Source organism: Dermacentor andersoni, chromosome 6 (genome assembly GCF_023375885.2).
Source record: "Dermacentor andersoni chromosome 6, qqDerAnde1_hic_scaffold, whole genome shotgun sequence".
NCBI lineage: Eukaryota > Metazoa > Arthropoda > Arachnida > Ixodida > Ixodidae > Dermacentor > Dermacentor andersoni.
The window spans coordinates 179,797,731-180,374,446 of record NC_092819.1 but is presented as its reverse complement, the minus strand read 5'-3'; the positions used below and the strand labels follow the sequence as shown (position 1 = coordinate 180,374,446).

General features: G+C 47.1%; 1 protein-coding gene and 1 long non-coding RNA gene across 2 annotated transcripts; both read left to right on the top strand.

Moving 5' to 3' along the window:
* Positions 1 to 14,343: 14,343 nt before the first annotated feature.
* Positions 14,344 to 98,265, top strand: LOC140218864 (uncharacterized). Its single transcript, XR_011895055.1, has 3 exons — positions 14,344 to 14,480; positions 30,915 to 30,939; positions 98,146 to 98,265. It is a non-coding gene; the product is annotated as an uncharacterized lncRNA (long non-coding RNA).
* Positions 98,266 to 240,675: 142,410 nt separating this feature from the next.
* On the top strand, positions 240,676 to 513,711 carry LOC126523967 (chitinase-3-like protein 1). Its single transcript, XM_050172367.3, has 11 exons — positions 240,676 to 240,698; positions 352,897 to 352,947; positions 354,637 to 354,783; positions 429,295 to 429,333; positions 433,259 to 433,393; positions 460,422 to 460,660; positions 487,630 to 487,754; positions 510,311 to 510,425; positions 510,913 to 511,086; positions 511,639 to 511,755; positions 512,487 to 513,711. The coding sequence occupies exons 3-11, from the start codon at positions 354,732 to 354,734 to the stop codon at positions 512,667 to 512,669; spliced, it is 1,179 nt and encodes a 392-aa protein (XP_050028324.2). The 5' UTR covers positions 240,676 to 240,698; positions 352,897 to 352,947; positions 354,637 to 354,731; the 3' UTR covers positions 512,670 to 513,711.
* The last annotated feature ends 63,005 nt before the right edge of the window (positions 513,712 to 576,716 follow it).

Genomic DNA, 576,716 nt, shown 5'->3' with positions numbered 1-576,716 from the left:
TCCACATTTTGTATGATGCCAGGGTTAGCGCAGAGTATGAGGTCTATTTCATTTCTAGTCTCGCCGTTCGGGCTCCTCCAGGTCCACTTTCGGCTATCTCGCTTGCAGAAGGTATTCATTATCCGCATATTATTCTGTTCCGCAAACTCTACTAATAACTCTCCTCTGCTATTCTTAGAGCCTATGCCATATTGCCCCACTGCCTTGTCTCCAGCCTGCTTCTTGCCTACCTTGGCATTGAAGTCGCCCATCAGTATACTGTGTTTTGTTTTGACTTTACCCATCGCCGATTCCACGTCTTCATAGAAGCTTTCGACTTCCTGGTCATCATGACTGGATGTAGGGGGCGTAGACCTATATGACCTTCATTTTGTACCTCTTATTAAGTTTCACAACAAGACATGCCACCCTCTCGTTAATGCTATAGAATTCCTGTATGTTACCAGCTATGTTCTTATTTATCAGGAGTCCGACTCCTAGTTCTCGTCTCTCCGCTAAGCCCCGGTAGCATAGGACGTGTCCGCTTTTTAGTACTCTATATGCTTCTTTTGGCCTCCTAGCTTCACTGAGCCCTATTATATCCCATTTACTTCCCTCTAATTCCTCCAATAGCACTGCTAGACTCGCTTCACTAGATAACGTTCTAGCGTTAAACGTTGCCAGGTTCATATTCCAATGGCGGGCTGTCCGGAGCCAGGGATTCTTAGCACCCTCTGCAGCGTCGCAGGTCTGACCGCCGCCGTTGTCAGTTGCTTCGCAGCTGCTGGGGACTGAGGGGCCGGGGTTTGATTGTTGTGTTCATATAGGAGGTTGTGGCCAAGTACTGCACCAGGGTGGCCAATCCTGCTCTGGCGAGGGAGTGCGTTATCGGTTCTGGTCACCCGGATCAGGCGACACTCCAGGCCTGTTTATGCAATTTTATCAACGCGCGGATTTTTTTTAATCCGGTGGAAAATTGCGTGGCACCGGGATTCGAACCACGGACCTCTTGCACGCGAGGCGGGTGTTCTACCTCTACGCCACCGCTGCACTACTACGCCACCGCTGAACAGACAGTTGCAATACAGAGCGAGGGAATATCTCGGGTTAGAGAACATAAATACCTTGGTGTATGGATAAACGAAGGCAATAGATATTGGAAACACAAGAAAAAGCAATAACAGTAAAGGTGAAGGGAAATTCAGCCATAAAGAAGCACAGAGCGCTATGGGGATACAATAGGTACGTGGTACTCCGGGGTATGTGGAAAGGTGTAATGGTTCGCCGACTTACTTTTGGAAAAGCGGTTGTGTGCTTGAAATCAGGGGTACAATCAGGACTCGATGGGAAGCAAAGGTCAGTGGGACGCCTCGCATTGGGCGCTCATGGGAAGGCTACAAATGAAGCTATGCAGGGTGATATAGGCTGGGCATGTTTTGAAGTGAGGGAAGCTCGCAGTAAAATTTATTGTGAAGAACGACTGAGGAATATGGAAGAAAGTGAATGGGCTGGGACAGCGTTCAGGTATGTATACAGGAAAAACATTGATTCACAGTGGAAGAAAAGAAGTAGGATGCTTACCAGCGAGTATGCGGCCTGTAGGGTTGGCAACACAGCAACAAAGAACTTCAAGCGGAAAGTCAGAGAGGCTGAAATAATCTGATGGGTGGGGGCAATGGAAAAAAAAAAAATCTGCCATGTGTAACTACTTAAGAGGAAAAAATGCAATCAGGAAAGAAACAATTTATGATAACTCAAAGTGAGGCTCATTAATTTTCGTAGCAAGGTCAGGATGCCTTAGAACATGGATGTAGGGGCGTAGACCTGTATAACCTTCATTTTGTACCTCTTATTAAGTTTCACAACAGTGAGATATATGAAGGAAGAAGGAGCATGGTGCTTGCTGCGGTAAAGCTATTGAAACTATGGAGCATGTTTTATTAGAATGTGAAGACGTCTGATACGGTTTGTCTAGGTACCACTGAACTCCTTGAAGCCCTTGGGTTCAGTGAGAGCAGGGGAAAAGTAAACATGTCCGCAATAGAGACAAAAAACGGAGTCGTACAAAAGCGATGCTCGCCATAGGGGTTCAGAAAATGTGATTTTGGGAGTTCAAATTTTTTGTGTGTCTTTTTTAGCCTAGGTAGGACATTAGGCAGTTTAATAGCAAGAGCTTGGTGGCGCAACTCACCGCCCCATTCCAAAGGGGACGCTCATAACATCCATCCATCCATCCATCCATCCATCCATCCATCCATCCATCCATCCGATCTAAGGAGCGGTAGGCAAAGCTGAACATCTGTAGTCAGCCGGATTTCATCGTTTCATGTTGTAAAAGTTGTTAGTTTACCGTAAATATGTGTTGATTTGCACTCGAGAGGGGAGCAAGGCCGCGAGGAAGAGAGGTTGACGCATGGGAAGCCAAGAACACAAGCGATGGGTGCTTACCCTGCTTGAGACTCGGCATGTTCGAATTGGCAAGGTTTCGTATTTGTGGCGGTGTGGTGTACGCTTGTGCGCTCGTCATCTGCCGTGACAGTGGGTGGATATTTGAGCTGAATATGTTTCACTTCGTCTGCAAAACTCTGCACGTTGTGGCATTGAAGTTGTCCTGTGTTCGGGTGCACGTATGCGCTTGGACACGCGATAGCCGGCTCTGAACGGGTGTCTAAGTCAACGCGGGCTCGTAAGTTGCTCATGAGGCAAGCCCATGTAAATTTTATTTGGTTTGCATAACGTAGGTGTTGAAATGATGTGTGGTAAGCCGGCGTCACGAGCGGAAATATTGTTTCAATAGACCAGTAAGCAGCGTCTTTGGGCAAAAATGACGCCCGAATGGGGAAAGGGTCACCTATTTTTTAAGATCGATTTCAATGGTAACGCGATCGGCTATATGGCGATCGCCATTTTCCGTGTGACACTTCTAACCTCTTGCTCCGTTGCGTTGAAAAGGCAGAGTAAAAGTGCATTTGGTTTCGGACTTGTATTGACACTTGTACCGGCGTGTGAGCATACTGTATCCGATACGGCAAGAACTTCTGTTGGAATACAGAACTGAAAGTTCGAAATAATATCAGTGGTTCAATACCTGTAATCGGTACTTTCTTGCTTGCGTGCACGTTTTTATTGTCCTGACCAAAAAAAAAAGTTCATTACTCTGGCTGCTCTGCTGTGTGTTTCCTTGGTGCAACTGATTGCCGTGCAGCAAAGCGTTTTGCTTCGAGTGACGTCTGAGGAGTCAAGGCATTCGTGTCGGTAAGTAAGCTGGAAATGTTGTACCAGTCCCAAAAAAACTGCGGACATACAAGAGAAGCGAATGCAATCATCATAGACTGTATTTTATGAATAATTCAGTTGTATTATGCAGCCGACAGTAGATATGCATGGAAATCAGATTGTATTGATACTTATCAAGAACCAGGGAAGTTATCATTAGTAATTATTCATTTTCTTTTATTTAAAGACTAGTTGCTGTTGTCCTGCCGGAGCTAAGAAGAGGTCTGGTGCCTGCAATGGGTCCATCTCTTTCAAGTTATCGCAGTATTATTGCTCTCAAAGTGAGTGGATTTTTTTCCTCTCAGCTTTTTGCTACCTGATTCATGACCATCTTCAGCTATGTAGGTGATTACTGTTATTGATGTTGGAGTGCTGGTGGACAAGCACCCCTTCATTATTGAAGCACTTCTGAGAAGCTGCAGCTGTGGCAGTATGCGAAGGTATTATTATATAGGCCAAATTAGGTTCTCTGAGTTAATATCTTAATAAATTGATGTCATTCGATTGTGGTCTAGCAGGCCAAAAGCTAAACAAGGAGAAGTAATCTTACTTTGCACTTGATAAAATCTGCAAGCAAATCAATTAAGCTGTTATACATGAAATGGGACATTTGTAGGTGTGTTGAAAAATACTGCAGTCCTGAATAACTTTACAGTTAAGTGGTATAAAGGTTATAAACAGGGAGAAGGTGTCTCAGAAAGGCTGGCCAACGTTTCAATAGGAGGACCTACCTTCGTCAAAGGCGGCCTCGTCATCCTGGGCATGTTAGTTTTAAACTGTTAGTGCAGTGACGTCACGTGCGGTTGTTGTCGGCGGCGGCTGGTTGTAAAGGGAGAGACTTCAAAGAGGATGAACGCTGTCGCCTGAACTCTGTGAGCGTGGCTCCCAAGACAAGGAGGAAAGACTGGGTGGGTGGGAAAGCGGAGAGAAAAGAAAGAAAAGAAGAGAAAGGAAAAAGGGGGGGGAGACCTGGAAAAAAAATTAAAAAGAAAAAAAAAAGAAAAACAGGGGCATGGGGAGTGTACGGGAAGCGTAGGGAGCATTCAGGGGTGTCGTTCGCGGCATATCTTTGTGGCCTAGAAGAGCCGGTCAGGCGGTCAGTGCGCGAGTAACAAAAGACACCACGAGACCCAAAAAGACATCAGTTGAAAGACTGACTTGAGTAGAATAGCAGCAATGCATCGAGCAATTTTAAAAGAGTTAAGATGGCGACAAGGAGTCTGGGCTGCAATGCATGGGGAAACTGGGAGGCAGCGGCATGGTCTTTCAAGGGACGTTAGCCCCAGTCGTTCAACGTAGGTGTAGTTACGGTGGTATGCAGAAATGGCGATAGCCTGTGTGGCTGTGGCGCCGAAAAAGGTATACTGGCGTCTTGGTTCTTGGAATGTGCTGGTGAAGGTGTTTCAAAAAAATATATAGCAAAAAACAGGCCAAACTAAAAAAACTAACGACAAAGACGAAATTTCGAACCGGTCCCTGTGGTCGCCCCAGGTGCTCTACATGCAAATATATTCAATCTGCTACTGCATAAAAAGAATAACCTCGAATTACTCACACAAGGTAACTTCGGGTTTCACCTGCACATCAAGTCTAGAATGTGTCGCTTGTAGCAAACAATACATAGGAGAGACGACAACAAATTCATACAAGACTCAACGGCCACCGCGCTGATACAAAGCGCAATTTACCTAAAGCAGTAGCCAGCCACTTTATTGAACATGGTCATATATTCGACAAAGCAACTTAAGGCTATATATATTGGACACAAATTTCTGTTCACCTCGCAAAAGGAAATATACGGAATCATGTCTCATACACAAGCTTATTTGCCTACACCCGACGGGAATTATTTTGGCACGTGGCAACTTAGAAACATTAAAAGCGGTAACTTAAATCTGAAATTCTCATATCATCAACCAAGGCACAAATACCACCAGATGACCTTAATTCTTAACCCTACCTATTCCTCCATTTAAAAAAAATGTTCTACTGCCTGCTACTCAATTTAATATACTATTCCATGTTTTTACGTTGATATCAACTGTACGACCTCCTTTTCCCAAGTACACCAGCCCGACTCCGCTTCTACGCACATCTCCCTCCTCTTTGTTCTTTCGGTTTCGATTCCCCTCCTTTGTCTAGTTTTGTCTGTTTTTTGTTATATATTTTTTGCAGCACCCTCACCAACACTTTCAAAATCCCAGAGGCCAGTATACCTTTTTCGGCACAGCCACACAGGGTATAGCCATTTCTGCATAAGGCCGTAACGACATCTACGTTGAACTACTGGTACTAACGTCCTTTGAACGATCATGCCGCTGCCTTCCAGTTACCCCATGCATTGCACCCCACACTTCTTGTCGCCATCTTAACTCTTTCAAAATTGCTCGATGCATTGCTGCTACGCTACTAAAGCCAGTCTTTCAATTGATGTCTTTTTGGGTCTCTTTTGTTACTCGCGCACTGACCGCCTGACCGGCTTTTCTAAGGCACAAAAACATGCCGCCAACGACACCCCTGAATGCTCCCTAACCTCTCGCTTGCCGAACCCCCCCCCCTCCATGCCCCTCTTTCTTTTGTTCTTTTTAATTTTTTTCCAGGTGCCCCGTTTTTTTCCTCTCTCTTCACTTCTTTCTTTTCTTTTCTCCACGCCTTTCCACTCTACCGCTCTTGTCCCCTCGTCTTGGGAACCACGTTCACAGATGTCAGGCGACAGCGCTCATTCTCTTTAGGTCTCTCCCTTTACAACCAGCCGCCGCCGACCACAACCGCACGTGACGTCACTGACTAACCCTTTAAAACAAACCTGCTGAGGATGACGAGGCCGCCTTTGACGAAGACAGGTCCTCCTATTGAACCGTTGGCCGGCCTTTCTGAGGCACCTTATCCCTGTTTATAACCTTTATATCACAGTGTGCTATTCCACCTATCAGCCCGTTTCTTGATTTTACCGTTAGGTGGTAAAATCTAAGTAAAGGTCAAGGTGGTAATAATTTCTCTATAAAGCATGCATCAAGGTTCAGCGTTCTACGAGGCTGGCATCAACAGAGGTCTTATTTACTGTGAAGTTCGAATGAGGTGTTCCTCTTAGGGTGACTATAAAATTTATGCTTTAGTTCTCATCTTGTATGAAGCACACTTAGATGGGAAAATTGATTTCTTTTGAACAATAGCAGAAATGCATGGGTAATACTTGTATACGTAGACATTATTTCGCTATTGTTTAGCAAAGTGGTGGCCCTGCATGCTAAAATTTACAAGCCTCTGTTTTAATAATGTCAACTTTCGTTGCAACATAAAGGCAACACCTTTTATATTATAACAGGTTATCGTTATTCCGTACCATCATAGTAGTATGATATCTGCACGAAATGTATTTGACTTTGCCTATAAAGCCATGCACACTGGTGCATCACGAAAATTTATCATGAAATTCATCAAACGAGGCAAACACGGGTTTGCCTCCTTTGAATGTGTGACATGGAAGCGCGGTCCCCTTCTATGCGTCACTTTCTGTTTAATTGTGGCATCACATGGCATTATAATCGTGATATATATGTTCCTTTGCTAAGACACCCATAGTTCTCTCCATGTGTTATATTTGCAGTCATATTATTTATGTGTAGATGACCAGTGCTAAACGTTCCATTTTATCGCAAAGTAAGCTACTAGTACCTAAACAATTCTGCATAGCAGAAAACCAAATCTTAACTGCCGAACAGTACCAAGCAGCAGCCTCAGTGCAGTCTCAAGTAGACAGACTGCGTTGGTCATGAAGAGGTGCACAGCGTACCTCTATTACTTGCTGAACGATTAGGCTTTGTGAAAACTGAATATTTATGCATCTTCAACTACGTGCTATTGGCCACGGCTCCTGCCTTCAGCAAATGTGGAAGATTATCACGGCATTTCTTTTTCTAACCCCTTTTTCTTATTGCGGTGGTATTACTGCATGCATAAGCAAGAAATGAATCACCTAGGCAATCAATAGCCAACAATTTGTAAACTTGGAACATTGGTTGTGCAGTTTGATAACTCAGAATACGTGGAAATACACCATAAACAATTAACAATTAACTTTTACTTGAAACATGACTAGAGCATACAGTGTGCTCATACAGTGTCACGTAAATATAAATTGTAGTGCAGCTTTCCATTGTATGTTTCTATTTTTGCATTCTGTCAGAGGGCTGGTAACCTGTTTCACACTTCTAGCAAGTAGGCTCTCTATATGCAGTAGTAAAAATGTGGCAGCTGTATTTTTTTAATTGATTTGATAAAATGTGGACGTGGTTCGCTTCGAAATGTGACTTTCTCTGCACATGTTGCAGGTTAAAAAATTAAGGTGTGAGCTGTTGCCAAGGCTCCGACCAGAAACGCCAACCACTATAGAAGGGTCCACACCCGTGATCTCTACTACAGGGGGTGGAAGCACATCGAGCGCCCCGGAGTGAAGCCAACCTTGTCCCGGAAGTTGGCGCTTCACGACTTTTCAGCAGCACTTGGTCGGCACGGGTGTGTGGCATTTGTTCCCCTAAGATACCTGCCTGTTGTGCCGTAAACTACCCAAGCAGGCCAGGTCAGTGTTTCGAGAAGGTGTCCAGAATTTTTCCATTGTATTGTCCACAGCGTCGCTTACAAAAGTGGCGCGCACTGGTAGCACTGGTAAATGAGGAAACATTATGCAAGAAAACGCTATCGTATACGGGTTCAGATTGTGATAAGTGCGCTTACCAGACATGTAGAGACGTCTCCTAAAGTGTGAGAAACCACAAAGAAAAATGTTTACGGCACCAATGTTGTCTGATCACACGCAGTGGTTGGTGCACCATACGACCTGCTTAAGCCACTGCACGACACGGTATTTCCACCTGCATGCGGCGCGGCAAGCCGCGTCCAGCAAAGCATATCGGAAATGTGCAGAGTGTTTTGTGTCCTCATTTCCCACGCTAACTGAACACTGGGTAAACTGTTTCCAATGCAGAAAAACAAAGGGCTGTGAATACATTACATTATAAAGCGGCTGGTACTGGGCAAGGCAAGTACTGTGGCATAGCAGATTTGCGCAAGGCAAGCTAGGAGCCAAAAGGAGCACAGGTTGCTTGCAAATTGCCAACGTATTATTAGCATGTTGTCATTGTTTTTTATTCTCATGGCTTATTTGTGTAGTGAAGACAGCTTTCACCACTGGAGAAGCCTTAATAGCATGAAACACTTCACGAAACCAGCTTCAATATATCGTGTCTGCATCACATAATTTCATGGCTGCGTTAGTGTGCCCCCACTGGTTAACACGTAAGCGTGTTCATGATGTTTGCCATACATTAACCACTTTATATGCAGGTAGACCCTATCTTGAGACCTAAGGTAGTGTTGCCTTTAGAAAAATTGTGGCTGCGAGCTTGCTTTTTGAGAATACAAAATGAGGTCAAAACATTAAACGCCGGAACAAGATGATGAGGATTTCAGATCGAGAATCTTCAGAGCTCATTCAGTTAGTGGTGTTAATATTCTGCTGAAAGTAGTTGATTGTTACGTTCATATGGTGCTCAAGCATTGCGGTAAGAACTTCTTCACTTGGAGTACATAGCAAGGGTGTACTCGACATAAGCTGGTGGCTTTTTGCTGCATTTTCAAAGACTGGTTTCTTATTCAGTTGAGATTTTCAAACTTTGCATTGTTTATTAGGTGTTGTGCCCTGTTTTTCTGCAGTTTCTTAGTTAAACATATGAATAGTGAGTACAACTTGACCTTTTGCTTGATTTTCTAGATTGCACGCCCTTGGTGCAAAACAATTTAACTTCAAAACTGCTTGCACCTTACTGAAAGAATCACTTGAAACAGCCATAGCCACCAATAAGACGCACGATATGATTATGAAAACTGTAATATTGTTGTTTGATCTATAGGATGTCCCTGCAATAATGCATCAAAGATTAGAAATATGTAAATGCCGTGTAACTAGACAGATCCAAGGTACTGTTGTCTGCCGTCGCTTGGAGATACTCAGATTCTTTTTGCATTCTGCCTAATTACATAACTACTCTCATTCAGTTAATAGATTTCTGAAATAATTAGATGAAAAGTACCAATGAGCAAATTGTAGAGCAACATTAAAGCCTCCCGGTACAGCTATCTGTTGCTCATCGTGTGCTCCAATAAAAGTGTTTCCAAGACTGAAGCCCGTGAATACACGTATAGTGCCATGAGTTGCCTGTCACATGGCAATTTTGTGTCTCAAAGCTACGAGTACAACTTAAACGGGTTCTATTAAGAAAAAGACATATCTCAGAAAATTATCCTTTCATATGCAGCCTGTGTAGACGGTTTCTTAGACATGGCCATGGCACTCAACAAAGGTGCTGAGGCCACAGCGGTTGACTGCAGAAGCCGAGACCACAAGCAGTTCCTCCAGTGACCGTGAAAAGTTCCCCTGGGGCACAAGTGTAATTCGGCGCCACCACCGTTCTCCTGTAGCTTTTCTACCTTCTTAAGTAACCAGGTGGGTCGAATACGGAAAAGGGAAAAAGAATCAACGGCTTCAAACATAGAACTTGCTCAAGCTCCATGCAGTTTAAGCGTGAAATTCCTCCCTTATTATTCATCAAAAAACGAGCAATAATTAGACTGTATGGTCTTCATATGGACACCTGTTTCCCACAGAGAATTCGCAGTGAAAAAAGAAGCAGCTTATGAAGGCTTGAATATCGGCCAGGGTGATTTGGCGTCGATAGGATAATGATTATAAATGTTTCTGATGAAGGTAGTGGTAGTAATAATCCAAGAGTTTAGATATAGACTGGAATACAGATTTCATTCCTCTGCCAGAATTTTAAATCATCCCAATTATTCTTGTGTTTGATAGTCTGTGTGTGTCTAGCGAGTGCTTCCTGATACAGTGCTTCTTGCTGACATCACTCTTATGCTGCATAATTCAACTAATTAATTTCTCTGTTTCTCCCATACAAGCAAATTTACATTCATCATAAAAATCTTGTAGCTGATTTCCAGAAACTTTCTCATGAGATTAGAGGGCGGCATGCACCCCATGCTTAGATATTCATTCAAGAGCCTCGAATCTTGCCAATGTTAAAGATATGCTCCTGCTAAGCAAGTTCTTGGTATCGTCCACAAGGTTATTCGCAAATGTAAATTTGCTTATATTGGGAAAACATGTCATGCGATAGCGCCGACAATGCATACACATTCCAACTGAAATAAATAAAAGTAAATATAGCGCCAAACGCTAGAATGATTGGCATGATGCCATTCTTTTTGTGGAATAAAATGTGTTTTCCGATCTAAATCTGGAATCCTTTATAATTCGCACTACTAAATATCTCATGAGGGTTGCGACATGAAATATACTTGTCGTACTTATTCCTCATTTTCTTTACTATAAGACCCTATCATGCTTAAATAGGAGTGAAAGAACTGTTATCACAGTACTTATTACTTTATATTGATCGAGAAATCAGTTTCTCTACCGACCGCAGCATCGCACGCTAACAATTTTTGACAGCAAATGTGAGACAGAAGGCACTAATAGGTGCCATTCACTTTGATTGTTTGGAATAGTGTACGTGTTATAGCCCTACGTGCCCTTATTTTTAAGCAACAAAAAGGGGCGGGGGGGTTTGTTTTGCAAAACTGCATGGGGATTTTTACTCTATGCAGTTTAAATCAGAAACCTTCACAACTGACACTAAACGCACTCTCCACAGCTTTAGGTTATACAGGCACACTAGTTTACACAGAACACTCTCTCCTCCTCATCACGGTGCAGGTGGCGATTCAGGTTCTTAACAGATTATGGGGTTTTACGTGCCAAAACCACTTTCTGATTACGAGGCACGCCGTAGTGGACTCCGGAAATTACGACCACCTGGGGTTCTTTCATGTGAACCTAAATATAAGTACACTGGTGTTTTCGCATACCGCCCCATCGAAATGTGGCCGCCGTGGCCGGGATTCCATCTCGCAACCTCGTGCTCAGCAGCCCAATAGCACAGACACTGAGCAACCACGGCGGGTGCGATTCAAGTTCTTCAAAGGCGGTTCATTGTATGGGATGGCACATAGCACTTCACTTATCTGCTAAATATTGCATTCCAATTGTGTCATATGAGATAAATTCATTAGGGAGTTCTAACTTACCCTCAATGTATTACAGCTGTGTACCGGTAAACTGGCAGCAGCTTGCAGTAACTACATCTTGTGGACAAACAATTGCAACTGGCATATTATATGTAACTGCTAGCTAGTGCACAGGCATAGGTAACAGCAATGGTTAGGGTACACTAGTTTCTTCCACTCCGGAGTATGCATCCTCCACCAGGAAATAAATTTTTTTCCTCCTCCTCCTCTATCAGATTGGAATGTGAAGTGGGGTGTAATTTATAGAGCGTACTCTTGCATAAACTCATGAACATTCTTCCTTGTTTGCGCCCCAGATCTTTGTTACTACGACTGTAAAAGCAGGGTGCCTCTTTACAGCACTTGTATAGAACAGTCTGTGAATCTTTAACGAACAGTAAACATAAATAATGGGATAATGTTTAGTAATTTTCAGCAAATTTAGTGGTCTTTGCCTTACACTGTGGTGTTTTTTAAACTCTAAGGCTGGCACGTCTGCACAAGGTTTGACTGCAGGATGTCATTTTGCATGAGAGTGCACTAATGCGCATAACACCTCACCGGCAACGTTCTGCTGCGCAGAATGTGATGAGCTCTCGTATGCATAGGGCGCCATCTCACAATCCGGCTGCTCCTTTGTTAGTAAGAATGTAGCAATAAAGAAAAGCACATTAAATGTTCTAACAAAAGGAATTCTGCCCTCTGATCCCCTAATTCTGCTCACTTTATGCCTAGTGTTATAATAGCATGATCGACACCATGAGAGTCAGTGTGGTGTATAACTATGTTTATGGTGGGGCGGGGGGGGGTACAATAATTTTGGCAACTTTTCCGAATGACTTGAATCAGTATTGTGGAATGCTGTTTGTTTCTTTCACTCATTGTTACCAAACTTCGCTTTGGTTGGGGCAACAAGTATATTGTAGTTTGCTAGCGCTCCTGCCAACATATGTGTAGGCATCTGCGTTGAAAAAAGGACAGCTAATGGTTTGCCTGGAGTTAAGGTCCATTTAGACCTATAAATTTTGAGCTTACACCTGTGGCTATTACTGCTGAATGAATGCCTACCCAGTAGAACTGCCTATAACATTTTCTTCCATTATAATAACGCTGAAGCTTTGAACAGTATTTGAACTTAGACTTGTTTAAAAAATGACCCATTTCCTTGTTCAAGCAAGACAAAGGTTACACAGGAAGACAGAAACTTGAAGCCATCAACAGCGGCATAACTATAAACATTGCCCATCCCGATTTTTTTTCACAGGCTGCTTTTTTACTGTTTTGTGGTCATACCCAGTTTAATTTTGATGCCCTTATTTTTTAATATTTGGTCAATATATTTTTTCTTCATCGGCTTTCAACAAAATGTGTATTAGTAATGTGCCTTCATTTACAAGTTGTACTGATCTTAACCAGATGCATCCTGATACAAAATTTATTTTCCTTAATTCTTAGTTGCTTATTTCCAACCAGTTTATCTTAATTCCTAATGTGATTCCTGAGAAGACTAAGTCTTTATTGTCTTTTAAGACTAAGACTTTAATCGACATAGTACAGATTCAGCATACAGAGTCGTTCATTTTCTCAATGCAAGAAGCACCTGTATTTTAACGGTTAAACTACAGATTCAGCATACAGTGTGTTCCGTTTTCTGAATACGAGAAGCACCGGTACTTTAACGGTTATAGTACACACTCAGCATACAGAGTCTTCCGTTTTCTAGATACGAAAGCACTCGTAATTTGTATTATGGTCTCTATTTTACGTCCGTTCTACGGAAATGACATTCTTTATTTACTGAAAAATGTCGGTCGCACATTGCCAGCACATTAGTCGTAAAATGAGGAAATTTTTTTTACTGTGTAGATAAGCATAAGGTACCCCAGAAAGTGGATGAGAAAACGGTGCCGCCGTACCTCATTTGGTAAGAGCATGGTACGCGCAATGCGAAGACGTTGGCTTGTGCCGCACCTGCGGCCCGTTGTTTTTTCATATAAGCTGTCATTTCAATTTATTTATCATTTCTTAAATTCAATTAATAAGTACATGAAATTTGCCCTACGCTCTCCTTGGTGCCACTGTTTGTTGGCTTTCGATGGTATATACATATATATGTATATATATATATATATATATAATGTGTGTGTGCGTGTGTGTGTGTATGGGTGGGGTAATAAAAAGCTGGAACCCCCCCCCCCCTCGACTGGCAGAATGAAAACTTTCCCGGACAAATGAATGACTAGTTGTAACTGTGTGACCTAGTGAGACGGGTCCAACAACAGACTAGCGATAATGTGCTTATAAAATGCGATGGAATAAAAAGTGGCCTCCTCACTTTAAAAACCTATACGCTGAGCAGAACTTTCACAATAGTCTATAGAATATTATCGCGGGCGCGCTCACCATGGTGAGTTTCCTTTTATGTAATATGTTACTCCGCTGTGAGATAGCGATAAAGAAAACCTACGCCTTTAATAAAGATCTCGGGTCGGCATACGGTGCCGTCTTCTACTTTGTGGCAACTCGAGGCAGATGGAATCGGATGGGAAAATGGGGTGTGAAGAGCCAGATGTTTTAGATGTACTCATGCAGCCGCTCGCCGAACGCGAAGTCGACGAGATCCCGCAGGAGCATCAATGCTCTTTCGGCAGGCAATCTTGGGAATCCGTGACAGGCAATCATGTCAGATTAATCCATTCCGAATAGGTTCTTGGCCATAGTGATGGTGGCACCGTCGCCACCACCACTGGATTTTTTTTTTACTTCTAGCTGCGACACGGCTGTTACTGTGCGCACCCTCACAGAAGATCCTGCATACTGAAGGCGCCTGAGCTGAAGCAGTCGCCCTGCAGGAGTGGGTATGTGCCACTAACACCAGGACTCCGAATCCGCCGCACCAGCGCGCCCCGGCGTGGCCGAAGAAGACGAAGAGCCTGGCTGTCGCGCGGGGCCGAATGCGCGCCGGGCTCGGGACTACGCTCAGCTGCGCGTCGTCGTCCAGCCACCAGGGAGGAACAGGCGAATGGCCTCTGAGGACGCCCCCGGCCCCAACGGGCCACACGCCGTGCAGAACGTCGACGACAAGCGCGGTGAGTACACCGCTGGCGCCGCTTTTACAGAACATGGCCCAGCCGCGGCTGTAGCCATTGCGCGTAGCCCAGCTTATCGCGAACGTTCGCGCGGAGCGCTGGTGGTGTCGTACAGGTGCTCAATGGTCATTGAGCGCTACCGCTGCTGAAATACGTGTGGACTGACGGATAACGGGGTTTCTGTCAAAGTGGGAAGTTAGTGCTGTTGAATCGCTACTATGGGATGGGGGTCACCCCGTTTAGTACGGCGTCTTTTCGATTTGCGCATTAGTGTACAGCGATTCCAAATACCGGCAGCGATCCGCGACTATCGTTTGCAATTGTCACGCGCATATCGCGCATTGAGGATAAACGAGGACATTAGGAAACCACCGGACATACCGACACGAGCCTTCCGTGATAGCATGTGCGTCGAATGACACACACTGCTTGTGAAAGAACGCTGCACAACAGCGATTTGAGCAGCTGATAACGTCGCTCTTCAGCGTTTTGAGTCTACTAGCAGATTAGCGTTATGAGAACAGAAGCGGTGTAACGTAGCACTAGACTGCAAGGAAGCACGTGATGGTGCTAACGCACTGCTGTAAACGAGAACTGTTTACGTTATCGCCACTGCTATCTTGTAATTGGAGCTAATTATCAACGAGTTTTACACGTGTGTGCACAACAGTAGTTTACATTAATCACGCGATACTGCGGTTGGTAAAGAAAATGAGAGTAACGCATTTTGTGCAGTGTTTACTATTCTTTTCCGCATCAATTCGAGATTACGCTAAGAATGAAGGAACAGGTTGAAATACAGGCCACAAGGAAAGCACAGTGAGATGCAGGCGTACTAAAAGCAGCGCGATTAAGATCCCGACCTGATTAATTATGCATCCTACGTCAAATCATGATTAGCCGTATATCTCGATCAATCGCTGCAGCATTAGACAACAGGGGGTGAAATGAGATGCGTAGCGTTATGAGCGAGGAAATAACCCCACTGATAAACTCACAGAATTTTTGCACGACAGCTCACACTCACGGAATATTTCCAGCGCATACTAATGCAAAGCGTTCTAGGCATGACACCCTTGGTGCGAGGCCTTCGAGACATTTATGCGAGTTCTCTTATCACAAAAGTGCCAAACGAAGGGCGTGACTGCGAATGTCTGCCCTTGTCGTATTTGTTGTGTCATGCAGTATAAGGCTATTAATTACCAACTAACCTGAATTGCCTCTGTTTTGATAGTTGTTACATTTTGTGCCAGGTTTTATCATAGGAAGGCGTGTTGGTCCGGTACCTGTATAGGCATGTCTATACTATACGGTGCAGTCATATCGAATTTTTACGAATTTTTCAAAAGTAGCTTGTTGCACATGCCAAAATTCTAGTCCTTGAGCTAGACTAGTCATAAAGCCCGATAATAATTGAATGACAAAGCGAAACACATATTCGAGGAATTATCATCGATTTACTGATTAACAACCGAATTCACAACTTTATGGTACATAAGGCAATTAACGAATTCTAGCTGGGGACCTTGCAAGACATTTGCACTTAGAATGAATTTCCAGTTCGACACCAGTTCGGAGATATATGCCATCAAACTAGTCGTTAGAAAGCAGTGTTGTTCCGCTTATCCTTTAGCAAAATGCTCTTTTATGCGTTGCAGCACACAAGTAACTGGAACCCCCATGTATGTCATCTCGTACTTTGGCCGATATGGTCTCGAAACTGGTGTCATCCTCAGACGTTTGTTTCAAGTTGATACATGTTGTAATTTCACCAGCTACAACCGTAATATGTGCCGTAAGGTAATTAAGAAATTAATTCGTGAATTTCGGGTAATTAGTGAAATGTGGGTTTCGATTTCTCGTGCTAACAGTGTCCGCCACATAGAATAATCCAGCTGAACGACAAGAATTATTCTATCTGTCGCAAGAGATTTTTAAAATTCCGTAAAAAAAAAATACGGAGGACGCTTCAGCTTATCCTGTAAGAGTGGAACGCAATAGCATTCAAAGATCCCTGACTGCTTCTTACGCTTCCCGGCAACAGGGGCGTATCTAAAGGTAATAGACAGTTTTAGTACAGCGTTGCTTACGATTCGCTCCGCTTTCGTTACGATCCGACCAGATCCGTTGCTTACGATCCACGCGCCACTGGCGGCATGGACTGCGTAGATGTCGCTTTTTAAAGCGAAAGCTTTACTGGCCGCGAACTTGCGATTTCGCCGTGGCGGTGCTCGGAGGAGGCACATAACGTCACAACACGCGCCTCCCCGCGGATATTTCTCTCTCCCTTGCTTCCTAGTCAATACTGCGTATGTGCCATTAGTAGCATCGAGCCACAGGTGTTCCGCCGCTGCGCAGCGCCGCGCTTTTCCGCCGCCGTCGTTTGGTATGACGTCACCCCGCGTTCCCTGTCGTTGCGCTCACCTCCGTTCGCTTCGCCAGCTGCGTCGCATGCCTGATAACATGTCGGAGGATTGAAAAGGAGAGCTCGCGTGCGCCGCTGCCACAGTTCAGGCGGCAGTATGAACGGCGACAATTCTAATAAGCAGAAGGAGGCCTGGAATCGACACGGGAACGAGATGAAGAGGAAACGAATCGCCCATGAAATAGACGAACAGCGCGCAGAATGACCGGCTAAACGCCGCAGCATAGTTAGAGAACCAGAGTAACCTGGACTTGCAATCAAGCTTTCGCTACGTATATCCTGGCATACCCGAGCTTAGCCACTGGCAATTTTTGACAAGCGCCTCTTTCAGAGACGCCAGGCACGACCTTTCAGCGAGGCTGTAAAACGACAAAGCAACCCGTAGACGCGCCCTAACGCTCCGCTCAATCGGTCGCGTAACGGAACGTATGCAGCGGTGGGCGTTGTGAGCACTATGCGCCCGCGCGCCCGCTAGACAGCTGTGTTGAAAACCTTAGGACGCACTGGTCTGAGCGAAGCGGACCGTCAGCGCTCTGCTAAAGCTGTCTAATCTTTACCGGAAAACGCTGGCCGACAACGCTATCCACGAAGGTGGCTTTCTGGTATAAACGCGGCCTCTTGCGTGGGCCGCGATGCGGCGGAGGCGGGCGCCAGCTGGAGGTATTGCAAGGAACCGGGCGTGCCGCTCCGTGGCCCCCAAGACACCCGCACTCCAGCGCGCGCAAATGGTGAACGCCACGGCCGGCCTACGAATGGTAGAAACGTTGGAAAACGGATTTCTTTGAATTTTTGCGGAACAGAATTGTTTTCTCGTATAGTCAAATTACGATCCAGCGCTATCATGTCTGTAGGTTGTAAGTTGTAGTTTACGATTTTTCCACGTATTTTAACTTGAGAAATTCAATTAGTTCAGTAAGTTCATTGCGTCACGCGCAGGGAATGGGTATGGGAGGTTCGAAAATTGTTTTCGCCGGGACGTCGACGCTGGGTTTTCTGCGACACGGGAGCCTTAACGCTGTCGCGTCAGAATGATCACCCCGTATAGACATACGTATATAGGTAATCCAGATATAGGACTGGCGCGACGTATCCGGCGTTTCTCTCGGTAATCTCACTCGAGAAAATCATAGAAGCTTTTGATTGCGAAGGCGCTGTAGCCAGCCATCTTTACCTTGGCAGAATACGAAATAGTGGTTCAATTTCCGAGGTCCTCGCTTTCTTCAATGGCGTTTTCAGTGCCACCGCACTAGTTGGCAATGCGCGTTTTTGGGTGATTAACAATGCTATAATAAGCCACGTTGCTGGAGCCAATATTTGGACGAATCGACTTGTATTCGTCAAGGTCATCTGTTTCAGAAACAGAAGTAGCGCACTCTGTTGTCGTCGTCGACAACAAACCGGGCAAAGAAAGGAAGTCGGGTACTCACCATCCTGGAGTGTTCAGTGTCGAGTGCTTCGCGTAATTGCACGCCATTGCTGAGCGCGTACGCGGTGAATGGTCGGGAGAGCCTTCGTACTTTCGACAAAGGCTGGTTCAAGTCAGCGGACCTCGGCACCCAGTCTTTAGCTTGCGTAAAAGTTAGCTTCCGAGAAGAACTGCACTGCGGAGTGACCTTGCATTAGTGTGCGAGGCTGGTAGGCTATATCGATGCTTGCCGAAGGGGGATATAAACAGGGTAGGAAACGAGGCTGTGATATCAGAGCAAATATTGTGAGACGGAAGATCAGCATCCCGAAACACAGCGAGGCTAGCTGTCAGGCTCCTGAACACAGCCTGAGCTCAATCATTCATGCATGTCTCACGCAAAAAGACAAAAACAGCTGAACTTGCGTTCCACACGCTGTTGAATTGTATGACATAATAGAGAAATGTTGCTTGTCCGGTATTCCGGTAAACGCAGGCGGATGGACATTGGGGCGGAGGCGTAAACGGGAGCGGCCGGCATGGTGCAGCAACCTTGTGGCGCAGTGCTCAAACAGTGAAAAAGAGCTAATATTGCAGTAACCAAGTGTATTCTACTTCGCTGATGGCGTAAATTTTCCGCACTTGCGTAATCATGTTGCTGCCAAAAATTTGCAACCGCAGCAAAGTAGAATACACCTGGTTACTGCAATATTAGCTGCTTTTGTCTGTTTGAGCTCTGCGCCACGAGATGGCTGCCCCATGCAGGTCGCTCTAGAGTCACTGGAAAAAATTTCAGAGTACCGCAAAGGTCGGCATTTGACTGGCAACACTGAGCGGCCACCGCCATATACCTTCCAAGCCGACTGCGTCGTGGGAAGGCCGCCGTGTTGGAAGAGCTTGACATTCCGTGACACATCGGATTGAGTGTTTACTGAAGTACAAATACTTTGTGCCCGGAGATAATGGCTGCTAAGAACGAAAATAAAATGTTATTTTGTGCGAAGTAATGCAGCAGGTGGTTGTTTTGCACCCCGATCGTGTTTACTGCTAGAAATGTGCTACGATTGTGGGCAGCAGCTTAGCGCTGCTATCGGGAGCTTATGCGCGTGGTTTTTCCCCTTCCGCGGAGCGGGCTACGAAGGAAACATTTCGTCACCTCGAGTCAGAAGGAGGCAAGCTTGTGGTTTTGGGCATGAACATCGTGGACCGCCGTTGGCTTCTATTGAATATTTCCAAGTAGGACGAAACTAACACCTGACAGTGTCACAGGCACGTACGTTCATTGTGTAATTTTACAAGCTAAATCGGATACATTTAATTTAGTTTGTAAACGGATACCGCGCGTTCTCGATTCTGCCGGGCGACTTCGTCCGCCGTATACGCACGACACACTGCGACTTACGTGTGCGCACCGGTATTTGGCCATGATCGCGTAAGCCGATCTGTGCACAGAAGGCGTAAAAACCAACTTCGATTACCATTTTACGCACTAAATCTTGTGGAAGGTCAATATGAGACATTTGCGGGATTACAGCAACGTATATGTACTTCTGTACACTGATAATGAGCGAGAGTTTGCTACATTGCGATTTATGAACGCGGCTGTCTAGTGCGTTCATGAGCGGCTACTCTTCTCAACTTATTTATGATTGTTTTCTTAGACTGCCAATATTTGCTGCCTTTGTAAAAGAAAAGCAGGAACGCCCGCTCGTGGCGCATTACTTTTTTTTTCTAAGTTACATAGGCGATGTATAAAATTCTTGTGCTTTTAGAGTGGTTTATGTAACGTGCATAGTGACAGAGTGAAACTAAAGCTACTGAGGGTTCTGTTATTTTATATTTCTTGTTATGCATCAAGCACAACATTTTTTGTGTGTGCACCGTAGCATTTCAACATAAAACATAATATGTATGCTGACTTCAGTTCATTGCATGTGCTCGACTTATAAGCTCAAAATTTGAAGCATGTCTTGTGAATATCACCTGGCCATTGGTTTCAAGCTCGAAATGCGTATGTATAAATGAGCAAAGGATAAGTGGAAAAAGAAGGTATCACGGGCCTCGCATTGACCATGTTGTTATTGACTGCGATCGTCACGATCTGCCAAAAACAAGTGCCATATGGGTCGAGTGACTCGAGGCGAGAGGGCGCTCACGTGCGCGGAGAAATCATGCGAGTACCTGGTGCACGTGAGGACGCGGAATTATCGCGCGACAAATGTGCCTTCGCGTGCCACGAGCACGGAATAACCGCGTGTGTTGAGCAACAAACGCGTACACGTGTACCCGCGTCTGAACTCCTATTTCGTAGCATCGCTAACACCGCGTGCACTTCGCTTAAATATCTTCTAAAACAGTGCCGAAAAGCACAAGCAAGGTGTACTTATAACTCGCACTTGCACGTGTTTTTTGTAGGCTTGAAGTTCCCCCGGTCGATTCTGTGGAACCACGCAGAACGACGCTCTCGGTCATTTTTCCCGGTCGGAATCTAGGCAAAAGCCTTTCCGAACTCAGTTCGGTTGCGGCATCCGAAGGCGCAGCAGCCAGGCGTGATTTCCTTGCAGTCAAATGCGAGCGCGACAATCGGAACACACACACAAAAAAAAAAAAAAAAACGTAGGGAACCTGCGCTGCCTGCGTTATAAGTCAGCTTGCCCGCCCGGCGCTTGAAAGGTATGTGGCACCCCAAAGTCACGTGGTACGGTTGGGACAATGAACGCGTCGGCGGCGCGGGGAAAACGAATCCGGTACTCTGAAATTGTTTCCAGTGGCTCTAGGTCACTCCCCGTTTACGCTTCCGGCCCAATGCCCCACCGCCTGCGTTTACCCAAATACTGGACAAGCTAAACCTCTCTATAATGTAGTACAATTAACTACGTGTGCCACGCAGGTTCCGTTGTTTTAATCTTTTTGCGTGAGACATCCATGAATGACTGAGCTCAGGCTGTGTTCAGGAGCCTGAGAGCTAGCCTCACTGCGTTTCGTTTACCCGAACAGTACAGAAGTTAAACCTCATTATTAGTTTCGACGCAAAACAAATACGTAATCGACGATAGCACAGTGGGCTTTCGGATGAACAACGACGCGATGAAAACGCATAAGAGCACGAACGCGTGCGATATGTAGGACAGACCACGTATTGAGTTATGGTACTTCTTCTTTTAGTCTATTTCGTGCTAAAGCCATCATGTCGAAGCTTTCCTCATAAACCTCATGGTAAAGACTGCTACTACTAAGCGTCAGTGATAGCTTGCTCGATACGCGATAGATGCTGCGGTAGCCCAGGGACTATGGCGTTGCTCTACTCAGTTTGCGGCCGCTGATTTGATCCACGCTGCGGCGGTCGCATGCAGATGCCGGAGGAATGTAAAAACGTTTGTGTACCGTGCATTGGATGCACGTTAAAATACCACAGGTAGCGAAAATTATTCCAGAGTCCTCCCCTACGGCTTGCCATAAAACCATTTTATGGTTTTCTAGCGTAAAATGGAAGCATCTCATTCAAATTTGTTCCTTAGACAACACTTTGCCGTGCCACCTAATACACAGGCGTGAATTATAATACAGTGACCCTCTGCACGTATGCGCACCTTTTCGCGGAGCCATGGCAGACATGCCAAAGGATTATCGTTTTATCACATTGTTCCTTACTTTCCGTGCTGCAGCGCACAAATAACGACACGGTGAAGAGAGCGTTCTCCATTACTAAATCCGTCTGCTGCACTGTAAACGGAAATGACTTCCAAGTGGCCGTATAATGCTTGTCCTCCAGTGAACCCACGGATTGGGAGTTTATTATGGTCCGTATGATCGGAGAAAAATTTTTACTCTGTGCGAGCGGAAGTTTTGCATGGAACCATAGGAGTTTTTTTCCACCTTTTTATTTTGCACTGGGGCGGAGTTTTTTTAGGTACAACGGGAGTGTAACAAGAAGTGTCGCGTTAGTTTGCGTTAAGATGGTTATATGCAGAGGCTACTAGTCAAATTTCTAAATATACACACAAGACCGCGTCAAATTCAACGGAACCAGTGAATGAAAGCACATAAAATCATGACATACATAAACATTTGAGAAACGCCCAATGGACAACTTTGAAAGACATACAGCGTACACGCGACACACAAGAAGCCCCGCTGCCAGTATACATAGCCACGATAGGTGTACCCAGCAACTGCCTAGCGAGCGGCTGTACTGTTTTCAAGATAACGACTCACATGCTCGCTCATACTTGACCTGGTTCTCTGAAGTTAACGGAAAATCTTTATCAAATGAAATTGTCAATTCAGAATACCTTGAAAGAGTTCTGTGAGTGCTGAAGCGACTTCGCACACTGCCGGTGTTCACGGCCAAAAAGTGGTGTGTTGGTTACAGTAAGCAAGAAAAATGTAAGTGCGTGTAAAATTAACTTTGTATGAAACAGTGGTAGCGTAACAATAATTTATTGCGTGTGAGCATGTCCTGCAGCCGCCGACGTAACAGTGAAAATTACGTAGTCATACATTTTCTAGACTGTACTACTTGCTTAGCGTCCAAGCATCCTCTCTCGCTCGTGAAAAGGAGCTGCACCGCTGATCTGTTGAACGAATCTTCACACTCGGAGCCAGCAGGCGTGCTTCTCAATCGGTGTCTGGGACAGAAAATGATGTCAATGCAATATTAGAAGCAACGACGTGACCAAAACCGAAATGATAGATAACAGTTAGATTCACATGGCTGAGTATGAAGCATTACTTAGAGTACGCATACTTATGTCCTACCGTTTTACAGCGAAGTGGTGTACCTCTGCCGTCGAAGGAAATTATCGTGTCGTTGTGGTAAGCAAAAAACTCTCCATACCTGGGCCGATCCCGGAGATAGTGCAATGCCGAGCCAACCCGCTGCGGAGGCAAAGCAGGCGTTAAGCACTCCCCATACGTGGGCCGTTCCCGAAGATAGTGCAATGCCGGGCTGACCCGCGGCGGAGGTGAAGCAGGCGTTAAAGGGAAGCTGAAACACTTTTCGAAAAAAATGAGTTCTCTGCGGCATTCTACAGTTTTGAGTCCCCTGAACACGAATATCTGTTTCAAAACGGGCGGAAACAAACGCAAGCGGCTGTTTTTTTAAGAAAACGCGCACCAGCGCCTCGGGGCATCACGCTAACGCCGCTGTTTCCCGTGATTGGTCGGGGCCGCTGTGACGTCATTCGCGGCCGTCGCCGGTCGGCGCCACCGTTTCAGAGCGTAGCATGCTGTTCTGTTCTGGCTTCATAGCTGAGTTGTAAGCATTATGGAACGTTCTCGCTGTCTCGGACAGCTTGTATTTTCGCCGTACATGCTCAAACCGACAGCCGATACGGAAAACGATGGCGGCAACGACGATGTTGAGTGTGCCAACAGCGAGAGCGATGTGCGCACCTTCTCGCGCGTTGGAAATCTTAGCTGGTACGTATGTTCTTTTTTTTTTCATGTAGCTGCACGTTCCAATGACAGGAGAAAAAATGCGCTAAAGTGTCACTGGGAACTTGCTGCTGGAAGAATGCCGAAACACTAACTTCTCATTAGATTGTAAACACGGGTGCAATTACGCGATGTCAAGCACCTTCCCGCTGCTTGTCTAAAGTTCCGTGGTTTTTTGCGTGTTGATACACGATCGCGAACATAAGTGCCGCGTTTGGCTACTTCAAGCTCTTCAACATTATCTGCCTGTGTCACACTGGCTGCTTCAAACTCTTCGATTGGTGATGGTAGTGGAACAGGTTCATCAGGGGCTCGATTCTCAAGGTGCTCTGCTAGAACCTGAAAGAGTGCAAGGCATGGATGTCATGAATTTCAGCATATGAGCAAACATGAGAACAGTTCGATTACTTCCAGTAATTGAAATACTTTTTCAGTAATTTATGTGATAGATTAGTTGTCTATTGATTTAGTAATGTTAATTATTCGGTGTCTGTAATTTCATGGCTGAAGTAATTTATTAATGGCGTTAAATATGCACCAGTAAGTTGTGTACGGTGCCAGAACGTTGGTAGTGTCGTGAGGTGTCGTGGAGGAACATGGGGGGGGGGGAGGGCATGAAATGCTGGCCAGTGTATGTTACCTTGAAGAAAGAAGCATATTTAACAGGGATAAGCGGGCTAGTTGGTGGTCGTTAATGGAATGCATCATGTAACCGCACTAAAAAACAAGGGACAAAGAAGGAACACACAAGACAGGCGCGGACCGTGCCTGTCTTGTGTGTTCCTTCTTTGTCCCTTGCTTTTTAGTGCGGTTACATGATGTATTCCATTAACCTTGAAGAAAGGTTGGCGTCCCTTTAAATTTTGCTTTTTGCTTCTTGCATGCATGGCAACTTTTTGGAAGCAATCGTAAAGTAATAGCATTTTTGAAAGCGGTAATCGGTAATGTAATTCAAATCGATGAGCGTAATAAGAAAGTAGTGAGTAATGTAATATAATTAGTTTCAAATAATAATTTTGTCATGCCTGATACATAGCTAGTTCTCTAGGTACAAAGGCAAGAAAACATTTTTTGTGCAGCAGCGATGCCTGTATTGGGCTAGACGACGTCGAACGCTGACAAGTTCAATACCTCGCAACGTTACTTCGTTTGAGCCCGTTCGCCTTGTCACGGGTGCGGCTGTGCCGACGCTTGTTTTTGCGGCATTTCGCTGCTGGTAGCAAGCTGTGAGTGCGAACTCTACGGAACGAAGTTTTTACACACCGAGTTCGACTACTGTATCGCGAGCATGAAAATATTACCGTAACGCCTCATGTCGTGCGATTTGAACACGAATGCTGAACAGCTAAACCTGCGGGCACGTGTGGTAGGACAAATAGCGAATATCACATAATGCACAAGCGTACCCCCGGTCAGTTATTTCACCGTATCAAAACAGCACCGAACAAACAGCCGTAGTAGAGTGTTCCGGGACACAGCGGAGGGGAAAAACAGGATGAAAACGGCAAGCTGTTTGCACGCATGTGCATATTCCCGGCTGTGCCTCCACCTCGCTTCGTCAAAGGCCGCTGTAAGGCCGTTTGTTCGACACTCAGGTGATCATCTGTTTAAAACATTGCCCGTGTGCACATTAAAAACCTTATCTCACCCTTTCTCCTCTTGGCGAAGGCCGCTCTTGGAGGCGGCAAGGTGTTTGTCTTGTGGGAGAATATAGACGGAACAACGCCGGGCTTCAGTCGCGCCGATTTAATTGGAATACCGATTTCCCGCATCGTTGTCAAGCTCCGCAGATAACCACTGTCGCGGAAATGCGCCGAGCACAGCACATTTGATTTCGTCGGCACGAAATTATCTCTCCCCACCGCACGGACCCACTGCGCTGCAAGTTTCTTGTCCTTCGGGAACATGTGAAACACCACATCGTCTCGGACGCCTGTGTTCGCAAAGCCGAATGTGCACAGAACGAGGGCAGGTTAGGCGCCCCTGGCTGTAGGCATTCACGCAGCACAGAAAGGAGGCACAGTTCACCAAAATCGCAAAACAAACGTCAGCGGCGGCATATCTCTCGTAGCGTCGTTTAGTAAAGCGCAGGACGGGAAGAAACATGCCAGCACATGCCAGCACGCCGGTCCGGCAGTACGGTCCCCGCGAGTGATGTCACTCTCGCCGGTTCTCTCCTCTGGCAACCACCTCACCCGGCGCTCCGGGAAGCGACGGGGGCGTGTCCGCGGGGGGGGGGGGGGGGGGGGGGGGATTTAGAAAGCTATTTCTGCCCCTTATATTAGCAAAACAAAGAAAAAAAATTCAGAACCGTATATGAATATGTCGGTTCTTCCCAACCCCAGCAATTCATGGAAATTGAAAGCCCCTTCAGCTTCCCTTTAAGCACTCCGCATTCGTGGGCTGACTCAGAAAGTGCAATACCCACCCGACCCACGGCGGAGCTGAAGCAGTCGTTAAGCAGTCCCCATGCGTGGACCGATCCCGAAGATAGTGCAATGCCGCGCCGACCCGCGGCGGAGGTGCAGTTCTCCAATAAGGGGCCCACATACAGAGCTTCGCTGGTCATCCGTCTTCACAGAGTGGAAGGGCGCTGAGATTTTTTTCTTGGGCGAGGATATCCGTACACAGATACACAAAAATAGTTGCCTCCACTCCGGTCTTTCTCACTGGCAACACAGCACTGCAACGAACTTGGAGTATGCTATTCACGTGCGACAAGCACGGACGTCGTTGCTCGAACAGTGGCTGCTGTTGTCATTGCAACGCGGTCCTTTGAAACAATACATAGGACGTTGTCGGCATGTACCCACAGTGACATAAAAGTCACATTGCAGGGACTGAAGAAAACAAACCACTGTCACGCAGCGCCAAAACACAGCCAGCAACCTGCGCCCACATCACGAGTCAATAAGCAGCTTCGAAGTATGCCTGCACTGTAAACGAAAATAAAGCCACCTAGCAGTTTTTAACAGGTGATGTGCCCTAAAGCCTACCCATTCTCGCATATTTACTCCGATACTTGGGAGCAATACGGCGACATTCCGTCGTTTTACTCCGTTGGCTAGCTGCGGGTGGATTAGGGCGACATGAGGCGATTTGACTCCGCCGCAAAATCTTGTTCTCCTTTGAGAACTCCGACAAAGAGTTTTTTATTAAAGAACTCCCCCCGCCGACACAGGTTCGTGACGTAGCACTTCCCATCAGGAAGTGCGCCGCGCCAGCGACTGACCGCGTTCGGCGCAGTCGGCAGTGCTCGTGCCGGACGGTTCTTTTGCATCTGTGAAGTGGCGTTCCGTGACAGCTTTTCGTCAATTTTTTTCCTGTATTTCCTTCCAAAAAGTCTTATAGGCGTGCCTTAAGCTGACTGCATCTCAGCTTGATGTACGTTAGCTGTGATCAATTTGCTGACAACGATGAATGCAAGAGCAACGTTTCAAGTGCGGAAAAAGGCTTAGGTATACCTCGAAGCTGCTGACTCATGATGTCGGCACAGGTTTCTAACTATTTTCGTGCTGCGTGACCGTGGCTTGTGTTCTTCAGTACGTGCAATGCGACCTTTATGTCCTTGTGGGTACATGGTGACAAGGGCCGGTGCAACGTTTGAAAGGCCGACGTCTATATAAACGAAAATAAACCCACCTAGGAATTTTTAACAGGTGATGTAACCTAAAACCTACCCATTGTCGCATATTTACTCCGGTATATGGGATCAATACAGCGGGATTCCCTCGTTTCACTCCGTTGGCTAGCTGCAGAAGGATTAAGGCGACATGACGCAATTTTACTCCGCTTCAGAATATAGTTCTCCTATAAAACTCCGACAGGGTTAAGAAAACTCCCCCCGCTGAAACAGGTTGGTCCGGTGGCGCTTTCCATGAGGCTGAGCGCCGCGCCAGCGACGGGCCGCGTTCGGCAGAGTCGGCAGTGCTCATGGCTTACATCTGGGAAGGGGCGTTCCGTGACACCTGTTCTTGAATTTCCTGAAGCTCATTCATTGCAACTCAGCTTCAAGTACATTAACTGTGATCACTTTGCTGATAACGATGAATGCAAGCGCGACGTTTCCAAGTGCGCAAAAAGGCTTGTGTATTTACACAGAGGTTTTCTCACTGGCGCGTGATGCCTGCACAGGTTTCTGACTGTGTTTTTGCGCTGTGTGACCATGGTTTTTGTTCTTCAGTACGCGAAATGCGATATTTATGTCCTCCTGAGTACATACTGACAACGTCCGGTGCAATGTTTGAAAGGACCATGTAGCAACGGCAACAGCAGCGACTGTTCGAGCGTCGACATCCGTGCCAGTCGCACATGAATGGCATACTCCCAGTTCGTTGCGGTGCTATGTTGTCAGTCAGAAAGACCGGAGTGCGAGCAACTGTTTTTGTGTATACCTGTGTACGGATATGACCGCCCAAGAAAAACGGTAGGACATTGGTATGCGTTTACTGTAAATAAAAGTGCTTACGTAGCGATGTGAATGAAATTGTTATCGTGCATTTTGGTTTTGGTCCGTCGTTGCTTCCGATATTGCATTAACATTATGCTCTATCCCAGACACTGATTTGGAAGCATGCCTGCTGTCTCCGAGTGTGAGGATTCGCTCGACAGATCAGCGATGTAGCTCCTTTTTCCAAACGAGAGACATTGCTTGGACGCTGAGCAATAGTGCGGTCTAGAAAATGTATGACTACGCACTTCTCGGTGTTACGTCGACGGCTGCGGGTCATACACGTAATAAATTCTTGCTAAGCTACCACTATTTCGAACAAAATTAATTTTGCCATGAAGCCCACGCTCTTACATTTTTCTTGCTTACTGTAACCAACGCACCACTTTTTGGCTGCGAGCGCCGGCAGTGTGCGAAGTCGCTTCAGCACCTAAGTATAGCATTTTAATTTTGAAAAATTACGCCATTACCTTTTTCAAGGTATTCTGAATCGACAGTTTCATTTGATTAAGGTTTTCTGTTAACTTCAGAGAGCCAGGTCTAGTATAAACGAGCATGTGAGCCATAATTTTGAAAACAGTACAGCTGCTCGCTAGGCAGTTGCGGGGCACACCGTATCGTGGCTATATATACTGGTAGCGTTGCTTCTTGTGTGTCGCGTGTACGTTGTATGTATTTCAAAGTTCTCCATTGGGCGGTTCTCAAATGGTTATGTATGTCATGATTTATGTGCTTTCATTGACTGGTTTTGTTTAATTTGACGTGGTCTTGTGTGCATATTTAGAAATTTGACTAGTAGCCTCTGCATATAGAAATCTTCGCGCAAACTAACACGATACTTCTTTTTATACTCCCGCGGCACCTCGAAAAAACTCCGTTGAGTGCAAACAAAGAAATTAGAAAAGGTAAAAAAACTCCGATGGTTCTACCCGTAAATTGCGCTTGCACGGAGTAAAAATTCTACTCCGATCATACGGAGCATAATAAACTCCCAAGAGGGATGTCGCTACATGACTTCCACCTGGGAGTTATTTCCGTTCGCATTGTGAGCCTTTTTCTGCAATACGAAGCGTTGGGCTTGCATTAATCGTTGTTAGCAAGCAAAGGGATCACAGCTAACGTACTTGATGCTGAGATACAATGAGCCTCAGGCACGCCTATAACAATTTCTGGAAGGAAATACGGGATGCGAATTGACGAAAAGCTGTCACGGAACGCGATTTCACAGATGTAAACAAACCGTCAGCCATGAGTACTGCCGGCTCCGCCGAACACGCCCGCTCGCTGGCGCGGCGCACAGCCTGATGGGAAGCACCCCGTGACCAACCTGTTTCGGAGGAGGGAGTTTTTCAATCTCCCTGTCGGAGCTTTCACAGGATTTTGAAACGGAGTAAAATCGTGTCATTTCGCCAGCTAGCCAATGGAGTGAAACGCCGGAATGCCGCCGTATTGCTCCTATACATCGGAGTAAATATTCGAGGATGGGGGTGCTTTAGGTCCTGTTAAAATCGCGTGCTAAAAACTCCCAGATGGGTTTATTTTCGTTTACAGTGTAGGTGCAACTCTCATCGGCGCTCCCCAGGTTATCGCCGAGCCGCCATTAAACAGTGGAGGATAAAGAATAGAATCTATCTGTAGAATGTAGAATGTGTAGAATGTGTGTAGTAGAATGTGCACATATTTTTGTAGGACAATGCGTCTCTAAAGTGCCACTCAGACAGTGTTGAATACCAATAGGCGTCGTTCATTAGGAAGGCACGGGAAGTTTATGATTGGACGTGCTTAACTGTGTGCTCCTTTTAAATGCGTACGAAATACCGATGCATTTGCGGTGGCATGGTTACTAGCGCAAACAAGACTAACGGAAATACGGTGGGACAGGACGGTCTTATCAGTCAGTCCGTTAGTCTTCTTTGCGTTAATAACCATATCCCAGCAAATGCATCAACAGCAACCAGCCCAATTTTCTGCCTTAAAAATACCGGTGATTTCTTGGTAAACTACTGCCTGTGTTTTCATGTTGGAAAAATGTATTCTTGCAACCCTTTTTAAAGACACACCACCAAACAGATCTGCATTCAAATACAGAAACTGCCTCCGATTCTTGCAGCCGGCTTGGAACTCGCTCGGTCGCTGATGCGTCCGTGGTTACTGTACTCCCCGTGATGCTTTAGGCTCAGGAAGCCGTGGTTTACGGTGCTTTGCGAGCAACCTCAGTCTCCCATTTGGTTGTTGTTCTTTCGAAATAGCATGACTTCTGCCGCATGTCATGTTGAGAAACACGAGCCATATCAGTTCTAGGGCGGCAAATGTTTTTCCATTGTTAAAAAATACGGTCCAATCAAAGTAGAAAAGGGTTTCTCAAAGCAGTAATTCGAAGCGAGGACTGCACTAGGTGGCATTTACATTGTGGGAGAGTAAGGGGGCATAATCGGTTATACTTTCAGTCGGTGGTATATGTAGCAGTACCAACAAATAATTCATAAATAATTTGCTTTGCCCAAAAGAGTACGAAGCGATGGATAATTTGACCATACCGTCATTCTTAACGTTTTTTTGGGCGGTGGGGGAGAGGGCTGGAGCTTGTGTTAGGGATAGTTACTGGCTCTTGGGCTATATCTAGTGTAATTGTTGTTTTGATTGAGATGTGTGACCATCGCAAGAAAATGCTCTATGTTGTGATATCGCGATTACTCACGCCACTCTATTCTTCTCTAGGTTCTGCCGAGTCGATAGAGCCTCCGTAAGTAGAGAAGTACACGTAATTTCGTTGTACGCAAGCATTTAAAATAGTATTTGATATGGGAGTTCGCTGTTGTGCAATAAACATCGCTTACACGTCGAGTAATCTTCCTGCTTGCTTAGCGTCTTTATAATCGGGAGATGACTGTCCTGTACGTGAATCTGACGTATGACTAGATTGAGCTGACCTGAAATACAGGTATGGGAAACGTTTAATAACGTAGACGACTTGTGCACATGGTAGGATTACAAGTTTATAAGTACTTAAAAACTTAGAATCGCTTAGGGTGTATCATCAAACATTCGTCACTGTAGTTTTCAGAAGGAAGTGTTGTGAAGTTATATTATGAATTGTTTTGAAGGAAGGATAAGCCCCTGTAGGTTTTCAATGAAAGTAGTATTGCTTAGCGTAGTGCGTATTTGGGAGTTTCAGAAATAAGGACGCTAAGTTCAGGAACATTATTTGCCTGCCTGCAAAAGAATTCAAAGAAAATAAAAGCACAGGCGAGCGGTATACAAAGGAATTCGGGCCTTCGGGTAGGCAACGACTCTATAGAACACTATGTGTATAATAACTCCCAAACAAACCCGTGATATTTCCCTTGTGATCACTCTATACACTTGCCTGAGACACCTTACTTTTCTCTCAGTATTCGTTCTGTCATTTTAGCGTACACCCGATAACTTGTTGTCCACACAAACATGATATCTGGGAGACCCTCGACCAGTGCTTTTTTACATGTTTACGACTCCATCAAGCTATATCACACTTCTACATCAGAGGTCACTTTTATCCCGAGCAAATACAGTAAGCCACAAACGTAGAGCACCAATGCCACCTAACACACTCTCTCTTATGTTCTCAAAAGCGAGTCAGTGATTTTAGCAATTCGTCAACAGTCAGCCGTAGTACTAGATCAGCCGTACTAATCAACAACAGGCATACTATGTTCTTTTTATAACTTATATTAAGATCGGCGGTTTGGTCGGGACCCCCTTTGCGGGTGCCGGCGGCGGTCGTGAACCAGTGAGCGACCGACACCACGGACATGCTTTCATTGTCCTAATTCCATTGTGATCATTCTTTCTTTTGATGCTGTCTTCGTCATTCCACCATCTTCATGCTTCATGATTATGCACCCGTTGTCATTCCGCAAGTCGTCATAGCTTCCTGATGCTGTGGTCGTGCCGTTGTTGCCGCAAGGTCATCGCGGCGTCGCAATTATGGGGCTGTATGCTCCCTAATCATCCACTTAGGTGATACTATCACTTTTGCCATACCTCCGCCAACTGCGCGCGCGGACTGGCTTTTTTTTTTAGCAAAACCGTAAATAGTGCCATCTAGTAGTTGCGCTCTAATCAATTTGACGTCAGAGTGTTGTTGGGTGCTCCCAAGAGTAAACGAACACGTCTTTTCGTGGTTGGTTGGTGGTGCAGTGTAGTATACATAAAAGAGTTGACAGTTTCTGATCTTGAAATGTGCGGAATATTACCAACCGTTATGTATACCTTTCATTGACTACGAGAAAGCGTTTGATTCAGTCGAAACCTCAGCAGTCACGCAGGTATTACGGAATCAGGGTGTAGACGAGCCGTATGTAAGAATAATGATAGATCTCTATAGCGGCTCTACAGCCACCGTAGTCCTTCATAAAGCAACAAAATCCCAATAATGAAGGGCGTCAGGCAGGGAGATACGATCTGTCCAATGCTATTCACAGCGTGTTTACAAGAGGTATCCGGAGACCTGGGTTGTCAAGAATTGGGGATAAGAGTTAATGGAGAATACCTTAGTGACTTGCGATTCTCTGATGATATTGCCTTGTTTAGTAACTCAGGAAACCAGTTGCAATCCATGCTCACTGACATGGACAGGCAAAGCAGAAGGGTGGGTCTAAAAATTAATCTACAGAAAACTGAAACAATGTTTATCAGCCTCGGAAGAGAACAGCAGTTTACGATAGGTGGCAAGGCACTGAATGTAGTAAGGGAATATATCTACTTAGGAAAGGTAGTGACCGCGGATCTGGATCATGAGGCTGAAACAATCAGAAGAATAAGAATGGGCTGGGGTGCGTTTGGCAGCAGGTTGCCATTATCCCTCAAAAGAAAAGTGTATAACAGCTGTCTTACGAGTACTCACCTACAGGGCAGAAACCTGGAGGCTCCCGAAAAGGGTTCTACTTAAATTGAGGAGGACGCAACGAGCTATAGAAAGAAGAATGATGGGTGTAACGTTAAGAGGGGATAAGAAGAGAGCCGATTAGTTGAGGGATCAAACCCGGTTTAATGACATCTTACTTGAAATAAAGAAAAAGAAATGGGCATGGGCAGGGCATGTAATAAGGAATGAAGATAATCGATTGTCATTTAGGTTTGAATCCCGGCCACGGCGGCCGCATTTCGATGGGGGCGAAATGCGAAAACACCCGTGTGCTTAGATTTAGGTGCACGTTAAAGAACCCCAGGTGGTCAAAATTTCCGGAGTCCTCCACTACGGCGTGCCTCATAATCAGAAAGGGGTTTTGGCACGTAAAACCCCAAATATTATTATTATTCTTATTAGGTTTAGGGATTGGATTCCAAGAGAAGGGAAGCGTAGCAGGGGGCGGCAGAAAGTTAGGTGGACGGATGAGATTAAGAAGATTGCAGGGACAACATGGCCACAATTAGTACATGAACTGGGTAGTTCGAGAAGTGGGCGTAGCGACGCTGATGATGATAAGATTATAGTATTTTTTGATGGCGGTCTGGACGTAGTTCTGCGCAGCGGTGTTTCTTGACTGTTGATCGGCTACGGCATTGTTTGCCTTGTGAAAGTGATGTGTTTCGTTGACAGTGTCTTGGAACAGCAGGCAGCGCCACCATGAGCAACGCGCTGTTTGTGTGTTGGTGATGTCCGGTTCGTGGTGAAGAGTAGTTGAGAGAGGCCAGACGGTGCCGGTTTGGCGGTGCACGATGGCTGACGCACAGACGCAGAAACAGTGTGTCGCATGATAACATTATCAAAAATGTATTTCGCAACCGCTTGAGTTATAGCACAATTTATTCAATAAAATGAAACATTTCACAATTCCTTTTCCAATTTACTTGATCTAATGCGGCCGTAACCAATTATAGTGAGTGCGCAGAACCCGTACTGCGGTCATTACACTTGAAAAAACACAGCCGAGCAGTTCTGCACTAGCACGGTGCGCTCTCGGGCGCGTTGTGAAGCGTTCGAGAGCACTTGTTGGTAGCGCATGCCCATGTCACAGGTAAGCCGCTCGTTAATTTATTGAATGTGACTGTCGTCGACGGGATAGTAATGCCGAAGTGGATCGTTTCAGAATACGGCCCACGATGTCGTTATTTCATTATCATGGTGCAGCCATCTTCATTTTGCCGTCGTCTCGCCATCGTCGTTACTGCGTTGTCGTCATGCAGTCACCGTCATGCATTCTGAATTGTACAGCCTCCATGATACCGCAGCAGTCTTTCCGTCGTCGTTTCTACCATCATTATTCACGTATTTCCATGTTGCCGTCACGCCGTCTTCGTCATATGGTCGTCGTCATTTCAGCGTCACACGTCTATTGTCGCCATACCTCTTTCCTTTTTTATCATTCCATCGTCATCATTGCGTCGTCGTCACACTGCCGTCTTCATGCCGTTCTTCAGGGTCGTTCTATCACATTGATCTCATCGTCATCATTCCAATTTCATGATCCCACTGTCACCATGTGATTGGTCACGCCGCCGTCGTCATACCCCCGTCGTTACAAAGTTCCTTAGTCGTCTTGTGTGGAACGCGCTTGTTCGAACGACAGAAGTCTTTGTTTAGTGAGGTGCTTCCAGGTGGGAAAACGTCTAGCAAGGCCATATTCTTTACACTTGCAAATGGGGGTTGCTAAATATGAACAGTGTCTTTCACAAAAAAAAAACTACAAAAGCTTAGCTTGCACTGATTCCTACAGTGCGCGGGATACGTATTTTTTGTTACGAAACCCACGGGGTATGGAGCAATTACTTTTGCGTGAGATACCTCATTGCGTGATGATCAACCGCTGTCGTTGCAAGCAAGCATGAAGCCATATTCAGATGGCACATTACGATGACGTGAGGCGATTGCTATGACGTGCTTGATTCGTTGATTAAATTATTCTTCTTTGCAGGATTTACTTCAATCATTAGTGTGAATGTTTGGCATATTCGATTATATTGTGCATTATAGCGTTATTTTATGCGGAAACATGATTTCTAGAAACTCCACCTGGCTTCTGTACAGCGGGTCATTGTCGAACGCGAGCCCATGTTATCGCGCACCGCCTTTCATGCGCACTATATCGTGTACGAAAGGCAAGTTACGCAGCACTGCTGTTCAGCTTATCCTTTGATGTGAAATTGCTTCTAAGAAATGGTGGTGTAGTTGCGGATACGAGAACCAAAAGCAGCCGCATGTTTCGCCCCATATTAAAGAAATGCCTACGTGTCGAGGTTTATCAAGTCCCAATCAGGCTCAACCGTTTCGCAGAAATAGCAGACTCACAATCTCTTGTCACTACGGCACCGAAAGTACTTCCGCCTTGTAAGCTACAACACGATGTGCGTAATCGCACGTTGCCGAGGACGCACGAAAACTGAAAGGACTAAACGGCGTTTCAACTGTTGCCATTAATTAAACCGACTACTTGTATGTCGGCACCACCGCACGTTCTTGGGACTCTGTCGGCCATGGACACCACGTTGCATCTCACGTGAGCACGATTGTGCCTAACGACCACAATTTAGCATTGACAGCGTCGCATCACACAAGCTTCACGTGCATTTCTTTCCCGCAGCACGTTTTATGCGCTTGCATTATTGCCTGGTATATTCTTTGCATGGTCTTCCGTTCCGTTTTGTATTATTGGTGCATGGCAGCCATGTACCAAGCTGCAATACCTAACGCTTCGCCCATCCGCATGGCTGCATAACTTAGCCCTTTTTCTGCTGTTTAACCTTAGCGCTTAAAAATTTCTGATTTCGAAGTTTAGAAAACTGTGCATGCTCTGCGTAGCTCTTAATAGGTTTTCTTGCGGTTTTTACAGACACTCGTGTGACACATGTCAGATCCATCTACCTATATATTAAATTTGTCTGTTTTTAATACGAAAGCGTTTCATACCGGGGTCGACTATTCACTACGTAGCGGATGTAACGGCTATGGCGTCGCGCCAAGGAGTAAAATGGCTGCCGGGTTGCCGCACTGTGGAAGCATCACGAATTCTTAGCCCATAGAAGGCCGAATGCCACTGGAGATGTGCCCATCCGCTCCACGTCATCTGCTCAGCGTCTGCTTGCCGTCCTGTTACATGCTCCATGATTGGTTGATTGACGCAGAAAATGTTTTAACCCCGTAACCACAAGCTGCGCTTACATGCATGCGACAGCAGGGCTTCGCTTTACCTGTACGCTTTCGCCGCAGTTAGCCTCCTTAGCAAGTAGTACGTGCGAATGCGCTTACACATGTACGCCTGCGCCACACCGTCTGCTCGGCAACTACTTGGCGTTTGCTCGTTAAGGTCAACACGTATCATGCCAGAGCGGGATAGTAAATTAATGTTGCACTGGACAATTAGGCTCTTATAGCGTTCGTCATCGTCAACGCATCACCAATGCTAATGCGGTGGTGCCATCTGCTAAGTAGACATAAATCCAGTTTTACGGCTCGGTGCCGTGTCCGTAGTCCTAGTAGCGTGGAAACAAACAGCCGATCTCAATAATTACGACAAAACATGCCTAATGATTCGACCTCAGCTTGATATGAGACTTAGCAATGACTGATTTTGCCGCTTCTTTCTTTCTGACTGGACTGATAGCCAGTAACAAGCATGAATTCGGGTCGACGCGGGCGGTCTGGGCTGAATGGGTGCTGCCATGTTGGCTGCGTAATCACGGTTAGGGTGGCTATTACGGATAATTGTGGTAACTGCAATAGTAATCTGCGGTATACGACGTGCCAGCGCACAGGCCCTAACATGTCACGTATTGATGTACCATATCAAGTAGCCATCAAAAGTAGAACTATCCAGTGTATACCCAATTAATCAGCCAGTTATTCCTGCAACTATGTAAAGCAGCGCAAGGATATTACCTGTGTACGCCTGGTACCTTCGGGAGTGCTCCAATCAGCTTGTGTGACGGAGATAGGAGCCGTGTAACCCGCCGTGGTTGCTCAGTGGCTATGGTGTTGGGCTGCTGAGCACGAGGTCGCGGGATCGAATCCCGGCCACGGCGGCCGCATTTCGATGGGGGCGAAATGCGAAAACACCCGTGTGCTTAGATTTAGGTGCACGTTAAAGAACCCCAGGTGGTCAAAATTTCCGGAGTCCTCCACTACGGCGTGCCTCATAATCAGAAAGTGGTTTTGGCACGTAAAACCCCAAATATTATAGGAGCCGTGTAGCTTGACATTAACGTGTGCCGACAGAGAGCACTTCAGTAGTCACAGCGCAGTGGATGCTGCAACGCGGTATAGCCTGGTGTTGGATCATTGCATACATGGTTTGGCTTCGTGTCGAATTAGCATGTGGCGCCTCGTCGTCTACGGAGTGCAGCTTCAACCTTCATGAGCAATTCATATACTCCACCTACTGCATTGGTTGCGGTGGCACCAACTAAGATAAGTGCTGTGCTAAGCGGCACCGAAAGGCAACGGTGTCGACGGCGAATCTCGCTTTGGTCCGGCGAGATTCGTGCCATCATGAAGCAGAACGCCAACGTGAAGCACAACGCCTTCGAGCGTTCGCCGCGCAGCTGCAAGCTCTGCCATACGCATTCCTGAAGCTTATTGTGTCGCAACTCAACTGGCTACCCAAGACACTACGGAGTCTGAACAAAATGCTCGTGCCGTCGCCGAAGCAACTCGGCAGCTGTGCGCCGCTCACCAAGCCAACCTGCAACACGGTCGCCGGCCCGCAAATCTTGCGCCTTTTGCAGCAGCGGACCGTGGGATAACGGAACAAACATACAGCAGTTTCTGCGAAGACACGTTTTACTTTCGTGTTCTAACGATTCCAATGAAAGTGGGATCAACCCTAATTTTCCTTAACTATTCTTTTCAGAAAATATTAATTTCCCTTGAGGTCAAGTTTACGTAGCCGTCAATGTAGCACAATTGGTATTGCAACGCAAGCGTAATGTCGAGGTTGTGAGTTCGGTTCCCACTGGCGACAAGTGATCATTTTGTCCACTTTCATTTCCTTTTGCTTAATTATTTGTTACATTTCAATTTCAGCCACACACACACACACACACACACATATATATATATATATATATATATATATATATATATATATATATATATATATATATATATATATATATATATATATATTGTTACGGTTAATGTTAAACCGGCTTTATTTGAGGGACGAGATTGATGGTGAAGTCAAGATGGAGTCCCGAGGCTGCACCAGCTAACGTCTTCTTTCTCCTCTGCTCGCCCTGCTCATGCCGTAGCAATTCCCGGTTGCCAGACAAAGCCCGCTGGGCAAGTCCAAATCACTGGGAAAGCGTAGGGTGAAACCGCTTGAGACGGGTAACATGTACTAACTGGGTCCGGCTAGACCGACGACCAGCGGACGTCAAGCGTGCCACCACGTACGTCAAGTCACTCAAGCGATCTACAATGACGAATGGGCCCGTGTACTGGGGTAAAAACTTTTCGCATAAGCCACGTTTACGTTCCGGAGTCCACAACCACACAAAGTCTCCTGTAGCGTACGAGACAGACTGGTGTCGGCTGTCATAGCGCTCTTTCGATTGGTGTTGCGATGCCACAGTACAAAGACGAGCGATACGCCGGGCTTCTTCGGCAAGACAAAGCGTCTTGGCAACAGAGTACTCGCTGTGAATGTCAAACGGTTGTATATTGTCAATGCAGCTTAGCGGTGAATGTGCGTAAAGGAGATAAAAAGGACTGTAATCGCTGGTCTCATGCTTTGCAGTATTATAAGCATAGGTGATGAAGGGGAGTACGTCATCCCAGTCCTTGTGATCGGAAGATACGTACGTGGCCAGCATGTTAGTTAGAGTTCTGTTCGTACTTTCTACAAGCCCATTTGTCTGAGGGTGGTAAGGCGTTGAATGATGGAACTGCGAACTGCAGAGACGAAGCAGTTCTTCTACGGCGTCCGCAACGAACTGACGACCGCGATCGCTAATGATGACCGGGGGGACCATGTCGAAGAATAATGAATCGAAGCAAAAACGTCGCAACAGACGCAGCTGCCGTTTCCCCGTAACGGGTCAGATGGTCGACACATACGATCACCCATCGGTTGTCGTTAGATGATCGGGGAAATGGGCCCAGAAGATCGATACCCACTTGTTCAAATGGCAGGCGAGGCGGCGGCAGAGGTTGGAGAAGACCTGGCGGAGCGGTCGTAGGGCGCTTGTAGAGTTGACATTGTTTGCAACTGGCGACGTAGTGCTTGACTGTGTCGTGCATTCTGGCCCAGTAAAAACGCTCCTGTGTCCGGTTCAAAGTTCTGATGAATCCTAGATGGCCAGAGGTCACATCGTCGTGCATGGCTCTCAGTATGTCCGTTCGCAGACTCTGCGGCACCACCAGAAGGAAGCGTGCGCATTTAGCCGAATAATTGCTCTTGTAAAGCAGGCCGTCACGGACACAAAATCGACCGGTGGCTCCAGGACGCCATGCGGCTACAAATAGAGGTTCCAAACTAATATCATTTTCCTGCTCTGCTTTGAAAGTAATCGAGTCTGGGAATGTAGAAGAAATGGGAGCAAAACAGTCATCAAAATTGTCTTCGTCACACTCCGTCGTCGTCAGAGGAAGGCGGGAGAGACAGTCCGCATCTGCGTGGCGACGCCCGGACTTGTAGGAAATATCGAAGCCGTACTCCTGCAGTCGAAGAGCCCAATGTGCCAGTCGTCCACTCGGGTCACGGAGATTCATTAACCAGCATAACGCGTGGTGGTCAGTAATGATAGTGAACGGGCGTCCGTAGATATAGGGCCAAAATTGTGGACAGCGAAAACAGCTGCCAAGAATTCTTGCTCGGTCGCAGTGTAATTGCGTTCCGCCTTAGTCAAGGAGCGACTAGGATAAGCCACAACGTGTTCAGCTCCTTGATGACGTTGCACTAGTACGGCACCGATGCCGGTGCCACTGGCATCAGCGTGCACTTCCGTAGGTGCGGATGCATCGAAGTGACGCAATATGGGCCCTGACATCAGTAGAAACTTTAGCTGGCGGAACGCGTCGTCGCAAGCCGATGTCCAGTTGAAAGGAACGGCTTTTCGGAGTAATGTTAGGGGCTACACCACGTCGGCAAATCTTGGGACGAAGCGACGAAAATACGAGCACAGGGCCAAGAAATTCCTCAACTCCCGCACTGACTTCGGTGCTTCGAAGGAGCTGACTGCTTCAATCTTCCGTGGATCTGGCCTCACACCGTTTTTGTCGACCAGATGCCCAAGTACTAACGTCTCGGTTTCCCCGAAACGACATTTCTTGGAATTTAGGATCAAGGCTGCTTGTTTGACACAATCCAGAACAAGGCTGAGACGGCTGTTATGCTCGCTCAATGTGCTGCCAAAAATCATCACATCGTCGAGGTAGCACAAAGAAATTTCCCATTTAAGTCCTCGGAGGATAGTATCCATGAATCGTTCGAATGTTGCTGGCGCGTTACAAAGGCCGAGCGGCATAACGTTCAATTCCTAAAGACCGTCTAGTGTCACGAAGGCCGCTTTCTCCTTATCGTCTGGGTGCCTGTGTATCTGCCAATACCCTGGTCGCAAATCCAGTGATGAAAAGTAGGCAGCGGAATGTAAACAATCGATCACCTCATCAATTCTAGGAAGTGGATACACATCCTTTTCGGTATCCGCATTCAATTTCCTGTAATCAACGCAATACCGCCACGATCCATCCTTCTTCTTTACTAAGATTACTGGTGCTGCCCACGGACTAGAGGACTCTTGAACAACACTTTTCCGCAGCATGTCTTTCACCTGTTCAGCAATAACTGTCCTCTCTGTTGAAGAAACGCGGTAAGGCTTTTGCCGAATGGGGTGCGCAGATCCGGTGTCAATTCTGTGGCGAGCACGAGAACGCGGAAGTGAAGCCTGCTTGTCGTCTTGTGTGAAATCGAATACAGAAAGATGTGCCCACAAAACTAGTGCGAGAGCGTGGCTCTCATGTGAGGGCAGCGCCTTGTTGATCATCCGTAAGATCTGCTCTTCAGAAGTGCTTTGGTGAGGATCGCTAGTATGAGACTGCTTCTCCTCGCTTAGAACTGTAATGGAGCTGTAAGTAATCTCGTCAAATTCAGCGAGCTTCATATCACGCGGAAGAACAGCAGGGGCGCAAGAACAATTGAAAGCCCACAAATTTGAGGCGCCATTCACTACTCTCACGACAGAGCGCGGTACAAGTACATCTCCCTTTGCGCAGCTCGACGTAAGTGGCTGGACTTGCGCGTCAAACGATGAAAGGTCGGCAGCAGTGAAGTTGACAGGAATATGTGACAGCGACCAAGGCGGTAGTAGCAAATCGTTCGAAGCAACACAATAGTTTTTCACTGGTAAGGAGGTGTCAGCAAGGGTGGCGAGAAGCGCGCTATTCAACGCAATTTCGTTTGTGCCACAGTTAACGGATGCACCACAATCCTGAAGAAAGTCAATCCCGAGAATCACATCATGAGTGCACCGCGGTAGTACGAGAAATTCTGTTTTAAGATCTTCTCCTCCGAGCAAAACACTTGCAACACAAATACCAAGGGGAACTAGGCACTATCCACTGACACCACGAAACATCACATCACCATTCCACGGGAACATAACTTTCCGACCCAGCCGCTCTTTGAAAGTCACACTCATGACGGAAACGGTAGCACCAGGATCCACTAATGCTGTTGCAGGTATACTATCAATTAATACCCGCACTTTGTTCTTCACCATAATAATAGGCAGATGAGTATTTCGCAGAGACGCAGACTGTCCGGCGACCTTACCTCCATCGGCCGCGCCTGCTAGTTTCCCGACGGCGGTGGTGACGTAGCAAGTCGCCGTGGTGACGGTGAACGGCGTTGGCGACTGGTTGGGGGCGTCAGGCTGCGGTCTGAAGCTGGCAAGCCACTCCTTCTACTACATTGACGGAAGGTATTCCGGGGTGGCGCGCCTCTGGTGTTTGCAGTATCAGGATCTGTCGGCCAACGGTCGTCATAACTGTCACGTTCAGAATTAGGCCAAGTTGGTGGTGGGCCATATGTTGTTGCCTGTCGGCGCCGGCCACAAAAACGAGCAATTTGTCCTGAGGCGCCACAGCTGTAACACACAGGCGATGTGCGACCTACGTTGTAAGCCTCGGGGTCAACCCTGGGACGCTGCGAATAATAAACGCGATCTTCCGAATTCAGATTCGTGGTGGTAGCTCGACGAGTTCGTTGATCGTGCGTCGATCGCCGGGAAAAGTACGTCGGTGCTGTCGCAGCTGATCCACTCGACAATGTGCAACGCCTGGCATGGCAGACAATGCGGACACAGCAGAAGCACGTTCTTGAGGTTGGTTGGAAGCGTAGCCAAGCTGTCCGACATCCGCCCCTTTTCTGTGTCGTTCAAGTTCTTCGCGGACAATTTGCCTTATAGTTGCCGCAAGGTCAAATTGAAAACTGTAGTTGTCATTTTCGTCAACGCTTGCCACCGTTGTGACATTTGCTAACCTGCCGAACTTTGGCGTGATACGGCGCAGCTTCAAGGCCTCAAATGTGCGGCAATGCTTGATGAGGTCGGCGACCGAGGCGAGACTCTCCTTTCCGATTAAGTAAACGTAAACCTCCTCGGCTATGCCTTTGAGAAGGTGTCCAACCTTATCCTCTTCGGACATTCGAGGACTGACCGTTCTGCAAAGCTTCAGGATTGCCTCTATGTACGTAGTACAGGTCTCACCTGGGACTTGAGCGTGCCGCAGCAATGTCTGCTTCGCCCGCTTCCTTTTCGTGGTGAAATCGCCGAAGCACTCTGTGAGATGAGTAACGAAGCTGTCCCACGTTGTGCAGGTATCTTCATGGTTCTCGAACCACACTAGCGCAGTGTCTGTGAGGAACAGAACCACATTGTCGAGCTGAGCCGTGAAGTTCCAGCCGTTGTACTTGCTCACACGCTGGTAGTGGGTTAGCCATTCCTCCACGTCCTCGCCGAATTTTCCCGAGAAAGGGCGGGGCTCCATTTGATGCATCCAGGCGCCGGTTGTTCGCACTGGAGCAGCCAGAGAAGGCTGCTGGTTGCCGCTGTGGGACATCGGGATCTCAAGTGGTGTTGGAGGCAGTCGAGCGAGGCGTCGGCTCCGGCGTGGCACTTGTTGCAGCAGCTCCGTCGTCTTGGTCGAAGTACCCCGCAAATCCACCACAAAACTGTTACGGTTAATGTTAAACCGGCTTAATTTAAGGGACGAGATTGATGGTGAAGACAAGATGGCGTCCCGAGGCTGCACCAGCTAACGTCTTCTTTCTCTTCTGCTCGCCCGGCTCATGCCGTAGCAATATCTATATATATATATATATATATATATATATATATATATATATATATATATATATATATATATATATATATATGTATATATATATATATATATATATTGACAAGTGTACTTATCTTTATCGGGCAACAACGTTTCGCCGCCTAACAAATGTAATCGCACAGCGTGGGACGCACCTGCATGTATCCGAAGTTTCTGGAAAGTTACCAATGCTTCTATCCGCTGTCTTTGACCGAACTTTGTGTAATCTGATCGCATGTGTGCGCGACGCGAATAATGTAGAACTTTGTGGAAGGCACGCGGGTCCCAGCGATTACTCTGGAACATTCGACGACTGATGTATAAAAGCCGACGCGCTTGACCCGCTGGTCAGATTTTCGACGATCGCCGACCGTGTTCGCCGCTATCGTTGTGCTAAAAGTGTAGCCTCTTTTGTGGGCACAGGTTCGCCCAATAAAAGTTAGTTTTGTGTTTCACAGTATTGCTACTGTGTTCTTTGACGTCACGACCACGTGACAATATATATATATATATATATATATATATTATAATAGCCTGATATATATATATCAGGCTATTTGATGTCCATTGCTGGGCGAAGGCCTCTCCCTGCGATCTCTAATTACCCCTGCCCTGCGCCAACCGATTCCAGCTAGCGCCTGCGAATTTCTTAATTTCATCACGCCACCTAGCCTTATGCCGTCCTCGACTGCACTTCCCTTCTCTTTCCACCCATTCTATAACGCTGATGGTCCACCAGTTATCCAACCTACGCATTATATGACCTGCCCAACTCCATTTCTTTCTCCTAATATCAATTCATATATCGACTATTCCTGTTTGCTGTCTGGTCCAAACCGCTCTCTACCTGTTTCCTGTCTCTTAACGTTACGCCTAACATTCTTCGTTCCATCGATATTTGCGCGGTCCTTAACTCGTTTTCGAGCTTCTTTATCAGACTCCAAGTATCTGCCCCATATTTCAGCACCGGTAAAATGTACTGACTGTACACCTCCATTTTCAACTTTAATGGTAAGCTTCCAGACAGGAGCTGACAATATCTGCCGAACGCGCACCAATCCATTTTTATTCGTACGGTAATTTCCGTCTCATAATCAGGGTCCTCCGTAAGTAATTCACCAAGGTGAACTTACTCCTTCACAGTCGGTAGAGACTGACTGGCGATCCTGGTCTCTTGTTCTCATGCCAGGCTATTGATCATTATCTTTGTCCTCGGCATATTAATTTTTAACCCCTCTTATACTCTCTCTGTTAAGGTCCTCAATCATTTGTGGTAACTCGTCCCAAGTATTGCTGAACAGGACACTGCCATTTGCAGATCTGTTTGCTGCGATATTCACCGTTGATCCTTACTTCTAAGACTTCCCAGTTTATTAACTCGAATACTTCTTCCAAGCTAGCAGTGAATAGCTTTGGAGACATCGTGTCTCCTTTTCTGTACCCTTTCTTTATAGCTATCTTGCTACATTTATTGCGGAAAATTAACGTAGCTGTGGAATCTCTGTATACACTTTGTAAGGTATTTACGTAAGCGTCCTGTGCTCCTTGATTACTTAATGCATCTATGACTGCTGGTATATCTTCAGAATTAAATGCCTTTTCGTAATCTATGAAAGCCATATAGAGAGGTTGATTGTACTCTGCGGATTTCTCGATTACCTGATTGATGACATGGATGAGATCCACTATAGTGTATCCCTTCCTGCAAACTTCCTGTTCTCTTGGTCGACTAAAGTCCAATGTTGCCCTTATACCATTGGAGATTATCTTGGTGAATATTTTATATAATACTGGAAGTAAGGTAACGGGCCTATAATTTTTCAATTCTTTAACGTCTCCCTTCTTGCGTATTAGTATAACGTTGGCATTCTTCCAGTTCTCTGAGACCTTTGGAGCCGATAGAATATTCGTATAAAGAGCCGCTAGTTTTTGAAAGATTGTCTCCTCCAGCTTTGATTAAGTAGACTGGCAGTTCATTTTCTCCTGCCGCTCTTCCCCGTTGCATGTTTGCAAGGCCTTTCTAGCTTCATCGCTGATTATAGAATGAGCCTCTGTAACCTGTTCATTACTACGTTGAATGGAGGTATCTTGGCTGCTTTGGGTACTGTAAAGGTCCGTGTTGAATTCTTCCGATGTTTTGAAGCGAAAAGCTTCACTACGCTAGTGAACACCGCGCTTCGCAGGAGCCGGCGCATGTCGGCTCCGTAAGCGTGTTCGCAGTCGGCGCAGCAGGCGCCCGCCGCCGGCGACGTCGGCTGACCGTTCGCCGCTACCGCGCGTGGCGTCACGCGCGGCGCAGGTGGCCACTGCCGCGCGCGATGCGTCGTCGTTTGACGTTCGCCACGAGCCCGTGTTTATCGCGGAGGCCGACTATATAACCGCTTGCCCGAGAAGTGGCGTGCGCATTCAGCATGGAAGGAGAAGGGAGTGATACTACCGATACAGAGAGCTGTGTTTATGGCTGTGCAGAAATCGCAAGAAAATGTTCCCAACAATGATGAATAAACAAGTTTAATAATGCTGCATTACTTATGGTATATCTCATTGATAAACAATTTGCTTAACTACACAAGGCGCACGTATAGCAAAACTATAAGCTAACTAAAGCATATCCATAAGTTAAACCGTAAGCGTAACCATAGGTTAAATCATAAAGCATAACCATAAGCTAAACCGTAAGCATCACTGAACCTCTTCGCTTCGAGATATCCAGGCTTAACCTTAGCTAATCCGCAGCCAATTTTTTTACTATATCTTCAACGTTGCTTATGTGATTACCCTGATTATCTTTCAGTGCATCCATCTTGGTTTGTCCGATACCAAGTTTCCTTCTCACTGACTTAAGGCTGCGTCCATTTTTTACTGCTTCTTTAATTTTGCTCACGTCATAATTTCGGATGTCCCTTATTTTGTCCTTGTTGATCGGTTTTGAGAGTTGCGCTAATTCTATCTGATCTCTTCAGTTGGACACTTTCACGTATTGACCCTTATTTATTGGGTCATTTGTTAATTTGGAGAGCTTACCCACTGGTTGTCTTGGTGCCTTACCTCCCACTTCAATTGCTGCTTCTGAAGCCAGCCCAGTTACGGCTTCATTCATTGCCTCTATGCCATCTTCATCTCTATGATCTGAGGCTGCATATCTGCTTGCAAGTGCCAACCCATAATCGTCTGCTTATACGCTTACTGCGTCTAGGTTGGGCTGTTTCTTCCTGACCAATTTTACTGTTGCTTTCTTCAAATTGAGGTGAATCCTAGCCTTCGCTTACCTATGATCACTTCACTTTAGCCCACCTAACACGTTTACATCCTGCATTATGCAAGGATCGGCAAAAAGTATGAAATCAATTTCATTTCTACTTTCACCATCAGGGCTTTTCCAGGTCTACTGCTTCCTGAAGAAGGTGTTCATTATTCGCAGCTTATTCCTTTGCGCGAATTCTACCAACATCTCTCCTCGAGTGCTCCTAGAATCCACGCCATAGTTGCCACTTGCCTGTTCGCCAGCCTACTTTTTCCCCACTTTTGCGTTAAAGTCGCCCGACTACAGTATACTGAGTTTGCAGTTTTCGCATCATTAATTTAGCATCTTCGTAAAACTCATCTACTTCATCATCATCGTTACTGGATGTTGGAGCGTAGGTTTCTCCTACCTTTAATTTATGCCTCTTATTAAGTTTGATTACAAATACTGCTGCCCTCTCAATAATGCTGTAGAATGCGTCAACGTTGCCCGCTATGTCCTTATGGATTAGGAATCCTACTCCGAACTGCTTATCTGGTAGCCCTCTATAGCGCAGGACGTGGTCATACATCAGCACTATATAAGCCTCACCAGTTCTGCTAACCTCACAAAGGCAAATAATATCACAAACAATGCGTGATACTTCCTCAAAGAGTCCGGCTAGGCTAGCTGCACTCGAGAGGGTTGGGGTGTTAAACGTTGCAAGGGTCAGGTTCCACTGGTGGCCTGTCCGGGTCCAGAGCTTCTTAGCACCCTCTGCTGCGTTACGTGTCTGACCACTGCCTTGGTCAGTTGCTCCGCAGATGCTGGGGACTGAGGGCCACTGGTTACTCGAATGCGTCATTTGGGAGACAGCGGCCGAATACTGCACCAGGAAGGTCAATCCCTTTTGTTTTGAGCCAGTGTATTCTTGAAGCTTATTGGGTCTTCTTACTTTGGTTGTACCTGTCTTAGTAAAGCGCCACTTGCTGTAGGCGTTTCTGCCGGTGTCATGCGACACTCCAAGCCTGGAGGTGTAGTGTACTGGAGGAGGTGAATGCAAGTTTCCCCTCCCCCCCCCCCCCCTCAAAAAAAAAAAAAAGAACGCGAGAATTCCAACTTCTCATTCGAATTCGAACTCCTCAATATATATATATATATATATATATATATATTTATATATATATATATATATATATATATATATATATATATATATATATATATATATATATATATATATATATATATATATACAATTGTAGCGAAAAGTTCGAGGCAATACCGTCTGGTTAAGTAAAAGCACTGCCAGAAAGAGAAATAGGTCACTGATCAAGGCGAAAATAGAAATACAAAGACGTTTCGGGATCCGCTTGGATCCCGATGTTCATAATCTGAGCCATAAACGTCATTTATTTTTATTTTGACTTTGGTCAGGGACCTGTTTCATTTGCTAACAATGGTATATACTGTATCCTCGAAGATGCAGGACGTGTGTCGAGTGAGCTCCTCGACACTTCACACTGTGGTGAATCATGGATGCGCGCCCTGAAAAGGTGCGACACATTTCTCTCGCATTTACAGCTAACTCACCATTAATTTTTGAGGGGCTTCATTCGTATAAACGAAAACAGCATCAGATGTGGCTGAGTTGCGCTTCGTTATCGGGCTGAATGTGTAGCACGAAACCAATTGCCTAATATTGATGCGGGAATACGACTTCAGGAGAGACACAGCTTTCATCTTTTAAGACCTTGCCTTCCCCTACGAGACTTAAGTTCTACAATGAAGCTTTTTAAGGGGAGTTTCAGTGCGGCGGTCGTGAGGCGACGCTGAAAGGCATCGGTCAAGACCGGCGTATCGCGGCATGGTCGGGAAAAAATGTCAATCAAAGAACAACCTAGAATGTAGTCAGCGTAGGAAACCCGGTTTCGCTTGCAAACATAATTATTGATGGTTACAAAATGAGTTAACTTGCATATCATCATCATCATCAGCCTGGTTACGCCCACTGCAGTGCAAAGGCCTCTCCCATACATCTCCAACTGCCCCGGTGATGTACTAATTGTGGCCATGTTGTGCCTCCAAACTTCTTAATCTCATCCGCCCACCTAACTTTCTGCCGTCCCCTGCTACGCTTCCCTTCCCTTGGAATCCAGTCCGTAACCCTTAATGACCATCGGTTATCTTCCCTCCTGATTACATGTCCTGCTTATGTCAATTTATTTTTCTTGATTTCAACTAAGGTGTCATTAACGTCTCATTAACTCGCGTTTGTTCCCTCACCCAATCTGCTATTTTCTTATCCCTTAACATTACACCTATCATTCTTTCCATAGCTCGTCGCGTCGTCCTCAATTTAAGTAGAACCCTTTTCGTAAGCCTGCAGGTTTCTGCCCCGTACGTGAGTAGTGGTAAGACACAGCTGTGGTACACTTTTCTCTTGAGGGATAACGGCAACCTGCTGTTCATGATCTGAGAATGCATGCCAAACGCGCCCCAGCCCATTCTTATTCTTCTGATTATTTCAGGCTCATGACCCGGATCTGCGGTCAATACCTGCCCTAAGTAGATATGTTCCCTTACTACTTCCTGTGCCTCGCTACCTATCGTAAACTGCTCTTCTCTTCTGAGACTTAAACATTACTTAATTTTTCTGCAGAATAATTTTTAGGTCCACCCTTCTGCTTTGCCCCTCCAGGTCAGTGAGCATGCATTGCAATTGGACCCCCGAGTTGCTAAGGAAGGCAATATCATCAGCGAATCGCAAGTTACTAAGGTGTTCTCCATTAACATTTATCCCCAATTCTTCGCAATCCGGGTCTCTGAATACCTCCTGTAAACATGCTGTGAATAGCATTGGAGAGATCGTATCTCCCTGCCTGACGCCTTTCTTTATTGGGATTTTGTTGCTTTCTTTATGGAGGACTACGGTGGCTGTAGAAGCGCTATAGATATCTATCATTTTTACATACGGCTCGTCTACACCCTGATTCCGTAATGCCTCCATGACTGCTGAGGTTTCAACTGCATCAAACGCTTTCTCGTAATTAATGAAAGCTATATATAAGGATTGCTTGTATTCCGCACATTTTTGTATCACCTTATTTATAGTGTGAATATGGTGTATTGTTGAGTAGCCTTTACGGAATCCTGCGTGGTCCTTTGGTTGACAGAAGTCACAGAAGGTTGACTTGCATATACGTCACTCGCATTGACAAAAACTTCTTCGCGGGACTTATTTAAGCCAGCAATCTGTAATTTTGTTTCGCAAGGCGCGGATCGCTCGCTCCGCGCCGGAGATGAGCTAAGAGGGGTTCAAATTGCAAATGTTTAGTGGGTATCCGTTCTGGGTCTTTTGGATAAGACCTTGGCGTCTGCACTCCCGTAGGCGCAAACTGACGTCGAGCCGGTCGGCCGCGGTTGGTTCACGGTTGCCTGAGCATATTCTGGTTGAGGTCCATAGCGCCAGGAAGAGCCATGGTCTCTCTTTGTTGTAGCACTATAACTTTCTTCTGATGAGTGCATGCGTGCGGTATCATTTCTTTATGATAATAAAGGAAAAATGCAAGTCCCTGTACGAAGTATATTGTGAAGCACTTGAAAAGGCTTCTTTATATTGAAGGGGATTGCACCTGACATAGCGAGGCGTTTCGAACGTCTTCTTTAGATTTCGGGTTGTGGCAAAATAAATCCGTATAGGACTTGCGAAGCGTGTTCGAGCTCCATAATGCAGCTTCGCTGTCTTTGATGCGTAAGTAGCTTGGATGTCCTACACCTGCGAAGTTTTGGATGCGAAAGCATCATACTGCCCATTGAGCGAAAAAGCTGGCAGCACCTGTAGCAGCGAAACAGCACCTGTGTTCCCATTGCCTGTGACACCACGTGACTAGCGCGCCTAGACGAAACAGTGATGTTGAGCCGCAGTGTGATGCATGTCTTGGTCGACGAAGCACTCGCGGGTCGTGGCGCGCTTCCTTGGCTTCTCATCGAGCAGGACGTCGGTGACATATGGCGTTGTTACCGCAGGCTGCTACTACTTGATGGTTTTCGCATTCACCGTTTATAAGAAGTGCTTAGGCGTCCTTCGACATTTAAGCATGAAATGCACTTAGCTGTCGTTGTCGGTGACCTTCGAGCAACCTCGGGCTGAAAGGTGGAGCCGTTGTACGGTCAGACAAATGAGAACATCCGGGCAACTAGTTAGAATCGAAGAAATTCAGTCTCTGGTCTCCAACACTTTGTACAGGGCAGCATTTCATGCGCTAGCTAGTGTCCAAAACAAGATGAAAAAAATATTGTTTAATTGTTCTTCCTAATGTTTGCTCACAATATCACTCCAACTACAGCTTCTACTACGCTGAGGTTTTATTCTACCATTTCCAATAGAAGCATTCAAAAGATAGATACAAGGCACCGAACACTTAATTGTGACATTTAGGCGCTGAGACAGGATTGCCTTCGTTCCTTTGAATGCCAATGGTCCGTGGGTTTTGCGGCGCGGGTTTTGCGTCACCTCGAGATATGGCAAAGCTCTGCGAGGCGCTTCCTTCAACCGATTTTCTTCTTCTAGCTAGGCAGTGCGCTCTGCCTCCCTGGAATTGTTCGTTGCCTGTCGTGCCGCATTCAGCGGTTTTATTTATTTAGCTGGGCAGCGTTCATACCGACCAGTATACAGTATGGCTTTCTGGGATGTGACGTGGTGAGGTGTGCCATGCGAACATGCACTACATCTATTTTCAAGATTGCAGCCAGTATAACCTCCATCCAACCAATCTGATTTGCCGGTATGCCGGTATGCATTTCATGCATACTGCTACTCTCGAGTAAAGGAGAGCCAGCAATATTTATGTCGACAATCGCCGCGCCTTCGCCCCGGACATCATTGTGCTGTCGCAGTGTCGATGGTGCCTTGTCTTGGTTCACGTGTGAAGGGCTAGGCCTACAGAGGCACCAAAGACGCGCAGTAGGCTTGGCTGTCAGGAAAATTGCGACGCAAAGTTCACGCAAAATCGTGTTCCGCTCGTATACTCTGCGGTGGAGCAAGGTAGCGTTCTGTGTTGCGTAGGTGGTACCAGCGTTGTACGCACAAACATCAGTGCTACACACAAGCATGCAATGTACATTTAACACCGGGGTGCACGCAGTGCTGGTAGCGAAATAGCATTACAATACCCCTGACTGCTTTTCATGCTTCCCGGCAACTGCAGCTTATGGAACCGTACCGTTTACCGGGAAACGCTGGCGGCGAACGCTATGCACAAAGGCAAGCTTTCTGGTGGAAACGCGGCCTCTTGCGTGGGTTGATCTCCTGTTATTGTTTCGAACTTTTAATATTTCAGTCTGAGAAGAGCTAACCTAACGATGTGTGCTGTCAGTGTCTTTTTTTTTCTTTTTCGTTACATTTGCATGCGGGCTGCAGTTCTCAAAACTGAAAGACAAGGTATGAGCAAGTTTGGTATGCGTTGGGTATGCGTTTGGTTGTGTATGCGTGGTTCGGAATTAGGCTCGAAATTCTTTTTGTCAAAGCAATGTACGGCGCCGGACGCTGACGCCGGGATTTCTGTGACACAGGGCCCTTAACGCTGTCGCGTTAATAAGCCAACAACTTCACTACACGAACGCTGGCAGTTGCGGTCTCATCTCACGCATCATCGAAATGCAGTGCATGCAACGCCGCTGGCGGCGTTCCTTATCACGCCAGCGTTGGGAGGGCTGCTAGGGCGCTGTTTTGCGGCCAAGCTGCAATTAATCTTGAGTGCTGCCTTGCGCCGACATGTCACCCCCGCCTATTGTTAGAGCCCCGTTCAAAGAGCTTCAGAGCAATGCTAAACCCCCTTATCGCTTTTAATGCTGAGCCTTTCGGGTGAAAATGGTTTGAAGCAAATAGCTTTCTTCGGCTCATGGGATTGATTTCGAGGTGGTAGGCGGCTGGATCGACTCATCCGAAGATGCTGAGCAGCTGGCACCAAAAGCTTTAGCGCAACCCAGTTGCGCGAAAGGACGCTCTTTGAGGCACACGGGCTGTCACGCGAAACCTCTGAAGGTTTGGTTGCTGGAGTGTGTGGTCCGTCAAGTTTGTCCATATGTGGTGACAACTTTCTGTGGCAGCACGGCCGAGGTTAGGTGGGCGGAGCCTATGCATGTGTGTTACTACGCCAAGTAGTCCTACCCTTTCGCCCAGCGTTTAGGTTTCCATTTCACTAACGCATTCCCCGAAGGCGCATTGGTCGTAAAGTTGCAATGTGAACGTGCGCTAAATATGTACGATGCATATTGACACGTGTACTTATCTTTATCGGGCGACCACGTTTCGCCACCTAACAAATGTAATCGCACAGCGCGGGACGCGCCTGCATGTATCCGCGCCTGCAAGTTTCTGGAAAGTTATCGACACTTCTACCCGGCTATCTGTTGTCGCCGAACGTTGTGTTATCTGATTTAATAGTGTGACGCGAATGGTGTAGAACTTTGTGGAAGGTACGCAGGTCCGAACGATTAGTCTGGAACATTCGACGACTGCTGTATAAAAGCCGACGCGCTTGGCTCGCTGATCAGATTTCCGACGATCGCCGACCGTGTTCGCCGCTATCGTTGTGCTATAAGTGTAGTCTGTTTTTGTGGGCACAGGTTCGCCCAATAAAAGCTAGTTTTATATTCCACCGTATTGCTGCTTTTCGTCACCGTCACTACCACGTGCCATCTGGTGGAGGTGCTTGTGCGTTCATGTACCGAACGCCCCCGCAAAGCCGCGATTCAAGCCCGAAGCCCGAGGACAGCGTGCTAGCCGCAGACTGCAAGGACTGCCCCCAGAGCACGGACTTCTACCTGAGACGACAACGAAGATCGTGGTCAAGACAACCCCAATGGCTGCCCCAGCGTCCCCCGTTATCCTACAACAACCTCGGGACCCACCAACCTTCCATGGAGCAGCGACTGAAGACCCGGAATCATGGCTGGAGACCTACGAACGAATCGCAACATTCAACAACTGGGACTCCGACGAGAAGCTGCGGCATGTCTACTTCGCCTTAGAAGACACCGTCAGAACTTGGTTTGAGAACAGGGAATCGACCTTGACAACGTGGGACCTGTTCCGTAGCGGCTTCCTACGCACCTTTACAAGTGTCGTGCGCAAGGAAAGGGCTGAAGCTATGCTGGACGCCCGAGTGCAGCTGCCAAACGAGAACGTTGCCATCTTCACGGAAGAAATGAGCCGTTTGTTCCGCCACGCCGACCCGGATATGGCCGAGGAGAAGGTCCGCCTACTGATGCGTGGTGTAAAGGAGGAACTTTTCGCCGGGATGGTAAGAAGCCCACCGAAGACCGTCGAAGAGTTTCTTCGTGAAGCGACGAACATTGAGAAGACACTCGAGATCCGAAACCGGCAATTCGATCGCCGCACGAACTCTACAAACTACGACGGGGTTCAATCACTGGCTACCGACGATCTACGCGAGACTATCAGAGCAGTCGTACGAGAGGAGCTTCAGAAGATCTTCCCGTCGTCGCAGCCTCAAATGGCCTCGATCGCTGACATCGTCAAAGATGAGGTTCAGCGGTCGCTTGGAGATCCGGAGGTGCAACCTCAATTACCGCAACCCCAGCCCGAAGCGATGACCTACGCCGCCGTCGTACGCCGTCAAGGTTCTCCTCCACGACCGCGCCAGGGCCCTGTAACGCCGCAATTCCGTCGTCCACCACCGCCGCCGCCAGCACGCACACCCGTCGCCCAGCGCAGCTATGCGAGCACTGCTACCACTGCGGCGAAGCCGGCCATACCGCAACCTTGGATTGCGAGGGTTCGCCGTCGATGCGCCGCGCCCTCGGGAAGGTGAACGCCCTCGTGACATCGCCGACTACCTCGCCGCTACTCAGTGGAGCCCTCAACGACCGTCCCGTTCGCCGTCACCAGGCCGCTACCTGTCGCCGCAGCGCGACCATACACTGGCCCAGCCCGGTCAGCGAAGACGACGACATAATAACGACACGCCGCCGTCCCGACGAAGTCAGGAAGCCAAGACTACACCGACGAAAGACGACTTGACGACGCCACGTTCCAGCTTCAGTTCAACACGACGCAGCCGTGATCTGACGCCAAGACCCAACTGCAACGCAAGACAAAGAACCACCGACCTCGACGTGCTTCTAGACGGCCACGCAGTCACCGCCTTAGTCGACACAGGCGCCGATTACTCAGTCATGAGTGGACACATCGCCGTCCAGTTGAAGAAGGTTAAGACTGCATGGGAAGGCCCTCAAATTCGGACCGCTGGAGGACACCTGATTACGCCGACAGGAATGTGCACGGCAAGAATTACCATCCACGACCGGACTTACCCTGTCACCTTCGTTATCCTCCAACAGTGTTCACGAGACGTCATTCTCGGCATGGACGTCCTCAACCAACACGGCGCAGTCATCGACCTGAAGTCGAAGTCAATAACGCTGTCGGAAGATCATGCGATACCGCCGGAGAGCCCTCGTAGTCACCACGCCTTGAGTGTGCTCGAACATCAAGTGAGCATCCCGCCTCGCTCCAGCATTTTTATTTCGGTCGGCACCGAAACACCCGCTGACGTAGAAGGCGTCATCGAAGGCGACCAACGTCTACTGCTAGATCGTGAAATTTGCGTCGCAAGAGGGATCGCTCGACTGCACGGAGGACACACGAAAGTGTTGCTGACAAACTTCAGCCAGGAGTTCAAGCACATCAACAAGGGCACGACGATCGCATACATCGAGGAACTTCTGGAAAACAGCAATGCGTTTGTCCTCTCGGATTCTGCCGCATCTACCCCGACGACCGTAGTTCCCGAGCCAGACTTCGACATAAATCCAAGTCTCCCCACGATTAAGCAACAACAGCTCAGAAGTCTACTTCGACGATACAAAGAGTGCTTTTCGACGTTATCAAGGATTCGACGAACCCCAGTCGCAAAGCATCGCATAATAACCGAAGAGGGCGCTCGACCTCTCCGCCAGAGCCCATACCGAGTTTCGACGCGAAAACGTGAAGCTATAAGGCACCAAGTCGACGAAATGCTGCGCGACGACATCATCCAGCCGTCCAAAAGCCCATGGGCATCTCCTGTAATCTTGGTGAAAAAAAAAGGACGGAAGCCTGCGTTTCTGCGTCGATTATCGTCGTCTGAACAAGATCACGAAGAAGGACGTATACCCCCTCCCACGGATAGACGATGCACTGGATCGGCTCTGCAACGCTAAATACTTCTCGTCAATGGACCTCAAGTCTGGCTATTGGCAAATAGAAGTCGACGAAGGAGATCGCGAAAACACGGCCTTCGTCACTCCAGACGGCCTTTACGAGCTCAAGGTTATGCCATTTGGACTGTGCTCGGCGCCTGCAACCTTCCAGCGCGTGATGGACACGGTTTTAGCAGGATTGAAGTGGCAGACCTGTCTCGTTTACTTGGATGACGTCGTTGTATTCGCCGGCAATTTCGACGATCACCTTAGGCGGCTTGCCACAGTACTTGAGGCCATCAAGTCATCAGGGCTCACTCTGAAACCAGAAAAGTGCCGCTTCGCTTACGATGAGCTTCTGTTCCTAGTACACGTCATCAGCAAGTCTGGAGTCCGCCCTGACCCGCAGAAGACAGCTGCCATCGCAAAGTTCCCACAGCCCACCGACAAGAAGGCAGTGCGTAAATTTCTTGGCATGTGTGCCTACTACAGGCGATTTGTCAAGGACTTTTCACGCATCGCTGAGCCGCTGACACAGCTAACTAAATGTGACGTCGAGTTCAAATGGGAAACGCCGCAGGCCGACGCATTTCAAGAACTAAAACGACGCATGCAGTCGCCGCCCGTACTTGCGCACTTCGACGAGTACGCCGATACCGAAATCCACACTGACGCCAGTAGCCTAGGCCTCGGTGCCGTCCTAGTCCAGAGGAAAGAAGGACTTCAACGGGTGATATCGTATGCTAGCCGGTCGCTGTGAAAAGCAGAAAGCAATTATTGTACGACTGAAAAGGAATGCCTCGCCATCATTTGGGCTACAGCTATATTCCGCCCTTACCTCTATGGCAGGCCATTCAAAGTCGTCAGCGACCACCACGCGTTGTGTTGGCTAGCTAACTTAAAGGACCCTTCAGGACGGCTGGCGCGGTGGAGCCTCAGACTACAAGAATATGACGTCACGGTAATATACAAGTCCGGAAGAAAACACTCCGACGCCGACTGCTTATCACGCGCCCCCATCGATCCACCGCCGCAAGACGACGAGGACGAAGACGCCTTCCTTGGAATAATAAGCGCGGAAGACTTCACCAAACAGCAACGAGCAGACCCGGAGCTAAAAGGCCTCGTCGAGTATCTGGAAGGGAACACCGACGTTGTCCCTAGGGCATTTAAGCGCGGGTTGTCTTCGTTCACGCTACAAAACAACCTGCTCGTGAAGAAGAACTTCTCACCAGTCCGCGCCAGCTACCTTCTTGTTGTACCGTCAGCGCAGCGTCCCGAAATACTGCACGCCCTACACGACGATCCAACCGCTGGGCACCTCGGGTTCTCTCGGACGCTGTCGCGAATACAGGAAAGGTATTACTGGCCGCGTCTGACCGCCGACGTCACCCGTTATGTCACGACATGCCGAGACTGTCAACGACGCAAGACACCACCGACAAGGCCAGCAGGATTACTACAGCCGATCGAACCTCCTCGCCGACCATTCCAGCAGATTGGGATGGATTTGTTGGGGCCGTTTCCGATGTCAACATCCGGGAATAAGTGGATCGTCGTGGCGACGGACTATCTCACCCGCTTTCCTGAAACTAAAGCTCTACCAAAAGGCAGCGCAGCCGAAGTGGCGAAATTTTTCGTCGAGAACATCCTGCTGCGACATGCTGCTCCAGAAGTCCTCATCACCGACAGAGGAATGGCTTTTACAGCAGAGCTCACCCAGGCCATTCTGCAGTACAGCCAGAGAAGCCACAGGAGGACAACTGCCTACCATCCGCAGACGAATGGTCTCACGGAGCGCCTGAACAAGACCCTCGCCGACATGCTAGCAATGTACGTCGACGTCGAGCACAAGACGTGGGACGCGGTCCTGCCGTATGTAACCTTCGCTTATAACACGGCGGTGCAAGAAACAACACAGATCACGCCGTTTAAGCTGGTTTACGGCAGGAACCCGACGACGACGCTCGACGCCATGCTGCCCCACGTCACTGACGAAGAGAATCATGACGTCGCTAGCTATCTCCAGCGCGCCGAAGAAGCCCGACAGCTCGCCCGCCTGCGGATCAAGAACCAACAATGGACCGACAGCCGACACTACAACCTCCGACGACGCTTCGTCGAGTACCAGCCCGGCGACCGTGTTTGGGTTTGGACACCGATAAGCCGACGAGGACTGAGTGAGAAACTATTGCGCCGCTATTTCGGACCCTACAAGGTCATTCGACATATTGGCGCACTGGACTATGAGGTCGTGCCAGACGGAATTTCGCATTCACAGCGGCGCCGCGCACGATCTGAAGTGGTCCTCGTGGTGCGTCTGAAACGCTTTTACGGACGCTGACGAACTTCCTTATTTTGTTGTTTTCTTTGCTACGGGTGTTTTTCCTTATTTCGTTTGTATGCAGCATCGGTTTGATGCTTTTTTAAGAGGGGGGTATTGACACGTGTACTTATCTTTATCGGGCGACCACGTTTCGCCACCTAACAAATGTAATCGCACAGCGCGGGACGCGCCTGCATGTATCCGAACTTTCTGGAAAGTTATCGATACTTCTACCCGGCTATCTGTTGTCGCCGAACGTTGTGTTATCTGATTTCATTGTGTGACGCGAATGGTGTAGAACTTTGTGGAAGGTACGCAGGTCCGAACGATTAGTCTGGAACATTCGACGACTGCTGTACAAAAGCCGACGCGCTTGACTCGCTGATCAGATTTCCGACGATCGCCGACCGTGTTCGCCGCTATCGTTGTGTTATAAGTGTAGCCTGTTTTTGTGGGTACAGGTTCGCCCAATAAAAGCTAGTTTTGTATTCCACCGTATTGCTGCTTTTCTTCACCGTCACCACCACGTGACAATATCATCATCATCAGCCTGGTTATGCCCACTGCAGGGCAAAGGCCTCTCCCATACTTCTCCAACTACCCCGGTCATGTACTAATTGTGGCCATGTTGTCCCTGCAAACTTCTTAATCTCATCCGCCCACCTAACTTTCTGCCGCCCTCCACTACGCTTTCCTTCCCTTGGAATCTATTCCGTAACTCTTAATGACCATCGGTTATCTTCCCTCCTCATTACGTGTCCTGTCCATGGCAATTTCTTTTTCTTGATTTCAACTAAGATATCATTAACTCGCGTTCGTTCCCTCACCCAATCTGCTCTTTCCTTATCCCTTAACGTTACACCTATCATTCTTCATTCCATAGCTCGTTGCGTCGTCCTCAATTTAAGTAGAACCCTTTTCGTAAGCCTCCAGGTTTCTGCCCCGTACGTGAGTACTGGTAAGACACAGCTGTTATAAACTTTTCTCTCGATCCATATGGATGTAGCGTAATGCAGAAACATGAAACACCGCCTGGCTTGTGTAGCGCGCGTCATTGTCCAACGCGAGCCCATGTTATCGCGCACCGCCTTTCATGTGCACGCCATCGTGTACGAAAGGCAAGTTACGCAGCACTGCTGTTCAGCTTATCCTTTGAATTGAAATTGATTCTAAGAAATGCTGGTGTAGTGGCAGATACGAGAACCAAAAGCAGCCACATGTTTTGCTCCCATATTAAAGAAATGCCTACGTGTCGAGGATTATCTAGTCCCAATCGGGCTCAGCCGTTTCGCAGAAATAGTAGGCACACAATCTTTTGTCACTGCGCCACCGAAAGTACTTCCGCCTTGTAAGCTACAACACGGTGTGCGTAATCGCACGTTGCCGAGGACACACGATAACTGAAAGGACTAAATGCCGTTTCAGCTTTTGCCATTTATTAAACCAACTACTTGTATGTCGGCACCGCCGCACGTTCTTGGGACTTTGTCGGCCATGGACACCACGTTGCATCTCACGTGAGCAGGATTGTGCCTAACGACCACAATTTAGCATTAACAGCGTCGCATCACACAAGCTTCACGTGCATTTCTTTCCCGCAGCATGTTTGATGTGCATCAATTTTTGTCTTGTATATTCGTTGCATGGTATTCCATCCCGTTTTGTACTATTGGTGCATGGCAGACATCCGCCAAGCTGCAATACCTAACGCTACGTCCAGCCGCATGGCTGCATGACTTAAGCCTTTCTCTGCTGTTTAATGTTAGCGCTTAAAAAGTTCTGATTTTTAAGTTTAGAAAACTGTGCATGCTCTGAATAGCTGTTATTAGGTTTTCTTGCGGTTTTTACAGACATTCGTGTGACACATGTCAGATTCATCTACGCGTATACTAAATTTGTATGTTGTTAATGCGAAAGTATTTTATAACGGGGTCGACGATTGACTACGTAGCGGATGTAACGGATGTGACGTCGCGCCAAGGAGTAAAATATCTGCCGGGTTCCCGCACTGTGGAAGCATCACGAATTCTTAGCCGTTAGAAGGCCGAGTGCCCCTCGACATGTGCTCATCCGCTCCACGTCGTCTACTCAAAGTCTGCTTGCCATCCTGTTACATGCTCCATGATTGGTTGACTGACGCAGAAAATGTTTTAACCCCGCAACCACAAGCTGCGTTTACATGCATGCGACGGCAGGGCTTCGCTTTACCTGTACGCTTTCGCTGCAGTTGCCTTGCAGCCTCCTTAGCAAGTACTACGTGCGAATGCCCTTACAAATGTACGCCTGCGCCACACCGTCTGCTCGGCAACTACTTGGCGTTTGCTCGTTAAGGTCAACACGTATCATGCCAGAGCGGGATAGTAAATTAATGATGCAGTGCACAATCAGGCTTTTATTGCGTTCGGCATCGTCAACGCATCACCAATCCTAATGCGGTGGTGCCATCTGCTAGCTAGACCTAAATCCAGTTTTACGGCTCGGTGCCGTGTCCGTAGTCCTAGTAGCGTGGAAACAAACAGCCGATCTCAATAATTACGACAAAACAGGCCTAATGATTCGACCTCAGCTTGATATGAGACTTAGCAATGACTGATTTTGCCGCTTCTTTTTTTCTGACCGGGCTGAGAGCCAGTAACAAGCAGGAATTCGGGTCGAAGTGGGCGGTATGGGCGGAATGGGTGCTGCCATGTTGGCTGCGCAATCACGGTTAGGGTGGCTATTACGGATATTGGTGGTAACTGCCACAGTAATGCGTGGTATACGACGTGCCAGCGCACAGGCCCTAACATGTCACGTAATGATGTACCGTATCATGTAGCCATCAAAAATAAAAATTTCAAGTCTATACCAATAATCAGCCAGTTACGCCCGCATCTATGTAAAGCAGCGCTAGGATAGTACCTGTGTACGCCTGGTACCTTCGGCAGTGCTCCAATCAACTTGTGCGACGGAGATAAGAGCCGCGAAGCTTACATTAAGGAGTGCTGACAGGGAGCGCTTTAGTAGTCACAGCGCAGCGGATGCTCCAACGCGGTATAGCCTGGTGTTTGAACATTGCACACCTGGTTTGGCTTCGTGTCGAATTAGCATGTGGCGCATCCCCGACTACGGAGTGCAGCTGCAGTACACATTATGGCTTCCAGTTGTGTGATGTGGTGAGGTGTGCCATTACGAGCCTGCACTATACATCCACGGCCGAGGCTAGGTGGGTGGAGCCTATGCATGTGTGTTACTACGCCAAGTAGTCCGACCCTTTCGTCCGGGGTTTAGGTTTAGAGTTCCCCAACGCATTCTGCGAAAGCGCATTGTTCGTAACGTTGTTATGTGAACATGCGCTAAATATGTGCGATCTTTATGAATGTATCGTAATGCTTAATCAAACGTGTATAACATTTAGTGATATATATATATATATATATATATATATATATATATATATATATATAGTATAATGTGCTGTAGGCACTGGGTAGAGAGAATAATGCTGGTGAAAAGAGGAAGACGACGAGAAGCGTTTGCCTGCCCGTTTCGCTACAACGCCGACTTACTTCAGCCCACCGCTGCAGACCTAGAACTTGTGCTGCTAGGCGAACACCGCCATTGGATATGGTGGACGCGCTGGATTTCCCTTCTACATACTGCTACTCTGCAGTCAGACGCTACCACCAGCTATTCAAATGGATGATCCAGGACCGTCCCATGCTGCTGCTCCCGCGCACCCGGCGTCGTCTGGCAGCGCGATCCTGCTATATTTAGCGGCACAGACGACCACGACATGGAGGACTGGCTCGCCGAATATGACCGTGTAAGCGCCTCTAATAAGTGGGACGACCGCGCCAAGGTCCCTGTGATCTTTTACCTTACTGTCGCGGCAAATCTATGGTTCCGCAATCATGAATCCAATCTCGCCACCTGGTGTTCTTTCACGACAACTTCTGCAGAGATCTGCGACAGTCCCGCCGTTCCCCAGCTTCGAGCTGGGCAGTGCTTGCTTGGTCGAGCTCAACGCCTTGACGAGACCTTCACCAGTTAAATTGAAGACGTGCACTAGCTCTGCAAGCGAATCAACTCATCTATGGACGAAGCTAACAAGATCAAGCACGTCATAAAAGGCATCGGCGACCATGCCTTCCGCTGCTTTTCGCGAAGAGTCCCCGGACGACTGCCGAGGTCATACTGCTCTACCAGCAGTACGATGAGCTGCGCGAGCAGCGGGCCTCAACACGCGCTGTTTAGCGGGACACCGCGGATTTATCTCCCTTGGATTGAGACCGCAACGCTGCAGAAATCTGTGCTTTAATGCCGGAGATAAAGCAGCTCATCAGCCAGGAAGTCACGCGCTAACGCTCTCTGGCAAATAACACACCCGAGTGGTCGATAACCTTGGCTCCTTCGCTTCGTCACGTAATTCAGACGCAAGTTTCCGCGGCGCTGCGACCTGATCCTCCTCCGCGGCCTGCTGCTGGAGCGCTAACTTACGCTGACGCTGTCACTCGGCCTTACGCTCCTCCGACTCCTAACGCTTACAGGGCCACTGGCACCTTTTATGTGCCGCCGCCACCTTCACTTCCGATTCTCCTACCTTACTCGGCCGCTGGAGCCCCTGTTGTCAACCCTTGGCGAACACCTGATAACCGGCCGATATGCTATTCCTGGCGTTTTCCGGGCCACGTAGCACGATTATGCCGCCGTTGCAGCGTCCATTTACCTGACAGTGGCACAGGCCTGCTCGACTTCCACGTCATGACCTTCCTCTGGGCTCGTCTTACACTAGCCCACCCTTGGATTGACGCCTGTCGCGTTCCGCACGTCGCCGATCTATTTCCCCCATGGTTCGCCAACCCAGCCCTGCAGCCCGCGAGGAAAACTAACAGTCGCAGTTCCAGAGGCAACAACTGCGTTTCCGTCGAACATCTCAAGGCTTCATTCTTCCCCTGCGACCGAATTTAATCTGTCCGAAGACGGCGTCACCGTACATGCACTTATTGACACTCGCCCGCCGGTTCTATCATTATTGAGAAATTTTGCCGCAATTTGAACAAAGTGACCACTCCTCTTACCTCTGTGTCTCTGCGTTCGGCAACCTCGCATCGTATGCAGCCTACAGCGTCGGGCACAGCCCGTGTCGTCATTCAGTGTCTTCTCGTACCTTGCGCGACGTTATTCTTGGATGGGATTCCCTATCAGCCAATCAAGCTCTTGTCGACTGCGCTCGCGCCGAACTTACGTTATCAGTGCCGTGCTTTGGCCTTGACGACCACTACTCTCCTAAAGTTGTTGTCACCTCTGCGTTATGTAACTCTGCTGCGAACTCATCTATTCTGTTTACGCCGTCGGCCACTTTAGCACGCCGTGGGAACTTTCTGCTTCCGTTTGCTGTCGGAACTTTTTCCAACCGTTCTGGTGCCCTCTACGTGTGCAATCCGTCCGCCTGTCCATCGTCCTTACAACGCGGCGAGTGCCTGGGTACCTCTGAAGCTTTCGATTGCGTTCTCCCGGCTACCATGTTTGGTGACATGGAATCACTTCCGATTTGTGCCGTCACTACTACCGCCGCGACCGATGCCCATGTAGACGTATTCGCTCATGTCGTCGACACGGAAGTCAAACGTGCGCAGCACAAAGAAATTATCAAGTTTCTCCAGCGTTTTCGTGCCTCATTTGACATTGACCAACCATCATTGGGCCGAGCGTCCGCAGCCGTTCACCGTATCGACACCGGCCAACAAACACCATTGCGGCAGCGTCCGTATCGTGTGTCGGCCGCTGAACACGGGAAAACCGACCAGACGTTGACGACATGTGGGAGCGTGCAACGAACCAGCCCTCTTAGAAGTCCCCGGGCATCTCCGGTTGACCTCGTTAAAAAAAAGATGGCTCCATACGGCTCTGCGTCGACTATCGCCACCTTAACCGAATAACGCGCAAGGATGTCTATCTTCTGCGTGCATCGACGATGCCAGAGATATTCTAGAGTGAGCGGCATTCTTTTCCTCGCTGGATCTGCGCTCCCGGCCGGTACTGGCAAGCGCCAATGGCAGAGGCCGATCGCCAAAGAACAGCCTTTGTAACACCTGATGAGCCATATTAATTTACTGTGATGCTGTTCTACCTCTGCAACGTGCCTGCTACTTTCCAGCGCATGATGGACACCATTCTTGGTTCACCGATTACATCGAGCACTGTGGCGTCGATGCCGAAACGGAAAAGACGCGATCGTGGATGCATGCTGTGCCACAGCGAAAGCGATTATTGCTACACATGCAAAGACGAGACGCCGCGTACAAGCACATCTAACACCGCGTCGTCGATGCCCAAACGGATAGGGCGCGATAGGGGACGCCGCCTTCTTCTCGACGGTGCGATGCAATGTGTGCCACAGGTAAAACAAATATCTCTACACTTGCAAAGAAGAGAGGCCGCGTACAATCACAGTGAGCACCGCGGCGTCGGTGCCCAAACGGTAAGGGCGTGGTAGCGGACGCTACCTTTTTCTCGCCGGTGCGACGCATGCTGTGCCACAGGGAAAGCTAATATTGCAACACATGCAAGGAAGAGACGCCGCGTAAACGCACATCTAACACCGCGTCGTCGATGCCCCAACGGAAAGGGCGCGATAGTGGACGTTACCTTATTCTCGACTGTGCGATGCATGCTGTTCCACAGCGAAAGCGAATATTGCTACATTTGCAAAGAAGAGACGCCCCGTACACGCACAGTGAGCACCGCGGCGTCGGTGCCCAAACGGAAAGGGAGCGATAGTGGACGCTACCTTATTCTCGACTGTGCGATGCATGCTGTTCCACAGCGAAAGCGAATATTGCTACCCTTGTAAGGAAGAGACGCCGCGTACAAGCATAACGAGTACCACGGCGTCGGTGCCAAAACGGGAAAGGGCGCGATAGTGGACGCTACCTTGATCTCGACGTTGCTATGCATGCTGTGCAACAGGGAAAGCCAATATTGCTACACATGCAAAGAGACGCCGCGTACAAGCACAGTGAGCACCGCGGTGTCCGTGCCCAAACGGAAAGGGAGCGATAGTGGACGCTACCTTATTCTCGACTGTGCGATGCATGCTGTTCCACAGCGAAAGCGAATATTGTTACCCTTGTAAGGAAGAGACGCCGCGTACAAGCATAACGAGTACCACGGCGTCGGTGCCAAAACGGGAAAGGGCGCGATAGTGGACGCTACCTTGATCTCGACGTTGCTATGCATGCTGTGCAACAGGGAAAGCCAATATTGCTACACATGCAAAGAGACGCCGCGTACAAGCACAGTGAGCACCGCGGTGTCGGTGCCCAAACGGAAAGGGAGCGATAGTGGACGCTACCTTATTCTCGACTGTGCGATGCATGCTGTTCCACAGGGAAAGCGAATATTGGTGCACATGCAAAGAAGTGACGCTGAGTACAAGCGCAGTGACCACTTCGACGTCGGTGGCCAAATAAAAAGTGCGCGATATCTGACGTTACCTTGTTCTCGACGGTGCGATGCAGCAGTGCCACAGGGAAAGAGAATATTGCTACACATGCAAAGAATAGACGCCGCGTACAAGCAGAGTGAGCACCGTATCATCGGTGCCCAAACGGTAAGGGCGCAATAGAGGACGCTACCTTGCTCTCGACGTTGCTATGCATGCTGTGCCACAGGGAAAGCGAATATTGCTACACATCCAAAGAGACGCCGCGTACAACCACAGCGAGCAGCGTGGCGTCGGTGCCCAAACGGAAGGGCGCGACCGTGGACGCTACAGTGTTCTCGACGGTGCTATACATGCTGTGTCAGAGGGAAAGTGAATATTGCTACACGTGCAAAGAAGAGACGCCGCGTACAAGCACAGCGAGCACCGCGGCGTCGGGGCGGAAATGGAAACGGCGCGATAGTGGAATTTACCTTGTTCTCGACGGTGCGTTGCATGCTGTGCAACAGGGACAGCGAATGTTGCCACACGTGCAAAGAAAAGACTCCGCGTATAAGCACAGTGAGCCCCGCGGCATCGGTGCCCAAATGGTAAGGGCGGGATAGTGGACGCTGCCTTTTTCTCGACGGTGCGATGCATGCGTGCCATAGGGAAAGCGCATATTGCTACACATGCAAGGAAAAGACGCCGCATACAAGCACGGTGAGCACCGCGGCGTCGGGGCGCAAATGGAAATGGCGCGATAGTGCAGTTTACCTTGTTGTCGACGTTGCGATGCATGCAGTGCCACAGGGAAAGTCAATATTGCTACACATGCAAAAAAAAAAAAAAAGACGCCGCGGACAAGCACAGTCAGCACCGCGGCGTCGGTGCCCAAACAGAAAGGGCTTGATAGCGGACGCTACCTTGTTCTAACTGTGCCATGCCTGCTGTGCCACAGGGAAAGCTAGCATCGCTACACGTGCAAATAAGAGACGCCGCGTACAAGCACAGTGACCAACGCGGCGTCGGTGGCCAAACTGAAAGGGCGTTATAGAGGACGCTAACTTGCTCTCTCTCGAGAGAAGGAGATTCTTGAAGATGGGAAGGAAAGGTTGGGGTGAAGTGCAGCGCAGTAACTGTCTCTCAGCAGAGGACACCTCAACCGCGCTGCACAGGGGGTAGGGAATGAAAGTAGGGGGAGAGAAAGAGCACCACAAACAGCAGCACGCCGCGGAAATGTGATGGAGCTAAAGGCGGTCGGCGAGGCCGACAGCCTCGGCGAATGTCAGGAGCGCACGTAGCAGTGTCCTGTGTCGTGAAGGGCAGCCCGAGGGGTGCAGGAGTTCAGTCACGGTGTTGCACGGCAGGCCGTGCCCACGGTAAACACGGGCAAGGGACGCGCGCGAGCGAAATGTTGGGACACTCACATAGCAGGTGCTGGAGTGTCTCGATCGCGCCGCAGTCGCCGCAAAGGGGAGAGGGGGCTCCACGCAGTCGATGCCGCCGCTCGGCGGGCCACCACACAGAACCGGTCCGAAGGGCGAGAAGGAAGGCGCGCTCGCGCCTAGTGAATCCGGTCTGCGGGAGATGGCGCGGTGGACGCCCCTGCACTAGGGTGCCTCGATGTCCTCCTCGCCCACCGCTCCGTTCAAGGTGGAGACATTCTTTGACGGCGCCGGTGCCGCCAGAACCGGTTCGTTCTAGCCACCGCCGCCATGTTCATGCCCGACGCGCGCGCTGCACGGTGCAGGTGGTAGGACGTTGCTGCGACGAGTTCGCTGGGTGTCGTCGGCGCAAAATTCCCGGCTGCTGCGTACCATTGTGCAGTAATCACTCAAGGTGTTTGTGTGAGCCAATTCTTCCACACACCGCCAACGACTAGCTACGATGTCGATGACGCACAGTACCTGATCGACCTGCTGTCGGCAGGTATGCAAGAAGAAGCGGAAGCCGAGATTGAAGCTATCGACGACGCGGAGATCCCGTTTGTCGAAGAGCTAACATCAGCTGAGTGCAAGATTTTGTTTCATATCGGTGGGCTTCTTATAAAAGGGATCCTCAAATCTATTCGCCACTGCGAGCAGTGCAAGCCTGCGTTGTTAGGCTCAAGCAGCAGTGAGCATGCGTACTTGACGTCCCTCAAGGAATACATCACTGAAGGCAGCAAACTTCATTACCCAAGCGATGCAGTCATGCTAGTTCTCAAATCTTGCGAGGAACATTTTAATGGTATCACCACCTGGACGGAAAGGGTTTTCACTATGAAATCTCCTTTGAAAGCTGTAACCGCATACTTGACAAAGATGTTGCGGTGCGGCGTAACGGGCGCCTGTCAGGAACACAAAGAAACAATGAAAAATCTCCTTGTGTCAAACTACGCGAGACTGAGGCTGCGTGTGCACCTGCGTCAAGCCGCGGCCACGGGACTTGACGGGCATGCAAGCAATACGTGTACAGGAGTGAGCCTACAGTGAACACTGAAATTAAATTTTAATGCATATCGCCAGAATTCAAAAACTTTCGTTTCATTTCTGTTACTCTTTTAATATAGTTTTCGTTCATGTGTTTATTCTTACTTTGCTGTGCGTGCTGATTTTTCACCTTGTGTCTGTACAAGATTTCCGCTTTATTTTCCAACTTATCGAGCTGAGCTGCAAGCTGACATTCTAATTTATTTTGTTCAAGTTAATTCAAGGCTTCTTTGTAGTTTCTGGTCGTTGGTCTGAGATATACGAAAGACCTGTGGCAATTGACACCTCCTGGCAGCTGACACAATAAAAACCTGCATGGCGACCCAAACGTCGTGACCGAAATCACGTATCTACTCGTCACTTATTGACCTCTTTTCTTTACCACCGGCATCTTCTTACGCCATAGGAATTTCCAGGGCTGCATACCAACGTGCTGACAAGCAACACAGGTTCACGGCCTAACTCTTCGCGAAGAACAGAAATGCTGGCAGCGTAGCAATTTTTGCATTCCTCTGTGAACGCTTGTGTTAAACGCATCATTTCCCACTGTGAAACAAAGTGATTGCCGCGCAACTTAATTTCTGTATTTACAGTTCGTAAACAAAACACGCCAGGCCGCTGATCAGTGGTTGCAACGCGTTTTACGAGGGTACTTCCAGACGACAGCATTAAAACACGAAACATAGAAACACGAAGTTGAGCTGGAATAAAAGAGGGGCCTTAGGGAATGCGCACATATTTTTTCGGTGCAAAAATATTTCTTAATAGTAGAGAAACTCGTCATCGAAGTAATCAAAAAAGCGCACTGCTTCCGTCAAACCGCTCATCCACACGCGCGCCAACAACGTGCCGCTCGCAGCGGGCAAGAACATGGCGGACGCCATAGCAGACGACGCACTTGTCTTCACCCTGAACGGAGCGGCGGGCGAGGAGGACATCGAGGCACCCTACCCTGCACTAGGGTGCCTCGATCGAGGCACCCTACCCTGCGCTAAAAGCTCTTGATAATTTGAAAGTAGCGACACTCTCCTCCTCACGGCGCTTTCCTCCTCGATTCTCCTCGCCCGCCGGCTGCGCACGGCGCGCTATTCCTCCTGGGCTCCCGCGGACGGGCCGCAGGATTCTATGGAGGCGTGTGTTATTTTGGGCCAGGTGCGCGCCCCAGTGGGGTTGAAAATTTTGGGAAATGCTAATAACAGCATCGATAATGCTGGAGGCAACGTGTATGAGAAGGTTGGTTTTTTCTTAAAGCCGTATGAACGGGGTATACCGATGTAAAGGGAGCTTTGAGGCGAGTTCTATACTCCAGACAATTTTTCTGCCACATGATCAGATGCTTTACTTCGTGCGTCTGATCTAGTATTGCTTGTGACACATCCCTTTGTGTGTGGCTTATTAAGCGAAAGCCTTAGACCTCTGTTTCAAGGTCCCGTTGTGAGCTACAGAAAATATCACGTGACCAAAGGAAGGCGGGAAGCGAACCAAAGCATGTGCAGCCGCGTATAAGAGATGATTAATGATTAGCAAAGTAATGATTGATTAGTGATTGGATTAAGATGAATTCGGGTGTATTAAGGAGGATTAAGGTGGATTAAATTCAATGAAGGTGCATTAGGATGAATGGAGATGGATTAAGGTGCACAGAGGAGGACTATGTGGGATTAAGGTCGTTGAGGTTAATTAGGGTGGATGAAGGTGCGTTGATGTGCATTCAGGACGATTATAGTGAATTATGGTGGATTAAAGTGCATGAAGAAGGATAAAGGAGGATTAAGAGGGATTAAGGTGCATTAAACATGATTATGGTGGGCTAGGGTGGATTAAAGTTAATGAGGAAGCATTACGGTTGATTGAGAAAGATTGAAGTGCATTAAGGAGGGTTAGAGTAGATTAAGGGCGATGAAGGTGGATTAGGGTGCATTACGGAGGACTTTCGTGCAAAATGGTGGATTAAAGTGAATGAAGGAGGATTGAGGTCGATGAATGCGCATTAGGAGGATTGTGGTAGACTAATCGGTCTGAATACTCAATGAACCCCAATTCACCTTAGTCCACCCTAATCCACCTTAATGCTCCTTCATCCACCTTAAAGCTCCCAATCCACCTTAATACAACCTAATCAACCTACATCGCCCCTAATGCACCTTAGCCTACCCTATGCGGTCTTAATCCTCCTTTATGAACCCTAATCTATCATATACCGCCCTAATCCTCCTTCATTCGTCTTAATCCTTATTCACGCACCTTAATCCCACTTAACCCTACTTAATGGTCCCAATCTACCTTAATACATCCTAATCCGCCTCTATAAAGCCTAATCCAGCTCCATGGTCCCTAATAAAACTTAATCTACCCTAGTCCATCCAAATCGGTCTTAATCCTCCTTTCTCAACCCTAATTCACCTTAATCTCCCTTTATCCACGTTAATCCTCCCTAATCCTTGTTCATGCACCCTAATCCATCCTAATCGGTCTTAATACCCTTTCATCAACACTTCACCTTGTGGGGTTTCTGGCTCTCGCGGCGTTTTTCGGGCTCTCGCGGTGGTTGTGTGGAGCCATTGCGTCGTGTTGCCGGGGGCTCCGTGTCCCTCTCCTCCTTGCTTGGACGGGGTGGCAGCGGGTCATAAAACACTGTCACTCTGCTGTCATCCCGCCCACGGGAAGGTCAACAGGCTTTCCCCATTGGCCGACATTTTGGCGGGATTCGGGCCCTGCTTGCGTGCACTCCGGGTAAGCGCGCGCAAGACGGGGGCCCGGGGAGACCACATCGGGGCGTCTGAAGGTGCGTACGTGTTCCTCTCTGCCGGCGGCGGCCCCCTTTGTCCGCCGCCGGCCGGTGGTTACTTCGGCTCGTCGGGGTCCCGGCCTCGGCGGGCGCGCGGGCACTCTTCCGTCGTCTCGATGTCCTGAGGCAGCGTCTGCCGATCGTGCCCCCGTCTGTTCGTCTGTCGTTTCTATTTCCCTTTTCTCTGCTGTGGGGGGCGCGATGGCAGGCGCTGACCGAAGGATAGGCAACTTCTTACTGCTGGGGTTCTTTGTTCCTCGTTTCTTTGTTATGTCTCTGTCGCGGTGCGCCATTAGCGGCCACCGGCGACCATTCGGCCATGTTTTGTGTAATTAGATTCATATTCGGACGTGACGTTAAAACGTGTTTTTGTATTGACTCCCAGTTTAATAAATGTACTTTCTGGCTTCTCGAGAGCTTTGCCTAGGCTCTCCCTTGCTGCGCGCGCGGTCTCGCCTTCCCCTACGCTGGGGCTGGCGGGGCGCGTACGCGCGCAGCTGCGCGTCGGCACACGGAGCGGGCCGGAGCAGGCGCGGGCGCGTGGTGCCCTGCACGCATGGCGGCTCGGAGTGCTCGAACCCGCGGTGGTCGTCCGGCGCGCGCGGAATCGGAGCGTGCGCGCCGTGAGCGTCGCGGGTGAAGACCACAACCTTAATCCACCACAATCCGCCTTAATCCTCCTCCACGCACCTTAATCTTTATTCATGCATCTTAATCCTTCATTATGCATTCTAATCCACCGTAATCGTCTTTAATACTCTCTAATCAACCTTAATCGTCCCTAATCCACCTTATGTCAACCACTAATGATTCATTAACTTGGGTAATCATTCTCTTATACAGGGGTGGACATGCTTTGGGTCCCCTCTGGCCTTTCTTGGGTCACGTGATACTTCCAGTTTACAACGCGACCTCGAAACATAAACATCTAAAGGCTTTCGCCTTAAAACTAAAAAAAAAACTCAATTTTGACTAGTTAACGCTCATCACCTGCAATACTACGGGTATACTTGCCACTAATTTTTTCAGGGCGCAAAGCAGAATCATAATACTGCACTTCCGACTGAATAGCAACAGTTAGCGACGTGCGAAGTGATGGAGCCTTCCCAGAATATTAAGCATACTGAGCACAACCGCAACAAAAACGCTGATGAGCAGGCCGGAAGAATGAAAAAAAAAATGCAGCATTACGGGATTCTTTGCTACAAGCTATAAGAAAGACTCCTCAGCTCGCAAACAACGGTGTTCTTTGTCGGAACAAAGTTCTTTCGGCCAATGTCATGCAGCCACTGCTTCCTACGCAAGCCGTCACGCTTTCGTTGTGGTATCATAAAAACGGCATAACCATCTTCAGGCTTCTTGCTGCAGTTATATGCGCAGCAGCCCGGCATAGCGCTAGCACATAGACCAGAAACACAGCGTACAACGTTCGCTACGCCGAGCTAAAGCACCGAGCCAGCTGTGCTCAGGAGGAAAATGGCGCGAACAAAAAAGAAAAACACAAGCAAAACTCAAGATCTGCGCGTTTCCAAGGGCAACGGCTGGGAGACCAATCGTCGCGCAGAAAAACGGGGGCAAAACTGGTTGCCGCGGGGGAACGCGCAAGGGGCGAGGAGGAGGCGAGGAGGTCGCGCGGCGGCGGCAGAGTTCAAAGAGTGTCGCTACTTTCACATTATCAAGGGATTTTACCCTGCGCAACTCGATCGTCGGGATGGCGGAGCCAGGCGGAGCGCGAGCTCCCGTCTGAAGTGGAGTCGCGCTGTATCCAGCGAGCTCACCCGGTCTGTCAGCGCGCTCGACGGGTCGTGTGCGCGTCTGGCCAGCTGGTCCGCTGTCTCGTTGCCCGCGACTCCGACGTGCGAGGGGATCCACTGCAGGCGTAGGTTGCATCGCCCCTGCAGTGCGTGCAGACGGACGGCAAGGCGCTGTGCAAGGGGCGGCGCGCGCTCGTCGAGTAGCAGCTGCTGCAGCGCGGATCTCGAGTCGCAGAGAATCGCCGCGCTGGTGATGTGCGGCGACTCCTCGAGGATGTCCGCAGCGAGGTGAAGTCCAGCTATCTCCGCCGTGGTAGAGGAAGCCCGGTAGTAGAGCCGGCACTGCTTCGTGATGCCAAGTTCGGGAGCAACACAGGCGGCAGCCGCCGAGCCGTCGCTGAGGACGGAGCCATCGGCATACAAGTGCGTCATTCCTCCCAGGTCGTCCTCGATCCTGGCAGCAGCCTCCTGCTGTACAGCGCAGAGAGGCGTGCGATGTTTGGAGCGGACGCCCGGGATGTCGAGACACACGTGAAGTGGCGTGCGCTGGTGTGGCGGTGGCCAGGTCGGCGGTACGGGCGGAGGGTCGACCACCAGGCTGTCGTACAGTTCGCACACTGTTCCCACTCGTGACTGGGGCAGGCAACGGATGAGGGACAGGATCGGTCCTGCGTCCGGGGCACAGGAGAGGCGCTCGAGGTGACCGAGGGCACGCAGGTCAGCCGTCAAAGAGACGGGCCACGCGCCAGTTTCCGCGAGCGTCTCCGCAACCCGCGATGAGCGAGGGAGGCCGTGGCACATGCGAAGCACTCGGCGGTGGTCGCTGTCGATGAGCTTCCACAGCCGGGCACTGACATGACACCATAGAATAAAGAACAATTTAGAGAAGGGAAACTGTACCTTCCGCAGTGGTTCGAAAATAAGCAGCGGCAGCGCATGGAACTTACCTAGGTGGACGCCAGATGACGCTGCTAAAACAGGAAGCGGAAATGCGCATTTTTTTTAGAGCATTATTCAATATGGCCGCTTTTTGCCGGTCGTGTACGCTTGTATCCGCTCGTACGCGCCGTACTCGCCTCGGCTGCCGCGTAGCCGGTGCGTTCTAATTGCCAGGAGACCAAAGAGCCTCTACTGACGCCCATACAAACAAGCCACAAGTGAGTGAACAGAACGTGCGACTTTATTGGCAGAAGACAAGCAGTGTATGTACATTCTCGTGCAATAGCAGAAATAAAATTTGTATGTCGAGATACACTGGAATCTTTGACGCGAGCTCGTAAACGGCTCACCGTCGTCGTCGCACATGGCGGTCTAGTAACGAGCGACAACCAGCGGCTCATGCAGATTGGTCAGTGTCCCGCCTGTTTGCAGCGGCAGTCGCCGTTAAAGATGAGCAACTTGCACTGCGAAACAATCGGGTGGACCAGGCATCTGCTGCCGCAGCCAACACAGCGACATGGACTACCCGGCATTTTAGCCTTAACTCCTTTCCAACCTGCACGTTACTTTTCTTTCGGAGGCCGCTAATGTGTGGCTCGCACTTGGTGTCCCACATTGTCTCAATATGGACAAGTCGCTTTCGTGGGCATCACCTTCATCAGCCACTTTTGCGGGCCTTTGCACCCAACTTCACGCACGTCGGACCATGTAAGCACGTATGCCGCTCTCCGTTCGTGCTTAATCGCGGCCGAGAAAGGCAACAGGCACAACTTGCCCATGGCTGTAGCAGGAAAGGCTGGACGTGAACGGGGAGCCCGAATCACGGTGTGTAAATTGGCAGTCTATGTCGCTGTGCAGATTGCAAGAGCAAATGCTTACTTCGAGGAACTGCTTTCCAGTGCAACTGACCAGGCCGTCACATCCGATAAGCATAACACGGCGACCGTAACCAAGTGAGATAACAGCAAAAATAAACGGCAATCATTCACCACATAGTGTTCAGAGAATACGTTATACATTGGCTACAAACCATATGGCAACAGTGAGCATTCACATACACGGGTCTCTTAGGATACATTCAGCCGCCTACTTACAGGCATAATGCTTGCCTTCGTCGCATGTGGTGGTCTGGTAACGAGCGACAAACAGCAGTACAAACAGATTGGACAGAGCGTCGCACCTGTTTGAACCAACAGTTGCCGTTGAAGATGAGCAACTTCCATTGCGAAGAAATCAGGTGACGCAGGCATCTGCTGCCACAACCAACACAGCGAAATGGACTATCCGGCATTTTAGCGTTAACTCCTTTCCAACCTGCATGTTTCTTTTCTGTCCAGGGCCACTAATGTGTGGCTCACATTTGGCGCCCCACTTTGTCTCAATATGGACAAGTCGCTTTCGTGGGCATCACCTTTGGCAGCCATTTTTGCAGGCATTTCCCCCCGTACAGCTATCAACTTCATACACTTCGAACCATGTAAGCCCATATGCTGGTCTCAGTTTTGAGCAAATCATGGCCGAGGTAGGCCACAAGCACAATTTGCCCATGGCTGCAGCAGGAAAAAATGAACGGGGAGCACCAGTTATGGTGTGTGTACACTGGGAGTCTATGTCGCTGTGCGGACTGCAGGAACAAATGCTTACCTCGAGAGACTGCTTACCAATGTAACTGAGCAGGCCCCCACATCCGAGAAATGTAACACGGCGACCACAACCAAGTGGGGCAGCAAAACCAGATTCTGCAATCTATCATTCAGTGTAGCTTGCTCAAAGACCCAGGCTATCAAGGAAGGAGAGCAACCATCAACGAGACTAGGAATATGGAAAATGAGAAAGCTTGCATTCAAGAGAGAAGCCACCCTGCTCTGCAAGCATTGAAGGCCAAAAACATCAAGAAAAGTAAAATGGTGCATAGCAAACAGTGCGTAGGTTAATGCAAGAAACATGTCGATGTTGCATCAGCTATTTCAGGAGAGGAATTGTGCATGACAACATGCACTAAAAGGTACTGCTACAGATATGTTATGCTACTAGACAGTGACTGGTATTAAGTATCAGCGAAGAATCGGTTGACCTTTATGTTTGGATGAGGATGAATGATCTCTAACGAGAATGGGCAATGAAAAAGCTTGCATTTATAGAAGAAAAATTACACTTGGCACAAATGGAATTGACATGGCCAGGAAGCTGATTAAGGGCAAACTGATGGAACTCTTTTGGCCAACGTCGTCCGTGCTTGATCAGAAGTTGCAGGTGCATCTGAAGACGAAGAATTTCCATAAAGTCCTTTATGAGTTACCTGGATGACTCAGCCAATTTGTCTGCGCTGGTGGAATGGTGGCTGAAGCTCTTTTCAGTCTTGACACAGTGCTCTGCAGACTTGATATCTCATGTAAGTTCTTCTGCATGCGCTTCTTTGTTCGTGGTGTAAAAGCCTTGCAAATTCAGCTCCAGCCCCTTTCTGTTGGTGTGGATAGGAGCTCCTGTGATGACCAAGGTATGCTTGGCATGGACTCTGTTGGGGCAGAACGGTGACACACGAGATACAGCACAGATTAGCCAAACTCATGTGTGTTTTCTTTTATGTTCGAACCAATTATACTGAACCATATACATGAGCAAACATTCATTTCTGCTGCAAACAAATGACATGTATCTCAAGACTAGCAAGACAATACAGCACATATCAGGCATACTTATTTCTGAACCACATGTTGTTTACCTTGTAGTAGCAGCCAATGTCCACACAATGGCCTTGTTGTAGCAGGCAGCAGCTTCTGTTTAGTGTGTGGAGTGTGTTGCTTTATACTGGTGCCATCCTCATTACTGCATGTCTGGAACAGAAATTTTGACTGAATCAGAAATTGAAAAAAGCACAATTTTGCAATATGAAATGCAAAAAGGTGTGACATATATATTGTGATGGTTTGCGACTACAGAACACATGCAAATATACCATGTCTGTTCTAGGGCGCTTAAGCAGCACGTTAAATATTGCTATCGTCCATAAATTTATGCCTGCCTATTAATACAATGCATGTAAACAGTTTAGGTATTATTAAGATCACAAATGAGAACATTTGTGCGTTCATTTATATACTGGAAGAGATCACAATGCTGGTTCCACAAGCAAATACATGAAAGTCATGAAGCTATTAGAACTGATTCTGCACGAACGTGATGCACTGCTGCACTACTGCAAAAATAAATGCCCTACGGTAAACCAAACTGAACAGCAAGAACATTTGGAACCAACAAGTACGAAATATGAGTGAATTATCACGCTTGCAACTGTTTAATACATTAAATTCTGTACTTTCACATCATTTTACCAACGGATTATTCGATTTTGTGGACGAAAAAAGTTGCCGGCGGACTCGAAAATAAGCTTTATATGTATATTGTTAAGGCTACCCAGTCACCTATGGCCACGGCTACAATAAGATGAAAAATGAGGCGCGCGTTCCGATATCGCTCTTTCTTTCCCGATTGTGTGTGTATAACGACAGCCTCGCAAGTAACGGTTTATTTAGGAAACAGCAACGGAGGATCCCGACTGTTATATGCTGTGCAGGATCCAGTTCGTTAACTTGTCTCCGCCTGTAAGTTAATGAGACGAATATTATATAACGATTCAAGCAGCGGTGTTAAACGACTCACCCTTATTGCCGTTGTCAGCCGCACCAGAATCCAGCTCCCGTTTCGATGCAGACGTGTTCCGAATGGCTCACGACCGATACCCAACTTTCGGGCTTACATGTCCGCTTGCAAACACGTCACTTCACCCCAGGTTAAATAACGCGTGACATCGAAGCGCAATAAACTAGTTTTAGCGAAAAAGAAGCAACCAGCCTGAGCGCACGAACGAATGAATCCGTGCCGCCATGCACTCGAAAATACCGGTAAAAATTTTAAATCCAGGCCAGAGGTCACGTGAAAGATCGATGATGCTGAACGCTATTTGCGTTTATAATGACAAAGAAACAATAAACTTACTTACAAAGAATACAATATCAAATTAGCAATGATAATTTCGCCCTCTTTTTCATGTAATAAACGTGCTTCGGTAATTGTAGGAGAAAGCTTGCAAAAAAATATTGCACTTATTACGGCGCCTCTAGCGGAAAATGTTCAAACTAACGTAAGCATCCCGAAGTGATATTACTATGCTGGTTTTGTTAGCAGCAGCGCGCGGTCGAGTTTTTCGCCCTCTGTGGCCATTTGTTGAACTTGAGAGTGTGCGGGGCCTGACGACACAGTGGTAGCGCGTACAACACTTTCGGCAGTGCCACCGCAGAGTAGAGCGCCGCCGCGAACGAGGCCGGGCAGCCGTCGCCACGGGCGAGAAGGCAGCGCACCGCACTCTCCACTCGGCGCATCTCAGCGCGCAGCCGGCGCACAGCAGCGAACCACGTGAGGCGGTTGTCTATCGTGAGCCCCAGGTACCGCACTGTCGGGCGCCAGGGCAGGGGCACTCCTTCGACGAGCACGCAGCCGGTGCGGCGGCGAACACCGCAGGGGCGGATCAGGATAGCCTCGGATTTCGTCGACGACAGCCGCAAGCCGATGGCGCGCAGGAAGTTCGCGACGCCGTCCAGCGCCTCCTGAAGCCGGTAGCGCATCTCCCCCGTCGCAGAGGTCGGCCCGTGCACGAGAAGCGCGATGTCGTCTGCGTAGAGCACAGCACGCACAGGGAAGCGGCCCGTTTTGGGAATGCACTCGATGATGGGCGCGAGGGCAAGGTTGAACAAAAACGGGCTCAACACGCTTCCCTGAGGCACACCGCAGCTCACAGGACGGGGCGAGCCGACCGTGCCCCCGACTCGGACAGCTGATGTTCTCCCGGCGAGGAAGGCCTCGATGTAAGCAAAGAGCCTGCCCTCCACACCGAGCGCCCGCACGGCCGAGAGGATGGTGTCGTGAGGGAGGCAGTCGAATGCGCTCTGGACATCGAGGAGCAGCAAGGAGGCAGTCTCCCTGTCGAGCCTGGCCTGCTCGAGGGTGCCGACGACGACAGCGATGCAATCCGCCGTGGAGCGGCGAGCGCGGAAGCCGCACTGCTCGGGAGGTAGAGCACCGCGGGCATCCGCAATCCACTGGAGCCGGGACAGAGCCATCGCCTCCATCGTCTTGCCCGGGATAGACGTGAGGGAGATCGGCCGGTATGAGGCAGGGCTGTGAGGTGGCTTGCCGCGTTTCAGCACGGGGACGATTACAGCATGTCGCCACGAATCCGGGAGGGAGCCGCTGTGCAGGACGTCGTTGTAAGCGTCGAGCAGGAGGCGGCGCTGCGGCTTGTCCAGGTTTTGCAGCATCTGCAGCGTTATCCCGTCCGCCCCAGGCGCGCTGCGGCGGCGCCGGCCGCGCGACAGGGCCCACTGCAGCTCGTGATGAGTGAAGTCACTCTCGCACAGGCTTGTGATTGCCTGTGCGTGGTTTGTGTGAGCTTCGCCCCGCACGAACACCGCAGCGTACAGCGCCTGTAACACAGCCGGGGGCGCGCTGGAAGCAGGAGGGGAGGCAGCAAAAGCGTTCGCTAGAAGCTCTGCGAGCTCCAGCTCGCTGATCCCGCGCGCTATGGCGATGGCTAGCACCGGGAACCGCGGTGCCTTCGGGTTCAGGAGGGCCCGGAGGACTCGCCATCCACGGCGCTCGTTGCACGGCTGGGCGAGCGACGAGCAGAGGCCGGCCCAAGAGCGGCGCAGCTGACGGGCGTGTCGTCTGCACACAGCGTCCAGGCGGTTGTACAAAGTCCAGTCCGCCTCGGCTCCGGTTCGCATCGCTCTCCGCTGAGCGCGGCGGCGAGAGGCGCGCACATTGAGGAGCTTGATGTCCGGGCAAGGGGAACCGGCAGGTACGGCAACACGCGCCGAAGCGCGATTCGCGCACTCTGCGATGTGCGCGAAGAAATCGTCGCCGCGCGGTGTTTGGGCACAGAAATCGCGGAACATGGGCCAGCGCACGACCGTGCACCCACGCGTGGCGCCGTGATTCGGCCGCACGGGGGAGAGGAAGATGGGGAAGTGGTCGGATCCCGCGGTGTCCGGTGCACGCTGCCACTCGTATCAGCAGCGCTCCGAAACAAGCGCGAGATCGATCACTGTGGCGGTCCCGCTGCGACGGGCGAAGGTGGGCTGGCCGCTGTTGATGACGGCAAGGCCCGCCGCAGCGGCCGCGCCCATCAAGTTCTTCCCCCGGATGGTGGTCTTCGCAGAGCCCCAGTACCCATGATGCGCGTTGAAATCGCCGCACACCACACAGTCACGCGCGAGCGAAGCGGCGAGGCGCGACAGGAATGTCATGTCCCACTGCAGAGCGGGTCGCACGTACACACTCGCGACCGACGTATCGGTGCCGCGCACACGGACGGTAACGGCCACGCACTCGCCCACTGCACAGCGCAGATGTTCCGTGGCGATGAGGGCGTGCGGGAGAGAGGCACGCACATACACCGCTGCGCGAGGGGAGCCAGGCGGATGCGCCGCGTCGGTGCAGGGCGCAGCATCGCAGTCGTCGCGTCGGCACTCTGTGGGGCTGCTGTATCCGATGTAGCCGGGCAGCGAGACCTCCTCTGCACGCGCATACGTTTCCTGGAAGGCGAGGACGTCGTAGTCGTGCAGAGGCAGCTGCTCGGCCAACTCGGCGTGCCTTCGCCGCAGGGAGTTGCAGTTCCACTGCAGGATGCGCGGCCGACAATCAGCAGTGGGACTGGCCATGATGGTTCGGTGGCTGTTGTAAAGCCACTGCCTGCAGGCAGATGGGTCGTAGCGGGTGGTCAGCTGGCAGCATAGCGCCGACTGCTTGCATGGTAACCAGCAGGTTTGCTACCAGCTGATCCACTGTAGTCTGGCCAGGGGGGGCAGCATTGTCCCGTGTCTCCTGACGGCGGGAGGTTCAAGGGGCTGGTACCGGACGCTTGGGTGTGGGGCTGGGGCCTTTCAGCGCGCTCGCATATGACCGCGAACTTGCTCTCGACGGTACGACGCATGTTGTTCCAAAGGGAAAGCGAATATTGCTACACATGCAAAGAAAAGACGCCGCGTACAAGCACGGTGAGCACCGCGCCGTCGGTGCCCAAACGGACGGGCATGATAGTAGACGCTACCTTGATCTAGAGGATGCGATGCGGGCTGTGCACAGGCAAAACGAATATTCCAACACATTGAAATAAGATACGCCTCGTACAAGCACAGTCAGCACCGCGGCGTCGATGCCCAAACGGGAAGGGCACGATAGGGGACGCTGCCTTGTTCTCGACCGTGCGATGCAATGTGTGCCGCTGGGAAAACAAATATTTCTACACAGGCAAAGAAGGGACGCCGCGTACAAGCACAGTGAGGACCGCGGCGTAGATGCCCAAACGGGAAGGGTGCGATAGTGGACGCTACCTTGATCAAGAGGGTGCGATGCAGGCAGTGCACAGGGAAAACGAATATTACAACACATTGAAATAAGATACGCCTCTTACAAGCACAGTCAGCACCGCGGCGTCGATGCCCAAACGGGTTAGGGCGCGACCGTCGAGGCCACATCCTTCCCGACGGTGCTGCTCATGCTGTGCCACAGGGAAAGCGAATATTGCCGCACATGCAAAGAAGAGACGCCGCGTACAAGCACAGCCAGCACCGCGGAGTCGATGCCCTAAGGGAAAGCGCGCGACCGTCGAGGCCACATTCTTCTTGACAGCGCTATGTATGCTGTGCCATATGAAAAGCCAATTTTGCTACACATGCAAAGAAGAGACGCCGCGTACAAGCACAACGAGTACCATGGCGTCGGTGCCCAAACGGAAAGGGCTTGATGGTGGACGCTACCTTGTCCTCGATGGCGCGATGCATGCTTTGCCACAGGGAAAGCGAAAATTGCTACACGTGCAAAGAAGAGGCGGCGCGTACAAGCACAGCTATAACCGCGTCATCGGTGCCCATACAGAAAATGCAGGATAGCGGACGCTACGTTGTCCTCGACTGTGCGATGCATGCAGTGCACAGGGAAATCAAATATTCCAAATCATGCACAGATGAGACGCCGCGTACAAGCGCAATGAGCAGCGCGGCATTTCTATCCAAACAGAAAGGTTACGATCCTGGACGCTACCTTGTTCTCGACGGTGCGATGCATGCTGTGCCACGCGGAAAGCAAATATTGCTACACATGCAAAGAAGAGACGCTGCGTACTAGGTCAGTAAGGACCGCGGCGTCGGTGCCCAAATGGAACCGGCACAATGGTGGACGCTACCTTGTCCTCGGTGGTGCAATTCATGCTGTGCCACAGGGAAGGCGCATATTGCTACACATGCAAGGAAAAGACGCCACGTACAAGCACAGTGAGGACCGCGGCGTCGGTGCTCCAACGGGAAGGGCTCGATCGTGGACGCTATATTGCTCTCGACGGTGCTATCCATGCTCTGCCACAGGGAAAGCGAATATTGCTACACTTGCAAAGAAGAGGAGTGGCGTACAGGCTTAGCGAGCACGGCGGCGTCGTTGCCCAAAAGAAAGGGCGCGATAGTGGACGCTACCTTTTTCTCGACGGCGCGATGTATGCTGTGCCATAGGGAAAGCGAATGTTGCTACACATGCAAAGAAGAGACGCCGCGTACAAGCACAGCGAGGACCATGGCGTTGGTGCCCATACGCGAAAAGCACGATAGCGGACGCTACCTTCTCGTCGGTGCGATGCATGGTGTGGCACAGAGAATGTGAATATTGATACATGTGCAAACAATAGAGGCAGCGTACAAGCACAGTGAGCACCCCAGCGTCGATGCCTAAACGGAAAGGGCGCGACAATGGACGCTACCGTGTTCTTGAAGGTGCGATGCATGCTGTGCAACAGGGAAAGCGAATGTTGCTATGCATGCAAAGAAAAGACGCCGCGTAAAAGCACAGTGAGGACCACGGCGTCGGTGCCCAAACGAAAAGGGCGTGAATGTCGCCACTACATTGCTCTCGATGGTGCGATGCATGCTTTGCCACAGGGAGAGCGAATATTGCTACACATGCAAAGAAGAGGCGGCGCGTACAAGCACAGCGAGCACCGCGGTGTCTGGGCGCAAATGGAAAGGGCGCGATAGTGCAATTTACCTTGTTCTCGACGGTGCAATGCATGCTGTGCAACAGGGAAAGCGAATATTGCTACATATGCAAAGAAGAGACGATGCGTACAAGCACAGCTAGCACCGCCTCACCGGTGCCCATACGGCAAGGGCGCAATGGTGGACGCTGCCTTTTTCTCGACGGTGCGATGCATGCTGTGCCACAGGGAAAGCGAATATTGCTATACATGCAAGGAAGAGACGCCCCGTGCAGGCATAGCGAGTCCCGCGCCGGCGGTGCCCAAGCGGAAAGGGCGCGATAGAGCACACTACCTTGTTCTCGACGGTGTGCATGCATGTTGCGCCACTGGGAAAGCGAATATTACTACGCATGCAAAGAATAGACACCGCGTACATGCCCAGCGAGCACGGTGGCGTCGGTGCCCAAACGGAAAGGGTGCGATAGTGGACACTACCGTGCTCTTGAAGGTGCGATGCATGCTGTGCCACAGGGAAAGCGAATATTACTATACATGCAAAGAAGAGACGCCCCGTGCAGGCATAGCGAGTCCCGCGCCGGCGGTGCCCAAGCGGAAAGGGCGCGATAGAGCACACTACCTTGTTCTCGACGGTGTGCATGCATGTTGCGCCACTGGGAAAGCGAATATTACTACGCATGCAAAGAATAGACACCGCGTACATGCCCAGCGAGCACGGTGGCGTCGGTGCCCAAACGGAAAGGGTGCGATAGTGGACACTACCGTGCTCTTGAAGGTGCGATGCATGCTGTGCCACAGGGAAAGCGAATATTACTATACATGCAAAGAAGAGACGCCCCGTGCAGGCATAGCGAGTCCCGCGCCGGCGGTGCCCAAGCGGAAAGGGCGCGATAGAGCACACTACCTTGTTCTCGACGGTGTGCATGCATGTTGCGCCACTGGGAAAGCGAATATTACTACGCATGCAAAGAATAGACACCGCGTACATGCCCAGCGAGCACGGTGGCGTCGGTGCCCAAGCGGAAAGGGTGCGATAGTGGACACTACCGTGCTCTTGAAGGTGCGATGCATGCTGTGCCACAGGGAAAGCGAATATTACTATACATGCAAAGAAGAGACGCCCCGTGCAGGCATAGCGAGTCCCGCGCCGGCGGTGCCCAAGCGGAAAGGGCGCGATAGAGCACACTACCTTGTTCTCGACGGTGTGCATGCATGTTGCGCCACTGGGAAAGCGAATATTACTACGCATGCAAAGAATAGACACCGCGTACATGCCCAGCGAGCACGGTGGCGTCGGTGCCCAAGCGGAAAGGGTGCGATAGTGGACACTACCGTGCTCTTGAAGGTGCGATGCATGCTGTGCCACAGGGAAAGCGAATATTACTATACATGCAAAGAAGAGACGCCGCGTACAGGCATAGGGAATACCGCGCCGGCGGTGCCCAAAGAGCAAGGACGCGATAGAGAGGACATTAGCTTGTGCTCGACGCTGTGATGCATGCTGTGCCACTGGGAAAGCGATTATTACTACACATGCAAAAAACAGACGCCGCGTACAAGCATAGTGTGCACCGCAGCGTCGATGCCCAAACGGAAAGCGCGCGATAGTGGACGCTACCGTGTTCTTGAATGTGCGACGCATGCTGTGCTACAGGGAAAGCGAATCTTGCTACACATGCAAAGAAAATAAGCCGCGTACAAGCACAACGAGCACCGCGGCGTCAATGCTCACACGGAAAGGGCGCGATCGTGGATGCTACATTGATCTCGACGACGCGAGGCATGCTGTGTCACAGGGCAAGCGCCTATTGCTACTCATGCAAAGCACAGACGCTGCTTCATTGTTCTCGACAATGCGAGGCATGCTGTGCCACAGGAAAAGCGCATATTGATACACATACAAACAAGAGACGCCGGTACATTGTTTTCGACGATGTGAGGCATGCTGTGCCACAGGGAAAGCGCATATTGATACGTATGCAAACAAGAGACGCCGGTACATTGTTCTCGACGATGCGAGGCATGCTGTGCCACAGGGCAAGCGCATATTGATACACATGCAAACAGGAGACGTCGGTACATTGTTCGCGAAGATGCGAGGCATGCTGTGCCACAGGAAAAGCGCATATTGATACACATACAAACAAGAGACGCCGGTACATTGTTCGCGAAGATGCGAGGCATGCTGTGCCACAGGAAAAGCGCATATTGATACACATACAAACAAGAGACGCCGGTACATTGATCTCGACGATGTGAGGCATGCTGTGCCACAGGGCAAGCGCATATTGCTACACATGCAAACAAGAGACGCCGGTACATTGTTCGCGAAGATGCGAGGCATGCTGTGCCACAGGGAAAGCGCATATTGATACACATGCAAACAAGAGACGAAGCTACTTTGTTATCGACGATGCGTGGCATGCTGTGTGCCACAGGGAAAGCGTGTATTGTTACACATGCAAGTAAGAGACGCCGCTACATTGTTCTCGACGATGTGAGGCATGCTGTGCCACATGGAAAGCGCATATTGCTACACACGCAAAGAACAGACGTCGCTATATTGTTCTCGAGGATGCTAGGCATGCTATCTCACAGGGTAAGCGCATATTCCTATACATGCAAACAAGAGACGTCGCTACATTGTTCGCGTCGATGCGAGGCATTCCGTGCCACAGGGAAAGCGCATATTGCTACACATGCAATTAACAGGCGCCGCTATATTGTTCTCGACGATGCGAGGCATGCTGAGCCACAGGGTAAGCGCATTTTGCTACACATGCAAACTAGAGACGCAGCTACATTGTTCGTGACGATGCGCGGCATGCTGTGCTAAAGGGAAAGCGCATAATATTTGAAAGGGGTTTATTGCAGCTCGTACGCGGGATCGCAAGTAGCTCTTGATCGCGAGTCCTAACCGTTCGCATCAGCAGCCCGAGCTCGGGTCTCGCGCCGCAGCGGTGGCAGTCCGCACAGCGCCACATGCATATTACCCACTACGATTGCCCCCGCGGCGAGGAGGAGCCATCCTGGCGACCTAAGGTGGTGACACGATAAGGGCGTCGTGGTACGGCTTCAGGCGGCTGACGTGAACCGTCTCGCGGCCACGGCGACGTTTGTCCGAAGATGGCGTCACCGGTTCGACCACATAATTCACAGACGATGTGCACGCGACGACCCGGTACGGGCCTTGATATTTCGGATGAAGCTTTGTGCTAAGGCCTGGAGATTGGAAGGGCAGCTGAAGCCAGACGTGAGAGTCCCCGGCGATGGACTGTGTGGGCTGCCCGTTGTCGTGGCGACCTTTGTGAATTCCTTGGGTAGCCGACGTGAACGAGCGAGCCAGTTGGCGGCACTCTTCAGCATGGCGAGCAACTTCGGAAAGAGGGGTGAATTAAGAGGCATCCGGATGATATGGTAGCACGGTGTCGAGGGTAGTGAATGGTTCACGTCCATAAAGAAGGAAAAACGGAGAAGCCTGTGGTAGCCTGAACGGCGGTATTATACGCGTACGTCACAAAAAGGAGGACATCGTCCCAAATGGAATGATCAGACGCAACGTACATGGGGAGTATGTCACCAAGAGTGCGGTAGAACCGTTCCGTTAGACCGTTAGTCTGTGGGTGATACGCCGTAGTGGTGCGGTGAATAGTGCGGCAAGCGGCGAGTAGCTCATTAATAGCTTCGGACAAGAAGACACGGCCTCGGTCGCTGAGCAGTTCTCGCAGTGCGCCAAGCTTTAACATGAATGCGGCGACGTCGCGAGCAGCAGCCGAAGCAAGTGCAGCAGTTTCGGCATATCTTGTGAGGTGGTCTACTGCGACAATTATCCAACGATTTCCTTTAGCAGTGCATGGAAGAGGCCCATAATGGTCAATGCCAATCCAATCAAAAGGACGTGCAGGACACGGTAAAGGTTGCAGAGGGCCTGTCGTATGAGGAGATGTCTTGCGTCGCTAACAGGCTACACATGACCGAATGTATTTGCGGACGTAAGAATACATGCCGCGCCAATAGTCGCGCTGGCGGAGCCGCTCGTAGGTTTTCAGGACGCCAGCATGAGTTTGTTGCTTGTCGGCGTGGAAATACGTGCATATGTCGGAGCGCAAATGGCGAGGGATGACTAGCAGCCATTTGCGACCGTCCGGCTGATAGTTTCGGCGGTACAAGATGGCGTCCCATAGCACGAAATGAGTGACTTGGTGACGAAGGGCTCGAGGGCATGTAGCCGTTGAAGAACTGTGAAGAATGTCAATGAGAGACACAATCCGCGGATCTTTCCTCTGTTCAGACGGCATGTCAGTAACAGCAAGTGTAGCAACCGGGCACTTTATGGATGAGGGTGGCGTTTCGTCGGACCGCATGGGCGATCGGGATAGTGCATCTCCATCAGAATTTTGGCGCCCGGATCGATAGATAACGCGAATGTCAAATTCTTGGAGTCGAAGAGCCCAACGTCCAAGACGGCCTGACGGGTCTTTCAGTGACGCAAGCCAGCAGAGCGCGTGGTGGTCTGTCACAACATTGAACGGGTGGCCATACAAGTAAGGGCGAAATTTGTTTAACGCCCAAACTATTGCCAAACATTCTTTTTCTGTGACAGAATAATTGGTTTCTGCCTTCGTGAGGGCACGACTTGCATACGCAACCAAATATTCCGGAAAGCCATGCTTGCGTTGCACAAGGACGGCTCCAAGACGAACGCCTCTGGTGTCCGTATGAACTTCGGTCGGTACAGTCGGGTCATAGTGGCGCAGAACAGCGGTGAGGTAAGCAGACGACGCAAAGTGGTGAAGGCTTGGTCACATGCCGGAGTCCAATCGCGAAGGTCAACAGGGCCAGCCAGGAGCTTCGTCAGGGGGCGATGATGCAGGCAAAATGTCGCACAAACCGTCGAAAATAAGAGCAAAGGCCGACAAAACTACGGAGTACTTTCAGTGTAGTCGGCCGCGGAAATTCTGCGACAGCACAAAGTTTGTCAGGGTCGGGAAGGATGCCGTCTTTGCAAACGACATAGCCAAGTATGGTCAGCTGGCGGGCTCCGAAGCGGCACTTTTTCAGGTTAAGTTGAAGGCCGGCGGTGGCAAGGCAAGTAAGGACTTCGCGTAGACGAGAGAGGTGACTGGTGAAATGAGGGAGAAAACTACCACGTCGTATAAATATAACACAGGCACGTCTTCCATTTGAGGCCTAGCAGAATATTATCCATCATCCTTTCGAACTTCGCGCGCGCATTGCAGAGGCAGAATGGCATTAGTGTAAACTCATACAGGCCATCAGGAGTAATGAAAGCTGTCTTCGAACGGTCGGATTCATCCACTGGCACTTGCCAATAGCCCGATCCCAAGTCCAAAGAAGAAAAGAATTCAGCACCATGTAGACAATCCAGGGCGTCATCTATGCGCGGTAGAGGATAGACATCTTTTCGTGTAATCTTGTTGAGGCGACGATAGTCCACACAGAAACGAATCGAGCCATCTTTTTTCTTAATGAGTACTACGGGCGACGACCAAGGGCTGCAGGATGGCTTGATAACACCACGGTCAAGCATGTCTTCAACTTGCTCGGCGATGACACCACGCTCGGTGGATGACACGCGGCACGGACGCTGGCGTAATGGTGCGTGCTGTCCCGTATCAATGTGGTGAGAGACGGTACTTGTGCGGCCTAATGATGCTTGGTTCCAGTCAAAAAAGGCGTGAAAATCATTTAAAAGAGTTATTAGCCGCTCACGTTGTGTCGGCTCGAGGTCATCGGCAATGGAGCGACAAAAAAACATACGGTGGTATTCGGTTAGATGGCACATAGGGTGTCAGTGCTGTTACGTTGGCAGTATCTACGTCGTCGGCAATAGGGAAATGCACAATAACGTCAGCGTCCACAGACTCGATGGTACCAATAGTCTCGCCACAGTGCAAAGCCAAAGTGTACGAATTTGGGTTTGAAATCAGTATTTCTGCAGCACCATGGTGAACAGTGAGGAGGGCAAAAGGCAACAATATAGGCTGGCGGTGAATGAAGATGTCAGCGGGTGTAAACATGGCCGTTGCCGGCGGTGGTTGTTGAGGCATACGGAAAGGTCGGAAGTCGGAGCTGGGTCGTCGCGGGCTGCCCACGAAGGCCGCCAAGCGCCGGCGGCAGAAGCCCATTACATGACCTGGGGTACCGCAGGCATAGCATAATGGGCGGTTGTTGGATTTGTACCCTGCTGCTGTGCACTGAAAAAGGGATCCGCCGGCTGGCGAGGCGAAGGCGGAGGAGAGAACACCGGCGAGCGAGGCGCCCGTGCAACGGCTTTAGCATACGTCAGAGGCGCGGCCACGGGAGCTGCCTGCCACGAAGGTGGAAGACCTTCGGTCACTTGCTCTTGAATTATCTGTCGGATCGCTGGAGCGAAACATTTAGAAGGCTTCTCCGTGGTCGGCAAAATCGAGAGCTGTCGTGCAACGTCCTCGCGCTTTTATTTGCGTCAGCTAAGTTGTGTGGTTGTCGCCAATAATTATTGCTGCTAACGAATCTTCCGTAGGCGGTGGGCGCCGAGCTAAGATGCGTTGTTTCCGTTGCTCGTCAAAACTTTGGCACAAATTGATATCTTCGGCCATGGTACGCGGATCCTTCGCTAACAACATTTGAAAGGCGTCCTCATCAATGCCTTTCATAATGTGTTTTATCTTGTCCTGTTCTGACATTGACGGATTCACGCGCTTACACAGGTCAATGACATCTTCGATGTAACTTGTGAAAGTTTCACCGTGATGTTGCGCATGCCCCCGTAAGCGTTGTTCTGCGCGAAGCTTGCGCACAGCGGGGCGCCCGAACACATCTGCGAAACTTGTTTTGAATGCGCTCCATGCTGCAAAATCGTGTTCGTAGTTTCGGAACCAGAGCTTCGCGACACCGGCTAAGTAAAACAGCACGTTGTGCAACTTGGTGACGTCATCCCACTTGTTGTGCTGGCTCACCCATTCGTAAGATGTCAACCAATCCTCCGGGTCATCATCATCGGTGCCGCTAAAGATGGCAGGATCACGCTGGCGCCACAAACCGGAAACGATGAACGCCGGACGCTGTGGTGCATCTTCCTGGGTGGTTTCGTTAGGCATGGTCGCAGCAGTCGGTAGCGTCCCGCTTCGGAGTTCCAGTTTCCGAGGTCTACCCCGCAGCTCCACCAATTGAAAGGGGGTTTATTGCCGCTCGTACGCGGGATCGCAAGTAGCTCTTGATCGCGAGTCCTAACCGTTCGCATCAGCAGCCCAAGCTCGGTTCTCGCGCCGCAGCGGTGGCAGTCCGCACCGCGCCACATGCATATTACCCACTACATATCATAATGTATTGTCCCTTAAAGGCCCCTGTCGGCGTATTACATAAGGGGGGAGCGTATACAAGGTAGATAATAAAAACAAAGGTCATAAAAATGTAACAATGCAACACAGGGACATAAAAAGAAGCAAAGAACGCGATAGTTAAAGCGGTGCTTGTCAATATTGGCTTTATGCCACAAGTGCCACACACGTCGGCGAGCGGTTAGGGCAGCAGGGCGAGTACACAATGCTTACAGGGGAAAAAACTCAAGAAAAACTGTTAAAATTACATATGAACACAAATCGGAGGAAAAGAAACATGTCAACCCAGATGATTTACCATCGCCTTAAGCCTATTGCTACACCTGCAAAGAGGAGACGCCGCTATATTGTTCTCGACGATGCCAGCCATGCTTTCCCACAGGATAAGCGCATATTGCTACACATGCAAACCAGAGACGCTGCTACATTGTTCGCGACGATGCGGGGCATGCTGTACCACAGGGAAAGCGCATATTGCTACACATGCAAAGAACAGACGCCGCTACATTGTTCTCGACGATGCATGCTATGCTGTGCCACAGTGCAAGCGCATATTTTTCACATGCAAAGTAGAGACGCCGCTACATTGCTCGCGACGATGCAAGGCATGCTGTGCCACAGGGAAAGCGCCTATTGCTACACATGCAAAGAACCGACGCCGCTACATTGTTCGCGAAGATGCGAGGCACGCTGTACCACAGGGAAAGCGCATATTGCTGCACATGCAAAGAACAGGCGCGGTTATATTGTTCTCGACGATGCGAGGCATGCTTAGTGACAGGGTAAGCGCACATTGCTGCACATGCAAACAAGAGACGCCGCTATATTATTCTCGACGATGCGAGGTATGCTACGTCAATGGGTAAGCGCATATTGTTACACACGCAAAGAACAGACGCTGCTACATTGTCCACGATGATGCGAGGGATGCTGTGCCACAGGGCAAGCGCGCATTGCTGCAATGCAAACTAGAGACGCCGCTACATTGTCCTCGACGATGCAAGGGATGCTGTGCCACAGGGCAAGCGCATATTGTTACGCAGGCAAACAAGAGACCCGCTACATTGTTCGCGACGATGCGAGGCGTGCTGCCCCACAGGGAAAGTGCATATTGTTACACATGCAAAGAACAGACCCCGCTACATTATTCTCGACGATGGCTGGCATGCTGTGCCGCAGGGCAAGCGCAAATTGCTACACATGAAAACAAGGGACGCGGCTACATTGTTCGCGACGATTCGAGGCATGCTGGGCTAAAGGAAAAGCGCATATTATGATCATTTATTGTCCCTTAAAGGCCCCTGTCGGGGTATTACATAAGGGGGGAGCGTATACAAAATAATAAAAACAAAACTCATAAAAATTTAACAATGCAACACAGGGACATAAAAAGAAGCAAAGAACGCGATAGGTTAAACGGTGCTTGTCAATATTGGCTTTATGCCACAAGCGCCACACACGTCGGCGAATGCTTAGGGCAGGAGGGCGAGTACACAATACTTACAGGGGAAAAAACTCAAGAAAAAGGGGATAAAATTACATATGAACACTAATCGGAGCAAAAGAAACATGTCAACCCAGATCATTAACAACATCGTCTTAAGCCTATTGCTACACATGCAAAGAGGAGACGCCGCACATTGTTCTCGACGATGCGAGTCCTGCTGTGCCAAAGCGCAAGCGCATATTTCTACGCATGGAAAGTAGAGACGCCGCTATGTTTTTCTCGACGATGAGAGGCCTGCTGTGCCAAACGGCAAGCGCACATTGCTACACATGCAAATAAGAGAGCGTACATTGCTGCACATTGAAAGAAGGGACGCCGCTACATTGTTCTCGACGATGCGAGGCATACTGTGCCACTGGGCAAGCGCACAATGCTGTACATAAGCAAAGAACAGACGCCACTACATTGTCTTCGACGATGCGATGGATGCTGTGCCACAGAGCTAGCGCACATTGCTACACATGCAAAGAAGAGACGCCGCTACATTGTTCTCGCCGATGCGAGGCATGCTGCGCCAAAGGGAATGTGCATATTGTTACACATGCAACGAGACGCCTTGTTCGCGAAGATGCGATGCATGCTGTGCCACAGGGAAAGCTTTATATTGCTGCACATGCAAAGAACAGACGCGACTATATTGTTCTCGACGATGCGAGGCATGCTGTGTCAATGGGTAAGCGCATATTGTTACACACGCAAAGAACAGACGCCGCTACATTGTTCGCCAAGATGCGAGGCATGCTGTGCCATAGGTAAAACGCACATTGCTGCACATGCAAACAAAAGACGCCGCTACATTGTCTTCGACGATGCGAGGATGCAGTGCCACAGCAGGGTGTCTACCAAGTTAACATTTCCAAATTCTCTGAGTTTTCCAGGTTTTCCCTGAGTGCCTTTGCGAAATTCCCTGAGTGATGCACAGCTATGTTTTTTGTCAAGCCAAGCTGAAACCATATCGCACGGTGCTGTCACTCTCTAGTAAGCATATGAAATAAAAAATTTTAAAGAACGACTTAATCCAATTTGAATACTAAGGATTTGTGTTATTCGAAAAGAGAAGAGAAGGGAGAAGTTAGTAAAATGCACAGCAAATAAAATTTCTTCGAAAAAAATTGCAAATCGAGTCGGTCATTTTCAAATACGAATAAAAAAGGACATGCATACAAAAGCAAATATTTTCGAATATGCGCTATTTGCATCAACTGATAGCAAGCTCAGTGGTATGAGGCCCGAACTTTGTCACAATTGAGATTCCCTCTCAACAGCTCGTAAGTCAACCTCAACTGTTCTGACATACTCTCAGCTCGCGCACCACGCCTCAGTGTTGTGTTTCACCTATTTAAAGAGTTTATTTTGGCTTGGATGAGGGACACATGCATCTCGGCATCAGCTAACACTTTGTTTTTTGAGCTAAAGCTCCTTCAAAACGGCGGCAGCACGCTTCCGTTCCCGTTCATGCCTCAATGTGTTGGCCCTTTCTGTACTTGTACTCCTTCCACTACTCGTTCGCCCCACGGACCATTTGAAGCATCTTCTTGGTCAAAGTCACAGTCCACGTCCGAGTTTTCGAACTCCTTATGGACCGCGAAAACGTCCGAAAACTTGCCCAGTTGGAAAAAAATAAATGCACGTCCATTACTGCCCTTAAAGGCTCAAACCGCCACAGGCACATTCGAAAACGCTCTGAAGGCCTGTCTGTACACGTATTAGGCATATCGGTGCTCGTGCTCTGACAGGAAATACCGGGTGCACGCGTGCCTAATTAAGGCATACATACTGTGTCCCGCGGCAATAGCCCCTTCGCACGCTTGTTATGCTTCACTGCAATACGTTTGCGTATGCTTCACCAAGTAACATATCTGTACAAAGGAGAAGCTGACTTTCGGGATCTGACATTATGCAACGCACCGTGCTTTCCAAACTTCTAAGCCAATCGCGAAGACCGCAAAGGCGGAGTGCGTGCCATTGCTGACAGCAGTGAATTCTTTGAATAAAAAACACGGCACCCAACGTCAAGAAGCTTCATAGCGAACGTCGAAGCAGCTAGGCCTAGCGTTGCCGTAGCGGTGGCTACGGCTGCCAGCGGATCTGCGTGCGAGAGCACCGATTTGAGGCGGCGAGGTAATCAAAATGGCAGCAGTGGTGGCGTTAATGCCGTTTCGGACCTGCCGTCACGGCAAAACATCCGGAAAATCGGACGGCGAAGAGTTGTTGCATCCGAAATTTCAGACGTTCTGATACAAATTGACTCTATGCAGCACGTGGTGGTGCCGCGAAGCCGTCCAAATTATCGGGGATCCGGAAAGTCGCCCGTTGACTGTACACTGGTAGCACCTCCAGCCGACGACAGGACGTCAAAGACGATTCATTACGATTCCTGTCTGTTACTCGAGCCAGCATTACCACGACTTTCGACCCTTTCAATAAAATTACACCTAATTTTCCCTGATAGAGGCACAAATTCCCTGAGTTTTCCCTGAGTTTTTCCAGACTACTGAAAATCCCTGAGAATTCCCGGTTTTCCCGGTTTTCCCGGTTGGTAGACACCCTGCACAGGGCAAGCGCACAGTGCTGCACATGCAAACAAGAGCTGCCGCTACATTATTCTCGACGATGCGAGGTATGCTGTGTCAATGGGTAAGCGCATATTGTTACACACGCAAAGAACAGACGCCGCTACATTGTTCGCCAAGATGCGAGGCATGCTGTGCCATAGGTAAAACGCACATTGCTGCACATGCAAACAAAAGACGCCACTACACTGTCCTCGACGATGAAAGGGATGCTGTGCCACAGGGAATGCACATATTGCTCCACATGCAAAGAACAGACCCCGCTACATTGTTCTCGATGATGCGAGGCATGCTGTGCCACAGCGAAAGCGCACATTGCTGCACATGCAAAGAAGAGACGCCGCTACATTGTTCTCGACGATGCGATGCGTGCTGTGCCACAGGACAAGCGCATATTTCTACACATGCAAAGTAGAGACGTCGCTATATTGTTCACGACGACGCGAGGCATGCTGTGCCCCAGGGCAAGCGCACATTGCTGCACATGCAAAGTAGAGACGCCACTACATTGTTCACGACGACGCGAGGTATGCTGTGCCACATGGCAAGCGCATATTGTTACGCAGGCAAACAAGAGACCCACTACATTGTTCGCGACGACGCGAGGCGTGCTGCCCCACAGGGACAGTACATATTGTTACACATGCAAAGAACAGACGCCACTACATTATTCTCGACGATGTCTGGCATGCTGTGCTAAAGGAAAAGCGCATATTATGGTCATTTATTGTCCCTTAAAGGCCCCTGTCGGGGCATTACATAAGGGGGGAGCGTATACAAGAAGATAATAAAAGCAAAAGTCATAAAAATTTAACAATGCAACACGGGGACATAAAAAGAAGCAAAGAACGCGATAGGTTAAACGGCGCTTGTCAATATTGGCTTTATGCCAGAAGCGCCACCCACGTCGGCGAATGCTTAGGGCAGCAGGGCGAGTACACAATGCTTACAGGGGAAAAAACTCAAGAAAAAGGGGATAAAATTACATATAAACACTAATCGGAGAAAAAGAAACATGTCAACCCAGATCATTTAACAACATCGCCTTAAGCCTATTGCAACACATGCAAAGAGGAGACGCTGCACATTGTTCTCGACGATGCGAGGCCTGCTGTGCCAAAGGGCAAGCGCACATTGCTTTACATGCAAATAAGAGAGCGCACATTGCTGCACATTGAAAGAAGAGACGCCGCTACATTGTTCTCGACGATGCGAGGCATACTGTGCCACAGGGCAAGCGCACATTGCTGTACATAGGCAAAGAACAGACGCCACTACATTGTCTTCGACGATGCGATGGATGCTGTGCCACAGAGCTAGCGCACATTGCTGCACATGCAAAGTAGAGACGCCGCTACATTGTTCTCGACGACGCAAGGGATGCTGTGCCACAGGGAAAGCACATATTGCTCGACATGCAAAGAACAGACGCCGCTACATTGTTCTCGACGATGCCTGGCATGCTGTGCTACAGGGGAAGCGCAAATTGCTTCATATACAAACAAGGGACGCGGCTACATTGTTCGCGACGATTCGAGACATGCTGTGCTAAAGGAAAAGCGCATATTATGAACATTTATTGTCCCTTAAAGGCCCCTGTCGGGGTATTACATAAGGGGGGACCGTATACAAGGTAGATAATAAAAACAAAGGTCATATAAATGTAAGAATGCAAAACAGGGACATAAAAAGAAGCAAAGAACGCGATAGTTAAAACGGTGCTTGCCAATATTGGCTTTATGCCACAAGCGGCAGACACATCGTCGAATGCTTAGGACAGCAGGGCGAGTACACAATGCTTACAGGGGAAAAAACTCAAGAAAATGGGGATAAAATTACGTATGAACAGTATCGGAGCAAAAGAAACATTTCAACCCAGATCATTTACCAACATCGCCTTAAGCCTATTGTTACACATGCAAAGAGGAGGCGCCGCACATTGTTCTCGACGTTGCGAGGCCTGCTGTGCCGAAGGGCAAGCGCATATTTCTTCACATGCAAAGTAGAGACGCCGCTATATTTTTCTCGACGATGCGAGGCCTGCTGCGCCAAAGGGCAAGCGCACATTGCTGCACATGCAAATAAGAGAGCGCACATTGCTGCACATTGAAAGAAGAGACGCCGCTACATAGTTCTCGACGATGCGAGGCATACTGTGCCACAGGGCAAGCGCATATTGCTGTACATAGGCAAAGAACAGACGCCACTACGTTGTCTTCGACGATGCGATGGATGCTGTGCCACAGAGCTAGTTCATATTGCTGCACATGCAAAGAAGAGACGTCGCTACATTCTTCTCGACGATGCGATGCATGCTGTGCCACAGGGCAAGGCCATACTGCTGCACATGCAAGGAAGAGACGTCACTACATTGTTCTCGACGATGCGAGGCATGCTGTGTGCCACAGGAAAAGCGCATATTGCTACGTATATACAAAGGAGAGACGTCGCTATATTGTTATCTAAAACCTTTTCATCGACACTTTATCGTTTTGTCAACAACTGATTTAAAAATATGAGCACATGCCTATTTCCACAACATGAAGTGTCAGCGTCTAGACAAAAGCCAAGCGCACGTGGTGCCATACCTACACAAGTTGTCGCACAATCTGAAGAAAGTTTCCAATAGACATAATATTAATTTGGTTTTCAGTGCACCGTGTAAGTTGTCCTCGATATTTAATCGCCTGAACCAGCGTGAAAGGCACATGTGCACCACAAATCATAAAACTCGTTTCACTGAGTGCAGGCGCAACGTCATCTATCAAATACCGCTCAGTTGTGGCAAATCTTATATAGGTCAAACGGGACAGGGCTCCAATAAAAGAGCTCGTCAGCACAGCTCTAACCTAAAGAATGGCTATGGGAGTCAATAACTGGACCCTGTAACAAGTGTCAATGCACCCGCATATTTGAAAAGACAAAATTCATAGGGAAAGGAAAGGGTGAGAAGGAAAGGGAAATAGTAGAGGCCTTTCATATAAGAAAGGAAGGACATAAATGTGTAAGCATTCCCTCTCTTGCCTTGTCGGGAAAAGAAATCACATTTTTGGAAGAAAGATTAAAATGTTTTTCATTTGCAGATGTTTTTGCGCTTGATGTGCGCATGCCTATATTGAAAAAGGTATAAATCTCGGGTGAATTTCAAATAAACTTCCAGTTTGCAGTCAGCGCTTGTCTATGGTATTTGTTTCCTTGTGTCCTCGTCTTTTCGCGCTGTTTCACCTCAGTTCTAACCAGTGTCTAGCACACATAACGCCCATCAACACAATTTGATCGGCGTTCGCGTGAAGCCCGCTGTTACTTTTAAATTATTTGTGTAACTTTTTTGTGAGAGCCGGTATAAAAACGCAATACCACGCTGTTTCAAATGTTGTGAAGGACCAACGCAAAGTTGGTCTGCACAAGTTCGTTAAAAGGTATGAATAATTTGGTGCTTTAGATGAAGCCATACGGCCTGGGCACATTTGGCTTTGTGAGATCGAAAGGGGGCATCCCTTATTACATAATATTTAGGGAACATTCTATGGCCTGACTTCATACGTTGATAATATAAAGTGCAAAATATGTTGAAAAAGAATTGTATTTCTATCCGCGGTAGCACAGCATAGATTTTAGTTGTGGCGTTCTATATTAGACTAGGTCGGGGTTACTATGGAAAAGTGACCATGAGCCTTGGCGTATAAGTTGCATGCAGCAATGCGTGGGTTCTCTAGCTGCCAGCCAACAATTGATCTTAATGGTGTGTTTCAAGTATGACGCTGACCGAGTAAATACATTTGGCGAATATGATTTTTCTCAGATTGCACATTTCCATTGCTTATACAGTGTTAAAATATTCACGCGCATGCCTGTCAACGTGTCGTCATGGTTCAAAGCTAGCTAGCTGTGCTGGTAAATATCGAGGCTTGGAACGGTACGTGTTTAACAATTTCTACATTAGGGAAAAGGAAGACTCTTTAACGAAGCCGAGAAATATACGGAGACGTGCTACGTGGTCCACTGAAGCGTTTACCCATGTTCCGGGAATGCCGTCGGGCTGCGTCACCAATGAGGCGCATCCTTCCTTTCACAGGGAACGGCGGGCGCGGCTGGTGGTGACCCTGGTCTGTTCGCTGATCCTGGTCGTCGTCTTCACGATGATCATCTACCGCATGATCAACGAGAAAGGCGAGTCCGTAGCAGCACAACGACGCAAAGGTTTGCCGCAGACAGGCACATTCTCGTCCCGTGTTTGCTTAAGGTTTCCACTGGGGACAACGCGCCGCACGCTTAATGCGAACTCACACGACAGAGTTTGGGCGAAGGTCGGTGGCGAGCCTCCTGATGCTCATCGAGTTGGAGCTCCTCAGTAAAAAAAGAAGACAACAAATTTGTGACAACTTGCAGAATTGCGGCGCAATTTCCAGCCAGCTGCTTATCTGGAGTAGTTGCAATAACAGTTTTAGTTGGTCATAATTAGATCACACACTTTCAAAGGTTGCATGCATATGGCAAACCTGTTTGGAAAATTGCCCTTTTCTAACGTTGCCAAATATTCGTTATACAATTCTAGCCAACACCGTACCTCACCCACACACGCAAGTTCCCATGCACATCAGCCGTAATTTTCTCAAGATTTTCACCTAATCTTTATAGTGGACCAAGAACGACTGGCAAAATTATGCGCCGCAACTGAGCGACACATTCTGAATATTTATTGATGCCCATCTTCATAAACTGCCCCCTTATCTCCGCGATATATACACAAGGTGACTCATTTACTTCAATTGAAGGGTTCAATAAAATTGAGCAACAATCGTAAAAAAAGCAGAACCTATACCTTTTCTGTAATATTGGTCGCATGTGAGCCTCCTGGCACGTGCACGTTTTTTACATTACCTTGAGATACATTGAGAACGGCCGTACAGCGTGTTGAAGCGCTTCAAACATGAATATATATCTTTACAGCGAAAGCTGTATATGACTAACAATTCGTAGTTTTTTTTTTCCGGTCCGGGAACATAAACAGACTTAGTGATTTCTAATGAACCCATACACAATGTGTTTCATTGTCTGCTTTGTGTGCGATCACCTACGGGTGCAGTGCGGCGGCGCAGATGTCAAAATACGTAACACATTAGAGCGCTCACCGTGAAAAATAGCGTGTTGTCAAGGTTATCGCTGTATATAGGCAGGAGAGGTGTCGGCGCTAAAAAGAGATGCGTTATCGATGGGGCGGTAACGTATAGTTCGTACAGCCGAAAACAACATGCGTACGAGGAGCGCCCAAGGGAACAGCAACGAGAGTGTAAAGGTTACCGGCTCGAAACGGCCACCGACGAAGAACGTTCCCGCGATGCGGAACCAACAAATGACAACCATTCCACTCTGTGAGGATGGAATGGCAGCGAAAGCACTTTGCTTTTCGTCTGAGAGCTTTGACTGTTGTCAGCTTTCGCTGCCATTCCATCTTCAAAGAGTGGAATGATTTAAATTTTTATATTGCTTTATTCGCACCGCACGTAATAAACTCTACATGCACATTGTCGATAACGTTCCCCCCATTTTCGAATAATTTTATCTCTGGGACGAATGTACTTCGTGAACTGTGGGCTAAATTCTTCACTCTACGTCAAACAAATGTTTAACGCTCCGAAGTTCTTCCATGGGTTATTTCTTGCAAAAGCTGCAACTACTCCACACCCTTGAAACATTTCCTACATATAACCCGTGACTTATGACCTGTCCCACATTTAACAAAATATAAAAAGGGCAATTCGTTCAGTCCACAAAGAAAACTGTGTGCATGACGTAAGTATACAGGGTGTCCCAGCTAACGTTATGCAGCTTGTTACAACGGAACGGAACTGTTATAAACGGAACTGTTACAACACTCGATTATGAAACTTACGGCCACCAGGAAGAGTTTTGTGTTATGACTAGTTATAGAAGATCATTTATTTAGGGAAGTATTTAGTTTTTTTATTTCGGGGCATGACTTCCGAGGGAGAAACTTCTATTACTTACCAAAACAACCCATTCAGTCGTTCTCCTGGTGCTGTTTTCGGTGTACAATGAATTTTGCTTGGCTTTACTTGAAGCGTGCGAAATTAAAGAACTGATGCGCGTGCCGCTCGCTGTGGTAGCAGTGGTCCTAAAGAAAGCTTGAGCGAATGTTCGATAAAACGTTGTGCCATTCGATACTCGCTTTACCTCGAATTTCAGCATTCGAAATTTTCGGAGCATTCGGCATGAATGAACATAAACATCTTTTCGTCGTCGCATCGCATTGCACATGGCCAAGACAAGCTCATAACAAATTCGCTACATTCGCCAGTTTATTAAAACATCGATCCGCGACACAAACACCTTTCATCCAGTCAATCCATGTAAAACGTGCAGGGTTACTGAGATTCACTCAAACACATATGTAAAGAGACGGGTATCGTCCGCTATTTTTAGCTCCTCCCTCCAGTATCTTCTTGTGATCACTCTTCATCGTCTTCTATAACTCTTTTGTAGCAGACTGCTTCACTCCCTCGGACTTCATTGTTCACACCTCCTGGTATAATATTTGAATGCATTACTGAAGGAGGTGTACTTCGTTTGCGCGGAGACTCCCAAGCACCAGATCATCTTCAGGATACCACGCTGCGAGGCAGTCTTGATTACTTCAAAGCGTGCATAGAACTTGCCATTGGAAGTCTCACGGCCGTTCCGTAATAGAACGAGGTCGGAAGGTTGTATTTCCGGTATGTCGCTGCTGTGTCTCCTGTCAAAGTTTTTCTTCAATCGATCTTGATATGCCTCTTGTTTCGCACTTTTTCTATCTCAGAAAGCGTTACATTATCAAGAAGGCCCAGTTCGCGACCCGCTGGAAGTAGGGGCACAATCCCTTAAGCTGCGAAAAGAGGGCCACATCCAAGACCGATCGTTGAAGAACGGTTGTGATGTCCCACAGCAGCTTTGAGGCAGTATTGTTTCGTGTCTCGTATAGCACGTTCGGCGAGGCCATTAGCACTTGTTTGATATGGTGAACAAAACTTTATTGACATTCTTTTATCTCCCGCCCACTTTGCATGTCATAACCCATAATTGTGATAACCATCCTTGTACATTCATCAATAACCTGCAAGGAAGCTTGTGTTGTCCTGGCACCTTCACCTTTTATACTGAGCTTCGCGAAACCCAAGTGAGCGACTTGAAACGGTACACCTGACTACTCTGTGATTATAATTATGTTTCTGGGTTGCCTGAACTTGATTTTATGCTTCTGGCACCAATGGAACATTTAGATGTACTTTCTGGTATCATCCTTCATACTTGGCCACATAGATCCTTTGAGCCGTTTATTGTACGTGAGCCAGAAACCATCATGCCTAGCGGATCATAGGTGCCATGTTAGAAATGCAGTATTATGGGAACCATTGTGGCTGCAACATGGTATTTGACATCGGTAAACTCCATTTCTTCAGTGCCCTAGCTTTTAGCTTCATGTGATTAATGTTTTGGGGGTAGTCAAATGTGTTCGGTACTAGCAACCTGGACAAGAATCAATGTCAGTGAATAGAAGACTGGGTTGTTGGGAAATGACTAAATCAAACTGTTAAAGATAATTTACCCATCTAGCGACTTGTCGTTTTGTTTGTATGCCCGGTAGTCTGTGAAAATAACAATAAAATTCAAACAGCGCTAGACGACAGGACCAGAAAGAGGAGGAGACAAACACGGCGCTGACAGCGCTAGACGACAGACCAGAAAGAGGAGGAGACAAACACGGCGCTGATAGCGGATTGGGCGAGTTGGTGTTCCATGGTAACAATAAAATTCAAACAGCGCTAGACGGCAGGACTGTCGTCTAGCGCTGTTTGAATTTTATTGTTACCATGGAAAACCAACTCGCCCAATCCGCTGCCCTTCTGTGAAAATGATGAATTTTGCACTTTTTAGGTAGGTTCGAAAATTCTGCACAGCTTTCAAGACAGCCAGCGTTTCTTTTTCTGTAGTAGAGTAGCAAATTTTAGCTGGCTTCAGTGTATGGTCGCAGTGTATGGTCGACTCCAATGATTTCTGGTAGAGCACGGCGCCGGTCGAATAATAGCACCCATCTGTATTGAGCACAAACGGCGAGGAGAAGTGTGGTATCCGCAGGATAGGGTCCGACGATATTATTTTCACAAATTCACAGTGCGAAATTTACCACTCGTCATCCCACTAGTAAGGTATGCCTTTCTGCGTCAAACGTCTGAGAGATCTTGTCCTAATGAGTGTCTTAAGTGTCCGGCTAGAGCTAGGAAAACACGCAGTGAGTGTACACCGTAGGGCTACGCCAATTCTGAAATTTTTTCAACCGATTCTTGCCTTGTTTTTCATGGACCCCTCAAAATTTCTTCCAAGGAACGCCACCTTTTCTTGGAAAAAGGCACTGTTCGGAAGTTCACTTTGAGATGTGCAAGACTGAGAGCGTGCAAAACTTGCGAAAGGTCTTTCTGATGTTCCTCTTTTGTTTTAGAACAAACAATGATATAATCAAGGTAAACGTTGCTGAGCGTTCCCAGGTATGGCTTCAGGGATTCATTCATGATCTTCTGAAACCACGCTGGGGAGTTCTTTCAGCTAAAACGTAGTTGAATGATGTAATGAACGCAGTGTAATTTTTCGTTTGCTCACTCAATTGAATTTGCCAAATGCCCCTGCAAAGGCCTAATCTTGAAAACCAACGGCAACCACTGCTTTCGTGAATTATGTCGTCAATCTTGGGCATTGGGTAAGGAATCAGCTCAGTTTGTTGATTATTATTTTGATAATCTATGCAAATGACGGAAAGTTCCGTCTTTTTTCGGAGCAATAGTTATAGGTGATGCAAATGCCGACACCGACAGTCAACTGATCCCAGCGTCCACTATTTCTCGTAGCTCTTCTTTCATCCATAGCGTCTTTTTTCGTGGCATATTATACGGAGTTCTAACCACTGCTTTGTCTACGAAACGTATGAGATTTTATCGCTGGGCGTAGTTCCCTTTGCAGAAAAGCTCTGGTAATTCCGTTTTTATGTTATGCTCACAGCAAATTTGATTTAGGTGTCCAGGTGCCTCTAGCTCATTTTTCCTTGTGAAGCGTCTGCAATTAGGACCTTGTCGTCGCAGTAGATTTTCATCTTTAACCTTTTCATATCAGGACGGAACGACAGAAAGTCATAAGTTACATCGTACATCACTAATACGTCTGTCTAAGTGTTCTGAGCTTTAAATTAAAGAAATACACAGGCCCAATCATTACGTGAGTCCCATCGTATCTCTGGACCCGCAGGGCCCTGCTGGAGGCCGACGTGCACTACACTTTTTCGTTATGGACAAAGAGGCTCCAGAGTCAACAAGGGCTTTCATTTCAGTGACATCGACCTTGACAGGGAGGTCAAGCAATCAAGTGGACACTATGCGCACGGTGTAATACATTAGGGGCTTGTCATCGACACTGACTTGTTTCTGTGGCAACAATTGAGGTACAGTAACATCTCTCAGTGTGGCACGTTGACTACTTCCGTCGACACGATCGGTAGGGGGATACGAACTTTCTTTTAGGTTATGTCTTGGGCTGGGTAGAGAAACCCTCGGTTCATTGGCGGTGAAGCTATCTTTTGCTTTCAGCTCACTTGAATTAGGTAATATCTCTTGTTCGGCAGGCGCTTAGTTCTTCCGTAAATTCCGTTGTTGGTAACATGAATTTATGCACTGCAGAAGGTTTTGAAATGTTACCGGCGCTTTTATCTGAATTTAGTTTTTTACATCCATAGGTAGCCGTTGTGTAATTAAAGCTATAGCGGCCGACGATGTGAGATTAGGTTCCGCATCATACAACAAATGACGTTTTCGATTAAGTATTCTAGCGAAGAACCACATTGGTATGTGAAGCGTAGAGGCGCATCGCTACTTTCAACAGCGTTTTGACGGAAAGCCCCTAAAAATCTTATTTTCCAATTGTTCCAGCGAGCTGGTACCTTCTACAAAAGCTGCATGTCATACCACTTTCTAACGATGACACCGAGGTAGCCACGCAGGTTCTGCACCTTCTCATCGTCAGAGAGCCGCCCATTCATTTCAGCTGCATATTCGTAAAACCAGAGCCAGTAGTGGGACTCGCGGAGCCTTCCTCGAATATGTGCGGTTCCACAATGTTCTGATCGAGGTTACGCAACCTACGCAGAGTTGCCATAACTTTGCTCTGATGCGTCATCTGGGGTTGCTGTTGCTCGATTACATTCAAAATAAGGCTTACCTCTGCCGATGTTTCCTGCTTAACAGTCCATGGGTGCGAAGGCTCTAGGAACAAGTCCACAACTTGCTGCAGCTGCAGGTCCAGATTAACGGATCCCGCCTGCAGGAGTTCTTCGCATCTTGAAACTGTAAAAGCGCACCAAGACGAGAACGAAGAGAGTGGACAGGACGACGCGCTTACTCACAACTTAAACATTTTATTTAAAGGAAAGAAATATGTTCACAAGAACGGAGTAGGACGGCTGCGGATGCGTGTCAAGGATCACGGGTTAAATCATATCAAAGGCAACGTAAAAAGCTAAAGAAAGTCAGCTATCAAGAAACTTGAATTCCTTATCATGTAGCAAGACAGAGGGGTGGCTGACGAAGGTTATATTTGAAAAGCTAATGCACTTTTTAAGAGGTAACTGCTCATTCTCGATCGCCGTGCGACAGGCAATGCGTTAATAGGTGCTACATAAAACACTTTTAAGTAGCACGTATTGAGCAATAAAACCTGTATGGGGAGATTAAAAACAAAGTTACCTCCTCTTTTCTTAATGTGGAAGGCCTCTGTCATTTCCCGGGTTAGCTGCTAGTACTTTTCAAGATAATTTGAATGCCTTCGAAAACAGGATAACAGCCGCAATTCCTTCAGTGGGTGGCTAGATGTGTCATTCCTGATGAATTGCAGCGACTTATTTTCTTCGCGACTCATAAAAGCTCCTTCCAGCACCACTTCGACGAGGTTGACCGTTGTGACACCTCGGGCTAGGTCCTTCGCTGGCTCACCTTGCACGTGGTAACGGCTAAAGGACGGCTATGCCCCGTCGTGACGTTGGATCGACGAAGAATGTTACCCACATGTTCACTTCGGCTACTGCGCCAATATGTAGCGTTCCTAAAGTTATTCACTGAGACACATATCTAAAGAGACGAGTGCCGTCCGCCATTTTAATCTCCCTCCTGTATCTTCTCCTGATTACTCCTCATCGTCTTCTATTAATGCTCTCAAGTGGACCGCTTCCTAACCGCTGCCAAAGAGTCAGACGCCCTGAAAGTCTGCCTAACTTTTAATGCATCAGTTTTAGGAGGGTCCAAGGGAAATAGAAATGGCTATGTGAAGTGTGGGTCACGTGAGAAACAGAATAGATCTTAGACAATCGTGTATATATATATATATATATATATATATATATATATATATATGTATATATATATATATATATGTATAGATATATATATATATATATATATATGTATATATATATATATATATATGTATATATATATATATGTATATATATGTATACACGCAGTAAAGAGACGACGAACTTATTGGAAGACTTCTTTACTTAACGTGTTCGGCTTGTGGACCAGCCTTCGTCAGAGTACCAGCCAAAAGGTCCACCAGTCGAAAACGTTAAGAAAAGAAGTCTTCCAAAAAGTTCGTCGTCTCTTTCCTGCGTATGTTACGTCGGGTGCTGCGTGCTGAACTTTGAAGAAACCGCCTATATATATATATATATATATATATATATATATATATATATATATATATATATATGCATGCGCTGTGTAGGGGGGCGCTCTGGGGCTCGAGCCCCCACCGGACTTTTCCGGGGGTGGGGAGGGGCTGCCCGGGGATGCCGAAGCCTCCCCTCTCCCCCACAACAAACACAACTAAAGTCTCATTGCAAGAACTTTTTCACCGACATCATTTTATGTTTCTTTTGACTTGCCTAAACCTTTTAATGTTCAAAACTTTTAACACCTAAAATTTTATTGTGGCCGGTGTCTTACTACATCATTGTTGGCGCTGACGCTGTTGGCCTTTAATTCATACTTTCGTTTTGTTTCTCCGAATCGTGAGAATATGAGCACAAGCGAATTAGTAGCACCAGTGGCGCCTGCATTATCCGTATTTTCTCGCGTCAACATTGTTTTAAATTGACCCTGTAAACATCATAGACATACGCAATATATTTAAATATACGCACAGAAAAAATGTCATTATATTTTTGAAAAAGACGGAGGTAGCCAATTAACAGTGCTGTCTAAAGGTATGGACAGCCTATGCCTAGAAAATGAATATGTTACTCTTTGTTCACGTCGCATCTGATTGGTTCGCGCGCTTTTTTGACCATGAAAAGAAAGCTATAGACATCAGTGATCTCTTCAGCAGAGTTATCAACAGCGTGTGAAATGCACGTGAATGACATGTGTCTCAGTATTGCTTCTCTTTCCAGAAAACAATGCTAACGACTCATGAAAAAAGCATTTCCAATCATTTATAACATTTATTAGGGATGGAAACATCGTCACGTGTATACAGAGGTCATAAATATATACAGGGTGTCGAAATAAACTATCATTTACCAGGATTTAAAAAAGAGCAATGTGTTATTCGAAGAAACTGTAGTGCATATTGTTTCCGGTACACGGAGTAGCTCCCAGTAATTCTTTCGTTAATGAGGTTTAATTAGGTCATTGTAATTAATTATCTAACTCGAGTGCTTCATCCTGAGTTAGATAATTACCTATCCTTATGATCATTTTGTCAGTGAAGCATTTGTAGGCACAGCCAAGGGACATTTAACTGGGGTATTTTCGCCAACCTACTGATGGCGTACAAAGTTTTTACGATTGATAAATAAACCCGAGCGAAATGTGAAGAATACCACGTGACTGCGCTCCCACCCACATCATATAGCAGCGCCCTCGAACACGCGCCCTCTGAATTAGCCAGGACGAAATAAAGAAAAATAAACATTGTTATCCAGCCAGTACCTCATCTGGCGCGCCCTGGGCGAATTAACACGTCGCATTTGGTGTTATTTTGAAACAGGCTGCGATAGTGGTTTTCTTAGCGTAGATAAAGTGCATGGATGCTTTTTTTGTTTTTTTGCCAGAAGCGCTGTCACCCCAAAACAAATTGACAACGTCAGTTCAAATGTTTAAATGTTCGTTTTATTTCGCACCAGTCGCCATGTCGCCAACAGAAGGAAAATATACTCCTTGCTTGGGAGCATGAAATTGCAACGAGAGGGAGGACTGAAATATATATCCGTCACGGAAGTGTGGCGGTCGACCAAACGCATCGCCTGTCATCAGAAATAATGAAAACCTGAGACAAACCGGCAGCTTCAAGAAACAGGGGTGGAGTATTCCATCGTTCGGTCTACGCGCGGATATTCCACCATTTGTGGCCTCAAGCCCTCGTGCTGGCGTGCGGGACGTGGCCGCCCAGGTACACAAGCCATCAGTTTGGAGGATTCTAAGTGATTCTAAGGATTCTAAGTGATTACCCTTCACCAGTACCACCTTAACCCGCACTAATGCTTGGAAGGTAAAGACCTGTAAAATCGCCTAGATTTCTCGAATTCGGTCCTCATAAAAGCCGGTGCGTCGCCGGGAATTTTGAGCAACATCACGTGCACAGAAGCCAAATTTCGCAGATACGCCCGGGTAAATTTGCATATGCACACTTTTGGAGTGTCTCCAATCCATACTGGGTAAAGCGGCAGCTGTGCCAGTTCTCGTTAAACGTGTGGTGCTGAGCTTACGCCCGTGCTATAACCGCTCGCATCTTCTTCGACCTCACAGTGGCTAGACTGAGTTACGTGGACGAAATTTTTGAAGGAGTGGCGCATGAGCTTCTCAGCGAAGTCCCGCTGTCACGTCTTCTATTTCTGGGGCATCAGCAAGACGGGGCATCCACACAGAGCAGTAGCCGAGCAGGCAACTGGCTGGGTGCGACTTTTTATGCGTAATAGATTGGAAGGCCTGTAAATTGGCTAGTTAGGTCACCTAATCTCTCTACACTCCATTTCTTTCTTTGGGGTTATGCGAGAGTGCTTACATGATCAAGACGGACGTCAGATTAGCTAAAACCGTCACTTTAATTTGGCTTTGGTCCGAAGCAAGTTTTTGGCTACGAAATATAGCTGCTCGCACACACTCTGTCGACACCGTGCAAACAAAGCCGGGTTTTTGAAACATGCTATGCCTATTACATTGCTGTTCGCGTTTCGTTCGTGGTCAGAGCGGCGCTTTAGCCGCGTTATCATGGGGCTTTTGTTACCAATGTCATAAGTCGGCCTTGAAAGACGGATAATAAGTGTGACGTACAGAGGTAGCAATATCTGCGAAGCCGCGAAACCCGCTCTTGGTGCTCGTTGCATACCATTATCAAGGAGATGCGCTGTCTCTTCGGGTTTGCGACAGGCAATGTAGTTGCTATGAATCATCTTATCTGAGGGCGCTGCTATATGATGCGGCGGGGAAGGTAGTCACGCGGTATTTTTCATATTTGGTCAGGTTTGTTTGCCAGTTGAAAAAAAATAGCACGGAATTAGTACGTCCCTGAAAACACAGCAGTTATATGCCATGTCGGGGTGCCCAGGGGTAGCTCAACATGCCTCATTGACACTTCGATAATTAGGAGAGTACTTCTCGAATTAGATAAATAATTGCAATTGTTTAATTAAAGTTGAGAAACGAAAGAATTACTGGCTGCTACACCACTGTACTGGAAACAATCTGCACTAGGCTTTGTTTGAGTAACGCAACTGCTCTTTCCTTAAGTCTTGGTGCATGATGGTTGGGGCACCCAATATCATTAACTCGGTAACCGAAAAGACGCAAAGTCGGATTCACTCGAAATCAGAATCAACAGCAGTCATGCATAGGAGCGCTTATACTGAGACTTACAGAAAAAGAAAAAAAAAGGCACAGAGAGGCTGCAGTTTCGCCAGAAAGGCGAAGCAGTATCAGTGATAGCGATGTATATGACACTTACACGCAGGTAATTTACACCACTGAGAGGCGCGACATTTTTAGTGGTAGGAGAGGACTTAGGCAGTGAAATTAAACTCTCGCTTACTATGAGTGCTTGTAAATTCACATATGAGGCGGTCACTTCAGTGAACGATTTTTCGGCGTGACACGAAGTGTCTTCAAGTGCGGTAAATAAATAAATAAATATATATATATATATATATATATATATATATATATATATATATATATATATATATATATATATATTGTGAGCATTATTCTTACGCTTCATATTCTCACCGGCACATACTCATCATCACTGTTTTGGGGGCTGGTGCTGGGGCTCACACTCGGGAGAATAAAGAAGAGGGTGGCCGCCTAAACCTCGTCCCACAAGTTGTGGAGTGTGCTGTCCGGTTCCTTCGTCCTCGCGCTGCCGGTCTCTCTCCAGCTTCACCTACGATACATCCCTGGAGCTCCGCTCGGGTAGCGCCTCTGCCAACTGCTCTGAACCATGTCCCAAGACCAGCAGACCAATACCACGACATCCACCTTGCCTGCTCCTGCGGGAACCCCTTCTTGGACAATCACCACCCCTCAGAAAGATCCACCGGTGTTTGCTGGGCTTCCAGATGACGACGTTGAAGACTGGTTGGAGCTATACGAGCGCGTGAGTGACTTTAACCACAGGCACGAATCAGCAAAACTTGCTCACGTCGCCTTCTACATAACCGGCGTCGCGAAAACTTGGTTTTACAATCATGAGTTCGATATCGACAACGAGTGCACCTTTAAACGCCACATACGCGAGATTTTCGCGAACTCGTATGCCCGCTCCGATATCCTCAAGAAGAAACTTGCTGAGCCTGTTCAGCACTCGGACGAGTCTTACACTTCGTACATAGAGGACGTCCTCGCCCTCTGCCACCGCGTGAACACCTCGATGGCCGAGAGTGACTGTGTACGCCACCTGCTCAAGGGGATTGGGACTGTGGCACTCAATGTTCTTGTAGTACTGAATCCCACTATCGTCGCAGACATCATCAGTAGGTGTCAGGGTCTCGATGAGCTTCATATGCTCCGCTTACACCCTGACACTTCTGATTTCAAGCTGTCCAACGACAATGACAAGCCGCCATTGGAATATGAACCTGGCAACGTTTAACGCTAGAACGTATTCTAGTGAGGTGAGTCTAGCAGTGCTATTGGAGGAATTAGAGGGCAGTAAATGGGATATAATAGGGCTCAGTGAAGTTAGAAGGCCAAAAGAAGCATATACAGTGCTGAAAAGCGGGCACGTCCTATGCTACGGGGGCTTAGCGGAGAGACGAGAACTAGAAGTCGGATTCCTGATTCATAAGAATATAGCCGTATTACATACAGGAATTCTATAGCATTAACGAGAAAGTCGCAGGTCTTGTTGTAAAACTTAATAAGAGGTACAAAATGAAGGCCGTACAGGTCTACGCCCCTACATCCAGTCATGATGACCAGGAAGTCGAAAGCTTCTATGAAGACGTGGAATCGGCGATGGGTAAAGTCAAACAAAATACACCATACTGATGGGCGACTTCAATGCCAAGGTAGGCAAGAAGCAGGCTGGAGACAAGGCAGTGGAGGAATATGGCATAGGCACTAGGAATAGCAGGGGAGAGTTATTAGTAGAGTGTGCGGAACAGAATAATATGCGGATAATGAATACCTCTTCCGCAAGTGGGGTAGCCGAAAGTGGACGTGGACGAGCCCGAACGGCGAGACTAGAAATGAAATAGACTTCATAATCTGCGCTAACCCTGGCATCATACAATATGTGGACGTGCTCGGCAAGGTGCGCTGCAGTGACCATAGGATGGTAAGAACTCGAATTAGCCTAGACTTGAGGAGGGAACGGAAGAAACTGGCACATAAGAAGCCGATCAATGAGTTAGCGGTAAGAGGGAAAATAGAGGAATTCCAAATCAAGCTACAGAACAGGTATTCGGCGTTAAGTCAGGAAGAGGACTTTAGTGTTGAAGCAATGAACGACAATCTTGTGGGTATCATTAAGGAGTGTGCAATGTAAGTCTGTGGTAACTCCGTTAGGCAGCATACCAGTAAACTATCGCAGGAGACGAAATATCTGATCAAGAAACGCCAATGTATGAAAGCCTCTAACCCTACAGCTAGAATAGAACTGGCAGAACTTTTGAAGTTAATCAACAAGCGTAAGACAGCTGACATAAGGAAGTATAACATCGGTAGAATTGAACATGCTCTCAGAAACAGATGAAGCCAAAAAGCAGTGAAGAAGAAACTAGAAATTGGCAAGACTCAGATGTATGCGTTAAGAGACAAAGCCGGCAATATCATTACTAATATGGATGAGATAGTTCAAGTGGCTGAGGAGTTCTATGGAGATTTATACAGTACCAGTGGCACCCACGATGATAATGGAAGAGAGAGTAGTCTAGAGGAATTCGAAATCCCACAGGTAACGCCGGAAGAAGTAAAGAAAGCCTTGCGCGCTATGCAAAGGGGGAAGGCAGATGGCGAGGATCAGGTAACAGCAGATTTCTTAATGGATGGTGGGCAGATTGTTCTAGGGAAACTGGCCAACCTGTATACGCAATGCCTCATGACTTTGAGCGTACCGGAATCTGGGAGAAACGCTAACATAATCCTAATCCATAAGAAAGGGGACTCTAAAGGCTTGAAAAATTATAGACCGATCAGCTTACTGTCCGTTGCCTACAAGGTATTTACTAAGGTAATTGCAAATAGAATCAGAAACACCTTAGACTTCCGTCAACCAAAGGACCAGGCAGGATTCCGTAAAGGCTACTCAACAATATACCATATTCACACTATCAATCAGGTGATAGAAAAATGTGCGGAATATAACCAACCTTCATATATAGCTTTCAATGATTACGAGAAAGCGTTTGATTCAGCCGAAACCTCAGCAGTCATGGAGGCATTGCGGAATCAGGGTGCAGACGAGCCGTATGTAAATATACTGAAAGATATCTATAGCGGCTCCGCAGCCACCGTAGTCCTCCATAAAGAAAGCAACAAAATCCCAATAGAGAAAGGCGTCAGGCAGGCAGATACGATATCTCCAATGCTATTCACAGCGTGTTTACAGGAGGTATTCAGAGACCTGGATTGGGAAGAATTGGGGATAAAAGTTAATGGAGAATACCTTAGTAACTTGCGATTAGCTGATGATATTGCCTTGCTTAGTAAGTCAAGGGACTAACTGCAATGCATGCTCACTGACCTGGAGAGGGAACGCCGAAGGGTGGGTCTAAAAATAAATCTGCATAAAACTAAAGTAATGTTTAACAGTCTCGGAAAAGAACAGCAGTTTACGATAGGTAGTGAGGCACTCGAAGTGGTAAGGGAATACATCTACTTAGGACAGGTAGTGACTGCGGATCCGGGTCATGAGACTGAAATAATCAGAAGAGTAAGAATGGGCTGGGGTGCATTTGGCAGGCATTCTCAGATCATGAACAGCAGGTTGCCATTATCCCTCAAGAAAAAAGTTTATAACAGCTGTGTCTTACCAGCACTCACGTAGGGGGCAGAAACCTGGAGGCTTACGAAAAGGGTTCTACTTAAATTGAGGACGACGCAACGAGCTATGGAAAGAAGAATGATAGGTGTGCCGTTAAGGGATAAGAAAAGAACAGTTTGGATGAGGGAACAAACGCGAGTTAATGATATCTTAGTTGAAATCAAGAAAAAGAAATGGGCATGGGCAGGACACGTAATGAGGAGGGAAGATAACCGATGGTCTTTAAGAGTTACAGAATCGATTCCAAGGGAAGGGAAGCGTAGCAGAGGGCGGCAGAAAGTTAGGTGGGCGGATGAGATTAAGAAGTTTGCAGGGACAACATGGCCACAGTTAGTACATGATCGGGGTAGTTGGAGAAGTATGGGAGAGGCCTTTGCCCTGTAGTGGGCGTAACCGGGCTGATGATGATGATGAATGACAGTGAGCTACGTGCTTTGATTCGCTCTACCTTCCGTGAGGAACTGCACGCCCAAACTTCGTCAAACCCTCCTGAGGTCGATCTGACGCCTCCTGGTGGCGGCCTATGCTATATCGTGAGGGATGAGATAGCTGCCGTGACCTGCCCGCAAGTCCCTAGCCCACACCATATCTTTGTATACGCCAACTGACGCTCAGGTTGCCTCTATAGTGCCACCTTCCCAGCAGTCACCGCAACAGGCACCGGCACCGCACGACTCTATGAATCCTATCACTTGGCAGTCAGCGGCAATCTGTTGCAGTGCTCTGAATGTTACTCTGTTTGTTGGCAGCATTCATCGGATGACCACCCGTGCGTCTTGAAGTGAGGGACGGAGCGACAACCGTATTCAAGTTATCACCGTCACCAAGATTCCACTATCATCAGGCCGTAGCTGTTCACCGCTTCATACCAGGGGAACCACGCGAGCAAAGGACAAGAAAGTTCCCACCGGAAGGCGCTACTGGAGCCTGCAGCAGCTACAAAAGGCTACGCGAGCCACTTCAACCCTGCAGTCAGCGGCAATCTGTTGCAGTGCTCTGAATGTTACTCTGTTTGTTGGCAGCATTCATCGGATGACCACCCGTGCGTCTTGAAGTGAGGGACGGAGCGACAACCGTATTCAGGTTATCACCGTCACCAAGTTTGCACTGTCATCAGGCCGTTGCTGTTCACCGCTTCATACCAGGTGAACCACGCGAGTAAAGGACAAGAAAGTTCCCACCGGAAGGCGCTACTGGAGCCTGCAGCGGCTACAAAAGGCTACGCGAGCCACTTCAACCCTGCAGTCAGCGGCAATCTGTTGCAGTGCTCTGAATGTTACTCTGTTTGTTGGCAGGTGAGCTGCATATATATACATATATATAGATTCTTTTCCGCCGCTGACTGCAAAGCGTTTTTTCGTACAGTGTTTGATCCGGTACTACGACTGATAGCAGTGCAGAGTGTGGTTTATGCAATGCGATTTTTGAAGATGAGTGTAGCATTACTTGTGCGGAATGCAGTTTGTCTTATCATTTTGGGCAGCACTGTTCTGGTATTGCTGAGTCGACATACACGTCAATGGGGTCTGCGAAACGTGAGAAATGGCGTTGTCGTACATGTCGCGAAGACTCTAGAGCCACTGTCGCTTCTGGGAAGCTGTCGCAGGACAGCTCTTCAGGCATATTGGCAAGGTTATCTTCCCTCGAAGACAAGCTGACAGCTATCCTTGGTCTAAAAGAGGTAATTGACAGTCTTGCACTAATACCAATACGCGTTGATAAGCTGACGCTCACTTGTCAGTCCCTGCAGACCACAACTGTTGAGTTAAAAGCATCAGTCACGTTCATGTCGTCACAATACAAGCTTCTTGAACAGTGCAATAGCAACTCGCAAGCAACGATGAGACTTGATCAGAAAGTGGTTTGCCTTGAGGAAACTGTATCTGCGCAGGCAAAACAGATCAGTCACTTACGATCGCAACGAAATGACAGTGAACAGTATACTCGCAGAGCTAACCTCGAAATAAGCGGATTACCGGCCACGGCAAATGAGGACTTGCCGGCAGTCTTGTCGGACCTGGCTGTGAAGCTTAATTTGCATGACCATACGGCGGAACAGGTATGTGCTGTTCACCGCTTATCAGGAGGCTAGGGAAAAATACCGGTGGTATTGGCTAGATTCACGTCACCAGACTTCCGAGACAAATGGCTGCAGGCAAGGGCTCGACTCAGAGCGTTGGCCGAAAACAGATTCCTGACATCTTTTTCAGTGAGAACCTGACTCGTGCGAACAGTGAACTTTTTTGGAGGGCTAGGGTTCAAGGCAAAGCAAAGGGATTTAAATTTGTCTGGGTGCGAAATGGGAAAATATTTGCGAAGAAGACCGAGGGTGCTACTGCTCTAAAAATCTCGTCTGTAAGCGACATTGATACGATGGCCTAAGATTTGTAGTTCCTCGCAAAGGAGTATGTCGTTTCAAGATTTCGACTCCTTTGTTAAGACCTTTCAGCCAGCGTTGGGTTGTTCTTGTACGATTCTTCACATTAATATTCGGAGCATCAGGAAACATTGGGATCAATTTGCGGTTACGGCCTGTGCTCTCAGTGACTTTGTTGACGTGTTTGTATTAACGGAAATTAACATTACCGACACTCTAACCGATGTATTTAGGCTTCCCGGTTACCATGCCTATTTCATTACACGCAACAACAGCAGGGGTGGTGGCATTGCGGTATACTTCAAGGAATCATTGATGATCTCCGAGGTTACCGTTTCCTTCGGCACAGCGGAGGTCATGGTCTTTGAAGAATCCTGTCGTGGTATTTCATTTTATCTTCTTGCTATGTACCGACCTCCTAGTCAAAATGTGTTGGGATTTATTGAAGAATTACAAACTATACTGAAAACCAACTTTGTTGCTAAAAACGTGTGCATGATAGGGGACATCAATATCGATTTGATGAAGGGTGATCGCCATGGCACTGAAAGTTACTTAACAGTACTGGCAGAATTTGGCATTGAACCACATGTCGCCGATCCTACTAGAGAAGAATTTCTTAATAATCGCATTACAACTACTTGCATTGACCACGCTAATGTCCGTGCGTCGGACATTTCTTCAGTGTCCGGAGCTGTAATCAGACAGAAACTGGCAGATCACTATTACATTGCGTGTCGCCTTACGAAAACAGACTCTATGCAGCACGCTAACTCTACCAGGTGTGTTGTGACCATTCTAGACCAAAAAAAGTTCGATAATCATGTCACTGCATATGATTGGGATTCATTTACTCATCATAACACTAACGACACTGCGTACGATAGCTTGGTCAGGATATTAGGCGAAATAAAGAAAGTATGCAAAAAAACTTTGGTTGTGAAGAAACGTAAAATTGACTGCCAGTGGCTGACTGCGGAAATCCTGGCTGCTATCAAAGAAAAGGACACTTTCTGGTCTCGATGCCGCAGGGCGCCAAAAAATGACAAACTTCGAGCAGAATATCGTTGCATCAGAAATAAGGAAACTGCGCTTATCCGCTTATCAAAGAGGAAGTTCTTTGCACAGCAGTTTCACAACACTCGTCGCGACGTAAAGAACACTTGGTCTCTGATAAACCAGTTACGTGGTAACATACGCTTGTCCGTCCAAGAAGCAGTGGAGCATAATTTCGGTGTAGTGTCGCCTATTTTGGCTAATGAGTTCAATAACGTATTTTCGGCTGAGCAACGGGTCGCAGTCCAAACTTTGAGCTCGACAAAGATTAAAAACAGTGTATCGCCATCAGCCTTCCTTCCTCTTATGACAGAATCTGATCTTTTCAGCATTTTGTCTAGTCTGAAGCGTAATAAATCCGCCGGACTTGACAACATGTTCATAGCTGATCTGATAAGAAACATTACAGCTCTGAAACATGTTCTGCTATTTATTTTAAACGGCATAATTGCAACTGGTACATGGCCAGATTCACTGAAGAGTGCTCGCGTTGTTCCTCTGCACAAAAGTGGGAAAAAGAATGATATTGCCAACTACCGCCCTATTTCTGTTCTTTCCTGCATATCCCAGATTTTAGAAAAACACGTACTTTCTGTGATGAATGCATTTGTTGCTAAACATGACCTAATGAGTGTAAATCAGTACGGATTTGTTAGTGAGTCTTGAACACAGGTGCTATTATAAAATCTCTCTGATTTACTGCACCAAGGCCTGGGAAACAATGAGGTGGCATTTGGGCTTTTTTTGAACGTAAAAAAAGTTTTCAACACAGTAAATCATCAAATTTTAATCTCTAAACTGTATTCATATGGATTTAGGGGTCCTTTTTTGTCACTAATTAAAAACTATCTTCACAATCGCTCACAAGTAGTCATGTTTGGGCCTATCTGCAGTGACGCGATAAGTCTGGTGCCGGTGTCCCGCAAGGGTCTATCTTATCTCCTTTGTTGTTCAACTTATATGTGAATGATATATGTGACCAAGTGAAAGCGTCCACCGTATTCCTTTATGCCGATGACACTTTACTAGTGTCAAGCAACCCTGAGTTTTCATGTGCCCTGGCTAACCTTCAAGATGACGCTATTAAAGTTAGTGATTGGTTTGCCTCAAACTTAATACAAATAAATAGCACCAAATCCAGACTTGTCTGTTTTCGTAACCCGCACAAAGATGTACCAAGCGTCGCTTCCATATATTTACACCCTTCATATTGATCTTTGTGCTCTTGTCAACCTATAGCTAGCGTCCAGTCGGTTAAGTATCTTGGTGTGCACATAGACAGTGATCTGACGTGGAATACTCATTTGACCCACATTTGTAAGAAACTTAGAAGTGTTGCATGTTTGTTGTTTAATTTAAAAAACATGATGCCTTTTTCTATCAGAAAACTAATCGCCCAGGCTCTGGGGTATAGTGTTTTAAGATACGGTATGTGTTGTTTTTTTAACTGCTTTTTCACATGGGAATGTCGAGTTAATAGGATTTTGAAAAACATCGCTACAAGTGTCCTCTACATGCCACAGGAGAATTTGCCCAGCAGTGCCTTTAGAACAGCCGGTTTGCCTTCTTTTGAGAATCTTTTTAAACAAATCGTAGTACTTAAATATTTTTGGAGCAGTGCATACAGGCACATAAATACGAAACCGGTACCGTTGAGACATGTTCCTCGTTATCTTAAACCGAGAGTGCGCACTCACTACGGTAAAGCAACAAGACGCTATTATGTTCCTGCTATCTTCAATGAAATACCGGACGATGTATTTTCTTTGTCCACCCGCAAAACACTGAGAGTTGCTGTTCAAGCGTTAGAGAACCTTTAATATGTACTGATGTTATCAGTGCATCTTCGATAATGTGTTATGGTTGTGCCAAATGCACAACCAGCTTCTGATGGAGTTCTGGTGTGGCGCATAGATTGCCGCGGCTGCCGGTTGTCGCCGCACAAGCCCTCTTGTGGCTTCGGCGCTTCCGTTTTGTATACTGTTTTAACTATACTGAATAAAGATTATTATTATTATTATTACTAGAAGACCACCACCGTCTTAAAACTCATGGAGCCCACCTCGACCGGTTTGTTACTACTGCGGCATCCGTGGCCACATCTCAACGTTTTGCCGATGTGGTCAGCAAGATGAAAGACGTGGCTATGACGGGTTTGAAAGGGATGAGTTCTCTGGCCCTGTACCACAACCTCGGCGTTCTTACTATGATTATTATCTACGACGTCCCCCATCTCCACAGGACTTCAACACTGTCGGTTCATTGCCTTTCCCGCGTCTTCGCTCTCCATCATCGATGCGGCGCTCCTTCTACCCTCTACGACCGGCTACTTCGTCCTCCGATCTCCGCCCGGAAAACTAGATGGAGCAGCTTCAGGAGGGAAAGCTTGCATCCTTTGGACAACGTGAAACTCCTCCGGAGCGCCCGTCAAATGCACTTTAGGCGTGTGTTGAAGGTGTCCGAATCGAAGCCTTGGTTGACACAGGTTCATCGCTTTCCGTTAATATACTGACTTGTGTTCTGGATTGCGGAAAGTGAGGACACCGTATAATGGCCCTCCCCTACGTTGTGCTAATGCAGTTCTTGTTTAGCCCTCCGGTGTTTGCACTGCGCGTGTTTTCGTCGATGGCATCCTTCACCACATTCAGTTCCTCGTGCTATCTTCATGTAAATATGCGATGATTTTGGGATGGGACTTCCTGTCGTCCGCCTCAGCTTTCATCTCTTGCCGTCAGCGAACTATTTGTATGACGGACACTGACTCTTCGTCCGCTGTCGATGCTCATAGCCTACGTTTCGTCACGTCTACTGCCTGTTTCATTCCCGCGGGCAATGAGCATATTCTCACACTGGCTTCCGACACTATTCTTAGTGGTGATGTGTTCTTTGCGCCGAGCGGTCACTGCATTTCTGGAGGGCTTAGCTTTACTCCTATCCTGGTGCGGTTTCAGGTCGGTAGTGCGTTCGTCGCTGTTCGTAACCCTAATTCTTCGCCACTTGTGCTTTCCCAGGGCACTACTGTGACTTGCTTTACTGAGACCGAACCCCTTTCGCTGGTACCGCTTCAGACCGAATCACCACTTTTGTCTACCACAACTGATTTCATACTGCTGCCGTTGCTTTAACGGCCGCAATAAATCCCGATCTGACCGTTGCGCAGCAAGAAGACCTTTTGGCACTCCTGCAAAAACACAGCGCCTTATTTGAAGTTCAAGCTTCTGGGGCGCAATTTCATCGCACTACATCGCATTGAAATGGAAGGCAGTTCGATTGTACATCGCCGCCCGTATCGCGTGTCTTCCGCAGAACGAAAAATCATTGCGGATAACGTTGATGACATGCTCAAGGGGGTTATCATTCGGCCATCGTCAAGTTCTTGGTCGTCTCCTGTTGTGCTGGTCCGCAAGAAAAATGGCTCTGTACGATATTGCGTTGATTATCCAGCCCTTAATAACCTCACGCGCAAAGACTTATATCCGATGCCAAAAATCGACGATGCCATTGACTCCCTCCCGGGTGCATAATATTTCTCTAGTCCAGGCCCCCGATCCGGGTACTGTCAAATTCCCATGCACGAGGCGGACAAGGACAAGACAGCCTTTGCGGCACCAGACAGACTTTACGAGTTCAACATGATGCCTTTCGGTTTATGTAATGCTCCTGCAACATTGGAACGCATGATCGACACAGTTTTACGTGGCCTTAAGTGGAAGACTTGTCTGTGCTATTTAGATGAAATCCTTACTTTTTTCGACACCATTTCGTCAGCACCTTGAGCATTTGGACGAAATTTTCACGTGCATTTCCAATGCTGTACTCCAACTCAAGACAAAGAAATGCCATTTTGCCAGAAAGAACAATAAAGTGGTGGGCCACCTTATCAGCAAAGATGGCGTCCGACCAGATCCCGACAAGATTGCTGCCGTGTTTCGCTTCCCTCGCACTGAAAATCACAAACAATTAAGTTTCTTGGGCCTGGCATCCTACTTCCACAACTTCACCACTCATTTTGCTGCCGTGGCGTCGCCGCTGCACAAGTTGCTCACGTCGGGCACTGCTTTCCCTTGGACAAACAACTGCGAACTTTCTTTTCAAGCCCTCAAGCAAGCGTTAACCACTCACCCTGTCCTCGGTCACTTCGATGAGAACGCACCAACTTGTTTGCACACCGGCGCTAGTGGCTATGGGGTCGGTGCAGTCTTTCTACAGCGTGATACCACCTCACGAGAGAGAGTTGTTGCCTATGCCAAGCGTGCATTAACGGCTGCCGAAAAGAACTACACGATCACAGAGCAGGAATGTCTCGCAGTAGATTGGGTGATACAAAAATTTCGACCATATGTTTATGGACGCTACTTCACGGTCATAACCGACCGCCACGCCTTATGCTGGTTGTCGTCAATCAAAAATTTGTATGGACGCCCTGAAAGCACTTCTTTTGGCCTAGTTGGTAGCTGTTCATTATAATATATGAAGGCGCCAAATAAACAGTCACACACAAGAGAAGAGAACGGTGGCGCCCTGTCCCGTTCTCTTCTCTTGTGTGTGTCTGTTTATTTGGCGTCTTCATATTTTATACTGGACGCCTTGATCGCTGGGTGGTCCGCTTACAAGAGCACGATTTTGACGTCGTCTACAAGTCTGGGAAAAAGCATCAAGATACCGACGCTCCCTCTCTCGCTACGCGCTGCCATTATTGTCTTCGAGTACTCTCTCTATTGCTTGCCACTCCCATTTTTACCTCTAGCGTTACTGACACGTTATCATCCAGTCGCGTCACTCAGCTTACCTCGTGTCAACGTTCTGACCCCTACTGCAACAGCATTATCCAACCACGGCGCGGAACTACTTCTGCACCAAATGCCAGATAACGTCGACAACAGCGCGACAACGATGGGCTGCACCGCTACATTTACAACTCGGACGGACACCGCTGGGTACCTGTTATTCCACGTTCGATGCGCTCACCAGTCCTTGAAGACTTGCACGACGACCCGTCTGCTGGCCATTTGGGTTTCCACAAAACATACCACCGCGATAGGAACCGCCAGGCATGTCTGCCTTTGCGGCCAAGTGCGTCGCTTCTTGCGTCCAGTGTCAACGGTGGAAACGACTGACTTCGCCTCCTGCTGGGCTTTTACAGCCCGTCCCATGTCCCGACACACCGTTTGCCATCGTTGGGATAGACCTAGGTGGCCCTGTGCCCATAACGCCGGCCGGTCATCGATGGATCGCGACAGCTGTTGACCAGCTCACACGTTAAGGCTGTTTCAGATGCTACGACTGGAACGACGAAAATCGGTGCAGTCGCACGCGTCGCAATGAGATTTTTAGAGGGCCCATTTCACATGATTGCGATTTCAACAATGCGACTGGTGCGACGCCCAGGGTTGCTCACTGCCAGGTTTCGTGGCACACGCTGCATAATTCTTTTATTGTAATGAATGCGACCTTTATATAATGATATTGTGGACTTTGCTTTATTAGGACTGTGACGAAGATCGGCAGGCTGAACATCCCCGTTGCCATCGCGTGGCACGTACCGAGTTCGTTCGCTGGCTGCTCCCTACCTGCTGGTGCTCAGTTTGTCGCTGCTGCTCTACGAGCCGAAGAAACCCCCTTTACAAATGGTGGAGGTGCTGGGTACAACCAGAATTCTGGAACTTCGTAATTGGACACTGCAGCCCGTCTTCATAATGCCGGAAGAAGGACCACCACAGCAATAACCCGCGGCCCCGGTGACTACCGTGGTCTGCCCCGGCCCATCGCGACAACCGACCCACCCATCTTCAGTGGTACCGAAGACCATGACGTCGAAGACTGGCTCTCTGACTACGACCGGGTGAGCATCCACAACCAATGGGACGACACCAAAAAACTTAATTACGTGTCGTTTTATTTGAGTGGTGTCGCCAGCGTGTGGCACCGCAACCACGAACGTGATCTGACGACGTGGACGGCCTTCAAGACTAACGTGACAAAGGTATTTGGGCGCCCCGCGGTTCGCAAGCTTCGCGCCGAGGAACGTTTGCGTGGCCGTGCGCAACAGTGCGGGGAGACATTTACCAGCTATATAGAAGATGTTGTCGACCTCTGCAACCGCGTTGACGTCGCAATGGCTGATGCCGAGAAGATCCGCCGTATCTTAAAAGGCATTGAAGACGACGCCTTCCAGATGCTGCTGGCGAAAAATCCCTCGACAGTCTCTAAACTCATCAGTCTGTGTCAAAGCTTCGACGAACTGCGCAAACAACGCGCAGCCACCCGCCAATCTACACCTCATCATCAGCCTGGTTACGCCCACTGCAGGGCAAAGGCCTCTCCCATACTTCTCCAACAACCCCGGTCATGTACTAATTGTGGCCATGTCGTCCCTGCAAACTTCTTAATCTCATCCGCCCACCTTACTTTCTGCCGCCCCCTGCTACGCTTCCCTTCCCTTGGAATTCAGTCCGAAACCCTTAATGACCAACGGTTATCTTCCCTCCTCATTACATGTCCTGCCCATGCCCATTTCTTTTTCTTGATTTCAACTAAGATCTCATTAACTCGCGTTTGTTCCCTCACCCAATCTGCTCTTTCCTTACCCCTTAACGTTACACCCATCATACTTCTTTCCATAGCTCGTTGCGTCGTCCTCAACATGAGTAGAACCCTTTTCGTAAGCCTCCAGGTTTCTGCCCCGAAGGTGAGTACTGGTAAGACACAGATATTCTACACTTTTCTCTTGAGGGATAATGGCAACCTGCTGTTCATGATCAGAGAATGCCTGCCAAACGCACCCCAGCCCATTCTTATTCTTCTGATTATTTCTGTCTCATGATCCGGATCCGCCATCACTACCTGCCCTAAGTAGATGTATTCCCTTACCACTTCCGGTGCCTCGCTACCTATTGTATATTGCTGTGCTCTTCCGAGGCTGTTAAACATTACTTTAGTTTTCTGCAGATTAATTTTTAGACCCACTCTTCTGCTTTGCGTCTCCAGGTCAGTGAGCGTGCATCGCAATTGGTCGCCTGAGTTACTAAGCAAGGCAATATTTATTTATTTATTTAACAATGTCCTTACAGGCCTCGTATGAGGCATTGGGTAAGGGGGGCGTTACAATAATATTAACAGTGTATATAGAACATATAAAAAACATAATACACATACATTATTAATTGACAGTGAAAAAAATATATGCCTATCTTATACAAGTATTAAAAGCATGGTACAACATAACAAGGTCTGGAGTGTGCATATTAGAAAAAAAACAAACGATACAGTTTTTTTAATAAACAATGAAAAATAATGTTGCCACTCGAGTACAAATACTAAACAATACTAAAGAATACAAGAATAATAAGCGAAATGAGCTCATAAACAAGAGAGCACATAACTGGTAAAAGAAAGGAAAAAAAGCATCCTGCAATTTATTGAAGTTATGCGGTGGAATATGAAATGATGAGCTGGCGGAATTTATCGGGATTAGGTTCGGAGACGATGAAATCAGGAAGAGCGTTCCACAATCGAATGGCACGAGGAAGCGCGGACCAGTTGAATGCATGTGTGTTCCCGTAGATGCGTGTGAAGCTGAGGTGATTATGTAATCTGCGAGATGTGAAAGGTGCGACTTCAAGCCGTAAAGAAGATTTTCTATCCGCATGAACGTACTTGTGAAATAATGATATGAGTGCAAAATCGCGTCGAGTACTTAGTGGCTCAAGTGAAATATCAAGTTTTATTTGTGAGATGCTTGAATTGTAAGTGTAGTTACGCGAGATAAACCTGGCGGCCCTATTTTGAATTGATTCTAATAAGCTGATTAGGTTGTTATGATGGGGTGACCAGATTGGGGAGGCAAATTCGAGCTGGGGGCGAACAAACGTCTGATAAGCTAGCTTACGGATGTTAGAGGGCGAATTTCGTAGATTTCGGCGTAAGTACCCCAGTGATCTTGAAGCATTAGCACATATAGTAGTAATTTGATGGGCCCAGGAAAGGCTTGGTGCGAGATTAATGCCTAAGTATTTGTAGGAAGTAGCTACAGAAATTGGTTTATTATTTACGTTATATTGGAAGGAAGAGATTGAGTGTTTACGGGTGAAAGACATTACTTTGCATTTAGACGAATTAAGATTCATTAACCAAGTGTTACACCAATCCAATATGAGATGAAGGTCGTTTTGAAGAATGAGGTGGTCATCGGGGCTGGTTATAGGGCGGTAAATAATGCAGTCATCTGCGAATATTCGCACTCGGGATGTTAAGTTATTAGGAAGATCGTTAATGTATATTAAGAATAGTAGCGGCCCAAGAACGCTACCTTGTGGCACGCTGGAAGTGACATAGGAAAGGGGCGAAGAAAGGTTGTTAACGATAGTAAATTGTCGGCGATTAGAAAGAAAGTTCCGGAGCCAAGTTAGTGTCAGTGAATCCAATCTTAGTGCATTTAACTTTGAAATTAGGCGGCAATGGGCTACGCGATCAAACGTCTTGGAGAAGTCAAGGAATATGCTATCAATCTGTATATTATGGTCCATGTCTAAATGCAGGTCAGTCGTAAATTCTAAAAGCTGTGTCTCACATGACAAACCTTTCCTGAACCCGTGCTGATTAGTGAAAAAAAAGTTGTTTGATTCCAGATGGTTGTATATATGAGAAGCTATTATATGTTCGAGCATTTTACAACAAATACACGTGAGCGAAATTGGCCGGTAGTTATCTGGTGAGTATCTGTCACCGTTTTTGAATATGGGCACTACTTTGGCAGTCTTCCAATCTGACGGGAGCGCTCCTGAAGTTAGTGACTGTTTGAGAATGTGATATAGTATTTTGCTAGAAGTCATAACAGTGTTCTTTAGTATTTTGGAATTAATCTCATCGATGCCACAAGAATTAGATAACTTAAGGTTGTTTATAAGAGATACAATGCCGTCGATAGTAATGTCGATGGGTGTCATGTACTGATAGTCTAAATCGGGAACGTCAGGTAGGGTGGAGTGATCTTCAATGCTAAATATAGATGAAAAATATGTGTTGAAGCATGAAGGACACTCATTGTCTGGAAGGGGCACATGGTCGCTAGCATGTAAAAAAATGTGATTACTGTCGCGGTTCGGAGAGATAATTTGCCAGAACTTTTTAGGGTTGGATTTGAGAAGAGATAGAAGGTCATGTGAAAAATATTTGTCTTTAGCAGCGGATAACGCGGAGTTGTAGTTTTTTAAACATTGATTGTATTTTTCCCAAGCCGGTGGGGTGTTAAATCGTTTAGCACTAGTGTATAAGCGTTTCTTTTCGTTTCGAAGACGGCGAAGAAAACAGGTGAACCATGGGTTCGATTTATCATTAGATATTTTGATTAATGGGATGTACTGGTTTACTAATGACTGTAATTTGTCTCGAAAGAGTACCTAGTTTTCCTCGACCGTTCTACTGTAAAAGGAAGGGAGAAGTGCATTGTTGAAAAAAAGGTCTAGGTCAGCATTAATAGTCACCCTTGTTATAGTTCTGAATTGTTTTTTTTACTATACCCGTATATGGTAACGGCATATTAAGGGCTAATTGGAGTAGATTATGGTCGCTAAAACCATCCAAGTATGTTATTTGCTTGACTGTTTCAGGGTTGGTTGTCAGTACTAAATCTAAGATGTTGGGACCGCGAGTGGGTTGGTTGACAATCTGGGTGAAGTTGAAGTCTAGGGTTAAATTAATGAAATCTAATGACACTCGAGAGGTAGAGGTTAGCTTTGCCCAGTCAATGTGTGGAAAATTAAAATCCCCTAATAGATAAATTATATCCGCTGGGCAGGCCTTAATTGCAGTAGTAATACTGTTACGGAGGTCGGTGGCAAAGGTTTGAAGTGAATCAGGAGGACGGTAACAGGCACCAATAAGTACCTTTGTAGAACGGGTTAGACAGGCGGCCCAAACGATCTCGAGATTCGAGTCTGAGTTAACGTAATAAGATGTAATGATTTTTTTAATCGCGAGAATGACGCCACCACCTCGCCTGTCAAGGCGGTCATGCCGGTAGATATTGTAAGTGCGGGCGAGAAAAAAAAATTCATTATCAGAAATATCTGGATGCAGCCAGGTTTCGGTGAGAATGACTATGTCAGAATCGGCATCTTCAAGGAAGGATGAAACCATTTCATGCTTTGATATTAGGCTTCGGACGTTAGTAAATGATAGTGATATTGGTGTAATAATGGGAGAAGATCTCGATTCTTGACGGTCGTGAGTGCACGTGCGCCTCTCATGCTATCTATTCCACCACACAACATTTTGTGTTGCAATATCATAGACATATGTTGTTGTACCAATACGCAGCCTATCAACAGATAACCTATACGGTTTGTTTTGCGTCTTCGCAAATTCTATCAGTTTTCTTCTGGCTTGGCGAGTGGTAAACGAGAAGTCTTCGCGTATGAAAAATGATGAGCCTTTAAGCTTACGTGCAGCTGCAAGTACCTGTTCTTTGTCTTTAAAAAATGTGAACTTTGCTATGAGGGGCCGGTGCTTGTCTGCATGGTACTTGCCTAGTCGATGTACACGTTCCAACTGTGCACCAGCTATGTTTATGTCTAGCTTTTCTGCGCAAAACTTTATTATTTTCATTTCCGATGCTGCCCAATCCTCTGTTGGGTCATCCTGAATGCCAAAGAAAAGCAAGTTACATCGTCGCAGCCTGTTTTCCGTGTCATCGCACCTAGAGGTGATTGTTACTAGCTGATTAGAGACACCATGCAGAAGATCGGCTCCCATGGCTGAATCGGCCGAGCGCTCTGACGGAGCGCTTGCTTCTAGTGGCGTTACCCTAGCGTTAAGAAGTTCGATTTCGCTCTTAGCGGCTGCTAGCGCGTCTTTAGTATTTTTAAGTTCAGCATGTAGTAGAGCATTTCCTTGCTCAAGCTTGGTTACTTTTGTTAGCGCAGCAGTCTCCCCCTTTCTAGCGCTTTTGAGTTCAGCAACGAGTGCTGTATGTCCTTCCTCTAGTTTAGAAATTCTATCTACGACGTCAGCAAAAGCCTCAGCCTCAGACTTGGTCATGGAACCAGGATTGGGCTCAACATCACCAGAAAGCATGAGCAACAATTCCAGCAATACACAGCATAAATCAGATGAAGTAGCCAGCGCTCGTTTCAGTACATCTGGTAGCTCTACAGGGCACGACACCTTTAACAAGCAGTAATCGCTGGTCTTCACACATGACGCACAGGAGAGGTAACTGACCTGCAAGAGCAGCTTTGGTGAATTCGTCATCTCAGATGCGGTGCCGTGCCCGAAGCCGCCGATGTCTCGATGGCTTTTATATCCGCCGCCGGTAGTGCAGAGCGTAGCAGTGCCTTGTTGCCAGACGCGGTAGCTGAATCCGTCCAAAATTGGCGCCGGTGACGCGGCATGTGGCCATGGCAGAAGCAGAAATCCAAAATCCGGTGGACATGAACTCAGCAGGCCACAGCAAAGGGCCCAGGAACAGGTAGCCTGCAAGAGCAGCTTTGGTGAATTCGTCATCTCAGATGCGGTGCCGTGCCCGAAGCCGCCGATGTCTCGATGGCTTTTATATCCGCCGCCGGTAGTGCAGAGCGTAGCAGTGCCTTGTTGCCAGACGCGGTAGCTGAATCCGTCCAAAATTGGTGCCGGTGACGCGGCATGTGGCCATGGCAGAAGCAGAAATCCAAAATCGGGCGGACATGAACTCAGCAGGCCACAGCAAAGGGCCCAGGAACAGGTAGCCTGCAAGAGCAGCTTTGGTGAATTCGTCATCTCAGATGCGGTGCCGTGCCTGCTGAGTTCATAAGCTAATCGCAAGTTACTAAGGTATTCTCCATTAACTTTTATCCCCAATTCTTCCCAATCCAGGTCTCTCAATAGCTCCTGTAAGCACGCTGTGAATAGCATTGGAGAGATCGTATCTCCCTCTCTGACGCCTTTCTTAATTGGGATTTTGTTACTTTCTTTATGGAGGACTACGGTGGCTGTGGAGCCGCTATAGATGTCTTTCAGTATTTTTACATACGGCTCGTCTACACCCTGATTCCGTAATGGCTCCATGACTGCTGAGGTTTCGACAGAATCAAACGCTTTCTCGTAATCAATGAAAGCTATATATAAGGGTTGGTTATATTCCGCACATTTCTCTATCACCTGATTTATAGTGTGAATATGGTCTATTATTGAGTAGCCTTTACGGAATCCTGCCTGGTCCTTTGCTTGACAGAAGTCTACGGTGTTCGTGATACTATTTGCGATTACCTTAGTAAGTAGTTTGTAGGCAACTGACAGTAAGCTCATCGGTCTATAATTTTTCGAGTCTTTGGCGTCCCTTTTCTTATGGATTAGGATTATGTTAGCATTCTTCCAAGATTCCGGTACGCTCGAGGTCATGAGGCATTGCGTATACAGGGTAGCCAGTTTTTCTAGAACAATCTGCCCACCATCCTTCAACAAATCCGATGTTACCTGATCCTTCCCAGCTGCCTTCCCTCTTTGCGTAGCTCCTAATGCTTTCTTTAGTTATTGCGGCGTGACATGCGGGATGTAAAATTCCTCTAGAACATTCCCGCTTCTATTATCGTCGTGGGTGCCACTAGTACTGTATAAATCTCTATATAACTCCTCAGCTGCTTGAACTATCTTATCCATATTGCTAATGATATTGCCGGCTTTTGTCTCTTAACGCATACATCTGATTCTTGCCAATTCTTAGTTTCTTCTTCACTGCTTTTAGGCTTCCTCCGTTCCTGAGAGCATGTTCAATTCTATCCATATTATACTTCCTTATGTCAGCTGTCTTACGCTTTTTGATTAACTTCGAAAGTTCTGCCAGTTCTATTCTAGCTGTAGGCTTAGATGCTTTCATACATTGGCGTTTCCTGATCAGATCTTTCGTCTCCTGCGATAGTTTACTGGTATCCTGCCTAACGGAGTTACCACCGACTTCCATTGCACACTCCTTAATGATGCCCACAAGATTGTCGTTCATTGCTTCAACACTTAGGTCCTCTTCCTGAGTTAAAGCCGAATACCTGTTCTGTAGTTTGATCTGGAATTCCTCTATTTTCCCTCTTACTGCTAACTCATTGATCGGCTTCTTATGTACCAGTTTCTCCCGTTCCCACCTCAAGTCTAGGCAAATTCGAGTTGTTACCATCCTATGGTCACTGCAGCGCACCTTGCTGAGCACGTCCACATCTTGTATGATGCCAGGGTTAGCGCAGAGTATGAAGTCTATTTCATTTCTAGTGTCGCCGTTCGGGCTCCTCCACGTCAACGTTCGGCTATCCCGCTTGCGGAAGAAGGTATTCATTATCCATATAATATTCTGTTCTGCAAACTCTACTAATAACTCTCCCCTGCTATTCCTAGTGCATATGCCATATTCCCCCACTGCCTTGTCTCCAGCCTGCTTCATGCCTACCTTGGCATTGAAGTCGCCCATCAGTATGGTGTATTTTGTTTTCACTATACCCATCGCCGATTCCACGTCTTCGTAGAAGCTTTCGGCTTGCTAATCATCTTGACTGGATGTAGGGGCGTAGACCTTTACAACCTTCACTTTGTACCTCTTATTAAGTTTGACAAGACCTGCCACCCTCTCGTTAATGCTATAGAGTTCCTGTATGTCACCAGCTATATTTTTCTATAATCAGGAATCCGACTCCTAGTTCTCGTCTCTGCGCTAAGCCCCAGTAGCACAGGACGTGCCCGCTTTTTAGCACTGTATATGCTTCTTTTGGCCTCCTAACTTCACTGAGCTCTATTATATCCCATTTACTGCCCTCTAATTCCTCCAATAGTACTGCTAGACTCGCCTCACTAGATAACGTTCTAGCGTTAAAGGTTGCCAGGTTCATATTCGAATGGCGGCCTGTCCACTAACTCTTACCGTTAACTCTTACCGAGTGTATAGTACATCTCAGGCCACTTCAATGTCGAGCTTGGCTGCTGCCCCGGATAACTCTTCCCTGCTGCTTCAGATCAAGGAGTTCGTCCGTGAAGAGGTGGCTCGTCAGCTTTCCTTGATTCCACTTGCACACGGGCAGCCGAGTACTCCGTTGGCACCCGCTCTCCAATCTGTCATCAATGAGCAGGTAGCCGACCACATTTCGCCTTCTCTTCATCAGGCTCCGATGGCCGCTCCCCTGACGTACGCCGACGTCGCGATGAGACCTGCGCCGCAGACCTACGGCACCCTTCGCCCACCTTTGCGCCCACCCGTATCCCCTCCAGTCCGTCCACTGGTGCACTATGCACGACCTCAAGACCATTGGTGCACGGAAGACAACCGTCCGATTTGTTTTTATTGTGGCCGTGCTGGACACGTGGCGCGTCACTGTCGCCTGCTTACACCGAACGTCCGGAACAATGTGCGTCCGTATGCACCACGTTTCCAACAACACCGCAACTGTTCGGACGCCTTTGAATCGCCTTCTGCCGTCGACACCGCATTCTCCGCCGCTCGCCGTTCACCTTCTTCTCGCTGCCGCTCGCTTTCCCCCATGCACAGGCGGCGGAGCCCTTTGCGCCAGGAAAACTAAATACCGCAGTTCAGGAGGCGAGAACTGCGGTGCCAGCGAAATGTATAAGGCCTCACACTTCCCCGAAGAACGTTCTTGAAGTCGAAATAGAAGGAACATTGACACCGGCGCTGCACTTTCAGCGATAAATGCCCGTATTTACCGCAAGATAGGAAAAGTGACGACGCCGCTTTCTGGACCGTCTCATCGAACTGCCAACGCGCAGCACGTCGAGCCATCCGGCGCCTGCACTGCTCGTGTGTAATTCAGGAGGTCCTCTATATCATAGAATTCATCGTGTTGCTATCATGTTCACACGACGTCATAAGTGTGTTAAAGAATTCTTACAAATTGAAGGGCAAATCTATTTCAATCTCGGAGGACTTCTCGGCAGCCACTAGGTACGAAAGGAAAATGCTATGGCAGAGTACTTCTGACGCTAGAAGGGCGGGCAAGAAGGTGAAACTTGTTTACGACCAAGTTAAGGTCGACGGCGAATGGTTCAACAGGGAGAGTGAACAGAGAAAGATGGTCCTCTCAGGCAGACCCCAAAATGCAGCGGCAGCAAACCAATGAATCGATAAAAATGACACAAGGGGTTTTTTGTGCTTGAACTTGAACGCCCGCAGCATAGTGGGCAAGTCCTCTGAGCTTGAAAGCACAATCCTTGCGTACAGGCCGCATATTGTAATTATTACAGAATCATGGCTGCAACCTGATGTCAGTGACAAAGAAATAGCACCTAACGGCTATAAAATCTTCCGTAAAGACAGAATTCCGAGAGGGGGCTGGATCGCCATCATTTTCCAGGAATCTTTGCACATAGAAAGGTTGGCAGACATTCCTGGAGTTGAATGTGTCCTCGCAAAAGTGCATACTGTTAACAAAACTTTCATTATCGGGGGATTTTACCGCTCTCCTAACACACACAGCAGTTTCAGGGACCAACTTAATGAATTTCTCTGCTCATGCAGAGCTTCAGCCTGCAATATACTACTGGGCGGTGATTTTAATTTTCCATCAGTGGTATGGGACGGTGAATTTCCCCAGCCAGGTGCACAAATCGCTGAACCATTTGTTGATCTTTTAATGTATCAAGACCTAACGCAATTAGTAAAGCAACCTACACGCATACATAACGACTCAGAATCTATCTTGGATCTTTTTTTAGTTAGCAGAAGTATGCTTCCTCAGGTTACGGGACTTAGCGTCGTCAACGGCATATCAGATCACAGAATGGTATGTCTTACGATGTGTTTGGGCCATGTCGCTGGGGTTCAGCATGAAAAGCGCTCAGTGCTTGTTTTCTCACGAGCAGATGATGTACGCGTATTAGATGCTCTGGACTTATCTTTTTCCAACTTTGTTTCCCTCTCCCAGTCTGGTTTATGCTCAGTAGAGGATCTTTGGCAATACTTTAAAGATCTTGTGTTGCAATGCGTGAATAACTTTGTACCGACTAAAGTAATCACTGTCCACAAAACCCGCCCATGGATAACAAGAAATTGTACGCTTGGAACGAAAGGCGAAGAAGACAAGAAAACAACTGCGGAAGCACCCCTCTGAAATTCACATGCCCAAACTTTCAGCGCTGTGCACTCATTTAAGCCAAAGCATTAAAAAAGCAAAAGACTACTACCACAATGTCACTATGAAACAATTTCTCCTTTCGTCCCCTGCAAAATTCTGGCGGCATTTTTCTTCAAAATCAAAAACCGTGCCCACCCTCTGCATTAATGGTGAAACAGTATCGGAGAAATTACAAGTTGCAGAATCGCTCGACAACTTTTTCTGTTCCGTATTTACAGTTGATAACGGTGAAAAACCCATATTTTCGACATTGCAAAGTGTTCCTTCATTAGTAATATTATAATAACGGACGAAGGTGTTCTAAAACTTCTACTTAACATTGATACAAAAAAATCTTCTGGCGTCGATGCGATACCCAACACATTCCTATTCCGGTAGGCCGAGTGGTGCTCGAAATTCTTATGTGTGATTTTTAATAAGATGTTACAACTGTCCGAGTTGCCTCATGACTGGAAGTTTGGAAAGATTGTTCCAGTGCCAAAAGGAGGAGACTCATCGCTGCTTTCTTCCTATCGACCCATTTCTATACTCTGCACATGTTCCAAACTTCTTGAACACATTATCTTTAAACATCTAACAGCTTATCTTGAGCTTCATGGTTTTCTTGACCCCAGGCAGCATGGATTTCGTAAAGGGCTTTCAACTACTACTCAGCTTTTAGAAACCATTCATCATTTCGCAGCTAGTCTGGATGAGCAAGGGCAAATTGATATTATTTTTCTAGATTTCGAGAAAGCGTTTGACCGGGTATCACATACCAAACTCATGATAAAATTGAAACCTATACTTAAAAATGAGTCCCTTCTTTCTTGGATTCAAGCATACCTTACGTCGAGACGACAAACTGTAAACATAGACGGAACACATTCACGTTCAAGACCTGTACTATCCGGAATCCCACAGGGATCAGTGCTTGCGCCCTTATTTTTCTTAATTTTCATCAATGATATTGCACAGGAATTGCCAGTTAAAATAAAATTGTTTGCTGAAGATTGCGTTTTATATAAAGAAATCCGTAGTCCCGCTGACCAATCGCTGTTAAATACCTCGCTGTCTACAGTGCAATCATGGTGCAGCACAAATGAAAATCAATGCGAAAAAAACTGTAGCGATGACCGTGACGCGGAAACGACACCCTTTAAACAACCAGCATTCGATCGATGGGCAAATTTTAGACCGCGTGACAAGCTATAAATATTTGGGTGTAGTTATCAGCTCGGATTTAAAGTGGAATGAGCACGTGTCATACACAGAAAAGAAAGCCATGCAGAAGCTTGGTTACTTGAGGCGTTGCTTAAGAAATTCACCCCATGAGATAAAGCTGCTAGCTTACAAAACTTTCGTCCGCCCGATTCTTGAGTATGGGTCTGTCGTCTGGGGTCCACATAGCGATATTAACATAAAAAAGGTGGAAAAAATTCAGAGAAAGGCGATAAGATTTGTATTCAATTCCTTCAGCCGGTATGCATCACCAAGTGCTATGCTCGAAACAGCAGAACTGGTTACCCTGCAAAAACGGCGACTTAAAGAACGATTAAAGTACATGTATCTGCTCTATCATGGAAAATTGGGCATCGACAAGGACACGTATACCGAGCCTCTAACTCATCGATCAACTCGGTCTAGCCGCGCTAAGCAGCTTAAAGATTACTACTGCAAAACAGAAGCCTTTAGAAATTCATATTTTCCCCGAACCATTAGAGAATGGAATGTACTTCCTGCTGCGGTGGTTGCCTGCGACCAGGGGCGTAGCCAGGGGGGGGGGGGGGGGGGGGGGCTTATGGGGCTTCAGCCCCCCCTGAAATTTTTTCGTGCTGTCCATTCACCGCCGACCAAAGCAAGCCCCGGCGCCGGAAATCATTCTGGATTTTGTCTAGAACGTCTTTTTCACGCTCAAAAAGCCATTTCACCGCGAAAATTGCCAACTCGGGCTGGATTTTGCGGCAACGCCCATGCACCGGGAGTCACATAACGCTAGCAGCCCCATCCGAGCACAATCTTTCAAGGATCTTTTGATGGCGAATGGGCTGGCGCGGCATCTCGTGGAGGCCGCAGAATCTACACTCTATCATGGTATCTACGGAGCGCGTGGATGTCAATTCCGAAACTTTATGGGTATAAAGTTCTCATAAACTTTTGATGTGAAAGGTGCATTGATATTTCAAAACATGTGCTTTAGATTTTCAATTGCGGAACTTTGTAAGTTTAATGTTCCCATAAATATTTGACGCCAAAGGTGCATTAACTTTTCCTAAGTAACACATCGGGCCATACAACGAGACAAGCCAAATCAACTCACTATCCGACAAGTTGTACAAACCCCGCAGCGAGGCCCGATGGGACGAAGCGTTGTGGTGGTTCATTCCTGCCGTCATGTCACATAAAAAAATATCAACATATTTTTCACCTGCGCCAAAGCATCCAGTGAAGACACTAAAGCCAGCCAAGGTAACTACGTTCTTATTTATTTTTTCTACTTTGACTTTTAATCGCGAGGACACATTGATCCCCTTCAATTTTTTTGTTCTCGCTCCCCTGCCCGCGGGCTGCGAGAGCCAGCCAGAGCGCATGCGTTTTTCTCGTGTTGCCCCGACCACCGCGCGGCGCACTTCGGTGCACATTCGGTTTTCTCTGGCCGAGTGCATTTTCGTCTGGCAGTTTTGGACGCTTTCTGGCTAGCAGACGAGAAAAAGAAACAATGGTCGCTCGCCGCCATCACTGTGGGGACGACGGATTGCACCGCGTTCGCTTGAGCGCAACCTCTCCAGAATGTCTTGCCTCGCCGGTGTAGGATACCGAGCAGTATGCGCATGGTTCTTGGTGGACCAAGCGTCTCGTGTTTTCTTCGATATTCCTTTAATAGCCACATTAGTTGCCCAAAGTAGGCATTCGATTGTGACCAACATACTTTCCTTTGCGTTTTTTTTTCATTATGGTGCCCCCACCCCACAAAAGAAAAAAAAAAAAAGAAACGTTGAGGCGCAGCGAATTGTCGCGTGGTGAAAGTTCTATTTCGTTACTTATTTTGCGGAAAGTAATGGGCCATGGGACGCTTCAGCTGCGGATACTCTTATTATATTATTGCAATAGCAATTATATGGAGACTCTAGGCGCATTCCTGCCGTCGCCGTCGCCCTCATGTTCCGCATAAATTCTAACGGCGATAACATCGTGACCGTGACCGTGTGCGAGTGAAAGCATGGGGGGGGTGAGGGGGAATGGGTGAGCCGACGATGGTGGCTCAGTCTTGAGTGCGCAAGGGAGAAAAGTGAGGAGCAAGCGCGCCGCCTTCGGTCGCGCACAATACATCGGGGGGAGTGGATGGAATGGGGGCGGGATCTAGGATTCTGTGAATCTGTGATTGCGTAACATGTTTATTTGCCTTGTTTGACCCATTATATAGCGTGACTCTTTCTTAGATACGTAGATTTATTGGAAACTTATACGTATGTTTTGTGTATACGTGCAGTGAACTATGTTTCCAGTGGCACATTTTTTGCCGTTATCAAGCTGTGTCTTCGCATTTGTATATTCCATTGTATCTTCGCATTTCTAATGTACGAGGGCAATCAAATGAAAGTGAGCCTACCCACCCCGCGCAATTATGGTTCTGTTCATTATCTGCAAGGCCTGCGCGTAGCACACAGGCATCTGTGATTTAGAAAAGTGACAGGCAGGTTTGAGGATAAAGGTTCTTTAACGCTCTCATACACTGGGATGAACATGGTTGCGTGACGTAATGGACGCTCCAGAAGTGGAGCAGCGTAGTGCCGTAAGGTTTTTGACAGCTGAAGGTGTTTCCAAAAAAGAAATTAAGTCACCGTATGGCTGCCGTGTACGTCGAACATTGCATTTCATTGGCCACTGTGAAGCGTTAGAACAAACGGTTCAAAAAAGGACGTGAAAGTTGCAAAGACGATCCCAGACCGGGCCAAAGCCATCGTGCAATCACACCTAACAAATTTGCAAAGGTTGATGAGCTGATGACACAAGAACGGAGGATAAGCATCGATGAACTGCCAGAGCGTGTGAACATCGCTCACGGTTCGGTTCACCGTCACCGTTCACGCCGTAATTCATGAACATTTCGGCTATCGGCTCTTGTATGCGCAATGGATGCCCAAGATTTTGGACCACCGCCAGAATACGGAGATGTTCGGCGCTGCCTTCACTCATCTGATCCGGTACGACAATAAGGGTGACGATTTCTTGTCCGCAATTGTGATCGGAGACGAACCATCATGCCACTACTACGAGCCTGAATCACGACAGCAAATCTTATAATGGAAACATTTGAATTCACCACCCCAAAAGAAAGAAAAGGCCGTCATTTCCGCCGGACAGGTATTGTTGACTTTTATTTTTCGATTGTCAGGTGCCATTACTGATAGAATTTGCTAAATCTTGAGAGACTATCAATTGTTTCCGATATTGCTAAACGCCGGATTGGCTGCCTGTCGCAATCAAGAACAAACTACGTGACAAATTGACGAATGGGGTCATCTTGTTCCACGACAATACCCGTCCCTACGTCGCTGATGTGGTTAATACAAAACTGGCAAAGTTCAAGCGGGGAACGCTGCAACATCCGCCAGACAGCTCACACCTGTCGCCTTGCAACTTCCCCATTTTTGGGCAACCGAAAAAACAGCTCAAGGGAACCAGATTCGTCTCGGACGATGACGTGAATGTTATTTGCAGACGTTTTGAAGCAGCAACCCAAGCAACTCTATGAGACGGGAATTACGCGACTCGTTTGTCAATGGGACAAATCTCTGAATGCAAATGAAGGCTACTTTTAACCAAAGTACCCCATTTTTCATATATTCGCACTGGCTCACTTTCATTTGACTCACCCTCGTATATTCTGCAAAACTTATGCTTTTTATACGTGCTCTCTGTTGCGACTATAATTTCGGTGCAAGTACTCACGATATACGACCGGTGACAGCTGCTCCTGCGTAATACATTGGAACAAATGACAGCGTCATTGAGATTTTCCACTGGCCGTTGCATATGTACAAGAATGTAAACAAGGATCTTGAATGACAAAGTTTCATTAACATATTTGTCCTCAACTTGTTCATTTCATGGCCTTTACATTTTTCATATCAGCGGCATGGAATGCTTTGGTGGTTTCGAACTGATGTAGTTCGAAAGTTCGTGTGATATTTTCTTTACCTATTAAATAGACGAAAAACATGGAAGCATTGACACCAGTTATGTTGGGCACAATTTTTGGCACATACGAGTATAATATTTTATGAAAAGAATACATATTTTACTTGTATTGACAGTGCGTAGCGTTCAAGAATTCGTTTGCAGCATCTTTGGCAATGATAATGCAGTTATTATTCATGTATTTGATCCATAGGCAAATTGTTTAAGAGGAAGCTTTAGCTCGGGCCGAACTCCGACGTGGCGCATTCAGATACATGTAAAACGTAGAAACGCTTTTCTGAGATAACTCCTGAATCGCTTTTAATGAAATTTGTCGCATTTCAGAGAGTAAGTTAAATTCTAGTGTCTGTTGGAAGCAGAATTTCGATTTAGGGCCTGAACTATGTTTAAAATATTTTGAAAAATTCGAAACTTCGAAAAAAATAGAAACACGAAGTTTACAAATTAATAGCTCTGCATCAAGAACAGATATCCCGCTTCTGTAAACAGCATCCATTGCACCATTCAAAGCGGACAAATTCGATATGTCTATTTGTATCTTACGTGAATTGGTTATGTTATGCACAAGGGTTCTGCAAAAGCCGTATTTCCAAAGACTTCATTTTTTTAGACTCATGTGTAACATATGAACTTTGTCCGCTGTAGATGTCCTGTTATGTGCAAATCACAGAATTGTGATATCAATTTTCATTGCTGATATACAGAGTTGTAAACTGCATTGTTTCGTTTCCTGAAAATTTTCGATTTTGCCACTTTTCAATAAAATATTGACTACCTAAATCGAAAATTCGAAACAAACAGTCACTAGAGTTCAAGTTTTTCTTTTAAATGCAACAAACCTCATCAAATTTGGTGCAGTGGTTGCCGAGAAAAACCAGTTCTCCTACTACATGTATTTAGATAAGAGCATCCGACCTAATGTTTCCTCTTAGGAGGAGGCCGAGCTGCAACGTTAGCCCCCCCCCCCGAACGAAATTTCTGGCTACGCCACTGCCTGCGACACCATCGAATCATTCTTAAAGCTGCTCAAAGAAATCGTGTAAATGACCGGGGTACATCCCTGCCCTCCTTTCCTTTTTTTCTTTTCTTTTCGGCTTGTCCTTCCACATAATTGAACACACGTGTTTTCTGATGCTTCTGCCACTGCTACACATTTTTACACACTACCACATTATATTTGTCTGACAGGATGTATATTCCGTAATCGTTTGCCACGCGTGGTATGCATATATTATTCTACTTTAGTTTTTCTGTCTCTTAAGTGTTTGTCAACTTGGCGATAAGAGCAGTTTACATTTTCTTCTGGAATAATTTCACATTGTTAGCGCTAATTGCTACGTTTTCGCAAATGACACGCTGCTTATATTTTCAAATTCAGTGCTATTTCATTTTGCTGACGCTTCACACCTTGTACTCAGTCTTGTTCGTCATGTATGTAACCACTCCTGCTTAAGGCCTCTAACCAGAGGCTGGCAGTAATCTTGAAATAAAAATAAATAAATAAAATAAATAAATAATAGGTTGGGACTTTCTCTCCGCACATCATGCGATCATTGACTTCGCTCGCGCTGAAATCGAGCTGTTTCAGTTTTCGACCGATATTATTACTGACTATAAGGACCATTGTCGCAAAATCGCTGTTTCGGAAGATACCATTATACCTTTCTGGTCTTCCACTCTTGCCAGTATCTCTTGCGAATCTGTAGATGACGGCACAGTACTCTTCGCTCCGTCCGAACTCTTAGTTCGCCGCCGTTCATTACCACTGCCGTTCGCCGTCCTCGAGTTCAAAGCTGGCGCCTCTCTCATGTGCGTCTCAAACGCATCGGCAGAACCAATTACTTTACGCCACCGTGAAAGCCTTGGCAGAGCAGAGCCACAGACCTCATCTTCAGTATTTGACACGATGGACGTCTCCACTTATCTTGCTGCTCTCGAGGCATCGCCTCCTCAGTCACTGCCGCGTTCTTTTACGCCAGCTATTGCCAGTGACCTTACGACGACGCAGCGCGACGAACTTCTTCGCTTGCTCCAAGGCTTCTCTTCGTCTTTTGACTGCCAAGCAACATCACTCGGCCGCACAACGACTGTTTCGCTGACTATCGACACTGGGAGCCATGCACCAATTCGACAGCGTCCCTACCGAGTATCGGCGACTGAAAGACGCGTTATGAATGACCAGGTGAACGATATGCTCAATCGCGGTGTCATCCAGCCTTCTAGTAGTCCTTGGGCATCAACAGTCCTCCTAGTTAAAAAGAAAGACGGCACCATACGATTTTGCGTCGAATATTGAAGGCTTAACAAGATTACCCGAAAATATGTATGCCCGTTGCCACGTATTGACGACGCACTTGACTGTTTGCAAGGAGCGGAGTTTTTTTTCCTTCTTAGATCTCCGCTCTGGCTACTGGCAGGTGCCCATGGCTGACGCTGACTGTTCGAAAACCGCGTTTGTAACACCAGATGGCTTGTATCAATTCACTGTAATGCCGTTCGGTCTGTGCAATGCGCCCGCCACCTTCGAACGCATGATGGACGGCATCCTACGCGGCCTGAAGTGGCATACTTGCCCCTGCTACCTCTGCTACCTCGACGACGTTGTCGTCTTTTCTCCTGATTTTACGACCCATCTTCGGCGTTTACATCAAGTTTTGACCTGTCTCCGGAATGCTGGGCTCCAGCTTAAGTTAAAAAAGTGCCGATTTGCTGCTCGAAAACCGACTATATGAGGCCACGTTGTCTCCAAAGAAGGCATTCTTCCTGATCCTGCTAAACTTCGCGCCGTATCCGAATTTGCGAAGCCCACTAACTTGAAAGCACTACGCAGCTTCATCGGTCTATGTTCTTATTTTCAACGTTTCGTTCGCAATTTTGCTACTGTGATCGCAGCACTAAACCAACTTCTCCAAGGCGACAATGAACTTTCTGCTTGGTCGGAAGCCTCTGATGATGCCTTTACGACTCTTCGTCACCTACTCACGTCTCCGCCGATCTTGCGCTATTTTGATCCAAGCGCGCCTACAGAACTTCACACCGACGCCAGTGGTGTCGGCCTTGGTGCCATGCTCGCACAACGCAAGAACACTAATGCCGAATACGTAGTCGCCTATGCCAGTCGTGCCCTCAAGAAGCCTGAGGCCAATTACTCAGTAACAGAAAAAGAGTGCCTGGCTATCGTATGGGCTCTTCAAAAATTTCGTCCATATCTCTACGGTCGACGCTTTGACGTGGTGACGGATCATCACGCTCTTTGCTGGTTGTCCAACCTAAAAGACCCGTCGGGCCGCCTCGCTAGGTGGGCCCTCCGAATCCAGGAACATGATATCCGTGTCGTCTATCGCTCTGGACGCAAACGCGCTGACGCCGATGCCCTCTCGCGCTCCCCAGTTACTTCAGACAGCAGCACTTCTACGAGAGACATGACATCCCACGACTTGAGATCCGGGCCATGGCATCGGAGCAACGAAAAGACCCATGGATCGTCATGATATTCGACTTTTTGTCAAATCTTTCGGCAAATTCGGCACCTCGAGCGTTACGCCGACAGGCGCAGCATTTCACAATCCGGGAAGGACTTTTATACAACCGCAACTACCTCAATGACGGCCGCAAATGGCTCTTAGTAGTAATGGGAAGTGCCTCGTCAGCTACGACAAGAGTTCTGCTCCGCTTTTCATTCTGACCCGCAGTGTGGTCACGGCGGAGTGTCAAAAACTTACACACGGCTTCGCCTACAATATTATTGGCGAGGGATGTACACCTTCGTCTACAAATAAGTACGCTCCTGCATTGCCTGCCAGCGACGCAAATGTGTCCCGCATCTCTCCACCGCACCTTTCCAACCACTTCCCTGCCCAGCTCAGCCATTTGACCGTGTCGGCATCGATATATACGGGCCACTTCCATCTACTGGCGCTGGCAACCGATAGATTGTCGTCGCCGTAGATCATTTGACACGGTATGCTGAAACCGCCGCCTTGCCTGCCGCATAGGCAAACGACATCGCCTCGTTCATTCTAAACAACTTCGTTCTCCGCCATGGCGCACCTCGTGAACTGTTGAGCGATCGGGGCCGCGTATTCATCTCGGATGTCCTGCTGTCACTCCTATCTGAATGCCAAATTATTCACCGCACTACTACTGCTTATCATCCACGGACCAATGGCTTAACAGAACGATTCAACAGAACTCTTGGTGACATGCTATCAATGTATGTTGCATCTGACCCCTCCAACTGGGACCTTGTACTTCCGTTCGTCACTTATGCATATAAGACTGCCTCTCAAGCCACTACCGGATTCTCACCATTCTTTCTGCTTTACGACCGCCATCGCTCCAGCACCATTCATACGGTTCTCCCGTACCGGCCGGACCCTGCTGAATGCTCACCTGTTTCTGCGGTGGCTCAGCACGCCGAGAAATGCCAACAACTGGCCCGTTCTTTGACTTCTGCTCAGCAGTACCGCCAAAAAGAACGCCAGGACCTCAATCCTCCCCCTCACCCCTTCCCCGTCGACTCACTCGTGTGGCTTTGGGTCCCGCCTGTTGCTGCTCCTGGCCTTTCGTCCAAGCGCCTCCAGATGTACCACGGACCTTACCGCGTGGTTGCACACACATCACCAGTGAACTACGTGGCCGAACCCGTATCGCCATCTTCCGATCTGCGTTGTCGGGGGAGAGAGACTGTGCACATTGAGCGGCTGAAGCAGTATTATGATCTGCCCACCTCTTCCTAGGTCGCCAGGATGGCTACTCTTCAATTCCGGGGTGATTGTGACGAAGATGATCGGCAGGCTGAAAATCCCCGTTGCCATCGCGTGGCACGTATCCAGTTCGTTCGCTGGCTGCGCCCTACCTGCTGGTGCTGAGTTTGTCGCTGCTGCTCTACGCGCCGAATGAACCCCCCCTTCACAGGACAAGTATTATGCATGTTTTATTTCTAAATCGTGTTGAAGTTAAGATTTCTTTTGGAGTACGCAACGGCGGTTTCTTAAGTTCAGTGCGACATGGCGCACGTGAACAGCTGTTCGCAGGTGGTTCAGCGCTGTGTGTTGTCTCATCTGCCTTCTATGACCATTTCGTTCTGCCTGCGCCACAACAATCTACAAGATGACCTATCGATGAGTTCATATAGCTACCCTCACCGCATATGCAATATTTCGAATTCGGCTGCCACGAAGTCGTCGTGACAGCCCAACAAGATCCTCGCGCTGCCCGTGCTCGGTTTCACCTTCTGGAGAAGTGGCGTGTGTATATTGCTCGTGATTGCACATATGCGGTGCCTGCTCCTAGCCATATTCTTGCGCCAAACACAATCACCAACCCGAAAGTCCGCGTGTGCCCCTGAACGAAGCCGCAAATGATCTGTGTGATTACTGGACGTGGAATGAAAATTGTGTTGTGAAATTCAACCTTAGCGCTTGCCTGGTTCGTCCATCGCCGTGCCTGCGCTGTGAAGATTATATATATATATATATATATATATATATAGTGTGGGAGTCCTCTCTAAATACTTCTAAAGGCGCAAAAGCCGTCGCATCAAATCTTTTGAGCAGTTACCGTCACAGTTGTAGAAACCTGTACATTGTAACATGGCATTCTCAAGGGCACCCTTCTCGCCCATTTTGTTGTCCTGTGTCTCGCGCTGGTAGTATACGCTGAACTTTTAACAATACCATATCAATACGCGGTATCCATAGTGCAGGATCGTAGGCACACAGCAAGCGCACTTGCCGTAGGGTTTTTCAGCTTTCTTCTCAGCCACGCACGTCACTCACGGTTAGCCTGTTTTGTGGAAATAAATATTATTATTATATTGTTAATGGTATTAGATATTATAGTTTCTTCACTGTAATTTATATCAATCATCCATTTCATATAAACTAGTCATGCATTTAACCTGTATTAGATCAACATTGTTACAACATGCTTATGGGAGTCATTTCAAACTAGATTGCTCAGCCAGAGAAAGTACAAATGCACGTCTCAATGTTTATTTCAATTTGGTATTCCTAACAGATTATATTGGCAGAATTTTATGCCTGCTTGCATTGTCTCCAATGTCATGTTCAGGGCTGGAAAAACTGATTAATTTCCTTGCTGTCGAAAGGCAGCTTTAATGTCGACAGCAAGGTATAATTATTCATTTCGAAAGTGTTAAGCAATGACTATATCTCTAAGCTTATCAATGCGTTTTTGTTCCACTAACACAATTAAGTTTTCTTTCTCCCTCTCATTGTCATCCATGGAATGAAACTGTTAACTTTCATAAGTATCCGGATGCAAACATGCTGGAGTTTTTTCCTGAGCATTTGTCTGCATCCTATAGCGCGCATTTTTTGTATCAAGTTCTGGTGTTGCAATCGCAGTGATCTACGGATATTGTTATATTGCCGCAAACGAATTTATTGAACTTTGTTTTCAAATCTACAATGTGTCCACGCAGTAACGACCACATTAATAACCAAAATAAACTGCAGTTCAGTGTACTTTTCGGAATCCATGCGAAGTGATGTTCTGCCAAGTGTTCAATTAAATGCTGTTAAAGTAACTGCGATGTATACAATTTGTGTTATTTTCAACAATCCAACATGTCATCTTTTGCAAGGCTTGCTTATGCACCGCATAGGTCACAACCTTAATCTCATGTAATCTTTAGGCATTACACTGTTCACAAACCATAACGAAACGCAAACTGCAGTTATTGTAGATGCACACTGCGAGACATCAACACAGTGACGTTTATTGAGCAAGGAATGATGCGAAGTATATGCAGATATAAGAATGAGATGTGCTTATCTACTTATTTATTTATATACCTCGCAGGCTGCAAGGTTGGAGTATTATGCGAGGGGGAAAAGGAAAAATGGCACAACATTAAGAAAAAACCAGCACGAAAAGCAGTACCAATACAATGCACCAACTACCCCAACGTGTTTTACTGGCACAATATTATACAATGCTTAACAAACAATAACATTAAAAATTACTGCCCTTGCACCCTGTACAGCTGGTAAACCAGTGAAGCTGAAATGTGCGGACCCGTTGTTTATCACTGCTTTAATTCCGACGATTTATTCAAGTCTTTCTATATTATTGGTTATGTCGGTGTTTCTGAATGAGGTTATGCACACGTGTGGCTTGGGCTTATCACATTGTTTATTTGGAATGCCACACATCGTGATTTGCAAGATCACCATCAGGGAAAGTGCAATGTGTATGTTCATTGTTTTAATCCAGCGGGTCCGTCAGTGTCTTTCTAAATTATGTTGCGCATTTGTGTTTTATAATGCGTTGATAATAATGTTTATGACTCAGTTATGCACTGTAGTGACCAAGTGACACACCGGGGCTGCACATTTCATTTAATTAAATACAGGGACACGTTTTTGAACCTTTTGGGAAGTCGTAGAAAGACTGCTGCATGTGCGCTCTGCTGTTAGAGAGAAATGATGTCACTATCGGTCTAGCCAATGGCCCACCACACCTTCGCTGCGAGAAAATTATGACGTCATGATCTTCTCTTGACCCCGTTCCCCCCCCCCCCCCCCCCCCTGTGTCCCTTCCCTGCAATAATACTGCAATATTAGTAGATAAATGTAGGTTTGAAATGCATAAGCATTTCTATGTCTACCCAACAAGAAATTTCTCTGTCCATCAAGCAAGACGAATGCAAGGGCCCACACCCTCCTAAACAATGGCTCATACCCCTACACTACGGTTTTTGGGATCGGACCATGAGTGTTTTGCCTAGGCATATACAGCTTCACTGTAAAAAGAATGAACACTTTCTGCTAGAGACCAAGACCATCATGAGGCGTACTAACAAATGGAAGTTTATTGAACATGCCGAGTAAATGCTGGTTGACAAGCAATAAATCGAAGTTACACAAAAAGCAGAAGCAACAACTGATGTGTGTCCACACAGATCCCAGCAGAAAACACGTCCATCTCTGAAAGTGTAACAGAGACCCTGCTGACAAGATTCTCCCAGTGTCTTTGCTGCTACAGCTTCCATAATTTCTGTAGGCAGCCGATCTCCACAGAATGCTAGCTTCCTCCTCTAGAATGCACCATCGACATCTGAGCGTGCATTGCAGACGGAGAAGCTAGCACTCTGTGCAGATTGGCAGCCTAGAGAAATTACGGACGCTGCAGATCTAAATACGCTGGGAGAATCTTGTCAGCACGATCATTGTTCCAATAGATCATTGCATCCATTAGAAATGGATGCATTTTCTGTAAGAAAACACGCATAAATTTTTGCTTTTCCTTTTCGTGTATGTTCGGTTTATTGCTTGTCAGCCAGCATTTACTCGGTGTGTACGTTGAACTTTTGGTTGTTAGATCATCTTGGTTTTCTTGTTCGTCCTATGTGTTCTGTGGTGCCATTTGCAGCCAGGCTATTATTATTTTTTAGACTGCAACAAGTCACTTTAGTGGCCCTTATGATGCTTCTGTGTATCTTATAAAATCTTTTATTTGTCCAATGTAGCAATAATGTATAGTGTGAAGCAGGAAGAACAGGGTGCGTTAACTTCTAATTAAAAGGTTTATTGCGAAAATGCCGTGATCTATAAAGGCTACCAGATTGTAGTTCAGCAATAAAACATGATAAAAACTAGTGCTTGATGAAACCAAACATAAAAGCAGGAAAGGGGTAAAATACATACAAATATACAAGTCCAGGGAAAAAAAAAACATTGTGACCACCAAGTGTGCGTGTTGCTACCTTCCAAGAAGCTCTTTTTTTTTTTCATATGGCATAGACCTGAAAGAGTGTGCTTGCATAAGCAAGCTGTCAGCCGGACTATTGGAATACCAACAGTGTTTCTTGAAAAGTGCTGGCATGCAGGATTGGCAATTGTAATGATTTGTTGCCTGCACTTGGAATTTTTTCTGTATTTTCTTTCTGTAGCATTTTTATTTGTTTGGCTGCATCAAGTACCGATTTTTATCTAGCCTTCAAAGATGTCTTTCTTTTCCTGGGGAAAACACGGGGAAGACGGGAGATGGAAATCCAAGACGATGAGCAAAACGAGAACATTGTGAAAGCAGGAGCCAACGTTTCGACAAGTGGACCTTGAAGAAGGCATGTTCACTTGTCGAAACGCTGGCTCCTGCTTTCACCTTGTTCTCGTTTTGCTCATGGTCTTTTTTTTGGTAATTCGTATAACTCGCCACATCTTTACAAATGAACCTCAGTTGAAAGTTAGTCCTCATCCATCTCTAGTGTCATCCTGTTGAATACTGCTTCATGCTATGCACGTTTGCAACATTCGTTTGTGCGTGCGCGCGTATATATTTGGATGTGAAATCAGGCCCTTATGCGGAGGTATCATTCTTCTCCTGTGCTGCCTCATGAATTCATTAACTATAGTGCAACAGAAATACGATGGACAAAAACTAAGTGAACACACAAAGGACTTCGTTCTTGTCCGTTGTCTATCTGTTTCGCTTTAGTTAATAATGAATACACACCAATTCGTACAGTTTTCAGTTCTTATGTCGGGCTTATAAGCCCGCTTGTGTCCTGGAATATCTGCATGGCTATGTATCCTGTAATTTAATTTCTGGCCATGTGTTTGCAAGTCGCGTGGGAATCTCCTGATTTTCCTGACAATCTTGTTTGATGTGCAGGTCCAGAGTTTCTGGTGAATCCATACAGGTGTGCAGGGTATTCTGCAGGGTGTAATCTGCACTGCAAGTTCTGCTTTGATTGCTTTCAGTTAAGCTTTTCTAGGTGTAGGATGACCTGAAATGGTACTGATTTATATGGCGTTTAGTTCTATGTAGTGTAATACTACTGTTACACTGCTATTGTCACATCAGTGTACTATGTGTGCCTGATGTTTGATTGCATATTCATGATTAGCAACCACCTCTGTCTGTTTGGCAGTCTCCTGGCCTAATTGTTTGCCCCCATATTGAATGGTATGTGCCTGTTGTGTTTAAAGTTCAGGTGCTCCCGAGGTTGTTTCTGAAGGGAGGGGTAGTCGTCTTTGCATCTCATATGCTAGATGGCATAGTATCTTGGGACAAGGTTCTGAGCTCTTGAGGCAAAGAATTTGTGCTGCAGGCTGCAACTCTACTCTGTCTAGGTGCTTGTTCGTTTGCTCTTCCTTATAGAGGTCTTCAAGCATGGTAAAGTCTGAAATACATGTTATTACCCGATGCCTGTATTCGATGAGTTGTCTTCTTGTGTGCTGCTGGTAATTCATACGGTACCATACCTTGGACACAAGCACAACATCTGCGATTTTTCACGGTATGAACTCGTCCACCCCCCCCCCCCCCCTGATTTCAAGATTATTCTTCTCACTAGTTGTAGAATTTGCGTCCAGGCATGGCATAATTGTTTCATCCACATACTGGCTCTGCTGTCATGGTCTTACACTAGCTGAGGATTTGTGGATGTTGACTTGCGGGTAAGTTTCTCCAGCTATTGGGAGCACAATGTGCAATCTGGAGTAGTTCTTGATTCTACTCTTTTTTTCCGACGCCAATGTAAGCTGACTTATCAGAAAGCGTGAGGCCAGACTGGCCAAGGAAGTCTGCAGTGTTGTGGAGGGCTTGTTGCACCATTCTTGATTTCTGTATAAGATAGCTTTCCCATAGACTGTAGTACACCATAGGCTGTAGTACTTCTTGTAGTACGCCTGTGTTGTTGGTGTGGATGGGCCAAATGTACCTCCAACTCTCACCTAAAATTTTCTGTCTTTGAAAAAGTTACCATTTCATTTAAGCGCTCTCCGAGAAATTTTTTGTGCTCTTCCTCTTATTAGAGTAGCATGAGGTACTGCTGTTGAAAGCCTCTTCATTCTTTCATAAGCGGTATTACACAATGCCCCGCAATAACGTTTCTGCTGCTTATGGCCCACTAATATCTGCCAGAAGGGACAACCCTCGAAGAAGGTTTTCTTTGTGCTGTGTGTGCGACATATCATGAGCATTCATATTTTGACATTTATACATTTGTAGAACCAGCTTCCGAACAGAGTACTTGCTATACCAGATTATGCTTATTTGTGCAGTGCAGTTGAACAATACATACTGATGCAATGAACGTTTATACACTCGAATTATCGCGAAAGATGGTTGTTTTATGATTGTGCCCTTTGGCTTCGATTGGTGTTAGATTTTGCATAAGCATTCCCCCCTATGCATGCGCCCCTTTCGTGCAAGACACGCCGCACTTCGAATTATCGACGGCATCAACGCCAACCAAATCCTTTCCGACCGCGCTTTCCTAGTCACTTTGGATATTTCTGCCCTTTACACCAGCATTCCCATGAGTGAAGGAATTGAAGCCGTTTCTAGATCCCTCGCATTCAATCCCCAAGCGCACGCTCCTGGTTTACTTATCGCTCCTTAGGTTAGTTCTCACGCTCAACTATTTCGAATTCAATTCTATTCACTACATGCAAACGTTCGGCACTAGCATGGGTACGCCATTCGCTCCCACGTATGCGAACATTTTTATGGGACAGCTTGAAGCAGACCTGTTGAAATCCTAGCATTTAAAACCCCACACCTATCTTCGTTACATTGACGACATATTTATAATATGGGAACACGGCACAAGCGCCTTAACCGACTTAATTAGCCATTTTAATCACTTTCACCAGAGTATTAAATTTACTGTTCACCACTCTCCTAGTCGGATCAATTTCCTGGACACGATGGTCTACATAGAAAATGGAAAACTGAGAACGACACTTTACCGGAAGCCTACGGATAGCCAGCAATATTTAGTCTACAGCAGTCATCACCCGCGACATTGTAAGTAAGGAATTTTTGTCGGACAAGCAAAACGAATAAGAAGAATCTGCAGCGAAGACCACGATTATATCCACCACCTAAATGACCTTAAAACAACGCTAGCAGAAAGGAACTATCCTCAAGTTGCTCTCGATGGAGCTTATGATGCTGCGTCAAGATTGGAGAGACAGTCGGAATTGGCGAACAGCCCACACTAGAATCTGACAGACCACCGGCCTTTATAAAAAAATATTTTAATGCAATCCCAAACGTGAACAGCATCCTACGAAAATACCACCCAATATTATCAAGTAACGAGCTTCTGAGAAAAGCGTTGCCGGATGTACCTAAGGTTACCTATTGCCGAAACAGGAACATTAAAGACATGTTAGTGCACGCACAAGTCAGCCAACAGCATTTCCCCGTAACAAAAGCATGTTCTCTCCCCAGGTGCAAAATGTGCAGGCACCTTCAAAGTACAAGTTCGGATGTGATTTATATGCTTGAATGTTCCTTCTGTAAGAAACAATATATCGGTGAAACAGGACAATAAATGAACGTCGGATTAAACGGACATCGCGCGGACGCAGCTAAAAAGCTTCCCAAAGCCGTCACCAAGCATTTCAACGAACCAAATCATAACTTTGATGAACTTAGATCTTACAGTAAAATTTCCGTTCTGAGCGATAAAGAAAATACAGAGAATCATACCTTATCCATAAGTTCAAGACATTGCAACCAATAGGCATAAAAGTTTCAAAGGGAGCTTTAGAATCTATTCGCTATGCCAAATTTCAAGCTATAGGCAACAACACTTAGTTTGGTTTCTTGGCGTATCCTTTTTTTTCCTTTCCTTTCCTCCTTTTTTCTCAGCCGGTGTGCCAGACGCCGTTGACACGCCGGCTAACACGGGTGCGTTCACACGTGGTTGACAGATGCGTGGGGGGAAGGGTCGACTAGGCCTTGTGCACAGCATTCCTTTATTCTCAATTTGACACGCTAACACACCTTCCCTCGTTGCCGCACCCACCCGCCTTACACCCTCTGCCCCTTAAAAGAACGCCAACTATATGCACTGTGGCAAGGAAAGCATACGTCGCCTTGAAGAAGACAAGTCCACTTGTCGAAACGTTGGCTCTTGCGTTTATTTTCTTCTCGTTTTGCTCATCGCCACCCTATGCAATATTATTTTGAAGTTTAAGGGTTCAATAGAAGGTGACTAAATCTAAGTGGAAGAGCTTTTTTTTACCTGTGACTCCCATCGAAATGCGACTTCCATGGCTGGCAAGTCAACCCCTCGCCTTGAGTTAGCAGCAGAATGCTATAGCCACAATAGCAGGTGAATAAATTGAAGAGCGATATTTTTGTCTATAGGTTTCTTTTGTTGCCTGTATGTAAGGAGAATTTGGAGTAAGTTCTTCATTGCGAAAAAGCCCAGTTTGTGGTCCATTCTTGAATAAACCACATATTGTGTATAGTTGAAATGCAGAAATTTGTTCTAAAATCCTCGGGTGATATGCTCTTGGAAGTAGCACGGTATTTCATTACTTATGAAGAGTAATCACAGCGGATATCGTTATATGGGTTTGGACACTAACATATGTGATCAGAAACTTATTAGAAACTTACTAGACACATGTAAGGCATGAATGTTTCTGCACACATGATCAGCTGTGAACGTGCAAGAACTGCTTGTACTTACTTTTCTTCAACGTATCGTTTTCTAATGTTTTATCCCCACAAGAACCGGCTGTTTGCCTGCTTTTCGCATTGGTGCACTAGTTTTACATGGCGATGCAGGAGAGTACGTTGTCACTGTGCCACTATAGCAAGCAAATAATTTACTTAATTTACTAGCTGTAGAGTTAATTACGTTTCAAAGCAAATATTAATACAGATGCAGTAAGAATACAAAGTCCGCAACATAGTCAATGTTTATTGCTTTCTGTGCAAAAAAACAAATTCTCCAGAGAACAGGCGCAACTTAATGTGCATGTAATATTCGCAAATAAGTTAACGACGCTGTTTATTCAAGCCGCGGATGTAAGGCTATCGTAGCAAATTTATTACGATAGCCTACAGTTTTGCACTGTCAAATTTAATAAGTGAGGTGAGATAAGCTTTCAATTGCATCGGGAAATTCACACTTGAAAACCGACAAGAAAATGCAACTGAACGGTAGCGCATGCAGCACAACGTTGAAACTTCGGGTACTTTGCTGTCTTGTCATTTGCCCTTGCCGAGGTTGAAGTAATTCAAGCTGCTCCGTAAGCGAGATTTTTGCATGCCACTCAACAAAAGAAAATTGTGACGACCACGTCGTCTGGTGGGGATCGAACACCTCCTAGTACTGACAACTCGCAAAGGCGTACGAAGCAAACGTGAAAGTGCACTTCATTTGCTGTGTAGCGTGTCAACAAACACATAGAAATCGGATAATGGAATCTGCGATACAAGTTTTTATTGTCCCTTCGCGTACGTACCGAATTCGGCAATCCACGTCTCCGCGCACTGCACTTGTACGAGACGCCATTTTCCAAAACAAACCAGCGAAATAGCTCCGTGGTAGCTTTCCGCGCAATTTAGATGGAAAATCGCAGCGATCGCTGCGACTGTGCGACGAACCGGTCGGTGGCAGCCGAAAATCGGGGGTTCGGCACTGCGACTGCGATTTTAATTGCAAACGACGGAAATCGCACTTCCGGTGCGACGAAAATCGCACCATGTGAAACAGGCTTTGCGCAGAGACTGCTCCTCTACGCTCTAGTTTAGCCTCCGACGTTGCCGCCTTCTTTCTGGATGCCATTGTGCTGCGTCATGGTGCACCTCGTGTACTGTTAGGGGACCGCGGCAAGACTTTCACGTCAACAATGATCGCCGAAGTACTTGGAGCTTGTGGAACAGTTCATAAGACGACATCCGCATATCACCCACAAACAAATGGCTTGACAGCGATTTTATCGCACACTAATGGATATGATATCAATGTATATTGGGCCAAACCACGACAACTGGGACAAACTTTTACATTTTGTAACCTCTGCTCACAACACCGCTATGCAACGAACTACGGGGTACCCACCTTTCTACCTAGTTTACGGCCGTTCACCGGCATTCGCCATCGACGCCGCTTTCTTCAGTGCTCCAACTTAACACCTCGGCCAGTATACCCGAACAGTTCGTCTCGACACTTGAGGAATGTCGTCAACCTGCTCGCTTGAACACAGAAGTCAGTCAGCTAGATCGCAAGCTACGTTACGACATCTCTCGTCGCGACGTCTCCTTTCGTCCGGGAGAGGAAGTGCTCCTTTGGACGCCCATCCGTACACCCGGTTTGTGTGAGAAGTTTGAATCCCGCTGCCTTGGATCCTACATTGTTAATGAACAAACATCCCCTGTGAACTATCGCGTTGCTCCCGTAGTCGTTTCTTCGGACCATCGTTATCGTTGTTCAGAGATTGTTCACGTTTCACGCCTCAAGCGATTCGTTCGGCGTTTCCCTCCTGGCTAAGTCGCAGCCTGGCTGGGCGCTTGCGCGTGCTAGGAAATTAGTGTGAGAATTATTCATACGCTTCATATTCTCATCTGTCCTTCATATTCTCACCATCACTGTTTTGGGGCCTGGTGGTGGGGCTCTCACCCGGGAGAATGAAGAAGAGGCTGGCTGCCTGAACCTCGTCTCACAATATATATATATATATATATATATATATATATATATATATATATATATATAATACATATTGAGAAGAGGTTTATTGGCGGCTCCTAATGCAAAGGCACTGCGACCGGGAACGGCGAGGCAGCCCGAAGCACTGTCCAAAAAGGACGCCAGGAATCAACAGCGCGAGCCGAAACCTTGAGCCGCGCGTTGGCGATGCGGCTGTGCCGCGAGGCGTGTCTTCTTCACAATCTCCCCCCGGACAAAAAGAGCCATCCTGGCGCCTTAAGAGTCGGGAGGCAGAGGGTCGTGGTAGGGCTTGAGACGCAAGACGTGGACAATGTCACGTCCACGCCGGCGCAAGTCAGGTGGTGACAGGGGCTCAATAATAAAATTCACTGGGGATGTTTGCTCCAAGACGCGGTAAGGCCCTTCGAATTTTGGGGCGAGTTTCTAGGAAAGCCCCGGCGTTTGGAAAGGGACCTACAACCACACAAGAACGCCTGGAGCGTAGGTGGTGTTTGGAAGCGTGTCGATGCGGTTTTCTTTCTGGCACTGCTGTTGCTCGGCCGTAAAGGAGCGCGCTAGCTGGCGGCATTCTGCGGCTTGTCGGGCGACGTCGGACACAAGTAGACACTCGCAGGCGTCAGGACGGTAAGGAAAGAGCGTGTCGATGGTATGCCTAGGCTCGCGGCCATACAGGAGAAAGAAAGGTGAAAATCCCGTAGTGGCCATTAACGCGGTGTTGTACGCGAACGTGATGAATGGAAGGATGCGGTCCCAGTTACCATGATCAGATACCACGTACATAGAGAGCATATGACCAAGTGTGCGGTTAAATCGCTTTGTTAGCCCGTTAGTCTGTGGATGGTATGCCGTGCATGTCCGATGAGTAATATGGCATTCGGAAAGCAAACTTCCGACGACTGCTGAGAGGAAGGCGCGACCTCAATCGCTGAGGAGTTCTCAAGGTGCGCCGTGTCGAAGCACGAAGCGATGTAGGACGGAAGAGGCTACATCCCGCGCTGTAGCACTTGGTAAAGCAGCAGTTTCGGCGTAGCGTGTCAAATGGTCAACAGCAACTACGATCCACCGATTGCCGTCTGGCATCATAGGAAGCGGGCCGTATAGGTGGATGCCGAAGCGATCGAAGGGCGTGGCAGGGCACGGGAGCGGCTGCAAGGCACCAGACGGGAGTAAAGGCGGCGATTTGCGGCGTTGACAGTCAAGACTGCACCGAACAAACTTGTTTACAAAATTGTACATGCCGCGCCAGTAGTAGCGGCGGCGAATTCGTTCGTACGTCTTGAAGGCTCCGGCATGGCCACACTGCGGATCGTTGTGGAAAGCGGCACATATTTGAGACCTTAAGTTTCGAGGAACCACCAGAAGCCACCGACGACCTTCAGGACTGTAATTGCGTCGGTGCAGCAGCTGGTCACGAATGACGAAATGAACTGCTTGGCGTCGGAGGGTTCGGGATACAGGGATGGTCGATGATTCATAAAGATAGTCGAAAAGAGAAGCGATCCACGGGTCAAGACGTTGTGCTGTGGCAAAGGATTCCATGTCGAACGATGACACCGAATGTGCGGAAGTTGCTCCGGAGGCCGAGTCTGGAGGTAAAGGTGAACGAGACAGGGCGTCTGCGTCGGAGTGTGTGCGTCCGCTGCGGTATACGACGCGAATATCGTACTCCTGGATGCGTAGTGCCCAACGGGCTAGGCGGCCAGTGGGATCTTTCAAGTTGGCGAGCCAACAAAGCGCGTGGTGATCTGTGACCAAGTCGAACGGGAGCCCGTACAGGTATGGTCGGACCTTGCCAAGTGCCCATACTAAAGCCAAGGACTCTTTTTCGGTCACGCTGTAACTGGCCTCAGGCTTCGTCAGCGTGCGACTCGCATATGCGACTACATATTCGGGGTAGCCGGGCTTTCGTTGGGCGAGGACGGCGCCGAGACCGACTCCGCTGGCATCTGTATGTACTTCAGTTGCAGCTGACGGGTCGAAATGGCGAAGAATAAGTGGGGAGGTGAGAAGACGACGCAGCGTAGCAAAGGCGGAGTCACGTGCAGGGGGCCAGCAGGAGAGAGCGGCGTCATCGCGTAGAAGCTGAGTCAATGGCGATGCGAAATTACGAACAAAGCGCCGGAAATATGAGCATAGGCCCACAAAGCTTCGAAGTTCTTTGATTGTCTGAGGCTTCGGAAACTCGGCGACTGCTCGAAGTTTTGGAGGATCGGGTAAAACGCCGTGCTTGGACACAACGTGGCCTAAAATGGTAAGCTCTCGCGCGGCGAAGCGGCATTTCTTGAGGTTGAGTTGAAGGCCAGCGTTCGTTAGATAGGTCAAAACTTGTCTGAGGCGGAGCAGGTGAGTAGGGAAATCAGGCGAGAAAACCACGACATCGTCGAGTTAACACAGATGTATAGACCACTTGAGCCCACGCAGCGTGTTGTCCATGAGTCGTTCAAAGGTGGTAGGGGCGTTACAAAGCCCGAAAGGCATCACCTTAAATTCATATAAGCCGTCAGGCGTAATGAATGCGGTTTTCTGGCGATCTGCCGCAGCCATCGGGACCTGCCAGTATTCTGAACGCAAGTCAAGGGACGAGAAGAATTCTGCTCCCTGAAGACTGTCGAGGGCGTCATCGATGCGCGGCAAAGGACAGACGTCTTTGCGCGTTACCTTATTTAACCGACGGTAGTCGACACAAAAGCGCACAGACCCGTCCTTCTTGCGAACGAGAACGACAGGAGATGTCCAGGGACTGTGCGAAGGTTGAATAACATCACAGCGCAGCATATCTTCGACTTTGGTGGTAATGACACGACGCTCTTCGGCAGAGACGCGGTACGGTCGTTGACGTAGCGGCTGATGTGAACCGGTGTCAGTGTAGTGCTGTACTTCCGACGTGTGGTCCAGGTGAGGTTGTGAAACGTCGAATGAACTTTTAGATTTGCGCAGGAGATCAAGAAGATCGGCGTGTTCGGCAGGTGTGAGGGTATCGGCGATGACATTCGAGAACGCAACACTGGACGATTCCTCAAACGCGGAAATCGAAGATGGTTGGCCGGAGTCGACATCAAAAGAGTCTCCGGGGACGTCAACCAAAGACGAAGAGCCGAGGAGTTCCACGAAGCCAAGGCATTCACCAACGAGGAACGTAATAGGCGCGCAGAGGGGATTGTAAAAGTATATATTGCTGCACCCGCCAGCCATGTCAAGCGTCGCGAAGGGTAGTGGGAGAGATATACGGCTCATGAAGACGTCGGACGGTGTGAAGAGGACCGTTGCATCAGCGACGGCATCGCAAGAGACGGGTACGAGGGCGAAGGAGCCAGGTGGAATATCTGTGTCCTCGCGCACGGTAATTTTAGAAGGGTGGTCACAATCTTCGTCCAAGGTTGCGTCACAAGGGGAAAATTCAACTTCGGCGCGTGCGCAGTCGATAACGGCTTTATGACGGGATAAGAAGTCCCATCCGAGGATGACGTCATGTGAGCAGGTGGGAAGAACAATACATTCGACGGTGTAAACAATGCCGTGAATAAGCACACGTACAGTACAGGCTGCGTGCGGAGTGACGTGCTGCGCGCTTGCCGTACGAAGCGACAGTCCAGAAAGCGGCGTGGTCAAATTGTGCAGCGAACGGCACAGTTTGGCGGCTATCACAGAAACGGCTGCGCCGGTATCGACTAGGGCGAATGTAGGAATACCTTCTACACAAATTTCGACCATGTTAGCAGGAGAGGCGCGAGGACTTAGACAGGTCGAATGGGGCGCAGTTCTTGCCTCTTGAACTGCGACGTTCGAATTTCCTGGTCAGGTGGTGCGGGTCGCCGATGCATTGGGGAGAGCGAGCGTCGGCGAGGGGATGGCGAGTGACGCGAAGGAAATTCTGGGATGTCAGCACGAGCGTATGGTTGGGGGAAGGAGCGGCGTATTGGCGAAATGACTGGCTGCCGTACTGGAAGGGCCGAGAGGCGTCGCCGAAAGCTTGAGGGCGACGGCGGCTATAGCGGGCGACGTGTCCGGGAGTGCAGCAAGAATAACAGATGGGACGATTGTCAGGTGTCCTCCAAGGATTAGCTCGCGGTGCGGTCCAAGCTGCAGCATGGGCTTTCGGTGGCACCGGTTCGGACTGGGTCGCGAACAACGCCAGTGCAGGCCCGCGTACTGCCTGTGCGTACGTAAGAGGCGCGACCACAGGCAGGACTGGCTGCGCATAGGTGAGAGGCGTGGCGACAGGCTGCACTGCAAGCACAGAGTTGAAATTCGCGGCTGCGGGCGGCTGATGGTGAGCGGAAGGGACAACTTGAGCTACCTCTTCGGAAATGAGGGTGCGAAGCGTGTTTGGAAGACGGGAGGTGGGCTCCTGAGTCAAGGACACTAAAGAAAATTGGCGGGCAAATTCCTCACGCACGAAGTCCTTGACCTGCTGAAAGAATGAAGATCGGTCGTACATGTTGTCAAGGCTCGCCAACAAGTCGTCGCTTCCCAGAACACGCCGAGTCAAAGCGCGTTGCTTCCTTAGCTCATCGTAACTTTGGTACAGGCTGACGACTTCAGACACAGTGCGCGGATTCCTGGCTAGGAGCATCCGGAATGCGCCGTCATCGATGCCTTTCAGTATATGGCGAATTCGTTGACTCGTTTACAAAGGTCCACGACGTCTTCAATGTAGCTCGTGAACGTTTCTGCCGTCTGCTGTGCTCGGGCGGCCAAGCGTTGTTCGGCACGCAGCTTGCGAACAGCGGGCCGGCCGAACACTTCCGTAAAGGTTGTCTTGAAGACTGACCATGTGGGTACGTCACTTTCGTGGTTGTGAAACCAGAGTTGGGCAACACCAGCCAGATAAAAGATGACGTGGGTTAACTTGGCTGGACCATCGCACTTGTTGTGCGCGCTGGCCCGTTCATATGATGCAAACCAGTCTTCGACGTCTTCGTCGTCTGCACCGCTGAAGTTCTTGGGGTCCCGTTGTCGTGGAACGCTGGTGCAGGTGAAGGACATTGGCATCGGCGCCGTTTGGGATGAGCTGTCGGTCATGGCGGACGGTAACATTCTTGATCGCAGCTCCAGGGTTTCAAGCCACGGGGTTTGAGTCCCAGCACCTCCGCCAATTGAGAAGAGGTTTATTGGCGGCTCCTAATGCAAAGGCACAGCGATCGCAAACGACGAGGCAGCCCGAAGCACTGTCCAAAAAGGACGCCAGCAACCAACAGCGCGAGCCGAAACTGAGCCGCGCGTTGGCCATGCGGCTGTGCCGCGAAGTGCGTCTTCTTCTTCACAATATATATATATATTCTCGCAGCACTGCGCGGCTGAGGCAGAGAAAGCAGAAGTACAGTGTGCGCGCATGATCTCGCGGTACTCTGCGCCGGCTGGGCCTGGCCTGTAGCTTCCCTCTCGGACCTCGTTTCACCGTTTCACCCTGTAAATAAACATCATTCGTAACATCTTTGGTGGAGGTGCGGGGTACAGTCTGAAACGCCGACAAGATGCACAACAACGATTTGTTCCGCGGGCTCCTCCCTCCTATAACAAGCCTGAGAGTACGTTTCTACCCTTGACACCCATGTTACCGGTGTCACTCGCTACAAGCCGCGACTCCCGCATTTGCTACAGCTGCGGTGTGGCTGGACACATTGCTAGGTATTGCCACCGCCGCCAGCAGCGTGCTCCACGGCTTAATTCCTACACACCTCGCGTGCCCACTGACGAGCCCTGGCCATATCCCAGTTCCTTCCAGCGGCTGCAGCAGGGACGCGCGAACGGCAGTGACTCCCCCGTTTCCGATCGCAGCCTCACACAACCACCGACACGGCAACGACGCTCTCCATCACCTCGTCGTCGCTCGTTATCACCGCCGCCGCTGGGAAACTAGCTGGTGCGACCGACGGGGGTGAGGCCACAATATGTTCATCTTCATCAAGACCCCCTTGTGTAAAATTGTTTAAGAACAAAGTGTGTGTTTTAGTTGACAATGTGAGTGCTTTTGCTTTAGTTGACACTGGGGCGGCAGTTTCTGTTATGAGCCTGTCCTTCAAGAATCGTCTTGGACCAAAAGTTATGTTTTCTTGGGACCGGAACGCTACCTTTCGTGGAGTTGGCGGGGAAATGTTACGCCCACTTGGGGTCTGTTCTGTTTCAGTTACGATAGGGGAGCAGACATTTAGAAGTGAATTTACTGTGCTTGCACGTACAACGCATGACGTTATTTTAGGAATTGATTTGTTGCGTGAGTGGGGGGCAACTTTGGATTGGGGAAGTGGCGCGATTTCTCTTCGCCGCGACGCGCGAACTTCAATGACAGATAGCACCAGTGATGCCGCCGACGTTCTCTCCGTGTCACAGGACGTGTGTTTGCCCCCTAAGACTACAATGTTTGTACCTGTCAATACTTCTCGCCCTCGTACAGGTTCTTGTGGTTTAGCCGAGCCCGATTATAACAATGCGCTCAAGAAAAATGCGATAGTCCCCCGCTCCCTTGTTGTCACCACTGATGGTTGTACTCGCTTGTGGACAGTGAACGTTTCAACCCAATCCATAACATTGCCGCTAGGACTTAAACTGGCAAGTTTTGATGAACAAGCCATTGTCAGCGTCAGAACGGTCGAAATCTCAACTGCCGAAAAAAAATCCAACCCTGATTCCAACCATCATAATTCTGCTGACTTTAAGCGCATGATTAACAAGTCGCTGTCTTCTAGTGAGCAGTGTCTGCTGGAAGCTGTGCTCGCTCGCTACGCCACAGTGTTTGATTTTGCTCAAGACCAACGAGCGTCCCATACACCACCGGCGTCTCGTATGCAACACCGCATCCATACAGGGCAAGCAACGCCAATTCGTCAGAAGTCCTACCGCGTTTCACCTTCAGAGAGAAAAGTCATCGCCGAGCAGGTCGAAGAAATGTTACAGAAAGGAGTGATCCAGGAATCATGTAGCCCTTGGGCTGCTCCTGTAATCCTAGTCAAGAAAAAAGACAACTCATGGAGATTTTGTGTGGACTATCGCCGCCTAAACACCGTCACAAAGAAAGACGTGTACCCCCTACCACGAATAGATGACGCCGTCGACTGCCTCCACTCCGCGTCGTATTTCTCTTCCGTTGATTTGCGGTCAGGATATTGGCAAATTCCCATGCACCCCTCAGACAAGGAGAAAGCAGCCTTCGTGACATCTGACGGTCTCTTTGAGTTCAACGTTATGCCCTTTGGCGTATGCAACGCTTCTGCGACATTCGAGCGATTTATGGATACCGTGCTCCACGGACTCAAATGGGAAATTTGCATGTGCTATTTAGACGACGTCATTATCTACGGCCGGACATTTCACGAGCACAATCAGCGCCTGTCGATCGTTCTTGATTGTATCCAGCAAGCTGGCCTTGTTTTAAACTCGAAGAAATGTCATTTCGGTGGGCGTCAAGCCCTCGTACTAGGCTTTCTGGTCGACAAAGACCGCATACGACCAGACCCTGAAAAGATAGCAGCGGTTCGCGACTTCCAACAACCACAAACGGTGAAAGATCTGCGAAGCTTTTTGGGCCTTTGCTCATATTTCCGACGCTTTATCAAGAATTTCGCACAGCTTGCCTCTCCCCTCACGTCATACTCCGTCATGGCGCTCCCCGTGTTGTCATCAGTGACCGTGGACGGCAAGTCACCGCCGACGTCGTTGAAGAACTTTTACGGCTTTATGGTTCTGCATATCGTCATTCCACTCCTTACCACCCGCAAACCAATGGCATCACGGAGCGGACGAACAACATGTTATCAACATGTTGCCAACATGTTATCAATGTATGTCGCTGCCGACCACAAGAATTGGTACGCCGTCTTACCTTTTGTAACGTACGCGTACAATAGTGCTAAGCACGAAGTTGCTGGATATGCGCCGTTCTTTATATATATATATATATATATATATATATATATATATATATATATATATATATTGACACGTGTACTTATCTTTATCGGGCGACCACGTTTCACCGCTTACCAACTGTAATCGCACAGCGACGGACGCGCCTGCATGTATCCGACGTTTCTGGAAAGTTATCGATGCTTCTACCCGGCTGTCGGTTGTCGCCGCACCTTGTGTTATCTAATTTCATCGCGTAACGCGAATGGTGTAGAACTTTGTTGAAGGCACGCGGGTCCAAACGATTAGTCTGGAACATTCGACGACTGCTCTATAAAAGCCGACGCGCTTGACCCGCTGATCAGATTTTCGACGATCGCCGACTGTGTTCGCCGCTATCGTTGTGCTTAAAGTGTAGCCTGTTTTGTGGGCACAGGTTCGCCCAATAAAAGCTAGTTTTGTCTTTCACAGTACTGCGACTGAGTTCTTTAACGTCACTACCACGTGACATCTGGTGGAGGTGCTGGGTCACCATTGTCAACGACGCAAGACACCACCGACAAGGCCAGCAGGATTACTACAGCCGATCGAACCTCCTCGCCGACCATTCCAGCAGATTGGGATGGATTTGTTGGGGCCGTTTCCGATGTCAACATCCGGGAATAAGTGGATCGTCGTGGCGACGGACTATCTCACCCGCTTTGCTGAAACTAAAGCTCTACCAAAAGGCAGCGCAGCCGAAGTGGCGAAATTTTTCGTCGAAAACATCCTGCTGCGACATGGTGCCCCAGAAGTCCTCATCACCGACAGAGGAACGGCTTTTACAGCAGAGCTCACCCAAGCCATTCTGCAGTACAGCCAGACAAGCCACAGGAGGACAACTGCCTACCATCCGCAGACGAATGGTCTCACGGAGCGCCTAAACAAGACCCTCGCCGACATGCTAGCAATGTACGTCGACGTCGAACACAAGACGTGGGACGCGGTCCTGCCGTACGTAACCTTTGCGTACAACACGGCGGTGCAAGAAACTACACAGATCACGCCGTTCAAGCTGGTCTACGGCAGGAATCCGACGACGACGCTCGACGCCATGCTGCCGCACGTCACTGACGAGGAAAATCTTGACGTCGCTAGCTATCTCCAGCGCGCCGAAGAAGCCCGACAGCTCGCCCGCCTACGGATCAAGACCAAGCAGCGTACCGACAGCCGACACTACAACCTCCGACGGCGCTTTGTCGAGTACCAGCCCGGTGACCGTGTTTGGGTTTGGACCCCTATACGCCGACGAGGACTGAGCGAGAAGCTCTTGCGTCGCTATTTCGGACCGTACAAGATCATCCGACGTATTGGCGCACTGGACTATGAGGTCGTGCCAGACGGCATTTCGCTGTCACAGCGGCGCCGCTCACGACCTGAAATTGTCCACGTTGTGCGGCTCAAGCCGTACCACCAGCGTTGACGAACTTTGGGACTTCGCGTAACTGGCCTTTGGACTTGATTTCTTTTCGTTGTTTTGTTAATTATGTTTAATAAGTGTCCTTTTGTGTTTCGCTCTCTTATATTTGTAGCATCGGGACGATGCTTTTTAAGAGGGGGGTATTGACACGTGTACTTATCTTTATCGGGCGACCACGTTTCACCGCTTACCAACTGTAATCGCACAGCGACGGACGCGCCTGCATGTATCCGACGTTTCTGGAAAGTTATCGATGCTTCTACCCGGCTGTCGGTTGTCGCCGCACCTTGTGTTATCTAATTTCATCGCGTAACGCGAATGGTGTAGAACTTTGTTGAAGGCACGCGGGTCCAAACGATTAGTCTGGAACATTCGACGACTGCTCTATAAAAGCCGACGCGCTTGACCCGCTGATCAGATTTTCGACGATCGCCGACTGTGTTCGCCGCTATCGTTGTGCTTAAAGTGTAGCCTGTTTTGTGGGCACAGGTTCGCCCAATAAAAGCTAGTTTTGTCTTTCACAGTACTGCGACTGTGTTCTTTAACGTCACTACCACGTGACAATATATATATATATATATATATATATATATATATATATATATATATGTATATGTATAGATAGATAATGTATATATGGCGATTAAGCTGTAGTTTTATGTCAGTTTTAAATATAGGTCGTTGAAGATAGCATAATTCTAGTCCAATGGCTGGATTATGCGGGGAGGCGGACATTACTTCTGCGAGTCGTAGAAACACATATTAAACTCATTAACAGACATTCTGTAATTATCTTTTAAAGTACTTTACGGCACATATTGGAATATTGGAATTCCCAACTAGTAGAACGTGACTTTGCAATGCGTATCTACAAGGAGTGTATTTCCAGGTTGACGCCAGTTTGGAGATGTCATCCCACTGCAGCTAGCACGTGCTACCTGCTGGAGCGCCCAGACCGCCTCACTTCTCAGCTTGGCATCAGTGGTGCACGACCTGCCATCACTGCGGCACACGAGGACACCACTCCCGGTTTTACAGACGCCACCAGCATGACGCACAGCCCTGCTACATTGAGCGCGATGCGCTTTCTCTTCGCTCACACAACTGATGCTTTGATACTGATACTGATACTGATTTGATACTGATTTGATACCCGCACTGATCTCCACCTCCGGCTGGCTTCTCCAACACGACACCGAGTCCACATACCTCGAGACGCCGCTCCCCATGCTCATTCCGGCCTTTGATTTCTCCTCTACGCCCGGCTTCCCAGATCACTGTTGAGCACACGGAGATCTATGCAGTGCAGTTTTTGGAGAGACATTGCAGGTACTCGAAATGTTAACGTTCCTCCTGAGGGCCCATCAAACATCTCATTGGCATCTGTGGAAAGTGTGTGGTCACTGGCTATGCTTGACGCAAGAGCTACAATTTCTGTTGTGCGTGCAGACTTCTGCATTCGCATGAAAAAAGTGAAAGCATATTACAACGGACCAATTCTAATTGGAGCTGATGGCGCAAGTATTGAACCGTCCGCACAATCTACTGCATGTGTCATCACTTGACGGAGTCCAACACCTCATTCACTTTGCGAAAAATTCTCATGCGCTCATGAACTAGTATTAGATTGGGAATTTCTTTCGTGAGCGTCTGCTTTACTTTCTTCGTGTCGACGCATCGTAGAAATGATCAATACCGACCAATCTAATGGTGTTGACTAAGGACGATTGCCCTTCTTCATAGCTGCCGATTCTGTGTTCCGCTCCCGGCCACGAGCAACTCATTATACCCTCTCGTCCACCGACGTCAATAATGGCGATGTGTTTCGCACTCTTTGCGACGGTTGTCTTTGCTTCAAGCCTGGTGCGGCTCAAAGGTGCTTTTGCGTCCATCGCCGCTGACAACACAACCCAGATGCTATTCTTATACGTTAAGGCACCAGTGCAACTTGCTTTGCGGACACTCAACCAGCTTCCCTTTTTCCAGTTGATGCTTCTCACGCTTTTCCTCGGCCGGACAAATCTGCTGCTCCACCTGTCTTTGGCACCGCAATAAGTCGAGAACCTAATACTTCACAGACTCCGGCATTGCTAGATTTGCTCACGAAGCACCGGGCGTCCTTTGACGCCAATTTGTCCTTACCCGGAAAGAATTCTCCCGCATCCCGTCTAATGAACATCGATAGGCTGACTCTTGTGCGCCGTCATCCCTGCCACGTCTCCTTGGGCGAACGCCAAATCCCCGAGGAGGACATCACTGACGTGCTCGAAAGAACATAACACACACCTCTGCAAGTTATTGCTCATGGCCCATCGTTTTAATAAAAAAGAAGGCTGGATCAGCGCGCTTTTGTGTTGATTATCGCACGCTTAAATAAGTTCACCCGCAAAGGTGTCGATCTGATGCCACATACTAATGACACGATTGACCATTTGCAAATGCAGCAATAGTTCTTCAGCCACGATCTTCGCTCAGTCTATAGGTATATCGGCGCACAGCTGATAAGAACCTTTTTTTCTATTCCGGATGGCTTATACGAGTAAAACGACATGTCATGCCTCTCGGCTTAAGCAATGCTTCCGCCACGTTTGAAAAAAAATGATTGACACTGTTCTTCGAGGCCTGAACTGGAAAACCTGCCTAAGTTATTTCGACCACATTGTCGTTTGATTGACGTTCGCTGTCCATTTGCAGCGTGTTGACGAAATGCTAACGTGTCTTGCAATGCTGGTCTTCAACTCAACACAATGAAGTGCCACTTCGCTAGCACAACGATTAAATAGTTGGGCCAGTTTAACAAATGCCGAAATTAACGCGTATATATGATGGGGTTCTACGTGCTAAAACAACGATTTGATTATGAGACACGCTGTAGTAGGGTACTGCGGATTAATTTTGATCATCAGGGGATCTTTAACGTGCCCCCAATGCACAGGACACGGGTGTTGTTGCATTTCACCCCCCTCCAAATTATGCGGCTGCCGCGGCCGGGACATGGTTCCGCGACCTCGGGCTTAGCAGCGCAACACGATAGCCACTAAGCCAACACGGCAGGTCAATGAACTTCATCCGTAAAAGATTTATTTTTTTATTTGTTTATTTAGGTAATTATCTATTTATTTGTACGATACTGCCAGCTCCCTTCTTGCAGCCAGAGCAGAAGTGGTTAACAATTATTTACTAACAATATATTAGGTACAAATATTTACATTTCAGAAGTAAAGAGCAAAAGACGGAGAAAAAAGCATCACAAAATGAGCAAAAGGTTTTCAACCAAATAGTCAAGATCACTATCACATACGCATCTGAAAAAACGTGCCGGTAACGGACAAACACTCAATGATTACTGCACACAACACGGATAAAATTGGAAGTGTGACAGGAATTAGTGAACAACAAGCGTGGGGAAAAAGACAAAGAAACATGGCGGTAGCAAGACTAGGGCGTGCACCACTGATATGACGGAAAGAAATATGATGCAGTAAATGTGATGCATTACACATGGTCAGGAGGGAACCTAAAGAAAGTTGAGTCACTTAGCATACGCTAAAGAGGATGAAGGCGAAAAGTTCCGCACTCACGAGGCATTCATTACAACACATTTGCAGTTTAGTTCATTGTTACTTCCTATTATATTTTTCTCCCACCAAAGGGCATCAGTTCGAGTGCGTTAATGAACTCTATGCTAATGAACTGTGCGTTAATTAAACTCGACCTTCATGATGACAATTGGAATTCTACATGGAGATATCGCCGGTTGGCCCATATCGCCAGATGGCTTCGACTCCCACCAAAGGTCGTAGTTATGATCAACCTAATTAACTATGGCTCAGTTAACTGGGCCGTAATTAGCTTTTCCTGAATTAACGCCACAGGGGGGGGGGTCCGACTCCCACCACCGGTCGTGGGTTCAAGTGGTTTATTAAGTATACATTTGTATAGCACATGAGAGAAAAAAACGAGGCGTTACTCCAGCACGACAGCGCAAACTAAACTCCTCTTTTATTACTTCGATTCCGAGCAATTTCAGCTCCCATGCCACTCGTGCCATCGTCTGACCTCGTCTTCTTTCCTGGAGCGATGGCGTCGATGTCGCTGGCACTACATAGCACCCATTCTAGAGAGCAGCAAGATTTGCCAACTATAACATCACGTCCATGAAACTCGGAGTGAAGGGCCGAGAGCACTGACCGGAATGGAAAAGTCGCAGTAGACTGGCTTCAGTTGATCAAGCGGGAAGTTGTTAGGTTTGCCATGAATATCCATGGTGTATGTGCACTACCGTCTCTACAGTATCGCAAAGGGTCCTAGGTAGTGTGTATGCAAAGCAGGCCGAAAAGGTCCATAGCGCAAGGACACATGGGTTGCATTTGCAAGGTACGTTGAAATGCAAGGCGAGCGTGCTGGAACGCGACGCCGTGGACAGGGCTTTAGATCCCGGAAGAGGTCGTGAAGAAGGTGCACATAGTCGTGAGAACACAGAGCAGCCGAATTTTTTTGTGGTGAAAAGAAGTCGTTGGGCAGACGTCTTGGTGGCTGTGACCCAACTATGGGGTAGTAGACGTCGATGGCGGTAGTGGTCCAACTATTTCAATGTGCACAATGTCGAAATGATCATCAGGTTAGAGAAACTGGCATGTGGGGGGAACAGGACTGCGTTCGTGCACATGCACGAACGCAGTCGTGTACTACATCGGCGTTCATATGGGGTTATACGTAGCGCAATAAGGCTAAGGCAAGACGTGTGGCATGAACAATGCGGTGAGCCAGCAGGTGCAGTGTGTCGAAAAGCTGCTTGCATAACGTGCTGTGGACAAATGGCTTCGGTGTGGCTGCAGAAGTGTCGCAGACGAGTGTGACACCAGGAAGCAGGATATCGACCAAACGCAGTGCTGTTTTCGATAAGCGAAGTTGAATGAGATAGGAATCATTAGCTTGATGTGCGGCGAGTGTCGGCACATCGAGGAGCGCAGGACGTCCAAGTGGTGTCGTGGCATTCACACGGCTCAAGGTGTCAGTAGTTGCTTTCTGGTCACTGCTGGCGTGGCGGATATCGGTGGAAACGTAGCGCAATAAGGCAAGACGTGTGCCATGAACAATGAGGTGAGCCAGCAGGTGCAGTGTGTCGAAAAGCTGCTTTCATAACGTGCTGTGGCCAAATGGTTTCGGTGTGGCTGCAGAAGTGTCGCAGACGAGTGTGACACCAGGAAGCAGGATATCGACCAAACGCAGTGCTGTTTTCGATAAGCGAAGTTGAATGAGCTAGGAATCATTAGCTTGATGTGCGGCGAGTGTCTGCACATCGAGGAGCGCAGGACGTCCAAGTGGTGTCGCGGCATTCGCACGGCTCAAGGTGTCAGTAGTTGCTTTCTGGTCACTGCTGGCGTGTCGGATATCGGTGGAAAATTCTGATATGAACGTTAGATGGAGGATTTCTCGTACCCTATGTTTCGACGACACTATGCGCATACGTAAAGGGCTTGTGATCCGTGAACATGGTAAAGGATCGGCCCTCGACGATAGGGCGAAAGTTGAGGTAAATTCCAGGCAACTCTGGACCGAAAGTGCTGTAGCGAGCTTGAGTTAGAGTAAGCTTCCTGATGAAAAAGGCTAGGGGTTGCCATGAATTATTGATGCACTGCTGGAAAACCATACCCACAGCTGTGCTGGACGCATCCGTAATGAGGGCCAGTGATGCCGTGGGGTTAGCATGCCCAGAAGAACGGCGTTTGCGAGTCCGCCCATGTTGATGATGAAGCCATCCCAATACAGCAAGGACGTATTGTTCTTGTTGATGAGGAGGTGATCGAGAAGCGCTTCTATGGCAGCACAGTTCCTTATAATCGGCGGTAAAAATTAACCATGCCGAGGAACTGTCGCAGCTTCTTGACTGTTGTGGGCTTGGGGAACTCTGTACTGCTCTGATTTTTTATGGAAGTGGGCGTATGCTACTGGCGTTGAGGTGATGTACTAGAAACTCCACGTTTGCAACACCAAACTAGCTCTTGGAGACGTTGATGACGATTTCATGTTCAGATAGTCGTTGGAGCGAAAGGCGTAGATGTTGTAAATGCTCGCCGACGGCTCGCCCGCTATCAACAAGTCGTCGACGTAGACGAAGAAGAATGACAGCTCACACGTTACCGTGTCAAAAAACGTTGGAATGACTGTGCGACGTTCCTCAGATCAAACGGCATTCGCAGAAATTCGGAGAGTCCGAATGGCATTGCAGTGGCCGTCTTAGGTATGTCTTGCTCAGTCACATGAATTTAGTGTTAGGCGCGGACAAGGTCGGTCTTTGGCAAGATGTCGGCGCAGTGCAGAGCGACGCTAAAATCTTGTGTTTTGGGCAAAGCATCTTGTGTTTTGGGCAAAGCGTACCGATCGGGTATAGTCTTAGTAATGAGGCATCTGTGATCTACACGTGGCCTCCAGTAATCCAATTTCTTAGGCAGTGCGGCCGCGGAGTTACTAGCAGACAGGCGAATAATGACAAATTCCAACGCTTGCTCCAACTTCGCACGTGCAACCTTGAGCTTGTCTGGAGCAAGTTGACGTGGCCGGAACAAAACAGGATGTCCGGAAGTGATGTGTTGCTGCACGTCGTCGCAGACGGGTTTTTTCCCAGTTTGGCCGTACAGTGAGTTCGGGAAATTCTAGCAAGGAAGCCGCGAAGCGTCCATTGGAAACCGTAGTGCAAGAGAGCGGTAAATCTGTAGTTTCCAGCGCAGCTATGACTTGCACAGAGAAATAGGTTGTAGCGTCCAGGAGACGTCGTTTGACATCTACAAGCGGTCAAAAATGAAGTTTCCCACGAATGTTGGTATCGAACGGCTGACTTGCGCCGACTTTGCGTAGCCAGATATCTGCAAAAGGCTTCGCATGATCAATGGTAAAATCTTTACAATGCTGTCACTGAATACTTAAAGGTGTGCAACCAGTTAGACTGGGAATGGTTAGGAGTGAGGGGTAACTGTAAATAGCTCACCAACTTACGGTTTCTAGATGACCGCACTCATCAACGCTGCAGACTATTTGCAACAAACGTTTTGAGGACCTTAGCGCAGAAAGTGTAAAATTCCGATTGAAAGTTAGTATGCAGAAGAGAAAAGTAATGTTCCGCAGCCTGGCGAGAGAACGAAATGTCATGGTCGGCAGTCAGCCTCTAGAATCTGCGCAGAAATACGTTTATTGAGGTTAATTACTCGCAGGGGTCTCTGATCAAGGAAATTAACAAAAATAAAAAATTAGGTGGAGAGCTTAAGGCAGGCATTACTAAATCATGACCATGGAGCTTACTGCTAATCATTGCTTTATACCGTTACTAACGTATGGGGCCAAAACTTGGAAGTTACCAAAGAAGCTTGGGAAGACGTTGAGGACCGCGCAACGAGCGATGGTATGAAAAATATTAGGCATGACGATAATAGACTGTAAGACAGCGAGGTGTATTAGAGGACGAACGGGGATAGCTGATATTGTGGTTGACATCGAGAGGAAGAAGTCGTGCTGGGCAGACATTGGAATGCGTAAGGGAGATAGCTGCTGGTCTGTTGGAGTTGCAGAATGGTTGCTAAGGGAAGGGAAGCACAGTCGAGCACGGCAGAGAATAAGGTGGACGTGATGGAATTAGGAAACTTGAAGACACGTGGAACCAGTTAGCACAAGACAGGGGTATTGGAGATCACTGGAGAAGCTTTCGTCCTGCGATGGACATCAAAATAGGCTGCTGATGATGATGATGTCACGACATCCATGTCAGCTTCGCGGCATGTCATTCACGTTCTGATAGCTCGATTTGCGTCGATGGGGGGGGGGGGGTGACGATTAGCGGCGTAGCCAAGGGTGCCACGCTAACAGTAAATTTTTGCTACTATGGCAATGATCCCGCTCCTTCCCCCTCCACGGTCAATTGGGACCCCTCCCCCCTTCACACGAAAACTTTTCTGGCTACGCCACTGTGTGGAGGGGGGTGTAAGATTGCTCTAGAACCCTCTCCCTAACTTGTCAACGGAAACGGGGGAGGGGAGGGAAGCTGCCGCCAGGCCGCCAACCTTAGGCAGCCCAATTACCGGATGTATTTCCTTTTGGACGTGAATACTGCTCTAATGTCATTACACAGTAGGATTCATGGCGGTTCGAGGGCATGCGACAATAAAAAAAAAACCCCATACAGCCATCAACAAGTCTTAACTTGAGCAGATCTTTGGGAGCTGGGCAAGACTCTCATAAAAAGAAAAGCTTCGCACCCCTCTTACATGCATTGTCAACTCTGGGTCACCGCCGACTGCAAATTTCCGGTAAAAAAAAATCACACAGGAACTCCTCAGGGATTTGTCTGAGTATGCGTAAGCATTGTGACTCTTCCTGATCTACACGCAGTTCATGTTGTTATCAATGTTATGAGACTTGATCTGACGCGTATAAGTGAGAGCGCTGCGGCGACACGAGCTGCTGTGGTCGACGGCGCCAAGTCAATGGCGCAAGCAAAGTACTGCAGGTGGCGGGGCTAGATGCGCTAGTGACGTTCCGTTCATTTTGAGTCGTTATCGCTCTTTAGCCCTTCTCATTCGCGTCAAAGCATTATCAACCGTTCTCCGGCGGCGGCTGCTTGTGGAACGGCCGCGCGAACCGTATATTGAAAGCGAACTGTAATGCGGACAGAGTGTGCCCACTGCTCAAAACTTCACGCGCTGTGTTCTCACCGTTTACTTCGCTTTGAAAACGGACGCGCGTACACCTATCTTGAAAGTGATCTGCGAAAAGCGCATAGTGCGGCATGAGCTGAGAGCTTCGTGAGCGCAATGTTCTCGCCGCTTCTGTCGCGTTAAAGCGAGAGCTAGCACGAAGGTGAATTCACTCGCTGCTGCGGGTTCTATTTTGAAAGATATCGTGTGGTACGGACTGACGGACGGATGTTTTTTTCTTGTTGGGGAAGAATAGAAATGCTTACGTTATAAAAATGTCGCAGGGTTCGCGAATTTTGCGATAACAACCAACACCAACCTACTCCCCCGCCCCCCGCTGAGCGATGCCGTCTTGGTCGACCCCTCCCCACCCCCGGGAAAAGGGGCACTACGCTTCTAAGTTGAAGCAACGATGATGAAACGTTAACAACGACAACAACGCCGTATCCTTACGCGTTGTCCCATGGCCTCCGAGATTTGCTTGCGAAGCTGGCGCACGCGAATCTAGGAGGCCATAATTGACCGCATAATCGCATAAGACGACAAAAAATAATGCCAAGTGACACAGTAAAAAAATGTAAACAGAGAACTGAACTCAACCATACTGTTCGGGGAAAAGAAATAAAAAAAACGGCCGTGGCTTAGCTGGGTTAAGCCTGGTGATTGCGAAGCAATAGTGTCCGTAGCGCCCCTGGTGAGAGGAGCGGGAGTTAGGCCGCCGTTGGTGGCTACCGCCTCGCCTCGCGACGGCGTGAGATGGGGCCCCGTTTTTACACAGCTGGTGTGACGTCACACCGACCGTAGCGCCCCTGGTGAGAGGAGCGGGAGTTAGGCCGCCGTTGGTGTCTACCGCCTCGCATCGCGACGGCGTGAGATGGGGCCCTGTTTTTACACAGCTGGTGTGACGTCTCTCTAGGTCACGTGGTGTGACGTCACGCAGCGAGGTCACGCTAAAGGTCAATGGTGCCTACCCCCGCCTCTCCACGGAACGGGCTGAAGTGCGACCTAAAGTAGTATTGCTTCGCAATAAAAAATTAGACAGCCGCAGCCCACGCCACTAAAGCCACCACCGCCGGCATAACGTCGGCACCAACAGTTGGCAACATTGGTTCACCGCCGCTACACAACTGCTTCGTATCCGCAACAAGAGCCGCCATCTTCTCGCGCCTAACGTTTTGTATGGTTTTGTTCTCTGCAAGTCCGCGCGCGCAGCTCATCGGTGGATGTACGGCTGGACGGTGTCGCAATGCGGCCTGCGTCTTTATCTCGTGTTCGCATAATCGGTGTGAGACATGTCGCATGTGAAATGTTTGATAGAAATACCTCCCGTCCAAGTGAAGCGGCCGTATGGGGTTCGGAAGCGTCGACGGGTTTCCGGTATGCGGATTTCAGGTACGTGCAAATGCGTTTCGCCCTCCTATTGAGCTCCGGAGCAAAGCGTGCAATATTTATGTGAAAGATGCAGTACCGTCATCATGGTGTGAATTTCGAGCGGCAAACGAGGACTGCGGCACTTAGCGCACACCGCGGCTGCTAAGTCAGCGTGGAAATTGTTTTTCGTTACTGTAATATGTTGCTGTCAGTCTAACCTGCGGCTTGTGGACAGCTAGCCCATTGACTTTTGCTTGTGGCTGCGATAGGTATGTAAATGGAAGCGGTAATAATTTTCTAAAGCGGACAGTTGTTTCGCTCGATGTTTGATCGTGTTCATGGCGGTATGAAAGCCAGAGAACTAACTGGCTTGATCGTGCTTAGTCCCAACTCCAAGGGGCGTAATGTTGGCGCTGTATGTGTTTGTTTTCTGTGCCGCGAGTACCACTTTCATGCTTTTGTTGCATGAGAGTGGTAGCTGCTACATGCCGCCTGGGCAGAATACAATAAAAGCAATTTTCTCACTTTCATACGTATGAAATGTGACGTAACAAAATTTCCAGCGTTTTATTCGGATCGTAAATATCCAGTATAGTTAAGTAGGAAACTCAAATTCTATCTTAGCTTAGTAGGTGTGAAACAAGTGAAACTCGGATTCCTTTCGGAATTGTTCGCCCAAACCGCACCCCCCGCAGATGCGTCATCGGGTATTTGACAGTAGCTTCGCTACGTGAGTTGTTTTATGCGCAAATATTGCCCGGTTAAGTATCCTGTTAATTTTTGCCGACGCTCGTTCATCTTAATTTTAAGCGATTACTATCCCCGAGTACCGGACGATGCCAAACTTGTTGTGAGGTGTAGCAAACGCGGGAAATTTGAAGTGGCGTGGCTGCAACTTCCGGTTTTTACGTTTCTTGCATTAAAAGCCAACAGACACAGTATCACTGATTTATTTCCATTTCTGCTGTACTTGATCAATCTAATGTGACAACTGTATTTGCTCTTTAATGTTATCCATTTATTGTGTATTCAGCTTGGCTGCCAGAAAATGCTTGAATTTTTTTTAGTACCCAAGTGACGGAATATTTCACTGACGGCCGTGTGTGAAACACGCAAGATGACAAAAGGGATAGCGAAATGATGAGATGTTTCTTTTATAGAGTTCGGACTCGACTTTTGGTGAGGATGTCAAGCGACCTTGGGCCTGGTGACAGCATACCGGACATGGCGAAAGTGCAGCCTGTCAGTTGAGTGCCCCCGAATAGGCCATCAACATCAGAAAATGAAGCAGAGCCAGGTAGGGGCAATTTTCACTTTGGAACAGAATACTTACAGCTGCTTTTTTTTAAAGACTAAATAACATATTCACAAAACAATCCTTTCTCTTTGTGCAGCCTACATAGAATTGTTTTTGCTTGTTATACAGATCTTCAGAAAGCAGTTCATCTGAACCCTTTATACATCCACAAATAAATAAATTGTGCACTTTCTGAAGACATTGATGCACTGAAATGTGCATTGGGCACACACAGAGACGCAAAATAACCAACAACCTTAAAGCGGCAAAAAGAAACAGGTTTGAAAGTTGTTCTAACATCCTAACCCACCTTGGCATACCGAACTAAATATAACAACAAGAGAGGTGCATGCAGAGAAGTGTTTGTAAATGCTTGCAAGAGATGGAGATTGTCTAAGGAATTGTTTTTATTTACTCGGAGCTTTTTGGTACCATGGCAGTGCAGCAAAAGCTCAAGACGATGTCCTGCTCCTAATAAAGCACCTTTAGATTTTAAAATTAAATTAAGGGCTTTTACATTCCAAAGTCACAACCTAAAGTTTTGGGAACCTGGCCTTCTTTAATGTACACCTGAATCTAAGTGCATAAGCGATATTGCATTTTACCCCCATTGGAGGGTAGCTGCCATGGCATAGATTGAAGCTGTGACCAACATGACTGAGTAGCATGGCGTCATAATAACTGGGCTATAACACCAGGTCAGAATGAGAAATACTGCTTAGAACTACCAACTTGGTTCACAAGCACTTTGCACTAAGTTAAAGGAGTATGGAGTACTGAGAGCGACCGTTTATGTACCAATTTCTTTTTAGGCTATAGACTCCATTATTAGGCTGCGAAGCTTCAATTATTCAAAACCAGCCTAAATTACAAAACTAGCTCAAAACACGGACCATATATAGCTGGATTTGGACATGAAAAGGGAGTCAATTCATGTCACCGAAAATGGAGGTGGCCGTCACACTATTTCATGCATTTTGCCTAAAACGTAGTCAATAATAAGTAATCAATTTCTAAAATATTCAAATCCAAAAGTGTTTTTTTCTAGCATGAAAGAAGGAGCCAAATGGTGTTCAGGCGCATGAGTGGTTAGTTGCACAGCACTTCTTGCATGTATTCACAGGCTTCTTTCAAGCTTGAAAAAAAATTGTATTGCACCTATTGAGCAGTAGAAAGCTGGATTGGGAATTTTTCAGGATGTTCTACAATTTTCGCACTGACGCTTTTACTTTGAATATAATATTTGAACAGTTAAATAATCGTTAATAACTAATTACCTGATTAGGAATAATGCAAAAATTGGTTTCACTTGCTCAAACGATGGCAAACGACATTACCTTGGTTATGTCCAGCTACGTGGTAGTTGTACATATTTAAAGCTTGCACAAGTCACACAGACCACCTGGTACTTGCAAGGCATATATAGAAGCGGCTAAGTTGTATGAGCCAGCCATCTGTAGCGAATCATGAGAAAGCCATGTTTCTTTGACTTAAGGGCGCGATGAAATTTACATGCTCGACACCTTGTATCAGTGTGTTCTAGGCCTGTTCGTAGTTTAGCTGCTACATAAACAATATTTCTCCACATGTAAGCTCATATGCATGTTTCAGGTATATTGCCTCGTGTTTCCAAAATAAACCATCCTCGCTCTTCCTTCATTATGCCTTCATCTGTTCCTGTGCTAAATTTTTAACATGCAACTGCACAAATTTTCATCTAGTTTTCATATTTCCTCGTTGTTTGGTGGCTTTATTTCTGAACAAGTTGTTTTCTTTAAACCCTGTTGCGCACAGTAGTACACAGCGTTGCTGTCTAGAGTGGGAATTGTTTTTTTTTTCATATTTACATTAATACACCTTGCCTGGGCAATGGAAGGCTTTCTACGTAACACGGCCCTGCAATAATGTATTACATTGCACTCCAGCATCGTGCAAAAGCTGTTTATTTACCAGATGAGAATATGTGTAAGTGTTGGAAGTAACAGAACTGGAAAAAGCCAGCAGATAATGAGGCCAAGGAAAGCATACAGGAACATGTTCCAAGCTTTTTATATGAAGTATAGAAATGATAAATTCAAGGGAAATGAAAGTGGATCAAACGACATCCACCTGTGGGTGAGGAGCGGACCCATAACGTTCACATTACGCATGTGATATACTAACCACTGTGGTACGACGGCCGCGTTCGAGCGTCGACAATCTGAGGGGCCATTGTGGACCGTTAAATGCTGCCTTGGCACCACAGTGGTTAGTGTATCGCGTGCCTAATGCAAAGGCTGTAGGTTCTTTCTCCACCCATAGCTGGTCGTTTTTTTTACGATTTTCATTTGCCTTTATCATTTCTCCATTTAAATAGAAAATTGCAAATAGGTTTCCACGTGCCTTCCCTGGCATCTCCCAGCTGTGATTAAGAAAAATTTTGACCCTCAGTTCCCTTTCGTCTCGTTTAGAAGAACAGGAGCTTCATTTTAAAAATTCACTTTGTACAGCATCTGAATGTGGTCTCAAAGAAATCTTATCACAGCATGTGTATTACTAAGTGAAGTTTTTGTTAAGATGATGATATAGCATGGCATCTAATTAGTAGCTTTTGTGTACAGAGATATGACTAGTCTAATAAATAGGAGGATATTAAGAAGCACTTCTAACATGGTCTGATCATGTGTTTAAAAAGAACTGTAATTTAACATGATTTCAGGCATAACTGTTGCCACTGAAAATATTTGGATCATCTGCATTGGCATTGTTTTTAGAGAGCACCAATACTGTGTTGATTGAAGTAGCCTCGTGGAACATGAAGCATCGCTTCTTGCGGAGTCAAGGAAATATCTGCATATCTGAGGTGAATGTGTCATATGCTCGAATGCTGTTTAAAGGCTGCTAATAAGAAAATTACTTCACTAGCCTTCCAGAGATTGCTGAGATTGCTTCAGTAGTCTATGCTACTCGATCATAACCAATTTACCAGAGCGAACTTTCATCACAGTTGGCTTTGCAATGTTTATGCAAAATACCACAATTGCCTACTAGGCATGTGACTGCACTAAAACTTGGAATTAATGACCAGTAAGATTTATGGGACAGCAAAAGTTAGTTTATTACTCCAGAACAAAATGCCAGGCACTTCGGTTATTTCTGCCATAGAGTTTCTTACAGTAATTACTAGAGGGAACTCTGGCGCTGCAGTCGTACCACCATGGGAATAATGGGAAGCACATGGATTTGTTTGATCTTCGTGCTTGTGAATTCAGATGTTCTTCTTGCTTTGTATATTATACGCTATATAAATCTTATTGTCGTAGATTTCAGCAAAGTCTATACTCTTCGAAGTGCAGAAGACGCCGCCAACACGCATAATTGCTATTAATTGCAATGATTGAGCTTGTACAGGTGACCAAATCGAAATGTGCCAAGCGTCTCAAGGCACTGGTATGCCCGCAATAAATTCATCAGGGTCTTGCACTCGCTCGTCGTTACATGCCTCTGTGGCTTAATGGTTTCAATATCAGACTTCTGTTCTAGAGTTCCTGTGTTCGAATCCTGTCGTCGGACGATTTTAGTGATGTTTATTTATTTATTACACAGTATATTGTTGAAAATGGCTAGTTTACAAAGTCACAAAGCCGTTTTACGCCAAACAGACGAAGTGTGGGCAAATCCATGTACTTTCCATAATTCCCATGATGGTGCAACCGTTCTTGTTTCATCTCCTGTAGACACTAGCGTCAGAGTTCCCTCTAGTAATTATTGTATGAAACTCTGATTTCTACACCTCGCTCGTGCAGAAGCGGCACCACACCCGCTGCGTAAACATGCACTACTTTTCGACCAAGTGCAGGGAATGCTGTGAACTCGCCCTGTACAAAAGCTTGCACTAAGTAAAACAAATCACAACGTGCAGTTGCTGCCATGTGGAACTGGTGGAACGAGTAGTGAAATGCAGCACCTTTTGAACTAGTTCAGAAAGTGCAGGTTAATCGAGTGGAGATTATAAAGTAACACAAGTTGAGTGATTCTGCATTACATTCACGAAATATACTTCATGAGACCTTTCCATTGATTTCTTTAGGTATTAAGTATCCCTTTTGGTATTGTTGGACAAAACTACAGAATGCCAACATATTTTCTAGCATTCACTGGTAGCAAACATGTCAAAACTTGTTCTAGTTTCTCGATTGCCGCTTTACCCGTTAAACCCCAAGTTAATTCCGGAAAAATGTACCAAATTTTCCAAACTTTTTTATGTACTCATTTTTTCGGTGTCATTCTCATTTTAAAAATATATTACTTCATTGGTCTGTCCTTATTACTTCATTGGTCATATGTTATCCTTGGTGTCAGTGTTTGTTGGCTTCTTATGATATGACTAATAAAAAATCGGGCGCCTCGGTTTACCCCCTTTCCTCTCGTTCATTGGTGTCTGGTTAGAAATAACACAAAATTAAAAGCTGCTCTTGAGGGCAGCTTTCCCTCAATGCCTACTGTAACTCATCTTTGACAATAAGAGAAGCATAACATCGGGCAGAAAGAGTGCGACTCGTCATTGGCGATATTGGTACTACCTCCAGTCACTAGTACAGCTCAGGATCAAGGGTCAAGGTTGCGACTTCATTGCTGCCCAATTTTATTCATGCAGGTGTTACACTTTGGTGCAGCTTGCGTATGTAAGTGTGCATGCTGTTACGTTTCGCCTACGACGCGCGGTATAGCCGGCGCGGATGCAACGGGCGCCGGGGCTTTGTTCAAAGCGGCGGACATTTTGGCCCGTTCAGCGCTGCCGCAACGCTTCCTCCCAAGCGCGTCCAGGCATGTTTCAATGCCACGTGTCTTCGTGTGTGTGTGTGTGTGTGCGTGTGCGTGTGCGTGTGCGTGTGTGTGTGTGTGTATACATGTTGGTGCCCACGCTTGTCAAAGCGCGGCAGCCGGGGAGAGGAGCTCCCCAACTGTGCAGCGAGGAGGTCTGACCGGCGCCGGCCCGGCGGATGCGTCACTTCTAGTCTCAACGTGTCCGTGCGGCGCCGTCACGTGCGCCATATCCCGAGCCGTTCCTTCTTGCCCTCGACTCCGAGAGTATAAAATCAGCAGCCCACGGACGCCGAGAGAGGCTCCGATTTCTTCCGTCGAGTAACGTGCTCTCCCGTCTCTCCACTTCGGTCGACCTGACCGGCCGCTCTTTTGCGATGCTATAATAAACAAGTTGTTCTGTTAGCAATCGACTCATCCTTTGCCAGGACCTTCGGATGCTTCCCGTTGTGCCCCAGGCCGCCAGGCCAACGCTACCCTTGGGGCTTGCGACCCAGATGCAACAATGCATTAAAATGACTTCATGCTACAGCAAAGCAACTGTAGTGCAGAGAGGCATCAGTCATCTTTATATATTCACTTTGTAAAGATGAGCTAAGTTTATTTTTTTTTTGAAGTATAGACTTGGTGCTTTTTGACCAAAGATGCCCTTGTGCTATTAAAACCTATCAATCAGCATTTTGCAGTAGCAGGTGCTTATTCTTTTTTCAGGATCGGTGCGCCAGTTTTAATTTGTTTTTTTTTTGAACTGTGCAATTCCCACTCACAGGAATGTATGTCATCTGAGGTGTTCCTTTTTCAATCAAGAATGTTGAGGTTGTTTTTGTGAAACTCGATTTCTTGCCTCAAACGAGCTTGTACAAACTGACCAAGCTGATAATTCTACCTGCTTATATATGAAATATGTTGCGGTTATGAACCCTCATAATGAATGACACATAGTAAAAAATTTTATGTAATAAAACAATTTCATGAAATGTTTTTTTTTGCGTTCGTGTTGTCCACTTCTCTACTCTTGTGTTCTGTCTGCACGCCTCACCTCATTTTATGCATATTAAATATCGTCTAAATTTAACCATGCTTTCTTTGCCAAAACGCAGGGAGAAAAAGTTCCAGTAACGCCATGCATTCAGTATGGTGGCCCAGACGTGTATGCAAGCAACCTCCTTCATGTGGACCAAAACTACTCTTCAGTGTCTCGCAGACTTCCATGCGAAGCCGTCAACATTCTCGTCTCAGTGGAATGGCTGCTCATCTATCAGCGTGTCCATCATCAAGACTGCCAGTTGTAATGGTTCTCAACCGCTGTAAGAAAGCTTAATGATGTTTTTATTTTATTTTCACAGTTGGCCGTAGGATCTGAACATTTTTGATGTTTCTAACATTTTTACCTGGTACTAAGCGGGGCAATAACTTTAAACCAGTGTAATGTATTTAAGTGATGCTCACTGTAATGCCTATCTGGTTTTGTAAGTGTTAAAGAAATTTGAATGTCTGATGAGGTAACAACATTCCGATTTGTCATCGTGGCTCGTTTGAATGAGCTGCTTGGAAATAAGACTAAAAACTTACCACACGCCAGTTGTAGCATTTTTTTTTCGTGACTACAGTATACACATTTCAAAAAATGAAAAGTGGGGAAAAAAGCCTAAAGAACACAATCATCCTAGCATTGTCATGTCCTTACAGCTCTGCAATACCTAATGCCTCATACATCTTGGGAGCACATTGGTTACAATGCCTACATGTATATTTGATACGAGAATAGCTTGCATCCAGATTTGCCACACAGTTGATGGCTGATGGCTTTTTTTGTCTTCATGTTATTACTATGTATTCAATATTCATTTAGATGTAAAGGACACTCCAGGCACTGAAGTGCGAAATGGCACTTGCATTTCAGGGGACAAAGTGTCCAGCATGCCTGTCACAAAACGTGTTCTAGGGGCTACCTTGCCTCTATAGGTAAATGGACACCAGAGGCTCTGTGTACAATGTAATCGGTGTACTTGTCTGGAGTGCTTGAAAGATGCGCTACGGGCTGTACTGGCACTGTCTGAAGAGAAAGCATGGTTCTAGAAAGCCTGCACCTGAGCATCTGCCACCGTACTGGAGGAAGTGTCCTAATTTATTTTGTTGATGTGGTTGAAATTTAGGAGGTGCAATGAGTAGTTCTGACTGGTAATGCTGCCGAACTAAAGCACAAATTACACACCTCGACTCACACAATGTACTCTGAAAGTTTTGCTAGGTGGTATCTGTTTGCTGCCTGACCTTAGGGCACCTTTACGAGTAGTCTCAGGTGATTGCAGCTGCTGAGGCTTTATCAACTGGCAAGGTGAAAAAAGAATGCTGTGCCACCAGTGTGGCTGCACACTCTGAGATGCAAGCTGTCTTGAACCAGGTGTTCGGTAGACGGTACCTGTGCATCCAAAACATGTTGTTTGAGCCCTATAGGCAACTGCGTTCACAACTGCACACAAGTGTGCTGTCACTACAGAAAGTTGAGAAAAAGCAGCATTTTATCGGTGTTTCTTCGAAACATTAGTGCAAGTCATTCTCTCGCCAAGGCTGGTAATCATGCATAGCTAATGAAAACAGGGCATTTGTGGCACACAAGGGGTCATGTGTGTAAAGTTTAATTAGATCAGTAATTTATGAGATGGAATTATAAAAAGTATACCTTTTGTTCCTCAGTGGTCTCTTGGAGAGACATGACCATTTCCGGCAGTTTACTTTTTAATTTTATGTCTAGATTTACTGTGCATATTGCAACTGTAACTAACAGTCAGTGCTCTGTCCTGCCCAGGTTTTATGCTGCCTTTGTGATATTTGCAATATTTTGCAGTTCAGCTGAGCGAAGTATATGTCTTTACTATTTCTAGTTCTCATGTTCAACTTTTGTGCAGTGCTCACTAGTTATTACTAGCCATGTTTTGTTCACATATGTTCTTGAATTGTAGCGCGAAGTGAGACGGACACAGACTAGAAGCAGACAGGACGCACGCTAACTCCCAACTAAATTTTTATTGAAACGAAGAGCATATGTATATATATATATATATATATATATATATATATATATGTAGGTGATTGCAAGAAACCGCAGCATAAGAACATGACAAGGTATGAGCACATCAGTTAAACATATCAGGAAGTAGGGAAGTCAAGAAAAGAAACAGCAAAAACACTACTTCAGATTAACACACGTGTTCTGAAGATACTGAAATTCGCATTTAACAGTGACAAAGATGCATGGCTAACGCGAGTCTCTCCTAATCTTTTAATGTTGAATGCCTCATTATTTCCCGTGTGGTTTGGCATTTGCGTCTTGAAATAATTTTTGTCGTCAAACAGGTTTACAACCGCAATTGAAACACTGTGACACCAGATATGAAGCATTAGGGTTGTTAAGTGAATGTTTGTGTTCTTTTAGTCTAATATTAATGCACCTACCACTCTGTCCAATGCAAGTCTTCTCGCACTTGAGAGGAATCTGATCAGAGTGGCAAAAGGAATCTGAGCAGAGTGGCAAAAAAGAAAAGATGATTGCGGCATTAGGCACGTGTCCCCTTTTGTGCCTTGAAACACTGGTATAGCTTATCAGATTATTCTCAAGTGTGGGAAGACTCGCATTGGACAGAGCGGCAGGTGTATTAATAAGACTAAAAGAACACAAACATTCACTTAACAGCCCTAATGCTTCACATCTAGCGTCACATATTTTCAATTGTGGCTAAACCTTTGTTTAAAAACACAAAAATTCTTTCAAGACACAAATGCCAAACCACACAGGAAATAATCGAGGCATTCTACATTAAAGATTAGTAGAGACTTGCGTTAGCCATGCATCTTTGTCACTGTTAAATGCGAATTTCAGTAGAACACGTGTGTTAATCTGAAGTAGTCTTTTTGTTGTTTCCTTTCTTGACTTCCCTACTTCCTGATATGTTTACGTGATGTCCTCATACCTTGTCATGTTCTTATGCTGCGGTTTTTTTGCAATCACCTATATATATATACATGTGCTCTTCGTTTCAATAAAAATTTAGTTGGGAGTTCGCGCTCGTCCTGTCTGCTGCTAGTGTGTGTCTGTGTCACTTTGTGCTACAATCCAAGATCGCGTTACCCTACCAACTCGCCCAACTTTCTATCCTTTTGTTCACATAGACACACTCAGACTTGTTCTTTCTTATGTGGCCGGTTATTTTTGTACTTTATGATAAGATGCAGTGCTTTTCGAGTGAAAACGTGATAGTTCGTAGTGAGGTTATTTAAAAAAAACTTTTCGGCTTAAAATTTCATTGAACAAGCCTGTGCTATAATTATTCATGCTTATGTCTTTGTATTGGTATGGTTTTACTCCTTATCTTACTTCTTACTTTTAAAATGTGCAAACATTTTATGTAACCATTTCTCGTTAATGAAATAATAAATACTTTTCTTCTGACATTTCGTCACAAATTTTACGATGATTTTGTTCAATTAGGTAACCATAGACTAGGTGATTGTTATTCTGGTAGCTTAACTTACAATGCCTGTGGGATATTCAGTGCAAGCATATGGTGAAAAATAAACTAAATTATTGGGTATAAGCAGGTCACTGGGGCATGCATAAAATTCGGGAAATAGTGCATGCTTATATACTAAACAGCACGCACAGCTACCCATGCAGTTTTGTTTGCAAATGATGAAACATTATTCTAAGTGGAAGCGCTTTGTTGCACTTTGTTCTTTGGCTTTCAGTGTTACCTTTAAGTCCTTACAAATGTGAAGGTACTAGTAGATGCATCCCGTGGAGATAAATGACAACTTTGCTGAATAGAGGTATCAAATATGTGCTTAAAACGGCAAAAAAACCGCAGTGGTTATTGCAACGCATGCTTGACAGCATGCGTTGTTATTGCGCTCTGCAACCTGCCGGCATTGTACTATCACTGCAGAGGAAGGTGACGAAAAGCATAGCGTGTGTGCGTTGCTGCGATCGTGAAACTTAATTTTTTTTTTCTTGGAAGGGTCACACGTTATATATGCTACCACATGACAGACCAGAAGCGCGATATGACGATGCCTCAAACATTCTGGCTCATACTGAACAGGGTAGTATCATAGCTAAGGCTAGGCAGCATTCACAACAGCCAGTCTGTCCATTAACTACATGGCTGTAGTGAACGCTAAATTTCAGGGATAACACCCTTTTGGAAGGGTGTTGTCCGTGCTACACCCACATTGAAAGGGTGGTGTCTGTGTTACACCCACATAGAAAGGGTGTTGTTTGTTTTACACCCATAGGCAAGGTGACGTCATATTAACACCTTTTCCTTTGTGGGGTTGGGTGTTAATTTGCACCCCTCTGCTTGGGGTGTAGCAATAAACCCAATAAGGGTGTCACCCATGGGACAAGTCATTTACACCCTTAAGGGTGTTCAAATATTTAGAGTGTAGGTACGAGGGGCTCCGAGGTATGTGTAAAAGTATAATGGTTCCAGGACTTACATTCGGATGTCAAGTTGTTTGCTTGAAATCAGGGGTGCAATCAGAACTCGATGGCAACAAAAGGTCACTGGGACGCCTCGAATTGAGCGCCGACGGGAAGACTACAAATGAAGCTGTGCAGGGTGATATGCGCTGGACTAGTTTTGAAGAGACGGAAGCTCACAGTAAAATTGATTATGAAGAATGACTGAGGAATATGGAAGAAAGTTAATGGGTGGGAAAATGTTTAGTTGTTTCCAGAGGAAAAACACTAGTTCACAGCAGAGGAAAAGAGCTAGGAAGCTTACCAGGCTGTATGCGAGCCGTATCTTGAGCAACCTGGCAATAAAGAATGCTAAGTGGGCAATCACAAAGGCTGAGATAATCTTATGGGTGGCAGCAATGAAAAAGAAACCTACCATGAGTAACTACTTAAGAGCAAAATACGAAATCATGAAAGAAACAATTTATGATAAGTCAACGGGAATCTCCTTACTTTTTGAAGTGAGATCAGGATGCCTTAGAAGTCACAGCTATAAAGCGAGATATAAGATGGAAGAAGCATGTGCTTCCTTCGGTAATGCTAGGGAAACATAGAGCATGTTATTAGAATGCGAAGATGTCTGCTCAACGGTCAATTTGGGCACCATTGGACTCTGAAGCACTTGGGTCAAGCGAGAGCAGGGGGAAAGTAAACATGTCTGCAATAGGGGAGATTAGTAAGAGGCTATTGGAAGATTGATGGAAGAAAAGTCCTGAAAGAAGAAACAGCGGAGGCGTACAAAAACAAAGTTGAGAATAGGGGTTCAGAAACTTTGGCTATGGCAATTCATCGTATCGTTTTTCCTTTTTTTTCTTTTTTAACATACGTAGGACCTTAGGCAATAAAATGATAAGAGTTTGGTGGTGTAACCCACAACCCCGTTCCGAAGGGGACGCTCATAACATCCATCCATCCATTAACATGGTTCTGGAACAGGGTTACGCGGCCAGAAGACGCAGAGGGCCGTTTCGCCACGCACCTGCGTGCCCAAAAATATCTTGCGGCCGAGTTCACATAAATTTGAGGCCGGTCTATGGCTATAGCTGCAGAAAATGTTTGACAGTATTTGTCAATAGGAAATAATTTAGCCAATTTTGAGCCCACGGGAAGCTCCTCTTTCAGCAAACGTTCCTTATATATGAAGCAAAGATACTTTGAACGCCATTCTGCGCACCTGTAAAGGAAGGTGTATGGCATATCATGTGGGCATGCAGATGTTTTTGCATCCTAATTAGGTTAAGCCGCGAATACACCCTCCTCACTTACAGCAAGCTCTCTGAAGTCAATATCTCGGCTACTGAAATCGCCGAGCTCTGTATTACTCTCCAGAAAGACAGTTGAAAATTATGTATTGAAAAATTTGGCAATGACGGAGTTATCAGTGACGGTGGTGTGGTTGATCGTACTCTTGCTTAATGACTTTACTTCAATGTGGAGGCAAAACTTACGCAGGTCTGTTCAGAATCTGATTATTCGTGACCAAAACAGGGATAATAACATGATAAGTATATACAGAACTAGGTCCCGTAGTTAGAAATGGGGCCTCTTGGGCGTGACGACAAGAATTAGTAAAAATAGTGGCAACATGCAAAATTTATGATAATGTTTTGAGTCAACAAGGCACACATGAACAGAAAAGCAGCATTTGAATGCATTACACAATAACAAGGCTTTGGATTAGGCATTTAAGAGAAACACAAAGGCAGCTTTTTCAAAATAAAAAAGTGAGAAACTGAGTGAAAAAAAAATGCGGGAAATAAATACAGAAAGGCAGTAAATGTTAAAAATAAGAACACGGTACACCGAAAAAGAGAAGTCTGAGGATGCGAAGAGAAGGAGCTGAAGTTCTGTAGGAAATCTGTGAACATTCCGGAATATTTGAGGAAATGGGAACGGGTAAAGTGCTTGCTGTAGTTGGTGCAAACGCAGGGTAAAATGAAAGTCATATTGCCTACAAATCTAGCATTCTCTTTATTAATAAAGGATTTCTTTGGAATGATGGGTGCTGCATTATTATTGTTTAATGCCCTGAAATAAAATGGCCAGGTTATATTTAAGGTAAGTCACATGTAAATGAAAGGTGAATGTAATAACTGATTTGCGCAAATTCTACGAGATGAAATTGTTTTTCGATGAATAGCTGCATTTGCAATGAATTGCACCCACGTTAGATGACTGTTATAAGTGTCTCCCTATGAGTCAATATTATAGTTAATTGAAGGATGATGATGATGATCGTTGGGGCTTAATGGCGCAAGGGCCAGGGAAGGCCAAAGAGCGCCAGACAATGGTGTAATGTAGTTGAGTTCGTGGTCAAAGTCCGAGTGTATATGTATGTACATGGCTGTTTAGAGGCCTAAAATCATTCACTGTGGAGTGCGTAAAATATATTGTTACAGGAAGAAAGCAGGCCCACGAGTGTAAAACAACGTATATTTACAACTGGCGTATATGGCGTTCAGACACCTGCCAGACTTCGTCTTCGTCTAGTCCAACTTCTTCGTTCCCTTCACCGTAACATCACCCTCCCGATGGAGTAGCTCCGTCCCGGTGCAAGTTATAGAGGCTCACTTAGTGGGGGGACATAGAGCTTAAGCCTGGCGACGTGAACAACATCGCTGGTGACGTTGCGATGCACTGAAGGCTGACCGACTGGGGCGATCTCGTATGTGACGTTGGACAGCTGGCGTAAGATCTGGTACGGACCAGAATACCGGGAAAGTAGTTTTTCCAACAAGCCGATGCGACGTGAAGGCGTCCAGAGAAGGACAAGGGAACCAGGTGAAAAATGGTAGTCTCGGTGCCGAAGGTCGTAGCGTCGCTTTTGAGAAGCTTGCGAGACTGAGGCGATGACGGGCGACATCTCGGGCCTGGGTGGTTAAGTCAATAGCATCGCGAGCGTAACCAGTGCTGGGTGATTGTACTGTGGAAGGTAGCAACGTGTCAAAGGGCAAGTGGGGTCGCGGCGATACAAAAGGTAAAATGGTGAAAATCCGGCAGTGTCGTGACGGGACGAGTTGTATGCGAAAGTGATGTATGGTAAAGCGACGTCCCAGTCACGGTGAACGTCGGAAACGTACATGGTCAGCATTCCAGTTAGCGTGCGGTTGAGTCGCTCGGTGAGGCCGTTCGTTTGAGGGTGGTACGCGGTAGCAATCTGCTGTTCTGTAGAGCAGGAGCGGAGCAGGACATCGACTACCTTCGATAAAAAGTAGCGGCCGCAATCCGTCAGCAACTGGCGAGGGGCGCCGTGGTGCAGGATGACGTCGTATAGTAAGAAGTCGGCGACATCTGTAGCGCAGCTGTTTGGTAGCGCTCGTGCGATGGCATATCTGGTGGCATAATCGGTTGCTACAGCAATCCATTTGTTGCCTTTGATAGAAATTGGAAAGGGGCCAAGGAGGTCTAGGCCCACACGGAAGAAGGGCTCTGCAGGGATATCAATTGGTTGCAGCAAACCAGCGGGAGGCATAGCAGGCGCTGACACAGGTCGCAAGAAGCGACATAACGGTGCACAGAGCGATAAATGCCGGGCCAGAAGAAGCGGCACCGCAGGCGGTCGTATGTACGAGTGATGCCCAGATGTCCAGCAGTAGGAGCGTCGTGAAGTTGCTCGAGCACGGCTAGACGAAGGGGCTTGGGAACGACTAGGAGGAGCTCCGGGCCATCAGGACGAACGCTACGACGGTATAAAGTTCCATCGCGCAAGGTGAACATCCGGAGGGACGGGTCATTGGGCGAGGAGCTTAGGCGTTCCATAAGTGTTCGAATAACAGGATCTTTGCGCTGCTCGTCGCCAATATAGAAGCCGGAGATGGATAGAACACTGATGTCCGAGTCTGCATCGGTATCGTCCGGTTGATCCACGGGATTGCGGGACAGGCACTCAGCGTCCATATGCAGGCTCCCTGACTTATACATAATAGAATATGTATATTGCTGTAGACGCAATGCCCAACGTGCTAGTCGTCCAGTTGGGTCCTTCAAAGAGGAGAGCCAGCAGAGGGCGTCATGATCGGTTACGACGCAGAAGCTCCGACCGAAAAGGTACGGCCGGAATTTCGCGACCGCCCATACGAGCGCGAGACATTCTCTCTCAGTAATGGAGTAATTTCGCTCGGGCGTGGAAAGAAGGCTGCTAGCGTAAGCGATGACACGGTCTTGGCCCTGTTGACGCTGAGCGAGGACAGCGCCGATGCCATGACCACTCGCGTCAGTTCGTACTTCAGTGGTTGCAGAAGGGTGAAAGTGTGACAGAATTGGGGAAGTTGTAAGCCGCTCAATCAGGGTAGAAAAGGCTTTCTGCTGCAGTCATCCCCAAGAGAAACAGACGTCTTTCTTAAGAAGGTCAGTAAGAGGGTGAGCGATGTCGGCAAAATGTTTCACAAATCGCCGGAAATAAGAGCATAAGCCCAGAAAAATATGGACATCGTTTGTTGAACAAGGTACAGGAAAATTTCGCACGGCGTGAACTTTCTGTGGATCAGGTTGGATTTCGGCGGCGTTTACGAGATGGTCGAGCATGTTAATTTCACGGCGACCGAAATGGCACTTGGAGGAGTTTAGCTGAAGGCCGGCCCTGCGAAACACGGAGAGTATGGTTGTGAGGCGCCGCAGGTGGCTCTCAAAGTTCGGCGAAAACACAATCACATCGTTGAGGTAAGAGAGGCATGTAGACCACTTCAAGCCGCGCAAGAGAGAGTCCATCATGCGCTCGAATGTAGCTGGCGCATTGCATAATCCCAACGGCATGACTTTAAATTGGTACAGACCGTCCGGTGTGACGAAGGCGGTTTTCTCGCGGTCCATCTCATCGACGCTAATCTGCAAATAGCCGGAGTGGAGGTCAATTGATGAAAAGTATTGGGATCCGTGAAGGCAGTCAAGAGCGTCATCAATGCGAGGCAGGGGATAAACATCTTTCTTTGCTATCCTGTTGAGGTGATGGTAGTCAGCGCAGAAGCGCCACGAGTTGTCTTTTTTCTTTACTAAGACAACCGGGGATGCCCACGGGCTACTGGAAGGTTCAATGGTGTCCTTGTCCATCATCCTGTCTACTTCTTTCTGTATGATGGCCCTTTCTGTTGCGGAGACACGATATGGCCGCCTATGAATGGGGCTGGCGTCACCGGTGTTGATGCGATGTGTGACAACAGATGTCTGGCCAAGTGGACGGTCGTCCAAATCAAAGATGTCCCGAAAAGATGACAGGAGGTGACGAAGAGCTGCTGTTTGCTCGGAAGGAAGGTCAGGGGCGATCATCTTAGAAACATCGTCCGCAGGCGTCGAGTACGGAGGAGTGGGTACTGACGAAGGATTCAGAGGTCAAAGAAGAAATCTCAAATTCTTCCAAAGGAGTGATATGCGCTATGGTGATACCGTGGGGCAGCACATGCGACGAAAATCCAAAATTGAGGATGGGCACGTGGGCGCAGTTTTCGCGGATACGGATTAAGGTGCTCGGTAGGGCAATATTGCCCGGCAAAACCACGTCAGTCAGCGGCGACACGACGTACTCGCCATCAGGTACGGGAGGACAGGGCGTCAGGAGGACATTTGTAGCCGCCTGTGGAGACAGCCTTGCAAATTCAGCAGAACATAAGCGGTGTGAAACACAAGTTGTTGCGTCGGCAGGAAGCCGCAGATCCAACTCTACAACACCTGCGGAGCAGTTAATTTGGGCAGAGTGTTTCGAAAGGAAGTCGAGGCCGAGAATTAGGTCGTGCGGACAGTGTTCAAGGACGATAAATATAACAACGGTATAATGGCCCCCAAAGGTCACACGTGCTGTGCACATTCCAAGGATAGGTGAAGTACTCGCATGGGCGACTCCCATCGGACGCTATATAACGGCGGGTGTCAGAACCTTTTTGAGCCTTCGGCGGAGAGCAGCGCTCATAATTGAAAGCTGCGCTCCTGTGTCAACAAAAGATCTAACCAGAACGCCATCAACTTCAATGCCCAGTAGGTTTCCACATGTAGGCAGGGTCAACAGAGGATTTGTGGGCCGGGTCGGAGTTGCAGCTTCACCTCCGGGAGCGTCACCGCCTAGTTTCTCGAAGCGAAGCGACCGGTTGCAGAAGGGGACGAAGAGCGGTGAACGAGAGGCGAACGGGACCTACGACCTTGCGGAGGCGGGGAGCGGCTGGATCTCGGTGGAGCAATGTCGGCGTTGATGTTCCTAGTCGACGTATAGGGTGAGAAAGTACGATTGTCTGGTACTTGGCGGTAGTGACTCGGAGACGACCACCGAGGAGGCGACGACCAATGGTTGTGGCAATGACAGGCGATGTGTCCAATACCGGAACAATTAAAACAGATAGGTTTATCATCCGCTGTGCGCCAGTCAGCTGGGTTGCGACGAGGGGGCGGAAAGCTTTGCGTCTGGGAAGGAGCGGCCGGAGAAATCTGGTTGGTGTTTGTATGGCGGCCCGGGCAGAGAGATGGAATGCCCAAACTTGCTATTTCCTCCCGAACGACCGCTTGTATAAGAGAGATAGCGGGCACGCTTTCCCGACAGTCAGAATGAACTGGAGCTGGAGCCATGGCCTCAAGCTTACGGCGAACTATGGGCGTGATTTCTTCCGGTCCTGTGGGCTGAACGAAGCGCGGCTGGTCTTCGCAAGAAGATGTCGCGGCGGTATTGGGCATTCGGTCGAAAGTTTGAGCGACGCGGCGGCCCTTCGCTTGTTCGAAGCGCCGGCACTCCTTTATAATTGCATCCACAGTGGCACAATCCTTGCACATTAGGAGATTGAAGGCATCGTCTGCAATACCTTTCAATACGTGACCAATCTTGTCTACCTCGGTCATGTTATTATCAGCCTTGCGACAGAGGGCCAGCAGATCCTGTATGTAGACGACATAGGATTCTGTGGACGTTTGAGCGCGACACGCAAGTTCTTTTTTTTGCCGCGAGCTGACGCCAGCTGACGCTCCGACAGGTCTGCCAAGCAGGTCTCGCATTTTTTATTTGCAGACATCCCAGCTCGTCAGGTCAGCTTCGTGTGTGTCATACCATTGCCTCGCAGTTCCTCTTAGGTAAAATATCACGTTTGCTAGCATCATTGTTCGATCCCATCTGTTGTTGTCGCATACCCGTTCGTACATCGTAAGCCAGTCCTCGACGTCAGCGTTGTCCTTGCCACAAAACGTCCCTGGGTCGCGCGGATGAGTGAGGGTGACAGTTGGCACGGGCTGCTGAGGCGTTGTCGCTTGTGTCGGTTGATTTGCCATTGTGGCGGCCGGTAGATGACGTCCGCTGCGAAGTTCCGTGATTGTACCCCGCACCTTCCACCAAAATGTTACAGGAAGAAAGGAGGCCCACGAGTGTAAAATAACGTATATTTACAACTGGCGTATATGGCGTTCAGGCAACCGCCAGACTTCGTCTTCGTCTAGTCCAATTCAACTTCTTCGTTTCCTTCACCGTAACAATATGTTTAGGTAAGGAAGGAAAGGAGGAAAAGTGGAGAAGGAAAGGCAGGGAGATTAACCAGTTTAGCTTAACCGGTTTGCTACCGTACACGGGGGTGCGGGATGGGGGGATGAAAGATGGGGAGAAGAGATAGAGAGAGCACATAACACGGCACACACATCGTTAGTCATAGTCTGTCACTCTTGCGAGGTACGTGACAACACTGTCGCAGCCGCTTGTCCAAGCCCGTCTCCTTCATAAACCGAAGTAGTCCCTTTGTCACCTTCAGCTGCGATGTCTTCTGTCGGAGATATGTGAAAATAGTTGCAACTGACAATGGTCTATTGTCAATGTGCGCTAGAACGGTCGCCAGGGACTGTCTCGGAACAATATGTTTAGGACAGTCGCACAGAATGTGTTCCAGCGTCTCCTCGCGAAGACAGGCATTGCAGAGAGCGTTGTCGGCCATTCCAATGCGAAATGAGTAAGATTTTGTGAAGGCCACCCCTAGCCACAAGCGATAAAGCAGGGTGCCCTCACTTCGGCGGAGTCCAGTTAGCATACAGAGATGCATCAACGAGGGCAGGTCGTATTGACGATTGCTCCGATTTTTCTGGCTGCTTGGTGTGCACCATAGAGAGAGCGTGATCTCCCGTGCAAGCACTCGAAGTGAGCTGGCTGTGTCGGACCACGAAAGTGGTATGGCCTCTTCCTGTCTGTCTTGAAGAGCTGCCCGAGCGGCTTTATCGGCGTCTCCATTTCCTATGGCGCCGCAATGACTTGGCAGCCGCTTAAACGTCACGTGATGTCCTTTCTCATGTACTGTATGGAGTAGGCATCTAATATCGAACACGAGCTGTTGGAATTAAATTAGGTAAGATTATGACAATGTTATATAGGGTGTACAGTGACAGCTTGGTCAAAATAAAATATATGCAGGGAAGAGATGGTATACTAAAATGCGTGGTTGTCAGTAGCTATTGCCTCATCGGGGCCTTTCGGGAGTAAAGCCCTGGAGGCGTGCGCTATATAAACGCTAATATCACAACAGAGACTTCACAAGAGAAGCCGCCTTACGAACTTTTGAGGTTGATAACATGCAGCAAGCAGACAGCATTGAAAAAATCTAGTTTTGATTTCATGTTCAGTAGCGGTTCATTACCCAAAAAACATTGCTGGATGAAGAGAGATTTTGTGTACGCTAGAGGAAAGTGTTCTTTCCTTTGATCGTGCGCTTTCCGGCACTCCAGTAGGACACGGATGACAGTCAACCTATCGCTACATTTAGCACAGATGGCAGGTTCATCGCCAGTCAACAAGTAGTGCGTGCCGCACGTGTGTCCTATTCTCAACCGTGTTAGGATGACATCGGCTGCCCGTGATTTTGGTGTTGATGGCGAAACGCCTAATTGAAGTTTTATTAGGTGAAGGTTGTTAGAGGTTTCCGCATCCCGGAGGTGTTGCCAATAGCTTCTCCGTTTTCTTCACAGGAAAGGTTTCAGGTCTATATCTGCGGCAGCTATAAGAGCGTTGCGAGGTTTCGTTGCTGTAGATGTATCGAGTTCGTCGGCAAGCTGATTCCCCTGAATACTTCTGTGGCCCGGAATCCAGCATATTACGATATGTTGTTCAGCAGCATAAACCGTGCGCAGAAGTGCATAGAGTTCTGTTACTACAGAATTTTTGTACTTTTGTGGCGACATTAGACTTGACTATGCTTAATGAATCTGTAAATATAATTGTCTTCTTTAATTTTATCTGCATAACATGCTTTAGAGCCGCCAGTAATGCATAGGCCTCCGCCGTAAAGATGCTCGTTAGCGGGTGCAGGACGTCCGATTCCGAAGACGATGGTCCAACTGCTGCGTAGGACACGCCCGCACGCGACTTCCATGTTTCATGTCATTTACAGTTGCGTAACAAGGATGCTCAGGGTTCGAAAGCACTTCGAGGAAATACGTAAAACTAGAGTAGGACCTTAGCAGGTTTCGTGACCACTCATTTGACTCCACGTACAGACTTGGTACAGGGCTCGTCCTGAAAGCGCCTGTAGCCAGGAGGATCCCTAAATGATGAACGGCATTCAGCAAAGTGAAAGACTTCAGCGCCGTAATCCAAATGGGATAGTGTGAGGGCCTTGTACAGGTTAATGAGGGACTTCCTATCGCTACCTCATGATGTATGCGACAAAACTTTAAGAAGCGTCATTGTTTTTAAGCATTTATTCTTACTATATTTAATTTGAGATGTAAAGGATACTTTTGAATCAAGTATGACACCCAAAAATGGGCGCTCTGTGTGCAAAGGGATGCGTTGTCCATCGAGTTCAATATCAACATCTGGGACTAGGCCTCTTCTCCTTGTAAAAAGGACGCAGGAGATTTTCTGCGGATTTAGCTTCAATGCCTTTCCACTTGTACATTTCGACACCCTGCTCAGGCCAAGCTGAACCTCTCGCTCACAAATTGCGAGAGTGCACGATTTAAAAGTTTTATGCACGTCATCATCGCATACCGAATAGAACATGGTACGAGGAATTGATGTGTGCAAACAATTTATTTTTACGATAAAAGGAGTGCAGCTTAGTACGCCACCTTGTGGCAGCCCCATTTCTTGCAGAAACGGCCTAGAAAGAGCACTTCCAATTGTAACACGGAGTACGCGCTTTGACAAATAGCTTGTTATAGCGTCAAGCATGTTTCCGCGAATGCCCACCTTCTGTAAATCTCGCAATATCCCATAGCGCCACGGCATGCCGTAGGCTTTTTCCATATCGAGAAATATGAACAAGACGTACTGTTTGCGTATAAAGGCATCACGGTTGTGTGACTCTATGAGTATTAGATGGTCGGTTGTAGAGCGACCTTCCCTGAAGCCGCACTGATAAGGGTCAAGCATTTTGTTAGATTTGAGGAAATGTGGGAAACGGCGATTTATAATTTTCTCAAGTAACTTGCAAAGACAACTTGTAAGCGCTATCGGGCAATAACTATTCACACAGGATGGATCTTTACCTTGTTTTAATATCGGAACTACAACACCTTCTCTCCATGTAGAAGGCTGGTATCCAGAAGCCCGAATGGTGTTAAAAAGTGCGAGAAGTGTTATTTGTGTAGCTTTGTGTAAGTTTTTGATCATGTCGTATACAATCCTGTCAGCTCCGGGTGCTGAGTTCTAACATGCGTTTAGAGAACATTTCAGCTCGACAACGGTGAAAGGACGGTTATAGGCGTCATTTGGTCTGCATTTCCGATCTAATAGCCTACGTTCAGCTATTTTTTATATCTAAGGAACAGCATCGAGTAATTAATTGAGCTAGAGACACCCTTGAAGTGCTCCCCAAGCGCGTCTGCCCGCTCCTCCAAGGTATTGTCTAGATCATCGACCAAAGGTACTGGCTGGGTCTGCTGTCCGTTAAGCCTCCTAAGTGTATTCCACACTTCTGCCTCTTGGGTTTAGGAGTTTATGCTTGAAGTAAATTTCTCCCGGTTCGTTCTCCTTGCTTGTCGTGTTGTCCGGCTTCTGTGCTTAAATTCCACGAGAGTTTCCGCAGTTGGTTTTCGACGCAGTATATTCGATGGCTTGTTTTGCGTTTTCCGTGCGTGTCTGCAATCGTCATTCCACCATGGAACGCATTGTTTACGTGAACGACTATATGTTTGAGGGATGCATTTTTCTGCTGCACCGATAATAAAAGCTGTAAAATACCGTACTGCGTCCTCTATAGCAAAATCATTGATAAAATCTTGTGTGAAATAAGTCGATTCATTACCCTCCTTCGAATCAGCTGTTTATAGTTTCCATCGAGGCATTTGTGGTGAACGGTCATATTGCTCTGCTAGCTTGAGTAATATAGGAAAATGGTCAATCCCTTGTGGATCTTTCATGACCTCCCATTTCATGTAAGGAATTAATGAAGCTGAGCCAATAGCCAGGTCAGTAGATGAGTGCGAGTTATGCGTTAAGTCAAAATATGTAGGTTATTTTTTATTAAAAAGGCATGCACCAGAGCTTACAAGAAAATTTTCGATGAGTCGGCCTCGAGTGTCGCAGTGGGCGTTTCATCAATAATAAACGCAGCTGCCTGATCTGCTCAGCTATAGAATATCCATACAAAGAGTATTCTACATTATATTTGACAGATTACTTTTGAACAAGTACTTAGAAAAAATGCTCCATGTTGAGTAGAGTTTTGAACAAATTAAAAAAAAAACAGTCATTGCCAGATTATATATCTCGTTGCCTGTAGGCTGAAAAAAATTAATGCACAGAATACACCATGAAAGAATCTATGTGTACTTTTACAGCAGTGTTCTACAGTTACTTGCCCTACACTATGAAGTACAATGTGAATATAATTTTTTTTTATTTTGCTCGGCTAGCTTGAACTATGGCAGACAGGCAGCTGGAAAGCACTTTGCTTGAAGCAAATGGCAATTCGTGGCGTCAAACTTTTTGGCAGAGCACGCGGAAATGAATGACTACAACCGTGACTAGATGAACTCTAGTATAAGTGGCCAGGAAAGAAATTGCGAGCCACGCCTACACCTATGAGGTCCCTAGAGATACCATCAACAGGACACACGCTTATCGAAAATGAAGGAACCCTCTCCCCGTCTTGCTTGCGTGCCATGCTAAAACCTACCTAAATAGGCACTTCTACTTTTTTTGCCCGATTATGAATAAGGCTCTCGTATGGAAGCCAAAATGTTTAGCTTTTAAAGTTTTATTGGTTAGTCTATATATTTCTTTGTCATTGTTCATCCCGACCAGAAAAGCTTCCATTGAACTTTCCATCGCAGAACTCTTGTGCGAAAGCATTAAGGCACTTGTTTGCCTAAACCGCGTATTTAGGTAGTAGAAGGCATTTTTCTAGGCGCTATAGAGGGCATTATTCACAGTATGACACCAATTAGCTAAGAGTTCAACAAATAATTACACTATAATGAAGAGTTAATCTTTCAAAAATTAACTGCAGGGCAGCTTGAGCTGGAAGAGGGCCTCCTTGTGAAATCTTGGTGAATCCGAGGGAAAGTAAAACGAATTCTTCACATTAGATGAGTGTCTGCAAAGAACAAGCTTTATCCCATGCCAACTGAAAAAAGGCAATGAAATGGAGGAAAAATATGGCAATATAACAGTGAATGCCCAGCATTCAGCTGTGCTGTCATGTTATGACTTACAACTACTGCACTGGGCTGATTGTTATAAGATTCAGCAGTTTCCTTTATCACGTTGCCATCTCAAATTTCTGTAATGTATAAAGAAGACCAGCTTCCAGCCTGAAGCGAACTTGCACTTGGGACTCACAGTGACATTCTAACATTAAAAAGTTAACGATTTGTTAAAAGCTTGAGGAATTGACCTCTCACACTGTGAATATAAAATTCAGCAGCTACCTTATGAAATAAGAAAAGATATTGCTTTATGCAAATGTTTTCAGGAGATTAAGTATGGTATGAAATACATAAATGTTACCAATTGGAGGAAATGTAGGCACACATGCAATAGTGTCAGAAGTCCATAAGACTGCATAATGAAAAGACAGAAATGATACACGTATGGACACCTCATGCAGCTCATCAACGTTCCTAGACAAGCCGTCTCGCTATATTAATATGGAGCCTATATGGAGTACACCATGCATAATTATTCAAGCCGCCCGATTATATTTAACACAGAGGAGGCTACTTTGGTAAGTTGACTAAATTGAGGGTACTCTAGATCACGAAACGATAATATTCCAGTGATCTGCTACTTGAAGTCCTGAAAATGGCACGTGCAGTATATGATTCCATACTACACAAACGTCCTACACCCTAATCCTACAACTCACAATGTAGCGACACTTCTGTACGTACTTTTGTGAAAGCAGGCCGATCAGGTGCTTTATCGTTGTGCTCTCCAGCTTCCAGCAGTGTAGCAGGCTCCTGCAGGGTGTAGGGATGCCTCCACAATCCGTATAGCCTTCAACAGAAAAAAATGTTCATTTATTTCAAGATGAAGGTGGACATTTGTGATTTACCAATGTCATGTGGAATGGCAAAAAGAACCTCACACATGTAGCTACATAAATCTGCTTCTGGTCATGCAAATGGTTCTTCGTTACATCTCAGGAAGTTACAGTGCTATGTTGTACCGAGTAAAATTTCAGGAAGGAATGAAATCAGCAGCAAACGTCAGACTACCAGTACAATCTTCCCCAAAACTCATATATGCAGTAAAACATGGAGCGTTGGATTAAGAAATGAATGTTGAGCACATGCAAAACAACATGGAACCTAGGCCGCTATTTCGTAGCCATGCTCCTCCCTTTTCGTTAGTTGTCTGGCCGACGCGCCGGCCCGTATTTCACGTACTGGAATAGCCGGCCGTTAACGTTGGTCGATAAGTGGCATAGAATCGAGCAGGAAGTATCGCTAGAAAATCTCAATCCTGAATTTATTATGCAGTGTCCTAACTATGATTGCATGAACTGAGAACCTGTTCTTAAAATCACGCGCACACACACACACACACACACACACACACACACACACACACACACACACACACACACACACATACACGCACACGCACACGCACACACATATACATATATAAAGGCGCAGCGGTGGCGCAGAGGTAGAGCATCGGCCTCGTGTGCAAGAGGACCGTGGCTCGAATCCCGGTGCCGAGCAATTTATCACCGGATAAAAAACAACCGTGTGTTGATGACAGTGCACAAAGAGGCCTGGAGTGTGGCCTGATTCCACGGACCAGAACCGGTAACCGACTCCGTCGACAGAGCAGGATTGGCCACCACCTCCTATATGAATACGACAATCAAACCCCTGCCCTCAGTCCCCAGCAGCTGCGAAGCAACTGACCAAGGCGGCGGGCAGACCTATGACGGAGAAGGGGGTGCTAAGAATGTCTGGGTCCAGGCAGGCCATCATAGGAATCTCAATCTGGCAACACTTAACGCTAGAACGTTATCTAGTGAGGCGAGTCTAGCAGTGAGTTTGGAGGAATTGACGGGCAGTAAATGGGATATAATAGGGCTCAGTGTTGTTTGGAAGACACGAGTGTATACAGTGCTAAAAAGCGGACACATCCTGTGCTACCGGGGCTTAGCGGAGAGACGACAACTAGGAACCGGTTTCATGATTAATAAGGATATAGCAGGTAACACACAGGAATTCTATAGCAGTAACGAGAGGGTGGTAGGTCTTGTGAAACTGATTAAGAGGTACAAATTGAAGGTCGTATATTTCTACGCCGCTACATCCAGTCATGATCACCAGGAGGTCGAAAGCTTCAATGAAGACGTGGAATCGGTGATGGGTAAAGTCGAAACGAAATACACTCACTATACTGGTGGGCGACTTCAATGCCAGCGTAGGCAGGAAGCAGGCTGGAGACAAGTCAGTGGGAGAGTATAAAACAGGATATATGAATAGCAGGGGAGAGTTATTAGTAGACTTTGCAGAACTGAATAATATAAGGATAACGAATATCTTCTCCCTCAAGCGGGATAGCCGAAAGTGGACGTGGAGGAGCCCGAATGGCGAGACTAGAAATGAAATAGACATCATACTCTGCGCTAACCCTGGCATCATACAAGTTGTGGACGTGCTTAGCAAGGTGGAATGCAGTGACCATAGGAAGGTAAGAACACAAATGAGCCTAGACTTCAGGAGGGAACGGAAGAAACTAGTATAAAAAAGCCGATCAATGAGCTAGCGGTAAGAGGGAAAATAGAGGAATTCCGGATCAAGCTACAGAACAGGTATTCGGCTTTAACTGAGGAAGAGGACCTTAGTGTTGAAGCAGTGAACGACAATTTTATGGGCATCATTAAGGAGTGTGCAATAGAATGCGATGGTAACTTCTTTAGACAGGATACCAGTAAGCTACAGCAGAAGGCGAAAGATCTGACTAAGAAACGCCAATGTATGAAAGCCTCTAACCCTCCGCTGGAATAGAACAGGCAGAACTTCCTAAGTTAACAAGCGGAAGACATCTGACATAAGGAATAATAATATACATAGAACTGAGCATGCTCTCAGGAACGGAGGAAGTCTAAAAGTAGTGACGAAGAAACTAGGAAAAGGCAAGAATCAGATGAATGCGTTAAGAGACAAAGCCGGCAATATCATTAGCAATATGGATAAGATAGTTCAAGCAGCTGAGGAGTTATATAGAGATTTATATAGTACTAGTGGCACCCACGACGATAATAGAAGCGGGAATGTTCTAGAGGAATTTTACATCCCGCATGTCACGCCGGAATAACTAAAGAACGCATTAGGAGCTACGCAAAGAGGGAAGGCAGCTGGGAAGGATCAGGTAACATCGGATTTGTTGAAGGATGGTGGGCAGATTGTTCTAGAAAAACTGGCTACCCTGTATACGCAATGCCTCATGACCTCGAGCGTACCGGAATCTTCGAAGAATGCCAACATAATCTTAATTCATAAGAAACGGGACGCCAAAGATGAAAAATTGTAGACCGATCAACTTACCGATCAGCCCACAAAGTATTTACTAAGGTAATCGCAAATAGAATCAAGAACACCGAAGACGTCTGTCAACCAAAGGACCACGCAGGATTTCGTAAAGGCTACTCAACAATAGACTATAGTCACACTATCAATCAGGTTATAGAGAAATGTGTGGAATATAACCACCTCATATATATATATATATATAGCTTTCATTGATTACGAGAAAGCTTTTGATTCCGTGGAAGCCTCAGCAGTCATGCAGGCATTACGGAATGAGCGTGTAGCCGAGCCGTATGTAAAAATACTGAATGATACCAATAGCGGCTCCACAGCCCTAGTAGTCCTCCATAAAGAAAGCAACAAAATCCCAACAAAGAAGGGCGTCAGGCCGGGAGATACGATCTCCTGAATGCTATTCACAGCGTGTTTATTCACAGCGTGTTTATGCATTGAAAGACTTGGATTGGGAAGAATTGGGGATGAGAGTTAATGGAAAATACCTTAGTAACTTGCGATTCGCTGATGATATTGCCTTGCTTGGTAACTCAGGGGACCAACTGCAATGCATGCTCACTGACCTGGAGAGGCAAAGCAGAAGGGTGGGTCTAAATATTGTCACGTCGTAGTGACTGTGAAGAAAGCAGCCAAACTGAGAAAGAGGAAACTAGCCTTTTATTGGGCGAACTTGTGCCCTCAAAAACAGGCTACACTCAAAAAACGGCGACAGCGGCAAACATAGTCGGCGATCGTCTAAAATCTAATCAGCGGGTCCAGCGCGTCGGCTTTCATACAGTAGTCATCGAATGTTCCAGACTAATTGTTTTGACCCACGTTCCTTCCACAAAGTTCTACACCATTCGCATCACGCGATGAAATCAGATAACATGAAGTTCGGCGACAACAGACAGCGGATAGAAGCATTGATAACTTTCCAGAAACTTCGGTTACATGCAGGCGCGTACTGCGCTGTGCGATAACATTTGTTAGGTGGCGAAACGTGGTCGCCCGAGAAATATAAGTACACGTGTCAATACCCCCTTCTTAAAGAGCATCGACCCGATGCTGCAAACAAACGAAAGTAATAAAGAAACGCAATCGTAGCAAAGAAAACAACAAATTAAGGAAGTTCGTCAGCTTCCGTAAAAGGATTTAAGGCGTACCACCTGGACCACTTCAGATCGTGCGCGGCGCCGCTGTGAATGCGAAATACCGTGTGTCACGACCTCATAGTCCAGTGGGCCAATACGTCGGAAGACCTTGTAGTGTCCGAAATAGCGTCGCAATAGTTTCTCACTCTGTCCTCGTCGGCGTATCGGGCTTCATACCCAAGCACGGTCGCCGGGCTAGTACTCGACGAAGCGTCGTCAGAGGTTGTAGTGTCGGCTGTCGGTGCGCTGTAGATAGGTAGCGACGTCAAGAATCTCTTCGTCAGTGACGTGCGGCAGCATGGCGTCGAGCGTCGTCGTCGGGTTCCTGCCGTAAACCAGCTTAAACGGGTGATCTGTGTTGTTTCTTGCACCACCGTGTTGTAAGCGATTGTTACGTACGGCAGGACGATATGCCAGGTCTTCTATTCGACATCGACGTACATTGCTAGCATGTCGGCGAGGGTCTTGTTCAAGCGCTCCGTGAGACCATTCTTCTTCGGGTGGTAGGCAGTTGTCGTCCTGTGGCTTGTCTGGCTGTATTGCAGAGTGGCTTGGGTGAGCTCTGCTGTAAAAGCCGTTCCTCTGTCGGTGATAAGGACTTCTGGGGCACCATGTCGCAGCGGGATGTTCTCGACGAAAAATTTTGCCACTTCGCCTGCGCTGCCTTTTGGTAGAGCTTTAGTTTCAGCGAAGTGGGTGAGGTAGTCCGTCGCCACGACGATCCACTTATTCCCGGATGTTGACGTCGGAAACGGCCCCAACAAATCCATCCCAATCTGCTGGAATGGTCGGCGAGGAGGTTCGATCGGCTGTAGTAATCCTGCTGGCCTTGTCGGTGGTGTCTTGCGTCGTTGACAGTCTCGGCATGTCTTCACGTAACGGGCGACGTCGGCGGCCGGACGCGGCCAGTAATACCTTTCTTGTATCCGCCACAGCGTCCGGGAGAATCCGGGGTGCCCAGCGGTTGGATCGTCGTGTAGGGCGTGCAGTACTTCTGGACGCAGCGCTGACGGTACAATAAGGTAGCTGGCGCGGACTGGTGAGAAGTTCTTCATGAGCAGATTGTTTGTAGCGTGAACGATAACAACCCGGGCTTAAATGTCCTAGGGACAACGTGTGTGTTCCCTTCCAAGTACTCGACGAGGCCTTTTAGCTCCCGGACTGCTCGCTGCTGTTTAATGAAATGTTCCACGCTTATTATTCCAAGGAAAGCGTCGTCGTTCTCGCAGTCTTACGGCGGGGGATCGATGGGGGCGCGTGATATAGGCAGTCGGCGTCAGAGTGTTTTCTTCCGGACTTGTACATGACGGTGACGTCTTATTCTTGCAATCTGAGGCTCCACCGCACCAGCCGTGCTGAAGGGTCCTTTAAGTTAGCTAGCCGACACAACTCGTGATGGTCCCTGACGAATTTGAATGGCCTGCCATAAAGGTAAGGGCGTAATTTTGCTGTAGCCCAAATGATGGCGAGGCATTCCTTTTCAGTCGTAGAATAATTGCCTTCCCCTTTCCACAGCGACCCGCTAGCATAAGCAATGAGCCGTTCAGGTCCGTCTATCCTCTGGACTAGGACGGCACCGAGGCCTAGGCTACTTGCGGCAGTGTCATTTCGGCATCAGCGTCCTCGTCGAAGTGTGCAAGTACTGGCGGGGACTGCATGCGGCGTTTGAGTTCATGAAATGGGTCGGCCTGCGGCGTTTCCCAATTGAACTCGACATCACAATTTCGTTAGATGTGTTAGCGGCTCCGCGATGCGTGAAAAGTCCTTGACAAAGCGCCTATAGTAGGCACACATGCCAAGTTATCTACGCACTGCCTTCTTGTCGACGGGTTGCGGGAACTGTGCGATGGCAGCTGTCTTTTGCGGGTCTGGACGGACACTAGATTTGCTGATTACCTGACCTAGGAACAGAAGCTCATCGTAAGCGAAGCGGCATTTTTCCGGCTTGAGAGTGAGCCTTGATGACTTGATCACCTCTAATACTGTCGCAAGCCGCTTAAGGTGATTGTCGCATTTTCCGGCGAAGACGACAACGTCATCCAAGTAAACAAGACAGATCTGCCACTTCAATCCTGCTAACACCATGTCCATGATGCGCTGGAACGTTGTAGGCGCCGAGCACAGTCCAAATGGCATATCCTTGACTCATAGAGGGCGTCTGGCTTGATGAAGGCGGTGTATTCGCGATCCCTTTCTTCGAAGTCTATTTGCCAGTAGCCAGACTTGAGGTGCATCGATGAGAAGTATTCAGCATTGCAGAGCCGATCCAATGCGTCGTCTATCCGTGGGAGGGGGTATACGTCTTTCTTCGTGATTTTGTTCAGTCGACGGTAATCGATGCAGAAAAGTAGGGTTCCGTCCTTTTTCTTGACTAAAACAATTGGAGACGCCCACAGGCTTTTCGACGGCTGGATGATGTCGTCGCGCAGCATTTCATCGACTTGTCTTATAGCTTCGCGTTCTCGCTTCGAAACTCGGTAAGGGGTCTGGCGGAGTGGTCGAGCGCAGTCTTCGGCTATTATGCGATGCTTTGTGACTGGTGCTTGTCGAATCCTCGACGACGTCGGAAAGCAGTCTTTGTATCGTCGAAGCAGACTTCTTAGCTGTTGCTGCTTAATCACGGGGAGACTTGCATTTATGTCGAAGTCTGGCTCGGGAACTATGGTCGTCGCGGTAGATGCGACAGAATCCGAGAGGATGCTCGTAAAGGTGCGCAGGAAGCCGCTACGGAACAGGTCCCATATTGTCATGGTCGACTCCCGGTTCTCAAACCACGATCTGGCGGCGTCTTCTAAGGCGAAATATACATGCCGCAGCTTGTCGTCTGAGTCCCAGCTGTTGAATGTCGCGATTCGTTCGTAGGTCTCCAGGCAGGATTCCGGGTCTTCAGTAGCTGCTCCGAGGAAGGTCGGTGGTTCCCGAGGTTGTTGTAGGAGAGCGGGGGACGCTGGGACAGCCATTGGAGTTGACTTGGCCACGATCTTCTTTGCCGTCTTAGGTAGAAGTCCGTGCTCTGGGGGCAGTCGTTGCAGTCTGCGGCTAGCACGCTGGTCTTGGGCGATGTCGGTTTTGTTCTCGGGCTTGGGTGGCGGCTTTGTGGGGGCGTTCGGTACATGAACGCACAAGCACCATCACCAGATGTCACGTGGTAGTGACTGTGAAGAAAGCAGCCAAACTGAGAAAGAGGAAACTAGCATTTTTATTGGGCGAACTTGTGCCCTCAAAAACAGGCTACACTTAAAGAACGGCGACAGTGGCAAACATAGTCGGCGATCGTCGAAAATCTGATCAGTGGGTCCAGCGCGTCGGCTTTTATACAGTAGTAATCGAATATTCCAGACTAATTGTTGTGACGCGCGTTCCTTCCACAAAGTTCTACAGCATTCGCGTCACGCGATGAAATCAGATAACACAAAGTTCGGCGACAACAGAAAGCGGATAGAAGCATCGATAACTTTCCAGAAACTTCGGATACATGCAGGCGCGTGCCGCGCTGTGGGATAACATTTGTTAGGCGGCGAAACGTGGTGGCCCGATAAATATAACTACACGCGTCAATGTTAACCTGTAGAAAACTAATGTAATATTTAACAGTCTCGGAAGAGAACAGCAGTATGCGATAGGTGGCGAGGCACTGGAAGTGGTAAGGGAATACATCGACTTAGGACAGGTAGTGACAGCAGATCCGGATCATGAGACAGAAATAATCAGAACAAGAATGAGCTGGGGTGCCTTTAGCAGGCATTCTCAGATCATGAACAGCAGGTTGCCACCATCCCTCAATAGAAAAGTATTTAACAGCTGTGTCTTACCATTACTCACCATCGGGGCAGAAACCTGGAGGCTTACGAAAAGAGTTCTACTTAACTTGAGAAAGACACAACGAGCTATGGAATGATGAACGATGGCTGTAACGTTAAGGGATAAGAAAAAGAGCAGATTGGGTATTGGGTGTGGGAACAAACACGTGTTTTTGACGTCTTAGTTGAAATGAGGAAAAATAAATGGGCATGGGCAGGAAATGTAATGAGGTTGGAAGATAACAGATGGTCAATAAGGGTTACTGAGTGGATCCCAAGAGAAGGGAAGCGTAGCAGGGGCGTCAGAAAGTTAGGTTGGCGCGTGAGATTAAAAAGTTTGGAGAGAAAACGTGGCCGCAATTAGCACATGATCGGGGTAGTTGGAGGAGTATAGGCGAGGCCTTTGTCCGCCAGTGGGTGTAGCCAGCCTGATCATATATATATATTATATATATGTATTGTGAAGAATATTGTAATGGAGTGTATTGAAGAGTTGAGTTGGTAGCGTTTGTTCGTAATTGCGAAGGCAGGTAACGCAGAGCAGGAACATCTGGTTGCCCGAATGGCTCGTGCTAAGTGCTTGCGATCCGGCTGGCCCGCTGGTTCCACTGCAGTCACGTAACAGACGATCTGGCTGGCCTTGTCCTTGTGCTCTTCTTCTTCATTACAATTACCGCCGGTGCAAAACCGGAGTCATCCTGGCGACTTACGACGTGGAGACGAGCGGGTCATAGAATTGTTTCAGGCGGCGAACGTGAACGTGCCGTCCATGGCGGCGCTTGTCGGATGTCGCTGTAAGCGGCTCTATGACATAGTTGACCGGAGAGGTGCGTTCGACGATGCGGCATGGTCCACCATACTGCGAGAGAAGTTTTGTCGAAAGTCCAGGCATGGTAGAAGGCACGCACAACAAGACAAGTGTGCCGGGAGCGAAGTTCGGATTCGTAGCGTCGCCAGCAGGATTGGCTTTTTGTCGTTGTTGGTCGGTGGAGGTGAACTTTTGGGCTAATTGACGGCATTCCTCGGCGTATCGGGCGACGGCTGAAGCGGGAGCACACACTAACGTGTCTCGTGTATAAGGCAAAACCGTATCGATGGCATGGGAATGATCGCGACCGTAGAGAAGAAAGTAGGGAGAAAATCCTGTAGTACTTTGTGTAGCCGTATTATATGCGTACGTGACTAATGGCAGGATGATGTCCCAGTTTGTATGCTCCGATGAAACGCACATGGCGAGCATATCATCAAGGGTGCAATTGAAACGCTCCGTAAGCCCGTTAGGTTGAGGATGGTACGCCGTGGTGGTCCGGTGAACTATGCGGGATTGAGCAAGCAGAGCTTCAACCACCTGCGACAAAAACACACGAGCTCTATCACTCAGCAGCTCCCGAGGTGGGCCATGACGAAGAATGAAACGATGGAGCAGAAAGGATGCAACGTCACTGGCGGTCGCTGCAGGTAGAGCAGCGGTTTCAGCATAGCGTGTAATGTTTTCAACTGCGACAATGATCCATCGTTTGCCAGCTGGTGTTAGTGCTAGCGGCCCGTACAGGTCAATACACACACGATCGAAGGCACGAGCAGGACACGGAAGCGGCTGTAATAAACCGTGGGCCGGATGAGGCGGATATTTGCGGCGTTGGCATTGCGGGCGCGAGCGGACACACTTTTGGACAAAAGTAAACATTCCTCGCCAGTAGTAACGTTGCCGCAGGCGGTCATACGTCTTCAAAACGCCTGCGTGTGCACATTGTGGGTCAGTATGAAAAGACGCGCACATGTCGGAACGAAAAGTCTTAGGGATAACCAGAAGCCACTTGCGACCACCGGGCTTGTAGTTGCGTCGATACAAGAGGTTATCCCGGACAGCAAAATGGGCAGCCTGGCGACGCAGGGAGCGTGCGATGGGAGATGCAGGCGAGCCAGAAAGGAGATCCAGAAGAGGGGTCACCCAAGGATCCTTGCGCTGCTCTGATGCGCAGGTGGCGATGTTGACCGATGATACCGCCTCAATGGTGGAGAGGGAGGCCGTGTAGGCTGGCAGTGGAGAGCGGGATAGAGCGTCGGCGTCAGTGTGCTTGCGACCTGAGCGGTAGATGACGTGTATGTCGTAATCTTGAATGCGCAGAGCCCAACGGGCAAGGCGTCAGGGCGGGTCTTTTAAAGAGGATATACCCAACAAAGGGCGTGATGGTCAGTAACGTCATGGAAAAGCTTGCCATATAAATAAGTGCGAAACTTCCCGAGTGCCCGAACAATGGCCAAACATACTTTTTCTGTGATCCTGTAATTGCGTTCCGCTTTGGTCAGCTCACAACTGGCGTAAGCGCCGACGTACTCGGAGTAGCAGGCCTGCGCTGCGCAAGGACAGGGCCAAGGCCAATACCACTGGCATCGGTATGCACTTCAGTATAAGCGGTGGGATCGTAGTGTCGCAGTATAGGCCGAGACGTCAGGAGACGGCGTAAGGTCACGAACGCGGTGTCGCAAGCAGGAGACCAGGAGGATAGGTCGTTGGCGCCACTTGAGTTGTCAGAGGTGATATAATTGAGGAAAAATTGCGAACAAAGCGTCTGAAGTAAGAACAGAGGCCAATGAAGGTGCGGAGTTCTTTGAGTATCTTAGGTTTAGGAAGCTCTGCCACAGCGCGAAGGTTTGATGTGTCGGCGCAAATGCCGTCTTGTTATAGGACGTGACCTAGAATCATGAGCTTGCGCGCGGCGAACTGCCACTTTTTCAGCTTCAGTTGCAGGCCTGCGTTGGTCAAGGACGTCAACACTTGGCTAAGGCGAAGAAGATGCGTGCTGAATTCAGGGGCGAACACAACGATGTCGTCGAGGTAGCATAAACACGTGCTCCATTTTAGACCGTGCAAGATATTGTCCATCATTCGTTCAAACGTAGCAGGCGCATTGCATAGACCAAATGGCATCACATTAAATTCGTATAAACCATCTGGAGTAATGAATGCAGTTTTAGGGCGATCAACTGCTGACATCAGGACCTGCCCGTAGCTCGAGCGTAAATCCAAACGAAGAAAAGAATTCAGCGCCTTGCAAGCTGTCCAGAGCGTCGTCAATGCGTGGTAGAGGGTAGACGTCCTCTCGCGTTATTTTATTAAGATGGCGATTATCGACGCAGAACCGAATAGAACCATATTTTTTTTTGTGTGACGAGAACTACCGGTGATGCCCACGGGCTATTGGAAGGTTAAATGACGCCGCGCTGATGCATGTCGTCCACGTGCTCACTGATCGCCTGACGCTCCTTGGCGGATACGCTGTACGAACGCTGCCGCAATGGCGCGTCGGAGTCAGTGTCGATGTGGTGGCCGACGGTCGACGTGCGACCCAGAGTAAGCTGAGCGGCATCAAAAGAAGAACGGAACTGGGCAAGCAGCTGAAGCTGGGAGCGCTGCTCGGAAGTAAGGTCATCGGCAATGAAAGGTGTGAATAAGTCAGGTGATGGCGGAGCAGAAGTGGAAAGTGCACAGAAGTCAGTGAGCTCCGCATACGAAGCATCCGGCACGTCGGTTATAAGCATGTCAAGAGGCTGAACATGGCCAAGTGCTTCGCCGCAAAGAGCCGTCATGGCTGTTGGAAGCGGATTGCAGACAATGATGGCTCTGAGACCTGCTGAAATGTCCAGCGTGGCGAAAGGGAGGGGAACATCTTTGCGGGTTATGAAGAGTTCCGGAGTGATGAGGACAGTGCCTTCAGAGACAGCGCCACAGAATGCGGGAACAATGGCAGACGAGTACGGCGGTGTGGCGATGTCTTCCCGAAGGACTAGCTTAGTGGGAAAAGAAGGGGTGCCGACGAGGGGCACGTTACATAGAGGTGATAATTCGACTTCAGCACGTGCACAATTGATGATGGCGTTATTTCACGGAAGAAAGTCCCACCCAAGTATCACGTCGTGAGAGCAGAACTGAAGAACAACAAACTCCACAATATAAAGAACTCCTTGAATAACAACTCTAGCTGTGCATGCTGCTGAAGGCTGAACTGGCTGGGCGCTTGCTGTGCGAAGAGAAAATCCAGAAAGTGCGTCGTAACTTTTCGTAAGGCGCGAGAGAGGCGTTCGTTTAGGAGAGACACGGCTGCTCCTGCATCGGTTAGCGTAGCGGTAGGGACGCCGTCAAAAGTAAGGTCGACAACGTTCGAAGGCGACAATGGAGGACTTGTACAGATCGATGGCAACGCAGTTCCCGCCTCCTGAACTGCGGCGCTTAGTTTTTTCTCTTGCGTGAGTGAAGGGCGCCGACGCATGGGGGATAACGAGCGACGCGGCGAAGGCGAACGACGTGTAAGGAGCGGGCGCTCGGCTGGTGGCCTGTTCGACTGCCGACTAAAATAAGTGTTGTGAAAAGGTTGCACGTCGGCGTAGGGAGGCGACTGCACGAACTCATCAGATTGCAGCATGCGGCGGCAGTAGAGTCGTGCAACATGGCCGGGAATACCGCAGGCATAACATATGGGCCTGTTGTCTTGAGTGCGCCAAGGATTAGCAAATGCAGGAGCAGGTCGATGAACGGGATGACGAACGGGTGGTAGCGGCCGTGGATGTAGCGCAACGAGTGGTTGACGAGGAGGCTGCGCGGCGACGGATGCGTAAGTAGGTGGCGCGGCGCCAGGGTACAGCTGATGCTGCATTGGTAGAGCCTCAGCAACTTGCTCTTCAATAACCCACCGGAGCATATGGGCGAGCTATGTAGGACGCTGTGACGGCAGCGGCTGCTGTTGGGGTAGCTCAGAGAAGGGCAGTAAAGAAAGCTGACGTGCAATTTCCTCCCGCACGAAAGCTTGGATTTGTGTAGGCAGGGGGGAGCGATCAGGGACGACTGTCATGGAAGATAGGGCCTGAATAAAGGGAAAATCAGACATCCACCCTTTCGTAGCAATTGCTACAAAGGAAACCCATACGGGTTCCTCAAAGGAAAGCCTCATAGTTGGGTTCGAGTTCCGGACCAGGACGAATTTTTCTTCAACTATGAGGCTTTCCTTTGAGGAACCCGTATGGGTTTCCTTTGTAGCAATTGCTACGAAAGGGTGGATGTCTGATTTTCCCTTTATTCATTACTTCTCTCCACCTTGCGGGTTTCCGCAGAACTACTACGTCAAGAGAGGGCCTCGTCAGCCACTGAAGGGTGCCAAGTCAAATCGCGGTGCCTCCTAAACTCATCGTAGCTTTGGCACAAGTTTATGAGCTCTGCTACGCTGCGCGGACTCTTGGCGATCACCATTTGGAAAATGTAATCGGCGATGCCCTTCAAAATGTGCTTCAATTTCTCATTTTCGGGCATAGAAGCATCCACACATATTGCATAGGTCGAGAACCTCTTCGATATAACAGGTGAATGTTTCACCGGGTTGTTGCGCTCGCTCTCGTAACCGCTGCTCGGCGCGCAACTTGTGGACGGCGGGGCGACCGAAAACTTCACCGAAACTGGCCTTGAACGCGGACCAGGACTGAAAGTCGGCTTCGTGATTTTTAAACCACAGGTGAGCCACTCCCGCATGGTAGAAGATGACGGCATTTAACTTGGCGGTATCGTCCCATCGATTATGCAAGGTCACCCGTTCGTATGTCGACAACCAGTCATTGACGTCCTGCTCCTCCGGACCGTTGAAAATCGCTGGATGGCGTTGCGGGACAGCGCCAGAGCAGGCAACGGAGGGTGGCGGCGACGTCGGCTGGGGAGAGTCAGGCATGACGGGAGGCAGAGTCCGAGACCGGAGTTCAAGGGTGTAGATGTTCTTGAATACCCAGCACCTCCCACCAGTTGTAATGGAGTGTATTGAACAGTTCAGTTGGTAGCGTCTGTTCGTAATCGAGAAGGGAGGTCACGCATAGCAGGAACAGCTGGTAATTGTAATGAAGAAGAGCAGCACAAGGACAAGGCCAGCCAGATCCTGTGTTCCGTGCCTGCAGTGGAACCAAGTGGGCCAGCCGGATCGCCAGTGCTTAGCACGAGCGCGAGCCGTTCGGGCAACCAGGTGTTCCTGCTCTGCGTAACCTGCCTTCTCGATTACGAACAGACGCTACCAACTGAACTGTTCAATACACTCCATTACAACATATATATATATATATATATATATATATATATATATATTTATATATATATATATATATATATATATATATATATATGTATGTATTCATTATGCATTATTTGATTCATTATGCAAAATAGAGGTGAGGCGTGCAGACAGGAGACAAGAGTAAAGAACTGGACAACACGAACGCCGCCTCGGCGTTCGTGTTGTTCACTTCTCCTAGCGACATGTACTGTACTTGCGCGATTACCTATATACCGAATAATTTCTTGCCCGGAAACTACCGAACCAACGGTACCTTTCAGTGTTTCCATATTTGTGTGTCTACTCAGCCATAGCAATCGGGGTGGGTAGAATACTTGACAGCAAATGCAAGTGCGTGGTAAAATCAGAGGAGGCTTTCGTGAAATTGCTTGCTAAACGTGCACAGCAGCGTGCACAGCCTACGCGTAGAAAGCCCTCTGCGCGTAGGTCATCACATGAACAAGAATGCGCGCAAGCGCCAAAGTTGCGTTCCTTACAAGACGTAGTCGGCAAACGCTCCTTCGGTTCACAGCTACTGTGGCGCTGACGCGTTTCCGGCGCAAACACTGTAGCGCTTCCGATGAACTCCAGCTCCAAGAAAGCACAACCTTCAGTGAAGTATTCCATACAGTACGATTCGAAGCACGAGTGCCCAGCTTTTCACGAGAGAATGCCTGCAGGTAGCTCGGCAGAACAAAGGCATCTTGGACGGGCGCTGTAGTAGGACATTTTTGACACTGGCGCATCACACGAAATACACAGCGAACGATTAGCTCTACACGAGTCCGGAGGTTCTGTAATGGTTATTGCATAGGATAAGGAGTACATTTTGTCAACGCACTCCTAAAATATAGTTCATCTACTGCCTTACTGCAAAGAGCAGTTAGGCACAGCCAACGTCGTCGGTGGTCCAAAAATGGACGGATCCGTGAGTCCGTGACTTCCTGATGTTATGAGCGTCCCCTTTGGGATGGGGTGGTGGGTTGCGCCACCAAGCTCTTGCTATTATGCTGCCTAATGTCCTACCTAGGTTAAATTTGAAAAAAAAGAAAAGAAAAAGATGATGAAGTCCCGCAACCAAATTTTCTGACCCGCTATTGTGAACTTTGCTTTTATACGTCTCCTTTTTTCTCGTTTCCCCAGCAGTATCTCAGGACAGCAGTACCTCAGGACATACGGAATGAAACCTAGCGTGATCCTGCTACAGGAGATGCTCACCGAGCACATTAAAATCCAGGGCTATCGTACCCTGGCCAAGCATTCTGGTCGCCATTATAGTACGGAATAACGTTACTTTCTTACAGCACCACATCCACATGACGTCTAATAACATCGAATATCTGATGGTAGACGTAGCAGGTAAGGGGAAACGTAGCAAGCCAACGTTCATCCTCAACGCATACAACAGCCCAAAACAGCACAGGCAGAGGTTTCGGGCTTTCGGAACCAAAGCCACGCACCGGGCAGGCAGTCACCTCCTGCTCATGGTGGGAGACTTTAATGCCCCGCATCCGATGTGGCGATACGTGCAGAGTACACCTAAGGGCAAATATCTATGAGAAGACAGCATCGAGGCAGGCCTCGAGCTCATAACCGACCCGACCAAACCAACAAGACGGGGAACTTCCACCAGCAGGGACACCACGCCCGACCTCGCCTTCATCGAGAACATTACTCGAGTGTCGTGGTCTAAAACAGGGGTGGATCTGGGCAGCGACCACCACGTTCACAGCGATGAGGGTAGACTGGCACAGGAACAAAGAATAGGAATTCAAGCTAGTGGACTGGGACAAGTTCAGAGAGCTGAGGACCGGTAGGTCTGTGGAGGACGCGAACGCATCCCGACACGGGTGGATGATCACCACCAACGTGGAGACTGAGAAGGTGGACAGTAGACTCGTTCACATGCTAGAAGCCAAGCAATCGTTACAGCAAAGATAGAAAGGGCAACGCCTGAACCGTGGGCTACGGAAGAAGATTGCTGAGCTAAACTGGAGCATCGAACAGCACTGCTCGACACTAGCCAGGCAGCAATGGGACGAGATCTGAAACATGACTGACAAGAAGGTACGCAGAGGGGGCTCTTCTAACCTTCTGAAACATCTCTTGGATGGCGCGAACACCAAGACCTCGCGGAGGGACGCGATGAGCAAGCTGCTATACGAGGCATGCAAGCCCGATACACCGGACGAGCTCGTTAAAAGACTGATGGCCAACCTCCTCCCCGTTGCGGATGCGGCAGCTACCGAGGACGCGGCCTCCCAATACTCGGGTCGACCTTACGTGGAGCTTGATGCCGACTTCACCACGGAAGAGATCATACAAGCGCTCAGAGGTCTCAACAGCCGATACGCATCGGGGCCGAATAACATCACCAACCAGGCCCTCCACAATCTGGACGAGAGCGGCGCGCAACAGCTCACTGCGATAGTCAATGACACTTGGCCTTCAGGCAAAGCTCCCATAGAATGAGAAGACGGCCATAACGGCCCCAATACCAAAACCTGGCAAACCTCTCAGCATGGACAATCTGCGCCCAATCTCGCTTACATCGTGCGTGGGTAAGACTATGGAGCGTGCGTTGCGTAACCCTATGAAGCCTTACCTGGAAGAGAACGAGATATATCCTCGCAGCGTCATCGGCTTTCGTCAGGGGCTGGCGACGCAAGACGCTATAAAGCTGGTCTAAAGCCAGGTACTATACAGTATAAGAAGAGGCGTCAAGGCCATCCTAGGCCTAGACGTAGAAGTGCCTTTGATAACATACGGCACTCCTTCCTTCTACAACAAATCTGAACACTCGGACTTGGTCAACGTCTCCGTGACTACATCCGTGACTTCCTGAGAGGAAGACAGGCCTCGCTACGAGTCGGGTCTCTTCAGTCGGATCCAGTCGCAATGGGCGACAGGGGTACCCCGCAGGGCTGAGTGATATCCCATACCCTCTTCAACCTGGCCATGATAGGACTGTCCAGGCAACTGACTCGAATCAAGAACCCCCAACATATCATCTATGCAGATGACGGGACCATATGGGTGGCAAAGGGGAGCGAAGGATGAATCGAGCACACTTTACATAATGCGATGCGAACCACTGAGGAGTACCTCAAACCAACAGGCCTGCGGTGCTCGCCGAGGAAGTCTGAGCTGCGGCTATATACACGCAAGAGACGAGGGCCCAAAGCGAAGGGATGGTACAGAGGCGCCGACCCATGCGTCCGCCTGTACACCGCTAAAGGCAACGCGATTCCGGTGGTTGGTCACATCAAGATGTTGGGCATGACAATAGAGGCGAACGGCTCGAACACCATCGCAGTCGCTAGCTCACTACGAAGGCCGAGAACGCCACACGCCTACTGAGACGAGTGGCCAACCGGTATCACAGGCTCAAGGAGGACAACCTGCTTCGACTGGCACAGGCTTACGCAATCAGTCACTTCTTGTACATCGCAGCCATGCACAATTGGTTCAAAGTGGAGAGCGACAAGCTTGAAACGCTCCTGCGTAAGGTGGCCAAGAGAGCCATGGGTCTACCCATGCACACGAGCACGGAGGCGCTGGACGCATTAGGCATGTACAGCACGCTGAGCGAGATTGCGGAGGGACAGGAATGGGCACAGATCATCAGGCTGTCCAGCACACCTGCGTGCCGGTGGATGCTACGAGAAATCGGCGTCGCGCCTCGGGAGATTGAGTGTAAGAGCCACGGGCTAACACCCGACCAGAAGAAAAAGATCAGGGCAGCCCCTCTGCCCAGGAATACGAAACCAGAGCACAACATCGACAGAAGACTTGCTCAACTCAAAGCACTCCTCCGACAGGCGGCCGCCTCCGGGAAAGCATGCTGCTTTATGAACGCAGCAATATATCCTGGCAGACGAACCTATGTAGCAGCGGTGGTCAACAAAGATGGCACGGTCATCAACGCCTACATGGTTCTCACGCATAGTCCTGAGGTGGCCGAGCAGGCGACCATCAGCATTGCAGTCCTAGAAGACGATAGAAGCTTGGTATACTGCCACTTCAAGAGGGCAATTCTGTCCTTCGGAGCAGAGACCATATCCCCGACCGTCGGTAGAATACTTGGCACTCATATCCTCAACCCACACTCCATCAACAGGTTCCCAGCATTCATGGGACCATTGCAGAGGCCGCTCCCTAACCTCAACGAGACGGCACACGAGGCTGCACGAGACCTAACTAGCCGTGCGAGCGCGCACTCCCTCTCGGCAGGATTGGAGGGCGAGCGCGACCCCCAAGTCACTTAAAATTATGTTATCCAGCGTTATATGTTAGTCAAGAGAACCATGCCGCTACCGCACAAATCACTTAATAAAGCATAAGAAATCACGTACAGGCGGCTTCAGACGAGCACCTACCCATGCCCAGCCTTCCTGTACAATATCTTTCCGAGCACGCACCTTCACAATGCGTGTTGCTACTGTAAGGATATAGCTCACATGCTCTTGGGCTGCCCCCTGGCGCAGGGGGCCAGGACCACCAAGGAAGATTGCGACCGAGTTCTATGGAGCTCAGACCTTGAAGCACAGCTCTGGGCTGGGCACAGCTCTGGGCGCTAGCGATTCTCACCAAACGCAAATCACCGGGACGGGCCATTGAGCTCGTGTGCGTCCCGGCTCACTCGCAAGTGGAAGGCAAGCCACTCGCCGACCACTATGCGCGAGAATTGTCAATCCGGGCCTAGGACGAGCCAGAGCTACCGCACCCCATGACAAGTTACAAAGACATCACCCAAATGTATAGAAGCGGCAGATGTTGGCTTCCGCGTCCGCATCGCCAACTCAGCTGAAGGCAGCAAACGATCGTGCGACTCAAGCAAGCGGGGTCGCTAGCGCATCTCTTGCTCTTGCACAAGATGTTCCCGACCGAGCATGACACTTCATGCCGGTTTCGCAGACGATCAGAAGGCACTCTAGCACACATCCTTGCAGAGTGAACTAAGCTCAAGAATCCCCACAATCCCCCCCTCCTCAGCCCCTCCCCCCCCGTGCGATGGGAGGGCTTGTCCAGCCACGACCTACCGACCCAGGTCACGCTGGCGCCAAGGGGTCAGGAAATGCTGGACGCATATGAGACCTAAGAAGGTTCCGCCACGTCTGGTGCGAGCGCGCACCAACCTTTACTAAGGGCTCAATAAAAGCGTATTCTATCTCTCTCTCTCTGGGCTGTCCATTAGCCGCGCGACGCGGCGGAGCGGTATAGCCTCTCTGTCCCGACGTGGGAGTTGCCCGCTGCATACTATAATCGCACGCGCGGACGGACCTTAAGAAAGTTATTCATCCATCCATCCATCCCACTTCCACCAATCTTCCAATCGCCACTTACTAATCTGGTTTGCGGAAATGTTTACTTTTCTGCTGCACTCGCTGAATCCACGAGCTTCAAGGAGGCCAGTGGTGCCTAAATCGGCCGCTGGGCAGATGTGTTCACATTCTAATAAAACATGCTCCATCGTTTCTATAGCTGTATCGCACCAAGCATGTGCTTCTTTCTTCTTATATCACGCTTTATACGTGCGTGTTCAAACGCATCCTGATCTCGCTTCGAAAAGTAAGAAGCTTCCCTTTGAGTTATCATTAATTGTTTCTTTCCTGATTTCGTTTTCTCCTCTGAAGTAGTTACTTATGGCAGGTTTCTTTTCCATTGTCACCACCCATGAGATTATTTCAGCCTCTCTGACTTTCCGCTTGACGTTCTTTGTTGCTGTGTTGCTCACCCTACAGGCCGCATACTTGTTGGTAAGCTTCCTCGTTCTTTTCCTCCACTGTGAATCAATGTTTTTCCTGTACAGATACCGCAACACTCTCCCAGCCCATTCACTTTCTTCCATATGCCTGTCTTTCTTCATAATGAATTTCACTGTGAGCTTCCATCTCTTCAAAACTAGTCCAGCTCATATCACCGTGCACCGCTGCATTTGTAGTCTTCCCGTGAGCGCCCAATGCGAGGCGTCCCATTGACCTTTGGTTGCCATCGTGTCCTGATTGTACTACCGATTTCAAGCAAACAACCGCATTTGCAAAAATAAGTCCTGGAACGATTACACCTTTCCACATACCCCGGATCACCTCGTACCTATCGTAACCCTATGCGCTCTGTGCTTCATTATGACTGCATTTCTCTTCTCCTTTGCAGTTATTGTTTTTTCCCGTGTTTCCATATATCTCTCGCCTTCGTTTATCCATATACGACGGTATTTATATTCTTTTACCCGCGGTATTTCCTGGCCCCATATTGTCACTCTCTGTTCACTGTTTTCAAAGAATACCACGACACGGGATTTTCTAACACTAAATTTCAAACCTAAATTTTCGCCTTCCTGTCCACAGACATTAGCGAGACGTTGCAAATGGCTTTGCTTGTAAGCTAGCAACACAATGTCGTACGCATAAGATAAACCTGGAAGCTGCTGCTCTACTACTGTGCCTGCTGTTTGTATAAAAGATTAAAGCGGATACTACTTCTTTCTAGCGCCTTATCCATCCTCATCATGTACATCACAAACAGCAGTGGGGATAAATGCCACCCCTGCCTCAGTCCCTTGTTGATACCAACTTTCTCCTCGCTCCTCATCCCTTCGCATTCAACGCAAACAGTATTTTCTTGATAAATATCTCTCAAAAGCTGTAGACAATCGTCAGCTAAGGCTTCCTTGTCCAGAATATCACACAAAAGTTTGCGGTCTACCTTGTCATACGCCCCTGTAATGTAAGAAGGTCACATATAACGGTCGCTTTCTTCTCTTGACACTTCAAAACACTGAGTAAGAACGAATATGTTATTAACCCAAACGCCTACCTATTCTGAAGTACTTCTGAAGTTCTCTCAAAATGTCTTTATTCACTGCCCATGCTTGCAGCTTTATTTTATTTGCCTGCATTGCTAACCTGTATATTACCGACGTAATGGTCAACAGCCTATACGATTGAATTTTATCTTCCTCACCCTTACCTTTATATATTTAATTAATGCTACTTTGTCGCCAACTGTCTGGTATTTGTCTACCTTTCAAAGCTTTTTCCACTGCTTTACAAGAACTTCATTACTTTTTGGTCATAGTTCATTAATCAGCCTAACCACAACCTCGTGTAGCATTGTGGGTGTGCGCTTAGGAATTTCCTCTTCGTCTTTCTTGCAGTGGAAATTTGTCAACACCAACTCCTTTTCCCATCTGGTTCTTTTTCACGCTCCTTTTTTCTTCAAATACAACCTCGTCTTTGCCATGGAAAGATTGAGCTGTTAGTTTTGGGATGTAATTTAATGCCGCTTCTTCTTCAAGTATCTTTCCATCTTCGTCTAGGATGTATTGTTGTATTGTCGTTGACTTCCTGCCTAATAATATTATGTAGTTCCAAAATATTCTAGGTGCGGCCTTCTTTTTCTCACATATTTATGACAACCAACGTTCACTATCACCTTTTATCTTTGCTTGCACCCGTATTTAAACCATATGCTTTTTCTCCGGGCATATTTCCCATTCATGGATACTTTATCCTGCGGCAAGTGCGACTTGTTTGCCTGCCTGTGCTCTCGGGATGCTTCCTGTCGTTCAGCGATCGCTTCGCGTATCTCCCTGTTCCACGAGCTTTTCGGTTTCTTTTTTTTCTTTTCCAACGAACATGTTTCTCTTTCCGTATTTATGTCGTTATTACACTTAGAAGCTCACTATATTCCCAGTCTTTAATTGGCCATTTCCCATGTTTTTGCTCGACTCTAGTTACTATCTTTGTTATTTGGTGAGCGTTCAAATTTGAACTGGCCATTTTGCACTCCTTATGCTCTGTCCCAACTACATATCCGATTTTCAAAATGATGCGTTTGTAGTCACTCCCTATGCTGTTATACCCTTTCTCGTCAATCACCACTTCTCTAAATTTATCATGAATTCCTTTTGTCATTAGACAGTAAGTAATGGTCGATTGCCGATTTCCCATTTGCCACGTGACCGGTACTTCACATAACGAGGTTATGTTGCTCACAAAGATCTAGAATTGACTTTCCGTTGTTGTCCGTATAGCCGTCTAAATCCTGAATGTGGGCATTCATGTCACCTATTAGCATAATTTCGGCATCATTCCCAAAACCTTTGACATCAGCACTTCTGCATTCCACTAACTCTTTATTCTTCTCTGTGCGATTGTTTCCCGTCCACAGATACGTAACCGCCAGCCAAGTTTTTTTCCCACTCATTGTGCCTGATAACCAAAGATGCTCTTGACATTTGGAATTTACTCTTTTTCATTTGGCTCTCTGATGGATGAGGATTCCGACTCTCGCTCCCTTTCTTTCCAACTTACTTCTGTTGCACCCTTCCAACACATAATTCTCAATCACTGGCGGCATTTCCGAGTCTCTATGGTGTGTTTCTCTAACCGCATAAACCACTATTTGTTCGCTATTCAACTGCTCCTCAACATATGCCTCCTTTTACTTTCTTCATCCACCCTGCATGCTGATGTAGCATATTGCATGGCGAGCTCTCTTTGTTGCGTTCCTCCTTTTTTTGTTATTGACAGCGATGCTATTCTGAGGTCCCCTCAAAGGATCTTTACCTAATCTGACCTCCTGAGGGCCCGTGGGCCCCCTAAAGCGGCACGAGCGCGACCCGCAAGTCGCCAGCCCACTTCTCGTCTAAGCCTGTAATGGAAGTGGATTCCGTCTTGTTCAAAACCACCACACCTTCTCACTTCCCTGCTTACTTCGACAACCTCGAAACCTTTCTCTCAGCGCATTTCCCATATCACCTCAGTAGCAGCCACTACGGCTCTTTGTGCGTGACTGTCACGTACAAGCACCTCCGGCACCATGCACACCACGAACTGCACCTGCTCGCGCAAGTCGTCCACCCCAAGCGGTGGGCTTCGCCAAGGTGTGGGCTGGTCCTGTCCCTTTCCTGTTTCGGACGTCATTTAGCCCACCTGCCACTATGACAAGGTTGCGCACGTAGGCATTTTCCCTTAGCTTTGCTTTTGCTCGCTCCATGAGAGAGCCCAGTGTCCGCCGTGGAAATGTCCCTACTATGGTAAAGAAGTCCGACACGGTTGTGGACGACACGAAGGACGCGGACGAGAAGACGCGACAGCGTAGGCTTAGCCAGTCAAAACCAGGAACAGCGTCTAGCCCGAGCCCCACTTTAGTAGCGCTGGCGATCCGGCTGCGGAGCTCGGCACGGCACACTTCTTCTTCCTTACAACTTCCCCCTTCGCTGAAGACGGAGCCGCACAGGAGGCCTAAGGCGTCGTGAGGACGAAGGGCTCGTGATACGGCTTGAGCCGATCTACGTGCACAATTTCCCGGCCTCGGCGGCGCAGGTCCGTAGGGGGCGTCAGAGGTTCGACAACGTAGTTCACCGGAGAAGTTTGGCGTAGAACCCGGTAAGGTCCATGATATCGGGATACAAACTTGGAGGAGACACCTTGTGTCGAAGTAGGAGGCACCCACAACCAAACAAGAGCGTCAGGCGAAAACTGGTGGTGGGGGCGCCCGTCGTCATGACGAAATTTCTGTAGCGCTTGTTCTTGCGTTGTAAGGGCGCGAGCTAGTTTCCGACATTCTTCTGCATACCGGGCGGCTTCGGAAGCCGGTGTACCCTCTGATAAGTCGGGACGGTAAGGGAGAATAGTGTCAATGGGAAATGATGGTTCGCGGCCATATAGAAGAAAGAAGGGAGAAAAGCCCGTCGTTGACAGGGGTGCCGTGTTGTAGGCGTACGTGACATAGGGAAGGATGAGGTCCCAGTTGGTGTGGTTGGAGGCGACATACATCGAAAGCATGTCGCCAAGAGTTCGGTTAAAGCGCTCTGTCAATCCGTTTGTTTGCGGGTGATATGCGGTGGTACGGTGATGAATGACGCGGCATTCAGCGAGAAGTTCTTGAATCACGTCGGCGAGAAAGACGCGACCTCGGTCGCTCAGGAGTTCGCGGGGAGCGCCGTGACGTAGAACGAAGCGGTGAAGCAGGAAGGAAGCAACGTCACGAGCCGTCGCGGCTGGTAGAGCGGCCGTTTCTGCATACCTCGTGAGGTGGTCTACAGCTACAATGACCCAGCGATTACCAGCAGCTGTGTATGGCAGAGGTCCGTATAAGTCTATCCCAACGCGGTCAAAGGGCCGCGAAGGGCATGGCAGAGGTTGCATTGGTCCAGAAGGGCGTCAAGGATCAGACTTGCGGCGTTGACATTCTGTGCAAGAGCGAATATACTTTTGCACAAATGTGTACATACCACGCCAATAAAACCTGTGGCGTAGTCTGGTGTAGGTCTTGAAGAGACCAGCGTGTGCGCACTGAGGGTCGGCGTGGAAAGCGGCGCATACATCAGTGCGGAGCTGCCGAGGTATTACAAGCAGCCATTTGCGGCCGTCGGAACCGTAGTTACGGCGATAGACAATTCCGTCGCGGATGGCGAAGTGCGAAGCTTGTCGGCGCAACGCTCGGGATGGTGGGCGTGCAGGTGAATTAGAGATGGAATCTATCAAAGATAAAATCCAGGAGTCCTTGCGCTGCTCCAAAGCCATGTCGACAGAAGCGAATGGGAGAAGTAGGTCGTCTAGCACAGACACACTGACAATGTCGGCGTGGACAGGCGAGCGCGAAAGAGCATCGGCATCGGCGTGCTTCTTGCCTGAGCGGTAGACAACCCGGATATCGTACTCTTGGAGCCTCAGTGCCCACCGGGCTAGGCGGCCGCAGGGATCCTTGAGAGACGACAACCAGCAAAGTGCGTGGTGATCGGTAACGACATCGAAGGACCGGCCGTACAGGTATGGGCGAAATTTTGTGATGGCCCAGATGATCGCGAGACATTCTTTTTCCGTGACGGAATAGTTCGCTTCAGCTTTCGTCAGAGTACGGCTTGCGTAAGCAACAACATATTCTTGGCAGCCGAGCTTGCGCTGCGCGAGCACAGCGCCAAGACCAACACCGCTAGCATCCGTATGGATTTCCGTGGGAGCAGTTGGATCGAAATGGTGCAGTATCGGTGGTGTTGTGAGCAGGCGACGTAGCGTCGCGAAGGCATCATCGCAAGTCGGGGACCACGCGGAAAGATTGGGGTCTCCCCGAAGAAGCTCTGTCAGAGGTGCCATAATCGAAGCGAAATTGCGAATAAAGCGGCGGAAGTACGAGCAGAGGCCAATGAAACTGCGCAAGTCTTTTAGAGACGTTGGCTTCGGGAATTCTTTAACAGCACGGAGCTTAGCGGCATCAGGGAGAACGCCGTCCTTCGACACGACATGTCCGAGAATTGTCAGCTTGCGTGCCCCAAAGTGACATTTTTTCAGATTTAGTTGGAGGCCAGCGTCACTGAGGCAGCGTAAAACCTGCTCCAAGCGATGAAGGTGAGTAGGAAAATCTGGTGCGAACACTACTACATCATCCAAATAACACAAGCACGTGTTCCATTTGAGACCTCGAAGAATAGTGTCCATCATCCGCTCAAAAGTCGCGGGCGCGTTGCAAAGTCCGAATGGCATCACACGAAATTCGTATAAGCCATCTGGTGTGATGAAAGCAGTTTTAGGCTTATCTTCTGCAGCCATAGGCACCTGCCAATAACCAGAGCGTAGATCGAGGGAGGAAAAGAACTCTGCACCTTGTAAGCTGTTGAGGGCGTCGTCGATCCGCGGCAATGGATAAACATGCTTTCTGGTTATTTTGTTTAGGCGACGGTAATCCACGCAAAAGCGGATCGAGCCATCCTTCTTTTTAACTAAAACAACTGGCGATGCCCATGGGCTGTCGGACGGTTCAATGACACCACGCTTTAGCATGTCACCTACTTGCTCATCAATGATGCGTCGTTCTGTCGACGAGACGCGGTAGGGTCGCTGCCGTAGCGGTGGGTGAGAACCGGTGTCAATACGGTGACATACAGTCGTCGTTCGGCCCAGAGAAGTGCTATGGCTGTCAAAAGCAGGGCGAAATTTCTCGAGGAGACGGAGAAGGTGATGGCGTTGCGTGGGGCTTAAGGCGTTGTCGATGACGTGGCTGAAAACGTCTTCAGGCGATGTGGCAGGAACGGGACTACAGTAGAGGGTGGTGACCTCTGACGATCCAACAGAAAGTTCCGACGTGGTAATGGTGTCGTAAGGCTCCACAGAGCCGAGAGATTCGCCGCGAAGCAACGCAATCGGGAACGGGAAGTGGTTGTGTATAGGAAGGTGAGTAGCACCAGCTTGAAGGCTAAGCAACGCAGTTGGGAGTGGTGAGAGGTGACGGTGAACAAAAGCAGTGGAAGGCGTGAAGAGTACGGTAGAGTTGGAGGCAACGGAACAGGATACAGGTGCCAGAACGGATGCATGCGGAGGTATATGGATGTCGTCAGTGAGGGACAACTTGGTGCCGGAAAGCGAAACGTCATCAGATATGGCATTGCCAAGCGAAGAGAAGGCGACTTCTGCACGGGAGCAATCAATAATAGCTTGGTGACGGGAGAGAAAGTCCCAACCTAAAATAATATCGTGGGAACAGTGGGGAAGAACGACGAACTCGACTGTGTAGAGCACTCCTTGAATTTCAAGTCTGGCGGTGCACGCAGCCACCGGCTGGACGTGCTGTGCTGTGGCCGTGCGGAGTAAAGGACCGAAGAAAGGCGTCATGACTTTTCGTAATGAGCGGCATAGTTTTTCGGCAATTACAGATATGGCGGCACCTGTGTCAATGAGGGCAAGCACAGAGACTCCTTCAAAAGCGACATCAATAACGTTCGGCGGCGAAAGAAGAGGGCTTGAGCGTTGTGACGATGACGCAGTTCTTGCCTCTGGAACTGCGCCACTTAGTTTTCCGTGTCAGCGGTAGAGGGACGTCGACGCATCGGGGAGAGCGAGCGACGACGAGGAGAAGGAGAACGGCGGTCGGAAACTGGGCGAAGGCTTGGGCGGGGAAGGGGTAAATCGCGGTCTGGAGCGTAAGACGACGGATGGTCGTACGCGGCTGTGCGTGGGTCGTCACGTGGATGAAGTGGACGGCGGCGGCACAGGCGTGCGACGTGTCCGGGAATACCGCACGAATAGCAGATGGGCCGATTGTCCGGTGTGCGCCAGGGATTAATTACTCGATGGGCTGGAGGTCGTGGTGGCGTGGGGGTAAAAACAGGGCTAGGCATCGGAGGCGAAGCCCGGAAGGTCGGTGGTCGTGGTCGTGCGACGGCGTCGGCGTAAGTCAATGGGGCGGTGAGTTGAGGCGCCCGTTCCAGAGGAAGGACCTCGGACACTTGTTCTTCTATAACGTGTCGTAGGGTCGGACTAAGAGACGAACTGGACTCCGGTGGGTTGGAGATCAGGGAGAGCTGGCGAGCAACTTCTTCCCGGACGAAAGCCTTGATTTGCGAGAGGAGGGTGGCATCTGGAAAAGGAGAGGTCAAGCCGGACAACGATTCCTGATGGGGAACAGGACGGCGAGTGAGGAGGCGTTGACGGCGGAGCTCGTCATAGCTTTGGCACAGTTCAATAACTTGGGCAACAGTAGAGGGGCTCTTGGAAATGAGCATCTGAAACGCGTCCTCGTCGATACCCTTCATGATATGCTTGATTTTATTGCCCTCAGTCATGGATGCATCGACGCGTTTACAGAGATCGATGACATCTTCGATGTAGCTGGTAAAGTTCTCACCAGGCTGCTGAGAGCGCGACTGCAGACGCTGCTCGGCACGAAGCTTTCGTACAGCAGGGCGGCCGAAGAACTCGCTGAACTTTGTTTTGAACACCGTCCAGCTTGGGACTTCGCTCTCGTGGTTCCGAAACCACAAGTGGGCAATTCCGGTGAGGTAGAAAGGGACGGTGGTCAATTTCGTGATGTCATCCCATTTGTTGTTCCGACTGACGCGTTCGTATGAGGAGAGCCAGTCATCAACGTCGTGCTCGTCAGTGCCGCTAAAGATAGGAGGGTCCCGCTGGCGGAATGTGCCGGGGCAGACGGTAGACTGGGGAGCAGGTGGTGGGAAGCTCGTGGCGCTTTGATGGCAGGGAGAGTCCGGCTGCGCAATTCCAGGATTGCAGGAGACCCAGCAAACCTCCACCAATTATGGTAAAGAAGTCCGACACGGTTGTGGACGACACGAAGGACGCGGACGAGAAAACGCGACAGCGTAGGCTTAGCCAGTCAAAACCAGGAACAGCGTCTAGCCCGAGCCCCACTTTAGTAGCGCTGGCGATCCGGCTGCGGAGCTCGGCACGGCACACTTCTTCTTCCTTACACTACCACCACTTTTTTATCGCCTTTCACGCTCTCCACAATCACTGCCACCAAATAAACACTGCAGCAGCGCCACAATGCGGTTAGAGTGTACTGCAGTTAACCAAGCGAAATTTGCCTCCAAGATTCGCATCCGCTTCAGGCGCATACAGTTTGCAAAAGCAGTGACTTCGAGATTCGATTTTGTTACTCAAAGGAAATAATAGCTGGGAGGAAGGCCGGTATTTAGTCCCCATTTGTTGGACCTACAGCCCCTGGTTAGGCTTCCTAAATTATAAAACATATACAGGCATTTAAGCCGAAACATGAGCTAACTTTAGGTTGCAAACACGAGCCAATGAACACGCTGCCCGTGCACCTCCGTCTGCTTACAATGGCGGGCAGCCTACGGGCTTCTTTGACGGCTACCGAGCACATATTGTCACGTGGTAGTGACGGTGAAGAAAAGCAGCAATACGGTGGAATACAAAACTAGCTTTTTATTGGGCGAACCTTTGCCCACAAAAACAGGCTACACTTATAGCACAACGATACCGGCGAACACGGTCGGCGATCGTCGGAAATCTGATCAGCGGGTCAAGCGCGTCGGCTTTTATACAGCAGTCGTCGAATGTTCCAGACTAATCGTTGGGACCCGCATGCTTTCCACAAAGTTCTACAACATTCGAGTCACGCGATGAAATCAGATAACACAAGGTTCGGCGACAACAGACAGGGGACAGAAGCATCGATAACTTTCCAGAAACTTCGGATACATGCAGACGCGTCCCGCGCTGTGCGATAACATTTGTTAGGCGGCAAAACGTGTCGCCGGATAAAGACACGTACACGTGTCAATATTCATGATCGCCGTCACTGTACAGGCTTCTTATGGCGCCAAGTGTCGTGTTTTCGAGAATATGTGCACTCATCTTGATTTGGCGAGGCCATATTTCCTCTTAGCATCAGAAATAAAGACGACAAAATGTGGCGATGGCAGGCGTGCTACAGCAGCTGGAGCTTCCGCCGAAGTGCAACAAGCGTACTATTTGCACGCACGCGTAAGCAAACAGATACGGCCATGCTAGGCTCACTTTCGCTACTATCACTGCTCAGCCAGACCATCACAAAATATTCAGTTGTGCACCCAAGCAAGCATTTACGGGATTCGTGATGTCGTGCTTCTCTTCGACCATCAATCTCAACACAGCGATCACCCGCAGTTATGAAAGGAAAAGCACTTCGAACAGCGACCGCAGGTATTGCATTTGTGAGACAACCATTTGTTGTGTATAATTTGCATAGAATAGTATAAGAACGATTTATTAACACGCAGAGGTGAAAAAAAAAGCGTCGCGAACAAAAATAAGCAGCCTTACAATATGTAAAAATATACAGTAGTGCAATAGTGCAAGTGTTTTAGATGGAGCAGTCATGGCATCTCTATGTCACACGGAGAAGTAAATGGTTCGATTCCCAAAGTATGAGTCCTTCATTTTCAGAGTAGAAGAAACATTAAAAATAGACAATTTCACTGAGTAGGCCAAATATATTTTTTTGCTTCTGCTGAGAACATGTGCATGCGAAGCAAAAAGTTATTCTGTCTCGTTACTTTCTTTTAAACGGCACGAAGGAATTATCACTGTGACACTGTGGCATTCGTACTAATCATTGTATTACCAATTTTGCGTGTTATGCTTCTTTCTCACAGTGGTAAATAAGAAAATGAATTATTTAAATGCAACTGTTATAATTTTCTTCAAGCAAAAGAACACCGCCAACCAATTTTCTTTAAACAAGCGTTAACAGAGCATATCAACTTTTCTAAAACGTTCCTTTAACAAACTTTTTCAAACGAAAGTAAAAACAGAGCCTACCAAATTTCTTAAAAAATTTTTTAACAAACTTTCTCCAAACTAAAGTAAGAACAGAGCTCACGACTTTCTTGTAACATGCATTAATAGGAAGTAAAAGTACATAGGATATTAATAAAGTTGATAGAAAGTTGGAAAGAATTTTAAAGAAAGTGAGGATGCACTTTTGTATGGGACAAAAAGTTATCCGCGAGTATAGTAGGTCTACGTTAACATGTTTCCACGGCAGATAAACCTGCTATCGTTAATTCGTATACCAGTCCACTAATTTGCTCTCGCACTCGATGCTTCGCGCTTCGGGCCAAACTGCGACTTTTTTTAGATTGGTTGACATCTGGGCACATCTGTAGAGGTTTTTTGCAAACATCCATTCCATTCCTTTATTTCAGCATTCATCTTTTAATGTACAATTGCTAGGACAGCAGCAAAACGCCACTATTTTAGGCGGCTTGACAAAGGCCCCTGCTGCTACAGTATTTGGCAGCAGACAGTTTGTGAACTCTATTCACGTAACAATATACCGCTACATAAAATATATGTTGAAAAACGTTTCTAAGGGCATGATAACATGCGTTTTTTACCAGCAATACACGCCTTCTCCTAACAGAAAATTACAGATTTATGTAACGTGGTGAAACAATACGTTTTTCCAGGCACATAACAATATATAAAAGCACGTTCACATACAAGACAAATACAAAAGAGTTACATACTTAAGTTACAAGCAAGAAAAGGAAACGCAAATACAACACACACTAATTACGTGCATGGCTAATGAAATAATCATTCAGAATTCGACGTGAAACAATGTTAAAATCCATGCTTTCTTTTTCAAGACTGTTCAGTAATCCCGATATTCCACACGGAATGTTCTTCTGTCCTTCTTTTCTTTCCATGATTAGTTCGTGAAAAAGGCGCGGCCCAAGTTTCTCGCTTCCGAATGTCGTATTTGAGGTGATGAGGTTTGCTTAGATTACAACGATCAGTAAATCCCGTGTGGCCTCGTTTTACGCTTTCTTTATATTTCAGATCAAGATTAAACGGATCACAACTGTTCCAAATATTAGCTTCAACTTAGTATTGAACCAAAACACTGATATTCCTACAAGCCTACCCAAAACTCAGCAACCATATGGAAGTACACCGAGGAGTAACTGCTGGCTTCTGCTTATTGCGAGTGGCGTGTTACACGTATTGTACGGCACCTATACGCAATCCCCAGATGAACTTACGTAACTCAAGGAGCCAGGACAGAGGTGGTTCCTTAAATTACTTTTGAAACAGATTGGAGAGCAGTGCTGCACTTTTCGTATTTCGCGCTGCAGCGAATCGCTGAACCAAAAAAAGAAGTAATTGAGCTGAAAGTAGAGTGATGAAACTATTGAATGGGGTATTTTTTGACGCAATAAGTCGTTGTCATTGGAAGCCAGGCGCTCTAGATTTGAAATTAAAAAGTGGTTTAGTAAGCGCATCTAATTAGCAGACAGAATTAACCTGTTGACAGAAGAGGACAGATGATCCAACACCGCTGTTCTCATAAGTGTATATTCTATTAGGTTTTTAAAAATCTTAGCTGGGACATCCTGTGTTGCATGAATATTTGTATGAATACATGTATAGCCATTAAAAATCGAGAAAATGGGGTTTCTGCAAAGATTTGGCAATGTGAGTGGAGGACTCCGGAAATTTCGACCACCTGGGGTTCTTTACCGTGCACCTAAATCTAAGTACACGGGTGTATTCGCATTTCGCCCCCATCGAAATGCGGCCGCCGTGGCCGGGATTCGATCCCGCGACCTCGTGCTCAGCAGCCCAACACCATGGCCACTGAGCAACCACGGCGGGTATATATTTAACATAATACGGCCCCATCTTTCACGAAATAAGAACTCGAAACGACGTACAGTTCACGTGGTACATCGGGAAACTGCAGATAACGTCCGTATCATAATTTCGGGCGCGTGATGAGGAATGTTTTTTTACAAACGATGTAGTGATCTGCATTCATGTTTACCTTATGAAGGCCATTGGCTCTAATTATTTTAGATAAACTGTCTTAATGGAAATTAAAGCTCATGCGTATCGATTGACTGGATGGCGTACTTCTTGTAAATTGCATAACGCAGTTAACGTGTGCATACGGAATTTACTTCAACATCTGTAATTAAGCCCCAAACTTCAAACTTTTTTTACGTAAAATGTGTAACCTGCCTCTTTTGACCAAATGCAAAGCAAGTTCATCGCTTAGTTCACCACGGAAAGGCTATACGTGCCTTGCGAAACGCATAAATATAGGCGGAAATTAGTATTCAATAATTATTTGCAACAATCGTAATTAGGCCAGAAGCATCGAACTTTCCTAACACATTGTACCTAAAGGTCAAGTGCAACGAAATTTCCCTAGGGCTAAATTACCACTTAGCATATGCTATGAATGTAATCTTGGAAGAACCGCAGGGCTGGCAATTTAATGTTCTTATTCGCAGGCTTCGTAAGCGGCAGGCGACGCGTGCGCCCGGCGGTGGGCGCTCACGACGCGGCTCAGCTTCAGAGCGGCTGCCGAGATGCGCCCGGGAGCATTTGAAGGTTGACGGACGCCTCTCTCGGCGTGCTTTCTCGTTGCGCACGTGGTTTGCGCTGGTGCAAGAATACTGACGCGTTCCATAATTGTCGGGTGCTTGAACACGTACTCGAACACGAGCAATGACCGTGCAGTTGATGCAACGCTGCATAGAGTAAGGCCGAACACATGTTTTTCGTCCCAGCTTTCATTGCGCAGGCGCGCATCGCGTAGCAGCAGGAAAGTGGGACGCGCACCAGCTAACGGGCGCAGTACATGTCACCTGCACTTGACGAAGCGGCGCAAGCTACATTTCACCGGAACTTCACCAAGACCGGAGTCTATAGAGGTGTATATTTCCATGAAATTTTGAAAGGTGTGGGAAAAGTGGTTTCTTTCATGCTTACTTTTTGAGAAAAATACCAGAAATTGAAAAGAAAAGATGATTGCGCACGGAGCTGTGAAAAACATTCGACACATTTACTTCTGTAACAGTGAAAACAATATAACTACACTATTGCACCACAAAAGTTCCAGCAGAGCTTCCGAGTTGGAATTCTGGGTACGATCTCCCGCCAAGGTATTGATTCCCATAAAAAGGGTCAAGATGGACATTTTTATCAATCTGTGTCCGATGCATTTGCGCTTGACGCGTCAACGCTTCGCTGTGCAGCGAACGACGCCTTCCGAATATTGAAGTTCGAGTCTACGTACACAAGTTTTTGCACGCTATCCCCTGCGAGTCAGTTGCGCAGCTTGGTGTGCACCTTTTCGTACTGGGACCGGTTTCTCTCACATGCCGCAGAAGAAGGGGGAATCTGCAGTACGCGACAAGCGAGGGGGTTCAAGGGTTGCTCGATGCAAAGTCCTCGCCACCACGTGGATGGATCTAGGTGATTCGCAGACTCCCAAGCTCCTTCTTTTGACCAAACTATTATATACGTCGAAAGTAATTTCATAGCAGCACAGGGAACCTGCTGTGAAGGTCAGCGAATTTCTTTCGTATTTTTTTTTTCAATTTTGTTCTGGTTGAAAAAAATGGTAAAAAAAGGACTCTTTCCGAAATATTCAGTGTTTACATCTCTCTGCCCGCCTGTCCATGTCTTAACGCGCATTTCGCGCCGAGCCCACCCAGAGGGTTGACCCTATAGTAGTGCCAAGTCGCCCCGGCCGCGCCGAGTCTAAGCTACTCTTCCTCCTTTCATGCTGATGGCGGTTGTTGTCTGATCATCCTAAAGCCCCACAATCAGCCGACGTGTCCGGGGTTTCAAGCGTGTCAGGCAGCGGCCGGTGAAGTAGGATACGCTATGCCGGAAACGCGGATACCAATGACAATGTAGCCTGCACTATAAACGTGACCGGAAGCAGCGCGGCGCTCAGGTGTTGCCGCTGGGCCTCGTTGTTTGTTCAAGGCGCAATTTCAACAGGCTCGCATCAAAGAACCCGCATATGGGTGAGCCAGGCTAACTCGCGGTTCAACCAGCGGCTCCGGCGTGAGATAAAGGATGTTCTATTCCCAAGGCAGCCGTGCTAGACTGTAGAGCGTCCATTTTTTCATGGCGTACCGAAACAAAGTCACGCGCGGATCTCATTGCGCTATTCTCTAAGCCGAGACAAAACGCATCGGAGCTTTGCTCGCTGAACGTAGACAACCAGATACAGAAAACCTGCTTAACTCGGAGAAGACATCAGATGAAAATAGCATCGCGCACCGGCGTGGGTACAGCGCGCGAAGCAACTAAGAGTGTAGTAACTCTACGTCTAGCAGACGTGCGGGACCTGTTTGGTAGTACGAGCGATGGAAGCACATGACTCCTCTACAGTCCAAAGAGTACGTTACTTCCGGCGAGTGGTAATGGTGGAATTCTTTCTTTCAGTTTCGGCATAAAAAACAAGTTTTTGAGATCATATTCTGCAGCACCCACTCCCATTTCAAGCGTAAATTTTCCCACAGACTACTGTATGTATAAATTATTTGAAGCGTGGCGTTTTACACGGTGCAGAGTTTCGTTGCAGTTGGCCTTTAACATCTCCCCTGTTATAACCAAATGCAAAGTCTACGTGTGAGAGAGTTCTTTCGGGAAACTTGGGAAATTTTTTGATAACGGCTACATTATATAGATTTCTAAATTGGTAACGCAACCCTTTGTGAACGCTGTGAGTAACCGACGCTCTTGAAACTTCGCCTCCGCATCACACATCAGGTAGCCCTGTCGCACATCATGTCAGCTTTGTGGCACATCGAGTTGTTTAAGAACTTTGGGCAAACTTCCTTTGTGATTCATATTATTGACCCTTTTCACGGCGATCCAGTGTGCGGTGCCATGTTTGATAATGTGGTGACGCGTCCATTACTAGCCTGAACTGTCTCCGTTGCCTCCGTGTTTACAATGGGTGTGTATGACGCCGGTTCGGCTTAGCAAACCTCTGTTTAGAGAGATATCGTAGACGGCGACTGGGTGGACAACACGAAGCTTTGGCCACAGCTTCAGAGAACATGCAAAAGCGTTTTAGAAGCTGATTAAGCTATGTCCAAACGGCAGCGTATATGGTGCTTGTTTTAAAAGCGAGATTAAATATGTATTCCCAGATATTCAGACTTTCCGCTCATTAATTGAATCAGAATGAGTGTCTTTTCCTATTCGTTCGTTAGTTTGCAAGTATTTTGAAGCATCGGCTTATCACATTATGACTCCTTGGTTCTGTCACTATCTCATAATTTCTGCCTTATCGCTCGCGGATGTGCTCAGTTCCGATAGATTTCTTCTTCCTACACGCAAGGCTCGAAACGTAGCCGTTTTGTATGATGTAATACCTTGTAGCAAAAACTTGTTACCGCTATTAACTCGCTCACTCTTGTGCACCGTCAAGAAACATTCAGCTTCGACCATTCGTGCGATATCGGTGCAGTCCGTCATTGATTGGGCGTATGTGGTGCGCATATGTTCAAATGTATTCACATTCACTCACTGACACGTTGGCCATGGTGCGGGCATAGGTTTTCGCACCAGTTGGGGTAGACGTGCGTTGATACTCTGTGCGAAATGTACTACGACAGGAAGTGGCACTACTTGCTTTGTCATTGTTTACCGAGCCAAACTCACTCTTGCTAACGTTTCGGGGCTGAACCGATTTGTTTGAAGGTTAGCGATACTACGCTGGCGGATAAGTAAATTTATGTGTCTTCGAAGAAAGCCGTACATATCGAAGTGCCAGTAACATGTACGGACAGTTGCAGCAATGGTCCGCGAACATGGCCACACAGATTCATTCCATTCCTTAATATGCCAATCACTATATTTTGCAACCAACTACTGCACACGTCTTCAAGCTGCATGATTCAGTCCGGGATGATTGGAGCACAGTTCATTAGCAAAAACAAAGTTCCATTTCCGACAGCTTATCGCACAGAAGCAGGTGGAAGCAGGAATGGTTTCGTATTCATGCACTGTTGCTGAGGTGCCCTGCGGCGCACCGCCGAAAGCGCCATCTCTTTTCTCTAGGACAAACTGCTCTGTAAAAAGGGTCAATATACTGGGTGTCCGAAAAGTAACTGTGTGAAACGTTCCTCCAGCTGCAGTTAGGTTAGCCGGCTTCGTTGCAGCTCCTCAAAAGGATTACATATGAACGAAATAGAATATTTTTGTATTTAAAAAATAAGATGCAAAGTGCTGAACTTCTCTGCGAAGTGTAGACTGTTCTAATTTGCTGCCCAAACAGTCACTATGTGAAAGGGGAATTATTTGAAATTGTCTCTTCTTGGAAGCAAACTGTTGACTTTTTAGTTTCTAACTTCTGGCGCACCAGACGAAGTGAGTCGGGCATCTCGATTCATTACTTTGCAATCCGGGGGCGGAGCGTGCGCTCGGTGGGCGATTTGAGAGAAGGCACGTACTCTCGTGTTTTGATACGAGCGGGGCTTTCATGCATATAGCCACTGGTAGCCGCGTGATGTTCAGAACCTGTCCTGTGCAGCTTGTGTTGACATGTACCACGTTTGGTATTACTGAAGGTTACTTTGCTTGTCTATAGACTGACGTGATTTGTGTACATGCCTATATCCCTTCTTATGACACGGTAATATTTTTATCCTTGCAGGGGCCGGTGGTAAGTCATTCGAAATGCTCGTTGGTTATCGGCGTTCTGCCGGGCTTGTTGATGACTGGTTAACAGTCAACTCCTAGAATTTTCCAAGCGCGTGTAGAAAGGACAGGCTCGTGATTTCTCATTTCGAAACACAACTACAACAGAAAAAATACCATGTGCTTCAGTTGTTTTAAATGCAAACAGAGTACTCGAAGAATGCACCTGCTAGAAACGTCAATATAAAACAAATATTTCCGCGCTCCAAGCTGCATTGTTACTGCCCTAAAGTATGCAGAAGATTATGAAAAAATAAAGTTTTGCCTAAAGGCAACTGCAGCTTTATGCGCGCCGCGCATCACGGCATACTCCTGACACTTTTCTATTGTGTCATAACAATGTGTAAGAAAAAGTATTCATCAGGACACTAGCAGCGGTGTTAGCGTACCTACCACAAAATTAGGTTGTTATAACTATGTATTTGATGTATGGTACAACATTCTCAGTTTTTGTTTAGCCGGACAGCGTTGTTTTTTTCAGTTAATTATGTTTCTTTGTGATTTTTTATGAAAAACAAACTTTCGTCCACCCAACTGATGCGACAAACCTGCAAAAGAAACCCGTACGGGTTTCTCAGACAGAAAGTTTCGCGGTTGGAAAAAAAAAAGATTCGTCCTGGACCGGGATTTTTGCTTCAACTGAAACGCTTTCTTTCGGAAAGCGCGTACACGCTTCGGGTTCACTTTTAGCTTCGTGCTTTATCGGTCGGGGCCAATGGCAATTTCTCACTTTCAAGAATTTTTCTCTCGCTTGCGAGCTTCGATCCGCAGAACTGATTTCCCTCTAGAATATGTAGCTACTTTCTTGGTGGATAATTATCTGTGTCTAGCTTACCACATTTTCCAGGCAAATTTATGGCTGCGCTGACGCAAAAAGAAATTGATATTTAAAACGTGCTTGGCAGTATCTCGTTCTCTTCAGCACCGAATTCGCATTCAATACGTAGAATAAGTTTTCCAGAAGCAGTTTGGCAAATTAACAACTACATGCGGCGATGTGACTACGCGCCCGGTAAAATATAGTGCACATGATGTTTCAGCGGGAATTACGATACTATTTGCCTCATTTATTTGTAAATATAGATGAGGCAAATAAAAGTAATATTTGAAGGTGTCTGCACAAACATTTCTTCTAAAAAAGTTGTTCTTGATTCTGTAGCGACGGAGCTTTCCAATTTGTCGCATCATCTACGCATTTTGTCGCCTCATCTACGTGATTCACGTAGGCTAATAGCAGACCTCAGTTAGGCGGATGATAATTAATCGCAAACATTTCGATAGCAGAATTTAGTAATTTCACATTATTTATGATGAATGTCTCACGGAAAGAGCTTTCTTAATGAATGAATTTGATCCCGAATAGGTTATGATTAGACGCTCCATCCAATATATACGCGGTTAAGTTTTGAATAGAGGTAATATGAATGTTTTTAAGGAATGTTACAAGTAACCATAAATTATGTGCAAGTACTCTCAAGTGACGCCGTATAAATAAAGTGTAGACATAAATCTGGCCTTGCGCATAGCCGCCGACACTAGGGGCGTTTGAGGTCTCTCACACCGGAAAGCGCAGGCTCTTGTTATCCATGGGGCTAGCGTTCGACAATACAGGAAGCTCAAAGACCAGGCTTAAACATGTGCCAACATGTACAATAACACGCTCGTACACAAACGACGAAATTATCACCGGAAGTCAGATATCGCATGAGGTATACAGATACACGTGGATCATGCTATTGCTCGAATGAATACTGAAAAAAAAAAACCCCACGGGAGTGTTGCATTTCGACGTACCAAACTGCAAGCCATTGTTGCCTGCCTTTATGAGCAGCTCTCAAATAAACGTAGACAACTCCATCCACCTGGGGTCTGCAAGCTGTAGACGCACGTTGGGGACAACTGGGCACGGTTTTTATATCGAAAGCAATACTGCTCGCACTTTCGGCCCATCGGTGGTCGTGGCGCCTCCTTACACAGCTACGCGTCACGTGACCGTGTGACGTCACGCCAGACCGAGAGACGGGGCCCCAGCTCGCGGCATCGATGGTAGAGGCGAAGCCTTGCGTGCCGCTGATGCAGCGCTACCGAGAGAGGGCGCTCGCTGGTGTGACGTCACGCTAGGAGGATAAATGGGACTACAGCTCGGCTCCTCGCAGTGGTCAGCGCGCTGCCTTGCGCTATGTCGGATGATGTATAGCCATAAGTTTAACAAAGGGCAACCATGTCCACACCATCAGCCGAACCAAGGCGCAGCCAAGGGTATTGCTTTCGCAATCTTCCAGGCTTAACCAAGCTAAGCCTTCAGCCATTTTTTTTGAACCTGTATGAATTAAAAGGCTTCGTGCACATCTGCGTGTCCAAATGGCCACGCTGATACCTAATGGGTACTATTCATGGGCACGTAATGGGTACCAATGGTGCCGCTGAAGAACGGTGATTTACCGACCGCAGAGCCACAATCCGTGGAGCTTTGCCGAAGTCGCCGAATTAGCGGTGCGCCACCTGAGATAGCTTCTGGTGACGACAACTCGCCACCTTCTTTCAGCGGCCCGTGGCAGCCCTACATCGAGCCACGAACTTTCGCCGGAACTTCCAGGGACTACCCAGATGGATGGCTCAGTTTCTACCACCGACCAAGCCAGTTCAGTGGATCAAATGCCACCTAACAGCTTAACAACGTTGCCATTTTCTTCAAAGGAATCGCGTCTGTGTGGCTTTAAAACCCCGAAGAAAGCTTGACAACGTGGGAGAAGTTCGTAGACGAAACGAAGAAGCTGCTTCGCAGATCCCACCACTAAACAGAAACCTGCACAGCAAAGCAAACGCTAATGCAGCCAAGTTCCTGGCGTAACTTGCGCGACATACATTCAGGAAGTGATCAAGTAGCTCAAGGCCCTGAATCTTCAGGTGACAGAAGAGGACAAAGTTGGTCATCTAAAAGGGCTCGCCGAGGACGTGTACCAGTTCCTCATCGTAAAAGACAGTCTGGCATTCGTAAGTGAAGCCGTTCAGCAGTGCAGCATATATGAAGCAGTGAAAGCTCAGCGCATCACCACAAAGTTCAGCCGCATAGCCAACGTAAATAACGTCACCAGTGCTGACGCGGTCCCAGTTCCGTCCCACATAGCGTCAATGATTCGACAAGTGGTGCGCGAAGAGCATGACCGACCTGAGGCAGTTTCTTTCTGGACTCCTCGCGATTGAGAGTCTTTTTCTGTTGGCGACTTGGGTGAGACGTCCATCACCGCCGCCTCTGTAGATGCCCGCGAAATCGCGCCTCGTGCAAGAGTGCCAAATCCTACTATGAAGGAGCATTCCAAACACCAGTTCCAGGACGGCTACTGACGCAGACCGCCTGCAGTTTCTCAATAGTGCGACGGCCGTACCAGCTATCCTTCTGCTGAACATTTCGGTGAGTCCCGTGAGTGCCCCATCTGCTTCCAATCGGGCGGTCACGTTGCCGAAAATTGGGCGACGTGACCGCTCATTTTGTCCTCATCGACGTCGCGCGTCGCCACCATCCAATGAGCGACCACATACTTTTTATTGCGATAGAAATTGTATGGACACTCCAGCCTCATTTCTGCCGTCGGCGTCGCCATGAGGTTCCGTATAAAGCCCAAGGGCCACAACATCGTCGCGCACCGTATGCTCTATGTGCGAGTAAAAGCGTGCAAGGGTGAGCCGGCGAACACGCTTCAATCTTGAGTGCGCGAGCGAGGAACGCGGGCCGGAAGCGGGCCGTCTCCTGCCGCGCTCGAGGCAGGGGATCAGGCGAGTGAGGAGGGGCGCTCTTCTTCGGCGGCTGCTATTAGCGACGTTACAATCGGCACGGTGAGGGGACACGCTGGCACTGTGACTCTGATAGCACGGCGAACCACCCGGCAAATCACCGTAGTGACTAACCAGCTTCTGTGCGGAGCTTGATGCCGCCGCATTCAGGCCAGCGCAGGTCTCCATATACGCGATGACGTCTCACGTCACCGCCACCGTTAAACTAGGCGGCGCGACCAATATAGATGAGGTTGCTAGTCATCTTCACGTGCACGCCCATATACCTATGCTCGTCACCATAACAAGATTCGGGTTTTAGTGGACGATGTTGCTAATTTGGCCTTAGTGGACGTAGGCGTGAGTGTCTTCCTTATAAGCCTGGATTTCAAAACCCGAATAGGCCGTAAAGTGATATTTCACAGGGATAACGCCAATACATTTCGTGCTGTGAGTAGAGTTGCTCCGAACTATGGAATAGTGCGCCGCGAACGTTTATTTCGCCAGTAACCTGCATCAAGCCGAATTTACAGTGCTTTCTAAATCAACTTACAACGTCAGTTCCCACATAGATTTACTACAATAGTGCGGTGCCACTCTTGACTGCGGCACCGGCGAGCTCTTCCACTTGCGTCTTGCCGACCAACTTGCTATCTGTTCAAGCACTCTCGGCGTCATTGAAGATGCCGTCTTATCGGCACGTTCCTTTTTCAGAGTTGGAGTTGTTGCTTGCGGTGTCGACGCTGATACTTTTGATGTTATTGGTGAGCCTCTGCCTTCGACCGCTGTGAAGAAAAGTGTGCTCGTACCTCGGAGCGTCCTCTCTGTAGCCGCGGATGAACTCCACTGTGGGTTGCAAATTGATCTTGCCTGCCTGTTCTGCTACCCGGCGGTATGCGACTGCCCTTTTTTGAAGCGGATACTAGTCTGAACATGGACGTTTTAACTGATGACATGTTGCACGAAGCACAAGCGCATGGGACTGGCCCGGTGTGAATGAGTACTCGTTACCGTTTCAAAAATAATCAGCAAGTCCCTGTATTCAGGGAAGCCTCTAGCCCTAGTGAGCGTCGTTAGCAAGCATGCTTCATTATTCGATTTCACGAATAGCGCTAACGAACTTCGCGTTACAACTACGTGCACTCGCCACAGGATCGACACGGGGTCTGCGCAACCCCTAAGGCAGAAGCCTTACAGCGAGCCCACGTCGCAGCGCAAGATCATCGCTCAACGGGTCGACGACATGCTAGCCAAGGGTGTCATCCAAGGTTCCTCTAGCCCTTGGGCTGCGCCGGTTATCCTCGTGAAAAAGAAAGATGAGTTCTGCAGCTTTTAGCGTCGGCTAGCAGTCTCAATTCTGCGAGGACAAAGGATGTGCGTCCTCTTCCCCTTATCGATGATGTTATCGACTGTCTTCATTCCGCATCCTAGTTTCCATCTGTGGACCTCCGATCGGGCTGCTGGCACATAGATACCCATGCATTCAGCCGTCAAAGATCAAACCGCTTTTTAGAGACGAGACGGCTTGTTTGGATCCAACGTTTTGCCGCTTGGTTTATGCAACGTGCTTGCGACATTAAAAATGTTTATGGGCACGGTACTGCGGGGCATGAAATAAAAGACTTGTTTTTGTTATCGCGATGTCGTCACTTTTGGCCACACTTTCGCCGAGCGCGATCATTGACGTCACGTTGTTTTGACGCACCTTGAGTGAGCTGCCCTTGCCCACAACTGTAGTAAACCAGAACATGTTATAGTGACATAACCGGAAGGGCGCGCTTTGCTTTCAGGCATCTCGATAGGCTCTGAACTGCTCGATGGGGGCGAAATACGAAAACACCGGTGTACTTAGATTTAGGTGCACGTTAAAGAACCCTAGGTGGTCGAAATTTCCGGAGTACTCCACTACGGCGTGCCTCATAATCAGAAAGTGGTTTTGGCACGTAAAACCCCATAATTTAGGCTCTGAATTGCCTAGAGGCACTGCCGCTCTCTTTCATATTGCGGCGCGGACGGCTGGGCCTGCGTGGGGCACGGAGAAGCATTCGTCAGACTACGTCTCCTGCATTTGGCAAAAGAGACGTGAGTGTTTTGTGCACCCATTGGCCTTGTGTTTCATGCGAAAGGCCGTCCCGTTCGTACCGTGTGCCATGTGCACCCAGCCGGCATTTGCCTTGTACTCGGTTCAAAATGCGCTACACGATGTTCGCGCTTAAATGATTTAGTGGCATAATAATTACCAGAAATGTGCGAATAATGAGTAATCGTACGTGTAACACGAATGTGTTTAGATAACAGCACCGATAATTTAGAAATCTGCAAATATTCCGGTGCGGGAAAGCCTCAGATACCGTAGGCCGCCGCTCCAAAAGAGTAAGAAAAGTTGCAGTGCCGCCATCTCGTGGCATGCATGCGAGAACGGGCTGCCTGTGCGGAGCCGTTTGTGCCACTAGAATGTATTCCAGTTCATTATACCTTCAACTCGAAGAAATGTAGTTTTGGCCAATCAAAGGCGCTAGTACTTGAACATGTAGTGGAGAAGCACGGCGTGCGACCGGACACACAAAGAGCATCTGCAGTTAGCGACTTTAAATAACCACAGCCATAACGCCAGCTGAGAATTTTCTTGGGCCGACGTTTCATACCCGATTTTGCCGATACTGCCTACCCTCTGACTTCATTGCTGCGCAAGGATAAGCCTTTGACCTGGATAACAGGTTGCGATTTCTCGTTTCGTCAACTGAAGTGTCTTCCGCACCCATACTTCGTTATTTTGACTCCTCTGCCACAACAGAATTGCAGGCCGACGCCAGCTGAATTGGCATCGGCATGGTCCTTCTCCAGCTGAGCATGCCATTGCCTACGCCAGCCGTTCATAGAGCAAGGCCGAACAGAACTACACCGCCACTGAGTAGGAGTGCTTCGCTGTCGTTCTCGCTGTCCATAAGTTCTGCCCATATCTCTGCGGACTCCGCTTTACAATGGTTACTGATCCCCATTCACTATGTTGGTTGGTAGGTCTCCGCGACGCGCCTTTCTCGATCGGCGATACGTTTGCAGGTGTTTGACTTTTCAGACTGTTACAAGAGTGGCCGCAATCATGCGGACGTCGACTGTCTTTCGAGGCTCCCTGTACCAACAACTGCATTGACGCAGAAAATTTCGCTGAGTTTGTGGCTGCCATCGACGACATTCTTTTTACCGACCTGGCGCGTTCTTAACCTAGCCTTAAGCCACAGTCTTAAGGTAGCGGTTGAGACTGTGGACCTACGGACACGTAAAGGTTCAGTGAACGTTATGCATTTATTAATATATTTTTATTTTGTATGGTTCAAATTGATGCTGTTTTATATTATATGCAGTTAACTGAGTGCGCTAACGATATACTTCTCATTTTTTATTTCAGCGAACCAGAAGCCCCTGAGAAACTCCGGTAATTAATTTTTGGGTACGTACTCTTGCCGCAAGCATTTATCTAGCCTGCAGTGACGAGTCTATAGAAACGGTACTGGTACAAGGTGGTACGTTTGACTTGTTGGTGCGTCATATGAAATCCCGTTGGCGTAGATGGGACAAAAAAGCATGACGGGACAAAGAGCGCTGTGTGTGTGCCTCTTTGTACCGTCTTGGATGCGCTACGCCAATGTCATCTAATTTGCGACACTGGAACGCCTAAAGAATGCGCGAAAGAGCACATTTTAAATTACCACAGGTTAATATTTTGTTTCCGTGTCATATTCGTTGAGATCGTCACATAAAAATCAAGATCACTCTTAATCAGACTTCTCGCTCGAGCTTGTGCGCAAACGAGAATGGAGCCGTTTTTGTTGAGAACACTCGCCCGCGCTAATGAGTGCATAAAGAAGCCGTGCCTTACCGAGTTGGCCGAAGCATTGATAATACAAACAGTACTGCACGCAAATATGCAGATACTGTAAGGATCATGGATAGCGTATGAATTTTCGGCTGCCTTAGCTAATGAACAGGCCTTATATCTGGTGGCTCAAGAAAAAATATGTTCAGGTTTGCAGGTATTGAAAGAAATAGACGCGAAATAAGCGCTTAACTTTCCATTTAGGTAAATGCAGAGACCAGTTTTTGTTCATTGGACTGTCGATGGTGATCCATCTCGCAGGTTAATAACATGGACTGGCTCAAGCTTTTCATCACAAATGGTTCAGCGATTGCCAACGTTTACGTTCCTGACTCTTAATGCTTCAAAGTTTGTTACCCCTGTACACACGAACAATCTCGCAGCGCTCTCCTTTGCACAAATGAGCTCGGTCAAACAGCACCCGGGTACATGTTTTGCGCTATGACCTGCTCCATATGGACGAGCTGAACCACTCATTGGGCATGTCGGAAACTTGCCACACCAATACAAAGATGTCCTTATGCCATAAAGAAATCTGATTAAACTAAAAATTACGACCCCACAAAAAGAAAGGTGGCCCAAATTAAAGGGTTAGGCTAGTGTATATGTGAGTCAGAATAGTTCAAGCAGCCGAGTCAGAAATAAAGTTTTTGAGGTTCCTCGAATTGAGCCGAAAAGGAAATACGCCAGCACCATGCGAGTACAGAAAGCGGATTTTACCTACATTTGATAGAGTACAGGTACTGATGACGGGGTTCTTAAGGAACCTATGCTAACGGCGAACGTGTCTTGCTTTCAGGCGAGCACCTTTAATTCACCCAAGCAAGTATGCAGAGTGATGGCTTCATGCTGCACAAATGTCCTTAATAATAATGTAACGTCAAAACGCTTAAACAAAAAGAAAGAAACGCACAATACGCATTGCTACCTTCAGTAATAACGACTCCAAGGGCTTTAGCATACCCGAATGCCTGAACTCTTTGCAAACCTAGTGGATTTCAACCCTTAACTTCAGCTCTGCCATTTCTTACACTTAACAGAGGACACCTGCCACGTGACAGCTTCCTTCAGGTTGGTGACGGACAGTACACGTGCGCCTCGGCAGTGTGTTCTTTTTTTTTCTGTCACACGCAGCCTCGTACGGCAGTTTCTTTTAACGCTTAATATGAAATGATGACAATGGAGTGTTCGACGGCTACTGTGCCCCTCATGACAAATTATGAGCTCACGAGAAGGTAGCTAATACAATATGCGCATACACTGCGTAGGACCATCCCGCAGCCTACTTAAGGAAGTGCAAATTTAGAAATAGACAGGAAGTATTGAAAAAGAAAGGTTACCATCAGAACCCAGAAAACGTGTTCTGCGCTATTAAAGTTTCGATTTCAAAACCACCGCGTTCTGGGCAAAACGGATTTGTGTTGATTTTGCGTTGCAATTCTTCAAATCAAACTGGATTTTAAGACTATTCTTGAAATCCAGTTTCTATTCGGAACTTTAGCATTCATTAGGGTGGGATGGCGAAGTGCAAGTAGGTAGCATCTTTTACTGCGTGTGAGTGTCGTAATGACAGTTTGCTCCAGAGGCTGCTGCTGCTCAAATGCACCCTCAATCCATACGAGAGTTCATGCTCCGCGGTGGCCAAATTGTGCCTGCTTGTCAATGACTGCCATCGCAAAGGCCGGGAAGTTCCTTTCTTTTGGAGTTTACTTGCAACATTGCACTGAAAGGTTGAACAATTTTTAACTCTTTCCGTACCGCTCCTATCGGGCATCGTGAGCCCGCTAACGATGGTTTCAAACGCTGGTTTCGATTTTCGCCCCGCCCATGGAGACACTGCTGTAGCGAAGTGACGCAGCTCTTAGTGTCCTAACACATCAGCTAACCAGGGAGGTGACGACGAAGGGGCATGTGCTCCCGCAGGGGCAAGTACGGATCCGCAGGTACGAAGACGACGAGAGGTATCATTCGAATAACTCGGTTTATAAAGTGGGCATTTACTTTAAGTCTACACTATACATATATTTACGGACAAAATGTTTTCGTACCCGTCGTCGACGGCCTGCCTGACCAGCCTGGTTTCCCGTGGTGAAGCGGCGCCATGTGCTGCTGCCTCCTTGATTTCTTTAAGACAACTCAGACCCTAGGGACGCAAGGACCGGCGGTAGGCGATGACGTCTCAATTAAAGGCCTACTCCGACTAACCAGGCAGACCAGCAGGATCCAATAAGGGTGGAAGCATAAGATGCCAAAAACGCTCGCGAACACAGCCCGTAAACACAATCAAGTTCCCCATAACTAATCAGTTTCTGCCCCCCCGCTACAGCCGAGCGTGAGAACGGCGCGCGACACGTGCGCGAAGTAACTATCAGGTACGCCGGCGTCGGCCGGCAGGGAGGAGCACATACCCGACGAGGCACCGCCGTCGCGGTCATTCCCGCATCGACGAACCTACAGTATTGGCCAAGAGGAAAGGGTGCGCGGTATACTCTCTTCGCCACACTGCGTATCAGACATGAAGGAGTAAAACCATGCGTTTGTTTTCTAAGCAGTTCGCCTTTTCCCCTAGGCGGCGATTTTACAACGCACTCCGAAGCTTTCAAGATCGTCAAAGTATCAAGCAAATATGGCCGCCTGCTATTGATGGTTTAAAACACCGCTTTCGAGAGTGCCGCTGATGGACACTCTGCACAATACTGCATCTGAAGAAGGGGATTTACATTTTTATATTCTGTACAGTTCGATTTTTCCCTGCACGTTTCTAATTTTTAATGCACAGCCAAATTTTCAAGATTGTCAAAGATAACGGTGGGCTCCTGACTAGGAGCTTACCGTTATCATTTAAGAGGAAAGTATACAATCAGTGCAATTTACGGGAGCTGACATATGGGGCACAGACTTGGAGACTGACAAACATGCTTGAGAACAAGTTAAGGACCGCGCAAAGAGCGATGGAACGAATAATGCAAGCATAAATTTAAGATACATGGAAAGAGTGGTTTGGATGAGAGAGCAAACGGGTATAGACGATAATATAATAGACATCACGAGAAAATATGGCTCTGAGAAAGTCAACTAATGATCAGATTACATAACCATTGCACCATTAGGGTGGCAGAGTGGGTACAAAGAGAATGGAAGCGCAGTAGAGGACGACAGAGCACTAGGTGGTGCGACGAAATTAGAAAAGTTGCGGGTGCTAGTTGGAATTCGTTGACCCAGGAGAGCGGTAATTGGACATCGCAGGGAGAGGCCGCCGTGCTGCAGTGAACATAAATATCATGCTGCTTCTGAGGATGATGACTATTGATTGTTCGAATCACCGCTTTCGAGATCTCTCGCGCCGCTCAACTACACTCAGCGCCACATGTGACCTCAACGAGGAAATTTGTTTTTGTTTTCTATCCTGTGCGCTTTTTCCACGCAAAGTCTTAATTTTCACGCACTCCCAAGTTTTGAAGAACGTCAATGTATCAAGCAAAAATGGCCGCTGCTATTTATTGTTTCCATCGCCCCTTTCGAGACCTTTCGCGCCACTCACGGGACACCCTGGGCCATAAAGGATATAAAGCAGGAGAATTATATCTGTTTTCTAAGCAGTTCACCTTTTCCCCACAAGGAAATAATTTTCAACACACTCCCAATTTTCAGGATAGTGAAAGTATCAATAAAAATGGCCGCCTCGTATTGGTAGTTTGAGACGCCGCTTTCGAGACCTTTCGCGCCGCTCACGGGACACCCTGCGCCATATGGTGCATGAAGCAGGAGAATTATTTGTTTTGTAAGCAGTACGTTTTTTCCCCGCAAGGTAATAATTTTCAACGTACTCCCAATTTTCAAGATCGTCAAAGCATTAATAAATATGGCCGCCTCGTATTGATAGTTTCGAACGCCGCTTTCGAGACCTTTCGCGCCACTCACGGGACACTGCGCAATATGGGACCTCAAGGAGGAAAATTATATTTTTTATGCGAAGCATACTAGCCGCACAACCACGCTCTTCCTTGCTGCGCCGCGCGCGGCCGCGTAGCTACCATATGACGTCATAACAGCTGCAAAAGCGGAGGCTCAACTCGTGCGCTCGCTTGCGGCCGCGTAGCTACATAGCCGGGTCTCAGCTCGTGCGCTCGCCTGCGGTCGCACAGATGGTACTGCGGCCTAACTCGCGCTCCTCCCGCTAGGGCACTGACGTCACAACAGCTGCAAGCCGGGCTCAACTCTTGCGCTCGCCTGCGGTCGCACAGCCGGTGCTGCGGCCCAACTCCCGTTCCTCCCGCTAGGGCACTGGCGTCATAACAGCTGTATAAAAGAGCGGCGCGCTGTCGTCGAGGCCAGTTGTATAGCGCGATGGCGGGAAAGGAAAGGGCCGGTCGTCAGACCGCAAAGCGCAAGTTGCAAAGAGCCATGGAAACGGCCGAAGAACGAGAAGTTCGGCTTGCCAAGCGACGTGCACAGTACGCGGCTAAACAGCAGCGTTCCTCCACAGAGTCCGAGGTAAAGGATGAAGTTGCGAGTGTATCTGGGAGTACTACTCTAGTATGCTTCGCATCCTGGGCTTAACCTTAGCTAAGCCACAGTCATTTTTTATTTTCTAAGCAGTTAGTTTTATTCCCCTGCAAGGTATTACCTTTTAACGCACTCTCAATTTTCAAGATCTTCAAATGAGCAAGCAAAAATGGCCGCCTGCTATTGATGGTTTGAAACGCCGTTTCCGAGACCTTTCGCGCCGCTCACGGGACACCATGCGCCACATGCGACCTGATGCAGGAGAATTATGTCTTTCTTTTTTAAGCAGTTCGTTTTCCCTAAGAGGTTATTATTTTTTAACGCACTCCCAAGTTTTCAAGATCGTCAAAGTATTAATAAAAATGGCCGCCTCGTATTGATAGTTTGAAACGCCGCTCAAGGGACACTGTTCGCCATGTGGGACCTGAAGGAGAGCATTATATTATTGTTTTCTAAGCAGTTCGTTTTTTCCCTGCAAGGTAATAATTTTTAATGCACTTTCAAGTTTTCAAGGTCGTAAAAGCATCATTAAAAATGGCCGCCTCTTATCATTAGTTAGAAATGCCGCTTTAGTGACCTTTCGTGCCACTCACGGGACGCCATTCGCCCTATGGGATCTAATGGAGGAGAATTATATTTTTGTTGTCTAAGCAGTTATCTTTTTTCTTATCAATGTGATAATTTTTAGCACACTCCCAAGATTTCAACGTTGTCAAAGCATCAAGCAAAAAGGGCCGACTGCTATTGATGGTTTGAAACCCAGGCTTCCATACCTTTACCTTTCGCGCCAGTCTCGGGACACTCTGTAACATATGGGAGCTGAAGGACGCGAATTGTATTTTTGTTTTCTAGGCAGCTCACATTTTCCCCCAAAAGGTAGTAATTTTCAACGCACTCCCAAGGTTTCAAAATCGTTGAAGCATCAGGCAATAATGGCTGCCTGCTATTGTTGGTTTGAAACGCCGCTTTCGAGGTCTTTCGCTCCAGTCACTGGGCACTGTGCCCACTCGGGTCCTGAAGGAGGAGAACTGCCATAATGTTTACCAAGCAGTTCATTTCTCTCTCAGCGACGAATAATTTTAAGGCAGTCCCAAGTATTCAAGGTCGTAAAGGAATAAAGCGAAAATGGCCGCCTCTTATTGATTGTTCAAATCACCGCTTTCGCGAACTTTCGCGCCGCTCACGGGACACCATGCGCGAAATGGGACCTCATGGAGGAGACTTATATATTTGTTTTCTAAGCAGTTCGCCTTTTCCCCACAAGAGAATAATTTTCAATGCAGTCCCAAGTATTCAAGATCGTCCAAGTATCAAACAGAAATGGCCGCCTGCTATTGATGGTTTGAAACGTCGCTTTCGAGACCTCTCACGCCGCTCAGGGGACACATGTGCCGTATGAGACCTGATAGAGGATGTTTGTTTTCTAGGTAGTTAGCATTTCCCCCGCAAGGTAATAATTTTCAATGCCGTCTCAAGAATTCAAGATCGTCGAAGTATCAAGCACAAATGGCCGCCTGTTATTGATGGTTTGAAACCTCGCTTTCAAAACCTCTCGCGCCGCTCAGGGGACACCATGTGCCATATGAGACATGACAGACGATGTTTGTTTTCTAAGTAGTTAGCTGTTTCCCCTCAAGGTAATATTTTTCAATGCAGTCCGAAGTATTCAAGATCGTCGAAGTATCGAGCAGAAATGGCCGCCTGCTATTGATGGTTTGAAACGTCACTTTCGAGACCGCTCCCGCCGCTAAGCGGAGACCATTTGCCATATGAGTCCTGACGGACGATGTTTGTTTTCTAACTAGTTACCATTTTCCCCGTAAGGTAATATTTTTCAATGCAGTCCCAAGTATTCAAGATCATCGAAGTATCAAGCAGAAATGGCCGCCTGCTATTGACGATTTGAAACTTCGCTTTCGAGACCTCTCACGCCGCTCAGGGGACACATGTGCCGTATGAGACCTGATAGAGGATGTTTGTTTTCTAGGTAGTTAGCATTTCCCTCGCAAGGTAATAATTTTCAATGCCGTCTCAAGAATTCAAGATCGTCGAAGTATCAAGCACAAATGGCCGCCTGTTATTGATGGTTTGAAACCTCGCTTTCAAAACCTCTCGCGCCGCTCAGGGGACACCATGTGCCATATGAGACATGACAGACGATGTTTGTTTTCTAAGTAGTTAGCTGTTTCCCCTCAAGGTAATATTTTTCAATGCAGTCCGAAGTATTCAAGATCGTCGAAGTATCGAGCAGAAATGGCCGCCTGCTATTGATGGTTTGAAACGTCACTTTCGAGACCGCTCCCGCCGCTAAGCGGAGACCATTTGCCATATGAGTCCTGACGGACGATGTTTGTTTTCTAACTAGTTACCATTTTCCCCGTAAGGTAATATTTTTCAATGCAGTCCCAAGTATTCAAGATCATCGAAGTATCAAGCAGAAATGGCCGCCTGCTATTGACGATTTGAAACTTCGCTTTCGAGACCTCTCGTGCCACTCAGGGGACACCATGTGCCGTATGAGACCTGATAGAGGATGTTTGTTTTCTAGGTAGTTAGCTTTTCCCCCGCAAGATAATAATTTTCAATGCCGTCCCAAGAATTCAAGATCGTCGAAGTATCAAGCACAAAGGGCCGCCTGTTATTGATGGTTTGAAACCTCGCTTTCAGAACCTCTCGCGCCGCTCAGGGGACACCATGTGCCATATGAGACATGACAGACGATGTTTGTTTTCTAAGTAGTTAGCTGTTTCCACCCAAGGTAATATTTTTCAATGCAGTCCGAAGTATTCAAGATTGTCGAAGTATCGAGCAGAAATGGCCGCCTGCTATTGATGGTTTGAAACGTCGTTTTCGAGACCGCTCCCGCCACTCAGCAGAGACCATGTGCCATATGAGTCCTGACGGAGGATGTTTGTTTTCTAACTAGTTACCATTTTCCCCGTAAGGTAATATTTTTCAATGCAGTCCCAAGTATTCAAGATCATCGAAGTGTCAAGCAGAAATGGCCGCCTGCTATTGACGATTTGAAACGTCGCTTTCGAGACCTCTCGCGCCACTCAGGGGACACCATGTGCCATATGAGACCCGATAAAGGATGATTGTTTCCTAAGTAGTTAGCTTTTTCCCCGCAAGGTAATATTTTTCAATGCAGTCCCAAGTATTCGAGATCGTCGATGTATGAAGCACGAATGGCCTCCTGCTATTGATGGTTTGAAACGTCGCTTTCAAAACCTGTCGCGCCGCTCAAGGAACACCATGTGCGATATGAGACTGCACACAGGATGTTCCTTTTCTAAGTAGTTAGCTTTTTCCTTTTTTAAATGGAGTCCCAAGTATTCAAGATCGTCGAAGTAACAAGCAGTAATGGCCGCCGGCTATTGATGTTTGGAAACGTCGCTCTCGAGACCTCTCGCGCCGCTCAGTGGCCACCATGTGCCGTATGAGACCGGATAGAGGATGTTTGTTTTCTAAGTAGGTAGCTCTTTCCCCGCAAGGTAATAATTTTCAATGCAGTCCCAAGAATTCAAGATCGCCGAAGTATCAAGCAGAAATGGCCGCCTGCTTTTGATGGTTTGAAACGTCGCTTTCGAAACCGCTCGTGCCACTCAGGGGACACAATGTGCCGTATGAGACCTGACGGACGATGTTTGTTTTCTAAGTAGTTAAGTTTTTCGCCTCAAGGTAATATTTTTCAGTGCAGTCCCAAGTATTCAAGGTCGCCGAAGTGTGAAGCAGAAATGGGTGCCTGGTATTGATGGTTTGAAACATCGCTTTCGTGACCTCTCGCGCCGCTCAGGGGACAGCATGTGCCATATGAGACTGGACGGAGGATGTTTGTTTTCTAAGTAGTGAGCTTTATCCTCGCAAGGTAATACTTTTCAATGCAGTCCCAAGTATTCAAGATCGTCGAAGTATCAAGCAGAAATGGCCACCTGATTTTGATGATTTGAAACGTCGCTTTCGAGACCTCTCGCGCCACTCAGGGGACACCATGTGCCATATGAGACTGGACGGAGGATGTTTGTTTTCTAAGTAGCTAGCTCTTTCCCCGCAAGTTAATATTTTCAATACAGTCCCAAGTATTCAAGATCGTCGAAGTATGAAGCATAAATGGGCGCCTGCTATTGGTGGTTTGAAACGTCGCTTTCAAAACCTCTCGCGCCGCTCAGGGGACACCATGTGCCATATGAGACTGCACGCAGGATGTTCCTTTTCTAAGTAGTTAGCTTTTTCCCCGCAAGTTAATATTTTTAAATGCAGTCCCAAGTATTCAAGATCGTCGAAGTATCAAGCAGTAATGGCCGCCGACTATTGATGGTTTGAAACGTCGCTTTCAAAACCTCTCGTGCCGCTCAGCGGACACAATGTGCCATATGAGACTGCACGCAGGATGTTCCTTTTTTAAGTAGGTAGCTTTTTCCCCACAAGGTAATATTATTCAATGCAGTCCCAAGTATTCAAGATCTTCAATGTATCAAGGAGAAATGGCCACCTGCTATTGATGGTTGGAAACGCCGATTTCGAGACCTCTCGAGCCGCTCAGGGGACACCATGTGCCATATGAGACCTGATAGAGGATGCTTGTTTCCAAAGTTGTTAGCTTTTACCCCGCAAGCTAATATTTTTAAATGCAGTCCCATGTATTCAAGATCGTCGAAGTATGAGGCAGAAATGGGCGCCTGCTATTGATGGTTTGAAACGTCGCTTTCGAGACCGCTCGCGCTGCTAAGAGGACACCATGTGGCATATGGGACCTCATAGAGGATGCTTGTTTCGTAAGTAGTTAGCTTTTACCCCGCAAGCTAATATTTTTAAATGCAGTCCCATGTATTCAGATCGTCGATGTATGAAGCACAAATGGCCGCCTGCTATTGATGGTTGGAAACGTCGCTCTCAAAACCTCTGGCGCCGCTCAGGCTACACCATGTGCCATATGAGACTGCGCGCAGGATGTTTCTTTTCTAAGTAGTTTACTTTTTCCCCGCAAGGTATTTTTCAATGCGGTCCCATGTATTCAAGATCGTCGAAGTGTAAAGCAGAAATGACGCCTGCTATTGATGGTTGGAAACGTCGCTTTCGTGACCACTCGCGCCGCTCAGGGAACAGCATGTGCCATATGAGACTGGGCAGAGGATGTTTGTTTTCTAAGTAGTTAGCTTTTTCCTCGCAAGGTAATAATTTTCAATGCAGTCCCAAGTATTCAAGATCGTCGAAGTATCAAGCAGAATTGCCGCCTGCTATTGAAGGTTGGAAATGTCGGTTTCGGGACCTCTCGCGTCGACCAGGGGACAGCATGAGCCTTATGAGAATGGACGGAGGATGTTTGTTTTCTAAGTAGTTAGCTTTTTCCCAGCAAGGTAATGTTTTTCAATGCAGTCCCAAGTATTCAAGATCATCGAAGTATCAAGCATAAATGGCCGCCTCCTATTCACGGTTTGAAACGTCGCTTTCGAGACCGCTCGCGCTGCTCAGGGGATACCATGTGCCATATGAGACCTGATAGAGGATGTTTGTTTTCTAAGTAGTTAGCTTTATCCCCGCAAGGTAATATTTTTCAATGCAGTCCCAAGTGTTCAAGATCGTCGAAGTATGAAGCACAAATGGCCGCCTGCTAGGCATAGTTCGAAACGTCGCTTTCAAAACCTCTCGCGCCGCTCAGTGGACACCATGTGCCATATGAGACTGCACGCAGGATGTTCCTTTTCTAAGTAGGTAGCTTTTTCCCCACAAGCTAATATCTTTCAATGCAGACCCAAGTATTGAAGATCTTCGATGTATCAAGGAGGAATGGCCGCCTGCTATTGATGGTTGGAAACGTCGCTTTCGAGACATCTCGCGCCACCCAGGGGACACAATGTGCCATATGAGACTAGACGGAGGATGATTTTTCTAAGTAGCTAGCTCTTTCCCCGCAAGGTAATAATTCTCAATGCAGTCCCAAGTATTCAAGATTGTGGAATTATCAAGCATAAATGGGCGCCTGCTATTGGTGGTTTGAAACGTCGCTTTCGAGACCTCTCGCACCGCTCAGGGGACACCATGTGCCATTTGAGACCTTATACAGGATGCTTGTTTCCTAAGTAGTTAGCATTTACCCCGCAAGCTAATATTTTTAAATCCAGTCCCACGTATTCGAGATCGTCGAAGTATCTAGCAGAAATGGCCGACGGCTATTGATGGCTGGAAACGTCGCTTTCGAGAACTCTCGCACCGCTTAGTGGATACGATGTGCCATATGAGACCTGATAGAGGATGTTTGTTTTCTATGTAGTTAGCTTTTTCCCCGCAATGTAATAATTTTCAATGCAGTCCCAAGTATTCGAGATCGTCGATGTATGAAGCACAAATGGCCGCCTGCTTTTGATGGTGAGAAACGTCGCTTTCAAAACCTCTGGCGCCGCTCAGGGGACACCATGCGCCATATGAGACTGCACGCAGGATGTTCCTTTTTTAGGTAGTTTGCTTTTTCCCCACAAGGTAATATTTTTCAATGCAGTCCCATGGATTCAAGATCGTCGAAGTGTAAAGCAGAAATGGCGCCTGCTATTGATGGCTTGAAACGTCGCTGTCGATTCCTCTCGCGCCGCTCAGGGGACACCATGAGCCATATCAGACCTGACGGAGGATGCTTGTTTTCTAAGTAGTTAGCTTTTTCCACTCAAGGTAATATTTTGCAATACAGTCCGAAGTATTCAAGATCGTCGAAGCATAAAGCAGAAATGCCGCCTGCTATTGATGGTTGGAAACGTCGCTTTCGTGACCTCTCGCGCCGTTCAGGGAACAGCATGTGCCATATGAGACTGGACAGAGGATGTTTGTGTGCTAAGTACTTAGCTTTTTCCCCGCAAGGTAATATTTTTCAATGCAGTCCCAAGTCTTTAAGATCGTCGAAGTATGAAGCACAAATGGCCGCCTGCTATTGATGGTTTAAAACGTCGCTTTCAAAACCTCTCGCGCCGCTCAGGGGACACCATGTGGCATATGAGACTGCACGCAGGATGTTCCTTTTCTAAGTAGGTAGCTTTTTCCCCACGAGGTAATATTTTTCAATGCAGTCCCAAGTATTCAAGATCTTCGATGTATCAAGGAGACATGGTCGCCTGCTATTGATGGTTGGAAACGTCGCTTTCGAGAGCTCTCGCGCCACTCAGGGGACACCATGTGCCATATGAGACTGGACGGAGGATCTTTGTTTCCTAAGTAGCTAGCTCTTTCCCCGCAAGGTAATAATTTTAAATGCAGTCCCAAGTATTCAAGATCGTGGAAGTATCAAGCATAAATGGGCGCCTGCTATTGGTGGTTTGAAACGTCGCTTTCGAGACCTCTCGCGCCGCTCAGGGGACACCATGTGCCATATGAGACGGCACGCAGGATGTTCCTTTTTTAGGTAGTTTGCTTTTTCCCCGCAAGGTAATATTTTTCAATGAAGTCCCATGTATTCAAGATCGTCGAGTGTAAAGCAGAAATGGCGCCTGCAATTGATGGTTTTAAACGTCGCTGTCGATTCCTCTCGCGCAGCTCAGGGGACACCATGAGCCAAATCAGACCTGACGGAGGATGATTGTTTTCTAAGTAGTTAGGTTTTTCCGCGCAAGGTAATATTTTTCAATGCATTTCCAAGTATTCAAGATCGTGGAAGTATCAAGCATAAATGGGCGCCTGCTATTGGTGGTTTGAAACGTCGCTTTCGAGACCTCTCGCACCGCTCAGAGGACACCATGAGCCATATGTTACCTGATAGAGGATGTTTGTTTTCCATGTAGTTAGCATTTACCCTGCAAGCTAATATTTTTAAATGCAGTCCCACATATTCAAGATCGTCGAAGTATCTAGCAGAAATGGCCGACGGCTATTGATGGAAACGTCGCTTTCGAGACCTCTCGCGCGGCTCAGTGGATGCCATGTGCCATATGAGACCTGATAGAGGATGTTTGTTTTCTATGTAGTTAGCTTTTCCCCGCAATGTAATAATTTTCAATGCAGTCCCAAGTATTGAAGATCGTCGAAGTATCAAGTAGACATGGCCGGCTCCAGTTGGTGGTTTGAAACGTCGCTTTCGATACCTCTTGCGCCGCTCAGCGGACACGATGTGCCATATGAGACCAGACGGAGGAGGTTTGTTTTCTAAGTTTTTAGTTTCTTCCCCGCAAGGTGATATTTTTCAATGCACTCCCAATTATTCGAGATCGTCGAAGTATCAAGCAGAAATGGCCGCCTGCTATTGATGATTTGAAACTTCGCTTTCGAGACCTCTCGTGCCGCTCACGGGACACCATGTGCCATATCAGAACTGATAGAGGATGTTTGTTTTCCAAGTAGTTAGCTTTTTCACCGCAAGGTAATATTTTTCAATGCAGTCCCAAGTATTCAAGTATCAAGTATTAGGTATCAAGCAGAAATGGCCGCCTGCTATTGGTGATTTGAAACTTCGCTTTCGAGACCTCTCGTGCCGCTCACAGGACACCATGTGCCATATCAGAACTGATAGAGGATGTTTCTTTTCCAAGTAGTTAGCTTTTTCCCCGCAAGGTAATATTTTTCAAAGCAGTCCCAAGTATTCAAGTATCAAGTATTAAGTATCAAGCAGAAATGGCCGCCTGCTAGTGATGATTTGAAACGCCGCTTTCGAGACCTCTCGTGCCGCTCAGGGGACACCATGTGCCATATGAGAACTGATAGAGGATGCTTGCTTTCCAAGTAGTTACTTTTTCCCCGCAAGGTAATATTTTTCAATGCAGTCCCAGGTATTCAAGATCGTCGAAGTATCAAGCAGAAATGGCCACCTGCTTTTGATTGATAGTAACGTAGCTTTCGAGACCTGTCGCACCGCTCAGGGGAGACCATGTGCCATATGAGAACTGATAGAGGATGTTTGTTTTCCAAGTAGTTAGCATTTTCTTCGCAAGGTAATATTTTTCAATGCAGTCCCAAGTATTCAAGATCGTCGAAGTATCAAGTAGAAATGGCCGCCTATTGTTGATGGTTTGAAACGTCGCTTTCGATACCTCTTGCGCCGCTCAGCGGACACCATGTGCCATATGAGACCAGACGGAGGAGGTTTGTTTTCTAAGTAGTTAGTTTCTTCTCCGCAAGGTAATATTTTTCAATGCAGTCCCAATTATTCAAGATCGTCGAAGTATCAAGCAGAAATGGCCGCCTGCTATTGATGATTTGAAACTTAGCTTTCCAGACCTCTCGTGCCGCTCACGGGACACCATGTGCCATATATGAACTGATAGAGGATGTTTGTTTTCCAAGTAGTTAGCTTTTTCCCCGCAAGGTAATATTTTTCAATGCAGTGCCAAGTATTCAAGTATCAAGTATTAAGTATCAAGCAGAAATGGCCGCCTGCTATTGATGATTTGAAACGTCGCTTTCGAGACCTCTCGTGCCACTCAGGGGACACCATGTGCCATATAAGACCTTATAGAGGATGTTTGTTTTCCAAGTAGTTAGCTTTTTCCCCGCAACGTTATATTTTTCAATGCAGTCCCAATATTCAAGATTGTCGAAGTATGAAGGAGAAATGGCCGCCTGTTTTTGATGGTTTGAAACGTCGCATTCCAGACCTGTCGCGCCGCTAAGGGGACGCCATGTGCCATATGAGATCAGACGAAGGATGTTTGTTTTCTAAGCAGTTCGTTTCTACGCCGCAAGGTAATATTTTTCAATACAGCCCCAAGTATTCAAGATCGTTGAAGTATCAAGCAGAAATGGCCGCCTGCTATTGATGACTTGAAACGTCGCTTTCGAGACCTCTCGTGCCGCTCAGGGACACCATGTGCCATATGAGAACTGATAGAGGATGTTTGTTTTCCAAGTAGTAAACTTTTTCCCCGCAAGGTAATATTTTTCAATGCAGTCCCAGGTATTCAAGATCGTCGAAGTATCAAGCAGAAATGGCCGCCTGCTATTGATAGAAAGTAACGTAGCTTCCGAGACCTTTCGCACAGCTCAGGGGACACCATGTGCCATATGAGAACTGATAGAGGATGTTTGTTTCCAAGTAGTTTTTTTCCCCGCAAGGTAATATTTTTCAATGCAGTCCCAGGTATTCAAGATCGTCGAAGTAGGAAGCAGAAATGGCCGCCTGCTATAGATGGTTTCAATCCTCGCATTCGAGACCTCTCATGCCACTCAGGGGACACCATGTGCCATTGAAGCCTGACAGAGGTTGTTTGTTTTCTAAGTAGTTAGCTTTTCCCCCGCAAGGTAATATTTTTCAATGAAGTCCCAAGTATTCAAGATCGTCGAAGTATCAAGCAGAAATGGCCGCCTGCTATTGATGACTTGAAACATCGCTTTCGAGACCTCTCGTGCCGCTCACGGGACACCATGTGCCATATCAGAACTGATAGTGGATGTTTGTTTTTCAAGTAGTTAGCTTTTCCCCCGCAAGGTAATTTTTTTCAATGCAGACCCAAGTATTAAAGATTGTCAAAGTATCAAGCAGAAATGGCCGCCTGCTACTGCTGGTTTGAAACGTAGCTTTCGAAACCTCTCGCGCCGCTCAGGGGACACCATGTGCCATATGTTACCTGACTGAGCATGTTTGATTTCTAAGTAGTTCTCTTTTTCTCCGCCAGGTAACAATTTTCAATGCAGTCGCAAGTATTCAAGATCGTCGAAGTATCAAGCAGAAATGGCCGCCTGCTATTGATGACTTGAAACGTCGCTTTCAAGACCTCTCGTGCCGCTCAGGGGACACCATGTGCCATATGAGAACTGACAGTGGATGTTTGTTTTTCAAGTAGTTAGCTTTTTCCCCGCAAGGTAGTATTTTTCAATGCAGTCCCAGGTATTCAAGATCGTCGAAGTATCAAGCATAAATGGCCGCCTGCTATTGATGGTTAGAAACTTAGCTTTCGAGACCTGTCGCGCCATTCAGGGGGCACCATGTGCCATATGTTACCTGACTGAGCATGCTTGATTTCTAAGTAGTTATCTTTTTCTCCGCCAGGTAATATTTTTCAATGCAGTCCCAATATTCAAAGTTGTCGAAGCATGAAGCAGAAATGGCCGCCTGCTATTGATGGTTTGAAACGTCGCATTCGAGACCTGTCTCGCCGCTCAGGGGACACTATGTGCCATATGAGATCAGAGGAAGGTATTTGTTTTCTCAGCAGTTCGTTCCTTCCCCGCAAGGTAATATTTTTCAATGCAGCCCCAAGTATTCAAGATCGTTGAAGTATCAAGTAGAAATGGCCACCTCCTGTTGATGATTTGAAACGTCGCTTTCGATACCTCTTGCGTCGCTCAGGGGACGCCACGTGCCATATGAGACCTGATAAAGGATGTTTGTTTTCTAAGTAGTTATCTTTTGCCCGCCAAGTAATAATTTTCAATGCAGTCCCAAGTATTCAAGATCGTCGAAGTATCAAGCAGACATGGCCGCCTCCTGTTGATGGTTTGAAACGTCGCTTTCGAGACCTCTCGTGCCGCTCAGGGGACACCATGTGCCATATGAGAACTGATAGAGGATGCTTGCTTTCCAAGTAGTTACTTTTTCCCCGCAAGGTAATATTTTTCAATGCAGTCCCAGGTATTCAAGATCGTCGAAGTATCAAGCAGAAATGGCCACCTGCTTTTGATTGATGGTAACGTAGCTTTCGAGACCTGTCGCACCGCTCAGGGGAGACCATGTGCCATATGAGAACTGATAGAGGATATTTGTTTTCCAAGTAGTTAGCATTTTCTTCGCAAGGTAATATTTTTCAATGCAGTCCCAAGTATTCAAGATCGTCGAAGTATCAAGTAGAAATGGCCGCCTATTGTTGATGGTTTGAAACGTCGCTTTCGATACCTCTTGCGCCGCTCAGCGGACACCATGTGCCATATGAGACCAGACGGAGGAGGTTTGTTTTCTAAGTAGTTAGTTTCTTCTCCGCAAGGTAATATTTTTCAATGCAGTCCCAATTATTCAAGATCGTCGAAGTATCAAGCAGAAATGGCCGCCTGCTATTGATGATTTGAAACTTAGCTTTCCAGACCTCTCGTGCCGCTCACGGGACACCATGTGCCATATCTGAACTGATAGAGGATGTTTGTTTTCCAAGTAGTTAGCTTTTTCCCCGCAAGGTAATATTTTTCAATGCAGTGCCAAGTATTCAAGTATCAAGTATTAAGTATCAAGCAGAAATGGCCGCCTGCTATTGATGATTTGAAACGTCGCTTTCGAGACTTCTCTTGCCACTCAGGGGACACCATGTGCCATATAAGACCTTATAGAGGATGTTTGTTTTCCAAGTAGTTAGCTTTTTCCCCGCAACGTTATATTTTTCAATGCAGTCCCAATATTCAAGATTGTCGAAGTATGAAGGAGAAATGGCCGCCTGTTTTTGATGGTTTGAAACGTCGCATTCCAGACCTGTCGCGCCGCTAAGGGGACGCCATGTGCCATATGAGATCAGACGAAGGATGTTTGTTTTCTAAGCAGTTCGTTTCTACGCCGCAAGGTAATATTTTTCAATACAGCCCCAAGTATTCAAGATCGTTGAAGTATCAAGCAGAAATGGCCGCCTGCTATTGATGGATAGTAACGTAGCTTTCGAGACCTGTCGCACCGCTCAGGGGAGACCATGTGCCATATGAGAACTGATAGAGGATGTTTGTTTTCCAAGTAGTTAGCTTTTTCCCCTCAAGGTAATATTTTTCAATGCAGTGCCAAGTATTCAAGTATCAAGTATTAAGTATCAAGCAGAAATGGCCGCCTGCTATTGATGATTTGAAACGCCGCTTTCGAGACCTCTCGTGCCGCTCAGAGGACACCGTGTGCCATATGTTACCTGATAGAGGATGTTTGTTTTCCAAGTAGTCAGCTTTTTCCCCGCAAGGTAATATTTTTCAACGCGCCCCAAGTATTTAAGATCGTCGAAGTATCAAGCAGAAATGGCCGCCTGCTATTGATGACTTGAAACGTCGCTTTGGAGACCTCTCGTGCCGCTCAGGGACACCATGTGCCATATGAGAACTGATAGAGGATGTTTGTTTTCCAAGTAGTAAACTTTTTCCCCGCAAGGTAATATTTTTCAATGCAGTCCCAGGTATTCAAGATCGTCGAAGTATCAAGCAGAAATGGCCGCCTGCTATTGATAGAAAGTAACGTAGCTATCGAGACCTTTCGCACAGCTCAGGGGACACCATGTGCCATATGAGAACTGATAGAGGATGTTTGTTTCCAAGTAGTTTTTTTCCCCGCAAGGTAATATTTTTCAATGCAGTCCCAGGTATTCAAGATCGTCGAAGTAGGAAGCAGAAATGGCCGCCTGCTATAGATGGTTTCAATCCTCGCATTCGAGACCTCTCATGCCACTCAGGGGACACCATGTGCCATTGAGGCCTGACAGAGGTTGTTTGTTTTCTAAGTAGTTAGCTTTTCCCCCGCAAGGTAATATTTTTCAATGAAGTCCCAAGTATTCAAGATCGTCGAAGTATCAAGCAGAAATGGCCGCCTGCTATTGATGACTTGAAACATCGCTTTCGAGACCTCTCGTGCCGCTCACGGGACACCATGTGCCATATCAGAACTGATAGTGGATGTTTGTTTTTCAAGTAGTTAGCTTTTCCCCCGCAAGGTAATTTTTTTCAATGCAGACCCAAGTATTAAAGATTGTCAAAGTATCAAGCAGAAATGGCCGCCTGCTACTGCTGGTTTGAAACGTAGCTTTCGAAACCTCTCGCGCCGCTCAGGGGACACCATGTGCCATGTGTTACCTGACTGAGCATGTTTGATTTCTAAGTAGTTCTCTTTTTCTCCGCCAGGTAACAATTTTCAATGCAGTCGCAAGTATTCAAGATCGTCGAAGTATCAAGCAGAAATGGCCGCCTGCTATTGATGACTTGAAACGTCGCTTTCAAGACCTCTCGTGCCGCTCAGAGGACACCATGAGCCATATGTTACCTGATAGAGGATGTTTGTTTTCCATGTAGTTAGCTTTTTCCCCGCAAGGTAATATTTTTCAATGCAGTCCCAGGTATTCAAGATCGTCGAAGTATCAAGCAGAAATGGCCGCCTGCTATTGATGGATAGTAACGTAGCTTTCGAGACCTGTCGCACCGCTCAGGGGATACCATGTGCCATATGAGAACTGATAGAGGATGTTTGTTTCCAAGTAGTTTTTTTCCCCGCAAGGTAATATATTTCAATGCAGTCCCAGTTATTCAAGATCGTCGAAGTATCAAGCAGAAATGGCCGCCTGCTATTTATGGTTTGAAACCTCGCATTCAGGACCTCTCACGCCGCTCAGGGGAGCCCATGTGCCATATGTTACCTGACTGAGGATGTTTCGTTTCTAAGTAGTTATCTTTTCCCCGCCAGGTAATAATTTTCAATGCAGTCCCAAGTATTCAAGATCGTAGAAGTATCAAGCAGAAATGGCCGCCTGCTATTGATGATTTGAAACGTCGCTTTCGATACCTCTCGTGCCGCTCAGTGGACACCATGTGCCATATGAGATCAGACGGAGGATTCTTGTTTTCTAAGTAGTTAGCTTTTTGCCCGCACGTTAATATTTTTCAATGCAGTCCCAATATTCAAGATCGTCGTAGTATCAAGTAGAAATGGCCGCCTCCTGTTGATGATTTGAAACCTCGCTTTCGATACCTCTTGCGCCGCTCAGGGGACAGCATGTGCCATATGAGACCTGATAGCGGAGGTTTGTTTTCTAAGTAGTTAGCTTCTTCCCCGCAAGGTAATACTTTTCAATGCAGTCCCAATTATTCAAGATCGTCGAAGTATCAAGCAGAAATAGCTGCCTGCTATTCATGATTTAAACGTCGCTTTCGAGACCTCTCGTGCCGCTCAGGCGACAGCATGTGGCATATGTTACCGGACTGAGGATGTTTGTTTTCTAAGTAGTTTGGTTCTTGCAAGCAAGGTAATATTTTTCAGTGCAGTCCCAATTATTGAAGACCGTCGAAGTATCAGGCAGAAATGGCCGCCTCCTGTTTATGATTTGAAACGTAGTTTTCGAGACCTGTCGCGTCGCTCAGGGGACACAATGTGCCATATAATATCAGACGGAGGATGTTTGTTTTCTAAGCAGTTCGCTTTTTCCCTGCAAGGTAATCATTTATATTGTAGTCCCGAGTATTCAAGATCGTCGAAGTATCAACATAAATGGCCGCCTGCTATTGCTGGTTTGAAACATAGCTTTCGAAACCTCACGCGCCGCTCAGGGGACACCATGTGCCATACGTTACCTGACTGAGCATGTTTGATTTCTAAGTAGTTATCTTTTTCTCCGCCAGGTAACAATTTTCAATGCAGTCCCAAGTATTCATGATCGTCGAAGTATCAAGCAGAAATGGCCGCCTGCAATTGATGATTTGAAACGTCGCTTTCGATACCTCTTGCGCCGCTCAGGGGAGACCATGTGCCAGATGAGACCGGATAGAGGATGTTTATTTTCTAATTAGTTAGCTTCTTGCGCGCAAGGTAATATTTTTCAATGCAGTCCCAAGTATTCAAGATCGTCGAAGTATCAAGCAGAAATGTCCGCCTGCTATTGGTGGTTTGAAGCGTCGTTTTCGAGACCTGTCGCGTCGCTCAGGGGACACCATGTGCCATATGAGATAAGACGGAGGATGTTTCTTTTGTAAGCAGTTCGCTTTTCCCTGCAAGGTAATAATGTATATTGTAGTCCAGGGTATTCAAGATCGTCGAAGTATCAACAGAAATGGCCGCCTGCTATTGATGATTTCAAACGACGCTTTCGAGACCTCTCGGGCCACTCAGGGGACACCATGTGCCATATGTTACCTGATAGAGGATGTTTGTTTTCCAAGTAGTTAGCTTTTTCCCCCCAAGGTGATATTTTTCAATGCACTCCCAAGTATTCAAGATCGTCGAAGTATCAAGCAGAAATATGCGCCTGCTATTGCTGGCTTGAATCGTAGCTTTCGAAACCTCTCGCGCCGCTCAGGGGACACCAAGTGCCATATGAGACCTGCTAAAGGAGGTTTGTTTTCTAAGTAGTTAGCTTCTTCCCCGAGAGGTAATATTTTTCGATGCAGTCCCAATTATGCAAGATCGTCGAAGTATCAAGCAGAAATGGCCGCCTGCTATTGATGATTTGAAACATCGCTTTTGAGACCTGTCGCGCCGCTCTGGGGACACCATGTGCCAGATGAGACCGGATAGAGGATGTTTATTTTCTAATTAGTTAGCTTCTTGCGCGCAAGGTAATATTTTTCAATGCAGTCCCAAATATTCAAGATCGTCGAAGTATCAAGCAGAAATATCCGCCTGCTATTGATGATTTGAAACGTCGCTTTCGACACCCCTCGTGCCACTCAGGGGACACCATGTGCCAAATGAGACCTGATACAGGAAATTTCTTTTCTAAGTAGTTAGCTGTTTCCTTCAAGGTAATTATTTTCAATGCAGCCCCAAGTACTCATGATCGTCGAAATATCAACAGAAATGGCCGCCTGCTATTAATGGTTTGAAACGTCGCTTTCGAGACCTGTCCTGCCGCTGAGGGGACACCATGTGCGATATGAGGTCAGACAGAGGATGTTTGTTTTCTAAGCAGTTCGCTTTTTTCCCGCAAGCTAATATTTTTCAATGCAGCCACAAGTATTCAGGATCGTCGAAGTATCAAGCATAAATGGCCGCCTGCTATTGCTGGTTTGAAACGTAGCTTTCGATACCTCTTGCGTCGCTCAGGGGACACCATGTGCCATATGAGACCTGATAGCGGAGGTTTGTTTTCCAAGTAGTTAGCTTCTTCCCAGCAAGGTATTATTTTTCAATACAATCCCAATTATTCAAGATCGTCGAAGTATCAAGCAGAAATGGCCGCCTGCTATTGATGAACTTAAACTTCGCTTTCGAGAACTCTCGTGCCGCTCACAGGACACCATGTGCCATATCAGAACTGATAGAGGATGTTCGTTTTCCAAGTAGTTTGCTTTTTCCACACATGATAATAATTTTCAATGCAGTCGCAAGTAATCTAGATCGTCGAAGTACCAAGCATAAATGGCCGCCTGCTACTGATGGTTTGAAACGTTACTTTCGAGTCCTCTCGCGCCGCTCTGGGACACCATGTGCCATATGAGACCTGACGGAGGATGTTTGTTTCCTAAGTAGTTAGCTTTTTCCCCGCAAGGTAATATTTTTCAATGCAGTCCCAAGTATTTAAAATCGTCAAAGTATCGAGCAGAAATGGCTGCCTGCTATTGCTGGTATGAAACGTCGCTTTCGAAACCTCTCGGGCCGCTCAGGGGACACCATTTGCCATATGTAACCTGACTGAGGATGTTTGTTTTCTAAGTAGTTATCTTTTTCCCCACCAGGTAATAATTTTCAATGCGGTGCCAAGTATTCAAGATCGTCGAAGTATCAAACAGAAATGACTGCCTGCTTTTGATGGTTTGGAACATCGCTTTCAAGACATCTCGCGTCGCTCAGTGGACACCATGTGCCATATGAGACCAGACGGAGGATGTTTCTTTTTCTAAGTAGTTAGGTTTTTCCCCGCAAGGTAATATTTTTCAATGCAGTCTCAAGTATTCAATGTCGTCGAAGTATCATGCAGAAATGGCCGCCTGGTATCGATGCTTTGAAACGTCGCTTTCGAGACCTCTCGTGACGCTCACAGGACACCATATGCCGCATCAGAACTGATAGAGGATGTTTGTTTTCCAAGTAGTTTGACTTTTCCCCGCATGATAATAATTTTCAATGCAGTCGCAAGTATTCAAGATCGTCGAAGTACCAAGCATAAATGGCCGCCTGCTACTGATGGTTTGAAACGTTACTTTCGAGTCCCCTCGCGCCGCTCTGGGACACCATGTGCCATATGAGACCTCACGGAGGATGTTTGTTTTCCCAGTAGTTAGCTTTTTCCCCGCAAGGTAATATTTTTCAATGCAATCCCAAGTATTCTAAATCGTCGAAGTATCAAGCAGAAATGGCCGCCTGCTATTGATGATTTGAAACGTCGCTTTCGAGACCTCTCGTGCCGCTCAGTGGGCACCATGTGCCATATGAGATCAGACGGAGGATTCTTGTTTTCTAAGTAGTTAGCGTTTTGCCCGCAACTTAGTAATTTTCAATGCCGTCCCAAGTATTCAAGATGGTCGAAGTATGAAGCAGAAATGGCCGCCTGCTATTGATGATTTGAAACGTCGCTTTCGAGACTTCTCGTGCCGATCAGTGGACACCATGTGCCATATGAGATCAGACGGAGGATTCTTGTTTTCTAAGTAGTTAGCTTTTTGCCCGCACGTTAATATTTTTCAATGCAGTCCCAATATTCAAGATCGTCGCAGTATCAAGTAGAAATGGCCGCCTCCTGTTGATGATTTGAAACCTCGCTTTCGATACCTCTTGCGCCGCTCAGGGGACAGCATGCGCCATATGAGACCTGATAGCGGAGGTTTGTTTTCTAAGTAGTTAGCTTCTTCCCCGCAAGGTAATACTTTTCAATGCAGTCCCAATTATTCAAGATCGTCGAAGTATCAAGCAGAAATAGCTGCCTGCTATTCATGATTTAAACGTCGCTTTCGAGACCTCTCGTGCCGCTCAGGCGACAGCATGTGGCATATGTTACCGGACTGAGGATGTTTGTTTTCTAAGTAGTTTGGTTCTTGCAAGCAAGGTAATATATTTCAGTGCAGTCCCAATTATTGAAGACCGTCGAAGTATCAGGCAGAAATGGCCGCCTCCTGTTTATGATTTGAAACGTAGTTTTCGAGACCTGTCGCGTCGCTCAGGGGACACAATGTGCCATATAATATCAGACGGAGGATGTTTGTTTTCTAAGCAGTTCGCTTTTTCCCTGCAAGGTAATCATTTATATTGTAGTCCCGAGTATTCAAGATCGTCGAAGTATCAACATAAATGGCCGCCTGCTATTGCTGGTTTGAAACACAGCTTTCGAAACCTCACGCGCCGCTCAGGGGACACCATGTGCCATACGTTACCTGACTGAGCATGTTTGATTTCTAAGTAGTTATCTTTTTCTCCGCCAGGTAACAATTTTCAATGCAGTCCCAAGTATTCATGATCGTCGAAGTATCAAGCAGAAATGGCCGCCTGCAATTGATGATTAGAAACGTCGCTTTCGATACCTCTTGCGCCGCTCAGGGGAGACCATGTGCCAGATGAGACCGGATAGAGGATGTTTATTTTCTAATTAGTTAGCTTCTTGCGCGCAAGGTAATATTTTTCAATGCAGTCCCAAGTATTCAAGATCATCGAAGTATCAAGCAGAAATGTCCGCCTGCTATTGGTGGTTTGAAGCGTCGTTTTCGAGACCTGTCGCGTCGCTCAGGGGACACCATGTGCCATATGAGATAAGACGGAGGATGTTTCTTTTGTAAGCAGTTCGCTTTTCCCTGCAAGGTAATAATGTATATTGTAGTCCAGAGTATTCAAGATCGTCGAAGTATCAACAGAAATGGCCGCCTGCTATTGATGATTTCAAACGACGCTTTCGAGACCTCTCGGGCCACTCAGGGGACACCATGTGCCATATGTTACCTGATAGAGGATGTTTGTTTTCCAAGTAGTTAGCTTTTTCCCCCCAAGGTGATATTTTTCAATGCACTCCCAAGTATTCAAGATCGTCGAAGTATCAAGCAGAAATATGCGCCTGCTATTGCTGGCTTGAATCGTAGCTTTCGAAACCTCTCGCGCCGCTCAGGGCACACCAAGTGCCATATGAGACCTGCTAAAGGAGGTTTGTTTTCTAAGTAGTTAGCTTCTTCCCCGAGAGGTAATATTTTTCAATGCAGTCCCAATTATGCAAGATCGTCGAAGTATCAAGCAGAAATGGCCGCCTGCTATTGATGATTTGAAACATCGCTTTTGAGACCTGTCGCGCCGCTCTGGGGACACCATGTGCCAGATGAGACCGGATAGAGGATGTTTATTTTCTAATTAGTTAGCTTCTTGCGCGCAAGGTAATATTTTTAATGCAGTCCCAAGTATTCAAGATCGTCGAAGTATCAAGCAGAAATATCCGCCTGCTATTGATGATTTGAAACGTCGCTTTCGACACCCCTCGCGCCACTCAGGGGACACCATGTGCCAAATGAGACCTGATACAGGAAATTTGTTTTCTAAGTAGTTAGCTGTTTCCCTTCAAGGTAATTATTTTCAATGCAGCCCCAAGTACTCATGATCGTCGAAATATCAACAGAAATGGCCGCCTGCTATTAATGGTTTGAAACGTCGCTTTCGAGACCTGTCCTGCCGCTGAGGGGACACCATGTGCGATATGAGGTCAGACAGAGGATGTTTGTTTTCTAAGCAGTTCGCTTTTTTCCCGCAAGCTAATATTTTTCAATGCAGCCACAAGTATTCAGGATCGTCGAAGTATCAAGCATAAATGGCCGCCTGCTACTGCTGGTTTGAAACGTAGCTTTCGATACCTCTTGCGTCGCTCAGGGGACACCATGTGCCATATGAGACCGGATAGCGGAGGTTTGTTTTCGAAGTAGTTAGCTTCTTCCCAGCAAGGTATTATTTTTCAATACAATCCCAATTATTCAAGATCGTCGAAGTATCAAGCAGAAATGGCCGCCTGCTATTGATGAACTTAAACTTCGCTTTCGAGACCTCTCGTGCCGCTCACAGGACACCATGTGCCATATCAGAACTGATAGAGGATGTTTGTTTTCCAAGTAGTTTGCTTTTTCCCCACATGATAATAATTTTCAATGCAGTCGCAAGTAATCTAGATCGTCGAAGTACCAAGCATAAATGGCCGCCTGCTACTGATGGTTTGAAACGTTACTTTCGAGTCCTCTCGCGCCGCTCTGGGACACCATGTGCCATATGAGACCTGACGGAGGATGTTTGTTTCCTAAGTAGTTAGCTTTTTCCCCGCAAGGTAATATTTTTCAATGCAGTCCCAAGTATTTAAAATCGTCAAAGTATCGAGCAGAAATGGCTGCCTGCTTTTGATGGTTTGGAACATCGCTTTCAAGACATCTCGCGTCGCTCAGTGGACACCATGTGCCATATGAGACCAGACGGAGGATGTTTCTTTTTCTAAGTAGTTAGGTTTTTCCCCACAAGGTAATATTTTTCAATGCAGTCTCAAGTATTCAATGTCGTCGAAGTATCATGCAGAAATGGCCGCCTGGTATCGATGCTTTGAAACGTCGCTTTCGAGACCTCTCGTGACGCTCAGGGGACACCATGTGCCTTATGAGAAGTGTTAGAGGATGTTTGTTTTCCAAGTAGTTAGCTTTTTCCGTTCAAGGTAATATTTTTCAATGCAGTCCCAAGTCTTCAAGATCGTCGAAGTATCAAGCAGAAATGGCCGCCTGCTATTGATGATCTCAAACTTCGCTTTCGAGACATCTGGTGCCGCTCACAGGACACCATATGCCGCATCAGAACTGATAGAGGATGTTTGTTTTCCAAGTAGTTTGATTTTTCCCCGCATGATAATAATTTTCAATGCAGTCGCAAGTATTCAAGATCGTCGAAGTACCAAGCATAAATGGCCGCCTGCTACTGATGGTTTGAAACGTTACTTTCGAGTCCCCTCGCGCCGCTCTGGGACACCATGTGCCATATGAGACCTGACGGAGGATGTTAGTTTTCCCAGTAGTTAGCTTTTTCCCCGCAAGGTAATATTTTTCAATGCAATCCCAAGTATTCTAAATCGTCGAAGTATCAAGCAGAAATGGCCGCCTGCTATTGATGATTTGAAACGTCGCTTTCGAGACCTCTCGTGCTGCTCAGTGGGCACCATGTGCCATATGAGATCAGACGGAGGATTCTTGTTTTCTAAGTAGTTAGCTTTTTGTTCGCAACTTATTAATTTTCAATGCCGTCTCAAGTATTCAAGATGGTCGAAGTATCAAGCAGAAATGGCCGCCTGCTATTGATGATTTGAAACGTCGCTTTCGAGACTTCTCGTGCCGATCAGGGGACACCATGTGCCATATGAGATCAGACGGAGGATTCTTGTTTTCGAAGTAGTTTGGTTCTTGCAAGCAAGGTAATATTTTTCAGTGCAGTCCCAATTATTGAAGACCGTCGAAGTATCAGGAAGAAATGGCCGCCTCCTGTTTATGATTTGAAACGTAGTTTTCGAGACCTGTCGCGTCGCTCAGGGGACACAATGTGCCATATAATATCAGACGGAGGATGTTTGTTTTCTAAGCAGTTCGCTTTTTCCCTGCAAGGTAATCATTTATATTATAGTCCCGAGTATTCAAGATCGTCGAAGTATCAACATAAATGGCCGCCTGCTATTGCTGGTTTGAAACATAGCTTTCGCAACCTCGCGCGCCGCTCAGGGGACACCATGTGCCATACGTTACCTGACTGAGCATGTTTGATTTCTAAGTAGTTATCTTTTTCCCCGCAAGGTAATATTTTTCAATGCAATCCCAAGTATTCTAAATCGTCGAAGTATCAAGCAGAAATGGCCGCCTGCTATTGATGATTTGAAACGTCGCTTTCGAGACCTCTCGTGCTGCTCAGTGGGCACCATGTGCCATATGAGATCAGACGGAGGATTCTTGTTTTCTAAGTAGTTAGCTTTTTGCCCGCAACTTATTAATTTTCAATGCCGTCCCAAGTATTCAAGATGGTCGAAGTATCAAGCTGAAATGGCCGCCTGCTACTGATGATTTAAACGTCGCTTTCGAGACCTCTCGTGCCGCTCAGGGGACAGCATGCGGCATATGTTACCGGACTGAGGATGTTTGTTTTCTAAGTAGTTTGGTTCTTGCAAGCAAGGTAATATTTTTCAGTGCAGTCCCAATTATTGAAGACCGTCGAAGTATCAGGCAGAAATGGCCGCCTCCTGTTTATGATTTGAAACGTAGTTTTCGAGACCTGTCGCGTCGCTCAGGGGACACAATGTGCCATATAATATCAGACGGAGGATGTTTGTTTTCTAAGCAGTTCGCTTTTTCCCTGCAAGGTAATCATTTATATTATAGTCCCGAGTATTCAAGATCGTCGAAGTATCAACATAAATGGCCGCCTGCTATTGCTGGTTTGAAACATAGCTTTCGAAACCTCGCGCGCCGCTCAGGGGACACCATGTGCCATACGTTACCTGACTGAGCATGTTTGATTTCTAAGTAGTTATCTTTTTCTCCGCCAGGTAACAATTTTCAATGCAGTCCCAAGTATTCATGATCGTCGAAGTATCAAGCAGAAATGGCCGCCTGCAATTGATGATTAGAAACGTCGCTTTCGAGACCTCTCGTGCTGCTCAGTGGGCACCATGTGCCATATGAGATCAGACGGAGGATTCTTGTTTTCTAAGTAGTTAGCTTTTTGCCCGCAACTTATTAATTTTCAATGCCGTCCCAAGTATTCAAGATGGTCGAAGTATCAAGCTGAAATGGCCGCCTGCTACTGATGATTTAAACGTCGCTTTCGAGACCTCTCGTGCCGCTCAGGGGACAGCATGCGGCATATGTTACCGGACTGAGGATGTTTGTTTTCTAAGTAGTTTGGTTCTTGCAAGCAAGGTAATATTTTTCAGTGCAGTCCCAATTATTGAAGACCGTCGAAGTATCAGGCAGAAATGGCCGCCTCCTGTTTATGATTTGAAACGTAGTTTTCGAGACCTGTCGCGTCGCTCAGGGGACACAATGTGCCATATAATATCAGACGGAGGATGTTTGTTTTCTAAGCAGTTCGCTTTTTCCCTGCAAGGTAATCATTTATATTATAGTCCCGAGTATTCAAGATCGTCGAAGTATCAACATAAATGGCCGCCTGCTATTGCTGGTTTGAAACATAGCTTTCGAAACCTCGCGCGCCGCTCAGGGGACACCATGTGCCATACGTTACCTGACTGAGCATGTTTGATTTCTAAGTAGTTATCTTTTTCTCCGCCAGGTAACAATTTTCAATGCAGTCCCAAGTATTCATGATCGTCGAAGTATCAAGCAGAAATGGCCGCCTGCAATTGATGATTAGAAACGTCGCTTTCGATACCTCTTGCGCCGCTCAGGGGAGACCATGTGCCAGATGAGACCGGATAGAGGATGTTTATTTTCTAATTAGTTAGCTTCTTGCGCGCAAGGTAATATTTTTCAATGCAGTCCCAAGTATTCAAGATCATCGAAGTATCAAGCAGAAATGTCCGCCTGCTATTGGTGGTTTGAAGCGTCGTTTTCGAGACCTGTCGCGTCGCTCAGGGGACACCATGTGCCATATGAGATAAGACGGAGGATGTTTCTTTTGTAAGCAGTTCGCTTTTCCCTGCAAGGTAATAATGTATATTGTAGTCCAGAGTATTCAAGATCGTCGAAGTATCAACAGAAATGGCCGCCTGCTATTGATGATTTCAAACGACGCTTTCGAGACCTCTCGGGCCACTCAGGGGACACCATGTGCCATATGTTACCTGATAGAGGATGTTTGTTTTCCAAGTAGTTAGCTTTTTCCCCCCAAGGTGATATTTTTCAATGCACTCCCAAGTATTCAAGATCGTCGAAGTATCAAGCAGAAATATGCGCCTGCTATTGCTGGCTTGAATCGTAGCTTTCGAAACCTCTCGCGCCGCTCAGGGCACACCAAGTGCCATATGAGACCTGCTAAAGGAGGTTTGTTTTCTAAGTAGTTAGCTTCTTCCCCGAGAGGTAATATTTTTCAATGCAGTCCCAATTATGCAAGATCGTCGAAGTATCAAGCAGAAATGGCCGCCTGCTATTGATGATTTGAAACATCGCTTTTGAGACCTGTCGCGCCGCTCTGGGGACACCATGTGCCAGATGAGACCGGATAGAGGATGTTTATTTTCTAATTAGTTAGCTTCTTGCGCGCAAGGTAATATTTTTAATGCAGTCCCAAGTATTCAAGATCGTCGAAGTATCAAGCAGAAATATCCGCCTGCTATTGATGATTTGAAACGTCGCTTTCGACACCCCTCGCGCCACTCAGGGGACACCATGTGCCAAATGAGACCTGATACAGGAAATTTGTTTTCTAAGTAGTTAGCTGTTTCCCTTCAAGGTAATTATTTTCAATGCAGCCCCAAGTACTCATGATCGTCGAAATATCAACAGAAATGGCCGCCTGCTATTAATGGTTTGAAACGTCGCTTTCGAGACCTGTCCTGCCGCTGAGGGGACACCATGTGCGATATGAGGTCAGACAGAGGATGTTTGTTTTCTAAGCAGTTCGCTTTTTTCCCGCAAGCTAATATTTTTCAATGCAGCCACAAGTATTCAGGATCGTCGAAGTATCAAGCATAAATGGCCGCCTGCTACTGCTGGTTTGAAACGTAGCTTTCGATACCTCTTGCGTCGCTCAGGGGACACCATGTGCCATATGAGACCGGATAGCGGAGGTTTGTTTTCGAAGTAGTTAGCTTCTTCCCAGCAAGGTATTATTTTTCAATACAATCCCAATTATTCAAGATCGTCGAAGTATCAAGCAGAAATGGCCGCCTGCTATTGATGAACTTAAACTTCGCTTTCGAGACCTCTCGTGCCGCTCACAGGACACCATGTGCCATATCAGAACTGATAGAGGATGTTTGTTTTCCAAGTAGTTTGCTTTTTCCCCACATGATAATAATTTTCAATGCAGTCGCAAGTAATCTAGATCGTCGAAGTACCAAGCATAAATGGCCGCCTGCTACTGATGGTTTGAAACGTTACTTTCGAGTCCTCTCGCGCCGCTCTGGGACACCATGTGCCATATGAGACCTGACGGAGGATGTTTGTTTCCTAAGTAGTTAGCTTTTTCCCCGCAAGGTAATATTTTTCAATGCAGTCCCAAGTATTTAAAATCGTCAAAGTATCGAGCAGAAATGGCTGCCTGCTTTTGATGGTTTGGAACATCGCTTTCAAGACATCTCGCGTCGCTCAGTGGACACCATGTGCCATATGAGACCAGACGGAGGATGTTTCTTTTTCTAAGTAGTTAGGTTTTTCCCCACAAGGTAATATTTTTCAATGCAGTCTCAAGTATTCAATGTCGTCGAAGTATCATGCAGAAATGGCCGCCTGGTATCGATGCTTTGAAACGTCGCTTTCGAGACCTCTCGTGACGCTCAGGGGACACCATGTGCCTTATGAGAAGTGTTAGAGGATGTTTGTTTTCCAAGTAGTTAGCTTTTTCCGTTCAAGGTAATATTTTTCAATGCAGTCCCAAGTCTTCAAGATCGTCGAAGTATCAAGCAGAAATGGCCGCCTGCTATTGATCTCAAACTTCGCTTTCGAGACATCTGGTGCCGCTCACAGGACACCATATGCCGCATCAGAACTGATAGAGGATGTTTGTTTTCCAAGTAGTTTGATTTTTCCCCGCATGATAATAATTTTCAATGCAGTCGCAAGTATTCAAGATCGTCGAAGTACCAAGCATAAATGGCCGCCTGCTACTGATGGTTTGAAACGTTACTTTCGAGTCCCCTCGCGCCGCTCTGGGACACCATGTGCCATATGAGACCTGACGGAGGATGTTAGTTTTCCCAGTAGTTAGCTTTTTCCCCGCAAGGTAATATTTTTCAATGCAATCCCAAGTATTCTAAATCGTCGAAGTATCAAGCAGAAATGGCCGCCTGCTATTGATGATTTGAAACGTCGCTTTCGAGACCTCTCGTGCTGCTCAGTGGGCACCATGTGCCATATGAGATCAGACGGAGGATTCTTGTTTTCTAAGTAGTTAGCTTTTTGCCCGCAACTTATTAATTTTCAATGCCGTCTCAAGTATTCAAGATGGTCGAAGTATCAAGCAGAAATGGCCGCCTGCTATTGATGATTTGAAACGTCGCTTTCGAGACTTCTCGTGCCGATCAGGGGACACCATGTGCCATATGAGATCAGACGGAGGATTCTTGTTTTCGAAGTAGTTTGGTTCTTGCAAGCAAGGTAATATTTTTCAGTGCAGTCCCAATTATTGAAGACCGTCGAAGTATCAGGAAGAAATGGCCGCCTCCTGTTTATGATTTGAAACGTAGTTTTCGAGACCTGTCGCGTCGCTCAGGGGACACAATGTGCCATATAATATCAGACGGAGGATGTTTGTTTTCTAAGCAGTTCGCTTTTTCCCTGCAAGGTAATCATTTATATTATAGTCCCGAGTATTCAAGATCGTCGAAGTATCAACATAAATGGCCGCCTGCTATTGCTGGTTTGAAACATAGCTTTCGCAACCTCGCGCGCCGCTCAGGGGACACCATGTGCCATACGTTACCTGACTGAGCATGTTTGATTTCTAAGTAGTTATCTTTTTCCCCGCAAGGTAATATTTTTCAATGCAATCCCAAGTATTCTAAATCGTCGAAGTATCAAGCAGAAATGGCCGCCTGCTATTGATGATTTGAAACGTCGCTTTCGAGACCTCTCGTGCTGCTCAGTGGGCACCATGTGCCATATGAGATCAGACGGAGGATTCTTGTTTTCTAAGTAGTTAGCTTTTTGCCCGCAACTTATTAATTTTCAATGCCGTCCCAAGTATTCAAGATGGTCGAAGTATCAAGCTGAAATGGCCGCCTGCTACTGATGATTTAAACGTCGCTTTCGAGACCTCTCGTGCCGCTCAGGGGACAGCATGCGGCATATGTTACCGGACTGAGGATGTTTGTTTTCTAAGTAGTTTGGTTCTTGCAAGCAAGGTAATATTTTTCAGTGCAGTCCCAATTATTGAAGACCGTCGAAGTATCAGGCAGAAATGGCCGCCTCCTGTTTATGATTTGAAACGTAGTTTTCGAGACCTGTCGCGTCGCTCAGGGGACACAATGTGCCATATAATATCAGACGGAGGATGTTTGTTTTCTAAGCAGTTCGCTTTTTCCCTGCAAGGTAATCATTTATATTATAGTCCCGAGTATTCAAGATCGTCGAAGTATCAACATAAATGGCCGCCTGCTATTGCTGGTTTGAAACATAGCTTTCGAAACCTCGCGCGCCGCTCAGGGGACACCATGTGCCATACGTTACCTGACTGAGCATGTTTGATTTCTAAGTAGTTATCTTTTTCTCCGCCAGGTAACAATTTTCAATGCAGTCTCAAGTATTCATGATCGTCGAAGTATCAAGCAGAAATGGCCGCCTGCAATTGATGATTTGAAACGTCGCTTTCGATACCTCTTGCGCCGCTCAGGGGAGACCATGTGCCAGATGAGACCGGATAGAGGATGTTTATTTTCTAATTAGTTAGCTTCTTGCGCGCAAGGTAATATTTTTCAATGCAGTCCCAAGTATTCAAGATCGTCGAAGTATCAAGCAGAAATGTCCGCCTGCTATTGGTGGTTTGAAGCGTCGTTTTCGAGACCTGTCGCGTCGCTCAGGGGACACCATGTGCCATATGAGATAAGACGGAGGATGTTTCTTTTGTAAGCAGTTCGCTTTTCCCTGCAAGGTAATAATTTATATTGTAGTCCAGAGTATTCAAGATCGTCGAAGTATCAACAGAAATGGCCGCCTGCTATTGATGATTTCAAACGACGCTTTCGAGACCTCTCGGGCCACTCAGCGGACACCATGTGCCATATGTTACCTGATAGAGGATGTTTGTTTTCCAAGTAGTTAGCTTTTTCCCCCCAAGGTGATATTTTTCAATGCACTCCCATGTATTCAAGATCGTCGAAGTATCAAGCAGAAATATGCGCCTGCTATTGCTGGCTTGAATCGTAGCTTTCGAGACCTCTCGCGCCGCTCAGGGGACACCAAGTGCCATATGAGACCTGCTAAAGGAGGTTTGTTTTCTAAGTAGTTAGCTTCTTCCCCGAGAGGTAATATTTTTCAATGCAGTCCCAATTGTACAAGATCGTCGAAGTATCAAGCAGAAATGGCCGCCTGCTATTGATGATTTGAAACATCGCTTTTGAGACCTGTCGCGCCGCTCGGGGGACACCATGTGCCAGATAAGACCGGATAGAGGATGTTTATTTTCTAATTGGTTAGCTTCTTGCGCGCAAGGTAATATTTTTCAATGCAGTCCCAAGTATTCAAGATCGTCGAAGTATCAAGCAGAAATGGCCGCCTGCTATTGATGATTTGAAACGTCGCTTTCGACACCCCTCGCGCCACTCAGGGGACACCATGTGCCAAGTGAGACCTGATACAGGAAATTTGTTTTCTAAGTAGTTAGCTGTTTCCCTTCAAGGTAATTATTTTCAATGCAGCCCCAAGTACTCATGATCGTCGAAATATCAACAGAAATGGCCGCCTGCTATTAATGGTTTGAAACGTCGCTTTGGAGACCTGTCCTGCCGCTGAGGGGACACCATGTGCGATATGAGGTCAGACAGAGGATGTTTGTTTTCTAAGCAGTTCGCTTTTTTCCCGCAAGCTAATATTTTTCAATGCAGCCACAAGTATTCAGGATCGTCGAAGTATCAAGCATAAATGGCCGCCTGCTATTGCTGGTTTGAAACGTAGCTTTCGATACCTCTTGCGTCGCTCAGGGGACACCATGTGCCATATGAGACCGGATAGCGGAGGTTTGTTTTCGAAGTAGTTAGCTTCTTCCCAGCAAGGTATTATTTTTCAATACAATCCCAATTATTCAAGATCGTAGAAGTATCAAGCAGAAATGGCCGCCTGCTATTGATGAACTTAAACTTCGCTTTCGAGACCTCTCGTGCCGCTCACAGGACACCATGTGCCATATCAGAACTGATAGAGGATGTTTGTTTTCCAAGTAGTTTGCTTTTTTCCCACATGATAATAATTTTCAATGCAGTCGCAAGTAATCTAGATCGTCGAAGTACCAAGCATAAATGGCCGCCTGCTACTGATGGTTTGAAACGTTACTTTCGAGTCCTCTCGCGCCGCTCTGGGACACCATGTGCCATATGAGACCTGACGGAGGATGTTTGTTTCCTAAGTAGTTAGCTTTTTCCCCGCAAGGTAATATTTTTCAATGCAGTCCCAAGTATTTAAAATCGTCAAAGTATCGAGCAGAAATGGCTGCCTGCTTTTGATGGTTTGGAACATCGCTTTCAAGACATCTCGCGTCGCTCAGTGGACACCATGTGCCATATGAGACCAGACGGAGGATGTTGCTTTTTCTAAGTAGTTAGGTTTTTCCCCACAAGGTAATATTTTTCAATGCAGTCTCAAGTATTCAATGTCGTCGAAGTATCATGCAGAAATGGCCGCCTGGTATCGATGCTTTGAAACGTCGCTTTCGAGACCTCTCGTGACGCTCAGGGGACACCATGTGCCTTATGAGAAGTGATAGAGGATGTTTGTTTTCCAAGTAGTTAGCTTTTTCCGTTCAAGGTAATATTTTTCAATGCAGTCCCAAGTATTCAAGATCGTCGAAGTATCAAGCAGAAATGGCCGCCTGCTATTGATGATCTCAAACTTCGCTTTCGAGACCTCTGGTGCCGCTCACAGGACACCATATGCCGCATCAGAACTGATAGAGGATGTTTGTTTTCCAAGTAGTTTGATTTTTCCCCGCATGATAATAATTTTCAATGCAGTCGCAAGTATTCAAGATCGTCGAAGTACCAAGCATAAATGGCCGCCTGCTACTGATGGTTTGAAACGTTACTTTCGAGTCCCCTAGCGCCGCTCTGGGACACCATGTGCCATATGAGACCTGACGGAGGATGTTAGTTTTCCCAGTAGTTAGCTTTTTCCCCGCAAGGTAATATTTTTCAATGCAATCCCAAGTATTCTAAATCGTCGAAGTATCAAGCAGAAATGGCCGCCTGCTATTGATGATTTGAAACGTCGCTTTCGAGACCTCTCGTGCTGCTCAGTGGGCACCATGTGCCATATGAGATCAGACGGAGGATTCTTGTTTTCTAAGTAGTTAGCTTTTTGCCCGCACGTTAATATTTTTCAATGCAGTCCCAATATTCAAGATCGTCGCAGTATCAAGTAGAAATGGCCGCCTCCTGTTGATGATTCGAAACCTCGCTTTCGATACCTCGTGCGCCGCTCAGGGGACACCATGTGCCATATGAGACCTGATAGCGGAGGTTTGTTTTCTAAGTAGTTAGCTTCTTCCCAGCAGGGTAATATTTTTCAATACACTCCCAATTATTCAAGATCGCCGAAGTATCAAGCTGAAATGGCCGCCTGCTACTGATGATTTAAACGTCGCTTTCGAGACCTCTCGTGCCGCTCAGGGGACAGCATGCGGCATATGTTACCGGACTGAGGATGTTTGTTTTCTAAGTAGTTTGGTTCTTGCAAGCAAGGTAATATTTTTCAGTGCAGTCCCAATTATTGAAGACCGTCGAAGTATCAGGCAGAAATGGCCGCCTCCTGTTTATGATTTGAAACGTAGTTTTCGAGACCTGTCGCGTCGCTCAGGGGACACAATGTGCCATATAATATCAGACGGAGGATGTTTGTTTTCTAAGCAGTTCGCTTTTTCCCTGCAAGGTAATCATTTATATTGTAGTCCCGAGTATTCAAGATCGTCGAAGTATCAACATAAATGGCCGCCTGCTATTGCTGGTTTGAAACATAGCTTTCGAAACCTCGCGCGCCGCTCAGGGGACACCATGTGCCATACGTTACCTGACTGAGCATGTTTGATTTCTAAGTAGTTATCTTTTTCTCCGCCAGGTAACAATTTTCAATGCAGTCTCAAGTATTCATGATCGTCGAAGTATCAAGCAGAAATGGCCGCCTGCAATTGATGATTTGAAACGTCGCTTTCGATACCTCTTGCGCCGCTCAGGGGAGACCATGTGCCAGATGAGACCGGATAGAGGATGTTTATTTTCTAATTAGTTAGCTTCTTGCGCGCAAGGTAATATTTTTCAATGCAGTCCCAAGTATTCAAGATCGTCGAAGTATCAAGCAGAAATGTCCGCCTGCTATTGGTGGTTTGAAGCGTCGTTTTCGAGACCTGTCGCGTCGCTCAGGGGACACCATGTGCCATATGAGATAAGACGGAGGATGTTTCTTTTGTAAGCAGTTCGCTTTTCCCTGCAAGGTAATAATTTATATTGTAGTCCAGAGTATTCAAGATCGTCGAAGTATCAACAGAAATGGCCGCCTGCTATTGATGATTTCAAACGACGCTTTCGAGACCTCTCGGGCCACTCAGCGGACACCATGTGCCATATGTTACCTGATAGAGGATGTTTGTTTTCCAAGTAGTTAGCTTTTTCCCCCCAAGGTGATATTTTTCAATGCACTCCCATGTATTCAAGATCGTCGAAGTATCAAGCAGAAATATGCGCCTGCTATTGCTGGCTTGAATCGTAGCTTTCGAGACCTCTCGCGCCGCTCAGGGGACACCAAGTGCCATATGAGACCTGCTAAAGGAGGTTTGTTTTCTAAGTAGTTAGCTTCTTCCCCGAGAGGTAATATTTTTCAATGCAGTCCCAATTGTACAAGATCGTCGAAGTATCAAGCAGAAATGGCCGCCTGCTATTGATGATTTGAAACATCGCTTTTGAGACCTGTCGCGCCGCTCGGGGGACACCATGTGCCAGATGAGACCGGATAGAGGATGTTTATTTTCTAATTAGTCAGCTTCTTGCGCGCAAGGTAATATTTTTCAATGCAGTCCCAAGTATTCAAGATCGTCGAAGTATCAAGCAGAAATATCCGCCTGCTATTGATGATTTGAAACGTCGCTTTCGACACCCCTCGCGCCACTCAGGGGACACCATGTGCCAAGTGAGACCTGATACAGGAAATTTGTTTTCTAAGTAGTTAGCTGTTTCCCTTCAAGGTAATTATTTTCAATGCAGCCCCAAGTACTCATGATCGTCGAAATATCAACAGAAATGGCCGCCTGCTATTAATGGTTTGAAACGTCGCTTTCGAGACCTGTCCTGCCGCTGAGGGGACACCATGTGCGATATGAGGTCAGACAGAGGATGTTTGTTTTCTAAGCAGTTCGCTTTTTTCCCGCAAGCTAATATTTTTCAATGCAGCCACAAGTATTCAGGATCGTCGAAGTATCAAGCATAAATGGCCGCCTGCTATTGCTGGTTTGAAACGTAGCTTTCGATACCTCTTGCGTCGCTCAGGGGACACCATGTGCCATATGAGACCTGATAGCGGAGGTTTGTTTTCGAAGTAGTTAGCTTCTTCCCAGCAAGGTATTATTTTTCAAAACAATCCCAATTATTCAAGATCGTCGAAGTATCAAGCAGAAATGGCCGCCTGCTATTGATGAACTTAAACTTCGCCTTCGAGACCTCTCGTGCCGCTCACAGGACACCATGTGCCATATAAGAACTGATAGAGGATGTTTGTTTTCCAAGTAGTTTGCTTTTTCCCCACATGATAATAATTTTCAATGCAGTCGCAAGTAATCTAGATCGTCGAAGTACCAAGCATAAATGGCCGCCTGCTACTGATGGTTTGAAAGGTTACTTTCGAGTCCTCTCGCGCCGCTCTGGGCCACCATGTGCCTTATGAGACCTGACGGAGGATGGTTGTTTCCTAAGTAGTTAGCTTTTTCCCCGCAAGGTAATATTTTTCAATGCAGTCCCAAGTATTTAAAATCGTCAAAGTATCGAGCAGAAATGGCTGCCTGCTATTGCTGGTATGAAACGTCGCTTTCGAAACCTCTCGGGCCGCTCAGGGGACACCATTTTCCATATGTAACCTGACTGAGGATGTTTGTTTTCTAAGTAGTTATCTTTTTCCCCGCCAGGTAATAATTTTCAATGCGGTGCCAAGTATTCAAGATCGTCGAAGTATCAAACAGAAATGACTGCCTGCTTTTGATGGTTTGGAACATCGCTTTCAAGACATCTCGCGTCGCTCAGTGGACACCATGTGCCATATGAGACCAGACGGAGGATGTTTCTTTTTCTAAGTAGTTAGGTTTTTCCCCGCAAGGTAATATTTTTTCAATGCAGTCTCAAGTATTCAATGTCGTCGAAGTATCATGCAGAAATGGCCGCCTGGTATCGATACTTTGAAACGTCGCTTTCGAGACCTTTTGTGACGCTCAGGGGACACCATGTGCCTTATGAGAAGTGATAGAGGATGTTTGTTTTCCAAGTAGTTAGCTTTTTCCGTGCAAGGTAATATTTTTCAATGCAGTCCCAAGTATTCAAGATCGTCGAAGTATCAAGCAGAAATGGCCGCCTGCTATTGATGATCTCAAACTTCGCTTTCGAGACCTCTGGTGCCGCTCACAGGACACCATATGCCGCATCAGAACTGATAGAGGATGTTTGTTTTCCAAGTAGTTTGATTTTTCCCCGCATGATAATAATTTTCAATGCAGTCGCAAGTATTCAAGATCGTCGAAGTACCAAGCATAAATGGGCGCCTGCTACTGATGGTTTGAAACGTTACTTTCGAGTCCCCTCGCGCCGCTCTGGGACACCATGTGCCATATGAGACCTGACGGAGGATGTTTGTTTTCCCAGTAGTTAGCTTTTTCCCCGCAAGGTAATATTTTTCAATGCAATCCCAAGTATTCTAAATCGTCGAAGTATCAAGCAGAAATGGCCGCCTGCTATTGATGATTTGAAACGTCGCTTTCGAGACCTCTCGTGCCGCTCAGTGGGCACCATGTGCCATATGAGATCAGACGGAGGATTCTTGTTTTCTAAGTAGTTAGCTTTTTGCCCACAACTTAGTAATTTTCAATGCCGTCGCAAGTATTCAAGATGGTCGAAGTATCAAGCAGAAATAGCCGCCTGCTATTGATGATTTGAAACGTCGCTTGCGAGACTTCTCGTGCCGATCAGTGGACACCATGTGCCATATGAGATCAGACGGAGGATTCTTGTTTTCTAAGTAGTTAGCCTTTTGCCCGACGTTAATATTTTTCAATGCAGTCCCAATATTCAAGATCGTCGTAGTATCAAGTAGAAATGGCCGCCTCCTGTTGATGATTTGAAACCTCGCTTTCGATACCTCTTGCGCCGCTCAGGGGACAGCATGCGCCATATGAGACCTGATAGCGGAGGTTTGTTTTCTAAGTAGTTAGCTTCTTCCCCGCAAGGTAATACTTTTCAATGCAGTCCCAATTATTCAAGATCGTCGAAGTATCAAGCAGAAATGGCCGCCTGCTATTGATGAACTTAAACTTCGCTTTCGAGACCTCTCCTGCCGCTCACAGGACACCATGTGCCATATCAGAACTGATAGAGGATGTTTGTTTTCCAAGTAGTTTGCTTTTTCCCCACATGATAATAATTTTCAATGCAGTCGAAGGTAATCTAGATCGTCGAAGTACCAAGCATAAATGGCCGCCTGCTACTGATGGTTTGAAACGTTACTTTCGAGTCCTCTCGCGCCGCTCTGGGACACCATGTGCCATATGAGACCTGACGGAAGATGTTTGTTTCCTAAGTAGTTAGCTTTTTCCCCGCAAGGTAATATTTTTCAATGCAGTCCCAAGTATTTAAAATCGTCAAAGTATCGAGCAGAAATGGCTGCCTGCTATTGCTGGTATGAAACGTCGCTTTCGAAACCTCTCGGGCCGCTCAGGGGACACCATTTGCCATATGTAACCTGATTGAGGATGTTTGTTTTCTAAGTAGTTATCTTTTTCCCCACCAGGTAATAATTTTCAATGCGGTGCCAAGTATTCAAGATCGTCGAAGTATCAAACAGAAATGACTGCCTGCTTTTGATGGTTTGGAACATCGCTTTCAAGACATCTCGCGTCGCTCAGTGGACACCATGTGCCATATGAGACCAGACGGAGGATGTTTCTTTTTCTAAGTAGTTAGGTTTTTCCCCGCAAGGTAATATTTTTCAATGCAGTCTCAAGTATTCAATGTCGTCGAAGTATCATGCAGAAATGGCCGCCTGGTATCGATGCTTTGAAACGTCGCTTTCGAGACCTCTCGTGACGCTCAGGGGACACCATGTGCCTTATGAGAAGTGATGGAGGATGTTTGTTTTCCAAGTAGTTAGCTTTTTCCGTTCAAGGTAATATTTTTCAATGCAGTCCCAAGTATTCAAGATCGTCGAAGTATCAAGCAGAAATGGCCGCCTGCTATTGATGATCTCAAACTTCGCTTTCGAGACCTCTGGTGCCGCTCACAGGACACCATATGCCGCATCAGAACTGATAGAGGATGTTTGTTTTCCAAGTAGTTTGATTTTTCCCCGCATGATAATAATTTTCAATGCAGTCGCAAGTATTCAAGATCGTCGAAGTACCAAGCATAAATGGCCGCCTGCTACTGATGGTTTGAAACGTTACTTTCGAGTCCCCTCGCGCCGCTCTGGGACACCATGTGCCATATGAGACCTGACGGAGGATGTTAGTTTTCCCAGTAGTTAGCTTTTTCCCCGCAAGGTAATATTTTTCAATGCAATCCCAAGTATTCTAAATCGTCGAAGTATCAAGCAGAAATGGCCGCCTGCTATTGATGATTTGAAACGTCGCTTTCGAGACCTCTCGTGCTGCTCAGTGGGCACCATGTGCCATATGAGATCAGACGGAGGATTCTTGTTTTCTAAGTAGTTAGCTTTTTGCCCGCAACTTAGTAATTTTCAATGCCGTCCCAAGTATTCAAGATGGTCGAAGTATCAAGCAGAAATGGCCGCCTGCTATTGATGATTTGAAACGTCGCTTTCGAGACTTCTCGCGCCGATCAGTGGACACCATGTGCCATATGAGATCAGACGGAGGATTCTTGTTTTCTAAGTAGTTAGCTTTTTGCCCGCACGTTAATATTTTTCAATGCAGTCCCAATATTCAAGATCGTCGTTGTATCAAGTAGAAATGGCCGCCTCCTGTTGATGATTTGAAACCTCGCTTTCGATACCTCTTGCGCCGCTCAGGGGACAGCATGCGCCATATGAGACCTGATAGCGGAGGTTTGTTTTCTAAGTAGTTAGCTTCTTCCCCGTAAGGTAATACTTTTCAATGCAGTCCCAATTATTCAAGATCGTCGAAGTATCAAGCAGAAATAGCTGCCTGCCATTCATGATTTAAACGTCGCTTTCGAGACCTCTCGTGCCGCTCAGGGGACAGCATGTGGCATATGTTACCGGACTGAGGATGTTTGTTTTCTAAGTAGTTTGGTTCTTGCAAGCAAGGTAATATTTTTCAGTGCAGTCCCAATTATTGAAGACCGTCGAAGTATCAGGCAGAAATGGCCGCCTCCTGTTTATGATTTGAAACGTAGTTTTCGAGACCTGTCGCGTCGCTCAGGGGACACAATGTGCCAAATAATATCAGACGGAGGATGTTTGTTTTCTAAGCAGTTCGCTTTTTCCCTGCAAGGTAATCATTTATAATGTAGTCCCGAGTATTCAAGATCGTCGAAGTATCAACATAAATGGCCGCCTGCTATTGCTGGTTTGAAACATAGCTTTCCAAACCTCACGCGCCGCTCAGGGAACACCATGTGCCATACGTTACCTGACTGAGCATGTTTGATTTCTAAGTAGTTATCTTTTTCTCCGCCAGGTAACAATTTTCAATGCAGTCCCAAGTATTCATGATCGTCGAAGTATCAAGCAGAAATGGCCGCCTGCAATTGATGATTTGAAACGTCGCTTTCGATACCTCTTGCGCCGCTCAGGGGAGACCATGTGCCAGATGAGACCGGATAGAGGATGTTTATTTTCTAATTAGTTAGCTTCTTGCGCGCAAGGTAATATTTTTCAATGCAGTCCCAAGTATTCATGTTCGTCGAAGTATCAAGCAGAAATGTCCGCCTGCTATTGGTGGTTTGAAGCGTCGTTTTCGAGACCTGTCGCGTCGCTCAGGGGACACCATGTGCCATATGAGATAAGACGGAGGATGTTTCTTTTGTAAGCAGTTCGCTTTTCCCTGCAAGGTAATAATGTATATTGTAGTCCACAGTATTCAAGATCGTCGAAGTATCAACAGAAATGGCCGCCTGCTATTGATGATTTCAAACGACGCTTTCGAGACCTCTCGGGCCACTCAGGGGACACCATGTGCCATATGTTACCTGATAGAGGATGTTTGTTTTCCAAGTAGTTAGCTTTTTCCCCCTAAGGTGATATTTTTCAATGCACTCCCAAGTATTCAAGATCGTCGAAGTATCAAGCAGAAATATGCGCCTGCTATTGCTGGCTTGAATCGTAGCTTTCGAAACCTCTCGCGCCGCTCAGGGGACACCAAGTGCCATATGAGACCTGCTAAAGGAGGTTTGTTTTCTAAGTAGTTAGCTTCTTCCCCGAGAGGTAATATTTTTCAATGCAGTCCCAATTATGCAAGATCGTCGAAGTATCAAGCAGAAATGGCCGCCTGCTATTGATGATTTGAAACATCGCTTTTGAGACCTGTCGCGCCGCTCTGGGGACACCATATGCCAGATGAGACCGGATAGAGGATGTTTATTTTCTAATTAGCTTCTTGCGCGCAAGGTAATATTTTTCAATGCAGTCCCAAGTATTCAAGATCGTCGAAGTATCAAGCAGAAATATCCGCCTGCTATTGATGATTTGAAACGTCGCTTTCGACACCCGTCGCGCCACTCAGGGGACACCATGTGCCAAATGAGACCTGATACAGGAAATTTGTTTTCTAAGTAGTTAGCTGTTTCCCTTCAAGGTAAATATTTTCAATGCAGCCCCAAGTACTCATGATCGTCGAAATATCAACAGAAATGGCCGCCTGCTATTAATGGTTTGAAACGTCGCTTTCGAGACCTGTCCTGCCGCTGAGGGGACACCATGTGCGATATGAGGTCAGACAGAGGATGTTTGTTTTCTAAGCAGTTCACTTTTTTCCCGCAAGCTAATATTTTTCAATGCAGCCACAAGTATTCAGGATCGTCGAAGTATCAAGCATAAATGGCCGCCTGCTATTGCTGGTTTGAAACGTAGCTTTCGATACCTCTTGCGTCGCCCAGGGGACACCATGTGCCATATGAGACCTGATAGCGGAGGTTTGTTTTCGAAGTAGTTAGCTTCTTCCCAGCAAGGTATTATTTTTCAATACAATCCCAAGTATTTAAAATCGTCAAAGTATCGAGCAGAAATGGCTGCCTGCTATTGCTGGTATGAAACGTCGCTTTCGAAACCTCTCGGGCCGCTCAGGGGACACCATTTGCCATATGTAACCTGACTGAGGATGTTTGTTTTCTAAGTAGTTATCTTTTTCCCCACCAGGTAATAATTTTCAATGCGGTGCCAAGTATTCAAGATCGTCGAAGTATCAAACAGAAATGACTGCCTGCTTTCGATGGTTTGGAACATCGCTTTCAAGACATCTCGCGTCGCTCAGTGGACACCATGTGCCATATGAGACCAGACGGAGGATGTTTCTTTTTCTAAGTAGTTAGGTTTTTCCCCGCAAGGTAATATTTTTCAATGCAGTCTCAAGTATTCAATGTCGTCGAAGTATCATGCAGAAATGGCCGCCTGGTATCGATGCTTTGAAACGTCGCTTTCGAGACCTCTCGTGACGCTCAGGGGACACCATGTGCCTTATGAGAAGTGATAGAGGATGTTTGTTTTCCAAGTAGTTATCTTTTTCCGTTCAAGGTAATATTTTTCAATGCAGTCCCAAGTATTCAAGATCGTCGAAGTATCAAGCAGAAATGGCCGCCTGCTATTGATGATCTCAAACTTCGCTTTCGAGACCTCTGGTGCCGCTCACAGGACACCATATGCCGCATCAGAACTGATAGAGGATGTTTGTTTTCCAAGTAGTTTGATTTTTCCCCGCATGATAATAATTTTCAATGCAGTCGCAAGTATTCAAGATCGTCGAAGTACCAAGCATAAATGGCCGCCTGCTACTGATGGTTTGAAACGTTACTTTCGAGTCCCCTCGCGCCGCTCTGGGACACCATGTGCCATATGAGACCTGACGGAGGATGTTAGTTTTCCCAGTAGTTAGCTTTTTCCCCGCAAGGTAATATTTTTCAATGCAATCCCAAGTATTCTAAATCGTCGAAGTATCAAGCAGAAATGGCCGCCTGCTATTGATGATTTGAAACGTCGCTTTCGAGATTTCTCGTGCCGATCAGTGGACACCATGCGCCATATGAGATCAGACGGAGGATTCTTGTTTTCTAAGTAGTTAGCTTTTTGCCCGCACGTTAATATTTTTCAATGCAGTCCCAATATTCAAGATCGTCGCAGTATCAAGTAGAAATGGCCGCCTCCTGTTGATGATTCGAAACCTCGCTTTCGATACCTCGTGCGCCGCTCAGGGGACACCATGTGCCATATGAGACCTGATAGCGGAGGTTTGTTTTCTAAGTAGTTAGCTTCTTCCCCTAAGGTAATACTTTTCAATGCAGTCCCAATTATTCAAGATCCTCGAAGTATCAAGCAGAAATGGCTGCCTGCTATTCATGATTTAAACGTCGCTTTCGAGACCTCTCGTGCCGCTCAGGGGACAGCATGTGCCATATGAGACATGATAGTGGAGGTTTGTTTTCTAAGTAGTTAGTTTCTTCCCCGTAAGGTAATATTTTTCATTGCAGTCCCAATTATTCAAGATTCTCGAAGTATCAAGCAAAAATGGCCGCCTGTTATTGGTGATTTAAACGTCGGTTTGGAGACCTCTCGTGCCGCTCAGGGGACAGCATGTGGCATATGTTACCTGACTGAGGATGCTTGTTTTCTAAGTAGTTTGGTTCTTGCCCACAAGGTAATATTTTTCAATGCAGTCCCAATTATTCAAGACCGTCGAAGTATCAGGCAGAAATGGCGGCCTGCTGTTGATCATTTGAAACGTCGCTTTCGAGACCTCTCGTGCCGCTCAGGGGACACCATGTGCCATATCAGAACAGATAGAGGATGTTTGGTTTCCAATGGTTAACTTCTTCCCCGCAAGGTAATATTTTTCAATGCAGTCCCAGGTATTCAAGATCGTCGAAGTATCAAGGAGAAATGGCCGCCTGCTATTGATGGTTAGAAACGTACCTTTCGAGACCTGTCGCGCCGCTCAGGGGACACCATGTGCCATATGTTACCTGACTGAGGACGTTTCTTTTCTAAGTAGTTATATTTTTCCCCGCCAGGTACTAATTTTCAATGCAGTCCCAAGTATTGAAGATCGTCGTAGTATCAAACAGAAATGACTGCCTGCTATTGATGGTTTGAAACGTTGCTTTCGAGACCTCTCGCGTCGCTCAGGGGACACCATGTGCCATATGAAACCAGACGGAGGATTTTTCTTTTTTTAAGTACTTAGCTTTTTCCCGGCAAGGTAATATTTTTCAATGCAGTCCCAAATATTCAAGATCGTCGATGTATCAAGCAGAAATGGCCGCCTGCTATGGATGTTTTTTTAAACGTCTTTCGAAACCTCTCGCGCCGCTGAGGGGACACCATGTGCCATATGTTACCTGACTGAGGATGTTTCGTTTCTAAGTAGTTATCTTTTCCCCGCCAGGTAATAATTTTCAATGCCGTCCCAAGTATTCAAGATGGTCGAAGTATCAAGCAGAAATGGCCGCCTGCCATTGAGGATTTGAAACGTCGCTTTCGAGACCTCTCGTGCCGCTCAGTGGAAACCATGTGCCATATGAGATCAGACGGAGGATTCTTGTTTTCTAAGTAGTTAGCTTTTTGCCGGCACGGTAATATTTTTCAATGCAGTCCCAATATTCAAGATCGTCGTAGTATCAAGTAGAAATGGCCGCCTCCGGTTGATGATTTGAAACCTCGCTTTCGATACCTCGTGCGCCGCTCAGGGGACACCATGTGCCATATGAGACCTGATAGCGGAGGTTTGTTTTCTAAGTAGTTAGCTTCTTCCCCGTAAGATAATACTTTTCAATGCAGTCCCAATTATTCAAGATCATCGAAGTATCAAGCAGAAATGGCTGCCTGCTATTCATGATTTAAACGTCGCTTTCGAGACCTCTCGTGCCGCTCAGGGGACACCATGTGGCATATGTTACCTGATAGAGGATATTTGTTTTCCAAGTAGCTAGCTTTTTCTCCGCAAGGTAATATTTTTCAATGCGCCCCAAGTATTCAAGATCGTCGAAGTATGAAGCAGAAATGGCCGCCTGCTATTGATGGTTTCAAGCGTCGCATTCGAGACTTCTAATGCCACTCAGGGGACACCATGTACAATATGAGACCTGATAGAGGACGTTTGTTTTCTAAGTAGATAGGGTTTTCCCAGCAAGGTCATAATTTTCAATGGAGTCCCAAGTATTCAAGATCGTCGAAGTATCAAGCGGAAATGGCCGCCTCCTATTGAAGATTGGAAACTTCGCTTTCGAGACCTGTCGCGCCGCTCTGGGGACACCATGTGCCAGATGAGACCGGATAGAGGATGTTTATTTTCTAATTAGTTAGCTTCTTGCGCGCAAGGTAATATTTTTCAATGCGATCCAAGTATTCAAGATCGTCGAAGTATCAAGCAGAAATGGCCGCCTGCTATTGATGACTTGAAACGTCGCTTTCGAGACCTGTCGCGCCACTCAGGGGACACCATGTGCAATATGAGACCTCATACATGACATTTCTTTTCTAAGTAGTTCGCTTTTCCCCTGCAAGTTAATAATTTTCAATGCAGTCCCAAGTATGCATGATCGTCGAAGTATCAAGCAGAAATGGCCGCCTGCTATTGATGAGTTGAAACGTCGCTTTCGAGACCTCTCGTGCCGCTCAGTGGACACCATGTGCCATATGCGATAAGAGGGAGCATTCTTCTTTTCTAAGTAGTTAGCTTTTTGCCCGCAAGTTAATATTTTTCAATGCAGTCCCAAGTATTCAAGATCGTCGTAGTATCAAGTAGAAAAGGCCGCCTCCTGTTGATGATTTGAAACGTCACTTTTGATACATCTTGTGCCGCTCAGGGGACACCATGTGCCATATGAGACCTGATAGCGGAGGTTTGTTTTCGAAGTAGTTAGCTTCTTCCCAGCAAGGTATTATTTTTCAATACTATCCCAATTATTCAAGATCGTCGAAGTATCAAGCAGAAATGGCCGCCTGCTATTGATGATCTGAAACTTCGCTTTCGAGACCTCTCGTGCCGCTCAAAGGACACCATGTGCCATATCAGAACTGATAGAGGATGTTTGTTTTCCAAGTAGTTTCCTTTTTCCCCGCATGATAATAATTTTCAATGCAGTCGCAAGTAATCAAGATCGTCGAAGTACCAAGCATAAATGGCCGCCTGCTACTGATGGTTTGAAACGTTACTTTCGAGTCCTCTCGCGCCGCTCTGGGACACCATGTGCCATATGAGACCTTACGGAGGATGTTTGTTTTCTAAGTAGTTAGGTTTTTCCCCGCAAGGTAATATTTTTCAATGCAGTCTCAAGTATTCAATGTCGTAAAGTATCATGCAGAAATGGCCGCCAGCTATTGATGGTTTGAAATGTCGCTTTCGAGACATGTCCTGTCGCTGAGGGGGCACATTGTACCTTATGAGGTCAGAGAGAGGATGTTTGTTTTCTAAGCAGTTCGCTTTTTCCCCGCAAGGTAATATTTCTCAATGCCGCCTCAAGTATTCAAGATCGTCGAAGTATGAAGTAGAAATGGCCTCCTGCTGTTGATGATTTGAGACGTCGCCTTCGAGACCTCTCGCGTCGCTCAGGGGACACCATGTGCCATATGAGACCAGACAGAGGATGTTGCTTTTTCTAAGTAGTTATCTTTTCCCCGCCAAGTAATAATTTTCAATGCAGTCCCAAGCATTCAAGATGGTCGAAGTATCAAGCAGAAATGGCCGGCTGGTATCGATGCTTTGAAACCTCGCTTTCGAGACCTCTCGTGCCGCTCAGGGGACACCATGTACCTTATGAGAAGTGATAGAGGATGTTTGTTTTCCAAGTAGTTAGCTTTTTCCGTGCAAGGTAATATTTTTCAATGCAGTCCCAAGTATTCAAGATCGTCGAAGTATCAAGCAGAAATGGCCGCCTGCTATTCATGATCTGAAACTTCGCTTTCGAGACCTCTCGTGCCGCTCACAGGACACCATGTGCCACATCAGAACTGATAGAGGATGTTTGTTTTCGAAGTAGTTAGCATTTTCCCCGCAAGGTAATATTTTTCAATGCAGCCCCAAGCATTCAAGATCGTCGAAGTATCAAGTAGAAATGGCCGCCTCCTCTTAATTTGAAACGTCGCTTTCGATACCTGTTGCGCCGCTCAGGGGACACCATGTTCCATATGAGACCTGATAGAGGATGTTTGTTTTCTAACTAGTAGGCTTTTTCCCCACAAGGTAATAATTTGCAATGCAGTTCCGAGTATTCAAGATCGTCGAAATATCAAGCAGAAATGGCCGCCTGGTATTGCTGATTTGAACCGTCGCTTTCGAGACGTCTCGTGCCGCTCAGAGGACACCACGTTCCATATGAGACCTGATAGAGCATGTTTGTTTTCTAAGTTGTTAACTTTTCCCCTCCCAGGTAATAATTTGCAATGCAGTTCCAAGTATTCAAGATCGTCGAAGTATCAAGCAGAAATGGCCGCCGGCTATTGATGGTTTGAAACGTCACTTTCGAGACCTGTCGAGCCGCTCAGGGGTCACCATGTTCCATATGAGACCTGATAGAAGATACTTGTTTTCTAAGTAGTTAGCTTTTTCCCCGCAAGGTAATATTTTTCAATGCAGTCCCACGTATTCAAGATCGTCGAAGTATCAAGCAGACATGGCCGCCGGGTATTGATGGCTTGAAACGTCACTTTCGAGTCCTCTCGAGCCGCTCAGGGTTCACCATGTGCCGTATGAGATCAGATGGAGGACGTTTGTTTTCTATGCAGTTCGCATTTTCCCCACAAGGTAATATTTTTCAATGCAGCCCCAAGCATTCAAGATCGTTGAAGTATCAAGTAGAAATGGCCGCCTCCTCTTGATTTGAAACGTCGCTTTCGATACCTGTTGCGCCGCTCAGGGGACACCATCTGCCATATGAGATCAGACGGAGGATTCTTGTTTTCTAAGTAGTTCGCTTTTTGCCCGCACGTTAATATTTTTCAATGCAGTCCCAATATTCAAGATCGTCGTAGTATCAAGTAGAAATGGCCGCCTCGTGTTGATGATTTGAAACGTCGCTTTCGATACCTCTTGCGTAGCTCAGGGGACACCATGTGCCACATGAGACCTGATAGCGGAGGTTTGTTTTCTAAGTAGTTAGCCTCTTCCCAGCAGGGTAATATTTTTCAATACACTCCCAATTATTCAAGATCGCCGAAGTATCAAGCTGAAATGGCCGCCTGCTACTGATGATTTAAACGTCGCTTTCGAGACCTCTCGTGCCGCTCAGGGGACAGCTTGTGCCATATGAGAACTGATACAGGATGTTTGTTTTCTAAGTAGTTTGCTTCTTGCCCGCAAGGTAATATCTTTCAATACAGTCCCAATTATTCAAGACCGTCGAAGTATCAGGCAGAAATGGCCGCCTGTTGTTGATTTGAAACATCATTTTCGAGATCTGTCGCGTCGCTCAGAGGATAAAATGTGCCATATGAGATCAGACGGAGGATGTTTGTTTTCTAAGCAGTTTGCTTTTTCCCTGCAAGGTAATAATTTATATGGCAGTGCCGAGTATTCAAGATCGTCGAAGTATCAACAGAAATGTACGCCTGCTATTGATGATTTGAAACGTCGCTTTCGACACCCCTCGCGCCACTAAGGGGACACCATGTGCCATATGAGTCCTGATACAGGATATTTGTTTTCTAAGTAGTTAGCTTTTTCCCTTCATGGTAATAATTTTCAATGCAGTCCCAAGTATTCAAGATCGCCGAAGTATCAAGTAGAAATGGCCGCCTGCTATTGATGGTTTGAAACGTCGCTTTCGAGGCTTCTAGCGCCGCTGAGGGGACAGCATGTTCCATATGAGACCCGATAGAGGATGTTTGTTTGCTAAGTAGATAGGTTTTCCCCGCAAGGTAATAATTTTCAATGGAGTCCTGAGTATTCAAGATCGTCGAAGTATCAAGCAGAAATGGCCGCCTGCTATGGATGATTTGAAACTTCGCTTTGGAGACTTCTCGCGCCGCTCAGGGACACCACATCACATATGAGACCTCATAGAGCATGTTTGTTTTCTAAGTAGATAGGCTTTTCCCAGCAAGGTAATAATTTTCAGTGCAGTCCCAAATATTCAAGATCGTCGAAATATCAAGCAGAAATCGACGCCTGCTATTGATGGTTTGAAACGTCGCTTTCGAGACTTCTGGCGCCGCTGAGGGGACACCATGTGCCATATGAGACCTGACTGAGCATGTTTGATTTCTAAGTACTTATCTTCTTCTCCCCCAGGTAACAATTTTCAATGCAGTCCCAAGTATTCAAGATCGTCGAAGTATCAAGCAGAAACGGCCGCCTGCAATTGATGATTTGAAACGTCGCTTTCGAGAGCTCTCGTGCCGCTCAGGGGACACCATGTGCCAAATCAGACCTGACGGACGATGTTTGGTTTCTTATTTAGCTTTTTCCCCACAAGTTAATAATTTTCAATGCAGACTCGAGTATTCCAGATCGTCGAAGTATCAAGCAGGAATGGCCGCCCGGTATTGATGTTTTGAAACGCCACTTTCTAGACCTCTGGAGCCGCTCAGGGGTCACCATGTTCCATATGTGACCTGATAGAAGATGTTTGTTTTCCAAATAGTTAGTTTTTCCACGCAAGGTATTAGTTTTTCAACTCAGTCCCACGTATTCAACATCGTCGAAGTATCTACTAGAAATGGCCGCCTGCTATTGATTTGAAACGTCGCTTTTGAGACCTCTCGTGCCACTCAGGGGACACCACGTTCCATAAGAGACCTGATAGAGCATGTTTGTTTTCTAAATAGTTAGCTTTTTCCCTGCAAGGTAATACTTTTCATTGCAGTCCCAAGTATTCAAGATCGTCGAAGTATCAAGCAGAAATGGCCGCCGGCTATTGATGATTTCAAACGTCGCTTTCGAGACCTCTCGTGCCGCTCAGGGGTCACCACGTTCCCTATGAGACCTCATAGAGCATGTTTGTTTTCCAAGTAGTTAGCTTTTTCCCTTCAAGGTAATAATTTTCAGTGCAGTCCCAAGTATTCAAGATCGTCGAAATATCAAGTAGAAATGGCCGCCTGCTATTGTTGGTTTGAAACATCGCTTTCGAGACCCCTCGAGCCGCTCAGGGGACACCATGTTCCATATGCTACCTGATAGAGGATGTTGGCTTTCTAAGTAGATAGGTTTTTCCCAGCATCGTAATGGTTTTCAATGGAGTCCCAAGTACTCAAGATCGTCGAGGTATCAAGCAGAAATGGCCGCCTGCTACTGATGATTGGAAATGTCGCTTTCGAGGCCTCTCGTGCCGCTCAGGGGACAGCATGTTCCATATGAGACCTGATAGAGGATCTTTGTTTTCTAAGTAGTTGGCATTTTCTCTGCAACGTAATAATTTTCAATGCAGTCCCAAGTATGCAAGATTGTCGAAGTATCAAGCAGAAATGGCCGCCGGCTATTGATGATTTCAAACGTCGCTTTCGAGACCTCTCGTGCCGCTCAGGGGACACCATGTTCCATATGAGACCTGATAGAGGAATTTTGTTTTCTTAGCTGTTCGCGCTTTCCCCGTAAGGTAATAATTTTCAATGCAGTCCCAAGTATTCAGGACCGTCGAAGTATCAAGCAGAAATGGCCGCCAGCTATTGATTGTTTGAGACGTCGCTTTCGAGAACTCTGGCGCCGCTCAGGGGAGACAAAGTGCCATATGAGACCTGATAGAGCTTGTTTGTTTTCTGAGTAGTTAGCTCTTTGCGCGCAAGGTAATATTTTTCAATGCAGTCCCAAGTATTCAAGATCGTCGAAGTATCAAGCAGAAATGTACGCCTGCTATTGATGATTTGAAACGTCGCTTTCGACACCCCTCGCGCCACTAAGGGGACACCATGTGCCATATGAGTCCTGATACAGGATATTTGTTTTCTAAGTAGTTAGCTTTTTCCCTTCATGGTAATAATTTTCAATGCAGTCCCAAGTTTTCACGATCGTCGAAGTATCAAGTAGAAATGGCCACCTGCTATTGATAGTTTGAAACGTCGCCTTCGAGACTTCTGGCGCCGCTCAGGGGAAACCACGTGCCATATGAGACCTGATAGAGCATGTTTGTTTTCAAAGTAGTTAGCTTTTCCCCCGCAAGCTAATAATTTTCCATGCAGACCCGAGTATTGAAGATGGTCGAAGTATCAAGCAGAAATGGCCGCCTGCTATTGATTTTTTGAAACATCGCTTTCAAGACCTCTCGTGCCGCTTAGGTTACACCATGTTCCATATGAGACCTCATAGAGGATGTTTGTTTTCTAAATAGATAGGTTTTTCCCAGCAAGGTAATAATTTTCAGTGCAGTCCCAAGTATTCAAGATCGTCGAAGTATCAAGCAAAAATGGCCGCCTGCTATTGATGATTTGAAACTTCGCTTTCTAGACCTCTCTTGCCGCTCAGGGGACACCGTGTGCCATATGAAACCTGACGGAAGATGTTTGCTTTCTAAGTAGTTGGCTTTTACTCCGCAAGGTAATAATTTTCCATGCAGTCCCGAGTATTCAAGATCGTCGAAGTATCAAGCAGAAATGGCCGCCTGCTATTGATGATTTGAAACGTCGCTTTCGAGACCTCTCCCGCCGCTCAGGGGAGACCAAGTGCCATTTGAGACCTGATAGAGCATGTTTGTTTTCTAGGTTGTTAACTTTTTACGCGCAAGGTAATATTTTTCAATGCAGTCCCAAGTATTCAAGATCGTCGAAGTATCAAGCATAAATGGCCGCCGGCTATTGATAATTTGAAACGTCGCTTTCGAGACTTCTCGTGCCGCCTAGGGGACACCATGTACCATATGAGAACTAATAGAGAATGTTTGTGTTCTAAGTAGTAAGCTTTTTCCTTGCAAGGTAATATCTTTCAATGCAGTCCCAAGTATAGAAATGGCCGCCTGCTATTGATGGTTTGAAACGTCGCTTTCGAGACCTGTCGCGTCACTCATGGGACACCATGTGCTATATGAGACCTGATACAGGATATTTGTTTTCTAAGTTGTTAGCTTTTTCCTTTCAAGGTAATAATTTTCAATGCACTCCCAAGTATTTAGGATCGTCGAAGTATGAAGTAGAAATGGCCGCCTGCTATTGCGGGTTTGAAACGTCGCTTTCGAGAATTCTGGCGCCGCTGAGGGGACAGCATGTTCGATATGAGACCTGATAGAGGATGTTTGTTTGCTAAGTAGATCGGTTTTTCCCCGCAAGGTAATTATTTTCAATGCAGTCCCGAGTATTCAAGATCGTCGAAGTATTAAGCAGAAATGGCCGCCTTCTATGGATGATTTGAAACTTCGCTTTCAAGACCTCTCGTGCCGCTCATGGGACACCATGTTCCATAAGAGACCTCATAGAAGATGTTTGTTTTCGAAGTAGATCGGTTTTTCCCAGCAAGGTAATAATTTTCAATGTAGTCCCAAGTATTCAGGATCGTCGAAGTATCAAGCAGAAATGGCCGCCTGATATTGATGATTTAAAATTTCGCTTTCTAGACCTCTCTCGCCGCTCAGGAGACACCATGTTCAATATGAGACCTGATAGAGGATGTTTGTTTTCTAAGCTGTTCGCGTTTTCCCCGCAAGGTAATAATTTTCAATGCAGTCCCAAGTATTCAAGACCGTCGAAGTATCAAGAAGAAATGGCCGCCAGCTATTGATTGCTTGAAACGACGCTTTCGAGACCTCTCGCGCCGCTCAGGGGAGACCAAGTGCCATATGAGACCTGATAGAGCATGTTTGTTTTCTAAGTAGATAGGTTTTTCCGCGCAAGGTAATAATTTTCGATGCAGTCCCAAATATTCAAGATCGTCGAAATATCAAGCAGAATTGGCCGCCTGCTATTTATGATTTGAAACGTCGCTTTCGAGACCTCTCGTGCCGCTTAGGGGACACCATGTGGCATATGAGACTGGACAGAGGATGTTTGTTTTCTAAGTAGTTAGCTTTTTCCCCCCAAGGCAATATTTTTCAATGCAGTCCCAAATATTCAAGATCGGCGAAGTATCAAGGAGAAATGGCCGCCTGCTATTGATGGTTTGAAACGTCGCTTTCGAGACCTCTCGCGCCACTCAGCGTACACCACGTGCCATATGAGACCTGATGAAGGATGTTTGTTTTCTAAATAGTTAGCTTTTTCCCCTTACGGTAATATTTTTGAATGCAGTTCCAAGTATTCAAGATCGTCGAAGTATAAAGCAGAAATGGCCGCCTGCTATTGATGGTTTGAGACGTCGCTTTCGAGACCTCTCGCGCCGCTCTGGGGACACCATGTGCCATATGAGACCGGATAGAGGATGTTTATTTTCTAAGTAGTTAGCTTCTTCCGCGCAAGGTAATATTTTTCAATGCACTCTTAAGTATTCAAGATCGTCGAAGTATCAAGGAGAAATGGCCGCCTGCTATTGATGGCTTACTTGAAACGTCGCTTTCGAGACCTGTCGCACCACTCAGGGGACACCATGTGGAATATGAGACCTGATACAGGATATTTCTTTTCTAAGTAGTTCGCTTTTTCCCTGAAAGGTAATAATTTTCAATGGAGTCCCAAGTATTTTTGATCATCGAAGTATCAAGCAGAAATGGTCGCCTGCTATGCATGATTTGAAAAATCGCTTGCGAGACCCCTCGTGCCGCGCAGGGGACGCCATGTTCCATATGAGACCTGATAGAGGATGTTTGATTTCTAAGTAGTTAGCTTTTTCCGCGCAAGGTAGTACTTTTCAATGCAGTTCCAAGTATTCCAGATCGTTGAAGTATCAAGCAGATATGGCCGCCTTCTAGTGATGGTTTGAAACGTCGCTTTCGAGACTTCTGGCGCCGCTCAGGGGAAACCACGTGCCATATGAGACCTGATAGAGCATGTTTGTTTTCAAAGTAGTTAGCTTTTCCCCCGCAAGCTAATAATTTTCCATGCAGACCCGAGTATTGAAGATGGTCGAAGTATCAAGCAGAAATGGCCGCTTGCTATTGATTTTTTGAAACATCGCTTTCAAGACCTCTCGTGCCGCTTAGGTTACACCATGTTCCATATGAGACCTCATAGAGGATGTTTGTTTTCTAAATAGATAGGTTTTTCCCAGCAAGGTAATAATTTTCAGTGCAGTCCCAAGTATTCAAGATCGTCGAAGTATCAAGCAAAAATGGCCGCCTGCTATTGATGATTTGAAACTTCGCTTTCTAGACCTCTCTTGCCGCTCAGGGGACACCGTGTGCCATATGAAACCTGACGGAAGATGTTTGCTTTCTAAGTAGTTGGCTTTTACTCCGCAAGGTAATAATTTTCCATGCAGTCCCGAGTATTCAAGATCGTCGAAGTATCAAGCAGAAATGGCCGCCTGCTATTGATGATTTGAAACGTCGCTTTCGAGACCTCTCCCGCCGCTCAGGGGAGACCAAGTGCCATTTGAGACCTGATAGAGCATGTTTGTTTTCTAGGTTGTTAACTTTTTACGCGCAAGGTAATATTTTTCAATGCAGTCCCAAGTATTCAAGATCGTCGAAGTATCAAGCATAAATGGCCGCCGGCTATTGATAATTTGAAACGTCGCTTTCGAGACTTCTCGTGCCGCCTAGGGGACACCATGTACCATATGAGAACTAATAGAGAATGTTTGTGTTCTAAGTAGTAAGCTTTTTCCTTGCAAGGTAATATCTTTCAATGCAGTCCCAAGTATAGAAATGGCCGCCTGCTATTGATGGTTTGAAACGTCGCTTTCGAGACCTGTCGCGTCACTCATGGGACACCATGTGCTATATGAGACCTGATACAGGATATTTGTTTTCTAAGTTGTTAGCTTTTTCCTTTCAAGGTAATAATTTTCAATGCACTCCCAAGTATTTAGGATCGTCGAAGTATGAAGTAGAAATGGCCGCCTGCTATTGCGGGTTTGAAACGTCGCTTTCGAGAATTCTGGCGCCGCTGAGGGGACAGCATGTTCGATATGAGACCTGATAGAGGATGTTTGTTTGCTAAGTAGATCGGTTTTTCCCCGCAAGGTAATTATTTTCAATGCAGTCCCGAGTATTCAAGATCGTCGAAGTATTAAGCAGAAATGGCCGCCTTCTATGGATGATTTGAAACTTCGCTTTCGAGACCTCTCGTGCCGCTCATGGGACACCATGTTCCATAAGAGACCTCATAGAAGATGTTTGTTTTCGAAGTAGATCGGTTTTTCCCAGCAAGGTAATAATTTTCAATGTAGTCCCAAGTATTCAGGATCGTCGAAGTATCAAGCAGAAATGGCCGCCTGATATTGATGATTTAAAATTTCGCTTTCTAGACCTCTCTCGCCGCTCAGGAGACACCATGTTCAATATGAGACCTGATAGAGGATGTTTGTTTTCTAAGCTGTTCGCGTTTTCCCCGCAAGGTAATAATTTTCAATGCAGTCCCAAGTATTCAAGACCGTCGAAGTATCAAGAAGAAATGGCCGCCAGCTATTGATTGCTTGAAACGACGCTTTCGAGACCTCTCGCGCCGCTCAGGGGAGACCAAGTGCCATATGAGACCTGATAGAGCATGTTTGTTTTCTAAGTAGATAGGTTTTTCCGCGCAAGGTAATAATTTTCGATGCAGTCCCAAATATTCAAGATCGTCGAAATATCAAGCAGAATTGGCCGCCTGCTATTTATGATTTGAAACGTCGCTTTCGAGACCTCTCGTGCCGCTTAGGGGACACCATGTGGCATATGAGACTGGACAGAGGATGTTTGTTTTCTAAGTAGTTAGCTTTTTCCCCCCAAGGCAATATTTTTCAATGCAGTCCCAAATATTCAAGATCGGCGAAGTATCAAGGAGAAATGGCCGCCTGCTATTGATGGTTTGAAACGTCGCTTTCGAGACCTCTCGCGCCACTCAGCGTACACCACGTGCCATATGAGACCTGATGAAGGATGTTTGTTTTCTAAATAGTTAGCTTTTTCCCCTTACGGTAATATTTTTGAATGCAGTTCCAAGTATTCAAGATCGTCGAAGTATAAAGCAGAAATGGCCGCCTGCTATTGATGGTTTGAGACGTCGCTTTCGAGACCTCTCGCGCCGCTCTGGGGACACCATGTGCCATATGAGACCGGATAGAGGATGTTTATTTTCTAAGTAGTTAGCTTCTTGCGCGCAAGGTAATATTTTTCAATGCACTCTTAAGTATTCAAGATCGTCGAAGTATCAAGGAGAAATGGCCGCCTGCTATTGATGGCTTACTTGAAACGTCGCTTTCGAGACCTGTCGCACCACTCAGGGGACACCATGTGGAATATGAGACCTGATACAGGATATTTCTTTTCTAAGTAGTTCGCTTTTTCCCTGAAAGGTAATAATTTTCAATGGAGTCCCAAGTATTTTTGATCATCGAAGTATCAAGCAGAAATGGTCGCCTGCTATGCATGATTTGAAAAATCGCTTGCGAGACCCCTCGTGCCGCGCAGGGGACGCCATGTTCCATATGAGACCTGATAGAGGATGTTTGATTTCTAAGTAGTTAGCTTTTTCCCCGCAAGGTAGTACTTTTCAATGCAGTTCCAAGTATTCCAGATCGTTGAAGTATCAAGCAGATATGGCCGCCTTCTAGTGATGGTTTGAAACGTCGCTTTCGAGACTTCTGGCACCGCTGAGGGGACACCACGTTCCATATGAGACCTCACAGAGGTTGTTTGTTTTATAAGTAGATAGGTTTTTACCCACAAGGTAATATTTTTCAATGCAGTCCCAAGTATTCAAGATCGCCCAAGTATCAAGTAGAAATGGCCGCCTGCTATTGGTGGTTTGAAACGTCGCTTTCGAGACTTCTGGCGCCACTGAGGGGACACCATGTGCGATATGAGACCTGATAGAGGATGTTTGTTTTCTAAGTAGTTCGCTTTTTCCATGCACGGTAATAATTTTCCATGCAATCCCCAGTATTCAAGATCGTCGAAGTATGAAGCAGAAATGGCCGCCTGCTATTGATGATTTGAAACATCGCTTTCGACACCTCTCGTGCCGCTCAGGGGACACCATGTTTCATATGAGACATGATAGAGGATGTTTGTTTTCAAATTAGATAGCTTTTTCCCTTCAAGGTAATAATTTTCAATGCAGTCTCAAGTATTCAAGATCATCGAAGTATCAAGTACAAATGGCCGCCAGCTATTGATGGTTTGAAACGTCGCTTTCCGGACTTGCGGCGCCGCTGAGGGGACACCATGTGCCATATGAGACCTGATAAAACATGTTTGTTTTCTTTAGTAATTCGCTGTTTCCCTGCAAGGTAATAATTTTCAATGCAGTCCCAGCCATTCAAGATCGTCGAAGTATCAAGCAGAATTGGCCGCCTGCTATTGATGATTTGAAACATCACTTTCGAGACCACTCGTGCAGTTCAGAGGACACCACCTTCCATATGAGACCTGATAGAGAATGTTCGTTTTCTAAGTAGATAGGTTTTTCCCAGCAAGGTAATATTTTTCAATGCTGTCCCATGTATTCAAGGTCGTCGAAGTATCAAGCAGAATTGTCCGCCTGCTACTGATGAGTTGAAACATCGCTTTCGAGACCTCTCGTGCCACTCAGGGGACACCATGTTCCATGTGAGACCTGATAGAGGATATTTGTTTTCTAAGTAGTTAGCTTTTTCCCCTTAAGGTAATATTTTTCAATGCAGTCCCAAGCATTCAAGATCGTCGAAGTGTGAAGCAGAAATGGCCGCCTGCTATTGATGGTTTGAGACGTCGCTTTCGAGAACTCTCGCGCCACTGAGGGGACACCATGTGCCATATGAGACCGGATAGAGGATGTTTATTTTCTAAGTAGTTAGTTTTTCTCAGCAAGGTAATAATTTTCGATGCAGTCCCAAATATTGAAGATCGTCGAAATATCAAGCAGAATTGGCCGCCGGCTATTTATGATTTGAAACGTCGCTTTCGAGACTTCTCGTGCCGCTTAGGGGACACCATGTGGCATATGAGAATGGACAGAGGATGTTTGTTTTCTAAGTAGTTAACTTTTTCCCAGCAAGGTAATATTTTTCAATGCAGTCCCAAATATTCATGATCGGCGAAGTACCAAGGAGAAATGGCCGCCTGCTATTGATGGTTTTGAAACGTCGCTTTCGAGACCTCTCGCGCCACTCAGGGGACACCACGTGCCATATGAGACCTGATGAAGGATGTTTGTTTTCTAAATAGTTAGCTTTTCCCCAGCAAGGTAATACTTTTCAATGCAGTCCCAAGTATTAAAGATCGTCGAAGTATCAAGCAAAAATGGCCGCCTGCTGTTGATGGTTTGAAACGTCGCTTTCGAGACCTCTCGCACTACTCAGGGGACACCATGTGCGATATGAGACCTGAAGGACGGTGTTTGTTTTCTAAGTACTTCGCTTTTTCCCTGCACGGTAATAATTTTCCATGCAATCCCCAGTATTCAAGATCGTCGAAGTATCAAGCAGAAATGGCCGCCTGCTATTGATGATCTCAAACTTCGCTTTCGAGACCTCTGGTGCCGCTCACAGGACACCATATGCCGCATCAGAACTGATAGAGGATGTTTGTTTTCCAAGTAGTTTGACTTTTCCCCGCATGATAATAATTTTCAATGCAGTCGCAAGTATTCAAGATCGTCGAAGTACCAAGCATAAATGGCCGCCTGCTACTGATGGTTTGAAACGTTACTTTCGAGTCCCCTCGCGCCGCTCTGGGACACCATGTGCCATATGAGACCTGACGGAGGATGTTTGTTTTCCCAGTAGTTAGCTTTTTCCCCGCAAGGTAATATTTTTCAATGCAATCCCAAGTATTCTAAATCGTCGAAGTATCAAGCAGAAATGGCCGCCTGCTATTGATGATTTGAAACGTCGCTTTCGGGACCTCTCGTGCCGCTCAGGGGACACCATGTTCCATATGAGACGTGATAGAGGATGTTTGTTTTCAAATTAGATGGCTTTTTCACTTCAAGGTAATATTTTTCAATGGAGTTCCAAACATTTAAGATCGTCGAAGTATCAAGCGGAAATGGCCGCCTGCTATTGATGGTTTGAAACGTCGCTTTCGAGACTTCTGGCGCCGCTGAGGGGACACCATGTGCCATATGAGACCGGACGGAGGATGTTTCTTTTCTAAGTAGTTAGCTTTTTCCCCACAAGGTAATATTTTTTAATGCAGTCCCAAGTATTCTAGATCGCCGAAGTATGAAGCAGAAATGGCCGTCTGCTATTGATGGTTTGAGACGTCACTTTCGAGACCTCTCGCGCCACTGAGGGGAGACCATGTGCCATATGAAACCTGAAGGACGATGTTTGCTTTCTAAGTAGTTAGCTTTTTTCCCGCAAGGTAATATTTTTCAATGCAGTCCTATGTATTCACGATCGTCGAAGTATCAAGCAGAATTGTCCGCCTGCTATTGATTATTTGAAACATCGCTTTCGAGACTTCTCGTGCCCCTCAGGCGACACCATGTTCCATATGAGACTTGATAGAGGATGTTTGTTTTCTAAGTAGTTAACTTTTTCCCCTTAAGGTAATATTTTTCAATGCAGTCCCAAGTATTCAAGATCGTCGAAGTGTGAAGCAGATTTGGCCGCCTGCTATTGATGGTTTGAGACGTCGCTTTCGAGACCTCTCGCGCCACTGAGGGGACACCATGTGCCATATGAGACCGGATAGAGGATGTTTATTTTCTAAGTAGTTAGCTTCTTGCGCGCAAGGTAATATTTTTCAATGCACTCTTAAGTATTCAAGATCGTCGAAGTATCAAGGAGAAATGGCCGCCTGCTATTGATGGCTTACTTGAAACGTCGCTGTCGAGACCTGTCGCGCCACTCAGGGGACACCATGTGCAATATGAGACCTGATACAGGATATTTCTTTTCTAAGTAGTTCGCTTTTCCCCTGCAAGGTAGTAATTTTCAATGCAGTCCCAAGTATTCAAGATCGTCGATGTATCAAGCAGAAATGGCCGCCTGCTATTGATGATTTGAAACATCGCTTTCGAGACCTGTCGCGCCGCTCTGGGGACACCATGGGCCATGCGAGACCGGACGGAGGATGTTTGTTTTCTAAGTAGTCAGCTTTTCCCCCGCAAGGTAATAATTTTCAATGCAGTCTCAAGTATTCTAAATCGTCGAAGTATCAAGCAGAAATGTCCGCCTGCTATTGATAATTTGAAACGTCGCTTTCGAGACCCCTTGCGCCACTCAAGCGACACCATGTGCCATATGAGACCTGATACAGGATATTTGTTTTCTAAGTAGTTAGCTTTTTCCCTTCAAGTTAATAATTTTCAATACAGCCCAAGTATTCGAGATCGTCGAAGTATCAAGTAGAAATGGCCGCCTGCTATTGAAGGTTTGAAACGTCGCTTTCGAGACTTCTGCCGCCACTGAGGGGACACCATGTGCCATATGACACCTGATAGAGGATGTTTGTTTTCAAAGTAGCTCGCTTTTTCCCCGCAAGGTAATAATTTTCCATGCAGTCCCAAGTATTCAAGATCGTCGAAGTATCAAGTAGAAATGGCCGCCTGCTATTGATGATTTCAAACGTCGTTTCGAGACCTCTCGTGCCGCTCAGGGGACACCGCGTTACATATCAGACCTCATAGCGCATGTTTGTTTTCTAAGTAGATAGGTTTTTCGCAGCAAGGTAATAATTTTCAATGCAGTATCAAGTATTCTAAATAGTTGAAGTATCAAGCAGAAATGTCCGCCTGCTATTGATGATTTGAAACCTCGCTTTCGAGACCCCTCGCGCCACAGAGGGGACACCATGTGCCATATGAGACCGGATAGAGGATGTTTATTTTCTAAGTTGTTAGCTTCTTGCGCGCAAGGTAATATTTTTCAATGCACTCCCAAGTATTCAAGATCGTCGAAGTATCAAGCAGAAATGGCCGCCTGCAATTGTTGACTTGAAACGTCGGTTTCGAGACATGTCGCGCCTATCAGGGGACACCATGTGCAATATGAGACCTGATACATGACATTTCTTTTCTAAGTAGTTCGCTTTTCCCCTGCAAGTTAATCATTTTCAATGCAGTCCCAAGTATTCATGATCGTCGAAGTATCAAGCAGAAATGGCCGCCTGCTATTGATGATATGAAACATCGCTTTCGAGACCTCTCGTGCCGCTCAGGGGACACCATGTTCCATATGACACCTGATAGAGGATGTTTGTTTTCTGAGTAGATAGATTTTTCCCAGCAAGGTAATCATTTTCAATGCAGTCCCAAATATTCAAGATCGTCGAAGTATCAAGCAGAAATGGCCGCCTGATATTGACGATTTGAAACTTCACTTTCTAGACCTCTCTCGCCGCTCAGGGGACACCATGTTCCATATCAGACCTGATAGAGGATGTTTGTTTTTTAAATAAATAGGATTTTACCAGCAAGGTAATAATTTTCAATGCAGTCCCAAGTATTCAAGATCGTCGAAGTATCAAACAGAAATGGCTGCCTGCTATTGGTGGTTTGAAACGTCGCTTTCGAGACTTCTGGCGCCGCTCAGGGGACACCATGTGCGATATGAGACCTGATAGAGGATGTTTGTTTTCTAAGTAGTTCGTAGTTTCCCTGCAAGGTAATAATTTTCAATGCTGTCTCAAGTATTCAAGATCGTCGAAGTATCAAGCCGAAATGGCCGCCTGCAATTGATGATTTGAAACTTCGCTTTCTAGACCTCTCTTGCCGCTCAGGGGACACCATGTGCCATATGAAACGTGACGGACGATGTTTGCTTTCTAAATAGTTGGCTTTTCCCCCCAAGATAGTAATTTTCCATGCAGTCCCGAGTAATCAAGATCGTCGAAGTATCAAGCAGAAATGGCCGCCTGCTATTGATGATTTGAAACATCGCTTTCGAGACCTCTCGTGCCGCTCAGGGGACACCATGTTCGATATGAGACCTGATAGAGGATGTTTGTTTTCTAAGTAGATAGGTTTTTCCCAGCAAGGTAATAATTTTCAATGCAGTCCCAAGTATTTAGGATCGTCGAAGTGTCAAGCGGAAATATCCGCATGCTATTGATGGTTTGAAACGTCGCTTTCGAGACCTCTCGCGCCACAGAGGGGACACCATGTGCCTTATGAGACGTGATGGAGGAAGTTTGTTTTCTAAGTAGTTAGTTTTTCCCCCTCAAGGTAATAATTTTCAATGCAGTCTTAAGTATTCTAAATAGTTGAAGTATCAAGCAGAAATGTCCGCCTGCTATTGATGATTTGAAACGTCGCTTTCGAGACCCTTCGCGCCACATAGGGACAGCATGTGCATTATGAGACCGGATAGAGGATTTTTATTTTCTAAGTAGTTAGCTTCGTGCGCGCAAGGTAATATTTTTCTATGCACTCCCAAGTATTCAAGATCGTCGAAGTATCAAGCAGAAATGGCCGCCTGCTATTGATGATTTGAAACGTCGATTTCCACACCTCTCTCGCCGCTCAGGGGACACCATGTGCCATATGAAACCTGAAGGACGATGTTTGCTTTCTAAGTAGTTAGCTTTTTTCCCGCAAGGTAATATTTTTCAATGCAGTCCTATGTATTCACGATCGTCGAAGTATCAAGCAGAATTGTCCGCCTGCTATTGATGATTTGAAACATCGCTTTCGAGACTTCTCGTGCCCCTCAGGCGACACCATGTTCCATATGAGACTTGATAGAGGATGTTTGTTTTCTAAGTAGTTAACTTTTTCCCCTTAAGGTAATATTTTTCAATGCAGTCCCAAGTATTCAAGATCGTCGAAGTGTGAAGCAGATTTGGCCGCCTGCTATTGATGGTTTGAGACGTCGCTTTCGAGACCTCTCGCGCCACTGAGGGGACACCATGTGCCATATGAGACCGGATAGAGGATGTTTATTTTCTAAGTAGTTAGCTTCTTGCGCGCAAGGTAATATTTTTCAATGCACTCTTAAGTATTCAAGATCGTCGAAGTATCAAGGAGAAATGGCCGCCTGCTATTGATGGCTTACTTGAAACGTCGCTGTCGAGACCTGTCGCGCCACTCAGGGGACACCATGTGCAATATGAGACCTGATACAGGATATTTCTTTTCTAAGTAGTTCGCTTTTCCCCTGCAAGGTAGTAATTTTCAATGCAGTCCCAAGTATTCAAGATCGTCGATGTATCAAGCAGAAATGGCCGCCTGCTATTGATGATTTGAAACATCGCTTTCGAGACCTGTCGCGCCGCTCTGGGGACACCATGTGCCATGCGAGACCGGACGGAGGATGTTTGTTTTCTAAGTATTCAGCTTTTCCCCCGCAAGGTAATAATTTTCAATGCAGTCTCAAGTATTCTAAATCGTCGAAGTATCAAGCAGAAATGTCCGCCTGCTATTGATAATTTGAAACGTCACTTTCGAGACCCCTTGCGCCACTCAAGCGACACCATGTGCCATATGAGACCTGATACAGGATATTTGTTTTCTAAGTAGTTAGCTTTTTCCCTTCAAGTTAATAATTTTCAATACAGCCCAAGTATTCGAGATCGTCGAAGTATCAAGTAGAAATGGCCGCCTGCTATTGAAGGTTTGAAACGTCGCTTTCGAGACTTCTGCCGCCACTGAGGGGACACCATGTGCCATATGACACCTGATAGAGGATGTTTGTTTTCAAAGTAGCTCGCTTTTTCCCCGCAAGGTAATAATTTTCCATGCTGTCCCAAGTATTCAAGATCGTCGAAGTATCAAGTAGAAATGGCCGCCTGCTATTGATGATTTCAAACGTCGTTTCGAGACCTCTCGTGCCACTCAGGGGACACCGCGTTACATATCAGACCTCATAGCGCATGTTTGTTTTCTAAGTAGATAGGTTTTTCGCAGCAAGGTAATAATTTTCAATGCAGTATCAAGTATTCTAAATAGTTGAAGTATCAAGCAGAAATGTCCGCCTGCTATTGATGATTTGAAACCTCGCTTTCGAGACCCCTCGCGCCACAGAGGGGACACCATGTGCCATATGAGACCGGATAGAGGATGTTTATTTTCTAAGTTGTTAGCTTCTTGCGCGCAAGGTAATATTTTTCAATGCACTCCCAAGTATTCAAGATCGTCGAAGTATCAAGCAGAAATGGCCGCCTGCAATTGTTGACTTGAAACGTCGGTTTCGAGACCTGTCGCGCCACTTAGGGGACACCATGTGCAATATGAGACCTGATACATGACATTTCTTTTCTAAGTAGTTCGCTTTTCCCCTGCAAGTTAATAATTTTCAATGCAGTCCCAAGTATTCATGATCGTCGAAGTATCAAGCAGAAATGGCCGCCTGCTATTGATGATATGAAACATCGCTTTCGAGACCTCTCGTGCCGCTCAGGGGACACCATGTTCCATATGACACCTGATAGAGGATGTTTGTTTTCTGAGTAGATAGATTTTTCCCAGCAAGGTAATCATTTTCAATGCAGTCCCAAATATTCAAGATCGTCGAAGTATCAAGCAGAAATGGCCGCCTGATATTGATGATTTGAAACTTCACTTTCTAGACCTCTCTCGCCGCTCAGGGGACACCATGTTCCATATCAGACCTGATAGAGGATGTTTGTTTTCTAAATAAATAGGATTTTCCCAGCAAGGTAATAATTTTCAATGCAGGCCCAAGTATTCAAGATCGTCGAAGTATCAAACAGAAATGGCTGCCTGCTATTGGTGGTTTGAAACGTCGCTTTCGAGACTTCTGGCGCCGCTCAGGGGACACCATGTGCGATATGAGACCTGATAGAGGATGTTTGTTTTCTAAGTAGTTCGTAGTTTCCCTGCAAGGTAATAATTTTCAATGCTGTCTCAAGTTTTCAAGATCGTCGAAGTATCAAGCCGAAATGGCCGCCTGCAATTGATGATTTGAAACTTCGCTTTCTAGACCTCTCTTGCCGCTCAGGGGACACCATGTGCCATATGAAACGTGACGGACGATGTTTGCTTTCTAAGTAGTTGGCTTTTCCCCCCAAGATAGTAATTTTCCATGCAGTCCCGAGTAATCAAGATCGTCGAAGTAGCAAGCAGAAATGGCCGCCTGCTATTGATGATTTGAAACATCGCTTTCGAGACCTCTCGTGCCGCTCAGGGGACACCATGTTCGATATGAGACCTGATAGAGGATGTTTGTTTTCTAAGTAGATAGGTTTTTCCCAGCAAGGTAATAATTTTCAATGCAGTCCCAAGTATTTAGGATCGTCGAAGTGTCAAGCGGAAATATCCGCCTGCTATTGATGGTTTGAAACGTCGCTTTCGAGACCTCTCGCGCCACAGAGGGGACACCATGTGCCTTATGAGACGTGATGGAGGAAGTTTGTTTTCTAAGTAGTTAGCTTTTCCCCCTCAAGGTAATAATTTTCAATGCAGTCTTAAGTATTCTAAATAGTTGAAGTATCAAGCAGAAATGTCCGCCTGCTATTGATGATTTGAAACGTCGCTTTCGAGACCCTTCGCGCCACATAGGGACAGCATGTGCATTATGAGACCGGATAGAGGATTTTTATTTTCTAAGTAGTTAGCTTCGTGCGCGCAAGGTAATATTTTTCTATGCACTCCCAAGTATTCAAGATCGTCGAAGTATCAAGCAGAAATGGCCGCCTGCTATTGAGGACTTGAAACGTCGGTTTCGAGACCTGTCGCGCCACTATAAGACCTGACGGAGGATGTCTGTTTTCTAAGCTGTTCGCGTTTTCCCCGCAAGGTAATAATTTTCAATGCAGTCCAAAGCATTCAAGATCGTCGAAGTATCAAGTAGAAATGGCCACCTGCTATTGATGGTTTGAAACGTCGCTTTCGAGACTTCTGGCGCCGCTGAGAGGACACCATGTGCCATATGAGACGTGAAAGAGCATGTTTGTTTTCAAACTAGTTCGCTTTTTCTCTGCAAGGTAATAATTTTCAATGCAGTCCCAACTATTCAAGATCGTCGAAGTATCAAGCAGAATTGGCCGCCTGCTATTGATGATTTGAAACATCGCTTTCGAGACCTCTCGTGCCGCTCAGGGGACACTAAGTTCTATTTGAGACCCGATAGAGGATGTTTCTTTTCTAAGTAGATAGGTTATCCCAGCAAGGTAATAATTTTCAATGCAGTCCCAAGTATTCAAGATCGTCGAAGTATCAAGCAGAAATGGCCGCCGGCTATTGATAGACTGAAACGTCACTTCCGAGACCTCTCGAGCCGCCCAGGGGTAACCATGTTCCATATGAGACCTGATAGAGGATGCTTGTTTTCTAGGTAGTTGGTTTTTCCACGCAAGGTATTATTTTTCAACTCAGTCCCACGTATTCAAGATCGTCGAAGTATCAAGTTGAAATTGCCGCCTGCTATTGATCATTTGAAACGTCGCTTTCTAGACCTCCCTCGCCGCTCAGGGGACACCATGTTCCATATGAGACCTGATAGAGGATGTTTGTTTTCAAATTAGATAGCTTTTTCCCCACAAGGTAATATTTTTTAATGCAGGCCCAAGTATTCTAGATCGCCAAAGTTTGAAGCAGAAATGGCCGTCTGCTATTGATGGTTTGAGACGTCACTTTCGAGACCTATCGCCCCACTCAGGGGACACCATGTGCCATATAAGACCTGGCGGAGGATGTTTGTTTTCTAAGTAGTTAGCATTTCCCCCGCAAGGTAATAATTTTCAATGCCGTCCCAAGTATACAAAACCGTAGAAATATCAAGCAGAAATGGCCGCCAGCTATTGATTGTTTGAAACGTCGCTTTCGAGACCTCTCGCGCCGCTCAGGGGAGACCAAGTGCCATATGAGACCTGATAGAGCATGTTTGTTTTCTAAGTAGTTAGCTTTTTGCGCGCAAGATAATATTTTTCAATGCACTCCCAAGTATTCAAGATCGTCGAAGTATCAAGCATAAATGGCCGCCGGCTATTGATAATTTGAAACGTCGCTTTTGAGACTTCTCGTGCCGCTTAGGGGACACCATGTACCATATGAGACCTAATAGAGGATATTTGTGTTCTAAGTAGTAAGCTCTTTCCCCGCAAGGTACTATGTTTAAATGCAGTCCCAAGTATAGAAATGGCTGCCTGCTATTGATGGTTTGAAACGTCGCTTTCGAGACCTCTCGCGCCACTCAGGGGAAACCATGTGCCATATGAGACCTGATGGAGGATGTTTCTTTTCTAAGTAGTTAGCTTTTGCCCCGCAAGGTAATAACTTTCAATGCAGTCTCAAGTATTCTAGATTGTCGAAGTATGAAGCAGAAATGTCCGCCTGCGATTGATGATTTGAAACGTCGCTTACGACACCCCTCGCGCCACTCAGGGGACACCATGTGCCATATGAGACCTGATTCAGGATATTTCTTTTCTAAGTAGTTAGCTTTTTCCCCGCAAGGTAATATTTTTAATGCAGTCCCAAGTATTCTAGATCGTTGAAGTATGAAGCAGAAATAGCCGCCTGCTATTGATGGTTTGAGACGTCACTTTCGAGACCTCTCGCGCCACTGAGGGGAGACCATGTGCCATATGAGACCTGATGGAGGATGTTTCTTTTCTAAGTAGTTAGCTTTTTCCCCACAAGGTAATATTTTTTAATGCAGGCCCAAGTATTCAAGATCGTCGAAGTATCAAGTAGAAATGGCCACCTGCTACTGATGGTTTGAAACGTCGCTTTCGAGACTTCTGACGCCGCTGAGGGGACACCATGTCCGATATGAGATCTGAAAGAGCATGTTTGTTTTCTAAGTAGTTCGCTTTTTCCCTGCAAGTTAATAATTTTCAATGCAGTCCCAAGTATTCAAGATCATCAAAGTATCAAGTAGAATAGGCCGCCTGCTACCTATGATTTGAAACATCGCTTTCGAGACCTCTCGTGCCGCTCAGGGGACACCATGTTCCATATGAGACGTGATAGAGGATGTTTGTTTTCAAATTAGATGGCTTTTTCACTTCAAGGTAATATTTTTCAATGGAGTTCCAAACATTTAAGATCGTCGAAGTATCAAGCGGAAATGGCCGCCTGCTATTGATGGTTTGAAACGTCGCTTTCGAGACTTCTGGCGCCGCTGAGGGGACACCATGTGCCATATGAGACCGGACGGAGGATGTTTCTTTTCTAAGTAGTTAGCTTTTTCCCCACAAGGTAATATTTTTTAATGCAGTCCCAAGTATTCTAGATCGCCGAAGTATGAAGCAGAAATGGCCGTCTGCTATTGATGGTTTGAGACGTCACTTTCGAGACCTCTCGCGCCACTGAGGGGAGACCATGTGCCATATGAAACCTGAAGGACGATGTTTGCTTTCTAAGTAGTTAGCTTTTTTCCCGCAAGGTAATATTTTTCAATGCAGTCCTATGTATTCACGATCGTCGAAGTATCAAGCAGAATTGTCCGCCTGCTATTGATGATTTGAAACATCGCTTTCGAGACTTCTCGTGCCCCTCAGGGGACACCATGTTCCATATGAGACCTGATAGAGGATGTTTGTTTTCTAAGTAGTTAGCTTTTTCCCCTTAAGGTAATATTTTTCAAAGCAGTCCCAAGTATTCAAGATCGTCGAAGTGTGAAGCAGAGTTGGCCGCCTGCTATTGATGGTTTGAGACGTCGCTTTCGAGACCTCTCGCGCCACTGAGGGGACACCATGTGCCATATGAGACCGGATAGAGGATGTTTATTTTCTAAGTAGTTAGCTTCTTGCGCGCAAGGTAATATTTTTCAATGCACTCTTAAGTATTCAAGATCGTCGAAGTATCAAGGAGAAATGGCCGCCTGCTATTGATGGCTTACTTGAAACGTCGCTGTCGAGACCTGTCGCGCCACTCAGGGGACGCCATGTGCAATATGAGACCTGATACAGGATATTTCTTTTCAAAGTAGTTCGCTATTCCCCTGCAAGTTAGTAATTTTCAATGCAGTCCCAAATATTCAAGATCGTCGAAGTATCAAGCAGAAATGGCCGCCTGATATTGATGATTTGAAACTTCACTTTCTAGACCTCTCTCGCCGCTCAGGGGACACCATGTTCCATATCAGACCTGATAGAGGATGTTTGTTTTCTAAATAAATAGGATTTTCCCAGCAAGGTAATAATTTTCAATGCAGTCCCAAGTATTCAAGATCGTCGAAGTATCAAACAGAAATGGCTGCCTGCTATTGGTGGTTTGAAACGTCGCTTTCGAGACTTCTGGCGCCGCTCAGGGGACACCATGTGCGATATGAGACCTGATAGAGGATGTTTGTTTTCTAAGTAGTTCGTAGTTTCCCTGCAAGGTAATAATTTTCAATGCTGTCTCAAATATTCAAGATCGTCGAAGTATCAAGCCGAAATGGCCGCCTGCAATTGATGATTTGAAACATCGCTTTCTAGACCTCTCTTGCCGCTCAGGGGACACCATGTGCCATATGAAACGTGACGGACGATGTTTGCTTTCTAAATAGTTGGCTTTTCCCCCCAAGATAGTAATTTTCCATGCAGTCCCGAGTAATCAAGATCGTCGAAGTATCAAGCAGAAATGGCCGCCTGCTATTGATAGTTTGAAACGTCGCTTTCGAGACCTCTCGCGCCACATAGGGACAGCATGTGCATTATGAGACCGGATAGAGAATTTTTATTTTCTAAGTAGTTAGCTTCGTGTGCGCAAGGTAATATTTTTCTATGCACTCCCAAGTATTCAAGATCGTCGAAGTATCAAGCAGAAATGGCCGCCTGCTATTGAGGACTTGAAACGTCGGTTTCGAGACCTGTCGCGCCACTATAAGACCTGACGGAGGATGTCTGTTTTCTAAGCTGTTCGCGTTTTCCCCGCAAGGTAATAATTTTCAATGCAGTCCAAAGCATTCAAGATCGTCGAAGTATCAAGTAGAAATGGCCACCTGCTATTGATGGTTTGAAACGTCGCTTTCGAGACTTCTGGCGCCGCTGAGAGGACACCATGTGCCATATGAGACGTGAAAGAGCATGTTTGTTTTCAAACTAATTCGCTTTTTCTCTGCAAGGTAATAATTTTCAATGCAGTCCCAACTATTCAAGATCGTCGAAGTATCAAGCAGAATTGGCCGCCTGCTATTGATGATTTGAAACATCGCTTTCGAGACCTCTCGTGCCGCTCAGGGGTAACCATGTTCCATATGAGACCTGATAGAGGATGCGTGTTTTCTAAGTAGTTGGTTTTTCCACGCAAGGTGTTATTTTTCAACTCAGTCCCACGTATTCAAGATCGTCGAAGTATCAAGTTGAAATTGCCGCCTGCTATTGATCATTTGAAACGTCGCTTTCTAGACCTCCCTCGCCGCTCAGGGGACACCATGTTCCATATGAGACCTGATAGAGGACGTTTGTTTTCAAATTAGATAGCTTTTTCCCCACAAGGAAATATTTTTTAATGCAGGCGCAAGTATTCTAGATCGCCAAAGTTTGAAGCAGAAATGGCCGTCTGCTATTGATGGTTTGAAACGTCACTTTCGAGACCTATCGCGCCACTCAGGGGACACCATGTGCCATATAAGACTTGACGGAGGATGTTTGTTTTCTAAGTAGTTAGCATTTCCCCCGCAAGGTAATAATTTTCAATGCCGTCCCAAGTATACAAGACCGTAGAAATATCAAGCAGAAACGGCCGCCAGCTATTGATTGTTTGAAACGTCGCTTTCGAGACCTCTCGCGCCGCTCAGGGGAGACCAAGTGCCATATGAGACCTGATAGAGCATGTTTGTTTTCTAAGTAGTTAGCTTTTTGCGCGCAAGATAATATTTTTCAATGCACTCCCAAGTATTCAAGATCGTCGAAGTATCAAGCATAAATGGCCGCCGGCTATTGATAATTTGAAACGTCGCTTTTGAGACTTCTCGTGCCGCTTAGAGGACACCATGTACCATATGAGACCTAATAGAGGATATTTGTGTTCTAAGTAGTAAGCTCTTTCCCCGCAAGGTACTATGTTTAAATGCAGTTCCAAGTATAGAAATGGCTGCCTGCTATTGATGGTTTGAAACGTCGCTTTCGAGACCTCTCGCGCCACTCAGGGGAAACCATGTGCCATATGAGACCTGATGGAGGATGTTTCTTTTCTAAGTAGTTAGCTTTTGCCCCGCAAGGTAATAACTTTCAATGCAGTCTGAAGTATTCTAGATTGTCGAAGTATGAAGCAGAAATGTCCGCCTGCGATTGATGATTTGAAACGTCGCTTACGACACCCCTCGCGCCACTCAGGGGACACCATGTGCCATATGAGACCTGATTCAGGATATTTCTTTTCTAAGTAGTTAGCTTTTTCCCCGCAAGGTAATATTTTTAATGCAGTCCCAAGTATTCTAGATCGTTGAAGTATGAAGCAGAAATAGCCGCCTGCTATTGATGGTTTGAGACGTCACTTTCGAGACCTCTCGCGCCACTGAGGGGAGACCATGTGCCATAAGAGACCTGATGGAGGATGTTTCTTTTCTAAGTAGTTAGCGTTTCCCCCGCAAGGTAATAATTTTTAAGGCAGTCCCAAGTATTCAAGATCGTCGAAGTATCAAGTAGAAATGGCCGCCTGCTATTGATAGTTTGAAACGTCGCTTTCGAGACTTCTGGCGCCGCTGAGGGGACACCATGTCCGATATGAGACCTGAAAGAGCATGTTTGTTTTCTAAGTAGTTCAGTTTTTACCTGCAAGTTAATAATGTTCAATGCAGTCCTAAGTATTCAAGATCATCAAAGTATCATGTAGAATAGGCCGCCTGCTATTTATGATTTGAAACATCGCTTTCGAGACCTCTCGTGCCGCTCAGGGGACACCATGTTCCATATGAGACCTGATAGAGGATGTTTGTTTTCTAAGTAGATAGCTTTTTCCCAGCAAGGTAATAATTTTCAATGGAGTCCCAAGTATTCAAGACCGTCGAAGTATCAAGCAGAAATGGCCGCCTGCTATTGATGATTTCAAACTTCGCTTTCTAAACCTCACTCGCCGCTCAGGGGACACCATATACTATATGAGACCTGATAGAGGATGTTTGTTTTCTAAGTAGATAGGTTTTTCCCAACAAAGTCATAATTTTCTATGCAGTCCCAAGTATTCAAGATCATCGAAGTATCAATGATAAATGGCCGCCCGCTATTGATGATTTCAAACGTCGCCTTCGAGACCTCGCGCGCCGCTGAGGGGACACCATGTGCCATATGAGACCGGATAGAGGATGTTTATTTTCTAAGTAGTCAGCTTTTCCCCCGCAAGGTAATAATTTTCAATGCAGTCTCAATTATTCTAAATCGTCGAAGTATCAGGCAGAAATGTCTGCCTGCTATTGATAATTTGAAACGTCGCTTTCGAGACCCCTCGCGCCACTCAAGGGACACCATGTGCCATATGAGACCAGATAGAGGATGTTTATTTTCTAAGTAGTTAGCTTCTTGCGCGCAAGGTAATATTTTTCAATACACTCTTAAGTATTCAAGATCGTCGAAGTATCAAGGAGAAATGGCCGCCTGCTATTGATGGCTTACTTGAAACGTCGCTGTCGAGACCTGTCGCGCCACTCAGGGGACACCATGTGCAATATGAGACCTGATACAGGATATTTCTTTTCTAAGTAGTTCGCTTTTCCCCTGCAAGGTAGTAATTTTCAATGCAGTCCCAAGTATTCAAGATCGTCGATGTATCAAGCAGAAATGGCCGCCTGCTATTGATGATTTGAAACATCGCTTTCGAGACCTGTCGCGCCGCTCTGGGGACACCATGTGCCATGCGAGACCGGACGGAGGATGTTTGTTTTCTAAGTAGTCAGCTTTTCCCCCGCAAGGTAATAATTTTCAATGCAGTCTCAAGTATTCTAAATCGTCGAAGTATCAAGCAGAAATGTCCGCCTGCTATTGATAATTTGAAACGTCGCTTTCGAGACCCCTTGCGCCACTCAAGCGACACCATGTGCCATATGAGACCTGATACAGGATATTTGTTTTCTAAGTAGTTAGCTTTTCCCCTTCAAGTTAATAATTTTCAATACAGCCCAAGTATTCGAGATCGTCGAAGTATCAAGTAGAAATGGCCGCCTGCTATTGAAGGTTTGAAACGTCGCTTTCCAGACTTCTGCCGCTACTGAGGGGACACCATGTGCCATATGACACCCGATAGAGGATGTTTGTTTTCAAAGTAGCTCGCTTTTTCCCCGCAAGGTAATAATTTTCCATGCAGTCCCAAGTATTCAAGATCGTCGAAGTATCAAGTAGAAATGGCCGCCTGCTATTGATAATTTCAAACGTCGTTTCGAGACCTCTCGTGCCGCTCAGGGGACACCGCGTTACATATGAGACCTCATAGCGCATGTTTGTTTTCTAAGTAGATAGGTTTTTCGCAGCAAGGTAATAATTTTCAATGCAGTCTCAAGTATTCTAAATAGTTGAAGTATCACGCAGAAATGTCCGCCTGCTATTGATGATTTGAAACCTCGCTTTCGAGACCTCTCGCGCCACAGAGGGGACACCATGTGCCATATGAGACCGGATAGAGGATGTTTATTTTCTAAGTTGTTAGCTTCTTGCGCGCAAGGTAATATTTTTCAATGCACTCCCAAATATTCAAGATCGTCGAAGTATCAAGCAGAAATGGCCGCCTGCAATTGTTGACTTGAAACGTCGGTTTCGATACCTGTCGCGCCACTCAGGGGACACCATGTGCAATATGAGACCTGATACATGACATTTCTTTTCTAAGTAGTTCGCTTTTCCCCTGCAAGTTAATAATTTTCAATGCAGTCCCAAGTATTCATGATCGTCGAAGTATCAAGCAGAAATGGCCGCCTGCTATTGATGATTTGAAACATCGCTTTCGAGACCTCTCGTGCCGCTCAGGGGACACCATGTTCCATATGACACCTGATAGAGGATGTTTGTTTTCTGAGTAGATAGATTTTTCCCAGCAAGGTAATCATTTTCAATGCAGTCCCAAATATTCAAGATCGTCGAAGTATCAAGCAGAAATGGCCGCCTGATATTGATGATTTGAAACTTCGCTTTCTAGACCTCTCTCGCCGCTCAGGGGACACCATGTTCCATATCAGACCTGATAGCGGAGGTTTGTTTTCTAAATAAATAGGATTTTCCCAGCAAGGTAATAATTTTCGATGCAGTCTCAAGTATTCAAGATCGTCGAAGTATCAAACAGAAATGGCCGCCTGCTATTGGTGGTTTGAAACGTCGCTTTCGAGACTTCTGGCGCCGCTCAGGGGACACCATGTGCGATATGAGACCTGATAGAGGATGTTTGTTTTCTAAGTAGTCAGCTTTTCCCCCGCAAGGTAATAATTTTCAATGCAGTCTCAAGTATTCTAAATCGTCGAAGTATCAAGCAGAAATGTCCGCCTGCTATTGATAATTTGAAACGTCGCTTTCGAGACCCCTTGCGCCACTCAAGCGACACCATGTGCCATATGAGACCTGATACAGGATATTTGTTTTCTAAGTAGTTAGCTTTTTCCCTTCAAGTTAATAATTTTCAATACAGCCCAAGTATTCGAGATCGTCGAAGTATCAAGTAGAAATGGCCGGCTGCTATTGAAGGTTTGAAACGTCGCTTTCGAGACTTCTGCCGCCACTGAGGGGACACCATGTGCCATATGACACCTGATAGAGGATGTTTGTTTTCAAAGTAGCTCGCTTTTTCCCCGCAAGGTAATAATTTTTCATGCAGTCCCAAGTATTCAAGATCGTGGAAGTATCAAGTAGAAATGGCCGCCTGCTATTGATGATTTCAAACGTCGTTTCGAGACCTCTCGTGCCGCTCAGGGGACACCGCGTTACATATGAGACCTCATAGCGCATGTTTGTTTTCTAAGTAGATAGGTTTTCGCAGCAAGGTAATAATTTTCAATGCAGTCTCAAGTATTCTAAATAGTTGAAGTATGAAGCAGAAATGTCCGCCTGCTATTGATGATTTGAAACCTCGCTTTCGAGACCCCTCGCGCCACAGAGGGGACACCATGTGCCATATGAGACCGGATAGAGGATGTTTATTTTCTAAGTTGTTAGCTTCTTGCGCGCAAGGTAATATTTTTCATTGCACTCCCAAATATTCAAGATCGTCGAAGTATCAAGCAGAAATGGCCGCCTGCAATTGTTGACTTGAAACGTCGGTTTCGGTACCTGTCGCGCCACTCAGGGGACACCATGTGCAATATGAGACCTGATACATGACATTTCTTTTCTAAGTAGTTCGCTTTTCCCCTGCAAGTTAATAATTTTCAATGCAGTCCCAAGTATTCATGATCGTCGAAGTATCAAGCAGAAATGGCCGCCTGCTATTGATGATTTGAAACATCGCTTTCGAGACCTCTCTCGCCGCTCAGGGGACACCATGTTCCATATCAGACCTGATAGAGGATGTTTGTTTTCTAAATAAATAGGATTTTCCCAGCAAGGTAATAATTTTCGATGCAGTCCCAAGTATTCAAGATCGTCGAAGTATCAAACAGAAATGGCGGCCTGCTATTGGTGGTTTGACACGTCGCTTTCGAGACTTCTGGCGCCGCTCAGGGGACACCATGTGCGATATGAGACCTGATAGAGGATGTTTGTTTTCTAAGTAGTTCCTAGTTTTCCTGCAAGGTAATAATTTTTCATGCAATCCCCAGTATTCAAGATCGTCGAAGTATCAAGCAGAAATGGCCGCCTGCTATTGATGATTTGAAACATCGCTTTCGAGACCTCTCGTGCCGCTCAGGGGACACCATGTTTCATATGAGACCTGATAGAGGATGTTTGTTTTCAAATTAGATAGCTTTTTCCCTTCTAGGTAATAATTTTCAATGCAGTCTCAAGTATTCAAGATCGTCGAAGTATCAAGTACAAATGGCCGCCAGCTATTGATGGTTTGAAACGTCGCTTTCCAGACTTGCGGCGCCGCTGAGGGGACGCCATGTGCCATATGAGACCAAATAGATCATGTTTGTTTTCTAAGTAATTCGCTGTTTTCCGGCAAGGTAATAATTTTCAATGCAGTCCCAACTATGCAAGATCGTCGAAGTATCAAGCAGAATTGGCCACCTGCTATTGATGATTTGAAACATCACTTTCGAGACCACTCGTGCAGTTCAGAGGACACCATCTTCCATATGAGACCTGATAGAGAATGTTCATGTTCTAAGTAGATAGGTTTTTCTCAGCAAGGTAATAATTTTCAATGCACTCCCAAGTATTCAAGATCGTCGAAGTATCAAGTACAAATGGCCGCCAGCTATTGATGGTTTGAAACGTCGCTTTCCAGACTTGCGGCGCCGCTGAGGGGACGCCATGTGCCATATGAGACCAAATAGATCATGTTTGTTTTCTAAGTAATTCGCTGTTTTCCGGCAAGGTAATAATTTTCAATGCAGTCCCAACTATGCAAGATCGTCGAAGTATCAAGCAGAATTGGCCACCTGCTATTGATGATTTGAAACATCACTTTCGAGACCACTCGTGCAGTTCAGAGGACACCATCTTCCATATGAGACCTGATAGAGAATGTTCATGTTCTAAGTAGATAGGTTTTTCTCAGCAAGGTAATAATTTTCAATGCACTCCCAAGTATTCAAGATCGTCGAAGTATCAAGCAGAAATGGCCGCCTGCTATTGATGATTTGAAACGTCGATTTCCACACCTCTCTCGCCGCTCAGGGGACACCATGTGCCATATGAGACCGGATAGAGGATGTTTATTTTCTAAGTAGTTAGCTTCTTGCGCGCAAGGTAATATTTTTCAATGCACTCTTAAGTATTCAAGATCGTCGAAGTATCAAGGAGAAATGGCCGCCTGCTATTGATGGCTTACTTGAAACGTCGCTGTCGAGACCTGTCGCGCCACTCAGGGGACACCATGTGCAATATGAGACCTGATACAGGATATTTCTTTTCTAAGTAGTTCGCTTTTCCCCTGCAAGGTAGTAATTTTCAATGCAGTCCCAAGTATTCAAGATCGTCGATGTATCAAGCAGAAATGGCCGCCTGCTATTGATGATTTGAAACATCGCTTTCGAGACCTGTCGCGCCGCTCAGGGGACACCAAGTTCCATATGACACCTGATAGAGGATGTTTGTTTTCTAAATAAATAGGATTTTCCCAGCAAGGTAATAATTTTCAATGCAGTCCCAAGTATTCAAGATCGTCGAAGTATCAAACAGAAATGGCTGCCTGCTATTGGTGGTTTGAAACGTCGCTTTCGAGACTTCTGGCGCCGCTCAGGGGACACCATGTGCGATATGAGACCTGATAGAGGATGTTTGTTTTCTAAGTAGTTCGTAGTTTCCCTGCAAGGTAATAATTTTCAATGCTGTCTCAAGTATTCAAGATCGTCGAAGTATCAAGCCGAAATGGCCGCCTGCAATTGATGATTTGAAACATCGCTTTCTAGACCTCTCTTGCCGCTCAGGGGACACCATGTGCCATATGAAACGTGACGGACGATGTTTGCTTTCTAAATAGTTGGCTTTTCCCCCCAAGATAGTAATTTTCCATGCAGTCCCGAGTAATCAAGATCGTCGAAGTATCAAGCAGAAATGGCCGCCTGCTATTGATAGTTTGAAACGTCGCTTTCGAGACCTCTCGCGCCACATAGGGACAGCATGTGCATTATGAGACCGGATAGAGGATTTTTATTTTCTAAGTAGTTAGCTTCGTGCGCGCAAGGTAATATTTTTCTATGCACTCCCAAGTATTCAAGATCGTCGAAGTATCAAGCAGAAATGGCCGCCTGCTATTGAGGACTTGAAACGTCGGTTTCGAGACCTGTCGCGCCACTATAAGACCTGACGGAGGATGTCTCTTTTCTAAGCTGTTCGCGTTTTCCCCGCAAGGTAATAATTTTCAATGCAGTCCAAAGCATTCAAGATCGTCGAAGTATCAAGTAGAAATGGCCACCTGCTATTGATGGTTTGAAACGTCGCTTTCGAGACTTCTGGCGCCGCTGAGAGGACACCATGTGCCATATGAGACGTGAAAGAGCATGTTTGTTTTCAAACTAGTTCGCTTTTTCTCTGCAAGGTAATAATTTTCAATGCAGTCCCAACTATTCAAGATCGCCGAAGTATCAAGCAGAATTGGCCGCCTGCTATTGATGATTTGAAACATCGCTTTCGAGACCTCTCGTGCCGCTCAGGGGACACTAAGTTCCATTTGAGACCTGATAGAGGATGTTTCTTTTCTAAGTAGATAGGTTATCCCAGCAAGGTAATAATTTTCAATGCAGTCCCAAGTATTCAAGATCGTCGAAGTATCAAGCAGAAATGGCCGCCGGCTATTGATAGTCTGAAACGTCAATTCCGAGACCTCTCGAGCCGCTCAGGGGTAACCATGTTCCATATGAGACCTGATAGAGGATGCGTGTTTTCTAAGTAGTTGGTTTTTCCACGCAAGGTGTTATTTTTCAACTCAGTCGCACGTATTCAAGATCGTCGAAGTATCAAGTTGAAATTGCCGCCTGCTATTGATCATTTGAAACGTCGCTTTCTAGACCTCCCTCGCCGCTCAGGGGACACCGTGTGCCATATGAGACCTAATGAAGTATGTTTGCTTTCTAAGTAGTTGGTATTTCCCCGCAAGGTAATAATTTTCAATGCGGTCCCGAGTATTCAAGATCGTCGAAGTATCAAGCACAAATGACAGCCTGCTATTGATGATTTGAAACTTCGCTTTCGAGACGTCTCGCGCAGCTCAGGGGACACCATGTGCCATATGAGACCTGATAGAGGATGTTTGTTTTCTAAGTAGTTAGCTTTTTCCCCACCCAGAAATATCTTTCACTGCAGTCCCAAGTATTCAAGATCGTCGAAGTGTGAAACAGAAATGGCCGCCTGGCATTGATGGTTTGAGACGTCGCTTTCGAGACGTCTCGCGCCACTGAGGGGACACCATGTGCCATATGAGACCGGATAGAGGATGTTTATTTTCTAAGTAGTCAGCTTTTCCCCCGCAAGGTAATAATTTTCAATGCAGTCTCAATTATTCTAAATCGTCGAAGTATCAGGCAGAAATGTCCGCCTGCTATTGATAATTTGAAACGTCGCTTTCGAGACCCCTCGCGCCACTCAAGGGACACCATGTGCCATATGAGACCGGATAGAGGATGTCTATTTTCTAAGTAGTTAGCTTCTTGCGCGCAAGGTAATATTTTTCAATACACTCTTAAGTATTCAAGATCTTCGAAGTATCAAGGAGAAATGGCCGCCTGCTATTGATGGCTTACTTGAAACGTCGCTGTCGAGACCTGTCGCGCCACTCAGGGGACACCATGTGCAATATGAGACCTGATACAGGATATTTCTTTTCTAAGTAGTTCGCTTTTCCCCTGCAAGGTAGTAATTTTCAATGCAGTCCCAAGTATTCAAGATCGTCGATGTATCAAGCAGAAATGGCCGCCTGCTATTGATGATTTGAAACATCGCTTTCGAGACCTGTCGCGCCGCTCTGGGGACACCATGTGCCATGCGAGACCGGACGGAGGATGTTTGTTTTCTAAGTAGTCAGCTTTTCCCCCGCAAGGTAATAATTTTCAATGCAGTCTCAAGTATTCTAAATCGTCGAAGTATCAAGCAGAAATGTCCGCCAGCTATTGATAATTTGAAACGTCGCTTTCGAGACCCCTTGCGCCACTCAAGCGACACCATGTGCCATATGAGACCTGATACAGGATATTTGTTTTCTAAGTAGTTTTTTCCCTTCAAGTGAATAATTTTCAATACAGCCCAAGTATTCGAGATCGTCGAAGTATCAAGTAGAAATGGCCGCCTGCTATTGAAGGTTTGAAACGTCGCTTTCGAGACTTCTGCCGCTACTGAGGGGACACCATGTGCCATATGACACCTGATAGAGGATGTTTGTTTTCAAAGTAGCTCGCTTTTTCCCCGCAAGGTAATAATTTTCCATGCAGTCCCAAGTATTCAAGATCGTCGAAGTATCAAGTAGAAATGGCCGCCTGCTATTGATAATTTCAAACGTCGTTTCGAGACCTCTCGTGCCGCTCAGGGGACACCGCGTTACATATGAGACCTCATAGGGCATGTTTGTTTTCTAAGTAGATAGGTTTTTCGCAGCAAGGTAATAATTTTCAATGCAGTCTCAAGTATTCTAAATAGTTGAAGTATCACGCAGAAATGTCCGCCTGCTATTGATGATTTGAAACCTCGCTTTCGAGACCTCTCGCGCCACAGAGGGGACACCATGTGCCATATGAGACCGGATAGAGGATGTTTATTTTCTAAGTTGTTAGCTTCTTGCGCGCAAGGTAATATTTTTCAATGCACTCCCAAATATTCAAGATCGTCGAAGTATCAAGCAGAAATGGCCGCCTGCAATTGTTGACTTGAAACGTCGGTTTCGATACCTGTCGCGCCACTCAGGGGACACCATGTGCAATATGAGACCTGATACATGACATTTCTTTTCTAAGTAGTTCGCTATTCCCCTGCAAGTTAATAATTTTCAATGCAGTCCCAAGTATTCATGATCGTCGAAGTATCAAGCAGAAATGGCCGCCTGCTATTGATGATTTGAAACATCGCTTTCGAGACCTCTCGTGCCGCTCAGGGGACACCATGTTCCATATGACACCTGATAGAGGATGTTTGTTTTCTGAGTAGAGAGATTTTTCCCAGCAAGGTATTCATTTTCAATGCAGTCCCAAATATTCAAGATCGTCGAAGTATCAAGCAGAAATGGCCGCCTGATATTGATGATTTGAAACTTCGCTTTCTAGACCTCTCTCGCCGCTCAGGGGACACCATGTTCCATATCAGACCTGATAGCGGAGGTTTGTTTTCTAAATAAATAGGATTTTCCCAGCAAGGTAATAATTTTCGATGCAGTCCCAAGTATTCAAGATCGTCGAAGTATCAAAAAGAAATGGCCGCCTGCTATTGGTGGTTTGAAACGTCGCTTTCGAGACTTCTGGCGCCGCTCAGGGGACACCATGTGCGATATGAGACCTGATAGAGGATGTTTGTTTTCTAAGTAGTTCGTAGTTTCCCTGCAAGGTACTAATTTTCAATGCTGTCTCAAGTATTCAAGATCGTCGAAGTATCAAGCAGAAATGGCCGCCTGCAATTGATGATATGAAACTTCGCTTTCTAGGCCTCTCTTGCCGCTCAGGGGACACCATGTGCCATATGAAACGTGACGGACGATGTTTGCTTTCTAAGTAGTTGGCTTTTCCCCCCAAGATAGTAATTTTCCATGCAGGCCCGAGTAATCAAGATCATCGAAGTATCAAGCAGAAATGGCCGCCTGCTATTGATGATATGAAACATCGCTTTCGAGACCTCTCGTGCCGCTCAGGGGACACCATGTTCAATATGAGACCTGATAGAGGATGTTTGTTTTCTAAGTAGATGGGTTTTTCCCAGCAAGGTAATAATTTTCAATGCAGTCCCAAGTATTTAGGATCGTCGAAGTGTCAAGCGGAAATATCCGCCTGCTATTGATGGTTTGAAACGTCGCTTTCGAGACCTCTCGCGCCACAGAGGGGACACCATGTGCCTTATGAGACCTGATGGAGGAAGTTTGTTTTCTAAGTAGTTAGCTTTTCCCCCTCAAGGTAATAATTTTCAATGCAGTCTTAAGTATTCTAAATAGTTGAAGTATCAAGCAGAAATGTCCGCCTGCTATTGATGATTTGAAACGTCGCTTTCGAGACCCTTCGCGCCACATAGGGACACCATGTGCATTATGAGACCGGATAGAGGATTTTTTTTCTTCTAAGTAGTTAGCTTCGTGCGCGCAAGGTAATATTTTTCTATGCACTCCCAAGTATTCAAGATCGTCGAGGTATCAAGCAGAAATGGCCGCCTGCTATTGATGACTTGAAACGTCGGTTTCCAGACCTGTCGCGCCACTCAGGGGACACCATGTGCCGTATAAGACCTGACGGAGGATGTCTGTTTTCAAAGCTGTTCGCGTTTTCCCCGCAAGGTAATAATTTTCAATGCAGTCCAAAGCATTCAAGATCGTCGAAGTATCAAGTAGAAATGGCCACCTGCTATTGATGGTTTGAAACGTCGCTTTCGAGACTTCTGGCGCCGCTGAGAGGACACCATGTGCCATATGAGACGTGAAAGAGCATGTTTGTTTTCAAACTAGTTCGCTTTTTCTCTGCAAGGTAATAATTTTCAATGCAGTCCCAACTATTCAAGATCGTCGAAGTATCAAGCAGAATTGCCCGCCTGCTATTGATGATTTGAAACATCGCTTTCGAGACCTCTCGTGCCGCTCAGGGGACACTAAGTTCCATTTGAGACCCGATAGAGGATGTTTCTTTTCTAAGTAGATAGGTTATCCCAGCAAGGTAATAATTTTCAATGCAGTCCCAAGTATTCAAGATCGTCGAAGTATCAAGCAGAAATGGCCGCCGGCTATTGATAGTCTGAAACGTCACTTCCGAGACCTCTCGAGCCGCTCAGGGGTCACCATGTTCCATATGAGACCTGATAGAGGATGCTTGTTTTCTAAGTAGTTGGTTTTTCCACGCAAGGTATTATTTTTCAACTCAGTCCCACGTATTCAAGATCGTCGAAGTATCAAGTTGAAATTGCCGCCTGCTATTGATCATTTGAAACGTCGCTTTCTAGACCTCCCTCGCCGCTCAGGGGACACCATGTTCCATATGAGACCTGATAGAGGATGTTTGTTTTCTAAGTAGTTAGCTTTTTGCGCACAAGATATTTTTCAATGCACTCCCAAGTATTCAAGATCGTCGAAGTATCAAGCATAAATGGCCGCCGGCTATTGATAATTTGAAACGTCGCTTTTGAGACTTCTCGTGCCGCTTAGGGGACACCATGTACCATATGAGACCTAATAGAGGATATTTGTGTTCTAAGTAGTAAGCTCTTTCCCCGCAAGGTACTATGTTTAAATGCAGTCCCAAGTATAGAAATGGCTGCCTGCTATTGATTGTTTGAAACGTCGCTTTCGAGACCTCTCGCACCACTCAGGGGAAACCATGTGCCATATGAGACCTGATGGAGGATGTTTCTTTTCTAAGTAGTTAGCTTTTGCCCCGCAAGGTAATAACTTTCAATGCAGTCTCAAGTATTCTAGATTGTCGAAGTATGAAGCCGAAATGTCCGCCTGCGATTGATGATTTGAAACGTCGCTTTCGACACCCCTCGCGCCACTCAGGGGACACCATGTGCCATATGAGACCTGATTCAGGATATTTCTTTTCTAAGTAGTTAGCTTTTTCCCCGCAAGGTAATATTTTTAATGCAGTCCCAAGTATTCTAGATTGTTGAAGTATGAAGCAGAAATAGCCGCCTGCTATTGATGGTTTGAGACGTCACTTTCGAGACCTCTCGCGCCACTGAGGGGAGACCATTTGCCATATGAGACCTGATGGAGGATGTTTCTTTTCTAAGTAGTTAGCGTTTCCCCCGCAAGGTAATAATTTTTAAGGCAGTCCCAAGTATTCAAGATCGTCGAAGTATCAAGCGGAAATGGCCGCCTGCTATTGATGGTTTGAAACGTCGCTTTCGAGACTTCTGGCGCCGCTGAGGGGACACCATGTTCCATATGAGACCGGACGGAGGATGTTTCTTTTCTAAGTAGTTAACTTTTTCCCCACAAGGTAATATTTTTTAATGCAGTCCCAAGTATTCTAGATCGCCGAAGTATGAAGCAGAAATGGCCGTCTGCTATTGATGGTTTGAGACGTCACTTTCGAGACCTATCGCGCCGCTCAGGGGACACCGTGTGCCATATGAGACCAAATGAAGTATGTTTGCTTTCTAAGTAGTTGGTATTTCCCCGCAAGGTAATAATTTTCAATGCGGTCCCGAGTATTCAAGATCGTCGAAGTATCAAGCACAAATGGCAGCCTGCTATTGATGATTTGAAACTTCGCTTTCGAGACGTCTCGCGCCGCTCAGGGGACACCATGTGCCATATGAGACCTGATAGAGGATGTTTGTTTTCTAAGTAGTTAGCTTTTTCCCCACCCAGAAATATCTTTCACTGCAGTCCCAAGTATTCAAGATCGTCGACGTGTGAAACAGAAATGGCCGCCTGGCATTGATGGTTTGAGACGTCGCTTTCGAGACGTCTCGCGCCACTGCGGGGACACCATGTGCCATATGAGACCGGATAGAGGATGTTTATTTTCTAAGTAGTTTGCTTCTTACGCGCAAGGTAACATTTTTCAATGCACTCCCAAGTATTCAAGATCGTCGAAGTATCAAGCCGAAATGGCCGCCTGCTATTGATGACTTGAAACATCGCTTTCGAGACCTGTCGCGCCACTCTGGGGACACCATGTTCAATATGAGACCTGATACATGACATTTCTTTTCTAAGTAGTTCGCTCTTCCCCTGCAAGGTAGTAATTTTCAATGCAGTCCCAAGCATTCAAGATCGTCGATGTATCAAGCAGAAATGGCCGCCTGCTATTGATGATTTGAAACACCGCTTTCGAGACCTGTCGCGCCGCTCTGGGGACACCATGTGCCATGCGAGACCGGACGGAGGATGTTTGTTTTCTAAGTAGTCAGCTTTTCCCCCGCAAGGTAATAATTTTTAATGCAGTCTCAAGTATTCTAAATCGTCGAAGTATCAGGCAGAAATGTCCGCCTACTATTGATAATTTGAAACGTCGCTTTCGAGACCCCTCGCGCCACTCAAGGGACACCATGTGCCATATGAGACCTGATACAGGATATTTGTTTTCTAAGTACTTAGCTTTTTCCCTTCAAGGTAGTAATTTTCAATGCAGTCCCTAGTATTCAAGATCGTCGAAGTATCAAGTAGAAATAGGCGCCAACTATTGATGGTTTGAAACGTCGCTTTCGAGACTTCTGGCGCCGCTGAGGGGACACCATGTGCCATATGAGACCTGATAGAGCATGTTTGTTTTCGAACTAGTTCGCTTTTTCCCTGGAAGGGAATAATTTTCAATGCAGTCCCAAGTATTCAAGATCGTCGAAGTATCAAGCAGAATTGGCCGCCTGCTATTGATGATTTGAAACATCGCTTTCGAGACCTCTCGTACCGCTCAGGGGACACCATGTTCCATATGAGACCTGATAGAGGATGTTTGTTTTCTAAGTAGATAGGTTTTTCCCAGCAAGGTAATAATTTTCAATGCAGTCCCACGTATTTAAGGTCGTCGAAGTGTCAAGCTTAAATATCCGCCTTCTATTGATGGTTTGAAACGTCGCTTTCGAGACCCCTCGCGCCACAGAGGGGACACCATGTGCCTTATGAGACCTGTTGGAGGATGTTTGTTTTCTAAGTAGTTAGCTTTTTCCCTTCAAGTTAATAATTTTCAATACAGCCCAAGTATTCAAGATCGTCGAAGTATCAAGTAGAAATGGCCGCCTGCTATTGATGATTTCAAACGTCGTTTTGAGACCTCTCGTGCCGCTCAGGGGACACCGCGTTACATATGAGACCTCATAGAGCGTGTTTGTTTTCTAATTAGATAGAATTTTCCCAGCAAGGTAATAATTTTCAATGCAGTTCCAAGTATTTAAGACCGTCGAAGTGTCAAGCGGAAAAATCCGCCTGGTATTGATGGTTTGAAACGTCGCTTTCGAGACCTCTCGCGCCACAGAGGGGACACCATGTGCCTTATGAGACCTGATGGAGGATGTTTGTTTTCTAAGTAGTTAGCTTTTCCCCCGCAAGGCAATAATTTTCAATGCAGTCTCAAGTATTCTAATTAGTTGAAGTATCAAGCAGAAATGTCCGCCTGCTATTGATGATTTCAAACGTCGCTTTCGAGACCCCTCGCGCCACATAGGGACACCATGTGCCATATGAGACCGGATAGAGGATTTTTATTTTCTAAGTAGTTAGCTTCTTGCGCGCAAGGTAATATTTTTCAATGCACTCCCAAGTGTTCAAGATCGTCGAAGTATCAAGCAGAAATGGTCGCCTGCTATTGATGACTTGAAACTTCGGTTTCGAGACCTGTCGCGCCACTCAGGGGACACCATGTGCAATATGAGACCTGGTACATGACATTTCTTTTCTAAGTAGTTCGCTTTTCCCCTGCAAGGTAATAATTTTCAATGCAGTCCCAAGTATTCATGATTGTCGAAGTATCAAGCAGAAATGGCCGCCTGCTATTGATGATTTGAAACATCGCTTTCGAGACCTCTCTCGCCGCTCAGGGGACACCCATTTCATATGAGACCTGATAGAGGATGTTTGTTTTCTAAATAGATAGGTTTTTCCCAACAAGGTAATAATTTTCAATGCAGTCCCAAGTATTCAAGATCGTCGAAGTATCAAGCAGAAATGGCCGCCTGCTATTGGTGGTTTAAAACGTCGCTTTTGAGACTTCTGGCGCCGCTCAGGGGACACCATGTGCGATATGAGACCTGATAGAGGATGTTTGTTTTCGAAGTAGTTCGCATTTTCCCTGCAAGGTAATAATTTTCAATGCTGTCCCAAGTATTCAAGATCGTCGAAGTATCAAGCAGAAATGGCCGCCTGCTATTGATGATTTGAAACATCGCTTTCGAGACCTCTCGTGCCGCTCAGGGGACACCATGTTCCATATGAGACCTGATAGAGGATGTTTGTTTTCTAAGTAGATAGGTTTTACCCAGCAAGGTAATAATTTTCAATACAGCCCAAGTATTCGAGATCGTCGAAGTATCAAGCAGAAATGGCCGCCTGCTATTGATGATTTCAAACGTCGTTTCGAGACCTCTCGTGCCGCTCAGGGGACACCGCGTTACATATGAGACCTCATAGAGCATGTTTGTTTTCTAAGTAGATAGGTTTTTCGCAGCAAGGTAATAATTTTCAATGCAGTCCCAAATATTCAAGATCGTCGAAATATCAAGCAGAAATTGCCGCCTGCTATGATGATTTGAAACGTCGCTTTTGAGACCTCTCGTGCCGCTTAGGGGACACCATATGCCATATGATACCGGACGGAGGATGTTTATTTTCTAAGTAGTTAGGTTTTTGCCCTTACGGTAATATTTGTCAAAGCAGTCCCAATTATTCAAGATCTTCGAAGTATGAAGCAGAAATGGCCGCCTGCTATTGATGGTTTGAGACGTCGCTTTCGAGACCTCTCGCGCCACTGCGGGGACACCATGTGCCATATGAGACCGGATAGAGGATGTTTGTTTTCTAAGTAGTTAGCTTCTTCCCTTCAGGGTAATAATTTTCAATGCAGGCCCAAGTAGTCAAGATCGTCGAAGTATCAAGTAGAAATGGCCGCCTGCTATTGATGGTTTGAAACGTCCCTTTCGAGACTTCTGGCACCGCTGAGGGGACACGATGTTCCATATGAGACCTGATAGAGGATGTTTGTTTTCTAATTAGATAGGTTTTTCTCAGCAACATAATAATTTTCAATGCAGTCCCAAGTATTTAAGATCGTCGAAGTATCAAACGGAAATGGCCGCCTGCTATTGATGATTTGAAACTTCGGTTTCGAGACCTGTCGCGCCGCTCTGGGGACACCATGTGCCATATAATACCGGACGGAGGATGCTTCTTTTTTAAGTAGTCAGCTTTTCCCCCACAAGGTAATAATTTTCAATGCAGTCTCAAGTATTCTAAATCGTCGAAGTATCAAGCAGAAATGTCCGCCTGCTATTGATGATTTGAAACGTCGCGTTCGAGACCCCTCGCGCCTATCAGGGGACACCATGTGCCATATGAAAACTAAAGGACGATGTTTGCTTTCTAAATAGTTCGCTTTTTCCCCGCAAGGTAATAATTTTCAATGCAGTCCCGAGTGTTCAAGATCGTCGAAGTATCAAGCAGAAATGGCCGCCTGCTATTGATGATTTGAAACTTCGCTTTCGAGACATCTCGTGCCGCTTAGGGGACACCATGTTTCATATGAGACCTGATAGAGCATGTTTGTTTTATAAGTAGTTAGCTTTTTGCCTGCAAGGTAATAATTTTCAATGCAGTCCCAAGTATTCAAGATCGTCGAAGTATCAAGAAGAAATGGCCTCCGGCTATTGATGGTTTGAAACGTCCCTTTCGGGACCTCTCGAGCCGCTCAGGGGTCACCATGTTCCCTATGAGACATGATAAAGGATGCTTGTTTTCTAAGTAGTTAGTATTTCCACGCAAAGTATTATTTTTCAACTCAGTCCCACGTACTCAAGATCGACGAAGTATCAAGTAGAAATGGCCGCTTGCTATTGATGATTTGAAACGTCGCTTTTGAGACCTCTAGTGCCGCTCAAGGGACACCACTTTCCATATGAGACCTCATAGAGCATGTTTGTTTTCTAAGTAGTTAGCGTTTCCCCCGCAAGGTAATACTGTTCAATGCAGTTTCAAGTATTCTAGATCGTCGAAGTATCAAGCAGAAATGGCCGCCGGCTATTGATACCTTTAAACGTCGCTTTCGAGACTTCTCGTGCCGCTCAGGGGTCACCATGTTCCATATGAGACCTGATAGAAGATGCTTCTTTTCTAGTAGTTAGTTTTTCCACGCAAGGTATTATTTATCAACTCAGTCCCACGTATTCAAGATCGTCGAAGTATCAAGAAGAAATGGGCGCCTGCTATTGATGATTTGAAACGTCGCTTTCGAGACCTCTCGTGCCGCTCAGGGGACGCCACGTTCCATATGAGACCTCATAGAACATGTTTGTGTTCTAATTAGTAAGCTTTTTCCCCGCAAGGTAATATGTTTCAATGCAGTCCCAAGTATAGAAATGGCCGCCTGCTATTGATGGTTTGAAACGTCGCTTTCGAGGCCTCCCGCGCCACTCAGGGGACACCATCGGCCATATTAGACCTGACGGAGGATGTTTGTTTCCTAAGCTGTTCGCGTTTTCCCCGCACGGTAAGAATTTTCAATGCAGTCCCAAGTATTCAAGACCGTCGAAATATCAAGCAGAAATGGCCGCCAGCTATTGATTGTTTGAAACGTCGCTTTCGAGACCTCTCGCGCCGCTCAGGGGAGACCAAGTGCCATATGAGATCTGATAGAGCATGTTTGTTTTCTAAGTAGTTAGCTTTTTGCGCGCAAGGTAATATTTTTCAATGCAGTCCCAAGTATTCAAGATCGTCGAAGTATCAAGCATAAATGGCCGCCAGCTATTGATACTTTGAAACGTCGCTTTCGAGACTTCTCGTGCCGCTTAGGGGACACCTTGTACTATATAAGACCTATTACAGGATGTTTGTGTTCTAAGGAGTAAGGTTTTTCCACGCAAGGTAATATGTTTCAATGCAGTCCGAAGTATAGAAATGGCCGCCTGCTATTGATGGTTTGAAACGTCGCTTTCGAGACCTCACGTGCCACTCAGGGGACACCATGTGCGATATGAGACGTGATGCAGGATGTTTGTTTTGTAATTAGTTAGCTTTTGCCCCGCAAGGTAATAATTTTCAATGCAGTCTCAAGTATTCCAGATCGTCGAAGCATCAAGCAGTAATGTCCGCCTGCTATTGATGATTTGAAACGTCGCTTTCGACACCCCTCGCGCCACTCAGGGGACACGATGTGCCATATTAGACCTGATACAGGATATTTGTTTTCTAGGTAGTTAGCTTTTTCCCTTCAAGGTAATAATTTTCAATGCAGTCCCAAGTGTTCAAGATCGTCGAAGTATCAAGTAGAAATGGCCGCCTGCTATTGATGGCTTGAAACGACGCTTTCGAGACCTCTCGTGCCGCTTAGGGGACACCATGTGCCATATGAGACCGGACGGAGGATGTTTGTTTTCTAAGTAGTTCTTTTTCCCATTGAGGTAATATTTTTCAATGCAGTCCCAAGTATTCAAGATCGTCGAAGTATGGAGCAGAAATGGCCGCCTGCTATTGAGGGCTGAGACGTCGCTTTCGAGACCTCTCGCGCCACTGAGGGGACACCATGTGCCATATGAGAGATGATAGAGGATGTTTGTTTTCTAAGTAGTTCGCTCTTTCCCTGCAAGTTAATAATTTTCAATGCAGTCCCAAGTATTCAAGATCATCAATGTATCAAGCAGAATAGGCCGCCTGCTATTGATGATTTGAAACTTCGCTTTCTAGACCTCTCTCGCCGCTCAGGAGACACAATGTTCCATATGAGACCTGATAGGGGATGTTTGTTTTCTAAGTAGATAGGTTTTTCCCAGCAAGGTCATAATTTTCAATGCAGTCCCAATTATTCAAGATCGTCGAAGTATCAAGCGGAAATGGCCGCCAGCTATTGATGAATTAAAACTTCGCTTTCGAGACCTGTCGCGCCGCTCTGGGGACACCATGTGCCATATGAGACCGGACGGAGGATGTTTGTTTTGTAAGTAGTTAGCTTTTTCCCCGCAAGGTAATGTTTTTCAATGCAGCCCCAAATATTCAAGATCGGCGAAGTATCAAGGAGAAATGGCCGCCTGCTATTGATGGTTTGAAACGTCGCTTTCCAGACCTGTCGCGCCGCTCTGGGGACACCATGTACCATATGAGACCGGACGGAGGATGTTTGTTTTCTAAGTAGTTAGCTTTTTCCCCTTAAGGTAATAATTTTCAATGCAGCCCCAAGTATTCAAGATCGTCGAAGTATCAAGCGGAAATGGCCGCCTGCTATTGATGATGTGAAACTTCGCTTTCGAGACCTGTCGCGGCGCTCTGGGGACACCATGTGCCATATGAAACCGGACGGAAGATGTTTGTTTTCCAAGTAGTTAGCTTTTTCCCCGCAAGGTAATATTTTTCAATGCAGTCCCAAATATTCAAGATCGGCGAAGTATCAAGGAGAAATGGCCGCGTGCTATTGATGGTTTGAAATGTGGCTTTCGAGACCTCTCGCGGCACTGAGGGGACACCATGTGCCATATGAGACCTGATGGAGGATGTTTGTTTTCTAAGTAGTTAGCTTTTTCCCTTCAAGGTAATAATTTTCAATGCAGTCTCAACTATTCAAGATCGTCGAAATATCTAGTACAAATGGCCGCCTGCTATCGATGGTTAGAAACGTCGCTTTCGTGACCTCTCGCGCCGCTGAGGGGACACCATGTGCCATACGAGACCGGATGGAAGATGTTTGTTTTTCTAAGTAGTTGGCTTTCTCCCTGCAAGGTAATATTTTTCAATGCAGTTCTAAGTATTCAAGATCGTCGAAGTCCCAAGCAGAAATGGCCGCCTGCTCTTGATTGTTTGAAACGTCGCTTTCGAGACCTCTCGCGCCGCTCAGGGCACACTATGTGCCATACGAGACCTGACGGAGGATGTTTGTTTACTAAGTAGTTAGCTTTTTCCCAGCAAGGTAATAATTTCCTATGCAGCCCCAAGTGTTCAAGATCGTCGAAGTATCAAGTTCAAATGGCCGCCTGCTATCGGTGGTTAGAAACGTCGCTTTCGTGACCTCTCGCGCCGCTGAAGGGACACCATGTGCCATAGGAGACCGGATGGAGGATGTTTGTTTTTCTAAGTACTTAGCTTTCTCCCTGCAAGGTAATATTTTTCAATGCAGTTCTAAGTATTCAAGGTCGTCGAAGTATCAAGCAGAAATGGCCGGCTGCTATTGATTGTCTGAAACGTCGCTCTCTGGACCTCTGGCGCCGCTCAGGGCACACCATGTGCCATATGTGACCTGACGGAGGATGTCCTTTTAAGTACTTATCTTTTTCCCATCAAGGTAATAATTTTCAATGCAGACCCAAGTATTCAAGATAGTCGAAGTATCAAGCAGAAATGGCCGCCTGCTATTGATGGTTTGAAACGTCGCTTTCGAGACCTCTCGCGCCGCTCAGGGCACACCATGTGCCATACGAGACCTGACGGAGGATGTTTGTTTACTAAGTAGTTAGCTTTTTCCCAGCAAGGTAATAATTTCCTATTGAGCCCCAAGTGTTCAAGATCGTCGAAGTATCATGCAGGAATGGGCGCCTGCTATTGATGATTTGAAACGTCGCTTTCGAGACCTCTCTCGCCACTCAGGGGACATCATGTGCCATATGAGACCTGACGGATAATGTTTTCTATGTAGTTAGCTTTTTCCCCCTAAGGTAATAATGTTCAATGCACTCCCGAGTATTCAAGATCGTCGAAGTATCAAGCAGAAATGGCCGCCTGCTATTGATGGTTTGAAACTTCGCTTTCGAGGCGTCCCGCGCCACTCAGGGGACACCATCGGCCATATTAGACCTGACGGAGGATGTTTGTTTCCTAAGCTGTTCGCGTTTTCCCCGCAAGGTAATAATTTTCAATGCAATCCCAAGTATTCAAGACCGTCGAAATATCAAGCAGAAATGGCCGCCAGCTATTGATTGTTTGAAACGTCGCTTTCGAGACCTTTCGCGCCGCTCAGCGGAGACCAAGTGCCATATGAGACCTGATAGAGCCTGTTTGTTTTCTAAGTAGTTAGCTTTTTGCGCGCAAGGTAATATTTTTCAATGCAGTCCCAAGTATTCAAGTTCGTCGAAGTATCAAGCATAAATGGCCGCCAGCTATTGATACTTTGAAACGTCGCTTTCGAGACTTCTCGTGCCGCTTAGGGGACACGATGTACCATGTGAGACCTAATAGAGGATATTTGTGTTCTAATTAGTAAGCTTTTTCCCCACAAGGTAATATGTTTCAATGCAGTCCCAAGTATACAAATGGCCGCCTGCTATTGATGGTTTAAAACGTCGCTTTCGACACTCCTCGCGCCACTCAAGGGACACGATGTGCCATATGAGACCTGATACAGGATATTTGTTTTCTAGGTACTTAGCTTTTTCCCTTCAAGGTAATAATTTTCAATGCAGTCCCAAGTATTCAAGATCGTCGAAGTATCAAGTAGAAATGGCCGCCTGCTATTGATGGCTTGAAACGACGCTTTCGAGACCTCTCGTGCCGCTTAGGGGACACCATGTGCCATATGAGACCGGACGGAGGATGTTTGTTTTCTAAGTAGTTCTTTTTCCCATTAAGGTAATATTTTTCAATGCAGTCCCAAGTATTCAAGATCGTCGAAGTATGGAGCAGAAATGGCCGCCTGCTATTGAGGGCTGAGACGTCGCTTTCGAGACCTCTCGCGTCACTGAGGGGACACCATGTGCCATATGAGAGATGATGGAGGATGTTTGTTTTCTAAGTAGTTCGCTTTTTCCCTGCAAGGTAATAATTTTCAATGCAGTCCCAAGTATTCAAGATCGTCGAAGTATCAAGCAGAAATGGCCTCCGGCTATTGATGGTTTGAAACGTCCCTTTCGAGACCTCTCGAGCCGCTCAGGGGTCACCATGTTCCCTATGAGACCTGATAAAGGATGCTTGTTTTCTAAGTAGTTAGTATTTCCACGCAAAGTATTATTTTTCATCTCAGTCCCACGTATTCAAGATCGACGAAGTATCAAGTAGAAATGGCCGCCTGCTATTGATGATTTGAAACGTCGCTTTTGAGACCTCTAGTGCCGCTCAAGGGGCACCACTTTCCATATGAGACCTCATAGAGCATGTTTGTTTTCTAAGTAGTTTGCGTTTCCCCCGCAAGGTAATACTGTTCAATGCAGTCTCAAGTATTCTAGATCGTCGAAGTATCAAGCAGAAATGGCCGCCGGCTATTGATACCTTTAAACGTCGCTTTCGAGACTTCTCGTGCCGCTTAGGGGACACCTTGTACTATATAAGACCTATTACAGGATGTTTGTGTTCTAAGGAGTAAGCTTTTTCCACGCAAGGTAATATGTTTCAATGCAGTCCGAAGTATAGAAATGGCCGCCTGCTATTGATGGTTTTAAACGTCGCTTTCGAGACCTCTCGCGCCACTCACGGCACACCATGTGCCATATAAGACCTGACGTAGGATGTTTGTTTTCTAAGCTGTTCGCGTTTTCCCCACTAGGTAATAATTTTCAATGCAGCCCCAAGTATTCAAGACCGTCGAAGTATCAAGCAGAAATGGCCGCCAGCTATTGATTGTTTGAAACGTCGCTTTCGAGACCTCTCGCAACGCTCAGGGGAGACCAACTGCCATATGAGACCTGATTCAGGATATTTGTTTTCTAAGTACTTAGCTTTTTCCCTTCAAGGTAATAATTTTCAATGCAGTCCCAAGTATTCAAGATCGTCGAAGTATCAAGTAGAAATGGCCACCTGTTATTGATAGTTTGAAACGTCACTTTCGAGACCCCTCGAGCCGCTCAGGGGTCACCGTGTTCCATATAAGACCTGATAGAAGATGCTTCTTTTCTAGTAGTTAGTTTTTCCACGCAAGGTATTATTTATCAACTCAGTCCCACGTATTCAAGATCGTCGAAGTATCAAGTAGAAACGGGCGCCTGCTATTGATGATTTGAAACGTCGCTTTCGAGACCTCTCGTGCCGCTCAGGGGACGCCACGTTCCATATGAGACCTCATAGAACATGTTTGTGTTCTAAGTAGTAAGCTTTTTCCCCGCAAGGTAATATGTTTCAATGCAGTCCCAAGTATAGAAATGGCCGCCTGCTATTGATGGTTTGAAACGTCGCTTTCGAGGCCGCCCGCGCCACTCAGGGGACACCATCGGCCATATTAGACCTGACGGAGGATGTTTGTTTCCTAAGCTGTTCGCGTTTTCCCCGCAAGGTAATAATTTTCAATGCAGTCCCAAGTATTCAAGACCGTCGAAATATCAAGCAGAAATGGCCGCCAGCTATTGATTGTTTGAAACGTCGCTTTCGAGACCTCTCGCGCCGCTCAGGGGAGACCAAGTGCCATATGAGACCTGATAGAGCATGTTTGTTTTCTAAGTAGTTAGCTTTTTGCGCGCAAGGTAATATTTTTCAATGCAGTCCATATATTCAAGATCGTCGAAGTATCAAGCATAAATGGCCGCCACCTATTGATACTTTGAAACGTCGCTTTCGAGACTTCTCGTGCCGCTTAGGGAACACGATGTACCATGTGAGACCTAATAGAGGATATTTGTGTTCTAATTAGTAAGCTTTTTCCCCGCAAGGTAATATGTTTCAATGCTGTCCCAAGTATAGAAATGGCCGCCTGCTATTGATGGTTTGAAACGTCGCTTTCGATACCTCACGTGCCACTCAGGGGACACCATGTGCGATATGAGACCTGATGGAGGATGTTTGTTTTGTAAGTAGTTAGCTTTTGCCCCGCAAGGTAATAATTTTCAATGCAGTCTCAAGTATTCTAGATCGTCGAAGCATCAAGCAGAAATGTCCGCCTGCTATTGATGATTTGAAACGTCGCTTTCGACACCCCTCGCGCCACTCAGGGGACACGATCTGCCATATGAGACCTGATACAGGATATTTGTTTTCTAGGTAGTTAGCTTTTTCCCTTCAAGGTAATAATTTTCAATGCTGTCCCAAGTATTCAAGATCGTCGAAGTATCAAGTAGAAATAGCCGCCTGCTATTGATGGCTTGAAACGACGATTTCGAGACCTCTCGTGCCGCTTAGGGGACACCATGTTCCATATGAGACCTGCTAGAGGATGTTTGTTAAGTAGATAGGTTTTTCCAAGCAAGGTAATAATTTCCAATGCAGTCCAAAGTATTCAAGCTCGTCGAAGTATGAAGCAGAAATGGCCGCCTGCTATTGATGATTTGAAACGTCACTTTCGAGACCTCTCGAGCCGCTCAGGGGTCACCATGTTCCATATGAGACCTGATAGAGGATGCTTGTTTGCTTTCTAAGTAGTTGGCTTTTTCCCCTCAAGGTAATAATTTTCCATGCAGACCCGAGTATTCATGGTCGTCGAAGTATCAAGCAGAAATGGCCGCCTGCTATTGATGATTAGAAACATCGCTTTCGAGACTTCTCTCGCCGCTCAGGGGACACCATGTTCCATATGAGACCTGATAGAGGATGTTTGTTTTCTAAGTAGATAGGTTTTTCCCAGCAAGGTCCTAATTTTCAATGCAGCCCCAAGTATTCAAGATCGTCGAAGTATCAAGCGGAAATGGCCACCTGCTATTGATGATTTGAAACTTCGTTTCGAGACCTGTCGCGGCGCTCTGGGGACACTATGTGCCATATGAAACCGGACGGAAGATGTTTGTTTTCCAAGTAGTTAGCTTTTTCCCCGCAAGGTAATATTTTTCAATGCAGTCCCAAATATTCAAGATCGGCGAAGTATCAAGGAGAAATGGCCGCGTGCTATCGATGGTTTGAAACGTCGCTTTCGAGACCTCTCGCGGCACTGAGGGGACACCATGTGCCATATGAGACCTGATGGAGGATGTTTGTTTTCTAAGTAGTTAGCTTTTTCCCTTCAAGGTAATAATTTTCAATGCAGTCTCAAGTATTCAAGATCGTCGGAGTATCAAGTACAAATGACCGCCTGCTATCGATGGTTAGAAACGTCGCTTTCGTGACCTCTCGCGCCGCTGAGGGGACACCATGTGCCATAGGAGACCGGATGGAGGATGTTTGTTTTTCTAAGTAGTTAGCTTTCTCCCTGCAAGGTAATATTTTTCAATGCAGTTCTAAGTATTCAAGGTCGTCGAAGTATCAAGCAGAAATGGCCGGCTGCTATTGATTGTCTGAAACGTCGCTCTCTGGACCTCTGGCGCCGCTCAGGGCACACCATCTGCCATATGTGACCTGACGGAGGATGTCCTTTTAAGTACTTATCTTTTTCCCATCAAGGTAATAATTTTCAATGCAGACCCAAGTATTCAAGATAGTCGAAGTATCAAGCAGAAATGGCCGCCTGCTATTGATGGTTTGAAACGTCGCTTTCGAGACCTCTCGCGCCACTTATGGGACACCATGTGCCATAGGAGACCGGATGGAGGATGTTTGTTTTCTAAGTAGTTAGCTTTTTCCCCGCAAGGTAATATTTTTCAATGCAGTCCCAAGTATTCAAGATCGTCGAAGTCCCAAGCAGAAATGGCCGCCTGCTCTTGATTGTTTGAAACGTCACTTTCGAGACCTCTCGCGCCACTCAGGGCACACCATGTGCCATACGAGACCTGACGGAGGATGTTTGTTTACTAAGTAGTTAGCTTTTTCCCAGCAAGGTAATAATTTCCTATGCAGCCCCAATTGTTCAAGATCGTCGAAGTATCATGCAGGAATGGCCGCCTGCTATTGATGATTTGAAACGTCGCTTTCGAGACCTCTCTCGCCACTCAGTGGACATCATGTGCCATGTGAGACCTGACGGACAATGTTTTCTAAGTAGTTAGCTTTTTCACCCCAAGGTAATAATGTTCAATGCAGTCTCAAGTATTCAAGATCGTCGAAGTATCAAGTACAAATGGCCGCCTGCTATCGATGGTTAGAAACGTCGCTTTCGTGACCTCTCGCGCCGCTGAGGGGACACCATGTGCCATAGGAGACCGGATGGAGGATGTTTGTTTTTCTAAGTTGTTAGCTTTCTCCCTGCAAGGTAATATTTTTCAATGCAGTTCTAAGTATTCAAGGTCGTCGAAGTATCAAGCAGAAATGTCCGGCTGCTATTTATTGTCTGAAACGTCACTCTCTGGACCTCTGGCGCCGCTCAGCGGACACCTTGTGCCATATGTGACCTGACGGAGGATGTCCTTTTAAGTACTTATCTTTTTCCCATCAAGGTAATAATTTTCAATGCAGACCCAAGTATTCAAGATAGTCGAAGTATCAAGCAGAAATGGCCGCCTGCTATTGATGGTTTGAAACGTCGCTTTCGAGACCTCTCGCGCCACTTAGGGGACACTATGTGCCATAGGAGACTGGATGGAGGATGTTTGTTTTCTAAGTAGTTAGCTTTTTCCCCGCAAGGTAATATTTTTCAATGCAGTCCCAAGTATTCAAGATCGTCGAAGTCTCAAGCAGAAATGGCCGCCTGCTCTTGATTGTTTGAAACGTCGCTTTCGAGACCTCTCGCGCCGCTCAGGGCACACCATGTGCCATACGACACCTGACGGAGGATGTTTGTTTACTAAGTAGTTAGCTTTTTCCCAGCAAGGTAATAATTTCCTATGCAGCCCCAAGTGCTCAAGATCGTCGAAGTATCATGCAGGAATGGCCGCCTGCTATTGATGATTTGAAACGTCGCTTTCGAGACCTCTCTCGCCACTCAGGGGACATCATGTGCCATATGAGACCTGACGGACAATGTTTTCTAAGTGGTTAGCTTTTTCCCCCCAAGGTAATAGTGTTCAATGCAGTCCCGAGTATTCAAGATCGTCGAAGTATCAAGCAGAAATGGCCGCCTGCTATTGATGATTTGAAACTTCGCTTTCGAGACATCTCGTGCCGCTCAGGGGACACCATGTGCCATACGAGACCTGATAGAGGATGTTTGTTTTCTAAATAGTTAGCTTTTTACCTTCAAGGTAATATTTTTCAATGCAGTCGCAAGTATTCAAGATAGACGAAATGTCACGCAGAAATGGCTGCCTGCTATTGATGATTTGAAACATCGCTTTCGACACCTCTCGCGCCGCTGAAGGACACCATGTGCCATATGAAACCTGACGGAGGTGTGCTTGTTTTCTAAGTAGTTAGATTTTGCCCCGCAAGGTAATAATTTATAATGCTGTCCCAAGTATTCAAGATCGTCGTAATTTCAATCAGAAATGGCCGCCTGCTATTGATGGTTTCAAACGTAGCTTTCGAGACCTTTCGCGCCTCTCATGGGAAACACTGTGCCACACGGGACCTGAAGACCGAGAACTGCATTTTTATTTTCTAAGCAGTTCGTTCTTTTGCTTCACAATTTATTCAATTTTACCGCACTCCCAAGTTTTCAAGATCGTCAATGTCTCAAGCAATAATGGCCGCCTGCTATTGTAGGTTTCAAACGCCGCTTTCGAGGTCTTTACCCGCCGTCGTTGCTCAGTGGCTATGGTGTTAGGCTGCTGAGCACGAGGTCGCGGGATCGAATCCCGGCCACGGCGGCCGCATTTCGTTGGGGGCGATATGCGAAAACACCCGTGTACTTAGATTTAGGTGCACGTTAAAGAACCCCAGGTGGTCAAAATTTCCGGAGTCTTCCACTACGGCGTGCCTCATAATCAGAAAGTGGTTTTGGCACGTAAAAACCCCATAATTTTAATTTTGCACTTTGCCTATTTTTGTTCTGAAGAAAGAGAATTGTTGTTTTGTTCTCCAGGCAGTTCGTTTTTACCTCGCAACTCATGAATTTTTATGCACTCCTAAGTATTCAAGGTCGTCAATGTATCAAGCAAAAATTCCTGCCTAGTATATTTGGTTGGAAATTCCACTTTCGAGACCTTTCCCTCCGCTCACGGGACACTCTGAGCCATATGGAATCTGAAGTGGGAGAATTGTATTTTTTTTTCTAAGCAGTGCACATTTTCTTTCGCAATGCATTAATTTTTATCGCACTCCCAAGGTTTGAAGATCGTCAAACTATCAAGTGAAAAAGGCCACCTGCTATGGTTGGTTTCAAACGCCTCTTTAGAGTTCTTTCGCGCCAGTCAGGGGTCACTGTGCCCATATGGGACTTTAAGGAGTTGAATTGTATTTGTTTTCCAGGTAGTTCGTTTTTCCCCCGCAAGGTATGAATTTTAATGCACTCACAAGTATTCAAGGTCATAAAATTCTCACGCGAAGATGGCCGCCTGCTATTGATGGTTCGAAACAGCGCTTACGAGACCTTCAGCGCCAGTCACGGGACACTCTTCCACATGGCACCTCAAGGAGGAGGATTGTATTTTTGTTTTCGAAGCAGTTCGTTCTTTTCCCACATCGTATTAGTTTTAATGCAGTCCCAAGTATTCAAGGTTGTAAAAGTATCACGCGAAAATGGTCGCCTGCTACTGATGGTTCGAAATGCCGTTTTCGAGAACTTTCACTGCACTCACGGTACAATGTGCGCCATATGGGACCTGAAGGAGAATAGTGTTTCACCGCGACAGCGTTAACTCATTAGGGATCGGTTTCTCTTTTTCTTGCTATCTCGAAATAAATCTCATATATTAGCTTACCTTGACACTAATAATTCACATGCAAGAATTTATTACTCTTGCCTAATTAGTTTTTGAAATATAGCCCGTGGCCATATGGTCACACTGGGCTTTTATGCTACAGCAAAATACGCAAAGTTAGAAACATTTATTTCAAGCCATGAAACATGACAAAAAACATACATAGCGAACAGCGAGCACTTATTTAGTGTGATATGGTTTAAATCATGGAATACACACGCCGACGGCATATTTGGTGCATTGTGTGTGCACCGCGCTGTTGCAATTATCTCATGCACACCTCCACCTCTTGCCATTAGGTATTGTTGCGGTCATACCGTGACCATTCAAGACATCACCTGTCTTTGGGATTCTGCGTTGACCAGGTCCTCTAGGCTTATTTTCCCATCGCAACAGGTAGCTTTGTACAATTTGCCTGCGGAATTCCACCTGCGTGACGTTGAGCCCAGTGCTACGAATTAGCGCTGATAGATACATTACAAAGTCAAGTGAAAATCGGCCACCAACACTTTTTGCCACGGATTGCAGTCCTATAGGCGCCTGCATTTGCATCTATCTGGCCCGTACCTCCTATAAAACTTGTACTGAGCAACAGTGTTTGGACGGGTCACCTTGATTCGCTTCTTCTCAACACGAGAGTACCTGTCTGCAGATGACATTGGCTCTACGCCGTGAATGGTGCTTACGATCGTTACTACAGAATCGTCCATCCAGCGGACAGCAATCATCCCATTGTCGCTGAGCACGGGATCTTCGTGCCCGCGAGGTTGGCACTTGACGAATTCAGGTCAAGTGATAGGGCACTCTTTGGGAACACGGTTCTGCTTCACTGTGCCCGTGCCTTCGTAGCCCTATGCCTTGAGATGCCTGAGTAGCTTCATGCTTGCGAAGAAATTATCAAAATAGAAAAAGAAAGGAAGGTCGTGCGTCTCTGCTGCGAGTTATTCCACCATTTGAAGAAGTGGCGCCGCTGCTCTTCCGAAGTCCTTTTCATATTTTCCAGATGTTCCGGAATCTCCCCTGCTTGCCTAGATACACTTTGAAGTTTGAAAGGTATCTGTTTTTGGCATTTAGGCACCATACTTTATATCCGAAGCGGATAGGCTTTCCGCGTTTCAGCGCCGGCTCATAGCTGCCACCTGCTTAGATTGTCAATGAGCCCACCTGAGTCTTCATCGACCGAGTCTTCATCCGAATAGGTGCTAGCCTCTGGCGGCTCGATATTGTTGCGTGTGTAAAGACACAGACAGAAGAGGCTATTTACAGGCTATTTACACTGGAGCCAGGCAGACAGGCTGACACTCGCTCGCGCCAAGCGCACCGACCAACCTCGTCGTCGTTCTCGCGGCGGCTCATTTCTTGAGCATCGCTTGAGCATATTGTAATACTACCCCCCGGCGGCAAAAGCACCGTCACGGTGCTGTTAAATATCCAAGGTGCGTGGAGAGTTGTAGGGCTTGAGTCGGGCGACGTGGACGATGTCCCTGGTTGTCACAGCGGAGGACGTAGTGGGCGTGGCTAAAACGATTTCCTAGGTGACATCGGTCACTTTGCGGAGCACGCGATATGGGCCTGTGTAAAAAGAAAGGAGTTTTTCACATAGGCCAACTTTACGCGAAGGTGACCAAAGCAACACGAGGCTGCCGGGCACAAAATGGACATCACGGTGACAGAGGTCGTAGCGTTGCTTCTGCTTGTCTTGGGACACTTGTAGACGACTGCGCGCAAGTTTGCGAGCGTGGTCAGCATGGGCGATTGCATCACGGGTATAAGCGCTAGTGGAAGCTGTGGCGGACGGAAGCACAGTGTCCAGTGGTAGCGTTGGTTCGCGGCCATACAAGAGGTAAAACGGGGAAATGCCAGCAGTTTCGAGACGGGAAGAGTTATATGCAAAGGTAATGTAAAGTAGAGCCAGGTCCCAGTCACGGTGGTCGTCGGAAACGTATTTGGATAGCATGTCTGTAAGGGTGCGGTTCAAGCGCTCAGTGAGACCGTTCGTTTGGGGATGGTAGGAGGTGGTAAACTTGGGACGTATTGAGCAGGCACGCATGATGTCGTCGATGACTTTGGCCAAAAACGTACGGCCACGGTCTGTTAGCAATTGACGCGGAGCACCATGCATCAAAATAATATCATGTAGGAGGAAGTCCGCAACATCAGTTGCGCAACTGGTCGGAAGAGCACGGATTACGGCGTAGCGGGTCGCGTAGTCCACCGCGACTACAACCCACTTGTTTCCTGATGTAGATTCCGGAAATGGGCCAAGAAGGTCTAAGCCGACACGATGAAAGGGCTCGGCAGGAATGTCGAGCGGCTGAAAGTAACCTGCGGGGAGCTGGGAAGGCTTCTTGCGTCGTTGGCAAACTTCACAAGCGGCGACGTAACGTCGTACGGAACGGCCAAGACCAGGCGAGAAAAAACGGCGACGTACACGGTCATAGGTTCGAGATATGCCGAGATGTCCTGCCGTTGGTGCGTCGTGGAGCTCTTCTATAACGATGGAGCGGAGGTGTTTAGGTACTACAAGCAGGAACTCAGCCGTCCGGATGAAGGTTACGACGGTACAGAGTACCGTCGCGGAGGACGAAGAGGCGTAGAGTAGCATCGGCCGGAGAGTGCTCAAAACGGTCGATGAGTGCTCTGATGTAGGCGTCACGGCGTTGCTCGTCGGCGAAATGAAGCAGCTGGCATACCGAGAATACGCAAGAAGCACTGGCAATATTAGAGGAGTCAGAGTCGTCAACAGGGTAACGCGACAAGCTGTCAGCGTCTTGGTGCAGGCGGCCACTCTTGTACACCACGGAATATGAAAATTCTTGTAGCCTCAAAGCCCAGCGACCAAGCCGACCTGTAGGATCTTTTAGCGAAGAGAGCCAGCAGAGAGCATGATGGTCAGTTACTACGGAAAAAGGGCGACTGTAAAGGTAAGGACGGAACTTCGCAACCGCCCAGACTACAGCAAGGCATTCTCGTTCCGTAATGGAATAGTTGCGCTCCGATGGTGTGAGGAGGTGGCTCGCATAAGCAATTACGCGATCCTGGCCACGCTGACGCTGGGCTAAGACGGCACCTACGCCATGACCGCTGGCATCTGTACGCAATTCCGTAGGGGCATCAGGGTCGAAGTGGGCGAGAATGGGTGGTGAGGAGAGAAGAGTAACGAGACGAGAGAAGGCGGCGGCTTCGGCAGTACCCCACGAGAATTGTACGCCTTTCTTCAAAAGATTAGTGAGGGGTCTAGCAATTGCCGCAACATCTTCAATAAAACGACGAAAGTACGAGCATAGCCCCACAAAACTTCGAACGTCTGCGGCTGTCTTCGGAACCGGAAACTCTCTGACAGCGCGAGTTTTGTCGGGATCAGGGTGTATGTACTCCGGAAGCATCAACGAGATGGCCCAGAAGAGTAATTTTCCGGTGGCCAAAACGACATTTGGGCGAGTTAAGTTGCAGCTTCGCCTTTCGAAATACCTCAAGTATAGTTGTGGGACGTTCAAGGTGAGCGTCGAACGTTGGCGAGAAGACGATGACGTCGTCGAGGTAGCAGAGGCATGTGGACCATTTGAAACCTTGGAGCAAGGAGTCCATCATACGCTCGAAAGTGGCAGGGGCGTTGCATAATCCAAACGGCATTACTTTAAATTGGTATAGGCCGTCAGGTGTGATGAACGCGGTTTTTTCGCGGTCCATATCGTCAACAGCAATCTGCCAGTACCCCGAACGAAGATCAATAGACGAGAAATAGCTGGAACCGTGCAGGTAGTCAAGGGCGTCGTCTATATGTGGGAGCGGGTAGACGTCCTTCTTTGTAATGCTGTTCAGATGACGGTATCCTACACAGAAGCGCCACGTGCCGTCTTTCTTCTTAACCAACACCACAGGTGACGCCCAGGGACTCGAAGAAGGCTCAATGATGTTTTTATTGAGCATTTTGTTGACTTCGTTTTGAATTACTCGGCGTTCTGACGCAGAAACTCGATACGGTCGTCGGTGAATAGGCGTAGCATCGCCAGTAAGAATACGATGCTTCACCGCGAGCGTCTGGCCTAAAGGGCGATCGTCGATGTCGAAAATAGCTCGGTAGGATGATAATACTTGGCAAAGCTCTTCAGCCTGCGCCGAGGACAGGTCCGTTGCAACCATTTTCTTTATATTGGGATCGGCACCCGAGGCTGGCGCGAGGGGCCTGCTAAGCTCGCGAGAATGATCGGTCGCTAACGCTGCCACGTATTGGTCGCCGAGACAATCAACGGTGGCAAGGCAAATACCTTGCGGTAGAATTTGCTTTGCCAATCCAAAGTTGCAGACAGGCATTCGAGTGCGGTTCCCAGTAGTATGAAGTACACTGTGAGGCACTGTAACGTCATACCTTATTGGAATGTCGGGCAGAGGAGTGACGAGGTACTCGCCATCAGGAACTGGTGGGAAAGAAAACCGTTCAATGTAGGCTATTGACTTTGGCTGCAGGCGAAGAAAACCGGTGGGACGTAAGCGGCAGTGGGGTGCGTCAGAAGGTTCTGCGAGCATCGACAACTCAAGGCGAAGGGTACCGGAAGAGCAATCAATAAGAGCAGAATGTGCGGAGAGAAAATCGAGGCCGAGAATGAGGTCGTGGGGGCAATGAGCAATTACGGTGAAGAGGACAGGAGTGTGGCGGCCGGCGATGCTGACGCGTGCCGTACACATGCCGATGATAGGCACAGTACCGCCATGCGCAGCGGGCCGACGCTGGGGTGAGGAGCTTTTTGAGTCGTCGTCGGAAGGCAGCACTCATAATTGAAAGATGTGCTCCTGTATCGATGAGAGCCGTGACAGGATAGCCGTCAACGTCAACGTCAAGAAGGTTTCGGTTCGTGGGTAACGTGAGCAGAGGATTTGAGGGCAGGGTCGATAAAGCAGCTTCACCTCCAGAAGCTGCAGTGCCTACTTTTCCGGCTGGATCCGGGAGGCGACAGGCGGCGAAGAGAAGCGACGGGGTTGGGGCGAATGAGACTGACGGCGTCGAGGTGAGGGCGAGCGGCTGTACCGAAGGTTCAGAGCAGGAGCATCAGCGGCAGTGGATTCATGGCGGCTGGTATAGGGAACGGAAGGTCCAAAGGTGCGGGAATAAGCGGCGGTGTATGTCCGAGGAGTTGGCGGCCATCGGTTGCGGCAGTGACGAGCGACGTGGCCGATGCGACAGCAGTGGAAGCAGATCGGACGGTCATCAGGGGTACGCCAATCGGACGGGTTGCGGCGAGATGTGGCGGAAAAGGACTGCCGAGGACGAGGAGGGCCGCTAGAGAACCGGGAAACGTTGGGTTGAAACGTGGAACACACAGAGTTCAGACCCATGTTCTGAAATTCCTGTCGGACGACGGCCTGGATCATCGCAATGGTGGTTGCTGGCGGATCGGGAGGCGTCGTGGAGAAAGCTGGCGAACAGGTGGCCTCGAGTTCGCGGCGAACAATACTGGTGACGTCGTCAGAGGCGGTGGTCTGACGTGGTCGACCCTCACATGTCGACGTAGCAGCAGTGTTGGGTAGCCGTGTGATGTGGTGTGTAATACGGCGGCTCTTAGCTTGCTCAAGGCGACGGCATTCTTTGATGATGGCGTCGATAGTCGAGACGTTGCCGAAAACAAGCAAATTGAAAGCGTCGTCGGCGATGCCTTTTAGAATATGTGACACTTTATCGGCTTCGGACATACCATCGTCAGCTTTGCGGCATAGAGCTAAGACGTCGAGGATGTAGGAAACGTACGGCTCCGTAGATGACTGTACACGAGACGCAAGAGCCTTTCTCGCGGCAACCTTGCGCCCAATGGGGTCGCCGAACAGTTCCCGTAGCTTCTCTTTGAAATTGTCCCAACTGGCTAACTCGTCGTCATGCGTTTGGTGCCACACGCGTGGGGTGCCGCCGTGATAAAAGATGACATTGGCGAGCATAATCGTCGGGTCATACCTGTAATTAGCACTGGCGTGTTCATAGAGTTTGATCCAGTCGTCAACATCCTGGCCCTCGAGGCCAGAGAACACACCTGGGTCGCGATGTGGGGCGACCGTGACGATGGGAGCAGTGGGACATGCCGAAGCCGTTGCAGAGGTGGGCGCGTCACCGGGAGGCATGGTGACAAGCTCGGTGTGCCGACCACTTCTGAGTTCCGTGGTGAGGACGGGGATCGCTGACCTCCACCAGAATGTTGCGTGTTTAAAGACACAGACAGAAGAGGCTATTTACAGGCTATTTACACTGGAGCCAGGCGCCAGGCTGACACTCGCTCGCGCCAAGCGCACCGACCAACCTCGTCGTCGTTCTCGCGGCGGCTCATTTCTTGAGCATCGCTTTAGCATATCGTAATAATATAAATCACTGACACGACGTCATCTTCCTCTACGACTATCTTCGCTATTTTTTCCAACATCAACCTATTCAGACAATAAAATAAAAAATAACCACTGCGAGAACGCGGCAGCAGACGTGCAAGAGATGAGAATGCAGTTAAAAAAATAAAAAGTTCGGTAGCCTAAAGGCCCAGCGTGACCATATGCAACGCGCAAGATAGCACGTTCGTTCATGGATAAATCAAACATTAATATTTCACAAATGCTCATCGAAGGTTACATATTCAAAGGGCAATACGAAGGTAAGGATATCTGACTATTGCTTAAACAATTATTGAAAAAAAAAACTTACCCCTTGGAGCGATGCACGGCAACGCTACTCGCTTTTGCGAGGGCCTCCCACAAGACGACTGACAGCTGCTGCCACTTGGTATCCATAAAGGGAACTCTAATCTGTCAAACGGCTCGTCAAAGGCGATTTTGGTGCCGCTTTGTTAATCTTAATTGAAATCTACTGTGAAGGCTAACGTGACCATATGGTCACGCTGGTCTTTAATGGGTTAAGAAGCTCGTGTCGCAGAAAAGCCGCTGTGGTCGGCGTAGGTGTGGGCGGCGTTGGCCGTGAAAGAAAAATCATGGAAGGCAATTCATAAATAAAAACAACTTGCAAGATGGGCTGGCTGTGAATCGAACCAGGGTCTCCGGAGTGTGAGACGGAGACGCTACCGCTCAGCCATGATTTCGATGATTAAAGCGGGACAAGACGCGCCTCTAGTGAATGCGGTATTGCCTGAGAAACGAGCTGCAGAAACTGAAACGAGTTAGAAACTGATACTGTGGTGTATATCGGTAATTATGAGCCTGTAAATTACACAAGTCGCAGTTAAACGAGTAGCGAAGTACGTTTGCGCTACATTTCTTCTGTGCTTGGCGCACACGCAGAGTCATCTTGCGGCAAACACAGATGCCCTCCTCGCAATGTACGGCGTTGCCCCGACAGGTGGCGCGCCACTTGCCTGCTTCTCCTGTTTGTCGCGTCAAGAGCACGTCGAGAGAATGAGTGGGTTGTGCCAACGGGGTGCGATAACGCTATCGCGTTCCACTCTTGAAGCGGCGTCCTCCAATTTTTTGTTTGTTTGCTAAGCAGTTCGCTTTTTTCCCGCAAGGTAATAATTTTTCACGCAATCCCAAGGTTTCAACATATCGAAGTATCAAGCAAAACTGGCCGCCTGCTATTGTAGGTTTGAAACGCCGCTTTCGAAGTCTGTCGCGCGAGTCACAGGGCACTCGGCCCATTTGCGTCCTGAAGGTGGAGATTTCTAATATTATTTTCCACGCAGTTCGTTTTTCTCTAAGCAAGGTATTAATTTTTAATGCAGTCCGAAGTATTCAAGGTCGTAACGGTATCACGCGAAAATGACCGCCTGCCATTGATGGTTTCAAACGCCGTTTTCGAGACCTCTCGATCCGCTCAGGGGACACCATGTGCCATATGAGACCTGATAGAGGATGTTTCTTTTCTAAATCGTTAGCTTTTTTCCCGCAAGGTAAGCATTTTCAATGCAGTCCCAAGTATTCAGGATCGTCGAGGTATCAAGCAGAAATGGCCGCCTGCTATTGATGGTTAGAAACGTAGCTTTCGAGACCTTTCGCGCCTCTCAGGGGACACCATGTGCCACATGGGACCTGATGCAGGAGAATTATATGTTTCCTTTCTGAGCAGTTCGTTTTTTTTCTTCACAATGTATTAAATTTTATCGCACTCCCAAGTTTTCCAGATCGTCAGTCTCAAGCAAAAATGACCGCCTGCTATTGTAGGTTTGAAACGCCGCTTTCGAGATCTTTCACTCACTTCACGGGACACTGCCCTTTTGGGGGCTGAAGGAGGAGAATTGTAATATTCTTTTCCAAGCAGTTCTTTTTTCTCTCAGCAAGGTATTAATTTTTAATGCAGCCCCACGTATTTAAGGTCGTGAAGGTATCAGGCGAAAATGGCTGCCTGCTATTGATTGTTCGAATCGCCGCTTTCGAGACCTTCCGCGCCGCTCACGGGACACACTACGCCACATGCGTGCTGAAGGTGGAGAATTGTAGTTTTGTTTTCTAAGCTGTTCGTTTATTCCCCGCAAGGTATGAATTTTTTATGCACTCCCAAGTATTCAAGGTCATCAAACTATGGAGCAAAAATGGCCGCCTGGTATTGATGGTATGAAACACCGGTTTCGCGACGTTTCACGCCGCTCACAGGACACCATGCTCCATATGCATCCTGATGGAGGAAAATTATATCTTTTTCAGGACAGTTCTCTTTTTCTTCGCAATCCAGTTATTTTTATCGCACTCCGAAGTTTTCAAGATCGTCAAAGTATCAAGCAAAAATGACCGCCTGCATTTTATGGTTCGAAATGCCGCTTTCGAGACCTTTTACTCCGTTCACGGGACACTGCCCGTTTGGGTTCTGAAGGAGGAGAATTGCAATATTGTTTTCTAAGCAGTTCGCTTTTTTTCTTCGCAATGTAATAATTATTACCGCACTCCCAAATTTTCAAGTTTGTCAAAGTACCAAACAAAAATGGCCGCCTGCTATTGATGGTTTGAAACGCTGCTTTCGATATCTTTCATGCCAGTGACGGGACACCATGCCCATATGGGGCCTAAGGAGGAGAATTGTATTTTTTTTTTTTCTAAACAGTTCGTGTTTTTTTTCCCCACTGGGTATGAATTCTTAAGGCAGTCACAAGTATTCAAGGTCGTAAAAATATCAAGCGGAAATGGCCGCCTGCTATTCATGGCTTGAAACGGCGCTTTCCAGACCTTTCGTGCCAGACACGGGAAACTCTGCCGATATGGGACCTGATGGAGGAGAATTGCGTATTCGTTTTCTAAGCAGTTCTTCTTTTTCCTCAGAAAGTATGTTTTTAACGCAGTCCCAAGTATTCAGGGTCGTAAAAGTATCACGCAGAAATGGCCGATTGCTTTTGACAGTTTGAAATGCCGTTTTCGGGACCTTTCGCGCCGCTCAACGGTCACTCTACGCCATATGCGACCTGAAGGAGGAGAATAATATTTTTGTTTTCCCGCAAGGTGTTAGCTTTTTAAAGCACTCCTAAGTTTTCAAGATTGTCAAAGTATCAAGCACAAAAGGCAGCCTCAGGGAGCGGTGCGCGCGCTTCGAGAGATCGCAGATCTCGTGATTCCGCTTCGTTTGCGGCATATTTTATCTGTTGATCGGGCATCACCGAGTCTGAGGTTGCTGTGTTTTCGTTGGACTCCGAGGGGGAAGACGACGCAACACATCCCGGATTATCGGCGGCGGCAGCCTGGCACGCCAAACTTGTAGTGCTTGCTTGCAGTCGAAAACCTGCTGAATGAAAATTTTTCATTTTTAGGGATATTATGCGTATTTTACATCAATACATCTTGTATTTCTCCTAATTTTTTTTTACATCTTTTCCTTAGTATATACAAGCTCAACAATTAAACAATGTTTGTAAAAACATTGTTTAATTTTATCCCACCATCTTGATTATGGCTATTTAGATCTCTTTTATGACATTCATCTTGCTAATACAGCTTTTATGCGTGAAAACTGCATTTATTCTGCTTTTTGTTTATGTATTACATAAAATATTGAACTGAGTAATTCCTTCAGAAAAAGATATTTGGCCTAACCAGCAAAAAGCACCTATTTCCCCCATGGTCAGGAAAGAGTTAAACATTCAATGATCACTTCTGAAATAAATTGAAAGATCAGTGCACAATTACTACCGCAGGTTTCTGCCGTTCTAGGTGCCGCATTTTTTTGTTTCAGCTGGAATTTCATTGTCGGGATCACTGAAACGTGCTATCAGTAATACCGGTGTGCGTGGCGTTTGCATATTCAGGTGGCTTAAGAGACTTTAATGCGTCTTAACTTCTTTGTGTGATCCTTTTAAGCACTTAAATATACTGGCATAGACTTAATTAATGGTCAATGTACGTGCCATACCCCGCAATTTCTATAAGCAAAGCGAATTCGCCAAGACAGAGAATGGTAATTTCCATCGTCTGAAGGCATCAGCATGTATAATTGGTTCCTCTAACATTCGCACGTACATGGCAAGGTAGTTATGGAGATCATAATCATGGTCATGTTCACAATCTTCAGCCTATTTTTATGTCCCAATGCAGGAGGAAGGCCTCTCTCAGTGATCTCCTTTTAGCCATGTCTCGCGCTACCTGATTCCAAATTGCGCCTGCATTTCTCCTAATTTCATCACGTCACATAATTTTCTGCCGTCCTCCACTGCGCTTTCCTTCTTTTGGCACCCGTTCTGTAACGCTATTGGTACACCGGTAATCTAGCCTCCGTGTTACATGGCATGCTAAACGTGGCCATAATATGACCTTTAACGTATATGGCCTGCTCGAGAAAGAGACATTCTTCAGCACAATGTGCACATTTACATGAACGAATCTTTTCCCAGTTACAGCGTTCGATACTCCGCAAAGGTCGGCGAGGACACCCCATCTCCCACGTGAGTGTTGATTCTCATAACGTATGTTATATTTCAGTGCGATATGTTGGGAGGCACCTTGCCTGTTTTGTGGTTTTTCCAAAGCAGCTCGAAAGCGTGTCCACTCGAGATGCGTGAATATTGAAGTTACGAATATGAAAGAAATATAACGCATTTTCTGTTCATATTCTGACTTGAAAATGAAATTTTCGTTATTTACGAACATCAGCACAAACCACATATTTCGCATGGCCGGAGTAATGTGCTGCGTCGGCTAAATAACGTACAGCAAGTTATTGGAAGTGAAAAAGCGACAAATGTTTTTAAACTAATGCAGAAACGAAATGGCTAGTGCAAGCTCTATTTTCGATTTAGCAGTGAAAGCCTGCATGACAACCTGGCATTTTCGCTCCTGGCTTGTAATTTTGTGATCCTTGCAGTCTAGTCATGTGGCAGTTTTATCTTTTCGGCTACAACTGGCGATGTTTTCCTCGCATCGGACTTTTAAAATGTTTCGGTGGTGTACAGGTGCTTCACAAGCATTGTTTATTTTTTACCACTATTTCTGATCTTTGTTGAACCATCATTACTTTAGTCTTTTATAAAAGTGAAGTCACACAGCAGCCATTCCTTCTTGGAAAGCTCGTTTGCAACCGGCCTATACAAATGTTGAGAGACTAATATTGCAGTTATTCTGATCGCAATCAGTGATACTGCGTTTGAAGCTGATCCTAATTTTCGTGTTTAGTTTATCTTTTTTTCGCTAGTTGTTAAAGAGTGGTGCCTAATTATGCCGAAATTAATAAGCCTGTGTTAAATATATGCGCCTGGGTTGGACTATTGAATATTCTACTCGATATTATACAATTAGTATAGAACTCGTATTCGACAATGTTGATATTCCTCCACCTCTAGGATTAGATGCTACCGAAAGTCCTGTTCATCAAGTTTCCGAAATATTATAGAGCACAATATAAGACTCCTGCTTTGTCATTGCCGCTACCACTTTCATTACCTGGAATTTTTATGCATGACTGCAAACTAAACATCGTGAAGTGTTTTCGGTTGTGGCAAGAGTTATAAGACGATATTCACAGAGGTGCGTGCAAAACTTCATTGTGTTACTTGGCGCACTGAAGAGGAGACATACACGAAGAGCGGAAGCCTATGGCATCGCAGTTCACGAGAGAAAGTCTGTCAACAGCGCGAAGAGGGTTCTAACGTGATCAAGGAATGAGACTATGCGCGTGAAGCGGTGGAATTTGTGGCGATAAGGAAACGGAAACCTTAAGCAGTCGCCAGATTTTAATTGACGTCCGCCTTGTGTTAACGGATAGAGGAGCAGTGGTGTCGGTAATGCGTAAAATAGGAATATACCGCGAAAAGGACGTAAAAGGGTGACGTACGTCGCCATCCGCGTGGTTCTTTATATATTCGCATTGCTCACAGGAAAATACGTACTCAGCACTTATCTTGATGGAATGGAAGGGCAGTTGACAATGACGACAATTTCTATTATAGGTGAAAGCGCCCCCTTCAGCAACTAAATAAAATCAGAGTGGCGTCGACAAGGTGCCCGACCGCTAGCCCATATTCAAGTTCTGTATGTTTTACTGATAACACAAGAGGGGGGGTGAGGGTGGATAAGCATTAAGTACTCCTTAGCAAACCTATGTTAAGTACTCCCTTCACTTGCGCCACTATTCACAGGTGCGGAGCCACCAGTACCGCCACATACGCTGCCGCCACCTCCAAACACGGATGTTGAAAAGGCACCATCAGCAGCGCTGAACAAGAGCGAAGAGATGCCGGTGGGTTCAACGTCCGAAACTCCGCCAGGACAGTCCACAGAGCCAGGCACGTTAGTCTCCATGTACGCTTCCTAAACCCATCCTCAACTAGCTCTTCTTTGTCATTCTGACTCGGAATTTCCCCGATACCACACAGGCCGAACTGGGTAACGGGCTCTGAAAGGGCTACAGGAGCTGGCGCTTTCATCTGGAATGTTTGAAGCCTTGAGCGAAAGTTGAAATGAAAGCAATTTTCATCCGCTGCATAACAGAGAATGCTCGTAGTATATTTGTAAGTAAGCACAGCAGCCCATTGCCTCCAGCGTTTCAGTGGTCTACTCGGCAAACAACAAAATCGCTAATGACGCTGTACAAAGGGCTAGATGCGTCCAAGTGGAGCCCACCCCTCACCAGTCATGTTGTCCTCTGACATCCTCTTCAGTTGGCGTATATTCTTCATTAGCACCAGTCACTGTATCACACGTTTACATTTACCGTAAGGCACTATCCTAGATTCCTACCGGGCGTTCTGGCATGAGTGCATTACTAAATGTGTGACTAACGGGTTCTTTTATGACGAGCAACTAGAGTAGCCTACCAAAGCAGCTGGTGGCTAAGGTATGTCGCCGTCAATCATTTGGCGTATCCTAGGAAGCAGCGTCGCAAAGTACGGTCACAGTTGGGATGTTTGCTGGCACATGAACTTCTGCCGAAAAAGATTGGCACCGTGAAGTTTTAGGAGGCGACATTGTTTGAGAAATGAAGTCTTTTTAAACATGTACTAGTGGCTCAGGGAAAAACTAATGAAAGGAAAACTTTGAATGAGAAGTTAAATGAATGAAGAGTGTCTGGATTTTTTTTCTATTACAAGTAGTGAGAGCCCAGTCCTATGATAAATGTATGCAACGCGTTCAGGATGCAATATGGGCACAAAGAAATTGCGCATTGCTCCACAGCAGAAGCAGTTCGTCTATATCTATATTAGAGAATTACGTTTCACAAAAAGTACGTCATCGCTGCAAGTTTATTTATTTATTTATTTATTTATTTATTTATTTCCATACCTAGAGGCCCTAGTGGAATTAAGAAAGGGAGAGGTTTAACTTACTCATACGTTGAATTTCCCACGGAGCTCTCCTGTGGGACCTCAGGCGGTACACCAGCCAGATTACAAATGCATTCGCGAAGCTCGACTGACTGGTATTGATTGTTAAGAAACTCTTCGATTCACGAAGCTGTTCTGTGATGGAAGCGCTGATTATGGTCGAGAGCTTTAGAGAAGTCAAGGAAGATGGCATCAATGTAAACCGATGTGCGCAGTGCTGTCCGCAGGTCTCCTACATGCTCAAAATGCATTTGACATGGTAGCGTTTCCCGGAAACCATGCTGAATGTTAAGAAGCAAATCGTTCTTTGCTGAAATGATCAGTGCGTATATGATATTCGAGAGTAATTTACACGAGCTTGACGTGAGTAAAGTTGACCTGTAGTTGATAGGGTGATTACTGTTACCAGATTTAAGTACAGGTACCAGGTAAGCAGATTTCCAGTCGTATGGTAGACAGACAGAATCAAGGGATTCCTAGAAAAATTATTGTGAGTACATTAGCGTGATGATGGCAGCAGTTTACCACGGATGCCATAATGATCTTGACTAGTATTGTGATACACCGTGTTCCGTGATTAAGATTTCTGGGAAAGGATGGGCAAAGGTTAGGCGTGACAGCTTCACTGAATAATTTATTCAGGTTGACTAGCGCAAACCTTATTAAAATGCTTGTTCAATTTTCAGCACAGTGGGCTATAGGTAAAGTCCCACCATGTTCCTTCGTCAATTACACTATTGAGTGGATATTTTTAGAGCTTATTGTACTCCAACAATATTAGGGTTCCTTTTCACCAGGTTAGGGAGTGCTTCGTTATGATATTAGTCTTTGGCCTGAAGAATGAACTAGGTATTTTTAGTATTCATTAGGCTCCAAAGTTTTTAGAGCCCATTTCATTACGTTAGGGAGAGCGTTTCTTTAGATATTCGTCTTTATAGTGAAGAATAGAGTGGATATTTTCAGGCGTCAATATTGTACAAAACGTTTTAGTACCCTTCTTCAATGGGTCAGGGAGTTTCATTAGCGTATTGGTCGTTATCTTGGAAAACGGCACTTTTTGTCAAACTGGCAAGGTTGTGACAGTCTTCCCAAGCTTGAGAACAGTTTACGGACTCGCTTTCCTCTAAATTATTTTCCACTTGCTCAATGTTTTACGACTCGGGTAAAGCAAGGGCGATCAGTCACTGTACTATTTGTATACATTCAGAAAAAAAGTAGCTTTGATTTCTTTTAGCTTTTCCTGAAACAAGTACCAGCTTTAATTAATAGTACTGTCAAAAAATGTTTAAATTGTTTGCAAAAGCTGGTAGCATTTTATTCGTCTTTATTTAGTCGGTAGGCGCGTAGTCCAGCAGTTGTTTTTTAACCTTTGTTTTGCTTCGCGTGCGGAAGGCAGACACAACAATGGACAGATCACTGATTTTTTCGAGTACGTGTGTGTTGGCAATTTTAAGACTTGGTTAAGACGACGTCTGGGACCTGATCCTTCCTCGTAGATTAAGGGACAAATTGTACTATGTTGTGATACAGGAGTAACTGAACAAAGCGAACATATGGACACGTGTGCTTGTTTGTCTTTAGCGGGCGACACGTTTCACCTCCTAACAAATTTTATCGCACAGCGAAGGACGCGCCTGCATGTATCGAAATCTTCCGGAATGTTATCGATGCTTCCCTCCGCTGTCTGGGACCGAACCTTGTTTATTCTGATCGCATGTGTGCGCGACGCGAATAATGTAGAACTTGTGGAAGGCACGCTGGTCCCAGCGATTATTCTGGAACATTCGACGACTGCTGTATAAAAGCCGACGCGCTGGACCCGCTGATCAGATTTTAGACGATCGCCGAGTGTGTTCGCCGCTATCGTTGTTCTTTGAGTGTAGCCTCCTTTTGAGGGCACAAGTTCGCCCAATAAAACACTAGTTTCTATAATCACAGTTTGGCTGCCTTCTTCAGCGTCACTACTACGTGACATCTGAGCTACACCCGCCCGTACCTCCACCCAGAAGGATCGAGCGCGTCGACTTTTATACATCAGTCCTCGAATGTTCCAGAGTAATCGCTGGGACCCGCGTGCCTTCCACAAAGTTCTACATTATTCGCGTCGCGCACACATGCGATCAGATTACACAAGGTTCAGTCACAGACAGCGCATGGAAGTATCGATAACATTCCGGAAACTTCCGATAAATGCAGGCGCGTTCTGCGCTGTGCAATAACATTTGTTAGGCGGCGAAACGTGCCGCCCGACAAAGACAAACAAGTACACGTGTCAATATTCAGGCTTCATAATGTGACTGCGGGTAGCTAGAATGGAGCAGTCAGTTTCCGGATAATACAAGTCATCACCTAAGAAGAAAAAAGAAGTAGCAAATTTATGCTTAGCTTGGTCGATCGCGTCACTTAAAGCATCGGTGAATTCCGAGTGCGTGTTGGAGGGTCGATAGCAAGTGCCAACGGCACAAACCACATGGCCAATATGACATGAGGCACACACTGTTTCGAGAGATAAGTATGTCGGAATTAGAGAGGGGTAGTATGGTTCGTTAGTCGCAATAATTAGGCAATCACCTCGACGCCAATTCAGTCTTCGCGATAACTAAAAACGACGATGACAAAGAAAGAGTGTCACTGCTGTGACGAAATCCTCCGAATGCCACGTTTCGATACTGGTGATGTAAACAGGGCATGATTACTTTTGGAATGTCAGTTTTATGGTTTTGGTGCGGAAGTTGGCAAAGAGCAACAAACTTGAAACTATGGATGACTGATTCCTGTGTTTGGTCACTCAATGCCACTCGAGCTATCATTATTCGCCTTACGAAATTTGAACCACAGCAACCGTGGTGTAATAGAACTGCTAACTCTTCCATCTTGATCAAGTTTGTGAAGCCTACGGAAACCAAAGCGTCGTCTGTGCTCTTGCTCTCAGTGAACTCTCGCGCCATTTTCGGTGCCAACTCAACTTTCGCCAAAAAACCTTCTTGAAGCCAAACTTTTGGCGACTCCAGCCATTCAAGCTTGTGCGTGTTATACAGGGCTTCCATTTTCAATTTAAAAGTAAGAAACTAATTGATCAGACGTTGACAACCGGGTCGACGCTAGTAAAAACTATGTGCCTGTTCCATATCGCCAGCTTCTCTCTTGAGATGATTAGCATACAGATTCTTGCCGATTTGTTCTCTTTGTATAACTTTCGTGATCAGCCTCGCGAAGTCCCTCGACAATGCGATTATTCCTTGTAATTCTATCGTTCATCCGATGAGCCACAGCTGTCCATTTGCCTTGCATATTGTCACGTAGTAGTAACGGTGAAGAATACAGTAGTAATAACTCTGTACCACAAAAGTAACTTTTCATGGAACGAACTCGTGCAAGTGACAATGAAAGCACAACTATAGCAGCGAGCACAGTTGGCGATCGTCGAAAATAAAATCCGCGGTTGATGTTTGCTGGCTTTTATGCATGGCTCGTCGAAGGGTCCTGCGTAATCAATGGTGCCCGCGTGCCTTCCAGAAAGTTCTACACCATTCGCGTCTGGCTTTCAGTCAGATTATGCAAGGTTCGGTGACAACAGATAACGGTTAGAACTAGGTATAACTTTCTAGAAACTTCCGATAGATGCAGGCGCGTCCTGCTCCGAGCGATAAAGTTAAACATTTGTCAGCCGGAGAAATGCGGTTACCGGAAAAAGATGAACAAGTACACTTGTTGATGCCCTCCTCGTAAAAAGCACCGGCGCGATGCTCCAAACACGAATGCGAAATGCAGGAGTACCCGTATTCATAAAAGAAAATCAGAGCCATTCTACTCTTTGAGGGTGGCTGACCATCGAAGCTGTATAACGGTGACGAATAGGCTGATAATAAATGCACTGTTTGAAATAAGAGACTCTTACAACAATGATTTTCGTTTTGTTTAATTTTTTTGTTTTATATAATTGCATGCTCAATGCTTTTCGGATTCTGCACCTTTTCTTTGCTTTTTCGAATTTAGTATTTTGTTACCAAGCTATCCATAGCTTTATCATCGCTGGCACATGGCCAGTGGCTGTTTGGCAACACTGCGAAGTTTCTTGGCCAACGTGAGGTCTATACACGACCGATGACGCGTCGTGGGTACACTGATGTTTGTATAACATTGAACGACGGACCATCCCAAGAGAAACGCCGCATACCAATTTCCATCTGACCGAGACACGTCTATGTTGATATCCCCCACAATTACAATGGGAGTGGAGTCGGTAGGGGTGGATCCAACTACAGTAGCATGCGCTTGGCGTTTGTGGCACGCTCTTCGTCGGCATTAAGTGCCGCCCGCCGTCGCCGCACACATTCCCGCTTACGACGGTGTTCTTCCTAGGCGCGCTGTTCTTCTGCAGTCCTCACCGCACGCAGTGTACCCATGGCACGGGTCGAAGGGACCTGAGATAAGGTTACGTTGGTTGCCTAGAGGGCCCGTGACGTCATACCGAAATTCGTACTGAACAGTGCCTATTCTAGTTTTACTTTCCTTATTACAATATTTTTATCACAATACGTTCTGACACTTGTCGCGATTAAACGCAGCTTGGGCATACCCGGCGATACGATTTTGTTCATGCTTTCGCTCCTTTAGCTCTGGGGTGGCCGCCATCCTTTTTTGTCTGCACACACAAACCGTCAGAACGTGGCGTGTAGCAGCTCCGCTGTAAAAAAAACAGTGACAACAAAATCACAACAACAAAGCAACAATGAAACAAAGTCCAGAGGATGGTCAGCAGACGTCGAATGCATTAAGACGCACCACATGGACGACACCACGTCGTGCGCGTTGCCGCTGTGATTGCGAAATGCTGTCCGGAAGTACCTCATTATCCAGTTCTCCAATACGTCGTGTAATCCTGTAGGGCACGAATCAGCGTCGCAAAAGTTTACAAATCCTCATCGGCGTATCGGGGTCCAAATACGGTCATTGGGCTGGTATTCGACGCAGCGTCGTCGAAGATTGTAGGGTTGGCTGTCTGTCCTTTCGTGGTTCTTGATGCGCAAGCAGGTGAGTTGTCGAGCTTCTTCGGCACGCTGGAAATAGGTGGCGACGTCGATATTCCCTTCGTCGGTAATGTGTGGTAGCATGGCGTCGAGAGTCGTCATCGGTTTCCTGCTATAAACCAGCTAGAACGAGGTGATCGGCGTTTTTTCTTGCACTGCTGTGTTCTGAGCCAAGGTTACTTACGGAAGGACGGTATCCCAGGTCTTGATGATGATTGAAGTTTATTGGCGGTATCCCAGGTCTTGTGTTCCACGTCCACGTACATGGATAAAATGTCGGCGACATTCTTATTCAGGCGCTTTGTAAGGCCATTCGTTTGCGGGTAGTAGGCGGTTGTCCTGCCTTGATTTCTCTCGCTCTATTGCAGGCTGTATTGCAGGATGTAAGCAGTTCGTCTGTCGATGATCATGACTTCTTGGACACTATGTCGTAATTCTGCATGAAGGATTTCGCCACTTCACTAGCCCTAGCTTTGGGTAAGCCTTTCGTTTCGGCGTAGCTGGTAATGTAGTCAGTATCTACGGCGATCCATTTATTCCCGGAGGTTGACGCAGGAAATGGCCCCAACAATTACATTCCTATCTGCTGGAATGGTTGGGGAGGTGGCTCGATTAGATGCGGTAATACCACTGGCCCTTTCTTTTTGTGTCTTCCTTCACTGGCAGCCCCGGGTGCGTTTCGCCGTAGTGTGCAGCGTCGGGGTCAGGCGCGGCCTATAATACCATGCCTATATCCTAGATCGCGTCTGGGACAATCCGAGGCGCCCAGCGGTCAGATCGTCCCGTAGGGCGTGCAATATTTCTGGACGCAGTGCCGAGGGAACAGGAAGAAATTAGTTGGCGCGGACTGGTGAGAAGTCTTTAATGAGGACGTCGTTTTGCAGGGAAAACGAAGACTATTCACGCCTAAATCCCCTAGGGAAAACTAGGGCCTTGCTCTAGGGAGGATTTTTAGCCCGCGGTTTGCTCGCTGCTTTTCAGCGAAGGCTTCCGCCCTTGTTATTCCCAGGAAGGCGTCGTCATCCACGTCGTCTTTCAGCGGTGGGTCTGTGGGGGCGCGTTATAGGCAGTCAGCATCCCAGTGCTTCCATCCAGATTTGTAGACTACGGTTGTGTCAAATTCCTAGAGTCGGAGATTCTAATGTGCGAGGCATTCTGAAGGGTTCATTGAATTTTCAAGCCAACACAAAGCATGGTGGTTGGTTACGACCTTGAAGGGCCTGCTGTATAAGTAGGGGCGGAATATTGTAGTAGCGCAAATGACGGCAAGTCATTTATTTGATCATAGAATAGTTGGCTTCCGCTTTCGACAGCGACCAGCTGGCGTAAGCAATGACCCTGTTAAATCTGCCTTTCTTTTTGACTATGACGGTGCCGAGGCCTAGGCTACTTCCATCGCTGTGATTTTCGGTGTTGGCGTCTGTAACGAAGTAAGGTGTGTTCTGGTGGGGAATTCAGGTGTCGCTTAAGATCTTCGGATGTTTTGATTTGCGGTGTTACTCCCTTGAACTCGACGTTGGATTTTGTGAGACATGCCAAAGGCCCAGCGATGCGTGTATGGTTTTTGAAGAAGCGCCTGTAATAGGCACATAGTGCGAGAAATCTGCGCCATCCGATCTTGTCGGCGGGCTCATTATGAAGTCAGCAGCGGCAGAGCAAATCTGAACAGACTCCAGATTTTCTGATCACATGGCCGAGCAACGGAAGCCCGTTGTAAGCGAAGCGACGCCTTCCCGGCTTCAAAGAGAGCCTTAACGACTTGATGGCCTCTAGTATTCGTGCGTCTCGCGTCTCCCGTCAATTGTCATCATCCTCGTCTGGTTGTGCGCTTTAAGTTTTTTAGTCTAGTACTGTCCCCAAGCCGCCTAAGGTGATAGTCGAAATCCCCTACGAACATATTATCATCAATGTAGGCGAGACAGGTCTGCCACTTCAACCCTGCTATCACCGTGTCCATCACGCGCTGCAACGTTGTAGCTACCGAGCACAGTTCGAATGGCATGACCTTGAACTCGTAGAGTCCATCCAGCGTGATGAAGGTGGTCTTCTCGCGCTCCCTCTTGTCGACTTCTATTTGGCAGTAGCCAGGCTTAAAGTTCATCGATGATAAATATAGCGTCGCGGAGCCGTTCCATTGCGAGGCTTATCTGTGGGCGCTGGTATACGTCCTTCTTTGTGATCTTGTTCAGCCCATGATAATCACGGAGAAACGCAGGGTTCCGTCTTTTTTCTTTACCAAAATTACAGGAGACGGTCAGGCGCTCTTCGAAGGCTGAATGATTTTACCGCATATTATTTCGTTGAATTGTTGCTTAATGGCTTCTCGTTCCCGCATCAAAACTCGGTGCGGTCTCTGACGTACTGGCCGAACACATTCTTCGGTTATTATGCTGCGCTTAGCAACTGGTGTTAGTCCGATCCTCGATGACATCAAATAGCAGTCTTTTTATCGGGGAAGAATAATTCTTCGCTGTTGCTGCTTCCTCATGGAGAGACTCGGATTGATGTGGAAGTCTTGTTCGGGAATAGCTACCGTCGAGAGGTAGATACGGCAGAATCCTACAAGACAAATGCATTGATGGTTTCCACAATTTCCTCGGTGTAAGCGATTGTCGTGCCCTTGCTGAGATGTTTGTGCTACTCGCTTAAGTTGGCGAGCATTACTTATGCTTTTTCTTCATGCAGTTGTGCAATTAGCCTTAGGACGCAAAGTTTGCGGTCTATCATCATATGTTGGTCGCCTTCGATGACGCCTTTTACATCTGCCAGTGTTTTGGTGCCGAAAGTAATGATACTGGAGTGAGGCGGGATACTAACTTGATCTTCAAGCACACACAAAGCATGGTGACTCAGGTAGCTCTCCGGCCATATCACATAGTCTTGCATAGCGTTATTGATTTAGATTTCAGGTCGGTGATTGTGACGTGTTGGTTTAAGAAGCCCATGGACGTCTTGCGAACAACGTTGGAAGTCAAGGAACGTCACAGGGTAGGTCCGGTCATGTACTTAATTACTGCCGTGCGGATTCTAGTCAGATTTATCAGGTGTCGTCCAGCTGTCAGAATATAGGAACCGTTTTATGCATTCTTGACTTTCTTCAACTTGGCTGCGAGTATTATACTGATGATGGAGCAGTCAGCTCCTTGTGTCTACACCAGCAGTAACTTCGTGACCGTCGACAAGCGCGTCAAGGTTGGTGGTTCATCATGCGTTGCGGTTTGGTTACGGCGTCGGATCACGACTGCGTCACATTGGCGCGTTGTTGTTGCATCTCGTCGTCAGGTCTTCTGTAAGCAGCTAAGTACTGGCTTCAAGGCTTTGTCTTGGTGGCGGCGTGCCGTTGCTACGTGGTCGAGTTGGGTCTTGAAGCGTGCTCGTCGACGACCAAGTATCAACGGCATTTCGATGAACAACTGCACCTCCATCGGTTGCAACTTTTAGATGTCCAAATATGTGCTAACTGACCGCCCACGGGTTGGGCCAATATACGGTTGTCGCTGCGGCGAAAGGTAGCGACCAGGTGATGGTGAAAGAGAAAATCGTAGCGGTTTCCACTCAGATGCTCGCAAGCAGCCGGCAATGTACCGTGGTCGTTTCCCTTCTGGCGGGCGCGACGCATTAACGCTGAACCCTGCTAGTCCCATCTGCCGGCATAGACATCGGCAGTTGACATGGCTCGTTACTCCGCAGTCGTATCCCAACAGGCGGTGGTCGAAGGTATGCACCATGCCCGTTTTCCTGGGGGCTTTGCACGGCCCGACAGGCAGGCGGTGTGGCGGCGGCGGTGGCGGCGTCTCAGGGCAGAATTGTGGCGTCATTGGGCTTTGACTGGAGCTTGAAGCGGAAACATGACTGCGGATTACGGCGGCATAGGTTATTCTTTCCGGCTGAGATTGCGCCAGTTGAGGAACTCTCAGTGACTGCTGATTTTTTTGCGGGCGATGTCGGCAGTTGATGCCGCTTCAGGTGGCGATGATGGGAACATCTTCCGTACATCAAACGGTGGTTGAATTGTCTGGGACGCATTTCTAGTGTCTGTTCAGTCGAAGACGCCTCTACCAGAAGAGCAGGTATGGTCGTTGGCGAGTTGCGCATCAGCCCTATGAAGAGCTCTTGCTTTGCACCATGGATAAGGAAACGAACCTTCTTTTTTTGGGGCATATCGTGGTCGGCGTGACAGAATTTTCCCGGTTAAGAGGAAGCTTTAGCTCGGGCCCAACTCCGACGCGGCCTATTCAAATACATGCAAAACGCAAAAACGTTTTTATGAGATAACGCCTGGACCGATTTTGATGAAATTTGTTGCATTTGAAAGAGAAAGTTAAATTCTAGTGACTGTTGGAAGCGGAATTTCGATTTAGGGCTTGAATTTTCTTAAAACGATTTTCAAATATTTGGCCGTTTGAAAAAAATAGAAGCACGAAGTTTACAAATTCATAGCTCTGCATCAAGAACTGATATCGTGGTTCTGTAAACGGCATCCATTAGATCATTCAAAGCGGACAAATTCAGTATGTCATTTTACATCTTACGTGAATTTGTTACGTTGGTTACAACGGTTTTGCAAAAGTTGTATTTCCCTATGATTAAATTTTTTTATATTCATGTGTAACATATGAATTTTGTCCGCTTTAGATGTACTATTAGATGCAATTCGCAGAATTGTATTATCATTTTTAGTGGTTGAGTTAGAGTTGTAAACTTGATAGTTGCGTTTTTTGAAAATTTTCAATTTTTGCCAATTTTTATTAAAACATTGACGACATAACTCAAAAATTCGAAACCAACAGTCACTAGATTTGAAATTTGTCTTTTAAATGCAACAAACCTCGTCAAATTTGGTGCAGTGGTTGCCGAGAAAAACGAATTTTCCTTTTACGTGTATTTAGATAGGAGCACTCGAGCTAAAGCTTCCTCTTAAAATCGCCCGTAATTTCCTCGGTTGAAATCGCAACGTTCTCATTTGGTAGATACATCCGTGCTTCCAGCAGAGCTTCAGTTCGCTCTTTGCGCACGACGCTTGTGAAAGTACGGACGATGCCTCAGGGACACAGGTTCCTTGTTGGTTGGGGAAATTCTCGGTGTTTAAACCATGTCCTCACGGCGTCTTCAAAACAGAAGTATACATGGGGCAACTTCTCAGCATTCAGGTTGTTAAATGATGAGGTCCCTTCGAAAGTCTTAAACCAGGTTTCTGTTATATCCCACGAGGATCAACGGAAAATAAGTGGCACCATTGGCTGCTGCAGGACATTGGCTGCTGTGCATGTTGCTTCAGTCATTGTGACGTCAGGCTTGGCTTTGGTATTCCTGGTCGTTTAGGGTAGAAATGCGCACTCCTGGGGCACGTTTTCTAGTATGCGCTAGCTTGATATTGGGGGCGATGCTGCCATTGTCTTCGTTGCTCGGTCTTCGACAACTAGTTTGAGGGGGCATTCGGTACATGAACGCCCAAGCACCTCCACGAGACGTCACGTACTAGTCAAGGTGTAGAAGACAGTAGCAATACCTGTGTGTCTCAATACGAACTCTTTATTGCGCGAACTTGTGCCCCTAAATGGAAGTGACATTTAATGTAGAACGATAAAGACGAGAACATTCGGCGCTCGTCAAAAATCTATACAGCGGGTCAAGCGCTTCGGCTGTTATACATGACTCGTTGAAGATTGAAGGCCTTCCGGAAAGGACGACATAATTACTGTCGCGTATACAATCAGATTACACAAGATTTGGTGTCACTAAACCACGGACAGATCTATCGATGACATTCAAGAAACTTCCAATGGATGCAGACATATCGTCATGCAGACACATGGCATAACAACCTTTAACAGTTGTTATGCCGTGAATAGCGGTCACCGGAAAAAGATACGCATGTACACGGGTCAAAATTGGCTTTAACTTGCTTCACAGATTCTGTTACTGCATGAGAGCTTCCTTTCGCGTCTTTCGCAATGCGAAAGCAAGGGGATGCACATGAATAGTAGGAGCAGGGTAGGCCTAAGACAAGAGGCTTTGTTTACGGTTGATCTGTCACCCAAAAGAATGTGACTGAAGCTCGTAGGTGACGTACAGGCAAAAAACGTGGATATTTGCGCGCGACATCGCGCACAAGTTGGCACCCATTGTGATACAAGGAAGAGAAATTGCGCTGATTGACAGCCACAAATTATCTAACCAGACAGAACAGTCTCCCTGCAACACGAGAAGGCAAAAGTCAACCATCTGCCACTTGTGGCCGCAAATATCACGTGGAACGCGTCTGGCGGCCGTTAAAGATCCAGGTGGCGCTTCAAATACGTGGCGTCCCAGGATACGTCACACTCTTATCCGGCCCTCCGAAAGCTGGTCGAAGGAAATGGTGGCTGCGTGTAACTTTCGTCGATGCGCACAATCTACAAGACAAGGTGTAGCTTTGCCGAGCGCAACACAACCATCGGGTACTCGTTATTACAAATCTATGGCTCAACAAATACCGGCACATTTATAAAATGTTGGCGCATAAGCACACATATTTTGTAGTTTCGTTGAGCGGAAATCCGGGCGGGAAGAAACGGAGTGGACAGGATAGATGCTCTTTCTTCCCGCCCATATTTCCGCTCAACGACGTTATACGATGCACCAATTGGCCCAACAGTCTACGCTTCTGAGCATACATATCTGCACAGCCGCTACAGAATGCGCCTATCAAGGGCTCTGGGCCCATCATAAAAAAAATTATGCAGACACCTAAGACTGCTTGTGTGTGCCAATGCGAAGGCATTATAATACATTTGTTTTCTGTTGATGTTTTCTGCATGCAATAATGTTCTTTCTGCAGATTCCGTGTGTGTGTTTGCATATAGTTGGCCACAAACCGGAAACATTCGTACCATTTCGCAGCAGAACGATCAGGTGCGGGAAGCAGCGCGCTCATTTCACGCACTCATAACGTAGCTTCGAGAGTCCATCACACTAGACTCAGCACCGATGAAATCCAAAGAGCATGTTACGAGCGGTAGTCAGCGCGCTCATTTTATACACTCATCACGTGGCGCCACCTCCTCCCCATCGGCTCTGCCGTCACGTGCACTATGACGCAAGCACTAGGCGACATCTTTAGTCAACCAGATAGTTGTGATGTGTTGTATGCGATAATGCACGCAATATGCAGAGCTTTAGTCAGCCGGAACCGTGGAGACGCCGTGGGCTCGGAGACGCATGCATGCCTCGCAGCCCGGCCACCCGGGATCTATTCCCACCCCAACCAAAATGTACCAAATTTATTTTCAAAGCCATTCATTTTCTTTGTTTACAGGAACCTCGCTGAGAAATCTGACGTCAATTTGAGCATTTTGACGCGTTTTTACTCTTTGCGATGTCGGTCATTTTTGATACCATCTGGTGTCGGCCACTTTTATGCCATTTCTGATACGTGATTGGTCACGCCGCCGCCGACGACGGATCTTCGCGTAATAGGGCATATAATGCTTTCGCGTTAAAAATTCTTTTACGCAAGCGCTGCAAGGAACAGAAAAAAGAAAGTCGCAGTTTCACCCGAAAGGCGAAACATCGATTGCGTAGCAAATAAGTGGATAGCTATATGAGGTAAGGATAGTAGCTTTGTTCTGCTTGCTGCGCTATACTGTTATACAAAGGACAAACGATGCCGCACCAACTAGCCCCAGTTGAAGCTTTATTGGTAGTAGCGTCATCGCCCGTGTAAAATTGAAAACAAGGGCATACTGATTAAATAAACAATCTGGTGTCACGCGCGCACGAACCAACATGAACACCTATCAATCGATGACCGTGTAAGCTCGCTGTCAAGATGCTGCAGTGAAGAAACGCGGCAGAAGCAGCGAGCAAATTCGCTTTCGTGCAGCGGCGGGCACACATGCAAACTACGCCGCGAAAACACAGCCTAGCGCGGACACCGTACCCTTCGCCAATGAGTTTCAAGTTACAGCCGCCAGGCCAGGTCCTCGCCGCCCGAAGTACGCCCCCCCTCCCAACCCTATCCCTCGAAGCCTTCCGCGAGACGAAAGGCGGCGCTCTTGCTCTCCGCTTTCCACCGTTGCGTGCGTGACATTGATCCTCGATGGCCGGGTTACCCTCGCACGCTTTCACTCGCACATACAGTATACTACACGCGGTGAACAATTTTATCTCGTTTGTACTTTATACGAGAGCTCACTGCGACGCCGACGGCAGAAATGCGATTGGAGGGTCTATATATTTGCCAATCCTTAGGTTGTAGATATTAACACGTATGCTCGTGTATCTTTTTCGGGTGACCGCATTTCAAAGCCTAAAAAGTGGTATCGCTAAGCGCGGGACGCGCCCGCACTTATCGGAAGTTTCTCGAATGTTTTAGACGGTTCTTGCTGCTATTTGTTATCACCGAAGCTTGTGTAATCTAATTGCATGTGCGGCGCGAATTCTGTAGAACTTTCTGGAAGGCACGCGGGCACAAGCTATTACTCTGGAGCCTTCGATGGCTCAGTTATGAAAGCGACGCGCTTTCCTCGCTGATCGCATTTTCGGCGATCACTGACTGTCTTCGCCCTAATCGTTGTTCTTTGTAGCCTGCTTTTGAGCGCACAACTTCGCCCAATAAAATGCTAGTTTTATCAATCACAGTTTTGCTGCCTTCTTCACCGTCACTACTACGTAACATCTGGTGGAGGTGCTTTAGGTTCGGTACCGAACGCCCCCGCAAAACCGCGATCTACTCCCGCAACCCGAAGACAACACCAACGTCGCCCAAGAACTGCGAACTAGCCGCAGACTGCAAGGACTGCCCCCGGAGCACGGAGTTCTGACTGATACAATCGGGGAGAGCATGGCCAGCTTGACAACAACAATGGAAACCCCAGCCTCCACCAACGTGCTTCGACAAGCCAGGGAGCCCTCTACCATCCGTGTAGCTTCGTCGGTGGATGCGCAAACGTGGCTTGAAACCTTCGAAAGCACCTCGGTCTTCAACAACTGGAACTCTGACGACAAGCTGCACCACGTGCACTTTTCCTTGGAAGATGCCGCGAGGACAGGGTTTGACAACCGGGAGTCCACCCTTACAATGTAGGAGCTGTTCTGAAGTAACTTCCTGAGGACCTTCACGAGCATCGTTCGGAAAGAAAGGGCCGAAGTTCCATTGGAAGCCCGAGTGCAGCTACCGAATGAGAACGTTGCCATATTTACAGAAGAAATGAGCCGTCTATTCCGCCATGCCGACACAGAAATATCCTAGGAGAAGAAAGTCCGCCTACTCATGCATGGTGTCAAGGAAGAACTTTTCGGCGGAATGATACGACGCCTGCCAATGACCATCGCAGAGTTTCTTCGCGAGGCAACCAACATCGAGAAAACCCTAGAAATGTGGAACCGACAATTCAACTGCCGCATCAACTCGACAATCTACGCCGAAGTAAAATCACTGGCCACCGACGACATGCGTGAGACTATCAGAACGATCGTGCGAGAGGAGCTTCAGAAGTTATTCCCTCCATCACATCATCAAGTGCTTCGATTGCCGACGCCGTACGCGAGGAGCTCCAACAATCACTCAGAGTAGCCCGTGAATCGCCGCAGCCTCAGCCTCAAGCGATCACGTTCGCCGCTGTAGCCCGCTGTCACGTTCCCCCTCCGTGCCCGCGGTAGGGCCCAGTGACGCCACATTTGCTTCGTCCACCACGGTCGCCATCAGCACGCCAACCCACTGCCCCGCGCGGCATTCCAAGGAAGACTGATGTTTGGCGCGCCCCCGATCACCGTGCGCTTTGCTATCACTGCGGAGAAGCCGGGCACAGCTACCGGCGATGCTCTTACGGCGCGATGTCACTGCGAGGGTTCGACATCAACGCACCACGCCCACAGCAAGGTGAACGCCCACGCGACGTCGCCGATTATCTCGCTGCCACACAGTGGAGCCCTTGACGACCATCCCGTTCACAGACACCTGGCCGCTACCTGACCCCGCTATGCAGACCATACACTAGCCAAGCCCGGGCCGTTCTGCAAGGCCATATCCGGAAAACTAAAGGCAACAACTTATTGAGGCGCGGTTGCTGTCCGTCGACATGACAAAGATCCTCCCCCGCCGACGAAGACACCAAAGAAAATACCTTGACGAAATAACCACACGCCGCCGTCGCGACGAAGTCTCAAAGCAAAGAATACGCCGACGAAAGACGACCTGACGACGCCACGTATCAGCCACAGGCCAACGCGACGCAGCCGTGATCCGACACCGAGACCTAACTGCAACGCCAGATAAAGTACCACCTACCTCGACGTGCTTCTCAATGGCCACGCAGTCCCCACCTTAATGGGCACAGGACCCGACTGCCCCGTGATGAGTGGACCACTTTCCACCCAGTTAAAGAAAGTTAAGACTGAATGGGAAGGCCCTCAAATCCGGACAGCTGGGAGACGCCTACTAACGCCGACTGGAATCTGCACAGCAAGAATTACGGTTCATGAGCGGACTTACCCTCCAACATTCGTTGTCCTCCAACAATATTCACCAGACGTCATTTTCAGCATGGAATTCCTGAACCAACCCTTTGTAATCATCGACCTGAAGTCCAAGTCGATAACGCTGTCGGAGGATCAAGCGATACCGCCGGAGTGCCCTCGTATTCACCACGCCTCGATTGCGCTCGAAGGTAAAGTGAGCCCCGCTCGAGCGTTGCTTTCCCGTCGGCACCGAAACACCCGCTGACGTGGAAGGCGTCATCGAGGGCGAGCAAGCTCTATTGCTCAACCGTAAAATTTGCTTCGCAAGAGGGATCGCTCCACTGCACGCAAGGAAAGCTAAAGGGATGCTCACAAACTTCAGCCAGGAGTTCAAGCGCATCAACAATTGCACGACGACCGCGTACATCGAGGAAATTGCGGAGACCAGCAATCCGCTTGTCCTCTCGGATTCTGCCGCAACTGCCCCGACGACCATAGTTCCCAAATCAGACTTCGACATATATCCAAGTCCCTCATGATTACGCAGGAACAGCTCAGAGGTCTGCGCCGACGATACCAAGACTGCTTTTCGGCGTTATCGCGCTTTCGACAAACTCCAGTCGCGAAGCCTCGCATAATAAGCGAAGAGTTCGTTCGCCCGCTCCGCCAAAATTCTTACTGAGTTTCAACATAAAGAAAGGAATACAAGAAGAGCGGACACTCCGATAGAGCCCAGCGGCCCAATTAACTGCAGCGCACCAAGCCATCGGCGTTAATACCTGAAGCCCACTTCCGGTTTCGGTTTTGTGTGCGCGCGTTTTGAATACTAGCTGGTACGCGTCACGCCGGCTCTTCCCGCGACATCATTGCATTATTGAGTAAAATTGCAAGCCTCCATCGAATATGTGCCACGTGCACTTTCATAAAGACGCAAGACACCTTGTGAAATGAGGAAATGTTTACTTTATTCTTTATGTTGCGGGCTTTTTTGCATTCATCCAAAGTTGTGGCACCAGGTCAGCAGCAGTAGTTTCCGCAGGAAGCGCCACCAGACGACGTCAGCTGAAAAAATTGCAAGGAAGTGTTATTTTGGTATTAACAGGTAAGAATAATGCGTGTCGAGGCGAAGCGTGCGAAAGTGGTGAATGGGCGGCATTACAAACAAAAGCAGTTCGTATTTACACACGCGGCGTAGAAAATACCCGGCTAATCCGAAACAATACCGTGCATACCACAAAAACATTCTAATTCCAAGCATTCCCTTCTTCCCGGGACTTATTTCCTGCACTTTAACAGCACGAATGCGCGGGCTACGGCGCGTTTCGCGAACTTGACTACAACCAACGCGATAGTACGCTACGAATACACAGAGGTGGCCACAACATAGGCTCTCAACCAGACCATGCTGGACGCTCGAAGAATTCCTTCTACTCGTACTCAAGACAAATGCGTGGGTGCCATTCAGAAGACAGAATTTTCGAGTTACTAGTTCCTGGCGTTTGAGCTCCTTAGCTTATCTCTTGCGCGTTCTGCCGGCGCAAGCAACACACTCCCGTGTTATCACTCCAGACAATTGCTCGTCGCGTTTTCGACAAGCGTGAGTACCTAAAGTAGGCTTAAATTGTTGCGGTGACATAAAAATTGCCACAAACTTGTCGCAGTAAGATTCAGTACGCGCCAAACTAACTTTGTCACCACGGCCGAGCTGCTTTTCGCTGCGTCATGGCAGGCGCGGCGAGCGGGCCTCATAAGTAACAAACAAGTAACAAAAATTATTTTCAACAATCTTGGGCGTCAGAGAAAGCGCCATGAACTTGTCAGTGCATTAAAGCGTGAAACCGCGCACCCCGGCCGAGCTGCTTTTCGCTCACCGCGTCACAGCGCCAGGCGCGCCCACTGCGCTCGAAAGGTGCCCCAAAAAGCAATGAAATTAGTTTCAATAATGTTGGCAGTCAGAGAAAGCGCCAAAACTGGTCGCAGTAAAATTCAGTACACGCGAAACTGCGTTACAGCACCCTGTGCAAATAGCGTGCCCAAAAACTACCGAAATGAGTTAAAATAATATTGGGGCTCAGAGAGCGTCGCAAACATCTCCCAGTACGATTCATTATTTCAAATTAACTGCGCCACGACGGCCACGCTGTTTTCTGTTAACTGCGTCACAAGTCTAGCCTAGGCGCCGGGCAGTCAGCCTAATTGCTTGAAGTGCGTCGCAGACTGTCGAATAAAGTTACTCACCTTGCCGCAGTCCAATAGCAGCTTTTCTTTTTTATAGAACGTATCTCCCAAGTCGGTATTGATTCACGAAATTAGATCGATCATTTACTTTTTGGTTACATATCTGAGTAGCTATTTTTTATTGAGTATATTACCAACAATCAGCATTTGTTGCTTTTTAAATATTGTTAGTGTGTGACAGTGCTATGGTTCACCTTCGATAATACGTAATACTCTTCTTTGGAGACCCCGCAGAAGTAGACAGTAAGGAATGTGTGAGTGTACCAAAGTGTAGTGCAGCTGTTTATTTACCCACACTGGAATCAAGCTTCGCAATCTACATATAATGCCAATCCCTCGCGACATATTTGCACAGACATTACTTGTTTGCATAGACCAATCTAATTATTAGTTAAAAATAATCACAAGAAATTTGTACGAGGTAACACGGTCGATTACTTGATTACGAAAATGAATAAATTTCTCGTCAGAAGCTGACTTATTACGAGGTATAAATATAACACACCTGCACTTTCTTGAAATTGTACTAAAGATGAAATAAACATTCATTCATTCATTCATTCAATCATTCCACACACTTTTTTATGTTTTGTTCTAAACTGTTAATATTACGCCATTTTGACAGTTCCTGCAGCCAGTCGTTAGCCTGCTCCTGCAATGATTTAATTCCGTGCCGGAAAAGAAAGCCTACTACAGGCGTTTTGTCAAGCACTTTTCAAGTATCGCTGAGCCGGTTACGCATCTAGCTAAATGTGAAGGCGAGTTCTAGTGGGAACCGCCTCATGCCGAAGTATTTCAAGAACTGAAACGAGACACGGAGTCGCCGTCGGTACTTGCGCACTTCGACGAGGACGCCGAGGACGAAATCCACACTGACGACAGCAGCCTAGCCCTCGGTGCCATCCTAGTCCAGAAGAAAGGCGGGCTTGAACGGGTGATAGCTTACGCTAACCGATCGCTGTCAGAAGCGCAAGGGAATTATTCTACGACCAAAAAGGAATGCCTCACCACGCCATCATTTGGGCTACAGCAAAATTCCGCCCTTTCCTATATAACTGGTTATTCGAGATCGTCAGCGACCAGCACGCGTTATATTGCCTAGCGAAATTAAAGGACCCTTCAGAACGGCTCGCACAGTGGAGCCTCAGACTGCAAGAATGACATCAATGTAATCTAGAAGTCACAGCGAAAACATTCTGATGATGATTGCCTATCACGCGCCCCCATTGACCCGCCGCCGGAAGATGACGAAGATGACGCCTTCTATGGAATAATAATAAGTGCGGAAGACTTCGCTGAACAGCAACAATCATACTCGGAGCTAAAAAGCCTCATCGAGTACTTGGAAGGGAACACCGACGTTGTCCCTAGGGCATTTAAGCGAGGATTGTCTTTGTTATCGCTTCAAAACAACCTACTCGTAAAGAACTTCTCACCAGTCCACGCGAACTACCTTGTTGTTCTCTCAAGAGTACTGCGTCCAGAAGTACTCTACAGGTACGACCTGCATGACGATCCGACCGCTGGGCATCTCGATTTCTCCTGGACGTAACCGAGGATACAGGAGAAATATTACTGGCTGAGCCTGACTGCCAACGTCGTCCGTTACGTCAAGACATGCCGACACTGTCAGCGACGCAAGACACCACCGGCAAGCTGAGCGGGATTACTACGGCCGATCGAGCCGATCATTTGAGAAGATCGGGATGTACCTTTTGGGGCCCTTTCCGACATTTACAACAGGAAATAAGTGCATTGTCGTGGCGACAGATACGTCACCCGCTTCGCTGAAACGAAAGGTTTGCCGAAATGTAGCGCAGCCGAAGTGGCGAAATTCTTCGTTGAGAACATCCTGATGCGACATGACGCCCCAGAAGTCCTCATCACCGACAGAGGAACGGCCTTTACAGCGGAGTTCACCTAAGCCATTGTGTGAAAACAGCTAGACAAGCCACAGGAAAACAGCCGCCTACCACCCACCGACTAATGGTCTTACGGAGCGCCTGAATAAGACCCTCGCCGACATGCTGGCAATGTACGTCGACGTCGAACACAAGACTTTAGATGCCCTCCTGCCGTATGTAACCTTTGTTTAGAACACGATGGTACAGGAAACAACACAGATCCCGCCCTCCAAGCTGGTTAATGGCCGGAACCCGACGACGACTCTCGACACCATGATGCCGCACATCACCGAGAAAGAGAATCCCAACGTCGCCACCTATCTCCAGTGCGCCGAAGAAGCCCGACATCGCGCCCGCCTGTGGATCAAGAATCGGCAGAGGACCGACAGCCGACACTACAACCCTCGGCGAGGCTACGTCAAGTACCATCCCGGCAACCGTGTTCGGGTTTGGACACCGATAAGCCGACGAGGATTTAGCGAGATGCTTTTACGCCGCTATTTTGGACGCTTACAAATTCATCCGACGCATTGGCGCACTCAACTATTAGGTCGTGGCAGACGGCATTTCGCTATTACCGCGGCGCCGCCCACGACCTTAAATAATCTGTGTTGTGCGACTTAAGCCGTTCTACCAGAGCTAACGAGCTTTGGGACTGCATAGCTCAACTTGGGGCTTTCCTTTTTTTTGCACTGTGTTGATTTCGACTTGGTTACTTTGTTGTTCTGTTACTGTTTATTAGGTGTTCTTTTTTTTCGCTCTGCTATTACGTTTGTAGCATCGGGACGATGCTTTTTGACATATAGGCATTGACACGTATACTTGTATATCTTTTTCGGGTGACCACTTTTCGTCTTCTAAAAAAAATGATATCACTCAGCGCGGGACGCGCCCGCACTTATCGGAAATTTCTCGAATGTTATGGACGGTTGTTGCTGCCATCTGTTCTCACCAAATATTGTGTAATCTGATTACATGTGCGACGCGAATTGTGCAGAACTTTCTGGAAGACACGCGGGCACCAGCGATTACTCTAGAACCTTCGATGGTTCATGTATAAAAGCTGACGCGTTTGACCCGCTGACCAGATTGTCGACGCTCGCCGACTATTTACGCCGCTATCGTTGTTCCTTGAGTGTAACCTGCTTTTAAAGGCACAAGTTCGCCCACTAAAGCACTAGTTTCGTCAATCACGGTTCTGCTGCCTTCTTTAACGTCACTACTGCGGGACAATATCAACGAAGGCGGCCTGCCAGTGCCGATGAGCATTTCTGAACCTTTGAAAGATCTCAGCATCTGGCGGAATCCTGTCTGGTCGGGGAAGGTCATTGTAAGTAAAACACGCTGCGCCAACCAAGGTGAAGTATATTCAAATAAAAGACGTTTCGGCTCCTGCGGTGAGCCCTGTTCACAATGATAACAAAGAACCAAGTAAATTATTTATGCATGATCGCTGTTCTCTACGGAAGCACGCAACAAAACAATAAGCGGTACCTCAATATCCTCGCTGCAATAAGTACGCTCTCTCAAGCGTATCATCTCTTTAAATAATTCAGTCATTTTTTTAGACTAGCATTTTCAAACCTATTTAGTCCGCTTTCGTATTTTCCTCGCTAACTGCATTCGCTTTCTCGCAATCGACTTGGATTCTATAGCAATTTGAGACGCACAAATTATCCGACAGAAGCTGTGATGATATGCCAAGTGTCTGCGCCACCTAGGCTGATGCTTCCAGGCGGCGTTTGACGACGACATCAATTTCGCGCTTTTGGTTAAGTTGCGCCGTAATGTACTCTTCTTATACAGATAATACATGCTTGAATGTTATATACATGCACACTTAAGCTACTTTCTCTGTTCCCATGGCAACTAGCGATCACAGCTCTTGCTGTAACCTAGGCTGACTAAGGAATAAAATAGTCCAGAAAACTCTTTTTTTTAATCTAAACTCAGTATTCCTTTGAATGGGAAGCGTTGTAGCGTTTGTCGTATTAGCAGAAAGCAAAACGCTGGGCCCATGGGACGGCCGGGGACTTGAGCATTCCTACGCAAAGGGCGCCACATTGTAAATCGCGTATTTCGAAGCTTGCGCTTCATTCATTGTAAGGCAAATTGGTGGAGTTTGTAATGGCAATGAGTCCGCGGGTGGTTTCTTAGAATTGTAGTGAAAGATGCCAACACACGGAGTGGTTTTCACTTGTTGCGTTCTTCACGCCCTGACCCGGTCGCCGGCGGAGCGTGCCCGGTGTGCTTCCACCATAATTTTGGGGACGGCGCTTGTGTGTGGTGGTATTTTGGGAAAGCGACTGGCCATTGAATTGGCCTATGATGACGTTACGTGGTTGACTTGCAAGTGAATTAGGGAAGATGGATGAGAATTAAAAGCCGCCTTCCGTGCGAGAAAGCGGCTCTGTCTGAATATATTGTCGCAGCCTAGTAGGAGACGGGAAAGCCGGCGTAGAGGACGTGTAAAAACACTTTTATGAGAGCAGTCAACGCGACGTCGTTGTCGTCTCTGTTTTTCCACTCGCCCGCCACTTCAACGTCGTTCTCATCGCCTGGCACATACCCGCGGCGACCATATAGAATGTGGCATTTGCCCCCCCTTTGGAAAAAAAAAAGGCATCGTCCCGATGCACCAACCGCCGAAGGCTGTGCACAGACGATGCAAAGTTGAGGTCACGACGAAATGTAGGGCTTCATACGAAGCACGTGCACAACCTCGGGCAGATGCCGCCGGCGTTTGGAGCAGTTATGGCTGTCGGGGACAACTTCATAATTCACATCGCTGATGCGGCGCAGAACTGTGTATGGGCCGAAGTATCTTCGCAGGAGCTTCTCAGACAGACCCCGCCGACGAATCGGAGTCCAGACCCACACGTGGTCACCGACGTTGTATGTGACGGGTCTGTGCCGAAGATTGTAGTGTCGGGCATCGTATTCCTGTCGTTCTTGGATTCGCAAACGCGCAAGCTACCTGGCTTCCTCTGCGCGTTGCGTAAACTCCTCGGCACCAGTCTCGTCGTCACCGCACTCGTGTGGCAGCATTGCGTCCAACATTGTTGTCACTTAGCGTCCGTAAACGAGGTTGAAAGGCGTCACGCGTGTTGTCTCTTGGCGAGCCGTGTTATACGCAAATGTAACGTATGGTAAAATCTCGTCCCAGTTCTTGTGGTCGACGTCGATGTACATACTCATCATGTCTGCCAGTGTCTTATTCATACGTTCTGTCAGCCCATTGGTTTGGGGATGATAAGCCGTGGTCTTTCGGTGAGTGGTACCACTTAGTCGCAACACGGTATCCAGAAGCGCAGCCGTGAACGCAGATCCTCTGTCTGTTATGACCACTGCGGGAGCGCCATGCCTTAGGACGACGGCTTCCACGAAAAATCGCGCCGCTTCGGCTGCAGTTCCACGTTGGATAGCACCTGTTTCGGCGTATCGCGTAAGATAATCCGTGACGACGATTATCCATCTATTTCCGGCAATAGACAGTGGAAACGGACCTAAAAGGTCCATGCCAATTTGTTCGAACGGCGCTTGCGGTATCTGAACAGGATGCAGTAGTCCAGCTGGCTTGCCGGGTAGGGCTTTGCGGCGCTGGCAATCTAGGCATGTCTGTGTGTAACGTTTCACGATCGACGCAAGTCTTGGCCAATAATACTTTAGCCTAATCCTTGCCAATGTGCGGGTGTATCCCAAGTGACCAGCGGTCGGCTCGTTGTGACAGGCATGTAGGACTTCGTCGCGAAGAGATGCGGGAATGACGAGTAGGTAGCTGCTGCCATTAGGTGAAAAGTTCTTTTTATAGAGAACGTCGTGGCGTAAGCAAAACGAAGGCAGCCCTCTCGCGAATAACCTCGGCACGCTGCTTGTTTTTCCCTCTAAGTAATTGAAAAGAGGAACCAGTTCTGCATCCTCGCGTTGGTGGCGTGAAACGTCGACAGTATCTAGCATGCCTAGAAAACCCGCGTCATCATCGTCGTGGACTGCAGTCTCAACAGGAGACCGAGAGAGGCAGTCGGCGTCGGTGTGTCGTTTCCCCGATTTGTACACAACCGTGAAGTCGAACTCTTGGAGCCGAAGACTCCAGCGCGCAAGCCGACCAGCTGGATCTTTTAAATTAGTCAGCCAGCAAAGTGCATGATGATCACTGACAACGGTGAAACTCCGACCATACAAATATGGCCGAAATTTCAGGACGGCCCACACCAGAGCGAGACATTCTTTTTCTGTAGTGGAGTAGTTAGCCTCCGTCCTTGATAGCGTCCTGCTGGCGTAAGCAATCACTCTTTCGGTGCCGTCCTGCCGCTGTACAAGCACTGCGCCGAGGCCGACATTACTAGCGTCGGTATAAAGAATCGTAGGAGCGTCTTCATCAAAGTGTGCGAGGACGGGAGGCGCCTGCAGCCGTTGCCGTAGGTCATCAAAAGCCAGTTGCTGGTCTTCACCCCACATAAAGGGTACATCTTCTCTGGTAAGATGGGTCAATGGCCATGCGACGCGCGAAAATTCCGCAATAAACCGTCGGTAGTAGGCGCAAAGGCCCAGAAAACGTCGCACGGCCTTTTTATCTGATGGCGTCGGGAAATTAGCAACGGCAGATATTTTATCACGGTCAGGTCGGACACCTTCACGACTAACAACGTGACCGAGAAATTGAAGTTCTTCAAAGCCAAAATGGCACTTTTCAGGTTTTAAAGTTAGACCAGCTGAGCGTATTGCTTCAAAGACCGCCTTTAGTCTCCGTAAGTGTTCCTCGAACGTTACGGAGAAAACAATCACGTCGTCGAGGTAGACTAGACAGGTTTGCCATTTGAGGCCTGAGAGTACAGTGTCCATTAGTCGTTGAAACGTTGCCGGCGCAGAGCACAAACCGAAGGGGAGCACCTGAAATTCATAAAGTCCGTCGGGCGTAACAAAAGCGGTCTTCCCACGGTCTCTCTCATCAACTTCTATTTGCCAGTAGCCGCTTTTCAAATCCATCGACGAAAAGTAACGTGCGTTTCGTAGCCTGTCCAGTGAATCGTCGATACGCGGTAGCGGATAAACGTCTTTCTTTGTGATCAGGTTGAGTTTTCGGTAGTCGACGCAGAAGCGCAGGCTACCATCCTTCTTTTTCACCAATACGACAGGCGATGCCCAAGGACTCTTAGATGGCCGAATAACGCCGTCGTCAAGCATCGTCTTCACTTGTGTCTGGATTGCCTCGCGCTCTTTCGGTGCTACACGATACGGATTCTGCCGAATTGGTCTGGCGTCGGCTTCGGTGACAATACGGTGCTTAGTGAGCGGCGTCTGGCTAACTCGTGACGTGGATGAGAAGCAGCTCTTAAACTCATCGATGAGCTCAAGAAGGCTGCTGCGTTCGACGGGCGATAAGGTAGGACTGATATCGACCACAGGGGCAGGCACAGCCACAGTGAACGTCGCGTGCTCCACTGAGAGGCAGTCCTGTATTGATGTAAATTCGTCGAAGTAAGCAACAGCCGTGCCTTTAACAATGTGTCGACGTTCCCAGGTAAAATTCGTCAGCAGGAGTTCAGCACGTCCGTCATGTACGTTAATTACGGCCCTGGCGATGGAAACGCCTTGACTAAGTACCAGTGCGTCGATGTGTTCAGCGACGCCAGTCCCAGTGTTCAAGTTGTCGCAGATTACAGGCACGAGGGAACAGCTTCGCGGCGGAAGCCTGACGTCGTCGTCGGCGATACGTAAGCGGGGTCGCTGGTGTTCCGCGGGGTCGACGTCGTCTGAACTCGCAGAAAATGTGACGACGAGGTCACGGACATTAATCACTGCACCATACTCTCTCAAAAAGTCCATCCCCAATATGAGTTCTTTACAACACTCAAAGAGAATGACGAGGGTGGCGACGAAGGTGGCGCCGGCGATTACTATTCTGGCTGTGCATTTTCCAATCGGCGTCATCAACTGGCCACCGGCAGTTCTGATGTTGGGCCCGGTCGACGGCGTCTTCACTTTTCGCAGCCTGTCGGCCAGCTTTTGACTGATTATCGAAAAATGCCAACCAGTATCGACGAGAGCGGCCACTTGGTGGCCGTCAATGCAAACGACAAGATCGGCGCTGACGGCGTCGGTTACAGGAGGTGTGGTTGGAGTCGTCGGAGTTGTAGAGTCGTCGATCGTCGGAGATGGGGGCTCTTGGGTAGCTAGCCGGTTTGCAACCTCACCCCCGGAGGTCGCTGCGTCTAGTTTCCCCGGCGCGGGCTAGGGGACCTGCCCCTAAAGGCGTCAGAAAAATCGCGACGGGTCGGTGGGGTGTAACGAGCCGGAGATGGGGAACGCGATCGAAGCGTCGTTGAACCTTCTGGCCGCAAGTTTGTAGAATTTCCGTCGCGGCTACGTGCAGCATCATACACAGGGTAATTGCAGCTGGAAAATTTTTGATACCCAGCCGCGCGGTTATGGCACGCGCGGTAAACGTGTCCTGCTTCGCCGCAATGAAAGCATAGCGGCCGGCGGTCAGCGGTGCGCCACAAATCGGTCTTTCGAAGCGGGTAGCCGGCTGAGGATTCACTGTAAAAACGAGGCGCAGCGATCGACTGGCGGCGATACGGCATAGTTGTGGCAATATAGATGTGGCAATATAGCTTGCTCCGAAACCAGACAATGTTTTTTGCTCCGAGAAAGACCCAGCTACGTGCTATGACGTACTGCAATGTGTACTTCTCGCGGTGTAATTATGCTTTCTCTCTAAATAGGTTTGTTTTATTTCGCCTCGTAAACAAACCGTCTGCTTTGTTCCTCCAACCACCCGACCTCGTACTGATCACCAAACAAGCAACTGTCGTCACAAAGCTATGGAATAATATGGAATGCACTCGCTTAGCTTTAATACGACGTCCCGGAAGCACGAGCCAGCTACGTGTTTCCAGATGCTTCGGTGGTATAGGCTAAGACCGTGACCATCTGATGTGGGACATCTGACTGCGAGTACGGCTGCTTACACTTGAGGTGAACCCTGACATTCGACATTTTATTGTCCAGTGTAGACTGATGAATCAGGAGCTGTCATCACAGCCCAGGCTATTTGGGTTTTAAATTCCTACAAACATACACAGACCCATAAATCAGTTTCTATTTAGCGATAAATCCAAGAAAAATTTAGCATTTAGCAATCGCTTCCATCATATTGTCACGTGGTGGTGACGTTGAAGAACACATTAGCAACACTGTGAACGACAGAACTAAATTTTATTGGGCGAACCTGTGCCCACAACACAGGCTACACTTATAGCACAACGATAGCGACGAACACAATCGGCGATCGTCGAAAATCTGATCAGCGGGCCAAGCGCGTCGGCTTTTATACAGCAGTCGTCGAATGTTCCAGACTAATCGTTGGGACCCGCGTGCCTTCCACAAAGTTCTACACCATTCGCGTCACGCGATGAAATCTGATAACACAAGGTTCGGCGACAACAGACAGCCAGATAAAAGCATCGATAACTTTCCAGAAACTTCGGATGCATGCAGGCGCGTCCCGCGCTATGCGATAACATTTGTTAGGCGGCGAAACCTGGTCGCCCGATAAAGATAAGTACACGTGTCAATACCCCCCTCTTAAAAAGCATTGACCCGATGCTGCATACAAACGAAAGTAATAAAGTAAACACCCGTAGCAAAGCAAACTAACAAAATAAGCAAGTTCGTCAGCGTGCGTAAAAGGGTTTCAGACGCAGCACGTGGACCACTTCAGATCGTGCGCGGCGCCGCTGTGAATGCGAAATTCCGTCTGGCACGACCTCATAGTCCAGTGCGCCAATACGTCGAATGACCTTGTAGGGTCCGAAATAGCGGCGCAATAGTTTCTCACTCAGTCCTCGTCGGCGTATCGGAGTCCAAACTCAAACACGGTCACCGGGTTGGTACTCGACGAAGCGTCGTCGCAGGTTGTAGTGTCGGCTGTCGGTCCTCTGTTGGTTCTTGATCTGTAGGCGGGCGAGCTCTCGGGCTTCTTCGGCGCGCTGGAGATAGCTAGCGACGTCAACATTCTCTTCGTCAGTGACGTGGGGCAGCATGGCGTCGAGCGTCGTCGTCGGGTTCCTGCCGTAAACCAGCTTAAATGGCATGATCTGTGTTGTTTCTTGCACTGCCGTGTTGTAAGCGAAGCTTACATACAAGGCAGGACCGCGTCCCACGCCTTGTGCTCGACGACGACGTACATTGCTAGCATGTCGGCGAGGGTCTTGTTCAGGCGTTCTGTGAGACCATTCGTCGGCGAATGGTAGGCAATTGTCCTCCTATGGCTTGTCTGGCTGTACTGCAGAATGGCTTGGACGAGCTCTGCTGTAAAAGCAGTTCCTCTGTCGGTGATGAGGACTTCTGGGGCACCATGTCACAGCAGGATGTTCTCGACGAAAAATTTCGGCACTTCGGCTGCGCTGCCTTTTGGTAGAGCTATAGTTTCAGCAAAGCGCGTGAGATAGTCCGTCGCCACGACGATCCACAACAAATCCATCCCAATCTGCTGGAATGGTCGACGAGGAGGTTCGATCGGCTGTAGTAATCCTGCTGGCCTTGTTGGTGGCGTCTTGCGTCGCTGACACTCTCGGCATGTCTTGACGTAATGGCGACGTCGGCGGTCAGACGCGGCCAGTAATACCTTTCCTGTATTCTCCACAGCGTCCCGAGAATCCGAGGAGCCCAGCGGTTGGATCGTCGTGTAGGGCATGCAGTATTTCTGGACGCAGCGCTGACGGTACAACAAGGTAGCTGGTGCGGACTGGTGAGAAGTTCTTCTTCACGAGCAGGTTGTTTTGTAGCGTGAACGAAGACAATCCACGCTTAAATGCCCTAGGGACAACGTCGGTGTGCCCTTTCCAAATACTCGACTAGGGCTTTTAGCTCCGGGTCTCCTTGTTCCTGTTCGGCGAAGTCTTCCGCGCTTATTATTCCAAGGAAGGCGTCGTCATCCTCGTCATCTTGCGGCGGCGGGTCAATGGGGGCGCGTAATAGGCAATCAGCGTCTGAGTGTTTTCTTCCAGACTTGTATGTTACAGTGATGTCGTATTCTTGTGTTCTGAGGCTCCACCGCGCCAGCCGTCCTGAAGGGTCTTTTAAGTTAGCTAGCCAACGCAACGCGTGATGGTCGCTGACCACTTTGAATGGCCTGCCATATAGGTAAGGGCGAAATTTCGCTGTAGCCCAAACGATGGCGAGGCATTCCTTTCCGGTTGTAGAATAATTGTCTTCCGCTTTTTACAACGACCGGCTAGCGTAAGCTATCACGTGTTCATGTCCATCTTTTCTCTGGACTAGGACGGCACCGAGGCCTAGGCTGCTGCCGTCAGTGTGGATTTCGGTATCGGCGTGCTCGTCGAAGTGTGCAAGTACGGGCGGCGACTGCATGCGTCGTTTTAGTTCTCGAAATTTAGTTTTGTCTTTCACAGTGTTGCCACTGTATTCTTAGTCACCACCACGTGACATCTGGTGGACGTGCTAGTGCGTTCGTGTACCGAACGCCCCCGCAAAGCCGCGATCCAAGCCCGAAGCCCGAGGACAAAACCAACATCGCCCAAGACCAGCGTGCTAGCCGCAAACTGCAGGGACTGCCCCCAGAGCACGGACTTCTACCTGAGTCGACAAAGAAGATCGTGGTCAAAACAACCCCAATGGCTGCCCCAGCGTCCCCCGTTATCCTACAACAACCTCGGGACCCACCGACCTTCCATGGAGCAGCGACTGAAGACCCAGAATCCTGGCTGGAGACCTACGAGCGAATCGCGGCCTTTAACAACTGGGACTCCGACGACAAGCTGCGGCATGTATACTTTGCCTTAGAAGATGCCGCCAGAACGTGGTTTGAGAACCGGGAGTCGACCTTGACGACATGGGACCTCTTCCGTCGCGGCTTCCTGCGCACCTTTACGAGCGTCGTGCGCAAGGAAAGGGCCGAAGCCATGCTGGACGCCCGAGTGCAGCTACCTAACGAGAACGTTGCTATCTTCACGGAAGAAATGAACCGTCTGTTCCGCCACGCCGACCCGGATATGCCCGAGGAGAAGAAAGTCCGCCTTCTCATGCGTGGTGTGAAGGAAGAACTTTTCGGCGCAATGATACGAAGCCCACCGAAGACCGTTTCAGATGGCGTGCACGTAAGGCACGTAGACAGTTTTAGTTACACGTACGTAGAGGCTTCACGTACGCAAACGTGAATAGCCTACGTGCCTTACGTGCACGCCATCTGAAACGCTTTTAGCTACACGTACGCTACGCACGCCAATAGGGACCCCGTAGCTACATCTATCGGGAAATGTGAACACGGCGGTAGCCAATTCAATCCTGTCGCCACGTTTCGATGCAAGCCGACTGCGCGCGCGCGGCCCGCTATCGCTTGTTCGCGATCTCGCGGAACTCCCGCGCGCAGCTGTCTACGTGCGCAAGAAACGCACGCAAAGAACTGAATCTCACGTACGTCCGTGAGACGCGCGCGCGCCCGCTACGTTGTACGCATGCGCACTGCTGACACGTAGAAGCATTACGTACGCAAAGCCTCTAGGTACGTGTAACTAAAACTGTCTACTTTTTCAAGGTGCTGTGCAGTAGCCCGCTCGACTGACGTCCTACGTCTTCGGGGAGCGATGGGAAACTAACTGTGACTTGGCACCGACCATCGTTATTCGCACTATATTTACACATACATACGTATATATGCCTCGTGCACTCCTTGACTAACCAATGCCGTCATAACGGCTGGCATCTCTGCTGAATCAAATGTATTTTCATAATCTATTAAAGCCGCATAGAGAGGTTGATTGCACTTCGCGAATTTCTCTATTCCCTTATTGACGACATAGACGTCATAAATTGCAGAATATCTCTTTCTGAAGCCAACGTGTTCTCTTGGTTGATTGAAGTAAAGTGTTGCTCTGATTTTATTCGAAATTATCTTGGTGAATATTTTATACAATTATGAAAGCAAGCTATTGAGCCACTAGTTCTTCAATTCTTCAACGTCTCCCTTCTGATGGATTCGTATAATGTGGGCATTCTTCCCGTTCTCTGGTACGCTTGAAGTCGTGAGGCATTGCGTACAAAAGGCCACATGGTTTTCAAGCATAATATTTATGCCAACCTTGCTGCATCCAAGTTGGCTTGTTTCTTCTTGACGAATTTTGCTCTTTCTCTCAAGTTGAGAGAAATAATACACCTCACTAACCTATTATTTATTTTTTATTTAGTCAAAATACCCCCAAAGGCCCTCAATACGAGGGTATTATATGTGGGGGGGGGGCAATCACAAGCACTGGTCATAGTTAGTACATACTAAAAACAAGAGAGTGTAACAGAAATAATAATACAGTGAAACATAGGTAATATACAAGGTAATATACAATATATATATATATATATATATATATATATATATATATATATATATATATATATAATTGTCATGGTGCAGCAATAACGTCACACGAGGGCACGTATTACAGGAACAGCTTCAGTAGTCGAGCATAGAGAGGCCTGATCTCCGCTAGGCCGGCACACGAGACGAAGCCTACTAATTCTCCCATCGTTGCCTCTGTGGTCGACATAGAAGAGAGGCGGCATTTGCGTCCGCCTTCATCACCCCGATGGTGAAGGAGATCACTTGCGGAAGGGACCTCACACCGTCACTCGCTGACGAAAGGTTTCATGCGTACTACGCGCACAACTTCAGGCCGATGCTAGCTGCGCGTCGTGCAATAGGGCTATCTGGTATGGCCTTGGACGTGGCGTCACTTAGGTGTCGCAGTACTCAATACGTGCCGAAGCATCACCTTAACCGCTTCTCAGAGAGTCCCGTCTTCTCATGGGTGTCCAAACCTACACTCTACATTACTGGTCTATGGCGAACATTGTAGCGGCCTGCATCGTAGTCTTGCAGTTTGCGTATTCGTGCCCTTGCGAGCTCTCTAGCTTCTTGGGCGCGTTGCGTAAATGCATCTTCACCTATATCAGTCCCATCGTATTTATGGGGGAGCATTGCATCCAACACCGTCCTTCCTTTTCATCCGTGAACAAAGCTGAATGGACTCATCCGTGTTGTTTCTTGTTTAGCGGTGTTGCAAGCACAAGTTATATAACGCAGGATCTCATTTCAAGTTATTGAATTCTACGTCCACGTACATTCAAAGCCTCTCATCAAGAGTATTTTTTAGGCATTGTCTGAGTTCGCTGGTTTGTGGACGGTAGGCTGCCGTGTAGCGGTGAGTCGTTCCGCCAAGCATGAGAACATTATCTAACAGCCCTTAAGTGAATGCGGTTCCTCTGTATGCTTTACTATGGTTGGTGCACCACATCTTAAACCAACATACTCTATGAAAAATCACGCCACCTCTGCTGCAGTGTCTCGCTGGAGGGCCTTTGTTTCGGCGTAGTGAGTAAGATAATCAGTCACGACAATAAGTCAGTGATTTCCTGCGCTGTACGCATAGAGTGGGACCGAAAGGTTAATTCGGATCTGGTCAAATGGTGTCCGAAGGACCTTAACGGCTTGTAGCAGGCCGGCTGCTTTTTCCGGGGCCGACTTGCGCCTCTTGCAACGAGGCAAAACCGTACGGGATGTGTCCCGACCGGTACGAGTCTTGCCCAGTAGTACCGTTGTCGTACTCTTTTCAGTATCCCAATATCTGTGTGTAACCTAAGTGACCAGAAGTGACCTCGTTGTGACATGCTTGCAGTACTTCACTCCGAAAGAGTGTAAGAACGACCAGTAAATAGCCGCATAGTATGGGTGAAAAGTTCTTTTTGTAGAGAACATCGTTGCGTAAACAAAATGATAGTCCTCTTGCAAAAATTCTAGACGTTTTGGGTGTTCGGCCATCAAGAAAATTACTAATGGCATGCCACTCAGGGTTATCAAGTTGTTGGTACGTAATCGCGGCCGTATCAGGAACACCAAGAAATGGCGCTTCGTCTTCATCGGATGAAGCAGTCGACTCTATCGGTGACCACGACAGGCAATCAACGTCCATATGCATTTTCCCTGGCTTGAAGATGACCGTCATAACAACCGGAAGGGTGTTTGAGATTTGTCAGCCAGCATAGTGAATGATGATCACTGATGACCTTTAATGGGCGGCCGTACAAATATGGGTGAAGTTTTATAACCGCCCATACCTCGGCAACGCATTCCTTCGGAGATATCGCTTTCTGTGCGCGAGAGCGTTCTGCTTGCGTAGGCAATCAGACATTCAGCGTCATCCTGCAACTGCACGAGTACAACTCCTAGACAAACATTGCTGGCATCAGTGTGAAACGCCGTAGGGGCTGCTTCGTCAAAGTGGGCAAACGCTGGAGGCATTCGTAGGTGTTGCCGCAGCTCCACAAACGCAGCTTTCTGTGCGTCCCGCCGCAGAAATGCAACTTCGTCTCTCGTGAGGCGAGTTGATGACGGTGCAATGCATACAAACTCTGCTATAAACCAACGATAATACGCACAGAGGCCGAAAGAGCGTCTTACAGCTTTCTTATCGGACGGTACGGGGAACTAAGGCATTTTTTTTTTATGATCAGGAGGTGCACCCACATGACTGACGACGTAAACAAGAAACTCAGCGTCACCTCCAGGAGCTTCCCCAGTTAGTTTCCCGTCGGAGAGCGGCGACGGTAAGCTGAGGATGGAGAGCGATGCAGCTAAGGCGAACGGGAGCGGTGACTATGGGGTGATGGTGATCGGCTGGTCGCGGTGGCTCGAGCGTTGTCAGGTGCGTCTTCAACCTCGTTGGAGAGGGATGGCGGGCGGGGATTCAGTGGGGAGCGGTGGTAGGCGGGAAAGCTTGGTCGAGAGTGGGCTGGCCAGGAGCTTCGACAGTGGCGAGAGATGTGGCCCTCAGGTCCACAGTAAAAGCAGATGGGTCTGTCATCATGGGTGCGCCATTCGGCCGGGTTGCGATTGCCCGGATATGGACCGTATTGGCTCCGGTGAACAGGGGCAGAGGCAGCAGACGAAGCAAAGTCAGGACGGCTGGCGGAACAGATGGACGGAAGACCTACATTGGCAAGTTCTTGGCGAATGACAGACTGAATGAGTGACACAAGCGGCCTGGAATCGTCAAAGCGCTGCGTCACAGGCATGGCAGGAGACGCTGCTTCGATTTCTCGCCGAACGATACGTACGACGTTCTCGGAGGAGGTGGGCCCACGCGGTGGACAAATGTCTTCGCACGTCGATGAAGCTGCGGTATTGGGTAGCCGCGTAAAATGAACTATGCGGCGACTCTTCGCGTCTTCAAAGCGGCGACATTCATTAATTATCTCATTGACCGTTGTTACGTTCTTATAAACAAGCAGATTAAACGCGTCGTCCGCGATGCCTTTTAAGACGTGGCTGACCTTGTCTGCCTCTGCCATATTGTTATCTACTTTGCGGCAAAGAGCGAGGACGTCCTGGATATACGCCACGTAAGATTCAGTGGACGTATGTACACGGGTCCCAAGGTCCTTCTTCGCAGCACGTTGGCGGCCGACGGGCTTGCCGAACAAATCTCTAAGCTTCTGCTTGCACTGGTCCCAACTCGTAATCTCTTCTTCGTGTGTTTCGAACCAGACCCGTGCCGTTTTCTTGAGGTAGAATATTATATTGGCCAGCATAAGCGTGTTGTCCCACCTGTTGTGTGCGCTGACCTGTTCGTAATTCTGCAACCAGTCATGACGTCAACGTTGTCGATCCCGGAAAACATGCCAGGGTCGCGAGGCTGGGCCAGGATGACTGTCGGTGGCGACGACGGCGCCGTGGTTGAACTCTCTCCTTCGGATGACATGGTGGCCAGGTTACGTCCGCTGCGGAGCTCCGTCTTGCGCAAGTGATTACCCCGCACCTCCATCAATGATGTTACGGAAAGGAAGGAGCGTGCGTCTATTTACAGATGGCTTTTAATGGCTGGGCCAACAAGCGTAGAGCAGCAATAAAAAACTACCCTCTTCCTCGTCGTCTCTCAGGCCACGGTCATAGTCCTCTTCTTCACACATTACCGAGTGTGACAATATATATATATATATATATATATATATATATATATATATATATATATATATATATAGCACTTGCAGAAATTTCGTGCGACCTCGAAGAATCGTGCGTTGAATAAGTGACAGGGTTTTATGAGTATATACAAGACCTCATAGTAGGAGACAGTTGGTGGTGTAATCTTCCTTCGTGTATTGGTCGCATACTTTGCTATCACTAAGACTGCTTCGCCTTTCTTATGAAACTGCAGCCTCTTTTCCTTATCTGTTAGTGCGAGTATAAGCGCTGCGGCGCATGACTGCTGTTGATTCGGAGTTCGAGTGAAGCTGCCGGTTTCTCACAGGCTTTGACAATTAGTGATAATAGTCAATGCGTTTGGTCTGCCGGCACACTTCCATGATTATCTTGTAGCTTTTGCAGCTCCAAAAGAAGGATCATTTTTACCTACTACTCATTAGAGGAAGACGTGGCGACTGGGACGAAACCAAACGTACCTTTAATTATGTGCACTGACATTGCCAAGTCGATTTTGTCGTAATAAGTTTTGTGACCAAAAAAAAAAAACCATCCGTGCACTTTTCCTACGCTAAGACGATAGCTACAATAGCTTGTTTCCAACTGACACCAAACGCGACGTGTTACTTCGTCCGAGGCGCGGCAAATAATGCACTAGCTCGATCACGATGTTTTACTGCGAAGCTGTATTGGGGGCGAGGATAGGCGAGGACTACAGAGTCGCCATCTGGCGGAAGCGCCTCCCTCAATTGTGTAGTATGAGGAATCACGCGGCGCGCTCCTCACAGGTTTCGCTTACGGCACTGAATAAAAACACCACGCGGCAGCCCTCCAGGACATTTCTGTAACTACTCGAAAAACGAGGGAGAGAGAGAGAGACAACTTTATTTACCCCCCGTCTTAAAGAGAAAGGGGCTGCGGGAAGAACGCGAGGGAGGTTGTCCTACTCGCGATAGGCCTCCTCTACCACCTCAGCCCCCCTCAGGATAGCTTCCTGAAGTTCGGGGTTCTAACTGCTCATGGCAGCCTCTCACAGCTCCCTACTACTTAAAGCTCTACAAAGGTTAGGGGGAGGGGAGTGGCCCTTGCATTGCCACATAACGTGGTTAAGGTCCGCTCTGCTAGCAGGACAAAACTTGCAGGCTGAAGTAGGGTTTATTTCCGAGTGAATTTTGTGACGTAAGGCAGGAGATAGAAAAGTGCGAGTCTGTAGTTTACGCCATAGTACCTCGTGTATGCGTGAAGACCGAATCATTAAAGGAGGGAGGGTTAGGTGACCTAGGCGGTAATGCCCGCGAATGTCGTGGTATGTAAATAATCTCTTTGGAGGTGAATGCTGGTGGGAGAGTATTGGCGTCTGAACCGTCCCCTAGTCAAGCCTGTGCTCGGTTCGTGAAAGCTCGAGCATTTAGGTGGGCCGCTTCATTGCCGATTAGGCCTGCGTGAGCAGGTGTCCAGAATAAACTCAGAAGTTGGGCTGGCGGATTGTGAGATAGAATGGCTAGGGCTGTACAGCAAACCCTACCCGCTCCGAATTTGTGTATGGCACTTTTTGAGTCACTTCTATGACAGAGTAATTGGGTATTGTTGCGGCGAGTGCCACCACCGCCTCCTCTGCCTCCTCCGAAGAAGACGCGATAATGGATGCTCCCGTCGCAACACTGCCAGTGGAGTCAACGACTGATATGGCGAATTTGTGTCCACACGGATACTCTGCAGCATCGACATAGACCACGTCTTTGTTGTTAAATAACTTTTTCTGCAGGGCTTTAGCTCGTTGTTGCCTTCTATGTTCGTGATGAAGAGGGTGCATATTCTTAGGGCGAGGAGGGATATGAGTGTTCATGTATCGGGTGGGGCTGGTATTGAGCGCTCAGCTGGGCTTCTGCGAGCTTTCTAAAAGTATTCAAGGTACCTGTAGCCAAAAGTCTCTCAGTGGAAGCTCTACTTGCACTCCAAGGGCAAATTTGTAGAGTGTACGTATCGGTGAGTTAACTTTATCTTCCTCAGCCCTAGTCAAGTGGAGATAAGGAAGAGAGAATGTGATTTTACTTGCAGAAAAGGCCTGTACCAGTCTTAGCAATTTTCCCTCGCGGAGACCTCCGTGCTTATTGTACACCCTTCCCATAAGCCGTGTGGTGTGACCTACGCTGGCAGTAACCGTTTTAAGTGTATACGTATTGAGTCGGTTAGATTGAATGTGCATGCCAAGTGCACGGATTTTTTCTACTACGGGAACTACGGGAACTTCCTTCGCGTTAATGTTAATCTGAATGTTGGCCGTAACGCGTTTATTTGCGGATGGAAGTAACAGCTCAGATTTGGCGGGCGAGCACTCGAGGTTCATGAACCCGGCTCTCGTAGCCACTGCATTTGCGGCCTCTTGTAAGGTATCTTGAATGCAGCCATCCGAGCCACCCTTAATCCATAGCGTAATGTCGTCTGCATATAAAGGATATTGGATATCCAGTATTTGTGCCAGCTTCCCAGCATTAGACCTCATACCTAGGTTAAATAGAAACGGCGAGAGAACAGATCCCTGAGGTGTGCCAAAGCTACGTGGGTGATTGGGGGAGAAGTTTGATCATTGAGACTAATGACAGCTGTGCGATTGGTAAGTGTAGTGTTATCAAGCACGCGTGATGTAACGTTATCAAGCCCGCGTGCTGATGTATAGCATGAGCAAGACAGATTACACGTGTCGCACTCTTGCTATCATGTCCAGTCATGTGCCCCTTTTCTGTTTCGTTATAAAACTTGCACCACCAAGCAATAAAGCGTTCTTTGATCTGCCACTACCCGCCGGCTACGTTCCGTCACATCAGTGGCGACGAGGGCGGGACAGGACCGGCTGCATGATGACAGCCAGGCCACCTGAGTTCGACACCACCAGTAGCTGGAACACTTACTGGAGCCGTTTGGAAGCCTTTTTTGAGGGCCACAGCATCACAGATCCAGGGAAACAGCGTGCGCTTCTTGTGTCAGCACCAAGTGACAACGTGGTTCGCGTACTTCAAGGCCAGTGCCAGTCAGAATTGGTGAACAACCTGAGCTATGAGGCCGTCGTACAGCACCTGGACAACCACTTCGATCCCGAAGTCAACGAGATAGCAGCGAGCTATGCTTTTTTCATGCGGAACAAAGCGGAAGGCGAAAAGGTACGGAACTACATAACCGACCTGAGACGTCTTGCAAAATATTGCAGCTTCGATAAGTTTTTGGATCGCATGTTGAGGGATCAGATTGTCTGCGGAATCCGTGATGAACAAGCTCGACGACACATGTTGTCTCAGAAGAAGTTGGCCTTGGCGGAGGCCGAAGCTTTCGCTCTAGCAGCGGAAACCGCAGAAACAAATGTCCGGGCTATGCAAGAGAGGAGGTTCAACGACAACGGTGCTGCGAATTTCATACAGAAGCACAGGATAAATCCGCAGAAGTCCGGACGTGGGCATGGATCCATGACCGAGGCTACGCAATGCCCGAGATGTGGCTCGAATCCGTGTTTCGGAAGTGTGCAGACACAAGAAAGCGACGTGCTACAAGTGCGGCAGGAAGAGACACCTGGCAAGGATGTGCTTTAGTGGTCGCGCTAACCCCTCAGGAACGTACGCTGTGAAAGAGCTAGGCGGCAGTGACGAAAGCGGAGAAGAAATGCTCTACGCTTTGGTGGCTCACAGCTACAGTAGTAACGAGTCCGCACGGCCATTCGAAAGGGATTTCATCTGGGAAGGCCGAAAACTACGCATGTTGGTGGATACAGGATCCACTATCAGCGTAATTCCAAGGACGGTATTCGAAAACTATCGCGAATGGTGGCCGACACTGGAGAAAACTTCACTGCGGCTGACATGCTTCCTGGGGCCTCTACCGGTCCTTGGCCGAGTGACCATGAAAGTCGAATGCGATAATACGCAAGTAGACAGCTCGCTGGTGGTAGTGGATTGCGACGGGCCTCTGTTGTGCGGCCGGAACACCATCCAAGCCTTCAGGAGTGCTGGCATAGCGCTACTGGAAGAATGCACGCCGCAGAGCGTAAATGTGGTTCACTGCGACGCAGCGACAGCGAAACTTTTGGCTAAATTTCCAGAAATTTTCGAGAAGTTGTGGTGTTGCAAGGAGCCGCCCGTGGAACTACACAAAAAGGAGGCCGCTGTACCACGCGTTCTCAAGGCTCGACCAGTGCCGTACGCGCTTCGGGAAAAGGTGTCTGCCGAAATTGACCGCCAAGTACAGGAGGGAGTGCTTTCACCAGTGAGTTTCCGAGTGGGCTACGCCCGTCGTGCCCGTAGTGAAGCGAAACGGTGATATTAGACTGTGCGGCGACTTCAAGCTAACCGTTAATCAGGCGACACATCTGGAACAGTACCCGTTACCGAAAATTGAGGACATCTTCGCATCTTTGTACGGGGGGGGGGGAGTTGTTCACCACTTTGGATTTGCGGCATGCGTATAATCAACTTCCACTGGACGACGTGGCACGAGAAATGGCCGTGTTGCAACACACACAAAGGGTTGTTTGCATACAACCGCCTCGCGTTCGGAATTGCATCGGCTCCGGCTTTGTTCCAGCACCGCCTCGAGTCCGTTCTGCAAGGCCTCCCGCGCGTCAAGGTGTACTTGGGTGACATCATTATAGCCGAAAAGCAGAACGACAACTCAATTCTCCGGCAAGTCCTCGAGCGGCTGCGCGACAATGGACTCAAGTTGAACCGTGACAAATGCAGGTTCCGCGAGAAGCAAGTTTCGTTTTTGGGCCACAAGATCGACGCAACTGGCCTGCACCCTCCTGAGAATATGGAAGCCATCACCGACGCACCAAGACCGGAGACGGTGAGCCAGCTAAACTCCTTTTTGGGATTGCTCACTTATTACGCCAAGTTTTTGCCTAACCTTGCAACCACCTTAGTCGCACTCTATAGGCTGCCAAAGGAGTTCGATGGCAATGGAAAGCCGAACACGAGAAAGCCTTCCGGGCAGCCAAGCGCGCTATGGTGGCAGCGGAACTACTCGTGCACTACGACCCCGAAAAGCCGTTGCGGCTCGAATGCGCTGCCTCACCAGTTGGAGTTGACGCGGTGCTGTCGCACCGAATTGGGAACACAGACTATCCCATATCGTTCCGTTCGAGGGCACTGACACCTGCTGAGCGGAATTACTGGCAATTGGAGAAAGAAGCATTGGCCTTGGTGTTCGGCGTTACTAAGTTTAGAGATGACTTGTTGGCGAAGCATTTTACTCTGGTGACGGATCACAAACCACTGACAGGACTGTTTCACCCGGAGAGGCCGATACCGCACATGGCAGCAGCGAGAATTCAACGATGAGCATTGCTACTGTCGGCTTACCATTATGACCTCGAGTACCACCAAGGACAGCTAAATGCTAACGCAGACGCTCTCAGTCGCCTTCCACTGCCGTGCTTAGGTGACCGAGGAAGGCAAGAACCCATGGAATACGTGCTTTATACGTGGAGCCTAAATTCCATGACCCTTTCCGCTCAGCACTTAGCGAAACTGAGCCGATCGGACGATACGCTGCATCAGATCAGGGGATGAATCACACATGGCTGGCCGCGGCAGTTATCGGTGGCACAGCAACACCTGATGCCGTACTTTTCTCGCCGTAACGAGCTCACGGCCTGTCACGATCTGCTTTACTGGGGCCATCGAGTAGTGCTGCCAGAGGCGGCGCGACGATGCATGCTAAAGGAACTGCACAGAAGTCACCCCGGTATCAGTGCCATGAAGGGCACAGCGCGAGCGCTTTTTTGGTATCCTGGACTAGATAGGGACATCGAAGTGTTGGTTAAAAGCTGCCCTCAGTGTATACAATGTTGGCCCATGCCTGCTGCTGAAGTTCCGTCTCCATGGCCGGCGAGCAACAAACCATGGTACAGGTTGCATATGGACTTCGCGGGCCCCATCAGTGGCTTCCAAGTTTTTGTGTTGGTGGATGCCGAGACGAAGTGGATTGAGGCCGTACCTTTGAAGACCGCCACAGCGGAGACGACCATTCAAGTACTTCAAGGTATTTTCGCACGTTTTGGCCTGCCCTACTGCTTAGTATCTGATAACGGACCACCGTTTTCAAGTGCCACTCTGTCCAGTTCCTTGAAGGAAAGCCAAATGAAACAAATCAGAACAGCCCCATACCATCCTCAGTCAAATGGGTTGGCGGAACGGGCTGTACGGACAGTAAAGGAAGGGCTTCGAAAGAATCCGGCAGGTACATTGCAGGAGCGACTAATCAAGTTTTTATTTCGTTATAGAACGACACCATTGGAAGGAGGAAAATCGCCCGCCGTACTGCTGTTGGGCTTCCGTCCCTGAACCAGGCTGACAGCTTCACAGACAGACAAAAAGGTGACAGGAAATGATTGTTCTGGCGAACCTGTTCTAGGAGCAGCAACAGCACCAACACGGTATCAAATTGGTAGGCAAGTATGGTCACCCCAGTTTCAGTCTGCTCGGAAGTGGATGCCGACGACAGTAGTGTCCACGACGGGAGCTCGCATGGTTACATTGGAAACACCGGAGAGACCGCAGCGGCGCCACGTAGACCAACTCCGGCCACGGCTCGGCACAGGGTCGTCACCTAGCAAGCCGAGCGAAGTCCAGACCGGCGACGAAGCTCAGTGTAGCGCCGAGCAGGCCGCAGCTCATGAAGGTTCGGGCGCACGGGTTGTCGGCTCTCAAGCCGAAGACCAACAGCCACCACGTCGTTCGACTCGCCTACGGAAGCCCCCAGATCGTCTCACTTACTCCAGCTTAGGGGGAAGGGATGTAGTGTTATCAAGCACGCGTGAAGTATCGTTATCAAGCCCGCGTGCTGATGTATAGCATGAGCAAGACAGATTACACGTGTCGCACCCTTGCTATCATGTCCAGTCATGTGACCCTTTTCTGTTTCGTTATAAAACTAGCACCACCAAGCAATAAAGCGTTCTTTGATCTGCCACTACCCACCGGCTACGTTCCGTCACATCAGTAAGAAATTCGTGGATGTAGTCATGCATTTTTCTACCACAGTTAATAACATTCAATTCACGTAAGATAGATTCATGATCGATGTTGTTGAATGCACCGCGAAGGTCGAGTCCTAAGATGGCTTGGGTGTCTTTAATAAACGTAGGAGTGAGAAGGTCATGCATGAGCCTTAGCAAGGTATCCTGGCAAAAAAGCGACTGGCGAATCTCTGGCGGGAATAACTGATTGTCTTCCGTGTATTTATTGAAGCGATTAAGCATAACATACTCGATCGTTTTGCCCAAGCATGACGTGAGGGAAATAGGTCTAAGATTAGCTTTGTCAGAGGATTTATTGGGTTTGGGAGCAAAGAGAACTTTAGCAGTTTTCCATGCGTTAGGAAATACGCTGTTATCGAAGCAATGACTATAGTATTCTGTGAGGGCACAGATAAATTTGTCGTACAGATTTCGGAGCAATTTATTATTTACATTATCTATACCCGGAGCAGATGCAGCTTTAAGAGAAGCTAAGGCATGTCGAACTTCTGTCTCCGTTATTCGGGCGTCCAGAAGTTCATTAACCTCGCCTGTATAATCTGAAGTCTCATGAGTTCTGGTAGGAGGGAGGTGTAATCGTGCAAGCTCCTGAAAAAGATTGGGAATATTATCCTTGTGTTTGTGCAATAATTGAGTGATGTAGTGACTGTGTTGCGCGCGCGCGGTTGAGTGATCAAGCAAATGTCTCAGCAGTTGCCAAGTATTTTTACTACTGAGATTACCATACATGCTGTCACATACTTGGCCCCATTGTTGATTAACTAGTTGGGTCGCATATGCTTGCATGTCATCGTCAAGTCTAGCTGCACGGATGCGAAGCCTGCGGTTATGGCAACGTCTTTTCCACCGCTTTAATAGTGATTCCTTAGCTTGCCACATGTGCAGTAGTTTGGCATCAGCTGTTTCAAAAGGAGCATCAGGTGGCATAGTTGTAGTATGATTGTCAACGTCCGTTTGGAGTTGACTGATCTATTGCTGTAGATCGAGTATGGAATCGGGAGCATTATTTGCGCCAGTTTTCCGAAATTTGTCTCAATCCATAAGTTTGGGCGGCAGAGTGTGAAAGGGCTTTGAGAGAAAGTAACAGAAATCTATATGACGTAGTGATCGCTACCAAAATGGATTTGAAGGTTTTCCCATTTAGTTAAATTAACCCCAGAGGGAAGGGTGAGATCTGGTGATGTATCTTTGGAGACACTATTTCCTAAGCAAGTGGGTGTGTCGAAGTCATTGTGGATGGTGAGTTGATGATCCTGAATGTAGGTTCATAAAGCTGGTCCTTTAGGTGTGGAAGTAGTGTGACCCCATCGCTGGTTTGAAGAGTTAAAATTGTCAACAATGAGGAGCGGGTTTCTCCGAGCTTCCTGTTTAGCACGAGCAAAAACGATAGTAAAAGGGTGGTGTTCAGATCTGGGGCTGCTGTAAACGTTTAGGATGTAAATAGGAGCCGACCTCGCCTTTTTAAGAAGAATTTCTACGAAGTCGTGATCAATGTCGATGCCCTCGAAATGGGAGCAAGTAACATTCAAATGTTTTTGTGCTAGGATCGCGGTATTGGGACGTTCGCATCTTTTGCATTGGAATGTGTTGCATCCGTGTAATTTAGCGTAACCTTTCGTTTCTCGTAAAGCAAGGACTGCGGGTGGTTGTGTGAGATTGGCTATGTATTGTTGCAGACTGGCCTTCTTTTTCGAAAAGCCCCTACAGTTCCACTGCCACACAACTAGGTTGGAGTGCTTAGGGGACGCGGCCATGCAGCCGATCGAGTCTTTCGGTAGTTTTATTGAATCGCTCATCAATTTGGGTAAGTCTCTAGTCATCCTGGTTAAATTTAGCATTTATATGGGTACTGAGGTTAAGAACGTTAGTAGTGAGGGGCTCAAGCTTGACTTCTACGGCGTCCATGCGTTTTTCAAGGGCCTCAAAGCTATTGTTAGAGTTTCTAATGTGTGCGGCGAGTTTACGACTTAGCTTATCGTGTTCCTCCCAAGTATCTCTCCCATCATCAATAGATTTGCGCTTTGTGGCGTTATGGTAGTGGGAGGAGGACAAGTGTCCATCGTTAGAGTGTGATCGCCATTCTCACTGACAGGGGGAAGAGTTACAGTGGTTTCTTCATCAGTAGAGGGTTGAGATTGAGTGGTAGTAGTGGTACATGGAGAAAGGCTTCGGAGGTCGAGAAGTTGTTTTCGCAGAAGACGATTCTTTTCCTGAAACTGCTGTAGGAGGGCATAGGTTGGGGCATCAGATTGCTTAGGTTTAGGCAAGCTGTGGGCAGCTACCGATGCCCAGCTTACCTAAGGAAAGCTTGATTTGGTGTTAGAGGGAGCAGCGGATAGAAGAGGCCAATCTTCGTCTTATTTTACCTTAGGAAGAAGTCCCTGCTTCTTGGGCGAAGAAGACTTGGTCTTGCATTGAGGAGTAGTCTTGTCAGTATTGGGCAGTGATATCTTGGGCTTATATCGTAGTGCACACTGAATGGATCCAGTCTCATGACTTCCACTACATAGTACACGCTTGGGAATGCACACATGATCAGTCGGAGGATTCACAGTTCCGCATTTATGGCAAGTATCCTCAGTGTGCGTAGGGCACACGCCCAGTAGATGTCCAAATTTGCAACAGCGTGTGCAGGCCTCCATTCTTTATCGAAAAGGCTTGGACCGGAGCATCGCCATTTCATATTTGACCCAAAAAGGAACTTTCGTTCCCAAAGAAGTCACGAGGACTGCGTCGGAAGTTTTTCCCATTTGTATGGCTTCTAAAAAAATTCATTTGTGGGTTGCACTCACGAAGCATGGGCCGACTGTCTTTTTCGTAGATCACTTCTCCCAAGCATGCTCTGTCGATGTAGATAATGCCTTTGCACGTCTAGGAGTTTGGAAAGGTGTAGGGCGTGACTTCGTGCTCTTGGCCGTCGGCCGTGAGCGACTTGATGGCGAGATATTTCTTCAAGCGATCGCAGCTTGATGGTGACGACGTCTTGGCGCAGCTCCGCAGTGGCTGGAAAGCCGGCTACCGTAGAGAGAAGCTTGGTGAGTTGGAAGTGGCTGAAGTGGTAGGCGTCGAAACCTCCGCGAATGCGAAAAATAGCCTTGCATTAGCCTTCGGGTAACTTCGGAGGTCTCACTTTGTTATTCCTGGAGATCATCTGTTTCCATACAGCAGCCTTGGCCATGGCAGTGATGGCGCGTCCTTGCGGAGTGGGTCTTGATATGCGGCGTCGTATATGTGCGCATGACGCCACTTGAGCATCTCCTCCGCAGAAAAACCTTCCCCTTCTACTACCTCAACCTGGTTTATGACGCCCGCACGAGGCAGGTCAAAGCCTACGTCGTCAGAGAGCCACCAAGCCATCGTAAGGGAGGAAACACAAAAGTCACAATAAAAGGCGTTCTAATGCACAGATCTCTTCAAAGATAGTCTCAAAACGTCGCGTGTCTCAAACATGTCGCGTAAAAGAGCCACTAGACGATAACAAAAGAACGGCCGTTACACCCAAAACTCCCGAAGCCGATGAGACACGTCCACACGCCGTGAAGCCACCTCGCGTCCCTAAAAATAAAGGGAAGTTTTTTTACTGTCGAAATAATAATCTTGGGCAAAATGAAACCAGAGAATCGTTTAAAGGCACTATCTCTATGCCCAATATGTACAGTGAACGCCACAGCACGCGGTCGCCACGATGAAGTCTCCCGAACCGGCTTGTTCCTTGAAAAGTAGGCGAACGCTGAGAGCAAACTATGTGAAATATGTTCTTACAGTGGGTTGTCCGTATAACAAAATAGGGTATAGCAGAATGAGGCCTCAATGCAGCAATCGCACGGGTTCGCGGTGACCGACTGCGCGCTTGCATCTACGTACGCGCACAATGTTTCCCTTTTGCTGCGAGCGCGTTTTCGCATCATGTCATGAGCTTTAGGCAGGAGCATGCCAGTGTATGAGCATTTGACAGCACTCAAGCAACCAGTGTTGCCTGCAAACTATCACAGCTGTTCAAAAATAATTTCGTTATAACTACGGACTTCGACATCTACCAGGGTGGCTTGGCATGTCCCGTCGTGATGACTGAATTTTTTTCAAATGTCTTGGACGTTTAAATACCGTTATTTCTCAAGTTGCCTCGCACTGTATGCTTATCGGACTTCTCAGTAAGCAATTACCCGCTGCTTCGTTTATTTATTCCAGCACATTTCATTGTTTGGTGCTACGCAAGCGTGAGCATATGTCATGCCTCAATTAATGCGAGTTTTATGGTTCCATTTCCATTACTGTGAACTTTCCAGTATCTAGCATCAACAAGTTCATGGGCCAAAATTTCATATTAGCCGGGTAGCGCGCGGGCGAGCGTCTCAGTGCGCGCTTTGTGCTACTCACCGAACATTGCAGACCTGTCGGTTTTTTAGAAATCTTCCTCGCGTCTGTGCTTGCTGCACACTCGTGTTGTAGCCGAAGGCTGTCTGTCGGTTCTAACTTTCCAAAGCCAAGCTTCACGCAGCGTCTTGTCCTGCGGCTACGTGTGAAGAAGACTGCTGACACCGGGCTCCGTTGCGTACGTCCGGCACCGCGGCACCGACAAGTAGCCTGCTGTTGGGGTCTCGGTGCTGGCGCCCGTTATTGCGAATGGGTCGCAAGCCCCAAGGGTAGCGTTGGCCTGGCGGCCTGGGGCACTGGGAGCATCTGAAGGTCCCGGCAAAGCAAGAGTAGACTGGTAACAGAACAACTTGTTTATTCTAACATAGCAAAAGAGCGGCCGGTCAGGTCGACCGAAGTGGAGAGACGGGAGAGCACGTAACTCAACAGTACAAATCGGAGCCTCTCTCCTGGCGTCCGGGGGCAGCTGCTCTTATACTCTCGGCGTCGCGGGCCAGAAGGAAGGTCACGGGATGAGCCCACGCGACGGCGGAGCATGAGCCCACGACGGCGCGCACGGTCGAGCCGAGAGACATGGTGAGCCGAGTGTAGTGACGCATCGCCAACCCGCCGACGGACAGACCTCCTGGCACCTCACTTGGGGAGCTCCGCTCCCCGGCTGCCGCGCTTTGACAAGCGTGGGCACACACACACACACGCACATACGAAGACACGTGGCACTGAAACACGCCTGGACACGCATGGCGGGGAGGCGTTGCGGCGGCGTCGAACGGGCCAAAATGTCCGCCGCTTTGAACGAAGCCCCGGCGTCCGTTGCATCCGCGCCGGCATTACCGCGCGTTGTAGGCGAAACGTAACAGACCGCCCCGCCGGGGGAAGGAGATCCCGATGGTCAGGGGACTGCATCCGCTGTCCGGAGGGATGTCGCTCGATGATGCTCATAACCGAAGTCGGGCGTCCTTTGGCGTTTCTTGAGCGCAGCGCACAGAGAAGGCCTCGTTCTCACGTTCAGGTGCACACATGACACTGCAAAGTGACTTCGGGAGAGTTGACATTTTTGTTCTCGTTTCCGGCAAGCGTTAGAACTACGCCGAAAGTCAACCGCTCAGTCAGCAAGCACGGCACAACCCTCACTAAGCCCTGCCAGGCTCTTTCCCCTTTTATACTGCTGCCTAGTTCCTTACAGTAGTTTAGCAGCACTCAGAACGCGTCCACAAATCGGAAAATTGCACTAGAAAGCACATCATCACTTTGAAACACTACACGAAAGCAATAGGTTAAAAATCCTGCCTCAGGAAGAAAAACATCAGTAACAAGCAATTTCGAGGCTGATTCCCACGTTAGGGGCTTCGACTTAAGCCATCGGCGTTACCGTTGAGACTCCCCTTTTTGTAACGTACCTCAAAGGAATATTGTTGCAAAGCGAGGCTCCAGCGCAGGAGGCGGCCATTTTTGGGAGAGATGGTCTGCAGCCATTGGAGAGGGCAGTGATCCGTTTCAATGATAAACCTCGAGCCGGCTAGGTAACATGACAATTTCTGAACGGCCCACACGATACACGCACACTCTTTCTCGGTGGCGCTATACGCCTGCTCACGACTCGTCAGCTTACGACTAGCATACAGGACGGGGTGTTCTACTTCTCCATTTTCCCGTTGGCACAGTACAACGCCCATGCCTCGCTCACTAGCATCACACTGAACAACGAACCCTTTTGTGTAGTCGGGCGATCGTAGCACAGGCTGGCTTGTTAGGGCGCTCTTTAGGGCGCTAAAAGCTCTTTCCTTTGCCTCGTCCCAGACGACTGTTTGCGGCTCTGTCTTTCTTAGAGCATCCGTTAGGGGAGCCGCGATATCAGAGTACCTGGGGATGTACCTCTGATAGTAGCCGGCGACACCTAAGAACGACCGAATATCGGTCTTCGTGCGCGGTTGCGGGAAGTCTCGCACAGCGGCCACCTTTATTTCAGAGGGGCGGCGACGACCCCGACCAATCACGTGTCCGAGGTAGACAACCTCGGCCTGTGCTAACTGGCACTTGGGAGCCTTGACTGTCAAGCCTGCATCGCGCAGGCGGGTTAGCACTGCCCGCAAGTGGGCCATATGCTCAGGCCAGGATGCGGAGAATATCGCTACGTCGTCTAGATACGGTAAAGCGAATTCTTGCTGTCCCCGCAACACTTTATCCATGAGGCTTGAAAAGCAGTATGGCGCGTTCTTCAAACCAAAACTCAAAACTTTAGGACGGAATGTCCCCATTGGTGAAATGAACGCCGCATACCTACTAGCCTCTTCTGTAAGTGGAACCTGCCAATAACCCCTGACAAGATCTAGGGTGGAAATAAACTGAGCGCTACTCACTCTCTCAAGGCGCTCCTCGATGTTAGGGATCGGATAAATTTGATCCTTAGTGATGGAATTAAGCCTGCGGTAGTCGACGCAAGGACGAGGTTCCTTGCCCACTACCTCAACTAATATAAAAGGGGAGGTATAATCACTCTCACCCGCTTCAATAACACGGAGCTGTAGCATTTTCTTTACCTCGGCCTCCATAATATCGCTCTGGCGGGGTGACACCCGGTACGCCTTGGATCGTACTGGCTCTGGGGAGGTAAGTTCTATGTCATGAGTAAGGACAGAAGTCCTACCAGGCCTCTCAGAGAACAGACCTTGAAACTCTTGTAAGAGCTGGTGTAGTTCGGTTTTCTGCTCAGGCGACACCGATGCTTTACTTATTAAGTCACTAATGACTTGATAGGTGTCTTTCCTGTTCGTCACTGAGCCTAGTCCCGGAAGCTCGACCGGAAGCTCTTCGGGAACGTTTACCATCATGCACACCACTGCTTCCCGTTGCTTATAGGGTTTGAGCAGATTACAGTGGTAAACTTGCTGTGCTTTCCGCTTTCCTGGCAGACTCACCACGTAGTTAACGTCCGACAGTTTTTGAACAATCCGTGCTGGGCCCTCCCACTGCACGTCGAGTTTGTTCTTTAGCGATGTGCGCAATATCATGACCTCATCGCCCACCTCAAAACGACGGGTCCTGGCTGTCCGATCATAATAAACCTTGGCCCTCTGCTGGGCCTTTGCCATTGCTTCACCTGACAACTCCTGTGCCCTTCTTAAGCGTTCGAGGAGCTTAAGCACGTACTCTACCACGACTGGGTCGTCGCCCCTGCCTTCCCATGATTCTCGAAGCATGCGAAGCGGAGATCGCAGCGAGCGACCGTACACCAGCTCAGCTGGCGAAAACCCCGTAGCCGCATGCGGCGCGGTCCTTAATGCAAACATCACTCCAGGCAGACACAGCTCCCAGTCAGTTTGATGTTCAAAACACAATGCTCTCAACACGCGCTTCATGACGGAGTGGAGCTTCTCAACGGAATTCGACTGGGGGTGGTGCACTGAGCTGTGTAACAGCCTTACCCCGCACCTTTCGAGAAAGGCTGTCGTCAAAGCGCTAGTAAACACTGTACCCTGATCTGACTGGATTTCTGCAGGAAAACCAACTCGCGCAAATATGGACAGTAGTGCATTGACTATCTCAACTGAGCTGAGTTCTTTAAGCGGCACTGCTTCAGGGAACTTTGTCGCTGGGCAGATCACAGTCAAAATGTGTCGGTACCCCGTGGCTGTTACCGGCAGAGGTCCCACTGTATCAATAACGAGCCGTCTAAAAGGCTCCGTAATGATAGGTACCAACTTCAACGGCGCCCTCGATTTGTCCCCTGGCTTGCCCACCCGCTGACAGGTGTCGCATGTCTTCACAAAGTGGTCTGCGTCCCGAAAACACCCTGGCCAATAGTACTCTTGCAAGAGACGGTCCTTAGTTTTCTTAACTCCTAGGTGTCCGGACCACGAACCCCCATGCGACAAGCGCAACAGATCCTGACGATAGCATTGAGGCACGATCAGCTGATCGAACTCCACTCCCCTGCGGTCTAGATACTTCCGGTACAGGACCCCACCTCTTTCCACAAAGCGAGCATTTTTCTTGGCGATACCTTCCTTGACAATGCAGCGTATGTTTTCTAGGCTGCCATCCTTCTTTTGCTCGGCTATCAAAGCCGACCGGCTGACTTTTAGCAACCTGTTAAGTCCGTCTGACGTAGGCGCGATGAGCAAATCTGGAGACAGCTCTTCTAACTTTCCCGTGTCGGGATTTTCCTCTCCAGTATCTGGTGCCTTTACCGCTACAGGCTCAATTTTATTCAGTTCGGGCGTGCTCTGAATACCAGCCTGCTGCGCCTCTGACCCTTTCTCATCGTTCAACAACGTCGGCCCCGCAACTACCGCCTTTGCAGCGAGCTCCCGAACCTTCGATCTGGTTAAGGCCTGAACGCTAGCCTCACCAAACAAAAGCCCCTTCTCGCGCAGGAGGTGATCGGACCTGTTCGAAAATAGGTACGGGTACTGGGGGGGCAGCATAGATGACACTGCGGCCTCCGTCTCAAGTGCTCCGAAAGGTCCTTCAATAAGCACTTTTGCTACCGGCAGACACACGCTATGAGCTTCCACTGCTTGCTTGATCCATGCGCACTCGCCCGTGAACATATCGGGTTCTACGTAAGAGGGGTGAACTACATCCATTGTAGCTGCGGAATCGCGAAGCACTCGGCACTCTTTCCCGTTCACGAGGAGGTCTCGCATGTAAGGCTCGAGAAGCTTCATGTTCTCGTCAGTTCTGCATAAAGACAAAAACACGACTTTTGTTTTTGTTTCTGGACACTGCGCCGAAAAGTGACCCGGCTTCTGGCACGTATAACAAACGCGCGCTTGCCTCGTCTCGAACCGCTTTCTGCGTTCGGCTTCGGTTGCCGCCGTCTCCTTACGTTCGGTCGGACTGCTTTCACTCGCATCCGAACCACGTGTGTCCCCCTTTGCTCTCATGGGCGTGAACTTCGGCCTCTCAAACTTGGAGCCAAATTCACCCTTTTGACCGTCCTTAGCTCCGCGAGCCCGACGCGTCACAAACTCCTCGGCTAACTCAGCGGCTCTAGCCACCGCACTAACGTCTGGCCTATCCAAGACCCAGTACCGCACGTTCTCAGGTAACCGACTATAAAACTGTTCTAGCCCGAAACACTGCAGAACTTTCTCGTGGTCACCAAACGCTTTCTCTTCTTTGAGCCACTCCTGCATGTTTGACATAAGCCTGTAGGCAAACTCTGTATATGACTCACTTTTGCCTTTCTCATTTTCCCGAAACTTCCGACGGAACGCCTCCGCTGACAGCCTGTACTTTTTTAGCAGACTCGATTTCACTTTGTCGAAATCCTCTGCCTCCTCTCTCTCCAAGCGAGCGACTACGTCGGCCGCCTCGCCGGGTAGCAAAGTGAGCAAGCGCTGTGGCCACGTTTCCCGAGAGAACCCCTGCTTCTCGCACGTTCGCTCAAAGTTAACCAGGAACAAACCAATGTCCTCTCCAAGCTTAAACGGCCGCATCAGGTCAGTCATTTTGAACAATACTCGTTCTCCTGCACCGTGTGCCTGCCTTCCATTACGAGCGCGTTCCATCTCTAACTCGAGACGCTTCATTTCCAAAGCGTGTTGACGGTCGCGCTCTTCTTTTTCTTTCTCTTTTTGTTCTTTTATTTCGCGCTCCTGTTTCTCTTTTTGCTCTTTAAGTTCGCGCTCCTGTCTTTTTGCCGTCTCCCTCTCCTCAATGGTCTCAAGGCATTCCGACAGCTCGTCATCCTCAGCTTCTAACTCAAGAATAGCCCTTAGCAGTTCTGGTTTTCTGAGTTTGTCTGAGACATCCAGACCCAACTCTCTTGCAAGCTCCAGCAATTTCGGTTTGCGCAACGACTTCAAATCCATGGCTGCTCTGAATGCTGCTTTCTCTACTGCCTACTATTGTCTTGCCGCAAACTAACCCGGCAGCAACGACAACCACAATTACCAGCTCTGTTTCTGACACTAACAAAAGCCTGGCAAAACTCAGAAGAAGAAAGTCCCGCACTCACCAAACCTCGCAGCCAAGAATTCAGCGCAGTCGTTCCGCTGCAGGCAACCAGTCATCACACAGGGCTCGTTGCACTGCTCCCGGATGGTCGTTGTGCTGCTCAGCATACCTTCAACCGCATCTCTTCGCTGCTGGCCTCCGTTGTCGCGATCTCACCGCTGGCAACCAGCTGTTGGGGTCTCGGTGCTGGCGCCGTTATTGCGAATGGGTCGCAAGCCCCAAGGGTAGCGTTGGCCTGGCGGCCTGGGGCACTGGGAGCATCTGAAGGTCCCGGCAAAGCAAGAGTAGACTGGTAACAGAACAACTTGTTTATTCTAACATAGCAAAAGAGCGGCCGGTCAGGTCGACCGAAGTGGAGAGACGGGAGAGCACGTAACTCAACAGTACAAATCGGAGCCTCTCTCCTGGCGTCCGGGGGCAGCTGCTCTTATACTCTCGGCGTCGCGGGCCAGAAGGAAGGTCACGGGATGAGCCCACGCGACGGCGGAGCATGAGCCCACGACGGCGCGCACGGTCGAGCCGAGAGACATGGTGAGCCGAGTGTAGTGACGCATCGCCAACCCGCCGACGGACAGACCTCCTGGCACCTCACTTGGGGAGCTCCGCTCCCCGGCTGCCGCGCTTTGACAAGCGTGGGCACACACACACACACGCACATACGAAGACACGTGGCACTGAAACACGCCTGGACACGCATGGCGGGGAGGCGTTGCGGCGGCGTCGAACGGGCCAAAATGTCCGCCGCTTTGAACGAAGCCCCGGCGTCCGTTGCATCCGCGCCGGCATTACCGCGCGTTGTAGGCGAAACGTAACACTGCCATGCTTAACGCCTCCAAAGGCAGCCACTGCCTTCTGTTCTGCTTGAAAATGTTATCAGGCAGACACCCAAGGTGGGAAAGCGTCACCACTTAATGAGAACCGCAGCGCAGTTGGAACTTTAAACTCTCGTTTTCAGCTCGCCGACGGTGGCGCCAGCTTTTCCAGTGGTGGAATTCGCCCCCAATATGGCTAGCCGATTCGTCCGTACGTGCGCCTGTCGTTTGCCCGCCGAAAACTCCTCCGGTGCAACCCCATGCGAACGCACGAAGCAACAAAGTGAAACAGATGGCGCGCGATTGGCTGCGCCAGTACGGACGTCATTGGTCTCCGTCGCAGCCAGGCGTGTGCGCACAGTTTCTCTCCGGCTCCGAAATACGTAGGCCACGCGTCATACGTACTCCTGAGGAGCAGCGAGATTTCGATCAGCAACGCCACGAGCAGAACCCGGAACGAGCTCGTTTACGCCATGCCGATGCTACAGCCGGGGCGCAAGAAGAGACTCGTACATCCGGGCGCATGCAGCAACTGCGTGCAGAGGATCCGGCAGCCTAACAAGCCATCGTTCCATGAACCATTGGGATTCACCCAGTGATAAGCACCGGGGCCGAACGTTTCAGCTTCGCTGGTTAACCATCTGTACGGAGTGCCTGAGCGGTGATTTTTTTTCGTTATTTCCTTCATTTCGTACTGGCCAATTCAGAAGTTGCCTCTTCGAGGGCGCTGTATTATGACGCGGCTGGGAGCGCAGTCACGTGGTATTCCCCATATTTCGCCGGGTTTATTTATCTGTCTGAAAATTTGTACACAAAGAGTACGTCGCTGAAAATACCGAAGTTAGATGTCCCTTGGCTGTGCCTACAAAAGTTTTTGATAATTATGATACCTTGATAATTGTGATAGTACGTCTCGAGTTAGATAATGAATTAAAATTACCGAATTTAATCTCAGTAACGAAAAAATTGATTGCAGCTACTCCACTGTACTGGAAACAATATGCCCTACTTTTTCTTGAGTAACGCATTGCTTGTATTTTAATCTTGGTGTGTGATAGTTAATTGTGACACCCTCCATATATTTAGGACCTCTGCATACAAGGGACCATGTTTGCAGCCCTAATAAATGTTGTAGATTATTAGAAGTGTTCTTAATGGGTCTTTAGCTTTGTTTACTGAAAAGAGAAGCAATACTGAGACACATATAATCCACGTGCATTTCACACGCTGTTGATAAGACTGCCAAAGGGGTCACTAAAGTCTACCGGCTTTTTTAAGGGTGAAAAAAAAAGCACGCAGAGCATTTTGCAGCAAGGTAAACATACAGCAACATATGCATTCTGTAGGCATTAGCTATCCCTCCTTTTTGAAATAATTGGTAAATGGCTACCTCCTCTTTAAAAATATAGCTTTGCCAGGTGCACATATTTATATATATTGTATATGTGCATGGTGTTTACAATGGAAATTAAAAAAAAAATGTTGAAGTAAGAAATAACGGACCAGGAAGCTCAAGTAGTCAGAAAATAGGAAATACACCGGGAGAAATATCTGATTCAAATTCTGGTTTAAGGAAAGACAAAAGGTGGAAGTGAACGTCGGTTGTCAGAAATACGTCGGAAAAAGAAGGTCGCACCTAGAATATTTGGAACGAGATAAACCTATTAGGCAGGAAGTCTGGCAAAATACCACAACATATCCTAAACGAACATGGTAACAAATTGGAAGGGGACACGGCATAAGCTTACATCCGCGAAATAGTAGCCGAATATTTCCAAGGCAATGAAGCGGTTGCATTTGTGAAAAAAAAAAGAGTATAAACCAGAAACCGATAAAAAGGAGCTGGTGCTGACAAATTTGAATTTGAAGAAAGTCGAAAATTCCTAGGCGCAAAGCCACAGTCCTATACAAGGTTCCCGCTAGGCTGAATAATTAACATGAAAGCTCTCTTGAAAACTGCAGAAAAACTGTAAAACATTGACGAACACCAGACAGTTGGCGACAAAGTAAAATAAATTTGATCTATAATGGCAAGGGGAAAAATAGAATTCACTAATGTAGACCATTGACCATTACATTGGTAATATACAGGTTTGCAATACAGGTAATTAGAGCTGCAAGCATTGGCAGAGAATAATTGCATTTTCGGAAAACTTCAGAACGGCTTCAGAATAGGTAGGCGTCTGTATGATAACTTGTCTTAACTCAGTGTATTGAAACATCCATAGTAGAAACGAAACGTTTATATGTGGCTTTTTTAGACATTACAAGAGCGTATGGCAACGTAGAACACAGCATTTTGTGGTGTATTCTGGAAGGGGAAGGCTTAGGCCACGATTGTAACAGGTTTTCAGAGAGCTTCACGTAGAAAATACAGTTAGCATTGAATAGGAGGGGATGAGGAGTGAGACGAAAGTTGATATACACAAGGGACTGAGGCAGGGGTGCCCTTTATCCTCACAGCTGCTTACGATATAAAGGTAAGGATGGAAAAGCGCTAGAGGGAAGCGATATCGGGTTTAATCTCCCATAAATACAGGTGGGTACAGTCGTGAAGCAGCAGCTTCCAATTTTGTTTTATGCGGACGACATTATGCTGCTGCTAGCAAGCAACGTGATGTGCTACGCCTGGCTAATATCAGGAAGGCGACAGTTTAGATCTGAAATCTCTTATGGTATTCAGTGGAAACAGTGAACAGACAGTGTCAATACAGGGCCAAGAAATACCTCGGGTAAAATTATATAGATACCTTGGTATATGAATACACGAAGACTAGATGTATCGAAACACAGGACAAAACAATAACAGCAATGGGGAATTGAAATGCGGCTGTAATGAAACACAGAACGCTGTGGAGATACATTAGGTAGGAGGTGCTCCGGGGTATGTGGAAAGGTGTAATGGTTCAAGGACTTACATTTGTTATTGCAGTTGTTTGCTTGAAGTTAGGGACACCACCTGGACTCGATTTCAACCAAAAGTCAGTGGAACGCCTCGCATTGGGCGCTCTCGTGAATACTACAAATGAAATTGGGCAGAGTGATATGGACTGGACGATATGGGCTGGACAAGTTTTGAAGTTAGGGGAGTTCAGAGTAAAATTTATTATGAAGAATGAATGAGGAATATCGAAAACGTATATGGGCTAGGAGACTGTTCAGATATCTGTGCAAGAAAAGCATTGATTCCCAGTGGAGGAAAATAACTAGGAAGCTTACCAGCGAGTATGCGACAGGTATGATGAGCAATATGGCAACAAAGAACGTCAAGCGGAAAGTCGGAGAAGCTGAGACAACCTCACGGGTGACTGCAATGGGAATGAAACCTGCTATGAGTAACTATACTTAAGAGGAAAAAGCGAAATCAGGAAAGAAACAATGTATGATATCTTAAAGGGAAGCTCATTACATTTCGGAACGAGATCGGATGCCTTAGAACACGCACATATAAAGTGAGGTACAACAAGGAAGCCGGAGCGTGGGCTTGCTGCGGTTAAGCCAGGGAAACGATGAAGCTGGTTTTATTAGAATGTGAAGATATCTGCCCAGCGGTCGATTTAGTCACCTATAGCTCCTTGCAGTCCTTCAATTCAGCGAGGGCCGGGAGAAAGTAAATATGCCCCGCAATAGAGATTATTAACAGGTGATCTGAAGATTGGTGGAAGTAGGCAAACGACAAACAACGGAGGCGGAGGAAAACAAATTTCTCAATAGCGTTTCACAAAGTTGAGAAAGGTGATGTGAATTATTCGTGGGTTTTTCCTTTCATTTTTTTTAACATAGGTAAGGTACCAGGCAATATGATAACAAGAGCTTTGTGGCGCAATCCACCACCCCGTCCCAAAAGGGACGCTCATAGCATCCATCCATCAATCCATCCTCAGCGCGCTGCTTCGTACTTTCCCCTGCGCGAGATTCTCTTCACCTCCAGCGGCCTTCCTCTTCCGCTTCCTTCGCTACTTCGAACATAGATTCGCCGATTGCGTTAGCTGGTCGGTTACGCTTGCGCGTAAAAAATATGCAAAAGGACAACACGCGCTTCCACGTGACTTTGATTGGCCAATGGGGGAGCGGAGGAGGCTGGGGCGACAGGAAGCGGCGAAGAGGAAACGCTGGGTGGAGCGGAATTGCGGAGAGCGAAAGATGGCGCTACTTTTGAAAGATGGAGGCACTTTAGGAACCCATAGAGTTACTGTATGTGCCACCGAAGGTAACAGAGTTGCGCGTCTGTTTTGAAAAGGCCGCTAGAGCGGCTATTGGCAGAACGCCATCATGTTGATTCTAACAATGCACCGCGGAGTGTATTGCCCGACTGCGCAGCAGCAGCGAGCTGGATTGACACTCGTTAACGCCAGTCAAGTTCGAAGAGAATCCATTCCTTCATTGTGTTCGTTGTTCACATGCGCCGCATCTCGCGCTACGGTTGTTCCATAGCGGTTCCATGGACCATCGGAATGACATGATGCGTTCCATTGCTGACGGGAACCGACGGAGGTGCAGGAAGCGTGGTGTGTTAGGCGACCGACGGTAGCGTTATGGGAAGCAATTGACTTCGTGCTTTCATGTGACGTGCATCTTGTGTCATTGGAAATGAGTTGTCCAGCCCATACACGTGCATCCTAGGCACGATATATGATAATTGCACGCCGAAATGAAAAATGTTGCAGGGTCTCTAAAGATTTTTCTTAAGAGGTGAACGGCAAAAACCTACTCTTCCTCTTATCACACGCCTCTTTCTCGTTGCCTCTTGATTCTCTTCTTTCTTTAAGTCATTACTGCTCACTAGTATGCATTTTAGTCATTTCTAATCAGTTGTGGTCATTACAAGTCGTCGTTACACATATTGGTCATTTTGGAGTCATTAGTAGTCATTACAAGTCACAAGTAGTCATTATTAGTCATTACTAGTCATTATTAAGCTCTACCAATCTCTATTACAACGTTATCATTCACTAACTGTCACTATCAATCATTTCTCATTTTTCAAATCTGTCTTTCATCTGTCTTTATATGACGTGATGAGACTTCGGCGGACACTCTGGCTGTTAGGTCTGCTGACACAAACTTCGCCATGAGCCTAGAAAGGCTTTCGCCTTAAACACGTCGCGTCGTCACAAGCGAATTTTGTTTTCTGCGTATGGCAGTCTATCGCAGCGAAGCGAACGCCAGTCCTCTACGGGCTTCACAAGCGGTGATACGATCAGTAGCGGCAAGTTTTATTGCCTCGTTATCGCCACCATTTGTCATGTGCTACTGCGTGGGAGCTGTCTCACGGGCTACGATGCGCGTAGTGACTGCGTCACTTCGCCCGAGCGTGCGTGTGCTTGCTCTTACGGAGTTTGTTCAAGAGATGAAAACTGTAATGTATATGTGCGATGTGGCTCAACGGCGCTAGGCGTAAAAGCAGAAAAAGTGCTGGTTTTGTTGGATGTACCCTGCTCACGGATTGAAACGCGGCAGCGCGAGCGCGCGGTCGCTTGTACGTGCAGCGCCGCCCGTGGCCGCCCGTCGAAGCAAGGTGTTTGCCAATGATTGGGATTGTGGTTCCCCTCCGTGCCAGCGGGGCGCTGCAAGCCGTGCACGCTGACCACTTCGCGACATAAGAGTTTTGGAATAGGGGCCCCAAATAAATAGCTTAGAAGCCACTGCGCATGCGCGAGACGCAAACTGCGTTAGGGTATTGCGTCGGGTACGCTATTCCACTGATTTAGCGGGAGCCCTAAAGGTCCCCGAAAGCTTTGCGTCAACAAACATGGCGGCACCCATCGAAGCGACGGCTCTCATCTAGCACCAAACTAGGCTCGATTCGTGGTAACGCGTCAAGTTCGCAAGCTAGGCGCAGTGACTGCTGTTATCGCTTTTTCTCATCTAGCGTGTTTTATGAAGATATATATTCATTAGACGCCACTGATTCCGAATTCTATTGTCGACTTCATGGCTCGTAGGCCTAACACGGCTTAGCTTGGCTGGTGATAGTACGTAAAATTGGTTATTGAAAACTGAGCGCAACTAATTGTTTGCTGCTAATAGAATAACCTCTAAATTGTATATAAATGCAGAAACACGAATGTCAATATTGCTCTTGTTATAATAAAATAGTGTATTTTATTTATTTATATATAATACTTTCTTTGACGTCGTGGTGCATAACGCAATCCCCAAAGCCTTATAGCGTGTGCTGCAATTGTGGCCAGTATCGGAGGCAGTCTACGTAGACAGCTCAAGAGACAGCCGAGATAGCTTCGATGCCATGTAATGGAACGCGTTTCCAGCCGTCTTGAAGACACTTCTGCGGCGTGACGCCATCTCGCGGCGACAAGAAAACGTTGCGAAAAGCATACGATATTTCCGCATTTTCAGTCTGCGTATGCGAACCGACGAAAAACACGATGTAGCGTACCATGACAGCGTAGGAAGGATTTCGTGTCTACATTTTGTGTGCAGCCATCCTTCCTGTCGACTTAACAAAACGTCCTGCGCAGCCACCATCTTGTTTGAAGAGGAAGTAGCCTGCATCATTTTTGAGTTCAATGTTGTTTTGGCAAAGCTGTCTACTTTGACGTCTTCGTGAGAATTGTTACGAAACGTAAGATAGCCGCTGTCCGCCTAGCCGTCTACACTCTTAGGCAAATGTACACCCTTTGGGGTGTGTATTTGCCACAGAACAATAATCGTCATCTGCCTTCCTTGCGTCTCGTCTCCTAAAAACGCTGCGCTAGCTACTTTCATGACGAGAATGCTCTGTCATGCTGATAATGCGCATGTCGTTCGTGACTTGGAAGTACAGGACTCGCAGCAATGTATATGTAAACTGGTAGCGAAGCTTCCATAGAAGCCCATATGTCAAGAAAATGGCGGCTCGTTGTAACTGTCGCCATCTAGGTATCGTGGGGACAACTAACAGCAAACGAAAATAAAAAATAAGAAAAGTGACGCCACAAACGGAAATGGCAGTGACGTCAAGATCATATGCTGCTTGGCGCGAATGTTTGAATTTCTTTAGCTTCCGGCATTTCGATCTCTATACCAATAGTTATTTTTCGTTTTAGGCTGAAGCGAGCTTGCGACTCACCTCAGCTGAAACGCCAGCATAGCCTTTAACTATACGAGTGGTGTATGTCTTAATGTGAACATAATTAGGCTGTTATTGACGCCCATTGTTCCAGTAACTTTCTTAGGAAAGCGGCACTTCCACAGAGATTTCAAAAGGAACTTCACTTTTATTCGTATATAATAATGCAATGAATATAATTGCCCGATCAAAAATGTTTCAATGGATGAGAAGTACTATGGCCAACATACAGACGTAATGTATAGCAACATATGCGGATCCTTTTCACGGAATGATTCGTAATTCCTTGCGACACTATGTATTGACGTGCAACAGTTATCAGACAAGACATTACATTGCCCTACATTAACATTTAGAAAACATCCGCCTTACTAATTTTGCTGCCCGTTGGACACTCAGAGCCTGTGTTACGGAGAATAAACGACCATAGCGCGAAGTTTATTCGTGGAGCGTTCCGCATTTATCGTCACGAAGAGACAAGCGCATCGGATGCCGCAGAGTAAACTTGCACGATGACAAAAAACTTGCACTCACACCTTTCGCCAATAAATACCGTGCGCTAGGTCAGGAAAAATTTGAAGTAAAGCGTACGCCACACTTTTAACAAAAACACGCAAGGAAATAAAAAAACCTGGTACGAAACCGCCGCGTTGAAGTGAGCAGCGCCATTCCGCACGACATGATAACTCGTTTGCAGTCCTGCCAAGTCTTGCGCTGCAATCACTGATTGGTAGGGGTCACCAAGAGCGAACTAATAAATTGTTAAATAGAAACAAGAACTTAAGATTTGTTGTATGAGTACATCAAAACAATTTTAAACAGTATATTTACTCGTATGACAGTACTCTAATGAAAAATTTTCGAACATTTTTTTTTCACTAGGTTTTCTAGTTTCAGTGTTTGTCCCGCCCTCACCTAGTCGCGCTTCAGTTGTGCACCACTAACTGATATATTTGCGATAGGTTTCTGGCACGCTTTTCGTTCCAAGCTTCGCGACCTATTTAGATGGACCTTGCTCGCCGCGTTAAAGGAAATGCTGACAAGAGAGATGACGATTATTGCTGTGTGGCAATAGACGACCCAAATACTCCAAACAAGAAACCCACCCTTTCTGGATTTATACGTTACGACTCAAACAAAAAAGTTTGCACCCTTTGCCTTGTATTTTGTCCCCAAACAATCATCGCCATCTGTCTTGTCTGATTTTCCTTTCTTTAACACTGCGAGCAGGGTACTTCCTAGTGACGAACGACTTGCGCGCTATCAGCTTGACACATCATTCTCGACAGGAAGGTAGTGAGCGCCGAGTTTCAAAGAAAGAAACGCAGGCAAGGCAGATGACGATTCTTGTTGTGGGACAAGACAATCCCCAGATGGTGTAAACTTTTCTTAGAGTGAAGTGTGTAATTTTGTTTAAGAGTGTACGAGCAGTATTGGAACAGAGACCTGTTCTTAAGCTCGGAGCTCCTGCGTGCCCAACGCCAGCACCCGCAAAGCTCTTTGGGGCCCCTGATCTAAAACTCATGCCTGCTTGCGCGCTCTTGTTACGCGTGGTCTTCCGATGCGGCACACATGCTGTGGAGGTAAGGCACCACCACGTTCATCCGCTTGGCTTCGCGCTCGTTCTCCTCGCCCTGAAGGAGAGCGAAGCCGAGGCGTTACGACAACGAAGAGCAGCGGACCCCGAGCTTCGCTTCCGGCCCTCATCACAGTAGTGGAATGGCGGTCATTGTGTTTCCATAAGCTTACATTTTGAGTTTGCTATTCCTTCGTGCCGACGTTCGTTTTATCCAGATGAACGTAACTTACAGCATATGTGCAGCGTCGGAAGGGCACGCGTAGCAAGAGCGCGCTAGCAGACTATGTCGCGGAACCGTCGGCACGTCAGCGCGCTCCAGCGCACCTGGGTTACAGCGCCTGGCTGGTGGTGCGGAGAACCAGAGCCCGGTTCAGTGCCAGCCTGAAGCAATGAGCGCACGCTCAAAACGCTCCACCCTCACGATGTACCAGAATGCAACGCCTTGCTTCCACAGGCGGCGCTGCATGTAACGGCGGCCACGCGCTCGCAGTGTCGCGTTTCAAGCGCTGTGCCTGTTCAGGACGAACCTGCGAGCGCATGTGACGCACGGAGTCCAAAAGACAAATAATGTTCGCGCCGCGTCTAAAATGGCGGACTGACAAGAGCAGCCTGTTTTTTTTATTCTATTTTTTTGCGTGGCCATGTTATCTAGTGAGCTGTCTCGATGCCCTCTATATGCAATTAGACTGAAAATCGTTCGAAAGTGTTTCAAAAGCGGCCGAAAAGCGTCAACGGTCGATGGGCGATACGCTAGAAAAACGAAGTGCGGCTTTGCCGCATAGCTTTACAGGCGGCGGGCATACGCGGAACTCTGCTACCTTTGGCAGCAGTTCCAGGAGCCCTCAGCTAACAGCGCCATCTCGGGCCTGCGGGGTGCACGCACCGCTCTGTTGCTGGGGGTCGCGGCGAATGGGCCGGCCGGAGCAAAACCTGCCAGCACGCGCCATCTCGGAAGTCGATCATTTAGTTATTTTTCAGGGAGATGTCACTTTCTGCAGCAGTGCCACGGCGAATACAGCCAGTTTCGCTTGGTGAAACTCGCACGTGCGGATTCGCAGTTGCCGCAAATGGGCCGTCGGACTCTTCGTGCATGCGATTTTTCGACGTTCGAGGTGCTGGGGCGCGATCGGAGATCATTTTTCTGAGCGCGCGTTCAGTTCCGCCGCGAGCGATTGGCCTAGGCCGCGCCGCTGTCGGGAGTCGCGGGGCGCGGCCACGTTTTTGTGGGCGCCAAAATAACGGCATGCTCCTGTCAATAATTTTGAAGCCGAGTACATCGTAAGCTAGTAGCAGAACGCGGCGAGAGGTGTGCATTTAGAGCAGACATGCCCTCACTACCAGATCGACTTCGCATGTTACGTCTGGGGGATTGGATTGGATCCAAACGGCGGCTGCGGCTACGGCATTGCACGTTCGGATCCCATGCATAGTCTCATGGGCATCATCACCAGCCTATATTACGTCCACTGCCGGACGATTACCTGTCCCTTGCCGTCTCCAATTACCCTGTGCTGGGCCAACTGATTCGTACTTATGCCTACGAATTTGCTAATTTCATAACCCCACCCAGTTTCCGCCGCCCTCGACTGCGTTTTCCTTCTCTTGGGACCCGTTCTCTAACTCTAATATTATGCATTACATGGCCTGCCCAGCTGCATATTTTTCTCTTAACGTCAATTAAAATATCGGCTATCCCCGTTCGCTCTCTGCTCCACAGTTGGTCTCTTCCTGTCTCTTGTTATTACGCCTAACAAAATTCGTTACATCGCTTGTTGCGCGGTCCTTAACTTGTTCTCTAGTTTCTTTGTTAAACTCCAATCTCTGCCTCATATGTTAGCACTGGTAGAATGCTCTGATTGCACACCCTTTTTTTTCAATGACGGTGCGTAACTTCCAGTCAGGATCTGGCAATATCTACCGTATGCACTGCTACCCATTTTTATTCTTCTGTAAATTTCCTACGCATGATCAGGGTCCTTTCTGACTACGACCTACGTAAACATAGTCGTTCACAAATTCTAGAGGCAGACTGGCGATCTTGAACTTGTGGGTGAAGGAAAACGAGACGGACGTTTGTACCTGGTGTCCGCAAGTTATATTTTAACGGAGCCCGCTCAAACAGGCGGGAGCGGGAGCAAGCGCCGCTGGCCTTCGATTTCGCAACCGCCGATTCCGCTGCTTACGCACCGTAAGCGTGGTGGTCGCGATGTTATCGTCTTTTTTTTTCTGATAGGATCACTGTGGCAGGTAGTAGTGCGCAGTAGGGCCCCCCTTCTAGCGAGGAACCCGTGAGCTGGACGAATGCCGACGAGCGGATGGTGGTGGTGCGAATCGTACGCGGCGAGCAGGACTGGCCTGGTCTGGAGTGAGTGCGACAGCAGAAGTGTTTAAAGCGTCAGGGTAGGCAGGCTTCAGACAGTCGACGGAGACCATATCTTTCTGGCCGTTGATGAGCTATAGAAAGTGTCTAGGTGCACGCTAAGTACTTTGAACGGATCATCATACGGGGGCTGTAAAGGAGGACGCACAGCGTCGTGGCGCGCTAAGACGTGCATGCAGTTCGCAAAGGCTGGGTCGACGTATACACGCCGCGAAGAACGTCGATGTCGGGGAGGAAAGACAGAACAATTAACGCTGCGTAGACGGCAGGCGTAGACGGAAACGTCAGCAGGTACGGTGAGCGAGTCGTGGAACAATTCGCCAGGCACTCCAAGACTGGTGCCAAACGTAAGCACGGCGGCGCTGGAGGAAGACTCACTGCTAAGAACGGTGCGGATGTCAAGCATAACGAGAGAAAGACACTTGATCCATGATGAAGGAAAAGTCGAAGCCATGAGTGAAGCCTTCAGTTGGTGGTGAAAACGTTCGATGGTCCCATTGAATATCGGGTGGTAAGAGGTAGTCTTGATGTGATTCACACCCAAGAGCCGAGAGAGATTGGCGAACAATGTTGAGTCCAATTAACGGCCACAGTCTGTCGCAATGGTGGAAGGGACATCGTAGCGGCTACTCCAGAGTGTGATGAGTGCTCAAGCTATCAACTCCGCCGTTATGTCCAGAAGGTGCATCGCTTCAGGCCATCTGGTGAACCTCTCAATGCAGGTTAACAGGTAGCGATGGTTTCCGCAGGGAGGAAGGGGGCCAACAATATCGACGTGCAGATGGCTGAGCCGAGCGTCTGCCGACGGGAATGTGCAAAAAGGAGTCGCAATGTGGCGATGCACTTGAGACTGTTGGCAGTCTAAGACCAGTGGCATGACCAGTGACGAACGTCTACGTTGATACTTGGGACGAAAGGGGATTATCCGAGGGGCCCGATTTTTATTAGTCATATCATAAGAAGCCAACCAACACTGACATCAAGGACATGCGAAGGTTGTGGGATCGTTCCCCACCGGTAGCAAGTTGCTTTTTCATCCTCTTCATTTGCATTAATTTATCGTTACTTTATTTCATCTTTAAGCACAAGTAATTTCCACTGTGTTTGCTATCAGTGTTTGTTGGCTTCTTATAAAACGTTGGTACTTGGTCACACATAAAGAGAAGTGACGGGTCGATGTGTTGCGCGAATGCCAGCATGAGCGAAAGAATGGAGAGCAGCAAAGATGGTCCGACCGTATGGGCGAGGCCCGCAGGGATGAGGACATCCGGTCGACGTATCACAAATGAGGGACACGTCGCAGTGAGGAAGCAAGGTATCTGCAAACACAAGAGAGGTACCGCTCGTTCGTAGCAGCTGGAGCTCGGCCTTGACAGTGGGCAGTAGCCATGGCCGTGAAGTCGATGACCCGTCGGCCATGGTCCGTTGCATGGATCGTGGTACGAGAAATTGTGTCGGCAACGGCGCTGTATTTTCCGCTGACATGACGATTGTCGCTGGTGTATTCATAAATAGAGTCGAGCGGTCTGATTTCGCGGGGAGCGTAGGAGGTACTGCTGGACGCTGCAGCGGAACTCAGTGGTTTATGATCGGTAAAGACGTGGAAGGAGCGTCCCTCGAGAAAATGTCAGAAGTGCTTCAATGCCAAATATATGGCGAGCAGGGGCCCTATAACGTAACACCATTCCAATATGTTTCTATTCCAATCTCCTGACGTCAAATTTGCGTAACCACCGACGCAAGCACCGGGTGGTCACCCGCAGAGTTGTCTGAACAGACCAATCAAACGCTCTCCATGTTCATAGGAGGTCACTTTTGTTTCCTTGAAAAACAAATAACATTGCCTACACTGAGTGGCTTGTCGTATCTAATTGGCTGACAAGAGCCGAGGAGAACGCTCAAGTGGAGAGGAATTCACTGGGGTAGAGCCAGTGCACTGAAAATCGATAACCGGATGAAGAGGGTGGTGCCGGCGTCTGCGATTGGTCGGCTTTTTCTTACTTAGCTTGTGGTGGCTGGTCGAAAATCACGGTGGCATGCAACGGAAGCTTAATGAATGACGCTAAAACTGACCCTCAGCAAAGAAAAGTTGGCAGAATGAGGTGGTGAACGTGCCAAAAGGGCTGGAAAACGTTACACGGCCACGCAAGAAGCTTTATTATACGCAAATACACCCATGCTCTCCGGCAGGTGCGAGTAGCCAGCGTCTCAGCGATCGGCGGCAGCCATTTTTTATTCCTTTCGGAACGGGGCAGCCTGCGGCTATTCCGAAGTAAATTCAGATTTGTTCGGCATATTAATGCATCTTTATCGCGTACACGTCCCTTTGACGCGGTGAGTTTGTGCGGTTTTGTGACGTCACGTGACAGGCGGGTGCAGTGGGTGGGTGCAGCCCGAAAACTTTTTACCAATAGCAGAGGGCTAATGGCGAAAAGGGGCCGAATCAGAAATAACTGTTCTTGTTCTGTCAAATCATGCATAATCCATGGGGATGTATCGCGCATGCATAATGCACATGGGGATGTATCGCGGTTTTCGTGACTTCGCGTGACAGACAGGTGAAGTGGGCGTGGTCGAAAAAAGTTTTTGACCAATCGTGGAGGGCTGATAGCAGAATTGGAATAGAAAAGCTTGGAACAGTTTTACGTTATAGCGCCCCAGCTCTCGGCCGAGCGTGCTGTATGGGTGCTCAGAAGAAAGATTATTGGAAAAGGAGGCGATGGGCTGCCAAGCACCAGCAACGAACTGCTGCATGACTGCACCAACAGTGATGTCCGATGCACCAGCCAAGACAGATATTGGGGCGTAGCATTTGGGGTGGACAAGGAACGCCGCACCGGCAATGGCTTCTGTGGTGCCTTTCAACGCGCAGTCACCGATGTCGCTTTCGGACACAGGAGTAATCGGTGTCTTGAGGCCGGAGAGAACGTCGTGGAGAGGCTGCAGTATATTGGCGCAGCAAGGAATGAAGCGACGCTAATAGTTGGCGAGGCCAAGAAATTCGCGCAGTTGCCTGGTGACGGATGGCTGGGGAAACTCACGGATGTCTGCGACGCGGGTCGGGCGTGGACGAATGCCATGTGCGTTAAAGCGATGGCTGAGGAAATTCAACTCCGTAACCGCGAACTCGCTCCTCGTACTGTGAAGACCACACTTGCTGAGTCTTGCGTGCACTTGACGTAGATAGAGCTTGTTAAATTCGGCGGTGGTTCTGTAAACGAGAATGTCGTCAAGATAGAAAATTCAGCACGTCAAGCCAGGTAATAACTGGTCAACGAAACGTAGAACAGTATGGGCTTCATTACGAAGACCGAAAGGCACGCGCAGATATTCGAGTAGGCCGAAGGGTGTTAGAATGGTGGTCTTAGGAATATGTCACGGTTCTAAAGGAATCTGGTAGTAGGCTTTCACCAAGTCGACTTTGCTTAAAATGCTACAGTCGTGCAGTGCCGACGTAAAAGTCATGAATGTCAGATATTGCGTACCGGTCCGGGACAGTGGCTATATTGAGAGCACAGTAATCGCCGCAGGAGCACCAGTCACCCGTCTTCTTGAGCACCATATGGAGTGGCGAGGCCCAAAGACTGGAGGAGGGACGAATCAAGCCAAGGTCAAGCATATTTTCAAATTCCTCTTTGGCGGTAGCTAGACGATCAGGCGCGAGGCGACGAGCCCGAGCAAACACAGGGGGGCCAGTTGTGACGATATGATGTGTCACGATTTGAGCTGCCGACGACTGAAAGCAAGGGTTCGGAAGGCGTCTAGAATCTCGGCAAGGACTGCTGACCAAGGGTTGGGAACGGCCATGTGCGCTTGAAGAAGCCGCTACGGTGGAGCGCGACTGGAAGTGCCTTCGATGGTCAAGCTTGTCTCGGAGTCCAAGATGCGGTGGTGCCGCACGTTGACGACGAGCTCGCAGTGCTAAAGAAAGTCGGCTCCGATGATGAGCTGGCTCACGGCCGCAATGCCAACGGTGGAGGAAGGACGCAGATCTCAGCGACAGTGTTGACGAGATAGCGGACTTCGGTGACATGGTCGGTGACGTGGAAAATGTGATCTGGGGCTTCGAACAGCGGTCAACGTCAGTGTTCGGCCTAACCATTTCCCGCGTATGAGCAGGGATGGTGGCACTGATTTGCGCGAGAGCTGTAAGCGACGGTGGTACCAGCAAGGCGTAACAGGAGGAGGAAAACGGCATCCAGAACGACCAGGGCGCCGAGGGCGTGACGAAGAGCGCTCGTGACGAGGGCGTGACTAAGAATGTTCGGATGGCAGCGACCTCAGTCGTCAGTCACGCTACTTGCTGTCCCCATTAGCTTCGAGGAGATGCGCATAGCTGTAACGAGCGGCTGCGCCGTGGGACGGAGGGCCAGGAGGGCGAAGAACTGCAACCACGGAAGGAAAACCGACGTACATAATCTTGTCGGCGAACTGAGCCAGAGATTCCAGCCCCCCGGATCCTTTGTTCCCTCGCCAGGCTACCTTTCTCTTCTGCATATTCATCTTCAAGCCCACTCTGTAAGGTCCTCAATCAGTTCTTGCAATCGGTTCCCAGTGTTGCTGGACAGAACAATGTCATCTGTAAAATCAACGTTGCTGAGATATTTGCCGTTGGTCTTCACTCCTAGCGCTTCCCACTTTAATAGCTTGAATACTTCTTCCACGCATGCAGTGAATAGCATTGGAGAGATTGTGCCTCCTTGCCTAAGCCATTTCGTTGTAGGTATCTTTCTACTTTTCTTATGGAGAATCATGGTAGCTGTGGAATCTTCGTAGATATTTTCTTATGTATTCACTTATGCCTCCTGTACTCCTGATTACGTAATGGCTCTATGAATGCTGGTATCTCTGCTGAGTTGACGCTCTTTTTTATAATCAATGAAAGCCATATAGAGAGCTTGTACTCTGCAGATTTCCAGATTACTTGATTGACGAAATAGATGTGATCCATTGTAGAGTACCTCTTCTTGAAGCCAGCCTTTTCTCGGTTGACTGAACTCAAATGTTGCCCTTATTCTATTGGAAAGTCGTGAATATTTTATACATTATGAAACTAGAATAATGGGCCTATAATTTTTCAATTCTTTAAAGGGCCCCTGAAACGGTTCGGACAAATTTTGTAGACGCGTAGGGTACAGCTTAAGTAGAACATTCGCACCACAATTTAAGTGAAGCGTTACGTATTAATGGAGCTACAAGCGATTAGAAGTTACCCTCCTCCCTAGCCATGCTTTTCCTCCTCAACTCGTTCGCCGAGCGAGCGGGGCTAAGCCAACACCTCCTAGACTAGAAGGCCAGAGTGCTCGGCGAGTGACGTCACGGGCAAGAGGCCATCGGTACGCTCGGGGATACGGGTTCAGTGAAGGGATCGCGGCTTGGTTCACCTAGCCGCCGTATGCTTTTATTCACCACTCCACACGTTTTCTACAGTCGAAACTGCGGAATGAGCAGCAGGCACCTTACAAAGCATTTATTTAGAGGCACAGATACAAAACAGCTTTGTAAAGCTTGTGCATGTATTGATGCCAGAAGCTTTCGTAGCATCGCGCTTTGTCGTCCTTGTAATGTACGTTTTTTGTGAATTATTATTCATTATACCCCATATTTCATACCTATTACTTCAAGTAAATTGAATCCATAAAAACCTCTCCTTCCGTATTTTGTACTTGTGGTTTTTACGGCACGGCAATGACGAATGTAATGCACTCGATTAGCTTCACAATTGCGTATGAACAATCTTATTGGGGACACATTTATTTATTACAATCTAGATTATGGTCAAACGAATAATTTCGCTTTCGACGCACTAATTACCGCAGTCCACTAATTTAAAACAACTCAAATGAGTTTAGAAATGGGATATAAAACATTTGTGCAGCTATATACACGTAAACAGCTGCCTTATTGCGCAGAGTTTCAGCTTTTCTCTTCCTTGCCTTAGCATTGGCATCCAATATTTTGTCATTCATCTTGCAGCAGTAGTTCTTCAATAACATATTCGTCCTACACCACAAAAGGTGCCTTAACACAAATTCAGATTTATGTCTCTCCTCGCAGGCGTCGAACTCTGAGGAATCATCACTTTCTGTAAATGCACTTGCTGTAATTGAGCAATTAACTTTTCGTATTTTTCAAAAGTAACTGTTTAAAGAAGTTCTGTACATCTTACCCTGGAGTGCGCTAATACAATGAAGTCTGTCCGCACGTGGTAGCGCCCTAATCCAGGCACTCTGGGCTTCTTCATCTTGCGGAAACTTGAAGACATTATTTTTCTGCCGTGATTTGTACATGTAATTGCTCCGGCAATTGGGCACGCAGCACTTAATAGGCATATCTTGGCATGGAACTCCACATTCCGGGGTCATGAAGACTCGCGGTACACACAATCGCAAGCACAGCACAAGTGTTGAGACTACATGCACTGGTCACGTCTAGAAAAAAATGTGCGTTCGAAAGCATGCAATAGCATGGCCGAGCATGCCGGGACTTGTTTAACCCCGAAGCTATTCAAGGAGCGGCAGGGCTCCTGGAACTAATTGAATTGTTGTCGCCGCTTTCGTCCCCTCGGTCTTCTCCGAATAGCCGGCGTTAACCATTGTATATCTTCCACGCTTCATTTTGAAAACTGGTGCGCCGCTCGTAGCTTCGTAGCACGCTGCACGGAACTTCTATGTTGGCCTCTTGTGCGGGACGTCGCTCAAGGGGAGAGGGTCAGCCAGAAGGCCTTAAGTTCTCTAGAGGGTGTTGGCTAAGCTCCGCCTTCACTCGTTCTGCGTCACGATGCGACGTCACATCGTCCACTTTCGGTTGTTTTCGAGCCCGCCCGCGCCCGCGCGAGACCTCTCCGCTAGCCGCTTCGCCGTCGACCCGAAGCGAGAGCTAAGCAGCGTGCGTTGCGAGCATTCTGTCGTAGCGCCAAACGTGTCTTGTATTCCAGTAACCACAGGCAAGCTGGTCATTTCGGCAAATGACTGGAGGCATAAACTCAAGCTGATGAAGGAACATTAGCGTAGACGTACGTGAGCGGCCTGATCGGTCTGCGCGGTCCATACACTTGTTGGCGCAGCGCTTAACCAGCCAAACAAAGCGCTAATATTGCTCTAACCAAGTGTAAAACATTTTAAACATTTGTAAAAACAACGTGTTGATGATTACACTCCTGCGAAAAATACACACCAGCAGCAAAGAAGAATACACTTCGTTGCTGCTACTGTGTATGGCTGAGCTCTGAGCCACCAGGTGGCTGCACCGTGCAGACCATTCACATTTGCCCTTCTGCCAGTTCTCATCTCATGGCTCATCCCGTTACGGCACAGTAAAGCGGCCAGACTCTGTCCCCTTGAGTTTGCCCTAATACCGGAGTCGCGGAACGCTATTGCGTTAGTAATCTTCCCGTGTAAAGTGACGGCCACAAACACGCAAATCCTGGCGCCGATCGGATAGAGGCAGTCTGATGCGCAGCAGCCAGTTCGCTCGTACGCTGCCTTGCAGAGGGACACGATGTCGCAGCTTGACATATTGCCAGTCGCTACGTTTGTGGTCCACAAGGCAATAAAGTCGAATCATAGTGCTCGCGAAAAGACTGAGACCGACTCTGACCGCGGAGCTCTCGTCAAAATGGAGTACGTTGTAACACAAGCAGACGACACTTGCTGTGTGCCGGAAGTGCTTAAGTGTACTGAAAAATTGTTCTTGTGCATTCTCTTTATGTTACTTTCTTTTCATAAAAATAAATTAACTAACATTCCAACTATTAAGAAGATCATTTGTTTACCATAAAGTTGGAAAAATTATCGATCACGCGCCCTGGTCAGCCAATCGGATAGCTCGCCCCACTGACGTGGTATGGGTGATTTCGGTCATATGGCTAGGGGCGGCTTAAAATTCCGCCGAGCAGTGTGCTGCGATCGGCAGCGATGTGCATTTTTAAAACCTTATAATAAATTACACGCTTTACGCGGGGCACTTAGATGTGTCAGTTAATGATCAGAAGGACCTACTCTAACGACTCAGTACGTTTGTAGAAAATCGTCAAGAGCGTTTCAGGGTCCCTTTAACATCTGCCTACTTGTGGATTAGTATAACGTTGGCATTCTTCCAGTTTAATTCAAGGAAATGGCGCTTGTAATGGGAGTTTCGGTTGTTGCGTTGCCGTTGTTCGAGGAGGAAGCAACATGGTTGGAGGTGCGAAATGTGTTTGAAGAGAAGGCAGAAACCAAATTCCGGCACCACTTTCGTTCGTCGAAACGAAAAGTTGCTTGGTTATGTGGCCCACTCGACCAAATAGTCGTGTGCCAGCGAGCCTGCGGAATGTTGTGGTTGTTTATAGAAAACAGTTCCACTGCTCTCCTCGTTCTTTTTTTTTTTTTTCGCTGTGCGCGACACCATCTGGGATCCCGTAGAGAAACTGATATTTATTTATTTATTTATTTATTTATTTATTTATTTATTTATTTATTCATTTCCTCAAAGGTCTCTGTTGAGACATTACATGAGGGAGTGGGGAGTTAGTGACAAAGATAGGTACTACAAATTACAAAGGGATATTTTCGATGAGTCGCTTGAATGCAAGTGGGTCGATGATAGTGGCAACTTCGGCAGGCAGGCCATTCCAGTCTCGTGTTGTGCGCAGAAGAAATGATTGCTGAAAAGTAACGGTATGGGCTTGTGGGGGATATACTGTATTAGAGTGACTGGTGCGGGCAATGCGATGTGCTCTTTTTATGTACGGGTTGTCAAAAGGCAAGGAATGAAAGAATTTATGAAAAAGCTTAAGACGGGCTATTCTACGGCGTGAGGCTAGAGAGGGTAGGTTTGTTTGGGCTTTTAGTGCCGAGATACTTGAATTGTATGAATAAGTTGACAGGATAAATCGTGTCGCGCGGTTCTGAAACGACTCGAGGGCTTTAATAAGGTTATTGTGGTGGGGGTCAAAAGTATATTTATGAAATTATATATATTTATTAATTATATATATTTACTTATTAAAATAAATATATTTATTAAAAATTTATAAATTGCTTTATTCATGCGTATTACTATTTGAGAATGTGTTTAAGCTTGAGGAGAAAAAAAAGATGTTTATATAAATATACTAATCATTAGCTGCAGATAAACATTTTGTCTTGTAGTACCTTGTCTTGAAGCAGATGACGACGCACGTAAACTCCCGGTGAGTTCACCACTTACGGAGTGACTGCTCTCTCCCTCCTCTTCTACAAAATTTTGCGGCCTGCACAGTTTGTGACGCTGCAGCAACTGAACGAACGCTGTTTCGAACACCTCCGATCGTGTCCTTGAACTTCTCTGCGAAAACGCACATGCGGCAAGTATGAGGAAACAGTCACAACGTGCATCGTATACGCGTCATTGTGGGCTGCCTACTTGACTTTCGTTTTGATAAAGTAACGTATTTGAGCACAAACAACTGCCGCGAAAGCAATTCCTAAGTTGTTTTACTTTTTTTTCACCCAAACGCACTGACGCCAGGAATAATTCAGTCCGCGCTCGGTGCATGCGAAACGGCAATGCGCATTCCGCGGAAATGTAGCTGCGAAAAACGCAATGTAACGTCGCACCATGTGAAATAGTTTTAAGACGCTACAAATGTTACCATGAGCGTCAATTGAGAAGTATAAAAGTGGTCTTTTATACTTTCCAGCTCCCCAGGGCCGATCCTTCCGGAGACACAGAAGTTCTGGTAAGTTATTCTGGTGCTTCACAAGCACTTTTGTTTGGGCGAATTCAAGAACGGCAAAAAATTCTAATTTAGTAGGAGTTTGCGAAGGTACAAATAAATACGTATACTATTTGCGCTACATACTTGTAGTTTACGGCTGCTGCAATTTCCATAAGCACCACGAAATAGTGGACTGCCTTACCTCAGCTGTAAGGATTTCGCGACGACACCACAACTATATAACCTCACATATATATTATTTCTCACAGCTATATTAACAGGTTTGGAGCTCACACACTTCGATAAATTTCATACAGCATACAGAATATCAGCGAACAGCGTAAATTGAGGCATTGTGACCTAGCAATTGCGCAAAAACTATAGACGGCCGGAGGAGGACAGACTGACGTAGAATGTAGGTTTAATTCGAGCTTCAGCAAATATAGGACAGAGGTAACTCAGCTCGATGTTTAAATGAATGTTTCAGAGAACACAGCGCTAACGCAGAGACAACTCCAAGGACGGTTCTCTTCTTACTCATTAGACACATGTGAATGTCAGCCAAAATCTCACGAAGCTGATGTAATAGGCTAGAATAAAGAAAAGCTATTAAGAAAGATAACTTAAGCTGACATTCTTGACAGACTGGGCACACAAATAGTCAGTTTGCAATCTATCGGATTTACGGGAAAATAAGTCCAGCGCAGCAACATTGCTTTCAGAAACATTTGTCTTGGCAAAGACAAGTCCCCAGGTCGAAACCTAGGCTCCTGCCTGACACATACTTTGTTCGAACGTCGTTGGTATATAGGGGATATAGCATATGCATAGTGATCTGGCAACCCTGGCGGTGTCTACCATCTTCGAGACGGCTTAATTGCGAGGCTGCTGTAAAATGTGAGGTTCGCCCTTGTGCAGCTATTGAGGAATATAAAATGCAAAGAGCGCCTTAATCATCGAGTGATTCATGAAAAACGAACCTCTGTGCTGCTGGGAAACAACGAAGTCATTCCAAGAGGTTTTTGTACTCTTCGATATCCATCCAGATGGTATTCAGAAGAAGCGCACTGCTTTGAAAACAAAGTTGCGAGACAAGGCTAGGTGGTGTTCCATCTTGATAAAAAAAAATTGCCTGCTCAGAGCCTTTCTTCCAGAGATGTGCACTGCAAACTTGAGATAAGTTCCGAAAAATTACTCACTCGTTCTAGAATGTTCGCGTCAATTCTTAAGATCAACCGTGTATTCAAATAGAATGCCCCTAGCTGTTTCGTTGCCCTGGAAGAAAGAGAAAATCGAAGCTCCGAGGTATCATATGCGCCGTGTCGAACATCATTAAAGGATCCCTGAAACGGCTTCGACAAATTTTGTAGACGCGTAGGGTACAGCTAAACTTAATCATTCGCACCACAATTTCTGTGAAACGTTTCATAATAGGAGAGGTACGGAAGATTACAAGCTACCTTCCTCCACAGTCATGCATTTTCTCCTCAACTCGTTCGCCGAGTGATCTGGGCTAAGCTCCGCCTTCCCTGACTGCGTCATGAAGGTATGTCGTGTCGTCGACTTCCGGTTCTCTAGGAGCGAGCGCGTGAAGCCTCTCCAAACTCTCGGCCAGCTGCTTGGCGGTGGACCCCAAGCGAGAGCTATCGAAGCAGCTTGCGTTGCGGGCATTCTGTCGCAGCGCCGAACATGTCTGGTATTCCGGTAACCACAGGCGAGCAGGGCATTTCGACGGAACGGTGGAGGCATAAACTCAAGCTGATAAAGGAACTTTAGCGTAGACGTACGTGAGCTCCCTGGTCGGTCTTTATGGTCCAGGCATTCGTCAATGAAGAGCTTAACCAGCCAGACAAAGAGCTAATATTGCTCTAACCAAGTGTAAAACATATTAGACATTTACAAAACAACGTTTTTACGATTACACTCCTGCGACAAATTTACGCCACCAGCAGGAATACATTTCGTTACTGTGTGGTTTATCTCTGTTCCAACAAGTGCATGCACCAATGCAGACCATTCACATGGTCTGCACTGTGTCTGCCAGACCCTGTTCCCTCGCGCTTGCGTTTACCCTAATACCAGACTCGCGAAACGCTATTGCGTTAGTAATCTTCCGATGTAAATCCTGTAAATCATGTAAATCCTGGCGCCGATCGGATAGCGGCAGTCCGATGCGCTGCAGCCAGTCCGTACATCTGCTGCCTTGCAGATCGACACAATGTCGGAGCTTTACATATTGACAGTCGCTACGTTTCCAGTCAACAATGCAACAAAGTCGAATCATAGTGCCCGCGAAAATACTGAGACCGACTATGCCCGCGGAGATCTCGTCAAAATGGAGCACGTAGTAACACAAGCAGACGACGCTTGCTGTGTGCCGGAAGTGCTTAAGTGTAGTGAAAAATTGTTCGTGTGCATTCTCTTCGTTATTTTCTTTTGATAAAAACAAATTAACTAAGATTCGAACTATTATGAACATCATTTATTCACGATTGAGGTGGAAACATTATTGATGATGCGCCTTGGGCAGCCAATCGTATAGTTCGCCGTCCTGAAATCAATTGGGTGATTTACGTCATATCGGTAGGGGCGGCTGAAAATTCCGCCGAGCAGTGTGCTGGGATCGGCAGCAACGCATATTTTTCAAACCTTATAATAAATTACACGCTTTGCGCGGAGCACTTAGATGCTTCAAATAATAATCAGAAGGACCTAGTCTAACGACTCAGTACGTTTGTACAAAATCGTAAAAGTCGTTTCAGGGTCCCTTTAACAAAAGCTTTTTGCACGCAACCAATGAGAAGTGTGGTTACTCTGCTCGCAGTCTGTTCTCGGGCCGAGAAGGCGAGGTGAATTTTTAGGAGGAAGTGCGCGCAAGCGTGTCCTGTGAGAGGACTAACGAGATCGACAAATCTGAACAGTGCTGTGAAGCCAGCAGTTTCGTTTTGCCGTGCCGTAGGCAAGATGGCTGACGACGTTTTGCGGCAAGTAAATAGGTGCCGCTTCACCTTTTGACCGTCTCCTATGAAAAGTGTTATACGACAGTACAAGCCCTAAATTCAGAGAAACCCGTAAACGTTATGTACAACATGCCCATATCAAAATGATAATTTTATTCAAATACTCCTCCGACAATTACACAGATGCTACAAGTAAATTTTGTGCTTGGCCACTCTAAGATTAGTGTTAACTAATGGTGAATATTAGCCGCGTAAAGCTTAGTCTGTTTCAAAGAGACCGAGCAAACTTCAGGTGCAAGTGCTGTAGCACAATTTCCTTACCCTGAGAAAGAAAGGTGCATGTATTAGACAGTACCGCAACGGCAGCTAAAAGATATGGCTTGAAGGTACCAGTAAGTCTGTACCGCCAGAAACCAAGAACTACAATACTACATAGAAACATGAAAATGATTCACGGAAAGATTCACAGAAGAGACTTGGAATATGCAACAAGTTCACCAACCAAGGGATATTTCTGAAGCCAACAGATATTCCTTCGAAGATGAGGCACTTGTCTTTCTCAGGGTCGTACAAAGACGCTTCCCTTAAAAAATTACATCAGGACGTTTTACGGGCCAAATTCGCGATCTGATTATTAGGCGCGCCTTAGTGGTGGACTCCGCTAAATTGGACCACCTGGTGTTCATTAACGATCACTTAAAGAAAAGCACACGGCTGCCATCGAAATGCGGCTGCCGTCACCGGGATTCGCTTCAACGATCTCGTGCTTAGCAGCCCAACACCATAGTCACAAACGACCCACGGCGGGTAGCCTCCGTGTCGAAGCATTCGATCCAGACATCTTTTGTTCGACTGCTGTTGAGTTTCATGAGTGAATAGCCTAGCGGCATTTCCGTGTGAAAAAAAGCAACGTGAGCAAGCGGTTCTCTCATGTTCTGTATTTGTAAGAAATCGAATGGTTTTCTTTCTATTGCACCATCCTCAAGCAAGAGAACTGGTATGTATTGTCACCGAGATGACGACACAACAGGACCAGTACCCGACCGGATACTGCACACACCTTGTCTACTCAGATGTGGTCTACGATCCCAAGCACCGAAAGTTCCTAGCCACTAAAAACGGTGAATATACCTTTCCGAAAGCTACTATGATTAATGTTATACGCATTGCATTTGGCCTTAGGTCTGCATGGTAAAGATAGGTCAGTACCAGCCCGTATTTGTTTTTCTACACCGCCGTTCTGCACACTTTGTTATTCGGCGTGGGTCTGTTTAACGTGGTTCGCATCATGAATATGCAGTAGCGAACCAAGATTGAAGAGGAGTGGGTAGATTTTACCTCTAATCATAACTATATCGCAGTAAAGATATGGCAAATATAAAAAGAATTCGGTACGTTTCTGTGTATTTAAAAGAACGGTTTTTCACCATATGCATTTATTGTGCGGACAGAATTTTCCACGAAAGACGCTGAGTGCCTAAAACTGGAAATACCACAATTTTCTGATATCTGTAAGGGTTCGCTCTGCAAGGGATACCCAAAGATACGACTGTTATTCCGTCTTCTCATGCCGCTTTTCCGCGGGAAATGTCTTGCAAGGCCTTCTTAAGTTTATCACAAGTTATATAAGGAGCATCCGTATCCTTTTCATCGCTACTTCCAATTCCAAGGTGGCGTGGCTGCTCTCGGTACTGTACATGTCAGTACAAAATTCTTTTTTTACCGTATTATCAAAATTGCTGATGTGATTACTCTGCTTTTTTCACTGCGTACATCTCGCTGTGTCCTACGCCAAGAGAATATGGAATAACAGTCGGTTTAACCAAAGGCGGATGAGATAATATGCTTGAAATGCTTACTGCCCTCTATACAAGATGCTTCACGACTTCAGCGCACGAGAGATATATAATAAGGGTGACGTTGTATAACTGAGGAATTATAGGCCCATTAGCTTGGTTTCAGTATTGTTAAACATATTCACCACAATTTTCAACAGAAGCAGGGCAACACTTGACTTCAATCAATCAAAAGAACAGGTTCGCTTAAGGAAAGAATATCTGACAATGGGTCACATACATATCATCAATCATGGTAATTAAGAAATATGCGAGTACACTCAACCCCTCTATATGACTTTCATAGTATATGAAAAGACATCTGATTAAGCAGAGATACCAGCAGTCATGACCGCGTTGGTTGATCAAGGTTTACAGGCGACATACGTAAATGTTGTAGGGAAAATCTACAAAGAATTCACAGCTAAATTGCTTCGTCACAAGAAAAGTAGAAAGTTACCTATAAACAGAAAGGTCAGGCGAGGAGTCAGAATCTCGCCAATGCTATTCGCTGCGTGCTTAGAAGTATTCTAGCTGTGAGACTGGGAGGGCTTTTGAGTGAGGATCAACATGAATATATCAGCAACCTTTGGTTCAGATAATATTTCCAGTTCAACCAACACTTGAATTTAATTACAACAAATGATTGAGGTCCTTAGGCGAGAAAGTGTAAAAGTGGGGTGAAGAATTTTATGCAGAAGGCGAAGGTAAGATCCAGTGAGGGCCTGGCAAGGGAACGAGAATTCATGATTGCCAGTCAGCCTCTAGATTCTGTACAGGAGTGTGTTCATCTAGGTCAATTACTGAGGGGGGACCGTGATCATGAGAAGTAAGTCTACAAAAGAAGAAAAGTGGGTTGTAGTGCATGCGGAAGGCACTACCAAATACTGGCTTTGAGCTTACCATGGTCGTTGAAAGAAAAACTATAGAATAATTCCATTCTAACGGTGCTAACATATGGGGCAAAAACTTCAGGGTTAACAAAGAAGCTTGAGAACAAGTTAAGAAACGCGGGAAAAGCGGTGGAACGAAAATTGTTGGGTGTAACGTTAAGAGAAAGCAACAGAGCAGTGTGGACTAGTGAGCAAATGGCGATAGCTGATGTTCTTGTTGTCACTAAAGAAAAAGATCTGAGTAGGCCATATAATGCGTTGGGTAGGTCGACAACCAGTGGACCATTAAAATATCAGAGTGGCCGGGTGCCAGAAGGGAAGCGCAGTTGAGGAGGGCAGAAAATCGGAGGGGTGATGAATTAGGAAAATTGCAGTAGCAAGCTAGTATCAGCTAGCTCAAGACAGGGGTAATTGAAATGGTTGGCAGCGGTTTTTGTTCTGCAGTGGGCATCGAATTACACCGAGTATGCTTATGAAAGATTCCGACTAGATTGTGTACAATGTGAACTGCAGTTATTGCGTTTGTCAAACGTTTGTGAGCTGTTTGTTGTAATATTAAAGAAAGGAAGCTAACCGGCTGAGCTAAGCCACGCAAAAGTGAAGCCTACAGATGAAATATTGTTTGAATTTCGTCCTGTTAACTCCAAATTATTAGCCGTTGGTTGTCAGTTGCACATTCTTTAGTGTGATATAAAACCTGGGAATTGGATGTGCATTAAACAAGAAGAGGAAAAAGCACCTGTCATACTTGGGCTAGCTTCTTCATGTAATTTAGATTGCTTGTCTAGGGCTTTTAAAGTTCTTCAAAGATATTTCCTGCGCAAAAACACCCTAGCAGTGACTGTCCATTTCGAGCCTTAGTTTTCGCTTGGGCGACATCAGATCATTGTCCCACAGGCCGCGAAGCATAGGACAGCTATGCGCTGTGCGTAAGTGTGCTGCTAAATCCCATAATGTGAAAGCCAAAACACGAGGGTGACTCCTCTACTTGAAATGTTTTCACAATTTTCTTTGTATAAATAAAGCCTGTGAAATGGCGTTTTCTTGCCATATAAAGACGCGTCCAATCGATATACACAATGCTTACAAACCGTGTGCATTGTTTTTACAAAGGTGCAATACAAATTTTTCGTGATCGCGTTGGAGTTCCCTGCACAATTCTACCTTTTCAGGCAAACTACTCGCAAAGGTGAATGCTACGTCATCAAAAATTGTGTCCGGACACGATGCTCATTTTCTCGTAACTATTTACTTAGTGCACATAATGATGTTGCGAAATTGGAGCTGAAATGCATGGTGAAGACATATGCGCTTAGCAGAAATCACAAATACAACACTACATTCAGTATATTTGTCCTCAAAGCATGCTACATGATAATTTTGTTGCGGTTAGGCTTCCAAAAAGCCCCCCTCCACCAGTTACGGACGATCTCAACTTGCATACCAATGAATTTGTTACCAAATATTAGAGCTAAATTACTTCAAAGTGGCCCAAGCTTACTATTGGGGGCGAGGACTTACGGAGTCGCCATCTGTAGGAAGCGGCTCCTACGCGGCGCGCTCCTCATAGGTTTCACTTACGGCGCTCAGTAAAAACACCGTGCGGCAGCGCTCCTGGACATTTCTGTACGTGCTTTCAAAACGAGGATAGTGTTTTTTTCTTTTTTACTGTCGAAATAATAATGTTGGGCAATCTGAAAGCACAGAATCATTTACAGACGCTTTACCGAATACGTACCGTGCACGCCACTGCGCGCGGATGGAGTCTCCCGAACCGGCTTCTTGCGTGAAACGCTGAGAGAAAACTATGTGAAATATGTTCTTTAGTGGGCTGTCTGTATAACCAAATGGAGCACAACAGAATGAAACCTCAATGGAGCGATCGCACGGTTTCACAGCGACCGACTGCGCGTCTGCATGCATATCTACGCACAATGTCTCGCTTTCGCTGCGAGTGCGTTTTCGCACCGTGCCGTGAGCTTTAGGCCGCAAAATATGAGCATCTTGCGGTACACAAGCAACCCCTGTTGTGTGGACGCTGTCAGAGCTGTTGAAAAATAATTTCGTTAGAGGCTGCGATGCCTACGGCGACGGATGTGCCGTCACGACGATTCAATTTGTTTTTTTTTTTCTAATCCTTCGGCGTTTCAATATTATTTCTCAAGATGCTTTGCACTGTATCTATATCGGTATTCTCAGCGTGCTATTTCCGGCTGCTTCTTTTTCGTAATTCAATGCGTTCATTCATACCACAAACATGACCATGTGCCGTGCCTCTTTTTAATGCGCTTCTTGCTGCTCTATTTTCATTCCTGTGAACTTGCCGGTATCTAGCATCAAGAAGTTCATAGACCAAACCATGGTGACCTTAGCCGGGCAGCGAGCGCAGGCGAGCGTTTCGGGGTGCGTTTTCTGCTAATCACCGAACATCGCAGTCCCAGTGCCATAGAAGAAATCTTCCTCGCGTTGTGCCTGCTACATACCCGAGTTGTAGCCGATGGCTATTTGCCGGTTCTAAGCTTCGCGAGCCAAGCTTCACGCATCTTCTTGTCCTGTGGCTACGTGCGAATGTATGGCAGAAACCGGGCTCCATGGCGTACGTCCGTCCCTGCGGCACCGAGCATTAGCCTACCATGCTGCACGCCTCCAAAGGCAGCAGCTACCTATTATAGTGATTTCAAATATTGTCAAGGAGACACCAAAGGGAAGGAAAGCCTCACCACTTAATCAGAACCGCAGCGCAGGTGGCACTTAAGAAAAAAAATTCGCTCTCAGCTCGCTTCGGCACTTCCGAAGCAGCCGACGCGCCGCTGTGTCCACGTGATCCCTCATGCCACGTCACGCGGATGGTGGCGCCAGCTTTTCCAGTGGTGAAGCTCTGTGAAGCCCAATAGCCACTAAACAGACATGACTTTAATTTTGCTTCTGTTGAATTTCGCATTTATAACCTGTGGCCAGAATTAACTTAAATTTTCTTTTTAAGGTTGAAATTTATGATGCAGGTAATTCTCGGCTCCTTCAGGAATCCATCTGAAAATTCAGAACATAGATATCCAGAACAGAAACTTCCGCACCTAAAATTTTGATAGTTTTTTTTGTACTAGAAAAATAAACAAATCGATAACATAAATTTCTAGATGCGCGCGCATAAGTATTGTTGTAATGACGAAGGTATATATTTTGGCGCGCAACGTTTTCCATAAACATTTAAAAAAAAAAGCGCACACAGCAGTCACTTTTTCAATCCCTCAACTTAAGTTGTCTAACATTCCCTCTTTAATTTTTAAGGAAATAAAAAGCATTAAATTCATTTCAATTGAAAGGTAACCCTTAGCTGCCTACCTCCCAATCAGGGTCGCGTAATCTGGTAATGAACTACCCGGCACTTCTGAAAACCATTTAGCAACCTTCAAATGTACCGTGCCCCTTCATGGAAGCTCCGAAAACACCGACGCTCTACGTAAATCAATTATTTTGTCGCGTTTGCTGCGCACACAATATAAAATATGCATCGTATTCTATCAAAGCTGCCGACGTTGTTGGTGTTAAGCGCCACTGTGGACTTGGTTTTATGGTTTCACCTACAAATCAGATTGCCCTAGCAGCTTGCTGCTTTAATATGATGCGCTACAAGTTTAGCCCGCTTTAATGCGCACTCGTGCATTGAGGCAACCCACGTGAGTTGAGGGTGCCCCCTCTCCTCGACCCCCCGGGAAGGGTGGTGAAACGCTTTAAAGGCACTGATACCGAGAAGCGTCGCTGTCATTCTCGTGCCTACTCTTCGCTGGGATGGGGGCCGTCTTCGCTGGGGGGCGGTCTTCTTTCGCGCGTTTTCTGCCAAGTATATACCCTAGATATACATTTTTTGTGTCAGCAACTATTATAAAAACCTTTGCATAATGTGTTACTAGAGACCCGATAATTGTATTCGTTGTGAAAATTAAAGGAGGCTGCACACAACACTGGTGACATTGTATTCGTGTTTTTTTCTTTCGCGGTCACGTTTGTCGTTGAGCCCTCTGTCTCAGTTGCAAGTCCTGTGTAAGGGAAACCATATTTGGGCTACTTGTTGCTATAGCAACAATATATTTAGGTTGGGGCTTCATTACACGTAAGATAACTACGCGTTGGCCGTATGATGCGCCTGTTCCTGTGAGACATCACGAAAATGTCCAATTAGTATGATGTACACTCAAAACGTCACTGTTTCCCCTACGTATATACATTTCGTTTCTCGACCACATTACATATTTGCCGAGGCCAAGGGTGATATAACGTAAAGCTATTCCAAACTTTTCTATTCCGATTCTGTAATCAGCCCTGCGCGATTGGTCGAAAACTTTTGGACTACCCCCACTTCGCCTGTCTATCACGCGACGTCACGAAAACCGTGATAGCTCCCCATCTGATATAACGCGTATGCACTGATTATGCATATTTGGACCAAACAAAGACAAATTGTTATTTCTTATTCGACGCCTTTTAGCCATTAACCCTCAGCTGTTGGTCAAAAGTTTTCGGGTTGCAGCCACTTGACCTGCCTATCACGCGACATCACAAAACAGCGAAAACTAACTACGTCAAAGTGACGTATATGCGTTAAAGATGCATTAATATGCCGAAGGAATCTGAATTTTTTTCTGAGTAGCTGCAGGCTGCTCCGTTCCGAAAGGAATAACAGATTGCTGCCGCCGATCGCTCAGGAACTGGCTACTCGCACCTGCCGGAGAGTATGGTTTTTTTTACGTACAATAAACCTTTTTGCGCGGTCATGTAACGTTTTCAAGCACTTTCGCCACTTTTACGACCTCGCTAAGCCAACTTTTCTTTGCTGAGAATCCTTTATCGCGGCATTCATACCCTCCCGTTGCATGCCGCCGCGATTTTGGATCAGCCACCTCAAGCCAATAAAGGGAAAGCGCACCAATCGCAGACGCCGGCACAACCCTCTTCGTCCGGTTATCGATTTTCAGTGCACTGGCTCGACCCCATTGATTCCCTCTCCCCTTGAGCGTGCTCCTCGCCTCTTGTCAGCCAATTAAATATGACAAGCCGCTCACTGCGGGCAATCTTATTCGTTTTCAAAGCAAACAAAAGTGTCATCCTATAAGGAGAGCGTTTCATTAGTTGGTTCAGAGAACCATGCTGGTCACCGCCCGATGCTTACGTCAGCGGTTACGCAAATTGGACGTCAGCAGATTAGAATAAAAACATATTGGAATAGTGTTACGTTATAGGGCCCCAAGTGACCGCACATAGATGGGCTGAAAATGGTAAAAGGGAATAAGTATGTAAGAATTAACGCCACATGATTTTCCTTGACGTTTTCTATAAATAAGCGCGTCATCTTCGTCAACATTTGTCCCTTCAGTTGATAGCCGTAGTGCGGGACTTAATATTGTTTGTTGATTTGGATGTCAGTGCATAACCAAAAATAACACGCCTAACAATATTGATAATAAATTGTGAAGGTCGCGATTTGCGCGTGTGAAATTGCTTCGTGTTGTGTAGTCCCTTAGTGTCTCGCAATCAGGTCTGTCATTTTTTATATACTCGCTACTTCAGCACTACTGAAAATTCAAGCGTTCTTTGTAAACCCCCCTAGACATCCATAGCCATGTATACTCGGTGCTCTCTCACGGAGCAGATCGCGCTTTAGGAAAATAGTTAGGCGCCTCATGGTGGGATCGAACCTTGGTCCCCCGGCCGGGTTATCCGACCATTATGTCATAGTCACACACATATTTATTTCCTACCAACGGCAACCGGCTTTCTGAGACATAGCGTACCATGGGCGCGCAAGAGTACAGCGCGCACGCCAGTTTCCTTTGCGTCAAAGACGCAGCAATAAAAGGGGCACACGTCAAGCATTTAATTAGCCGCCCTCACTTCACTTCACATGGATTCCAGCATGTGCGTTAGATATGCATAATATTTTTTCAACGCTATCAATCTCACCAGCAAACTCAGCTTCAAAAAAGCAGCTCCGAACAAACCCGCGCAGAGTTGTGAGAAACCTCAAGCTATGTTCCCCATCAGAGAAGAAGTCAGTGTTCGCCTTCGGTTCATTGCAGTGCGGTAACAAAGGGCATTTAATTGACAATGGCGCGTATGCGGAATGCTTCTGATGCTACCATGGAGCGTTAAGCAAGCACTAATTAATAAATAAAAACGCGGATCATATTTTGCCGCATGGGGCCGCACTGAATATTTGCGACGAGTATGCACTTGTATTGACTAGCCTAATTTCCATTTCCATAAGTTTGTGGTGAACGTTACACTGAGAAGAAGAAAAAATAAAGCGTCCGCGAAGCAATGCCTCCTTGTTTCTGTTACATTACTTCTTATTGCAAGTTTTCTTGTTTTCCGTTTCGCTAACAATAGAAAAGATCTACGAGAGATTCAGCTCACCTGAGGAAGCAATTGTCACTTCAAAAAAACATACGCTGGAATTAGGAACAACACGCTACGGCTCAGAACCCTATAAGCCCCCCCCCCCCCCCCCCCATTCCTTTATGTGGAAAAAAGAAAAGCTGTACAACGCTGACACCTAAGCTCGACATTTTGCAGAGAAGACGGGTTGAATCGGGAACGACGAGAGCAATACCATTTTTTTTACAATAAATAAGTTTTTAAATGAGCAATGCGTAATGAAGCCCTGAAAAAAATTTGGTTGTCAAGCCATAAGAAGTATAATTGTCTATGCCTTCTTTTTTCTATTCTCAAGTTTCATACCGCACGTAACGCTACAGCGCCAACCTACACACTTAACAAACCAAGGTCCAAACGCTAAAAACATGTTCTTTCAACGTTTACGAGGCCGTCGATTTCTCGTCAGGGCTTCGACACCATACCGCGACACAAACATCGTCCCAGCCACCGGCCCAGCGCGCTATCGCTGCTTCGAGCAACAGAGCAAAGGCAGAAAGCTTTGCGTTGCACTGTCCCACTGCAGGTTATAGCAATTGTGCTTGGAGCGAAACCGAAACTGCCAAAAAATTCTTGTAGACCAGTTTGCCAGTCAATAGAATGCCAATCCGTAGCCTGTACTTCCCATCATTCCCATGATGGCTGAACGATCGCAGCGCCAGATTTCCCTCTGGTTATAATAATATGAAACTCTATGCAAGCCACTATTTGTAAATGGATGCATGGATGGATGCTTAAAAAAATTTAATTATGGGGTTTTACGTGCCAGAACCACTTTCTGATTATGAGGCACGCCGTAGTGGGGGACTCCGGAAATTTCGACCACCTGGGGTTCTTTAACGTGCACTTAATTCTAAGTACACGGGTGTTTTCGCATTTCGCCCCCATCGAAATGCGGCCGCCGTGACAGGATTCGATCCCGCGACCTCGTGCTCAGTAGCTCAACACCATAGCCACTGAGCAACCACGGCGGGTGAGGATCGATGCTGTGAGCGTCCTCTTTGGAAAGGCGTGGTTGGTCGCGCCACCAAGCTCTTGCTATTATACTGCCTATTTTCCTACCTAGGTTAAAAAAAGAAAACGAAAAGAAAAACACAATGGAGTCCCATAAGAAAATTTTCTGACCCCCTATTGTGAACTTTTTTTGTACGTTTCTGTTCTTTATCGTTTCCCCACCTTTTCTCCACCAATCTTCCAGTCGTCGCTATCGCGGACATGCTTATTTTCACCGTGCTCTAGCTGAACCCAAGGGCTTCAAGGAGCCCAGTGGTGCCTAAATCGACCGCTAGGCAGATATCTCCAGATTCTAATAAAACATGGTCCATCTTTTCCCTAGCTTTACCGCACCAAGCACATGCTTCTTCTTCCTTCTTATATCTCGATCTATAAATGCGTGTTCTATTACATCCTGATCTCGCTTCGAAAAGTACTGAGCTTCCCTTTGAGTTATCATAAATTGTTTCTGTCCTGAGTTTGTGTTTTTTCTTCTTACGTAGTTACTCATGGGAGGTTTCTTTTACATTGCTGCCACCCATGAGATTATTTAAGCCTCTAGGACTTTCGCTTGACGTTCTTTGCTACTGTGGTGCTCATCATACAAGTCGTATACTTGCTGGTAAGTTTCCTAGTACTTTTGCTCCACGGTGAATCAATGTATTTCCTCTACAAATACCTGAAAACTCTCCCAGCCCATTTACGCTCTTCCGTATTCTTCAGTCATTCTTCATAAACAATTTTACTCTGAACTCCCCTCACTTCAATGCCTGTCCAGACTATATCACTCTGCACAGATTCATTTGTAGTCCTCCCATGAGCGCCCAATGCGAGACGTCCCAACGACCTTTGGTTGCCATCGAGTCCTGATGGCACCCCCAATTTTAAACAAAGAACCGCATTTACAAATGTGAGTCTTGGAACCATTACGGCTTTCCATACTTCCGGAGCAGCTCGCGTCTACTGCATCCACATAACGCCCTGTGTTTCATTATGCCCGCGCTTCTCTTCTTCTTTACTGTTGTTCTTTTTTTCCTGTGTTTCCACATACCTATTGCTTTCGTCTATGTTTGTACCAAGTATTTACATTCTTTCACGCACTTCACGGTTGCCTGAGACGACCAGGAAGATCGTCGTCCAGTCAACCCCAGTGGCAGCCCCGGCGTCCCCCATCGTGCTGCAGAAGCCCAGGGAGCCTCCGACGTTCCGCGGTTCAACATTCGAGGACCCGGAAACCTGGCTTGAGACGTATGAGAGGGTCGCTGCATTTAACAGCTGGAACACGACGACAAACTTCGACATGTCTTTTTCGAATTGGAAGACGCCGCCAGGACGTGGTTCGAGAACCGAGAAGCCGCCTTAACGACGTGGGACCTGTTCCGAAGCGGCTTCCTGCAGACATTCACAAGCGTCGTACGTCAAGAACGAGTTCAAGCACTACTAGAAACCCGAGTGCAGCTGCCTAATGAGACCACCGCGATTTTTACAGAAGAAATGAGCCGCCTATTCCGCCACGCCGACCCGGAAATGTCCGTGGAGAACAAAGTCCGCCTACTGATGCGTGGCGTAAAGGAGGAACTTTTCGCCGGAATGGTACGGAACCCACCGAAGACTGTCGACGAGCTTCTTCGGATGGCCACCAGCATCGAGAAGACTCTGGAAATGGGGAACCGGCAATTCGACCGGCGCACGAACTCGACAAACTACGCCGGAGTTCAGTCACTTGCCATCGACGAGCTGCGCGAGACTATCCGAGCGGTCGTGCGGGAGGAGCAACAGAAGCTGTTCCCTTCATCAGTGCTTCAAGTGGCTTAATTGGCGACGCCGTCCGTGAGCAGCTTCAACAACTCGGAGTAACCCTTGAATCGCCGCAGCCGCAGCCGCTTGCGATGTTGCACGCCGCTGTAGCCCGCCGTCACGTTCCCCCTCCGCGCCCACGGCAGGGCCTATTGACGAGACAGTTCCCAGACAACCCCCGCCGCAAGCATGCTAATCCGTCACCCCAAGCAACATTCCAAGGAAGACTGACGTTTGGCGCACCCCCGACAACCGTCCGCTTTGCTATCACTGAGTAGAAGCCGGGCACATCTACCGTCGATACCCATACCGGGACATACCGTTCACCGTTAACGCGCCGCGACCACAGATTGGTGAACGACCTCGCGATATCGCCGACTACCTCGCCGCCACTCAGCGGAACCCTGGACGACCATCCCGTTCGCCGTCACCAGGCCGGTGCCTGTCGCCGCTGCGCCGACCATACACTGGCCCAGGCCGGGGTCGCTCTGCGAGCCCATATCCGGAAAACTAAAAGCAGCAACCGATGGAGGTGCCGCCTCCCGAAGAAGTCCGGAAGCAAAGAATGTGCCGATGAAAGGAAAGCTGACGACTCCACGTACCCGCCACAGGTCAACGCGACGCAGCCGTCATCCGCCGCCAAGACCTAACTGTAACGCAAGACAAAGAACCATCGACCTCGACATGCTTCTCGACGGCCACGCAGTCACCGCCTTAGTAGACACGGGAGCCGATTACTCCTTCATGAGTGGACCCATCACCGTACAGTTGAAGAAAGACTGCATGGGAAGGCCGTCAAATTCGGACCGCTGAAGGACACCCGATCACGCCGACTGGAATCTACAGGGCAAGAATTACCGTTTATGACCGGACTTACCCTGCCACCTTCGTTATCCTCCAACAATGCTCACACGACGTCAATCTCCGCATGAACTTCCTAAACCAACACGGCGCAGTCATCGAGCTGAAGTCGAAGTCGATAATTCTGTCGGAAGATCAAGTGATACCACCGGAGAGCTCTCGCAGCCACATTGCCTTGAGCGTGCTCGAAAGTCAAATCAGCCTCCCGCCCTGCTCCAGCATTCTTATTTCTGTCGGCACCAAAACACCTGCCGACGTAAAAGGCGTCATCGAGGATAACGAAAGCATACTGCTAGACCGTGAAATTTGCGTCGCAAGAGGGATTGCTCGACTGCACGGAGGAAAAACGAAAGTGTTGCTGACAAACTTCAGCCAGGAGTTCAAGCACATCAAGGGCACGACGATCGCGTACATCCAGGAACTTCTGGAAACCAGCAATGCGTTTGTCCTCTCGAATTCTGCCGCATCTACCCAGATGACCATAATTCCCGAACCAGACTTCCACGTAAATCCAGGTCTCACCATGACTAAGCAGCAACAGCTCAGAAGTCTTCGCCGACGATACAAAGACTGCTTTTCGACGTCATTGAGGATTCGACAAACACCAGTTGCAAAGCATCGCATATTAACCGAAGAGTGCGTTCTACAACACCGCCAGAGCCCTTACCGAGTTTCGATCGGAGAACGTGAAGCCATAAGGCATCAAGTCAACGAAATGCTGCACGATGACATCATACAACCGTCGAAAAGTCCGTGGGCATCTCCTGTAGTGCTGCTGAAGAAAAAAGACGGAACCCTACCTTTCGGCGTCGATTATCGTCGACTGAACAAGATCACGAAGAAGGACGTATACCCCCTTCGACGGCTAGACGACACGTTGGATCGGCTCTGCAACGCTAAATACTTCTCGTCGATGGACCTCAAGTCTGGCTACTGGCTAACAGAAGTCGACGAGAGAGATCGCAAAAAGACCACCTTCATCACGCCAGGTGGCCTCTACGAGTTCAACGTCATGCCATTCGGACTATGCTCGGCGCCTGCAAGGTTTCAGCGCGTCATGGACACAGTGTTAGCAGGATTGAAGTGGCAGGCATGTCTTGTTTACTTGGATAACGTCGTTGTGTTCATCGGAAATTTCGACCATCACCTTAGGTGGCTTGCGACAGTACCAGAGGGCATCAAATCATCAGGGCTCACTCTGAAGCCGTAAAAGTGCCGCTTCGCTCAAGGTGAGCTTCTGTTTCTAGGCCACGTCCTCAGAGAATCTGGAGTACGCCCCGACCAGCAGAAGACAGCTGCCATCGCAATAGTTCCCGCAGCCCACCGACAAGAAAGCAGTGCGTAGATTCCTTGGCACGCGCGCCTGCTACAGACGCTTTGTCAAGGACTTTTGCCGCATCACTGAGCCGCTAACACATTTAACCAAACGTAAGGTCGAGTTGAAGTGGGAAACGCCACAGGCCGACGCATTTCAAGAACTCAAACGACGCATGCTTGCACCGCCGGTACTTGCACACTTGACGAAGATGCCGGTACCGAAATCCACATTGACGCCAGCTGCCTAGGCCTCGGTGCCGTACTAGTCCAAAGGAAAGACGGACTTGAACGGGTGATATCTTATGCTAGCCGGTCGCTGTCAAAAGCGGAAGGCAATTATTCTACGACTGAAAAGGAATCCCTGGCCGTCATTTCGGCTACAGCAAAATTCCGCCGTTACCTATTTGGCAGGCCATTCAAAGTCGTCAGCGGCCATCATGCGTTGTGTTGGCTAGCTAAATTAAAGGACCCTTCAGCACGGCTGGCGTGGTGGAGCCTCAGACTGCAAGAATATGACGTCACGGTAATTTACAAGTCCGGACGGCAACACTCTGGCGCCGACTGCCTATCACGCGCCCCCATCCATTCCCCGCCGCATTAGAGACGAGGACGACGACGCCTTCCTCAGAATCATAAGCGCGGAAGCCTTCACTAAACAGCAACGAGCAGACCAGGAGCTAAAAGGCCTCGTCGAGTATTGGGAAGGGAATGCCGACGTTGACGCTAGGGTATTTAAGCGCGGATTGTCTTAGTTCACGCTAGAAAACAACCTGCTCGTGAAGGAGAACTCGCCAGTCCACGCCAGCTACCTTCTTGTTGTTCCGTCTGCGGTGCGTCCGGAAGTACTCCACGCCCTACATGACGATCCAACCGCTGGGCACCTCGGGTTCTCCCGGACGCTGTCGAGGATACAGGAACGGCATTACTGGCCGCGTCTGACCGCCAAGGTCGCCCGTTACAAGACATGCCGAGACTGGCAGCCACGCAAGACACCACCGACAAGGCCAGCAGGATTACTACAGCACCGATCGAACATCCTGGCCGGCCATTTTAGCGGATCGGGATGGATTTGTTGGTACCGTTTCCGACGTCAACATCCGGAAATAAGTGGGTCGTCGTGCCGACGGCCTATTTCACCCGGTTCGCTGAAACTAAACCTCTGCCGAAAGGCAGCGCAGCAGAAGTGGCGAAATTTTTCGTCTAGAACATCCTGCTGCGGCATGGTATACCAGAAGTCTTCATCACCGACAGAGGAACGGCCTTTACAGCAGAGCTCACCCAAGCCATTCTGCAATACAGCCAGACAAGCCGCAGGAGGACAACTGCCTACCACCCGCAGACGAATGGTCTCACGGAGCGCCTGAACAAGACCCTCGCCGACATGCTAGCAATGTACGTCAACGTCGAACATAAGACCTGGGATGCCGTCCTGCCGTACGTAACCTTCGCTTAGAACACGGCGGTGCAAGAAACAACACAGATCACGCCGTTTAAGCTGGTTTACGGCAGGAATCCGGCGACTACTCTTGGCGCCTTGGTGCCGCACATCTGCGACGAAGAGAATCTTGACGTCGCTACCTACCTACAGCGCGCCGACGAAGCCCGACAGCTCGCCCGCCTGCGGATACAGAACCAGCAGAGGACCGACAGCCGACACTACAATCTTCGATGACGCTATGTCGAGTACTAACATGGCGACCGTGTTTGGGTTTAGACCCCTATACGCCGACGAGGACTGAGCGAGAAGCTGTTACGCCGCTATTTCGGACCATACAAGATATGCCGACGCATTGGCGCACTCGACTATGAGGTCGTGCCAGACGGCATTTCGCTATCACAGCGGCGGCGCTCACGACCTGAAGTAGTTCATGTTGTGCGACTGAAGCCGTTCCACCAGAGCGAATGGACTTTCAGGATGTCGCATAGCTGAACTTTGGGCTTATTTTTTTGACTCTGTCACCTTTGACTTTGTTTCTTTGTTGTTTTGTTACTTCGTTTAAACAAGTGTCTTTTTTGTTTCACCTCTAGTTATGTTTGTAGCATCGAGACGATGCCTTTTGAGAGGGGGCAGTTGACACGAGAACTCGTTTATCTTTTTTCGGGCGAGCGCTTTTACCGTCTAGGAAATGTTGTCGCTCAGCGCGGGACTCGTCTACATGTATCGGAATTTTCTAGAATGTTAGCGATGCTTCTATCCTCTGTCTGCTTTCGACGAACCTTGTGTAATCTGATTGCATGCGTGCCCAACGCGAATGGCGTAGAACTTTGTGGAAGGCACGCAGGCCCCAGCGATTACTCTGGAACATTCGAGCACTGTTCTGTAAAAGCCGACGCGCTTGACCCGCTGATCAGATTTTCGACGATCGCCGACTGTGTTCCCCGTTTTCGTTGAGGATTGAGCGTAGCTTGTTTTTCTGCGCACAGGTTCTCCGAATAAAGTTAATTTCTCCATTCACAGTTTTCTTGCTGTGTCATCTACCGTCAACCGTCAACTTTCTCCTCGCCCCGCAGGGGCGTCTGCTGCAGCAGGCGTTTGGTGTGCTGCTACACCACGTACCCGAGCACACGTGGGTTGGCCCCTCCCGCGTGTAGCCGTGCGCGGCTTAGCCGTGTCTGGGGAAAGGGGGATCCTGGGGGTACAGTCGATCCTGGGAGTTTGTAGTTTTAACGCCCCCCGGCGGAGGCAACACGCCCCTTTGACCTCTGCTTCACATAGACGGCACCCCCGGAGTGACCCACCTGGGGGAAATCGGCAGTCGCCTCTTCCTGTCGCTCTTTGCTCAAACTTTCGTCTTTATCTCTCACTTTTTGACCTTTCCTGTCTTCTTCTTCTCTTCCATTTACTTCCTTTCTCCACGGCGGCAAGGGTTAGCCTTGTGTGGCTACCCTAGTCTGGGTAGGTACACCATATTTGGTTTTAGTGACGGCGTACGGCTGCCGCGTCCCCTCCTTCCGTGGTGGGCAGTCGGCGCTGTTTCCGTACATACACATTTTCCTATGGCAGCGCAAGCCTCTGTTGTCTATGATCGGCGTCTGAAAAGATGCTGCACCGAAGTACCATTCCAATTTTCCTTTCGGAGCAACGCTCCATCATTCCCCAAGTACTATGTAGTCCACAGCGAAACCAACATGCCAGTAAGAAAGCTCTCTCCATTCCTCGTAGGCAAATGCCTGAAGGATAAAATCGGACCGACATACAAAGCCTCCAAAATGTCTAGGGAGGACCTCCTGCTAGAACTGAGTGATAAATATCAAGCAGAGAAGCTCTCTGAACTTACCTGTCTTGGCGACGCGATAGGGACGGTTTCAGCCCACAGAACACCTAATACAAGCAGGGGAGTAATATCTGAAGACTGTATTGGTTTAAGCGATGAGCAACTGCAGGAAGGTTTCCAAGAACAAAATGTTACTAAAGTACAAAAAATTGTAATCCGAAGAAACGACCAAGAAATCCCCACGAAACATGTTATACTCACTTTCGAAACAAGCGTAATGCCTACTTCACTCGATGCAGGGAATGTTAAAGTCAATGTGAGGCCATATATCCCGAACCCCAGACGATGTTTCAAAGTGCCGAAGGTTTGGACATGCTTCACATGCATGCCGAGGACTTGTGCTAAATGCAGCTCCAACGATCACTAATCTGAGAATGGCACCTCTGCACCACATTGTGTTAACTGCAAAGGAGATCGTCCCGCTTACTCGCGGTCTTGCCCTTGCTGGAAAAAAGAAAAAGAAGTCATTTCACTAACTGTGAAAGAAAAAATCTCGTTCTTTGAAGCCAGAAAGCGACTGTTGCACCTTTCACGACGCAGTTGTGCCGATGTGACGAAGGTGGGGGCATCGTCGCAGAGGCGTGAGGAGTCCTGCGAGCCCACGCACAGTGGTCCCGTATTGACGCCTCCCGCCCCCGTGGTGCAACCAGCCAGTGCTGCTCCATCAGCTTCGAAGGTTCTGCGGTTTTGTCTCCCACAGGGCCGTAAGGTCAAGCGAACCCCAATGCCCGAGACAATGACAATGCCCAACTCTCGGTCCTACAGCGCCTCTGAGAGAGCGATGGAGGTCGACGCAAAAACCCCGGTGTCATCGACACCGAAGGACAAGCGCTCTCTCGAGCGCGTAAAGAGAAACAAATTCCCAATAACCACCCAAAATAAGAAGGCGATAACCTAAGCGTTATCGCTCCGTTATATCTGCCTTCTTCAGATCCATGTTACCTAACATCTTTCTTATCTCCTATTCACTCGTTAATGTCATTTTTTACCTTTCAATTTTATAATGGCTTTTATTACCCATTGGAATTGTAGAGGATTTTTACACAACCTGGGTGACATTGAAGACATGTTAATAAACTTCTCATGTGGCCCTGTACTTACAGGAAACAAACCTAGGCGAAAAACGCAAAAACATTTTAAAAGGTTTCACTGTTGTACGGCGCGACAGTACTCAGGTGAACCAGCTGTCAGGTGGTGTAGCCATTGTTCTGCCAGGTGGGATAGCAACCAGAGAGGTTCCCATTAACACTCACATAGAAGACGCTGCTGTCACCGTTTTAGCTCACGAAACCATCACCATTTGTTCAGTATACATTCCGCCGCATTCACATTTTACCGTAAGAGATCTAGAGTTAATTTTAGACCAGCTACCTGAACCATTTTTAATAGGCGGTGATTTTAACGCACATAACACGTTGTGGGGTAGTAAAACGACTAACACCAGGGGTCAAACACTTGAAGATTTTATCCTAACAAGCGACATATGCCTTTTAAAGACCGGCGCGGCAACTTACTACTGCCCAAGCACAGGAGCTACAGCTGCTACAGCCCAAGCACAGTTGCCTACATCTGGCACTGTGCTCTCCATCTCTCGAGATATTCAGTGGAGTGTTATTGAGAACCCCTATGGTAGTGACCATATGCCTCCTATCATTAAAAGAACATCTTCTTTTACTACCATCCCACTGAGGCCATCCCAGTTGGAAACTCTATCTAGCAGACTGGCCTCTCTTTACTGAAAAGGCCATTCTGGACAACATATCAGATTAGTTAACCATAGATTAAATGAATGAGAAGATCACCGCCTGTATACTTGCTGCAGCAGCAGAAATAATCCCACAATCATCTGGCTTCCTAAGAAAATTCTAAAACCCTGGTGGACGAAGGAATGTACGCAAACAAAAAACTACAAAACAAAGCGTTGGGTAGCTTTCGGCGATACCCCACACAAGATAATCTACTCTTTCAAAGAAGCAAAAGCGAAAGCCAGGTACACACGCAGAGAAGCCGAAAGATAGCCATGGAAAAATTATGTCTCTATCAGTAAATAGCTCGATAACTTCCAAAAGAATATGGGATCAGAACAAGCACACTTACTAGGGCAGTATTTTCATGATATATCAAGCTAAGTAAACTATTCTGCTGCATTTCTTAAATATAAGCAATCAGCGAAAGAACTCCAACTTCCAAGTACTGGAAGTTCAGAGAAACTCTATAATGCCCCCTTAACACTACCGGAAATCAATAGAGTGCTCACAAGTGACAAAACACAGCACCTGGTCCGGACAGAGTGCATTACGCGATGCTCGCTCATTTCTCTCCTAATGCAGTCGAAACCTTGCTTCGTTCTTTTAATGTAATCTGGGAAACGGGAAAAATGCTTAAAGAGTGGAAGAAAGCCATCATTATCCCTAGCTTGAAAGCTGGAAAACCTCCCACAACAGTAACCAGCTATAGACCCATAGCACTCACAAATTGTCTTGCAGAGTCCTATGCAGCCATTATAAACATAAGATTGACATACGTCCTTCGAACGGAAAACCTGCTAGATAACCATCAGTGTGGGTAAAAGAAATGTTGCGCGACAACGGGCCACCTAGTCCTGCTAGGACACGAGATACGTGCGGCCTTTCTACACAAGCAAAATTGTCTCAATCTTTTCTTTGATCTAGAAAAGGCGTACGACACAACTTGGAGGTTCGGTATTTTAAGGGACTTAGCAGATTTAGGAATCCGAGGTAGAATGCTCAAATGTCTAACCGATTTCATGTCGGACCGAACATTCCAAGTGCGCTTAGGAACGGCGCTGTCACGTGTATTCATTCAGGAAAATGGTGCGCCATAAGGATACGTATTAAGCACAACATTATTTGTGGTGTAAATGAGCTCGGTCAATAAGGTAATTCCATCCTCTGTAATGTATTCATTTATATGTGGATGATCTCCAAATTGCGTGTCGTGCATCAAACCTGACATCCTGTAAACGGCAAATTCAAATTACATCAAACAAACTAACGCAGTGGGCGTCTGAAAACGGTTTTCGTTTCTCAAGTGAAAAACTATTAGTGTTGTCTTTACACAAAAAAGAGGCCTACAACACGATCACACCCTTAAGCTACAAGAAGCCACACTACCAGTAAAACAAGAACACAAGTTTCTGGGCGTTCTGTTTGATAAAAAGTGAAACTTTCTCGCTCACATAAAGAGCCTTAAAATAAAAGTGAACAATGCACTTAACGTCCTCACAGTTCTGTCCCGGAAGTGCTGGGTCTCTGATCGTGAATATGTGCTACGCATCTACCGTACTTTGGTGCGCATCATGTTAGATTATGATAGCATCACATACGGTGCAGCCAGACAGTCTTACGTCCGGCGACTTGATCCAGTTCATAACATTGGACTGCGACTGGCAAGTGGTGCAGAACATGGCCTGTCCAGAGTTTGTATGTTGACTGTAATGAACCTCCTTTACAGCAGCGCAGAGTGCTACTAACTTTTTCTTACGTACTCAGAATTCAGTCCTCAACACAATACGTATGCTTCAGCATTGTCCCACAGTGTTTCTCACGCTTACACTATACAAACAAACCAAACATGATTAAGCCACTTGTCCTGTGATGTGAGGAATATATTCGGGATTATGACATTCCTCGCGAAGTCCTTCAGGTTGCGAGAAAGCCACAGCGTTTGCCCCGTGGCACGATTTTACACCGTTATGTGATTGGACATTGACACAAGAAATGCACACCACACGAACACATTATACAAGAGTTAAGCTTTCAACAGGACAAATAACAAAATTATGCGGAATTTTACACTGATGGCTCTAAAACAAAAGAACACGTGGGTGTGGGGTCCGTAACAGAACATTGGCAAATAAGTATTCGTTTGCCACAGCACGCCTCTGTCTACACAGCTGAAGTCTATGCAATATGGGCTGTGGTTTAAAAGATCATCGCTGAAAAACACGAAAACACAATCATATACACTGATTCATTAAGCACGCTGAAGGCTGTTCACATGAAATTCGACTGTGAATACCTGATAGGAGATATCTTAAACATGATAACAATAAACAAATACGGCATGTCAATTGGGTTTTTCTGGGTACCAAGCCATGTTGGTATACCGGGTAACGAAGCAGCTGATAGATGCGCATCAATGGTAGCGTACAAAAACATTAGAAATACAGCACTTTCATATAAAGACAGTATCAATGCGATTCGGAAGGCCTTGGCGCCAAATGGTAATATGATAGAAACAAATGTTTAAACAACAAGTTACAACTTATTAAACCTGTAATTGGCCAGTGGAAATCATGCAGTCATCAGCAACGGTTCTACGAGGTGATCTTGTGACGACTTCGAATGGGACACACACATCTGACGCAAGATTTCCTCCTCCGAAAAGAAAACCTGCCAACCTGTGAAAAATGCCATGAACCTCTTACAGTCATACACATCCTAATATCATGTCCACACATCTACACACTGAGACGAAGGTTTTTACACAGCCTGCATAATTTTCACACACCATTACACCCTGCCCTATTACTAGTAGATGACCCCCTAGTGCCATTTTCTAGCCTGCTAGGCTTTTTAGAAAAAACTAGTTATTTATACCAACTATAATGTGATGCAGGTTTACCTGCTCTAATGTTGCGTTTAATTTTGTCTTGCCTCTGGCGCAGCATGGCCTTGGTTGCCTTTGTGCCATTACACCCAAACTAACCAACCAACAAATTTTCTCCTCACTCCTCATCCTCAAAACGGTATTTTGTAGGTGAAGCTCTCTCAAAAGCTGTGTACAATCGTCGCCTAATCCTTCCCCTTCCATAATATTCCACAAAATGTTTTGGTCTACGTTGTGATACGCTCCTCCATTGTCTAAAACAACCACATATAACGGTCTCCTTTCTACTCTGGATATTTCAATACACCGAGTAATGACGAATAATTTATTGTCCAGAAACCGACCTATTCTGAACCCGTTCTGGAGTTTTCCCAAAGTACCATTATTCTCTGCCCATGCTTGCAGCTTTAATTTGGTTGCCTGTATATTACCGATGTAATCATCAACGGTCTACATGAGTGAATTTTATCTGTTTCTCGCTTACCATTATTAATTTAATTCACTATACTTTATATCCAACTGTCTAGTACTTGCTATCTTTCAACGTTTTTTTCTACTGTTTTCAACAGATCTTCCTTGGTTTTTCGTCCTAGTTCATCCATTCTACAGCCTCACGGGAACCTCGTCTAGCTTTGTGGCAGTGCGCTTAGGAATCTTCCGCTTTCTTCAAATGGAAATTTGTCAGCACCAGCTCCTTTTTCACCTCGTTCTCTTTTATACTCTTCTTTTTCAAGTACAGCCTCTTTATTGCCTTGGAAAGATGCGGCTAATATCTTTCGGATGGCATTTTATGCGCTGTCCCCTTCCCGTTTGTTTCCATCTTCGTCTAGGACATGTTATTGTACTTCGCCAGACTTCCTGCCTAATTAGTTTATCTGGTTCCAAAATATTTTAGGTGCGGCCTTCCTTTTTCCACGTATTTCTGACAAACAACGTTCACATTTATCTTTTGTCTTTTCTTGCACCAATAATTGAACCATTGACTTTTTCTCCCGATATGTTTCCCATTTACTGGCCACTTCATCCTGCAGCAGCTGAGCCTTCATTGCCTGCCTGTGCTCTCGCGATGATTTCTGTCCTTTGGCGATTGCTTCTCGTATCTCCCTATTCCACCAGATTTCCGGTTTCTTTTTCTTCTCCAACGAGCATGTTGCATTTCTTTATGTATTTCTGTCGTTATTAGATATAGAAGCTCGCTATATTCTCCACTTTTTGCTTGGCCATTTGCCAAGTTGTGCCTCGACTCTTGGACTATGTTTTTTCTTCCGCGTTCAAATTTGGACTGCCCATTTTGCTCTCTTTTTCTGTTTCCCAACTCCATACCTATTTTCAAAATGTTGCGTTTAAGGTCACTCCCTATGGTTCTATACCCTTACTCGTCAATGAACATTTCCCTCAGCTTACCATGAATTCATTGTCATCAGACAGCAATCACTGGTCGATTGCGAGTTTCCCACTTCCCACGTGGTCTGCCCATCACACTTAAGCCCTTTATTTAAGATAAGAAGATTATGTTGCTCGCAAAGATCTGCCATTGAGTTCCCTTTGTTGTCGGTATAGCCATCTAGACACTGTATGTGGGCATTCATGTCACTTAATAGTATTATTTATGCATAATTACCGAAACTTCTAATATCAGCACCTAGGCATTTCACTAATTCTTCATCTGCAGTTATTTCGAGTGCACAAATACGTTGCGCCCGGCCAAGTTTTCTTTCCACTTATTTTACAGAATAACCAAAGATGCTCTTGACGTTTTGAATTTACTCTTTTTTCATATGACTTCTAGCTGGATGAACATTCCGACACCCGCCCCCTTTCTTTCTGATTTAGCTCTGTTGCACCCTTCCCAAGCATATCTCTAAATCACTGGCGCTCGTCAGAGTCTGCAGCCGCACACACCCCTATTCGTTCTCTATTTAACTGCTCCTGAATCTCTGCCCACTTTTCCTTTCTTCTGCCGCCCTGCATGTTTATATAGCCTACAGTATGGTGAGCTCTCTTGCTTTCCTCCTTTTTCTGTTATCGACGGCGATGCTCTTCTCATGTTCCTCTAGGGGACCTTCTTCATTACAACCTAATCTGGCCTCCTGAGAGCCCGTGGGCCTCCCAAAAGAAAAGCAACCACGCGACTAGGAAATCGCCAGCCCACTTCTCATCCGAGCGTGTCATTGAAGTGGACCCCGTCTTCTTGAAAACCACCGCATCTCTCACTTCTCTATTTACTTAGACAACCTCGAAACCTTTCTCTCGGCTCATTCTCCTTATAGCCTCATTACCAGCCACTGTTGATCTTTCATCATTACTGTCACGTAGATGCACCTCCGGCTCCACGCAGACCACAATCAGCCCCTGAGGAGACAGCTCGCGCAAGTCGTCTACGCCTTTCGCCAAGCGCTGGTCTAGTCACGTCCCTTTTCTGCTAAGGACGTCATTTAGCCCGCCTGCTACTACGACATTGTTGCGTCCACGCGTATTTTCCGCGAGCTTTATTTTTGTTCGCTCTATGACAGCGCCCAATGGCCGCCCTTGAAATGTCTCTACCGCCACTCTTTTGTCGCCTTTCACCATCTACACAATTCCTTTTGAGCACTTAGCCAAGTTCGAGTCACCGGTGATAATCACCCTTTCACTCTCTCCTGCTGCTGGCGCCTCTCCTTGCTTGCCTTTGCCATCATTTTCCGCGTGATTCGGACTTGACACGGGGCTTTGATTTCTGCGCTCCTGCTTTCCTTTTTGTGGCCGCCTCAAGCTAGGTACAGCTTTTTGCAGCTACACCCTCCCGTCATTGCGCGCATTCCACGTGTTTTGCTAACACTCGCTGCCTTGTCACGCCGGGAGCCTGCGTTCCATTGTCATGACCATCCTCGTTCACGATGGCGGCCCCGTTCAGCTTCTCGTTAGCTGCTTGAAGTCTTTTTTCCGCCGCTTTCCCTGCATCACGCTCCATATTTAGCTCCTTTTTGAGCTCATCAACGTGTTTGAGAAGTTCATCCTGGAAAGCCTCCATTTTTTCAGCCTAGCATCGACATCACAGTGCCTCGCAAAAATTGACTCGATTTCCTCTCCTCTCATCCGTCACCTCGTCTACCTTAGGGGACCCCCACGCACACTGCCTGCTTTTCCGTCTTTCTTGCCGTATGTTGCACTTGGCATTTTCTAACACAAACACTAAAGCTTTCAGAGCACGCGCCTTCTTGCAAAGGCATATACGCACAGAATCTAAAACCTTAATATGCCGCAATTTATCACCAATGTTCATGAAGCAATAAATGCGCACAGACTTAAGGTATGACACGTGATCGCTCGTGTTCAAACACGCAGCCACGCTCTAACTGTTCTACCAAAGCAATATTCCCTACACCAAGGCGCACACACACAGTAAAACCACTAATATCTAATATTTTGTCTTGCCTCTTCCAAGCTACCATATAAAGGCTGAGAAGAATTAACGTCCCACACGGTTGCACGCGTTGAAATACATGGCACGAAAGGGCGCTCTGACTATCTTGCAAAACAAGATATGCGCGGAACACACCCAGCACAGGAAAAAAGAAAAAAAAAAGAATGCTTGCTGATTACTATTGAAAGGTTAAAAAGTTAGCAAATCAAAACCAGAAGCAAGCTCAAAGCATGCAAAAAAGCTCATGTTTTCGTCGCCTCCACGGAGCCTTGACATAACCCATCTGTCCGCCGCAACCATTACTAAAAAAAAAAGGTGTAATGCGCAGTGCCAACCATTGATTAAGAGGACTGCAACAAAGATTTGGTTAGCCAGGCTTCTGATAGAAGGCGCGAATACGGGCTTCATCTTAGAAATACTGTATATGCTTACGCATATTATTGAACGCGCCGCTCGGACCCCTATTCGCCAAATGAGATCCCATGCTCAAAAAGCACCGTTTTTGAGGGAAAGTCAGCTTCACGGTGGTGCCTGCACTGGCGCCAAGGAGGTTAAAGAAAAACCGTTTTTCTTTCACCTCCTTGACTGCCGCCCGCTGTGCTCGCGAGCCTCTACGGCTTGTCCCACGCCAGTGTGTTGATATGTCGCGTTGTTGTTAAGTGCAGTTTGGTATGAACATTCTTTCTGTTGCCCTTTGACGCAGTGTCAACATTACTTTGCGGTGCTTTTCAGTGCACCGAATTTGCTTTAATCACAGGATACTGTCAAAAAAGAATAGCTTTTGTTCGGATGACTCGCGAACGGCATCCATCTGCCCATATGTAATCAGGTTCGTGAGTCAGCAGAAAATCGAAAGCAATTCGTCTCCTGGTGCTTCGCATGTAGTCGCATCTGTTCTTGTTTCATATTCCAACTTTCTATTTTTGAGCGCCGCCTCTGGCTTGCCGCGGGTACTGTATTGCATGGGACAATGCGTAAATGTCGGGATGCAGGAAACACTCCTCGGATAAAAAACATTGCTTTTATAGCAACCAGGCTTGAATCGTCACAATGTTGTAATCGCGCGTTTGGTCTAATTACATTGCCAGTTTTACTAGTGAAAGTGAACAATGCAGCATGACATATGCGACTCACGAATCTGAGTATTGAGCAATCTTGTTAACAACCAGCTTTTCCTCTCACCCGCTGTATTATGTACGTCAAAGCACAAAATAAGCTGCCTCGCTCCTCAAACATGTGCCCAGAAAAACAAGTGAGACTCGAAGCAAATTGGTCGTCGCAGGTGGAAATCGGTGCTACGGTTTGACTACGTCGGACATCCAATATGACTTGTTATACATTCGAACCTAGTGGTACATTCCAGAATGCACAAATCTATTCGCGTCACGCACGAAATATAATCATATAGAGTAAGTATAAATCTCACAAGCATTAATTTTTCGATTGAAATTCAAGAGATTCATGACTTCTGTCCCACTACGTAACAACTGGTTAGCCGGTGAAAAAAAAACATAACTGCACAGGACAATGATGCAAACGTGTGCGTGTGAATACATATTTTAAGATTCACCTTAGAGATGTGGCAAAGCAGCACGATAGAGCCTGTGCAGCTGCAGTCTACGCTGCAGTCATAGTCCGTCGAAGTTCGAAGTACAAACGTTTGAAGCCGTATGCCAGACGTTCCTTGATGTGCGCAAAATTCTTAGTCTTCGTTATTTGTAAAGCACAAACACAGATAATGTTTAGCACGTGTTTTATCCGCCACCATTGTTTGCTCAAGTTTCCTATTTCATCTTTCAAAGCACCGGGTGAAAAACAATGTGGAACATGCGATTTGTAGAACTTATTTTATCTAAAATAGTGTGGGTTCGGAGATTTCTTATTTCTAGAACCCCCCCAAAAATTGTTTCAGCCGGTAATAACTCGCAACGAACACTTTGTAGACTCAATTTAATCTGAATTCGTTCTGTCTTGTTTTTCTTTAATGTGAATGTCTGCTTACCGCCAACGACACGAAACGAACGAGCAAGCAGACGCTGCCGCACCGTATTCACGAGGAGTGGCTGCTCAACATGGGCGCGTCGGCGGGCAGGATGGCGGACCGACGCGCAACTCTGCTTCACTTGAGGTTAATTTGTTTAGCGCATCATTAGTTCCTTTATCGCTTTGTCCATCGTGGATATTTTCTGAGTATTTGGAAAACTAGCTGATGCAATGTGCGTATGGCTGGCGTGAAACGGTTATGGTAGAACGAACGGAATTCTCTCCAATATATGACCAATCGTTGCTTGAATTTCTTAATACCATTCAAATTTCCTAATCTTTCCCATCTTTTGCATCTGAAATAAGTTTGGCAGCCGAACAATGTCCCCATTTTCTAGCTGCTTTGTGCAGCAAATAAAATGTTTAATAATTTAAGAAAACTTGTTGCTGAGCTAGTTGGTTCACTACTTAAAAGCAAAGCTTACGGCGCTAAGCAGACGAAGACCAAGTGAGACACAAATGACAGATACGGGCGCCTATATACGGACACAGTATGGCAGCATGGCAGTGCCTACACGCACACGCAAAAATAAGTATAAAGGACTCTCTTGTTGCAACTTATATTCAGCGTTACAGTGCGTTAATCATTTTACGCGCTGTTATGAGGAGACCAATTCTTGAGGTTTGCGTGAGTCGAGCCTGTGGGTGTTTTTTCTCCCCATCGGCGGCAGACAAGAGCTTCGAGCTGTTCAAGCGCAACCAGCGGGTGACCAACATGAGCCACCTGGTGGCCCTCAACCCGCACCAGACGCTCAATGTCTACCTGAATGGCCTCACGGACATCGAGGTGCAGTGGTACTTTGTGCAGATGATCGAGTCGCTTATGAACGACTACCAGCTGGACGGGGTGGCCTTCATCGGCATCGAGCTGTCTCTGGACAACGTCCAGCAGTTCTCCAGGGTCATCGACGTGAGTTATGCGCCTATTGCCCTGCATAGGCAGTGGCATGTTGAGTTGAGCTCCATATACGTGGGCACTTATGAGCATTGCCTCGTGATAGAGCACACTGATGTGACCAAAATCGCATAAATTCCTCATCGTGAAGCATTTCCTAATAAACTGCGGTCTCTTTCTTCCTAAAGTAGGATGCAACCTTAAACATTAGCAGCTGGCAAACAAGGAATACGGACCGCGCGAGATTGTTTCCCCGCCAGCCAATCGCAGAAGCAAACATCGTCGTCATGCGACCTTTTCAAAATGGCGTCGTACTTGATAGCTCCGCAGCGTCTGCTGTTCTTGAAGGGTATTTTCTTTGGCGGAAGTGATGAGGGGTGCAAGAGACATAGATAAAGTGTATGGAGTCTGAGAATTTCACTCTTCGAAAGTCCACAGTACAGCTCATTTTACTACTTAGCCGGTTTTACTCATGAAACTTCACCGCCAACTGAAGTTGCAGCAAAGCATGCGTTTAATTTTAGTTGAATAAATAAATTGGCTTTCACCGTTTTGGTATAATAGACATGTCAAAAGTATAAGATTACGCGCTTATAATATTATTTTTCCGGTTACCGCGTTATTTAGGTAACAAGGAAAGTTTGCATTACGAACTATTTGCAGCCTCGCGCAGGAACAGCGGCGGGCGGATATGAGGGCGAGGGCGGGACTTCACGGGAGTTGTATCCGACTATAGGTGTATATATTTTTGCTGCAGTCACGTTACGCATATCTCCTGTTTCATATTAGTCAGTGTTCATAATATTGGTGACTTAATCGTATGTTTACCGATGTTCTAGCGTCACAGTACGTATGGAGGGTTTCTATACGTCGCACTTTTACTTTGACCTCGTAAGTTCCTTTGCTTTAGGCTGCAGACCCCTTACTCTGAGATCTTGTGTGAAATAATAGAAATGAATAAATATCAATATTTGCACTAATATGAGCAAATCCCTGAACTGTGTGTCTCGACAATGCTAATGGAGCATTTTGAGAGCAGAGCTGTTGAGGAGAGAGTTTGCGGGGGTTGCCGGCCGAAAAGACCACATGAAAGGGCATCGAAGGGGAAAATCATTGTAGCCGTGTCAGGGAAAAGCCGTTCATACCTTTAGAAAAGGCGTTACAACAAAAGAGAGCGAGAAAGTGGGGGGGGGGGGGGGGGCAGCGAGACCGCCTCTCAGCGGGAGCTTAGCTCCGGCCCAACTCCGATGTCACCTATTGCAATAATAGTAAAACAAGTAAATGAGTTGAGAGATCAAGTAAGTATCAAGAGAGAACAAGTAAGTATTTGAGAGATATACTAAAGAACGTTTTTAAAGCGATTGCCCAAAATTGGTGAATAAAAAAAGGAAATGGAAACACGTAGTTTACACATGTGTAACTCTGCGCCAAGAACAGATATAGCAGTTCTGTGAACATCAGCCGTCTTAGAGCGGACAAATTCGACGCATATATATATATATATATATATATATATATATATATATATATATATATATATATATATATATATATATATATATATATATATATATATATATATATATATATATATGCCGATCTTCGCCTAATCTTTTGACGCGGAATAAACACCGTGATAACTGCTTCGTCACAAGTGTTACGAGTGCGAGTAACGACACGCACACCAAGGCGAGTACTGAACAAAGACTGGCTTTATTGCAACGCACGCCGACGACTCGAGAGCGCGCAACAGCCTCTTGGGAGCTCAGGGTTGCCGGCTGGGCAATGCGCTCCCGCTAGGCTGGGCTACGTTACACCTCCCTCACTCCCACGTGAGGGTCCAGGTTCTTGCTCGAAGTTCTCATCGTAAGTTAGACGCACTCGCAGGTTCCTTGCCCGCACAGGGCGGCGCATGGGAGTTGCTGCGTCGTGCAGGCCAGAGGCTGGTGGACGTTCTGGGGTGCCTGCAGGGCTTGTTTCTTGGCCGCTGCCATTAGCTTTCTGAGGATGGTGGGGGCTGCTCGCTGTGTCACTAGGCGAGTGGAACGGCTGTGCCGTCCGCAGGATGTGCTGCCGATTTCGACGCAGTAGGCTCCCGTCTTCGGTTTCCATCAAATATGATCGTGGTGTGACCTGCCGCGTTACTCTGGCTCTGCTAGTCCAACCCTGATCTTCTAAAAGGCGGGCCCTGTCTCCTGTCCTGAGTGGCGGTAGTTCCGGCCTTGGCCGGTGCCTTTGTGTCTGCTTCTTCACCTCGGTTGCCTGAGGGGTGGAGAAGTCTGGAAGACGGCCTCGAAGTTGTCTTCCCATCAGCAGCTGCGCAGGGCTCCTTCCATCCTCTAGTGGCGATGACCTGTAGTTTAGAAGTCCAAGCCACAGAGGCTCATTAGCATGCTTTGTTTTCTTCAGGAGTCTTTTGAACACTTGTACTCCTTTCTCGGCTAGCCCATTTGCCCTTGGTAACCTCGGACTCGAAACCACGTGTCGAAAGTCGCATAGCTTGGCAAACTCTAGGAACTCCCTCGAGGAGAACTGCGGTCCCCCATCCGTGCACACTTCTAAAGGTATCCCATGCCTGGCAAACCACATTTCCAGTTTCTGGATGACTTGGTGGCTCGTTGTTTGAGTCAGCTGTTCTACTTCTGGGTGTGTCTTAGGGGGCGTCATAGCCCACTAAGTAGTGCACTCCCGCATGCTCACACAGGTCCAACCCTATTCTTGACCACGGCGACAAAGGGACAGGCTTCATTAGCACTGGCTCTGATGGCTGCCGATACGCATAGCGACAGCAGGTCTCACATTTTGACGTTTTTTCCTCACTGTCCTGTTGCATAGCCGGCCAATACATTAGGGCTCTAGCTCTCGCCTTTGCCTTCTTCACCCCGAGGTGCCCCTCGTGCACGCGGTCCAGCATTTCTTTCCGTAGCTTCTTAGGTATCATTACTTTAGCGCCTCTCATAAGGATACCATTCACAACCGACAACTCTGCTGCCACCGGCGATAACTGCCCTTGAATGGCCTCACGATTCTCGAGAGCGGTCATCACTCGCCTGAGGTCTTCATCTTCAGCCGTCGCTGCCTGCAGCCTCTTTACCATGGCGTCACTGACGAGGGATGAAAGTACGTTCACAGCATGTATGGCTACATCTTCATATTCCTCTGCCCGAGTTGAGTCTGGTGGGATCCGCAGATGCGACAGCGCATCCGCCAGTAGGAGCTGCTTTCCAGGCACGAACTGCAGGGTGAAGTCGAACTGCATCAGACGCAAGAAAAAACGCTGAACACGAGGGGGCATTTCATTCAGTCCCATTTTTCGCAATAGCTAGAAGGGGCTGATGGTTTGTTTCTATGGTGACATGAGACCCCACGATGAATTCTCTGAAGCGTTCGCAGCCGAATGTTATTCCTAGTGCCTCCTTCTCAATCTGAGAATACCGGGTTTCCGCTTGCGTTAGAACACGCGAGGCATACACCACCGGTCTCCAACCCCCCTCATGTAGCTGGAGGAGAGCAGCACTCAAGGCAAAGTTGGACGCATCGGTTGACACTTTAGTGGGCCTCTGAGTGTCGAAAATGGCCAACAAGGGGGCAGAGGATAGCATGCCGCACAAGCTTTTCCATTCCTTGTCATGCGCCTCTGTCCACTCGAATTCACTGTCCTTCCTCACGAGGGAGCGTAGCATGTGTTTTTTTTCAGACAGACAAGGCAAAAACTTTCCCAAATAGTTGACTGCGACTAGGAGTCTTTGCACCTCCTGTTTGCACGTCAGTCCCCAGCAGCTGCGAAGCAACTGACCACGGCGGCGGTCAGACCTGCGACGCTGCAGAGGGTGCTAAGAATGCCTGGCTCCGGACAGGCCGCCATTGGAATATGAACCTGGCAACGTTTAACGCTAGAACGTTATCTAGTGAGGCGAGTCTAGCAGTGCTATTGGAGGAATTAGAGGGCAGTAAATGGGATATAATAGGGCTCAGTGAAGTTAGGAGGCCAAAAGAAGCATATACAGTGCTAAAAAGCGGGCATGTCTTCTGCTACCGGGGCTTAGCAGAGAGACGAGAACTAGGAGTCGGATTCCTGATTAATAAGAACATAGCTGGTAACATACAGGAATTCTATAGCATTAACGAGAGGGTGGCAGGTCTTGTTGTGAAACTTAATAAGAGGCACAAAATGAAGGTCATACAGGTCTACGCCCCTACATCTAGTCATGATGACCAGGAAGTCGAAAGCTTCTATGAAGACGTGGAATCGGCGATGGGTAAAGTCAAAACAAAATACAGTATACTGATGGGCGATTTCAATGCCAGGGTAGGCAAGAAGCAGGCCGGAGACAAGTCAGTGGGGGAATATGGCATAGGCTCTAGGAATAGCAGAGGAGAGTTATTAGTAGAGTTTGCAGAACAGAATATAATGCGGATAATGAATACCTTTTTCCGCAAGCGGGTTAGCCGAAAGTGGACATGGAGGAGCCCGAATGGTGAGACTAGAAATGAAATCGACTTTATACTCTGCGCGAACCCTGGCATCATACAAGATGTAGACGTGCTCGGCAAGGTGCGCTGCAGTGACCATGGGATGGTAAGAACTCGAATTAGCCTTGACTTGAGGAGGGAACGGAAGAAACTGGTACATAAGAAACCAATCAATGAGTTAGCGGTAAGAGGGAAACTAGAGGAATTCCGGATCAAGCTACAGAACAGGTATTCGGCTTTAACCCAGGAAGAAGATCATAGTGTTGAAGCAATGAACGACAATCTTATGGGCATCATTAAGGAGTGCGCAATAGAAGTCGGTGGTAACGCCGTTAAACAGGAAACCAGTAAGCTATCGCAGGAGACGAAAGATCTGATCAAGAAACGCCAATGTATGAAAGCCTCTAACCCTACAGCTAGAATAGAACTGGCAGAACTTTCCAAGTTAATCAACAAGCGTAAGACAGCGGACATAAGGAACTATAATATGGATAGAATTGAACAGGCTCTCAGGAACGGAGGAAGCCTAAAAGCAGTAAAGAAGAAACTAGGAATAGGCAAGAATCAGATGTGTGCATTAAGAGACAAAGCCGGCAATATCGTTACTAATATGGATGAGATAGTTCAAGTGGCTGAAGAGTTTTATAGAGATTTATACAGTACCAGTAACACCCACGACGATAAGGTGAGAGAGAATAGTCTAGAGGAACTTGAAATCCCACAAGTAACACCGGAAGAGGTAAAGAACGCCTTGGGAGCTATGCAAAGGGGTAAGGCAGCTGGGGAGGATCAGGTAACAGCAGATTTGTTGAAGGATGGTGGGAACACTGTCCTAGAAAGGTTGGCCGCCCTATATACACAATGCCTCATGACCTCGAACGTACCGGAATCTTGGAAGAACGCTAACATAATCCTAATCCATATGAAAGCGGACGCCAAAGACATGAAAAATTATAGACCGATCAGCTTACTGTCCGTCGCCTACAAAGTATTTACTAAGGTAATCGCAAATAGAATCAGGAATACCTTAGACTTCTGTCAACCAAAGGACCAGGCAGGATTCCGTAAAGGCTACTCAACAATAGACCATATTCACACTATCAATCAGGTGATAGAGAAATGTGCGGAATATAACCAACCCTTATATATAGCCTTCATTGATTACGAAAAAGCATTTGATTCAGTCGAAACCCCAGCAGTCATGGAGGCACTACGGAATCAGGGTGTAGATGAGCCATATGTAAAGATACTGGAAGCTATCTATAGCGGTTCCACAGCCACCGTAATCCTCCACAAAGAAAGCAACAAAATCCCAATAAAGAAAGGCGTCAGGCAGGGAGATACGATATCTCCAATGCTATTCACAGCGTGTTTACAGGAGGTATTCAGAGACCTGGAGTGGGAAGAATTGGGGATAAAAGTTGATGGAGAATACCTTAGCAACTTGCGATTCGCTGATGATATTGCCTTGCTTAGTAACTCAGGAGACCAATTGCAATGCATGATCACTGACCTGGAGAGGCAAAGCAGAAGGGTGGGTCTGAAAATTAGTCTACATAAAACTAAAGTAATGTTTAACAGTCTCGGAAGAGAACAGCAGTTTACGATAGGTAGCAAGGCACTGGAAGTGGTAAGGGAATACATCTACTTAGGGCAGGTAGTGACCACGGATCCGGATCATGAGACTGAAATAACCAGAAGAATAAGAATGGGCTGGGGTGCGTTTGGCAGGCATTCTCAAATCATGAACAGCAGGTTGCCACTATCCCTCAAGAGGAAAGTGTATAACAGCTGTGTCTTACCAGTACTCACCTACGGGGCAGAAACCTGGAGGCTTACGAAAAGGGTTCTGCTGAAATTGAGGACGACGCAACGAGCCATGGAAGGAAGAATGATAGGTGTAACGTTAAGGGATAAGAAAAGAGCAGATTGGGTGAGGGAACAAACGCGGGTAAATGACATCTTAGTTGAAATCAAGAAAAAGAAATGGGCATGGGCCGGACATGTAATGAGGAGGGAAGATAACCGATGGTCATTAAGGGTTACGGACTGGATTCCAAGGGAAGGAAAGCGTAGTAGGGGGCGGCAGAAAGTTAGGTGGGCGGATGACATTAAGACGTTTGCAGGGACAACATGGCCACAATTAGTACATGACCGGGGTAGTTGGAGAAGTATGGGAGAGGCCTTTGCCCTGCAGTGGGCGTAACTAGGCTGATGATGATGATGATGAGGGCATGCTGGCTACGCATCGCACCAGATCCGGATCGGGCCGTATTCCTTATTTAGAGAGGACATCCCCTAGGAACTTGATCTTGTCAGCGGCCACTACACACTTCTCCGGGTTAAGGGTAAAGCCTGCAGTCTCAATTGCTCTGAGCGCCACGTCGTGCTCCTCCCTGGTTGCTCCCCATACTAAGATGTCATCTATGTGGACTCGCACCCCCGGGAGGTTGTCCAGGGCATCACTCATGGCTTTCTGAAAAACCTCCGGCGCTGAACTCAGCCCAAATGGAAGCCTCAGGAACCGGTACCTGCAAAACGGCGTGCTAAACGTGCAAATGCAGGACGTATAGTCATCTAGAGGTATCTGGTAGAAGCCTCTATTAGCGTCCAGTTTGCTAAAATACCTGGCTCCGGCCAGCTCTGCCTCAATGTCTTCTCTTCGGGGCAGCTCGTAGTGCTCCCTTCGGATACCCTCATTCACACGCCGCGGGTCCATGCACACTCTTAATCTCCCATTTTTCTTAGTTACGATGACAAGCGGGCTTACCCAATCAGTTGGGTCCTGCATCCGAGTTATAATGCCCTCCGCCTCCACGCGGTCCAACTCCTGGCGCAGGGGCTCCTTCAGTGCGTGTGGCACCCTCCTCGATGGTAGCGCTATAGGTCGCGCATCGTCTTTCAGGCTGATCCTGTATTTCCGCCTCGTACATCCTAGGCCACGGAATAGAGCGGGAAACTCTTCAATAATCCGCTGCTTGTCCATTCCTTCCTCTTGTGACACTGACCGGACTCGTGCTATAAAGCCGAATTTCTCACATGCCTCAAGGCCGAGTAATGCCTGTTTGCCCTTCTTCACCACATAGAAAACCAGCTGTTCGCATTTATCGCCCACTTGAAGAGGCAGCACCGTTGTACCAACATGCTGTATAGCATTGCCTCCATAGCCTGAAAGAACAGTCTGGCTGGGGCGCAACGGTGGCTTTCGCTTGAGTCTCCGGTATAAAGATAACGGCAACAAATTCGCCTGGGCTCCCGTGTCGACCTTCATGTGCCCTGTATCTGTGTCAACTTTAACCGGGACGATCCAATCGTTCGAGCTTGCGGCGCCGGCTATATGCACGTCTAATATTTCAAAATCATCTTCCGACTTTTCTTCAGGACACTCAACTTCTTGAACCCTTCTCTTCGCTCTGCAGCACGCCGCGAAGGGGTTCAGTTTTCGGCAGACCACGCACCTCTTTCCCCATGCCGGACATTTTCGCGGCGGCTGACAGCTGCCGCAGAAGTTGCACCGCCGCAAAGTCTTGCTCCGAGCCAGCCCGTCTAACTTTCCTTCCACTGCGCCGATCACCTGTGCCGTCTCTGCCTGCTCCCATACTCGCGCCTGGCTCGTGGCAGCCTCCGCCGCTTTGCAGAAATCAATGGCCTTCTCGAGTGTCAAGTGCTTCTCGCGCAGCAGCCTGTTGCGCAGCTTTTTGTCCCGAGTTCCACAGACTAACTGGTCACGCACCATGGAGTTTTTGAGATCGCCAAAGTTACACGACTGCGCCTTGAGCTGCACGTCCCGCAAGAACTGTTCAAATGGCTCACCTTCATTCTGGAGTCGCATGCGGAAGATGTATCGCTCAAATGTTTCATTCTGTTGTGGTGCACAGTACTCTTCGAACTTGCGCACCAGCACATCGTAGTCCTCCGCTTGGGCAGACGTAAGTCGAAAAGTGTTGAAGACATCAATGGCCTCCTGGCCGGCCACATGTAAAAAAATGGCAGCCTTCTCCGCGCTGGTACGTTCCTTTCCCGTGGCTACGAAATATAGCTCGATGCGTTGCCTGAACTTCTTCCAATTGGCTGCCGCGTTCTCAGCGAGCACCAGCGGAGCAGGAGGCGGTAGGGCTTCCATGCGCAGGCTTGAAATTCGAGCTCGCTATGCAACGGTCGCTTGCGCGGGAACGGCTACCCCACTTCTGACACCATGTAACCAGCGCGAGTAACGACACGCACACCAAGGCGAGTGCTGAACAAAGACTGGCTTTATTGCAACGCACACCGACGACTCGAGAGCGCGCAACAGCCTCTTGGGAGCTCAGGGTTGCCGGCTGGGCAATGCGCTCCCGCTAGGCTGGGCTACGTTACAACAAGTGGTGGAGGCGCTGGGTACACGAATTTAGCACTGCAAATTGTACGTGATGTAGAAGTCCATCGATGGAAATACGAGCTGTGCACATGGCGATAGGTCGAATGGAGGCCCCTTGAGCAGCGAGTAGCGTAGGTCCATCGTAGGGGGTCGTAACTTTCCGAAGTCGCGAACACAATTCACGGTGAATGACTGAAACACTAGCACCAGTGTCTATTAAAGCCTCTACTTGTACACCTTCTACTACAACCAATATCACATTGCACGGACGCGATGGAGGAATTTCTGTCCTGTCGTTCGATGCAGCTTTTCCTCCAAAAGCTGCATAATTCAGTTTTCCGGAGGACGCTCGGCGAATTGAGAAGCAGGTCTCAGTGGGGACGTAGAGCGGCGAAGGGGTGACGGCGAGCGGCGTCTCGCAGGACGGTAATGGTACGTCCACACTAGCGACAAAAACGCGCGCGACACACCGCGCTGTCGCGCGCGGCAAGATTCACGAAAAGCGGCAGCAACGCGCGGCAAACGCGCGAATGGGTGCGAGACCCATTTTTCGCGGCAGACGCAAAACGACCACCAATCAGAAGCGAGCCGCTTTAAGCCGCGCTGTTGTGGCGCCAACTGTCGCATAAGCAAATAATCATAATCTATGGGCTCTGAGACTGAACAATGACACGCGCGCCGTAAAATCTCAGAGGCCATCTTAAGTCAAGGGGGCTGTTTTTGTTATGCCTTACCACACCTCCACTGAGGCGTCGACGAAGAATTCGCCTCGCATAGGAGGCGTTCTTGGAAACCGTTCACGGATATGCGTGCCTCTATGATAAATCGAGCGTCGGACAAGGAGCTGCGCGCCAACCGCTGGCACATTATGGACAGCAGTTTGGCATTACAGGTGAGTAATTAGTGAAGGCGGGGAAGCAGAGTGTGCGCCTGGCCCTCAGTGTCCCTGTACCGCACCCAAAACTTTCTCGTCCGCTTTCTGGCACGTCGGCGTCGCACAAGTAAAGAACAAACAAGTATTATAGCGTTCAAAGTCACCAGTAGCTCCTCGTCCGTATCCGACATGCCTGAGCGTGGCCGGCAGTGGCGCAAAAAAACACAGACACTTCCGATGGAAGAAGAAATCGGCAGAACGGAGAGCGCGTTGTCACGAGAAGTATCGAATGGAACGAGACAACGCGGGACACCACGGGCCGCTGCCGCGTGCCGCAAAACGCGACTGTGGACTTGCCCGCACGCGTCTGCCGCGCGGGCGCTTGCCGCGTGCGGCGTGTCGCACGCGTTTTTGTCGCTAGTGTGGGCGTACCATAAGCCGTCTCGGATGCTACAGTAGGCGATGGAGAGCGTCCGCGCGGTGGACCATAAGGACGGCGTTGGTCATGGAAGCTCCCTAGACGTTGGAAAGTAGCTCCGGGCGAAAAGTCATCCCGTTCGTATACGTCATATCCGCGACGCTCGTCTTGCTGGCGCTTGCGGCAAAAACGCGCTATGTGGCCACGATAGCCGCAGTAGTAGCAGATGGGACGAGGAGGACGCCACTGCGGATAGCTGGTTTGGGTAGGTGCGCTGGTAGTCATGGAAGCGATGTGAGCCGGGGTTGGTTTTGGAGGCATCGGTGGGACTATGACTGGAGTAGCTGCGGCTACTTGAGCGTACGTTGATGGGGCCCCAGGGGTTAGAGGGTCCGTGTACGCTGCACCAGCCATGGATGCCAATTCCTCCTTGATGACGTCTCGCAGATTGGTATCGGAGGCATGAGAAGGCATAGGCCCTGCGGCTAAGCCAAGATACTGGAGCTCTTCTCGAATTATTGTGCGTATCATAGCTCGCAACGTAGGGTCGTCGGCGGTAGTGTTTGCAGTGGTGTCTGGCTGCAACCGTACTGATTCGAGTTCGTCAAGGCGCTGGCAAGTAGCGACGATATCAGCGACGATAGCGTAGTTCTGGATGGCTAAAGCATTGAAAGCAATAGCTCCGATGCCTTTGAGGATGTGGCGAACCCTGTCTGATTCGGTCATGGCCGTGTTCACGCGTCGACAAAGAGCAAGCACATCCTCGATGTACGACGTATAAGATTCACCGGGTTGTTGCTTGCGAGTGTCAAGGGTCTTTTTTGCGAGGGCGGAACGAACAGCCGGTGTGCCGAAAATTTGGCGGAGCTGCTGTTTGAAAGCGCCCCAGTTCGTGAAATCAACCTCATGGTTGAAAAACCAAGTCTTTGCTACTCCTGTCAGATAAAAGGCGACGTGACGTAGCTTGGACGCATCGTCCCAACGGTTAGCCGAACTCACTCGGTCATAGTCGTCCAGCCAATCCTCGACATCTTCACCGCGAAGTCCAGCAAACAGATGGGGATCACGCTGGTGCCCACTGACAACCCAATACGGAGAGGCTGGGGTAGCCGAGGCCGAGATGGTGGAAGTAGAAGTGCCTGTTGGCTCGTCCTGCGACATGCTGGCGGACAGCTGGCACAATCGGCGACCCGATCGAAGCTCCAGGAGGTTGAGCGGGGAGTCAGAGGACGGGGGACCGAAGAGCACACTCCACCACTTGTGGTGGAGTGTGCTTTGCTCTAAAAACATGAAGCTTCCTTTGACGCGCATTCATCTTCGTTGGGAAAGACTTCGATTACGACGCATCGGATAGAGACAGATGGTACATCCATCGTGCGCCGTAGACCATATCGCGTATCGCTAGCCGAGAGGAAAATCATTGACGAGAACGTCACCGACATGCTCCAACGAAACATAATACGCCCCTCTGCTAGCCCTTGGTCTTCCCCCGTTGTTTTGGTTCGGAAAAAAGACGGCTCTGTTCGATTTTGGGTCGACTACCGAGCACTTAACAAGATCACACGCAAGGATGTATACCCTATGCCGCGAATAGACGATGCCTTGGATTCCCTGCAGGGTGCCGATTACTTCTCCAGCATCGATCTGAGTTCCGGCTACTGGCAGATACCTATGCATGAGGACGATAAGGAGAAAACAGCGTTTTCAACACCAGATGGGCTCTACGAGTTTAATGTCATGCCATTCGGCCTCTGCAATGCGCCCGCAACGTTCCAGCGCATGATTGACACCGTTCTTCGTGGCCTAAAGTGGAAGACTTGCCTGTGCTATCGAGACGATATTGTTGTTTTCTCGTCAACCTTCTCTCAGCACCTGCAACGTCTGGATGAAGTTCTCACGTGCCTTGCCAACGCTGGACTTCAGCTAAACACCAAGAATGCCATTTTGCGAGCAAGACGATCAAAGTTCTAGGTCACATTGTGAGCAAAGATGGCATTCGTCCTGATCCTGACAAGGTTTCCGCAGTTCAGCACTTCCCTCGTCCCGAAAAGACCAAAGATTGGCGTAGTTTCCTAGGCCTCGCTTCCTATTTTCGGCGATTCATACGGGGCTTCGCCTCAATAACGTCACCTCTGCACAAATTACTGGGTTCTAATGTTCCCTTTGTGTGGTCTCCCGAATGTGAATCTGCGTTCGCCCATCTGAAGCGCGCTCTCATATCTGAGCCAGTACTACGCCATTTTGATGAAGCTGCTCCTACCCTCCTGCATACGGATGCTAGTGGTCACGGAATTGGTGGCATTCTCCTACAGCGAGACGACACTTTAGCTGAGAGGAGGAATCACGGAGCAGGAATGTCTAGCTATCATTTGGTCTGTGCAGAAGTTTCGACCTTATCTTCACGGCCGCCACTTTACGATCGTTACAGACCATCATGCATTATGCTGGTGTGATGATGGTTAGGACCGTCACGTTGCAAAGCGTGTGACGCGAGGAAGATGGAGGAGACAGTGCATGATGAGCAAACACACGACAATTATATTGGACGGCACGTAAACACGAAGAATATTTTAAACTAGCCCCACACATACACGGTTGTTCGTAAACAGGAAAAAATAGTCTCACGAGGTTGCGGTTGAAGTCCGGAATGTGGTGAGGCGTAGAGTCCTTGAGGTGGGACACTCGCTGGTAGAGTGATGACCGGCGTGGAAGAGCAAACGCAGCAGCACGGGGCAGGAAAAGGTGGACGGCTCACAGCTTCGTAGACGAGAACAGGCCACTCGGTCGCCCGGTCACCCGAACCTCGCGCGTAGAAGCGGGTTCCAAGATGCCGGCAGGCCGACCTGAGGCCTCGTGCAAGGCAACGACCCGAGGCATTCCTCGTCTCGACGACGGACGCTCGCTCTCCCGAACCTCGCGCGTAGATGCGGGTTCGAGGCTGCAGCAGGCCGTTCCGGGGTCTCGTGCCGTGCAACGACGACCCGAGGCGTTCCCTGTCCCGAAGACGGATGCTCGGTCAGGTGAACCTCACCGGTAGATGTGGGTTCCGTAGGCCCGGCGGCCCTAGTCGGGCCGGCGTTTCAACCATCTCCGTTGCGCGAGCCCCTTTTCATGCATTGCACGAGCCTCCCTCGTCTATCTTTTCCTCTTGTTGAGGCCGGCCGCAATGTCGTCTGCTCTTGCGCTCGGTACTTTGTGAATACTTCTTCACAGCTGGCTTTCGACGCTGAAGAACTTGTCTGGACGACTTGGTCGGTGGATTCTTCGTTTGCAAGAATACGACTTTACAATTACCTACAAGTGCGAAAAAAAAACACCAAGATGCAGACGCGCTTTCTCGCTGTAGGCTTCCTACGACACCAGGCAATGGACCTCCAACTACCATCCATGACAAGCTTTCGCTCGATCCCTCCTCAGGTGCTTTCTTGTTGGCCACTGTCGACGAGATGCCTCCACACGACAACAAATCCTTCCAATTTCATCAACTTGCCGACTCTTACTGTCGGCGCATCATAGACCACCTTCAAGGAGCTTCGCGCCCGCCTAACGCCCACCTTCGTCGGCAGCTGACGCAATTTAAGATCGACAACCGCGTCCTATACCGTCATGTCTATCACCCTTACGGTCAACGCTGGGTCCCTGTCCTGCCGCGCTCTCTACGTGCTCATGTCCTGCAGGCTTCTCACGACGACATGACTGCTGGTCACCTTGGTTTCCAGAAAACCTATGACCACATCAAAGGGCGCTTCTACTGGCCTGGATTGTCAGCCAGTGTAGCGAGGTATGTCGCTTCCTGCGCTCTATGTCAGCGTCGAAAGCTCCCTACATCAGCTCCAAGCGGACAACTGCAACCGGTTCCTTGTCCGTCGCAACCATTTGAGGTCGCTGGCGTTGACCTATATGGCCCTCTTCCTGTGACTCTCACCGGTAAACGATGGATTGTGACAGCCGTTGATCACTTCACACGCTACGCCGAAACTAACTTGTGTGAGTTCTTCCTCAGCCTCTGAAGTTGCTGCATTCATACTTCAATCCTTAATACTGCGTCACGGTGCTCCTCGCGTCCTCCTGAGCGACCGTGGAAAAGCATTCCTCTCGCAACTACTAGACGAAGTACTCAGAGCCTCCGGAACCACCCACAAGACTACCTCCAGTTACCATCCGCAAACCAACGGCCTCACAGAGCGATTTCATCGCACGCTGTCACACATGTTAGCCATGTACATCGACCCGGATCACAGAAACTGGGACGCAATTTTACCATTCGTGACCTTTGCATATAATACCGCCGTTCAACGCACGACCGGTTACTCGCCATTCCATCTTGTCTATGGTCGTTCGCCCTCTTCCTGTCTTGACGTCTCTTTCTTCGCGCCAACTGTCCATCAATGTCCTTCCTCCTGCGAAGAATATGTGTCCCGCATTCTGCGTTGTCGCCAGCTCGCCCGCATCAACACGGAAGCACGGAAACAGGACCGCAAGCAGCATTACGACGCCTCTCATCGCGTCGTGTGCTTCCGCCCTGGCGAGGAAGTGCTACTCCGGACACCAGTTCGTACTCCTGGCTTGTGTGACAAGTTTCAGCTTCGGTTCATCGGCCCCTACAAAGTCTTGGAGCAGACTTCCCCAGTGAACTATCGCGTGGAACCAGTTATTGTTCCAAATGACCGCCGCTGCCGCGCCGGTGAGATGGTCCACGTTTCCCGTATGAAGCCTTTCACGAGACGTTCACCGCCCCTTTGAATTGCGGCCAGGATGGCCGCTCTCGCGCGAGGGGACATTAGTGTGGGAATTTATAAGCTATTCTTTGTCATCGGTACACGATCATCATCAAATGGGGTTCATATGGGGTTCTTCTTCATCATCGCTTGTGGGGCTGGCTGTCGTGTGTGCTCCGTGCTGTGGGCGTGGTCGGTTCGCCTAATCTTTTGGCGCGGAATAAACGCCGTGATAGCTGCTGCGTCACATAATATATATATATATATATATATATATATATATATATATATATATATATATATATATATATATATATATATTGTTACGCCCACAAAAGGCAGTACTTTGAAGCCGGGTAGAGTTAGAAGCGATGGCCTTGGTCAACTGAGCGCCTGTCGAGATTCAGCCAGCCAGCCACACGTCGTCGTCCTCGTTCACTACCTTCCGGTGCCCCCGCATACTGTTTGTTGAGACGTGAACCCACTATGCACCTAAGCGCGTCACATTCGTGAACCCACTATGCACCTAAGAGCGTCTCATTTCCCTCCGCGCAGACGAAGCCCGCCGGGCAAGTCAAACAGGCTGTCGAGAAATAAAGGGCTTTAAACGGGCGACATGCGAAAGTTCAGTCTTTGCTGACCGTCGGCCATTTGATGTGAGACGTGCTATGCGGTAGGTTAATTCGCTGATGCGCTCCGTAATAACATAGGGTCCAACATAGTGGGCCAGCAGTTTTTCACATTTCCACGTTTCCTGGTTGGTTTCCAGAGCAACACTAAATCACCAGGTTCATATATCACGTGTCGGCGTCGGCGGTCGCAGCGTGCCTTCGAGCGGTCTTGTGAAACAAGAGTGCGTAACGAAGCAAGTCGTCAGGCTTCTTCAGCAAGACAGACTGTCTCTGTATACAAAGATTATCGTGGCTGGAAAACGGGAAGATAGGGCCCTATAACGTAAATCTATTCCTATATGTTTCTATTCCAATCTCCTGACGTCAAATTTGCGTAACCACCAACGCAAGCACCGGGCGGTCACCCGCAGTGTTGTCTGTACAGACCAATCAAACGCTCTCCTCGTTCATAGGAGGTCACTTTTGTTTGCTTGAAAAACGAATAACATTGCCTACACTGAGCGGCTTGTCGTATCTAACTGGCTGACAAGAGGCGAGCAGAACGCTCAAGTGGAGAGGGATTCGATGGGGCCGAGCCACTGCACTGAAAGTCGATAACCGGATGAAGAGGGTGGTGCCGGCGTCTACGATTGGTCGGCTTTCCCTTACTTAGCTTGCTGTGGCTGCTCGAAAATCGCGGTGGCATGCAACGGAAGCTCAAGAATGACGCTAAAACAGACCCTCAGCAAATCAAGAGTTGGCAGAATGAGGGGTTAAACGTGCCGAAAGTGCTCGAAAACGTTACACGGCCACGCAAGAAGCTTTATTATACGCAAATATACCCATGCTCTCCGGCAGGTGCGAGTAGCCAGCGTCCGAGCGATCGGCGGCAGCAATCTTTTATTCCTCTCGGAACGGGGCAGCCTGCGGCTATTCCGAAGAAAATTCACTTTTGTTCGGCATATTAATGCATCTTTATCGCGTACACGTCACTCTGACGCGGTGAGTTCTTGCGGTTTTGTGACGTCACGTGACAGGCAGGTGAAGTGGGTGCAGCCCTAAAACTTTTTACCAATAGCCGAGGGCTAATGGCGAAAAGGGGTCGAATCAGAAATAACTGTATTTCTTTTTTCTGTCAAATCATGCATAATCAGTGTGTACAAATCATATCAGATGGGGAGGTATCGCGGTATCCGTGACGTCGCCTGACAGACAGGTGAAGTGGGGGTGTTTGAAAAAAGTTTTTGACCAATCGTGGAGGGCTGATAGCAGAATTGGAATAGAAAAGTTTGGAATAGCTTTACGTTATAGCGCCCATAGTATCTAGTGTATAACGAGGCGGACGAGCGTAGAGAAGAAAGAAGGGGCCGTAGCCCGTCACTTCATGCTTTGAGGTGTTAAATGCGTATATAATGAAAGGTAGCACGCTGTCCCAGTTCTTATGATCTGACTCGACATACATGGACAGCATGTTAGTAAGAGTTCTGTTCGTGCGTTCCGTAAGGCCATTTGTTTAGGGATGATACGGGGTGGAATGTCGAAACCTTGAAGCACATAGACGAAGCATCTCTTCGACCACGTCTGCAGTGAACTGCCGCCCACGATCGCTGATGATGACTCTGGGAGGTCCATGTCGGAGAATCACAAAACGCAGCAGAAAAATACACACTTCGGCTGCAGTAGCCGATGGTATTGCAGCTGTCTCACAGTAGCGTGTCAAGTGATCGGCACACACGATAATCCAGCGATTCCCATCGGATGAACGCGGGAAAGGACCGAGGAGGTCGATGCCAACTTGCTCAAAGGGAAAGCTGGGGGGTGGCACTGGATGGAGTTGACCAGGAGGGGCACTCGTCGGACGCTTATAACGTTGACACTCGCTGCAGCCTGACACATACTGGGCGGTCGTCTGGCGCATTTTAGGCCAGTAGAACCTTTCTTGGAGGCGGTAGAGAGTTCGCGCAGAACCCAAATGTCCAGATGTTGGATCGTCATGCATAGCGCGCAAGACGGAGACACGGAGACTCTCCGGGACCACCAGAAGATATCGTGGGCCTGTAGTAGAATAGTTCTTTTTGTAAAGAACCCCATCACGAACACAGAAACGAGTGGATGGTGCTGATTGTCTTGCAGTAATGAGCAGTGGTTCTAAAGTTCTGTCTTTTTGTTGCTCTACCTTGAAGGTATTTATATCAGGAAATCCCGGCTCCAGTGATGCGATATAGCAGTCGAAGTTGTCCGCGTCGCAGTCCGTCGTTGGAAGCGGCATGCGCGAGAGGCAGTCAGCGTCGGCGTGTCGGCGGCCACTTTTATAAGAAACGGTAAAGTTATCTTCCTGTAAACGGAGTGTCCAACGCGCAAGCCGGCCCGACGGATCACGGAGATTAACCAGCCAGCAGAGAGAATGATGGTCTGTCACCACAGTGAAGGGGCGCCCGTACAGGTGCGACCGGAAGCGCTGTACTGCGAAAATAACTGCAAGACATTCTTGCTCTGTAACGGTGTAGTTACGCTCGGACTTATTTAAAGAACGACTCGCATAGGCGACGACGTGTTCTTTGGTGTCGACGCGTTGAATAAGGACGGCGCCGATGCCAATACCGCTAGCGTCCGTATGAACTTCTGTGGGAGCCGCATGGGCGAAGTGTCGAAGAATGGGATGAGACGTCAGACGAGACTTCAGCTCACGAAAACTAGCTTCACATTCAGGAGTCCATTCAAAGGGAACGCCCTTCTGGAGGAGGCATGTCAGCGGATACGCGATGTTGGCAAATCCACGAATAAACCGGCGGAAGTACGAACAAAGCCCTAGGAAACTGCGTAGCCCTTTTACAGGGCGAGGTTGCTTGAAGGCTTCCACCGTAGCAGTCTTCGCTGGATCAGGCCGTATACCGTCCTTATCCATTAGGTGTCCCAGAACGAGTGTTTGGCGCTCTCCAAAATGACACTTCTTCGAGTTGAGCACCAAACCCGCTTTGTCCAGGCAGTCTAGCACAAGATCGAGACGTGCGTTGTGCTCACTGAACGTGCGCCCGAAAATCACTTCATCATCTAGATAGCACATGCATACTTCCCACTTCAAACCACGCAGGATGTTGTCCATGAAGCGCTCGAAAGTTGCAGGCGCATTACAGAGACCGAACGGCATCACATTAAATTCAAAAAGTCCATCTGGTGTTACAAATGCCGTTTTCTCCTTGTCTGCCTCGTGAATAGGAATCTGCCAGTACTCCGACCTCAAGTCAACAGACGAAAAGTAAGACGCTGATGAGAGGCAGTCGATAGTATCATCAATACGCGGAAGAGGATATACGTCCTTTTTAGTGATGGTGTTGAGGCGGCGGTAGTCAACACAAAATCATCATGTACCATCTTTCTTTCTAACCAGGATCACTGGCGCTGCCCACGGACTACAGGATTCTTGGATTACATTCTTATTTAGCATTTCGTGGACTTGGTCATTGATTACCTTGCGTTCCAACGGTGAGACTCTGTATGGTTTCGGTCGCAGCGGTTGGGCAGATCCCGTATCGATGCGATGGTGTATACGAGAAGGAGGAAACAATGGTGGTCCCTCTTGCTGGAAGAAGTCAAACAGTCGGGCATGTTTTAGCAGAATATTCGCCACTTCGTGACGCTGCTTAGTGCTGAGCAACTTGTTTACCATAGTCAGAAATGAGGAGTGCGCCGCAGGGCAGACATTAGCGAAATGGCGCTCATCCGCAGAATCAAGGGCCTCTGTAAGAATGGCGCGCGATAGCACGTGATCTTCATGGTAGGCGGCAAGTTTCAGACCCTGTGGTAGTATTGCAGGTTCACTCGAACAGTTTACGGCCCATAAGTTGGTGCGTCCCTGAACAACTGACAGCGTGCAATACGGTATCAGTACATTCCTCTTGATGCAACTCAGGTGAACGGGCTCCACGGTAGCGTCAAACGTTCCGTCGGTGGTGGGGAAACAGGCGACTGAAACACACGTTGCGGATAACGGAGGCACAACTGTATCCCGGGATACACAAAGCACACTTTCACGATACGGTGGGGCTTCCATAAACGCCGCAGCAAAGCTCGTACCTACTCTGATTTCACCCGTTTTGCAGTCGACGGTGGCACCACACAGTTTCAAAAAATCAAGACCCAGGATTACGTCATGCGTAGAATGAGGTAGAACAGCGAACTCCGCGTTAAATATTTGACCACCCAAGGTAACGTCTACATTACACACGCCCACAGGATACAACCACTCCCCACTCACTCCGCGAAACGTATCGGCACGGTCCCAGCGAAACATCACCTTTCGTCCTAGGAGGCTTTTAAACGCAAGACTCATCACTGAAACGGTTGCTCCCGTGTCCACTAAGACCATGGATGAAACCCCGTCAATTATTGCGAACACCTTATTCTTAAACATACAAATGGTTGGAGGTATCTCTGTCGATATCGAAGATTGTCCAGCGACCTCACCTCAAACGGCCGCGCTGGCTAGTTTTCCGGAGGTGGCGACGGGTATCGACGCCGCGGAGAGGGCGACCGGCTTACACGAGGAGCGGGTGGTGGCGTCAAGCTGCGATCGGATGCTGGAGAACGGTTCCATAGCGGCTCCGGGTGCTGGTGAGGCAAGCTTCCTAAATATGTGTGCGAGGGCGAATATGTTTCGCCCAGAGGAGCGCGGTACCGCCTAGACATCGTCGATCGGTCGAACCTCGGTGGTTGGCGGCGATTGCAGTACCTGGCAATGTGACCCAAGTCGCCACAGCGATGAACTGCCCTTCGAAGCGCTCAGCCGTGGGGGGTCGTGTAGCGAGCGGAGCGGCTGAGCCTGCTGCACAGGAGGAACGGTCGGTCTGCGTGCAAACCTGCTGGGGCGAGGGTGTTCTGCTGGTCGGTGTTCGGGCGTAAATGTGTCCTCACGTGGCCATGGAGCACCTCTGTGGTTGACGTCTGTGACACATACCGCCGGTTGCCAGGAAGCGCAGGGTGCGGCAGGCGCCATGTGTTGCGGGTAATAAGCGTCAGGTTGTCGTATGACGTCGCGCGCAAGTTCCTGGTGCCGCAGCAGTTCTTCACGCACGATCTGCCGTATAGTAGACGAAAGATCGGCAGACGGGCTCTCATCGACGCTGGCAATGATTGTCACATTCGCCAGGCGTCCAAACTTTGGCACAATGCGACGTGTTTTCAACGTCTCAAACGTACGGCAATGACGCACGACATCTGAGACGGAATCAACGTGTTCCCGACTTATGAGGAAATTGTACACATCTTCTGCAATTCCTTTCAGGAGATGTCCGACTCGGTCTTCCTCGGACATCTGCGGATTTACGATTTTGCACAGCTTGAGGATTTCCTCTGTGTATATAGTGCATGTTTCTCCAGGAGCTTGAGCTCTTTGAGCAAGTGTTCTCTCGGCGCGTTTCTGTTTGGCGTGGGTGTCGCCAAAACACTTCTTAATTTCCTCGACAAAGTGCTCCCACGTTGTTAGGGAGTCTTCGTGGCTTTCATACCACATCAGCGCTGTCTCACTCAGAAAGAGTGCAACATATTCAAGCTGAGTGACAGAATCCCAACGGTTGTAGCGGCTCACCCTTGCGTAGTGCATCAGCCACTCGTCGACGTCTTCGCCCACTTTTCCCGCGAACGAGCGTGGTTCCATGTAGTGCCGCAAAGGTCCAACTGGCGCTGACCTTTGAGAAGGTTTTGGAGCAATGTGTCATATATAAATTTTGTGCTCTTTAGATGTAGTGTTAGATGCAACTTAAGAAATTCTTCTATCAATTCACTGCTGAGTCACAGTTGTAAACTTGATCGTTTCCTTTTCTGATAGTCTGCAATGGTAATCCGCTTGCAACAGTCGCTGAATTGAGAGGAAGCTTTAGCTCGGGTGCTGCTATCTAAATACATGTAAAAGGAGAATTCGTCTTTCTCGGCAACCGGTGCACCAAATTTGGCGAGGTTTGTTGCATTTAAAAGAAAAACTTAAACTCTAGTAACTTCTTGTTTCTAATTTTCGATTTAGGTTGTAAATATTTTGCTAAAAATTGGCAAAGGTCACAAATTTTCAAAAAACGAAACGATCAAGTTTACAACTCTGTAACACAGCAATGAAAAACCATACCACGATTCTGGGAATTGCATCTAATAGTACATCTAAAGCAAATAAGATTGATATGTCACGCATGAATATGAAATTTAGTAATATGGAAATACAGCTTTTGCAGAACCCTTGTATACAACGTAACGAATTCACGTAAGATGAAAGTTGAACTTGTCGGCTTGCAGTGAGCTAACGGATGCCGTTTACACAACCACAATATCTGCTTTTGATGCAGAGCGATTAACTTGTAAGCTTCCTGCTTCTATTTTTTCAAGCTTGCAAACTTTTAAAATGTTTTTACCGAAATTCAGGTCCTAAATAGATATTCCGCTCCCAACAGTCACTAGAATTTAACTTTCTCTCTGAAATGAAACATATTTAATTAAAATGGGTCTATCGGTTATCTCAGAAAAGTTTTTTTTGCGTTTTACATGTATTTGAATAGGCCGCGTCGGAGTTGGCCCTGAGCTAAAGCTTCCTCTAAAACCTAAACCTTCTTCAAATTCAGTGACTTCGTAGCTGAGAAAAGCTACTTTGCTTTACCTTGTATTAGATAGGAGCCGGGGTAGTTGGAGAAGTGTGGGAGAGGCCTTTGCCCTGCAGTGGGCGTAACCAGGCTGATGATGATGATGATGGTGATGATGATGATGATGAGATAGGAGCCTGCAACCTGAAGCTTTCTTCTAAGGGGTGCCTGTAACGTTTTGCCAAATTCGGCAGACGCGTTGGATACAGCTAGAGTAAAAAATTTGCGCCACAGTTTAGGTGAAGCGACTCATGTTAATATACTTACGTGCCACGCATTTTCTAGCATTTCCTAGCCACGCATTTTCTCCTCACTCGCTCACCGAGAGATCGGACCTAAGCTCCGCCTTCACTGGCCCTTCGTCGCGATGTAACGTCGTGTCGTCCAATTTCGATAGTATTTGAGCCACCGCGCGAAGCCTCTGCAACCTCTCTGTTAGCCGCTTGACCGTCGGTTTGCCGCGACATCCAAGCAGCGTGCGTTGCGAGCGTTCTGTCGCAGTGCCGAGCGTGTCCGGTGTTCTGCTGAACGTAGCAGGCGAGCTGGGCGTTTTAACGGTTGGGTGAAGGTGTCAACTAAAGCCTCTGCACACTAAAACCGCCCTAATTAAGATCTTTACCCCAAATATAACCGGCCTGAGTGGCCTGCGTGGTGCAGCCACTTGGCGGTGCGGCGTCTAACCAGCCCCCCCCCCCAAAAAAAAAAGGTTAATATTCCTTTAACCAAGTGTAATACATTTGAAACATTTATTAAGACAATGCGCGCACCATTAAGCTGCCGCTGAAAGTTTATACCAGCCGCAAAGTATAGTACACTTGGTTACTGCTGTATTAGTTCTGCGTTTGTTTCGTTGAGCTCTGTGCCCGCGGGTGCCCTGCACCGTGCGGGCCGCTCACGTTTGCTCCTCCGCCCACCTGGCAGAACGCACAGTCCATCTGCGAAATACCGGACATGCTAAAACTCTATATTGCAGTAGTAATCCTCCGGTGTGAAGTGACGGCCCCAAATGCCGGCGCTGACCGAGTACCGACAGCGCGATGCCCTGCAGCCACTCCGCTCCGCCTGTTGCCTTGCAGAGGAACACGATGATGCAGTTTGACAGGTCGCCGACTGCAGGATATGCAGCCCACAATATAACAAGGGCGACGCCATAAGAAAGCTCTAGACCAATACTGACTGCGCCGCTCGCATCAACACCGAGAACTTTGTAACACAAGCTGACGACACTTGCTGTGTGCCGGAAGTGTTTTAGAGCACTGACATTGCCCGCTGTGTATTCTCTTTCTGTTACTTCTTTTTAAAGCGAAAGCTTTAATGGCCGCGAACTTGCGATTTCGCTGTGGCGGTGCTCCGAGGAGGCACATGACGTCACAACGGACGCCTCGCCGCGGATATTTCACTCTCTCTCACTCCCAATCACTACTGCGCATGCTCCACTAGCAGCACCGAGCCTCAGGTGCTCCGCCGCTGCGCAGCGCCGCGCCTTTCCCGCTGCCGCCGTTTGGTATGACGTCACATCGCGTTCCTCGTCGTTGCGCTCGCCTCCGCTGGCTTCGCCAGCTGCGTCTTATGCCTGATAACACGTCGGAGGGTCGAAAAGGAGAGCTCGCGTGCGGCGCAAGTACAGTTGAGGTGGCAGTATGGACGGCGACAATTCTGAAAAGCAGGCGGAGGCCTGGAATCGACATCGGAACGAGATGGAAACGAATCGCCCAGGAAACAAACGAACAGCGCGCCGAACGACTGGCTAAACGCCGCAACATAGCCAGACAACCAGACTAACCTGGGCTTGCAATCAAGATTAACCAAGGCTAACCACGCTACGCATTAGCTTTCGCTACGTATATCCTGGCATAGCCGAGCTTAGCCGCTGCCAATTTTCATAGAAACAAATTAATCAACAGCCAAGCTACTTCCTCAACATGAAGTTGCACAGCCTTTTGACGACGCTACTAAGCTAGCCAAGCACATAGCTTGCCCAACTGACGCAACGTGGGGCACCTACGTGGGCTGAACTGGGTCGACTGAAAACTCAAGGGAATGAAGCCCATGCGATCGGTAGCGCTGCACATGTTTAAATCCATATAATAAATTACAGGCTTCACGCGCGTCGCCTAAATGTGTCACTTAGTCGGCAGAAGAACCTACCCTAACGACGCAGTGCGTTTATACAAGATCGCCAAATTAGGTTGCCCCACCGGCTGTCACCGTGTCACCAATTTTGACGGTGTCTTACTCGGAACTATTTTATCGTACCAAAGAGAAAGGACGTTGTATTTCAAACCACCCAAGGGATAAGGTGAGCAAGTTTCATAAGCTTGTACTGAGCCACAAGAGCCCAAAACCCAACAATACTTCTAAATCCATGAAATCATGGTGTTGGTGAAATTAAAGAAAGAGAGTGAACTCAAATTTAAGTTTCCTTACCCGTGGTAATAATAAATGTATTACTGCAAACACATTGAAAATAACGCCTAAAAATGTGTGACCCAACCTAAATGAGCTCCCTGTAGCTTGACTGTTTCCGGCATTGATTACAGCGAAGTGGTAAGTGTTATACGCGGTGTTTTCTTAGACCACTCAATATGTCTAAAAATGACCTGTAGCAGCGTGATTGTGGTGCTTGATCTGAATTACGCGAAGAGGCGGACGCTGCTTGAACCAGAATTCAAAATGCGTTTTCGTCTAATAAAGAAAAGTTGAATAATTCACTTTTTCACTGATGACTTGTGGCAGTTATTGCAATTGACGAATTATAGCAGGTGAGGTCCCAAAGTAGATCCATTAAAACGACAACTAAGGATCGCACGGGTTTCGAGGTATGCGCCTTGCAACTGAAGGTAAATATGTGGTATTGTTCCGCTTACTTTTTCAACAAACCGCTGTTTCATGCATTTAAGCAGAAAAGTAGTTCGAACGGCCATGTAGTTCGTTGCACACTTTGGGAATGATTATCTCAAAACAGGTGTTATCCTAAATATGTATTTCGCGTGGATACAGCTTGTGAACTTATCAGTTACCAATCATAATTTCCAATATGAGCCGTAAAATAGCTAAGTAAAAAGGTAGTCTGTAGTTTTTGGTTAATTCGTCGATTGTGCCTTTTGTTGCTGGAGCAAGTAACGTCCACCTCTTTAAGTAATGTAGTTCAATGACTAGAATTATGCTATCAGCTAGAGGCTACCTCCAAAAATTCCCTATGCCAGAAAAAAAAGAGAGTCTCGGCATAGCGATCTCGCACGCTTGAAATCAGCGCCAAAAGCGAAGCACTGGACGCTCACTTGTACAAGTCGATAACACAGCGACTTCGAGTGCTACTGATTTCGACAACGAGCGGAAAAAGGTGAAGGACACAGAGACAATCGTCATCTCCGTATACTGGCATTTCCTAGATGACCACGGCATATTAGGGTGTCCCACATGACTTGAGGAAAGCTTTAAACATATGCAAATGCTACGTAGGTGGACAGAACCAAGGTAATGTTGTTTGCCATCGCTTGGAGATACTTAGATTATTTTCTTGCATTCGGCCTAATAGCAAAATTTGTTTTAATATTTATTCAACTTCCCAAATAATGCAGTTAGATGAAAAGTGTCAATGAGTAAATTGTAGAGCAACAGGGAAATTTCCCCATACGGCTTTCTGTTGCTCAATTCGTGCGACATAACAACAGTAACCGACGATTACGATACTCACTAATGCGAAATTTGAGTGCAGTTGTAAATGTGTTTTTATTACGCGATATATTGAGGCAAATAATTTGAGAGACATGTACCAGTGTCAGCGATCTTCAAAAATCCGACATGCGGGTCAAGCGCGTCATACATAACACAGGACGTGGCATCGTCCTGTGTGCCGCATGGCTTCCAGGAAGTATCGCGCAGTTGCCGTCGCGCATGCGATGAGATGACAACACAATCGCAAACCATGACAATCGAAATGAACGACACCAAACTAAGCAAACGCGAGCGAGAGCTGACGCGAGCATACGATAGTACGAAAGGAGCTCTCCGGCTGAGACCGGTTACGAGTACATATCCAGCGGTTGGGCAGGTTCGCATGACACGAGTTTCCCGCGCGCACGTCACTGAATGGGCCGCTCTCATTGGTCTCTGCCGTTGGCGGCTCGCGTTCTTTCATATTCCGCTCCGCGTTCGCTGTTTCATCTTTCGTTGGGCTCGTTCGCTGAGTTACGCCGGCGACGCCACCGACGACGTTCTGCGCAGAAACGGGCACCGATGTTTTTCCGAGCGTGGAAGAAGTCCGCGAATACACGCAACATTGCCGCGCGGCTGGCCACTGGAGGCACTTTTCGAGGCACTTTGCGCGGGCTGCTTTCATGCTGGGAAAAACTGTTCTGTAGCACGTATTGAGCAACAAAAAGCTGCATCAGAATTTTCTCATTGACACTGTTCATATAATATACTATTTGAGACGCTTACCAATAATTTAAGGCGAATTATGTAACTAGACGGATTGCAAAAATAATCTGAGTATCTCCAAGCGAATGAAATCAATAATACCTTGGTGGTGTCCAGCCACGTGGCATTTGCATATTTGTAATGTTTGGCCCAAGTTACGTGGGGCACCCGGTGGTCATTGTACCGGCTCCGATGGCAGATAGAGAGTAACATGTCCAATGAGGACAGAAGCTTGATTGTGCAAATTTGTAGCGAAGGGTTGTAGGATAATTTTCTTACCCCACGTATCTAAGAGCTTTCAGAACATTTGCGAACGAAGTTTGAGTAGGCTTACCACACTTACTTTAAGAATATCGTTGAATGTTTTATACGCAGTAAACATTTTTCTCTGCAATGCTCATGTTTACTTTTGTTACACCCAGTAAATTTGCCTTCGCGAGAGACTCAAGTTGCTTTGGTGGTTACTGTGGCGCTCGGTTTTCTCATTTCAGAGGATGAAGGAAGCACTGAAAAAGAAACCATCAAGGCAGTTCTTCCAACTTGTCTTTGGTGGCTTCGTCACAGACTTGGACAATGACCCGGCCGAAATCGCCAATAGAATACGGGTGATTGCTGAGTAAGGATTCACCGCTGACTTTGCGAACTGTTATATATTTAACATATCGTATTTACCGTATTGCATCATGCCCTTCATTGTAGCGGAGATAAATTTCTATTATCTAAATGCTTGGGTTTTATGGACCAAAGCCAGGATCCGGTTTAAGGCACTGCGTCTTGCGGGATGGTAGATTATTATTTACCTCCTAGGGTTCGTAAAATGCACCTCAAACTAAATTATTCCAGCGTCTTTGGATTTTGCATCCACTGGAATGCGGTCGCTGGGAGCGAACCTGCGGCCTCTGGTAGCAGCGCGAAATAGCGCCTGGGCTGCTGCAGTTGCATCATCAAGACAAAAAATAAAAATTGCGAAGGCCTGGACTGTGAGTTTCACACCCTTCAAATTATTCAAATTACAGTAGTGAAACGAACTTGAAATTTACACACGAGTTTCTAATGCTAAGAGTGAAAGTAAGGGTGATTTTCTCCCGTACAGAAAAAGAAAAAGAATATTGCATCCGAGTGGTAGAAGTGCCTCACCTACACGAGGTCTCGCACGACTCCTTACCAGTATCAACCGCCCCAGAGCGCCTCTGGTGCCGTCCGTGACATTTCAGATACCGCATTTAATAAATGACTTGCACACCACGGAATAACTCTCGGACAAGCTAGGTGCTAGGTGTTACCTAGGTGCAAGGTAGGTGCTACCTCGGACAAGCTAGGTGCAAGACAAGCTAAGTGCTACCGCAGCTACTGCAGCTGCGGTGCTATTTCAGACGCCGTCGAATTCCTCTCTATTGCCGAATTCTGGCGTATACGCGTTTTGAGTCAATCGGAGAATCGCCACATAGCAGAGAATCACCAATCGGAGAATCACCACATAGGGCGAAAAATCAACGGCATTACATTCCAACCTCAAGCGCGTGAGTGCAGCGACTGTAATTTGGTTATTCGTATTTTTCTGCTAGGAGCGCTGAAGGTGGCTAAATATTTTATCCATAAACACACTAGAATAACGAACAAAGCATGACATTTTTTTTAATAAGCAGGCGTTTTTTTTTTTATTAGATTTCTCTTTTTAAAGCCTGTGCTTTGTTACTTAAACAAAGGTTCAGCAGCAGCGCATTGATATCGATTGCGGTGCGGGCCTTTATCGATTCAAATTATACGGTAATAATATCTGCGAACGACGTAGTCGTTTTCCTTGAGTACCAATACGCAGGTTAGTTTTAATTAGATAACAATATCACAGCCAATTTATGCGTCCGCCATTCGATAGCCGCCACTGAGCGAAAGTGCTTAAAGACAGTGAGTTTTATCGACTGTGGCGTTTGACTGGGCACAACGGCTGCAAGGCGTCCGTCATCTGCCGCGTCTGACCGCCTAATGACGCGTTACCTTAAATAAAAAACAATGTGCCAGCAAGCGCAAGAACTCATCGCTGGAACCGAGCACAGTCTGTTTGAAGACTACGCGAAAGCGGATTAACATTGCTGCCTCTGCGCGTGCGCATAGGTGAGTACGAAAGCAGCGCTTCGCATTTTAAAATTTGGATTTTGGTGCGTGAGAGGCGGATAAGATTCCTGCACTCTTCTTAAAAGTGTGAAATATTATTAATTATATAATTGTTGCTCTTTAAGTGGAATGAAAATGAGGCTCTTGTTATTTTTCTAGGTTCCTAAAATTCCTAACCTGTAGTAAACCAATAATAATAAACAGTTTTGGCTGTTTCTCTATATATGGTACACAGCCATAAATTCACTGCACATATATGGCAAGTGTGCTTGCGCTGATAGTGTTATTATTTGCATTTAAGACATAACAAAATTACTGCATTTATTAACAGTGTCTGGCAGAAATAAGTGCCGTTTAGTCAAGGCTTGACTAAGCACAGCCCACACAAGTGCGCCAACTGAAAGAAACGCACACGCAAAACAGTGTTGTGCGTGTGTGCTTTTCTGTTATGGAGGCTTTTGTGCATTGTTCTTAGTGACTCACACTCACCCACACTTCCAACATAGTAATTGAGATTTTTTTTCTTTCGACTCCAGCCTCCAAACCGCTGCTCATATTTGTACAACCCATTGGAATCTATTGCCTCTAGAAAAGTCAACAGTGAATTTCTCACGTCTGGACGTAACATCAAGGGCAAGAATTTTCACAAGGTATGTTTCTGAACACTTCTCCTAGAACCATGATTTGTTCATTTAATGGACTAACTTTTCTTTCGCCCTTTCCTGCTTGCATATTTGTAATTTGTTTTTTCAGGAACACGGACAAAAGAGAGATTATTGGTCTGCAAGCTGCCCACGCCAAGCAATAAGAAGCTCAACGGGCATCATAATAACAACAGGTCCTCTTAAATTACGTGCCTCGCCATGAAAAGTTTGCAGGTTTACCACATAGAGTGATGTGAGCCCTATAAGCAAAGCAGCAGCCTACAGTTTTGTATAAAACCGAGCAGGAATGCTAAATTTTGAGTAACACGCTTACTTGCTTTTAAAGCCGTTTTAAGACAAACGGATTAGTAACATCTTGAGTCTCAGCTTGCTTCTTTTACATTCATTACAACTATGGCGACGTGGTAGTTCTGCGGAAGCCAGCAATGTGGAGAGAAGTAATCAATAAAGGGAAAATCATACATCCACCTGTGCGTAGCAATTGCTACAAAGGAAACCCATAAGGGTTCCTCGAAAGAAAAGCCTCGTAGTGGTAGAAAAATACGTCCTGCCCTGGGACACGAACCCGGGACCACCGCCTTTCCGTGGCAGCTGCTCTAGCATCTGGGCTATCCAGTGGGCTAGCAGATGGCAGGGCGAAGTCGAAATTCGGAAGGCAACGGCATGGTCTTTTAAGGGACGTTAGCCCCAGTAGCTCAACGTAGGTGTCGCTACGGCGGTATGCAGAAATGGCGGCACCCTGTGTGGCTGAGGCGCCGAAATAGGTATACTGAGGTCTGGGACTTCGGTATGTGTTGGTGAGGGTGTTTCGAAAAACATAAAAAGAACAGACAAAAAAAGAAAAGACAGGGAGAACCGAAACCAGAATAAGAAATAGGAGGGTGACGTGCGCAGAAGCGGGTGGGGGCAGGTGTACATGGGAAAAGGGGGTCGTGCAGTTGATCTAAATGTAAAAGCATAAAAGAGTATATTAAATTGAGTTGTAGGCAGGAAAAAATTTTCGAAATGGAGGAATAGGTGAGGTTAAGAATTAAGGTTAGCTGGTGGCATAATATGATTTGTCTCTTGGTTGATGATATGAGAATTTCAGATTTAAGTTAGCGCTCTTAAAGATAAGTTGCCACGTGCCAAATGAATTCCCGTCGGTGTAGGCAATTAAACTGGTGTATGAGGTATGATTCCCTATATTTCCTTTCGCGAGTTGAACGGAAATTTGTTTGTAGTATACAGAGCCTTGCTTTGTTACATATATAACCATGTTCATTAAAATGGCTGGCTACTGATTTAGGTAAATTGAGTTTTGAGAGTCCGTTGTGTCTTGTATGAATTTTTCCTCCAGTCTCACCTATGTATTGCTTGCTACAAGCGGCACACTCTAGACAGTAGGCTGCGTTGCTTGATGTGCAGGTGAAAGCCGAATTTACGTTGTGTGCTTATTTAGACGCTGTACTTTTTACTGTAGTAGTAGATTGAATGTGTTTGCTCGTAGAGCGCCTGTGGCGGCCACAGGGACCTGTTCCCAACTTCCTCTTTGTTCTTAGTTTGGCATGCACAAGAATATCTTTAAAATTGGTGTTGCGTGTGTAGGCTACTCTGGGCAGATCCGGAAAAATCTGGTTGCTGGTGAGAAATGGGTAGTATGGGTAGAGAAATGGGAGTGCGTTTGATAGCTTAGTAGTAAGAAGAGGCGTTGTTGTTCTTGCGATCCTCGAGCGGAGTTTGAGCATCTCGGCTCGATCAAGTTTGGTTGCAGTGGTATAGGCTTTTTCAAGGTCACTGTTTGGGTGGTTCCTGTTTGATAGTGTTGCTTTAAAGTGTTCGAGTCTATCTGTGTAGTCTGGGTTTTCAACGCAAATGCGACGTAGTCGTGTGGCTTGGCTTTAAAGACGCCTTGTCTGCAATGTCTGGGATGGTAGCTGGTATATTCTAGGTACTGTTGTTTGTCGAATGGTTTCCTGTACAGCGTTGTCTGTAGCGCCCCATTCTCAATGTATATTACGATGTCTAGAAAGTCTATGCGCTCAGTTGATGATTCTGATGCGAATTTTATTGTTGGATGAAAAGAGTATAGAGATGCTACATATTTATCTAGACTGTCTTGGCCATGTCCCCATATTATGAATACGCCGTCTATGTATCGTAGGTGTGCGTGGGGCTTGTCACTGCAGCGCGATAGGAAATATGTTCCTAAAATCACCATAAATATGTTCGTGTAGGTTGGTGCGAAAGGCGTACCCATGCTTGTACCATGTATTTGTAGGCAGTAACTCTCCTCAAATTCGAAGTAGTTGGGTGTTAGAACTAATTCAAGGACCATTTTTTCCCATGTACACCTGCCCCCGCCCGCTTCTGCGCACGTCACCCTCCTATTTGTTATTCTGGTTTCGGTTCCCCGCTTTCTTTTCTTTTTTGTCGGTTTTTTATTATATGGTTTTACAACACCGTCATCAACACATTCCGATGTCCTAGGCGTTGGTATGCCTTTTTCGGCGCCTCAGCCACACAGGGTATTGCCATTTCTGTATGCCGCCGTAACGACACCTATGTTGAGCTACTGGGGCTAACGTCTTTTGAAAGACCATGCCGCTGCCTTCCAGTTACCCCGTACATTGCACCCCAGACTCCTTGTCGCTATCTTAACTACTTCAAGATTACTCGACGCTTTGCTGCTATGCTACTCAAGCTACTTTTTCAACTGATGTTTTTTTGGTCTTTTGTGTTACTCGCGCCCTGACCGCCTGACCAGCTATTGTGAGGCCACAAAAACATGCCGCCAACGACACCCCTGAATGCTCCCTAACCTTTGGCTTCCCCAACGCCCTCCCATGCCCCCCTTCTTTCATCTTCACCATCATCAGCCTGGTTAGGCCCACTGCAGGGCAAAGGCCTCTCCCATACTTCTCCAACTACCGCGGTCATGTACTAATTGTGGCCATGTTGTCCCTGCAAATTTCTTAATCTCATCCCCCCACCTTTCTGCCGTCCCCTGCTACGCTTCCCTTCCCTTGGGATCCAGTCCGTAACCCTTAATGGCCATCGGTTATCTTCCCTCCTCATTACATGTCCTGCCCATGCCCCTTTCTTTTTCTTGATTTCAACTAAGATGTCATTAAGTCGCATTTGTTTCCTCACCCAATCTGCTCCTTTCTTATCCCTTAACGTTACACCTATCATTCTTCTTTCCATAGCTCGTTGCGTCGTCCTCAATTTAAGTAGAACCCTTTTCGTAAGCCTCCAGGATTCTGCCCCGTACGTGAGTACTGGTAAGACACAGCTGTTATACACTTTTCTCTTGGGGGATAATGACAACCCGCTGTTCATGATCGGCGAATGCCTGCCAAACGCACCCCAGCCCATTCTTATTCTTCTGATTATTTCAGTCTCATGATCCGGATACGCACTCACTACTTGTCCTAAGTAGATGTATTCCCTTACCACTTCCAGTGTCTGGCTACCTATCGTAAACTGCTGTTCTCTTGTGAAGCTGTTAAACATTGCTTTAGTTTTCTGCAGATTAATTTTTGGACCCCCCCTTCTTCTATTTCTTGTTATTTCTGCCCTTTTTTTTCCTCTCGGTGTGCCCCCCCCCCCTTTTTTTTTTTTCTGTCCTCTTCTTTCTGTTGTTATTCTCCGCGCCTTCTCACTCTCCCGCTCTTTTCCCCTCGTCTTGGGAACGACGCTCGCAGACGTCAGGCGACAGCGCTCGTTATCTCAGAGGCCTTTATAACCAACCGCCACCGACAACAAACGCACGTGACGTCACGACACTAACCCTTTAAAACTGCATGCCGAGGATCACGAGGCCGCCTTTGACGAAGATAGGTCCTCCTATCGACACGTTGGCCAGCCTTTCTGAGGCACGTTATCCCTGCTTACAAACTTTATACCACAGTGTGCTATTCCATCTGTCAGCCCCTTTCTTTATTTTGATGTTTAACAGCAGAGATTTTCTTTCGAGGAACACGTATGGGTTTCCTTTGTAGCAATTGCTACGAACAAGTTGATGTCAGTTTCTCCTTTAATAATTTCCTCTCTCCACTTGGCGGGTTTCCGCAGAACTATTACGTCAAACTCCTTCCTTTGCTTCGAGTTGACAAATTCGACTTCGCCCTGCCCTCTGCTAGCCGCCTGCTTAGCTCAGATGCTAGAGCAGCTGCCATGGAAAGGCGGTGGTCCTGGGTTCCAGTCCCGGAGCAGGACGCAATTTTCTTCAACTGCGAGACTTTCCTTTCGAGGAACCCGTATGGGTTTCTTTTGTAGCAGTCGCTACGAACAGATGGATGTCTGATTTTCCCTTTACTAACTATGGCGACCACAACGAAACAAGGCACCATGCTCCTAATGTTTAATGCGCAAACTCTCTCATCTTCTGCTTTGCAAATAAGGTTGGCGAGTAATAACACCAAGTATCGCATACTTTCTCAGAACAACTTTTTCACATGAAAATGGAAAGAATTCTAAAATGGTCAACACCACTCAATGCAATTTAAACAAATTATGCTACATGATGACTGAATATCTGGCAATCAAGCTCGCATAGTTCAATAACACTTTGCACGAAACCAATAACTAGGCTAGCCATGACAACAATTAAAACGGACACCGACCATGAAAGCTTATAAACAGTGCAGGCTAGTACAGGTAAAGGCAGGCACAGGCTAGCGCTGCATAGAAAGATAACAGATAGCTAGAAAAGACGAACTCACATATCTGCGAGGAGTCTAGCAGCAGAACGTATGGAACACGGACAGAGAAGGAACGACCAGACAAGGACGCAACTGCACTGTCAAGTGATTTCTTTATTGGAATCCCGCGCTTTTTATTTCGTCGCCATATCTCGTGTCTTATCAACCTGAAGCTTCACCAAAAAAGTGACTTCCTTTGTTGTCAAGACTATTTACCGTGTGCTTACAATACATAAGGCAAACAAGAAGATGCCATAATTACCAACGAAGACAGCACGCATCATCACTTTCAGCGACCCCTGGCCACAACTGGCCTTGTAATGTAAACGCCGCGACATGAACAAGAAGGGAAAAGATGCCAAGTAGGCACGTGAATGCCCAGATTGCATGATGTGCAACTCCTGAAAAGGAACGACGATAGTCTAACTCGGGATATTCTTGAGGCGTTTGAGATAAGTAAAACGGGACTGCAATATGTAAGCACTCCTTCAGTGCCCTTGAGAAGAAAAGAAGTCACACTTTTGAGACAGCCTCAAATAGATAAGATACACGATAGAGCAACGAAATAAAAGTGCGGGAATTTCAATAAATAAAGCAGTTGAGAGAGCAGTTGCGTGCTCGTCTAGTCGTTCCTTCTGTTTCCGCCTTCCATAAGTTCTCCTGCTACTATCCTCGAAGAATGAAGCAACTAGCTCAGTTAAACACCCTGTTGTCGCAAATCTGGCCTGCTCCGCATTTCACCAACGATGACAAGTCACTAAAACCAATTTTTTTCTGTTCAAAAAGACACAAACATGTTAGCTTGTTGAACATTGGCTCCAATCTGAGGCTTCCCTTCCTCGCATCTGCTACTCAATTGAAGTGTTCATCTCCTTGCAAACGTTTTGTATTTTCTGAAAACATAAACCAAGATTTTTTCAACATGGAACAGTAAATTGCATTCTCGAGCGGTCCAAGCTTTAATTGATATTTCCTATATGTTTATATAGCGTGATTTGTTATTCACACAATCTTTCGAGTGTCATTAAAAGCACTGTTGTTTCCATAACGTTCCTTTCTTCCACATGTGTACTCCACTTGTGTCAACACCTTTACTGCCGCACTTGAATAGTAAATGTGCAGCAGAAATGTTAAGAGCAGATATGTGCTGTAAAATTTAACATAGCGTTATTTTTATCCTACACCACATGCCTGCCTCTGGCCAATGTTTTATGAAAAGAATTGGGACATCGCAGCTCAAGCTTATCTTGCTGACACTGTATCTTTGCCAAGGATATCTTATGTTTATTCTTTATTCTAGCTGAAATTGTCGAACGCAGACAGTATATGTCTAGTATCTAACACGTCGAGCAGCACGGCACGCATCTACAAGTACGAGGTCAACTCGGCATTAACATCGTTCTGTGAAGCTTCGTTCTCAACGCTTTAGCGGCACGCCGAACGCGATGAGAAAACTTTGCTCGACTTCAGCTTTAAATTCTATTAAATAGATGTCCATCTGTGTTACTCTGTGTTGTAAAGACGGTGACTGACACCACTTAGTCCACCTGACCTTTACGAGAATTCTGGGCATGTACTACTTGATTTACCATTGACAATAAAGAAAATAAAGGAAGTAAGCTTGCTTATGTGAAGTGTCTATAGCAAGCTGGGGCCTCTTGGTCACCTAGCGACCCAATAAAGATATATGTGGTCATATTAGAGCACTCCAAAAATGAGTACCGCTTCATCATCGCTAACAAAACGCCCAAAACCAGCGAGGGAGCAGGGCGACCAACCCCACCCGCCGCTACAGCAGCAGGCATATTGCTAACTACGTAATGATGACGATATTAGTATTGATTTTGCCAGCGCGATCTTTCACTCCTATGATTTCGTTCACGACGCCACCTGTGCTGTCCTTTTCGTTGCACTGTGGAAGTCAGTTTACCTGCTCTAAGTATTATAGGTGTTCTGTGCTATGACCACTCCTTGAGACAGTCACACATCAGGAGATAGCGCATTGGTCAACGTGGAAGAGTTTCACAGGGCTTATGTAGCGCTCAACAGCGACGCTTGGATTGGATTAGATTACAGAAATTTTAATGCTGATGGGTATAGCTGCTCCCTCTCAGCTACAAGATGCAAGAAAAGACACAATGCGAAATAAGAACACAGGACACGGTGAAGCTATGATCTATTTTCACAGGTATCCTAGCGGGTACTCTGTAAGCGTCCACTTGGTGGAGCTATCCGTTTCGGCTGCTGCTGAAGTGCTGAGTGGCTGGGCTGCGTTACGAGCAAGTATGTGGTAGGCATCGCCAGCCTTCTCTCTCCTGCAGCACCAGCCAATCAGCGGCTGCCGAGATGGAGTCGCATTATACCCTTGCTGTTTTTATTTTACTGTTGCCGCGTGAAAAGGTGCCCGCTGCCACCACACATTTATCAGACTATTTTTGTTCCCGGGAGAGAATAGACGTACACCCGCACAACATGTACATTTTTCAGGGTCATGAATACTTTGTTTAAAATACGTATTTTAGGCAGTAAGCTCGAAGTATACAGGGTGTTTTAGTGAAGTCGGCTAAACTTCAGAAAAAGCATTTATGAGTTATCCGAATGCAACCAGCTTAGTATTGTTCGCTTTCCTCTTGAGCAACTGGAGGTATCTTTACAATAAGCTCAGGTAATTGAATAACATTAACGAATGAAGCAACTTTTAAAATATAAATTTAAACCCAATATCTTCAATGTAAAAGCTAAACAGCTAATTAAAAGTGTGTGCGCCTCCCATGCGCTTTGAAAATCGATGTTAGTGTAGTTTTGTATGCTGTTTGCTTTGATTGACGATAATTATCGGTACCGAGAGCGAGTGGGGCTATTCTATTCCTGGTACAACCAAATTATGAAGGCCCACTAAGCTTGAACAAGACACTCCCTCACCAGAACAAGAATTGGTCTCCCTGGTGCAGTATTCGGCCACGCCCTCCCACATGGCGCACTCACTTACCCAATGGCCCTCAGTTTCCAGCAGCTGCGGAGAACCTGACCAAGGCGGCGGTCAGAGCTGTAACGCAGCAGAGTGTGCTAAGAATCTCTGGATCTGGACAGGCCGCCAATGGAAACTGGCCCTTGCAACGTTCAGCACCCGAACCCTCTCGAGTGAGGCTAGCTTCGCAGGACTATGTATGGACAGCTGGGCTAGTTGGTTGTGATTAGCATTATGAAAGATCGTTCCAGCGCACAATTGAACACGGACGAGAAGAGAAAGACAACACGAACGCCGGTGTTGTCTTTCTCTTCTCGTCCGTGTTCAATTGTGCGCCTGAACGATGTTTCATAATGCGTAGCAGGACTCTTTGAGGAATTAACAGCCATTGTACGGGATCTTATCGGCTTTAGTGAGATTATAAGAACTGGTGAGGCTTACACATTTCTAAATAACGGCCATGTCCTCTGCTATAGGGGTCTCCTAGCTAAGAAGCAATATGGGGTAGGACCTAATCTGTAAGGACCCAGCGGGCAACATTGACGAATCCTACAGCATTAACGAGAAGGTAGCAGTTGTTGTAATCAACCTTATTAAGAGGGATAGATTAAAGGTAGTACAAGCCTCCGTTTCAACATCCAGTTTCGACGATAAGGAAGTAGGTCAGCTTTATGATGTTGAATTAGCGACGAGAAAAGTGCAAACTCAGTATACTGTAGTAATGGGTGATTTGAATGCAAAAGTGGGGGAAAAGCAGGCGGCTGAACAGGCAATTGGCAGCTACGATGCCGATACTAGAAACGCATGAGGAGAGATGCTGCTAGAATTCCCAGAAAGGAATAAGCTTAGAATAATGAACACTTTTTTCAGGCAACGTAACAACAGAAAGTGGACATTGAAAAGCCCTAATGGTGAAACAAGAAATGAAATTCATTTCATACTTTCTGCTGATCCCAGCATAGTGCAGGATGCAGAAGTTATGGGTAGGGTAAAGCGCAGTGATCATAGGTTTGTAAGGGCTACGATTCACGTCAATTTGAACAGAGAAAGAGTAAAATTGGTCAAGAAAGAAGAGGTCAGCTTAGAGGTAGTAAGGGTAAAAGTAGACAAATTTAGGCTGGTACTTGCAAACAAATATGCAGCCTCAGAAGAGAGAGATGATGATCACATAGCGATAATGAATGAAACCGTAACGAGGCTGGTTTGACAGGCAGCAGTTGAAGGCGGAGGCAAGGCACCAAGGCAACAAGTAGGCAAGCTCTCCCAACTAACAAAGGACTTAATAAAGAAACGACAAAAGATTAAAGTGTCCAATTCGAGAGATAAGATAGAATTCGCGGAACTTTCAAAACTGATCAACAAAGCGAAAATAAGTGATGTTAGAATTTATAACGTGAGACTGGCTCAAGAAGCCGTAAAAAATGGCCGCAGCCCGAAATAAGTTAGAAGGAAACTTGGCATAGGACAAACCAAGATGTATGCACTGAAAGAAAAGCAGGGTAATATCATCAGCAATCTCGAAGGTAATATAACAGCAGCGGAAGAATTCCATACCGACCTGTACAGTACCAAGGGGACTCAGGAGTACTCTGTTCGAAACAATATTGAATCGTATATAGAAACTCCTCCTATAACTAGAGTTGAGGTCAGGAGGCCCTCGTAAAGCATGAAACGGGGGACACGCAGGAGTCGATGGAATAACAGTCGATTTAATCAAAGATGGAGGAGACATAATGCTAGCAAAACTGGCGACTCTCTATAGGAAGTATCTATCGACTGCAAGGGTGCCAGAAAACTGGAAGAATGCAAACATTATACTAATCCACAAAAAGGCCGACGCTAAAGAACGGGAAAATTATAGGCCCATTAGCTTACTCCAACTATTATATAAAATATTTACCAAAATAACCTCTAATATAACAAGGGCAACATTCGACTTTAGTCAACCAAGCGAACAGGCTGGCTTCAGGAAAGGATACTCTACAATGGATCACATCCATGTCATTAATCAGGTTATCGAGAAATCCGCAGAGTACAATAAGCTTCTCTACACGGCTTTTATAGGTTACGAAAACACATTTGATTCAGTAGAGAAATCAGCAGTCATAGAGGCATTGCGTAATCACGGAGTACAGACCACTTACGTACATACCTTGGAAAATATCTACAGAGCTTCCACAGCCACCTTAATTCTACAGAAGAAAATTAGGAAGATACCTACAAAGAAAGGGGTCAGACATGGAGACACCATCTCTGCAATGCTATTCACTGCGTGCTTGGAAGAATTACTCAAGCTATTAAACTGGGAAGGTTTAGGAGTAAGGATCGACGCCGAATACCTCAGCAACTTTCACTTTGCCAGTAACATTGCTCTATTCAGCAACACTGCGGATGGGTTACAACAAATGATTGAGCTCCTTAAGAAGGAGAGCGTAAGAGTGGGGCTGAAGAATAATATGCAGAAGACAAAGATAGTGTTAGATAACCGGGCAAAGGAAACCCATACGGTTCAAAATCTCGTCACCCTCTAGAGTCTGTGACGGAGTATGTTGACCTAGGTCAACTAATTACAGGGAACCCTGACCACGAGAAGGAAATTCACAGAAGAATGAAAATAGGTTGGATCGCATACGGCAGACATCGTGAGCTCCTGACTGGGAGCATACCGTTATCATTGAAAAGGAAGGTATAAAATCAGTGCATTTTACTGGTGCTGACATATGGCACAGAGCTTTCGAGACTAACAGCAAGCTTGGCAAGAAGTTAAGGACCACTCAGTGAGCGAATGAACCAGGAATGCTAGACATAACTTTAGAGAAAGAGAGATAGCGGTTTGGATCAGACAGTAAACGGGTATAGACGATATTCTAATAGAAATTAAGAGGAAAAAGTGGCGCTGGGAAGGTCATGTATTGCGCGGACTAGATAACCGTTGGACCATTAGGGTGACAAAATGGGTACCAAGAGAAGGAAAGCGCAGTAGAGGAGGGCAGAAATCTAGGTGGTGCGACAATATTAGGAAATTAGCGGGTGCTAGTTGGAATCGGTTGACGCAGGACAGGAGATCGCAAGGAGAGGCCTTCGTCCTGCACTGGACATAAATAGGCTGCTGCTGCTGATGATGATGATGAGAATGAATTATCGGTGATGTTGGCGCAGAATACGTAATTTCTTCAGCGTTTAGGCCAATACGAGAGTGGTGAATTATTTCAAACATTACCTTGCGTGTCCCACTGTTATTTGTCTGCATAGTCCGAAGAAGACCGAGGAATGAACGAAATTCAAGAAAAAGACTGCACACTTACAAACCCTGAAGATATTGCATGCGCATTCAGCAACTTTTTTGGTACTGTGCCTGATATCCCTGGGGGCAATGACACTCACATGCCACGCTTGACACAACAATCATTTTATCTGTTCCCAACTACACCCAGTGAAGTTCGAGCAACAATTATGAATCTTAAACATTGCAGTCCTGGTTTAGATTCCATATGCTCGTATCATATCAAAGAAATTGTTGACAGCATATGTGAAGCTTGCAGTCACGTTGTCAATTTAATCTTTAAAACTGCCGTTTTTCCTAGTGACTTGAAAAAGTCAAAAATAATTCCTGTGCACAAAAAACGAGACATCACCTTACTAGCAAACTACAGGCCCGGGCATATCTATCTTGCCGTGTTTCAGTAAAGTGATAGAAAAACTATTAGCACAGCGCCTATCTAATTACTTGGACAAGTTCCAATTATTAACACCAAGACAGTTTGGTTTTCGTGCTGGATATTCTACTAACCTAGCTTTAATCATCCTCACTGACAAGATAAAAGGGGAAATTGATGGGGGCAGATTCGTAGGATCTGTATTTATCGATTACTCAAAGGCACTCGATTCCATTAATCACAACATTCTCTTTACTAAACTCAGCGCATATGGCATAACAGGTCCATCTTTGGAACTACTGCGGAGCTATTTATACGACAGACAGCAACAGGTTTGCATTTCAGGAGTGCTGTCTGACACAAAAATAATTGATACTGGCGTTCCACAGGGGTCCATACTCGGTCCCCTCTTATTCCTAATCTTCAATAATGATTTCCCCAACTGCCTAACTTCTACAGAATGTCTTTTGTACGCGGACGACACCACTATTTACACCTCACATAACGACATCTTTACGCTAACCGAGCTTTTAAATGATGAACTACATAATGTCAGTAGTTGGTGCAAAAAAAATAAATTGCTAATTAACCCTCAGAAAACAAAGTTTGTGGTTTTTAGTTCACACAGTAAACCTCGATATAACCTTCTACCACTGTACATAGCTTCTCACCCAATATTAACATCTAATGAGTGCTCATTTTTAGGTGTTCAATTAGACCCCTTTCTAAAGTTTAATTTGCATGTCAGCTTCATAAAAAAGAAAGCTGCCTATGTTATCAGGGTGCTTTTAAAGGCCAGACAGTACTTTCAAAAGCACACTCTCCTAACATTGTATTATGCCTTCATTTATAGCCATTTAAATTACTGTATCAGTTCTTGGGGTCTTACATATCGCTGTCATATAGCGCCCTTGCAGCACATCCAAAATAACGCTGTCCGTATCATCGCTTCAGCTCCTTATAACGCTCATGTTACTCCCACCTTCACTGAGTTAAGTATCCTCACTATAAATAAAATTATCTGGTACAACCACAGCATCGTTATTTACCGCCTTCTTCAAAACCCACAATTACATTATGTCATTGGCAGGAATAGTCTTGCTAATCCTAACATTACCAGGTTCTCTTTACAAGATAACCTTTTACTTCCAAAATCACGCAGCAACTATGGCAAACTAACTGTTGGTTTTGCTAGTGTGAAAATGTGGAATAATTTATCTACTCACGTGAAATCCTCACCTACATTATCGTCATACCAACGTTCACTGAGAGCTTATATTAATACCCTGTAAACTGCATCTATTCTTTGAAGTATGTTTATGTTGCTTATTAGGTAATTTCTTTTATGTTGTGATGTGTTGCCATAGGTTTTATTACTTCAACACTGTATAAATTGTGTAATCCATTCTTTGTTTATAACCGCAACCGACGCCTTTTTATTTATATATTATTATGTAACTAAGAACAAGAGGTCCCGCTGCAGTTTATAACTGTGGGACCTCTTTCTGTATAACTTCTACTGCATATATGTACTACTAATGAATGAAGCAATAAAACTTGAAACTTGAAACTTGAAGACATAGGGAGACGTGTTTGCTTCAGACGTTGTAATACGTCATTGTTCATAATCTCCTTAGAAGGTTGAGAATTGTGATTGCCTCACATGGCACATCGCATCATGGCAAAAGCGGTCTTCCCTACGTTTCACTGCATGGCGGAGAAGCTCCTCGCGACGCTTCTTTTGGGCCTCGAGGCTTAGTGCACGCTTAGGAACCATTTTGCTGGCGCGTGCTTACGTGTTCCTTCTGCATAAGTGGTCAGCACGTTGTTGAGACGCTAGCTCCAAGCGCTCTCTTGAGGCTATGGACGATTGTAATGTTTACAACATCACATCCCAGCATCCGCATCCGCATTTTTGTATATGAAAGCCAGCACCGCACCTGCCGTAGGCAGAAGCTGTGAAACGCTGCTGCGAATGCGAGCGTCATCTCGTGGAGTTACAAGGAGCCCAGCTGCACGCGCAAGCATGGATGTCATGAGCGTCCCCTTCGGAACGGGGCGGTGGGTTGTGCCACGAAGCACTTGTGATTTTATTGCCTAATGTCTTACCTATAATAAAAAAGAAAGACAAACACCATGAATTTCCATAACCAAAGTTTCTGAACCCTTACTATGAACTTTATTTTTGTACGCCTCAGGTTGTCTGTCGTTTCCCTACTTTTGTGCCACCCATCTTCCAATCACCTCTTATTAAACTCTATTACGAACATGTTTACTTTCTCCTACTCTCGCTGCACCCAAGAGCTTCAAGGAGGCCCGTGATTCCTAAATTGACCACTGGGCAGATATCTTTCCATTCTGAAAAAAAAAAAGACATGCTGCATTGTTTCACTAGCTTTAGCAAGCACATGTTTTTTGTTCCTTCTTATATCTCGCTTTATAACTGCTTGTTCTAAGGCATGCTGATCTCGCATCGAAAAGTAATGAGCTTCCCTTTGAGTTATCATAAATTCTTTGTTTCCTGATTTCGCCTTTTCCTCTTAATTACTCATGGTAGGTTTCTTTTCCACTGCCACCACCCATCAGATTATTTCAGCCTCTCTGACTTCCCGCTTTACGTTCTTTGTTGCTGTGTTGCCCACCCTACAGGCCACATACTTGCTGGAAAGCTTCCTACTTCTTTTCCTCCACTGTGAATCAATGTTATTCCTGTACAAATACCTGAACACTCTCCCAGCCCATTTACTTTTTTATGTTGCTCACTCGTTCTTCATCATTAATTTTACTGTAAGCATCTCTCATTTCAAAACTGGTCCAGCCCATATCACCCTGCAGAACTTCATTTGTAGTCTTCCCGTGAGGGGGCCAATACCAGCCGTCGCACTGAGCTTTGGGTGCCATCGAGTTCTGATTGCACCCCTGATTTCGAGCAAACAACGGCATTTACAAATGTAGGTCCTAGAAGCATTACACCTTTCCACATATCCCCGGAGCACTTCGTACCTATGTATTCCCATGGCGCTCTATGTTTCAATAAGGCAGCATTTCTCTTCCCCTTTACTGTTATTGTTTTTTACTGTACATCCATATATCAATTGAATTACTTTATCCAAATAAGAATGTTTTTCCTTGCCCTGTATTATCACTGTCTGTTCACTGTTTTCGTTGAATACCAGAACACCAGATTTTTTAATGCTACATTTTAGACCTAACGTATTGCCTTCCTGGCCACAGGTATTAGCCAGACGTTGCATATCACTTTCCTTGTTGCTAGCAACACAATGTCGTCCGTATAAAACGAACCGGAAGCTGCTTCTCTACTGCTGTACCCGCCTGTATGTATGAGAGATTAAACCCGATATTACTTCTTTCTAGCGCCTTTTACATCCTCATCATGTACATCATAAACAGCAGTGGGGATAAAGGGCACCCCTGCCTCAGTCTCTTGTTGATATAAATTTTCTGCTCACTCCTCATCCCTTCCCATTCAACGCAAACGGTATTTTCTAGGAAAACCTCCCCCCAAAGGTGTAGGCAATTGTCGCCTAAGCCTTCTCTTTCCAGAATACCCAAAAAATGTTGCGGTTTGCGTTGTCATACGCTCCTGTAATGTCGAATAGGCCACTTATAACGATCTCCTTTCTGCTCTCGATATTTCAATACACTGAGTAAGGACAAATAGGTCATCATTCAAACGCCTACGTATTCTGACATTCTGAAGCCATTCTGACATTCACTCAAACCACCACTATTCTCTGCCAGTGCATGCAGCTTTAGTTTATTTGCGTGTAAGGCTAACCTGTATATTACCGATCTACGGTCCATATGGGTAAACTCTATCTTTTTTCCACGTTACCTTTATAAATTAAATGCATTCTACTTTGTCATCTATAAGACTTCTTTCTACCGTTTTTAACGGAGCTGCTTCACTTTTTGGTCTAGGTTCATTAATCAGCCTAACAGGAACCTCGTCTAGCCCTGTGACGGTGCGCTTCGGAATTTTTTCTTCGGCTTTCTTCCCGTTGAAATTTGTGATCACTATCTCCTTTTCCATTTGGTAATTTGATGCTCCTTTTTTCCTCAACTACGGCCCCGTCATTGCCTTGGAATTATGCAAGTGTTGTTTTTCGGGTGTACTTTAATGCGGCGTCCCCTTCAAGTTTGTTTCCATCTTAGCCTAGGATGTGTTGTTGTATTGTTGCTGGCTTCCTGCGTAATAATTTTATGTGGTTCCAAAATATTCTAGGTGCAGCCTTCTTTTTCTCACGTATTTCTGACAACCAAGATTCACTTTCACGTTTTGTCTTTGCTTGCGCCAGTATTTGAAGCATTCAGTTTGACAGCGAAGCTGTATACCTCTACCGTCCAAGGAAATATTCATGTCGTTGTTGGAAGCAAAAAACTCCCCATACGTGAGCCGATTCCGGAGATAGTGCATCGACCCGCGGCGGAGGTGGAGCAGGCGTTAAGCACTCCCCATACGTGGGTCGATCTCGGAGATGGCGCAATGGTTGGCCGACCCATGGCGAAGTTGAAACAGGCGTTAAGCGCTCCCCATACGTGAGCCGATGCCGGAGATAGTGCAATGCACGGCCGACCCGCGGCGGAGGTAAAGCACGCGTTAAGCACTCCCCTTATGTGGGTCTATCTCGGAGATAGGGCAATGCCGGGCGACCCACGTTGGAGGTGCAGTTCGCTATTAAGGGGCCCACATACAGAGCTTCGCTGGTCATCCCTCTTCACAGAGTGGAAGGGCACCGGAAGACCCGGTGGCGAGTGTGATCTGCTGGTGTTGCAAGAAATGCAGTGGCGCGCGAGATGCAGACCACAGCAGCAGTAGCGCCCGGAAAATCGGCGAAACAGGTAAAGAAAGCGCCGCTATCAAATGTCCAAATAAACATCTTTCGTGTCAATAGCTGCTGTGGTTTTAATTATTTCTGGCTGTAAATAAAGCGCGCGAGATATTAATAAGTAACATATTCATATGCGCATATGCGCAGCGCCATCAGTGTCCTCAAACATCCCATGAACGATTTATTGATGCTGCACCCAGACCGCAGACACGATTAGGCTTTGAGCAAGTGAGATGGATCGAATACAATTGTGTTGGCTTCCACTTTAGCCGAGATATCTTGTTGATTGAAGCGATGATATTTGCGATAAGTAAGATAAAAATTCTTGGAGCTATTCCAGTGTTTTTGCTACAGCGTAAAGGGCCAGACCGCTTTGGCGGCGGATGACGTTGTACTGCAGATGACAGGTGTGGCCATCGCGTATCATTTTTTTGGTGGCCTATGGATACCTTCGACCCGCATGCAGCGTCAACCCTTAGTTGGTAGCATGCTTGAGGGCCCTAATGTCGCAGCGCATAAGCGCGTAATCATGGGCTACTTTTTTCAAATATCGAAAAAAATCACAGCTGCTATCCTCAGGAAAAGATGCTTGGATATTTCTGAATAGGCTCTGCAACTTTTGCATTGCACATATCGCCCTTATGTCAGTGCTTTCAATGGTAGAAAATTATTGTCGTTAATTCGATACACAAGATTATATTTTAAAAGATTATGCGCCATCCCGCACCTCCGAAAGTGGATGTCCAGCGAAGCTGTGGTAAACCGCCACAGCTGCTCAGGGGGATATTCTTTTTAAATACGAAATAATGATATGGCCCCTGAAGCGACAAATACGACGTGTACATCCCATGGTACCGAAACCCATGATATATCCCGTTTGACATGATGAAATGTGATTACGTCATTACCTCAAACACCGCGTGTTTCATGACAACAAAGGTCACGTGATGACATTATCACGTCAAACGTTACGTTACATGACAACGGTATCGCACGTCACAATATCGCCTGGTGACGTCACGTGATCATGTCATCAAGTGAAACATGACGACACGCGATTACATCGTCATCAAGCAATGATGTCAATTGATGAATTCATTGATGCTTTTCGGAGAAGTGGCAATTGCACATTTTCGCTTCTTTGTAATCTCTCCAGAATCGGCCCATGATGACGTAACGTGATAACGTATACACGTGAAACAAACATCACGTGCTGACGTTATCGCACCAAAGGTAGCGTGATGACATCATCATGTCCAACGTTACGTTATGTGATGATGGCAGACGTAATAGTTCCGCGGAAACCTGTAAGGTGGAGAGAAGTAATTAATAAAGGGAGCATCAGACATCGACCCATTCGTAGCGATTGCTACAAAGGAAACCCATGCGGGTTCCTCGAAAGAATCGCTTCGCAGTTGAAGAAAAGTTCGTCCTGGTCCGGGACATCCTGGTCCCGTCCTGGGCATCCTGGACATCAGTCCTGGTCCTGGACCAAGACGAATTTTTCTTCAACTGCGAAGCGTTTCTTTTGAGGAAGCCGTATGGATTTCCTTTGTAGCAATCGCTACGAATGGGTGGATGTCTGATGCTCCCTTTATTGATAATGGCATCGTCACGTGATGATATCGCCGTATAATGTGTTCTAATGACGTCATCACGACAACCTTGACGTCACGCGATGACGTGTTTGTCGAGCAGTGATGTCACCTAATGACGTCATGTGATGCCTCTTGGAGAAGCAGCAAACTGGTCCCGCTTGTTGGCACAGTCTCCGGGAACGGCCCAAATTTTTGTCAAAGGCCGCGCACGCGGACATTAGTGGGTAACAGCTTCGCTCTGAAAATTCTTTGAGTAGCTGAAGAGGAGAGCGAACGACGCTAAGCGGGTTTCATGCTCGTAACAACCGTCTGAAATTTTTAATTCGTTGCCTGGCTTAGCCGAATCACCCTTACGATACTGAAGAGCTAACGCAAAGTTGCGAGGGTGTTACCGCCAATGTGTTGGTTCGACGGGACCGCAGGAACGCGATCTCGACTTATTTTTGTAGGTGAATCGTAAATGTGTGTGCAATCTTCATAAAACTCTTAATTTTAAGAACATAGCCTTGTAATATCATTACTTACTAGTTACTTCCTTTTTTCCTTTTCTATCACACAACCAGCTCCGTAGCGCTCCAAATATCGGCCGCTGAGTGTGACTTCGACCCCAGTGCGCAGTTGCCGTATTTAAACGTGTTTGGCTTGCCATTTTCGCTGAGCGCCTTGTTAAGTTTCTGCGTCACTTGTAGAAGTAATTTTGCGGCTCCTTGGTCTCCAATATATTTTAGTTCAAATCATAGCAACCACAGTCATGTTAACGCTGTCACGAATCATTTCGCAAGTAGACATGTGGACTTAGTCAAGGCTTGTCTGCTTTCTTAGGACCCTGTATCTCTTGGGGAAAGAAGTGTATCCGAACGTCGTTCTATGTTTGCTAACCAAAATGCTATTTTATAATGATAAACAGCGAGGTGTATTTGATCCTTTGCCTAATTTTTGCCCGTTTCAACCATTTTCACAAAACTGAGTGTATAAAAGCTACTGAGTGTCTCTTTTTTCAGGAAGCGAGAAAACTTCAAATAATTTGTCACGCCAAGTATCTTGCTGTTTCTTGTCATTTTAATGAAGCCTCTTAATTTTTTAATGTTGATGCCATCTTCTTAGAGTGTGTTATGGTATGTTAGGTATGTTTGGTAGGTAGGTTAGGTAGGTTAGCTTAAGGTATGTTAAAGTGTGTTTAGGTATGAAACATTCAAAGGATATCACTTATTGAAGCGGGAGAATATTTAACGATTTGTTGTTCAGGTTCTTAATGAAACATTTGCATTACGTGGTTCTCAGCAACAGAAACAGGGGAGGGACACATATAGTAAAGTTCTCACAGGAATGTTTTGCGATGAGTCTAAAGTTTCTCTCCTGAACTACGAAGAACTCATTGTGTTGTAAGCAGAATATGGATTAACAAACAAGATTACATTCTGGGGTTCTATGCACTAAAATCACGATATGATCGTGAGACATACGTAGGGGGGACTGCGTAAATTTTGACCACCTGAGGATCTTTAAGGTGCCGCCATGCTCGGAACAAGGCGTTTTTGTATTTCGCCCCCACATAAATAAGGCCGCCGCGGCCGGGATTTCATTGCACGATCTCGTGCTGAGCCGCGTAACACCATAGACGCTAATCCACTGCGGCGGGTAGGATATGGTTTTCAGGCATGTTAAGTCCCAATCATAACGGTTGGAGCTATGAATGCAGAATATTTGAAGAAAATTGTTGTAGTGCCCAAGGTAGGTTACGTGCATTACGAAGGCTACAAAAATAGCCATGCTGAGCATGATGTGATGCACAGACATTTGTGATAATTTAGGAACAGCTATATCTGTAGATGGCACAACTTGGACAAAGTGAGTAAACTGAAAATTGAGCACACATTTGTGAAAATAATTTTATTTTCCTAGTCGAATGTTTTGCGCAAAATATGTTCCTATAGGAATCATTGGACTAGAAAGTGTTAAACAGGTTGTTTGAAGTTATTATTTCACTCACTTTGAGGATCTCGCAAACCCCGCGGTTCATTTGAACTTGTTCTCAGAAAGTTATCGGCTTGTTCTTTCGAACGGATTGGTTCGCACTTACTGCGACCACTACGCCGACATCAGCAAGCATCAAATTATGTGTAGGAGAAATAGGTTTGGCCATTCAAAATTATGCGTTAGCCCAGGTTTGTTAAAAGCAGTGCGTACAAAATTTTCAAGAAGTCAGTTATAGAATGCCGCTTCGGTACGTGGGAAATTTCACGCGTTATCCGTTGAGATTGAATGTTAAAAGGAACGTGTCTAGAACTCAACTTGAATTCTATGTTTTAGGTTGATGCCACTTTTGCAAGCACTGAAATAATGGTCTATGGCGAATCAACAAGGTGGTTCAATATGAGTGAAAAAGATAGTGGTAACAGTCTTTGGATGCGAATTTAATTTTTGGTAAAATGGATGTGAATTTTAACCAAACTCCAGTCGAAAAAAAACGGCCATGGTTATTCTGTGATACTAAAAATGCAGTCGTGTACAACTACTACTTTACTGCTCAGCTAGAAATAAATTTCTTTCATAAAACTTTGGCGGTTCTGCGATAACTTGCTGTGAAATGGATGCTTGAACTAGTCGTTTTCAGAATACATTATTTCTTTCGCAGAGAGGTTGACATTTTTATCATCGAGACGCACTACCAGAGGCCACTACCACTCTGCAAGACAGTCTTCCCAACGGCTTTCAACAACTACGGCTCCTTCACTCCGAATGTTCCAATCGTGAGTTATTCCGCAAGCTTTTCTGAAAAGCAGCACGGCTGACGCAGACAGTCAGGAAAGCTTCGCCGACGCTGAGTTAACTATAATAGGCCTAATCGCATCACATTTAATCGTGAAATTTGTCGAAACAATCTACCGGTTTCAATGTAGCAGCAGTGCGTCTAGTTGACATTTTGTACACTCTTTCCAGCGGCGCGAAGCAGACAATATTAAATAAACTAGACACACGCAATGTGTCTCCTAGTATCTCTTTCTCTGTGTATTGCCTGCTCAACGCCATTTAAAAAAAGAATAAAGTAAGCACGCCAACTTGTCCAGCTGCAAGTCCTTTTGGCTTACTGGGTCAGAAAGAGAGAGGATTCCTTTCCAAAGCTCCTCTTCGTTACTTTGTTTAGTCATGACATCATTCACAAACACCCACCGATCTTCATATGATAGCGGTGTATTATGCTGTATTACTGAGTGGACCAAACGGTTTCTCGTCTAGAACACAGGTCTCAACTGGCTGAAAGCACTGGTTCTACCGCGCACACCCAAGGGCAGGAAGAGCATCTGTATGTCGCTAAGCATGGTGGCGCTGCTGTTTAAAGTATCCGGCACAGTCGATCACCTCCAACCGGGGAATGCTTGCTTCGAGGAAATCTGGATGAACTACGCCGAGGTAAGGCTTTTAAGGCTGCCCACGAGCGCAGGAGTTTTTTAGTCTCCAATGTTGCGCTTTGGAGACTTTGCAATTTACTCGAATGTTTCATGTTGGTGTGCTCTTTGCATCCCGTATAGTTTGTTTGCTAGGCTGTGCATTGTGCATATACAACAGGTTAAACAGCGTTTAGTATGAAGCAACGGAATATAATCCACAGCGCTCATTGCCGTGCGCGTATCCTGGCTATTGTTCTATGACTTGCATCTTAATTGAGGCATGTGTACCGCAATGTGTTTGCTGAATTTACTGGAATGTTTCATTGACGCACTGAATACAGCAAAATTTCATGCATTATAGGCAAGTACGTTTCAGAATTAGGCAGGGGCAAAGCGTTAAATTGAAAGAGATTTTCGCGTGAATTATTACTGGGAGATATTGTCTATTAGTTTGCGATGAAGACGTTATCTCGAGCCTTAGGCGCCAGTTTTCGCGCTTTTTGCGCTTTTCGTCACACCAAAAAGCCCGGCCATCCAGCAATTTACCTTTGGAATACTTATTTCTATGTTTCAGACTTGCATTGGTCACGGGTGGAGTAATGTAAAGACGCATTCATCAGCGATGTCGTCCTTCCGGCACAAGATTAAATTCTGGCAGTCCTTTGACACGGATATCACAGTGACCAGAAAGGTGAACTATGTTGGTGTGCTCTTTGCATCCCGTATAGTTTATTTGCTAGGCTGTGCATGTACAACAGGTTAAACAGCGTTTAGTATGAAGCAACGGAATTTAATCCACAGCACTGGAATATCTTTCTCGCCTATACTCATATTTCTGTCCCGAAATCCGCCTGAAGAGGATTACTAGTTATTTTTGGCGTGTATTTGTGTCACAGTCAGCGGTATTGTCATAGAATGTGAATACACGCAGCAATGCACTTCGTACCACTGCTGAAGCTTAGTTATATTGTAAAAACACAGGCAAAAACAGTTGTCGATTACGCCTGCTTGGCAAGCTAAACTGTCGCAAAATTGCGACAAATACAGTGAGCTCGCACCTGCATGCGAGTGTGTTTTTCTTAAATGGTACACATTTTTGCATCTGGAGAACAACATAACCGCATATCAAGTCGCGTAGTAGTGTTGAGTTCTCATCAATCAAGGCAGAAGATAATAACGTGTGAGTAGGCAGAACCAATAGTGGATGCTTGATGTGTAAATCTGCGGAGTGAACAGACCCATCTTGCAGCTCAATCATTCGCACCATCTGCCATTCACACCATCTAGGACTAACACATCCACCCTGCACCCTTATTTGCCCGTGCCCGGACTGCTGTTATGCGTATATTATAAAAAAATTTTCAATCAGAACAGAGTGCAACATTCATGAGCGGAAGTTGCTGTACTGATTTTTGCAACCAGGTGGACCTGATCTTGGACCAGGCGAACAAGACGTGTTTCGCGGCGTACTACGTGGACTACGAGGACTACTATGGCATGTGCCAGGGCAAAGTGGCATTTCCGCGGCTGAAGGCCATCCGAGACCTGCTTAACAAGAGAACGAATGTCGACGAAGACATCGACCTTTTCGGACACGACTTCTGAGGACCACATTACAGCGACGCTCCTCGGTCACGCTCACCGATGTGCACTTTTCCTGCTCCATCTTTCTTTTTTTTTTCCATTCCCGGCGCTGCCAAGAAATAAGTAACTGTTGAGATAGCCCTGTGGTAGTGTTCTAAAGTACAGTGGTTGACTAATAGAAAGTAAAGAAGCGACCGGAAACTGGCTCTTTCTTTCTTTTACTTACTATTGTCATTGCCCAAAATCTTTAAAAATCGCATAGCTTTTGCTACTGCGCCCAAATTTGTGAAATATAAACCGGACCTATTCGGTTGTTGAAGAGAAGTAAGTAACTAAAGTAGATAACGTGATTACTAATGCAGAAAAAGCAAATGCTACTGAGTAAAACAGCGACTGAAGATCACCGCAACTAAATTGTGAGAGTGCATAATTCTCTCCGCTTGCTGGTGAAATTTAAATTCGTGCAAACATTTCGAACCAACAAACAAGCTCAAAAGAGAGAACTGCAAAAAAAAAAAAAACAATGGGAGCAGTGAACATCGTGTAACAGGTCTTTTATGACAATGTGCTTGTTTAAAAAAAATTCTTAATGCCCAATTGGGTTTGCTAGAGCGAAGACAGACAATTTTCCCGAGCCTGAGTGCCTAGCACGACGGCTCAGCTGCTAAACGCGAGATCTGTGTGCCAATGCATACGTTGAAACGTAGCTTTCTACAAACGCTGTTAATGGGAACCGTGGCTCCGTTGCCGCTACGCTACCACGCGAACAATGGTTAGTGCGAAAGCTTGCCCAATTTTGGCGCTTGCGGCTTCAAACGTTCTTTTCACTTCACAACCTTTTAATTCATCAGCATTAGGAGTGTCATAGGGGAAAAAAATGTACGTGTGTGATGCTCGCAAGCGGGTCACTTGTTAGAGTTATGGAAGGGACGGGATAGCTTAGACTAGCATGAATGTTTGCATCGGTGTACATATGGCTACATACGGGGCGATTCTTTAAGTTTGACACAATTTTCGAAATTGCCTGTTGCAGATAATTCTAGCCCTTAATCTGGATTAGAAAGGGAGGGGGGCGTTGCTTACGCGAAAAATTAAACATATATTCAACTTATAAAAAACCATAATTCACTGCTTATTTATTTACTCTCCAGCACTGCAGTTAACGCAATTTACACAATGTAGAGGGCTCCTTGAGAAGAGTATCTATTTGGAATGAATTTCCAGTATGGCACCAGTTTGGATATATGCGTCATCAAACTCGGCGTAAAAATTTTGTGCTGCTTTACTTCTTTAATACAGCGCTCTTTTGTGGATTGAAGCGCAAAAGTAAATAAAACGCCCATATATTTCCTCCCACATTGTGAGAAATATGGCAAAACTGGTGTCATCTTGGAAGTTCACTTTAAGTGGATACCTCTGGCAAATTGAGCGGCTAGAATTCGTAAATTATAATGTGCGCTATAATGTAATTACAGTAAACTCTCAGTTGTACGAACGTCGGTTTAATGAACATTTTAAAATGACGAGCCTTTAGAAAGTCCCCGGCAGCTTTCCTATTATGCTATGCAAAAATCTTTCAATTAAACGAATTTCCATATAGCGAATATTTCAGAGGAAGAAACTTGATCAATGCGCCCGGGCTCATTTTTGAAATCACTTCAACGAAGTTTTGCGCTCTGCAGCACTGGCGTAGACGGTGCTCGCCGCGCCCATATCTGCTGGCATAAATCCTGTCTTTCTCCCCTGTCCGATGAAAGCGAGCGAGAGGAACAGTGTAATGAGGTGATCGACCCCGGGAGGTGGACAGAGGTCTGTGACCAGCTGGATGCTGACTGAAACACTTCGTTTCAAGACTATGTGCAGTGTGACAGTGAGATCGTTACCTGTGCTGAACTGTAAGATCTGGAATTTGTTTCGAATGTTCGTCCGAAAATAGGAGTGCGACGAGGAAGATACAATGGCAGAGGCAAATTCAAATCCTGTACTCTAGCAGATGCTGTAGGATGCCTTGTAAAGTTACGAGACTCCACTTCTCAGCGAGAAGGTGTGCCAGAGGAAGTGAACAAAAACATTCTCTGGACACGTTTGTTGCTTCTTGCGCTTTAAGCGCACCACTGCAAACGAAAATTTGATTTGTTTTTTTCAAAATTTTCGTACATTTCTTCCAGCTAGTTTGCTAAGCTGCTATTTAGTATTGCTTCTTTTGATGGCGCTAGGCGAGATAGCGGGTTTGCGCAAATGTTCCTCGCAACTTGTTCACAAACACGATGTAGGTTCATTGCAGGAACCTGCATTAGGTTATAGATGTCAGATGCACGCTAATATGACCGGTGTGGGTTTGCAGGTCCATGCATGCCACTCTCAAGCAAATGCCAAGTTTCCATTGTATGGATCTTCCTTGACTTTGCAGGGCTTGTTTGGTTAATCCCTTCATCTGTGCAATAGAATGCTCATAGGTCTTGAGCCTTAGCCTGATCCTCTTGTTCAACAAAAAAAAATCTTTTAGGCATTGCGTTAGGGAATATATCTGAGTGACAATGTGACAATTTTTGCCTCTATAACCTTTCTTTTCTCCCACCTTATCAGTGAAGACTTTGTTCGAACAGAGTGCCGTGCAGTGACAGAAATTCTCATCACAACGAGAAAATCTCTGAAGGAGATTTTTGAGTCTGACTAGGACTTCGTCTTGGGCAAGTTGGTGAAGTGTGCTACACTTTGTTTTTTCATACAAACTACACATTTTTTTTCATACAAACTGCAGCCCGTTAGGGCTATGGCAGGAGTGGGTGTACATGCGAGTAAAACTAATTATGATATGCAGAAACAGGAACATAGAAGTAGAAAAATGTAAAGGAACTATACATCAGCAACAGCATTTAAATATTGAGAAATGGGTAACAAACGAACTTCGGCAGGTAACAAATTCCACTGTTAAATCATGCGGGGGAAAAAACTATTTGAAAGTGTTAGTGCGTGGATGGAGTGGTCTAATATTAGAGGCATGATAAGCTCTTGTTGAAGTCGAGCAAACAGGCGTTAAAAAGGAGGGATCTGATAGGTGACAAAGAGAGTTCTTATAAGAATAGAAAATCTTCTGAGATTCTATGCGCCGCCGTCTAGAAAGAAACTGGAGGTTTAATTCCGCAAAGCAACTGACGGTGAAAAGTCTGTTGAAGCGACGGTAAACAAAACGAATAGCCTTCCTCTGGACCAATTCAATACAATTAATTTCACATTGTTTATATGGGCTCCATACAGAGGAAGCATGTTCTAAAATTGGGCGAATCAGTGTGTTGTATGCTACTAATTTAGTGTCCCTCGGAGCAGCAGACAAACTACGGCGGATGTAACCAAGCTTTTTTTAGCGCTTTACTACAAATGTAATTATATGTTTGGACCAAGACAAGGTGGGTGTAAAAATGACGGCTAAATATTTGTATTGAAAAACTCGTGTTAGTGGTACACCGTTCCATATATAATCAAAACATACGGGCCTGCTTCTGTTAGTAAAATACATTATAACAGTTCTATCAAAATTGATGCTCATTTTCCAGGTAGCACACCAGTCACAAAATGAAACAAAGGCATCTTTAAGGTGCTGATGATCAGCGAGCGAGTCAGCTGGGCTGTACATAACACAATCGTCTGCATAGAGGCGTATTTTTGAAGTAACATGGTCTGGAAGGTCGTTAATAAACAATAAGAACAGTAGAAGGCCAAGTACAGATCCCTGTGGGACCCCTGAGGTGACGTCGACTACAGATGAATCCTCAGAATCATAGCATACGAATTGGGAACGCATAGAAAGGAAAAGTACTAAAACCATGCCTGAAGCCGTGCTGAAATATGTTCAATGGGTAATATTTTCAAGGAACGTTATTATATGCTTATAGATTATGTGTTCTAGTATTTTGCATGAGGTTGGGGTTAAAGAAATAGGCCTATAGTTAGATGAGAGCTGTGTGACACCAGGTTTATATAAAGGCAGCTCTTTAGCTCTTTTCCAGGAAGAAGGCAAAACGCCGCTATTAAGGGACTTCTGACATATAATGAACAGATATTTAGATGTCCATAGCGAGAATCGTACTAAAAAGGAATACGGAATTCCGTCAGGGCCGGCTGGTTTTTTTAGTATCTAAGTTTAGTACGAGATTCAAAACACATAGGCTAATGTTGATATCATCAATTGCATAAGAATCATTAGTTGTAAGTGTTGAAAGACTGGAATCATCCGAGGCAAACATTGACTGAAAATATGTATTAAACGCTTCTGAAATCTCTAATGGATCGTTAACAACACTGTTGTTGATTTTAAAAGATGTGGAAGAAGAAGAGCCAGGAGATATGAAAGACCAGAATTTACGGGGGTTAGACTTGAACAGTTTCGGCAACTGAACATTATATAAGAAATTTTTGGCCTGTTTTTCTGCAGTTCATTTTTTACCTGAGTGTACAAAACGCATGCTTGAGGATTGTTTGAGCACTTAGTGCGAAGTCTGCCAGCACGTCGCGATAAGTGCAGCAGTTCTCGGTTCATCCAGGGAAGGTTATTGGTTTTTTTTCTTAGTTTTCAAAGGAACAAATCGATCTTAGATGATTTTACAATGCTTTCAAAACATGCTACGAGCGCATCTACGTCACTAGATAGTCCAAGTGCCATGGAGGAAAGCCATGCCACGAGCGCATCTACGTCACTAGATAGTCCAGGATAGTCCAAGTGCCATTGAGGAAAGCGAAATCGAAAATTGATTTAGGGGTGCGTTAAGGCAGATATAAGTCCAGATTTTTGTAATAGGGCTGCCTCACAGTGGACTTCTGCCGCAATATTAGTATGCGTTGCAGTGCTATCACAAGTTGGTGACAAGCTTCACACTATTTTAAATGTAAAACTTGTCTCTAGTTGCAAATCAGATTAAAGGGTCCGGTTAGGCAGGCACTGCTGCTCCATGTAAATAGCAGCTCCCAGGTGCATACCTTCACTGGACGCTGAAGTAACTAGAACCTGGTCTGGCCGCCAGCATGAAGCAAGAGAGGCGATGAAGCCTATGAAGCATTGGGGAGGGGGGAATCAAGTGAGGCACTAGATCACCCGGAGCAACAATCTAACGAAAACATGTATTTTATGTTAATCTTGCTTTATTAAACAATTGCCTCGCCCTAATGTGGCAAAGAGGACATCTTAACCAAGCCTCTTCACGGACAGGCAGAAGAATGACACAAATGTCCGGCAATGCCGTTAGAAATGTCAACATACGAGCACGGAAAGCACAGTTGCCGGTGATGTGAGGACTGACAACTTAACAAGTACCACAACGCGGAGTCGAAAGCGTACGCGTCAGCAGCCGCCTTTTAAAGAGATTCATGCTTTTATTGAACACGCCAATACCATGCTGTGCACCAACCAGCTTCAAAGCCGCAAACTGCACTGTCTTGCAGGGTGCCTATTCCCCCATCTGTCCCCTAGTCGCGCTTCTGCTGTGACAGGTGTTGCGGCGCTCACCGGCAAGCTGCACTGTCAGGAGCATATACTAGATAGAGAAGTAACGTTATTTCCGCATTTCTTGTCAGCAATTGGGGCACACTTAGCTAAAACTTTCATGTTTAGTGCACTAGTGAGTATTTACTCTAAGCACCTTTATGACAAATTGACTGTCTTTGCTATGCGTTTAGCTGAAAACCTTCTATGTTTTTAAAGCGGATTCTGAACAGTATCCACAATTGCCGACCAAGTCACTTCCTTTGGCCTTCTCGGACGTTCTTATCTTCCAAGCTGAAGTAGCCCGTATCGAGCTGAGCCATAATTGTTTGACCAGATGATGAAAATAGGTAATGAACTCGGAGAAAGCATAGGGTAAATTAATTGTGCAATTTCGGGATTTATAAATAGTGTGGAAAAGGGAAATGAAAGTGGACGAAAAGATACTTTGCTGTAGGTAGGAGCTGAATCCACACCACCTTCATTAGGCATGTGGCGGCTTACCAATTCAGCTACTGTGGCACTCACCCTCCCATTCCCTTGGCATAAGCGACTATCACTCACAGCCACAGCAGCAGACGTCTTAACTGCAGGCATCATGAAATACATCAGCAGGCAACTGTTCGAGAGCTCTGACTTCGGCTGCCCCTTGATGCCCTAAGATAGGGTGGTACGGTGGTTTATTGGCCATTTGCTCAATTGGGGCAAGTGGCCTGTTGATGCGATTTCATTGAATGAAGAGGCATTTGAAATCCAGCTTCAATCAATTTGTTGTACATGCTGTTACCAAATCTGTTTTTTGAAAGATGAAGCGTTCCTCACTAGCACAAACCATCGACCATAAGAAGAACAGATATCACTAGATATGACTTCGTGCCATATGTGCTCAGAATTAGCCACAAATTGAAAAGCTTGGCTGCTAGATATGGTGCCCTAGTGATTTCTCCCGCACCGAAGTTATTAGCCCAATTGTGTCTTTGTAACACGAGTACTGAGAGACAAGGATGTATGAAGAACCATGCCAAGCACTTTGTGTGTTGTGCTGTGGGGGTTATTAGCGCAATACCTGTCTGCTGTGGCACGTCCTATGCAGGTCAGAGCGACTAGTGTCTAAAAGGACACTAAAGGCAATTATTAAGTCAAGCTAAAGTAATAGATTAGTGCTCGAGAACGTCGAAGGCATCACTGTTATTGCGAACAGAGCTTCAGTAATTGATAAACGGAAGTAACTGCAGGACACAATTAGAGGCTGCTCCAGCACAATAAAGTACCAGGTCGATGATGAAGGCACTCCTCATTAAAGTTGTGTCGCTTGGACGTATCTACTAGTAATAAAAAGATTTCTGCATTGCATTATAAGATGAAAGAAAATGCTACTCGTCTAGTTCGATTTGATATTTAGAAAAAAGAACCCATTGAGGTTACCCTTGAAAGCATCGCCCACGCTTACACGTTTTAGTAGTTTCGTTATCACATAGTGCTGAGCTGACTTTTCTGGCTCGCGATACTCACACAAATGCAAGTTACAGAGAATTCGATGTTTATGTGATGTTGCGGGATTCCCGAACAGTCCATGCGACTTGATCAAGAGCAGTTGCAGCGGCGAGTCCAACGTTCTGTCTTTGCTCGGTTGCTCCATGGCCGCGCATATGCATTTTGCGCAGAAAACTGTAGCACCGTCTGTAAGGTACTGTTTTACTCACCACTGGGAGTGAAGGGCAGTGATGGCACAATGTTGCCACTCTCTCCTCAGGAGCAGGTGATTTGAATTGCTCTCTAGGTATGCGAACCCTTCAGACGCAATTTTCTCGTAAACTAAGTCTTTTCTTGGCACGAAATAAGCACTGTGAGGTTTATGGAATGCTACTTTAATTGGCCACATCTACTTCGTATTTGCCTTTAGTGTCCCATTAAATGACCATATTAGGAAGCACTCAAACTATTCAAATAAATTTTATGGTGTGCATCTTGGCACGCTTTGCAAGGCCAACTAGTGTGAACTGTTCTTTTCACGTGTTATGATCTTGCGCAGTGCATGAGTTCATGGAGGCATATGTTATTAGAACAATCCTGCATGTGTTAGTTAATATGATTCATTTTAATTGCATGTGACCTTAGAGGCAGGCTAGTAGCCTATAAGCTCTTGTATGCTACCCCAAGGCATTTAGGCGGTCAGAGTTAGGGCTGTCGACCATTTGTCTGCTCCTAAGCCCAATTAATGGCAAATCAGTTCTGTGGAAGCCCGCAAAATCAAGGAAGGTTCACGAAAAGGAAAATTCTCATCAACCTGACTTTAGCACAATGTCCTGGGTTCCATCCCTTGACCTGGAGAAAATATTTTTCAGCTATGAAGCTTTCTTTTTCAAAGAAATCCCTTATGGGTTTTTAAAAACTGCTTTCGGCTGAGGAACCTATGAAGCCATCGTTCTTTTAACATACATCACATGACATAGCCATAGGTATGTACGATTGTATAACACATAATCACTGATAACTTCACAATCCATGCTTCTCTTTCATATGCTCGTCCAGTACACATGAAGAACGTAACAGTCTGCGTGTTGTAAGCTGACTTCAAATGGCCGGAGTAGAAATCATGCCGTCAGTGTCTCACAATCATAGTCACTGACGTATTTTTGCTTTCGTTCCACACAGTTCATTTTGCACAAACATGTCGGTCCGCCTAGCAACACTTCACGTTAATCATAACAATGTCGGGTTACCAGCAAAATGTTACCATAACATTGGTTCCCATAATGCATGGGAGTCGCTTCATTTTGATTTCCGACTTGTGTGAATGTTTAACCCTTCTGCTGGAATGCAAATTAACAAGTCCTCATGGTTAATTACATGAATGCAATAATGACTTGCAGGCTAAGGCAATCTTTTCTGACTTGCGAAAGAAGCACTGTGAGCAGAGGTGTATGTACAAAGAAGTTGTGGGAAGGCTAGGTTCGGTCATCCTGGTCACCAATTTATGGGAGGCAGCATGAAGAGGTAGCCACGGCTTATTCAAGCCAGCCAGCCATGGTGTCACGGGATCTTGGGAGCAGCCGTTCAGGTCGCGTGCACTAGCATGTTCTATTCTTGCTCTGCCTGTGCGTGAGCCCATCTTCTTTGCCTGTGTTGGAGGCGATAGTCGCGCGGCTACAGAGCCCATCTCCTAGTGCGAAGTGCAATTGAAATAAAGTCCAATGCTAAAGCCCAGGTAAAGTGTGCAGACGGTGTCGTCATTGGTAGTGTCGGGTTTACGCAATCTGAGAGATATTCACCAGGCAGCATCGGCAGCGTAGGTTGTGAGTGAGGCGCAGCCACAATGATACCAGAGTGCGAAATCGCAACCTGCCACAGGTACTCGTAGATGCACGGGCCTGTAGAAGTCGGAGCTCCAAAAGTAGACCATCTGGCAGCTCGGGGCTTGCGTGGAGATAGCGCAAGTGTTGGTCACTCATGTTGTTGACGTAGAAGTGATTCTCGAGCTGAAGAAACCGGATGGCAAAGTTGCTCCTGCAAAACTTCGGTAGGCCATGCATCCGCGGAAGGTGTTAGCACAACATCGAAAAGCTTGCCTGCTGCTGCTTGAAGTGGAATCTCGAATGCCGATAGCATCAGGGTTGCAGTGGTCACTCAATGCATCACGAAGGTTGTGCTTGTGGCAACGCCGTGCCAGCGAGAGTGAAATTTGTGACTTGTTGAGTCGGTGGCTGAGCCTCTGAATTGGCGATGAGTGAGTTGCCCCGAGTGGAAAAGCAGGCAGCTTGTGGGAACGTCTAAGGAAGGAGAGCCACGAGCTGTAGAGTAGCCGAAAGCGCTTGCATTTAGCCCAGTGTATTTCTTGGAAAGAATCGTCGAGCAGCTGCCTTTGAGCTGGGGAGGAAGCTCACGGACCAAGTAGAGGTTTGATGCTGGGGTCGGCGCATGCAGACGACCGGCATGGGTGGACGCAGGTGATGTGGGACGACCAGATGCAGAATGACACGATAGATGGCGATAGCTGTTGCGATGGAGCACCAGCCGGAGGAGAGTGAGCACTCAAGGTGACATAGTGAGCAAGGACGGCTGCCCACGAGTCCTTGTACAAGTCAGAGCAGGGGCTGAGAGCCGGAGCCTGGAACCTTGTTGAGAAGGAAATGATTGCTTAGCGGGATGAACCAGATGTCCAGCATGTCACTGTAGAATTCCCGTCCACCCTACAATCGCAGGACGTCTGCCAAACCGTGCGAGGCCACGTCACTACTCGCCTTGGTAAAGTTGGTGCGCTGATGCTGGCATGGCCGGGCTCAGACGTCCTGGTCTCCAAGTTGTGGGAAGGCTGGGCTTGGTGAGCTGTGTCATCACTTTGAGGGAGGCGGAGCGAAGAAGTAGCTGCCGTAGCCACTGTTTGTTTAGACCAGCCAGCCATGGTACCACGGGATCTCGGGGCAGGCTGACCCATGGCCGCTTTGGTCAAGTGCGCTAGCATGATCTATTGTCGCGCTACCTGCATGTGAGCTCATCTTTTTCGCCTGTGTTAGAGGTGACAGTCATGCCGCTACAAGATATTAAACATGTTTACTGTTTGAGCATCTCTGAATTGCATGAGCTATTAAATACACCCATGACGTAAGTGCAGAGCCCTTCCACTAAGTCTATCTGGCAGGAGTCCTTTGTCCTGTAGATGTTCTCCCAGTCCCTGTTCACGTTCTCCCATTGTACAGCTGTATCCTGCTACGTCTACTTGGTTTGATGTCAACGCCAAACGTGGAGGAAAAAGCGAAGAAGCTAGATCCTTATTAAATGACTTCAATGTGATAGAATTTTTAGAATTATCGGCGTTCAAAATTAGCTCTCATTACAAACCACATTTAAATTTGTGAGAAACCCAACTAAATCCAAATCAGTTATTTTTTGTGCTCAGAATAAAGCAGTTCCTCCGCTGAATTCATTCATTTTGCAAGACCAGCATATAGAAATAGTCACCGAGCACAGGGTTCTCGGTGTGTATTTTTCTGCCCATCTAAAATGGGACGCTCATGCTGTTTACATCTCCAGAAAACTGTATGCAATTACAGGTGTAATCTCACGCTGCTGCACATTTCTTCCCGTAAGCGCTAAACTAAAAATATATTATGCCCTATTTCTTTCTCACATTAACTATTGCACACTGATATAGGCTACAAAACCTAAAAGAAATATGAACAAGCTTCTTGTATTGCAGAGGAAAATTATTTGCCTTATCGTTAACATTGAACCAACGTCGAGTGTTAATACCACAATAGTATCATTCAATTTGATCCGTGTAGATAATATGTATGAATTTCGTTTGTTACAAATAACATACTTTTCTTCCACAGGTATGAGTAACTTCCTCACACAACTTCCCTTGCATATCGTACTCCAATAGTTAACACTCGTTCTACTGACACTTGGTCCTTACCACAGTTTACAACCGATTACAAGCTGCAATCCTTGCTCACAATCTGCCATTTTTTCTCAATAAACATAAAGATACTGCTGGTTTTAGTCGAAAACAACTGCGAACATACTTTGTGCACATGTAATCCGTATTTCTTCATATTGTAGCACTCTTCAATGAAGCACACTAAACACACTGGTTTATTGTGGGCGAACTTGTGCCCGGAAACTCAATATTAAGCATTCACAGACTTTAAAAGAAGAGTTAACAGCAGCCTATTCCACAGTCAACGGCGTTTCTCCGCCGAACGCACTTTTCACGCGCACCGAAGGCGAAGAGCCACGCCTTCTGAGCCACGCCTTCCAATGAGAAGCCACGCTGGCTTCTCATTGGACGGCAGACTCGGGTGCTGCCGTGAGCGCGTGCACGGGAGACACGCGCTGTATCGCCATGCGCGAGGCGTTGCTGGCGCTCTTCTAATGGCGATGCGACGAGTAATGGGCTTTAGCGATGAGACGCTTGGAAAGGTGCCTCACGAGAGTGCTCGTACCTGGCATGTGGAGAGCTCTCTGCGGCATTAGTCCCACTCCGAAAACGCATCGTCCCGATGCGTATGAAACAAATTTATCTATAGATGTGTTTTCATTGCCTGTCGTAGTAAGGCTTCACGCGGACTACGTGTACGACTTCCGCATGGATGTGCCGCTTTGATCGCTCTTGCTCATGAGGGATGACTTCGTAATTCAGGTCACCTACTCGGCGAATAACTTCGTAAGGTCCAAAGTATCGGCGAAGGAGTTTTTCACTTAGTCCGCGACGACGCACTGGTGTCCATACCCACACTTTGTCGCCCGGATGGTACTGAACTTCTCTGCGGCACAGGTTGTAGTAGCTTGCGTCCCTACGTTGTTGCTGGTGAATACGGAACCGTGCCAACTGCCGGGCTTCTTCAGCTCGTTGTAGGAAGTCGTCGACGTCGTACGGGTTGTTGTTGTCATTATCTACCGGCAACATAGCGTCCAGTGTGGTTGTTACTGTGCGGCCATAGACCAGTTGAAATGGAGTGACCAGGGTTGTCTCCTGTACTGCCGTATTAGAGGCGAAAGTGGCGTAAGGCAAGATTGCGTCCCATGTCTTATGTTCGAGGTCGACATACATGGACAACATATCGGCCAGGCTTCGGTTGAGACGTTCCGTCAGGCCGTTTGTTTTGGGATGGTATGCAGTGCTTTTTCTGTGACTGGTGTGAGTCATCTTCATCAAACATTGCATCAAATCAGCTGTGAAGGCCGCTCCTCGATCGGTAATCACGACCATTGGTGCACCATGTCGCAGTACTATCTTACAAACGAAGAAATTTGCAACTTCAACTGCCGTTCCTCGCTCAAGGCAGCCAGTTTCAGCATATCGTGTTAAATAGTCCGTCGCTACTACGATCCATTTCTTCCCTGACGATGATGTTGGGAAAGGGCCAAGAAGATCCATTCCAACTTGTTGAAATGGAGACTTTGGTGGGTCTATAGGCTGAAGAAGTCCGGCCGGTTTCACGGGTGGTGTTTTGCGCCTTTGACATTCGCGACATGTCTTCACGTAATGCTGCACCGACGCTAACAATTTAGGGCAGAATTATCTGAGACGAATTCTGGCGAACGAATTCTGATTGCGTTCAAAGTTTCTCTTGTAGAGCGCATGATCTCGGAGGCAAAATGACGATAAACCTCTCATAAACGTGCATGGGACTTGGACGTCGTATCCTTCGAGGTGTTTGATGAGTGGGAGCAATTCTGTGTCGGCCCGTTGACGCTCGGCGATTTCCGAAGCTGTCATCGCTGTAAGAAACGGGAAATCTTCTGAAGGAGTCGACTCCACTGGTGAGCGGGACAAGCAGTCAGCATTGTTATGTTTTCTTCCAGACCTGTACACGACAGTAATGTCGTATTCATGGAGCCTGAGGCTCCACCTCGCAAGTCGTCCAGATGGGTCTTTTAGGTTTGCCAGCCAGCAAAGAGAATGGTGATCGCTGACTGCACGGAACGGCCTGCCGTAAAGGTATGGTCGGAACTTGCTGATGGCCCATATGATAGCCAAACACTCCTTTTCTGTCGCAGAGTAATTTGTTTCAGCTTTCGAGAGAGTGCGGCTAGCATAGGCTATGACTTTCACTTCCCCATTTTGCCACTGAACTAAAACCGCGCCGAGACCGAGATTGCTTGCATCTGTGTGGACTTCTGTGTCCGCTGTCTCGTCGAAGTGGGCGAAGATCGGTGGGGCTTGCAATCGTTCCTTTAGTTCATTGAACGCAACCTCTTGTTCAACACGCCACACGTCACTTTTTCGTGGCCTCAGCTCTGCTAGAAGAGGTCCACTGCGCAGAGTCGGCTGGCGGCTGCTGGGAGTCGCGAATGGAGAACAATGCCTGGTCGGTTGGCCTAACACATCAGCGTACGTTGGCACGCGACGTAGGGGTGGTGGTTGGTCATGATGAGCAGGCGGTTCCTCACGTCCTGGCTGCAGAATGGCGTGGCGAACTTCATGTCGAATGACGGCGGCGAGAGTTGAGACTGTCGGCGTGGCTTCCGGTAGCTGCAGCTTTCGAAGCTCCTCCTTTACGATTGATCTCACCAGTTCTCTTAGCGCTTCGGTGTTACTGCCTGGGCCTGCTGACAGGATATCGGTCGGTGCGCTGGTGACATCACTATGGTAGTGATGGGCACGCTGCTGCAGTGGCTTCTCTATGGTCATCCCTTCGGCGCGAAACTCAGCAACACTGTGTGGTGGGTTGCGGACGAGTCCTGCAAACAGCTCCTGCTTAACGCCACGCATCATATGGCGTAATTTCTTCTCTTCGGTCATGTTTGGATCCGCGCGCGTGAAGAGACGGGACATGTCCTCGATATACATGCCGACACTTTCGTTAGTGCGCTGGTTTCTGGCTTGTAGAGCGTGTTCTGCCTTCTCTCGCCGAGCGGTGCTGGCATACGTGGCAAGCAGCTGTCGCCGAAATTCTTCCCACGAAAATAGTGTCGCTTCATGATTGACGTACCACGTCCTCGCTGACTCTTCTAACGCGTAGTACACGTTGCGAAGCTTCCGTGTCTCGTCCCAGCCGTTGAAATCTGCCACTCGCTCGAACTGCTCTAACCAGTCTTCCACATCTTCGAACGTATCGCCGTGGAAGGACTCGGGCGTGCGTGGTGGGTACACGATGAGCTGGGATGATGCCACTGGGCTTGTCATGGTTGCACCGTCGCTGGTAACTGTTGCCCGCAGTGCTGCAGCAACAGGAAACGGTCCGAACTCGGGCGGGTCTCCTCGGATGCGGCGGCTTGTGCGCTGGTGTACTGGAGTCAGTTCCCTGGGTTCCAATCGCTGAGGGTCGGGGCTCCGTTCTCTTATGAACTGGGGACTTAGAATCATACCCCGCACCTCCACCAGAAATGTAGCACTCTTCAATGATGGACACTAAACATACTGGTTTATTTTGGGCGAACTTGTGCCCGGAACGTCAATATTAACCCATTAGGGACCGGTTTCTTTTTTTCTTTGCTATGTTGAAATAAATCTAATATATTAACTTACCTTTGTACTAATAATTCACATGGCAAAAATTATTACTCTTGCCTAATTAGATTTTGAAATATAGCCCGTGACCATATGGTCACACTGGGCCCTTACGCTACAGCAAAATACGCGAATTCAAAAACATTTATTTCAAGCTATGAAATATCACAAAACACATACATTGCGAATAGTCGAGCACTTATTTAGTGTGATATGGTTTAAATCATGGAATACACATGGCTCGTCATACTTTGTGCATTACTTCTTCTGAACACGAGAGTACCTGTCTGCAGATGACATTAGCTCAACGCCGTGAATGGTGCTTACGATCGTTACTACAGAATTGTCCATCCAGCGGACAGCAATTACCCCATTGTCGCTCAGCACGGGCTCTTCGTGCCCGCGAGGTTGGCGCTTGACGAATTGTGGTCGAGCGATAGGGCACTCTTTGGGAACACGGTTCTGCTTCACTGTGCCCGGTGCCTTCGTAGCCCTGTGCCTTGATATGCCTGAGTAGCGGCATGCCTGTGAATAAATTATGCAAATAGAAAAAGAAAGGAAGGTCGTGCGTCTCTGCTGCGAGTTCATTCACCATTTGAAGAAGTGGCGCCGCTGCTTTTCCGAAGTTGTTTTCATATTTTTTAGATGTTCCGGGATCCCCTGCTTGCCTTGATAAACTTTGAAGTTTACAAGGTATCCGTTCTTGGCATCTAGGCACCATACTTTATACCCTAAGCGGATAGGCTTTCCGCGTATAAACTGTTTACAGCCATTACGACCATACCATAATACTCAATCATACTTTCGTCATAGCTCACGTGACGCACAGGTTGAAAGTGCTCCAGAAACCTTGCTTTCAATAGTGCCATCGCATTATCTGTACGAAGCGATTTCTTCGCATAGCTTTGTAGGCCATCGTGTTGCTCATATCCAAGCCGCTGTCCCAGTGGCACTTTTTCCCTGGCAAGTGGTTTTAGCCGGACAAAACGAGCACTCCAAGAAAACCTAATTCTTCTTTGGTAACCTCCGGATCGGGCATATTGAAAAATAACGCATACTTCCTTGTTTGTTCGTCTAGCAGCTCCACGACGGCTTCGTCAAAAAAGATTTCGAACAACTCAACAGGTGAAAAGTCCCTGTAAGCAGCAAAGTTTGGGTAGGGAAATATGCCAAGGCTTTTCTGGAGATCACCGTTCGTCCACTTAGAAGCAGTGGATAATTTCGCAGGAATGGCCGCATCAACTACAGCAGAAGAAACCTCTCATGTTCCGTCACCTAGCCCGCCTGGGTCGTCATCGTCCGAGTCGGATCCACCAATGCGGCGTCCTTCAGAGAAAACAGTTTCAGCGCCGGCTAATAGCTGCCGCCCGATTAGATTGTCAATGAGCCCGCCAGAGTCTTTATCGGCCGACTCTTCATCCAAATAGGTGCTAGCTTCTCGCGGTCGATATAAATCACTGACACGTCATCATCGTCTTCTTCGAGTATCTTCGCTATTTATTCCAACACCAACCTATTCAGACAATAAAATAAGAAATAACTACTGCGGGAACATGCCAGCAGCCGTGCAAGAAATGAGAATGCAGTTTAAAAAAAAATAAGAAGTTAGGTAGCCTAAAGGCCCAGCGTTACCATTTGGCAACGCGCAAGATAACACGCTCGTTCATGGATAAACCAAACATTAATCTTTCACAAATGCTCATCGAAGGTCACATATTCAAAGAGCAATATGGAGGTAAGGATATCCGACTATTGCTCAAACAAGTAGTGAAAAAAAAAAAACATTATCCCTTGGAGTGATGCATGGCGACGCTACTCGCACAGCAACACTTATTCCCGCCCTTGCGAGGGGCTCCGACAAAACGACGGACACCTGCTGCCACTTGGTATCCGTAAAGGGAACCCTAATCTGTCTAACGGCACGTCAATGGCGAGTTTGGGGTCGTTTTGGTAATCTTAATTAATTGAAATCCACTGTGTAGACTAACGTGACCATATGGTCACGCTGGTCTTTAATGGGTTAATTAAGCATTCACACGCTTTAAAAGAGAGTTAACAGCAGCCTATTCCACAGTCAACCGCGTTTCTCCGCCGAACGCACTTTTCACGCGCCCCGAAGGCCAAGAGCCACGCCGTGGCTTCTCATTGGACGGCAGACTCGGGCGCTGCCATGAGCGCGTGCACGGGAGACCCGCGCTGTATCTCCATGCGCGAGGCGTGGCTGGCGCTCTTCTAATGGCGATGCGACGAGTAATGGGTTTTAGCGATGAGACGCTTGGAAAGGTGCCTCACGAGGGTGCTTGTACCTGGCATGTGGAGAGCTCTCTGCGGCAATATGTCGTTTAAGAAAACTTCTGTGTTATTGCTGGACTTGATTGCTGTACTTGATTTGATTTGATGACTACTTCTGCATTGCTATTGTTATTTCGTTCTGTCTGCTGCTGCCATGTAATGGTTTCCTGGGCCTTTCGTCAAGCTGTTCGTAGAGCTTTTAGCCCAGGTGACCATCCAGATACTTGCTGGAAAATAAAATATGATTTGATTTGATTTGATTTGAATTATGTAGCATCCTTGTCTGTGCACTCACGAGTGCCCTAGGGACCTAAAAGACTGAATTATGGGACATTGAGTGGCTGAGAAGTATAGGAATATTCTTGCACACTGACATCAAAGAAAAGTGATAGAATACTTGCATCTATGTCACGAATAGTTGTTAAGTTCAACTTAGTTTGCTTTCAACAAGAGTGACGTAGAGGCTTGTGAATACATTGAATATGACATCTGCTCCAGTAAGTGAAGCTCGAGGTCTGATTGACCAAATTAGACAAGAAAGCAAGTTACACATCTGCTATGCCAACAGGGATTTTAATAAGCAGGCCATAGATAGAGCTGGGTTTGTTCACATGACTAGAGGATGCCCATTGATGAAGCTAAGTAACCCGGTCTAAAGAATGCTGCAAGAATTTAACACTACTTGAGTAGCGATATTCTCACAGCAAATAGATGCGTTGCAGAAGCAACAGTCATAGCTCCAAAAGCACAGAAACTCAGAGGCTAATCTGAATTTGTGCCACAAAAGCCATTCTGTTCTCTGTCAGCAGGTCTGCTATGTTATGTCGCTCAATGGGTGCTGTGTCTGCCCTGAAGCCGGCGACAGCTTTCCTTTAACTGGGACTGATAATCCATCTATCACCACTGCTAAAGAAATGTTCAACATTTGTCCTAAAGACAAAAACGCAAAACAAAGCGGGGGGGGGATGAAGCTTGCAGAAAAACGAGACGAGGATTCTTTGATATAAGGTGTCGCAGTTAGGATCAGAACCAGAACGATAAGTCAAAGGAGAGTTTTTGCACTTTCGTGTGTGCTCAGACAGGCATCATACTGAAGGCATCAAGAAGAGCACAAGGATGAAGCGAAGGCACTTGGAAGCTTGGACAGACAGAGTCACGCACTCGAATGCAGAAAAACATGACCCGCGAAAATTCTGGACTTATCTAGCTCAAAAAAAGGACCCCATACACAAATTGACAATAAATGACGTGGACGTTAGTGACGGACAACAAATAGCGGCAACATTCAACGACTATTTTTCTTCTGTGTTCCTGCGTGGTGGTGGTCCGTCTACCAATTTCAGATCAACCAGCTTCCAGGTACCCGATCTTAGCATAGGCGAAGAAGGCATTTTTTTCGCCCTTCTACACCTGAATACAAAGAAATCATCTGGACCAGATGATATTCCGAACACGTTTCTTTCCAGATACGCGGAATGGTGTTCAAAATTCCTCTTTATTATATTCCGTACTAGTCTGCGAGAGGATGACGTTCCCAGGGATTGGAAGCTGGCTAAGGTTATTCCTGTGCACAAATCTGGTACCAAGCTCCATGTCGCTAATTACAGGCCAATTAGCTTGTTGTGCACCGCAGGTAAAGTGATGGAACACTTTGTTTTCAAGCACATCGCCTCATTCTTGGAAGACAATAATTTTTTTTCTGAAGCTCAACATGGATTTCGTCGCGGGTTATCTACTGTGACACAGCTAATTCACACTACCAATGATTTCTGTAAAACCCTTGACAAAGCAGGACAAATAGATGCCATTTTTCTGGACTTCGAAAAAGCCTTCGACCGCGTACTGCATAGTAAACTTCTGCTAAAACTTAGACAAACCTTACAGATTCAACAAATTTTACAGTGGCTTGATTCATACCTATCTCACCGGCAACAGTACGTCCAGATATCCAGTTCAAGCTCAACCATCGCTCCAGTATTTTCAGGAGTGCCACAGGGCTCAGTCCTTGGGCCGCTTCTTTTTCTTATATATTTAAGTGACCTAAAACTTGACTCTCCTGTGCGGGCCCGTTTTTTCGCAGATGACTGCGTAATTTATCACACAATTCTCACCGAACGTGACCAGCTCGTTCTAAATAACTACTTGTGTGCTGTTAGTAATAGGTGCCAAAACTGGTCGACGACATTAAATGTCACGAAATGCAAACAAATGACCTTAACCCGAAAGAAAGATCCACTGAAGTATTCGTACAAAATTAATAGCGCTCCTCTAGAACCAGTAGAACAATTTAAGTATCTTGGCGTAACGATCAGCTCGAACCTCAGTTGGAGCCCCCACATTAAAAACATGGTTTCAGTGGCATCCGAAAGACTATGGCTAATAAGACACCGGTTAAAACATGCAACCACTAAAACAAAACTTGTAGTTCAGGAGTGCCACAGGGCTCAGTCCTTGGGCCGCTTCTTTTTCTTATATATTTAAGTGACCTAAAACTTGACTCTCCTGTGCGGGCCCGTTTTTTCGCAGATGACTGCGTAATTTATCACACAATTCTCACCGAACGTGACCAGCTCGTTCTAAATAACTACTTGAGTGCTGTTAGTAATAGGTGCCAAAACTGGTCGACGACATTAAATGTCACGAAATGCAAACAAATGACCTTAACCCGAAAGAAAGATCGACTGAAGTATTCGTACAAAATTAATAGCGCTCCTCTAGAACCAGTAGAACAATTTAAGTATCTTGGCGTAACGATCAGCTCGAACCTCAGTTGGAGCCCCCACATTAAAAACATGGTTTCAGTGGCATCCGAAAGACTATGGCTAATAAGACACCGGTTAAAACATGCAACCACTAAAACAAAACTTGTAGTTCAGGAGTGCCACAGGGCTCAGTCCTTGGGCCGCTTCTTTTTCTTATATATTTAAGTGACCTAAAACTTGACTCTCCTGTGCGGGCCCGTTTTTTCGCAGATGACTGCGTAATTTATCACACAATTCTCACCGAACGTGACCAGCTCGTTCTAAATAACTACTTGTGTGCTGTTAGTAATAGGTGCCAAAACTGGTCGACGACATTAAATGTCACGAAATGCAAACAAATGACCTTAACCCGAAAGAAAGATCCACTGAAGTATTCGTACAAAATTAATAGCGCTCCTCTAGAACCAGTAGAACAATTTAAGTATCTTGGCGTAACGATCAGCTCGAACCTCAGTTGGAGCCCCCACATTAAAAACATGGTTTCAGTGGCATCCGAAAGACTATGGCTAATAAGACACCGGTTAAAACATGCAACCACTAAAACAAAACGTGTAGCTTATACTTCGCTCGTGCGTCCCCTACTGGAATATGCTGACGTGATCTGGGATCCGCACACTAAAACGAATGTAAAAAGTATCGAGGGGGTTCAGAGAAAGGCACTGCGATTTATACACCACGCCTACGGAAGACAGGTATCGATATCTGATCTTCTTAGCCGCTCCGGTCTTCCCACCTTGGAATCTCGTCGAAAAATGCACCGTCTGAAGATGCTATTTGCAATCATTAATAATCATACCAAATTAGACTTCCACATTTACATGCAGTACAACAGAACCCGACAGACTCGACACAAACACGAAAAAACAATTATAATGCCTCAGTGCAGAACCAACACATACAAGCTGTCGTTCTTTCCAAGAACGATAGCAGACTGGAACAAGTTGCCCTACGATGTGTCCACCTTATCATCACCCGATGCATTTTTTTCAGCAGTAAGTTCTAGCCAATAACCTTTGTGAGCTCGTTTTTTTCTTTTTTGGATTTGAATGTAACGCGTTTGCATCTTGTCTTGTTTGCTTTGCTTCGCAGTAACCCTCTGTGTGCCTATGTGGTTCTCTGTCGTAACTGTTACTGTTGTTGTTTTCTTGATGGACCATTAATATGAAAAGCGTCATGTACCCACTCCTGCCCTGGCTACCAAAAGGCGGCCGGCAGTATTGAATAAAATAAAAAAAATAAAAAAAAATTGCGGGAAATAACTCAAGCACCCGAATGCAAGAAAAGAGTGAAAATAATACTTTATGTTAAAAAAAAAGGATTTCCTTTTGAGCACTATAATAAAATAGCACTGCCCCACTGTACGATACATAAAACATTATAAACAGCTCCAAAATTGCATAACTGTGCAAACTCAACCTGAAAGCCTGAAATAGATGGAATAAAATTTGTTCCTTGTGAGCAAATCGGCCATCCCGATTTGCTCACAAGGTTGGTTGCTACTGTTACGTTTCGCCTACGACGCGCGGTATAGCCGGCGCGGATGCAACGGACGCCGGGGCTTCGTTCAAAGCGGCGCACATTTTGGCCCGTTCGACGCCGCCGCAACGCCTCCCCGCCAAGCGCGTCCAGGCGTGTTTCAGTGCCACGTGTCTTCGTGTGTGCGTGTGTGTGTGTGTGCCACGCTTGTCAAAGCGCAGCAGCCGGGGAGAGGAGCTCCCCAAGTGTGAAGCGAGGAGGTCTGATCGGCGCCGGCTAGGCGATGCATCACTACACTCGTCTCAACAAGTCTCTCAGCCTGTCCGGGCGCAGAGTCACGTGGTCTCATCCCGAGACGTTCCTTCTTGCCCTCAACTCCGAGAGTATAAGAGCAGCTGCCCCCGGACGCCGAGAGAGAGGCTCCGATTTCTTCTGTTGAGTTACGTGCTCTCCCGTCTCTCCACTTCGGTCGACCTGACCGGCCGCTCTTTTGCGATGTTAGAATAAACAAATTGTTCTGTTACCAGTCGACTCATGCTTTGCCGGGACCTTCGGATGCTTCCAGTTGTGCCCCAGGCCGCCAGGCCAACGCTACCCTTGGGGCTTGCGACCCGTTTGCAATAACGGGCGTCAGCACTGAGATTCCAACAGCTGGTGGCAGCGGTGGGATCCTGTACCGGAAGTATCTAGACCGCAGGGGAGTGGAGTTCGATCAGCTGATCGTGCCTCAGTGCTACCGTCAGGATCTGTTGCGCTTGTCGCATGGGGGTTCGTGGTCCGGACACCTAGGAGTTAAGAAAACTAAGGACCGTCTCTTGCAAGAGTACTATTGGCCAGGGTGTTTTCGGGACGCAGACCACTTTGTGAAGACATGTGACACCTGTCAGCGGGTGGGCAAACCAGGGGACAAATCGAGGGCGCCGTTGAAGTTGGTACCTATCATTACGGAGCCTTTTAGACGGCTCGTTATTGATACAGTGGGACCTCTGCCGGTAACAGCCACGGGGTACAGACACATTTTGACTGTGATCTGCCCAGCGACAAAGTTCCCTGAAGCAGTGCCGCTTAAAGAACTCAGCTCAGTTGAGATAGTCAATGCACTACTGTCCATATTTGCGCGAGTTGGTTTTCCTGCGGAAATCCAATCAGATCAGGACACAGTGTTTACTAGCGCTTTGGCGACAGCCTTTCTCGAAAGGTGCGGGGTAAGGCTGTTACACAGCTCAGTGCACCACCCCCAGTCGAATTCCGTTGAGAAGCTCCACTCCGTCATGAAGCGCGTGTTGAGAGCATTGTGTTTTGAACATCAAACTGACTGGGAGCTGTGTCTGCCTGGGGTGATGTTTGCATTAAGGACCGCGCCGCATGCGGCTACGGGGTTTTCGCCAGCTGAGCTGGTGTACGGTCGCTCGCTGCGATCTCCGCTTCGCATGCTTCGAGAATCGTGGGAAGGCAGGGGCGACGACCCAGTCGTGGTGGAGTACGTGCTTAAGCTCCTCGAACGCTTAAGAAGGGCACAGGAGTTGTCAGGTGAAGCAATGGCAAAGGCCCAGCAGAGGGCCAAGGTTTATTATGATCGGACAGCCAGGGCCCGTCGTTTTGAGGTGGGCGATGAGGTCATGATATTGCGCACATCGCTAAACAACAAACTCGACGTGCAGTGGGAGGGCCCAGCACGGATTGTTCAAAAACTGTCGGACGTCAACTACGTGGTCAGTCTGCCAGGAAAACGGAAAGCACAGCAAGTTTACCACTGTAATCTGCTCAAACCCTATAAGCAACGGGAAGCCGTAGTGTGTATGATGGTAAACGCTCCCGAATAGCTTCCGGTCGAGCTTCCGGGACAAGGCTCAGTGACGAACAGGAAAGACACCGATCAAGTCATTAGTGACTTAATCAGTAAAGCATCGCTGTCGCCTGAGCAGAAAACCGAACTACACCAGCTCTTACAAGAGTTTCAAGGTCTGTTCTCTGAGAGGCCTGGTAGGACTTCTGTCCTTACTCATGACATAGAACTTACCTCCCCAGAGCCAGTACGATCCAAGGCGTACCGAGTGTCACCCCGCCAGAGCGATATTATGGAGGCTGAGGTAAAGAAAATGCTACAGCTCGGTGTTATTGAGGCGGGTGAGAGTGATTATACCTCCCCTCTGATTTTAGTTGAGGTACCGGGCAAGGAACCTCGTCCTTGCGTCGACTACCGCAGGCTTAATTCCATCACTAAGGATCAAATTTATCCGATCCCTAACATCGAGGAGCGCCTTGAGAGAGTGAGTAGCGCTCAGTTTATTTCCACCCTAGATCTTGTCAGGGGTTATTGGCAGGTTCCACTTACAGAAGAGGCTAGTAGGTATGCGGCGTTCATTTCACCAATGGGGACATTCCGTCCTAAAGTTTTGAGTTTTGGTTTGAAGAACGCGCCATACTGCTTTTCAAGCCTCATGGATAAAGTGTTGCGGGGACAGCAAGAATTCGCTTTATCGTATCTAGACGACGTAGCGATATTCTCCGCATCCTGGCCTGAGCATATGGCCCACTTGCGGGCAGTGCTAACCCGCCTGCGCGATGCGGGCTTGACAGTCAAGGCTCCCAAGTGCCAGTTAGCACAGGCCGAGGTTGTCTACCTCGGTCACGTGATTGGTCGGGGTCGTCGCCGCCCCTCTGAAATAAAGGTGGCCGCTGTGCGAGACTTCCCGCAACCGCGCACGAAGACCGATATTCGGTCGTTCTTAGGTGTCGCCGGCTACTATCAGAGGTACATCCCCAGGTACTCTGATATCGCGGCTCCCCTAACGGATGCTCTAAGGAAGACAGAGCCGCAAACAGTCGTCTGGGACGCGACAAAGGAAAGAGCTTTTAGCGCCCTAAAGAGCGCCCTAACAAGCCAGCCTGTGCTACGATCGCCCGACTACACAAAAGGGTTCGTTGTTCAGTGCGATGCTAGTGAGCGAGGCATCGGCGTTGTACTGTGCCAACGGGAAAATGGAGAAGTAGAACACCCCGTCCTGTATGCTAGCCGTAAGCTGACCAGTCGTGAGCAGGCGTACAGCGCCACCGAGAAAGAGTGTGCGTGTATCGTGTGGGCCGTTCAGAAATTGTCATGCTACCTAGCCGGCTCGAGGTTTATCATTGAGACGGATCACTGCCCTCTCCAATGGCTGCAGACCATCTCTCCCAAAAATGGCCGCCTCCTGCGCTGGAGCCTCGCTTTGCAACAATATTCCTTTGAGGTGCGTTACAAAAAGGGGAGTCTCAACGGTAACGCCGATGGCTTAAGTCGAAGCCCCTAACGTGGGAATCAGCCTCAAAATTGTTTGTTACTGATGTTTTTCTTCCTGAGGCAGGATTTTTAACATATTGCTTTTGTGTAGTGTTTCAAAGTGATGATGTGCTTTCTAGTGCAATTTTCCGATTTGTGGACGCGTTCTGAGTGCTGCTAAACTACTGTAAGGAACTAGGCAGTAGTATAAAAGGGGAAAGAGCCTGGCAGGGCTTAGTGAGGGTTGTGCCGTGCTTGCTGACTGAGCGGTTGAGTTTCGTCGTAGTTCTAACGCTTGCCGGGAACGAGAACAAAAATGTTAACTCTCCCGAAGTCACTTTGCAGTGTCCTGTGTGAACCTGAACGAGAGAACGAGGCCTTCTCTGTGCGCTGCGCTCAAGAAACGCCGAAGGACGACCGACTTCGGTTATGAGCATCATCAAGCGACATCCCTCCGGACAGCGGATGCAGTCCCCTGACCATCGGGATCTCCTTCCCCCGGCGGGGCGGTCTGTTACGTTTCGCCTACGACGCGCGGTATAGCCGGCGCGGATGCAACGGACGCCGGGGCTTCGTTCAAAGCGGCGGACATTTTGGCCCGTTCGACGCCGCCGCAACGCCTCCCCGCCAAGCGCGTCCAGGCGTGTTTCAGTGCCACGTGTCTTCGTGTGTGCGTGTGTGTGTGTGTGCCACGCTTGTCAAAGCGCAGCAGCCGGGGAGAGGAGCTCCCCAAGTGTGAAGCGAGGAGGTCTGATCGGCGCCGGCTAGGCGATGCGTCACTACACTCGTCTCAACATGTCTCTCAGCCTGTCCGGGCCCAGAGTCACGTGGTCTCATCCCGAGACGTTCCTTCTTGCCCTCAACTCCGAGAGTATAAGAGCAGCTGCCCCCGGACGCCGAGAGAGAGGCTCCGATTTCTTCTGTTGAGTTACGTGCTCTCCCGTCTCTCCACTTCGGTCGACCTGACCGGCCGCTCTTTTGCGGTGTTAGAATAAACAAGTTGTTCTGTTACCAGTCGACTCATGCTTTGCCGGGACCTTCGGATGCTTCCAGTTGTGCCCCAGGCCGCCAGGCCAACGCTACCCTTGGGGCTTGCGACCCGTTTGCAATAACGGGCGTCAGCACTGAGATTCCAACACTACTCCTCATGCAGAAGCGATAACCTAATGATGCTGGTCCTGCCGTGCCCACGGCGTTTCATGTGCATTGCATATGAATGCTTTATTGTGTGCAAACTGCTCTTATGCGGTGATGTAGAAAGCAACCCTGGCCCTCCTGTTCAGGAAATATTCGATAAAATCATGAAATCCCAAACCATCATACAGCAGGAAATTTCAGAACTGAAAGCTTTCCAAAGTAAGCTAGATATATCTCTCAGCTCCTTAGCAACTAGATTAGATCGCATAGAACATCTGTTTGGCGACTTCAAGGCCGGTATTGAACCACTTGCTCCAATCGAACAGCATATGAATTCGATAAAGCAGTCATTTTCCAAGCAACATCAAAAGCTCACTGACCTGGAGGATCGCAGTCGTCGCTCGAATTTGATTATACATGGCATAAACCACACTGGGTATTACGAAAAGTAAGAACAAACTATGGGCGCCAAATGGTAGCATTTCAACTTCCATCCTTACTTAACAAATTAATTGATGAAAATATAGACTTAGGAAGTATTAGCTGCTCTAACCTTCGCTACTACGTTTTCATTAATGTGTTCCTTTGATTGTCCAACATTTAGACATCTGTGAACGTTTTTGTGTCTAATTGTGTTATAAGCGCATTTTTGGTTGCTGTTCTTTCGCTGTTTCGTAAGCGTTTTTGCTCTCAGTTGCTGTACTTGTATTTCTTTTCAATCGGTTCATATTTTTTTCACACACGCAGGTGATTGTGTATTTTCCATACTTGTTTTTATACTAATGCTTTGTTTGACTTTGTATTTGCTGTCGTGACAGAGGTACCGTCGCATGCCACTGCTCACCTGCTGTACGGGGGGTGGGAACTTAGTCAAGCGTCAATCGCTTTTATTCCCATCCCCTCCATCAATGTAATGGTGATGGAAATAAATCATTATATTGTTATTATAATGGAAGATACCTCTGAAACTGACGAGGAACTTAAAAATAAGGTGATTTCTGAGGTCTTTGAAAAACACCTTGGTGTCTCAACGTCATCCATTGCCCGTATACATAGAATAGGAAAAGCAAATAACAACTCAAACCGACCTGTAATCGCATTCTTCCAAGATTTTAATAAAAAAGGCCCTGTATGCAAATGTTAGTAAACTTAAAGGTTCGGCTTCTTCCATACAAAATGATTATTCTAAGGAGGCACTAAGAAAACGAAAATTGCTCTGGGAATCTTGCAAAACCGAAAGGAAGGATGGAAAGAAGGCTTATCTCGTTCATGACAAGCTCAAAATCGGCAACAGCGTGTACGCTTGGAACGATTCAACTGAACAACGGATTAGCCTTTCTCCTCTCTTCTAGTAACTCTGATTGACACACCATCTTAGATAACCCAGCTCTTCGTGACCTTGTTATATTAAACATAAATGCCCAAAGCATAGTGAACAAGGCAACTATCCTTGAGATCGCTCTGTTTACTCACAGCCCTGATATAGTTGTTATAACCGAGACTCGGCTTCACTGTGATATCACTAATGATTGCATCTTTCCTCCACCATACACTGTATTTAGGCATGATAGGGGGTCACGAGGAGGTGGCGTAGCCATTTTACTAAAACCGAATGTTTCCGCTACAGTTCTAAATTTACCAGAAAACCCTGAAAGCCTTGCTCTGAAAATCACGTATCTTGGCTACACTTTCATCTTATGTGCACTGTTTAGGCCCCCTAATTGAGATCTGGACTAACTGCATAAGCTGCAGGATTTTTTGTTCAACTACAGAAATAAAAAATTGATACTTGCAGGGGTTTTCAATCGGCCAACCATAAACTGATCTAACGAAAACCTTCGATGTTCTGAAAATGCTGACGCTATCTATGATATAATGTTGTCCCACAACCTTCAGGAAATAGTCACCGAACCAACTAGAATACATGGTTCTACTGAGTCAATCTTAGATTTAGTATTCATAAAACGCTCTTTTTGGTATTACACAGTATCTGCTCATGACGGGATATCTGATCACAAGTTAGTAATCGTATCTTTACCTCTAGTCCACGGACGTATAGAAAAAGCAAAGCATAAGAACGTAAAAGATTATTCAAAAGCACTGGATGAATCCACCCTTGATTACTTGGAATTGGCTTATGAAAGCTTTGAGGGAACCAGTGTCACATAGTTATGGAACACGTTCAAGGAACACCGTAAATATTGTATCACTAGCTTCATACCCGATAAGAAGAAGCGCTTAAAGAAAGCAAATCCCTGGTAAATCGGCACATTATTCACCTAAAACGAAGGCTTAAACGGCTGAAAAAAGCTAAGAACGCCAGTTCTAGTCAGTTAGCTATTTTAGCAGAAGAGCTTTATCCTAGCATTAAATCACCAAAAAAATACAGAGAGTCTTCCACAATTTAAGCGAAATGATCCCCATAAATTTTGGGATCACCTTCGAACTTCCCACAAGCAAATAAATCAAATCACTATGCATAACAACGTGATTATGTGTTCTCAATCAATTGCTACGCATTTCAATGCCTACTTTCATTCTGCATTTTCTGAAGAAAGTGGCAATAAACATGTGTTTGACCTTCCACCTGAAGAATCAATCACTGTATCCTACGAAGGTGTTGTTGAATCGCTACTCCGGTTAGATACCAAAAGTTCGCATGGTCCAGATGACATACCAAATGCCTTCTTACGCCGTTATGCTGAATCATTAGCTCATTTCTTAACAAAAACTTTCTGTTTATCCTTATCGTCTTTTTCATTGCCCCCGACTGGCTAACAGCCAGAGTTGTGCCTGTGCACAAAAAAGGGGACCGCGCATGTTTAAACAATTACCGTCCGATTTCTTTGACGAGTACTTGCTGCAAACTGATAGAACACATTACCGCTAACCACATACTTGAAATATTAAACTCTAAAGGATGCTTGTCTCCATTTCAACACGGCTTCAGGAAAGGTTTTTCAACTGTCACGCAGTTGGTTACTGCTATCCATAACTTTAGTTCCGTATTAGATAAATCTGGACAACTGGACATAATTTTTTTAAACTTCAGCAATGCGTTTGGTAAGGTTCCCCATTATAAACTTCTTGAAAAACTGAAATTAATAGGCGTGCCCTTGACCTTAGTAAACTGGATTGCTTCCTACCTACAAAATCAAACACAGTTTGTGGATATCGGTGGCATCTCTTCCACGTTACTTCCAATGACATCTGGCATGCCTCAAGGAAGTGTCCTAGGTCCACTGTTATATTTGGTTTATATAAACGACATTGTGTGTTCCATTGATAGAAATGTTAAAATTGGCTTATTTGCCGATGACTGCATGCTGTACACCCCAATAAGTTCTGTGGCTGACCAAATATTACTGTATGATGCTTTCCGCAAAATTGTGGCCTGGTGTGACAGATCAGGAATGGTCTTCAATTCTGATAAGACTGTGCTTTTGCGCATGACAAGAAAGTAACGTCCTATCCTTTTTAGTTACTCTGCTTACGGCACTACTAGCTCGGAAGTCGAAAAATACAAATATTTAGGTGTTTTAATAAATTCACAGCTTAACTGGAGCGACCATGTTGATTACATCTGTTCATCTGCGTTAAAAAAACTTGTATTTTTGAAACACAAGCTCAAAGGAGCACCTAGTCACGTTAAGATATTAGCCTATAACTCTCTTATTCGGCCCAAACTTGAGTATGCGGCTATAGTGTGGGAGCCGTACACCAAAAAAGATATAGCAAAAATAGAAAACGTGCAAAGACGGGCTGTGCGCTTCCTTTACAATAAATTCAAGAGAACTGATTCCCCATCTGCTTTAATGGCCTCCGACGAAATGAAACCTCTTCATATAAGACGGAAAATTGCTCGATTAACGTTTCTTCATTCACTCATCCAGGGAAAGTTTGGAATTTCTTCTTCACCTTATGTTACACCTTCAACTACACGAAAAACCCGTCACCAACATACCCATGCCCTAACACTATATTTTGCGAAAACAAACTTGTATAAGTACTCATACTGTCCGCGCACAATAAACGATTGGAATGCACTGCCTGAACAGATTGTCTCAAGTGACAGTCTTGAAAGAAATCTTAGCAATAAATTTTGATGTGCAGATTGATGCGCAATGTATTATTTCCTTTGACTTGTTTCGCTCATTGGTGTCATGTGTCAAACCTTTTGTCTATGTAATAACTTTATGGCGTTTGTAAATATGCCTTGTTATCTGCCCTTCCTGCTTGGACCACATGAGCTCTGCAGTATTACGTAAATAAATAAATAAAATGTCCTTGCATTCATGCTGGACGGCAATATTTTTCAGTTCTACCCTGCCCCCTCACTCTAGGTCTTTGTCCAGAGAAGGATTGCCCACTGCTTGAGTGCCCATGACAGAGTCGATGCTGCTTCAAGCTTCAATAATTCTTCTGCCAGTTACAGCTATGCAAGCCAATATTTGCACCAAGAAAATGTTACTTAGCTCCTTCAGGTTTTTCAAATAAAGTACTTCACCAACAAAGGTATGCCCGGGGGCTATCCCCCTTTGACTTTTCTTTGGCATTTGCAACACATCCTCAGACCATAAATGCTTATTCAAAGCACCCGATACACTTTAGGCCGAACATCGTCTGCAAAGTTCCATTTGAAGAGGTACTGACATGATATCTTCAATTATTCCTTTTTTTCTCGTTAAATTAAGGCTTTCGAGCTCTAAAAATATAATAACAAGCCTTGGAGTGGTGTGATTTAGTATAATAACTTTCCCAGAGCCGGTTTCGGTTTTGTTTTCTTGGAGGATACTGTAGTGACATCACAACACAGTATGTGGTCACGTCGGAGAAGGACACTGCGACGTTTTGACACTCTCTTGAGGCCTCCGGCTAGCTCAGTCGACTTGTGCGCTGCTAATTGTGAAGACCATTGTAGCAGCATAGCGGACGACTGAATGAGCTAGACCAAGTGTCGTAACATCGCAATGTCCTGCTCCCACATGACCATATACTGCATCGTGACATCAGGGCATAGTATCCTCCTGGCAAATAAAATTGGGTGTAAAGAAGCTACTATATTAAATTATTTACAGCGTTTTGAGGTTTCACCCCTCTAATGCTGTCTGTCGTCTTCTCTCCACCCATCTTCAGCACTGTTAAATTCAATTATAAACGCGCACTAACCAGCTCAATTAAGCACACTCGTGCAGTATGTACTATCAAACGCTTCTTTATCCCCTTCCATGTCGCACTGCTACCCCGATAGGGGTGAAATGCAAAGACACCCATGTATTGTGCATTTGGCGCACATTAAGGAAACCCAGATGGTCATAATTATTGCGGAATCCCCCACTTTGGTGTGCCTCGTAATCATATCATGATTTTGACATGTAAAACCTCACAATTCATTTCATTCTGACGAGAAGTGGCTAACGTATTTTTAAAACCCTAGTTGGCAACGTGTTTTACCTGCTCAGAAAGAATAAATTTGCTTCTTGTGCTGTCCCATGGATTATGCATTGACTTCGATCAAAAGCCTGACTAAGCATTGAGACACATCTTGGCTTGTCCATGGCATTGCTAGAGAATGCAAAGTACTGTATATGAGCTGAGCTTGCCTTTGGCCGTTTTTAGCAAAAAGCCACGGACGGACCTAGCTCATCGAAGGCACGGAAAATGTTAAACATACCACAATGTGTACAAGTATTTCATTTCAGAATCAAGTAGGGGAACACAAGCTGCACACCTGGCAAGTATTGCTTGTGCAATTGACGGAAAGCTAAGTCTACCAATCTTGCTAGAAAGCACGCCTGAAATGATGTACGTCAGCGAATCCAAAACTAGACAGCAAGGACAAAAGCCTAAGAATGCAAGGCATGCGGTGAAAAATGTTGGGTAGCTTTTGCAAAGAAACTGCAGGTAGATGATTAGGCTACTATGAAAATGCCTTTGGCAGACCAGTTCTTTTTAATATTAAGCTTGATGACACAAAATTGCATTGCTTAGACAAAGGAATGCTGTTAAGAGCTTGGGTCATGGGTTTCAGTGACAGGCAATAATGAAGAACAAGTCTTAACACAGCCACCTACATGCTCTTTCTGTTTGGACAATGATTTAAAGCAAAGGGGGGGGGGGCTCAGTAGCAGATTAAGAATATTGTATGTAGGACCTGCCACACATCATTGACAATGGCAGGTGACATCGGTGGTATTTCTGGCTCCTGTTCCAAACATTCAAATATGAACCAGGTTCTCTCTACAATGACTACTTTATCATCAGGTTTATAATATTACCCTTTTTATACACCTAAATTTATAAAAAGGAGCTGCAGACAGGCTTCACACAAATCAGGTAGTAATGTCTTTTGACAAATGAGCTTAATAGCATCAGCATTAGGCCTATTTCCACAGTCCAGTTCATTAAGTACTACTTGGAACGTATACAGAGGAAAGGTCACTTATATTGATATTAATTAGAGCTGCACGAATCTCGGAACTTTCAAGCAACAAGAGGAGCTCCATGCTCTAATGTCTTCCTAGTTGTATTAGTATGTATGGAATACAGGTTTAGTCATATATGTACACTAAAGGCAAAAAATTTTTGTTAGTGACCATGGTTCTTTCTTTTGTGTCTCTTTTTCAACTTGGAAGGAGAGAAATGAGTGCGTACATTTAGATTGGTACAACAGACTGAATAATGAAAATAGAGTTGCTGTGAAACCGTTAAACGCGTATCCAATATATAAAGAAGTGAACCTTAGCAAAGCTGCACAACCATAAGTCAAGTCAATTCAAGTGCATATACTAGTAACAAGCTTAAAATATAACGTACCAAATATTAATTTAGCCGTCATATATACCACTCATAGGTGCTAGCGTGGCTGAGTTAGTGATCAGAAATGATCCTACAAAAAATCATTGTTGTATAAAAAACAAAATCCATGTTCCTGCTAGGGTTTGGGTTCATGACTTTATTTATAAGCCAGGTTTTCCATACATGACATGGCAGCAGCTACATTCTTTTCTTTCTAATGCAGACACCATCCAATAATTGTAACCCAGTGTATTTGACCACATTTGAATGTTTCAACAATTCAAATGCTGAACTCCTAAGAGTACTAAAAGTGAAATATTTTCTTGTGGGTAGTTCCATCAGTCAATGCAGCCCTCCTTGGTCCACTATAACTGCTGTTGTCTTAAATATTAAATGATGTGCAATATTGGGAGATGTTGAACAAGTAAGCATCGGAAGATAAATAAATTTTGTACACCACAGGTCTTAGAACAGTTACCCATTGACAAAAAGCACATAAAATTGACATCGTGCTTAAGAAGCCCGAGTATGTTAAAGTGATCAAAGGCTTTGCAAGTTTAAAAGCAGTCCATCAAGAAAGATGTGTTTTCAGGTAACACTACATCATAGTAAATACAAAGGGCAAGTGGAACAGTAGGACCTCCATATTATATTTGGTCATGGCCAGGACATTACGTGAAATGATTATGAGATACTTTCAGCTGTCCACAGAGTTGACATTGCAAGCCTTGCTTTAATTAGAAGGTTTCCCTAAAAAGCTGCCACAGTAGGTTGACGCCTACTTGTATGTAATGGTTCATTTGAAGTTCTGTCGGTTGTTTTTGTCACCCAACTTGAGAGAACCCGTAGCACACCCCTTTTATTATCGTAAACTAATCCTTGCCTTCAAAGCTTTCCACTTCCCCTTTCCATAGCCTTCATTTTACTCTTACACACCTGCTTATCCTCCTCGACCCTTGCGAGCGATGAGCTATGTGGAAATCAGTTGTTAATAAGGCAAGTCCCTTTGTCCAAACATTGACTCCAGGCAGAAGATTCTCTTGTTCAGTGACTGTTAGTCATTTAATTTATTGTGTGGTGCTCTACTTGCTCGACACAAAACCTTGCACAATAAGGTGTAATTTAAAGCCACCATTTATTTCTGGCAAAGCGGTACCTTAGTTGGCCAGGCCATTGCCTAAGTGTGCTGACCAACTGGCCATCTCTAGTTAAGTACAAGGGCATCTCAGTCATCCAAGTGATTATGGGAAAGAACATTTCAACAATAACCTTGGTTTATTCTCACATAATTATAAGTTATTCTAACAGGGCTGCCTTTGTGAAAAGCAGTTCCTGCATTTTACACATATAATCGAAGCCAGATTCAAAACCATGCATGTTTAGAGTGTTCAAAACACAGCGCTATCTTTTACAAGTCCTCCATCGTTAACCTGCACAATGCCTTGTATTACATCGGAAACAGGAAGGGGAAAAATGTAAATATAAATCATAAAAATGAGAAAATCATTGCACATTGTCCAAGTTTCTAAATACTAGCACATACAGCTTTAACGGACGACTGAAAACAGCAGACAGAATGATCGAATCACTGATTGGTAGCGCACACCAAAAGACACGTAGTATGAGCGGAATGAGTACTGATTTGCAGGGACTAGTTGTCAGATCACTGTGACCATTGTGAATACGGACAGCAGTTCATGGCGAGAACCACTAATTTGTTAGTCACTGCGCAACGAGTAAAGAATATGTACTTCTGACATGCAGCTTCTGTGCAGTACAACGTAATAATGAACCTCACTGACAAAAAACTAGAAAGTTGGAAACATCTGACTCGCACGAAGACACTAAAACGACGAAACTCAAGCTAAACAGGTATTGGCTTAATTTTGCGGATGGTTTATTGTACTAGTGCAGTCGGATATGTAAGTACACGTCGAATACATTTTCACTGCAGCATAAATTTTATGCGATGAAGCCGATAGATTTTGGTGTAAACGTTCATCGCTGCCACTGCAACTGCTGCGAACATATCGTAAAAACTTGATTTGCACATATATATATATATATATATATATATATATATATATATATATATATATATATATGTACTGGCTACCTGCGAGACACTGAACATTGCGAAAACATGATGAAGCGCACTGTGTTTACCGGAGTTGAGATTTTTTTCCGACAGCGCTTCGCTGCATAATACTTAATGCTGCTGTAAAGCCCATTTGCAGACAACAATTATGCATTGCAGCGAATAGCTGGGTTTATTAGTTGGTTTTATTGTTGTTCGCGAGTGGTTGTGTATAAAGAGGGCGCGAAGAGAGAGGAATCCTGAAGGCAAAACAACGGCTTAAAACACCACCACACCAGAAACACCTCTGAATGCATGTCGGTACACATATTAGATGGTTCAGTGCTCATACTGTGACCGGAGGCGACGTGTACGCTCGTGTGTAATTAGGGACTCTTATTATAGCCCCCGTGAGAGTTGAACTGAGCCCCCTTGCAATCTCAGTATGCTTCACAGCAATGCAGATTGTATAACTCACCACATAACTTGTCTGTATTGTGGTGAAGATAAAGCAAATCTGTCAACAACCATTAAGAAACACATACAAGACCTTTGCCCACGTGTAGGCGTGTGTGTGTGTGTGTGTGTGTGTGTGTGTGTGGGTGTGTGTGTGTGTGTGTGTGTGTGTGTGTACATATATATTAGAACATATGCTTCCCTGCACTGCATTTTGTACAATTGAGCCCATATAATGTCTATGTTGTGGTGAAGCTAATTAAAGCAAATTTGTCGACCATTATGAGATGCATACAAGACCTTGCCCACATGTGGATTTATGTAAGCTATGACTACAGTCTAAAAAAAGTTTACCCCCTTTGGGTTGTATTTCGTCCCCAAACAATAATCATTTGTCATGCCCGCATTTCCTTTCTTTATTGCTGCGAGGCCGGTACTTCCTAGTGACGAACGGCTTGTGCGTAATCAGCTTGACACAGCACTCTCGACAGTGAAATATCGAGCGCCGAGTTTTCAAGAAAGGAAATAAGCAAGTAAGGCAGATATGACGATTAGCGCTGTAGGACAAGACAAGCCCCAAAGCGCGTAAACTTTTTTTAGAGTGTACTGTGGACTGTCAGTGGCTGTGAAATCTTCAACATCTTGCTCTTCTGTCTCTTTCGAGGGAAAATTGATTTGCATCTAGATAAGCCCCAGCCCCAGGCTTGGAAAACTATTCTCCATGTTAGACGGCAAAGGACTAAAGAAAGGAAGTGATTAAAAAAAAGAAAAAAGCACACTGACTTACACGTACATTCATGCGAAATGCACTATCACAAAAGTGATTTTCTCATTGCCTTTGTGGAGCACAGCTCAGATATATTTTTGGTTGCACCACAACTCGTGTATTGTGTGGCTACTGAATTCCTAAGGACAGCCCTCACTGTTACAAAGCCTCTGCAAATATAAATCAATGGTCCCGGTCCTAGTCAGCACAACAGGTGGGTACATGTGTGGCATGCTGGACAAATAATTCTAAATAAATCCCTCTTGAGCGCATGGCCGTTAACGAGACCTTTAGCATTTTGAAATGTAAGTTTAGCTCTGAACTGGTTAAATTGGTGATATAGCCATGGTCTCGAGGTAGCATTTTCTTGAATCTACTGTGTGTAAAATACACTCGCGATTGTTGACAGTTCAATTCTTACAATTGCAATCAGCAGAGAGACCTAATCTCGGCCTACATAGCTATACATACTAAAGGGCTCCGAGCACATATTCAACCTTCCACCATCTTGCTTGAGTACCATCTTGTTTGATTGAAAGTGATGAGCTCTCGGGCTACATTTTCAAGAACCATTGTTACTCACTAGCCTCCACTTTCAAAGATGTTTTCACCTGCTGCAACATCACCATCTCCCTTTCGAGGTGAGAGAAAGCTCTATTAGAACTGTCTATATCATCTGGGCCTTCTTTGTAACCCCCGGTATTTAGAGGCATACTTGATCAAGTGCCTTTACAAATTCACTGCCCTTCGTTATTAAATGTGACCACTGTAACTGCAAAAAGATCATTGAACACCTCCCCTGTGAGTCTTTGATGTCCAATGTCAGCCCTCTTAGAGTGTACCCACCCAAGTGGATAGTTGACCTTTCACAGAGGCTAGGATCCTGGGTGCTTGGCAATATTAATGAAGAAAGCTATGCATACATGCTCTTATGACTTTCTAAAATAAACGAATCTGAAAACATACTTATAGACACCATCTGTCTTGTGCAAGTGAACTGTCTCGATTTGCCTCCTTTTTTTTTTCTTTTAACCCCTCAAACCCTCACCCCCATGCAGGGTAGCCAACTGGATGAACGTTTGGTTAACCTACACGGCCTTCCTTGTTCCTTTCTTTCTCTCTCAGATGTAAACCCCATGCAGGAAAACTAAAAACCACACGAAATCTAGTCAGCCATACCTGTTGAAACTAAGATGCGACATGCTTAAACAATTTCAGACGTGTAAATGCACCTAAAATCAAGTACAAAAGAAAGGAAAACACACACGTAGCACATGCACTACTGATTCTTGTCCTTTCGTTTGTCCTTGTATGTTATATACTTTTACAAGCCTGCAATGCTGAACCAACTCGCCCAATTACCTACATTGCTTAAACCAATTCAATTAATATTTTGGTTAATGTATACTCAGGAATTCGTGCGATGATTAGGCAGATTCTTCTCTTGCAGAACTTCATCCAACCAAACACCAGAGAAAAGAGTGATGCTGATACAGACACACAAGTTTTGCTGACAGTGGAATATGTCAGCTCGATAAATTACTGCAAGCGTTGCATAGCAACATGCATTGAAGCTGGTGAGCAAGTTGAAGTGCATGATCTGCAAATTTTCTGCCAATAATTTGCATTGTCAGACATCTGTGACGAAGGTGAAAAAAGGACTGCTGGCATCTGGACCAGGTTCTTGTTAAGTTCGTAGCAACTGCTATTACACTGGAGGACAAAATAAAGCAACCACTGCGCCACCTGAAGCAGTATTCTCGCTTGTTGCTTAATCCAGCAAGGACAGAAAAAGAGTGGAGAATGCTGCCTTCCTAGCTTAATTACAAGAAATGCAAAAGCAACCTTGGAAATCGAATCAACTGCATCATTCTCGGCAGAAATGGGAGAAGTAAAAAGATAAGATGACATGCAAGAGTACAGAAATATCTGTACATTGGCCCAAAACATTAACTTTATATTATTGCTGCAACTGAAGGAAGCTATGCTAAAAAAAAGAGCAGCAGTTGGGCTTGGAGTTCAAAAACTGCATGCCATAAAAAATCAGCTTTTGCCATGACTGGCAGGAGGTATGTCAACATGTACAAGCATCAATGACCAGCAAATTGAAGTCCACCAAAAATAAAGTGGACTAAACGAGACATTTGCTTGAGCTTTGGCAAAGTGTTATCACCTGGCATTTCTACTTTCATGGCCTCATCGATAAAATAAAGTCGCATAAGTAATACAATATTGCTTTTGCTGTAATGGACTTTTTATTGTGTATTTGCTTATGTTAGTGTACGATCATTTGATGTAGTTTTATAGGTGCAACAAAGCACTAAATTTTTTGTTATAGTTTGTATTGAAAAATTTCAATAATGGGGTTGTTACTCTTACATTTTTTTTATGCCAACCCAATAGCCCAAGTTGTATATTAGCTTGTGCCACTATCTAGATGTCTGAATGTGTTGCGTTTGTGATGCCATCGTGTTCGTTGCATTGTCGTCATTCCAGCTTTGTCATGCAACTTTCACGCTACCTGCTTTGGAACCAGATGGCTCACATGAAAAGATCCAGGTGTCTCAGCAGTAGCACACCCACCCGTTGTTGGTCGCCTCCGTTTAAGATTCAAAAGCAAGTTTCACACGAATGTTCATTTCGGAATGACCGATAGCAACACCTCACCTTGGCATAGCCAACTACCTGTAAAATACTTCACATAACATCAATTCCCCCATTGCATGGGATTTACGCAAGCTTATCTCAGTTTTCATGTAGAGCCTTTTGGACCTTAATGTGGGGGATAATAAAATGGCTTTTCAAGTCTAACTCCTCTGAAATATGTATAATTCGACACCTTGCATGCTAAGCTGCAGCTTCTTAAGTCCCAAACTGGCATCAAGAAAGCCAGGACCATAAAATGATACTGGGCTGGACAAATCAGTTTCCAAAGATTTATGTTGCGTTCTTGACCTCCTTGACAAGTTTGTGTGAAAAGACATTCTCAAATCTAACATATGTAGAGACCAGGCTGAGAAGCTCTATGTCAAGAATGGCTTAGCTGGCTGATGGTGCCTTTGGTGGAGCAATGAATTGCAATTTTTTTATGATGTTATGAAGATAAATAATACTATAGCATGCATGCTTACGCTGTAGCTTTCTTTCCTGCCATGCAACACCAAGGAAGCAAATGAGTAATTGCAAAGTAATCTGCATATTGTATCCCAGGTGTATCGTGTGTGCTACATTGCCAGAGAATCCTGTGACCTTTAATTCACCTTCCCAGCACAATATGTCTTTATCAAGCCATACCTTTACATTGGGTTGATATATGTAGGGATGCCCTTTCACCTTCATGTCAGCTTAGCTCTGTCAACAGCAGATGCACTAAAGCTGAACAATCTTGCTACCTACTTCGCATATTGCAACTGAAATGAAGGAAACACAGGTCTTAACAGTAAACTTTTAAACAGTGCATTTAAATACTTGTGCAGCCTTCTTTTTGGAAAGACCATGTGGTGCCTAGAGATGTAGCTTGACAAGTAAGAAACTGATGTGCTTTTATCTAAAAATAGAATTGATTGATGTTTTGTGGGACGAGGTACCTGGTGTCTCAATGAGCACACTTTGTGGCTGAGCATATTTTTGCCATTGCGTCAGCTTGAAAACTTGTCAGAATCTTTAATCTTGTCAGAATCTTTAATCTTGGTGCATTACAAAACACCTTGACACAAAATGAATGTAACCCTTAATGTCATCGAAAGAAAGGTGCTGAAAATAATTTGATGAATACAGCAGAATGAAATGCAGGGAACTTAGATGGGAAATAGGTAAGCAATTTGCCAACCACGGTATGAATTCAAGCAGCTGACACTTAATAGAATAAGAAGGGCCTGGAGCAAGTCTCTGGCTTGCAGTGCAAGACCTGTGCACCATTATGATGATTTTGTAGTATTCATGGCAGGGACGGGACCATTCAACCTTGCACTTTGTAACACTCTGTATATCTCTTTGAAATCTTCTTGTACCATCATGTACAAACTGCATGTTGCAAACAGTAAAATCATTGATATTGTCCTACAGACAGTTTCCATGTTTATTGGATTCTCATTTTAATAGCTGACTGTAAACTTCCATACTGAGAGCTGGACGAGTTAGTGCGTTTTTGGAAGAGTAGAAACAGTGCACAAAGTATGAAGGACACTGAAAACGCAACAGTAGCACTGACTTGCAACTGAATTTTTTATTCAGGTATACATACAAGAACAATATGCACACACCATGCAATGTGAAAAAAAAGCAAACAAATGAAGTGCAAGCTATTAATCATGAGTGACATTGCTAGAAAACACAAGCATGAGTGACGTCGTGAGTTAACTGCGACATGGTACTAAATCCATGCAGAAAGCCGTGTTAGAACTTACATGGGCATAATGCGATTCAATGAATTCAACAGTATGCTTATAAACTATGTATTCTAACATTTTACTTGAATAAGGGGCTAACGAGTTCAATCTATATATAGCTACAAATGCCTTAGTCACCAGATTTCAAAAGCGGGAGGACTTTCGTTTGTTTCAAAGATGAAAGAACTATACCTGTTGTGGGAGAATGCTGAGAAATAAAAGCGATACTGAGGATTCCGTGGGGAATAATATAATGTACCAGCATGCATTACGAGTTACGTCAGGATCTCAAAATTTATTAAAAATGCAGACATACTTCTATATTTTAACAACATTATTAAGGCATACAAATTTAAAAAGGAAATGCCACTACGTTAGTATTTGCCATAGCAAATGATTTCCTAGGGGTGCATGTACAATGGCCCCCAATTGAATATTGTACTACTAATGCTCTACCACCCGTGTTTGACCCCTGTTGACTGCAAGTCGCAGAAGAGAAACTTGGCCTTCTTTGTAGAGCAAAGACAGTTGGCAAAAATGAAGCACACAAAGGTAGAGAGGTTTTGGTATAGCCTGTACAATGAAAGATCCACTCAAGATCCAGGTGCTGTACCGTATCTTCAGAAGATAAAGCATTTATCTAAACACGTGCACAGGGTGTAAATGATCGCACTCCGATGCATGTCATACATAATGACAATCACCACGAAAGCCTATCGCATTACTATTACTTCCACAGGTAATTTTCATGGCTGCTATGGAATCGCTGTCTCCCTGCACCACAATCTATAGCAACTAATACACTGGGCATTTCAAATGGTTCATGAAAGCGGGTTGGTCCCTGGCCAGTCTGAAGCAGCGGCACTCCACACACTGTTCAACGCCCAGCCTCGTGTGAGTCACTTGACACTCGTCACGGACACTTGCTAACATTGCCTTCAGGCGGGAACAGGCCTTTCTGTTAGATTCACGTTTCACGTCCAGGCTTTCGTTACTAGGCTTCTGCGTGCGTAAGGCGACGCGAAATGTTTGAATGCACTTTGCTCATCGACAAAAGGCGCCCTTACTTTGCAAAGTGATTTGGAAATGTGTATGCACCCTACATCGACGTCAATGCCGACGCGCACCACTTCTGCGTTTTCGAGCTCGTGAGCAGTGTGTCGACGTGAAACCAAGGCCAAACAGGCATCCGGCTTTGCCAGAAGGCGTACACACAACTTAAAGAATCGCTACATATGACACACCCTGCAATATGCATTATCCGTGTCGGCACCATATGCAGTCGGCGCTGTGTTACCACGACTCTTCGAAACCGACAGTCCAAATGAGGCGACATGTCGTGCGGTTTCGTGGATGCAGCACAGTTCGTTCGAAGCTTCTGTAGCTTCGTAACGACAACGTTATTCGTACTCGCCGATATTACACAGTGATCCAGTACTACAGTACACACCACACGGCCACAAGGAATCACAACGGTCCTCCCACTGCGTGCACACGTGCGTAGGCGCCCACAGTCATTTTCGATTTTAAAACGCAGCATGAAATAAATGCTTTATTTATTTAGGCGTAGTGCATTTACCAAAAAAAACGATAACGTTAGCATTTCATGTATTTTTTATTAAGCTTTCTTTTTGTGACGTCATCATGCGTGGCAGCAGCGGACTCCACTTGGGTCGTCTGCTGCCACGTGCGTGCACCCAGCGCCGGCCTTAAAAGTAACATGCCGAAGATGACGAGGCTGCACTTGACGAAGGTAGGTCCTACGAAAACGTTGGGCAGCCTTTCTGAGTCCCCTTATCCCGGTTTATAACACCTACCACAATAGTGTTTCGAGTTTCCGGTATCCGAGTAAGCGCAACCACAAGCGGCCTTGACCTGGAATGAGCGGAGGCGCAAACGAGAATGGCTTGCACGGTGCAGCCGCCTGGTGGCACAGAGCTCAACCAAACACAGAACTATTATAGCAGTCACCAAGTGTATTCTACTGTTCTGCTGGTGTAAATTTTGGCAGTAACGTGATCGTGAACACGTTTTCGAAATGTTTAAGATGTTCTAGACTTGGTTACAGCAATATTAGTTCTCTCTTTGGCTAGTTAAGGTCTGGGACACCAGGTAACTGGACCGTGTAGACCGATTTGAGACCGATCAGGACTCTCGCGTACGCCTACGTTAAAGCTCCTTCATCACAGTAATAGTAGTATGCAGGGGCTTTAGTTTACGCTTCCACCCATCCTTTCATACGCCCAGCTCGCCTGTGCTTGCCGGAACAACCGCAGACGCTCGACGATAAGAGATAACGGTAGCAACACACGCTGCTTCGATAGCGCTCGCTTGGGTTCGACCGTCAGGCGGCTGGTGGAGAGCGTGGAGAGGCTTCGCGCGCTGGCTCCAAGACAGCCAAAAGTAGACGACACAGCGTCCCATTATGTCGCAGAGCCAGCGAAGGTGAGGCTTAACCCCGATCCCTCGGCGAACGAGAGAAAAAAGCGTGGCTATGGAGGAGGGTAACTTGTAATCGTCCATAGCTCTCCCAATATGAGACGCTTCACACAAATCGCGGTGTGAATGTTTTACTGTAACTGTACCCTACGCGTCTACACAATATGCCCGAACCGCTTTGGGGACCCTTTAACGTGCACCAAACGCGCGGTACACGAGCGTTTGCGCCGCCAGCCCCCTATCCGTGTGCGGCACCGCGCGAGGAAGCGAAACCGCGACCACGAGCTATGCAGCGCTACGCCATAGCCACTGAGCTACCAATGCGTGTCGAGGATTTCCTGTCCAGCTACGAATGGCTACTGCAATTGGCGTTTTGCGTGGCCTAAATGGACCACATAAATAAGCTCACTGTAAATCTGAAAAAAGAGACACACCTCATTCATAAGCAGTATAGGGAAAAAAAGGCTTCAGAGGGAGACTGCAGTTTTGTTTTATATAGAACCAGGTTCAGAATAGAAATTGGGAGCATTTACAGTGCTCTTAAGGAATTTGTGCGGAGACTAATGCGACATTTTCTTGCCTATTTCTGACTAAAATCCTCGCCGATCTACCTGCACAATTCTACGAGCAACGTTCTGACCTTGATGCAAGGAAAGACAAGCGACAAATGTTGAAAAATTCATTTGGCAAAGACAAAGACGCACAGCCTAGTTCCTTTTATTCAAAGTAGTCGAACTGCATTCAAAAGTCATCTTGAAGTACAAGTAAAAAAACCTGATCAATATCTACAAATCAGTAGGCTCCAAGCAGTACCTAAAAATAATTAAGTTTGCCTGCTGTTACATGTCATTTATGGCCCTACCTACTGTTGTAGATAAATTTCCTCCAGAATGAAAAATGGGAAGCCGAGATTAAGGGCTAATTCATGTGAAGTACACCCGCCTTTCTGAGTATTAGGGGCTCGTAAAGCTTGTCGAACCCAGTTTGCTGAAACATTAAAGTCAAACATCAACTGCACCACAACCCTAGGTATAATCAATGGGACGCCGTTATCATGCATTCAAATATAACACACTCTTTTTAGTGTTCTGTGGGACAGTTTGCTGTCGCCTCATCCTTTCCAATTTGAAAAATTTACTTCTGTGTTTTCCCGCGCCAAAACCACAACTTCATTATGAAGCATGCCATAGTGAGCGATATAGTGATTAATTTTGCCCACCGGGGTTCTTTATTATACAACCAGCGCGCAGTACGCGGGGCCTTTTTTTTTTTTTATATTTCACTCCGGGTGACATGCGGCCACCGCGGCCGGGATATAATCTCACATCTTCGGGCTTTTTGGCGCAATGCTATGGCCATTACGTCACGACGGGGGGCACTTTCGAATTTGTACTTACGATATTATTGCAAATGTGCGCATACATGCTAACGAAAACGTGTGAATCTTTTTTCCTATTGAATTGTTGGGTAAAAATTCTACTCGACATTTATTAACTGCAGTGATCAACACCTTCGATATTGTTACGTAGGAAGACGCAGACGAAAAGCTATATAGAAGTATATTTACAAGGGAATACGCCGCACATGGCCAAGAGGCAACAGCCCGCGCTAGCCTCCAATCCTCGTCGTCATCTTCTCACTGCTCACCACTTCGTCATTGCAAATACTGTTCCGTAGCACTACCCTCGGCGGCAAAAGCACCGTCCTGGAGCGTATAAAGGCAGAACTCGGAAGCAGTGTAGTAGGCCTTGAGCCTACTGACGTGCAGAACATCACCAGATGCCAGAGCAGAGAACGAGTTTGAACCCACAGGAGCAATTTCGTACGTCACAGGCGTCACGTGGCGCAGCATGTGGTAGGGCCCTGTGTATCGCGAAAGGAGCTTTTCTGAAAGTCCGACGTGACGAGAGGGCGACCACACAAGCTCGAGCGCACCAGGCGAAAAGTGTACGTCACGGTGGCGGGCGTTGTACTGACGCTGCTGAGTGGTTTGCGAGGTCCTCAGTCGAGCACGGGCAAGCTGGCGTGCATGGTCGGCGAGGGCAATTGCGTCGCGCGCATACTTGCTTGTTGAGATCGTGCCGTGTCAAGGGGCAAGGTCGGTTCGCGACCGTACGTTAGATAAATTGGAGAAAATCCGCTGGTGTCGTGTCGGGAAGAATTATACGCAAATGTGACGTAATAAGGGCAATGCCCCAGTCGGTGGTGGTTCTTGAAAACGTACTTGGACAGCATATCGGTAAGAGTACGGCTTAACCACTCTGTCAGGCCATTGGTTTGAGGATGACATGAGGTCTTCAGTTTGTGTTGCGTGGAGCAGGAACGCACAACGTCGGCGATAACTTTCGAGTGGAAGTTACGACCACGGTCAGTAAGCAGCTGTCGCGGGGTGCCATGAAGTAAGATAATGTCACGCAAGAGAAAGTACGCGACGTCAGTGGCGCAACTAGTAGGGAGAGCCCACGTGATAGCGTATCGGGTGGCGTAATCAGTTGAGACGGCTACCCATTTGTTCACAGAGGATGACGTGGGAAAGGGACCGAGGAAGTCTGATCCAACACGAAAGAACCGTTCCACAGGGACGGTGATTGGCTGGAGATGACCGGCAGGTAGCACCTGAGGTGTTTTCCGACGCTGGCAGGGATCACAGGCAGCAACACAGCGTCGGACGGAGAGAGCGAGACCAGGCCAATAGAAGCAGCGGCGGACGCGGTCGTACGTGCGGGTTACCCCAAGATGTCCTGCAGTGGGTGCGTCATGCATCTCAAAGAGTACAGTCTTTCGTAGATGTTTTGGCACGACAAGACGAAGATCAGGTCAGTCAGGGATGCCCAAGGACGGTAATCTGGCGACGGCCGAATGGGCACTTCGATGCATTGAGTTGCAGACCGGCTCGACGAAAAACGTCCCCGACTGCTGAGAGGCGCTCGAGGTGCGTAGCGAACGTTCCGGAGAATACGATAACGTCGTCCAAGTAGCATAGGCACGTGGACCATTTGAAACCGTGAAGAAGGGAGTCCATCAAGCGTTCAAAAGTGGCAGAAGCGTTAAATAGAATGAACGGCATCACTTTGAATTGATAATGACTGTCGGGTGTTACAAAAGCAGTCTTCTCGCGGTCGAGATCGTCCACGGCAATCGGAGCGAAGGTCGTAGAGGAGAAGTAGCGAGCACCGTGGAGGCAGTCAAGGGCGTCATCAATCCGAGGTAGGGGATACACGTCCTTTTTGGTAACCCTGTTAATTTAAGGTGCCGATAGCCCACGCAAAAGCGCCATGAGCCATCCTTATTTTTTACCAGTACAACAGGTGACTCCCATGGACTACATGACGGCTCAATAATGTTCTTGGCAAGCATATTGCGAACTTCTGCGTGAATGACTTGGACGCTCAGCCGGTCACACTCGATACGGGCTGCGATGAATAGGAAGGGCATCGCCGGTATTAATGCGATGTTTAACAGCTGTAAGTCGGCAATGGTACAAGTTGCCGACTGCGATGGTAGAGGAGGATCGGCTGAATTGTCGCTTACTGCAATAGACGTTACTGAGTGATCCTCGAATGAGCAAAGCTGGGCCAGAGACATCCCGCGTGGCAGTACTTGTGTCGTCAAGCCAAAATTGACCACTGGCAGGCAGACCAATTTGCCGTATTAGATAAAACTGCATGAGGTACTGTGATCCGTTGTGTAAGTAGGACATCTTGCATAGGAGCCGCTATGTAGTGACCGTCGGGCACTGGTGGGGATGACACTAAGTCAACGTAAGTCAGTGCCGAAGGTGGCAAGCGAACGAAGTCGACGGAACTGAGGCGACTGGGGTGTGGTTCAGCGGGATCCTGAACAGGCAGGTCAAGACGGAGAGTACTGGTGGAACAATCTACGAGAGCAGAATGTGCGGAGAGAAGTCTAAGCCGAGGATGATATTTTGGGGACAGAGAGCGATGACCTTTAATAGCATGATAGTGGAGCGATCGGCGAAGGAGACGGCACACATACCAATTACGGGGGCAGTTTCGCCATCGGCGACACGGACAACAGGCGTCGTGGCAGGTGTGATTATTTTCTTCAGGCAGGTCAGCGATCATTACCGACGAATGCGCCCCAGTGTCTATAAGAGCAGATACAGAAAGACCGTCGACTGCGTATTTCCAACTGATCGTAGGTACATCGGGGCGTGTAACTTGCGGAGACGACCGACGTTTGCGCGCATGCGCGAGTAAGAGCGGGTGCGAGAGAGGAAATGTGGGAAGTTTTGCTCCTTGAAAATACGACTCTGCGTAGGGGAACTGCGGAGGAGTTTCTTGGCGCGCGTTGTATGTGCTTGTCTCTAGGCGTGCCGGCAGAAGTCGTGGGGCGTGGTTGTGCTGAACTTAGCATCGCAAGTTGGTGGCTCGACGCAATCATATTTATTCGATCATGTTTTTGCTAATGAAAACAACGTGTAATTATTTCGCATTATTGACGGTGCCCCCAGGGCACCAAAGCGGCAATGTGAGGACATCAAAGCTAGAAGCCGGACTGGTCCGTGGGTTGGGGCTCGCAGAGGCCGCAACCCACGGGCCGCCCGGCTTCCAGCTTTGATCCCCCCGCTACCGCTTGGGTGCCCCGGAGATCCTGCGCCGCCTGCTTTAATATAAGCTCAGGTGCTTTCTTGAGGCCTCCGTTTGCCGGTTACATGTGCCCTCCTGGAGCAGTGCTTGTAAAAAATCCGATCTATCGTCTCCACGAAAAAAGCGACCCGCGACTTATACAACACCTGTTAGAACATTGTCCCTTCAGACACAGCGATCACCAAGCGGCGTCCGCGCCCACTGCCTCACCGCGCGGGCAGCCAGCGGCGGAGCGTATACACCAAGTTGACCACACTCCGCAATGCCGGCAAGTCTTGGGCACAAACGAATACAACACGCTCGAAGAAACTTCCTCCGTAGTGACTAGGCTGAGCCATATATTCAAGGAGTAAAAGCCCCCAGATTTTCTCTCTCGCGTCCGCTCTTACTCGCGCCTGTGCAGAACCGTCGAGCTCCGTCAAATGTGCCACGCCCCGCTGTACCTACTATCAATTATAAAAAGGCGACCGGGTTGGGGAACTCCAGCGACTGTGACAGTGTCGAGAAATGTGCCCGATTTGACGGCAGTGAAAACAAATGGGCTTGTTAGCAGTACGCCATTCAGATGGGTCGCGGAAACGTGCTGGGTAATAAGATGCGGGACGGGGCGGAGTCGAAGAAGCCGGGTGGGTATGAGGGCGATGGGCCGAGCAGAGGGTGTGAAGACTCATGTTCGCGAATTCCTGGCGGACAATTGCCTAGATAAGGGAAACCGTGACTGCAGGTGCGTTGGAGGAGCTAGAGTCGAAGGCAGCCGGATAGGTGGCCTCGATCTCACGCCGGACGGTCCTGGTAACATCGCCAGTGTGGTTGGGACGAGGAGCGTCGGCACAGGAAGATGTCACTGGGGTGTTGGGCAGATGGGCAAACTGCTGGTCAATACGTCGGCTTTTAGCGAGTTCCAGGCGGCGGCACTCTTTTATAACTGCATCCACCGTCGCCACGCTGTTGAAAACGAGAAAGTTGAAGGCGCCACCAGCAATGCCTTTGAGGATGTGGGAAACTTTGTCGGACTCAGTCATGTGTTCATCAACTTTGCGGCACAGAGCCAAGACGTCTTGAATGTACGTGACGTGAGGCTCCGCTGACCTCTGCACACGGCTGTACAACGCCTTCTGCGCGGCATGTTGGTGACCGTATGGGTTGCCGAACAAGTCTCGGAGCTTTTGCTTAAGCGAATCCCAACTGGTGAGCTTATCTTCGTGCGTCCGAAACGAAAATCGAGGTGGGCCACCGAGGTAAAGGACTACGTGTGCGAGCATGATAGTAGCGTCCCACCGCATATTGCGTCTGACGTGTTCGTAAAGGCTGGTCCAGTCCTAGACGTCTTCCCCATCTTTGCCCGAGAATACGCCAGGATCACGGGGAGCGGGGAGAGTGATGTGAGGAGAGAGTGAGAGCAGGTGCCAGACGCGGCTGATTCGAGTTGTCATCGCCGGCAGCTATGAAAGAAGGCTCGACGTACCGTCCACTGCGAAGCTCCGTGACGAGGTACAGGGAAGGTTCACCTCCACCAGATATGTTAGGTAGGAAGACGCAGACGAATATACAAGTATATTTACCAGAGAATACGCCGCAGTATATAATAGGGCTCAGTGAGGTTAGGAGGATAAAAGAAGCATATACAGTGCTAAAAAGCGGGCACGTACTGTGCTACCGGGGCTTAGCGGAGAGACGAGAACTAGGAGTAGGATTCCTGATTAATAAGGAAATAGCTGGTAACATACAGGAATTCTATAGCATTAACGAGAGGGTGGCAGGTCTTGTTGTGAAACTTAATAAGAGGTACAAATTGAAGGTGGTACAAGTCTATGCCCCTACATGCAGTCATGATGACCAGGAAGTGGAAAGCTTTTATGAAGACGTGGAATAGGCGATGGGTAAAGTCAAAACAAAATACACTATACTGATGGGCGACTTCAATGCCAGGGTAGGCAAGAAGCAGGCTGGAGACAAGTCAGTGGGGGAATATGGCATAGGCTCTAGGAATAGCAGAGGAGAGTTATTAGTAGAGTTTGCAAAACAGAATAATATGCGGATAATGAATACCTTTTTCCGGAAGCGGGTTAGCCGAAAGTGGACGTGGAGGAGCCCGAATGCTGAGACTAGAAATGAAATCGACTTCATTCTCTGCGCGAACCCTGGCATCATACAAGATGTAGACGTGCTCGGCAAGGTACGCTGCAGTGACCGTAGGATGGTAAGAACTCGAATTAGCCTAGACTTGAGGAGGGAACGGAAGGAACTGGTACACAAGAAGCCAATCAATGAGTTAGCGGTAGGAGGGAAACTAGAGGAATTCCGGATCAAGCTACAGAACAGGTATTCGTCTTTAACTCAGGAAGAGGACCTTAGCGTTGAAGCAATGAACGACAATCTCATGGGCATCATTAAGGGGTGCGCAATAGAAGTTGGTGGTAACGCGGTTAGACAGGAAACCAGTAAGCTATCGCAGGAGACGAAAGATCTGATCAAGAAACGCCCATGTATGAAAGCCTCTAACCCTGCAGCTAGAATAGAACTGGCAGAACTTTCTAAGCTAATCAACAAGCGAAAGACTGCGGACATCAGGAACTATAGTATGGACAGAATTAAAGAGGCTCTCAGGAACGGAGGAAGCCTAAAAACAGTGAAGAAGAAACTAGGAATAGGCAAAAATCAGATGTGTGCGTTAAGAGACAAAGCCGGCAATATCGTTACTAATATGGATGAGATAGTTCAAGTGGCTGAGGAGTTCTATAGAGATTTATACAGTACCAGTGGCACCCACGACGATAGTGGAAGAGAGAATAGCCTAGAGGAATTCGAAATCACACAGGTAACGCCAGAAAAAGTAAAGAAAGCCTTAGGAGCTATGCAAAGGGGGAAGGCAGCTGGGGAGGATCAGGTAACAGCAGATTTGTTGAAGGATGGTGGTCAGATTGTTCTAGAGAAACTGGCCACCCGGTATACGCAATGCCTCATAACCTCGAGCGTACCGGAATCTTGGAAGAACGCTAACATAATCCTAATCCATAAGAAAGGGGACGCCAAAGACTTGAAAAACTATAGACCGCTCAGCTTACTGTCCGTTGCCTACAAAGTATTTACTAAGGTAATCGCAAATAGAATCAGGAACACCTTAGACTTCTGTCAACCAAAAGACCAGGTAGGATTCCGTAAAGGATACTCAACAATAGACCATATTCACACTATCAATCAAGTGATAGAGAAATGTGCAGAATATAACCAACCCTTATATATAACTTTCATTGATTATGAGAAAGCGTTTGATTCAGTCGAAACCTCAGCAGTCATGGAGGCATTACGGAATCAGGGTGTAGATGAGCCATATGTAAAGATGCTGGAATATATCTATAGCGGTTCCACAGCCACCGTAATCATCCACGAAAAAAGCAACAAAATCCCAATAAAGAAAGGCGTCAGACAGGGAGATACGATATCTCCAATGCTATTCACAGCATGTTTACAGGAGGTATTCAGAGACCTGGAGTGGGAAGAATTGGGGATAAAGGTTGATGGAGAATACCTTAGCAACTTGCGATTCGCTGATGATATTGCCTTGCTTAGTAACTCAGGAGACCAATTGCAATGCATGCTCACTGACCTGGAGAGGCAAAGTAGAAGGGTGGGTCTGAAAATTTTTCTGCAGAAAACTAAACTAATGTTTAAGAGTCTCGGAAGAGAACAGCAGTTTACGATAGGTAGCGAGGCACTGGAAGTGGTAAGGGAGTACATCTACTTAGGGGAGGTAGTGACCACGGATCCGGATCATGAGACTGAAATAACCAGAAGAATAAGAATGGGCTGGGGTGCGTTTGGCAGGCATGCTCAAATCATGAACAGCAGGTTGCCACTATCCCTCAAAAGGAAAGTGTATAACAGTTGTGTGTTACCAGTGCTCACATATGGGGCAGAAACCTGGAGGCTTACGAAAAGGGTTCTGCTGAAATTGAGGACGACGCAACGAGCTATGGAAAGAATAATGATTGGTGTAACGTTAAGGGATAAGAAAAGAGCAGATTGGGTGAGGCAACAAACGCGGGTAGATGACATCTTGGTTGAAATCAAGAAAAAGAAATGGGCATGGGCCGGACATGTAATGAGGAGGGAAGATAACCGATGGTCATTAAGGGTTACGGACTGGATTCCAAGGGAAGGGAAGCGTAGCAGGGGGCGGCAGAAAGTTAGGTGGGCGGATGACATTAAGACGTTTGCAGGGACAACATGGCCACAATTTGTACATGACCGGGGTAGTTGGAAAAGTATGGGAGAGGCCTTTGCCCTGCAGTGGGCGTAACTAGCCTGATGATGATGATGGATGACGCCGCAGTTAGCCAAGAGGCAACAGTCCCCGCTAGCCTCCTATCGTCGTCGTCGTCTTCTCACTGCTCACCTCTTCGTTATTGCAATTACTGTTCCGTAGCAATATTTTTTTAATCAGTCCCTTCTTCCTGCATACCTAGCAATTTTTATCTGCTCTGAACGGTGATATTATGAGAGTAGTGTCTTATATGCACATTGTAGTCAGCGCCAACCATCTTTTTAGTGGAACAATTGAAGGCTTCGTATTTATGCTAAATCTTCCTTCAGAATTCAGGTATTATTTTGGTTCGTGCCTTCTTTCAGTGCGGTCGCACATTATCACTGCCGTATGGACCATATAAATTCTTCTGTTTACTGTAAACATTGCGGGGTTTCTATGCACTCAAGAAGACCTTAAATTGGGCTGGATGTGCTTAGTGCCACCATTATGCAATGTATGTCAATGTGTACACTGACTGTTCTCACATAAATCTATTATAACCACCTGCCTCAGATTGTTTTTATAACTCCACTTAAGAACATGCAGTGAAATGCTTAGATATTAATGCTTGACGATTCAGCGGATTACGTATCGAGTAATTCATAAGGAACTCGATCGCGCTTAATTTTCCAACCAGGTTGATATGCTCTAATGAGAGTGTTCGGCACCACATCAATGATGCCGCACTCATGGCTTTTGTTGTTATTAGCCGTCGTTTAAATGGGTGATGTGCGAAGTGCCACTAGGTTCCAGTTACCTGCATTCCGACGGCGCCTATCCAGCTTGGTTTACTTCGGTTCCTCCAGTGACATCGCTTCTTCCGAATGCTTTCCAGCGAAAGCTATCCGTCTTGGTGTGGGCCGTTTCATACAAAGCCACTCGTGTATGCTGGCTGCTTTTCAGCGACGTCTCTTCGACTCGACCAGCTGCAGTTTGCCCGGAGCCACATCTGTATGAAGCTGTCTCTTCAAGCTGATAACTTGTGCATGTTTTCACTTCGCCTGGAACGGCTACTGCCGTACAAAAGTGACACTCAACCACCATTTAATTCGGGCTTGATACCGCAGCAAGGATGCCGCACTCAGCGCCGTTGTTGTTACAGATTAGTTAACTGTATCTTCTGTCATCTTCTGCCAGGAGTAGTAATTACTATTTTCTCTCGCTGTTATACAATTGTTTCATACTATAAACCAATTTTTTTCTTCTTCAAATTGCTTGGGTTCTTGCTTATTTGGACTACCGCTGACGCTTTTCGCTGATGCCGAAACAAATCCGGGTCCCACGGCCAGGGCATAAACAGATGCTATCGCTTCAGCCTTGGAGACAATATCTAAACTTGAGGAGGACAGGCTAGTCCGCTAGTTGATTTGATATCGTCCAAAGAGAGCTCCACCGACACTGATAAAGAAGTGAAGCTTCTGGATGCCTGAGTTACATCTTTGTAAACAGGCAATTCCGCACGGCAGGTATACGAGGGGCGCACAACAACAGCTAACTCATGTAGTGTAACCGATGAGTTAAATAATATTTTTTGTCCTCGGTGGTATAGCGCTGAAATTTCTTCTCTGTGTGTTTCCTACCTTTCGTCGACGTCGTCTTGCGCTGCCCCTTCAACATGTTCAACTAGTTCTCTCTGATGTAATATCAAGAAGCCCACAGTGCTACTTTGGTTGGGCCAGGACAGGAATGGTAAACGCAGGGCAACTATAACAAAGAGGAACTTGTTCAAGCACGCTTGAATCTACAAGGAAACTAAAGGGAACATCGTTTTCTGTTAGTGAACATTTTTGCGCAGAAACAATGACTGGCCGGAAAGCTGCTTAGTGTATTCCGAAAAAAAAAAAAAAAACGCGCGAAAAGCAGATTTAGTCGAACCGCCGAGCGGCTACGCGTAGATCACAAGACATACGTATATGATATCGCTACTAGCTTGATCGTCCCTGCAGTATCTAGTCAGGTAACTCATCCTCTTAAGCAGAAAGATATCCAGTACGGCAATAATCACTGTTCATAACTATATCAATTAAGGCTGCCTTGCTGCAATCACATACAACAGAAGAAGAAGAAAATGGGACAGTTTTTTAAACGTGCCGACTCTTCACATTTCAATGCATCATTTTAATCGTTTATGAGAAAGATTATATGCACATACGAGCGAAGGCGCAGCGGTAAAACTGTTGTCGATGCGATCTTGGAGCTCAGTGGCCGACTGGGGACCAGCTGAACGAAAGACTGATTTGTCGGCGTCGTCATCACGAAATCCTGTCACATTCCAACGACTCGGAGTCATCCATCGCGGTGAAGTCATTGTCTGCCCGTGTGACCAACTCACATTTCAAAGAAATGGCCTCCCGACTACTCGGCTGATCAGTGGCATGGCATGGCAAGAACTTTATTTTGGTCCAGAGAAACCAGGGCTCGAGGATAAAAGCCCCCAGGCTAAGTCGGTGGCTTCACTCACGTAAACTTTAAACGTTTAAACGTGCCGACCATTCACATTTCAATGTATCATTTTAATCATTTGTGAGAAAGATTAAATGCACATACGAGTGAAGGCGCAGCGGTATAACTGTTGTCGATGCGAGCTTGGACCTCAGCGGCCGACTGGTAGGCCAAAGGCTTTCCTGATATAATGAGCTTCCCAGGACGGCCACGAGTTGATCTTGGAGGACTTCGCTGGATATGCGCTGACTCCCGTCCTCCTCACTGTTCAGATCTGGAGCCCTTTGGTTGGGGCACAGCCAGAACAACTGATCAAATAGACACAGAGTGTGGTCACAACTTTGACATTCCGCGGGAAAATCCTGGTCATTTTTGTAAAGCACAAAAGGTGTGGGATAAGACTTAGTTTGACACATTGTTAATGTGATTGCCTGAGCTCGGTTGAGCTTTTGATGGCTGGCAGGAAAAAACCTCCTGCCGTCCCTATAGTGTGGGTGATCTCGCGGAAAGTAGTAAGTGGGTCTTTGTAGAAACCGCAGTCATCCTGGAGCAGTTCCTGATCTGATGCGCGGCATGTGAGATCTCGCACACCAGAATGAGCTTGCTCGTTAGGATTGCAGCCATTGGGGCTGACCGAGTGGCCCTGATGAGCCGGAAACCAGACTAGGTGTAAGCTATTCAGTTGCTCGTAATTATGAGTATTAAGACTGCTTATAAGCAACTAGTGTGCTTCCATTGAGACGAAGCCGGCTGAGTACTTCCTAATAGCTGTACGGGAAAATCGTGGAGCTTCTCCTCATTGTAATTGCAAGTGCTATGCTTGCTTCTTCGGTCGCATGAATTGAGCTCGTTCTTAGTGACGCTACGCTTATTTAGTTACAGTTCTCATCGACCACAGCAATAGTGTAGCGGTTGCCCGATCCATAACTAGTTGCATCGACAAAAATAGCTGAGCTTTGTGGTTGGTGCAACTTACCCGGAATGCATTTCGCCCTGGCGTCCCTTCTGCCCTTGTTATGAACGAGATGAACACTTCTAGGTGTGGGGTCCACAAGTAATTGTGTCTCCACCTCCTTGAGTATTTTGAACTTTGAGAGGTCTCTTCCTTGAGGCAGTATTCCGATTTCATCTATAATTTTGCACCCTGGCTTAGTGTTGGTGAGTCTTAGAATTTGTGACATCGAATGCGCCTCAATGAGCTCATCTATGGTGTTATGCAGCCCCAACTTGTTGAGGAGTTCAGGACTCGTTCCGTGTGGGAGTTCCACAGCCATATTGAGTCCGGAGCATATAAGTGCGTTTAGCTTAGCCCTCTCTCTTTTTCTCCAGTTCAAGTATGATGCAATGTACGTGACATGACTGATGAAGAATGCCTGATATGCTCTGATGAGATTGTACTTCTTGAGGCCTGCATTTCTATTTGAGACCCAGGAGCCCTAAAGCACTTTTGGACTGTCCTATAATGTTTGTAAAGAGGGATAATGTGCATCAGAAGGGATGGCCAACCTTTCGATAAGAAGACCTATCTTCGTTAAAGGCGGCCTCGTCATCCTCGGCACGTTAGTTTTAAAGGGTTAGTGCAGTGACGTCATGTGCGGGTGTTGTCGGTGGCGGCTGGTTATAAAGGGAGAGACTTCAGAGGTAATGAGCGCTGTCGTCCGACGTCTGCGAGCTTTGTACCCAAGACGAGGGGACAAGAGCGGGAGAGTGGGAAGGCGGGAAGAACAGAAAAGAAAGAGACGCAAAGGAAAAAAAGAAACAGAGAAAGAACAAGAAAGAAGAAAATCAACAAAAGACGGGGGCTTGGGAGGGCGTTGGGGAGGGGAGAGGTTAGGGAGCATTCAGGGGTGTCGTTGGCGGCCTGTTTTTGTGGCATTGGAAGAGCCGGTCAGGTGGTCTGTGCGCGAGTATCATAAAAGACAAAAAAACAATATGAGTTGAAAGAGTGACTCGAGTAGCATAGCAGAAATATGTCGATTAATTTTGAAGTAGTTAAGATGGCGACCAGGAGTCTGCAGTGGAATGTATGGGGTGACTGAAAGGCAGCGGCATGGTATTTCAAGGGGCATTGGCCCAGTCGCCCAACGTAGGTGTTGTTACGGCGGCATCCAGAAATGGCGATACCCTGGGTTGAGGCGCCCAAAAATGCATATTGACTTCGGAATGTGTTGGTGAGGGTGTTTAAAAATATATATAACAAAGAGAAAAGAGAGGGGGGAACCGAAACCGGAATAACAAATAGGAGGGTGACGTGCGCAGAAGTGGGCGGAGGCAAGTATACATGGATGAAGGGGGTAGTATAGTTGATATAAACATACAAACCTCAAAGAGTATATTAAATTGAGTAGTAGGCAGGAAAAAATTTTCGAAATGGAAGAGTAGGTGAGGTTAAGAATTAAGGTTAGCTGGTAGCATAATGTGTTTTGTGTCTTGCTTGATGATGTGAGAATTTCAGATTTAAGTTACCGCTTTTAAAGACTATAAGTTGCCACGTGCCGAATTAATTCCAGTCGGGTGTAGGCAATTAACCTTGTGTATGAGGTATAATTCCTTATATTTCTTTTCGCGAGGTGAACGGAAATTTGTTTGTAGTATATAGAGTCTTGCTTTGTCAAATATATGACCATGTTCATTAAAGTGGCTGGCTACTGCCATAGGTAAATTGCGTTTTGTGTCCGCGCGTTGACCGTCGAGTCTTGCATGGATTTGTTGTTTAGTCTGACCTATGTATTGTTTGCTACAAGCGGCACATTCTAGAGAGTAGACTATGTTGCTTGAAGCGCAGGCGAAAGCCGAGGTTACCTTGTGTGCGTAATTCGACGCTGTACTTTTTACTGTAGTAGTAGATTGAATGTGTTTGCACGTAGACCACCTGGGGTGGACACAGAGACTGGTTCCCAACTTGCTCTTTGTTCTTAGTTTGGCATGCACAAGAATATCTTTAAAGTTAGCGTTGCGTCTGTAGGCTACTCTGGGCGAGTCGGGAAAAACCTTATTAAGTTCCTGGTTCCTGGTGAGAATTCGGTAGTATTTAGTGAGGATGTTATTCAAGTTTGGGAGTGCGTTTGAGAATTTAGTAGTAAGAAGAGGCGTTCTTGTTCTTGTGATCCTCGGGCAGGGCTTAGGACCTCGGCTCGATGAAGTTAGGTTGCAGCGGCGTAGGCTGTTTGAAGGTCACTGTTTTGGTGGTTCCTGATTGATAGGGTTTCTTTAAGGTGATCGAGTATATCTATGTAGTCTTGATTTCAACGCAAATGCGACGTAGTCGTGTGGCTTGGCCTTTAAAGATGCCTCGTTTGCAATGACTGGGATGGTGACTCATATATCCTAGGTACTGTTGTTTGTCGAAAGGTTTCATATACAGCGTTGTCGTTAGCCGCCTATTATCAATGCATATTGTGATGATTGCATATTGTGATGAGGATTCTGATGTGAATTTTATTGTTGGCTGCCTTAACCTTTGCTTTAACTTTGGGCCTTTCTAGTTGACCTACTCGAGCATCTAGATTAGTGATGAGCTCCATGATGTTCGTCAGAGTGCTGTCTATTATTGCTAACCTTGCGGTTATTCTCACGTTTTTTGGGTTTGTGAGGTGCCTCACCCTCTTCCATCTCCTCTGCCTTACTGGTTTCTGAATCTTTCTGCACTGTTTCGCTAATGGGAGCAGGGCGGGGGCTTTACGTTTGGGTTTGCCGGCCAAGGGTTTTGGAGCCGTTGTTTCCACCTGACTACAGGGTGTTTCGGACCCTTCTTTAAAGGATTTAAAAGCTTCCCTGTGCTCAGACAGTTCTTGCCTCAATTTACGATTTTCGTATTCTAATGCCAATATTCAGTGATTTGACTGACGTTCCGGCTGTGCCCTACCGTTAGTACTCCTGGACCTTGCCCTTGCTCGTTGTCCTGTATTCCCAGGGCCTCCATTTTTTACTCAGTCACCCCAGGTTGCTCTTGGGGTCGACTGTGAACGAGACATCGATATTACCCTTGGCCCTCGGGGTTGCGAGTTGACACCAGAAGATTCTGCGGAGCTGGGTTGCCTTCTGGACCGAGAACGCCCTCTGGAGCGGGAGCGCCTTTGTGAGCTGGAGCGTCCTCTCGTGCAAGGGCGCAAGTTGGCATCATTTTCTTGCATCATCCATTTGCGCTGGGAATAGTCGCTGTCGTCAATGTCGTCGGCCACCTGTGTATAGTGCTGTTGCTGTTGTTGGCGCCTTCGACGCCTTTGTCTCACAATATAAGGCATCTGGAATCTTCAACTGCACTTTCGGTCCCCAGTTGGGTGTGCGCCACCGCAAATAGCGCACTTGGGATCACATTGATGATCTTCAGGAAGGGAAGTGATTCCACAGTCCCTACACTTTCTAACACTTGCCGGATTAGGACACACGTGGGATCTATGTCCGATATCACTAGAGCCGTAGCACACATCTTTCTGGCGTCGGTAGAGATTACAGAGCATGAGTACGTTACCACAAATACCGTTGTTTGGCACTCTTTGTCCTTCAAAAAGTCCCACCACCGTTCTAGTTTGCTTGATCCGAAGTGCCTCGGCGAGCCCCGGATTTCGATGATTGACGAAAAGGGATTTTCAGTTCCGCGTCGCTAATGTCCAATTCGATACTGCGAACAACACCCTTGCATGTATCTTCTCCTGCTGTGGTGTAGGCCGCTACTTCGAAGGGTCCATCCCTCGTATGGATCTTGTTTACCTTGGCGTAAGCTCTCGCGTTTTCTTCTCTCGGAGTCGGCACCACCAAAATATTTTGACAGCCGTTCGGCCAGTATGTGTCCTCCGTCGTGTCTTCCGGCGCTTGAGGCTGCCGCCATGGCCAGCGCTATGGAGAGATGTATCAGGCTTAACTTCTTAACGTCGAGGCCACCGGGTGCGCGGACAATTATCTTGATGCGATCCCTCGGTAGCACTGCGATCCTAGTGGCAGTAGCGACGCGCTCAAGCACGTTCTGCGAGGTGGCCGTGCGGCGACTTCCTTTCCCGTCATGTTTGGTATCCTTTATAGCCACGGATTTTCCGCCAGCGGCTAATGCACATCTCCTTCGGCGAGTGATGGCTGTCATTCATCCGATATCTCCCTCCGAGGTGATCTCCGTGGCTTCCACAGCTAAGCCGGAGGCCATGCCTACACTCCGTCGTGCGCGTGAGTCCTAGGCCTACAGCGCGAGTTAGGGGCTAGCACCTTTTCTACGTGGCACGAAGAAAATAGTTTGCAAAGAGCCCAAAAATGAACCCACCGGCAAAAAATGGGCATGCACGTAATCCTTGCGATAAGACGCGTCGACCGACGCCAGGTTCTCAGGAGTGGCACAAAAATTTCGGCACATAAATATTGATCGAAGCGGGAGCCGATGTTTGCACGACCGCACTAGCCGGCTTCTTCCGGCCGATCACTGACATCGAAATTTTGTGCACATCGGATCCGTGCCAGCCCCGAGCATGACTTTACATGCAGAGTGGGCGCCATTTTTAATCGGCACTACTTGTATATTTGTATAGTCGCCCGTTGAAATTCTTGAATGAGCGCTAAGAGTCCTATGCCCGTAGAAGTTCTTGAACGACGGTGAAGAGTCGTAATGGCGTTCAAAAGGCGACAGCATAAAGTATTTATTGACCTTTAAGAATTTCTAGCGTATTGAGAGATTTTTCGGAAAAATTCCTTACTTAACTTTAAGATTTGTGCGCTTACAACACGATAGCACTGACAGAATTCTGTCTGAACATGAGTTGTCTTTTCTGGCCACTTTTAAAATACATTGTGCAGGGTAAATTGTCTCAGTAAACTGGACAGAGACCAATACATAACACACGATCACTCTCTGTCCTGTGTATTGCGCTATTTTATTCGTGACAACGCCATACAGCAACTGGCGGACGCTTTTTGATAACTGAAATGTAAACGCTTCGAACAAAACGAATTCGCAGAAATACTGGAATTAGGATAACAGCCATACCAGCAAAGGGACCTTTTGTAAAAAGGGCTGACGCTTTCCTGGCCAGCTCAACATCTTTGCATGTCCGCTTCGTGCAGATAGAATAGCTGTGAACAAACAAAAAATGTACGTGCTCAAAAAGTCAAAGCTCAATTCTAGCAGCAATATTTTTATTTCGATCCTTTTGTGAACGTTATGTCCGAAGCTGCGTGCAACTAATTAGAATCAGAACTTATTTGAACAATCCCCATCGATTAATTGCAATAAAAGTTTAGTCTAGGCCCAGTAAAGTTAATTATGGCTACAAATTTATTGTCACTATATTTTACTCTTCATAATGCGGCTCTGTACACCGCTTGTGGCCCCCAATCACACCCTTTGGCCTAGAAAGTTTAGTGACCCCTGTTGTAGGCAACTGGTCCGAAGAGTCGGCAGCGTCTGCGCAACAATGGCACCACCCTCGGCCCGACATTACGCTATCTACTGGCTCAAGCCCGTTTCGTAGAACGGACATACAGGGCGAGCACCACGGAAGGCGAATGCGGTGATCGATGTAAGTTCTTGTAAGGTGACTTTCGCCGGTCATGTCTGTAGTCAGGGCTTGAAAAAGCAGCTGCTCGCATGTTAAACTAACGAGGACCTTGCATTCTGTAAGCTCTAGTGCCCTCTTTCTTGCAAATAATGAGTTTCGCTGGCTGGCGTCAGGCACGTACGCAGGGTTTTTTTTTTCGGGGGGGGGGGGGGGGGGGGCAACCCAAGGCAACTTTTCTATGCAAATGAGGTGGAGGGTACTTTTACTAGTACAAATGTGAATAATGCCCACCATTTGCCCTAAAGACGCGTAAATCCGCAAAAGAGAATTGAAATACCGTGTATCTCACAGGTAGGCCTGTGAGATACACTTCTTCTTTACTTGGCAAACAAAGAACCACGTCAAATGGACTCGCGCATGAAAGGTTAGCGGAAAGAACTTTGCCAAGAACAAGTTAACAAGCGAAAGTGTAAAGTAAAGGTTTCTAGTGGCGTTTTTTTCAATTAGCCCTGGAAGAATTTTAGATAAATATATATTTGCGCAACAGTCACAGTTCTTTTGCATCCCTCGTTTACTGCTCTACCAAGTAGCAAAACCGACTCATGTTGTTATTTTGGAAGTTGCGTAACGATGCGTGGTCACCAGTCCCGTGCAACCGCCTAGAGCGCAGGACGGTTCGCTTCTAGACGTACTGCGCCCACTGCGGAAGATTAGAGCCCCCTCCCCTTTAGTACAGCAGGGAAGTGGCTACGTCAGGTGGCTCGATTGATAACTGCAGAAGCGTAACTCAAAACACATGGAATTATTCTCCAGTTCCGAGGGCGTTTTCTCTACTTCTTAAAGAAGAAGATGTTGATCCATAAATATTTTCACAAAAAATTCTCGCTTTTCCTCCCTATTTGGCTGTTGCCTTGGTTTTCTCGCTTAGTAGATCGCTTAATTTCTCATCTCCTTGAGACTCTTGTTTCCAGTTGCCAATTTTGCACGAAACGTGCTGTACAATAAGCGAAAAACCAAATGAGGTTACGGGTGACAATCATATTGCTTACGGGTTTAAGGGTTATTGCAGAGTCTGATGATGAAGGCTTTTTCGCAATATCTTATTTTCCACCCTATCTAACCCATATCGCGAATATATATGGTTCCGAGGATCTGCCAGCGTCGCGACGAGCTGTCACTCGAGGAAATAATGAAACAAAAGGAAAAGTTAAACGCAACTGGCGTTTTCTCCGGCCACAACTCGTTCCACGAGCTTACAGACCAGCCGACTATAAACCGAATCCCTTTCCTGACCCCTGGATTGGTCTAAACAAAGAAGACTGAACTAACGAAGCAACAGGGATGCGCGTGATCGTTGAATCGATGGTGACATAAAAATGTGTGCGGCATTATAAATAAATAAAAATATTATATTTAAAACAATACACTACGCCCTGCCTGCTGCAATAGATGGTGACAACTGAATTCATCTTGAGTTCATCGCGCGGGCACCGAATCTATGACAAAACTGGCCTCCACACCCCAGGAGATGCCGATAACTACCGCCATCCAAAAGGAGTGAAAAAATTGACAACTATTCCACTCCGCGAAGATGGAATGGCAGTGAAAGCTGACGACAGTCAAAGCTCTCAAACGAAAAGCAAAGTGTTTCACATCCGCTGCGGGTCGGCCTGAATATAGCATAATAACGGGCCGCCGACCTGCGGTGGAGGTGAAGCAGGCGTTAAGCTCCCCGCATACGTGGGTCCATACCGAAGATATTGCAATACCGGGCCCACCCGCGGCGGGGATGAAGCAGGCGTTAAGCGCTCCCGACACGTGGGTCCATCCCAAAGGTAGTGCAATGCCGGGCCAACCCGCGGTGGAGGGTGAAGCAGGCATTAAGAACTCCCCATACATAGGCCGATCCCGATGATATTGCAATACCGGGTCGACCCGCGGCGGGGATGAAGCAGGCGTTAAGCGCTCCCCAAAGATGGATCAATCCCGAAGGTAGTGCAATGGGGGGACGACCCGTGGTGGAGGTGAAGAAGGCATTAAGATCTCCCCATACGTAGGCCGATCCCGAAGATATTGCAATACCGGGCCTACCCGTAGCGGGGGTGAAGCAAGCGTTAAGCGCTCCCCACACGTGGATCCATCCCGAAGGTTGTGCAATGCCTGGCCGATCCGCGGTGGAGGTTAAGCAGGCATTAAGAACTCGCTATACGTTGGCCGATCCTGAAGATATTACAATATCGGGCACACCCGCGGCGGGGGTGAAGAAGGCGTTAAGCGCTCAGCTCACGTGGATCCATCCCGAAGGTATAGCAATGCTGGGCCAACCCGCGGTGGAGGTGAAGCAGGCGTTAAGCACTCCCCATATGTGGGCCCATCCCGAAGGTTCCGAGGGGCGCGTTGTAGGTTCCTGAGTCCACAGGGGTATGTGCCATTGATCTTGGACCCTTTTTGCACTATCACCAATATCGGCCCACATGATGATTTTTTCTGTTAACGGACGCCGAAAAAACCTAGGGAAGTTAGTCATACATTGCTTTCGCTGTAATACGCAGCAAAATGTTGACCGCCGAGTAGATTGATTTGTCAAAGCTTTAGGAATGTGTGTGAGGAGTGGTGCCTTGGGTGGATAGGGCGGGGGGGGGGGGGTATGCCGCTTAATTTCGGGGGGGGGGGGGCCGCGCCCCCCCGGGCCCCCCCTTGGGTACGTGCCTGGCTGGCGTTCTCTTTGGTGTGACAATGTGGCCGGAAATTTCAGGACATTCGGGTTGCTAGGGTGCCTTGCATGTGTACAGTGATTCTCACCTTGATAAATAGTCAATAATATGTCTTTATAAGTTGAAATCGATACTCTTTCGATCTATAGATTTTTCCACATTGCACAGGAAATACATTTTTTTTTATTGTGCTGGCCATAACTATGCATTTGGCCATGACTTTACGCATATGTGTGCGTTCAATATTCACACCACTTCTCGTTCGCAGTTTCTTTCCAACAAAGTGCCTTAGTGGCTGCGAGACGCTGAGCGCGAGGTTGCTGGTTCGATAGCTGGACGCACGGGCCGAAATAGGATGGAGACGAAATTAGTAAAGAAACTGCTCGTGTATTTACGGTTAAGTGCACGCTAAAAAAATCTGAAATTGTTGATATGGGTCAGAGGTCCGTCACCGTGCGAGCTCATAGTCCTTTGCGTTTCCTTTTGTTCAATTGGAGGGGTTTGGCACAACAGACATGCAATAACAAATGCACAAGATGGCATCGGGTTGACGAATGTATAACTGCCACACGGTGTAGTGTACTTATGGAACAATGAATTAGCGCAATTTCCTTGTTATGCCCAATGGCTATAGATCACTAAAATATTGAGATTTAGTGCAACCTCCCTGAGCATCTTGTTCCTAATACCCCGAGTACCAGGGCAAAAACACAAAAGGTGTCGAATGTCTGCTTAGACAGAGCTGCAGGACACTCAGAGACAGGTTCGAGAGTTGTTACTTGGAATCATCATCATCAGCAGCCTGGTTACGCCCACTGCAGGGCAAAGGCCTCTCCCATACTTCTGCAACAACCCCGGTCATGTAATAATTGTGGCCATGCCGTCCCTGCAAACTTCTTAATCTCATCCGCCCACCTAACTTTCTGCCGCCCCCTGCTACGCTTCCCTTCCCTTGGAATATCACAACGCAACACCTACCGAGGCGTACCACAAGGCGGAGTCTTGAGCCCCACTCTATTTAACCTGGTGCTCATCGACCTGGTTCACACCCTTCCGGAATCCGTCCATGTGTCGATCTATGCAGACGATATATGCATTTGGTCATCAGGAGCGACGCGTCCTCAGGTGCGCGCCAGACTTCAAAAAGCGGCCACAGTAACATCAGGTTATCGTCGAGCACGAGGTCTGGAGCTGTCCTGCGAGAAGTGCTCTATAGTCGCTTTCACGCGTAAAGC

Excerpts from the sequence above, each read along its gene's own strand:
- LOC126523967 (XM_050172367.3), top strand. The coding sequence starts at position 354,732 with ATGCCGGTGGGTTCAACGTCCGAAACTCCGCCAGGACAGTCCACAGAG. Across the intron at positions 429,334-433,258 it reads CCGGAGACACAGAAGTTCTG|CAAGAGAACTGGTATGTATT; the intron begins GTAAGTTATTCT and ends ACCATCCTCAAG. Across the intron at positions 511,756-512,486 it reads ATATCACAGTGACCAGAAAG|GTGGACCTGATCTTGGACCA; the intron begins GTGAACTATGTT and ends TTTTGCAACCAG.